Raw genomic sequence first — 576,716 nt, forward strand, 5'->3', positions numbered from 1 at the left:
TTTTATCAAAAATTTGAGCTTCTAAATTTATATTCTGTAGTCTATTCCATCTTTAAGTTACATTGTGACATCTTATTGTGGTAGCTTATTTATTTTTTAATAACTTTTAAATCTCCTTCCCAAACTTTTGTTCACTGAATTAGTTTTGTAAAACTAATGAGAAGTTCAGAGTTTAATTCTTTCTATTTTTTCTCTAAAGTTTTAATCTTACTAACTTTTCACTTGTTATGCTGCTGCTTCAATGTAAATTAATCAATATTATTTTTCTTATGATTTTATGTAAAAACTCAGTAATGAATAAAGACAAGACTTTTTGATGATATCAAAATTTATTTAAAAGCATAATCAGTAGTAAATTACAAACTTGTTTCTGATTTTTTTTCTCTTCATCAAAAATTCTATTTTCTTACTGTATTTGTTGAATGTTATTTTAATTTTCTTATCCTCCGTAAATATCATATCACATTTTTATTTGTAGAAGTTTGTAAGTCACTGACAATGGCTACCTCATTTAAGAAAAGAAAATGTTTAGAAAGAGTGAGAAGAATGGGACTGTTTTCAGTATACTTATCAAAAAGAAATAAATAAAATGTAGTTTATTTACACCAATCAAAGAAACCAATGTAATATTTGGAGTATTGGGAAATACTATTTACTGTAAAAGAATTATGATTTCATACCATATTTAAATAAAAGAAGGCCAAATAAAGTCAAGTTCCAATGATAGTACAATTATTTTACAATTATAATGAGATGTCATTTTCTTTAATTTTTCACCGATAATGTTCTGGCTTATTTGAATATGTTGTTTATTGCATTGAATGAAGAAAGTGACAAAACTTACTTAACACTTTGTATATACTTCTTCAAGAAACTGTATTTGTTTCTAAAAGTCATGGGAATAAAAGTCGCCTCTTGAATAAGTATAATGAAATAAGGCTAAAGATGAATGAAGTTATGCAAAAATGGAATATATTACATGTACATGAATTATGACTAATTTGTAACTGCAAAAAGGTTAAGAAGGATAAAGCCATCACAAGAAATTGGCAAGTTCCATAAGATGGCTTAAGCTATGGTATGACAGCTCATATTCATTATAGTCATTTTGCATTGTTTCATGTTAATAGTAAAAATTTTGTAAAAATAAACTAACCTCTCATTCCTGTACAAAAACAAGTACTGCAGATTGGTGGAATAAAATTGTAGTGAAAACTCAATTTCTTTGAAAAATAATTTGAAGATTAGTTACTATTTAATTATTTAGAAAAGTTAGTATTGTTATTGAAAATCTAAGAGAATTATCTCAATATGAAAGAAGATGTTGTGGCTTTCACATTATAGAATAAAATGATATAAAGAAGTTGTCTGAAGATAAGGTAGAAGTTTAAAGACAAAAATATCTGGAATTTTAGAAGAAATAAAAAATTTACAGAATAAGAAAAACAAATTCATGTGATTCAAGTGCAACTATACAAATTATAGAATTGAAGAAATTGCAAAAGGAATAAGGTTCAAATATTGGGGTACATTATTGGTACAAATTAAATTCCTGTGAAAAACCCTTTTCTGATATACTCTTTTCTGAATTATGAGATATCTAAATAGGATAGCATCAGGCAATTCATAAGTGAAAGCTGTAAAAATATGTACTGAAAACTATAAAAAATATTAAGGTAAAGATATGGACAACAGATTGTTTGCAAAATAGTAATGAAGAATTAATCATCTGTTTTATGATCTCTCCTTCACCAATAAGGAGTTGAACAAGGTTTATCAGGGCGGTGCAGTCAGCAATTTTTCTTTAAACCATGGAATCATGTGTTAATGAATCGATGTAACATTTTTATTTAAATAACAATTATTACAAAAACATTATCAATTGTTGTTTAATTGAGACAGTAATTCCAGTGTACAACAATCTATGAAAAGATTATATGTCATTTTGTAAGTAATAATGCACACAAATTTTTACACTGGATTGATAAAATTAAATTGAATATGATGTATATCGCAATATTATATAGAACATGAACAGATCTAGTAATGGATATTGCTTGCCCTGTGGGTCATTACCATGCAACCAACTATTTAACTTGACAACACTATACTCCATAAGTGTCTCATTATATTTTAAATAAATTTACCTATGGTACCAAATACAACTCCATTAACATCTCCATTTTATTGTTATAAATGTGATATAAGTAAATAAGAGAGTCTATTTTTTATTCTAAAAAGACTGATTGTCCAATTACCATCAGTTTTTTGCAAGGATGAGAAATGAATTTTGTAGCATATGAAAAGTTCCAAATATTACTAGGATTTGAACCCAGAACCTTCTGTTTGAAAGTTGAACATGCTACCAATTCATCTCCAAGATCTGGAATCTAACACAGGGTTTAGATTCTGTGACTGATAATGGTTTACCATTTATAACCAGTACTTCTCAGTTCAGCAGTGTTCTTAAGCCACTATTTTATAGAAATGTTATTCATGAATGGGACAGTTACTAACCACAAGGTTGTGATTGAATTTTGATGCAAGATTTTATTTTAATAATAATAATAATAATAATAATAATAATATATATATATATATATACAAATGAGATATTCATATTCATTCAATATTAATCACATTTAATATTTATTATATTATATTCACCTTTTTGTAAATAATTAACATATTCTCTAATAACATATATTGTAACAATGAAATAATATAACATTCTCTAGTAATAGGAATATGTATTGGTATTTATCATGTAGAGTAAACAACAACAATAGATGTCATATTCAGAAAAACATATGGTTTTCTTAGTCAACAGGAATGTAAATACATACACCTGTAAAATATGATGAAACATTATTTACAATGTCACTAACAAATAACTTAACATCTCAGATAAATAATGTTTATTTATTAAAATTAACAGTCTCTTAAATGCCCTAATAATTAGCTAGTGCAGAACTCAAACTTATAATTTCAGAGAGTATTCATTTTGAAGCAGATTAATGTTTTAAATAATGCCCCCTGTTTACCATACCTAATAGATTACTGAGTGTAGATAGATATAATGCACTGAATCACCAATTTTGTCTTACTATTCATAGGTTATATAAGCTTATTAAGTTATTTGGTAATTTATGGTTAGAAGTAAACAATCCTGATTAACTATTGGCAGAAAACTCTTAAAATACAAAAACTATGTTTATGTTTAATAATAAATAAATCTTTTTTAATTAAATATTTTTAAATTATTTTTTACAAAAAAAAGAACGAAACATCAGTTAAAAAATTGCAGGAATTATAGATCAATTAGTGATTTTTTTTCATTGATGAATTAATTCACCACAGAAGCTTGAACTGTGGTTAAATGCCATCCCAAACCATAATTTGGACCCAGGACCTCCAGATGAATGACGAAGTTGTATCACTCCACTGATTTTAATTAAATTCGATTAATAGAGAACAAGGTTTTTAATATTTTAGCATTAAAGATGCAACATTTTTACTTTTTTGCATCTTCTTCTTGTTGATTAAATAAAATTATAGCTGGTAGTCTCATTCCTATACAGATATGAAAAGCTTTTTTATAAGAATAAACATACAAATAGGTTTTGTTTTTTTTTTTAATCTAAAAACAATGGATTTTCTAAATACTAATGTACACTGGCATCACATAACTTCTGCTTATTTACAGTTTTAATAAAACAATATAATATCTAAAAACTAATGACACCTTAAAGCTAGAACATAGAAACATCAATATTTTGTTTTTTTAAAACTTCTTTTCTAGGGAAATCACTTGCAGAATATAAGCTACTTTTCTAAATTAGTACATTAATTATGGATTTCATCAGTTAATCTTTGATCATTTATTTCAGCTATTTGAGTTTGACTTGCATGACTATATATATATATATATATATATATATAAAAAATTGCTGAAAAGATATACTAAAGTACAAATTATCATAAAAACAGCTTTAAAATGTCATTTTGTTTTTCTACCTTTATTCAATATGTAAGGTTGATGAATTTACTTACTTTGGTACTCAATTTATGGAGATTATTTGAATGGTTTGTTTGGAAGTCAGTTTTTAAACACTATTAAATAAAGGAAAAAGAAAAATAATCTATCATTTTTGCAAAGATTTTAGAAGAGATTTCAAAAGATCTTTTAAAGAGACAGATATGGTTACTACGAAAAGAGATACAAGTGCTTTGTAATGTATATTAGAAATTTCAATACAAAGAAACTTTTCCAAGTTAAACTCCACTCTAATTCATCAATCACAAAAAAAAATTCCCTGAAATTATTATGTAAAGCAAATGGAAATTAGAATGAAAATTTAAAAAATAAGTTAATAATAATAAAAATGAATAATACTGAATAAAGTTATTTTTTAATATTTATTTAAGTTTTCATGAATTTAATATTAATTATTCAAATCTAATTTAATTTTATATTTTTGTAATATTTAAACTTCAGTTTTTATTATACAATCCATATTAAAGAAAAAAAAATAATAACAAAATTGTCAATTTCTCTTTTCATCAGTCCGGATGTAATCTTGTACTGATTACTAATTAGAGAAAAATATGTTTATTGTGAAGAAAAAAATAATAATTTAAAAAATACATTTCATTGTTATGTTATCAGACACAAAAATTAAATTATTGTTCAATTTATTCTACTATTGTCACTTCTTTATTATTATTTTATTTTTTCTGTCACTGTTTTCAAGTAAAAAAGAAATGTCATTAAAAAGCAATTATTTCATTCATTGATGATGATGCTAATAAAAATCACAACAGAGTCATAGAATTTTTAAAAACCTCCTTACAATATTTGAAAACTTATATATAGTTTTCCATATGATTTATCTTCATAAATATAGTTTTGTACTAGCTTCTCCTGGTGTGCCAGGAGGGAGGCACACCCTCCGCAGCTAGGCCCTCCAGGTGGGTTGCCTGGGCGGGTAGTATCTCAGAATGGGATTATTAGGTGTCCAAAATTGATTACCTCTTCATCCCAAGAACTAAAATACACTTTACTGGTTCTTATTGCCCAGTGTGGAAAATTTGTATCATCGATTTTCAGTTATTGGTCATTTTTCAAGCTACTGCTTCTTTTACTTAATTTCAGAGATAATATTAATTAGCATTTTTGATTTCATACACTTAGTAAAAAAAAAAGTTTTGTAACCAAAAAAAAAAAAACACATTATTACTTCTTAAAGAAAAGTTGATATTTAACGATATTAGCATAAGATTTCCTTAAAAGAAAAACCACATAATTCAGTCATAGTAGTTTACAATGGGCTCTAAATAGAACTGTAAAAATAAATTTAAAATTAATACAAATTCAATATTAAATAATAATAGAAAACACAAATTTATAAGGTGAATTAAAACATCAGTAGTAATAATAAAACAACCCACCGGGTTGGTCTAGTGGTAAACGCGTCTTCCCAAATCAGCTGATTTGGAAGTCGAGAGTTCCAGCGTTCAAGTCCTAGTAAAGCCAGCTATGTTTACACGGACTTGAATACTAGATCGTGGATACCGGTGTTCTTTGGTGGTTGGGTTTCAATTAACCACACATCTCAGGTATGGTCGAACTGAGAATGTACAAGACTACACTTCATTCGCACTCATACATATCATCCTCATTCATCCTCTGAAGAATTATCTAAACGGTAGTTACCGGAGGCTAAACAGGAAAAAGAAAGAAAGTAATAATAAAACGTATTAGCAGTTCCTTTTTAAATTAAAATTGAAATTTGATGAATAATGAATATGAAAATTAAATGAAATCAGAAAAGGATGGTCAGAAGAAACAGTTTTCCAGTTGTAATATGATTAATTTCAGTAATTTATTTTTTGTTATACTTCATTATTTTACAAAAAAAAAAAACAATCCCATAAATAAAATAAAATATTTTTTATATATTTTGTGTATATATCAATTAAATAAATATCTATCTATTAGAGGTAATAATAATAAATAATTAAACATGTAATAATATAACAAGTATACACCTGATCACCAGGAGACATATACTAACAAATCGGGATTTTCTGCTAGTGACTGATACATTCCCGTGCCTGTTATCTGAGCACATTATTACTTATATTGTGCGGAATGACATCACTTAGACTACTGGTGTTTTATATGCTAAGCTAAGAGGGACAAACACACACATACAAATGTCCTTTCGTAGGGTAGGATATTTATCTTCATGGTCAAATTGATTAAAAAGATATCAGTTTTAGGCAACTTTTATATTTTCCCATTTACAGATAAAATTACTCCATTTTGTTTATATAGATAGAAAAAATTTATATATAAAATATATATATATATTATATTTATTAAAAGTCAACCCATACAAGACAGGCTGTTTGCTAAACTATGCTACGAGTAAGTAAAATTTTATAATAAATGATTTTTTTTTCTTGTAATGATTTCATTATTGTTTATGTGTAAAGTTTTAAGCTAATTTCGTGACCTCTGTTTCATATTACTACGACTCCTGTGGTGGTCATGACCACCATGTTGAGCTCCACACAATACTTTGGCTTACAAGAAAGAACTTTATTATTATGCTCACATTCCATTTTTAATAAATTGCCGAACCATCTGAAAAATCTTTCCACCAGTTTATTAAAAATAGAATTAAAAAATTTTCTTTTACAGAAACGACAATCTGTTGATGGATTTTTAAATATATAACTAAAAAAAACAAACAAAAAAACTTATTTACATCCCATTCAACATGAACATAAAATGTGCGCAAAATAATTTTCAACTTCTGAATTGTAAATTAATTTTATATTTATCTGTATATTCCTTAATATTATTTCATGTATTTGTAGTTAAATAATCAATTTGAACTTTAAAAAATATCAATTCTTTGTCTTACAATTTATTTTTTATTCTTGTAATTTATCTTTTATTGACTTGATCTGTATAATGTATTTTTATGCACCGATCAGAATAAAGATCTATTTGTTTAGTATATCACATTACTTCTATAAAATGGCATAATCTTCTCAAGAATTGTAGGCATCTAAGAATTACAAGCTTTCCATAACAGGATTACTGAGGAAAGTGAGAAATTACTTGGTTTCTCAATACCTTAATTTATCATTTAACAAACTGTTACTCAGCAACTGAAATAGTCTGTTCACCACAGGGCCTATTGTGTAGTAATTAAAAGGAAAAGAAACTGAATTTTATTTATCACTGGTATTTGAGGTGGTTGACTTTTTTCTAATTAGATATGAATTTAAACCAGGGTTAGTGCGTTATACCCATAATATGACAGAGAGGTAAAATAAACAAACAATTATTACATCCCTTTATGTTTTAAAACAGTGCATCCATTATAAACACTGCCTCCTCATGCTCCCAAAATAAAAATACACTTTTTAAGGTCACCTAGTAATCTCTATGAGAAATACTATTAATTGGTAATTTTAAGCAACATGTTTTAGTCACTAGAAACTATTAAGACAAATATTTTGAAAGTGGTAGATTTGAAAATTATCACAAAAACGCCTTTTTGTTTAATCTGTATGAATAAGTTGTCAAAGTCTTGTGTTTTACTCCTATGAATAATATTAAGTATATTATAAAAATAAGTGAACCCCTGTAGCTATTTCTGAGCTATAACCATTTCTGGTTCTGGTTCTTGACATAATTTATTAAGCAAAGATCGACCTTAACATGAGAGGGTTTTTGGCAATTTGTAACACTCTTTTTTATAAATTTTTACACATGAAATGTTAAAATCTAAATAATAAAAAAGAAATAAAGTAATTACAAAGAAAAACGTAATTTAAAAAAGTAGGATTCACAAAGAGAACGAAACCTGGAGAATAAAAATAATTTTGAAATATACTAAAATAACAAAAAAACTTTCTGATTTGAAAATCAATGATAAGGTTAATGTTTTACAGGCATCTAAAATAGAAGAACAAAAATTGATTGACAAAGATAATATTCGCAATCTTTAAAAGCAGAAAAACTTAATTACCTTGATTTTTAGAACCCAGAAAAAATTTGAAAGAAAAACAGATCTCTGAAGAGACAATACAGTACAGGGAAACTTTTGAAGGAAAAATCTTAAAAATTAGAAGGTTTTAAAGCTAAAATAAAAAAAAACCAAATAAGATCCAGCGGTATGAAAGAAAAAAAAAGCACGGTAAAATGATGAATAAGTGTTAGAAAAAGGGAAAACATCAAAATAAGATGGAATAAAAGTTGTAACACGGTCCATAGTGGCCAAACCAAAAAAAAATTCTTATATAATGAAATTAATAATTTCAGATATAAATGTTCTGATGTGATTAATAAAATTTCATTAATTTACAGGCATCTAAAATAGAAAAACAAAAATGATTGACAAAGAAAATATTCACGTTCTTTAAAAGTTTTGTTGTAATTTTTTTAGGATAAATATTTATTTATTGCCTTAAAAGAAATTATAAATTATAACTGTTCCAGTATAATATACTGTTAATTCAGATTGTTAATTGATTTTTATATATTTGCTAAGTATATATTCTTTATCAGTTTAACATAAAAAAAAAATTCATAATGTTATGAAGTAATTTCATGTGCTTTCTCACAAACACATAGCATTAAAACCATGCATATGTTAACAACAAAAACAGGATGAAGATTTATTACATATGCATGAATAGAAATGCAAAATAATACCTTCCAAATATGTAAAATTAATGTAAGTTTTGGTTACACATATTAGAATAAAACAGATCTGTATGTTAAAACTAAAATGAACAAAACAAAACTTTTACGACTAGTTATTACACAGATTTTCATTCACGGTTATTATTAAAAATAATTAGTCTCTTGTCAGTTATTGATTACATGAAATTTAGTATGTTCTAACAACATTCAGAAACATTAATTGTAGAATCAGATTATATACACAATGATCATTAAATATGTAATTATTTTATGTTAGTTAAGTATGTCAGATTCTGTAACCTATTTTTTAAATTATTATACATATTTTTCTCATTATTCCAGTAAAGTATTGTTATGTAAAAAAAATTGTCCTTGCTTCTGCATCTATACAAATCTGATTATAATTAACTTCTTTTCATTGTCAAGTTTAAGGTTTGATTTTTTCTTTAGAAGAACTTATTCATTATCAATAACATTTATGAATATTCATTTTTTTTCAAAAATATGTATCTCTGAGAATTTCAATTTTATGAAAAAGAAAAAGCACAAATATTATAAGTACACATAAAATAAAACACAGGTGATTTTTTTTCATTTAATTACTGTAAAATAATAAATAGTTATTTTGATCATTTATCAGAGGTGTTAAAAAAATAAAGGATTTACTTATTGGTAAAATAATACACTAGAAAATGAAAATGCTGTAAAAAAATTTGCTAAATAGCCGTTTTGATTTTTATTAGTAAACATTCAGGAAGTATACATATATAGTGTGGCAATCTCAGTATGTGTAGAATAAAATAAAAAAATACAAACAGTTGTACAAAAATAATTTTAGGTATTCATAAAAAAAGGCAAACCTAAAGTTACTTAAAACAATTATAAACTTCTAAAAATCTCAACTTGGTTTACCCTCACAACCTATTTCCCCTCACTTATTTTTTCTTGAGATAAATTTATATCTTATCTAACCCTGAAAATGGGTCGTTCCTTAAATCACGGTGACAGATCTGAGTTAATGATTTCACTAGTTTAAAAATAAAATTATAATCTATGCAGACTTATAAATACATTTATACAGCAGAGCTGTATGAGCTGTCTGTCTTCATGGTATATAAATAAATTATTTCTTGTTTAAATAATTAAAAAAGCACTCATTTTACTATACTTTTTTAGTTTTGTTTTTGCCACAAATTTTGCATCTTTAGCACACAATAAAGTTTTACTTAGGCCTAAGTTTGCTTTCTTTGTTCCGGTAATTGAACCTATGTATCTCTAAAGCAATATAAAATTTCAGATTATGCTCCACCTGGTAATAGGGATAGAGATATGTTGATTAGTATTTTAAAAGTATCAAACCAGAAAACCTTAAATGAAGAAAAGCAATAGATATCTATACTAAACAAAATGATTTGCAAACATCAATTTGGATGCGTTGATGATTTTTTTTATATTAAATTGGTTACTTCTACCGCTCACTAAATTCTGTGGATGGGTGAAGTTGTTTCTTTATAATACTGTACCTATTCTTGAGGATTCTTTGATTTCTAGACGAAAATTAATTCTCTATAAAGCATATTAAAACACTGATCAATACTGGGCTGCTTTTATCTAGGTCAAAATACTGCGATCCTCTGAGCGACTATGTTTAAATGAGAACCATCTCCCCGGTAACAGCTTTTTGCTGAACGGCTTATTTTTTTTGTATTGTTCCTGCTTATATAGATCATCTTTTCTCATTCACCTTCCCTTTTCTTTACCTTTGATCCTCCTTTCTTCCTTTTGGTACTGCAGATTAGATATGCTTATGCTCATGCCCGGTATGAGTATTCCGGGATCTGTACAGTTTGCATATTTATGATGCGTTCTGAGTTGAGAAGTTGCATAATTATCGTAATGCTGAATTGCATTTCGGCCAGGCCTCCTGATCCTACCTAAATCAAAAAGAATCAATATGGATTCATATGTCATACAGATAAACATAACATTTATTCCTTAGCGTATAATAGATGCAGTTAATATGTTTTTAGAGCTGAAAACGAACCTTAAATTAGAATTTTTTTATTATCCTTGAATTTAAATTTCAAAATTAACGTTTTTTATTATTAATATGTATATTATATATATTTCTAGCCGGGCTATTTTCTTCTCATCTAGCTAGGACCACAGTTGTAGGTCATGTTGTCTTCATGACTGTGAAAACAATACTGATGAATAACAATTAAAATATATAGACTTAACAAATAACTAAAAAAGAAACTAAATTTCAAAAGGCAGAATAATAGTAACTAAAGTACACAGACTTTTATCTATTTATATTTTTCTTAATGGTATGCTGTTATCTGTTCAACTAGTGAACAATAATCAACCCTCAACGACCCAATAACGTAGGGATGACATGTAAATGAGGTTTAATCTTGTACGGACTCAGGTTGACCATTCCTGAGATGTGTGGTTAATTGAATCCCAACCACCAAATTACTCCAGCATCCACTGTCTAGTATTCAAATTCATATAAATACAACCAACGTTTACTAGAATTTGAACTTCAGAATCTTTGACTTCGAAAATCAGGCGTTAAACAACTGATTTGTGACAAGTTAACCACTATGGTGGGCTCACGGAATTTTGACAAGGGAGACTTCACCTCCAAGGAGCTAGGGTTTCAATCTATGGCTTAAAATCTTCTCTGAGATAACACGAATGTATGCTGAAAATTTTAAAGCAATGGGTCATCCACATACGTGACATCATACCCTTTCCAGTGGGTGTCCAAAAATAAGTTTGAAACTTTTTTTATATTTAAAATGATTTGATACTATTTTTAATAGTACCTCTTTATTCAGACTAAAATGGTAATTCAGAAGAAAAATTCAGAACAATTACTATGAATAAAGAGCAGAAGCTTTCAGTGTCTCTTAATTATATAAATGGTGTTGATACTTTTTGTTATGTACGTGGTTAGTTTACTGTGATATTTTATTAAAAAAAAATGAAATATTTAATTAAAAACAGTTATCAATTGTACTTTGTATGTAAGATTAGATGATCGAGGCAAATAAATGGGCTTCTCATAGTATATGTACTAACTGTGCAGTCTATTACAAAGAATGGCTAAAGGAACACCAAACATTTTGATATCTAATCTTTCTATGATTTGGCGTAATCCATAAGGTCAAATTATCAACTGTAATTTTGTCTAACAAGTGTGTCAGTGGAATCTATATGAAACGTACATGTATGTATATATATTTCGTTAATAGATAACTGATTACATAAAAAGATAACGGATATACAAACACACACACACACACACACACACACACACACACACACACACACAAGAGTATCCTTTATTTCTATGCCATTCATACTGTTACCTTACACCTAAGCTCTGATAGTTCCCAAGGTTCTAGCAAACATTCTGTTTGAAAATAAGATAAATAATTAGGGGTTACAGAAGAAGGTAATAAATATGGAAAATTTTAAATAACCAAATGTGCAATATATGAGCATGTATGTTGTCAAAATTGTTCATATAGCTCGTCCACATGCTTGATCAAAAATAATATCTTTGGTCATAGTAAACATTTTTAAAAGTTGTGATATATACTTAAATTTGGTATTAAACACGTCTTAATTATAACAAAGGAATATCTATTTTAAGAATTTAAATTTTGTTTTCATTAGAATAATTTCTATAGTAAAATGTTAGTGGGACTCAACCCAACTGATATTATTAATGTGATACTCGTCATATAAAATAATCTGTATTGTGTATAATTATGAAATAATCCGAGGTCGATACCGTTTGTTAAAGAATTGCCTTATTATTTATTACGTATAATGTTTTATTCATTTAGAGTATTGACGGAAACAAGTGTTACTATGAACAGTACAATTCATTAACATATTCGATTTTCAAATCGTAAACATATTCGATTACAAATTAGCTTTACTCGGGGTCATAATTTCTTCATAGGCCCATCCATTTCTTTTTACTCCTTGTACGAAGTAAAGGAAGTATTGTGATCGCGAAAAATTTCTGCTTTCAGTATTCAACGGAAATATCCATTTTGACCATCCCTGAATCCATTTTTACTAATTTCGGCGTGACGTCTATACGTATATATCTCGCATAACTCAAAAACGATTAGCCGTAGGATGTTCAAATTTTAGATTTTGGACTGTTGTAACATCTAGTTGTGCATCTCCCCTTTTGATTGCAATCGACTGGACCAAAAGTGTCCGAAAAACCCCAAATACAAAAAACATTTGGATTTTGGACTTTTTCTTTAACTGCAGTAATAAGCTCTCACTGAAAGCTTTTCAACGATATGTCATAAGTAGTATTTATTTTCATCGGTTCCAGTGTTATAACCGAATAAAGTTTTAATTTATGAAATACTTAAATCTTACAAAGGGAAGACACATCAGTTCGAATCAGACTTCATTTCCTTTTTTTTTTTAATTTAAATATATTGATTTGTTAATAGTTATTAATCTCTGATTGTAAAAACATGTACAATAAATTATAATGCAATATAAAAAAATTGTAAAATACCTAAATTATTAATGAAATAAAATTTTATGTACTTTTCATTTAAAAAAAAAATGTGTTTATGTAATTTAATAGGTGTACAAGGAGGTCATATGGTGTCTACATCAAATTTTTTATAAAAATGTTTTCACTAACTTTCCACAACAGACATAAATCCTGCGATAGTACGGTTTAAATGAAACTGCAGGAATCCGAAGAAAGAAGACGTATTTTAAACTTTCAGACAGTATACGTTACAATAACTAATACAAGCACTAAAGTACACTACATACAAAAATGTACAGTACTTTTTAATTTGATTTAATTTTTATTTTTTTGAACAAAAAAAATTAAATTAATACTTTTATCTTATACTTCTTTTTATAAAAAGCTTTCGCGATCTCATGTATTGCAGGAATGCTCTAGAATATTATGCAAATATTTCGAATATTCCAGATTGGTCTCGACGTTTCAGTTAATATTACTGAATGATCTAGAATGCTTCAAGATGTTGCAGAAACGTTTCGAAAGTTCTACAAATTCCAAAATGTAATTTTTTTCGAAAATAGTAGTAATAATGTAATAGCGTTCTTGCCCCTCCCCCTTTCAAAGTGTATGAGATAGGAATGTCTAACACCCATAGTAGTTTTACTCAGTTAGTAACTAATAATTGTTCAAAGTTTGGTTGATATCGGTCCTGTGGTTTAGGAAAAAATATGGAATAAACATACTTACGTACTTTAATTAATATTACTTTTTATATTTATATTAAGATTTTAAAATCTTTTAGAATCAGTGAAACCTAACCTTTCTAATACGTGCCGTAAAAACGAACAAGTGACAGAAAATAACAATCAAAATATTAATATTATACTCAATTTATGTTTTGAAAAGTAAAAGTTATAAAATTATTAAATGCCGCATAAACCTTTAAACAGCAACATTAAGTAAACGAGAAACACGTTTCAAGATTGTAAACAAAAAACAGTTACTGTCAACTTATAAACTCATCAGCGCACACCAATGTTATGAAACTTTAAATCAACAGTTTTTTAATAAAATAATTGGAAAAAGAAGACTTTATTGTAAATAAAACTTTTCTTATCAAAATTATATACTTTAATTTAATTAAAATATGTATTAACGATTTTATAAAGAACTAGTCGGTCAGGGCTCGCTTCGCTCGCCCTTTCCGTCTAGCCAGGACTTGCTGTATTCGTTATCCTCATGGTTATGATAATAATACTGATAAATAATAATTAAACCCTGAAAAGCTCTCTTTCCTCCAATGTTTTCCTCGTTCCTGACGTAGAAGCTCCTGTTATAGATAAACACATCACTTTTGGTTTCCCTTTCAATTACCCTGGAATACCCTACTTCTCGGGAAGGGATAGGGGCAGAGAACTGAAAATCGGATATGTTATAAAACACATAATCTTATTATTTTTACTTCGAAAAACGAAATCAAAAACAGTATTAGGTCGTCGTCTACGAGGAAAAATTCACAACTTCATTCCCAAGGGAGCAAGGGTCTTGATCTACGGCTTAAAACTTCCCTGAGATAACATAGATGTATCCTGAAAACTTAAAAACAATTTTGGATCTCGCATGATGCTGTTGTAAACGGACAGTACCGCCACAAATTTTCAAATTTATTTATTAGATATACTACGTAGAATTATAGACTAAGCGAATTACAAGATATAATTGTTTCATACTGTGCTTGAAATTTTGTGAAATAAAACACATTCTCGATGATACAGTATTTTTGGTTAAAAATGTGCATTGGCATCTAATAAAATAATACGTAAATATAATTTGGAATATTACCGATGGTAAACATTTTTATAATCTTAAATAACAATAAAATCATTACAAGCTGTCAAAAAGTCTAACCTCTTTTTATTTTTTTGTATCCAGTTTTGAACAGAAATCCTAATAAAAAAAAGTAATAAAACCTTTTTTTTTTATAAAAACGATTTTCAATTACGATTTCGAATTCAAAAGGACGTGTATAATTTTATTTTTAATATAAAAAATCAGTGGCGGAATGCGTTCCTGTGGCTGTAATTGAAATTCCTTTTCTTGAAATAACAATACCTGAAAGTATAGATGCAATAATGTCGTACAGCTGAAAGCTAACGTAAAATATATTTAAAAAAGATAATTTAATTTTTTCTCATTAAAATTTTTTAATGAGAAAAAATCTTCTATTGTAAATTTTTAACTTCAATAAAAAATTAGAATAATGATGAATGGTACTGCTTAATATCATCTATAATATCTTAATATTGCCATTAGAAATAATTGTTTATGTTATTAACCACAGAATAGTGTGAAAATTAAAAAAAAAATGTTTTTTAAATGTTTAGGCCTACTAAACAAGATCTCTTGTTTAATTACTTAATTCTAAAGATATGGTGTAGAGATTTTAAATTATGCGAGATCAGAAATTATGTAAAATAACACCGTTTACCTATAGAGAAAAATTGAAATAAATTAGTTATTATCAGCTTGTCTTCTTATAATAGATGCATTAATCTTGTATCAAACTTTCTAGTAAATTTTTCGTAGTTGAAGCTGTTATGATGATTATCAAATGTATGTCAGATCATCTGACCATTGATTGACGAAAATTATAGCCGAAAATTTTATCATAGAAATTCGAAAATAGAACCTAAATATTTTCTAAATGTAGGAAAAATATTGAAATATCACATTTTTGTTTTCTTTGTCTGAAAATATACGATGTGATTTTTAGCAAAAGATTTTAACGTTCATTTTTGTGGTAAATGAGTTATGAATAAATCACGCTTAGTGCATTTATCTATTTATTAGAAATGGTAGCCTCAGAATGAACTGAGAATGAATTTTATGCACTCTTATTTCAAAAGTAAAAGAAAAACTGAAACCGTTGACTTTTACAACAGTGTTAGTAAGAAGCATTTTAATTAGAAAAATTTGACAAATATTGCATGACTTTCCCAATGATTAATATAAAAATCAAAAGAGAAAAAATAGAATATATATTTTTTTAGTGAAGGGTTAAATTTTAAGAAAATATTTTTCTAAAAATATTCATATACATATGAATATATTTGTTAAGCTTACCCTACAGGGTAAGCTTAACAAATTTTCATAAGTAAAGTTTTCTCTAAATCTAACACTTCCCTTAAATAAAGCTAAAATAAAAGTTTCATAACACTTTTCTGCATTTTAGGTCCGAGGTCTTTTATTTAAAAAAGGTTTAGACATTATTGATAGCGCTTCTTCATATGAAATATAAACTTCCAAGAAATTTTTGAAAAATATTTAAACCGAAGAGAGGTAGAGCACAAGAACAAAAAATATATATTTCAATTTTTTTGAGGTGGGGGTTGATATTTCCGTTAAAATATAAGTAATATTCAGCCCTAAAAATACACTTACATTCTGTTCATCACAGAAACTGGTTGAATACTAAATATTATTTTACTCAGAAAAAGTAATTCTGATCAGTTTCTTCTGTACTCAGACTGCTTTACACGGATTAGTCATACGAAAAAAGTGACAAAATCGGTAAATTAATATTGAAAAAAAAATCCTTAACTCATTATAAGACATATTTTCTAATATGTATAAAACAGTTACGGGCAGTCCAGCTTATGTAACAAATATCAGGCCCAAGTGAGCTTAAATAGCAGCCTTAGTAAGTTAATGTAAGTAAACATCTACGTAGTTGAATATAAAAGTTCGAATTAGCACCAAAATACTGGGTGAGCAAGTTAAAACCAAACCAGACAACAAAATTGCGATAATATACATAACATTTTATAAATGAGGTAAAAAATGAAAAATTAAATTCTGTAAATGGTAGAAGTTTACATACTCACCATATTTTTATAAAAAAAGTTTCTAAATGAGTGCAATGCGTAGCGTTACACGTTTTTGCTCGAACAATCATACTGAGAGTCACCTGATGCAAAACTTTATTGTCAATGCCTTCGATTTCTTGTAGAATGTTCGCCTTCAATTCGTCGATATATGGGGATTTGATTCAAAACTCTATCTTTCAAATATATCCAAAAAAAATCACAACTAGATAAATTTGGGGAACGCGAGGTTACCATCCTTTGCTGACAGTTCGTTCTTCTGTAAAAAGCCTCCTGAACGCGTGGTAGTGAATAGTTTAATGTTCTACACGTTGTTAGAAAAAGCTAAACTTTTTTCACGATCTGTTAACAACATAGAATTCTTAAAAAATTCTGTATTGATAACCCAATCACAAAATATTGGTCCCACTATATGATTACTAGAAGCAGCATCCCATAAACCGATTTTCTCATCGTGAAGTGGACGCTCAAATATTTAGTGAGTATTTTCAATCATCCAATACCTGATGTGCAAATTAACATGCTTGGATAAATGAAACCATGTCACTTGAAATACAGCGATGGACATACATAAGTTGTTATTTGCCTACAATATTTTTGGAAGCCAGTTACATAATTAAGACACTTAGGTTTGTCTGTTGTCTTAAGTTGTTGCTATATTCATTACACGATATGATTTAAAATTTAAATCGTGAAGAATCTTACGGCAAGATAAGTATTTTACTTTGTTGTGACAACACACGTATAGATAACATTCAGACTGACAGAAATTCTTTTTTCAATATCGGCTATAGCCTCTAGAATCCTAACGGAAGGTGAGCCTATTTCGTTTTGCGTCTGAAATCGGCAAGTTGTAAGTCATTTTTAAATAAAATCGTGTTTGTTACTCTTTTCTGATATTCTGGCATTTAGAAATTTTTCCGAATATTTGACGACCTTCATTAAAGGATGCAGAACTGAAATAACGTCCACTATAGCAACACTTTCCTCGATCGAATAAGGCATTTTAGAAAAACACAACTGCAAAGAACTATGCTACACTAAAGAATCAACGGTTTACAACTAACGAAAAATAGGCGAAAGTAATAACATATACAACCAATAATTACACTAGTAGTAGCAGCAGCAGCAACGGGAGCAGCGTTAAAAGTAACACTCAAATAATTGCAGTTCGAACGGTTCTGTTCTATTTGAATTTATTTACTTTAGTTACGGATTCTATAAATTATATCAACCAAACCACGCCATCCGTAACAATTGGTTGTATTGGAAAGTTAAAATCAAGATAGCTCTTATCAAAACCTGAGAAAGTTATCATCAGTAATTTTTGATCCGATGAAAAACAAAAGTGGGAATGAATCAGTAGTATCCTATCAAATTTTCTGTCTGTTCCACAAATATGCAATCCCCATTAACTATGCAGTTCCCAAAAAAAAGTCAAAAAGTTTCCATCTATCTCGGTTTCAATGATTGATGTTAAACTATATATGAATGAAATTCAGCCGTTGCAAATATATATCTTATGTAGATTATGTGAATTTTTTAGAATACGTAGAAAATCTAGAACAGATGATAAAACAAAATTATAAAAAAACATGGAATACGCGTATTGGTAACCTAAAAATATTAGTACTCTTTGAAAGATCATTTTATTAACAGTGGTTGAATAATTTGTCATTTTATGAAATTTTTGTGTAATAATAATAATATTGAAAATTTTTAATGAAAATAACCATTTTTGTTTTATGATAAAAGAGCCTGTTTATTTAAAACAAACGTAATTCCTGATCGATTTTTTTTTTAAATAAAGAATTGCAATGCAATGTTAAAAACCAGTTACAAATAAAGCAGAATTCTTCATAGGATTAAAACTTTAACTGAAAAATAAAATTCATTTTATAAAGTAGAAAATTTTGATTTTAATTCCAAATGAAATTGGAATTAAAAAACTTCTGATCGAAGTTTTTATTTTTATTTCTGTAATGTTAAAAGTGATAATTATTTCAGTTTTATGTAATTGTTAGGGAAAAAATCATTAAAAATGATTTTTAAATAAAACTCTACTAATTTAATGAACAAATTGTTGAAAAATAAATAAGTATAGTGACTGCAGGTAGAATAAAATTAGAGTTATTAAGAAAGCGGTGGGGTGACAAATGAGTGATCGAGAGAGGTGTAGTATTGAAGTGTTTTGTCATAGCACCGTATTATATAGTCTAGTCAGTCAGTTTAGTGCGTGATATGCGGTGAGGTGGGGAAGAGTGACAACGGATCGCGCGCGAACATACCTAGTCGCAAGCGGATCATGTACTTGAACGGAAGGGGCATTCTGCTAATATTATTAGCGGTTTTTGCCACCTGCAATTGTAATATAACTGACAGTAAAGAAGGTAGGATAAAATAATAATAAAATTTTTATTTCTATATGTATGTAAATTTGAACAATTATATAGGTATACCTAAAATACAACACGTCAAAAATATTGTAATGGAATGTTTAACCTTATATACATAATTTTGGCAAGTTTTTTCTTAGTATCTGACACTAGTATTTCCAAAAAATGAATAAAAAGGTTCATTTTCAGTAGAAACAAACTTATACTCGATAAAAAATTTCACTGACACGAGAAAAATAATATAAAATTCTTGTTTTAGATCATATTACACTATTGTATAAAATTTAAAAATCCAAAAGCTAAAAAAGTTACAGAAAAAATACTTAATATTACAAAAATTTATTCAACCATTTAGAGATATTTAGTTATCTGTAATAAATGAGCTTAAGTTTTCAAAGTACACCTAATATGAAACATTTTGTTAAGATGGTTGTTACAAAGAAAATTAAGATTATTCGTAAATTAACGTATTACAATAAAATTGATAAACGACAACCGAAAATTAATTTAAATATCTCACCAAAAATCATGCCAACGTTTAATAATAATTACTTTACATTTACTTCAATTTGTCACAAAATTCTAATTATTATGACTATTCTTAATAGACAGAATGTCATAAATAGAAGTTGAATTGTCATATTCATACTGAAATATTGCTAACACACGTTAACCCTACTTACAAATTAAATTTTAACCTGAAAACTTTTATCGCAGTAGTTTCTGGTAACTTCAATTTGTCACAAAATTCTAATTATTATGACTATTCTTAATAGACAGAATGTCATAAATAGAAGTTGAATTGTCATATTCATACTGAAATATTGCTAACACACGTTAACCCTACTCACAAATTAAATTTTAACCTGAAAACTTTTATCGCAGTAGTTTCTGGTAATTCATAATTAATTATAACACTAAATATCTTACAAAATAAAATTAGATATAAAAATGTCATTAATTGATAAATAAAAACTGATGACGAGTGCGGTATTTAACCCGTATTTTACGGTAGAAAAGACTGATTAATGAGAGCATTAAAAAAAAATCACAAATAACAATTTCTCTTTAAGTGTGTGATATAAATGTATGTATGTGTATATTTTAATAGGTACATTTAAATAGGTAATAAAATTATTTATTCATAATTACGTGCAGATAACTTTATAATTATCTGCATAGTATAACATGCATACTTTATCAATTAAAAAATAACATAATTCGGTGACTATAAATTACATAATGATTAATATTTATTTCATTGAAAATAACTTGGTCATTGCAAAATAACTTTTTTTCTTAACTTGGTCAAAAACACCAATAATGGATAAATCATACGTTTGATTTCCTTCTGCATATTTAAAACAGTGTACGAGTAACATAGATGCAATTAAATTAAAATTATTATCTTCAAAATACTATTCAGAAAAATTTGGCCAATAAAAGCGATGTTTATTTGATAGGATTAACTATCAAGAAAGGTTTCTTTGTATTAATATTAGGTGAATAAAAAACATTTAGCAGAATGAATAAAATAATAATTAATTACTCGTATAACTCTACAGATCAAATTTTTATTATGTAGTTAGGTCAGTTAACAACTTATTTAAAAGGTATTAAAAACCTTTTAATGTGGATGCCAGCATTATTATTTTAGTATGTACAAAAACAACGATTAATTGTATAACAGAAAAATATAAATATTGAAAGGTCTTTCCTCCGATAATTAAAGGTAAATTGATCAAGGTTATTTTGTATATAAATTTAAAAAAAAATTAATTTTCCTAAACTTCTTTAGTAAATGATTTTCTTTCATTATATCTTTTTAATCATTACATTAATCTTTAGGCAAATTAAAATGAATTTATTTATCTTGAGTTTCTCAACCCCCACCCCTACCCGTTACGTCTTCTTTTAATAGAGGTTCACATTACATAAACATAACAATTTTTTTTAAATTATCTAAACATATAAAAAAATAAAATTTAAAAATTTCCAGATTTATGATCATGGTTCGTTTAAATTTCAGCAAGATTTTTTTTTTTTTAATTTATATAAATAAGACAATCTTCTTTTTGTGTATGTCCTAATAACTCAAAAACGACTTAAACGATTTCGCTTAAAATTTCACAATTTATTATTATTTGTCCCGGGACTGTTTACATGTTAACACCGATATGAAATTCGAATAGTTTAAAAGTCTATATATTAGTTCCGTAATATTTAATCACATAGCCTGAGGCAGTCGATATTGATATAGACAACGATAGATATAGACAATGACAATCGATATAGAGATACCTCTCGATATATACAACCACAATAAATTTAGTAAAAGAAGTTTTAGATAACTTATCTTTACGTTTATTTTTTATTTACGATTTATATAGTAGTGAGATTGATGTGGTTTAAACTGAGGTAAACATGTCGGCCTCGAAGGCGCAAGTGGTAGCGTCTCGGCCTTTTATCCGAAGGTCCCGGATTCGAATCCCGGTCACGCATGGCATTTCATACTCATCCTCTGAAGCAATACCTAACGGTGGTCCCAGAGGTTAAAAAAAAAGAAAAAAGCCAAAAAAAACTGTGGTAGCGAAACATTACTGGGTTCACTAGTTTAATAGTCCTTAGTGTTGACCGTCATATTTTTTTCGTAATGTTTACTATTAATCTAATCGTGAAATGTTTTATTAATTAAAAAAAAAAAAAATATTAATTTAGATTTTGGTATTGTAAACTTATGTCTTAACTAAATTTTTGTTTTCTTATTTTTATATAAACATTTTAAAACTGTTATAATATATCATATGAATATTAATCATTATTATAATTTCTTATCGCGTAAAATAAATAAAGAACTTAGTGATTTGATAAATAAATTTATATTAATAATAATTGGGAAATATAAACAAAAGTATTCCTTTTAAAAAAGCAAAGTAAAAAAAAGTAAATTATTCCATATAATTTTACGGATTTTATGCTCTGTCCACTATTACCATTATGGTAAGAGCATAAAACCCGTAAAATTTAATGTCATTTTCTTTGTATTTCGTTAGTTAAATAAGAGAAAAGGAGATTAAAATGAAAAATAGGTTCGTAAAAACGTTTTTATCTAGCATGAAAAATAGGAAGGGTAAGTAATAAAAAACTAGGAAATATAATAGCCAAATATATTTATATCGCCTGATTTGGATTAATTATTTGATATTTCTTTAAATTTAATAAACTTTCTTATAAGCTTACTAAGATAAGAGTTTAAAATAAAAGTCTAGTAATAAAATAAAATATTAATAAATATCTACTTTTTTCACTACAACATCATCTTGGAAAATTAGCGAAATATTAACCTACAAAAAGCATAGTACATAAAATATAGAATACTTATCTATTTAAAAAAAAGAAAGTTTTTTAATTATAAATCAACTTCCTACTGGTTTATTTAATATCTGAAAATAGTTTTTTTTTTTTTTTTATTTTGAGTGATAAACACTGTTTACTTGTTATCCTCATATAGTTTATGAGGGTAGAACAATTAAGATTTTAATAAAATAGTAGCCGATCACCGTGGCGGAGTGATACCAGTTATGCTTTTCATTCAGAGATTCTGGGTTCTAGTCATGGTCAAACCATGACAATTTTTCACATACTAAAAAAAAATCATTTATAATTTTCATCTATCCGCAGCTGTTACAGAGTGCTAACCAGAATAAACGGAATATAGTTAATTGCTGTTGGACTTTCTCTCAATTATTTTTCATCTAATTATTATCATTTAAGTCAATTATAGGCGTTTAACACTTCTGAGAGAATAGATTGCAGATATCTAATTGTCAAAAAGAAAACTAATACAATCGTTTATATTATAGGAATTATCTATTTATAACTTTTTTTATATAGATCATTACAATATTTTTGTTTATTTTTTTAAGAGTGAATAAATAAAAGTTCAAAATTTATTATAATATTTATATTAAAGAATAAATATAAATATTCAAGAGCGTAAATTCAAATAAGTTAATAACGTAATGCAAATTAACATGAATTTATTATTCTATTGTTGAAATACTGCATGTAATAGAGAACATAAAATATATACATACATATATTTATTATTATTTTTTTTTTTTTTGTAAAACAAAAAGTGTTTTCCATTGACTTAGATAATTTGTATTTTAACAACCAAATTTGTTTTGTTTTTAACAGCTGCAATAAAACACATATAACACGAAACAATTTTAAGAGAATATATAATGATATAATTTACAGACAAGAAATATTTCTTCTAAAACGTAAACTTCAATAGAATCTATTTTAATTATTTTTCAAAATTTAAATTTCTTCTTATCTATGATTAATAATATACGTAAACATATAGATATGAAGAACAAAAAAAAATTATTGGTTTATTTAAAACTGTAAGAATTATCTTAAAAATTAATTAAATCCTAAGGAATCTATTGATGTGCTTTATTGTTTAGTATGATTTTTATTAAATTCTACATTATATATTCGCATTAAAAACTGACAATCCTTTCTTCCTGAAAATATTCTAATCAACAAATAATATAAGACTGAATAAATTTAATTAGTTTTAAAAATTGACGTATTTCGTAAACATGTAATTTTGTAACGTAAACATGTGGCCGGCCTCCGCGGCGTGAGTGGTAGCATCTCGGTCTTTCATCCGAAGGTCCCGAGTTCGAATCCCGGTCAAGCATGGCATTTTCACACAGGCTACAAATCGTTCATCTTCATCCTTTGAAGCAATACGTAACGGTGGACCCGGGGGTTAAACAAAAAAAAAAACTAAACATGTGATTTTGTAACATTTATTTGGCAAATGTTGCAAATTCACATATTTATTTATTTCATAAATGTTACAAAATCTTTAATAGTGATATTCAATTATATAATTTTTATATTTATTATTCAATTAATAATCTATAGATTATTAAGTTTTATTATTATTCTAATGTATGCATTGCAATCTGTTCAACTAGTAAGCAATAAGTAACCCCACCAGAGCCTACTGAGATGACGATGATATTACATGTAAATGAAGTGTAGTCTTGAACATTCCTGAGTCGTGTGGTTAATTCAATCCCAACCACTAAAGTACATCAATATCCATTGTCTAGTATTCAAGCTCGTATAAAAGCAAATAACGTTTACTAGGAGGACCTCAGAACCTTCGACTTTGAAAATCAACTGTTAAACAACTGATTTTCGACGACGAGTTAACCACTAGACCAGTCCGGTTGGCTGGGTCTTTATTGTGTCCTTGTTCTTTGCATAGATAAATAATAATTAAAATTAAAAAAAAAAATATATATATATATATATATATATATATATATATTAATTTAAAAATTAATATAATTTTAAATAATATTTATTTAGAACAATAAAAAATTGATTTTTTTCAGTAGTGATCTAGTGCATACTTCACATAGATAAGGTAATTTTTTATTTTTATCATTGCAGTTTTTAAACAAGTTTTATGCTAGAATGTTTCGGAAGTTTTTAAAATTATTTATTTACATTTTTAGTTAGTATTAAGTGAAAATATTTCTAATTTTTTCCATATAAAATGCGGGGGAAAGTAAAACAAAGAACTGTAATAATTTAAGTTAAATACTTTTCATTACGGTGCGATTTAATATGTCTATGGTTTTATATATATATATATATATATATATATATATATACAGACCCACCGGGTTGGTCTAGTGGTGAACTCGTCATCGCAAATCAGCTGATTTCGAAGTCGAGAGTTCTAAGGTTCAAATCTTAGTAAAGGCACTCTTAGGCAATCTTAGTAAAGACTTTTATACGAATTTGAATACTAGGTCGTGGATGCCGGTGTTCTTTGGTGGTTGGGTTTCAATTAACCATGCATCTCAGGAATGGTCGACCTCAGACTGTATAACACTACACTTCATCTACATTCATACATATCATCCTCAATCATCCTCTGAAGTAATAACTAATGGTATTACTTTTACTTACGGTATTAAATTTACTTCGTAAATTTAATCTACCCAGAAACATCCGTGGTATCGTGTACAATGATAATGAAATTTTGAACCAGATGTTTCTGTTTTTGCCTAGTACTAGGTTACTGCAAAAAATGTAATATTATCATATATATTTTTTATGTTAGAAGAGTTTTTGATAATTTTTTTCTTTACTTTCAATTTTGATTTTTTTTGGTTCTATATCTTTAATTTTATTATCCGAGTAGGGAACCTTTTGCACTCCCTATCGGAATTAGTTAAGTTTTATATAGTTTCCTTTTTCTATTATTTTAGCTTTTATATTTTAAAGACTCCGTCTGCAATATTAATTTTGAGTTTTATTTCATTTTTTTAACTTTTGTTTTAATAAATTTTTATTATATAATTTATATTAGTTTTAAACCTTATTTAGTTTTATTATTTTAGTGTTATTTTACTTTTTTATTAAAGAAAATTCCAGGCGATGATAACGCACAGCCATTTTTCGCCCCCAAACAAAAAAAAAATTACCTTATGGTGGTTTCGAAAGCTAAACAGAAAAAGAAAAAAATATATATATAAAAAGAGAGGGAGTGTATGTGTATGTGTATGACCGCGTGAGTGATAATTGATTACATATTGTTCATGTAATGGTTACATATTTATCAGTATGGTGGACTAACCCTATCAGTTTTCTATTAATATAAAAAGCAATCAATTAATTCAAAGTATCAATTAATTAGAAACCGAAAAGAAAATTACTGATATCATTCCTTTTTACATTTTTTTTTTTTTGAAAAAAAAATGCTTTTTTCAAACAACAGAAAACAACATGCTATTAGGATACTAAATGGTAAATTTTTTACAGTGACCTTGCTTTTATTATAAAATAAATACAAATTTTAACAATCAATTAGCAATATAAAATATATACAAATTTTAACAATCAATTAGCAAGGTTAAAACATTAACCTTAGGAAAGATTTCTGCCGAAATTAAAAAAAATAAAATTATTGAATATTTTTATCCATATTTTTATCCAATATTTTGGATATTTTATTAGAATAAAAGTAAAACTAGATTTAAAAATATTTTATACCAGTGAAAATTATGTGAATAAATAACACATATTTATTTCATAGTCCGGTCTATGCACTACTGGCAGTATCCGATTACAATTTCCCCAGGTGGAAGCGTGGTACTATCGACAAGTTCTCACAGAAGCGAAAGTAGTATTCCCACCAAGAAAATAAAATAATGTAAAAACAGAATCAAAATATAATCCAGAATATATTTTATAAATTCCTGGTGGAAAAAACATACATCTTTCTGGGTAAAATTGAAAAAAAAAGTTCTACATCAATTATAGGAAATTTAAGGTGCTTTGATTATGATTATTTTTTTAATTTGGTTATTTAAAATGCATCATGAGAGATTAAATCGTTATAAAGGTCAAAAGAGGGAAGGATTCCTCATTAAATATTTTATGTTGATCGATAGTAATATATTTTAATTATGGTTAAAATTAGTTCCCTAGGGAATTTTTTTTAAATTCGTTTGTAATCTTTAAAACTGGTATAGATAAAACAGAATTAAAAATTAGGAATAACGAATTTTCATTTTCTTTAGTTGTGTATGAAACAAAAATATACTTAAAAAGTAAGGTTGTAAACAATATGCAAACAGTAAAGAGTAATTTTTTAGGATATAGATTTTAATGAATTTAAAGTTTAAAAATATTTAAATTCTTGTTTGATCAAATGATGCTTTAGATATTTAGTAACTGAAAAAGGCTTTGGAAGACAAATAGGTCAAAACGTTTTGAAGCTATTAATATTTCTCTTAAGAGAAAATTATTGAACACGTTTTGAAAAATGACATCTTGAATGTTGAAATTTTTTCATGTTTTTTTTTTTTTTTTTAGTCGAAGTTGTTTTAGAAGTAATACAGGGGTAGCATCAGCACAAAATTCAATGATAATCTCCCACAAAAACTAGGAAAATCAGATCCTGTCATAAATATAATCCTCATAAATATCCTTTATTTATTTACTTATTTATTTAATACGGTATTTATTAAATTGTTACAAAGAGAATTAAAAAGGATTAAATTAGTTGGAGGTGGGATGACATCATTATCTTTCAGTAACATAACTTATAAATCAGGTAGTGCGCTACATATGTTCCCATTTAACTTTTATTTTTTTTCACAGTTGGTATTAATTTGCATATTGTTTTATGATAATTTAAATTAATTTTAATGAAAGAGATGTGTTATTTGTATCAATAAATTATTTATACGATTTTAAGACTGAGTTATTATAAATATATTATTAGTCTAATTAATACACCAATATAAAATAATAGATTAATAAAATCATTTTTTTTGTATTCTTCTACTATTGACCATGATAATTATCGTTTAATTGGGGTTTCAACTTCTTTTTCTTCTCTTCTCAGTACTTTCTCATCCTCTCGAAATTATCTTTTCTTCTTATCAGACGTTTATTTCTATTTTCTTTCTCTTTGCGCTGTCTTGGAACGTCTTGGTAGTTTGGTCCGTTGTACTCTTGTCTCTTGCTGATAAAAAATATTAATTTAAATAACTTACATTAAGTGTTACATTACATTAAGTATTTTTCTGGTGGTAAGAATTTTTTATTTTAAGTCTTATTAAATAATTTTTTAGGTAAACAACAGATTAATCGTGTTGACTCTGAATATTTACAAACTTCCAACAAAATTATGATAATTTTATACAGAAAATAGTAAATGTAGCAGAGGTTTTTCTAACCTATGACTTCACATTTCAGCAGAAGTAAGGTATATTTATCATATTTTGTATATCTTTTAAAGTGAATTCTAAACTGTTTATCTAATCCAACGTTTCTCAACCTGGGGGTCACGGTGATATGAAAGGGGAGTCGCAAAATTAGCCTACAAAACTTTACACGTAAATAATAATGAAATCATTTTATGAGAAAAAAATCATTTATTATAAATACTTTACTTACACATAAAAAAATATCTGATGTGGAATCACATGACTTCCTTGTACGTCTATTAAATCACATAAACACATTTTTTCTGCGCTTCATTTAAACTTATTCCATTTGAAAGTGAGATACAATCCTCCAATTCTTTAATAACGTGTTCAGTTATAGAATTGTATTGTGATGAAACCCACATATATTACATTTTTTTGGGGTGTCCGAATCAGCATTTTATATTAGTTTATATATTAATTTTTTTTCACGTCGCTGAAATAATTATGTGGTGTAAGTGGAACATGTCGGATCCGTAACTACGCACACATTGGTTCGAATCCAATTTCATATACATAAATATATTTTTTTAATTTAAATATATTGATTTATTAATTATTAACCTCTGTAAAATTTTTAATTTAAATGAAAAGTACATAAAATTTTATTTCACTAATAACTTCTAATTTTTTTCATATTCTTTTTCAATCGGAGGTTAATGTGTGTGTGTGTGTGTGTGTGTGTGTGTGTGTGTGTGCGGAAATGCGCGTAATTATTAATAAATCAATATATTTAAAGTAAAAAAAAAAGGAAATGAAGTTGGATTCGAACCGATGTGCCCTCCCCTTGTAAGATCCAAATATTTTATTAATTAACATCCAAAATGTTATTTGGCTATAACTCTTGAACCAGTGAAAATAAGTACTACTTATGATACTGTTGAAAAGATCTAAACGAGGCCAAAACCCAAATTTTTTTAAGAAAAAGTCCAAAACCAAAATTTTTTTGGATTTTTTTGAACGCCGAAACTAATCAAAATGGATTCAGGGATGGTCAAAATAATATTTATGTTGAAATATAAAAACTGAAATTTTTTGCGATTTCAATACTTCCTTTACTTCGTACAAAGAAGTAAAGATAAGTGCCCTTATATAAAAAAAAAATAGTTAATGAGATGAGGTCGCGTTTATTTTTCATTTAAAAGTTTCTCCATTCGTGGACCTATGTTAGAAACAGACAAAAGTAAATTTGTTTCAAGCGATAAAAGACAATTCCTATATTTAATTTTTAGTGAAACCATAGACGGAAAACCATTTTCACAGAGGTAAGACGTGGCGAAAGGGATTAGTATTTTCAGTGCTTTTTTGATTAAATTTCCATATTAACTTCGACGAGTAAACCAAAACGTATCTATATCTTCAGAAGTGAATTGTAACTATAATATTTTATCGACAAACATCTTAATGATCTGGTTGTGAATTTCAACTGGTAACTTAGCAACTACAAAAACGTTTTCGCTAAATGGATTCAGTACCCATCTCTTCAAGAAGTTATTTTTATCTTCTGGTAAATACTCCCTCAACTGAATCTTTGGGTCACGCAAATGCATCTGAATACTATCCAAACTGTGGTGAATAATAGTCAACCAAATTTTCTTCAACCAAATTTTTCTCAATATAATCGGGAGTGGAAACATATCAAAATTTTTGTTTTGAAGACGAATAATCCAAAGATCAAGCTTCTTATTGAAAGTATGAACTTTATCTCTCATTAATAAAATGTTTTTATTACGTCCATGCAAATTCACAATCAAGTCTTTTAAATGTGAAAATACATCAGGTAATTAAACCAACAACACATACTCATCATTCTGTAAAAACATTGAGAATGGTGTTTTTATCCTGGAAAAATATTATTAATTCATCTCGCAATTCCAATAACCGGTTTATAACATTTTCCCCCGCGATAATCATCTGATTTCTGTATGGAAAAAGTTATTTTTTTCTTTTCGCCCATTTTATCGCATAGTTTAGCATAGTATAGTATATTTAGCATAGTTTATAACAGCCGCCGCTAAATAATTTTAACTAGGTTTTATTGGGTTGGGATTGAGGGTTCGCGAAATATTCATTATACTTTTTTTTTTACTTTTTGAAGGTCATGGAGCTAAAACGGTTGAGAATCTCTGCTCTAATCTATTAGTAAAAATCTATTTTGAATTCGATCACTTCTCCCGAGGTGGATAATTTCTTGCTTTTACTATTTTCTTAGGAAAGGTGTTTTGCTGATGGTTTTCTGGTAAAACTGCATCCATTTTCTTCTTCAGCGTATTTATTTTTTTATTATTTTTTTTTAACTTTCAACTTCTTAAATGAGAACGTCTGGAATTTGTTTAAGGTATTTGCATCATGTTAGGGAAATATCCCTTCCTCAACTTCTGTTTATTGTTTATCTCCTTAGCAATATAGGTGATATTTACACATCTTTCTATTGGTCGATAATGAAGTTTAACGTCGTATCTAGGATGAAAAAGAAATTAACGTTTCTTTTTTTTGAAATTTTTATATCCGTTAAATAAGACTTAATTCTCAGAACTGATTTGTTTGATAATTCTTTCTTAGTTCTGTTATTTATCAATAACAGTTAATTCTTTAGTGTATAGTTCTGAATATATTTATTTCTTCATTAAATTATTATCCGTAAATATTTGATTCCAGTTGTAGCTTTACATTTTTAATAAATATTTTTTATTTTTTTATATTTAAAAAAATAAATAAATAAGCAATTACGGTAGTGTTTTAGATAATTATTTGTTGTTTACTTCGTAGTAAAGAAGGTATTGTGATCGCGAAAAATTTCGGTTTTCAGATTTCAACAAAAATATCCATTTTGACTAGTTTCGGCGTGGCATCTGTACGTACGTACAAAATTCGAAAAAATGTGGATTTTGCACCTTTTATTAACTGCAGTAATAAGCCCTCGCTGAGAACTTTTCAACGACATATCATAAGTGGTACTTATTTTCATTGGTTCCACAGTTATAGCCAAATAAAATTTTAATTAATGAAATATTTGAAGCTTACAAGGGAAATTGGTTCGAATGAAACTTCATATCCATTTTTTTTTTTTTTTTTTTTTTTTTTAATTTAAACATATTGATAATTTTAAAAATCTGATTGTAAAAAAAAATTACGATAAATAATTATTCAATAATAACAATATAAAAAAAAATAAAAAAATATCAGAGGTTATTAATGAAATAAAATTTGATGTACTTTTCATTTTAGAAAAATGTGTGTACTGGTATGTAATTTAATAGGCGTACACGGAAGTTATGTGGTGTCCACATCAATTTTTTTTTTAAATTCAGATAAGCACCTTACATTTAATTTTCTATTGAATGTTTAATTATAACCTAATCATTGTAAGTATTTTTTTAAATATTTATTTAATGTCCTATAATTGAGAAATAGAATTTACTGGCTAGAATTTACTGATATGCTATATGTAATAATACCAATTAACTGTATTGTAATATATAAATAGCATAATTTATGCATTTTTTGCTACATAATAAATATCAATTAAGAATAGTACAATATTCTGACAACTCAGGGAAAGTGTTGATGTAATTAAGACACTATTTCGCAGAAGCGTGCTATATTTTACACATTTACTCACATTATTTTGTCTATTTACTTTCCTGTTTGTAAAATTTATTATTTTTTAGGCTATAAAACTTCAAACTGAAATTTTATTGTCGCTTATCGTATAAATGAAACAAAAATAATATTAAACAATCATACCGATTTAGAATTTACTTTTTATTGTAATAAAAAGTTAAATATAATCTTGTAATAATATTAGTAGACAGTATAACACTAAGATCTAAATTTTATCGTCAGTTACTTGAAAGAACTTCAAATTCCAACACATACTTTGAACTTCATTAAAAAACCTATAATACTCAGGGCACGTTACGAAGTAAATAAAGATTTTGGCCAAGAAGTGCAATAACTTGTCTTGACGTAGCGATAGATCGTTAACGTCTTTCAGTTATATTTGTTTCACGTATCTTAATATATTTCCATATAACCTATAGAATGATATGAACTTGATTTTTGTTTTCTGATATTTTAAATTAAGTAGATGGAATTTAGATCATTTTACTCGAAAGTTATTTGTAGGCTTACTTAATAATGTAAAGTATAAAATATTACTTATTTTTCAACGGAAAAATACAGCGCAGCCTATTTGCATATAGTAGAAGTAATGAAACCAATTTTTATCATTTCAGTTGATAAATATTATTGTCAAAACAATTAATCCGATAGTTATCGTATTAATCCACATTAGTTCTAGTTATCAAGTTAATATCTTGTATTTATAATCATTTTCCATTACTTACATAAGTAATTTATTTTAGAAAAGCTAATATTTACGTCAGTTTATTGATTGTTATATAACAATAGAAATACGTATTTTTATTGAGAAACTCATGTAATTAATCAAAATGTATTATAGGCATAAAGAATGAAGATTTAAGATGTTGATTGCAGTAAAATTAGATGCAAAGAGAAGTCTCCATTGAAACCTATCAAGAATTATAAATGTATACTGTAGACATGTGGATATGTACGATAAATGTCTCGTGTATATATATATATATATATATATTTATACAGTGCAACTCAAGTAGAAAATAAAGATAAACAATTAAACACACTGAAGATTCCGAAGAATATTGATCAAGTCCATAATGTAAAAAAAAATAAAGAAAGAAAAGAATACACCAAGAAGTATATCTCACAGTTGCACAAAAAATGAACCAAACAATGAAATATCAGAGAAAAAAATAAAAGTTAAGAAAAAAAAATTGGAGAAAACAAAACTAAACGGTAAAAAACGAAAAATTTAGATGAAGCATAATGTCCCATTATAGTAGATTACCCAAATTTCGAAGAGTCTCCATCACAAATCCAATACGTGCAGCCGCTGTAGGTGCCAAACGTTCTACTATTATCCAAGAGGCTAACTGTGAGCCAACTCACATTACTGTTCAGTCTCATATTTTATTTAGTACTGAACTGTTGTATCTCCTCTCGAATGCTCGGAAATCCCACATAGTCATATATCTCAGTGTTTCTTGTCAATCAAGCTAATCTTGTAAACCACGGCGCCTCTGTTCTCAATAACTCATTCTGAAATCGCTAAATGATGTCAATGTTACTCTCGCGACCTCCTGCTTAACAACTAGTATGAACTTTACATTAAGCTATTTTCGTCTCTCCTTGATGTGAGTCTTTCAGTTTTTTACGTCATACGGAGATTGAGAAGCAGACATAGGTATTGCACGCTGTTAGAAGCGGGTTGAAAACACCGTTCAGGTGAACTCGAGGCAGACTTTCCTCTTCATCGCAAAAGTAACGTGTGTTGACTTTACCGAATTTGCCTTCATCTTCCAATTAGATGGTCATTCATTAACCAACTATCTTGGATCTGAAGATAGTCTGAATCTTACTAGAAGCAGCGATAAGGTCACCATGCACAGCCAGGAATGCCGTGTCGTTCGCAGACGATGTATCCGTGACGTCCTCGGGAGTCGGAAAATCCGTTGTGACGATAAAAAATAAAATAAATCCTTGAACCGACCTTTGAGGAACATCCGACTCGGTATCAAAGAATATTAACATGTCCTGATTGTACTTCATTTGGGAGAAACGTCCGTCCAGGTAGCTTTGCATGACAGGTTAAGAAAGTATCTTTTTCAACTTATGCAGTAGACCTTGTTTTTTTATATAGTAACCAGACCTTATAAAAGGTCTTTTGGACGTCTATAAAAACAACTGAGCAGTACATTTCTTCTCTAGGCACTTGCTGATAACGTTCACAATCCGGTGAGTTTGTTCGATCATCAAGTGACCATCCTTGAAGCCGAATGGTCAGGAATAACAAGGCCCATCTTCAGAATCTGCATAATTCCCGAAGAAGTAGTCGTTCAAATAACTTTGATAGAATTGACGGTAGGATTATTTGCCTGAACGAGGTTACATCGTGTTCCTGTTTACCCAGTTTCCAGACCATTACCATTTATTTGTGACACCTTCCATTCTGTCGAGAAATACATCGCCCGAAGAATGCCATTAGAGTGTTATATATCGGATGACCCTAAACGGAAGCATGAACAGAATTTTTTAATTATCAAATCATACCAAACAGGTTTCTTTGAATTCCTTCTTTCCCTGATCATTTGTAGAACATCTGCCGACAGAAAGGATTTTACTGGAGACTCATACGAATAGTGTTACTCAGAAATTCATGTGTCTCTTTTTCACCAGCTCCCCGTATACCAAAATGCTGAAAGACCTTGTCGAGATGCCTAGCGAATATTTCAGCTTTCCCATTGTCGCTTCTAGCCCACGGCCCACCCAACATTTTTAGGGAAGGGGTCGTTGGTGATGGACTCTTGAAGCCCCTCGTGGCTTTCCACAGCGAGTAATCATCCTTCTTCAAAGGGATAGATTCATTAAGAAGTCCCTAAATGTCTCGCTCTTAATATATCTCAGCAGCTGTTTTAATCTACGAGTAGCCCTGTTCAATGATACTTTATCCTCGTGCCTTTTGTAACATTACCAACTTTTTCTAATCTTATTAATATAAGAAATTTTTTAAAAATTGTTTATAATCACACTAGTAACAATTATAACGTTTAATTTAGATTTACTCAAGTCTAAACAGATTAAGAAGAAGAAAATTAATTTTTTTTGGTTCCAGAAATGTTAATAAAAAAAAATCCGAATAATGATTTATCTGGAATAAGAAGACTCAAATTCATGCCCAAAAACTTCAAGGAATTTGAGTTGTACTGTTGATTACAGGTCTTTTCTTACACATATATTTCCTCAGGGGTTAAAAGCGTACTGACATGATCTTCTTTGAAGTATAATTAATTTTTTAAGATCTAAAGCTAAAAAAACTAAGTATTACTCTTGTAGTTACAAATATATTTTTTTATTTATATATCCAGCTGTGATAATTTTTCATGAATGAGCCGTTAAATTTTTGCAATTTTAGGTTATACTTAAAATGAATTTAAACATTTTTTAAATGGAATTATTTTTACCTTCATTAAAATAGAAACATTATCACAGTTTTGTTATAAGTCACTCATACATTCAGTATTAAATAGTTGAACTGCACTAATATTTATCGAATAACAGCAAATAAATAAGGGAATATAAATAATAAAATAAATTTCGAATAACTTCAATACTCCACAGGATTTGAGGTTAGATGATAAATTTTTTCAACCTTTAATCTTTAAAAAATTGAAATTATACCATATTTTTTGTAAAGTTAGAACTGAATTCACGTGGAAAAAAAACAGTATGTCTTCTCGTATTTGAAGAATCTTTGGAATTATTTCAAATTCTCATTTCACTCTATACATTGCAAATAATTTTAATTTCAAGCGGGATAAGTCTGACTTAAAAAAAAAGTTTTAATGAAAAACTAACGTGAACAACGAAGTGTTAAATGCCATATTCATAGATGTGGCTTTCAAAGTTGTATTTTAAAAAGGCATTTTTTTATGGGATTACCGCTGCTATGGTCATTAGTCCAAATGGAAATTTGTAGCGTACGATAAATATCTTGCCTAACCGGGATTTCTCCAGATGAAAGGCCGAGACGCTACCTCTCTGCCACGGATGTTGGCCAAAGTTGTCTTAAAATGTTAAAAGTTACTTTTAAACCCTACAAATAATGAATAAAATAGATATTTTATAGAAAAATAAACCACTGTAAAAAAATAAAATTATTATGTATATTGGTGATGCTTTCTCAGAGAAAACTTATATTAACAATTTTAATAAGTAAAAGAAATTAAGCAGAAGCTAGAAATAAAGTCTACTCTATAAAAATCTACTTTATAAAAACTAGCCTATAATAATTATAAAAATAAAATTAAACCTTGAAAATAAGTTGTCGGCGTCTATAGAAATAAATAAAAGGAGCTGTATATTACACGTTGATTATGTCTGGCTAAATGCAGACGCTGAAGATAAGAAAGACTTAAACATGTTTTAGTTTTAACATAAATACGACGTGGAGATGGTTAAGTAAAAAAAAACATAACATTTTAATGTGCAATATAATTGTGTAAAATAAATTGTCACAAGGTTGTATCATACCTCATTTCAATTTTTTAGTCGTGACAGCGTAGTGTTAATCGATTAAAAAATTAAATAAGATAGACTTTTAAGAACGAAACAATATCCGAGACACTAAGAAAAAAAAACACGAAGAAAAATTCGAGATAATTTCAATAAAGCTATTTCATGCCTACATTAGGGTTCCTATTCAAAATTAGGAATATGGAATAAATGTGACAGAAATAAAATAACAAATATTTATTATTTTCTTTTCACATTTATTTAAGGGTCAGAGGCCAACTGGAGAAAGTTTGAGACCTTCGCAATCGAATTCCTCACCACCAATGTGGCAGAGGGGCGGAGAAGAGGGTTCTAGATGATATCATAGTAGGGAAGGGTGGACAGTCCCACCCGTGAGTGGTCGCATGCTTAGGTGTGCGGCCTACAACGATCGGGTGGGGACTCCGTAGGTGGGAAAAAGTTAAGACCGAGATCCGATTGCGTGGGTGGGGGGAGGGGGAGTGCTGGGAACGGCATAGTCGGGCCTGGTTCTTCCCCTTCCCTTGGTTAGAGGCAGGCAATGCTAATGACCGAGACCCGGTCTCTGGCGGGCGGGCTGGGAACGACAAAGTCGGGCCTGGTTACCGTCCGCTGGGGATTTGAGGCAGGCAACTGAAACTCCAATCGGGGGGGACCGACCTGCCGTGCCGGATTTTTAGCTGGTGGGTGGGGAGGCCTCCTTTGAGTTAAAGGACACGCCTCCGGGCCGGAGGCGTTCCTATCCAATTAAATTAATATTTAATTGGATGTCCAGCCCGGGGATGTAGGGTAAAAAAAAATAATTTAATATTTATCATTAAAATAATAAAAGAGATGTGATTAAAAATAAAATTTTATTAATGAAATTAGCTTAGTAAAAAAAATACCAATAAACTCTCTTAAATGTTTAAGGAAGTTTTTCCTGATTTTTCCTTCAAAATTTCGACTTTTTGAATTTAACACTATAAGATTACATGATATTTTAGCTTTAAAATAAGAGATAATTTATTAAATTCCGAGCAATAGTAAAGTTTTTATGATTTTTTTCCTTGATCGTTGTCGTAGTGTCTGTGATCTCTTTCATTCGTAGTTCCAAATTTTCTAAATTTTTCTGTGCCCCAAGGATACCTGGTGTGGTAAGCCAAAGAAAATAGTTGTGAATATACCCATAGACATTCATTACCTAAAGCAGTAATGACAGCTATTATGTCTATATATACAGACTTCGCAATCAGAACTACTGAAACGCTGCTTACATGGAAAAACTCAAATAAAAATCGAATGAAATCATTAACTGCTGCTGCATATGGCAAAGGCTACGAAAAACCCATTTGAGCAGTTTTGAGTTCTACATTTGTAGAACTCAAACCCCTTCAACTTGGTGTAACACAAATGCTGGTATTTGTTTTAATGATTCCATTTCTAAAGCTATTGTTTTACAAAGATTACAAATTAAGCCCTGAAAAATTATGATAGACAATTTAAAAGATGTAGACCGAAAAAGGATTGAAAAATCTGAAAAAGATGTAACAGAAGTATACTAAAAGAGGCGAGTTATAAAAAGATTACCAAAAAGTAAAAGCATGTCACAGAAAAAGGTGGCTAATGCCCTGAAGGATTTTATATCCTAGTAAGTACAATTTTCAGTAAATGTTATCTTAAATGCTCTTTTACCGAAAATGAGATTTTAGTAACTTTAAGTACACTTTTCTCAAGGACGGGGAACGAATTAACTTCAAACTTTTTGTGCATGTGTACCATCATTATATTTTAGCTGATGTACTATTATTACAACATAAAGTGAAAACTGATACAATAAAAAAATTAAATGGTCGGTGTTTTTATGTAAAAATTAAAACATATTTTTTTTTTTGTTGAGAATTATAAACTTTATTCAACCAAAATAGTGCACTAGTTCAGTTATAGCATCAGTAAGAGTGTGTATAAATTTCATGTTCGTAACTCTGCAAGTTTTTAAAATATTGGTTCCCAACTTAGATTAAATCAACCATTTAATTAACATCGGAACAGTAAATAGAAACGTGAGAGAAGGTATTTAACAAAGATATGGTGCTTTAAATCGCCCGGAAGTTGTGATGTCAAGTAGATTGGAGAAAATAAACTACACGCATTGAAATAGTACAATCTGACTAATCCTCATTGAAAAGACAAAAATACGTAAATTATTTACTTAATCAAGAAACATCAGACTCCTGATCAATTATCATTTATTTGGTCAATGACTTGTTCACCAGCTAAGCTTGCGTGAGAATATGAAATTGACATTTTTAGCGCATGAAAAATTTCAAGCCTAAACGGTATCCGAATCCTTTTCAATAAAAATGAATTTTCTAATCAAAATCTACGACTACGTCAGAGGTCGGCGGTATGGCGTTTCTGGCCAGATTTTACAAATTGTTAAAAAAGAATAAATAGATAATCGAATAATCCAAATATTTTATTCTTTGATATATCACTGTATATCGGTTATAGAGTTTAGAGGTAATTCACAGGAATTATTCCACGTACTACTCGTATTATTTTAAGAAAACCAATGGAATAATTTTTTAGTTTCTGTTACATTCTACAAATTGAGTTTGTTTAAATCTGTTTCTGGTAAAAACAAAAGAGTAATTTGTAAATATGCTGGGCACCGTATACCATTTAATTTGAATCAAATAATTTTAATTCTTGAACAGTAGTACTTGTTTTATGTTATTTACATTTGCATCTCTGTTAGTATTCAAAGAAGCACTGACGACTGAATAATACAGTTCATACACTTAACGTATTAGTTACAAATCGAATTTAATTTTATTTAAGTCTGTAGTCAGTGAAAAGATTTAATCCACGTACTGGGCGGAAATGTTTTTTCTACTCCGATCTGCCTAGCCTCATTATATCTGATATATCCTCAGTTAGCTTTTATTTTTAATATATTATATTGCAATATTTATCTTTTTGTAATGTTTTTTCTCTTTTATGGCCGTCCATAACGAAATTAACTGTCTTTGGTTGTCCTAACGTATACCTAATTTTAATTTTTTTTATAAAATTATTCCACTGACTTCTCTTTTCCTAAATTTTTAAAACATCATCTCTTACTTAATTTCAAGTAATTTAAAAAAAAAATTCTATTTAAAAAAATTAATTTTTGTTTCATCTTACACTCTTCATAAATATTTTTAAGAATCTGTTGTCCAGTTCCTATATCTAGGCGATTTATTTTCTCAAAAATAAATTTCTTGATTTGTGCCGAACTTAATGTTGTTTTTCTCCATCCTTCGTAATTTTATTTCCTAAATAGATGCTGATAATTTGCCGCTTCTGAATTATTCTATATTTCTATCTTAATATTTAATTTTTATATCCTTTTTGTCAATTTCATTACATCTATTTTATTGTTTTCTAATTTTCTAACAGTAGACAAATCTCTAAAATCTTTAGTATCTTGCCAAATTGAGATCATGCATTCCTTGAAATCATCATTATATTTAATGATGATAAGTCTTCTTTATGTAGACCACCTATTTAAACTGTTATTAATATAAACTCTCTCTTCGCTTCGTACCAGCGATATATTTTCTAAAGATTTGATACTGGCTTCATCTATCAAAAATATTCTCTTAGATTTCTAATTGCTAATATGATTCTTAAAACTGTGTTTTTTACGACACGAATTCTCTTCTTTCTTAATTCTTCCTTTGTATACTTCCTGTTCTATACCATTTTCTACAAAATTGATTATTTTAATATCGATATATTTGTCTCCTTTCATAGTCTCTATAGTTGTTTTATATTATTTTTATTAAATTTTAAAATATCTGTTAGTAACCTAACCTGAGACATCTTGTCTGGCTAAATTATTTAGACATTTTAAAACTATATTTTTGTTTTCTCTTTCTCTCAGTTTAGCAATAACTACTTTTATGATGTTCCTATTATCATAAATTGTAACTTCAACTTCATATCATTTTTTTTAATCGATTTGAATTCCATTTATCTCGTTTTTAAATACAATACGATAAAAATCTGTTTTTTTTTTTCATATTTAAAAGAAATATTCAAACAATTTGAATGAAAAGAAATATCGTTCGTGTACAAGAGCTTCATTAAGGTAATGTAGATAATAATGTCGCTACGTCCTTACATAAACGAGTCGTATTGAGCTGTGTACTACGTAATAGCACCGAATAAATACAACACGTGTTATTTAAAAGTGTTGTAGGATATGTAAATTTTGTAATGAGACTCAAAGAATTCATCTTTTCTCATAGAATTATTTCTTTAAAAGTAACTTATTTCTATCTATGAACTACTCTTTTTAACGCCGTCTATCTTAAAAACAAAAAACAAAAAAAAGGCAGTCGTAAACTCAAAAGAATTAATAATCAAAATTTCTTTTGATATTCATTAAAACTATTTGATCGTTCTTAATTAATTTTGTTAAAGATTCACAAATAAATAAAAAGGAAAATAAAATAAAAAGTTAATTAATTATCGTCATTAAATCCAAATTCACGTCTACGATAAAATAGGTCGACTAATCAAAATAATAGTACATTTTTTATTACGTCATATTGATATCACTGCGTTTACTTACAAACAATTTTTTTAATGAATATTTCTGTTATTTTTGGTAATATAAATTTACTGAGTTTATAATTTGTAATGCCTACGTTGTACAGTGCTTTACGCCAAATAATTAATCGTTTTACTTTTAAGTAAACGGTTGAAACGTTAAAAACAATATAATAATTTATAGTTTTTAAGTAGAAAACATAGAATACAGAGCTTATTTTTGAAAAAAATAAAAGTAATTGTACTTTTTTATAAATGTTAAAATTTCACTTATAATATCTATAACATTAGTTTCTTTTCCTTGTTAGTTATTTAGTATCTTATCTATAACATTTAGTTTCTTTTCCTTACTTAGTTTAGTGTTCTTACTTAAGGCATATTACCTTAAACCTATGAGAGAAAGTGGGTAAATACCAACTCTTCCCATGGAAAGCTTCCCATGGAAGGGGAACAATTAATCTATTTATTCAGGTACAAGAGGCAGTAACCAGAGTACTGAGAGTAGCTAATAAGGTACAATATACAGCCAATCCCTAACATGCGAATAGGTGAATATGTGAAGCTTGCTCGCGTAAAGAAATTACCTGCAGAGAGTGGCCATAATTTGGATAATGGTAGAGTTAAATAAAAAAATTAGTTTTTATTCTTATAGGTACATAAAAATTCACTATTAAGATATCATATATCTTTAGTATAAGAAACATACAAATACAAAAATAAATTATAAAATAAAAATAGATGTATTTTTTAATAAGTCCATATTATTTATTTAAGTATAAACACATGAAATAATGTCAAAGTAAATACATTACATATAAAAAATTATTACAACATTTTTCACAAATCAGAAGCTGCTATTGGAAATTATATTTTAAGCACATATTTATGTACAAGTTGAACGGGATGCAGATAAATCGTGTTTTATTTTTTATTGTTAATATCATTTAAAAATCCATCAACAGATTAATATTGTTTCCGTAAAAGAAAATCGTTGAATTATAATTAAATAAATTGCAGGAAGATTTTTTAAATGGTTCAGAAATTTATTAAAAATGGCAACGTTAGCATAGTGGCTCTTTTCGTATTGTGTAGAGTTATACGAAAACAGTTTCGTTGTTTGGTTTGGTAAAGGTGTATATTGTTGTTTTTTTTTTCAGATTAAGTGACCATTCTTTTTAGAAAAGATTGCACATTCAAAAATATAAACATAAAGGTTAACTTAATTTTCTAAGTATATTTTTACACAATTCATATTTATGGGTGCCAGAAAATGATCTGACAGCCCGTTTTTGTATCTTAAAACTCGTTCGGACTTTTATAGTAGAGATTACTTTATGCTTCATACGAGAATATGTATAATAATAGTAAATATTTAATAATGATGATTGGTATGCTGACTGACAAAATCAATGACAACAACGGGAAACAATATATTTCTCGGTTTATCTATTAATCTTTGCAACGGTAGTTATTCTTAAATATGGCTATGCCGTTTTCAAATTTAACTTGTAACTTCTGTCGATTGCTTCTTTCAGTTATAACATTTAAAAAATAATATTTTCTTCTGAGAATTTTTATTTTTTTTATTTTTAGTAAATGTAGTTATTTAATGGTCATGCTATTCCTTTTACATAACAGTAATTTTTAAAATTTAAAAGGACTTTCTTCAAAATTTGTGTTAGTTGTCTTTAAAAAATTTTAATTTATTAAGTAATTTATACCCGTAAATCGATTACAATTTGGTATCAGTAAATATAAATTTGTAATTTTATAAATAACATAATATCTGCTGTAATTTAATTACTGCCGTTAAATGTATATTTTCTGGTTAAATTTATTTCAAAATTAATGTACACATAAAATATATTTACGTATTGTTGTTACAAATACTGGATATTCAACGAAATACGATATTCTGTATGTGTATAGGCAAGGTATTCATAAAGAATGACAACTTTTAAATAATTTTTCAACCGTACAACATTGAAAAATGAGATTTACTAGATGTTGCTATCTCAAAAGAAGTTTTTTTCCGCTATGAGACCACCTTCCTCCAAGCACCCAAGGGGTTTCCCATGAAGGAAACAGAAATATTTTTAATTGAAAGGCTGAGGTCCTGATAATCCATTTTAAAGGGCATTGAAGAACAATAATTTTGATGTAAATATCTTGGACTACGACAAGTCTGATCAAAATGACGGCCCATTCAATATTCTTTATAATTATTCCAAAAGTGCCCAAGTAGTGCTTTTATACTTCAAAATAAATAATTTAAGGTAGAAGAATTTGGTATAAAAAAAAATTATTGTTTCACTGTTGAGAAGTTATTTAAAAGAAGCTGTAGACTGCTTCAGAAATTAACTATGAAAAAAAAAAAATTAAATGCTGCCATTTTTATTAGGGTTATCACAGCTCAAAATTTTTTCGTCACAGCTTTTTTCAGTACCATTTAAAATGGTGTGTCACAATCCTTCCATTTAAAATTCATTAAAATTACCTACCCTTGGGGGCTCTCTGGCTGCTTGGAATGTAGTGGTCTCATGCCGAAACATTTTCCGTTTTGAGGTAGAAGCATTTGATAAATTTCATTTTTCTATGTTTAAGTGTTGAAAAGCTGTTTAAAATTTTACTATATTAACACCTTAATATACAGTAGCGGCTCGCGTGTAGGCACTGTGGAACTGCATCACCCCCTATTTCCACTTGATATTATCGATAAAATTTAATATAATGAGTCCTTTCTTCTTTAATTCTTTCTTTATACTTGTTCAATTTATAATCCTTATGCTTAATGCCAGTAGTCATCCCCCAGTTTATGAAAAACATACAAAAATCTTTGTATGAAACTGTGCGCTTCACAGTTCCAGCGGCTTGGTGTTTGGTTGTTGTGTGCATGCGCACATAGGAAGCTGCATGCGAGGCTGCAAGGGAGAGAGAGCACTGTCGCTCGTGTAGTGTTGACCCTGGCGTTCTTATGGAAGGTAGTTTTATTTTTCCTCCACGTGTGTATGGAACGTTCCTTGTTCGTTCCCTGTTCTAGTTTGTCGGTGGAAGGAATATGAAAGTGGTTTAGTTTTTTTTTCAGTAGTGATCAGAAGATGGCGGAAAGCAAGGGCTCTTTGATTACCAAATCTGTCCAAAAACACCCTGGAAGGGCGAAAGAAAAGGAAATTAGTAAAAATAATTATTTATTTGTTTCTGTGTACATAGAGATTTAAATTAGACACCACTGGACTACAGTGTTTTTAAGCGGACATTTTATTAAGTTTTTATCTAGTAATACTGAAAAATATTATCTGTATTGACATTTTATTTATTTGGTTAAACCGATTACGTACCATATTCTTGAATAAAGTGTATAATTAGATTATTACCTATTAAGTGTATAATTAGATTAATAGAATAGCTGATTTTCCAGCTATTCTATTTGATTCATTTTTGTCGGTTCTTTCATTTTACAGAAAAATTTAACCATGGCCTTGAAAAGGTCCAGAAAAACATTTTCTGGAGCAGCACTCCCTATAATTTCAGCTACGAGCCGCCACTACAATATTTATAGTTACTTCTCAAAGTGAATTTTCTTTGAGTACCCGTAGCACATTTTCCTTCAATTCATCAAGTTAAGCTTTGAATGCGAGAAGAAATAGCATGAGATAAATTATATTTATTTATTAAACAGTATCTCTAAATTTCATGTATCAAGATATTCGTTCTCATGATGTGCATAGAATTTTATTTAATGGTTTTAAGGGCATTAAACTGATTTGTTGATTTTATCATAACGGCATGATCATTCTTAAAAAAGGCAAAAGTTCTGTCCAGTACCCTTCCTCAGATATCTTGCAGCCTAAATTATGGAAAGCAATTATCAATACAAAAGGTAAAAGAAATAAAAATGTCTATATGAAAATTATAAAATAGTAGTTATTATTTTCTGATCTTGATTTTTTCTTTTTACTTTTGTGCAAATTAAATGTTAAGTTTTAAATGTCTTAACTATGATGGTTTCAAAAACATAACACTAATTAATTTTAATCAAATATTAACATTATTAAACCCCCTTGCCAACGATACTCATCTTAACGTTTGATTTTTGTAAAATATAATTATTTATTACTAAAAAGTAAAATACTTTACTAATAGTTATAGAACTAAAAGAATCTGATTTTTACAATCCAACAGATCCATATGGAATAATTAAAATTACAGTTTACTTGACCGAATTAAGAGTTGTTAAACCTATTCAAAACAAGTTGGGCATAAAAAACATAAATTAACCCTACAACAGTGTTTTTTCGTAATAAGGGAAAACAGTAACCCAAAATAATATTTATAATTTAAACAAGTCCGAATGGTTTTAATTATATGAACTTTATAATAATTAACATCGTAAATTTCATTTCAACTTTTTTTAATTTGTATGAATTATTTAACGAAAAATAAAAATCTAGTCGATTATTAAGTAATACGTTTGGAATATTCTAATTTTCCAAACTAGTTTAGCTTTATAAATATGATGGAAACTGCTCCAAGTGGTCAAGATTCTTCCAGTTAGTGACTGAAACCCCTGCAGGACATATTTTTGATTTAAGTAGCGCCTACCGTTAAAGGTGCAAAACAATTATACCTTTGGAATACTGTAATGATTTAAAATCAAAACAAAATATCAGCGATAAAAAAATAAGGACTCGATAAAAACAAAAAATCAAGTTGTTAGTGTGGAACAAAAATTTTAATGAAAATAAAGGAGATGAATATTATAAACTAATTTACAAGAAATACCCGTTTAAGAAAATTTGTAAACTTCATTACGAAAACGACGTGCTTATAAACTTATGTATATTAAAGAATAAATTCTATTAAATCAATTAAAATAAATGACAAAAACATCTCATTTCGAAAGCTTTTGCAAATGGTGCAAGTAAATTTGCCAAACACATCTAATAATAATAAGTCTTTAGGAGAGTTTATTGCAAAGCACTCATTTTAAATAAAATATCAGAATAATTCTGCTCACAGTTACAAAAGACAGTAACTCAAAGCTAGGTTAATAGTACAGTTATCTATTAATGTTTAGATAAAATTAATTATTATCCACTTAGTCCGATATAAAATCAGGTTATACTTAATTTATTTATAAACGCCATTTTTAAGTTACAAGAATTCTCTTATTATTACTCAAGTACAATAAACTTTACTTGTAAAAAGGTTTAGTAAGATAAAATTTCATTCGAAATTCAAGTGACTATTCCAGGCAGAAATAAGTGAAGAATTAAACTGCTTTCACTTGTTCTAATTCATATTAATAATAAAAATCAGCATTAAAAATCCCTTAGAGCCTTTAAGGTCTTTTAAGGCCTGCTACTTAGTATACATATTTACATTTTTTTCATAAATATGTAACACGATTTAAGTTAAGTTATGATAAAACTATATTTAACATATATTCTAAAAGCAAGCATGTCGGTTGTATCTTTCAACATAAAAAAAATTAAAAATCAATTGCCTTTTACTAATGAAATTTAATCAGTTTAATTTAAAATTTTCATGATTACTAACTTTGTTGTTCCTTTTCAAATTTCTATTTGTTTTATTTATTTTTCAAAAAAAAATTATTTTATATTTATTTAACATTAAATTAATTTAATTTTAAATCAATCTCTTGAGTCGAGTAAATAATTAACGGCATAATAATTATAATAGAAGCTGCTTCCACTATATTAGATAAATAAAAGATTGCAGCTCACGTTATGTAAACTATCCTGAACGAAGTTGACGGAATAGGGCGGAAAAATAAACGTTTTCTTTACAGTGGAAGGTGACGAGAATATAAAATTCGGCTCACGTCACCGAAATTGACCAATCAAAGGCTTACCAGGTGAATTTCATTGATAAAGAGAAACCAGAAAATTGATAAAGAGGAAGCCAAAAGCAGGAAAGAGCATTACCAAAAAGGTCGAAAGGGGCGTGGTGACACCCGATGTAAACTCTCTTCTAATGTAAAATACCTTTTTTAGTATCTTATATTATTAAAATTAAGTACTTTAAATACTAAAATGGATCAATTTAAAGTTTATTATAGGTATACTTTTGTATAAAACGAAACATTTATACAAATTACAATTAATTTTTAAAAAATTCAGATAATATTTCTGATAAAGTTCAAAAGTTGTTATTAGCCTGAAATTGCTGAAACTGTTGGTATAACTTAGTGATTCGAATATCCACTTCGTTTAGTTAATTCAGTTGCATTGATGCCTTTTATAGATTGTGACAACTGCGAACCAAGACATATCCGTACATGTTGATATTTGTGACAATTTTGCACACATCAGGTTTCAGTACACACCAGTAATGAGAGAGGTTTGACCTTGCTCTATCATTCACTTACGTAGAATAAGGTTTTATCTTATATATATTATGTAAACATAATAAAAAATATAATATTAAAATGTAAATATAAACTATATAAAAATAATTTAAATTAAAATAAAATAATAAAGGTTAAACTCTTTAAATACTCTGGATTCTTGTTAGGCCTTCCACTCAGTATATTGAGTGGAATTTACATATTTTCATCATTAATAATGTTTGAGTTACTATTTTTTTATTTTTATTTTTTTTTTACGTCTTTAAGTACTATTATTAGAGTTATTTACTAATTAGTTAATACTAAAAACAAGGTATTGTTGTTTTTTTTTCAGTGTAATCATTGAAGTATTTTTCATTTATATTAATGGATTTTGTAATAAATAACACTGCAGAACAAAAAAGAATTTCTTTTGTCTCAAGAAGAAAAATGTGTGATTCTGATAATATTTTTTTTCTGAATTCAAATATGATATCGGTTTTTTACCATCACGCAAGGTTTCCTAGAGACAGAAATTTATAATTTCAAACATTTTAATACTTTCTGCATTCTTAACTACATAATATTCAAATATTTGACCTACCTAGAAAGTAAGAAATGACGATTTTCTGCTTCATTTCGTCTGTGGAACATCTCTCTTGATGGTCTAACAATAATCGACCAGCACATTAAGATTCCAGTTGCCTTGATACCTCTTTTCCATAGTTGAAATCTCCTAATTAAAGTGTTCCCCGTGCTCATCGCTCACTGCGCCAAGATTTTCCGGGAAGAGATCTAAATGTGAGTGTAGTAAGTGTACTTTTAAGGAAATATTACAACCCAAAATTTTATAAAATCGTTGACAATATCACGGTAATTTTTCATCTTTCGATTTTCCAAAAAACTCTGAGTAAATTTTTGAATGCTTGCCAAGCTGCTTTCTCTAGTGGATTCAATAGTTTCTCAAACTTTTCATCATGCATTAGTAATCGTATTTGTGGACCCACAAATAATCCTTCTTTAATTTTTGCATCACTAATTTTAGGAAACTTCTGTATTAAGTGCATGAAACCAGGAGTATTGCCCATGGCATTGACGAAATTCTTAATTAATCCTGTTTTGATATGTAACTGAGGTAGATACACATTTTTAGGATTATACAGTGGGCCATGTTTCACATTTTTCTATTCGGGAATGAGAAATTCGAGTTTAGGCCACTCTTTTCAAATAAAAAGGTTTTTTCTGTCCCTGCTATCCCATTCACACAAAAAAAAAACATGTAACCAAGCTGCAGACCAAGAATACGTGAAATTACCTTCAAATCACCACAAATATTTCATTCATACACTGCCTATTGCAGATTTTCCAATATAAATTTGAAGTTTTCATATGTTTCTTTCATACTAGCAGAGTGAGCCACAGATACTGACGGGAATTTATTACCATTATGCAGAAGGACAGCTTTTAAACTAACTTTAGAGGGGAGAAGAAATGTCATTACAAAACACTAAGTCATTTTCTTCAGAAAAATAGTCTTTAAATGCAGAATGATGATTACAATAAGTATATATCTTTGTATTCTTATGAAAAAGATTCCTTCCCTTTAGCCAGGAAGTAAGCATTTCAGACTGTTTTTGGATAACTTTAAATCTTGTATGAGATAGTGTTTTCTTGAGTCAGTAAATGAGGCTCAGATCAACTTCTTTGTTCAAAAGTTGTATCATCAGAATTTGTTTCTTTTTCTTCCTTACTTCTATCAGACTCTGAGCTCTCTTCATCTAATGACACATGTTCTGGAGGCTTTGGTATGGGCAATTCTTCGCATTGTGGACTGGTCTCATTGCAGATTGTAAGTTAGGATACACCACTGTATGTTTTGATTTTGACGTAATCCCTTTAATGTTTGTTAAGCAGAAATAACAGTCAGAAGAGTGATCTTTGGGTTCCCTCCAAATCATAGAGATAGCTAATGGCATGTGGCGTGTGCCATTTTTCCATGCAGTGAGAAGCTTACAACAGATATGTGGGGCCTAGGCCTTCGTCCCCAACTTTACACTCAAAATAAAGTTCATAACACTTTTTTACTAATGGAGTAAGGTTTCGCTTTTCGGACTTGAGCGTCAGTTCATCACACACGTAACAAAAATTATTAGAATGATTTAAACAAACTCTTGGTATTTTGTAACACCTAATTAAAAGAAATAAAGTTGTAAATATGTAACACACAATAATTCAGACACACAAAGCACTCATAATGACGTGTTTACTGGTTCAATACTATCTCACAACTGGAATTGTTCTAATGAATGTGTGCTACACTAGATCACCTTTGCACACATCTATAAGTCTGAACCTGCACAACAGTAGCAACCTTTGAATTAGCTCATTTAGTTTCATCATATTTACAATGCTCTAGGACCTTTTACTTGCTAGTGGACAAATGGATGAAAATACATTTTAAAATATTTAAAAAAATAAAAATAACTGTGGGTGATGGAGAAATTCCGAATACATATTTGAAAACAGGATAAAAAACTGCATTAAGTATACCAATTGGTACTCGTGAGACAAAAATCATGTTGACCAGTGTAATTATCTGTATAAAGCTAGTAACGTATTTATTTTGTTACTCTTTATATTCTGTCTTTTTCTTATTTCCTGTAAATATTTATGATCTAACGTACCACTTTGAAGAAGAAACTCAGCAGCGTTTCCTCGAAACAGCAAAAAATTATGAATCGTTTAAATCTTCCATCGAGTTATTTTCGTTTGTTTTGAATATACATTTCTCTAATTTAGGAACCAGTCTGAATGTAATCGAAAACATTTAAGTTAGGTTTACTTAAGGAATTTGTATGTTATTAAAAGTTATCTGTGGCTAGTTTACTTAAATTTAAATATGTAAGCATTTTTTTTTTATTTGCTATTAAATACTTATTTTGTTTAAATAAATAAGTTTTCCGATAAATTTTTCTTCCAATACATCTCATTAAAAAGTATTATTTAGAATAAAGTTTTATATTGTACTTAATAGCTCATTTTATTTTAATCTCATTCAGATAACTATGGAAATGTAAGTTTTAAAAGCAAAACTTCACTGTGATTTGTCTTTACTGACTTGGAAAAGTGGGTTCCGAATTAGAAATATATTACTATCAATTGGATTATTTTTTTTACCTGAAAATCGGCTTTCTGTAAGTAAAGATTGACCGACGACTAACAGACAGTCAGAGATAAATGATTTATTAGGGCAGAATTTTTATCCTACACAACCTATCTAACAGAGGATGTAATCTATTCAACTTAGAGGTTTTAATCTAAGATTTAAAAGAGATTCTAATTTTGGAAAAGTAAATAAAGGGCTTTCAGAGTAAGCATATTTGCATCTAAACATTGGTTTGTATTTGTTTACTGTGCGCAGTCTTACAGGTAGAATTTTCATGTAGCTAAATATATAATTAATAAAGCGTGTACTTTTGTTGTATATACATACATATAAATATATTTATGCACTATACATACACACACACACACTCGTACGCGCGTGAGAGCGGGTACGCAGGTATAAAACTTCTTGAATTTATAGTTGATGTTGAGGAAATGGTGCAATTCAGCTGTAGATGTATATGTATAGTAATGTAGTCTTGCTGTAGTTTCTTACTTCCCATATTCTGATTACCTTTCTTTCTTCCTGTTTAGCCTCCGGTAACTACCGTTTAGATAATTCTTCAGAGCATGAATGTATGAGTGTAAATGAAGTGTAGTCTTGTACATTCTCAATTCGACCATTCCTGAGATGTGTGGTTAATTTCCCAACCACCAAAGAATGCCGGTATCCACGATCTAGTATTCAAATCCGTGTAAAACTAACTGGCTTTAGTAGGACTTGAACGCTGGAACTCTCGACTTCCAAATCAGCTGATTTGGGAAGACGCGTTCACTACTAGACCAACCCGGTGGGTCATATTCTGATAACCTACATTTCTATATTATAACAATCTGCCTTACACGCATGAAAAACAACAATGCAATTCTTATAGCGTAGATCCTGGTATAAAAGAAAAATAATTAGAACTGCAACTAGATCTCTACTGAAAAATATAAATAAATAATTTTAATCAATGACATGCTATTTCTCATAAATTCTTTAAAATGATTGTCTGAAAAATATCAATAATTAAATTTAAATTATTATATAAGAAAATATGACTTATAATAAGTATAGTCCTAATAAACAACGTAAGGAATAACATAAAGTGCATTCTAAAAATAATTATATACCTATATACAAACACTATTGTACGTTGAGGGATTGTATTCCGTGCGCTACGGGTAACTCTCTTTGCGATGGGTGCAGTTTGCTTCCGCGAACCACTCACCTCAAGACCACAAGCCTGTGAGCTTGAGATCTTGAGAATATGTATCTGGTTCTTTGTTGATCATTGTATGTTCGTTGCTTTTGAATCATCGAAACCGTTTCTTTCCGTGTGCACTCAAAACGGTGTTAACTGTAAAACAGCGAATATTTCTCGTTGAATACGTCTTCCTTAATCTTTCATCTCATCCTCTAAAGCAATAACTAACGGTGGTACCGGAAGTACAAAAAAAAGATCCTCGTATAAAGAAAGACAATTATTTTACTAGACTTTCTTCAGGTTTTTGATTTTATGGACTAGTAAATATATTCTAAACCAAGATTTTTTTAATAATATATGTTATTTTTTAAATATTTTATGATTTTTTTGCTGAAAGTGTTACTTTTCATTGAACGTAATTTGTTTATTTTAGGGATGTAAAGTTTTTTGTTTTATTATGGCTATCTTTTTAGAAAAATAAGAAAGGAAAATCATTTAAAAAATGCTGAAAGACAAATTATAACTAATTCGTTTCATCATAAAAAATAGAAAATCTCAGTGTAACAATGTACTCGTTCGTTATAGTGAATGAAACAGCAAAAAAGTAATAATAAAAATGAAACTCCAAATAAAAATATTAAAATATAAATGTTGGTAATAATCTTCAGATTTGTCTGGAATCAAAAAATGCCGTTAAAGTTTTAATATTTTATCATAAATTGCAATAATGGATAAACTGATTAAATATCTCCTTGGATTAAATCCAAATATCACAACTAATCTTAGTCCGAAGTTATTATTACTGTAACTATTATTGATAGCTAACTGAACAAAATTTATAATCTTTTTCAAAAAATAATAAATTGTAAAATGATAGATAGAATAATTAAAAGTAACCATTTTGTGTTATAAAAAACCATTTATTTGATACAGAAAGTGCAACTTTGTTAGGATGGAACGCACTAAGACCATAAAAGATTGAAAAATAGAGTTCTATTCAGTGTCATATAATTTTTATCACTCAGGGCTTATAAGCAACTGTTCTTAAGTACTTTAAACTTTATAGTATGTTCGTTATAAACTTTTACTGTTCTAGATATGTTATATCTTTGTCGATGAGTTAGAAGGTTAATAATTTGCTTAGAGGTTACTGTTAAAAAAAAAAAAAAATACAGTAATTGGGGCTGGTTATATTTTATTCCCCAATCGTTTTATTGTAATTTATGCAATTTTATAATTAATATCACAATAAAATTTAATCAATACTCCAAATTTCAAATAAAAAAGATTTGATTTTGGGGGCTCCCTTAATCTGTGGAGACAATTTACCTCATTTTTTATTTTTATAAAGATGTGATTTTAAATGCTTTTTTTTTTAAAAAAAAAACTAACTGTTTAAAAATATTGGAAAAATGAAGTATAACTTTTATGATGAAAAAAGTTATTCTTATTTTGGGTCTGGCCAATATTATAGTGGTCAAAACTACTTAAATTTTAATTACACCTTAAACTGACAAAGAATATTTTTCTGTTTAGCCTTCGGAACCACCGTAAAGTATTATTTCAGAGGATAAATGAACATAATATGTGACTATTATAATGTAAAATTACTGAGAATAGTTGTTTTTTTGCTTAAAAAATATTTTTAAACAATTATACTTTAAATACCATATCATCATTTAACATTGGTTACTTTTAATTATTATACCTTATTCAATTTATCAAAACAGTTAAAATTCCATTAATTTTTAAACAAAGATAAATAATCCTGATCGGAGTAGGCATTTCATGACTTAATAGTTCGTAATAACTCGAAAACTGCAGATGTTAAAATGCTAAACTTATGGAGGAAGGAAAGGTAATTTATTTAGATTATTACTGAGATATTTTTTATAAATTCTTGTGCGTAAATTCAAATTAATTAAAAAGTATAAAAAATTATAATTGAGTATATTCACGATATATTTCAGCAGACAGTCTCCTTAGCGGACTGATAGTGTCTCGGTTTATATCCGGGGGTTCCCGGTTCGAATCCCGGTCAGGCATGGCATTTTTCATGCGCTACATAATTTCGTTTTCATATCCCACGCACAATCTCCAAGCTTATGTGAAGAAACGATCAAGAAAAAAAATGGTTATTTTCGTTTTTAAGAACTTAATATAATTCTTATTAAAAATTGTTTTCGCAGCATTTAAAAAATATTTAATGCTACCAATTATATTAATACATAATTTTTAAGTATTATATAGTACCAATTAAAAAAAAAATAATAGTTACGTTTTACAACCAAGGTTTCGTAATATCTTTTTGTTTGGGTATTTTTTATAAAAAAAAAAAAAAAATAATGATCCATGCAAGGTAAAAATAATTATTGGTTGGTATAAATGAACGGGAAGTAGTACATAAATTACTTTAAAAGTATTAAATATTTTTAATTATTCTAAATTAATTTGTTGAGATTTTTGTATTATATTGCCAAAAAAAAGTTGATAAAATAATTTTCAGCAATTATACATTATAGATTTTAATAGCTTAATTGAGCTATTAATCAAATGAACTAGATAGAAATGATTAGATGTTAGGATAAAAATTTGGGTGATTTTGCACTGGATATTTGTAAAAGTAATTATTTCTTTATAATCCTAGTTTTCAGATACTCGTGTTGGATAAAATTTTCTTCGGGTCTTAAGTTAGTCAAAATTTAATCAAATTTAAAGAAATAAAAAAAGAAAAGTACAAAGAATATTAAAAAATTAAACATACAAAAAAGAATTCTTTTTTAAAACTGTCTTTTTAAAACTGCATATTTTTTTCTCATTTTGAATTGTGTATAAATATTGTCTTATCTTTGAATAGCATATTGTCACAGAGTTAAGTGCCGTCGACAAAATTAAAATCAATATATTACATCAATATCAATTGAAACGAATATTACTTTTTTTGTTGATATAATTTAGTCATATAATTCATTTTCTAAGATAAAGTATATTAAATTTAATTTTTATAATGACATTTTGATATGATTAAAATTTAAATTATGATAAATTTAAGAAGTTAAGATTAAAGTTCATTACTTAAAAATTAATCTAAAATAACATTTTTTTTATATTAAATCAATTTTTATGGTTTGAAAATTATAATTTTTATTAAAAAAAAAAAATTCACTATGTTTATACAAAAGAATCCGTACGAATAATATAGGTATTATTGATTTACCAAATGTGGTTGCTACTCCTAGAAGTAGGTCTTCTTTTAAGAACTACTTTGTTACATAACATTTAATCGTTATTTGAACGTCAAGTATGTAATATATTAAGTCCACCGGACTGGTTTAGTGATTAACTTGTCGCTAATCAATTGCTTAACTGCTGATTTTCGAAGTAGAAAGTTCTGAGTCAAATTTTGATAAAGTTTGGTTGTTTTTATAAGGATTTGAATACTAGACAATGGATACCGGTGTAATTTGGTGGTTGGGTTTCAATTAACCACTCGACTCAGGAATGATAGGTCTGAAAGGTCTGCACAAGAGTACATTTCATTTATATATCATACATATCATCTTCATGTTATTGAGCCGTGAGAGGGGGTTGCTTATTGTTCACAGGTTGAAAGGATTGCAACGTACACTTGAGTAAAAAAAGTATTATTTAAAACATTTTCCATTTTGTATAATTGAAAATCCATCGAGAAAAACGAGGAAGATTTCAAATTTTTTTTCTTATGTTATAGTTGTTCTATTTAGGCTACATTTAATTTAGTATTTCCAGCTATTTGACTAGAAAAAAAATCCATTAAAAAACAATGAAAGGTGAATTAATTTACGGAAGTATTCATGAATGTAATCAGACAAAAAGATGGGCGAGCGGCCTTGGTCATTAACCCATGCTGTTATTTTATAAACTAATACTCCATTTCCTAGCATACCTACCATTTATTTATCTACTCCTTTACTTATTATAGTTTACTATCGTTTTTATATGCGTCTACCTCAATCTTAGTTATTACTATATTTATATATAAAAGTGTTGTTACGTGCGTTAATTTATATTGCTATACAATATTCAAATGTTTAATTAAAATAACTGATGTAAGTGTAAAATGTTTACTTTATAATTTACACGAAATTATATATTTCTATAAATTACATATTTTTGTGTAAAAATGTACAGAAAATATTAAATTTTTGTCTGTTTTTTTTTTTTAAGTTTGTTTAAATGTGATCCTTAGAGTAGCATGTGTTTAATTAATTAAAATAAAAGTAATTTTAATTTTCATAATACAAAATGAAGACGTAAAGAAGTAATGATCTTCGTATTGATTTTTTTTAAAGAACTGCGAAAATTAAAATTTTTTAATTTTTATAATAAAAAAAATATTTAAATAAAATACCATGTCATCTTTAGTTTCCAGTACAAATTTTAAGTATTCCTCTAAAGAACTTCTAATTATTTATTCGTTTAATCACCTCTTTATATTCCATTTTAACCGACTTCAAAAAAGAAAAGATTTTTTTCAATTAAATTCACAGATTTTTATACTCTACATAAAATTTTGATGACCCTTTTTATATTATATAAAAAGCATTCCTCTGGTGCTTCCGTTTTAATTTTTTTCACCAAAGATGAATTTAAACTAACAAATAGGTGATTTTAAATTAAATAATATATTGTTTATCCAATTTGAAATTATTTCTTATTTTGATCTATTCTGTGATCCTTGCTTAGCATTGTATTTTATATCATAAATCACATGTTTTTTATATTTATGCATATATAATGTTTAATTCACCATATAAGCTTAAAGCATGTGCTTGGGATTATGAAATTGAAGTTTTGTAACGTAAAAAAATCGCCATGTTTTTTGATTCCATCCTGGGACCTACGGATGAAAGGCCCAGACGCTACCAATCCGCCTTGGAGCGGTTAAAAAAAATTAAAAAATAAATTTTATGTATATATATATAAAACGTGTGATTTATGATATAAAATACAATGCTAAGCAATGATCACAGAATAGATCAAAATAAGAAATAATTTTAAATTATCCAATTTGAAATTTTTATTTTATATATATATATGGAATAGTTTATGTAAGTATATATAAAAGTAAATAAATTTATTAAAGTAAATATATTACAGTTTTATATATTTATATATATTTCCGTATTTCACAGACTAACCAAGGCGCGTTTGATAATATCTTTGGTCGTTTATCTGAGTTTCGTTTCTTATTTTTATTAAGACACAAGTTTCTGGGCTTCGCGTTTTTTTTGCGATTGTTTTTTCCCATAGAGACAACCGTTTTTTACTTTCCATTTTTCAGTAAAATGAAATGAAATAGACTTAAAAAAATCGTTCTAAAATATTTAAAAGAATATATTTTTCAATTATTTTTTGAAGTTGTCGCCAAATTAAGGATCAGAAAGTTGTTTGTAAAATTATATTTTTGAAAGTTGGGTTTTTAAAAATCTATCTTTCATCTAATTTGATAAATTAAAAAATAGTGCTTTAACTCGAAAAAAAACAATGTCACCATCTGTTTTTTACAGAATTTTAGAAGAAAAGTATGGTATTACTTTCGTTAGCATGGTAGTAGTGAAAGGTGAAAATGAATTTTCTTTACGTTTTGAGGTATGAGAACTACGAAAATACCAATTACTTAAATCGGGTTTCCATATATGTATAAGCTTATGTATAAAATTTTGTTGCTCAAAAATCTTTAACTATTAGATCAATTTCATTGAAATTTAGGTATGCTGTAATAGTGAGTCTGAAGTGTGCATGTAAACATTTTATGAATATTGGTTGAGTCGTTCTTGAGTTAGGTTCAAGAAGGTCGAAAGAAAAGTTGAGGTTATTCTGACTGTGTAGTGGTGTATTTTTCAAACACGTTTATGCAGTGAGTTATAGTGGTGAGCGAGTTGAAACTTGTTTTTTTTTTAATATTATTTTTAATCTATTGTAATACTTTTTTGGCGTGTAAGTATTTTTTATAAATCAAATATTTTTTATTTATTCTTTAAAACGTCAGTTTCACTTGGCGATTGAAATTAATCGCTTGATAGCATTTAATAAAAATCAGTAACCGCTCTGGAATTAGACACAAACTCACAAATTCAAGTCATTACCCTCCTTGTAATAAGCCGGGTAATAAGAAGCAAATTAATATATCGTGCGGATGTATTTGTTTACATATTTCCAGATAATAATAATTATTATTATTGTTATACGCGTATGATCTAGATCATTAGAAGAATCCAAATGATTTTATTGTATAAAAGTAAATAAGAAACAATTTTCCTAAATTGTAAATAAAATTAAATTAATCTTTACATTTAAAAAAAAAAAAATTACTGTAATCAAGCAACAGAAAAATTAGTTAATGAATGACGATGTGCTTAATTACTTAAATAATACGTAAATCTCTTTTTTTAAATTTTAGCAATCAAATATTCCATATATCGTCCTCAATTTCCCACAAATAAATATCAAGACTTAAAAATATGATATATTTATATAATATCAAATTTTTAATATTTGAATTACTTACACGATACCTTTAGAAGCTAATTGTGAGGCTAATTTACCAGTTTTCTTAGTATAGTTGTATAGTGTCTTGTAATATTATAAGCACATGTTACTGCTTGAGCTGCTAGGTTACGATGAAAGTAGTATAAGTTTGCAGACTAGAAACTAGATTTCTTTCTTTTAAATATTCTACCGCATAAATGATTTATAAATTTCTAATGTAGCTTGGTTAAAGTTAGTAAATTTATTTGAAGAATTTATAGTTTTAAAAGAAAGATAGTTTTATAGTTTTAAAAAGAAAGAGTTTTTGGTAGAAAGACAGCTTTCAAAATAAAATTTTATGTAAGAATAATAAAAAAGTAAAGATTTAAAAAACACAGCTAAATGAGAAATTTTTTTATTTTTCTGAACTTAAATATTCAATTTAATAAAAAAAAATATTCAAAAATGAATAAATATTATCTAATGAATAATAATATTCGTTAATATAAATAATGATAATTAATGAATATAATAATAATATTAATAAATAAATATTAATAATGAATAAAAAATAAGAATAACAAATAATGAATAAAATAATAATAAAACATTATTATTTTTATAAAATAATAATAAATAACAAAAACAAACAAAACAATTCGTACTAAAAAGTGAAAAAAAATTTTTTCAAGTCAATTAATTATTTTTAAAGAAATAACTTTCAAGTAAATTAAAAAAAAAAAATTATAAATGACTAAAAAGAAAAGCTTGAGACGCGCTCTAATTATAAAGTATATGAGAGCGCACCTACGCTTTTCTTTTTAGTCATCCATAAATAGGAAATTCTTTTAAAAGTAATTTTCTTGAGAATAAAATAATTAATATTAATTAATGAATATTTATTAATATTCAAATTAGTAACTACTCAGATTTTTATTTTTTGTAAATCATTTTTTGTTCACCAGTTACCATCAAAAGACACAAAATGCAGAAACTGTGACTTCAACACACCGTTTATTTACTGCGTGATATACATAAATTATTTTTGAATAATTTATTTATATGTTAAAAGAAATTTTTATAATCAGGCAACAATCATGAACCAATCACCCGTATTAAATTAAAATAGCAGTTTGATTTGGTCTTGGACCTGATTCAAGGTTATTTTACATAAATTTACAACAAAAAAAATTGGCGGAGAACGTCGTTTCTCAAATCCAGAAAAAAGTTATTGTCATTCTCTCGCTTGAACGTTATTTTAACAAATAAACTTTTAATCTAAAACATTTTTCGATAAATTTTATATTTTTCTCGTACTACTATTCTACTAACGGATATATGCCGATCAGCACATTAATTGAATCGGTAAATTAAATTTATATTATGTAATGATAAATGGTGAAATAAAAAAAAATAAGTGTAGAGAAATTTAACTAAAGTATGATTGTAAAAAGGAATAGAGTGAGGCATCCACAGAATGAAAAAAAATAGTAGTGAAGGGTTCGGGGGAACGTTCGTAAATGAAGTTTAAAAGGAATCTCACAAAACGAACTTATCAATCCAACATAAAAAAGTAACAGCAGAAAAGTGGTAAAATAGAATACTAAGTGTAGACGTTAAAATAGAATACAAAATGTAGACGTTAAGATAAATTGATAAAGAGGAAAGTTTGTACCAGAACGTTATTAAAAGAAAATAAATCAGGTTGGTAGGTCTTACATTACGGCAAAAAACAAAACAAAAGTTTTTCAGGTTGGTGTTACAGAAGAAAGTTGAAGATCGGTGAGTTGGTAGAGCAAAGAAGTCAAGAGATTTGAAGTGAATTGAAGAAGAAAAAAACGCCGTGCAGGATCTAATAAAAATAACTTTTATAACTCTCCAGTCAAACAAGTGATGACAGAAGAGAAAAATAGGACATTAATTTTTAAAAACATGCTTTTCTACAAAAAAAATAATAATAAATATCAAAAACAAACAAAAAAATTCGTACTAAAAGGTAAAAAAAAATTTTTTCAAGTCAATTAATTACTTTTAAAGAAATAACTTTCAAGTAAATTAAAAAAAAAAAAAAATTATAAATGACTAAAAGGAAAAACTTGAGACGCGATCTAATTATAAAGTATATGAGAGCGCGACCACGCTTTTCTTTTTAGTCATGCATAAATAGGAAATTCTTTTAAAAGTAATTTTCTCGAGTACAAAATTATTTTTAACTTTTTAGCGCGAATTGTTTTGTTTGTTTTTGTTATTTATTTTTTTAAAAGCTTTTTAAAAACTAAAACAGATATTTTAAAATTTATTATAAAGTTATAAAATCTCTTTTTAAAATGTTACGTTTAAAATATGTTTTAATTGTTAAGTATTTAAACTAACAAGAAAGTTTTTACTTTTACTTTTAATTCTTTATCAAACAGAAAATATTTATATGCTGTTTTGATCTATAAAATAATTGATTATCCTGGAAAATTAGTTTTTTTTTGTTTTTGCTATGAATGGTAGCAGTTATTTATAACTAAATCAAATATATAGCGTACGTAAATTTAAAAAAAATAAATTTACACTAGTTATATTGAAATCCACTTCAGCAGTCACCTGATGATCTATTCATACTGAATCGACAGTCAAAATCAGTCGGATCGATAACTACATATTATCGATTCAGCTTCCTTCCTCAAGATGTTTCCCTTGCATTTTACGTGATTGATATATATTCTATATAATTTCCCTTGTATATGTCTATGTACAGAGTGATTCCAAATTGTTTGGCAATCTCTCGAGAGATCATTCTATATCCAAAAATAAGAAAATAAATTTATGTAAAAATAGGTCAGAAAACGGTTCGTTAGCGAGTTTTGGTCGCGAAACTTTTAGCTCCCTCTGTGAAACTAAACCATTCTAAAATTCTTCGGGTACAAATCAACAAGTAAATTTGGTACTTTCTTATGGTTGTTGATCTAAGAAATTGAATAAAAGTGGTTCCAGACCTCTATCTTATTTAGGTATTAAGAAAACGAGATAAAACACAAAAAAAATTTGTCAAAAAATTAACTTTTTTTAGGTTTGGAATAAAATAACTTTCTTAATTTCCCAATAAACAAATAAAAATTTTTATTATCTTTGTAGAGAATTTAATTCTCAGAAAATTTATGTAAGTAATGTCTATTAAAATTAAACACAAATTGAGAAGTTCAACATTAATTAGAAACAAAGCACACGAAGTGGATCGAAAAAGTGAAACGATATTAAACAGAACAATTTTCGTTAATGTTTGAGCAACATAATGTAAATAAAAATAACTAGAAAACGTATTAGTAACAGAAGAAAAGGAATAAAAATAGATTTAAAAAAAATAAAAATCACATACCCCTCGATTTACACCCCAAGAATTTTAGTATGGTTTAATTTCATAGAGGGAGTAGAAAACAGGACTAATGTAACTAACTGTTTTCTTACCTGTGTTTATATGAAATTTTTTTTATTATTTTCGGCTATAAAACCATCTCCCGAGAGATTGCCATGTAATGTGTAATCACTTTGCGTATAAAATATAAAAATCTAATAAATTAACAATGAAATATTTTGTCACCCCACTTATGTCGCTGTAAAATTTCACCATTGTATGACGTCGGAAATGAGTTTATATCAATTAATTAATTAGTTGTAAGATTTGAGAACACTTTAAATTACAATGGTTCAACCATTGTAATTTAAAGAAAAGCATGTAAAAATAAACAAATCTTTAAGGAATATGTACTTCTTAACTTTTTGTCAGTTAATTTTTACGTAAAAATCTATTTTGAAATTACGTATTTTTTAGAGAATTTCCCCATGAATAAATTTAAGTTTTTTTTAAATTTCACCTCGCCTGATTAGCAATTTTTGTCCTGGCTTTCAAATTTCTTGCTGTTATTCGTATACATAGTTGTTTGCGAGGCATCTTTACACCAAAAAAAAATACAAAATCTAAGAATAAACACTATCAAAATAAGTAAAAATAATAAAAAAAGCACTACGTTTTGCAGTACGGTAATCTTACGCGAAATTATTATTTATAAAGATAACCTTTTTTCTTTTTTTGGGGACGGAGGTGGAAATGCATTTACGCACAAAGTGTCGGACTCCTGCTGGTGGTCTAATCCAACCGCCATCAACAGACTACCGACTAAAACTACCCCCTTTGGAGGAGTAACCCTACGCCTCCCCGAATCACCCCGAGGCCTTACTTCGAGATGTGTAGGCCCCCTTACGAACTGCGACTTACGAACACGTAGATATATCGCGACTTCAATAGCAGTCTGCGACCCAACATATTTCTATTACCGTCAACCTTATTGGTAATTATGAATAAAACCTTGCCTCCTCCTCGGTTTCCTTTTTCACTACTGCCCTGATAAACGTGGCCACGACAGCCCAGGACGTCTCACTTCTTAACATTATCTCTCCGATACTGTCCGGGGAGATGGACCCACTTCTTGGACTACCTGTATTCTCAGAAGCTCCCATCTAGGGCACGCAAAAAATGTGTGCTTGGCAGAATCGACTGCTGCCCTGCAATACACGCACTCACGGGTGTCTCTCCTCCCCCTCTCAAACAGATAGGAGTTAAAACACCCGTGTCCACTAAAGAACTGGGTGAGATAGAAGTCCAATTCCCCCAACCCTCTATCCACCCAGTTTTGGACGCTAGGCAGCAGTTTCTTGTCCATCGCCCTTTTTGGGAATCCTCCCATCTACTCTGCCAGCAAACCAACAGATCTCGCCTAGTCTCGTTACGGTTCTTGCCCCCCTTCATCTCCTTTCTCTCCTTGGCTAGCAGGTCGAGAGGAGGAATCCCGGCAAGGACCATAGCTGCCTCAAACGAAACGGTACGGTAGGCTGAGACCACACTTATCGCCATTCTTCTTCGTATCCACTCCAGGATATTCCGGCCTCTTACAATGCACAGCCCCGCCTCCCACACCGCAACGCCATACAGCATTATAGAATCTACCACCGATGAAAGCAGACGTCTCTTCGACTGACGTGGCCCTCCGATGTTTGCCATAATGCGGCACAATGCCGAAGCTGTTCTTTCAGCCTTGCCGGCGATTTCCCTGATGTGTACCTGGTACGTCAATCTCTTGTCTAGCCAGACGCCCAGATACTTTACCACCGGAGCCGGCACCACGACAGTGCTCCTACCCGAGAATGTCACATCAGCAAGTCTCCTCCTCCCGGCAAAGACAATGGCTTGCATCTTATTGACAGCCACTTGCAATCAGCTAGCGTCGAACCAGTCGATGATTGTCGATTGCGTTGGCGGCTTTGGCCATCAGTTCCGCCTCCGTACGAGCAACCACCAGTAGGCCTAGGTCATCGGCGTACGCTATGGTTTGTGACCCCTGAGGCAGCTCCAGCCTGAGAACCGGGTTGTAGGGCAAGTTCCATAAAGAAGGCCCAAGAACAGAACCTTGCGGCACGCCCGCAGTCATCACTCTTGTTACCACGTTACCGTTCGAATCATAGACTATCTCCCTCTCACTGAGATGGTCGTGAAGAATTCTCCTCAAATAGTCACTGACTCTCCTCCTCTCCAAGGCTTCTGTTATAAGGCCCCACGGCAACGTGTTGAACGCGTTTCTGATATCGAATAATATGAGACCCGCGATCTTCCTATTTCTACGGGTGCCGCTCAATGCCTCCTTGATGATACCAACTACCTCGGAGACCGCATCAATAGTCGACTTGCCCTCACGGAAGCCGTACTGACTATCCGCAAGGCCGCCGCTGGCCACGATCTCCTCTTCAAGCTTCGAGAGTAGTAATCGTTCAAAAAGTTTTCCTCCTGCGTTAAGCAGACAAATCGGACGGTACGCCGCCGGCTCCTCGACTGACCTACCCGGCTTCTTAATTAAAACCAACCTCGCTCTCTTCCATTCCACTAGGAATCGCTCGGAGAACAAAAGGCGGTCATAAGGTCCGCGGCCAGCCGAGGGGCTACGTCCACAAGTACCTTTATCACCTCAGCTGGTACCTCAACAGGCCCCGGGCTCTTACCGTTACTGAGCCTGCCCGCCGCAGATACTACCTCATCCACAGTGAAACGCCTGATGTCATCCGCGACTAACTCTGCTCTGGTCACAGTCTCACTGACCGGGAACAGCTCCTCCACCACTTTCCTCAGGAGCTCGGCCGGTAGAATGGGAAGAGACCTACCAAACTTACTAGTCACAATACAGTAGGCGTCTCCCCAAGGGTCTCTGTCCAACTGCAGACACAACTCCTTCCACTTCTGCTTCTTGGACTTCAGGATCGCGTCTCTGAAGGCTTTCTTTGCACTACGAAGAACATCCAGGGCCTCCTGTCTGCCTCCCCCACCTATCCTTCGACCCTCCCCAACGTACCTCCTCCTAGCCCGGATGCAATCAGCTCTTCTAGCTGCCACTTCTGGGTTCCACCAATAGACCCTCCTCCGCCTGGTGTTCCCAGCTAAGGGTTTCACCTCCTCGCACGCCTTGCTCAGAAGACTACACGAATCCTCAAAGGAAAGGATCTCTGTATCCGCAACCTCCCTCTTCAGAACTTCCTTTATCCGCTTCAGCTCCAGTGAAGTGGGCCTCCACCTCGTTGACCTAACTTCCTGCACAGAGTCGGACAACAGTACCTGGAAAAAGATAAATCTGTGATCGCTCACAGACTCCTCTTCCAGTACCTCCCATCCGTCGACGAACCTGAGGAGATCCGCTGATGCAAACGTGACATCGAGGACGCTCCCATAATCCTCTATAACAAAGGTAGCAGCGTTCCCTCGGTTAAGGCACAACAAGCCGCAGAGATCCATGGCCTCGATTAGCCTCATACCCCCGATATCCGAAGCACGACAGCCCCAGACCACGCTCTTTGCATTAAAGTCTCCAGCGACGATAACCTTCTTCCGCACTCTGGAAATAGAGTCGGTCAGCTCATCAAGGAAAACCTCAAAATGATTCAGTGTCACGTTAGGAGATATGTAGCAATTGTAAACAATGAATTCCTCCAGTTCCACATACACAAAACCCTCGCCCACACCACTGTTAACGACAGGGACTCGGGACACTCCGCCTACCACGCTGTTGCAATGGATATCGGAGACCCAGTCATTGCGAATCTTCCTGGTGTTATGAGTATTATATCCACCTCTTTGCCTCCCGCCACCTTTAACATCATGTCGTGTGCCGTGACGCTTCTGTTAACATTAATTTGGAGGAATTTCATATTTAATTCCTTCCTTCCGTATCCTTCTCAATAGCAAATTGACACAACTTGCCGCCGATCCTGTGCCCTTCTCCTCCGCAGGCCAGACACTTACTAGGTTTACTGCAATTCTTGGCCAAGTGCGCATCCATCCCGCAGTTGAAACATAAGCTCTTGCGGTTTGGGCCTTTGCACATGCCCACTTCCCCAACATTTGAAGCATTTCAACTCCTCTTTCCATTCTTGTACTCTGCAGTGGATCCAGCCGATCTTGATTCTCTTCCGTCTACAGAGGTTTCCTGCCGCTGCCTCCTCCAGTTTTACTACGACATTCCAGGTATCCCCGTATGCGGATCTCCTCGCTATAATAACCGGTGAACACTTTACTTTGTTGGCCGCTATTATTCCCTCAATGATCTCATTGTGGTCTGTGTCAGCACAGATATCCCTAATCCTGATGGTGGCTAGTTTGGAAGCTTTCACCTTGGTAGTAACCTTGACCTCCCCTACCTTCTCCTGTATCCTTGCTCTCACTTTACTTGAGGCCTCCCTTGACCTTTATTTCTAGCATATCTCTTGGCCCTTTTCTCATTGAGAGAACCTCAACACCCTCCATGATTGCCGTTTCGTATTTTATTTGTTTAAGTACGTCGACGTATCCCCTACCCTTCGAAGAGACCACCTCAGTCTCCACACGGTGTACGGATTCCTTGCCTTTAGGTGGCTGGGCACTCCCTACATCACTGCCGGTGTACAGAGCAAATTGCGTGTTACCGCGCCTCCCTTCTCTTTCAAGCTATTTCCTCAGCGGAAACAGTATCTTGTTTCCGATGATGACATTACTATCAGGGAGTATGCCCCCCAATTGCGTTCTTGCCTTCTCCAGACTGTCCATTAAAAGTTCCATGACCTCCTCATCACCACCATCAGTATCTACCACAAGTACACAATTTCGGGACTGTGAGCACTCGGTTTCGTCATCCACGACAACCGAGGACCTTAAGGTGTAAACTTTGCCTTTATTAAGCTTTCCGGCCCTAATCATGCTATTCAAAGGTGGCATAACACGATTAGGGAAGTTCTCCCTACAGCGGGCAAGATCTACCACGGTGACGATGTCCGCCCCATCACACGCTAGCAGACCTGTCTTTACAGTTGTTCTTGTTAAAATATCTTTCCTCCATTTCTTTAGAAGAAGGCTTTTCAGATCCTGCCAAGTAAGATCTTTAACAAGATCTTCCTCGACCTCACTCCGCATCTTGTCTTCAAGCCCTTTGGTTTGCGTGGCAACCTCCTTGCTCCCGTAAACTGAAACTTGGGCGGCCATGACAACATCTTTAATATGAGTCCCAAGCGTATTAACATTAAGTTGAAGCTTAGCGGCTACATCCTTGATTTCTCGCTTGATAGTAATCCTCACGAGAGATGTTAACCTTTTAACTTCATCTTCAACCGCCTTAAATGCTTTCTACACATCTGAATTCAGATTGTAATCTCTCAGTTCTTCAGGACTCCCCTCTGGGCGTCCTCGTGTCAGGTTTTCCGCGGAGTGCGCTCCACTAGGAGACACCTCCTTCTCAACAACCCTCGTAGTACCACTCTTTTCGACAACGAATGCCTCTCCCTCCTTGAGTGGAAACGCCGACACGGCACCCCTCACTGAGGACTTGGGAGGACTCTTTCTGGGTTGGAAACCCTCTTTTAGCGACATTCTGTCGCGAAAGTACGAGAAATTACTCAACGGTCTTCGATCAAAGGAAACACCGGCTGACGACGTTCCCTTTATGGAGAAAAAAAATTATTATTTTACCCAAAATCTGCTTTAAGGCTGCGGCGTACCTATAAAAAGGAAAGGGGAGAATCCCCGATCAAAATCACCGAAAATAAATAAAACTAAAAATCTGTCGCAAGACTACCATATGATTACTACCTACAAATTTATAAAAAGCCAAGCCCGTCCCGTTGACGTCACTTCCGCTAAACCCCGTTGTCGGAATTTTCACTTCTAGATACTGTAAATAAACAAAACTACGTAAGCTAAACTGAGTTTAACAAAACTACACAGTAAAACTAACTACTAATATCATTAAGAAAACTCGACAATGTGCGCCCCAAACCAAGCACCTAACCTACTACGTATATTCGCCAGCTAAGCGACAGTATTACGCCAGCAGTATTACAGTATTACGTATATTCGCCAGTTAACCTGTATTTCGTGTGTCAGTAATTTGGCAGATACAGCCCCTTTAATTAGTACTGTTAACTTTCGAGAACAACACCTGAGGGGTTAGGCCCCAAAATTGGGGGTACTTATATGATATGTGGTCACACACAGCAACAAAACTAATATCCACAATGAATAACTATAACTAACCTACAAAACCATATAAATACGAAAAACACAATAAATCAGTTAGAATAAAACCAATTTACACGAAAAATGGCTCATTTTAAAGCTAAGCTGTAACTGGGTTACACTGAGGAAAGCAAAAACTCGGAAAACCCCATCCAAAAAACACTTTCTAACGGAGCACACTACACACACGTCTACTCCGGTTGACAAGTCTAACTCCACTTTATAAAGATAACCTAACAATACTTGCACAGTTAGTAGGAAAGAACTCACATTAATCTACATATTATTTTGAGTAAAAACTTAAAAAACTACTCAAAAATGTAATAGCATCCGTTAGTTTAGTGAATTTCAAATAATTCTGCGAATAAACTATCACATTCACACGACGCATACGGTAACTAAAAAAACGTTTGCGACCTGCAACCGATCATATGTTTTCACTGTTCTAAAGAGAGCTACTACGACAAACTACAGCAAATATAAAAGCGCAAATTTCAAATTTTACATCGAGGTAAAAATCTCTCTTCTAAGTCTTTTTGAAACCGAATAACACACATTCAAAAAAAATCTGATGTGGACACGACTTCTCTGTACGCCTATTAAATTGCATTTACACATTTTTAAAAGTACATAAAATGTTATTTCACTAACAACTTATGATTTTTTAATTTTTTTTTGTTATTGTCATTTATGGTAAGAAATTTTTCACAATCAGAGGTTAATTATTAATAAATCAGTATATTTAAATTTAAAAAAATTAAAAAAAAGGGGAAAAAAGGAAGAAAATGTTGCAAACAAAAAAAAACAAACAGAAGAAAATGCTCCAAAAAAAAGAATAAAAAGATTATAAATATAAAGAGAAAGAAAACATTAAGACCAAGGAAAAAGTGAAAATATTAAGTGAGGATGATGAATATAAAGAGAGAGAAAATTTGAAAACTAGAGAACGGTACACAAATTAAGATCAGAAGAATTATATCAAACCAAAGAGCGATTAAAGGATTGGCAACAAAAAATAATTGAAATGATGATCAACTCCGACTTAGGGAGAATATTTTTCCGACAATATCAGAGCAGGAATGAGCTAAAAGATTAGATTTGCAATTTATCAAAGATCGGTCATGTATGCCTCATTGTATATATTTTTCTTGTGAGGGTCTATTTTTCAGTCACTCTGAAGTTAATTTTAATGTAGATAAAATTAAACAGAAATTCCAGAAATATTAAATAAAATTAAACAGATGTTAAATTAGAAAATTCAAAAATAATACGAAAATTCTAAATTATAATTTTCAATTAATATTAAATAATCAGATGTTTCACCAAATCTATTACATATACACATATGAAATGATGCCTATTAAATTATACGTATATACATACACATTTTTAAAAGTACTTCAAATTATTTCACTAATAACTTCTGATTTTTTTATATATTTTTTTTTATTGTCATTATTGAATAATTATTTATTGTAATTTTTTTTTTGAATCACGAGTTAATTATTAATTAATCAATATATTTAAATTAAAAAGAAAAAGTTAATAAAAAAGAAAAGGAGATGAAGTCTGATTCAAACCGATGTGCCTTCCCTTGTAAGATCCAAATATTACATTAATTAAAGTTTTGTTCGGCTATAACTCTGGAAGCAATGAAGGTAAGTACCACTTTTGATATATCGTTGAAAATCCCTCAATGAGGGCTTATTACTGCAGTTAAGAAAAAGTCTTAAATCTAATTGTGTTTTGGATTTTGGGCTTTTTTGGTACTTTTGGACCAGTCGATTGCAATCAAAAGGGAAGGTGCACAATTAGATGTTACAACAGTTCTAAATCCGAAATTTCAACATACTACGGCTAATCGTTTTTGAGTTATGTACATACGTACGTACAGACGTCACGCCAAAACTAGTCAAAATGGATTTAGGTATGGTTAAAATGGATATTTCCGTTGGAAATCTGAAAACCGAAAAAGTTTTCGCCATCACAATACTTATTTTACTTCGTACAAGGATGTAATACGTATTCTCCGACTTCGAAACCAGCAAAAGTGACGTGATATGCTTCTACTGTTTATTTTTTTGAAAATTACAATTATCGTCCACAAATAATGATTACACCATTTTATTCAGAAAGAATGGGCTATAAATAGAGCAAAAAAATTTTTTTTTAATTTTAAAAATTTATTTTTTCAGTAGATCATATCCCCTTAACGAAAATCATGAGCTTAGCGAAAGCACTATGAATGGCCCTTGTTAATTTCATTAGGTTTGATCAGAAGAATTTGTGGAATGACTATCTCTATTACAGAAATTATAAGGAAGTCTGTTGTTGAACGATAAGTAAAAATATATAATACTCGCATATAAGAACACAGTTTTTTCAATCTGTTTACAACTAGAAAAATTACTAGAATTAATTCTAAAGAAACGAAACTGTTGTAAATTACATATGTTTTCATTTGATACTTATATGTATACAATTTATATATTGGCCTTTCTGTCATTATCCAATAATGTTAAAATTTATTTTAACATCTCCTCTATTTTCCTCTATTACATGTAACATATAATATTTTCCTCTATTTTTAGAGGAAATAAAAAACAACAAAATATAAATTTCCACATAGAACATTTTTCATAATGGATAAAAAAGCTAAACTATTACAGTGCAATTGAATCCAAGAAGTTTTATTTATCTAACATCAAATTATACATGTTATGATTCTTAAGTAATCTATATAAACAAAAATGTAAATGTTTGTTCAAAATCTAAAATCTCCGAAAATTCTTCATCAATTGCTTTGAAATTTTGACAAACGTTGCATTCAAATATGCACGGTTTTTATATCCTGCTATTTATATACCTAAGATGTCACAACTGTGAGAGGTAAAAATATGCTTTTTTTGAAAAACAGCGCTATCTGTTGGACGTAAAAGCAACACATGCTACACTAAATATTTTACGATTCCATTTCAATGTTTCCGATATGTGTGTCCGCTGTAGACTAAAAAAAACTACTGGACCGATTTACGCGCGGGGAAAAGGGAGAAGTTGAAAAAGGGAAATATCGAAAAAGGTAAAAGGGAAGAAGGTAAAAAGAGAAGAAGGGGAAAATTGAAAATGGGTAAAAGGAAAAACGGGAAAAGAAAAAAGAGGGGAAATGAGGTGGAAATGGAAATAATTAAAGAAAATGGGGGAAGTAAAAAGAAAGTGGGAAGAAGGTGGGAAATGGGGGAAAGGAAAATGGGAAAAGGGAAAGGGAATCTAGTAAAATTAAAATTGGAAAAGAAAAATTGGGAAGATGGAAAAGGATAATAGAAAAAGGAAAGAGGAAAAAGGGACGAGGGAAAGGGAAAAGGGTAAAAGGGAAAGGTTAAATTTTGTGAAGTTCCGTAATGTTCATTTTGTTTATGTTTTATCAAACTCTCAATTGTGTTCATTTAATCTATATATTCTCAAATCTAGCAATAGAAAAGCATTGCCGGGTCTGCTAGTGAATAATAACATTTTGACATTTTGTATAACCGTAAAAAAATTTTCATTCACTTCGAAAGATAACATTTAAAAATAATTAATTTAAATCATTTTTACTAAATAAGTAAAAAAAAAAAATTCCCGTTTATTTCATTAATCATATTACTACCTAGAAAGGAATTGAAAGAAATTATAATCCACTAGAAAAAAAATAATTACACCTAGAAAGATCTTTTATAGGGTACAACCCCCCTCCAGCCTTCTTCCACATCGTCATCATTTGGTCAGCATTTTTACAAAAATAATGAAAATAGAATACTAAAAGTACTGAATTCTGATAAGTGCTCCAATTTTTTCTATAGATTCTTGTTGTACCAACCATTACATCTTATGTGAATTTCTGACTTAATTACATCATTTCCTATGCGCTTTTTATTTCTTTATTTTCATGCAAAAAACATACCGAAATGAAGTATTAAAAATATAATACTCCTTACAATTATATTATTAAATTATAATTTATAATAAAACATCAGTTCATATATATGTATATATTAGTACTCTAATTTAAATTTCTTGCTCATAATCAGGTAAATACCTATAATTTTAATACATATATGATATGATAATTAACTTGGGTGAAAAATGAAGAATTACGGAAACTAAATTGAGTGAAGTAAGAATTGTTAACAAATGCAGTAATCCCTTTGTTAAACTTAGTTTAACTGTTACAGTATAATTAATACTTAGTAGTAAATACGAAAGGTATAACAACTGGTTTGCCATTATAAACTAGACTATCAGGTTGTTGTTTACTGAATGAGTTCAAGCGAGTTGTTTGCGAATGGTAGCAGAAATTCTTCGCAATGCCAGAATTGTTTCAAGTTGCATGTAATATTAAATTATTTATTCCAATTATGGATACTGACATTGATAATCAAGGATTCTGCGTTATTGAAAGAGCTTAATATTTTAAATTTAAATTATTTTCTAAATAACACAGTTTGTAAATAATGTTTTGCTTATTAAATACTTTTTCATAGATTGCTTGATTTGCAAGCATGTATACCTCTGCATATTTTTTTAATTAAATTTTGACACGTTTCCAGCAAGTTATTCACTCATTCATTTACTATTAACATATTAATATAATACAATTTTGTTAATGTTGTAATCGACTCATTAACGCTAAAGTTCCTCTAAAATATTGCTATATTTAAATCGGCATATTTATTTTTAATAATTCCTTATTTCCTGTTACCTTTATTTCCTGTAGAAGTATTAAACTTTTCAAGTTATAATTTTCAAGGTTAGAACAAAAGACCTTTGATAATAAAAATAACAATTAATTTTTAAATTCTATAAACCTTCTACAAAATACGCGTTGATCTGTGCGAGAAAAAAAAACATTTTTCTGCTTGTTTATAACACTGTTATAATTTTAATTCAGTAAATCATTTACATATTGTATTCTTCTATTTTAATGCTCTGATAGAAAGTTATTCAATGTACTGTGAAAATGGATAAAAATTTAACAGAGATAAGAATGTTTTTATAATGGATAGATTTGAGAAAAAAAAGGGTAATCTTAAATTTCTGGGTTTATGTATCTTTTTTTAAAAGTATATCTTATTTTTAATGGCATTTTATTTAATATAAAATTGATTGTTTTTAGTTTTTTTAGGCGAAGATTTACTTTTAATTAATCGTCAAGCTGAAATACTGGAGAAGAAGTTATTTTTTTAATTTTTCATCCTATAAGTTTTTAAAACAAATGTAGTATTCCCCCAGAACTATTACACATATAATAAAACACAATAAAAGTTTTTATAAATTTTTGATGCAGTTTTAAGCAACCCATACTTCAAAAACATTTAATATAACCGCTTTCAAGAATCTTCTATGATAGGTACATGACGTAATTTACATTATGTCATGTAAATTTTGTAGAAATATTCTTGATAAGATCTTTAATTATTGATAAAAATTATTTATATATATTATCGTATACTAATAACTTATAACAATTACTATAACTAGTTAGTAATTACTATAACTAAGTAATAACTTAGATTATTAAAGAAATTAAGTAAATTTAAAAAATTAATAAATTTTTTAAAACGGTTTGTAATTTGTAAAATTATTTTTCAGATATTTAGAGTTTAGCTTTGGTTAAAGCCCTTTTTATTTTTTTAAATAAACGTGTAGGAAATGGTGCGTAATTTCCATTTATTTTTCTAGAACTACCTAGGCGAATATTTTAATTGTAATATTTTAATTTTACGATGAGAGCTAATTAACGAATAATACCTATTTAAATAAATTTTTATTTTAAGGGAAAGTCTATCTTTTCAAAAATATGGAAATATTTCTAACAAAATTCCACAAAATTTTTTCAGTTAAAAAATATTCTAGTTGTATTTTATTTTAAATGAAAAGCTTATTCTTAAAATATCATAAATCTTGTTTTATTCTTCAATACTTTTCTGTTAACCAATGGAATTTCATTTCTAATTGACTAGTCTTTAAATAACTAAAATTATAATTACATTTAATACGCATAAAAGAAAGTTCTAAAAATATACTGTCTTAACAAGCCTTTCCTTATTTTACTCGTCCAATCTGTGCATTTATAAACTAAAGTTTACTCGAGTATTAATTATTTTTCAGTTAGGTATGATTATTATATATATATATATTTTTTTTTAAATTAAAAACACCGTTATGTTTATATGCGAAGCAAGAGCAGTTGATTTTCATTACTAAACATCTTTTAATACTAAGCTTAACAAACCAAAATGTTATTAAAAAATCAATAACCGGTTGAAACATTACGGCGCTTATAAGAACAACCTAGTTTCACTGCTTTCGTATTAAAATATTGGATGATGTGTTGTTTTATGGGAAGCAGTTCATAACAGCAGCTATGTTATTCGGTGTTTGTTATAGTTTCTTTTTTGCAAAACTTTAGGTAGAAGTTATTAAATTTGTCTTTTTTGCAAATAGAATTTTTCCCCATTTTAATAAAGGTTACATTAATTAGCATGCAGTTTTCTTATTCACTTTATTAAAATAATAAGGCCTTTTAATTTTTAAAATAACTTTTCCTGAATAAAATAGTTTTTCCAAAAGTATCAAATTAGGGAGGACAGTGAGAAAAGATTTATTATTAGGCTGTTTTAAAAAGGTTTCGTGTTTCGCACGGATGTGAAGTCAAATAAAACTAAAAATTGTAAAAAAAAAAGTTATTTAATTTTCTTCAATTTTTTGAGCAAAAATTTCATCAATGCATTAATATGGCAGAAGTTAATATAATATTAAAAAACAGTGGAGAATAAATTATCATTATTTCTTTTTTTCTCTTTAATATGAAGTAAATTATTTAGTTTCAAACTCATTGGCAAAGATATAACGTGATTATACTTTTTTTATTGTAGGCTGAATCTAAATGTAAACAAACTATATATCTGTTATTATGTGTATTTACATAAACAAAGTTAGCTCAAGGCCATAAAAGTATAGTAGCCGCAACGAAAGATCGAAACCACTGTACCAAGTAATTATATAAAACAAGTTTTTACATTTGAATGGTTACTATAGTGATGTAATTAAATGTCAATAACGGATCAACAATTATTTATTTACGACAGGATTAGCTAACAGTAAATGGAATTTATAATATATTACTTGAAAACCACACAAATAATTGAGCCTTGTAATTCCAAAATATATCTTTTCTAATTTTTTACTTTTTCTAGAAATCAAGAAAAAATTTACTTCTTTTTTCGGTACTGATTTTTTAGGGAATGTTTTTAGCATTGTAGATGCAAAGAATCATAAAAGTTCATAATGTTAATTTGAACGATAAAGTAAATATTTCTGTTTAAATTCCGGAGAAGGCGAATTTTTAAAATACACAGAAGGATGATAATACATGCTTGGAACGATAGAATAATCCTGTCTTCATTTTTTATTTTTTTTTTAATTATAATAATATTACTACATTATACCATAAATAAAAAACTGTTAAATTAGAAAAAAATAATATGAAAAACAATAATTAAAAAAGTAATCGAATGTTTTATTCTATTAATAATCTTATTAAAACATTCAAAGATGAAAATAGAATTCGGAAAACTAAACAATTAAGAAAGCAATAGAATTATTTGAATGACTGAAAATACGTTACACAAAAGTGGGTGCCTCAATGATAAACCTTTAATTGGCGATATATTTTAATCAAAATAAATCCTTATTGTCTTTTGGCCCAAGAACAACAAAAAAATGTATAATGGTTCTTTTGTAATTCAGTGCCTAGCGCTGATTGTATTTCGGACTGTTTATGATCGTGTTCTTCAAGTTCTTCTCTGATGAATTCACTTGTAACAAAGAAGTGTAGCTTCCTCAGACGACACGAAAATTTGTTTCATCCTTTCTGGTAAAGCTGGGGCCTATCAGCTGGTGTTCCCTCACCAAATCAATTAACACTGGTCAACAAAATCTAAATTTTTGTTTGTTAAATGAGAGTGAATGACTGTCTCTTATAGTATTTTTTATGCTGATTTCATATATGTTAATGGTTTTTTTCTATCGAGCTCAGTTTTTTGTAAATTAAATTTCTTTTGAAATTTCTACAGTCAGTACCTCTCTCTTTGACCACTGCTCTTTTATGTAATGATGTTTCCTATCCCTGCTGTCCCACTTGCACAAAAAGCGACAGAACTCAGCGTATCCAAGTTTCAGTCCAAGTAAAAGCGCTATTACTTCCAGATCTCCACAAATATACTATAGATATTTCTTATACTGAATCCTGTTCAATACAAGTTTCATATTCTCGTAAGACTTCATGTGAACAGCATATGTTAATGTTATTGACGAGTATTTATTTCCAATATAAGTAGAATAGCTTACAAAAACTAACCTTTGACGAGCCAATAAAAGTCGCCATTCGTCAGTTGTTACATACGTCCCAAAGCTTCCAGTAAAGAGTTCATATCATTACAATATACTAAGTTTTCGTACAGAGAAAAGAAATGTTCAAATTCTGACTGTATGTCGCAAAAAGCACTTATTTTTATGTTTAGTTGTAAAAGATGCCATCCTTTCAGTCTTGATGCCAATATTTCTGCTTGATTCTTCGATAAATTTAGATCACGAACCAGATAATTTAATTCTAACTGTTTAATTAAATGGGGTTGTATATCTATTTTCTAAAAAGTTTGGATCTCTTTCTTCATCACCTGACAATAAGAAAAATAGAAAGAATGAGTCACATTCTTGTTCATTTTAATTAGTGTGTAAGTAACAAACATAATGACTATGTCGCACACAAATCAGTGTGACAGCAATTTAGGGACTGTAATAAATAAACAAAAGCTATTTAGTTGATAGATAATACAATAAAATACGTTCACAAAATGCTATGCTTATTGAGTTCATGCATGATACTACCTGAAAATAAAAATGGTAATTACAAAATAACTAAGCCTGATAGAATAATTCTGATTTCATATTTGAAATCAACATGAAAAATACTATAAGAATCAGTTTTTCATTCTCATTTAATAAAATCATTGTTGAACAGTGTTATCTTTTTGTAGGATGTTACATCCTTTGAAACAATACGCAGTTGCTTAGGGATGAATACCCTTATTCTGTAGTCGTGTATATCAACTACTGCTTCAATTAATTCGTACAGCCGTATAACGTCACTGACGCCGTACAGAACTATAAGTGACAACTTAACTGCGTCCTTCTGATTGGCTTCCACGTTACCTTCCTCTATCGGGAAGTCCTGAAAACGATTTGATATGGTAAAATAACTAGCTGAAACGTGGGACTGAAATCTCTTATGTTCACGCAAATCTGGCATAGTTTGCCGTGGTGCAGGTGATACATGAGGATCTGTGTGTAAGTTTCAATTTCGCTGACAGACACATCAAATACAATACTGTCTGGTAACCTTACGTCATGATTGTTTTCTTGCATCTCTATTAGAAAGAGTTGAGGATCCACGCTTTCTAGACGTCCTACTGGAATTACCATTTGTCGACTCATTCGCTTCAATGAGCATAGTTGGAAGCTGATGCATATTTGAACGCCTCACTGGAGGTTTTTAGGTTAATCCAAAAATTGATTCAAAGCCGAGAAAAATAAGTTGTTAACTAGATAATAAAAAAATATATAATATAATACCCATATAATTCGTGGTATGTAATAAATCACATTCTCCAACATTATTTCTATATAAAAAAAACTCAAAAATACAATGGTAATGTGTAAACAAACAGCTGATGAAAATCTATTACCATAATTTACAGAAAAAATGTTGCAACATATTAGATACTTTTATTTTTTTTCATTTTTTGAAGAAATATTTACTGTCTTCAAAATCTTACTTTGTACATTACGTCATTTTATATCTTACTTTGCACTTTTCTTTATTTTTCCTTCTTTGTTAGGCACTTTTTTTTCATTATTTAGTTTAAATATTTTTCATCCATTTTCAAAACAAAATTATACTAGATTACGTTTTTTTTTTATTTAACCTCTGGGACCGCAGTTAAATGTTAACTTCAGAGGATAAGTTGAATGACAGTTTTATAGCGTGTGAAAATGCCATGCCTGACCGGGATTCGAACCCGGGACCTCCGGGTGAATGGCCGAGACGCTACCACTCGCGCCACGGAGGCCGGCATACTAGATAAAGTTATGCGTGGCATACTATATTAGTCGATATACACAAAAGCACCAGGTAACTAAATTGATATAACAACTGACGGGTTGCAAAGTACAAGTTCGCCAAATTTTAACAATATCTTTTTTATCATCATTATTTTTTTTAAATATTATGAATTGCATTCAAAAATTTTAATATTAATAGAAAAGCGTTTAATCCAATGTTAGAATTCAACTTTTGTTTAAATTCAACGTTTATATTCAGTGCGTCTTGAATATAGAAGTTGTTTTGGAATTATAAGATTCAATTTTCAGGAAACCAAAAATGAGTCATTTACACATGCTCAATAATTTTAGTTTCCCCCAATTTTTTCGGCTTAAAATGCTTTCAAAATGTAAAAAAGAATATATTTAAATACACTTAATTTAACGTACGCTCTAAGGAAAAGAATGTGTACAACACTTCGAAGTGTGTGTGTGAGAGTGCATATACATAAGGATAGTTCAAATCCTAATAAAGGCAATTACTTTTATACGGATTTGAATACTAGATCGTGGATACCCGTGTTCTTTGGTGGTTGGGTTTCAATTAACCACACATCTCAGGAATGGTTGACCTGAAATTGTATAAGACTACAGTTCATTTACTTTCATACATATCATCCTTATTCATTCCACCTTACGGTGGTTCCGGAGGTTAAACAGAAAAAGAAGAGTATGTGCATAATACATTCTCACGTAATGAATTTCAGATGTTCTGTCCTTTCCTTTTAATGCTACAATAAAATTAAAAATTTGTTTGATATCATATCAAATATATTTTACCTCCTATGTATTAATCTAATACATTTATAATAATTACGCTATTGTGATTATGAAATTTAAATTAATTTTTATTCGCAGTTCATTCATTAAAATGTTTGGAATTTATTTTTATAAAAAACTTTGTCTTATCACGATCAACCAATTTTTTTTTTGAAAATTTAATTGGATTCATTTTAGAGGTTTATTTTAACTCGATTAACAAAGACTAAAGACGTAAGTTTAATAAAAACAGCTGGATCTAATAGTACAAATCGAATTTATTTTACAAGTTAGAATTCATTTTTATTGACACTTGATTTCTATAGATGCAGTTCAATAAAAATTATTTAAAATAATTTTATTCATTCAGTCATTTAATTTTATTTAATCTAACAAATCGTTTTAGACAACGATCCTGAAAACGGTTTGGACCTACGGGATCGAGCTACAATAAGCGAGAGTAATATTGACATTGTACAGAAATTCAGAACAAATTATTGATAAATATAACAGAAGCTCCGTAGTTTACGAAAAACATAGAGTTACATGATTATCTGGAACTACCAAGCGTTTGAGAGGAGATTTAGCAATTCGGTTCTAATTACAGAGTGAGACTGAACAGACATGTGAAATGGTTCTTAGTTAACCTTCTGAATGAAAGCTAAGACGTTAGGGGCCTAAAGCGGCTGTACATATTAGATCTGTAAGGTTCTTCGAGATTTGGGTGAATCAGCTACCTTAGGATGTTAAGCGTCATCAAGATGTTTCTTATCGTTTGGCTATTTACTTTTGTTGGTTCTATTTTTTTTTTTTTTTTTTTATTTCACTGTTTCTTTGTTTAGTTTGTTTTTTTATTCTTTGTATAACTAATAGGACTACTTCTTGATTTTTCTCTATTTTATTATTTTTATGTTCTGGACTTTATCAACGTCCTTTGGATTCATCATTTATGTACATGTTTATCTTTGTTATATATTTACGTGTATTGTACAGGATATGTATAAATATGTATGCATATATATTTCTTTAAGAGATTTCAATGGAAACCTCTATTTGTATATCATTTATTTTTTTGTAATTAAATTTACTTATGGTTCCGGTTAATTGGAAATGATTGTAACTAAAATTAACTTTATTGACAAAAAAATCTAACAAGAATTACCTTAACCTAACTTTTCAAGGCAAGAACTTACTTGTTATTACGTGCGTTGATTTGATTCCTTTGTCTGTTCTTCGTTATAATTAAAAAAAACAAATATTTTTTCGTTCAAGAAATACTTATAGATCAACTAAATACAATACTTAAATCAACTTATAACAGTTTCATTTGAATGAAATAGAAAAAATCTTCTAAAATACTTATCACATAATAAAACATTAAAGAAGGATAAAATTATATCGAAACAAAAATAGTAAGAAAAATAAATGAAGTTTTCCTTTTCTTCCTCTAATTTTCTGTGGCCTTCTAACAGGCTTCATGCAGTTAGGTGGTACGAATTCATTAAAAAAAAAAGTTACGTAAGATTTACTGAGCTTATTATCTGTCATTTTCTATTAGGTTCCAAATAACGATGATTTCCTGGGAATTTTTTGGCCTACCTTAGAACAATGACTTCGTATTCACGTGAAAATATTAGCAATATTAACACCTTTCCTTACCATAAGATTTTGAAATAACCTTCACCTTTGGCCAAAGAATTTGAGATAAAATCATAAATAATATTTTATTTTTATTTTAACCCTTTAGTAGGATAACAGTTTTTCCATTATTTTTCTTTATTTTTTATGATTATCTAATGATTAACAAGAGGGGTAATAAATTTTAACTGTGTGAACTATTTACTAATTAATAATTACTACAGTGTTATAATTAATCGTACTTCTTAAGATAAAGAGAGAGTCGTCATGCTGTATGTCTTGTCTTTCTTTAGATGTATTAGTTAAAGAGCATCTATACACACTACGCACAGGCACTCACGAAATTTTTTTATTAGCGTAAAGTATTTAATCTATAATAATGACCTAGACTTTTTCAACGAGTATATTTTATTTATTAAATTTAACAAAAAACAATTTTTAAATTTTTTCTAATGTTCATTACGTGAAAACTTAAAAAAATAATCAGTAAATTTTAGTCAATAAATTTACTTAATAAACCAGGGGCATATCTTATTTTTTTAGTTTGTTAGAGAATTTCTAAGTCAACAGAGCAACCTGTTTGATTAAACGGGGCTTTGGACCCACCGCTTAATCAAACAGGTTCCACCATGGATTGATCGCAAATTTGGCCAACTCAATTTCTGGCTAACCCAGTTCTTAACCATGGGGGTCATTCTTAGACCATGGGGTCTTTCGGTCATATCTTTTCGGGAGGAGGAGGGCTCTCAATTCCGAGTTCCTATATTTCGGAGACTGACTCCCCTGAACATATTGTGTTCAGGTGTCGACGGCGGATGGCTGAAAAAGGCACCTGCGAACAAATAACTGGACTCCTCAATGTGGACAAGATTGTACCGAACATGCTATCTGGAGTCGATAAATTCGGGGCTGCGTCAAAATATATAACAACGATACTACAGCAGAAAGGCAGGGACGACAAGGTAGCGAGGGGGTGATGGAAAGCCTCATGCGGAGTCGTCGTTCGTCCGGGCTTGCCGGGATGGGCGACGATGATGAGACACGAGGACTCCGTCGTCTTCGAGCTGTTAAGACCGAGATCCGGCTGGGGTCCCCTCGGGGGACCCGGTTAGAGGCATGCAACTATTACGACCAAGACCTGGGTGGGTCTTCGTCGTAAGGTTGAGTGGGCGACGACACCTCCTGGAGCTGAGTTATGCTTAATCGCGGGTTTGGCTTCAGGAGGGGTATATATAAAGTCAAAGAAAAGAGTACACAGAGATTAGTTACGCTGATTGAAAGAAAAAATCACTTCCCAAATGGTTTCTTACAAAAAATTTAAGTACTTTGTTTTATTAATTAATCTTATTTTAATGATTTTTATTGCATGACTGCCCAAAAAGGAATGTAATGTATTTAGGGTATATGTATGTTTGTTCCACCATAGCAGCTCAACGGGTGAACCGATCTAGATGTATGACCCCGCATTGGAATCCTTACGTTACTGGTAGTGTCATAGGCTACATAAATATGTGTGTGTGTGTGTATATATATATATATATATATATATATATATATGTTTAAATAAATTTTAAAAATTTGTAAAACATATTATATTGTATACAAAATTTTCACCCTTATGTTCTTTAGTTATCCTATACTAAAGAGCAATCAGTGTTTGTCAGCAATGGTTTTTTTTTGGCAGTCATGATTTTTAATTTTTAATATTTATCTCTTGCCTTATTTTATCCATTATCTAATCTAATAATACTAATGACCTAATAAAAATAATAAATATCTAAACTAATTTTGTTTTTATTTTGATAATTGTTATTATATTTAGATCTATGAATACAGTAAATTCAATGAAACATACCACTTTTATACCATAGAATATTAATTAACACTTAGAAATCCTAATAAGGCACTAGTATATGTAAAAGAATGGTTTAGGATTCTATTAGTACTCCTTAATTATGTTATATTGAATTTATCAAAGTGAATTCTAAAAAAAATAATTCAGTGAAAATTAAAATAAAATTGTAACTGGAACACTGGAACTGGAAGGTTCATCTAGAACCAAAAATAATTTTACTATACTAATATTATCGTAAGCGTACACTGGACATTACTGATGATTGTATGTTCATAAAGTTTCATTTTTCTTTTTTTTTTAATTTTACAGTTATTATTTTTTAAGTTTTTACCTCAGTGTATAACTAAACTAATATTTACTAAGTAGTATATGTAAAGAGATAATGATTCTGTGAGTGAGAGTTAATATTCGGCGCTTTTCCCATAGTATTTTGAAACAGTCATTTTATTTGGGAGCTATTTTGAAACCGAATATTTTATGAAAAATTGTGACAAATATGTCGTTCCATCTAATATCAAGAAATTTCACTGAAATATTGCATTTAAATCAAAAAACGTTAGTTAAAAGTAAACATACAATCAAATGAAACTATGAAAAATAATGTTATAACAGGAGCTCGCTCCGCTGAACCAGTCAAAAGTGGATTTACATCAATCAAATATTTTTAGGTTCAATGTATTAAAAACATATAAAAATAATGGCTAACCATGCTGATTAGTCTATTTTTTTTTTGTACACTCTAAAATATATGTCGTAGACATGACCTAAGATGTAAGCTATTCATGCAAATAGCATCCACTTCCAAGAATGACAAAATCGCATGCCAATCACTAAACGTAAGGAGTAAAGTGGTTTTCCTTCGTCTTTTTATCTAACGCAAATATGATGTACATTATCATGGCAAGCCCACCACAGTAGGTTAATATTTAGCCGACCAGTGTCTCTTAAATCTCAGGTTCTTTGCAGGTATCAGAGCCATAATTAAGACGGAACAGATAATAAAAAGAAACAAAAGTAATGTATACCCTTTCTGTGTGAAACATTAAATTACACGTACTACTTTCCATTAAGCAGGGAAAATTGACTGCATACGACAGATTAAAGTCAACATCATATGATTATGTGCCGTAAGGCAGGTCCTTTACATTTTGTTTATTTCCATTCTTTTTTATTCCCAACTAACTTTTTATCTTGTTAGTTTTTATTTCCGTTTAGATTGTATATTATTCTTAATCTTTCGTGGACTCTTTTTTTCTTGGACGTTCTATTAATCCTATCACTGTTTTAATCAACATTTCTCCTTCCATGATATGTTCCAAAAATTGAGCTTTCCTATTCTGAATTGTTCTGATCACGCTTCTATTTTTGTTAACACTTTTCTGATTACGTCATTTTTTGTTTTGTTTATCTATCTATTTTTTTCTAATCTCTTCTATGCCCGTATTTCAAATGTCTTAAGACTTGTCTTTATGAAGTGTAGAGTAAGTATATTATCTTTACTGTAGAATCAAGTAAACATAAATGGAAAGTTATTTATATCATTCAATTTTTAACAATGTACTTTTGAAAAAACCAACTAATGTGGACACAATATATTCGCGATTAAAATTTAAAAATTCGATGATCTTAAAAAAATTAAACAAGTATTTCAGTTTATTTGATTTTTGTATCAATGTCTTTATAACTTTTTTCTAAATATTTTTCTATTTCTATTACTCATTGAAAACTAAAAGTCATTGAGCTCTAGCGAGTCATAATACTTGTATTAATTTGAAACATTTTATTAATTAATAGCTGGTTTGATTTATTTAAATGCATCTATAACTGTACAAGTTGCGATAAACTAAGAAAAAAAAAATAGCTTATCTGTATATACTTATGTACTTGTGTATACTTATGTATACTATTGTTAATGATATTCTTATCTATACTATTATATTAATAGAAATTTAGTAATAGAAGAATCATTTTTTATACTACCATAAAAGTATTACCCATATTAAATATTTTTTTCAGATTTTTGCGACTAAATTTTTTTAGAATTTTTTTCATTCTAATTATGATATTTCAGTAATTTTCAAGAATAATAATTACTCCTTGTTAGTTTCAATTTGGTTCAAGAATAATTTTAAAGAAATCTATAAAGCACCTATACAAAATTTATCTATCTAACTTAACAAGCATAGACTCGGTCAATTCCTTCTGACGCTACCTGACCCTTTTTCAAACCGGACAGTTACGTTCTTGATACTGCTAAAAATAAGAACGCCCACTCCACCTGCTTCTTGTATTTATAGATTTTTTGGGAATGTATTCCTCATTTAGTTGTTGTTAGTAAGAGTTGTCAAATATGGTTGATGTTTTGAAAAATTTCCAGGCTGACAAATAAATCAGAGAAAATGTAAAGAAATATAAATGTATAGAAGAAAAGGAAATGTATCTTCCTGAACAAATGTATAAATTCACCAGAAAAATTTGTTCTTGAATACAATATGTTGAGGCTGTCTGCATGAAAATTTTACCTATAAATAAAGTAACATAGAATACTAACAAAATTATTTTAAATATTTAGACAAACAGCAGCAGAAAAATAAAATATATACAAATAAAAATTAAAAATAAAAGTTGCATAGGAAATTAGAATAAAACTATTATTAATTATTAATAAAACTATTATAAGTGACTAGATAAAACATATACGGTAGCTTCTTTCATAGGATATCTACAGCTGATGATCACTAATAAGTGTGAAATAGCCAATGTTTTTGCTTTTCACTTTGATATTAAAACCACAAATGATTAGTGAAAATTACGCTAATACCTGTACCTATCATTATGATCAATTTTTTGGAATAGCAATCCTACGAGGGACGGAGTTGACCGGGTTCTTTTTCAGCAGACCGACGTCCAAAAAGCAGGCCGTACAACTTAGAATATAAATTTTTTCTCTGTGAAAACCAGTTTTTAATCTCTTCTTATTCATGATAGATCTTAGAATTAAAAATTCTTTGAAAAACAAATTTATAATTCATAAATTTAATGTCCAAGTTCCAACTCCTGTTACACTTGTTAGAAAAGAATGAAAATGGACTCCTGGGAAGGAAGGATTACTATTGTTCTACTAGTGCAGAATGTGAAGTCATCATAGTAACGGTTAGCGCCACCTTCTGGGACTTCTAGCTTCATAACTACACGAAGGTTGGAGTAACACATTTTTTATTATTATTAGGTATAATAACAGTTGATTATAAACTTAAAGTTATTAAATATAACAATTTTTTAACAGTTTCGAGTACGGTTGCAACTCACTTTTGTTTAAAAGTTTCTTTCTTTTTCTTTGTGAAATGACACAATTGAGAAATGAATTTGATAAATTCACAAATGAAAAAAAACTGAAAGAATAAGGTTCAATACTTTGATATTAAATTAATTAATCTTTCAATTAATTTTGAATTTCCTTTATTTATTTCTATTTCTTAGCCATTTATACTTGTGTATCGACTGCTGCATCCACAGATATTGCTGTGAAGTTATTGGAGGGAGGTAAGATGGCTCACAATGCGTTTAAAATGCCTCTTAATCTCACACACCTTGAAACACCGCTTTGCTATATTTCAAAACAAAGTAATATGGCTGAAGTTCTTCGGTCTTGTTAACTCATAGTTTGGAATGAGAGTAAAATGGATAATAAAAGCCGTTTTGAAACTCTGAATGATACTCTCAAAGACCTAAGAGATAACACCTATACAATGGGGGGAGTGACAGTGCTACTGGCTTGGGGCTTTCGGCAAACTCTACCAATAGTACCTAGATGAATACGTGCTGATGACGTTAAAGCCTGTATCAAGACAAATTTGTGGCCTTCCATGCACAAGATTAATTTGTGAATAAAACTTGAGAGATCATTTGAGAGATGGTTTTTTGCTGGTCAGTTACTAAGCTTCTTTTAAATGTAGGAGATGGACAGTATCCTGAAAGTGAAGGAAAGATTTCAATTTTCTATACCTTAGGCACAAAAATGATGACCTTAAAGGATCTTATATCTAGAGTTTATCCTGATATTTCCTCCTTGAAGGATAAATCCATGGATTAGTTATGCGAATGAGTTATTCTTCCACCGAAAAATAACAATGCCTCTGACATTAATGTCATATTACTGAGGCCATTTAAAAAATAAGAAAAACGTATCAGTCCACCGTGAACGTCCCAGTGAACCATCCTACAGAGTTTCTTAATACTCTCAGTTCTCCTGGATTACCACCATACTAGCTTCTTCTCTACGTGATCCTTTGGTGGCAGTTATTGATCAAAAGGAAGACTGTTTCTCTCATAGGCAATATTATGTAGCCTGTTCTGGAGAGAGCTATCCAGTAATCTATTCATTTTGCTTCCAGTTGGAAAGACTACTAATGTAGTTTACAAGGAAGTACTGTACTAAAATAAAATACTAATTTTTTTTTCAGAATCTACCCTAAATTCAAAAAGCAAATGATTCATTTACATGCATGTATGAATATGCTGACAAAACATGTACTTATCACTCGCTGTTCATATTTACGTATAAATTTTCCATTTTCCTGCAGTTTTATTTATGTGTATAATCCTACCAAATTATTTATTGAAAATCTTAAACTTCCTTCTCTGTATTTAATATACTTTGAATTTTTGATTAATTACTCCTTTTTTTTAATAGAAAAATGAGCTTGGTGTTGACCAATTATGCTTTGTATTCATGTTCAAATTCTGATTTATGTATGGGTTTTGCCAACCAAGCCGTGATGGGAAACGCTAGTTATTCATATATATCTTTTAACTTTGTAAAATATACCCACAAAGATTGAAAACATAAGCTAAAAATCCTTTTTTTATTCATATTTAAATTAAAAGTTTTGTAAATCAGTAAAAAATTAATAACAGTTATCAACAATTTGCCTCTGACTTCAAGAAATCAAAATTTAGAGAAGTATTACTTTTTACTTTGAAGTATGAATATTTTTTAAGTTGTTTTAATTTGTTAAAAAGTATATGTCGTTGTTTAATAAGTATTATTAAAATTTAATTTTAATTTAATATTCGATAGACTTAATTAATATCCTCTCCATGGTAGAAAACATTCAAAGGAAAATTTCTAAAAATATCGAAAGGAATGCAGAAAGCCGAGTAAAGACAATCGAGTGGGAGTGTGAGAATTTACTTTTAAATCCAAGTTTTCTTTTTAATTTTTTTTAATCCAATTTTTCCAGTTAGGTTTTTCTTGCTTTCCTTTAAAATACTTTCAAAATCAAAATGATGTCAGATCAGGCTATATACTGTCTGATTGTAGAAATCCAATACTGTAAAAAAGAAAAATAATTATATTCTACTTGTTTATGTAAAGAAAACTAAAATCGGCCCATATGGTGAAGAGTAAGAGACTTAATGATACATAAAATCCCGTACGTTACGAATCAAAAACTTTCTCTTTTTTTTGAAGTCGATTGAAATGGATGTCTATAAACATTAAATTAAGCGATATTTCTGTGGCTATGTAGAATCAATTTTTATCAGATCTATGTAAGTATGCGTTTTGCTGAGCGTATCGGATTTACCCGATACAACATTAAAAGTAATAACTCTACCGTAATTGCTATTTGTGGAGGAAATTGCAATATTAACCATCATAACCATTAACGAATCATGTCTTAAAAACTTGTTCTCTAATCATAAAAAATTGGTTCCGGAAAAAAATACGATAGAATAATCTTTAAGATTAAAAGTAGTTTGTCTCGTTTACGCTTCTTCATTATTATAACAATAATAATGATAAAGTGATAAGATTTAAAATTTTATAGTAATAGTTTTGTATTAGACTAAACGATGAAATATTATGAGTAAATTTTTATCGTAATAATTTAATCTATGATAAGGCATGTTAATGACGTTCATTATCGAATTAAACTGACATATTAGTAGTAGTACGTATAATAACGTTACGTAATAATTAGTGCATTATCATTTTATTGTAATTTCTTTACCTTGAAAAAGCAAATTTTGAAATATAAAATATTTACTCATTTCGTACAAACTAGATAGTTTAATTCAAACTGGTACTAAAATTGAAAAAATAAGAGGAAAGAATGTATCATATTTGGAGTTGTTTTTTAATTGAATATTACTGGTGCGTCAAATGCATAAACATTTTTTTTGTGGTTTTATTTTTGATACGTGTCGTCGATCAGTTACCTAAGTCTAGTGACATTCTTCATTCCTTTCTGTTTTGTGGTAATTATTTTTAATACTGCATCCTAATTTCTCAGTTATCCATATTATATTCCAACGTTCTTCTTTATAGTTCTTATTTTTTATACTTCCCTAATTCAAAATAAGGAAAATAGTCCTCCGGCCACTTTCCTTCTTTAAGTATTTCATCGTATAGATCTAGTAATAACAATTCCCCTGTCTCTCCTAATGCTTTGAACAGTTCAACTGAAATTCAATACAGTAAGGGAGTGTGATACGCAATCGAGCTGAAACCTTGAAAACAGGCAAACAGAAAACGAATTGAGGCTTATAAGATGCGGGTAAGGCGCAGAATGATAAATATCAGATGGCAAGACCATAGACCATATAACAAATGATGAAGCATTAAGGTGAATTGGAGAGAACAGGAATACGCTAAATATCATTGAATATAGGAAAAGGAACCGGCTAGGACATTTAATAAAAAGAAGGTGTTTATTAGTGAATGCGATAGAAGGCTTGGTGAATGGAAGGAAAGGAAGAGGAAGGAAAAAATTTCAAATGATGGTTGGGATTTTATGGAAAAGGGAAAATATGCTGAAAGCAGCAGCCGGGACAGGACCTGCCTAATGTCAGAAGACTATGAATGAATGAATTCAAATTAACTAATTTTGGATATTTTAAAAATATAAAGCCCACCAACCTACTGTAGTCTTTCTGTTTATTAAATTCTACAAATTCATTATTAATTAATTCTTTATTAAATTCACAAATTTCTTTCTTCTCTTATTTCTTTTTCAGACCTCTTATTAACTTAATTTTCATTATACTTCTATAATAGTACATTTCAAAGGCCTCTATCCTTTTCTTTTATTTTTATGTTTTACCATCGTGAAACAATAAAGTTCACATAAATATTTTAAAAATATCTGTGTAATTATTACTAGCGTATTGTTACTTCGTTTTTGCATAAAAGTTCTCTTGTTTATACCAGTTTGCTTTTAATTTCTAACTTACTTTGTCCGTTCTTTTTATTGTCACTTCCTAAATGCCAATATTCTGTAATATTCTTTATTATGTTGATATACGCTAATACTTACTTTTTATTCTCTTTCATTATGCCTCATCTCGTTGTCCTTGTTTTATTTTTACTTTAATATCAAATTGAAAATTTCTCCTAGCAATAAATTCATGTCATTTAAAATTTGTTCAAATTCATTTTTGATTTCTGCCAAAAGAACGACGTTATCATTAGATTTTATTTCTCAGGCAAAAAATCAAAATCCTTGAATTAAAATTTGACCGTGCTCAAATGTTTCCTTCAAATCTTGATAAAAAAAAGAATGTAGATTACAACCTTGGCTCATTTCTTTCGGAAAAGAGCTCATCTTTTCTAATATTCTTCTTTTACAAATTTACCTTATTTTGTATCAATTATAAATAAGTTTTTCTTCCTGTATTTTAGTTCTTTTTTTTTACCTTTATTCCATTCTGATTTATCAAATGCAGAATTGAATATTTTCTAAATGCCAGGTGGAAGGTAATTTCATTCATTTTACTCTTTTTAAAGTCAATTTGAGAGCTAGAGAGGTTTACTTTGTGTCCATAATTTAACTGGAATCATTGCAATATATTGACTTATTCTATTTATACTATAGCCGGCCTTATGGCATGAATGGCAGCGTCTCGACTTTTCTTCCGGGAATTCCGGATTCGAATCACGGCCAGGAATGGCATTTTCACACGTTACAAAAATTGTCATTTCTATCATCGTCTGAAGCAATACCTAACTTGGTTCAAAAGGCTAAAAAAAAAAAAATTTCTTATACTGTAGAATAGTATTTCGGCTGGTGGTTTTATTATCTCTTTACTTTCCAGACAATTCTAGTTAAATGTAAGCTTTCATTATTATTATATTGTAGTGAAGTAGCCGGAAAATTAAATATGAAGTAATCATTTTTCATAAACAATCAATCAGAAAAACGAAACAATATCTAGCAAAAATAGGTTGAACTAAATTATGGGAAGAGCTTAAAAAATGTATTAAAAGCTTTGTAATAATTTTTCTCTTTAAATTACATTACTTCCATCATTAATATTTTTTTTTTAGATGTCTCTTTGCAATCTTGGCGTAATTTTAATTCTAATTGTGGATGGTTTTCTTTATTGATATTTAATTTTTTCATGCTTTTTCAACAGCGTTTTGTAGCTTTATCATGAGCATAAATTTTTCTTAGAAATAAAGAATATTTTTCCACTTTCTCATTAATTTTCACCATGTATCCTACCTATTCATAATATTCCGTGACATTTTATCGTTAACAACCTCTCTTGTAATACTTTTTCCTTTATTCATCTACTTATTTCGTTCTTACATTATACAGTTACATCTATGTAGCTTCCACAGTGCTAAATAAATCTGTCATTTCTACTGAAATTTTAGATAGGTTCCTTTATTATGATACTTTTCTACACGATAAAACATCGCTAATTTTACCTTTAATTTGTATACAAAAATAAAATTCTAGCTAATCTTAGAACGTCGTAAATTTATCGGTTTAGTAATATTTTTCCCTCTTAATTTTTACTTAGGTTTATTGGACAATATTTTTTTGTTAAACGAGAGATATATGAACAATTTTAAAACTGTTGATACTAAAACAAAAATATTTCCTTTGTAACTTTTACTCTATAATTTTTTAATTTTTTTAATGATTATTTGTGATTTACTAACTATCGTACGCACGGTCTCACCATTCTAATGAGTATTAACCTGCTTAGAAAAATGTAGCGATTTTAAAACTGCTTTGGATTTATGCAACTGGCTCGTAAGACACATGTGTTATTTAACATTGAACTTTCTCCTTTTTTTGCGATAGCCTTGATAATTTTATCTGGCAATATGCAAAATTTGCTCTCTAATATTAATATCCGCAAAATAATCATTCGCCGGGAAGTACAAGTAACAAAACAACAGTAGTCCTTCCTTTCTCTCACTAATTTAATCAGATAATACTAACAAATCGGTCGTTTATCTACATATTAACTTATTATAAGGTTGAAATGTTATTTATATATTGAATAGCATATTTAATTATGAAGCTTGTTTATGATTACAATTAGATTACCGCTACGCACTACTTGACTAACTACGAAGTTTAATTTTCAAGTAGTCATAACTACGCTTAAAAATATAAACCTCTTTTATATTTTTTCTTAGTCTTAGAAATAATTTTTAAAGATAATTTCTCTAGAACTAAAACATAATAAAAAAATACTACGAACATATCTGTTTAAATTATATTTTTGACTAATTTTGATCCAGAACCCAGCAACATCATGGTATATCTGTTGAACCAGAAGACAGATAGTGATGATGATTATGTTTAATCTTAATTCAATAAGGTATGTAATTACTTGGTGATTGTTAGACTCCTTTGTCAGTGGACTTTTGTGGTATAGTTTGTCCAATGGTGTTTATGAATATTTTAAATAGTTTATTTTTTATTTTTTTGTAAACTAGTTCTTATTTTGCTTTGAATATTTTTTAGTACTAATTACTACACTTCACATTTTTTCCTCTGTAAATACGGTAATCTTTGACCGTAATATTCATCAGATAAAATCCAAAGATTTTTGGTTCTGTTTCTGTTTAAGTAGATGTTTCGATTAATTTTCTGCTTCAAATTGTTAGTAATCAAATGCAGTTATTTCTGTATTTTATGTACCCATTATTAGCTGTATTTATCTACCTATCTAAACAGAGATACCTGTAACCCAGAGAAGGAGCTGGTCTCCGTGGCGTGAGTGGTAGCGCTCGGCCCTTCATCCGGAGATCCCGGGTTTGAATCCCGATCAGTCATGGCGTTTTCACACGCTGCGAAATTGCCATTTTATTTCATCCTCTGAAGGAATAAAATCAAACCAAGAAAGGAGATGCCCAATCATGTGGGACAGATTCTGCTGTACCCTAACCAGTCCGATTCTATCACACCTATCGGCCGTAAAGTTGTTAACTTTCTTTCTGGAAAATTTTAAGCATCTATTTTCCTGCTTTTAAGTTATACAAGCAGATGTAAGGCAGTTTTTAAGGTGTACAGACTGGGTTACAGATTGATATTCTCCAGACTTGTAACCAGATATGAAAGTAAAATCCATTGCCACCAAGTAGGAAGAAGTGAATGAATCCTCAGTAATGACATCAACAGGATTTCTAGTCTTGAACTTATAACTGCAGAAATAAAACGAACGAAATCCATTATTGTTGATAAGCGTAGATTCCTTTCTAATTCCTGTCAGATTCCTTTCTAATTAGGTACTCTACCTAACCATAAGAATTCTGCTACAGTAACAATTAAACGTCGACCGTGGACTATATGTCTACAGATGCCCACCTCTTCAACATTTCATCTAAGAAATTACGCCTAATTTTAATTGTTTCCTAAGTATAGAACATTGCTTCTGGTGATAATATTCAAATAAAGTCTCTAGATTATCCACTTATGGATAAAATAAAATCACTCGGCAGATACCACTCTGAAAACTCTCACTCGGCAACTGCGGGGGGGCAAGGTCATTTAATTAAAGACTGCCGTGAAGCCACAAGGTGTCTAGATTGCAATAGTCACGGACACAGGACGAGAAGCATGGGATGTAGCAAACTACATGATTAAGGTACTCTTATTAAATAATAATAGGAGTATACTTTCCAACGACCTTGCAGAGGAGAATACGACTTTATAGTGGCAACAGAGCCCAATGTTTACGCGGCTGCCAGACCGCAGTGGGTTCCAAACAGAAATGGGGTGGACGCCATCAGATGAGTCACTAACAACAGAGACTTCGGACTTTTTATAAGAGAAGACGATATTGTAGCCATGGAGCTGAGTGAAGTGATTTTGGTTGGAATCTATATTAGCCCCAACTGTACATTGGAGCGGTTCCAGGAAAGAATTTTCAACCTACAACGCATAACCATGCAATCTACGAAACGCGTTGTAATACTAGGCGACTTTAACTGCAAGACTACTGCGGCTGGCGAAGGCTCTTCCAACGCTAGAGGCAGAGTGCTGGAAGACTTTCTGGCGACTACTGGCGCGACATGTATAAATGACGGAGAGGCTACGTACAGCGCCAGAGGCCATACATCTATCTTAGACCTCGTAATAATCGACAACAGATTTAACCCGGACACAGTGGCTTTCAAAGTACTGTCGGTAGAGACAGCAAGCGACCACAAGGCAGTAGCTATTGAAATCGGAGAACAAAACATAAGAGATACGCAACATAGCGCTGTTCTAAGATGGCCAAAACACCATACACTAAAGATTGTAAGGAACGCCGCAAGAAGAATCACAGAGTGCACAAATTTAAATCCAGATAGTTTCCAAAACATCATTACTGAAGAAATATCCAGAATTCCATGCACGGTATCAAGGCACCAAACAATATATTGGTGGAACAATGACATAGCTGATCAACGAGATTACATGAGCAGATGCAAGAGAAAAGCACAAAGGCTTCGAGCTCATTCCGGCATAAGCGACGAAAGCAACAGAACCATGAATGAATACAGAACGGCCAGAAAACGCCTCAACACTCTTATAAAACAAGCAAACCGTAAAAAATGGAATGACCAATGCAAGGAATTGGAGAAGGATCCATGAGGAAACCTTTTCAGATTGCGACAAAGCGGCTTGGCAGGAAAGCCTCATTGCTTAACAGCGACAAGGCTCTACAACAATTAACAAATTTATTCCCAAGAGAAGAAACCGGATATGGAGATATGACTGCATGCGATAGGGGCAGATTTGATCAGCAGGAAGTTCTAAGCGCGATCAAAAAACTTAGTAACAAGTAAAGCCCTGGGCCACATGGAATCCCCGCGGCAATACTGAAGGGACTGGCAGAAACTGTCCCTTGGGAGATGGTGGATGTGGCCAGTTTTGGATTGCAGCACTGCACTTTTCCGCGCTGCTGGAAAGAGGCCAGAACCGTCCTACTGCCTAAGCAGGGTGCGAATACTGACCTGGAGGAATATCGCCCAATCAGTCTGATTAATAACATGGCGAAGACGGTAGAAAGACTCTTAGCCGGCAGACTGCAGGAGGAGCTGGAGCAAGGAATTGCCTACATCAAGACCAATACGGCTTCAGGAGAGAGCGATCCACAGTACAGGCCATCAAACGAGTCATGGACTGGGCATTAGTAACCAGAGGTGGCACCTGGAGAACAAGAAACCTCCCACTACTCATATTACTCGATGTGAAGAATGCTTTTGGAACAGTACCCTGGCCAGCAATAATAGAAGCCCTAATAAACATGAACATCAGCAGATACCTGATTAACCAAATCAATCAGTACTTATTTGATAGGCATATTGAGGTTAAGACCGTAGATGGCAAGGTGAATTATCAACTGTTCGGAGGAGTTCCCCAGCGATCAGTTCTGGGACCCATATTATGGAATATTTTTTACGATGGGATCTTCAGACTACCCTACCCTGAAGGCGTAGACATTGTCGGATATGCAGACGACGTGGCCGTCCTCGTAAAAGACAAGGAGATTGACCAACTCGAAACTAAAGCAAATCAGGCCCTACAATTAATAGATAACTGGCTTAACAACAACCAATTGCAGATGTCTCCAACCAAGTCCAAATGCACCCTACTCTCGGGCAAGAGAAGAGTCAGGAGCATAAATATTGAGATAAGAGGTGAAAACATACGAGAAGTCAACAACGCAAAATACCTAGAAGTGTTCTTAGATAGAAGCCTAAAATTCGGCCAACATATAAACATGGTCTTTCAAAAGGTTGCCCCAACAACCAACGCCCTAAGAGCATTTTTTAATAATCGCGGTGCACCAAAATTGGCAGTTAGGCGGCTCATTACATCAGCACTGATGTCAACTATACTATACGCAGCCCCAGCCTGGGAAAGTTTTATGAACGTAAAACGTAACAAAAGCAAAATGAGAAGCGTACACAGAGTGGCCTTAATCCAAGTAGTTCTAGGCTACAGAACTATATCTTACGACGCATTATGTGTACTAGCTGAGATTCCTCCTATAGAGCTTCAAATAAAAGGCAGAAGAATGAGGGCGGAACGCATGACAAAATCTGAGGTGGAAAACGTGATTATTAACAGTTGGCAAACCGTTTGGTCCGCTTCTCAAGTGGGACAGTGGACACGAAGGCCCTGATCTGAAGGAGTGGACAAACAAAGTAAAAGGTGGATTAAATTTCCATACGACCCAACTCTTAACAGGACACGGGTCGTTTGGCAAGTATCTCTTTAGAATAGGGAAAAGGCAGACATCACAATGTTCAGATTGCCACGAGCAGGACGACGCGGAACACACTATTTTCAACTGTCGAAAATGGGAGGGTTTCAGATATGAAAGCAGGAGTAATAATCTCACACCGGATAACCTTCTCAAATAGTTATTACAAGATAGCAGGAACTGGGACTGGTTCTCAAATTTCGCGAGCTCGATCCTCAGAATCAAGGAGGAAGAAGAGAGGCATCGTGGGGGACAGGCGTGACGATAGGGCAGGGGGGACAGGCGTGACGATAGGGCAGGGAGGACAGTCCCATCCTGGAGGGCTGGCATGCTTAGGTATGTCGGTACCAGAGAAGGGGTGGGAACTCCTGGGGAGTCTAACAGGGGTCAAGTAAAGACCGAGTCCCGGCCGGTGGCGCCGGTTCCTGGGGGCGCTTCGGCGCATGCTGGGGCTGGTGCTATCGGTTTGAGGCAGGCATTAAAAGACCGAGACCCGGTCCTCCGCGGGCGGGGGGGAGACGGCATAGCCGGGTCTTCCTTGCGCGCGGAGGATTGGAGGCAGGCAATATGAAAAGATCCGGAACCGGGGGGGGCTGACCTACCGTGCCGGACGTACTGCCGGTGGGTGGGAAGGCCCTCTTAGAGTTACAAGGACACGTCCCTGAGCCGTGTATACTTTAGTGGATGTCCGGCCCAGGGATGTATGGGGAAAAAAAAAGCTTTGAACTTTGAAGCTTAACCCACCAGGTTGGTCTAGTGATGAACGCGTCTTTCCAAATCAGCTGATTTCTAAGTCGAGAGTTCGAACGTTCAAATCCTAGTAAAGGCAGTTACTTTTATACGGATTTGAATACTAGATCGTGGATACCGGTGTTTTGTGGTGATTGGATTTCAATTAACCACACATCTCAGAAATGGTCGACCTGACACTGTACAAGACTACACTTCACTTACACACATACATATCATCCCTATTACCTTATTTACTCTATTAGACCCCATTAATAAGGTGACCTTTCCTACAAAAATCTTCAGCTGTACTTTAATATAAACGTCGAAACATCGTATCAAATATCTCGTAAAATTTAGTTACATTAATTCAGTTGTATTTGAAGTGGATAAAATAAAAATGCAAACTTTAATAGTATTGCAATACAGTTTTGCGGGGAAGATTTCGTTGAGACGTATTTTTTAATGGATATAACACCTATATTTTACCAGAGGCGGTATAAAAAATAAAATAAATTGTTTATTGTTAACGAAAAAAACAAAATTCAAAGAAAATAGTGAAAAATGTAAAAACTGTTTGCTGTAAAGCTCTGTAAACTGAAATGATGTAATCAATGGTTAAAATCATTATCACAACAATTATGTCATTAACACAAACATGGACAGTATAAAATAAACAAACTATATTAATAAGAAAGAAAAAATCTTTCAAAAAAAAGAAGAAAAAGTTAAGAATTAGTTAATATAAAATTATTATTGTTTCGATTAGATCTCGTTGCATTTCCTTTCTTCTCATAATCTTCTTTCTTATGTTTCCACCACTTTTTCAGTCTTTCCGAGAGTGCTTTTTTTACTCTTCTGTAAATTTTCTGAAGCTGTTCTTTGGTTTTCCTTTTCATCTAATTTGAAATACTGATTTGTTTTTCGAAACTCTATTTTATTTGTATTATTTTTTCCAATTTTTATTTAGTTTGTTTAGGTCTTAGTTTACTTCCCGGTACCACCCAATTTTTGTTTTTCTATCTTTGTAAAAGTTAAATGATTATTCTGTAAAATAGTTGTCACTCATTTTATAAATATTGCCAAAAAAATCTCATTCTACTTTTCTGCATTTCCGTTTCTAAATATTTTATTTCTTGGTAAATTTCGTTGCTGAATTTTTGCCTATAACTATCCTCTGTTCCATTGGGTCCAAACAATCTTCCTTAAGATTTTTCTAACTTCTTTTATAAGTTTTCTACGTTAAATTTTCCTAAACATTCACTTGTACATAAGGCTTCTGGTAAAATTACTGTTTTGTAATGTAGTAGTTTAGCTTTATAGCTTAAGAAATTCTTTTTGTAAGCATCCGCTGTCAGTTAATAAGCTATTTTCATTTTACGAATTCTACTTTTAATTCCTTCTTTTTTGAGTACAGCTGGTGTTATTATCTCCCCAAGATATTTAGATTTGCCTGCTTTGTGTATTTTATTATTATTGTTATTATTTTAGTTATAAAATAGAATTATTCTCTTATTATTGATTAATAGAATTCATAGTTTCATAAGTTCACTGATTTCAAGAGTTATTACATTTATGAACAACTTAATTTATCAGTTTCGTTTGAACTGTTTCTTTAAAAATAATTCTACTTCAAAGCCATTAAATTCCGTTTGAAGTATCATGACTAATATTATAATTTGTCTTAACTTGAGCGATTTATATTGTCTTTTTAACCTTTTGGGACGTTTTTCTGAATTATTGTTATGTTTTTAATTTTTTTATTAATTTGGTCTTATTAAATTCAATTTGTAATATATCATTTATAATAGTAGCAGTAAAACAGATTCGATTATTTTTTTTTAATTTTTCAATTGCCGTTCAATCTTTTGAATTAAATGAATTGTATTCAACGTGTATGCGATTCAATAAAAAATCATTGCAGAGGGTAAAATGATAATAAAGAAAATATTTTTATTTTTTTTTACAATACGTGAAATGGTTTTAAATTGATTTTTTGCATTTTATATGTTTGTGTATTTGTAATACAGTTAAGGCTCGGTATAGTTTGTAATGCAATTGTAATAAGATAACAATTTTTTTTTTTTACATTAAAGTTTCTTGCTTAGGTGAGAAAATATATGTAAACAGTGTTTCATAAAATTTTCTATTATAAATAGGGAACTATTTTTTTTAAACGGTGGAATTACGGATACGTTTCCCGAACCAAGTTTGAAGTTCAATCCGCATATAGCACAGACGAAGCCGCGAGGGGAGATGCTAGTTGATAAACTAAGAAATAAAACAATTCAAATGAATATAATGTAAGCACCTAATCAATCATCGAAAGTAAGTGATGTCTGGTATCCTTACAAACAGTGTTTTTACTTGTTCGGTTGTACAGTGAGATAATTCTATCACTAGTTAAACCTTCCACAATCAATTGCTATTATCAGTTAATTCCCTTTTGTACTTAATTTAACTTTACTAATTCTATTTTGTTTTAAAGTTCAGTCTGTTATTTAGTATAAAATGAACAAACTCTACTGCAGAAACTGGGTTAGTTTTTGTTTTTTAAGAATTAAAAAAAGGATATAGTTAATCAAGTTTCTGTCTTTTTTTTACAGTAACGTAGATAACTTTATTAAATAAACGAAAAAAGATTTTTAAATGAAAAAAAAATTATGTTTTCAATTTCGAGAAAGAAAAAAATTTATTCGTATCTTTTTTTGTGGTTAAATGATTTAAATAAATCGTAGTAGCAATTCATTTTAATGAATTTTTTTACAAAAGTCTTACATTTATCAAAAAATAAATAAAATGAAGAGAATAAAAATGCAACAATTTTTTTGGGGTTAATAAATAAAATTGTAATTTCAAAGCAATCCTTTTAAAGATATGAGAATAAATTACGGTTTATCTCATACCTTTGTATTGTCTTGTAGCTCCTGTAACATAGGTGAAAAAAACAATTAAACTAACGCTATTCTATTTTTTTTTTCAAAAACGTAATTAATTTACTTTTCACTTAAATCTAACTAATCATATACAAATATAAATAACTGTATTAAAGCTTGGTCACCTTTCTATAATTATCTCATGTGTATAATCAAACACATGATTGTTTTAAACTTTCCGTGTATCTACTCTGTCTTTATACATAAAATTGCCTTAATTTCATCCAAACACAATAAACTAATTACTAAATTTTATTTTTTACTTTTAATTAATAAACTTTTATTCCATTTTTACTCAACTCTGCGACATTTGAGTTCGGGAGTAACGTATGTTAAAATTATTTCAGCAATATATAACGTATAATTGACAATCTAATCTTTTAAAAGTACCGTATCTTTCAATAACTTAACGTTTATATTACACCATAATAGTACAATGTGCAATGTATTTTTTATTATGTTTTACATTATGTTAATTGCTACTTTATGGAGTGAAGAATATTTATAAATAATAATAATAAAATAATTACAAGAATAAAATAAGAGAATAAATGAATAAAATGTAACAAATAATGCGTAACATATACAAATAGTAGCTAAGAGTAACTTCAACTAATTTTAAATACTTCAAACAACTTACATTCGTAAACACACACAAAAAAATTATTATTATTATTATTTTTAATAATGCAACATTGCGAAATTTCGTAACATAAAACATCTTTGTTACATTCTTCAAAAATCTTCCAACTCATATGGCGAATTAATTTTAAAAAATAATAAAATGTAGTGTAAAAAAAACGTGAAGTAATCGAGGTTTTATACAATTTATATTATTTATATTACATTTAGGTCCCTGGTTCGCATGGCATCCCGGTCAGGCATGGCATTTTTCACAGACGCTACAAATCATTCACCTTATCCTCTGAAGCATGCCTAACGGTGGAGCCGGAGGTTAAAAAAAAAAAATAATAATAAATTAATTGGCCGGCCTCTGTGGCGCGAGTGATAGCGTCTCGGCCTCTCATCCGGAGGTCCCGGGTTCGAATCCCCGTCAGACATGGCATTTTCACACACGCTACAAATTGTTCATCTCATCCTCTGAAGCAATACCTAACGGTGCTCCTGGAGGTTAGAGGTAAGTAAATTAATTATTGTGGTTAGAGATCAAAACCGGAAATGTTTTGAAAAATGTTCATTTTTATTTTATTATGAGCATGGTTGAACCACTAAAATTATTTTTTTGTTATTGTATAGTCTTTTATTTTATTTTATTATCTTTTTTTGTTACATTTTTATCTTTAATTACAATAAAAATATTAATGGTTTTTTATCTTTAATTAGATTTTATTTATTATTACTTCAGTGTTCCTGTTGAAAGTTGTACATCTTGCACTTAAGCAAAATCAGCTTCAAGCTCAGCCATCTTTCATTTACGAAGTACCTACTCATCCCTTAATATACAACCAATTGAACTGTGATTATCCAAAATCTGTAATTATTGTATGAGAAGAAATATTTACACATCTCCGCCCTGACTTTCCGTTTTTAAGAATGACAGTTACGATATTCATAATCCTGTGCTGAATAACAAGTATCACTGGAAGCATTTATATAATTCTGAAACAATAAAAAAAAAATTAAAAAAAAATCGTAACTTATTAAACTTATATTTTTTTCTAATTTATATAACTGTTTTATTAATATTTATTTTTTATAAAAATAAATATTTATTAATAATTTATTTAATATTTATTAATATTTAATAAAACTGAGTCGATTTGAGAATCATATAATATTAACAAAGATTAAAGTATCCTCCATGTGATAGCCGACGTTAAGTACACTGATAAACCTAATTTTTGTTTTCTAACACGCGATACATGATTTTATTTGTGGCTTTTCTTGAAGCTGAAAACGAATATGAACTCAGAATCTTTCTATCACCCAAATATTTTTGAAAAATTTTAATTAAAGAATTTTTTTATTTTTCAACATTTGGTTATTACATGTTATTCAACATGTATTTTGTTAGCTCATTTTTTTATTGTTTAACTTTGTTAACATAATTTGTAAGCTATAAATAAACAATACTAGACAAAGAATTAAATCATTTCATAGTTACATATTATAACATCATATCTAATACTGAAGAGTGATCCTTCTTGGACAAGATTAATCATATCTGTGCAGGTCAAAATATGTAGCTGAAAACACAACTGTGTTATCTGTATTAAGCACTGGAATTAGGAATGAATTAATTTTGTTCAGTCTTATTGCTGTCTTAAGTTTGTTAATAGTGCAGTGTCGTAATGCCTCGAAATTGTGTAAATGATGTGGATACCTTTTGTTATGTATGTGGTGAGTTTACCGTAAAATACATTACACCTTTAATTAAAAAAGCATATCATTTGTACTTGGTGATCAGGATAAGACGTGGGCTCTTCATATAGTATGTACTAATTGTTTTGATATTTAAGAAGATGGCTGAAAGGTACATGGAAGGCTTTGCCATTTGGTGTACCTATGGTTTGACGTGAACCAAAGGATCATGTAACCGATTGTTACTTTTGTTTAACAAATGTGTCTGGGATTTCTTAAAAATCTAAATATACTGTAAAATATCCTTCATTGCAATATGCAATCAGGCCTGTACCACACAGTGAAATTATTCCAGTTCCTGAGCCACCTGTGAATGTATGTTTCGAAAGCAGCGATGAAGAATCGGGCAGTACTGAAGAAGACAACAATGATTTTAATTTTGAATTATCTTCCAATAAAGCCACATCTTATATCACAAGCTAAATTAAATGACTTTGTTAGGCATTTAAATTTATAAAAACATCAAGCTGAACTGTTAGGATCAAGCCTGCAAGGTTGAAATTTACCTCAAAAAAATACAAAAATATCGGACTTTCGAAGCCGACAAAAAGAACTTTCTCAGTATTTTATTGATGAAAATTATTTTGTTTATTGCACAAATATTGATGAGTTTATGTTGCACTTAGAACAAGTTCATAAACCTGAGGACTGGCGCCTTTTCATAGATTCGTTCAAGTATAATTTAAAAGTGGTTCTACTACACAACGGTAACAAATGTCCTTCAATGCCAATCGCTTATGGTATTAATTTGAAAGATACATACGATTTGATGAAAGTCATTCTTGAAAAAATAAATTTTAAAAACCATAGTTGGAACATATGTGGTGATTTGAAAGTTATAGCTATTTTGTTAGGTATGCAGTTAGGCTATACTAAGTATATGTGTTTTCTTTGCGAATAGAGAGCCGAGCTAGGGATAAACATTATGTTACCAAAGAGTTGAAGAAACGAGACAAGTTAACTCCAAATGGGAAAAATATTATTCATGAGCTCTTAGTTGAACCCAAAAAAATAGTTTTACCCCCTCTTCATATCAAGCTAACTAGGACTAATGGAAAATTTTGTAAAAGCAATGAAGAAGGATAGTCCCGAATTTTTGTACATCAAGCAGAAATTTCCAAACGTAAGTGAAGGAAAATTGAAAGAAGGAATATTTATTTGTTGGTCCTCAAATAAGAAAGTTTGTCAAAGATAAAGTATTTAACTCAACGTTAAATAAAGTAGAAGGTGCAGCTTGGGCTTCATTTAAAGACGTTTGCAAAACTTTTCTCGGCAAAAAAAAATCCGAAAATACCACGATAATGTTAATCAACTTCTACTTCATACAGAGCTAAGGGGTGTAACATGTCTTTGAAAATACATTTCCTCCAATTACATCTGGATTTTTCCCATACAACCTCAGAGATGTAAATGACGAACATGGTGAATGTTTCTACCAAGACATTTTGGTGATAGAAAGCCGCTATAAAGAGAAATGGAATATTAACATGCTAGCCGATTACTGTTGGACATTAATTCGGGATGAACCTGAGGCTATACGTAAAAGAAAAGCATCAGCAAAATCATTCTAACACAGGTATGGCCTTGTAAAACTATAAATTTTACAGATTTTAACTATATTTTCCCTTAATTTTTTTTGAAGCGTAATTATTTAAAATTAAGGATGATAAAAAAGACTGTATTTACAGATCTGTAATGCTCGCAAAATGCAATTAAAGAAATGGTATCACACTTAAAGAAACATTAAAACATTTTTTTTTGTCTATCAGTGATATCAGTTACAAGAAATCTAAAATTATTTTTTTTTTTATAAAGTTTTATATACCTTTTACGGGTAAAGGTACAGAATATTTTAGATAGAATAAACTTTACCACTTTAGAAAGAACTTTACTGTCCCATGGGATGTAATATTTTTAAAAAGGTTTTTAGAATTTTGTACAAAATAACTTAAATAAATATGTAAATTCTTAGTTCTTGTTTTAACTTTTATTGAAGGGGTGTCACATTTAGAGACAACTTTACCTAAGCAAATTTGTTAAGCTTAACCTACATAAGAATAATTTTAGAATTTTTTTTAAAAATTTATTCCCACCTCTAAAAAATATTACATTCTCTTTTTTGTCTCTCTTATTTATTATTAAAACAATTTTTTTGTTTTGTCACTTTAAGGGCAACTAAAATTTAAATAGTTTTGGCTCCTAATAATATACACCGGACCAAAATAATTTGCAGTTTATTTCATTATTACCAAAAAAGTTTTATTTTATTTTTCAACAGTTTTATACAATTCTTTTTTTAGTTTAATTTTTTTTATTAAGGAACATGTTTTTATAAAAAAAAAAAAAAAATTACTAAATTGTCCCCACAGAGCAAGAAGCCCCCCAAAATCACCAAAATCAAGAGTTTTTTTAAAAACTTGATTGTTTTTATTTGAAAAAAGTTTTACTCTTAATTTGAAAAAAGAGGCCCCACGAGGCTCACAAAAATTAAAAAAATTGGAAAATTTATTTGTTACTTATGTTTAAACATTTATTATAAAAATAAAACTTTTAATGATTGAGTTGAAAAGACTTTCCGGAAAGGTTTTGCAATTTAAAAAAGCTATGCAAGGAATTTTATGACTTGACCGACGAGTAATTTTTCGTTTTACGCCCTCCACTTTTTTCGCATTTTTTCTCATAAAAATTACTTAATATAGCATGTTTTATAATAATTAATGAATAAAACATTAAAGAAATACCGTAGTAACTCTATAACTCAAGAAAAATAACCCAATAATGCATTAGAGAAAACAGTAATATGCTGTTTTGTACCGGTCATTTTAAACATTTTCCATGTTAACATATTTTACATATTAAAAATATAAGTATTTTTGCTAATAATTATAAATATAATTTAACCAAACTTAACCTACGCTTGCTATCTTTGACTAATTAACAGTAATGTTTTGATTATTTAAATAATAAATAATTTCAATAATTACTGAAGTTATTATTTAAATAATCAAAACATTACTGTTAAATTCAAAGTTAGCGAGCGTAGGTTACGTTTGGTTAGATTATATTTAAAATTTCTCTGCTGATACCTCCAAATACTCACTGATTCGGGTGAATTCTGCCTCTACTGTACTTTCTTTTTGAAAAAGAGGACATTTATTTCTACCTTCATTCCTGGACCACCTATCTTTTTTGGGTTTTATAATAAATAATCAACACACACACACACACACACACTTCAGGTACATTTTCCAATCCGTTATTGCTTCACTTGACATTAACTACGCTCGCTTTGCTCGTTAACCTTGACTAATTAACCTTGATTAATATGTTAATATATAAAATATGTTAATATTTTAACATATTAGTTAATATGTTAATATTAACACATTTACAAACCGCTCATGTTTGAAATGACTGGTATAAATCAACATCATAGTGTGATTTCTCTAATGATTGGTCAATTATAAAATATACTACATTAAGTAATTTTTATGAGGAAAAATGCGAAAATAGGTGTGTAAAAAGGAAAAGTACCGACCGACGTACCCGGAAAAGTCATGCAATATTTTGCTTTTTTCACCTTCTTAGAGAATTTTCCAACACAGCCTAATTTTCAACCGTTGACTTCTCTTAACTTGTGACTGTACTCCGAACCGAAAAACACAGACAAATTCTTTCTTCTTTTGTCTTACTTATTCTTTTCCAATAAAGTTTCCTTGCCACTCTATGTATTCCGATACTGTTCAGTACTACCTTTGGATAAGAGATCATTTGAATTTTAAAGAATTTCAAGTTTTCTTCATAACACTAAATTTTACTTATCATCTAACAATAACATTCAAATTACTCATAATTATTCGAACGGTTTATGAAAATAATAAAATGTACAAGAATATCGAAGGTACAAAAAAAAGAAGAATGTTTTGTTCCGTAGAAGAATATCACATAGTTACCTCCTGTTGATTCATGTAATTCGACAAGATTGTAATAACGATGTCGCATAAACATAAAAGTCTTATTTTTAACATATTTAATTTTCCCTATTAACTTCACTACGTTTCAAAATATACCGAAAATAAAATAATAAAAATTCTTTTTACATTATAACTTCCATAGATCATAACAACTTGTTATGAACTAACATCTCTCTTTATTTTATACTCTCTTTTTCTGTTTGGCCTCCGAAACTACCGTAAGGTAAAGGATGAATGAGGATGATATGTATGAACATCTGGTCAATATTTATATTTTTTTTTTTAACATGTGATTTGATATTGCGACAAAATATAACATATTGAGATAAATAAATAAATTTCTACAATGTAAACAGAGGAGTATAATAAGTGTTAAAATGTTTGTGTAAATACTTTTAATTACGAAGTAGGATTAGAATAAATTTACTGATATTAACGAGTAAACAGAGATTAAGTAACTAAGTTATCAAATAGACTAAATTAATAATATATTTACATGAGGTTAAATTATTATCTTTCAAGATTTATTTTACGAAAATTTGCAAGTCTATTCGGTACGATTCATAAAATGCTTTATATTAATTTAAATTAATTTTTTAAAAAAATTATAAGATAAATAAACTTTTCACATGAAAAGGTAAAAATTATTAAAGTATTCTAATTCTAGGATTAATAACTAATGTTAAAATTAGATAAAAATTTTGTGACATGTTTTTACTGTTATTTTACTAGTTATTAGTTTACATGCGCAAAAAAGCACGGTTAACTAATTTTTCTTCATTATATCTTTTTTTTTTTAAAAAAGTTCATTAATAATTTTTACTGATAGCCTAATTATGTCTATTTGTGTTAAATAATACGTAAAAGTATAATTTATAGGCTGTTGAAATATAGGTGAAGGCATGTTATTAATAATCTTATTTTTGTACTATAATAAATCTTTAAATGGTATATGATCACAGTTAGTAACTCCGGTATTTTTTATTTTCAGAAATGTAAAAAAAACAAGATACTGCCTTCTTCAAGCTATAAACTAATTACAGTATCATTGTTGATCTTTTAATATATCAAGTCTATCACTTATAAAAGAGTACTGTTTATTAAACCCCCAATGACCGATTGGGCACCGTCAAATACAGTTTAAACCATTATGCTAACCCACCGGGTTGGTCTAGTGATCCAAATCAGCTGATTTGGAAGTCAAGAGTTCCAGTGTTTAAGTCTTAGTAAAGGCAGTTACTTTTACACGGATCTGGATACTAGATCGTGGATACCGGTGTTCTTTGGTGGTTGGATTTCAATTAACGCACACCTCAGGAATGGTCGAACCGTTCGACCATTCCTGAGGTGGTACAGTCTCAACTGTACAAGACTACACTTCATTTACACCCATACATATCATTCATCCTCTGAAGTAATACCTGAACGGTAATTCCCGGAGGCTAAAATGGAAAAACCAAGAAACCATATTTCCAAGAAACCATATGCTAAACCAGACCATATTTCAAAAGTCTTTGTAATGTCAGTTTTGTATATCTCGATAAAAAAAAAGCTTATATTTATACGAAATATAAGGATTTTTTTATTAGTAATACATAATATTCGGTCAAGTTCAACTGGATCTGAGTTTATTTCCAGTTTAATTATAATTTAAAAAGTTTATTGGAATTAGGTGGCAAATATATTTATCCTACCAAATTATTATTTGTATTTTTTATTATTTTAAAATTATTATTTTTTACCAGATTATCATTATTAATATTTTGGTAGCATAGTATACCAAATTATTATTATTTGTTGAACGAATGAATAAGCATTAAAAAAAAAAAAAGTAATATTTCCGTCGTTTTTCAACTTCATTACAAATGAAACTCGAATTTTTTTTTTTTGGGGGGGGTTGTATGTTTTAAACGTTATTTATTTTGATGGTTTAAGATATTTGTAAAAACATTTTAAAATTTAATAATAATAGTTTTTTGTATTGATATAAAATACTGAAACTGAAAAAAATCAAATTCTGTGATTAATAGTATACCTCACAAATGAAACTTAAAAAAACTATTTTTATATTGGTTTTAATCAGTAATTGATTGATAGATTGACTGAATGATTTTTTTTTTAATTTTTTGTGTATTTTAAATTTTAATGCTGCATTAAAAAAAATGTAGGTAATATGGTCATTTAAGGGTGCAATGCCTAATGGTTAACTAGATATGTTTTGGGAAGGAAAGTTAATAATTTTTGTAGTGCCTTATTAAATAATATTTTTACACGACTGCCAAAAAGGAATGATATAACATTTATATATATGAGTGTAGTAGTGGAGATTTGCCGGTTGAAGCACAAACTTTAATGAATTGAATTAATGACTGTGAACCATGAGTCTCTATCACTGTCTTAGCTAGGTTTGAACTAATGATTCGAATCAATCGAATGAATAATATTAGAAAAATAATAAAATTAAATTTACGTTAAATAAAATATTAAATAAATTTTTTTAATTTCTGTTTTTAATAACTGCTAGAGTGGTGAGGTGAAGCGAGCACCCATTGCAAAGTAATTATTACTTATAAAAAGGTGTCATTTATTAAAGTGATTGGTATATTTTCATTTATGTTAATGACATTAATAAAACTTCATGTGTTCTTGAAATATTTTTTGCCCAAAAAGGAGTGTAATGTATGTATGTATGTATGTACGTATGTTTGTTCCACCGTACCTGGTCAACGGTTGAACAGATTTAGATGTATGACCCCACGTTGGAATCCTTATCTTACTGGAAATGTCATATGCTATATAACTATGTGTGTATATATATATATATATATAAAATGATAAAATAAATTTTAAAAATTTGAAAAAAATTATACTAAATACAAAATTGTCACCCACATGATCTTTAATTATCCTACATTATTAATTAGCATCTATTAAAGAGCAATGTTTTGGCAGGCAATGTTTTTAAAATTTATCTCTTACTACCTTAGTTTTTGATAAAACTATTTTTATCTTTAACCCTTGAACACCTCAATATATATATATATATATATATATATATATATATATTAATAATTCATTGAGGATGCACCTTTAATCCTGAGGGAATTAAAACAACCTAATAGAGTTGTAAATAAAACAATATGAGTGTTCTCTATTATGTTCAATAATATAAACTCACCAATGCTCAATAATGTGATCAATGTTTATAAAAAGATGTTAGTTATTAATATATCTGCAAAAGGAGGTTACATATTTAATTACTATTAAGGCCCCACTTTAAAGAAAATATTAAAACATACACAAAAACCAGCCTCTAGAAAAAAGTTATATAATTTTTATTCAAAAGAAAAAGAAATAGTTTAAAAAATAATAATAATAATAGAAATAGTTAAAATAGTTTAGAAAAAGAAATAGCAGGAGATGGGGAAAAAAGCATTTTTCTAAGTAAAAATACAGCACTATCAAAGACACTGGTGGTTTTAAAATTACTTTCAAAGGTTTATTTTTCAAATTTTTATTCGATAAATAGTTCCAAATAACATGTTTCTCACTAATTACCTTTAATCAATAGATGGTGAATATCATGTTTATTCTGTATACCATGTTTTCATAATTTTACAATCCTTGTCTCATGAGGAGGAAAATAACTAACTTATTTATGACTAAGACATATTTCTCTCTTTGAATGCTTACTTATTTTTAGGATGTGTATAAACACTAATAGTAGTAGTAGCAGCAGAAATACTGATAGGGCTAAATTCACAGATGAATAAGTTACTAACATAAATAAGCTGTGTAATAAAGATAGTAATTTCTCTCAGAAACTCTTTAAAATTTATAATAATAGTAATAAAAAAAAAAGATTCAAAGATTGTAACAATAACTTTTATTTATTAGCTTATCCTATTTTTGAACCTTAAATAGAAATAATTCTTTGCTGTATACCACAAAAAAATTACCTTGTAACAATACATTACATTTGTAAATATCTGTTTGTAATAAAACTTTATTAGCATGCTGATTAGATTAACAAAAAAAATTTGATGAATACTAAGACTAAATAATAAATAAAATGAGAACTTAAAACACAAAAAATTGTTAATTTTTTTAAACTAATTTGGAAAACTGCAAATTTTTTAACACAATATGGAAATGTGCTTCCATGTGATTTTTTTAGAGATATGGTACGGTTCCATTTTCAATATTTAATATCTTCTGAAAGATCTGATAAAAGGTTATTTCTACATATTTAAAAACTTATTTTAATTCACTGAACAACAAAATAAAATAAAAAATATAACTTAATATAACAAACAATAATAATTACTAAGTTTCCCAACATCAAATTTTATAATGTTAGGTTCTTAATCGACAGATCATTGGGATAATTTTCTCACAAAATTAATTTCTAAACTTATATAACATTTTATACTTTCTTAGCTAAAAAATTTATAGGTAAAATATTTGGGTGCTATCCTTTTATGTAGCATTAAGCTTAGTGATTTGTCTTTAAAAGCTATAATTTTCATTTTGTGGTAAATAAATCTGTTACTAATGTAACAAACTACAAACTAGTGTAAGCAAACTGTTTTTGACTAATTTTTTCAGAATTTCAATAATTTGGTTTCAATAAATAATTATTATATTAACAGACCAATATTCACAATTTATCTAATACTATCTGTGCAATTATCCTCTTCCCCTACTGAGGTGAATAAATGTAAAATACATTGTTCACAACAAAACTGGCATATTACTCTTTAATATTACACTATATGCCTCATTAATTCTTTTATGGCTGTATTGCATTTAAACCTAGAAAAAGTAACTGTGATAAGTTATTTTCTCCTAATTAGATTATGTTCATTGTACAGCCAGTTTCTGTGATATCACATGTAGCTCTAAATATCACCTCTGATTCTGTGGAGTGGACATAAATAGTTGGTTTAGTGAAGAAAGCAACAGAAAATTACTTCATTCCCTTCACTGTCTAGTAACCCTTGGATAGGATGCTTGTTTTTATTTTCAATGATTAATTCAATTTTGACTGACTTGTGGCTAATACAAAAAAAAAAATAGAAATAAAAAAATAAGCTTACCAAAGATTGGCATTACATTTAAATATAACACTGTTTTGAGAAAAGTATGAACATAAACAGTAGTAGAAGTATTATCTCGGAGACAAACATTAGGCTTAATGATCAAGTGAATCTAAAAAGTGAAGGATCAATATCTAAGCTGCTGAGAAATAGACTGGAAATAGGTGACATCAGGAAATGATCATTCAAGAGCAAGGAAGAGATAAATTATTAGTGTCTTAATGGCAAAAATTTTCCCTTCCACTGCAACTCATCGTAATCCCAATCTCAAAATATATCAGCCACCATTTTTTTAATTTTCATGAAAAACCATTACACCTTTCATTATTTTTCCACCTAATTGAAAGGAATCTTTGTATATAAAGTTTCATAAAAATCAGAAAATATGTTTAATTGTAACTGCTTTACAAACACAAACAAATAAAATGTAAGTGTGAGGTAAAATCAGAACTTCATCTCACATAATCAATAATTATAAAAAATATGTATTTTATCTGCAAGTAATATATTTTTTAAGAATTAATTAATTGTTAATTCATAGTGGGAACACTATAACAAAGACATGCAACCTATCAAATTATAACACACACAATATAAATCATAAACAACACACAGCATATGGTTTCACATTATATAAAAGTAACATAATTAACTTCATGCATTAAATCAATTATTTGTTCCCTAAAAAGCTCCACAATTATGCTTTAAATTTATTTTTATTTACATTTATTTTAATACTCTACAGAAGCTTATTAAAAATATTCACCTGCAATAAGAGGGCATCCCTCGTTTTCATTTATACTATAAGAAAATAAAGATCCAAAGTATTTCTTGTATTATAATATTAAATTCTTTAATGACACAAATCTAAAGAGTGAAGGAACAATTTGAAGTTTCTGAGATACAATCTGGAATTGAGTGATATCAAAGTAATACAATCAGTTGTATTACTGATATTATAAGGAATATTATCAGTCGATTTTTAAATGTACAGTGAATATACAGTTAAAATATTTGGCTATACAAAAGATTTCTCATATCACTTTTCTCAAATTAATAATTAATGTGAAAATGCCATGGCGTTTTTTATTTTATTTTTAGTTTAAAATGCTGTTTGCATAAGTATTTTATGCCTCTCATACGTGTGTGCAATAATATAAATGTAGAGGATAAGATGGCATGATTAAATGGCTACAGAATAAAACCACAATTACATGGTTAAGAATAAAACCCATTGTATGGAATTTCTTGCATACATAGTCAACATGAGTTTGCCAAGAACAGTTCTCATCCAGATATATGGTGAAAATTTAATGGAGTTTGCCTTTCCTTGGGCATTTTCATTAACCAGTATATTAAAATTACTGTGGTATTGAAATCATCGTCCTTTACTAACATAAATATAACATTTGATTTTCCTTTAATTATAGTAAGGCAATTGTAATATTTATTTCATGGGGATAGAATAGAAATTTTTCTGTAATGAGTGTTTTTACATAAATATTCACTACTATCTTATAATAGGTGGATAGTGGCTGAAAATGTCAAGCTTCAACTTAACCCAGGATTTTCTTTAGTGGTTGTTTTACAAATTGATATAGAATAGATTTAATATATATATAAAATAACTTTGTGAAAATTCAAATAATTCATCAACATACTGACCACTGTGCCAAATAATCTCAAATAACAACAACAAAATAACCACCAAACACAGTAATAGAACCTAGAAAACTAAAATCAAAAGTCAATTTTTGTAGGATCCTGACTGATGACGCGGGATCCCACGTAAGTCGACTTTTGGTATTAGTTTTCTAGATTTTGTTACTATGTTTAGTGATTACTTTTTTGTTAAAAAGTAATATATATAGAAAACTATACTGTAATCTTCTTCAAAGTAGTTCCCTTCCGCTTGCACACACTCCCACTTGTGTTTTGAGGTTAAAAACTGCTGTACAGGCAATTTAGCATGAGATGGCACATTATTTTGACGAATAATTAAACATGTGCCAATATTTGAACAGACACAGAGGACTCATTTTCAAAATCTTTTACTGGTTACCCAGGAGGCACCCACTCTTTATGAACAATGCCTTTGGAATCAAAAAAACACACAAGCATGCATTTCACTTTTGACTTTGACATCCAACCTTTTTTGGTCTGGTGATCCCTTTGAACACCATTGCAAACTTTGACATTTTGTGTCAGGATTATACTGGAAGAACCAACTCTCATCATCAGTGATAACATAGTTCAATAACTATGGGGTGATTTGTATTTGTTCCAACAGATCAGCTACCACATTTTTCATGATTCTACTTCTGTGATGAGAGACCAAAACACATTTTTGCTGATTACACCACTACTTAAGACTGAGAGTTTGTACAGATATGCTGCTTGAACTATTAGCAGCAGGAAGTTATAGGTCAAATATGCAGGGTTCCAAATTTTGCTCAAAAAAAATCAGTCTCATTACTTTATTGTTGCAGTTCATATGTATACTTTAAATTCTATTAATAAATACCAACTAGTACAAAATATTTGAAATAAGACTTATATTACCTTAATTTTATCGTGGAAGTACTTTTTATTGTAAACAATGAGGGATTTTACAATCCTCATCCTAAGTTATGATTGAATTCATTTAATTAAACTGCATATTAAAAATGTTAAAAAGTAATGTAACAAATATTACACCATGTGTATGGGTTTTTAAAGTATTTTTAATTATTAACATTTTCAAAATCTTATTTAATAAGCCGTTGAATTAAACAAATCAGTCACGACTGAGGATGCAGGATCTTGTAAAAGATTTTCATGATAAAAGGTAAGATATGTCTTATCTCAATATTCAATACCTAGGTGGTTTGTATTAATATAATTAAAAAGACAATTTAACATTACATAGGAATAATATGAATATTAAAAATATTCAATAAAATAATTGTGTGTGCGCGTGCACACACACACACACACACACACACACACACACACACACACATATATATATATATATATATATATTGTCGCCGAATGCGACAATTCCTATTAAATAACCTTGTGGTGGCCCTGAAAAGGGCCGTTTTTTGCGTTAGCTCTGAGAAGAGTTGTTGGGACCGGAAGCTGGTCTCCGGCGAGGTCGGGGAGTTGCGGCTCGTCCATTGAAGTCCGACCGGGCTTCCCTCAGCGGCAGTTGGGTCCCCACTACAGCGTGGCAGTGGTGGCCCCCAGAGCCTCGCACCACGCAGGTCGGCGTCGGTCGTCCTTCGCCGGCGCGGCCGAAGCGGTTCTCCCGAGCGATTCCACGCTTAGCCAGCCCCTGTTGTTTAGTCCGCCGCGGCCAGGGCGATTGAAGCCCGACGAGCTAGAGCTGGAGCGGGAAGGTAGCGTCCCCGAACAGCGGTTCCCTCGGCGGTCCGGCCAGGCCTGCTGCTCCGGCGAGATGGTTGGCATCCGCCGGGAGGTTGAGTTGGCCGGCCAGGGGACTTCTTCTTATTCCAGCTTATTCTTCAGGAGGTCGTCGACGATGCATTGCTTTCATTCTGATGGTGAACGCTCTTTTATTGGTGCCTGAGAGTGGTGGGGCTGCAGCACCGCTATGGTGGTTGAACTGCGCGGTCATCTGCGCGGTGGGAGTGATGTTTGTATCAACGCGTCCGTATACTGTGCGCCCCGCTCACATCGTTGCTACCGTTATCGCCCACCAATATTAAATTAAGCATGTATGTGGTAACAATATATATATAAATTCTTAACTAGGTAAGAAAAGCAAGTGAAAGATTTAAATGCTTCAAATTGGCCTTCACTAAATCATTTTCTCCTTTAAAAAATAATTTAAAATTTAAAGATTGCTTGTTGGGATCAAGTGGTTTCTTAAGAATGCTTGAATAAAAATAAAAACCACTTGTATGTTAAAAATAATAACGATAATTTGTTATTCTATTTAATCTTATTTCACTATTGAGAATATTTAATCTTAAAAATTATTTCCACCATCCAAACTGCAATTACTCAAGTAGTTTTTCATATTATTTTTATCAAGTAATGTTTTATCCCTCAAGTTTAGTTTATCTTTTTATATAATGTCAGATATTGCACAAACTTCTTGTGAAATAAATTGACTGTTGTCTTAAGGTTATTCTTTTATTTTCTAATATAATATGAAGTATTATTAGAGAACACAATTTCTACACTTTTTACTTGAAAGTACAGTAATATCTTCCCTTTGGCTTGTTAATTATCTCTTTTCTTGTTTTTCTTTGTCTCTATTTATTTTTCTTAGGTCTAAATTATTTCCAATAGTTGTGATCTTTAAAAATCTTTTTAAGTAAATACTTGGTTGTTTACACCTATAAAAACACTCACATTCAAAGACCATTTATATTTCATTACTACAAAGGAAAGTTAATGAAGTAATTAACTTGCTTCCTGTTGATTACACAAAAAATATAAAAATTTCACAAAAATTTTTTTGTTTCTATTTAAATAATTGTATTGAGTGATATGATCCTTTAATGATTTTTACACATAAACTTTTACTAACTTTCAAGGAATTCTTCTTTAGTTTGTTTCTTACATAAAAATTTGAATATAAATTTTAAACTGAAACAATAATCTACACTGAAAATTCTTTGATTGAACTATATTATTTTCCATTTTCTACTAACATTTTTTGCGTACCATCAAAGTTTTCTGTTTGTGAAAATTTTCTAAATTCTTATTTCTTGCAATTAGTCATTTATTGGGTAAAGTGAATAAAAAGGACTTGATGCCACTACTATGGTTTTTCTAAGTTGTAACTATCTTTGTGTGAATAAAAGTAAGTTACAACTGTCCCCTATACATACAACTTTGTTTTTCCGGAAAGGAAGTAATAACGTCCCTTTGACATGAATAAAGTGAAGATGTAACTACTTAAGTGCAGTTACAATTTCATTATTTCAGAGTCTGAGGTAGGGCACAGTCCACTTTGTCAGTAGTCTTCGACATGGCAATGTTCATGCATGTAAGGAAGGGAAAACATATAGAGAAAGAAGAGTTATGTGTAGATGCAAGAATTGATGAATTTTGAGACTGAAAGTATTGATTCCTAACTTCTGAATTTATGTCAAATAGTGGTGAGACTCTGGAAAAAAGTACTAACCCCAAGAAATCACATGGAAATATTTTTACATTTTACTGTTGATTCTGGATTTCAGATTGGAATGGCAGGACATTTTGGAGTTGACTGATCAACAATGTGTAAAAGTACTAATGTTTGGGTCATATTTTTGAAAAAGCTCATAACTGGAATCATTTTCCCAGTACAACACAATAAGTAAATAATGCAAAATTACTGTGGCAAATGCACTAAAATTTACAAATTGTTGGTGCTTTAGATTGCACCCACATAAAAATATAAAAACCACCAATGTTTGGGAACAAATATATTAATCAAAAGGGTTACACTTGTGTAAATGTTCAGATGTCGTGTGATGCAGAAAAAAGGTTTACAAGCATTAGTGCTGAGTGCCCGGGCCTTCTACAAGAACATGGAGAAGGAGTGACATTCAGGACATAATCTCCCAATATGACGCCACTGGTTGTTTGCTAGGCGATTTCAGCTACAGTGTATCTCCGTTGCTGATCATGCCATTTGAGACTCCTGAACACGACATTGAACATCAATTTAACAGCAAACACAGTAAAGGAAGAGTCATAGTAGAATGACTGTTTGGTTAGCTCAGAGGTTCCCAATAAAAACGGCCAGCATGTGACAACAGCCAAGCTATAGTAACTGTGTACACATCCAGACTAAGCAAATTGTCCTGGACTATATTCCTATTTCTTAATCATTTATTTTATTCTTCTTTTGAAGGGAAAGAAAAAAGGATATAATAATACATACAGTTATTTATTTTTTTATTTTTTTAATTTCATAAAAAAAAGCATTTGAGGTTACGTCAGTCTTTGTTTCAATGTCAGTGTAGTTTTTACTTAGTTTCACCAATTCTTTCTTCTCTTTCTCTACGTACCTGGATTTTGTGGTTCAAATTGCATCAACAATATTTACAACAATTACGGCACATATTTAACCGGTCAGTGATTTAACCTCAAGGACCACCATTAGGTGTTGCTTCAGAGGATGAGATGAATGATTTGTAGTGTGGGAAAATGCCATGCCTGACCGGGATTCGAATCGGAGACCTGCGGATGAAAGGTCACAGTGATATGAAAGGTACAGTGATTCAAAGGTACTCGCGCCACAGTGATATCAGTGATGCAATATGTGGACTGCACAAAACAGCAATTTTGAGGGGGGGGGGGGCAGTAAATTTTGATACAATTACTGAAAACAAAAAAAATTAAGTGTTCTATTTCTTATAAATTAAAAACGCCGTGTCTGTTTTTAGTGTGATTATTTTTTTCTTGATTAATTTCATTATAAATAAAATTAAAATGGGACTTGAACTTATCTACGAGGGTTGTTTGAAAAGTTTTCAGCAAAAACTTAGAAAGACGAAGTTTTTCTGTCAAATATAGTTTTATTTTTCAACAAAGTCTCCTTTCAATTCGATACACTTTTTCCAGCGAAGCTCTAACCTCTTTAATCCTTCCAAATAGTAACTGGCGGCGTATTTCTCTTCAAAATAGGCATTAAGTATTCGATAACCTCCTCGTCTGATGAAAATTTCTTTACACAAAGAGAAACTTTAAGGTTAGAAAACAAGAAATAGTCGCTTGGGGGCCAGATCTGGAGAATACGGTGAGTGGTCAACCAATTCCAAGAACAATTCGTGAATTTTAGCCATGGTGACCGTCGAAGCAGGCGCATTGTCCTGATGGAAAAGCACTTTCTCCTTCTTCAAATGTGGTCGTTTTTTTGCAATGTCTGCCTTTGTCTTGTCAAGTAATGATGGGTAATACCGTCCCGTTATTGATACACCTTTTTGAAGATTCGATAAACAAAATTCTGTTACTATTCCAAAAAACAATCGCCATCACCTTCTCAGTGAAAAAATCGCTATCTCCTTTCTCATCACGAAAAAAATCTGACTCGTTTTGCTTAAACTGCTCTAGCAGGGCCTGGGAAATGTTCATTGGAATGCATTTTTTGTCCAAAGTGAGGAAACGTGGCATCCAACACATGGATAGCTTACGCATATCCAATTCTTCAGTTAATATATGACAAATACGTTCTTTCGACATGCCATAGCCTCGTCGGTCATCCGGTTCCATTTGGTGAACTTTTTCGATGACATCGGCGATGGTTGCATTTTTGGCCGTCTCGAACGCTTATCATCAACCAAGTTAGTACGACCAGGTTTAAATTCAGGTTCAAATTTAAACCTGCCTTTTCACGGTGGCAAATGATGGGACAAAGTCCCGGTAAACAGTGTCTAACTCGGTTTTAATTTGTGTAGGCATATTGTCTTTCAAATGCAAGTATTTAATCACGGCACGATATTCGATTTTTCTATTTTCACAAAAACACTCACAATGACTAACTCAAATGATTATCAAACAACAACGGAGCATCCAAAATGGCTGAAATTTTAGTGAGTACCTTTCAACGAATACATTCCCTAAATTTTGTTGACGAGTGCTGCCATCTTCATGTTGAGGCTCAAAACTTTTCAGACAGCCCTCATACATTTTAATTGCTAAAAAAGTTTCCTAAGCAGTTTACAAGATATAATTGATAGTTGAAGGTGAAAGACAAAGGTCAACATACGACAGTATGCATACGTGGAAAAAACTTTTAGATCTGGTTTTGTACATTAGAGCTATTTCAAAGGATGAAAAGTTTATATGGGTGTTGTGTAATAATCACATGGACTTTGGTTAGAGTTAATAGTTGTTTGTTTTCTTTGAATAAAATCATAACACTAAATGTATGTAAACACAACACATTTTGTAACGTTCTACATGTTGTGATGAATAATTTACCAGGGTAAACTGACAACATTGACACTGCATGAACCTTGCTTCTGCCAATAAACCTATCCAGAATGAGTAGTGTAAAATTGAGGAGGCCAGTCTTGATCCTTTGAAGCTTTATCTGAGGTCGGGTCTGAGTCACAGGTCAAGGCCACAGTCACATATTTGACTCAGGTCATGGTAATATGTCAAATATCAAGGTCAAAAGTTAAGATTTTAAAATTTGAATACTTGTATCTCAAGAAAGGAAGGACTAAGAACATGCAGATTTATTAGCCCCTTCCCATTCTCGAGAGTTTACAGTTGAAAATTGTAACTTTTGATCTTAACATTTGACATGCTGTCTTCACCTTATCCCAAACTGTGAACTGATTTGATCCTGACCTTATATCAAGCTCATAAGATCAAAGCTCAAGGTTGGCCAAGACTCCATATTTTATACTAATCCAGTCTATGTATTAAAAATATGGATTACTACAAAGCTTTTTCGGAAAACTAGTTATTTTACCACAAATATTTCTGCGCACTTTTCAGTGTTTCATCCATCCTAGTACCCCAAAAATTGTGATCAACTGGCCTTTTTTTAGTTCAGTGTTTAAAGTAAAAACAATCAGATTTAAAGAGCAGAAATGTCTCTGATCAGTTTTATCTTAAGCACTTATGTGACTTAAGGATCCATTTATCAAAGTAGTGATAATTTTATTTGGGTTTGAATCTGTATTATAATAGTATTTTAATCATTGAGATTTAAAGGAACTACCTTTTTTCCTGTTTAGCCTCCAGGAACCACCATTAGGTATTACTTAAGAGGATGAATGAGGATGATATATATGTGTGTAAATGAAGTGTAGTCTTATACAGTCTCAGATTGACCATTTCTGATATGTGTGGTTAATTGAAACCCAACCACCAAAGAACACTGGTATCCATAAATGTAGTATTCAAATCTGTATAAAATTAACTGCCTTTACTAGGATTTGAACGCTGGAACTCTCGACTTTGAAATCAGCTGATTTTGCGAAGATGTGTTCACCACTAGAGTAACCTGGTGGGTATGAAGGGACTACCTAGCTTCATTTATAAGTAGTCTTGTTAAGGTTTAACGTTTGATGTGTGCTAGCCAAAAAGCAGTATTAAATTTTTTCTTAATTTTTAGGGTGGAAAATATATCCTATTTGGGAGAAACAGACAGATAATAAAATTGAAAGATTTTATCATTTGAATGAGACTTTAATCAGAACTTTTCTGAAAGAAAATCAGAAAGGATAATCTTCTAAACTTTTACAGAATAATATCAATTTCTTATTTCCTTTATGGCAATAGGTCACCTGAAACAATGACAGTTGTGTACAAAGCTAGATTGCCAGCTACAAAAATGGATTTTCATAAGTTTATAATAAGGCATTAAAGAAATTCAGCAGTTTGCATATAATTTATATAACAAAGTTAAAACATTTTGGAAGCAATGGCTCTACCCATTTAAAAAAAGCTGTGCTATAATATGACAAAAGTTGAATGATCTACCTAAGGTTTGTGAGACATAAATATATCAAAGAAGAGAGTATATATCAACATATCTAGAATGATATAAGATGGGAAGGGCTTAGTGTGGAAGAAAAAAAGATTTAATTAATTTGTTTATTAAATATAAATAATAACCAAATTACAAAATGAGTATGACAATACTCTTATACAAAATTGTGGAATATTATTTTATTTACTGTGGTTTTTTTTGTGTAAAAATCATTCAACTAAAGAAAAGTTAATAAAATTATTGATAAATAAAACTAATATCAATAAAAATAGTAGCATTGCATATTGCTCAATCTTAGGACATAATTTTAATGTTGATTCTGCTAATTCATTTTGATGAAATTTTTGAAATAAAAACATACTGTTTTAATTTGAAGTTGTATTTTAGTTCAATGGTTTTTTAACTAATGGCTAATTTAACTAATTTATTTAACCAATTAATCTATGCACTTCCTTTAAATGAAGTAACATATAATAATAATTCACTTGTGCAGAATATCATCATTTCAATTTTACATAAATGTTTTAATCTACAGGTACCTTTATAGTAATAACAATTATATACATTGAATAACTTTCTAATCGAATTGAATTATATGGGTAAAAATTAAATGATAAAATTTTATTACTTATCTGTTTTAATGTAAATATGTAAAACTATTAAGTTTATATTTTCATTAAATTTCCATAATTTAGTAAATTATGATGAAATCATAATTTACTTCAGGAAAAAATATTTATTTTTCTTCCAAGTAATTATCTTATTTTTTTTTAATTTCAGTAAATGAATCAGTTCAGAAGACAACTGGAAAAAAACTTATAGGTAGATAATTTTCCAACATTAAATTATAAAAAAAAAATCTTATTTCATGCCATATTATCAATTCATAGGAAGAAAAAAATTTATCATACTAGCTACTGGATTTAGCTTTGCCCAGATGCAAGCTGCACCATCAAAATCATGTTTAAGGGACTAGTAAGGAAGTTAATGGTTACATTTAGATTGCACTGCTATCAGCAATTTCATTCACATACAGTGAGCCGCAGTCACACAGCCCAATCCACTACATTGAATTTGAATTTTATTTTATAAACGTATGTATTTTATATAAGTTAGACGTATTATTATTTCTTAAATGGTTCTATTGGTACTTAGATGTGTTTGAGATTGTTTTTAAGAATGGACTATGTTTCTGGTAGTGAGAAGATTTTAATATTAGTCATGGGGGATGCTGCTTTTCATTCATTATAGCAAATATGACAATGATTAAAAATACAGAAGAGAGAATTTTAAATTGACACATATTTTTGGATTTGTTTTTACCTGCTTGGTCAACTCTTCTCTTTAGGTATATTTTTATTTTACTTTTTATGTTTTTATAACTACTGAGTTTCATAATGAAACATCAAAAGTTCAATTATATTCCAGACAGAGGATTCAAGCAAGAATCCTCTGATTCTTGCTTGAAGCTGGATTTAACAACTAATAAAATTGGTTAAAATTAGTTTTCTGGTCCTGTAATTATTGAATTAATTCAAGGAAAAGTTTTTTAAAAATTATTGATTATAACATAAAACTCTTCATTTACATGATAAACAAAAATACTGATAAGTACAGAGACAAACTGATTGAACCAAATATAAATACAGTGCTTGAAATGAATTAAATCGACTTAATTTCATTACATATCAAAAAACCTTTTTTTAGATTGTGACAAAAAAAGCAATTAAACTTTTTCAAGAAGTTATAAAATTTTATTTACGGTCTATGAAATTGGAATTGTTTAAAACAATGGAATATTGAGATAACAAAATAAAAATTGTTTTATAAGAAAAACAAAAATTACGTTATCAATCTTATCTAACAAATGAATTTAGGTGCCATTGTGATGTATGAATTTTTTTATAGCAGCCGTAATGAAATTTATACTAACTTCATGATGGTTATAAGTTTATATTACACTTCATCGTCTACTTTATACTAAGTAGACCTAATCCTTAAACAAAATGTAAAGATTTATTTTAATATTATACTTCTTTAAATTTTAACTGGAAAAAGTAATTTTTATTTTTATGTTACTTACGAACAAATCTAAACAGCACAAATTAACTTTTTTATTTAAACAAATATTTATTATACAAGATGTGGCAATAAATTTTGAAATATTGAAGTTACATGGCTCATATTTTTGTATTTTTTGATGAAGGTAAAGATTTTTCAGAACCACTATTTAATTTTTTTTCATTAAGTTGAATTAAGTGAAAAACTAAGTTTTGATTTAGTGTCAGTTGAATTGTTCTCTTTATTGCAGGTGGATGTTTTTCTTTATTCAGCCTTCAGAGCTGAGTTTTCTTCACAGTTGAAGTTTTTAAAGAAACTGTTCTTAATATATCAAATTGTTCATCATACTATAATACCACATTGTGGGTTTCCTGCACATAGTTTAATCTGAAGTCATATTTTCGTGCCATCTGCATTAATATTTCCATTTCGTAGTTAATATTTTTGAATGCTTGTCTTCTATTATTAAGTGGTTCGTGAATGATTTTGTATGTAATTCTGGATTGTATTTTATACATATAAGTTTGAATGTACCTCCTGTTAAACTTAAGTTGTATTTATTGCAAATCATTGCAATTTAATTTAAATTCTTCAAAATAAGTTTATGTATCTGTCCATGTATACTTTAAATGATTTATTTCGTTTGATGTTCAAAAAGTAAATGAGTATCCCTATTTTCAAAAAATGTATAGTTGTTTTATGATTTGTGGTGGTTGATAGAAATTAGTGAAATATATTTTAGTTTATTGCATAAACTTTATTTTTTCTGTATCATAATAATGCCTGTAAGCACATATTTATAACTAACAATATATGATTATTAACTTAAAATGCGAGTATACGGGTTTATCTCTTTTGCTTGTATGAAGGCTTAATGATTTGCATAATGTTGAACACACTTTTTCTAAAAGATGATGTTGTAGCTTCTTAGTAATTCTAAAACTTTACAGTTTTTAAAAATAAAAAATATTGAAATAAAAATTATTGAAGACTAGCTTTCTAATTTTTTTATATAGAAATTGTTCTTCCATGAGATCTTTTCAGAGTTATGTAGCACTTTCATCAAAGGAGTTACAAGCTGCATTATTAACAATGGCACCCAACTTAAAATGGTTGAGAAATTTTTTTTTTGTGTGGTTATATGCATGTGCATGGGCACATGCATGCACACACACACACACTTGCATTTAAAAAATTAGATATAAGATAATTATATAATCATTTTTTCCAATGATGATGATGATTGTTTAACAGCAGAAATGGATACCTAGTTTTAGATTTTGTTTTTGTAAATGGTTCTTAAGTGTTTTTCTGTTAGTTAATGAAATTGTCAAGTGAAACTGTTAATGAAAGAAACATAATAAGTATAGTTTAAATAAGGTGTGTAATTAATTCCATATATCAACTCTTGAATTTTTCAATTTTGTTTAAACATAAATTAATGATTTCGTTGATTTATTATTTCTCATATTATTTAGTTGATTTAATTAACTGGCTACAAAATTATGAATTTATAACATAAATGTAAGTAACTATAAAATAACAATATGAGTTGACTACAGTTATATTTGACTGTGAAATTTTTTAAGTAAAATGATGTTTGTATTTCCATGATACTATTCTTGACTTCTCAATCATACTTATCACAGTTTTGATTTCCATTTAAATTGTTTTATGCTATCATCATAGTGTAGAAAAGAGACTAAAACTTTTGTTTAATTTCTTGTTTTAATAAACTGAATAAATGAAAAAAAAATTGAAAAATGTCCTTCATAAAAGTTTGATGAAGTTATTTCTGCTATGTAAAACCTTCCCTTTTTATATATTTTTACACTTGCCTAGTTTTAGAAAAATTTGTAAAATAATAAGATTATTGAAATTTACTTTAGAAAAATTTATTTCTTGTATTAAAAAATTTCTTATATCTTCTGAGTTACAGGAATTTTAGATACTGATGAAAGTGTAGGAAAGAGTGATTCAGAATTTCCAGATGATATATTTACACACGAACAGAGAAAACATGGAGCTATTTTATTCCACATTTTTGTCTCACTTTATTTCTTCTTGGTCATAGCTCTTGTATGTAATGATTACTTCATACCATCTGTCATTTGCATCTGTCAAGGTAAATATAAAAATATGTGCAATGTATAAAACACAGCTAACATTAATTATATCATAAAAATAAAAATTGTATTGATAATAAGAATAGATGTAAGTAGTTTCAGTGGCATTTATAGAAATGCTATTGATGAAATTTCTGGAATATGGTTTTATTTTTCTAATAAAAAACTAGACACAATTGTTTATTGACAGATTTTTGTTTTCTTCTTACAAAATGTAGTTGTTCAATTAAAAAATTATTAGACTGTGAATAAAAATTTATTCAACCACTACCAACTGTATAATAATTTTATCCCCTTCGTAAACTTCTACTTGTACTGCTTGTAATTGTCATACACACCTGATATTCAGTACATTTGTAGATGTATTATTCATTCTGAAAATTTATTTTAATTATTCCAACATGTATTTTAGAATATTGCTTTTCCATCATATTGAATTTTTTACCTGCTAATACAAAGTTTTAAACTACTGAAACCTTGCTGGTCAAGGTGACAGACTGATTAGTCAATTTGTAAACTTTAATGGTAGTTAAATCATAAAAAAAGTTTATATTTCATTTACTACTTCAATTTAAGAAAATCCCATTTTTTTATAGAGTTCATAAAGTTGCAAAATTCAAACTAAATATGACAAACACAAAATTGTAATGTAAATTACAAATAAGATAAATATGCTCGTATTCCCTAAATATTATAACTTTCATTATTTGTTTAGGAAGTACAGCATCTTATCAATTACAAATTCTTTTAATTTTATTTTGAAACTATTTCTAAACAGATCCTTTAATTTTTTTTAGTCAATTTGTTATAAAAAATTACTCCTTAACAGATGAGTATTCTCTGTCCCTTTTTTGTTAAATCTAATTCTAAAAAAAAATAATCTACTTTACATTTTACTTTACTTTACTTTACTTTACTTTAATTTACTTTACTTTTTATACATTTAATTAAAAGTAGAATTTCTTTATAAATATAAGTATCATTATATCATGCTGGAACAATTTGTAAAAAATATTTTATCAGATTCTTATTTTTTTCAATTAAAAAGTAAATATTAAAACTTTTTTCTTGTTTTTGAGCACACAGACCTCACAAAATTTAGAACAACTCCAAAGTTCAATCCAACATAAAAGATGTTATGCATTAGTTCATAATACATAATAACTAAATTATTAATTGGATGAAATGTATTTAGGAAACTTTTTCAGACTGCATAAGTTACAATTAATTGTTTTAATTGCATAATTAATATGACTATTCCCAGGAAAGCATTTTGTTTACTTATAATCCCAAAAACCACCAGAATGTTTATTTTTTACTCTAAATAATCTTTAACAACATGTACTCATTAACTCATTTCAAAAAGTTGTTTTTCAGTCTTAACTCCACCTACATTATTTACAAAGTTAACATCATGAACTTTAATATTACTATTAAAACCTATTTTTTTCAAAATAATCATTGCATACTGACATACTCCATAGTTTCATGTCAAAGTGTAAGTTTAAATAGGCTATTACTAGTAGTATTTGTTTAGTAATTAATCTTTGCTATTGATTCTTTAGTTTTTGCTAAATAAACAACTTTAAAAATAAAACTTATAGACTGTTTTTCCTAAAACCAAGTGTACTGTATCATTTAAGTAAATTTAGTTAAAAAGAAAAATCTAAATTAATTATCCCAGTGTAATTTATATTGGTTTACAAGAACTAAAAAATGTGAGTACCATCTTCAGTTATAAAAGTATATTACTTACTGTAATAGAGATTGCTATTAACTGTATTATATTTTTAATTTGCTTAAATAAAAAATAAACTATTATCGTTATGGTAGTATTAAAATATCACAATGGAATCCTCTTCATCAAGTTATAGAATGTTTATACTAAAGATAACAAACCATTATATAAAAATTACACATTCCAAAATTGAAAGTAAATCAGTTTAATCAATTTTAATGTAATTTTTATTATGTGTAATGTTATTTTTATTCTTTAAATTACTGTTTTTTTTTTTTTTGGTTTTTTTTAAATTGCAGATCTTCATTTGTCTGAAGATGTTGCAGGGGCAACATTTATGGCCATTGCAACTTCAGCACCAGAATTATTTGTTAATGTTATTGGAACATTTTTAACAGAAACTGATCTGGGTGTTGGTACAGTTGTTGGTAGTGCTGTTTTTAATACCTTAGGTGTTGCTGCATGTGGAGGTCTTGCAGCTGCTAAAGTATGTATAATACATCATTCACTAACAATATTTTAGTTGCTATACAAACCAGAAATTTTTAATGGCAAATATCAAAATTTATTATAATCTAACACTTCTAAACTAAATCATAATGTTTTTAATCTCTGTTGTGGTCATCTTCATTGTCATCTGCAGTTCTATTTTTTTATACTGAGATTTTAGCCAATACTATTGCTAATGTTTTTTTTTTTCATTTAGGAAATGATAAAAAATTTATTAAACTTAAATTTTGTTGTTTTTGTAGATGTATTTGTGTAGAATACCTAGGTTGTTGTTAATATTAATTATTTGGCATTTGTTTCTATAAGCTAGTTGTCAGTATTATAGAGTATTTTTTTGTGTTCTTTATTTCTGGCTTGTTCAGTATCAAATTTTATGTAGCCATTCATTGTTTACATACTTCAATAATGTACTAAAGGATGGGAAAAATGTAAAAAAAAAGCGGGTAATTGCTAGACAAAAAATAAGATCAATGCATGCTGTTCACAATAATTATTCTTTTCATAAAAATTGAGAAAATACATACATTTTAGGTATTAGAAAAATATTTGAATGTTAGTCTGAAGATGAATATGGATATGTGCCAGTACTTGAAAGTTGGAATGAATAAGAAAAATGATTTGTGGGTAGATGAAGAGAGAATATCTATAATGGAAAGAATGAAGTGCTTAGGTGTTGTTTTAATGAGTTTCAAAATAACAAGGTTGAAATCAATAAAATAATAAATAGAGGCAGAAATATGATTAGAGACCTACATCCACATTTATGAAATGGGAAAGAAGTGGATAAAACATGAAAAGATAAAAAAGATGCAGAGTGACATTATGTGGAACTGAAACATGGGTCATGAGTAAGAGAAGTAAAAATAGCTTGTTGGCAACAGAGATGGATTTTCTAAGGAATTTCATTCAGAGGACAAGGTTGAATAGAATGAAAAATTATAGAAAGGATGGAACTCAAGAGGGACAATATTTAACAAAGGCAGTTAGTGTGGTTAGGACAAGTTAATAAAATTTAAGGTTAATGTTTACTAAAAAGAGTGATTGAATGATGGATACCTTTAGAAAGAAGAAGAAAACAAAGAAGGTCTTGTGTAAATGAATGGTTAGTATTACTGAGATGGTGGCAGCTAGAGATTTAAATGTTTAAAACCGCCCAGATAGGAACCAATGAAAACTGGAGATGGAAAGACAGTAAAAGCTTTAGAAATCCACAAAAAGAAAAAGAACTTGGGTATAATTACAATTGTGAATGTGCAAGAGTATTGCTTAGAAACTGCTTTAAAAAGCTATGACAAAAATTCACTCAAACAAATTTAATAACAAAAAATAATTAGGATATACAAATAGAAATAAAAAAAAAAAATATTGCTTTTGTATATGAATAAATATTTTATAGCCTACATATTAAGAAATCTTTACAATGTCTGTGTTGCCTTTTCACTGTAAGATGAGCCAGCATATTATTTTAAGGTATTTATTTCTTATGAGTAGGTTATTCTAATTATCTTTGTTCTAATAAGATGCTAGGATGTTGGAAATAGGATATGTCTTACAGTTGTGAATATATATGTATATAGATTTTGTTTTGAAGTTAGACTCATTATTTCTTAAATGATTCTGTTGGAAGTGAGATGTGTTTGAGTTTGTTTTTAAGCCTTAATAGTGAGAGGAATCTATTAGTCATGGGGAATGGTGCTTTTTATTGAAGAAATCTGTGCTGATTTTGTATATATGTTAGAATTAAAACATCTTCTGATTATTGATGAGTGAGTTTGTGAAGCATTTTGATAATTTACTACAGAATATGTATGTATGTATATATGTATGTATGTATGTATGTATGCTAATGTATACTTTCAGAAAGGGTAAACATGGGAGGCTTTATGGTAGATTTGATTGAGGAATCATTTTTGTGTATTTTATGTCTTTGAATTTGATAAAGTCTTTAATTGTCATTTGATATTTGTTTATTAGATCATAGTATGTAAGTCATTGTATGTTTCTGTGGATGCATTGTAAAACTTGATTAAGCTATCATAAATCACTAATATCTCAATGTTTCTAGTTTCTAATACAATTAAAGTTATTTTTTATTAACCCAAAAACTAAAGGTATATTAAGATGGATAAAATCTATTTTTTTGTAACCATTCAGATTACAAAAACTCTAAATGTATGAAATTTTGAAGAGTAAGTAATCTCTGATTGCTATGAGCTATATTGTTACATATGTTTTGAAATTTACTTCAGTTGAACTATATCTAAATTGCTGAAACATAATTAATACCTCTAGATTGTAGTTAGTTCTAATAATAAATGTACAATTCATAAATTTTAATTTAGACATAAGACATAAAATATAACATATAAAGTCACAATAATGACATCAATTCAGCTTGTAAATATATAAAACATTTGTTTATATTTTGGCTTTTAAAATCAATTTTTTTGGAAGCAGGTTAAACTTTAAGATCAAAGCTTCATTTCTTTTACATAATTTTTATTGTTTTTAGTTCAACTGATTCCACCTCTTTTCCCTTCACCAAATTATCAAGACCTATTAATAATTGTTAAAGAATTATTGATCAAATTGCATCCTAGCATATAAGATTATATTGCAGATTTATAAGATTATACTGATCAACAATGTTTTTGTTAAATGTGAATGAATAACTGATTCTTATAGTATTTTTCATGCTGATTCTTCTATCAGGCTTAGTTTTTTTAGTAACTACCATTCTTATTTTCAGGTAGTATCTTGTATGAATTCCACCAGCATAGCATTTTGAGAATGTATTTTATTATATTATTTATCAACTAATTATATTATAATAATTATATTATTTATAACCTATTTTTTTTATTTATTACAGTCCCTTAATTGTTGTCACATTGATTTGTTAGACATTAGTCATCATGTTTATTGTTTGACACTAATTAAAATGAACAAGAATGTGACTCATTCTTCCTATTTTCATCTTACTATAAATATTTTATCCACTAACTAGTTATTCCTGTCATTGTAATTTTTAAACTGTCATGCAAATTAGAGAAATATTTTTAATTCTCATTCAAGTGCAAGTTCTCGTGTGTGTAACATTCAGGATTGCACCTGGATTTTGTATTTGTGGGTATATGTTGTTCAGTAAAGTGAGTATATGTTTATTAAATTAGTGTATTTATAAAGTATTTCTTTTTAACCAATATTAGTTATTGTAATATATTAACAATGCCTTGCAGTTGCATTAATCATCCAAACAATTTCTGCTACATCTGTGGTGAGGTAATGTTGAAGTCTCAGAAAAGAAATATAACTCTGCTGATAAAAATGACGTATGAACTGGATTTGGGATGTAAATTAGGTGATCAGGACAAATCTTGGGCTCCTCATATTTGTTGTGCTTCTTGTGTAACATTGTTGACTGGTTGGCTAAATGAATCTCATCACATGCCAATCGCAATTCCAATGGTTTGGAGAGAACCATACCACAGACCAAGGATCACACCACAGACTGTTATTTTTGTATAATAAATATATCTGGGATAACAACTAAAACTAGACACACTGTTAAATATCCTGATATTCCCTCTGCCATGTGGCCAGTGCCAAATAACCAAGAGCTTCCAATTCCAGTAACACCAGAAACATGGAACTTAGATGAAGATGCAAATGTCAAATCTTGTGCTGACTTATCAGGCAATGAAAAAAGAAATCCAAACCTTTTAGAAAATAAAATAAAATAATTAAATGGGTTCAGTATATTAACCCCGTTTAATTAATGAGTCAGAATTAAATGATTTGGTTCGTGATCTAAATTTATCAAAGAATCAAGCAGAAATAATGGCATCAAGACTCAAAGGATGGCATCCTTTACAACTAAACACTAAAATAAGTACTATCCATGATAGACAGTAAGAATTTGAAAGATTCTTCTCTCAGTATGAAAACTGTAATGATGTGAACTCTTTACTGGAAGCTTTGGGGCACATGCACCATCTGAAGGGCAACTTTTCATTGACTCGTCAAAGCTTAATTTGAAAGCTGTTCTACTTTAGATTGGAAATAAATACTCATGAAATACCATTAGCATACGCTGTTCACATGAAGGCGTCTTATGAAAATATTAAACTTGTATTGAACAGGGTTCAATATAAGAAATATTTATAGCATATTTGTGGAGATCTGAAACTAATAGCACCTTTAACGCTAAATTCTGTTTCTTTTTGTGTGAGTGGTACAGTGGGAATAGGTAAACCATTACATAAAAGAGCAATGGCCAAAGAGAGAGGTACTGACTGCAGGAGAGAAGAATGTTGTTAGTTAGTTATTAGTGAAACCAGAAAAAGTTTTTCTTCTGCCACTACACATTAAGCTAAGTTTATTCAAAATGTTTTTAAAGCAATGGATCAAAATGTTGCAGGGTTTCAGTTTCCAAAAAACAGATTCTCTAATATAAGCAATGCTAAAATTAAGGAAAGTATATTTGTTGGTCTACAAATAAGAAAACTAATGAGTAATCCGGCATTTGAATAATGTTTGAATGACTTGAAGGTTGCTGCGTAGAAATCATTTCAAAATGTGGTAAGGAAGTTTCCTTGGAAACCATAAGGCCATTAACTACAGAGAACTTGTGAGTGAACTCCTTCAGAACTACAAAGAACTTGGGTGTAAAATATGTCACTCCAAATCCATTTCTTACATTCATATTTGGATTTTTTCCCTAACAATCTTGGTGCTATCAATGATGAACATGGAGAACACTTTCACCAGGAGAAATTTACAATGGAAACGCAACCAGGAAAAATGGAACTCAAAAATGTTAGCTGGCTACTGTTTGAATCTAAAGATGGATCTACCTACAGCAAATTACAGCAGAAAATCTAAAAGAAGTAGATTTTAGGTTAGTACAAAATGCATATAATGTAGTGTCATATTATGTTCACCATACATTTTTTGTTTCAAAAGAAGTTTCAATTACAAAAAAACTGAGCCCGATAGATAGAATTATTAACATATTATTTACATATTACATATTAACATATATTAATATTATTAATTCTTATTAACATAAGAATTATTAACATATCAGCATAAAAAATACTAAAAGAATCAGACATTCACTCTCATTTAATAAACAAAACATTAAATTTTGTAGACCACTATTATTATTTTTCATTAACTGATTTTGTTTTCCTCCATGTTAGTATTTTTGCAAGATTTTACTTAATAATTTTTTTATACAATAAACTCAAAATTTAACTTCCAGGAGTATGTTTTAATTATCATTATAATGTCTATATATTGTGTTACAATTGAGATTATAAATAGATGATTATATACAAAGCACTCCTGAAAATGGCTTTCGATTCTCAACAGCAACAAAATTCCATTCAACATGGTCAAAATGGAAAGTGAGAAAAGCAGTTGTTTTCACTAACTTCTTCAATGAAACAAAGATACTCTTTTGCATATCACCATACCAATCTTAGTAAATCTAGTCCTTCAAATGATTCATTCACTCCATTCACCATAGGATTTGACCAATAATATATATAATTTTTTCTTTAGGAAAACATTGCACTAACTGGAGCCTGTTGCATCTCAAGTGCTGTATCACGGACATGAGAAAAATAGGATTGATTTTTAATCAAACAACTCTAACTTGATAATAAACAACTCTAACTTTTGTATTTATGAAAAATATCTGATGTGGACACCACATGACTTCCTTTTACGTCTATTAAATTACATATACACATTTTTTTTAAAATAAAAAGTACATAAAACTTTATTTCACTAATAACTTCTGATATTTTTTCTTTTTTTTTTGTTATTATTGAATTTATTTATTGCAAAGTTGTTTTTTTTTACAATTGGAGGTTAATAATTATTAATAAATCAATATATTTAAATTAAAAAAAAGAAAAGTTAAAAAAATGGAGATGAAGTTGGATTTGAACCAATGAGCCTTCTCCATATAAGATCCAACTATCTCATTAATTAAAATTTCATTATAACTTTGGAACCAATGAAAATGAGTACCACTTACAATACATCGCTTAAAAGCTCTCAATGAGGGCTTATTACTGCAGTTAAGAAAAAGTCCAAAATCCAATTTTTTGGGGGATTTTGGGCTTTTTTGGACACTTTTGGTCCAGTCGATTGCAATCAAAAGGGGAGGTGCACAACTAGATATTACAATAGTCCTAAATCAAAAATTTCAACATCCCACAGCTAATCGTTTTTGAGTTGTGCAAGATATATACGTAAAGACATCACGCCAAAACTAGTCAAAATGTATTCAGAAATGGTCAAAATGGATATTTCCATTAAAATCTGAAAAATGACATTTTTCGCGATCACAATACTTCATACAAAGAAGTAAAAAACATGCACTTCTTTCTGTTGGAGCTTGTTAAAATATGAAATATATAATTCTATATTATTATTTACATAAAATAAAGGTTGATACAGATTTACATTTATTCTACGTACAAGGAAAGTAATGTTTAGTTGTATCATTAGAGGTATAGATTTTTTTAAGATTAAAAAAATAATAATCTTTAAATATTAAAAAACACATTTACCACTAATTCAAAAAAATAATGTAATTGTTATTTTTGACAGGCAATACCATTAGATGTATATCCACTGGGAAGAGATTGTTTAATCTACATTTTAGTAATTGCATTGTTAACAGGAATATTATGGGATGATGTAATATACTGGTATGAAGCTTTAATTCTAATAATTCTTTATGTTCTCTATTTTGTGTTCATGTTCACTGAGAACAGAATAATTTCTATTGCAAAGAAAGTCTTCCCATACACAAAAAAATCTTTTGCAAGTGTTGGTAAGTTCATATAAATTTAAATGATTTAATAAAATAATTATAGATATAGATTTTTACATAAATTTGTTCATTTATAATTTTAGTTTTCATTTGAATTTTAAAATCTTCATTCCCAAGATTACGTCATTGAAATACAGTACTTGAACCTATATTTTTCTTTCAGAAAACATTTCTATATTTTTCTGTAAAAAATAATTTTCAACTAATTCTTTCATTGCTCCTTTTTTAGCTGATGTATTCAAAACAGCTAAATGAGATGAGATTATACTGCCTTAACATGCTGTAGCCCACTTACAATTTGACAGTTTATTCAAAGCAATATTACAACATTGGGTTGTTTAAAATAACAATGTATTGTTATTTCTTTACATATTCATTATTTTATTCAAAGTGTCCATTGTGTTAATCACTACTATTTTTCAAAAAAATATCTCAGGGGAAATGATGTAACAAGTTTTTGAAAGCTAATAAATAAAACCACATAAATTAATAAGCAAGATTAAATTAATAAAACTATATAAACAAGTAAAATGTAAAGTTAACTAAAATTCTTGCAATAAATAATTCCCACATTGTTGTCCACATTATTCTAATTCAATTTTGAACTTTTTTTAAGCCCAGTTATTTATTTTAAATTGTATTTTCACATAAATCATTTTAATTATTATTGTTATTAAATGACTTTCATATTTGCTTTAATTATTTTTATTAATATTTTGCATGATTACATAGATATAGTTTATTTTCTCACACCTTCATTAACAAAGTGGGATTCTTGCAAATGGAAAAGATTGAATTCAGTTTTCTCTTCAAGAAGTTCCCTATATATGTAGATAATAAAAGATTCATTAAAAATATACTGTTTGAATTGCTGTTTTTTCATCATCTTATTAGTAAAAAAAAATATACAAACATGTAAATATAAAAATAAAGATTACTAGTCAGTATACTGTTTATGTATTATTAAATTAGTAATTAAATGAAAACTTGATATAAATTTAAAATCTTCTAAATTCAAATAAATATTTATTAATCTATCTATGTGATCTATTTAATTTTTACTAAAAAAATCTTGTTTCTTTTTAATTTGATATAAATTTACATTAATTAGATTGTTTAAATAATAATTTATAAATAAATCATAAGTAAATAATTCACTTAAACTATCATTCATGAGATTGTTGTAGGAAGTGATTCTCGTGAACTGTTAACAGATAACAAATCTGAATCAGGTACATATATATAATATTTTTATTTTTGTTTTGATTTTGTTTTTTGAGTTTAGAGTTGATTTTCATTGATTTTTATTTACCAAAATAAACAATATCTTGTTTAATATACACTTTTTTTATCACAAATATTTTTAGCATGCTTATAGTATTCACAAATTTATTTTTGCTTTGTTTATTTTTGCCTTGTATTTTTACCAGTTTGTATGTTTGCTTAGATCACTGAATTTTTCCTACTTACTTTTTACAAGTGTATAAATTAATTATATTTATTCAAACTTCTACTTAATGCTTACTTGTTCTTGGTACACTGAGTCAAACTAGTTACTCAATTTCAGTTACTATATTGAAAATGTGTATGAAATGGAAGTATTCTTGGCAGTGCTTACAGTACATTCACATTAACACTGGTGCAGAGAGAACGTTAAGCAAACGAATGAATGTTTTTCTTCTTCAGAAGAACTGACATTTACTTGGATGATAACAGTTTCCATGTAACTTGATCAGTTGTAAATATTCTTTAACACGATTCCATTTATCACCTTCATACATTCATGAACTGCAATAGTTAATGTATGTATTTGCATATTTGCACTCTTATTTTGCTATTTTCACTTTAATTTTTGTTTATTTACACATGGTTATTATTGAGTTTTATTGTTGTCTAATCATACCAGGTGTGTAAATATGAAATTGGAATTTTTATATAGAAAATACACATTTATTGTATAAAAATGATAAAAAATATTTTACTTGAAATATTGTCCATCACTAGCTCATTTTTCCCATCTCTCTCACAATTTATGAATGCCACACCAAAAAAACTATTGCTCTTTTGAGTCAAACCAGTCATTGAGCCATTTTCGTACATTTTCATAAATGAAGCACTACTTAGCAAATCCGTGTCCCATCAATGGAAATAAATAGTAGTTGGACAGAGCCAAGTCTGGTGAGTAAGCCGCATGTAAAAGTATTTCCCAACTGAACGCCTCAATTATTTCCTTGACCAGTTTTGCTGTGTGTAATGGTGCATTATCATGAAGCAAATTCACTTTGTTTTGCCTTTTTTGATGTTGTGGTCGTGTTTCACGGAATGATTGATTCAAACCGATCATTTCTTGTCGGTAGTGTTCAGTATTAACGGTTTCACCAGGTTTTAGCAGCTCATAATACAGAGTGATTTTTTATTCCTGTTACACAATTGTTAATGTCTGGTAATTTTTTTTTTAAGAAAGGGAAATTTTGTTTTGTGACACGAAGTTGGTAGCGCTACTCAACCGGTATAGATACGACAGTGTGAGTTGATTCTCCTTGAGCCGTGTAAACTTTTGTGCCGTTTCCGGTCGTGTTACAAACAGAATGTCTTTTACGATAGAACAACGAGTTTTCATTCTTGAACAATATTTTGCTACGAAATCGTACGCGAGTGTAATAGAATCATTTCAAATTATATTTGTTGGTGTTCCTTCGCCAGAAAAAATGTCAATATCTAGGCAAGTAAACCGATTTCGAGAGACAGTTAGTGTTTGCGACAGAAAACGTAGTGGTCGACCAACTCGCTTGACAGATGACGTTTTAGAGAATGTGAAAACAAGATTGCTCAATTCTACACGGAAAAGTTTAGGAAAACTTTCCACGCTAGTTAGTTTGTCATATTCGAGTGTACAGAAAGCTGTTAAAAAATTGAAATTGTATCCGTATCGCGTACGATTAGTCCAAGAGCTTCCAGATTTAAACAAGCGATTGCAATATTGCCGTTGGTTTATGTCTCTCGTAAACGATAACGGAATCGAATTTTTAAACACAGTGTTCTTTAGTGATGAAGCTTGGATCCATCTCGATGGCTATATGAACAGTCAAAACTGTCGAATTTGGGCGGTTGAAACGCCCAAGACAAATCTAACGCTTTACAAGACAAATCTTTGCACCCTAAAAAAATTGTAGTGTGTGGGGTGCGATATATCGTCATCGTATAGTCGGACCCATATTCTTCGAACAGACAGTAAATGGTGAAGTGTACAGGAACATTGTGCGCCAATTTGTGTCCCTCCTGGAACCGCAAGAACGGTATTGCTGGTTTCAGCAAGACGGTGCTACATGCCACACGTCTCGAGAAACCATGGATTTTCTGCAAGAGTTCTTTGATGATCGAATAATAAGCAAAGGATTATGGCCTGCAAGGTCCCCAGACCTCACATCTCCTGACTACTTTTTGTGGGGCTATATTAAGTCCGAGGCCTTCAAAAACAATCCTCACACTATTGATGAACTTAAAATCAATATTACAGACTTATTCACGAATATTTCCAATGCAACTCTTAAAAAGGTTTCTGCTAATGTGCTGAAAAAGTCCGTGCGTGTATAACTGCAAGGGGTGGGCATTTTGAGCATATTCTTTAACAATTATGTAAGTAATAGCTTTTATTAAATCGCTTTTGTAAGTAACAAATAAATTTTTTTATTCCACCTAAATTTCCCTTTCTTAAATTACATTTAAAATTGGGTAACAGGACTAAAAATCACTCTGTAGATCACACTGTTCTGATCTCACCAAACACAGAGCATTGTCTTCTTCCATAGTAATTTGGCCTTCAAATCAATGTCAGTGGTTCGCCTGGAGTTACCCATGATCTTTTACGCCTAGGATTCTCAAAATATATTCATTATTCATCACCTGTCACAATTCGATGGAAAAATGACTTTCTTTTGTACCTGGCAAGCATTATTCTGCAAGTGGTTTATTGGTCTTCTTGCTGTCATTCATTCAGTTCATGTGGAACCCATTTTCCCATCTTTTGGATCTTTCCCATGGCTTTCAAACATATGGAGACGGCTTCTCGTGTTACACTTAATTGATCTACGAGTTGTTGCTTTTTAGTATCATCCTCATCCAACAATGCTTGCAATTTGCTCTCTTCAAACATTTTCGGTGATCTTCCATGTTCTTCGTTTCTCACATCAAAATCGCCACTTTTGAATGTTTTTTTTAAACCACTCAAAGCACTGTGATTTACCAAGACCATGCTCACCATAAGCTTCAACAAGCATTCAATGTGATTCTGCAGCAGTTTCTTTAAATCGTAACAGAAAATCAATGCTGTCTGCAAATCATAGTTTGCAGGTACAAAACTCAACATGTTCAACACTAACTAAACTATGCTGTTGTATGAAACTTATATTGTTGTGAGTTGAAAATCTTTGTCAGCAGTCAAAGAAAGAAAATGGTGCCAATGATGCAGTTGACGGTAACTACATTGACAGCTAGGGCCATCTATGGGCAAATTCCGGTTTCATATTTTCACAGCTGGTGTTATTTAATTTACATATATTTAGAGGTTACATTAATTATTTTAATTGTATTTGCAATCATTTTTTCTCAGGCTTGGAAATATTGATATAACATTCAGTCTTGATTGTTTATATTATATATTGTAATTAAATAAATGTTTCTTAGAAATCATCGTACCATTTGAAATTTTCTCATATTTTATTTCTATATCAAAAGGTTTAATAAAAATATGTATCAGTTATGTAACCTTTAAGTTTTATAAAACTGAACAAAACAATAGACTATTTTTAAATACATAATTTTGATTTTAGAATTTAGTAATTTATTAATAAGAGAAATTAGTTTTTTTATTATAGTTCATTTGTATTATAGAGAAGTAGAGTTTTGTCAGTAATATTAATTAGATTTGAAAATTTCATGTGAGCAAAGATCTGAAGAATTAGAAAAACTTATAATAAATGTGAAAACAAGTTATTTTATAAATTATTGAAATTTTTGGTAATAACCATTTTTTTTTTTTTAAATAAGACTACTTCTTTCTTCCAAATTCTTAATAAGTGAAAAATTAAATTCAAATAAAATGACTAAAACAAGTTTGATAAAATTAAAGCAAAAGTTTCTTCTGATTGTAACAAGACACATTTTGTAATCATTTTTAAAAGATGTTAAGCTTATACAAATAAAATATTATTTTTAAAATTTCCATACATATACATTTTAGACAAGGGTGTCAAATCAGTCTCTGTATTTAGTCTTTTGCAAGAAATAACACACCATAACTGGTACAGTCACTGCGAATTCAGTTGCCAGCTAATCAGTGTACCATGTTCAAATAATCTTAATCCCACAAACCCTTCTTTCTTCCTTTTTATATTATCAAAAATTTGTTGAAGATAGGTACACAAAAAAAGCCTTTTGTTTGGTTGATTTATGGTAATGTTTTAATATCTTTCTGCAGAGATTAATTAAACAAGTATTATTTACAGAAATTACTTTAAAAAATCATAGTTTGATAAGAGAGTATATTAAAAATTATTGAAGATATGTGAATGAAATTTTTATTTTAAAAAATTTTTATTTTTAATATGTGAATATTTTCATTATGTTTTTGTTCTGTAGATATCTTCACTGGAAAAGAGAGAGATTTAGGATATGGAACTTATACTTCTCGTTATAGTATAGGAAGTGAGACAGTTGTGACAGTTGATGCAGGATTACAAAAAAAAGACATAGATAAGGGTGTTACACAGAAACAAAATGAAGACCAAGGTAAATACAAAACATTTATTAATTTTATTTTTCAATTCAAATCTATAACTTTTGATCATAAATGCTGTTAGCTGTTTGTAGACATAATAGTGAAGTTTTGTTACTTTTATATAAAAAAATTTAGCAAAATTAGGAAAATAACATGTAAATTTAAAAAATTTATTAGTTTCCATTGTACAGACTTATGATGAACATTACAATTTTAAATTTGAAGTTATGTTATTTATGGTGTCAGTGATTGTTATTATTACTATTTTATTTTATTTTTTTTTATTATATGGGCATCGACTTCTATGGTCATTAGCCCTCATCACATTCTTTAAAATAGGGTTTAAATCACCACCAGGTTCGTCATACGTAAGGATGTAAAGGGCCCTTACATTTTATTTAAAAAACATCAAAATAAAAGCACAGAACATTTAAACACTCATATTTATTATTACATTGAGAACACTTACAGAGTGTAAAGAGCCCTGATATTAAAGTGTAACAATAAATAAGATAAAAAAACAAAATGAAAAACCAATTTCTTCACAATACCAACATTATAAAAAATATTCATATTCATAGTATAAAACTACTTTGCTTAGAGATTCCTTAATTGTTAATAGTCTTGTCAATAGTCCACTGGTGTTGCATTTTCCAAATCAACAGCAATAATATTTCTTAGACCAAACCTCTTTCTGAGGTCCTCAAATATGGTACACTCTTCCATTAGATCCTTGACTGTAAGTGCTTTATTACGAACATGGCACATTGGTCTTTCTTCATTGGCTAACAAATATGAATGTGTTATTCATGACTGATTCTAAGTCTAGTCACTGCCACTTGTTCTCAGCAAGTCAGATTCACATCACTTTTCCATTTATATGGAGAAGTTTTAACTGTGCTAAGTTTCATATTTAATCTTCTCCATTCATTGCTCCATCTGTTTCTTTGTATTAGTTAGTAATTTTTAACATCTGCCACTCCAACAGGAATTATATCCAGGTAATCACAGACTGTTGCCGTTCTGGCAGCTTCATCTGCGCTTTTCATCTGCATTTGAGTCCATACAAATACACATCACTGTACATACAAATGCACAGCAATTTAAAATGATTTAAAAAGTATGAAATATACAGGATATTTGAAATAAGGACATTCTTCATGCTCTTGTTCTGAATTGCTGTATGTACACTTAACGAGTTGGAACATATAAGCAATTTCTCTTTGCAGAAATGTTCTGAGTAGCAAAGAGCTTGCTGTATGACAATGAGTTCTACCATATAAACACTTGCCATATCTGGCAGTTTCCAAGAATGGGCATCTCCATTTACATATATGGAGCATCCAACACCGTGATTGGTTTTAGAAATCATCAGTATAAATTTTTATATATTTTTCATAACTGCTGAAGATTGATAAAAATTCCTGTTGGATGATTACTACTTGCTTCTCTTTCATTTTTCCACGGGAGAGATTCATTCTTGTACGTACTGCTGGTAAGAGCCATGGCGGTATTTCTCTTGCAGAAATTGCTTATGTCTGTGGTAAAGCAATTCCATATTTTCTTGTCAATACAGGATACCATATTCTGGCTATTCTGTAGTAGGTAGCGCAATGTTCATATAATAGAGCCAAAGGATGATTGCTAAATGTTTAATTATTTACATGGGTAGGAAAGGCCCAAATATCATCATTCTACCACAGAACGGGTTACCTCTTGAGTTTCTTAGATATTCTGGGAATTTATCTTGATGCCAAGTCAAATACAGCGTTCTTTATAGCATCAACATCAGCTTCAATAACTCCAATTGTTTCAGGGAGTATCATATCATATTAACTGTGAAGTTCGTCCAATCTGCCTTATCAAACAGTCATTTTTTGGAGATGGGATATATTTTTCTTGTTACATGAGTTACACTTTGCACCAGGAAATGATTACTTCCAAGCAGATCTTATAAAACTTTGAAAGTGTACCTCAGTGCTATCAATGCCCTTATAAAAGCTAAATCCATCGATATCCATCTCTAGCATTGAAAAACGTTCCTGAACTATCATTTAAGATAATGAAATCAGAATTTAACAGGAACTATTCCAACTCTCTTCCCCCGGGATCTACTTGATCTGACCCCCAAAGAGAATTATGTGCATTAAAGTCACTCACCAGTAGTATGGTTGGAGGAAGCTGAGCAATTAATCGTATTTTGTCACCCTTCTTCCAATCAAAATATCACAAGTATATGCTGCAGATAGTGATCTATAGCGAACGCTTCATATCTAATTGCGACCTCTTGCAGATTTGTGTTATTTCAACCGCTTTGGTGATAGTTCTATTCGATATTAATATAGCTACCTCTAATTCTGATATTTGGCAGTTGATCTCACCAATATGAATTATATTATCTTAGTTATAAATTTTCATTTCGGCAGAAATGTTTCTTATAGGCACGTACATATTGGGTCTATATCATGTACCAAGCGTTGGAGCTCATTGATGTTTGACAGACATACATTGATATTCCATTGAAGAATCGACTCGCTAATTTTTTAATTAGTTAATCCCTAGGTTTGGCTTCGGCCATCCTTTTTTCTTCTTCTTTTCAATCTTTCGAACAACTTCATGTTCGATAAGTATATCATCGCCCATGTAGCTCCTATCCTCCGAATCGGAGACTATCAAAGCCGCGGATGACGATGGACATGGATCGGCGCTTGATTTAGGTGCTAATTGAGAGGCGGGAACCTTGGAGACCACCGTAACAGGAGTCGCACCAGTCACCGTCTCAGGCAGGAAGGAAACAGGCCCCTATGTGTGATTTTTTGTGGTCTCTTGGTTTGGAGATCAACTCAGTTGTAGGTGGCTTGGGAGCTTCCATAAAAGACTCTGAAGCACTTTCCTCGCACCATCATCTGACAAGTGCAAACGAACTTAGAAAGAACCTCTGGCTTAATATCTGTCTTCTGATCTGAAGCGCTTTTGCTTTAGGAGGGTGTATCTTTATCGATAGTTTTGTGATCTCTTTACGAGTGACAGCTTCCTTTTGTTGTCTAGTATTCTCTCGATCATAGTAGCCAAAGTGGGCGCAAGTTTGCCAAGAAGCTGGTTTGTATCAACAGCAGTTAAAGTAAGAGCAGGAATAGCAGCTGCAGTCTGAGCATAAGGTGGTGTTGCTCTAGGCTTGCGTGCGTTTACAATCTTCTTTGCCTGGAGGTAGATGACCTTTTCCAGGATTTTGACTTCCTGTACAGCTGCTTCGTCTTCATAAATAGGACAGTTTCTTGATCTGCACGAATGCTGTCCTTTACAGTTTACCCAAGAAGGAGGATCCTTACATGGTTCCCCTTCATGAATCTCTTCACCACACGTGCATTTCTGCGGTCTCTCGCATCGGGTAGCACTGTGGCCAAAACGTTGATACTTGAAGCAACTCATTTGTTGTGGTACAAAATCCCGTATATCCAATCTGTATATTCCTGTACGAACTTTTTCTAGCACGGTTGGTCTGTTAAAGGTGAGGAGATGAGAAGCCGAAGGTTTCGCCGTTTCTTCTCATGTTCAATGTACGACACTCTATTACTCCTTGTGATGTCAATTTCTCAACTATTTGAGAAACTATTCCTGCTCTGTGCAATTCAACAGATCCCGACAGACCACAAAACCCTTTGAGGTATTGAGTGTGCTGTGCGGATCGATATGTTCAGCAAATTCGCCAATATTCTAAGTCCTAGGATCTTCTGGACTGTGTATCGATAGTCGTCTCTACGTAAAGTCCATTGTATGTTTCTCTGATTTCCTTAACTGGGCTTCCAGCGCAATTATTTATTTCTCGAGCAATAGGAAAAGGAGTTGCTCGCGAAAAAATGCCATCATCTCTCGTAATTACAAAGTACTTTGGTTTAGGTCATTGCTCTTGAATAGAGCTGTCTGCAAACTCTTAGCTTCATTTACCACCCTTCCGGGCTCATAACGATTTCTCCGTTTCGCCTCAGGCAAAACGGCTGGTTCCAGACGAGGGTGTTTACATGAGCCCTCTGTCACGTTTGTTTGTTCAATCTGCACGATAATTTGATCCCTTCTACGTCAAGGCTAGCCGCCGGGGTACATTCCCACTCCGGGGCTATCAACCCTGGAGGTCCGCTCCGGTACTCCGGTGGAACCAAATGAGCGGATGCATAATCTCTGCACTGACTCCAGTTCCTTTACACACCGAAACTTTTAGGGCTCCCATGTACCGACATATACCGTCACCTTAGCTCTACATGCTTGCCATCGGAGGGGCATGTGGACAGCGGAAGGATTTCCGTTACCCCTGTAATCACTTCGACCCTGCCCACCACATCGCCACCTCTAAAGGTAGCATAAATTCATTTCCTTAATCATTTATGTGTTCAAATCTGCAGGTGGCTGTAAAGTCCAATCCTAGTAAAACGACTTGTAAATGGAACCAGGTGAAGATGATTCCATTTCCGAGGAAAACACTCGGAACCCATTAGCCAGCTTATGTGTAGTACTTATGTATAGCTGTTGTGGAACGCCCTGGATGTGGAACGTCCGGAATGTGGAACGTCCGAATGTGGAATGTTCCGGACGTGAAAATTATCTACCTCAGGACATTATTTATTTATTTTTTTTTTTTTCTTGAATTTTTACGGGCATCGACTACTAAGGTCATTAGCCCTCGTCACGTTCTTAGAAAGAAATTAGTATCACCATCAGGATCGTTATATGTAAGGGTGTAAAGGGCCCTTACATTTTATTTAAAAGCACAAACTACACAGAACATTAAAACACAAAAAACAAAGACAAGCACAACTCTTACGGGGTGTAAAGGTCCCCGATATTAAAATTTGAGATAAGGTTCTCAAAAAACCATGAAATTAAAAATACAAGTTATCAATACCATTATCTTCTTCTACCTGTCTCGATTGTTTGTTAATTTTAGCACCCTCGGGGCGACCAGAACCGCCGTTAAGCAGAATATCAGTCGCGCCAGGATACCGTGGCAGTTGACTCTCCATATAAACAGGCTACAGGCATGCATTGCGCCCACCCTTCTATTCACTTCTATTAGATGCTTAATTGTAAGTGTTTTATTGCCAACACCGCACATTGGTCTCTCATCGCCGGTTAACAAATATGAATTTGTTAATCGCGTGTGACCGATTCTAAGTCTGATGACAGCTACTTGTTCACGGCGAGTCAACTTCAGTCGCTTTTTCATTTATATGGAGCAGTTTTTACTGAGTTTAATTTTGTATTTAAACTCCTCCATTCAGTATTCCACTTGTTTTTTACTACGTTAGTTAGACAATTTTTAACATCTGCCACTCTTACAGGAAATGCATCCAAATCATCGAAGACTGTTGCCTTTCTGACGGCTTCGTCTGCGTTCTCATTACCTGTAATACCAGCATGCCCTGGAGTCCATACAAATATGCATCCCTGTCCTCGTTGATTTAAAACGTATAAAATGGACAGGATGTTTGAAATTAAGACATCCTTAATGTTTTTGTTCCGAATTGCAACAAGTGCACTTAGAGAATCGGAACAAATTAGCACTCTCTCTTCGCAATAATGTTCTGTGAAGCAAAGAGCTTGCTGAATGGCAGTAAGTTCTGCCGTATAAACACTGGCCATATCTGGCAGTTTCCAACAATGGGCTTCTCCATTTACATATATGGAGCATCCAACACCATATTCAGTTTTAGAGCCGTCAGTATAAATTCTGATATGTTCTTCATAGTTACTGATGGTGGCTAAAAATTCCTGTTGGATGATCACTGCTGGCTTCATTTTTATTTCTCCCTGATAGAGATCCAACCTTGAATTTACCGCCGGCAAGAGCCATGGCGGTATTTCTCTCGTGGAAATTGCTAGTGTCTCAGGAATAGCAATGTCGTGTTTTCTTCTTAATTCGCGGTATCTAATTCCGGCTGGTCTGGAATAGGTAACACGACGCTCGTATAATGCAGCCATAGAATGATTTGTAAAAAGTTTGTGATTTATATGGGCAGGAAAAATCCATACGTTTGCTGCATATCCTAGTAAAAGGATCTCTCTTCTATAATGTAGTGGCATTATTCCGGCTTCGGACATTAGACTAGTCGCCGGACTTGTGCGGAAAGCGCCTGTCGCATATCTTATTCCGCTATTATGAATAACGTCTAACTTTCTTAGATGCGACTTCCTAGCGGATGAATATACAATACATCCGTAGTCTAGTTTTGATTGAACCAATGCCTTATACAATCTCAATAATATCTCTTTATCTGAGCCCCAATTAATGTTCGATAAACATTTGATAATGTTTAGGGCTTTTTTGCATCTAACACTCAAGTCCTGTGTGTGTAATCCCCACGTAAGGGATTTATCCAATACCAGTCCTAAAAATCTCACATTATCCTTATATTGTATTGGATTATTGCCGATTGTCAAAGTAGGACTTTGATGAGGAATTCTCTTCCTACAGAAGAGTACGTGTACACAGCACGATTTTTTCTGGTGAAAACTGGAATTGGAATTGGAATCATTATTATTATTGCAGTAGTAGTAGTACTAGCAATAGCAGCAGCAGCATCAATAGTAGTAGTAGTAGTAGTAGTAGTAGTAGCAGTAATACTGTTGTAATAAATTCTTTAACACTTTTATATTTTCTGTTTTTTAAAGATTAAGTAATAAATTATTCATCAGTAGTCCCATAGAATAGAATGAAGATGTGATAGTAATTACTTTTATAGGCTTCTTATGTTTACTTCTTATCTGATAGATTTAAATTGTTTTTTTAACATTTTATTTAAAGTTTTTACTTTAATCTAGTGTTGCAGTCATTTCCATCTCAATCTAAACACAATTATATGTAAAATTATGATATCATTTAAATTTTTTTGGATGAAAAAATAAATCTTTTATAATTTAATTTTTGGTTAATTCTATATTCCTTCTAAGTTTAAAATTTGCATATGTATATTACTTTTTAGTGTAGTATATAGAGTGTAAAACTAAGTTCTACCGGGACTTATACAACCTAGTCTAGTCATGAAAATAATTAAAAAATTCATATAATGCTTCGTTTGCAAGTTAAGGCTTGTGAAAGCTTTCGCTCCGATTTCAGCTACCCTGATAAATTAGGTTGAACTGAAATTTTTAGGACGTTAATTAAGAAGCAGAAATAGTTATCTCTTATGGTTTTTGACCTGACATATCGAATCCAATAGGTTTCAGAACCATATTTACAGTAGTTTTTGAGAAATCTGGTGTGATAACCAATGAATTGAGGTAAAAATCCTGTTTTTTTCTTATGTTTGACGTAAAAAACATAAGAAAAATATCTTTGTTAAATGGGTAATAAACACATACAACTTTTAAGCAAAACTTGTAGAGAATTTAATTCTGAACAAAGTGGTTTAAGATAAGTTGAATCAAACAAAGAAAAGTTAAAAAAATTCGAATTATATTTAGAAACAGTACACAAGACCGTATTGCATTATGCGTGCCAGTTTATAATAAATGTTAAAAAATGTGTCCACGTTTTCAACATATTTCTTCGCACGCTTCTGTACTGTTTCTGTTGCCCTTTTTAGTTCTTCAGGGTAGTCCGTAAGTTGCTCAGCCGCATCCATAATGCGGACAATTAATTCCTCATGAGAATGTATTTTTGTTTTGTATAAAATATTTTTCATCCATCCCCAGACGCAAAGTCTAAAGGTGTTTAGATCAGGCGATCTTGGTGGACATCCACGACCGATCCATTTCTCAGGGAAATGATGATTTAAGTGAGTGGAAACGACATAAGAGAAGTGGGAAGGCGCACCATCGTGCTGGAAGTATACTTTGCTTCTCGGCGCTAGAGGAACATCTTCAAACAGCTGCGATAATTCTTGAAGAAAGTGCTAGTAGTCCACAGCAATTTAAGCGGCCAGGTAATATGAGCGGTCCAAACAGCTGATTGTGAAGAAGGTCGCACCATAAATTGACACTAAATCGGTGTTGGTCATTGCCTTTCACCGTTTCATCAGGATTTACTTCTGTCCATGTATGCTCATTACGTAAATTGTTGACGCCTTCTCGAGTGTTATTTGTCTCGTCGGTAAACAAAACATATGTCGATTGATATTCCACCGATTGTAGAACTCCAAGAGAAGCGGACCGGCTCTTGGTAGATGTTGAACTAGCTGTTTATAATAAGAATAAAACTTCTTTTAAGTGTCCTCCAAACCATCGAAGCGGAACTCCGATCCGCTTAGAAAGACTTCTTGTACTGACGCCTGGACTACACTGAACCGCATCGATAATAATTTCATCAATAACAACGTCGTGTTGGACAGATCGTTCGTGGCTAGTATGAATACTAGGTAGTGTGAACCTGTCTTCTGAAGACTGAGTAAAGTCGCGCTAATTGTTATGGGATCTTGAACCCTACGATTGGGAAAACATAAAATGTATTTCATACTCTACTGCAGCAGCTGTAGTATTTCCATTACACACACCTAAAATGAATACCACATCAGCATATTCCTTGTTGTAAATAAGTACGGCATTACTTCAATGACAAACCGATCACGTTCAAACTAAAATTAACAGAAAACCTTCGCTAACGACAGCACAGTTCACATAATTATTGCGTATTGTTGAGCAGCTGTTACTTTGTTGTCAACAAAATAGGGTAAAACACCGACGCCCCTTTGTGAGTGTGGTGAAAATCAAACTATCAGACACATCACAGAAGTTTGCCCTAGGTCAGCTTATGAAGGAAAGGGAATCCTGAAGATTTCCTGATGACTCCAGAATCGATAGCATATATTAGTTTGTTTATAATTTTGACTGTAATTGGTGTTATATTTTAGTGCCATACGCTAAATAAATAAATCTGTTGTCAACTTTGAAATAATAATTTTTCAAATAATTTATTGTATTTCTGTAATTAATAAAAAAAATTATTATGCAAGTAATTTTTATTTTAAAATTGTTGTGTAATTTTCTATTTTTATTTTTTTATTTTTTTTGTTAAACCTTTTAACAGTAAATTTTGTTTTGAAAATTTTTTCACATCACCAAAAAATAATTTGTTCTTTGTTTACATTGAATAAGTATTTTTCTGATAAATGTAGTAATATACTGCTTTTAAATAAAATTAAACGTTTTTTAACTTTTCTTTGTTTGATTCAACTTATCTTAACCACTTGTACAGAATTAAATTCTCTATAAGTTTTGTTTAAAATTTTATCTGTTTAATACTCAATTAACAAAGTTATTTTACATTAAACAAAAAAAAAAGAAAAAAAAAAAGTTTTTTATCCCAGTTTATTGGTTTTCACAACAGATTTCTCAAAAACGACTGCAGGTACGATTCTGGGACCTATTTTTATTCGATTTTTCATGTCAAAAACTGTAAGAAATAACTAATTCTGCTTCTTAATTAACGCCCTAAAATTTTAGTACGAACTAATTTACCGGGGGTAGATTAAATCCGACTGAAAGTTATAATTAAATAATTTTAATTTCTGTGCTCTATACACATTAAGGAAATACTAGGATCGTTCGGGTATAAATCGCCCTTGCGCTGCGCGCATCTGCCCGGCGCACCACCATTGGTCTGCTCTGCGCCAATAGCAGCTAAAATAAATATGTATGTGAGCACATACAACAAACAAACCCAAGCACCATCCTTTTTGCTTCTTTATAGGAAGTAAAGAAAGAATTGTGATCACGAAAAATTTCGGTTTTCAGATTTCAATGGAATATCTATTTTGACCATCCCTGAATCCGTTTCGACTAGTTGCGGCGTGACGTCTGTACATTCGTAGGTGCGTACGTGCATCGCATAATTCAAAAACAATTAGCCATAGGATGTTGAAATTTTTGATTTAGGACTGTTATAACATCTAGTTGTGCACCTCCCCTTTTGATTGCAATCGACTGAACCAAAAGTGTCAAAAAAGTACAAAATCAAAAAAAAAAATTGTATTTTGGAGTTTTTCCTAACTGCAGTAATAAGCCCTCATTGGAGCTTTTCAGCAATATAAGTGGTACATAATTTCATTGGATTTATAGCAAAATAAAATTTTAATTTATGTAATATTTAGATTTTATATAGGGTTCGAATTTAGATTTTATAAGGGTACATCGGTTCGAATCAGACTTCATCCTTTTTCCAACTTTTTTTTAAATTTAACTATATTGATTTATTTATAATTATTAACCCCTGATTGTAAAAAACGTTTTAAGATAAATAATAATTTGATAGTAGAAAAAAAAGATATGAAAGAATATCAGAAATTAATAATGAAATAAAAGTTTATGCATTTTTCATTTTTTTTAAATGTGTATAAGTAATTTAATAGATAACATAAGTTCCGTGAAAGTTATGTTGTGCCTAGATCAGATTTGTTATGTAGAGTGAAAATCTGGCTGTTGTTACAATTACTTAAAAAAAGTTATAATTGTATGGTCCGTGTATCTTGTTAATGTACATCTTATATATATTAAAATGGGTAAATGGATTAACTGTAGAAGTCACCAACCAGAATATAACAACAGAGCAAATTGTAAACAGGAGTGATACAAACCAATTATATACAGAAGTATTTGCAAACCTGGAAGTCCTGATAGATGTTAAAGAATTGGTTAATGGTATAATTAATAGGCTACAATAAATTACACTGTATTATGATTTGTCTGTAACAGAAATTTTAATGTTTCCTGACAATTAACACAGGTTCCCATCTGTATTAATGGAACCTTTTGAGGAATATGATTTTCCATTTGATATAAAAAATAATCTATAGAGTGTAATATATAATATTAATCCTCAATTTCCAGTGGTTCCCTGTACCAGTTAAATTAAAAAAAAATTGTTAAAATAACTGATATAAATCTATTCAAAGCACAGTAAAATAGCCTTCTAGTAAACTAAAATTTGTAGAAGTTAAAATCATTTACTTCAAACCATCATTTTGTTAATTGTATAACAGAAATAATGAGATTATTCAGTGCCATCTGTATAATTAGATAAACACTTTACTACTTACAAGAATAAAACTTTTCTTAAAACATTGTATTTATTTATTCTTTGAAAACTAATTTTGTAATTCTGTTATTACAGCAACACATTGTATTTAAAATAATTGCTTCAATCCATTATTTTTAACATAATTTGTCAATTGCTTCAATCCATTGTTTTTAACAAAAGTTTTTCTAATTAAACTGTTTGTAGATGACAAGAAAAACAACAACAATTTGTGTTCTGCACCAAAAGGGTCTATTTCATTATTATGGTGGCTATTTTCATGGCCAGTGAAATTAATCCTTTGGATGTCAATACCAGATTGTAAAATGTACAGACGTCTGTATCCAGTTACATTTTTTATGTGTATTGTCTGGATAGGTATCAGCTCCTATGTAGTGTCTTGGATGATGACTATTTGTGGTGAGTAATGAAATTATTAATAGTATAGTATATTAATAAAATTGGATATTGCAAATTGTACTTAAAATAACAACTGCATTTTTGTAATTATTATTTTCTTTTATTTTTTGCTTTTATGGTTTGCAGTATAACAATCAAAAATTTACCTTCAGATAAATGAAAGGCATATTTTAGATTCAAGGTGAGGAAATAATCTATCTAATGATCATGAATTAAGATTTTAAATGTTACGTACATCAGTACTTTAATATAGGTCATAAAAATAATTTTTCACTGCTAAGAAAAATTGAAACTGTTAGAAAAATGCAAAACTGCAAATTGTATAAATAATGTTGTTCATGAATATGCCATGTTAGTTTCTTAATGCATAGTTTTTCCAATAAATTGAAATCCCATCTCAGAATGAAAAAATATAAACCCTAGCATGTGTTTATAATAGTGTTCAATCTGCAGAATTTTATCATACTGCAACTTTTTTGTACATTCTGACTACATTCCTTAATGGTTTCCAGTACTCTTTACATTTATTTCCATTAATGATCGTGTGGTGTTCTAAAATGCCTCTCATAGTTCTACATCTGTAATATTTTTTTTTATCCTTGACAGCCTGAAACCCCCTCATTTTGTACACTTAATCTTTTCAGACCAAATGTCAAGTTGTAATAACTGCACTAACATTTATGTTGGAAAAAAGTAAAATCTTAAATCAAGAGAATAAAGTAAAAATTCCCTTCATCTTCAAAATTATTCTTTAGAGCATGTTTTAAATACCTCTATATTTTGCATTTCTCTTTTCTTTTGTTTAATTTCAAAATTACAAACTAAAATATTTATGAGGATTCAATTTTTATGTTTTTTTTTAAAAAAAAAAAAGAAACAAATATTCCTTTATAAACAAACTTATTTCTTTCAATAATTTTCACTATTCTTTTTTTAGTTTCAGCTAGAGAAAAATGTCATCTATGAGTCAAACTTTGAATATTATCAAAGTTTACTTTCCACATCATGCTGTTTATATAATTTATTCAAAAAGAGTAGAAATTAAATCAAAGCAGAATTTTTTTTGTTATGTTGTGTTTTCCATGATTCTTGGAATAAACTCATCTAGAATAAACAAATGCAGACTACATCTTCTCTCACTTGTTTCTTTTATTATTTTCTAAACTATCTTGATTAAATTTACCATACTAAGTTTGTTCTAATAATGTCTTATTAATGGTCCTTTTTTGGGTTTTATTCTGGGTTTTTTTCATGACAAATTTGTACTCATAATAATCACTTAAAAAACCAAACTAAAAAATCTTTGCAAAAATTCAAGTACATAGGATACAATATTGCATACAGAAATACTAATAAAATAAAATACAAATTGTTTGACAAAAACTTACATGAACAATCAAATTCAATTTCCATAGGTCTATGTATGTGTTTGCTTTAACTGTAATAAGTTCTACTTAGAACAAATGGGATATACTGTTTTTACTGTTTTAATGAACGAATCAACTTCTTGACCAATTCTTGAAACAAATTATGTATGCACAAACATCAACTATAAACATGAAAATCGTGCTTTAGACACTGAGGATGACTAGATACACTTGAGTAGTTCAAAATGAATCAAACCATTTTACAAAATTTTAAATTACAAATATAATCTAAATTGCACACACTCTTTGAACACATCTCCAACAATTCCTATAATGGTAAAATGTTCAGCAATCCCTGAAGAAATTTGTTGAGACCAAAATCTTGCTCATATTCTGATAAAATGTTTATAAATTACTTTGTAGTAATGTGCACTGTCACTAATAAAGCAAAAACTGTTAATTATTTTTTTGAACACAATAGATTTTGAAACAATAAAATTTAATCTTTGTCTGTTATTTTAGGTGAAACATTTGGGTTTAGTGATGCTATAATGGGAATTACACTTTTGGCTATTGGTGGCAGCATGCCTGAAGCATGTTCTAGTGTTATTAATGCAAAAAGGGGTAAGTTTTTTTATTTTTTAAATAACTAATTTCTAGTATAAACATTTAATGTGAATTTGGTAGGCACTTTTCTTTTTCATTTATAAAATAAAAGAACAAGTTTTTAAAAGGTAATGGAAATAAATTTTATTTTACTTTTAATTTAACAATTTCTTTCTTTACTGAATGAATTAAATTTATAAATTAGTTTTTTATTTGTATTATATATTACAAAAACTCAGAAATTCCTACTTTTGTAAAACAGTTCTTAAAGTATATTTTCAGTCTAACAAAATAAATTTTAAGAAATATATCATAAAACAAGTTTTAAATCTGTTAAAAATTAAAAAAGCACAACTGCCAAAAAAAAGACTAAAAAAAAAAAATAGTGGCTAGTGCAGATAATTACATGACAGTGAAATTTAGAAGTGCAGAAATTAAAAATTTCAGACCAGTGCCATTAGATCCATGAAGATTTTATGCCATTATGACCGAGTCCCTCAAATAGTACACATCACACGGTAAATTTTTTGACAACATAATAATGTTGTCAAAATTTCTAAATTAATTTTATTCACTAAAATAACAGTAATTAAAAATTATTCATTTACTTTTGTAATAAAAAATTTTGTTTTGTATTATGAAAAAATTATGTAAATTAATTAAGAAATTACACTTTCTAATTAGAAAAATTAACTTTCAATGAAAGAGGAAGACATAGTTTAAAGACAGAGTACACCTTGGTGCACTATATGAACTTGAAATTATTAAATGTCGTAAATGGAAAAATATAAGTAAGTAAATGGACTGGATAAATATACGAATATATTTATACTTGCATATTTTGCTGTGTGTGTGTGTGTGTGTGTGTGTACTATGTTAGTATTAAGAAGGCCATCCAACCATAAAACTATCACTAAATCCTATTTATTTTATTTCAGAAAATTTGGAAAAACGGGCAATTTCAAAAACTATTTTGAAATGAAAATCAAATTAGCCTAAAAGTGATACTTTTATTTTTATTACATGATATTGTTAATTTCAGTTATTTTTAATGTATAGTAAATTAATTATGTTGAATCATATTTTGTTATAGGTTCAGGTTCCATGTCCATAAGTAATGCTATAGGTGCCAACACATTAGATATCTTACTGTGTCTGGGTATGCCATGGTTTATTAAAACAGTACTACCGCATTCAATGCGAGGTGGTCCAGTCTTCATAGAATCACCTAGTCTTGTTTATAATAATGCAATTCAGATAGCATGTGTAATTGTGCTTTTCTTAGCTGCATCAGCAAATAAATACAGACTAAATAAAACACTTGGGGTCATATGTCTAATCCTTTACCTATTTTTTATAATATTTATAATGCTTAATGAAATGAATGTTTTTAAATTGAATTCAACAGCTCGTTCTCAGTAATGTAGATTATTTATTCATTGAAAGATCAATTTGTGATTATATTAAATTTAATTCAATTTTGTTTTATCTGACCTGATGTTTACTTACTGAAGTAAAACAACTAATTACATCATGTTACATGACGCTTAGTTATGTTTAAAATTTAACAATATATGAATGTAAACTTCATGTGTAAAATTTAAACAACAAATCAGTTTGAAACAGAAAACTTACAAATTACAGCTAGTCAGTTAAAAAATTATCAGGTAATAGAATTTTTTTCAAATTGTTTAAAAACAAGCGAAAATAAAATAGAAGCCACTAAAATTAATTATAAATATTATAATATATTTTCATTATGTTAGTTACTATTGTTTTTGCATATCACAAAGAACTAAATGAATAAATAAAAGTAATCTAATTCAACTTTTTTATATAAAAAATTGTGATACAAATTTTTACTTTAATGATGCTTAAATAGATGCATTCTCCCATGTGTATGTTAAAAATACAAACTTAGTTATTACATTTTTTATTGACTACAACCTAATTTTAATTATGTGTTTAAAAAATTATTGAAATAAAAGCACAAATATTTGTTAAGGGCTTAGCTTTTATCTTATAAAACAAAATATTCCTATAATATTTTCTTAACAAGCATAGATGTAATAAAAACATTCTGTGATATAATTTTGTAAATATAAAGTAATAAATTAAAAATAGCATAATTAAGTTAAGTCAGAAAAATATTGTATATTTTGTTTTTTTAATGTATATTTCAATAGTATACTTAGAGAATGGAAAAATAAATTCCAACTTATTTCATTTAAATTTTTACAAATGAAATTTTTTAATTTCCATTATTTTATTTACTTTTTGAGTATTACTGATCCATGTTAAATTAGTTACTATCAGCTAGGGCTAGAAAGACAACCTTTAATAATTTTCCAAGAAAATGTTCTTTTTAATTAAATAACGAATACCATAAAATCAAATTAGAATTTTTTTTATTAATGAATTACATGTAAGTTAAACATAAAACATAAAAAATTAGAATGATATGAAGTATAAAATGTAATACAAAATTGTTGCAATTTGATTTGCTTTTTATGAAAATTAAACATTGCTGCAAATTTTCCAGAATTATTTAATTTTATTACATTTGGAAAAATACAATTTTTTTAGTTCTTTTTTTTTCATATCTATTTAAAAACTTACTATTATATGAGTTTAAAAGGTTTCATAAATAAAAAATTTCATATATTTTAAGTAAATCACTTCATTATATTGAAAACAGTACAACCAGAATTAATGTGTAATATTTAAATACTTATTCAAAATTTCTTAAAAGAAATGCAATTGCCTTTGTATAGTGTTTTCATAAAAATTAACCATTAATTTTTTTAAGTAATCAAAAATAAAGTAGCATAAAAAAATAAATAAAGATTGTTTATGTTCCATTAATGCAGAGTACAACAATGTCATAGTTTTTAAGTTTATAGATATTCTATTAGTATCAGATTCTGCTACAACTTCCATATCAGAATGTATGTATCTTGCTCAATTTATCTATGTTTTCTCTTACATTTAAAATGTGATTTCTAAGGAATGATCTTTCTTCTTATCTGAACAGTATCCACAAAATTTCTCTTAACTGAAAATCAAAAAGAAAAAACTGAGTAAATATTCAAATAAATGTTCCTGGAGTTTTATTTTATTCAAATAAAAGTACACAGAGTACCTAAATGCATAAGAAATGGATTTATTAAATCTATATTTGTTATACACACAAGTCTTAATATGAAAAGAATATATGTGCAAAACCTTCTTAAATATACAAAGTAATATATTTAAATATATATATACTTAAATATATTTCTTTCCCTGAGTCTAAACTTTTATATAAATTTACCATTGAAGAAAAATGCGATTTTTAGTGTTTTACTATTAAATTTGTGGGCACAATTTGTGGTTTAAGGTAGATCAAGGTGATATTCAGTCTTTGCCATTAATTAATTAATTCTTATATTATCATATTAATTATTCTTCTTGGTGAATATGTCTTGTGATAGGTTTTAACTGGACAGTTTTTCTACTTTTCCCCATCCTGAGCTCTCTTTTCATTTGCCAATAACTTCTTTCCTTTCTTATACATTTTCATTCCTATTCTATCCTTTCCTTATTTTCCTCCAATCTTCCCCTTCAAATGCCCTAAGCTGTATACATTCTCTTCTCAAAATTTTTTTGTATTGCCCATATCTTACATCCTTACAACACCATGCTCCACACAAACCATTTGGCAAATCTCTTTCTTAAAGCTACTGGTATTTTATTTACAGTTACTAATCCTTTCACCTTCTCAAATACTCCTTTTCCCAGCGTAATTTTGCTTCTTATTTCTTCCGTAAAGCTTCCATCCCATTTTACCAAACCACCTAGGTACCTTAACAACTTCACCTGTTCTATTGCTTCTCCATTCAATACTAACATAACTTTACCTTCTACCTTGCCAATTCTAATAACTTTAGTTTAATTTACATTAATTTTCATTCCAAATTCTTCATTAGAGCTTGTAATTTTTTCCACCATTATTTGTAGCTCTTCAACTGACTCAGCTTATACAGCTTGATTATCAGCATACTTGATTGATTTCATTCTTTCTCTTGCTTCTACAACATACTTTCTTTTTCCGTACCAATATGTCAGGAGAAATAGCTGTAATAACACTGTTTTGGTGCTTAATATCACAATGCCTATCCTGGAGATTTGCAAACTGTATCTTTGATATCACTAAGTAGAAGAAGCTTTTGTGCTCAACCAAATTTTTTCATCAATTTTTTCAAGATGATCTTATCAAGTAATTTAACTAAAATGTTTTACTTTGCATTTAACTGCACGAAAAGTTCTTCTTGACCTTAAATTCTCTCATTGTAAATTTCATGTAAAGCTATACTATACATCATGCAGCAGGTTTTCTTTGTACTCAGTACTAAAGTTCATTGAATTGCTTTTGGAGATGCTATCTCCTGATACCACAGTATTTCTTGAGCCTTTACTGGATTCAAGACGGTTATGCCAGGACCTCTTTTTCACTTAAGGCATTGCCAACCTTTAACCATGAAAGTTGGTGAGTTTAGTGATAAAATCACATAATTATATGACAGTTTGTTTGTATTAAATCAGGGAAGAAATTATTGAATACTCTAAATTCAGTGGCAAGTAAGTAGACTTAATGAGCAGCAAATACCAGTTTAAACATAGTGATGATTTTATTTAGATGATTCATATGTACACATCTGATACCAGCTACTTAACGGCAGGGTGTTATTTTTGTTTGTTGCTGTATTGCTTTTGTCTTTTTTTTTATTGATGTATGAAACTTAATTTTTCAGTTCAATTATTTCTAATTTGGGCTTGATACTTTCTCAATCCTTCTTCTTCTGAAAAATATATACAAGGAAAATTTTCTGCAGAAAATTTATAAACTATGAAATTTTCAGTCCGACCAACCTTATCATTTCTGTTGATAATGATTATTTTCTACATTATTTCTTTAACTGCTTTTTCTTTCGGCTTCTTTTCAGATGGGATCTGCCTTTTGACTTGCCCCAAACAGTTTTCTCTAACCTCCACTCTCTGTAATCCACCCAATTTTTTTCTCAAGTTCTAGGAATTAATTTCTGTAGCTCCTAATGTCTTAGTTATCTCTATAACTGTTAACTTAGCAACAATTATCATCTTTCATCCTCACTTATCTTGTTTTTTCTAATTTTTCATCAATGCATAAAACATTACATTTCAATCATACATTTCCTTCTCTCAATTTATTTTCTATTGACCTACCTCTTCCTCATCTACGTTGGCTTCCTGTTCTTCCAAACAGTTTCTTTTGCTCTGGCCAGTTCTCTTGAATTCTAATTTCCCCACTTAGATTCCTTTTAATGTTTTATTCAGTTGTTTTCATCAACTGGAAACAATCTATTGGAAAAGATAAATCCCTATTTTCTGTTTATTTCCCTTGGGATTCTTTTGAAATTTTTTTTACTTTGAATTTGTAGCGATTTTAATCCTACCAAATAGGAGAATCCTATTTGGTAGGATTCTCCTATTTCTTTTTTTATTTCCAAACTTCTTTCAGGGGTATGGGATTCTCATTGCACTTTCACTTGAAATAATTTTGCTATTTTTCAACTTCAGTTCTCTTTTCTGTCTACTCAGTTACATGCAAAGGAGCACCATTCAAAATCTTTGAGTGACTTAAACTATCATATCCCAGGAAACTTATCAACTCAGTTCTATTTTAATTTTATTTTAGAGATAAGTCTCCATTTATAATTAGCAGTTTCCAGTTCAGTTTATATTTGACTCTCATATATTTTAGTATTCTCATAATTAAGGAACACACAAAAATGCATGATTTTCATTGTAACCTTTTTTAAACCTAATTTGATAATCTCTTCTATGTCTAAAATATATTTTAATATCATTGAACATCCTTTGGAACTTTTCATTGAACACTATGTTCCCTTTTTCAAATTTAGTATTTTCACAAAACACCTCTGTACCACTTTAATTCTTCTCTTGCCATCCTTTCAATTTGACTTTATTGTGTTCTAATAGATGTCTATTGGTTTCCCAAATTTTTATATGAGTCAAATACTTAGTACCATTATCAAACAAACAATAAATTCAAAATTCTTTTAACCAGTAATTTTCCAATCCTTTGATTTGATTTTAAAGGATTGTTAAATAATTCTTTGTTTATTAGGCTTAACATGACTTTTCCAAGCCCAAAATTATATTTACCGTTAGACTTTAGGAGAACTGTAGAGCCTTTAGACTGTAAATATTTGTGTGTAGGTAATACGGAATAACATATAATGCATTATTATAAATATTTTGTTATTATATAAACATCACAACTCATGAAAAAGATCTAATAATTATTAATTACTGAAAATAATTGTGATAATTTTTACACATTTTTATGAAAGGTCACCCCACTTCCCTAGGACCACTTCACTGCATTCTGTCATGCAAATGTTGGAATTTAAATTTAATTATTATGTTTTTATAAAATTAATAAAGTCTGCAAGGAATCAATCAAAAATAACATACAATGTTCTCGAAGTTAGGGGCTGACAAATATTTCACCAAATCTTTCAAAGATTACTTGAATAAATAAAATACACAATTTACTATGTGAATTACAAGATTTAGTCTTAATCTCAAACAAGTTTTCATTCTAAGTTGCACCTCATTTCAGTGTTTTATATTGTTCAGTTGTTATTTCTTCTGTATTATGGAATGTTAAGGTGTACTTTAATGTGTTTTATATATATATATATATTTCTTTGATGTAAAATTATCAAGAACACTTTTTTCATATAATACTGTTAAAAACTGTTATTAAAGGTGAAAACAACAGACTGACATTTGTCAGTTTAATAAAATTCACAATACAAACATCTTAGCTTTAGAAGTCAGTGAAGAAATATCCATCTTAATAATATTTAAGTTTATATATTGGCAGTTATTATGAATAATGAAATTAAATTCTTAGTATGTATGTTTCAAATACAGCTGCAAATAGTTCTAGATACAACTAAGTTATTGCTGAACATGTTTGTTCCCTTTTCAAGGTTTCATTTTTATTTTAGAGTTAAGTACATAAGAAATTAGTTTTGTGTACTGTGAAACATGTGATATTTGTCTTCCCAGAAATATCTGTGAATATCTTGTACAAATAGTACAAAGGTTTACTGTATTATAAGTCTAGTTTGTATAATAAAAATAATGTATATATAATTACTAGTCATAATTATTATGTATATTGTTAATGTACAGTGTTGTAGTATTAAAGTAGATTATTAATCCTGAAATACTTCTGAATTGTCTTTCCTTTTTTTTTCAAAAACTTTCCTTTTTTGTCATAACATTCCTAAATTGACTCTGTTAAATCTCATAACAAAGCTGTCATTATACCAATCCTAGAAAAAAACAATTCTTCTGCAGTTCTACCCAAAAAGACTGACAATTCATTATTTTATTTTGTAAAATATTTTTTGAATAATTATTTTGTATAATTTTATGCGCAAGAAATATACAAAACAAATTAAATAAGAAAACAAAAAGTGGTATAATTTTTTTAAATTTAATATTAAAATATATTTTCTATTTATAAGAATACATAACTATTATAACCAAAATTTGATGAAATGGTATAACTCTTTCATACAATTCCACAAAAGGTGGTACAGATACATTTGATCAATTGTGTCATGATACACTGTTACTAGAAAAACCAAACGATTGTCATACACATTTTTTTGGCATGCTAGATCAGTGTACAATAAATGCCATCATTTCATATAAGTTAGTGAACAGTTAAAAAACTATAAAAAGATGAGATTTCTTATTTGAACTCAGATTTTTGCTTTGCAAACTGCAAAAAATCGCCTACAGACCATGACATTGCAAAGGTCACTTCATCTTCAAATCCACGATCCTTTAACAGTAAAAGCAACACCTCCTGTCCAAGAAAAGCCTGTAAGCAAACAGAGATGCAAATGCTGCCCTCGCAATAAAGACAGGAAGACCATGTTAGTCTGCAAGGAGCCTAACACTGCCATGTGCCAGGATCATCGGTCCAGCGGGTGCTGGCTTTTCAGATTGTGTGTGATTATAGGATGGTTTCCAATGAGGCTGTGTTTGTCATCGCCGGGGTGCCACCCTTGAGTCTCATGGTAGAGGAGAGGGCGATGAGACAATGGGGTGCTTTGCCAAGTGTTGCTTGCGATTGGCTTATCAGGCAGTGGCAAGCGTTGCAGACAGGTGGATTAACAAGATCCCTCATCCCAGAAATCAAGGCCTGGATAGAGAAGAAGTCCAGAAACCTGTTGTACAAGCTCACTCAGTTTCTGAGTGGCCACGGTTACTTTTGCGCTTACCTGCATAGGATTGGGAAAAGCATTGTACAGTCATCGACTTCCCGGAACATGTGGTGTTCTGGTGTGGGTGCTGGTATGATGTAAGCGCCCAGTAGTCGAGAAATTTGGGGAATTGGCGACTGAAAGCATGACATCCAAGATGCTCGAGTCGAGGGTGCGTGGAAAGCCTTAGCTGCCATTGTTCACAGTAGGGGGGATGCAGAACAACTATTTGCCATTGTGTGGCCGAAAATTACTCGACGTGGCTGTTTGTTGCAGAGGTGGTGACCTCTTGGAGGATGGGGACTGAGTTAAACTTAAAAAGCGGGTCCAGTCCCCACCTGGTACAATTGCAAAAAAAAAAATGATCATTGGTCCCTGGTGTGTCAGGAATGCGCAAGATAAATGGTGTTGACAAACACACTCACATCATGAATTACTTTGTGTTAATTGTTTTTATTTTCTATATATCTCATATTTTAAAGAGACAAACTGTATGGAAGAACACACTGATGTCTCAATTAACTATTAATTCTTTAAAAAATATGTTTTTATACAAATAAAATTTTTATAAATTAGCATAATGTGTATATTATAAAAATATTTTATATATTATAAAAATTTTTTATATTATAAAAATTTTAACTCATGTTTGATTAGCATTAAAATCCAGTGGTTTTGAATAATTTGAAATTTCAATAATTAATAGTCAATTAAATATTTTCAAAGTCAATTAATAATTTTAGAGTCTGAGAAACCTAGTGTGTTGGAATAAGTTGAAAAATTAAGTGTGTCGTTCTAGGGTCAAAATCAAAAATTAAAGTGTCTTTTTGATGAACTATTAAAAAAACACTGGCGTTGTGTTCTGTGACTTCCACCTTACCACCCCTATTTAAATCAGATCAAGATGGTATGGTTGGCTCTGAAAAGATATGTTGGTAATACAATAACACAACATTTTGAATATCAGATATTAAAAAATTAATGAAACGAATAAGAATGATTGAAAACCTTTCTTAGAACAGGTAAAAAAAAAGCTGAAACTGAGTATAAGAAAATGGAACCACTAATCGACAAAATAATGAATAAATTAATTTATCATACATCTAGACAGTGGAGTGAAAGTGACTATTTTGATGAAGACAGAGAAAAGATTGTGAATTTGCACAGGAACTGAACATATAATGCAAACATCAAGTAATTAATAATAACAATAATAATTTCATTTATTTATTTATTTTATTTTTTTTTTGTGTAACAGAACAGCTTTATAAAGCCTTCATATGTTACACAATATTACATAAAAACATGTACAATAGTTACAATATCCTTACAACAGTTATAAGTAACAATTCACATATAAATTGAAAATACAATATTTAAATACATAAATCTCAGAATACAATACTAATAATAAATTATAAATTCACAACAATGGAAATAATAATTAAAGTTTCAAGTCACAATTCACCAAAAATTAAAAAAAAAATACATAATTCAAGAAACGAACTTGCGGCAAGAAAATCAGACCATTGCCTTTACCATCTTATAAATCAATAGCAAATTTACTTTTATATATATATATAATATATATATATATAAAAGTTATGAATCTGTGCATAATCATAAAAATAATATTAATAAAATAGTCCAAAACAATTTTAATAATAATAACTGATATCTATCACATTATCAAGTAATAATAATTATAATTACAAAGGTAACAATTTAGTATTTTACAATTCAAAAACACAATTCAAAATTTATAATATACAAAACCAGAACATAATTTTATAATAATATATTCTAAAATAGTAAGAATTACAAAGTAATGAAAAAGAATAAAATCAGAGTATTAATTAATGATTATTATTATGCAGTAAATAATTTCTACAAGGAGAAAATAATTCTGAATAAAACTATTTTAACTAATATAAAGTTATAATATTATTTCAGAAAGTGAATTAAATGGAAAAGGTTAATAGTTGGGACACTGAAATAAGTATGAAAAATGGATACATACATATATACACACACACACACACACATATATATATATATATATATATATATATATATATATACACCATCTAGCATAACCTAGTCAGTGTCACCAACTATAGCTCGATGTATTTCATCAATAGATGGACGAGCAAAAAATCTTAATAGATCAGCGAAACTATTTGCCAGACCAAAGCATCTTAATATTGGAGAACACTCAGAAACTCTTCTAACGAAGTAGGGCCTAAAGCTCCTGATGTTCCGAAATGGCACCCGCAGTTGTAATTCCTGACATTCCGGCAAAGTACTGTAGAGGAGATCTGCTGCAGACTTCAAATCGAAAACAGTTCACCGATCTTCCACTTTTTCTAGGTTCAAATCTCTGCATTGAGTAGTGTAGGAAGTGGTATCAAATTGACCAGGAAACCTGTATCTCAATGCTCAAAGCAGTTTCTTCTGGATGCTTTCAATCATATCATTAGTGAAACCATGATCCCTGTTTCAAATGACCATTCAATACTCAACAAGAGGACGAACAAGTGTTTTATACAGTAATAGCCATGTGCTTATCAATATAAAACAATGATAAAGCCATCTTACAACACCCAAATTTCTTTTTGTCAATGAGGTGATGGCCTCAATGTGACGTATAAAGTAAAGCTTTGTATCAAAAAGAACCCCTAGGTCCTTCATCTCCTCAACTCACTCAATGTGAGAGTTGTCTAAAAAATAAACATGACAAGACCAATTCATCTTTCTTGTGAAAGTCAACACCTTCGTCTTTTCAAGATTCAAAGGAAGACTATTCTCAACAGACCACAACCAAGCCTCGTTCAACGCTTTCTGCAACAGCAGATGATCTGCATCCGAATAAATCCTCCTATAGATCTTGATGTCATCAGTAAACATTAGGATAGAACAACTAATATACTCCATAGTGTCATTGATGAAAATCAAAAAAGGAATGGACCAAGGTTCGATCCTTAAGGAACACAGGTAAGAAGCGGTCCACTTAACCAGCAAAGAGGGAAAACCCATTTTTTTCCATTTCATTCAATAGAACATTATGTGGAATCGTATCAAAAGCTTTCTGGAAGTCCAGGCATACTACATCTACCTGTCCCTGGCCTTCTACTGCTGGACCTACAGTATTCAGAAGGGTACAAAGGTTCGAGATAGTTGACCTACCCAATAAAAATCCATGCTGCTCCACAGCAACATTAGGTTCGATGTATGACCGGAAGACCTCACAGAGCAAAATCTCAAATACCTTCGGCAACACTGCTAACGCAGAAATGGAAAGAAAGTTCTTGATATTGGAATCATTCTCCTTTTTAGTTATGGGGCCCTAGCTTTTTTCCATGTTCTGGGAAAATACCCAATCCTCAAACTTAAATTGAATAAGTCGGCCAGTATGGGAGACAAAATATCAGATAATACTTTTATAATAAAAGGTGGTATGTTATCAATCCCAGCTGCTGACTTTCCATTAAGACGATTAATGGCTCTGGAGACATCAGCCGAAAAAACAGGAATGGGTAGCTCCATCATATCAACATCTGAGACGACATATTGAGCAGCAACAGCAGGTTGACAAACAGACTGGAAGTATTCACCAATCTTTCGACTGATAATTTGAGGATCAGTACATACACGATCATCCACCATCACAGCCGCAACAGAATTCTCCAGTATCCTATTGTTACGAACGTACTTCCAGAATCTTTTAGGTTGATACCTTAAATAACTTTCAATCAAAATGCCGTGTCTTTGCTTGTCGCATTTCAACAACCGCTTCGATTTTGCTCTCAATCTTTTAAATTCATCATAATAGATGGAAAGACCATATTTTTTGTAAGATGCATGGGCCTTTTGCTTCTCACGAAGTATTGAGATAAAACCTTTAGAGAACCAAGTTGGGTAACCCCTCAACTTCAGTCGCCTTTGAGGAATATTGTCTTGAATACATTTCATTAAAATGTCATTCAGTCCGTCAACAGCAGCGTCAATATTGTCGAAATTATCTATGTTAAAATAAAATCTATATTTTGTTAATTTTTTTTTTAAATATAATCTACAAGGGTTATTTTTTTTCAAGGTCTGATCGATCACGAAATTAAAACCACAATGAAAATAAAAAATTTTTTGTTTGTAACAAGTACTTACATAGTTATTAGTACTATACATATAGCACTATACTTACATAGTATTATAGTACTATTTCTCTATATAGTCGTCACTCCGATTTAGACATTTGTCCTAGCGTGGTACCAACTATCCAATACCCTCGTCATAGAATGGAGCCGCCTGTGTTTTCAGCCATGTTTCTACGCTGGTTTGTAGTTCGATGTCCGTGCCAAAATGTTGTCCTCCTAGCCAGCGTTTCATGTGAACAAGAGGTGAAAATCGGATGGAGCCAAGTCCGGGCTGTATGGTGGGTGATCAAACACTTTCCAACAAAAACGCTGCAGGACCTTCTTTATTACAGCTGCAATGTGCGGCCGAGCATTGTCATGGAGAAAGACAATGCCTGATGACAACACTCCTCTCCACTTATTCTGAATTGCCCTTCGTAGACGTTGAAGAGTCACGCAGTATGAGGATGCAGTGATGGTCGTGCCACGTTCGATGAATTCCACCAAGAGAACTCCATTCCGGTCCCAGAACACAGTAACCATACACTTTTTGTTGGAGAAGGTCCGCTTGAACTTCTTTGGTTTATTGGGAAAATGAGAATGCATGCACTGTTTGGATTGTTCTTTTGTTTCTTCAGTTTCGAAATGGACCCATGTCTCGTCAATTTTGTTCAAAAAATCTTCTTCATTGTGGTAGCGCTTTCTGGTGTTGAAAATGTTGCGAGTTTCTTTCTTGTGAGTGTAAAGCAAAGTTTTTATCCTGGATTTTTTTGTTTAATTTTGTCTTGTTTGTGATGTTTCTTCTGGTATAAGGCCAGTTTTCTTCCAAACCCCACTTCTTATTGCTTTGATCGATCTGCATCCATTCTTGGTTGTTTTATTTTCGAGTTGAGAATATACTGTACAATCTCTGTTTTAAAAGTCTCTAATCTTGCTGCTTGATGTGTCCAAAGAATTCTAGTTCCCTCTTACACGTGATGTTGAATTTTAACTCTTTGTACGTGACTTTGTTGGGCATGATCCACCACCTTTCTGGTACTTTTTGTTGATGCAGTTCTGCCAATTCTTCTTTCAATTTTCTGGAGTCTGTTGGTCTTTGACTGTTCGTTGTAGTGTAATAATAATTATTGTGTAATAATAAGAGTGTTTCTGCTACATATGTGGCTTCCAGAGTTTTGTATTTGTGTTGAAGTGTCTTATTTTGCATTTATGGATAAAATTTTGTGCTTTAAAAAAAGCACAAAAAAAAATAATTGTTTTTGGTAGGTACTTGATTTTGAAGGTGTACCATGTTAATTTTTGTGCTTTAGCTAGTGTTTATTTGTTCTTGTTTTGAGGTTTTTTTATTTAGGTTGTTTGTTATATCTACCAGGTATTTAAACTGGGTTACTATTTTGTCTTTATTACTGTTTATGTTTACTTTTAATTTTGTTGGTTTGGGGCTAATTTCTGTCTTTTCGAATGATATTTTGAAGCAAATTTTATTTGCAATATTTTGAAGTTCTAATATATGTGTTTTAGTTTCGTCGACGTCATTTTCTAGTAAAGTCATTGGTGAAAACAAGGTAGCTTGCTTTGATTTATTGGCCTATTTTTATTTTTACGGAGCATCTTTTAAGTCATTACCCCATTTTCATTACCAGGGCATAGTTGATAGTAGCAGTGTCAGTCCATTGCCTGGCGCAGTCCTGTTTTGATCTCAAATGATTCCAAGAGTTTGACTCTGAATTTCACTTTTGGCTTAGTGTTTGTGAGGGTCAGTTTTATCATGTTTACTAATTTGTGATGCAATTCGAGGTATCGTAGAATTTTTAGTAGGGATTCCCTGTGGATGCAATCATATGCTTTCTGAAGGGAGTACGGGTAGACAACCCAAAAAATAATTAATTTTTTTTATAGATATTCTGCCTTTTTAATCTAACAATTATTAATGTATAAATTCAGATTATCATACAAAAAATTATGCATATACATTTATTACAACCCCCTAAAAACAGGGTGGAGTTTAAAAAATAGGAATTCGTGGGAACGGATATTTCTCAAAAACTATTTATCCTAGAATCATAATTTTTGTCATATAAAACAGAAAATTCTGCAATATGATTTGTAGAGAGGGTTCTGAATTGCTGATTTTCAAAGTTTCATAATAAAATTACATCTACACAGATCGAAATGTTCTTATTTAACTGTTCAAGCGTGGTTGACGTGACAGTCTTGTAAAGAGTTATTCATTCCCCGTGTGGCTGACGAGACACTCATGTTTACTGCATTGCTATTATTTGTTGGCTGTGATTTTAACTGTATCTTTGAGACAACTGTACGGCTGGATTTGTAAAATTATACTCTTTATTCAATATGTAATTTATCTTAGATTTTACCATTTTTAACCATTATATCGTATTGAAAACAATGTATTTCTTTGGTTATGTTTGCACTTATATTCCATGTGTTCATTAATGTAGTTTACTTGAATTTATTTGTGTTATTTATTTCTTGTTTTCTTTTTATAGTCTTCTAATTTTATATTTAATTACTACATTTGATCTGCATTATTTTTATACTAGCGATTTAGTTTAGTGTTTATTATTTTACAACGGCTGCATGTTCGTGTAATTTAGCCAGCAATGAAATTGAAGACTTATTGAATACGGATCTTTATTCAGATTTTTCTGACCATGACATAATAACCTGTTTTGAATCTAGGGATGACGAAAATGATAAGGTTTATAATGTTGGCCCTTCTGATGATAATAGTACAGTTTACAGGGATGTTAATTTTATTGGAATGAAGTAGATGATTAAGTTTATTAGTCAATCATGTCAGTTTACTGAAAATAGTGGAGTAAATTTAGATGATGTTGGGAACCTAGCCTATAATATACACCTCTGGATGTATTTTTGAAATTTTTTGATGAGACACTAGTAAACAAAGTTGCAGAGGAGACAAACAGATATGCTTCTAAATTTAGATTATCTACTGTTATATTGCCGAAATCCTGGGTTCAAAAATGGACTGAAACATTTAATGAAATATATATACATAGCTGTAATTATGTCTATGGGTATTGTACAAAAACCATCTATTAAATTATATTATTCCAAAAAAGAACTGTTTGAGAAACCTGGCTTTTCTGTTATGATCCTTTAACAAATTTTTTCCATTTCTACAACAGTTAAATAGATAATTACACTGGTCCCATAGTTTTAAAATTTAACCAATAATAAATGCCTTGCTTAAAAAATGTCAATTGTATAAATCTGAAAGAAACTTGCAACTGATGAATTGTTGCATTTATGGAAGGGTTGCCTTGGCTGGAAGCAGTATATTCCTCTAAAGGAAACTGAAGTGGGAATAAAATCCTATGAGTTGTGTGAATCTAAAAGTGCTACTTGTGGAATTTTTTCTTTTACACCAGAAAAGAAAAATAATTTACTTGACAGTTGACAGCAGTATTACCAAAAGCAGTTGCTTGTGCCTTAATCTTAAGGTTCAATCATTGATTGAACCTTTATTAGGAAAAGGTTATGCAGTCTGGATGGACAATTACTACAACCGTCCAAAACTAGCCTATTTTTTAAAAGAAATTAATACACACTGCATAGGTACTCAAAAGTTCAAAGTGGTACATAAAACCTTTTAAAAGATTATTAAATGTAACTATCCACAATTCATTTGTAATTTATAAAAAACTTGCCAATGAAAAGACAATTTAAAATGTATAATGAATCTATCCAACTGAACAAATTTTTTAAACATTTGGCTCATCAGTAAACTAGACTGAAGGCTTATCGACCATCCATGGAACCATCACTGTCCACATTAATTGATAGACATTTTATCAACCCCCCAACCGGAAAGAAATCTAAACTTTACCGAAGATGTGTTGTGTGTAACTCATCTGGAAAAAGAAAAGAGACAGTATACTGGTGTTCTGAGTGTGAAGCAGCATTATGTGTAGATGAATGTTTTGAAAGTTACCATACAAAAGTAAAATTTTATTACGATAAAATAGGTTGTGCTAAACTTTAAAAATATTCATCAGCAATTCAGAGATCACCAGAGTTAAAAAAAGATCACATATATTGTAGCTAATATTTATATTTAGCATGACAAAATTATAAAAATTAAATTTTGCAGGTTTTTCTTATAAGAATGATGTATAATTAAGATAGAGTAAAAAATAAAAGTGTTTTCTTCAGTTCTGTAAAGCCCTGCAAAACTGAAATTATAAAATGAACTCCACACTGAGGATAAGTCATTACATAACTAACACCCATGGTTGAGAGGTTAATTGATATTTCACTCTCTAACTTTTTCACACTAAGTATTTTAAGATATCCTCTCTACAAATCATAGATCCAGAAATTCTGTGCAATTTGTGAGAAGAATCATTAAGACATTTTTTTTTAGTAGTTGAATTACAGCTATCCTAGTGTTTCAACCTAAACATCAATTTTTGAGAAAACAATAGAAACATATATACTAATATATTTTCACTTAGCCAGAAAAGCTATCTTAGAATAAGCTAACCCCATATGTTTCTCCTATATCTTCTTTTTTCCCTATCTCTTTACTTAAATTTTCTAGTCTTAGTTTTCCTTCTTTTTTGAAATGTTGCACTCTTGGAAGTTGTCATTTAACATTTTCTTCTTTCTTTTTGTACATTGCTTTCCTATTTGGAAACTTGTGACCAGGTGACACACTGATCCTTTACATGACGAGATGTGGGATATGTTACCAAAATTAAAATACCAACACTTTCCTGAGAAGCTCCAAATACTGGTTCACATTGTTCATGTTTTGTTTGAATTCTAACTTTATTTAAAGGCAGTTCTTTTTAAGAATTCAATTTTTGATATAATACTCTTTGATGTCTACTTTCATTTAGTTCTCTGTTTAGTAGATTGAATTTTTAACAGCTATTTATTTATAATAAAGTCTTTAAACAGAAAGTACAATGATAAACGAAGAAACGAAGTGAATATGATTTAGGTTAGATAAAAACAAAGTTAAATTTTCAGGTTGTGGGTAAGACCATGACAATGATATTTAATATTCACTTAAAACTATTTACTAAATAATATTCTAAAATACGAGTTACTGATTCAGATTTAGTACACTTTAATATTAAAAAAATGCAAAAAAAATTTTCATAAAAATGTTTTTGTTTTCTTTGGGTTGAATACCTCCTGAAGTGTACAAGTGTTATCACTAAGTCTCTGCTTCTTTTTCTGTTGTAATTCAATACTAGCTTAAGATGATTTGGTCTGGACAGCTCCTTCACTATCTGAAACCTATTTTTCAGTTTTCTCGAGTTTTAAACTGAATCTGCAGAGAATAATTCTTGAAAGAATTTAGATGTTATGTCTAGGAATGATTCTCCTGTAATCTTCAGGATGTTTTGTCTACTTTTTTGTATTGTGGATGGATGAGGGCTGTTGTCCAGTATTTTAGTAGTTCTTCTTTGATCCAGATGTTGAGAAACAGTTGATGAAGGGTGATTTTTGCTGGCCTTCCTGCATGTTTATAGATCTCTACAAAGGTCTGATCTTCTCCTGCCACTAATTCTTCATCTCACCCAGTGCTTGGTAAATGTGGAAGGGTAGATGTTTTTTGGTGGTGGTGTTATTGGGTGCTGGTGTCAGAATTTAGAGATCTGCCAGTTCTTCGCAATTTAAGAGTGTTGAAATATTTAGCTAGGATTTTTTCCACGTTGTCTTTATTGTTATGGGTGAGATTATGGTTTTTATCCTTCAAGGTTTTGTGATATTCTCTCAGCTTTTCTTTTTCTGTTTAGACTTTGGAACCACTGTAAGGTATTATTACTTAAGTAAATGAAGTATAGTCTTGTACATTCTCATGTCGACCATTTCTGAAATATGTGGTTAATTGAAACCTTACCACCAAAGAACACCGGTATCCACGATCTAGTCTCTTGACTGCATTTTTTTGAATTTGTCTTCTATTGATTTTCAGTATCTTTATGGTGTTACCTTTTTATTTTCCTTAGGGTTTGGATGGTTTTTTTCTTTGTTTTATTAGATTTTGGAAGGATGTTTCTGATTTTTGGGATTAGTGTAATAGCCGTGCTTGATGCCTCTTCCCCACTACTTTTTCGCATTCACTGTTCTTTTATTTTCGTGGAGTTTATCCACGATTGTTATTTTTTCGGTTGCTTCTTGGTAATTTTCATTCCTGTTTAGTGGGATAGGGTTTATTTTTCTTTTGGTTTTATGGGCTTTGTTTTGTTGTTTCCTTGAGGAGTGAATTTAATTTTAATTTTTACTATGTATTGATCTCTGCCTGTATCTACTCCTTGGAGGATTTTTACATCTCTCTGTGAAGGTGTTTGTCTATGAAGACATGACCTGGTTGCCATTCTCCTTTAGTGTAGTGAAGCTTTTCGGTTTTTTTTTTGTAGTGAAGGTTTTGAGGTCTTATCTTAAAATATGTGGATTTAGAGATTAGGTTGTGGTTTCTGCAGAGATTGATGAGCCTCAGTCAGTTTTCATTTGTTCTCTTTTGGGCGAGCCATTTTCCGATGATGTCACGGCACTTTTTCTACCTATTTAAGCATTGACTTCCAGTTAGTTATTTAACATGATTTTTGGGGGTATTATTTATGGTCTGGTTGAGTAGGTCCCAGAACTTTTCTGTTTCTTTACAGTCGTTTGGAGATTTATTTTTATTATTAGTGGGGATGTGGATGTTTGTTATGGTATAGATTTTATTAGATACTTTTAGGGTGAGTGTTAAGATTCTTGGGGATTATGACTTAAATTCTTGTATCGAGTTGATTATTTTGAGGTTGACCAAAAAACTTGTTCAAATTGTGGGACATTTTTCATCACTCTCTCCCTACCTTTGTAGAGCCTATATCCTTCAGATTCCATGACGTCCAGTTCAGTGTTTTATATTTCCTACAGTCTCATGATGAGAATTTTGTATTGGTCCATTAGGTTAGTTATTTTTAGTTAACCAGTCTAAATGAGTGAGTTTACATTTTGCATGGAAATGTAGATGCATGATCTGCTTCGGTTTGATTTTTGATTTGTATTGTCCTTGTTTGTGTGTGTGGTGTTACGGCATTCCAATGCTTCCAAACGCATGTTATTTTCTATGTGACAGCCCACCATTTTAAGGAATTTATTCTTTAAAAGACCTTTTACAGTTGACTGTCAATGGGAGTCACCTGTGGTGGAACTAGGTCTTGAGTTACACCTCTAGATGTGATCTAGTGAGGTGATAGTGGGGTATGACTTGATGATAAATGAAGTTTGTTTAGATTCAGTTTACCAAGCAAATTTCTCCTAATTGTTACAGATTTAACTAGGCACATCTCATGGACACTTGATCTGACTTTTATTGAAGTTGTTATTTTGGGGAAAAGTTAAAAAGTTTGATCCTAAACATTACAACCGGTTATACAGACAGTTATAAGTTATAAAAGCAAAATATATAAATATATATATATATATATATACTGAAGGGAGAAACATGACACAAGACTTATAAACAATTTGATCACATACTAAATATCCTAATCACTGTAAAAGGAGTACTATTTACAACACTAAAGAGGGAGAAGCATTACAGTTCTGAACACAATCTGAAGCAATTATCCACTATTTATATAGTTACCATAAATAAGTTAGTTAAATAGTTTTCAACCATGAATAAATGACTCTCATATTTTGGAATAACATTTATGTGTAGAATAACATTTTGAATTATTTCCTGGTGTTTTCATAGCAGGTGTATGCCGTCCTCTTTTGTTTATTTCTACAATTCGTCCAGGTTCTTGTTTTTTAATTGCGTTAACTATGACTATATTGGATATAGCTAGTATGTTTAGAAACATAACTTTACACACCCTTATTTTTACATCATTTATATTTAAACTATAATGAAAAGAATTTTCTTTTGGTTTTGTACCATTCGTACCTCTACATCTTACTTCAATGTAAAACGTAATGAACTGTCTTTTTAAGTTTTTAAGTAATTTTTGGTAACATTTCATTTTACACATATATGGAGGCTTAACTTCTTCTGCAGCCAATTCTTTGCCCTTTTTATTTGTATTACTCTCACCAGCTAAGTAATTCTGTTTGCTAATATTACAAGTCTACTGTTCAATGTTTCTCTGTCGTTTTCGACTTTGCTGTTCAATAACCGTTTTACCTAATACCTTCCTGTTAGGTTTATGTATTTCATTCTCTGATTCAGAGCTTACATATGAAGATGGTATATAATCTTCAGCCTCTGAAGTATTTTCAAAGTCACTTGAATACAAGTCTTTTCTAACAAACGTGACTCTGTAACTTGATCATTTTGAGAGCAATCGGGAGAAGCTGAGGTTCCCTCATGGGCTTGTTCATTTGAAAATAAACGATACGGTTTGTTTACATTAATTTTCTACAACAACATTTTTACATGTTTTTGCACAATTACAGTTTCAATAAACCGAAACCTTGGTAATTGTGTTAGTTTCAAAATACAAAATATTGAAAGCCTCCAAAAAACAAGAATAATTAACATAAGATCGATACAAAGCATTTACAGTAAGATTTCTCCCAAATGTCAGGATAAAATTACCCACATTAAAGCATGAATATATATTATTGTTATTATAACCAGCTGTGACCTACAGTGTGGATAATGTGAATGTTATAGATAATGTAATTTCTATAAAAAGAATTGCCCTGATTTCTTTACATACTAATGATTCTGAACATATATTTAATCTTTGTTTAAAAGCTGATCTTTCAATTTCAATTACTCAACAATCAATTTCATGATAAACTGCATATTACTGGCCTTGTAATTAACTGTACTACTTTGGCTCTAACTGGCCTTGTAAAAGGTCAAAGCTGGAATAGGGGACCTAAAGAAAGTGGCACTAAGATTTTCATAATCTTTGAGTATAAGTCTGCAATGTATAAAACAGATAACTGAGGATGGAATTTGCTAAATTTTCTAAAAAAGCAACATACTTAAGTTACAGTTTTAAAATCAGCAAAAACAAAACGAATGAGAAAATAGCATCAAACCAACTAATTGATTAATAACTCCAAAAAAAATTTTGTAGGCTTGGCATGCTGGTATGTAACAGTATATTTTTATCAGTATCCTAATAAAAAAGACAGTTAAATTTCCCTAGTAAGCCAGACATGGGAAGTTTCTTATTCTTGAGAAAAAAAAGATTGTAGCAAAAAACTGTCTATGCTGTTTTTGTAATCCTGTCAGGTTACCCACCTACTACAATTATGGTCATGAGATCTAAGAGACGAAGTTTTTTATCTTGTAATCTATAGTATAGAATATTGTGGGGTTTGTTGCTAAATGACAGAGGAAATAATTTCAAAGGAAGTATCCAAGTTAAAATATTCTCCACAAATATTTGATTTAAATGATGGTTGTTTATCCTAGATTATTCTAGATAGAACAACAGAATTGTTTAATATTTCAGTACACAATTAAATTGTATTATAAAATTCTAACAGATTTCTTTTCAATATTTCAGGACAGCCTCGCCCTATACAGTTTTATCTGACAGTAGTAAAAGTTCCTGGTATGATTCCAAGTACACTTAAATCTACAATTCCCCTCTACAACAATATGCCAGGAGTTGCTATCACTGCAGATTTTTACCACAGGTACTATTTATTTTTAAAAAAAAAATTAAGAAATAGATATGTTTACATAAAAACAACTCAATGGTATAAGTAAAATCAAAATCAAATGGGGATAACATTTTTTATTACAGGTCTTTATTTTAGTGAAGGGTAGAAATTAATCATTTCATCGAGCAAACTAAAAATAAGATCTTTTTGGTTATATTTAAGAGATTCGTTTTTCATATGTAAAAAAAAACAAATACTGCTAACTTTAAAAACAGATTATTCAGATGTCAGCAACTGTTGTTAGAAACAATTTAATTTCTTAAACATATCTGAACATGGGGGGGGGGGGTTGCTTATTGTTCCCTAGTTTAACAGATTGCAACATACACATTTTGAAATAAAAGATCAGTATTATAACATATATAACATTCTCATTACCCTGAAGTTTCTGGTTCAAATCTGGCTACTGCCTTTTCAGTATATTTTATAATATCTTTGTAGGATACTGAAATAAATTTATTTCAGTATCCTGAAAATTTTGTTTTGTGACTGTACTTTTTTATCTGATTAATGATTTTAGAAAAATGAAAAAATGTTTTGGTAATGTAATCATGTCTGGACCTTCTATAATACATATTCTAGACAATCATTTCCAATTTTTATTTTATTTTATTTATTTTTATTTTTTTGAGCTTATTTTTAACACTTTTTTTATTCAGCCCCCATAGCTACTAAAAGGAATAAATAAGCAAAATAAATTTTCTGTTCTTAAGATCATAATATATCATGAAATTGATATGTGATTTAATGTTTCTCTTACAATTTAGTTGTGTTCTTTTCGTAAGTGAGGAGATAAAAAAATTACATCATAAAAATAAAGGTGATAAAATAAGTTTTTAAGTGAGATCATACTTAAAAAGAAGGCTTTTAAATGAGTGAACTAGAGAATGATTGTTCTGGATAAAAGAGTATCAATGAATCCCAGCAATCAGAGCAACCAGTCAATCATCTTTTTTTATTAATTTTTTTTAATGATTTAAGTAATGGGCATCAAGAAAAAAGATTTAGTCGTTCTTTAGTTGTCCAGTGATGAGCATGTATATATATATATATATACACACCTTTTTAGAATAAAAATTTAATTTAAACCATATTCTATGAATACTATTTATAGAAAAATTTTGAGTAAAACTAAAAATGGAAAAATGGAAAGACAATATTTATCATGAAATAATCAAAAAAAATTTAATTTGACAAGCCTTTTTTTCTTATATCTTTAGGCCGATATTTTTGTTTGTCCACATATTTTTTTTATTTTATTAATTGTGTTGAGGGTTATACATAATAAATTAATTTGCGTAAACACTCATTCAGTGAAATTTCTTTCAATAAATTAATGTATATATATATATATATATATTTTAAATGTTAGAATACCATCAAAATTTAAATTCAACTATTTTTTTTTTTTTATTTTAATTTTCCCATATCATTTGGTTTCGTTTTTTCAGGTATTAATGATACTATAATTGAGAATTAAAAATGGTAATCTGTAATAGCTCTATAGTAGTATGCTGGAATGGAGAATAATAACAACAACAATAATATTAACCTTAGATTACAATCAAATTTTAACAATAATACTAACCTTAAAGATCTTGTCTGCAGGATCGGATCTTCTACATGCCTGATCTGAAGTTTGTCATGTCCTAAAGTTAGCTGAGTCAAGTTCGGTGGTTCAGTACGCTAATCTAGTTCTGTTTGTCGGTCTAGTTCGGTGGGTCACGTCCAGTGGGTCATGTCCGGTGTGTCACACACGGTGAGTCACATCCGGTGAGACAAGTCCGGTGGGGAAAGTCTGGTAAGTCACTTTCCAAAGTCCAGTAAGACATTCCATATGTCACTTACAGGAAGTCCGTCATGTCCATAAGTTAGCTGAGTCAAGTTAGGTGAGTTAATTCGGTATGTCAAGTTCGGTGGTTCAGTTCGGTCTAGTTCGATGGGTCACGTCCAGTGGGTCATGTCCGGTGGGTCACGTCCAGTGAGTCAAGTCCGGTATGTAACGTCCGGTGGGTCACGTCCGGTATGTCAAATCTGGTGGGTCACCTCCGTTGTCAAGTCTGGTGGGTCAATTCGGGTGAGTCAAGTCCGGTGGGGAAAGTCTGGTAAGACACTTTCCAAAGTCCAGTAAGTCACTTTCCATATGTCACTTACAGGAAGTCCGTCATGTCCTAAAGTTAGCTGAGTCAAGTTAGGTGAGTTAATTCGGTATGTCAAGTTCGGTGGTTCAGTATGCTAATCTAGTTCGGTGGGTCACGTCCAGTGGGTCATGTCCGGTGTGTCACGTCCGGTGAGTCACATCCGGTGAGTCAAGTCCGGTGGGTCTTGTCCTGTGAGTCACGTCCGGTGGGTCTTGTCCGGTGTGTCACGTCCGGTGAGTCACGTCCGGTGGGTCTTGTCCGGTGGGGAAAGTCTGGTAAGTCACTCCAAAGTCACTTTCCATATGTCACTTACAGGAAGTCCGTCATGTCCTAACGTTAGGTGAGTTAATTCGGTATGTCAAGTTCGGTGGTTCAGTTCGGTTCAGTTCGGTCTAGTTCGGTGTGTCACGTCCGGTGGGACAGCTCTGGTGAGTCACATCCGGTGAGTCAAGTCTGGTGGGTCACGTCCGGTGAGTCAAGTCCGGGGGTCTTGTCCGGTGAGTCACGTCCGGTGGGTCTTGTCCGGTGAATCAAGTCCGGTGGGTGTTGTCCGGTGAGTCAAGTCCGGTGGGGAAAGTCTGGTAAGTCACTTTCCAAAGTCCAGTAACATTCCATATGTCACTTACAGGAAGTCCGTTATGTCCTAAACTTAGCTGAGTCAAGTTAGGTGAGTTTATTCGGTATGTCAAGTTCGGTGGTTCAGTTCGGTCTAGTTCGATGGGTCACGTCCAGTGGGTCACGTCCAGTGAGTCAAGTCCGGTATGTCACGTCCGGTATGTCAAGTCTGGTGGGTCAATTCGGGTGAGTCAAGTCCGGTGGGTCTTGTCCGCTCGGTCTTGTCCGGTGAGTCAAGTCCGGTGGGAAAAGTCTGGTAAGTCACTTAACAAAGTCCAGTAAGTCACTTTCCATTTGTCACTTACAGGAAGCACGTCATGTCCTAAAGTTAGCTGAGTCAAGTTAGGTGAGTTAATTCGGTATGTCAAGTTCGGTGGTTCAGTACGCTAATCTAGTTCTGTTTGTTGGTCTAGTTCGGTGGGTCATGTCTGGTGGGTCACGTCCAGTGAGTCACGTCTGGTGGGACACGTCCAGTGAGTCAAGTCTGGACACGTCCAGTGAGTCAAGTCTGGTGGAACACGTCCAGTGAGTCAAGTCTGGTGGGTCACGTCCGGTGATTCAAGTTCGGTGAGTAGAGTGTGGTGGGTCACGTCCGGTTTCGTCCAGTCCACGTCCAGTCCAGGGGCAAGGCCGGTGGGTCAAGTCTGGTGGGTTTTGTCCGCTCGGTCACGTCCGGTCAGTCACGTACGGTAGGTAAAGTCCGGTAAGTCACTTTTCGTATGTCATTTACAGGATTTGTATGGGTGATTGGGTCTTCTATCTCCCATCTGTATGCATGATTGGGTCTTCTAACTCCTATCGGGTGGGTCGGGTCCTCTCCAAAAGACAAAACCGTCTGAAAATAAAACATAAAAGGTTAGTATTCCGTTGTCAGTTTGTATAAAAAGTTAATCTTAATTTTTTATTTCATATTACGTTAAGTTAAAATAAACGTTTTAGTTGTTTTGATGGTATTTTAACATTTCATACTGTTTATGTATTAGATTTAATAACGTATATATAAATAAAATTTACAGAAAACACATGTAATTATTAATTTATTATGTACGTCCCCAACACATTTAATAAAATATTATATGAACTTGGTTTGATAAAATTGTTCGGATTTTATTGTAATTGATCGGATTTATGGGAACAAACATAAGTTAACAACATTACCAGTTCTCGGGCGAACCTAGTCGTTAAAAAATAGGCTTTACCTTTTTATATATATATATATATATATATATATATATATATATAATACAGTTATGAATATTATTAAAGAAATTGATAATTCTTTTATTAATTGAAGAAATATGTTTATAAGATGCATTGTTATACATCATCAGTTATACATCCTTCATCTGCAAAAAAAAATTAAAAAACATTAAAATAATAAAGAGTATTTTATAACTGTAATTAAAATTACGATTATATAAAAGACAAATAAATATTACCTAGATATATTTTTTACAAAACAGACAAAATTAAAATATTTTAAAATGTTAGCTATGCAATTTATTATTCAATTGCGTTTTTTTTTAAATGGGACTAAATAGTCTGTATTTCATAGTAGTAAGAGCCCTTACTATTATGTGCGAGCACTGGGATGTCGGTATAGCGGATCACATAATACCTGATTCCCCGGCTCGGGTTAAATTTGTAGGAAGCGGCTGACTGGGAAAACTCAGGCAGGATCAATGATCCTGGGCATATCCAACTGCCTCTTCGCCTGCACCATGCGACATATTGAATGGCGTCCCTTTATTCATGGAAACTTTTAACTTTTACAAGTTCTGTGGCAGAGTATCCACATAAAAACGCCAATCTAGGCGTTTCACTAGACCTTTCATGCGTTGAGTTTGGTGATATAGTATTTAGTATTAGTTTCAATGTTCATTGAAACCGTTAATGACCTACAATCATCGCCGCTACTCAAAGCCAAGAAGATAGGACATAAAAACTTTGAGGCGTTACCGCATGGTACGCTAAATACCTTCAAGGGAGTAGTTGTGTGAAGGGATTTGTTGAACACCACAGAAGACGAAATTGTAGAGGAACTCTTACGGACAAGAAATTGTTGCATGTCGTCGACTGAACACACTATGCAACGGAGAAGTATGAGAAAAATAAAAGCTGGTTTTCATTAAGATGTTTGCCCACTCATCACTATTGCGGTGTTTTGGATATCAGAAATTCGAACATACAGCGGTGTGATGCACTAGGATCTATCCTTGTGGTGACCCATTATATCCAGAGGACCCGTGCAGGGATCTGCCGGTTTGTGTCAACTGCCATGGGCATGACACTGCGAGATCGCGAAACTGTACAATTTACAAGAATGAATTCGCAATCCAAGAGATAAAGACTGTTTTAAAACGTCAACTACATCGAACCTAGAAAAGTCACCGAATGTTGCGTCTTATGCTCAAGTTGTTGCAGCTCCTGCAGATTACTTTAAACTAAAAGTTGCAATCTCTGAACTGGCACCAGATCTAGCAAACATGTTGAAACGTATCATCAATGACAAATTGAAAAATTGTCCTTTACAGAAATTATTCCAAAACCAACACATCAAAAAAGCGGATGTCTCCAATCAGAAGTTGTTCCAGACCTGAGAATGAGCTCTCGACCAGTAAAAATGTAAGGAAAGTAAACTAAACAGCACAAGTCGTTTAAACATAATGCACTGACGGTAAACGCTGAAATAGAGAAAATCCCCATTCAGAAAATCAGGAAAGAAGACGATATGATGATGAAGAAAGAGTGATGGACAAACATCAATGGAGCTCCGGAAAGCTCGGTGGACCCTAAAAGAAAGAGCGAGCTTTTTAGCCACCCCATGCAATGCTCACCGCACCATCTTGCTCACTGGCTCAGTATCATCTAATGCCGGCAGTAAAGTATCCTCCGATATATATCCAAGATGGATTGGAAGATTCCATTTCAGAAGGCTCAGCCAGCCTGGAACACTCTGGAATCAGAGGTGGAGGCCAGCAGCAGGATGGAGAAAAGAAGCAAATAAGGATGGCCTAAAGATAAATCTAGGCAGTAGATGTGAGTGTAATAAGTTTTATAAGTTCTGATTAATTTCTTGAAAGGATGAGTTTTTAATAATTGAAAGAGTGAGGCAGTTTTGATAAATTTTAAATTTCTTTATAGATGAAATATATTTCTTACTGGCAGAGCTCTATATACCCTCTAGATATCGTGTTTAAGGAACTAATGTCCTATGACAAGTCTAGTTTAGTATAATCTGTTTGACAAGACTAATTTCTTCGGACTACGTCGCTAATTATTTTAACAGGAAGGGAAAGAATTTTTTATGTTCTTTGTTTTTCGGGAAAAGCTAATGACCACGGTAGTTGATGCTCGTATTCCCGGGATAAAGTTATTTAGTTACACTTTTGTATTTCGTTAATTTTGTAGTTTTATTCATTTTTTCAGATTTGGCAAATTATTCTGTTGAAAAAAAAATTTATATATCTTATATATAAAAGAATTTTACCAATATTTAAAATTATAACGATATATTATAATTTATATCTAAGATATATTTTAATAATAATAATAACTAATATATATGTTATATAGTTACAAGACCACTTAGATTCAAAATTTTCAGTTTTTACACTTTTGCATTTTCTAACAGTTTACCATCTTGTATATGCACCGTAAATATCATGCGATTTAAAACCAGACAGATCCTTAAAAAATCATGTATAAAATCGCCGGTTTGATGCAAAACCAGATAACTTTCCAGTTAACCTTGAATCACAGATGATATCGCATGGCTCGAACCCTTGTTGAGTTGTGTAATTAATTGAGCTGAAAGTTGCAAGCTGTATTCTTAGTGTCCACCAGTGGCGGCTAGTAGCTAAAATTAGTGGGGGTGCTGCTCCAGAAAATTTATTTCTGCGCCTTTTCAAGACCATGGTAAAGTTTTCTGTGAAATAAAAGAACCGATAAAAAATGAATGAAATATTATAACTGAAAGCAGGATATCTAATTCTAAATTTTTATCACATTCAAGAATATGGTACACTGATTTTAAGCACAATGTGCTTAAATAGTCTGTTTAGCCGAATAAATAATAAAATGTTAAATATAACGATAACTTAAAATGTTAAAATCACTATATTCCAGTGGTGCTTAATTTAAATTTCTATGTACACAGAAACAAAAACATAATTAGTTTATACTAATTACTTTCTCATTTTCCCTTCGAGCCTGTTTTTGTACAGATTTGGCAATCAAAGAGCCCTTGCTTTCCGTCATCTTCTGATCACTACTGAAACAACTAAACAACTTTCATATTTCTTCCACCGATTAAACTAGAAAAGGAAACGGACAAGGAACGTTCTATACAAACGCGAAGTAAAAAAAAGTTACCTTCCACCAGCACGCCTGGGTCGGCATTGCGGGAGCGACAGTGCTCTCTCTCCCATGTAGCCTTGCATGAAGCTTCCTATGTGCTCATGCGCACAATAACCAAACACCACTCCGCTGGAACTGTGAAGCGCACAGGTCCATACAAAAAGATCCTTATATCTTTTTCATAAACTGGGAGATGACTAGTGACATTAAGCTTTTACAGTGCCTATACGCGAGCCTTCACTGGTGTCCACATTTTGATATAAAAAGTATTAGAATTATAGATATATTTAGTATTAGAATGTGGTTATTTTAATAATAATTGAACTGGAGTATTATTCTGAAGTAGTTATTTAAAGGAAAAAGCCTAAAAACGAAAGACTATGGAAACAAAATATGAAAAAAAGACAAAGCTGTTTGTGATTTTAGGATTTTTTCTTTTTAAGAAGGTGTAGACCTACAGTTAAGAAATCAATTTTACAACATTAATTTTTATTGCTGAAACAGTCTTAACGCAGGTTTTTTACTGTTAGATGCATAGCCTAATTTTAGCAACTTACTCGTGTAGGCCTATGCTATTATTTTTTATGTTTGGTTATTCTCTATAAGGCTTCTAGTGTTGTACAATTTAATATTCCTTTGTTATTCATATTGATAAACGTTTGATTTAACAATAAATTTTCAGTTTATTAAATATGCCTTCATGTTTTATATTTTTCTAAATGTTTTTCAAATGAATAAAGCCTAAGAGGTTTTTTCACAAATAGGGAGCTCCTGGAATGCCCAGAAGAATAACTTACCATCATAAAAAACAGACTTAAGAGAGCAACAAAATTACATGAAACTGAGACAAGATAATTTTATTGTAAAATATGCATAAGCCAGTATTCCAAACAAAAAAAAAACCATACTGTTATTTACAAAAACGGAGCTTGTTCCTTGTCCACAAAATATTTTATTTTAAAGGTCGTAAGAAAGAAAATGATTAAATATGCCAAAAGACCTTTCTTGATACACCATTGCTATCAAAAAATAGTGTTACTAATGTTATTTACATTATTATAATAATGCTTCATAATAATTAAAGAATGACGGTCAAAGAAAGTTTTTTTTTTCATATTTTTAGCACGCGGTTCTCAACACTGGTTTTAGTAGGCCATGGGTTGACGAATTTTCAACCTGTATTTCTTTGAAGGAAAGAATAAAACGTGTGAAAAATATATCATATTAAAGCGACTTCTTGTAGGAAAAGATGGTCATCGACTGAAATACAAAGACTTTTACTATGTATTGAAAGAAGAAAGGGAGAATCTTTTAACTATTTCTTTAGATTGCCAAAAAAATCAGGTTCTGATCAGATTGCTTATTACTCGAGACCATTATACAATTGTAAGAAAATGTCTTCATCTATAAATGGAATGAAGCCGATTATAATAAAAGATCTTACATAATAACCAGCATTGTATCACTGCCTAACAAAACTTCAAATTCCAGAGTTTATTACCGAAATTCGCTTTACCTGTGACGTTTGTGGTGAGGGGGCAAAAAAAGAACACAACCATGGTTGGAATGTTGTCAATAGTTTCTGAATTTTGCTCCCAAAAATGTGAAACAATTGCTACTAGTTTTCCATGTAGTTGGCCACTCGTTTCTGCCTGCAGACAGAGTTTTCAGTCGCACTGGAAAATGAATTAAAGCTAAGAATGTTATATTGTTAACCCTGCGTAGTACGATGTTATTTTTTCATATTTTGGAACTGTAGTTTCATTAAAAGATTACATCATATTTGATTGTAAGAGTATTGTCCAAATAGTAAGTAAACCTCTCGGGAAGTGACATTTTAGAATTAACCCTTGAAAAAGATTAAAATTCAGAAGGAACAAGAAAGTTAATAATATACTAATAAGTGGTGAGATCAATTGCCGTAATGACATTAGAAAATTAAAAGTATTTGCCAACCTGGAAAAGTCATTAAAGGTGTTCATCAACCAAATATGATCGAAAAGGGAAGATGCTAATTTCTAAAAATAAAAGATGTGAAGAAATTACTATCAAAGCATTTCGGGGAAACATGGCAAAATGTAATCTGTTTAACATTTTATAAGAAATTATTTGACGGTTTAAAGAAACGGCAATAGAAACTAATTCATTAAACTGAGCTGTGTGAAAAGCAGAAGAAATTCCAAATATATTTGTAAAACAATTTTATTGCATTGGACATTTTTACCTCAATTTTATTTTATTTGGGTTTTTAAATAAAATCTATTACACAAGAACCAAAATTTGTCTTTAATTTTATTATAACTAGAGACCGTATTATACGCAACATAAAAAGCTTGAAATATCCATTCAAATATACATGAAAAATGTTTAAAATATGGATGTCAAATATGAAAAAGAGTCAAAATATGCAACTTTAAATAATAAAAAATATAGTAATTTCTAATTTTTTAATTTAAAAATCAGCTAATAGTTAGCAAGTAGTTGAATAACATATCGATAAATTCTATAATTAACAATTATTTAACATTTTGTTAATTTTCTAAACGTAAACAATCAGTATAAATATTCCAGGAAAGACCAATTGACAGTTAGTCTAAGTGAGACGTTACGGTGTGAGTCTGCAAGTACCAGTCAGGAGAGTATTCCGTGAGGAGGTCAGTGAAGGAGCAAATTTGTAGTGAATTAAGTTCGACGCTATTAGTGTGATGTTACAATTACAGTACATGAAAACAAGAAATGGTTCGGTGAGTACTATTAGACTACCAGAGGAAGAGATAATGTACTGTTATGAACAATCTCGCCTGAAGACCGGTAACATGTTGCGGTAGATTTTAGAGCGAGGTTGACTGTATATTCATAGGTGATGAATTGAAACAACGCCTTGTTGCTTGTTGAATTATTTAATTTGTTGTCATCTTGACATTTCGGTAACATAGAATTGAACTTAAGCAATATAATGTAACACATATATATCACCATGGGTCAGATTCGAGCGCCGAATGAGTAGAAGGTCGCTACATCATAATGACCACTCCTTGCGGTATTATGACAAAGGACATCCTGTGATCAGATCTTCTGACCAAGCTTGTTGGAGACGAGCTACCCTTGCTAGGTAGCAGCACCTGACGGCACAAATGGAACAGAACATCTACTAAATTTCATTTATAAGTTGCTGGGTAGTTTTATTCGTGAACAGCAAAGGTATTTGGAATGATAAAACTTTATATTTGTTTTATCTATTGTACTATTGTTGTTAATACAAGACTAGTGGTGATACTAGCGGTACTGTGTTAATACTAGCGGTCGTGCTAATGTCTTTTGTCAATAGGACTGAATTATATTTAACTAAAATAAATTCTGACGATTTTTTAAATTACTCTTTATTATTATTATTCTGATTATCATTGTGGTTGTGATTACTATTTTTATTAATTTGTTTTGTTATTGATTTGTCTTCTTTTACTTATGTTTTTAAACCAATAAATTGTAATTATATAAACATTTTAAATTGTTCATCTCTCAATATCCTGATCGAGCCGCGAACATGCAACGATATATATATATATATATAATAGAGTTATAATTATTAAACTAGATTTTCAACTTATTTTATTTTAATCCAGTCTCCAAAATATAAAATGTCAAAAAAAAAAATATACAGTAATTTATATTATCCGCTACTTACTCATCTATCCACCACTATTGCTCATTGCATTTATAACATCTTTAGAGTTTATATTCAATTTCTCTATAAATTGTGTACTCACGTCTTCTAGTTTCAAGATTTTATAATAAATGTGAATTTTTACTTTTTATCATAATTTTTGAATGATTGCTATGAAACGGAATTTATAATAATTTTATTGTTGCTTTAATTTTTAACGTTCTATACGTTAATTTTTTTAAAGTTATTTTTACTTACAGTGTACAGTTTTTTACTTGTGTTCATATTAAGAACTTGCCCTTGATGATTGCAGCCTTGGTTAATGATGTAAACCAAATACTAAAAACTTTGAACTACAGCAGTTAGGAAATCGTTTTAAGATATGGTTATTTTTTAAATAAAAAAGGTTTAAAATGTTGATATAAAATATTATTTTCTCCTAAAACTGAAAAGTTCTAAAGTTCTCCTAAAAACAAGAAAAGTGATTAATTCATTATAAAATTCTTACCCTTATAGGGAGAGTGTGAGTTCATAAAAATGTATAAAATATGTTGAACGATGGATGTAGTGGCTAGTGTGTTGGCTTCTAAATCAGCTGGTTATTTTGGTTTAATTCCTGGTGATATTTATCCACCTATTATTTCATACACCTTATTTTTCTTCTTAGCATAGACGCACTACTTATCATAAATCACAATGAAAATACAGTAGCCTTTGGGGATTATTATTTAAATAGCCAAGAATGTTAACGTCTATACACCCTCTTTTGCTTTTCGTTTTAAAAAATATTAATACGTATTCCACAAAATACATGCTTGTCGGATAACTTATACACCAGTTTTAGCCTTTGTTTCTTTTAATTTCATTAAATATTTGTATACATTTAAAATTAACATTATTAATATTATTTGTTTTTTGTGCGTTTTACGGGCATCGACTGCTAAGGTCATTAGCCCACGTCACATTCTTAAAAAGAGGTTAGTATCACCATCAGGATCGTCATATGTAAGGGTGTAAAGGGCCCTTACATTTTTGTTTAAATGCACAAAATACACAAAACATTAATCGACGAAAATAAAAAATACTTATGGGGTGTAAAGGGCCCCGATCTTAAAATTTGAGAAAATAACACATAGTACATAAATAGAAAATATAAGTTTTTACAATACCATTATCTCCTTCTACCTGTCTCACTTATTTATTTAAGCACCCTCGGGCGACCAGAACCTCCATAAACAGTATATCAGTCGCCCCAGGATGCCGTGGCAGTTGACTCCTCCCTATAATCAGTCCCATAGGACGTAACCCATTGGGGCCCTCCCAGCGTCATAAGAGCAATCTGACCACCTGTTCAGGACGGCCAAAAAGCCCCTCAGCGGGGAGGCTGTCCTTCCCGGTCCTGATCTACTTGGCTACAGGCATTCATTGCGCATACTCATAGCCTTGTGCCCAAAGTCCACCCTTGAGGTCCCCCATGCCATCTAAATATTTTGTCTTCGGTACGTTGCTCTTGAAAAAAGCTTTTTGCAAGCTTTTCCTAGCCTCTACTTCTATACGACGAGATTCTGCACTCTTTCTCCATTTCGAAATGGAGAAAGAAAATGGCGAAATGGAGAAAGAGTAAATTTAGAGAAATATTATTTATTCATCAAAATAATCATTAATATTAATAATCTTTACTGTTCATCTATATTAATCGTTTATGTACTGAAGCCATTTCATTTCTTATGTAGGTCTTCAGAATTTGAGGAAACAGATTAAATCTCTCTCATGTAATGAGAGAGTAAGTAATGTAAGAATAAGTCAAGATGATACTTTATATTGCACTTATATTACAAGCCTTATATTAAGCCTGTAACATAGACTCCATTTTGGAGCCCATTATAACATTTCATTTCAAGAAGTTTTACAATAGTTTGTTATTGCAAATTGTTGAAAGGGTAGGATATCAATCTACATTAGAAATAGTATCAGTTTCAATGCAGTTAACTCTGTGGATCAATATTATACCAATAAAAATGTTGAGGCAGCTTGTGTCTCAGTGTCTAGCCAGAGGAAAAATTTTGGATTTTTTTTTGGGTTAATCCAGATCTCCAGGAGGTGATACGAAATCACTTTTAAACAATTTAGATTGTATTCTTCTTAAGCAGTAACATTAATAAATTTGTTGGTGTAGAAGATAAAAAACGTAATAATCATAGCCATAGAACTAACTACAGAATATATTATGTATATAACTGATTCGTCAAGGTCAAAAAGTAAATGTAAACTGAGAAAAATGTTATGAAATTATATAATGTAAAAGTCAAAATTAGGAGTATAAAAGTAGGTCAGTTATTGTTAACCTAGATAAAATTTTTAGTGTTAATACTAATATAAAAGCATATATACTTTTCTCCATAACTAAATAAAACAATTCGATATATCATGACCAGTCTAAAAGGTGAAACAAGATGTTTCCTACAAAACGGTTATAACAGGTTCATATCCGTACATATCATATGCTTCAAATAGCAACTAAATAACAAATGTAGTATTGCTGATGACTAATGTTTTCAGGGAGTCTGATGTGCTAAACTCTATCAAGTATATGATTCAATATTATAGTTACTTGTATTCCTTCCCGTTCATTAACCAACAGGACTTAAGAACTGGTGATAGTATAGTAAGTGATCTGACATGAATTATAAATTACTCTCAAAAATAACATTGCCATTTTCAAGAATAACTAGAATCCTTGTCAGGATTACAAAGGAAAGTAGGTAGTGAAGTGATTTCATTTTGGTTTTTTCACTAAGCCAAATGTAATAGTGTTGCTTATCAGTATTCCAAGTCTGCCATATTGCAAGTGACATTCCAACTTGTAAGTGACACCTTCACAGCCTTATTCACCACAGTGACTTGGTGTATAATGAACATCATTATGCTCATAGAAACTTTGACTAGTGCCTCTTGTACTTCAGATGTAAGCACACCTATACAAAAACTAGGGTAGAGAGTGAGAAGCACAATTTAATGTTCACTTTCTGTTGTGATATGTATCGTATACATTGCTTCAATTCTGTAGAAGATTGTTTTTTATAATTTCATAATAATTTTATTTCTGACTTCTTTTGAAAACAGCTTTAATTTGCAATTTTATTTTATTCACGCAACATTATTTCAATAAATTTATTCAGTATAAGATATTGTATTTTGTGTTGACTATACCATTAAAAATAGCTTCAAAATCATTCACTTTTTCAAGAATTTTTCTGTATAATTCTAGGCTAACTATTTTTTCTTGACATAGATGATAATGATATTTTGATTTGTCAATATTTCATCTGTTAAAAATTGAAAATATACATTTTTCTTAATCTTCTGTCATCTAATCAGTAAGTCATTTACAAAAGATTTTTACTTCAAAACTCAACTTTTTACTTCCAATGTTAATATCCATGTTTTATATATAATTTTTACTATACTGTCAAAAAATATTTTTAAATTGCCAGTTAGATTTTATCTCGTTACTGAATTCTTGTGTTTATGTCAACATTTTTGAGACATTTCCTTTATTTTGACATTACATTTTGGAATTTTTTTACATATTGTAATAAATCTGATTAATTTTGTTATTTATTAACCATGTTCTTAGACAGATATGCCTTCACTCATATTTTGATGAGGGAGATGAGATAAGTGAAATGTTGTTAGGTTCCTAAAAAGTTTCATAGTTTTGTAAAAATGTTTCACTATTTGTACACTCATTGTCTTTGCAGCAACTTCAGGTTTGTAAACACTAAGTCTTTTCTTTGTTAATATTTTGGAATTTCTAATAAGAGTCCAGGGAATTTTTATCCATTATCTTAATTTTTATTGTTTTCTCTGCTAGACTGCCTCCGCAGATCAGCTCTTCATCATTCCCCCTTCACTGTTTATACTTCTAAATTTTTAAAATATTTTTACAGTCTCTGATGTCCTTTGTACATTCTTCCTTTCAAAGCAGTTGCTGCTGTTATCTTCAGGTTTACAAGCACCAACACATTTCTTAATCTTAAAGTGATAATTCAATCTTTTAAAATTATCCTTGAGTTTGATAACATCTGTGGATCTTTGTAATATAACGTTAATGGCACTACTAACGTTGTGAATTGATTTCAGCACTTCTACACATCCATACATTCAAAACCATTCTTTTGCTGCTACTATTGATAAAAATAGTCAGTTGTATATTTGTTGGGGGAAAGCCAAGATTGTTTATGCATTTTCTTGAGAAAAATTTGCTTGTTATTGTTACATGTTTTTCAACTGCAATAGTCACTAAGCTATTACCATGTTGCTTGTAATGTTCTGTAAAAAAAATTACCCATATACAGTCTCCGTGTCAGTTCCTTCCCTAGTTTGTTGTTTGATTCTCGTACAAACAGTATACATTATAACAGGAATTTTATTATTGTTTGTATGGCTCAATAAACTGCAGAAATCATTCTATCTTCTTCATTTTTATCTCCTACAGATAGAGTAATAAACATGTTTTTGAATTTTCCCTTTACTCTAAAGTAGTGTATTCTCCCACTCAATTTTTAATTACATTGTGTTTGGAAAAACAATAATCTTTGTTCTCATTTTTCATTATAATATATTATACCATGTAATTTTGTTCTTGTAAAAGATCTTTCCCTGACTATTGTACTTGCCACGGATCTTGCAAGTCCACGTTAAAAAAATTTAACTCCTTATTTATTTCTACTGCTTCTGGTAAAAATACATCAAACATTGCAAGTCCCAAATCTTAATTGTATTTTAAACTCTTTTTTTTTTAATTAGTTTTTTGTTTCTTTGAAAGAGAAACATTGTGTTAATTGCTGATATTTTACAAAGAGAGTTGTTGCCCAATTCCCAACCCTAACCTGAAGGAAAAGTTAATGATATTTTCTGCTTCATCCTATGTAATTTGTGTCTCATCCACCCATCCTGTATTATGTGGGTATTTTCCATCCTTTATTATGTGTAGTTCCAGTACAACTATTGCAGTCACTTCACTTTCTCGTACCAGGACACACAGCGTACTGTTTGTCCGTTACTTAGCAGAATAGATAACTGTTTGGTAACTACCATCAACAGGACAGATAATGTAAATTTATTTTAAAAAATGTATTAGAACTTGAAGCAATTTATTTAGAGATTGCCTAACTTGCATTTGGAAGAAATTGTTCCTATACTAGTTGTGTACCTGTACTTTGATTTAGTTTTGATTCAGGCAGATCATATGATATATATGTGAGTTGTTTTCACTTTTCATTGCACAATCTGCATTTTTATTCTGTTCTTTGATTTACAGTTACTGTGTCAAGTGTATTGTGTTAATGAATAAATATGCCAAGAAAGTGCATAGATGATCTAGATAACTTCTGCTATGTGTGTGAGGATTTGATGTTAAAAGAAGAGTGATAAAGTTTCACTCCACTAGTTAAAAAATGTTATGAACTATATTTTGGCTTAAAGTTGGGGATCAGGAGAAGAAGTGGACCCCTTTCATTTGCTATTTGACCTGCGTGAAACATCTGACAGACTGGAGTAGGAGTAATTGTCATACTGATGATGTGGTCTGAACTACAAGACCATTTGTCAGACTGTTATTTCAGTATTACAAAAAATAAAAGGATTAAATAGTAAATCCAAACACAACAGTGCAGTACTTGAATTTATAAGGCGAATGCCGCATGGTGAGTACTTAACCTGACCACACCTTCCAACTCATCTAACTTTATAAGATGAATCAGATATGAATTAGCCACTGAAATTCAACATGAGGAGCAAGATGATACTTCTTTTAAAGCAGAATCTTCTTCCTATGAACCTCAACTGATAACTCTAGGTGAATTAGAATTAAGTGACCTAGATCAGAATCTGAACCTCCGGATCCACCATTAGGCGTTCTTCAGAGGATGAGATGAATGATTTTTTGTTTGTGTGAAAATGCCATGCCTGACTGGGATTCGAACCTGAGAACTCTGGATGAAAGGTCAAGACGTTACCACTGACACCACGGAGGCTGGCAAGGATCTGAACTTGTAAAAAATAAACCAAACTTTTCAGATTTTTGCTGAAAGGTTTAAATCCTCTATATACTGACACTAAAGTGTGTTTCTTTGTAATTGTCACAAAGAGTTTAAAAATTTATATTTTGAAAAAAATAGCTCAATGTAGTATAACAATATTTGTGCACATGAATGCATTTCATCATTAACATAACTCTTAAGAATGGAGACTGTATTGATTCTTTGAAAACTAGTTTAAAGGCTGTCCTTTTGCACAATGGCTACAAATTTCCTTCTGTGTCAGCATATGCAACTAACATGAAAATTTTGTTGCAAAAAATTCAATACAATTACCATCATGTATATGTCATTTGACTATATGTTGCATTTAAAATTTATTGTGTTTTTAAGTGGTTTGAAGCTCAGCTATACTCACTTGTGTTGCTTTTCGTGCAAATGAGACAGCTAGGAGAAAACAAAACATTATATCAGGCAGGAATGGCCAAAGTATGAAGCACTTACTCCTGGACAAAAAAATATTATACATCTCCTACCAGTTAACTTGGAAATGATTTGTCTACCTGCTTTCCATATAAAAATAGGTTTTTCAAAAACTGTGTTTTGGAAAAGTTTAAAAATGGTGAAACGGCACTAAAATCTAGGAAGGAATTCCTTTGGTCCCCAAATAAGAACATTGATTAGAAATGGACAGTTTAAAGAATTGTTAAGCCAAATTGAAAATCTGCATGGAGGTCATTTAAAAGCATTGTGCAATAAGTATTTTTAGGAAATCATAAATCCCCCAATTGTAGGACATTGTAGATGAATTATTTTTCATAGAAATATATGGGGTGTAATATTTTCCAAAAAATTCACTTCTTTGATTCACATCTGAATTTCTTTCTGAACAACCTCGGTGCCATCAGTGACAAGCATGAAGATCATGCTTGGAAAACAAATCTCAGTCGTGGAAAACAAGTACAAGCAGCAGTGGAGAGCAAGTTTGCTCAAGATTACTGTTGAATGCTAAAGAGAGATTTTCCCAATGGCAAAGATAAAAGGAAAACAACTATCACTTTAGGTAAGTTGAATAGTGCCCTGATGCATTTAAATTCTTACATTTCTTTCGAAGTTTACCTATTCCTTTCAAAGTTTACAAAAGAAGGGTAAGTGATGGAGAAAATTTATTTCCATATTTGAATTCAAATATGAACTTTACTAGTTTGAAAAATTCTATTATAATCACATATTTTGTTCCTTATGCCAAAAAAAAACAAAAAAAAAACTTATTGTAATCTGTACTGAGATATTTTATTCACATCTCTATTCTCAGTACCTTTTGATATTTTAATATGATTGAGGTAACCTTATTCTTAACTGTTATACCAGTTATCATCACAAATTACCATATCAAAGTTCTTATTTATCCCATTTTTAATAACTTGAAAAGATTATGAAAGTAGAGACAATAGGGTATATAGTATTTTTTTTTTATAATTTTACACTTGATTTTATCATTTTATTTGGTGCACAGGCTCTGATCAAAGGTTTATTTAAATTGGTACTATCAGCCCCAATTAGAGGCAATCTAACAAACAGGAGTCATAAAAATTCATGTCTATCCAAAAACCACTGTATGAAAACTACATTAACATTTGCAGATCTTATAATCCATCAAAGCAGAAATAACACTTGCATTCTGGTGCACAAAGAATCACTTCGCCTGTAGAATTATATGGCTAATTACTTATAAAACAAAATAAAAACTGCTAAGTAGCTAAATATTAATTTTACTTTTTGTTTGAAATAAAATCTCCTTAGCCATGGTCAAAATTGAAGTGATAATACTATTGAAATTAAAATTAGATAAATAATTTTGTCAACTTAAAAAAGTATGATTAGTATCTGTTTGTGCATTCACAAGATTATATTTACTAATACAGTATTTTGTCCAAAATTTTTGTATTTGTCAATGTTATTACTTTCTAAAATTTCCAAATTAATATATTTATAAGTAATTGTATGTTTGTCATTAACTAAGATGCTCCATTACATTTGATTATTTACTATTAACATTTTAATAATTAATTACTCTGAAAACATCTTATTGAAATGTTCAGTGGTTTTCCGTAAATCACTGTCCTGTACTTGATTTTATAAATGCCACATAGATCTAATTTGTTGTTACTATGATTGCAGTGTATCATGTTTTATAGGTTTATGTAGTTTATAGGAAATATTTTCTCTATAAAGATATTTGGTGATTTTTTAAGCAGTTATCTTAATATTTAAATAGATTTATTTATTTTTTTAATGGTTATTGAAATTATTTTTAGAGTTCACATTATGAAGTGTAATTTTTCAAATATTTCTTCTTTACATTCTATTTATATAATCATAACTAAACAATTTTTATATTCATTTACATTTTTAGTTATTTCTAATATATTCTATTTCTTTTCTAAATAATATATTTTTGATTGTTATTACTATTGTATGAGAAAGTTCTGTGAATTATGTTTTTATAGATGTTTGTTTTGAATGTCTGAGGAGGATTTGTATTGTTAGATATTGTACTTATTAATATTAGATTTTCTATACAGATTATTTCAATTAAAAGATAATTTGCAAAATTTAGTTTTGTCTTTAACTACAATGCCTATATTTGTTCATGGTATCTTTGGTGTGCACCCAATCTGTCCAAGATAGAGTTTAGTGCTGTCACTGAAGTTCAGTTTGTATTCTCCTGCATTACTGTGTTTGGCAATGTGTGTTTAATAAGTGTTTTGGATGATGTTATGTATTTTGTTTTTTATTTTGTAAGTAACAGAGTAACCCATATTTCCTGAAAATGTTGGCAGTTTTGTATGACTACAAAATGTTGACATTATAATGTCTTGATCTAATGGTTGTGTTAGTAGCAATGTTGTATTTGACATAATAAATTTGTCAGTATTCAGATTACAAAATCTAATTATTCCTTGTTTTTATTTCATTTAACTGATCTGTATGTGGATAAAATACCACATTCAGCAAGTAGCTACTGTATCTTCTTTATTTTCAAATGAACAATAAAAATTTCACATATATCATTTACTTATAATCATTACAACTAATGTAAAGGTGTTATTAATGCAAAATGATGCTTTATTAAAATAAATATTGATTCATCGTTTTAAAAATGTATTTATAACAAATACTCTGGGTTCACCATTATACTAGGAGTTCACCATTCCTGTAGCAGATGGGTTTGAAGCAGTTGTCAAACTGTTGCTGCCACCAAACATTGATACATCTGGACAAATAGAATATCCGATGTTAATACAGGTGTATGTGATTTCTTTTTTCAAAATAATTATATTCTTGAGTGAATAATATACACCTGTAAATTCACTTTAGTTCTGGAATTTATCCGGTGTTTTCAATCTGAAGATATTTATTTAATTAAACAATAAATGGTGAATAATTTTAGGCAAATTAAACTAATGATAGTTACATTCTCACATTTTATTTAGTTGGTGAAAAATGTTAAAGAGTTTTTTCTTTTTACTAATAATGTTCATATATAAGGTTCATGTGTATTTGTATAAAGTAAAAGCTGGCGGAGGAGTATTGCATTACTTTCTCAGCTATAATAATAAAAATTAAGATTTAAAAAATTAAAAAAAAAACAGGATATATATTTTTGGTATATATTTTTGGGTGGGGAATAAATTTCAGAAAAATTTTAAAAAAATTCTTATATATGTTAAGCTTAACAAATTTGCTTAAATAAAAAGAGATTTTTCAAAATCTAAACCCCCTTCAATAAAAGTAAAAAAAAAGAAAAAGAAGATTTTCAAAAAACTTTTCTGCATTTTAGGTCTAGGGTCTATAAGTTCAAAACGAAAAAATTGTAGACATTTCTTGATGGCTCTATGTATGAAATATAAAATTTCAAAAATTGTGGAAAAATATTTTAATCAAAGGAAAACAGAGAAAAAGAACAAAAAACATATATTTCAATTTTAAGAGGTGGGGGTTAATTTTTTGAAAAATGTATTCATATTGAAGATAACAAATTTGCTTTAATAAAGTTTTCTCTAAAAAGCCTCTGATGAAAATTGAAACTGTTGTTCATGATATCCCTCTACCTCCGTAATGAATTTTGAAAAAAATTAATATGATTAATTATATATAGAAATATACAGTACTTCTATATACAATAATATGCAGAAATATTTGAGCCAAATTTAAAGAAAATCAGTTTGGTCAATCCTGAGACGTAAGGCCAAAAGCACTGCAACATACATATGTGTCCAGATACATACATACACACTATTACATATGTATTGTTAGTCTACATGATTAGTTGGACCCTAAAACAAACAAAAAATTTTAAAACAGATACCACATTTTGGCGTGTTATACTTTCCCTTTTAATATAGTTATTCTAGCTATATTCCTGAGAAAGGAATATAGCTAGAATAAATATATATATTTATATATATATATATATTTTTTTTTTTTTCTAAAATTGATCCTTTCAGGAATCATATAGAAAATTGGGTTCTCAAATGTTTCTGATCATCTTATACACACTCCTTATCCAATATTCATACAAATTTAGAAATACTGGAAATTAAGAAATACAATATTAATACAAATAATAGGGTTTTTGATGTTTTAGAAAGATTTTATATTTATAAGTATAAAAGTAAATTTAATTTGATCAACCTACAACCAGAATATGAGGATGACACAATCATAAAAGCTGCTACAGATAGCAGCACTTCTTTAGACATTGATAATTTATAATACTTCAACTCTGTAAGTCACATAACTTTGGCTAGCTAGTCTACATGGATTTCTATTTTAGTTTTTTTATTAATGACTTGATATTTTGTATATATGCAATTTTTAATTTTAATTTACAATTTAAAATTTTGAATATAAAAAAAAAATTAGTTTTATTTCTGTTTTGTTTAATTGGAAAAGGATTTTTTAACAATTTTAAATCTCAATTTTAATTTTAATATGTGATTTACAATGAAAGATTTGACAAATTTTAGAGCAACTGATGATGTGAGGTACTTGCGAAAGCGCTCTTTCCTGGATTATAGAATAAGGTAGGTGTATCATTTTCACTGGTCTGGTTCCTTCAATTGTTGCACTACTGTGATGTGGTGTAGTTTTAACTTCAAACTGTTTAGAACATGTCTGCAGGTTGTTCTACTCACCCTGACCTGTAGCGATAGTTTTCTGGTAGACTTCTGAGGACTATGAAGCATCTCTTCTGAAACACATGCACGAAGTTCAGGAGTGCAGACAGATGGCACCCTGTTCTTTGGTGCATTTACAACAGATCCCCTTTGGCACCATTTCTTCACAGTTTCTGAATGCTGCGTTTAGCTGAGATGGGATGGTTAGGAAACTCTTTACAGAATAATTCCTGTGTTTCCTTCAAAGCACCAGTTTTATGTACAACTGTACAATATTCACCCACTCTGGTATCGAATACATCGCTAATGCATGGCACAACCAACATAACTAACTCTCTTGATCTCAACAGACAACTGATGGTCAGAACATGGAAGGGAAGGGTGTGAGGACGATAGCGTGATTCATGGGAGGAGAGTTCTTAAGTGGGAATTTACGTTTCCTTTGTTTTTTCCAATTTTCCATGTAAGTGTCGTGTGCACAAACTTATAATGTTAATTTTTTATTCAACATCCCATACTCTAGCAGGTCTACTTTTTCTTGGCCTACCCTTATAACAGTATCTCTGTATATATAATTCACCAAAAAAATATGACAGTTGTGCACCATTTACAAGACTATGAATACAAACCCCCATAAATGTGGTATTGATTGATACCACATTTATGGGGGGAACTCCCCCAACAGGTAGAGACTTAAAGAGATTTAAGATGAAAAAGAAAGGGAAAAAATGTTGAAAGTGCAAAAAATTTAGTTAAAATTCAAATTTCTTTCACTGGTGATATTTTATATATATTTATAATGCTCTTTGCGAAAATTTTACAACATGAAAAACACAGGTGTACATTGACTGAAATATGAATACACCTGATGACATGGCACATCAATGTCAGTTGGACACGTAATATATTATATATATATATTTATAAATACAGTACATGGTCACTCACACACCCTAATTACCTCCCTTAACTGAGGTAATGGGGGTGTTGCTGGCTCGGATAATGGAATTCGTGGGACCTTAAGTTTTGTTCTTGAATTCGGGCAACAAAGCATATTAATAATGATTGATAGAATAAGCCAAGAATTAAAAATAATTACAACAATATTATTATTCATTTTTTTATTTTACTGTATATATTATAATAATATCAAGAGTCACTAATCACTCTCGTATTGACCACATAAAGTTGTTTGATTTTTTTTATAAAAACGTCAGTCACTTTTTTTGGTCAACTGAGTAACATGATCCTTAGCAGCATCCTCTACTTCAGACTTTTGTACCTGTGGCTAGTTATGGATTTAATGAATGATTTGTAGTACAGTGAAAACATGCCATGCCTGAGTGAGATTCGAACCTGCAATCACTGGACGAAAGGCTGAGATGCTATTCAACCACTGGCTGGTAATCTCGGGTAAGGGAGGCCCTACTGTATAATATCTTTCTATATAAAAATTGAAAACCCTTGTTATCTAGTTTAAAATACTCTCAAATAAAGGGACTGTTAATTTTTTTTTTTTTAAATCATTACGTTTGTCCAATTGATGTTACAAGTCTTCAGTAGACAGATCCCTGATGGTTTAATTTGAAAAAACAAAATGAACATTTATTTTGAGTATTTACTTTATGAACCACATTTATGTTATCCACAAGCAAACAAAATATGATTCTTCAGAATTTTAACTTAATTTTTTTTCAGGGGGGAAAAGGAAGAACATTTCCATTATGTTTTATAACAAGAATTTTTCTGGATTAATTCATACTACAAGACATTGCAGATAAACTCAGCAATATCTTGTCAAAATTTTTAAATTTCTGTAATTTAAAATCAAATAGCAAGTAGAACAAGGATTGTCATATTTTATTTTGCTTCTTGACAAACTATTATTCAAATATTTACTATCTATGAATGAATTGAGATGTGAATAATTAGGTCTCTTTTTCTAAATACCCAGACTTGGGCAAGACTAATTACTTATAGAAGTTATAGATGTTCCCAGGAGTGCAAAAGTGGTTTAAGATATTTAAAAAAATTAAGGAATTTTTTCTTCATGTTATATTAGTTTTCTGGACATATCTCTTATTAGTGCAATTAAATTATTTTTTCATTTTATTTTTATTGGTGAACTAATTTTTGTTATTATCTTCAGGTATGGAGGACCAGACACAAATTTTGTAAATGAAAGATTCACAATAGATTACAACACATATTTAGCTGTAAACCACAGCATAATTATTGGTTATATAGATGCCTGAAATTCTGGTATGCGAGAAGAATTTAGGAACTGTTGAAGTTCAGGATACAGTTATGTTACTAAGTATCTTATAATTAAGAAGTTCATTTTAAAATATGTACATTTATTTATTAATTATGTTAAAATGAATTACTGACTTACATTTAGAAAATTATTACAAATTATATTTTCTTTTAATTTATATATTTATTCTCTTAGTAGTAGCTAGTCATCTTGAGAAATTTCACCTATCCTATAGGTGGTTATTTATTAATATCACTATAAACTGTAATTTTATAGTAGTAATTGTATATACTCAACTATGAAACACTACAATAAAGAAGATCACGCAAGACCAAAATACTCTACAGGAAAAAAATTATAGCTACAAATACAAAATACATGAATTTTGCACTGCAAGAGGTAATTGATTACAAACCAAGAAAGAATGATTTGGTGTCAGCCTGTAGTTGCTTAGTGGTAAAATAAATATCTGTAATATAAATACATAGAATGTAGTAGTTCACTTCAAAATAGTATTGTAAGTTGGATGTACCACAGAGAAAAAGAATTAAAAAAAAAAAACTGTTATATAATATGTACATTTATTTACAAATATTTTTTATTATCTACCTTTACATTAAAAAATACTATTTGTTCTTACTTTACAGTATTATGAAATAAATTAAAATATATGGTTAATAACTAAGGAAGTAATAATTTACATACATTGTTTGATATTATTAACCACAGATCTATGAAAACTTATAAATTATTAATGTTATTGGTAAACACCAATAAAATTTCCATAAATTACAAGAAATAATAAGTATAATAAATCACAGGCATGATTCTTTACTCTGACTATTAAAATATTAAACACAGCATTTTATAACTAGTACCAACTATTTACAATTCATATAAAAAACTAATAGTAATTACAGTAATAAAACATATATTATTGCATGCAAATATTAAACCAGATATTGTACTGTCATAATACTTTATTAAAGTAAAACTATTCTTATTCAATATCACATATTGGAACAGTCTCTAAGCAGAAGTGTACGTACAGTTCAACTCCAACTGAAAATCCAATAAATATAAAATACATCAATAAGCACAAATATCCACCCTGAAACAAAAAAGAAAAAAAATGTTAATTTTTTTCTTTTATCCTCGTAAGATTCAGTTGTTTAGGTGTTTAGTTTTTGAGAACTGTAATAGTAAGCATGGAAAGATACAACATTTAATTTAATTTTTTACAACATTTTTTTAAATTTATACTTGATCTTTTTGCGTGTAATTGTGTGCATGCTTATGTTTGTTTATTGTAATTGAGTTGTGTGAATTTTTAAAGTTTAATTCTACATATTTACATGATTTTCACTGGTAGCCATTGTATAATTATTATTTAAAACTATAAATTTTTGTAATTGAACAGAATTAACTAAATTAAAAGACACAATTATCCTTCTGATGCTAGGATGAGATCAACAATACCAGTCACTGATTTTGAAATAAGTTTATTATCTTGTAAAAATATTGTATTAATAAAATTTGGGAATGAAAGGGCGATATTTGGAAAGTAAAGGACTAGTCAGAAAAATGAAAACTAGGCTTTTGGAACGTTGCATTAGTATAACTTAGTGATTATGAATACTCTTTTTAAAAATTATAAAAGAAAAAAATATAAATGGGAATGAGACCAGGAGATTAGGAGAATATTAGGCAGATTGTATAATGTTCAATATCTTTGTAATGATGTTGAAACCAAATTATTGCTTGTAAAATGTATCCAAGAACAGATATAGATTCTGACCACAATTTAGTTGTGATAAAATGTAGTTTCATCAAAATTAGTGAGATATAGACAGACTAAAAGAAAATAATTTTAAGCTAAAACTTAAATAAATTATAATAAGAGGACTAGAAACTGATATTCATTGCTAGGAGAGAAATTAGTTTGAAAATAAATAAAAGTAAAGCGATGTTATAAAATCTGAATACAATGAGGAACAAAATATTAGCTTAGAACTTAGTATGCTTGAAATGGAAAAGTTACAAAGGGTGAATAAAATCAGGTAGAAATCAAAAGCAGACTGGTATGAGTAAAGATTTTTCATGCAAAAAAAAAGGTCTGTTGTTATTAAATATGTAAATAAGAGTTAGAAAGATATTCTTTAAATTTTTGTGTGGAGGATAGTGTTTTATGGTAGTTAAATATGGGCAATAGGAAAGCAAAGGAAAAGAATAGAAATTTGTGAAATGTAGTGTTTTTAGGAATATGCTGAAAATTAGGTGAATTGATTAAGTACAAATGTTGAGATCTTAAGATAGATATGTGAGGAGAGAAATTTTTGCAAGCATCTTGTAAAAACTAGACTGATAGGATATTTATTAAGACATCCAGACATAATACGTTTGGTTATAGATGGATGTATAAAAGATAAAACAGTAGAGGAAGATTAATAAATAATACAGAAAACTGTAAGATTCAATTATCATGTGAGGATAAAGGTAGCTTAGAACCAAATGAAATGGAGAAAGCATCAAATCAGTTAAAAGTCTCAAAGAAAATACAATTAATATGTGGTGAACAACATGCTTTAACAAATTATTAAAACATGATTATAAGTATCAGTAGAAGTTGCTAATAGAGAGAATGGAAAGGAGTAAAATCCCAGTTGATTGTAAAGGAAGTTTGATCTGTCAGCAGCTCAGTAGTTTAGTTGGAAACATAGGAGAATGGATACACACAGAAACCTGAATTAACAACAGACAACTTTATTATGATGAAAGGTTCTACTTACTACATAACTAAACTATGTGTCAAAGTAATGAAAAAGTAAAGATACATTTTGTAAGAAAATATTTTCTCTTCATTTTCTTGTTTTTTTCTGTAATACAATGACTTCCACTGAAATATTATTCTAAAAGTAAAATATTAAAATTCTATAGAGAGTTAAAAAATCAAAATGACATCTACATTTATTATTTTCTTTGCAAGAGGCAGGTTTATTTTTTGTAAATAAAAATAAACCAAACGTCAAATTTAAAAAAGTTACATGCACTTTTTTTTATATGACTTACTGTTGCTACCATCATATCACATTTCACATGTCAGACATCAATCTATCCACAAAATGATTATTCTGACAAAATTTAACACTTTTGTTGTAACTGAGTAACTATTATAAAATGACTATTAAATTACTCATTTAGCCTGCAGTATATGATATGTAGAAATTGTTATTTTGTTAATACTAAATACAATAAATTCAAATAACAGTTGTATTTTATTGTATTTTAATAATAACATATATTATATGTTCTTACGAGTATAGATAATAACCGCCACAAAATAAATAATGATTTGCCACATAAATGAAAGATACAGCAGCAAGGGACACTTATCCAGGCCTTGCAATTAGTAGGGAGCAAATTAAAAACTCATGCTATCCTTGTGTTCCGTTCTGAGTATAGATAAGTTCAGATATGGTATAAAAGTAGATTAAAGCTTATCATTAAATATGAGTTTGACTGGATAGGTTATTGTTCATACAAACAGTACTAAAATACAACAGACCTGATTAAGTGTCCATAATCTGCCTATTTATACAACTCATGACCACATCTGTGGTGTATTATAGTCAAATTTAAATACTTTTTTTAAAACATATAGTAAAAATATTTTTTTGATTTTCTATTAATGACTACTCACAAGTTTGGTGAGTGTGAATTTGTTGGCTGCAACAACAGCAAACAGTAACAATAGTGTTACAAGTAAAATCACTGTATTATAATCCAGTCCAGAAGAATGAACTTCCATATAATGATGATTTTCATTACGAAAATATGTTGTTTTGATCAACCATGGTAGGCCAAAACAGAAAAGAGTGTCAAATATATTTGAACCTAGAGAGTTTGCCAGAGCCATAGATCCCTTACCTGTAAAAGACAAATGTGAAAATAAATTGCATTCTTGTATAAATCATCTGTATTTCTTATAGCATATTATTGTATACTAGAATTTGCTTCTACAAATGAATACAGTAACAAAAATAAAAAAAAAAATTTAATTTAGACTTTGATAAAGGTAAAGATAAGAAGATGGAAATATTTATCTTCTTTTTTTTCTCTCATGCCTGCAATAAAACTTTCAATAACAAATTAATCAGTAGATGAGTAAAAGAAGTAGATACTGCCTTGCATTTGCGCACATACACACACACACATATATGTGCATGTTGTGAAGTGATGTACAAATTAATAAATCAAACACACACATTTCATAAACTTAAGTGTTTAATGAAACCACATAGCTTTGGTGGCTAATTATCTAAAATGTCTTATAGTTTTCAAATGATAACACATATGATTTTTTTTCACACAAACTTAATAAATTTCCTTTACCTTGTTTAGATACTATAATACTGGATAATGTTTCTGGAATGCACATTCCAGCTGCTATAAATGTTAATCCCATTACAGAGTCTGGAATTTTTAATACGTATCCTGTAAAATTAAGAGAAATATGTTAGTCGTTTAATATCTCATTTTTTTTTACACTAATCAAAATCACATACCATAACATGCAAACAAATGTCAAGGACATTAATACATAATTACTATATTAAAGTTTTCCGTAGCAGTTTTAATAAACAGTCCAGCAAGTTACATACTAACAACAGAATATAGATTATCACAATTTATGAAAAAGAATCCTCATTCTGTTACAGATTATTATTATTACTTTGTCCTCTTTTCTTTCTCTGTGTTGAATGCTCTTGGGGAGATCTCTGCATCATCAGAAAGTATGAGTATATAAATGTTGAATTAAAACGTAGTTAAAAAATTAAAATGTAGAGGGATATTTTACCAGCTCATTCACTAATATATAAAAAGAAATAATATTGATATTTGTTATCTGTTTATAATAATATCCAATACCATTTTTTTCTTCTGATCGCTCATTGTTTCTTTATGCAAAATATTTTTCATTTTTCAATTTTTCACTTGTGCTTTTATTTACGTTTATTTTAATTGAAATTCTAGTTTTTGCATTATGTCATCTTTATCCTTTGATGCTTAATTCTTTTCCCATATAAAAGTTTTTTTACATCTCTATTATTTTTATTTTTATTTTTTTAAAGATACAGTATTTACAAAATATTATGAATGCCATGTAACATAATGTTTATGTAAAGTCACTTGTGTAGTGCACTTTATGAAATACAATTTGTTTGCTTTTTTTCAGAAGAGCTATTAATTTTAAGCTTTGCCCAATTTCACACTACTAGAATATAGTTTAACCTTGGTGCAACATCATAGCTTTATGAAATGAGAAGGACCATTATAATTTTATGTAAATTATAAATTTATTAATACTATATAAATTTCTGACTAAGCTGTGCTAGGTGAACATTATGACAGCTTTTTCAAAAAACTTCGGTAGGTTGTTTGTGTATTTTTATTTCTGATGTTTTTATTCTACCATTATGGGTGTGAATTTTTACAAACCTATACCACACGTAAATTAAATTCAAAAAGAATTGTACCTCATACGCTTCTATTAAATTTGTCTTGTAAATCTAAATATAAAGTTTAACTTTAGATATGCTTTCTGTTTTACAGATAATGTCAGATAAAACATTATTAGATATTTTTATCATTACTGAATGATTTCAAATGATTTTTCAGTCTCTGGTAATATTTAAATTTTTTATGGAAACAATCTATATAAATTATTTTTTTAATGTAAACTAAAAATAAAATAAAATAATGGCACAATTAAACTGCAAAGCAATAAATGCTAAGCATGTACAGTTTATCCATCCAACGGGAATTTATTATACCCATCCAACTTTAAAATGATGATCTATAGAAACTGGTTTATTATGGTAAATAATTTGGCATGTTATCTAAGCTTCACACATTTTAATTTTCCAGAATAATACTCTTTAAGATCTTCCACGGGACACAGAATCATTAAATTGTAAGAGGATCAAATTACCTAGTAAAAAAATTCCTGCGATTGTCTTTTAATTTATTTTTGTTAATCTTATTTTGTAAAGTATTCTTTTCCATTTTTTTTATGAAATCTGTGCATAAGTTTTTTTCTAATATTTCTTGCTTTTTTTAAATTAAACTTTTTTGTAATTTTTTTTAAATATTTTTTAGTTCTTTGTTTTTTGTTAGTCTTTGAGTTTATTGATAAAATTATTTTTCTGTAGCTTATTTCCAATTTTTTTTTTTAGTTACAGTATAACTATTATAATTTTTTTTTTTTAATAAATCTTTGTTTTCATCAGCTACCATACAACAAATTTTATAAAAATTGACATAGCAATTTCAGAATAAAAAAAATGCATTCAACAGCATTTGTACATATAAAATTGTACTCACAGAGCACTACTTCTGGAGGGGAGAATCTTTGTAATTCCTGTCAAGCACGTTCTCACTCCTCCATGACGGTAATACTACCCATTTTCTTTAATTATTTTTCACACAGATTTCTGTTTTATAAACTATTTTATATTCATCACTTTTCAATAATTTGTTGGTCATTCTATCCCAGGCATGACAAATTATGCAGTAGTTCATCTTATGTAGTAGTTTTATTTCATTATCTTCATTAATCTGGAATAAGCACCACCAAACATTTATTTGTCTCCACCTATCAAAAATATAGAATAGAAATATAAAATGTAAATAAAACACTTTTCAGAATTTAGGAAAAAATGAAATCCATAGGAACTAACAAAAAAAATGTTTTATTACTTCTCAGCAAAGATTGAAATATCTATCAAAACTCATAATGAAGTTTAACCAGCTCACTCTAGCTGAGGTATTTTTAGTTATTTTTATCCTAGAGTAGCTGAGGTTGAGATGTACTTAGGACAGTAGCAGATGAATGCAAAATATTTACCAGCAAATTTTAGAACTTTGGAAAGATGTAATAAATGTGTTTTAATCTAATTAGAGTACAGTAATTATTATTTTATTTAGATTACAATTTATTTGATTAATAAATTAGAATCGTTCCTTGTATACTGTTTATTTTCATATGAATCATTTAAATTTTTCTTTAATCAATATAATACACAATTTACAGAGATTTCAGTTTGCCTCAATTTCCTAAATTAAAGTAACTGAAATCTTATAACTAAAAAATCTGTTACAATAATTTTCATTTTTTTAAAACTACTAACCTGAAATCGTGATCATCCATGTTATGAGATAAGATCCTACTGCTATCCAACAAACACTCATTAAAAACGTGAGCATATACAATTTGCGCCAAATCTCTTTTTGACAATCTGGAATAGTGCAAGTCAGCATGATTGTGATAGGTAGTGTAAACAACCACCACATTTTTTTAACAATACTGTTCTCTGATAGCCAACAGCATTTATATCCATAATCTGTTAAAGAAAATACAAAAATTAGACATATACATCGCACTACATTATCTACTAGCTTCTCACCATTCAGAAATTAAGAAATAAAGGAAATTAGAATAATAAATAAAATATACTGAATGCTATATGGTATTTGGTAATTATTTATACCGAAATAGATAATGCACTCCTTTGCCATTTCCTTTACTAAGTTCACCTTATTATCTTCATTCCTATTCATCTTTCAATAAAAATGTTATTCAATTAAACATTCCTTAAAAATAGTCAAAAATATGATCGTTTATGATGAGCAATCATTTATGTTGCATAATAATAAAAATGCTGATGTTTATTTTAACCATATGGAACATCTGGATAAAAATAAATATATTTTATTTTCACATAAAAAAATCCAGAGATTGAAATATTTTGTACACATTAAAAAGTATAAAAAGTCAATTTTTTTATTATTACTGAGCTTTAGAAATTATGTTCCCTAATTAAAATAAAATTCAGTAAAAACACTACTCTATCGCTAAATCCAAAAAAGACTTATTATTAGTGCAAAGTATTTTTAAACTTTTTATTGGTTCCTTGCAGGGATCAACAACTTTATAATTAGATATTTTTTTTATATATCAAGTTGATAATATTTAACAGTATAAAAAATAAAGCAGTCAGTTAGCAAATAACTCATCGAGCTGGTCTAATGGTTAATTAGTCATTGCAAATGAGTTGTTTTACAGCTGATTTTTAAAGTTGAAGGTTCTGAGATTCAAATCCTAGTAAAAGTTTAGTTGCTTTTGTATGGATTTGAATACTAGACAGTGGATACGGGTATACTTTCATGGTTGGGGTTCAATTAACTATACATCTCAGGAATGGTCAGCCTGAGTCTGTACGACCACTTCATTTATGAGGTGTGTGAGAAAAGTAATATGTTTGGTAACACTGCGAGCAATCTGGCAATGCTGTGTCTACCAGTCTGTGCTAGACCAGTTTGTTCATCCCTTCCACATTCTCAGTACGAGTTTCAACTCTGTTCAGCCAACACATTATTATTGACAGCGCTATCAGTGATGTTGTGTTTTTGTTGTGTGTTACGAAAATGGAGCCTCGGAATTTAGAGCAACGTTGTGCAATCAAGTTTTGCGTTAAACTTGGGGAATCCGCGAGTGTGACCTTTGAAAAGTTGAAACAGACCTATGGGGAACATTGCTTATCAATAGCCCAAGTTTTCCGCTGGAACAAATCATTTTTGGAAGGCCAAGAACACATTAAAGATCATCCTCGCTCAGGGAGAACTTCAAAATCTGATGAAAACGTTGAGTGTATGAGGGTTCTTGTGAGATCAGACCGTCGTTTAACAATAAGGATGATGAGTGAACAGTTAAATTTAAACACTTTTACAGTACATCAAATTTTGACAGACGATTTGGACATGCGAAATTGGTGCCGAAAAACCTCACAACGGAACAGAAGGACAATCGAAGAAATATATGCGTTGATCTTCTTGAGAGGATTGACAATGACCAAGAATTCTTAAATCGTGTGATCACAGGTGATGAATCCTGGATATTTGAGTACGATCCTGAAATAAAGCGGCAAAGCAAAGAGTGGCACACTCCGTCATCTCCTCGACCGAAAAAATGTCGAATGAGCAAATTAAAGATCAAACCATGCTGATTTGCTTTTTAACTGTACCCCTACAGAACATTCTTTAGGGGCGCATAAAGAATTTGTTCCTCCAGGACAAACTGTCAACCAAGTGTTTTACAAAGGTGTCCTTGAAAGGCTCAGGAAAAGAGTGATTCACGTGAGACCAGACATTGCAGACAAATGGATGCTTCATCATGACAATGCCCCATGTCACACGGCCATTTCCATCAGGGAATTTTTGACTTCAAAATGCTTTCCTACAGTCCCCCCCTATTCACCTGATTTGAGTCTGTGACTTTTTCCTTTTCCCGAAATTGAAACATGTCTTGAAAGGACATCATTTGGGAACTGGAGAACATTCAAAAGACTGTGACCAACCAGTTAAAAGCCCTACCAGTTGAAGCCTTCCAGTGCTGCTACCAGACATTGGAACAACGACTCCGCCGGTGTATAGCTGCCCAAGGGAACTACTTTGAAGTGGATAATATTGTTGTTTGAAAAAAATAAAAACTTTGGTAAGTAAAAAGTCAGTCTCATTACTTTTCTCACACACCTCGTGCATGTCATTTATATCATCCTCATCTCATCGAGCCATGGGGGGTTGTTTATTGTGTTTCCTGTTTAGCCTCTGGGAATCACAGTCTGGAATTACTTCAGAGGATGAATAAGAATGATATGTATGAGTGTAAGTGAAGTCTAGTTCTGTTCAGTCTAAAGTCAACCATTTCTGAGATGTGTGGTTAATTGAAACCCAACCACCAAAGAACACCAGTATCCATGATCTAGTATTCAAAGCCGTATAAAAGTAACTGCCTTTACTAGGATTTAAACATTGGAACTCTTGATTTTGAAATCATGATTTGTGAAAACATGTTCACCGCTAGACCAACCCTGTGGGTCTATTGTTCACTACTTGAACAGATGTAACATACACATTAGGAAAATAAAAAAAATTTTTTAAAAATAAAGTAGAATAAAATTAGTTAAGAATATTCATCTTAAAAAAAATACCCTTTTCTTGTTCTTGATCCTCTTCTATATTACTTGAATTTTCATCTTGTACAATACCATTGTATACATGGCCATTGGCTGAAATAATTTATAAATAAAAAAATTAATATTTTGTTTAAATCATAACATAATTAATATATCGTGTATCACATCAAGCGAAACTTTCATTTGCTAGGAAAAATTAAGACAAACTATAGAAAAATTTTGATCAAAGCAAATTAATTTTGTACTTAGTAAAAAAGAGAAGTAAGTGGTTGTAGTTCATATTAACACAAATTTGGTAAAAAAATTACTCTTCTTAAAAGCTTATTAATAAAATTGTTTAAAAATAAAGGATTATTACTGTTTAGATAGTCCTTTAATTTTTTATCAGAGTTGCTTTCTCTGAAACTAATGTTGATCATTATACAATAGTCCATGCGGTTAAAAAAGTAAATATTTCATTAATAAACATGTATATTAAATGCACTTTGGTCTGCCTGCTTGTCATACTGCATCAATGAACCTCTTCACTTAGCATTTTCCTTTATATGTCCAACATGTCATAGTTTTTGACCACGGTTAATATTTAGAAATAACTTGTGTTTTTTTTTAATTCTGATCTTTTACAAGTACTTTGGTTATATCATCTAACAGAAGAACAGAATTTTTTTGAACGTATTGATTCTTGTTAAATAAAGGTTTTATTCAAATCAATACGTCCGAGTAATTAGCAATACATAACCCGTGTTAGAAATGAGGTGTATTAGTCAAATAGATTAAAATAGAATTCCTATATCATTTGCCTGACAGGATTGAGGAAAACAATGAGAAAAGTTTTATCACAAATACATAAATAATGAATAAATAAAAAAGAGAAGTGGTGAATATTAAAACAAGAAAATAATTATTTCATAATAAAAATGGTAAAAAAAAATGTGAACATTGTAAAATAAAATTTGAACAGAATTCAGTAAGCATTATGTAAGGGTCAATTGAAAAATATCTGATACAGTTAAATATTTTTAATGTTCAAATACATTTAAACAAGGATGTAATGAAAATAAATTTATTTAATTAGTACTAATTCAAAATTTAACAGTCAAGGAGCAATATTGTTTTTATAACAGGAAGTCGTATAATTTTAAACAAAATCATCAGAATTGAATTAAGATGAAAAAAATGGCAATGAAAGTGTAATAAGGCTATTTCCAAAACAATTATATTACACTTCTCAGCTTGGGTAAAGAGTTGCACTGCATAATGTGAAAAACATTCTTTTGTTTGGTTTGACAAAAATGGATGTTATTTTTTAGCAATCAGTCTAGATAATTTATGATCACTTATCCAGATATTGATCTAATCAGAAAACTCATCCACAAAACTAATATTAATTAAAAAATATAATATTTTCAAGTCTTTATTAGTCATTTTCATAAGGGATCTAAATCTAAAGGACATATCTATCAACTTTAAAAATATTTTCATTTAATAAATATATATTTTATTCAATCTTTATAAATCCAATCTTTTTAAATACTTCTTTGTTAAAATGTCCAATTTAATGAACAAAATATCATACAAGCAAACTATTAAAAACTTTTTTCATTAGTTTTTAACCTTTTACATACACTCATTTACATAAGTAGCATTTTTACAATCAAAAAAATAACAATAAATGATACGATAATAATCCACAGCTAATAATGATAAATATACGTATAACATTTATACCATACTTTTTTTTTCCATCAAAGGCCATGTTACAGGATCTTCCCATATATCACCAACTGTTTTTTTTGTAAATCTGATGACACATGATTTAAATTTTTCTCGGAAGACATCATTGTAATGCATCACTGAAAAAAAAAATAAAAGTGATATTTATATAAATTATAAACAAGATAAGGAGAGATCTACTCATGATTTGTTTCCACTCTTAACTTGTTTTCTAAACTTGCACTATTGGTATCAGTTTCTTTTAAGGCTATGAGATATGTTGATTATCTAAGATGTAAGGCGCCACTACTAAAGTTAGCTTTTCAAAGACTGGCAGTGCATTAAACAGCAAGACCAGAGTGAGGGTGTAACTTATAATGATGATTGCAACCGGCAAGTTTATGTTTTAAACACAAACATTACATAGTTATGTAACAATAAAGTCAGTTCAGTTTTTCCTGGTAAGCATAACATGATAAATACACCATGAGCAAGAAGTACAAACAACTTTAATATACAGGAAAGGATGAAAGACTGAATTATATTATGAAATTCCATTACAATAGTGTATGCTTAAACACCATTATCTTTTATACCATTCATCTCATTACCTCACTTCACTTTCTTCTAAATGAAATACTTATTAAAAATTTAAATAGTGAGAATAATGTAATACGCTTATAGGACTAAAATACAATTGATAACAATCAACAACATATCTTTTTACCAAACTACAATAGAGAAAATACTAAATAATTTGCTTTATATTCCAGGGCAGTATGCTCTAAAATGCTTACTGAAACTTATATACCTGTAAAATTAATTTATGTATTAACACTTACACAACAAAAATGTGAAATAAAAACATTTCTTAAATTTAAAAGGTTTCTTCAATAAAAAAAAGTTGAATTAAAAGTTTATATAAAAATTAAAATTGCATGAAAATAAATTACAAACGTACTGACTAGATAGAGAGTGTAGGTGACCACCATAAACAGAGCTTCATACCAATAAATTAAACCATCTTGAAGCACAAAACATAAGATGAATAGTGACACACAATATGCTAGGCTATCACGAATTAAAGGCCAGGAATCCAATTTGATTGCCTGTTAAAAATTAAATTACATGATTGTAGAAAATAAATTTATTTTTAAGTAAAAATGTATTGTTTTTTGTTTTTTTTTTTTTTTGTAACATAATTTGAGTTGTAAACAACTTATAGAATGTATATAAAACTGTTAATTAACCTTATTTTAAAACAATCTTTTAGAACTACTGATTTACAATTTTAGTTGCTTTTTCATACATCTTCAATGGCTGGAGCTGCTGATCTTCACTTAGTGTTAGTTGAGGGATGCTCAGGCCTTAATTACTCTCTACTCACAACAAGCTAGAGTTATATTTGATGACTGGACCCCAAGAGATAGAAAGTTACAAAAAAACTGCTATACTTTGTAAGAAAGAAGCATATCTTCACTACTTATGTATCTAAGCCTCTCTGTGGTATAAACTACTGTTGATGTAAATATGCCAAAAAAGTTTGGGGAAGATGTTAATTTATAAACCTAATAATCCATTCTCAAATTCGTTATCTTGAGGAAGGTCCTATTTTTTATTATGGGATTCGGACCACCGAGAGGTATTTGTCTTGCACCGGTTTAATTTGAGGTGAATTTCTGTGCAGCATTTTCACTCCTTGAAATAACAAGGGCTTCAAGCCCTTGACAGAAAATGTTTCCAAATTATTTGGGGCCAGTCTGTTTAATTCTGGATGTTCCTAATTTGTTTGGAAAAATTCACTAGAGAAACAAATCTGGAGAGACTAAGTTAGATTTTTGGGAGTGGACAACAAGCTGTATGGATGAAATGTCTTTGAGAATATTTGTTTCATTTTCACAATATGTTATAAACAATAAATGATTTATTCAATATTTATTATGATATATTTGAATAAATCAATATAATAAATATTTGTGATATGAACTTTATTGTCTTTTTCTTGATGGGATTTGTTCTTGTTTTAGGCCATCAAAGACCACGCAGCTGTGAGGCTTAATGTTTAATATTTAATAAAATTATGAAACCATCGATATGATTAGCCACCCCTGTACTTTAATATTTCTGATGTTATTCACAAAAAAAAATCTAAATTTAAGCATAATTTTTGCAAAGTTAGGTTTTTGAAAATGATTTTGAAACAAAAACTGAAATTTAAGATTTCAAAACTTTTAATAAGATTAATAAATATTTTTTTTTAATAATAATAATTAAATGAGGTTAATTTTTGAAATGATGATGCCTGAACTTAATAGGAAAGAAGTAATCTTGAAACAGGGAACTAGCCTGGAGATTCAGTCAAACTTGTTGAATTCAGGATTGTTTAACTTCTAGCATTGAGCTGGTTAATTTCTGAAGTGTTATTTATATGATGTGTATTACAGTAATAAACAGAAGGTTTAAAAAATTGTAATACATATTTGTTATGTAAGCATAAACAAAGTTATCTTAGCTTTAATAATTTACCTTAACTTTATTTTTTATGTATACATAACAAAGGAGAAAATGAAAGTGGTAGAAAATGGCATGATAATTAACCAGAAAATTATTGCCATTCCGGAAAGTTTGTAGTGCATTATAATGTGAGTTATGTCTGTGCCTTACCGTCATTATAGGCAGCAGGTATACTGACAGATAAAGAAGTGAACCTCACTCAAAATTTTAAGATCCCTGATCTCTTCTAGAACTTATTACAGAGAACTGTGATAATATGCAAATTTGTTGGGAAGATTTTATTTCATCAATAAAAACTTATTTTGTGAAACCAAATAAGGTTATAGATTACAATTAAATTTGGTTTTTCTAAATTACACTTCACAATTCTTCATGGTGCCTCTCAAAATCCACCACCAAAGGCTCTTTCACCAAATCCAAAGATAAGGCCTGTGTTGTTAAAAAAAAATTCACAACTTATATGAAATAAGAATTTTGAAAAGTTAAAAGAGGTAATAAACTTTAGTTATATAAATAAAATAATACTTTATTCAAATAATTATGAAATTTTACACCATACAGACAATGTCAGGAACAGTTATTATATTTGCTGCATACAGGTAACAAAAAGAGCTCATCCAGCATTTGCATGATAGGATTAAGAAAAACTGTGAGAATACCCGCAGATCTTTCTGTCCCTCTGTTAAACGAGTATATAAATACATGCTCAAATAATTTTCATTAACTACTTCTCAATTATGAAATATTTTGTACTTATTTTTTAGATTTAGTAACTTCATATTCATTTATCTACAAATTATCTTGTGTGTTTATATTTTAAATAATAATTATAATCTTTAATCAGATTAATGTTTACTTTATGATTGTATATTTTATGGTACAATTATGATGAAGGTTTTACCACTGTGGATGCATTATTGTTTCTCTTGATCTATTCAAGCTGGGGCAGCTTCTTTTGTTAGATCACAAAATAAAAAAACCGTTAACAAAAAAGAGATGATCTATTATTGTTCACATTAACTTGTTATAATATTTATATAAAAATACAGCGATGCAAATGTGTAAAGATAATAAACAGAGACTTTACTAATTCAGTAATAAACATACCTTAGAAATAGCAAAAACGCTACATAAACCAGGAACAGCTAATATATTAAAAACTGCACTTCCTATAATTGTTCCTACTCCAATATCTCCTCGTGTCACAAATGTTCCCACAAAATTAACAAATAATTCTGGTGATGATGTTGCTGCAGCCAGCAGTGTTGCCCCAGCTACATCTCCTGTGAATCCAATTTCTAGAAAAAAAAAGTAAAAATAAAGAATTGTACATTATTATATTGTTATGATAATAATATTTCTTATTATTATGATAATAAAACATTATGTTGAAAAAGAAAAATATGCTAGGATCACTAAGATAGGAAAATAATATTGCTTGATATCTTGTCATAGCAGTGCTATAAATTATTAGGTGTTTCGGAGTTACTGGAAAAGGATTATTATAAACAAATATAAAGTAAATTAATCAGTCATTATTAATTTATTTTATATTTGTATATAATAATCCTTTTCATATGACTCAAAAATATACTAATTGTAGCACTGCTAAGACTAGATATCAAGTGATATTACTTTCCTTTTCATATGTAGTAGGGAAAATAAGTACAGATAACACTGATAAACACAACTTTTGTTTCTTAAGATTTAGTGCATGAAACCAATCTGCTTTTTAATGCTGAAAATGAATCTGAAGTCGGAATTTTTCCATTACCCTATGTTTATAAAAATTACCAAATTTAAATTTTGAAGATTGTTAATAAAATATGATGTACGTTACACATGTTTTTTTTATTTTATATGATTCTTTTCGTTTTAATTATTTCTGTTTAGCCTCCAGAACCACTACAACGTATTACTTCAAAGAATCAACAAGGCTGATATGTATGAATGTAAATGAAGTGTAGGCTTGTACAGTTACAGGTCAACCTGAGATGTGTGGTTAACTGAAACCCAACCACCAAAGAACACCAGTATCCATGATTTAGTATTCAAATCCGTATAATTACTTTATGTTTATGTGCTCAATACCTATTTTTAACTCCAGTTGATAATAAAGAGCTTGTGAACTACTTCTGAAAGAATCTTTTCTAACTAAAGTAAATAAATTGAACAAATAAAATATATTCTTAAAAAATATGTTAGCTTTTCAATGAAACCATAGAATAGACTTGTTCACTTGGTGTGTTCTTATTATATCATTTATTAACAAAATAATGTAATATTTGCATAATTTCATTTTTGTGTAAAGAATATTGTGTAATGTAAGAAGGAAAAATGCAGTTTTATGGATCATCCAACCATTTACCATTGTCACTATTAATGATGTTTTTAAATTTTAAAATTGAACTTTTCTCCTCTCTTTAGCAAAATAGTTATATGTAATCTTCACTTCCTCAGAATTTATTTTACAAAAATGTGAACTGAAGAAAATAAAAATAAAATTTTTGTTGGATAATTAAAAAAGATTGTTACTGAATTCTATCTGTTTAAAAAAAAATAATTATATTTTATATTTATTTGGGTTTATAACATCTATTATAATTTTATATCTTGTTATGGGAATAATATTTACTGCTTCTATTAGTAGTAACTTATAGTAAGAAATTTACCATTCCTGTGTGAAACTGGTCACTTATGTTTGTCTACTTTTACTTAATTTACTTTTTTATTAATATTCACTCTGTTTTTTTGGGTTACAATATATGTAAATCCATCTAAACAAAGAGAACAGTTAGAAGTAAAATAAATTTCTCCTATTGTCATTTTTAAATTAATTTAATTTAAATTTATTTAATTTTTTGTGATTTTTTTTAGATATTTTATAATATCCAATTAATTGCATTCTACTACATTCAGTCTAACACAATAGTTTACCTACAAAGGATGTGGCAGTTACCTCTCTATTTTTACGTTATAAATAAACTAAAATAATTGTTACTATTTATGATAAATAAATAGCAATGAATATTATTAAATAAAGGAACATTTTATATATTTACCCAAATATTTCTTGTATGCATAGTAAGGTGCCAAATAGGGCATAATCTTTTAAGTTTAAACCAGTAATATCCAGTTTTTATGAGTATGTTAACATAGTCAAAAAATATATATCACTGTTTATATATTATATAATTGATTTCTTATTTTTTTAAGACAATTAAGATTATTATTTTATTATATCTGTGACTGTAATATTATATATCATCATTTAATGTATAAAAAAAGTTCTTACTTGAACAGACTATTTTGATGCTGGCTATAAAATAATCATCACATACTTTGGCCAGTAAAATATACAAATAAATTGAAGACATAAAGGAAAATATTAATTGACCCGGTTTACCACCAGGAATTGTTACTTGTGGAAATTCCAAAATTGCTGGTCTTGTACAGTTTTCTTCTTCTTTTCCTTCTACATCACTAAGATCACTACCGTAATCATTAAGGAGCATTCTTCTTCCTAAAAATAAAAATATTAACAAAATTCATCAATTATTCACACTTTTTTTAAAATAAAATATTGTAATTTAATTATCAGTTAGTATCCCATAACAACTACGGTAAATTAATGATTTTGTAGAAAAGTACCATTTTTAATCACCCATATTAACTTGTGATGTTTCCATTTATAATAATAAACACCTTGCTTGAAAATACTTTGAAAAAGAACCAGAACACCTTCGTTCACTAATTAACATGAATAAAATTCACAAAGCAGTTATCATATTATCAGTTTTAAGATTATTTTAATGTTTATGAAATCAAGATATATCTTAATTTTTAACTGTGGTTATTTATTAATTACTACATTTCATAGGTTAAAACTACCTTTATGATTAACTTCTTTTTATCAGAGTGCAAAGAGACAGAACCACATTTATTAAATACTGGATGGTTTTTAAAACTCATTTTATAAATTTTTCGACTGATGCTGATGTTCACATCCTGGCATTAGTTGACATAGCTTTTTTCTTTTTTTTTTTTTATAGATAAATATTTAGAATATGATCAAATAATGTGTTGGATTTGAATTACATCATTAATTTGTAACTGTTGTATACTTTTTCCTATGTTTGTTTATTTTATATTATTCACTTGTGATGCTATGTTCTTTATATTGTGCATCTGCAGAAGTCCAATGTTATTAATGAGTATTTGTAATTTATATCTGTGACTGGGTTGCAATGAAGATTGTTTAAAACTGTCAATTATAAAATAACAAATCGTGACAAATTTATTAAATATAATTTTTTTTTTTAAATTCATTTCATAACATTTTTACTCATTCTTACATATATCTACAGTGATTGGATTAGTATTGCCGTTTTCCCGCTTTTTTTATTGTTTTATAATTTATAAAAAAATATATCAATAACTTATGTAAAAAAATTTCATGAAATTCACATAAGATCTGGTTTAGTTTTCATTACATTCTTCTAATTTATTAATTCTTTAATTTATGTGCTATGTTTCAAACTAGGGTAATAGATCCCCTCACATTTGTTAAGAGAATTAATATCTTAAACACAAGAAGTCTGAATATATATATCTAATAACTCGCATAGTATTGTAAATTTTTGTCAAAATACATTATCAAACCACTAACTGGGTTTATTGATTTATTTATGGCAATTATTATTGCAATTATAAATCAGGCCCTTTATAATACATTAATTTTATCTTATCTGCTACTTATAAGGTAAAATATTCTTTTGGAACTTTATTAGTTACATAAATCATAAGAGAAATATTAATTTCAAAATTTCATTAATAATTTGAAATTACTCTACACAAAATAATAATTTTAATAAAAAAATGCTGATGAATGATAATAACATTATAAATTACAGATCATCATAGAAGTATGATTATGAAAATAAATTATTAAACCCCTCTATTAAGTATAATAAATATTACCTGCAGATTCAAGTTACAAAATAAATTAAAGCAACAAAATATCAACCACAAAAAATCACAGTCCACTTCAAAAGACTCATCTATTTCAATATTTTACAATTGAATTAATAAATTTATGATGTACTTGTCTTAATATTCTATTAAATTTTTAATCAGGAAAAGGACTTGATATACAAATGGCAAACTTTAATTGCCTATCACTAAAATAATAACACTTTGTAATTAAACTCATTTATTGGGTGGGAATCACTACTTACATCACTAAAAATTATTAACAGTGATTGGATAAAAAAATTACAATGAATATTACTTTAAAATTTATGTTAATAAGAAACATACAAAGTAACACAAAATAATAAGATTATAAAATAGGATACAAAAAATATCACATGCATTTTTTGTTTTTTTTTTTTCTATTTGAACTGGAAATCTCCATCAGCACTAAAACGAATGGCAAATATGAAAAATGTACTCTCAAAAAAAATGTTCAACCAACAAAAAAGATCTATTGAATTAGAACAACATTTAGGAGTGAGCAAGTAGTTGAATATGCAATAAAAGAATTAATTAGGTTTAAAAAAAAAAAATTGTCATAAATGTACAAATTATTAAACTGCAGTGTAGTCGTAAGTAGTAGTTATAAACATAATATTAATTGCAGATAATAATTTGGTTTGTAAGATCTTGGCGGTTTAGTTCTTATGCCTTTTGATGAAAGGAAAGGAAGACGCAACTGCAACAAGGCCTTAGACATCTCCTTAATTACTTGATTGCTGAGGAACCAGTATGACGTGAGTTGAATTTGATAGTGCTACTAGCCAGGCTGGATATATGAATGTCAGTTTAAGAGTACCTACAACACATGGATTTTCAACCAAGCTTTGACTGTGCTCTAAAACTTTTTGTTTGAACTGTATTAATTGAACTTATTTATGATAAGTTGTAAACTGTAATTCATCTGCTCCATTATGCAGCCTTAAGTATTTTAAATGAGAAAAATCCAGTTTCAACTACACAAGCATAACAATCAAAGTATAGTAGAACACTGATACAACTCAATCTATGAATGAATTCTGAATTGTATGCGTACTTTTTTAAGAGAACTTAAATTTCATTATAATATAAAAACTCTTTTCCACACTTTAATTAAATAAGAACTTATGATATCAAAATCATAGAAAATATAAATTTTGAGTGTTTTGTGAAGTATTTAAGATATCTTTTATGATAAAATAGTTAATGTGTTGAGAAAAATAGTTTTTCTTAAGAAAACTTTTATTATTCTCCATCAGTCAATACGTATCAAAACAATGAATAGAAACTGGATATCAAATTTAAAAAAATTTATCAGGCATTCCTTTTATGCTTGTAATGCTACTAATTTTATTAATTATCATTCATAAATTTGCAAAATTATAAAAATAGAATAAAATATCTGAGTGTGAATATATTATTTTAAGATAAATATTCCCAACTTAATTTATGTTCTGAGAATGAGCAACAATAAACAAATAAATGTATTATTCAAGTGATATGAATTTATTTTTTAATTTATTATAATGGTTTTTTAAACGTACATATTGTAATGAAAATTGCAGTTAAATTTCTATTTCAAGTTCATTGTATATGAACATAATAGTAAATGACTGAATAAATGAAAACTGAAGTTTAAAATCTAATCTCAGACTTTAAAAATGTAAAATATTATTTTATATCTTCAAAACTTACTATGTAATAAAAATAAATTCAGGTCTGCCATTGTATGAAAACAAAATAATTACATGGTTAATTCTGGAATAAAATGCTCATGTTATCAATGTAATTTTGTTATTTGAGTTTTATTAATGTCATAAGTAGAAATAGCTAGAAACCTAACAAGACAAACAGCTCAGTTACAATTTGGAATACAGCCTGCAATGAGACAATCATTTTTACATAAACTGAAACAGTTACAAAATAATTAATAGGATTACATAAAATTAAAGCAACTTATTTTCATTATTAAATCATAAAGCTCTTCAATCTCTATCTATTTATTCTTTATGAATTTTTTTTTTATTTAAAAAGAAAAAAAAATTTAAATATTTTTTTAATATCTTAAATATTTATCTCATTACTAATGTTATAAAAAAATTATTTTATTAAATATTGTTAATATCTTAATATAAAATGTACACAGAATTTTTGTTTATGTCATTTACTACAGAGGCATGTATGTTAACTAAATCAATTAAAAACAAATGAAATAAAGTTACTTGTACTGTATAAAACTGAAACAAGGAAAATAATAAAAATTAACCAAAAATATATTCAGAAGAATTGAGAAAAAGTTATGTCTGGTATAAGGTATTCAGATTATATTTTATTAGAAATGGTAAAATAACATGGTGTCTGAGATCTTAGTTAGAAGAAAACACTGGAAAGCACCTCTTAGTGCTATAAAAATACCAAGAGATTGGCAAGAACTGTTCATAAATTTGCTTATGGAATAATATCATCATATTAGGGACTTATTTTTTATTACTGGAGATTTAGTGTGAACCCTGGGAAATACTTCAGTATTCATTATACAGACTGTAAGATGTGGATGGACAAAGTAGTTAGATTGCATGTATCTACCTAACATACCTCATTGATGTAAAGAAATATTTTTTGCTATAAAATAGAAGAAAAACATAGAGAAAGGCAAAGGATTATACTAAACATATATGAAATTTTCCTTTGAGATCCATGCACCTGACTTACAGGAAGCATACACACTCACTCTCTCTCTCTCTCTCTCTCTCTCTCTCTCTCTCTCTCTCTCTCTCTCTCTTTCTGTTCATTACACTAGATATTAATATTAGATTATCGATATTTCTACTAATAATTCCTATTCTGAAAAATAAGGATGACTTGTATCTACTTCTGAATGCTTTTAAACTAGTAAAATTAATGCAGTATTATTTGTTATTTGTAATTAAAAACACAACATACAAATTTTTATTATATTTATTAAAATACTAAAAGAGCAGTGTAATATTATTTCATCATCTTAAATGATTTTTTTAAAGCCGATGTTCTTGGTTAGGATAGTACAACATTGTTGTCATTCATAAAACACATTCTTTCCAAGTACCAAAATGGAGCTTGGTTTCATACTAAAGAAGTCATTTGATAAAAGAATGAACCTAGTTTAAGGAGGTTAGACTATAAAGCTAGACAGAGGAAAATAACTTTGTTTCAGAAATGATAATGAAAATTCTTTCTAATATAAAAATGTAAATAGTTTATTTACCAATAGAATAGCATATAGCAAATTACAATACTCCATACATAGTAATGAAAATGGAATTATCATATTTTACACCATTGAGATGAAACTTCTTGGTATGTCAAACAATAAAACACCAAACCATGAAGAGGAGTGGGAGAGAACAACTAATGTGATCTCCCACTATGTACATTGTTAAATTTTTTCTTTTCTTAAAGGTGATTTATCATTTATTATGCAATTTTTTTACCAGCAAAAAAAAATTATATAATATTTGTTTATCTAATCTTACAAATATAGGTCAAACTTACTTATTTTATTGTAAACATAATAAATATTTCATTACTGTTTTAATCATTTCTAATTTATTGGATGTATCAAAGGTCCCTTTATTATACATTTTCAAGCCAATTAATCTCACAGCATTTTTTGACCGACTATAAAAACTTTAAGATTAAGAATAATGACAAAAATACTAGTAAAAATATTGGAAACTAGAAGGAAATTTATGGATATCACCTAAAATGCCAAAATATCCTTAATTATATTTTTCAGCAAAGAATAAATAAAAAAGGAAAACGGCTTTCAGTACAGCTGTTAGATCCACTTGTAAAATAATTTCTTTTGCAGTTTTACAGTTAATGAATATAGTTTGTTTTATTAAGGAAGATTTATTAAGCCATTAATTAATAGATCAAGGTTTATAACTTTTTTAATAAATTACCTTCTCTATTCATCATTGCGAAAAAATATATTCCAACTTTATTACATATACGAGTATACTTGCATATTTTATAATGAACAATAAATATTTTATCATACTTTTTGTAATCATTCATTGTTTCTCTATATTTTTACATGCATTTTCACCATAATAATATCGATCAAATTACTTGTTAGCTTATTGAGTGGCTGAATAGGTTACTACCTTCAATTTTGGTTTCCTGAAATGTCAGAATCTGCCCAGACTCAACATAAATGATTTGCTAATATTAAAAGACATAATTAGATCCAATCATTTAATTGTTAAAAAAATGTGATAGGAAATGGAAATGATTCCAAATCTTGTTATGTGCTCTAAAACTGTCAGGACACAGAATAATTATTTCAGTACACACCAAGATATAATGGATTTCCTGTTTCGTTTCTGTTGTTGTACATACTGATCGGCAAGCTCAATAATGCCCTTCTGGATCTATTCCAATTCTCTCTCTCTGTGAGGATTTTAGATGTGCATCTGGTTAGGCTGATCTATAAAAATCCTACCTGGCTTATTATTCCAAGAAAAAATATTTCCAGAAAGAAAGAAAAATAAACAATTACCATTGTTGATAACAAGCATGATACATAGGAGTGGTTAGTCTACAATGATGTAGCTCCCTCTTACAACAGGCATCTCCTTCAACTTGTTTTGTACGCACGCATGTATGTAAAAATCACAAAATTTATTTGTAAAATTTTCTTTACGCTTTTTATAAGTCAGTATAAAAATATTTTTTATAAAATTTTCATTAAGTAATTTTAAATGTATATGGATAAATACAAAGATCTAAGCAGAATAGTTATTTAAATAAATTGGAAAACAAGAAAATACCCAAAAATTGTTTACAAAAATGTTTTACCAAAAATTTAAAATCAAAGTCATGGTCATTTTGTCTAATAAAAAAAATCATTACTAAACACAATAGAACTATTCATAAAAATGTTGTTAATACAAGTAAACTAATAAAAAAGTAGAAAAAAATGAAAGATGATATTAATATGTGAAAAATAAAGTTCTATTAGGTAGATTTCATAAGAAATTAGGTAATTTCAAAAGAAATTGTAATGGGTACCATGGATCGACTACTGGAAGATTTTGACATATCTTCGTGTTTCACATCCCCCAGACCCCAAAACAGTTCAAAACAGTCAGTTCAAAAGTTTATATATACATATATATATATATATAAACAAAGGAAAATAACTCAGAAAATTATAAGAGGAACCAAACGACAAGCCCAAAAAAACTTGATTCAGCAAATAGAAGAAAGTTCCAAGAAAACTAACTCCCGAGACTATTATAAAATTTTTGGTCAGGCTCTTCAAAGATATGAATTTGTCATGAGAAAATGGTATGAAATAAATCCCAAAAATATAAAAATGGGTACTAAGAAAAACTCCATCACACTAAATTGCCTAGGATTTGCAGATGACCTCGCTCTTTTAGCAAATAATATTCAAGAAGCCAAAACACAAATCATGAGCCTTCAAAACTTAGCACAAAAGATAGGGCTTCATATCTCTTTCGAAAAAACTGAATTAATGGCCATAGATCCTCTGGTAATAGAGCACTACGGTAAACAATCATAAAATTAAAATGGTAAAACAATTTAAATATCTAGGGGAAATAATAACTTATAATTTAAATGAAAAAGTGACATGGCAAAACAGGACAAATAAAATGATTAAATCCCAAAAATTAACTTGGTCAACGTATAACAAAAAATGCCTTTCTGCTAAAACAAAACTTAAACATTATAAAACTGTAGTTCAGCCAGAAGTCACCTACAGAAGCGAGACCCTTTTCAAAATCAATCAGAAAAACCGAATTGAAAAAATTCTGAAAATAGAGAGGAGAATTGTCAGAACATGTATCAATAAAAAACACCAAAAAGAAGGCCAATGGTGGATTGTGCCAAATGAGGTGGTGTATCGAGAAATAGAGCCTGTTACTGATACTATGCGAAAAAAAAATCTCTTTCTTTGGTCATCTCATAAGGACACCGGAAACAAGACTGTCAAGAAATATCATTGAAAAGCTAGAAGTAGGATCGATCAAAGAAATTAAAGAAGATATGAAAGAATTGGGAATTTCCCTGACTGACCTACAGAATAAAACTGGAAAAATTACAAAGCTAAAAGACAAAAGCATTAGATTTAAACAAAAGACAGACAAACGACAAAATACAACAAAGAGGGTGGGTGTTTACGGATGAAGAAAAGAAAGCAAGATCTGAACGGATGAAGAAATACTGGGCAGCTCGGAAGAGTAAAATAACACGCTTTTCTCAGATAAGATCCAACTAAAACTGACTTAAGTGGTTCCATGTTGGCCGTAAAAGCATAATAATAATAATATATATATATATATATGTATATTTCACTTTCTTGTGGACACGATAACTGCCATAATTTTGCACTTTCAAATTGATACATAAATTATAACTACTCAAAATCTTTTGTTCATTAATGGGCAAAATTGGATTATGGGGGAGGAAATGGGGGGCTTTTTTGAAAAAACAAAATATTGCTATAACTTTCTGATTAAGTAAAATATTGAATTCATTTATAGTTCCTACTATTCTTTGGAGAAGAATAGGGCCTAAAAATTATTTAAGTAAAGTTTTCTGATGACACCAACCATTGGCCCAGGGGATGGAAAAAATGGGGGTTTGAAGACAAAAACATCATACCTCCCTTAATAGTCACAGTATTGAATCAGTTTAAAGTGGTCGTTAGTCCTCTAAACATTATTTAAAACTTTTTTCTGAAACAATTTTTGATATGATCAACCCTTATGGCAAGGGATGACCAAAATATTGCTGGAATTGTAAGAAGATGGGGCTTGTCGTATGCTAAACATGTGAAACTTTTTTCGCATGCAACCATTGTTGTATTGAGTAAATTTGGAGTTTTTCTTAACTTTAAGGTGGAAATCTTTTTTATCCCCTACTTAGCACCAGTGAAATCTACCTCTGCCTTCCGGCATGCTGTAAAGGATTTTTTTAATTTATGAATCAATATATCTAAAACTTTTAACTTCTGGATTCATTATTTTAAAGTTTCAGGATGTTTGGCCCTGTATAATTTTAAAAATAATTTTGCATTTACTTATACATACCAATGAATTGGTATGCAACTAAAGAATTTACAAATTCTTAAAGAGTTAAGAAACCCTTTTTCAAAAGCCTCCAAAGATTAAATTTGATTTTTAATACATATATATTCATTTTGTGTGTTTCTCCTTTTTTACTTTATTGAAGTCAAGTTTATATCTTATTATCTATGCTCATTATCCATAGATTTATTTTATACTCTTGTAACATTATTTTGTTCTAAGGTATCCACATATTATTTTGTGTCCACAAAACTGATTAGGTATAAAATAACAGCTATAAATTTTGGAAAAGAACTTTCATAAAAACAAGAAATAATTCACTAATGATAAATAAGAATGGTAATAATTCTGTTGTATCTTACCTGCATTTGAAGTGATGTCAAGTGACACCTTCTTTTGTTGATCCACTTTCCAGTAGTATACAGCAGTATTTATAAACATAACTACGATAGGAATCAATATCAGGAATGAGGCTGGCCTCTGCCGAATTTTTGAAAGACACTTGTCCCCTTGGTCCCATTCCCGCATCGCACTTAGATTTCTAAAATTAAATAAATAACAGAATTTATACTGCGCACTGATATTCATGACAGGTTTATTTTTTATTTATTATTTTTGTTATCTGTTTGTCTTTATTTTTTGTATGATATAGGTTGAAATTATGATCTAATATCTAATCATTGTTGTCATTAAATTTGTTAATTCTACAACCAGTCGAACGAAAATCCAAAATAATATGTACTACTCCAACTAAGTCAGCTAGTTGAAAATTACAAATTCTGTTGAAGAAATAAGGGATTTCTTAACGCATACTCTCATTTAAACAATACATGCTATTTTAAATATTTAAATATATATAATAAAAAAAGAAATTAAACTGGAAAATGTCTTCTCGGGCAATTTTTTTTTAGTTAGCTAAAATTTTGTTTTTATTAAACATTACACTTCTACTTTAATTTTAGACATAACCTTTCTCTTGAAACTTACATAGGGTGGTATTTTTTTATCTTCAATAGTAATATGTTACATAGCTTATTCCTGACTTTTCCTTCTTGCTAGTTTTGTCATGTTTTAAAAATTATATTTTTGTTCAGTTCAGGTTGTTTTATCCATGGAATTATTTTCATTTCACCAAATTGTATTTCATTACTACTTATAATATGTTTGGATCAAATCATCTTACTATTATGCAAAATGATATTTACTTCATTCTAGTGTATAAAAATAACAATTTAGCTTTTATTCTGGGTATGATAGAAAAATGGACTATAAGATCATTGTTTAAATATAAATAAGGCCGTCAGATCATTATTCAGTACTTATATGAGTCATGTAGACTGATAATTTGTAAATTAAAAAATTTCAACTTGTCCATGCGTTTATATTTATTAATGTACAACTTAGTTAAAAGTCACTTATCCTTAAAAAAAAAAGCATTATCCATCTCCAACAAACCTAAGAACAGAATTTTTTTGTGTAAATTAATACCTAAGTATGCAAGTAAGGAGCTTATTGTTCCCTTATTTTTAATAACTAACCGAACCGTTCAAAGATTTAATTAATTAAAAAATTTAATTAAAAAATAAAATCAAAAGATTTTTTAATGAGTCAATACTACTCTACTAATCGGTTTTTAAATAATACTAATTAAAGAAATCAGAATTTTAATTTTAATTAGAATTATGAAATATTTAATTATTGTAATTATTATCATTACTTCACAGACTTGCGAAGTGACTCAGACTGATTGGGGTCAGCCACTCTCGCGGAATGCAACTAACATAGTTAGGGGAATGACTGCTAATTTCTCTGCCTTGTAGAGTTAAATCACACAAGTGTAAAAAAAAAAAAGGAAAAATGCATCTTTCAATCCAGCGCTCTACTAAAGTCGTGGGCTGTACCATTCAGGGCTTTGTCTTGAAAGCATTATTCTCAAGTTCCTGGCATTTTCTTCAAATGTTTTTCCTGGTCCTTAGGGATCATTCCAAGGGACCCGACAATTATGGGCACCATCTTCTTTGTCATACTTCACTTCCCGTGACTTCAGTCTTGAGATCTTGATATTTCAATATCTTCTCTACAATTTTTTTCGTGATATTTGCATCGTTCGGCACAGAGACGTCTATCAGTACCGCATTCCGCTCTGTTCCTTCAGTATAATATCGGGTCTGTTCGCATTCACCTATCGATCTGCGTGTTCTGTCATATCGTAAATGATCGTATACCAATTGTTTGTTACTACCCGCTCCGGCGTATTCTGCTACCATTTCTCCCCGTTCAACGGTATTTGGAATTTTGTACATATGGCCCAGTGAATGTAACTACATATTCTATTATGCCTTTGCAGGTATTCAAATTTTGCTAGTTGCGGATAGCCCATATGACATGTTCTACCGTTTTGGAGTAGGTCCTGCACGGACTACATTTATAATCATCTCTTGTTTTCAAAATTTACTTCTCGTAATTTCTTGTCTTCAGTGCCTGATCCTGAACCGCTACAATCAGGGTTTCGGTTTCAGACTTCAGTTAACCTTTCTTTTTCTAAAAAAAAAGAAAGGGTCTTTGGCTAAACAGGCTTCAGAGGATGAATGAGGATGATATGTATGGATGAAAATGAAGTGTAGTCTTGCACAGTCTCGGTCGACCATTCCTGAGATGTGTGGTTAATTGAAACCCAGTTAAGAAAAAATCCAATTTGTTTGGATTTTGGACTTTTTCGAACATTTTTGGTCCATCGATTGCAATCAAAAGGGGAGGTACCCAACTAGATGTTACAACAGTCCTAAATCCAAACTTTCAACATTCTACAGCTAATCGTTTTTGAGTTATGCGAGATACATACGTACGTTCGTACAGACGTCACGCCGAAACTAGTCAAAATGGATAAAGGGATGGTCAAAATGGATATTTCCGTTGAAATCTGGAAACCGAGATTTTTCGCGATTAAAATATTTTATTCTTGAGTCGTGCTTTAGCGTACGGTCAGTAGCTGCAGTGCAAGAATCGTTTTGCTGTAAGTACCGTGATAAACCGGCACCTAACAAGAAATCAGTTTTGGGGTTAGCGGCTAAATTTAGAGAGCCAGGTTCTGTTTAATAACAAAGGTCGATGACAGTGTTGAATGCAAACACAGTCGCTGAAATCAAAGATCGATTAACTGCCTCGCCAAAAAAAAAAATCATTTAAGACACTTGTCAGCTGAAATTAACTTACCGAAATCAACCGTTCTTCGGGCGACAAAAAAATTAAACTTAGGACCGTATCGAATTCAAACCGTAATCAAATTCAAGAATTAACTTCTTGATCCAGAGAAAGAAAAATGACTAAAATACTGTCATCGGTTTCGTCGATTCGTGCATGAGGGTTATGGACTCGATTTTTTTCACAGATGAGGCGTGGTTTTATTTAGACTGCTAGGTAAGTAGCAGTAATAGTAAGATTTGGAGTGCTGAAAATTCCCACGCGTATCGTGAAAAACAACTGCATCCGCAGAATATGAGCGGGTGGTATGCGATATCACGAAAAAAATTATCGGTCCTCTTTTCTTCGAGTACGCAGTTACTGCAGAATGATATCAGAATTTTTATTGCAATTCATCCCACTCTTGGAAGTGGAAGATCGATACTCCAGATTCCAACACGATGGTGCAACATCTCACTACGCAATTTAACTTCTGATTTCATTAATGAATTCTTTGTCGATCGCGCGTAATAGCCACCACCAAGATCTCCAGATTTGACTGCACCAGATTTTTTTCTTTGGAGTTACCTAAAAAAAAAGCCTACAGCAAATTCCACGAATACTTGAACAACTGAAGTTCAATATCGAACAAGCCGTTTTAAATATCAATCCTCAAACTTTGAAAACAGTTCCAAGAAACACAGTGATAAAGGTGGAAGCATGTATTCATGAAGATGGCGGCCACTTCCAGCATTTGCTCTATAATTTAAGATATCGGAAAGTTTGAAAATAAAACATTTAATTTAATAACTTGCCTTTTTTATTTAAATATACGTACCGACACAGATTGCGTTTTATACGGGACACTGTAAATTACACTCCTTTTTGGGCAGTCGTGCAATTATCTTGTTTCATAAACTATTTGAAGATTTTTTTTTTTCATCTATTCTTAATAGGGTTTTTGGATAATAATATAAACAACCAGATCTCATTCTTTTATTTAAAGTATTCTACGAGAAAATTTAATAAAATTAGTTTTTAAAACTTACGGTAAAGTATAATATATTCCCGGATCTAGAAGGCCTTAGCTCACATTTAGTAGTAGTAAAAAGTAGAGTAAGTAAGTAGTAGTAGTATGTCGTTAAAAGTATAATATAAAATTCAAAAGAATAGTAAAACTATTTCAAAAATAAAAAACGCAATAAAAATTAGAAAGCAGTAGAAATTGGAAAGTAGTACTTTTTAATTCTTTGAAGACGTGCCCTATGATAAGTTGAGCTTTAATTATAAATTAAGTGTTGAACTTTGCTTTTAATTTGGCACCGACTTCTAAATGAAAGAATAAATAGAAAGTATTATTTTATAAATTTTTGTCTACTCGGATGAAAATCCTAGTTTTTTTTTTTAGTTCCTTTTTTATGAAATATACTGGCCAATTAATATACGCAATATATATATATATATATATATATATATATACATTTTTAATTCTAATGTTCATAGTATCCCTCTACTAGAAGAAGCTTAGTTGGAAATTTTTCTACCTCAATACTAACGATATAAAAAAAAACACCTACAGCAGATGAATATTTTTTAAAGTTATATCTTAACTCAAAGAGTCACCCTATAAAATTTTATAGGATTGTTGCAGGTAGAATCTAGCTGCCTCGTATTAAACACCCTTCTGTTATAAGAGGAAATTATTTGATCAACTCGGTCTTCAGTCTTTTACTTCCCTCCTTGTAAAAAAGTAAGGCAGTTGTTTTATCTAAACATATTTAAATGTTAACAAATAAGTTAAAAATTATCTTACTTCGATAAGATTTATTTTTAGAGAATCAGTATTATTCAACTTTTTACAGTTAAAAAGACAAGATTAAATTTAAATAACTTTTAAAGACCTAACCATTATTTATATTTAAGTTTCTTTATGGAATCTTTTTTTTATTTATAAATGACCTTTGTACTTAATTTCATAAGTAAAACGTATTGAGTATTGCAACTATAACGTAAACACATCATTCACAAATATTTGTTTACCCTTTTTTAAATATTTGTTTTACCCAATTTTACTACACAATTTTGTGATTCAGATTTGTTGACTAATCATTTTATTATTAAGATTTACAACTTCAAATAAAACTGCATATCTTCAACAACATTAAAAATAGAATAGAGATAATATTTGAATATGTATTTTTTCTTTCACTCTTATCTTTAATTTTATTTTTCAAGTTACCAGTATAAAATATACAATGACAAATCAAAATTATTTAAAAAAATAATAAATCCCCAAAAAATAATAAATAAAAATAAGCATTGACTATTATTTAGATGCTTTATTGCGATTTCTCACTCCATCCGAAATTTTTTAGTTTCGAATCCAAGATTCATTTTGAGGTCGCATAAGATGTAGTGAAGGTTAAAATATTTAGAACATATTCATCATTCTTTTTTCCTAGTCCTGATAAATTAATTCTCATTAATAAATTGTCTTTGCTGTTTGAAAATATATAAATTCAATTAAACTGTTTCTTTTAATTTAAGCTCTTTTATAAAATATAACAATATATTCGTTCCTAAGTTGTATATGTACATAATTATTTATGCACAATTTATTACACATAACATTATGAATTCAGTCATAATATTTTATACACACTCATTGACTGCCAAGATCATAAACAAAATAAATACAGGAATGATTCAAGAGAAAGTGAGATAATTTAGGAATTGATTCTAGAGCTTGAAAAAATTTGCTGTGGACACCACACTTTTTCTATGTACACTATTAAATTACATATACATATTTTTAAAAGTCTGTAACATTTTATTTCACTAATAGCGTTTATTTCACTAATAATAACGATGATGCCGAACATACGTTGTTCGTATGTCCAAGATGGGCCGTTAACAGAGGTCAAATAGTAATTAATGGTCTTACACCAGAAAATCTCATAAACTGGTTGGGGTACAACAATGAGAACTGGGAACGGTTCCGCAGGTTCGCCGGGGAGGTCCTGCGGGCCAAAGAGGATGAAGACAGAAGAATGGGAGTATAAACAGTAGGGTAGGGCGGACAGTCACTCCATGGAGGGCCCGTACGCCTTGGTGTGCGGGTATCTGATAAGGGGGGGAACTCCAGGGGAGTTTGAGTTTGGGTTAAAATAAAAGACCAAGTCCCGGTCGGCGGGGTCGTCCCTGCGGGAGCCTAGGCTCTTCGTGGGGTCGGCGCTGTCGATTAGAGGCCAAAGGCGTAAAGACCGAGTCCCGGTTCCCTGCTGAGGGGCTGGGGGACGGCATAGCCTCACCTTGGCTCTAAAGTGGGGAATTAGAGGCAGGCAATGTAAAACAAAAGATCCGAGACCGGGGAGGCCAACCTCCCGTGCTGGACGTACAGCCGGGGGGTGGGGGACGCCTCCTTTGAGTAAAAGGACACTCTCCCCGACTGAGTATACTTAATTGGATATCCGGTCGGGGAGAGTAGGGGAAAAAAATAAAAAAAATAACTTCTGATTTTTTAATTCTTATTATTGGATTATTATTTATTGTAAAAGTTTTTATACCATCACATGTTAATTATTAATAAATCAGTATACTTAAATTAAAAAAAGGTTGAAAAAAAGGAAATGAAATCTAATTCGAACCGATGTGACTTCCCCTTGTAAGACCAAATATTTCATTAATTAAAATTTTATTTGGCTATAACTCTGGAATCAATGAAAGTAAGTACCACTTGTGATGCATCATTGAAAGGCTCTCAATGAGGGCTTATTATTACAGTCAAGAAAAAGTCCAAAATCCAAATTCTTTGGATTTTGGGATTTTTTGGAAACTTTTGGTCCAGTCGATTGCAATTAAAAGCGGAGGTGCACAACTAGATGTTACAACAGTCCTAAATCCATAATTTAAACATTCTACGGCTAATCGATTTTGAGTTATGCGAGATAGATACGTGCATATGTACATAAGTACGTAAGTCACGCCGATACTAGTCAAAATGTATTCAGGGATGGTCAAAATGGATATCTCCGTTGAAATCTGAAAACCGAAATTTTTCGCGATTTCAATACTTCCTTGAACGAAGTACACACCTAATATAAGCTTACACTACGATAGACACTCACAGTTCAAAATTCATTAAGTTTGAGCTTCAACCAGCAAGTCAAGACTACTACATTATATATATATATATATATTTTAGAGATTTTTTGAAATGAAATATATCCAAAAGCCTTCTCAATTATCCCAAGAAACAGGCAAAAATTTAATAGCGATAGATCGGGTAGTTTTTTCGTTTATCCCGAACAAAAAATAGAAGAATATTCAATAGAAGATCATTCTCTTTCTATTTATATAATAATATAGATTAAATAAATAAAAAAATTATACCTCTTAGTTTTCTCAATTAATATTTGTTTTATATATTTATTACTCAAAATATTGTACAGAATAATTATACAAAAAATATTATACAAGATAGATAGAATAACGAAAAGTCGATCTTCTTGCACAGAACTGTGAAAGAATTTCTATTTTTATCAAAATGCAAGTTTATGCGTTTCTTTGAAGCGGTTTCATTTCATAAAATTAAGCATTACCTTTAAAAAAAATCATTTTTTCTTGTTTATTTTTATCTGCTTGTTCTATATCCCCTTTACTTTTTTTTATATATATTTTTTAATAGCTATGTACGTAAATTAATCTAAAATAGCCTTTGTTTTTGATCCCAAAAAAATTTGGTGAAAATGGGAACGGGAGTAACAAAAGTAAATGAAGTATTACGAGTATTTACATAGATAAGAGCTTATTTTTACAATGTGATTTTTTGTAAAAATAAATTTTTAAATATTAACGGACACCTCCTTGTGCAACCAAGATGTTATTTCTAAACCTTAAAATATTATGGCAAAATGCATAAATAAATACAGTATTTGAATTAGAAAAAAAAAATGTTCGCTTTGCGTAATATACTTCTTCGTAAATTAGTAAATGATTAACAAATATAATCCCAACTTTAATTATTGGGTAGAAGTAATTAAAATGAAACACTCTATATCAGTAGAGATTAAATAAGATTCAGATTTAAACCAATTATTACTAGTAAAATCTAAAAAGTTCCAGTAAGTAGTTTTTTTTGTTAAGTGTTATAATTATGAAAAGGAAGTATTAATAAAGCAGAAATTATATAAATACATCCTAGGGTTGTTGACATATTTTTCTAAAGAAAGGAAATGTAGAATTGAAAGTAGTCTAGAAATTTGATTATAATTTATTATCACAAGATTAACATAACTTAAATGAGCAAAGAAATTGTTTAAATTATGATAATTATAATCAAAGGTAAAAAGTTCAGCTCGCTGATTTAAATGGCATTTACCTGTCATGAACAGTAATTTAGAAAAACAGAAGTAAAAGTTAAATTTTCTAGATTATTGATTATTTTTATTCCCAGCTCATATTTACGTTACACAAATAAAATCTGATGTAGTATTATCAATACTGATTTTGGTAAATTTAATAGATTATTAATAACCTAAATTAAATAATTGAGCAGTAAAACAAAATGATACAGAATAGTAAATTTAATTTTATTTAAGTTTAAGGCATTTTTGTATTGATGGTCCACAAAAATTTCCATTGTTGACCCAAGTTTGACACACTTAATAAAAAAAATAAAACTCTTTATTTTATTTGAAACAAGTCCACTAAGGGTTTATTTCAATTTATTTTATGGATTTACAACAAATTCATTTTCCGTAGGGCTTGTCATCGTATTTATACTAATCAAGTATTGTTGTTTTATTTTTTTTTATTGCGTGTAAGCTGCTAGTACGCTGTTTTCAGTCTTTATTGTGCACAGAAATATAATTGTTAGAAAAAAAGAAGTATTCTTGACTTTTTTTGTATTTACACGTAAATTTAGCTGAAAATCAGCGGCCATTTTATCAAAACAATTTTAAGTTGTTTAGGAACTTAAAACTTTAAGAAATATTTACGGCAATGCCTATCCCAGTAAGGTAAAAAAAATCGGAAAAATTAATCAGAAACCAACCGGACTAAAATATTATCTAAGATGTTAAGTCTTTACAGTTTTTTCGACAACTGTCTGTGCGTAAACCATTACAACAGTTGATCTGAATAACCTATTGAAGAAGTTCAAGCAACAGATATTTTCGCAACTTAAGTCAACAGATTTCAGTTGTGAATTGGCCTTATAACTTACATTACAAGATCTTTGTTTTGAACAAATAGCTGGGATTCAGATTGTCTGATTAAGTATATGGTTTTATTACTATCCTAAAAATAATCAAGTAGAAAAAATAAATACACTCACTTCCTCTCCAGATAAAGTACAGTTAGAATATTATTGGATTATTTATTATTATAATTCATTTATCATTATTTTTATAACATAAAATAAAAGATTCTTCTTAACGTTATAACTGTGATATTAATTGGCCGCAAATATTTATTCTTGATTATATAATTGTATTAATAATTTTAGCTGCATGTTAAATGTTTTTTTGGGGTTAAGCAAATGTCAAAACAGCAAAGTTTATCACAAAAAACTGAAGATTATAATTACAATAATGTCTCCCGATTAACTTCGAATTATTAACTAGGGAACTCAGGAAATTATTAAAAATAAAACTAAACAACAATTTGAACAAACAAATTTTAGCAACCTACCACTATTAACTAGTTTATTTTCTTTAACTTTTGTCAATATCGTACAGTAATCAATAGATCATAATGTTTTAAGAGTTAAACATATGATCATTCTTTCAGTGAAAGAAATCATATGTCAAATTTCAATCAGTTTGGTTTTTGGTTTTCAAGTTATATGGATAAAAGATTAGTGACAAAAAGACATATGAGTACTCATGATTTATGTTATTTTATGTTGAATTATGTGTTTTAATGTATAAGGTTACGCAATCAGGAAACCCGAAAGGTACAATATCATAATTCACATTTTTTTTCCCTTTTTTTTACTGTTAAGACTATTTTTTAAATAAAACTCGACCGTCTCCAGTAGGCTAGTTAGGTTAACCCAATTAACCTATACATGCTCTCTTTGGGAGTTTTTATGGATCAGCTGTCAGTTGACTTCACTAAAAACAACGATAAGTTGTTAAATTCGTGTATAAATAAACAGAAAAAGAGGTAATTTGATATATTCCAACAGGAATCCTAGAAAATCTTCGCGGTGCCAACTTATAAATGATTACATTGTAGAAAATATCAGTGACGTTATCAACAACATGAGTGACACCTCTGGAAGTGGGAAGGATATTACGGACTCGCAAACGAAATCCTTCCAACTGCAGATCATCCCAGTTCTACGCAGACTGAAAGAGTCACATGCCCCCATTATGAATGAATTACCTCTATCTTATCAATGTGAGCACCTTCCAATGGAAACGAGTAGTGGACAATTCGACCAAAGGTTGTATACCCCCGCCCATAATCCTTTACGAAATAACCGATGTATTAAAGTTCTATCATTTATTTGGGGACAGTTGTAGACAAATCTGACTAATGTGTGCGTATAATAACTAGTAAATAGCTTCGAGTAATTTCCAAAGATGTAGATAATTATAAGAAAATTATTGATTTGGTCCGAGGAAAAGCCTAATAGGACACACCTTCTCGTGGAAGGATAAACGGGCGTTCCGATGATACTCAAACACCTACATTATTCAATCCCAATAGATTTTATAAAGGACATTGACAGCCATGGTCTCAGGGTTCGGAGTATTGTTAACTCCAAACATCGGGTAAAAAAGAGCCTCTGCCATCCTTCTTTGTCAACCTTGAACCTCAAGGTAACAAAATTCAAATTAAATTTTAACCCAAAGTATATTACAAACTGTAGTGTCCGCGTCAAAGCATCACGAAATTCCCCTGGAATAGCACAGTGTACGCGATGTCAACGATATGGACACTAAGATCAATTCCATGCGGCCATACAAATGCATAAAGTGAGCAGGTCGACATAGAAACCCGGGCTGTGCCAAGAAGGATAATATTACAACAGCAACATGTGCACTCTGACATTCAGATCTTTGTAAATTATAAGGGAGGTAGGGTGTATAAGGAGGTTCTGGAAAGAAAGAAAAGTCAAAGAGCCCCTCCTTTCTTTCTGATAAGTCTGCTGACGAAAGTTATTAGCAAGTTTTGTTAATGGCGAGGTCTGGAACGTCAATGGCTTAGTGAGTCGAAAGGAGGAATTAGAAGCGGTGATAAGAAGTTTTAGACATCATACTTATTTCTGAAACGTAATTTACTGGTCATAACTACTTCTGTTAAAAGTTACATGGTCTATACCACTAATCACCCGGATGGGAGAGCACATCCTCCATGAGCTCTATCATCCGGGGTATTTTTTTCCCGTCTTTAGCGTCCAGAACCACTGTAAGGTATTACTTGAGAGGATGAATGAGGATGATATGTATGAATGTAAATGAAGTGTAGTCTAGTATAGTCACAGGTCGACCATTCCTGAGATGTGAAACCCAGCCACCAAAGAAGACCCTATCCACAATCTAGTATTCAAATCCGTATAAAAGTAACTGCCTTTACCAGGACTTGAACCTAAAAACTCTGTCATGGAGGTACTGCGGTATCTCCATATGCATCACCTGCTATTTCCAGATTTTAGCACGGACCATATTCAAGGAACCTCGATTGAAATATTGCACTGGCTTGGATGTATCATACATAGTACCTGCAGTTTACTGTCCACGTCGTCGTGCGATGAACAAATGACTTGTTTTCGGAATCCTTCGGCACTCTGGGTCCCCGTTTTATTGTGGTGGGCGACTGGAATGCGAATCATGTATTCTGGGGATCTCGGTTCATAACGACTTGATGAAGGGCCTTAAATGATAGTATTAACAACCTGCGGCTAAATGTAATCTCTGGACTACAGCCTACATACTGGCCTACCGTATGTAACGAATGTGCCTGACATTAGATCTTTATGTCGTCTCGGAAGTTAATTTTTTATACTGATGTTGAGAATAATTATGATTCCTCCTCCAATCATTTGCCTGTTCTATCGACGATCATCATAATGGTTATAAAAAAGATGGGATCCCCCAGTACTGCATAATAACTACACGGACTGGGAGTCCTATCGAAGCTGTGTGCATGACGGGCTGCCTAGAGCAGTTCCTTTGAAATACCCAAATGATATCGATGAAGCGACCCGGCGACTGATCTTGAAAATGTAGGAAGCAGGTTAGCGCCCGGCTCCCGTGGGGAAGCAGGGAAGGGAGAGAGAAGAAATGAATCTTAATATTTAATAAAAGAATATTTCGGAGAAGATGGCAATTATACAGATAAGATAGTTATGAACAGATGCACTCGTAAGTTAAAAAAGCTGATAAAGACTACCAATAACGAAACGTTCAAACACTACGTGGAAAGTCTTTCTCTTCGAGTAGAGATGACCATTCCTTGTGAAAGTTAACAAGGAGACTTCTAAAGCCTTTCCTCTCATTTCCACCTATAAGGACATCGACAGGATGGACTCATAGTGACGGTTAGAAGGCAGAATTGATTGATACCTAAGATCTTTCGGCCGAATGATTGAGAAACAGATAATGGAGATATTTATGACTTCATGGATAGCCCTGTTCCTCTATGCCTATCTATGCGTTTCGTATGTGCAAGAGTGTCGCAAGCAATCGGGAAAGTAGGAAGTTTAAACAACGCTCCTCGATTTGACTTAATAACTCATAAGATGCTGTTTATGTTGCCATTTAGGGGCATCGGAATTTAGAGCAATCAAATTCGAATAAAATCAACTACCTTTATAAGGATTCGAATCTGAGAAGTCTTTAACATGCTCAACGCAAACTTTAACATGCTTAATTTCCTTCCGTAATTCTTAGACCCTAACGTAAGACCATTAAAGCGATATCTCTGAAAAATCGTTACAATTACCAGGAGTAAGCAGAATAAGATGAAAATAAACTTTTTTCTCGTTATGAAGTGATTAATATAATTGGTTAACATAACTTTTTAATAAAATTAAATATATTTAAATGTAAAAAGAATTTATAAAAATAATGTATAGAGGATAACCCATTTTTTTTTTTTTTTAATTATCTGAACTATATTTATGTTAAATAAAATCAGTGACCTAAAAAATTTTAAATCAGTGAGCGTCAAATATACATAAAAACGTAAATTTCTAAATGTAAATATTTTGTAAACAATTGATTCTGTCCTAAATATTGCGTAGTTACGCAATGAATTATGAAATAATAATAATAGTGTACTACTTGTAAATTAAATTGATAAAATTAACGATTTACAGATATACAAATCCCTAAAGAAAATATTGGCCTTAAATTATACACCGCAATCTGATTTGTGATATTTACAGGTGTTCATGGTGTAATAGGCTAAGTGTAAATGTATAAAATTTAATGAATTTTTTTTTTATTCTAGGAAGAAATTGATGTAAATCTAAAACGTTATTTTTCACTATAGACTTATGAGATATTTATGAGTTTTAGCCTCCTCAATCAATTTTAAAATGATGGTCAAAGGTTCGATTTCCTTTAAAAGTTATGATTTTTACGACCAGACTTTTGAGATCTTCCCATCAGTAAAAGCTGTAAGCTAAAAAATTCCCAAATATGTTTTTTAGGCTGTAATTTTTTCACTTTTACCAGAAAGCTAACAAATTAAATTTGAATCGTAATTTTTTATAACATTTTGGGTCAACTGGTGTAAAACTGCTATAATTGTTTTAGAAAAACATTTAAAATAAAAATCATAATTTTTTTTATTTTTATAAAAAAAATATATAATTACTCTTATCATGAAAAGTAATAAAAAACATTATAAATTTTTAGTGTCTGCATAGAATTCTCTAATAAAGACTATGATTAAATAAAACGCAACATCTTTGCTGAAGAGTTACACAATTTTTTTGATAAATAAATATTATAACACTGATAAACAGCCGATCAGCCGTATCAGAGTAGGTCATGAAAATAAAAGCAGCCACCATAAGATTGCAATTATAAGGTCTTTAATTTAACATTAACTTTGTAAATACGGATTACCAAAATCTAACTTAATTTTTTTTACCTTTTATTTTTTTAAATAATTTTCTATTTGAAGAATTTTTTTTTATTTTAGTTACAATAAATAAAATTTTTTAACCTACTAAACTAGCCGAAATCTTCATGTTACATTTGAAATTTAAAGAGTATTAATCCTAACCTAAACATAAAATGATATTAGGTGATATGAAAGTAAATTCATTTATACAATTTTTGGAGCTTTTTTTATTTAAAATTTAAAATATTTTAAATTACTATATTACTATAATTTATAATTTTGAATTTTAAATTTAATTATATTTTTAATTGGATACATCCTTAAATAAAGATACCCAACTTTTTAAATTAATGATTATTGGTTTATTTTAGAACAGGTAGTTAGTTAATTTATGCGCTCCAAATGCAAACAGAAAAACAATTTCAAGGATAGAAAAAATTCTCTTAGAGTATAATTTTAATTTTTTTCTAAACCAGTAGAAAATTAAAATGAAAGTTTAGTATTATTTTTTACAGTAAACTTCATTGAAAGGACTTGTAATGACTAAAAAAAAATTAATAAAATTGAAACCTGTTGGTACTACTAATTATAATTTATCAAAAAAAAATGAATAAAAAGTCTAGTTACTAATATTCTATATATTTGACTACACCAGGAGGAGGATAATGTGTTTGGATGATATCTCCGGTAAAGTCCATCAGGGCGCGAACAGAGGGGGTGGTGTGGCTATCGGGATCGTCACAGGGGGCGGATGACTTCTCCTAAGGGGGTCAGGATGTGTGGGTGGTATATTTATTTGATTTTATACCTGTAAATCCAGAATGGTGTTACATTTATTTCCATTAAACTTAGGTGTATTTTTTTAACATAATCATTAAACAATTTTTTTCGATAAAACGAACAATGATTATATAGCAATTTAAGAAAATAAATAGCAAAAGTATACTTTCTTCAATTCAAAGGAAGATGATATGAAACGCTTTGTACTTGAATGATAATGATTATACAATATTATAAAAAATAGAATGTAAAGAGATTAACAACGAAAGCGAGTTAAGTTTGAATAAAATTCAAGAATATTATCGTTTTTTTAATTCTAAGAATTCGTGGTAATTCTTCTTAAATTTTCGTATGAAAATACTTTTATTGTCACCATGACATCAGAATAAAATAAAAATAAAATTGCGAGATGTAACAAAATGAAATAAACCAGGATGGTTATATCCAAGTCTAAGTAGTGATGGAAACAAAATAAATTTAAATCGTTTCTGTAGACAATATAATTTTTCGTTACACAATCTTTTGATTAAATTATCCGGCTAAAATTTACAACTGAACCACCTGATGAACTTCTAGAAAAAATATACATAGAAAACGATTTATTTGGTGAAGAAATTGTATCTTGAAAGAATCACCACTGACTACATTAAGCTACTAAGTATTGTAATTTATAGATTTATTTATTACATGCATTAGTAAAAATTAATATTTATTTAAACCAATTTATTTCTTCATAATATTGGAAATAGATATTTTAAAACTAATTTATGGTTATCATCGCTTTATAAAGTAATAAATCAAATATCAGACTGTCGTATTGCATGGTTTACAATGGTCAAAAGATGAAAAAAAATTCCCGTTATTTTTTCTGGTAAATTTCATGGTAAAAATTCACCTGAACTTTCTTTGAAAATTACTTTGTATAGTAAAGAAAAAATATATTGGTGACGTCTCGGCTTTTCATCTGGAGGTCCCGGATTCGAATCCCGGTCAGGCATGACTTTTTCATACGCTACAAAATTCCATTGGGCAAAATGACCAAAGCAGTCGATGATTTTTTATATCTCAAAAAAAATTTTTTAATTATATATATTTCTCATGGCAATTTTAAACAAATGAATTGTTTTTAAACGGGGAAATTTGATTCTTTTGCTGATTCGTGAAACTTATCACCTGCAAACACAGGGTAAAAAAAAAAGAATAATAATATCTATTTGAGTGAAGCTTGATGACATATACCTCTGAAGTCGGTAACAATTAATTTAGAGCTAATTTTTCAGAGTTAAGCTCTTCTTTAAACTCTGAGTTAACTCAGTTCCACACACATCAAACCATGTAACGCTGAGAGATCACTTTAAAAAGATTATTCTTGATTGGTTTGAAGACAAAACACATTCCTGGAAATTTTTCAGTATATATTGTTATGACTTATATTGTGATTCTAAGAAAAATATTTTAGCATATATTATACCTTTTATGTTAAAATTTATAGTATTTTAGTCAAACGAAATTTTACCTTTTATTTAAAAATAAATAATAATAATCAGTTTTAGTATTATAAAGAAAACATTATTTTTCTAATAATACTGGAGTATTTATCGGTAGATAATATTATGTTTTTGAGTTTACTTTCTTTTTTTTGTTTTACGTCGGAAGTGGTAAAATTTGCCTCAACCAAACTTATTTATTAGTTTACTTACTTGTATGTACGTATGTGTAGTAGACTTACTACTTACCATATAATCCGACACATTCGGTAAAATACTAGACTTAATCTACAATTACATTTATTTATGTTCTCTTTTTTTAGTAACAACTGCAAAACACATACATGCATCAAGTTCTATTATTTAAAAATTATTTACTTATTTATTAAAATAATCGAAAATAGTACATACCATGCACAAAGCAGCACTCGGATCAATGATGTGAACACAACGGCAGAACCTGTTGAAATGGTAAAAGTTCCATGAGTATTCCCTTAGATAGTAAACAGATCAGAGTCCATCATGACAACAAAGACGTCGAATAAAATAGAACCCTGATGTATGACACGTGAACACTGATGATGACTCGATTTCGTACGTACATTATTGATACCTGCTATTAAGAAACATATCTCAAAATTAGGTTCATTTAAATTACCAATATCAAATTACATATAACATTAAAATTTGTGGTAAAATTAAGAATCATTGTATATATTACATAATATTTCTCAATAATTTTGTCTAAATAAAACTTTCCTGTGCGACTAACATTTTTTTAAACTTACGTAAGCATTTGGTTATTTTTTTTAAATGTTTACATTACAAATTGCTTCAAAAGCCAAACAAAATAATCTAAAATTTGCTAAAAGATTCTTAAGTTACTGCACGCTTGAGATAGGTGTTTTAGTTGTAAATATATAATAAATATCGATAAAATTTTTTATTTTTATTCTTTATAATTATATCAACAGAAATGTTTTAAGTATGAATCATTATTCAGTGAGGGGGTTATTTAATAAGTCACTCTATTTCCCCCTCATAAAAATTATTCCTACTAATTTTGTTTCTTTTTTTCATGAAGTAAGAACATTTTAATCATTTCTTTTTAATACTAAATGTTTTGTAGTTTAGAAATAAGATTTTTATCCTTCTGCAGGATTCAACAAGTAGCAGTTGCAGAGAAAAACAAAATATGAACATTTTTCCCACTGATGTTTCACTTATCTGAGAAATTCTGGTTGCATTTTTACCATTATTATTATAAGTAAAAAGATCATAATTTTATTTACGGGAAAATTTATCGGAGCTGAAAAGAGGGTGATGGAATCTTATCTTATGATGAGGAGGTAGTCTAGATGACCTTTTAGGACCTTCATAATCTATCTTATGTTTTAAAAAACTATTTCCCAGACTATAATTAAAAATCCTATTAATCCTATTTATTTTTTATTTTATTTTATATATTTTTAATATTAAAAATATGAATTTAGTCACTTAGCAATACAGTAATTATTGCATCAACATACAAATTGCCCTGAGATAGATAATCCCTACGTCCGGAACACAACATCTACGTTCCACGTCCAGGGCGGCAACAGCTGTACTCACATACATTACATATAGCTGGCTAACGGGGTTCCTGAACTTCAGGACTGGACTTCGCGGCCACCTGCAGGTACGAAACTTTTAACGATTATGGACATCGATTGATACCACCTTTAGAGCTGGCGATGTGGCGGCCACGGTCGAAGTTATTTGCAGGTATAACGGAGGCCTTTCGTTGTCCACATGCCCCCCGCGATGGCAAGCATGTAGTTAAGGTGCCCATGTTTTTCGGGGCATGGGAGCCCTGAAAACCTCGGTGTGTAGGGGCCTGGAGTCAGTGCAGAGACTGCGCATCCGCTCTCCGCCAAGACATATGCCGGTTCCACCGGAGTTCCGGAACGGACCTCCAGGGTTGATAGTCCTGGAGTGGGGGTGTACCCCGGCGGCTAGCCTTACTACAGAAGGGATCGTTCTTCAATGCAAGTTTAACAACCAAACGTGGCAGAGGGTTCACGGAAACACCCTCGTCTAGAACCGGCCATTTCGCCTGAGGCGAAACGCCGAAAGAGTGCAGAATCGCGAAGAATAGAAATTGAGGCTAGAAAAAGCTTGCAGAAAGCTTTTTTCAAGAGCAACATTCCAAAAGCGAAATATTTAGTTATCACTAAGGAAGAAGGTAATTTCTCGAAGGTGAGTCCTTTCCTCATCGCTCGAGAAATAAATAAATGTGCTGGAGGCCCTGTTAAGGAAATTAGAAAAACTTTCACGGGACTTCATGTAGAGACTGTAAATGATATACAGTCTCAGAAGATCCTAGGGCTGAAAAAAATAGGATATTTGGCTGTACGTGTTGATCCCCATGGCACACTCAACACCTCAAGAGGTGTTGTGATCTGTCGGGATCTTTTAAATTGTTCGGATCAAGAGATTGTAGAGGAACTGGCAGCACAATGAGTAATAGAGTGTCGCCGATTGAACATGAGAAGGAATAGCGAAGTCCTTCCTTCAGCATCTCATGTTCTCACATTTAACCGGCCTACTTTGCCGGAAAAAGTAAGAGCGGGAATACATCAGTTGGATGTGCGGGCATTTGTCCCACAGCCAATGAGATGCTTCAAATGCCAGCGTTTTGGTCACACCGCTCTCAGATGTGAGAGACCACAAATATGCGTATGCTGCGATGAGTTGCATGAGGGAGAGCCATGCAAAGAACCTCCTACATGCATCAATTGTAAAGGAACGCATTCTTGTAGATCCAGGAACTGTCCTGTCTACAAAGACAAGGTAGCTGTGCAGGAAGTAAAAACCCTGCAAAAGGTCAGCTACTTCGAAGCAAAGAAGATTGTTGACGCCCGCAGGCCTAGAGCAACAACAATTTATGCTGAGGCTGCCGTTCCTGTTCCTGCTCCAGTTGCTGTCGATGAAAGTCAACTCATCAGTAAACTGCTCCGACCTTGGCTAATATGATTGAAAGAATTATTGATAACAAAATGAAACCTTTCAACAGTAAAGATCCTATACAGCCAAAGATATTAGTACAGCCTCCTGAAGATAAAACACCAAAATGTGAAAAATTTAAAGCTGTGATAAAGAGTCCCTAAGAGGTAGTTTCATTTATTTATTTATGGGAGTCTCGAAGCGTGGCACGTATAGTGACGGGAGGTAGCCCTCTTGCCTAGGCCACCCTGGCTCGTCTGCATTCAAGAGCAGTGAGTCGGGGTGTGTCCGATGATGGCATGGGGGACCCTCAAGGGTGGACTGAGGGCGCGAGGCTATGGGTAAGCGCAATGGCTACCTGTAGCCTGTTTATAAGGAGTCAACTGCTACGGCATCCTGGCGCGACTAATATACTGTTCACGGCGGTTCTTATCGCCCCGAGGGTGCTAAAATGAACAACTAAACGAGACGGGTATAAGAAAATAAATGGAATGGTATGGTATTGTTTTTATAGTTTTACTTTTATGTTCTTTGATAAATTTATCTCAAATTTTATTTTTGGTGCAATTTACACCCCATAAGTGTTGTTTTGTTTTTGTTTTTGTGGTGTTTTAATGTTTCTGTGTAGTTTGTGTTTTTAAATAAAATGTAAGGGCCCTTTACACCCTTACATATGACGATCCTGATGGTGATACTAACTTCTTTCTAAGAACGTGACGAGGGCTAATGACCTCAGTAGTCGATGCCCGTAAAAATTCAAGAAAAAAACATACAAATTTGATTTTTAATAAATGCTAATATAATATTCAAGTTGTCGCTATTTCTAATATTACAACTATTGTTGTCCAATTAGACTCTTGTTCTCCACCCATTTGTGATATAATTCAATCTCTTTTATCTTTATTTTTTAATAAAAAATACGAGTAAGATACAATTTTTTTGACTATAATATTATAAGTTCCTTTTGTACATTGTAATCTATAATTTAATTTTTACAGATTAAAATAAAAAGTTTCTATCTCTTTATCTCGTTGATATCTATGAATTTAAAAACTTTTATTGTCAATTTGATTACAAACAATTAAGTAGATATCTTTAAATAAAAAATAAGGTTTAAAAGAGCAAAAAACATAATTAAGTAATTATGTTTTGTTATGAAACCGATAAACAGAATTATGTAATAATAAAATGTTTAATATTGAAAAATAACTTTTGATTTTAAGGAAACAATAATTACATATTATGTACAATATCATGTCTCACTAACGTGTGTCTGAGTATAGCTTCATCTAGCACCATATACAAAACTATGATTTTCTACGCACAGTAAAGTGGGGTCATGAACACTGTTAATGACCTGATACTTATTTAATGATATGTACTTAAAGAATTAACAAACCGTAAAACTTAATCATTAAAATTCTATTTTTGATATTGATTGATTTTTTTCTTTTTATTTATTTACGTCTAAATTGAGAAATAGGTGACGTAAGAATTTCTTTTTAATAATTAAAAATAAATCAATATTTATTTTATAATTTATTTTTTTTTTTAAACTGAATTTAATTTGTTTTATATTCTATTAAATACTTTAAAAAATATATATATTTTTGATAACTAACGGCTATCGTGATAATGACGACTTTGTTTAAAAATATTGTTCTAGTAAGGTATCCAGATATCCAGATATGTATTCCGATATCCAGGTATCCAGATATTTTATAACGGACAATCTGTTAGTTACCAGTTAGAAATATCAATAATTACGATAGTTTTTTGTGTGTATGTGTGTGTGTGTGTACACGACTCAGGTAATCCATACATACAGAATTTCATAACATTGATTCTGAGCCCTCAAAAATTGAAATAGACAATAAATCTAGAGATATATTTTATACATTATACTGCACATGATAATTCATAAAAACTTATTATTTGTAAGTGAGAATACGACATCAAATTTCTATAGCGCGTAAAAAATTCTAAGCATGTCACCTAAATAAGCATTAACCTAAACATTCTGAACGAAAGGGAGAGACGACTAGGGGCTAAAGAGAATTATCATTTCGCCAAAGATGACTACTTCTGATTTCAAATTATAATTTCACTTAAAAAAAGTATTTACTTATGTACACCTTATTTTTCGAGTAACGTGATATTACAGAAATGTATAATTTTAATTAATTTTTGTTTAAATCATTTGCACTAGAAATTTTCTTTATTTAAGATCAACCATAATGTTTGAAAATTTCAAAGACCGCAATAGCTGTCAAGATTTATGAAAATGAATAAAATTTGAACGAACCAAATGAATAGTTTATATATTTTGTAAGCATCAAGTAAATTGCTTTTTTCCGGATTATTTTAGTGAATTATCTTATAACACAGAGAGCAGTTAAAATTAATTTTCTGATCAATAAACAACCCGAAAAGTTAAAAATTTATAATTGCTAAACTTTCACTGCATTAATAATCATCAATACTCGCAGGTTTTTAGAGTACAAAAATATCTTTGGATATGGACACTTGTGCATGTTTACATTTACTTAAATATATAGATTAGAATTATTGCTGTTCATTTTACATTATATATTAATGTATATTCAAGAAATTTTAGGCGATAACTATGTATTAAGAGAATTAATTTAATTAAATTTGTTAAATGATTGTTATAAATGCTCAGAATTGAGTAGGTTAACTTGATGAAAAGTGTAAATCAGGTGTTGGTTTTAGCTTTTAATATATGTGTTATCGACATTTTTATTGAAGATAATTTCTTTAAACTGAAAAAAGCACTTTTCCACCCCCAGAAACTTATGTTTTATAACTTCTTATTTTTATTTTTTTTCAACCGACCGATCTTAAAAATTTCTTGAATTTTTTTAAGGAAAGCATTATAAAGCAGGAAAAAATTTGTAATCTTTTGCAAAAGGGTAATTCTTTATAATACCTTAAAACAATGCAATTAGTATAATTTTATGATACATTACAAATCTTAGTAAAAGATAGAATTGTTGCTAATTTTTGTAATGTTTATTGCTTCAATAAATCAATTTCGGAAATAATATATATTTTCTCTTTAAATAAGAAAATAAATTAATAAATAAATGAAAATAAGTCGGGTTGTACATACTGTAATTCCTTTTTTTATAATTTTAAGATTTATTCATATTCCATGAAAACTTTAGAAAAAAGATTCTTTCTACTTTTTAACGTCCTTCCCGTAAAAAAAGATTATTTAAAATTTAAATATTTCGCAATGACCTACTTTAATTCTGGCGAATGACTTTGTGAGTCTTGCAAAAAATCCAGAAAAAGAAGAAGAATTAAATTGATAGAGCTAGAAAAATTTGCGGAAAAGATAAGCCTAAAGATAAGATCTAGCCTGGTTCTTTCCTTTCGTCATAATTAAAATGATATTGTCTCTGCTAAATAAGGGAACATAATTATACTATTATTTCTGTTATAATTTGTTCAAAATTTTTTGCCATGACACTCCACTAAGTAACTTAGAAAATAACAAAGAAGTATGTTAACATGAAATCAATTAATTTATTAAAATTCTCAACGGCTACCTCTATATGTATGGATCATAAATATTTCGTCATGAGATGTTTTGATCGCATAAATTCTGTACTGTAAAATTTGTTTAGGATCAAATTGATACTAAATTTTTAAAATTTAGGTCTAAGAACTTTCTTCAACTGAAAATATTATCAGAATGTCAAAAATAAATTTTCACCTTTTAAAAGAATCTGAATTAAGTTATCAGAATTCAATTTAGTTTTGCTCTACTTATATATTTTTATTACAATCCAAAAAAGAGAGAAATAAATTGAAGGTTTGTAACAAACTCGGATCGCAGCTCCCTTTTAAAATTTAGAACATCTTTTAATTAAGCAGTTAAAATTATAATTTTTTAACTTATAATCTCGTATTTATTCAGTGAGAGAGCTATGAACCTCTCAAAAAAAATTTCACGTAATAATTATTCCTGATTTTAACAGATTTTAATTATTTTTACGATTATTTTATTAAAATAAATTCTAAATAGAAATTTCAATATTTCTTATAAAAAAGGGTGTTTTTGAAAAGAAACATTCTGACAAAAAATGACTTTTTATTTTAACCGAACAAAAATCGAGAATGGTATTTTTGTGTATTATTACGTAACAATCAGTTGGTTGAGTTTTGAAAGATCAAACAAGAAATTTAAACAAATGAGGCTTAATAATGGCTTAAATAATAAATATACATAAATTATAATTTTAAAAGTTCACAATTCTTATTTAACGAGTTGATTTTTGTCTTTTTTTTTCATTTAAAAATGAATTTTTAACAACACAAGTAAGCAACTTACTTTCAATCTTGATTCACGAGAGTAGAATATAACCTTTCTTCATAGACGCCACCACACAACTGGTGGGAGTTTATAAGGTAAGCCTAGACGGTTTATCACCTATACGGTGAATGGAAAAGTACCGAACATCAACTTATTAATAAAGCAGGCTACAAATATAAAACCATCGTAATACTGGTTATAGAACTAGGTTCCTGCTTAACAATTTTTTTTTAGAGCAGTTTTCTGATTTTAATTATGGAAAGCAGAAGTATATTGTGGTTATAGAAAATATGTGCAACAACAATCAATTCAAGAAAAAATTTCTTTTGTAGCAAAAGATTAAGCAATAAATGATAAATAATATAAACCAAGACTTAGGAATTTATACTTGTTTTCTTTTTGCATTTATGTCTCTCTCTCACTCTCTATCTCTCTCTCTGTGTGTGTGTGTGTGTGTGTGTGTGAGTATTTTCATTCTTCATTATTTAAAAAAATTTTAGTTCATAAATTGAATGCATAATCATTGAATTGTCTCTGTAACTTATTAAACAATTAACATTAGAGTTTTTCTTTTATCTTATATTAATTTTGCATTTATATTTTATATTTTACTAATAATATTTATGAGTATCTTTTGACATTTAGATGTAGATTGTTTTCCAAAGCTAAAAATAGCGCTTTCAAAAACATAAATTTAATTTTACAATGTTTAAATGTAAATTTCTAGCAAAAATAAAATGTACTTTTAATATTATAATAAACAATATTTTATAAATTGCAAATAATTTTTTTAAATCTGCTTCTTATAAGATATTTTTAATAAATACAAAAAAATACTGAGAAAAGGGAGAAAAAATAGTTTTTGACTGGACCACTGCGGTAAGTAGGCAATAATGTGACAGTGTTTACGTCATTAAGAGCAAATTATGAATCGCTCAATTTACAAATTGACCTTAAAATACAAATAATAATATTACAAATAATACAAATAATAAATAAATATACAAATAATAAATACAAATTGACCTTTCTTAAAAAAAAAGTAATAAACAATAGTAAAAATAATAAAACAAAATAATAAATTTAAAAAAACTTGTGTTGAATTTACATTAAAAATAATAAAAGCAAATAAATCTTTTTTATGATTTTCAATTTTCCATTCATTAAACAATTCATTGAATTCATTAATTATACAATTTAATTCAATTTTTTTAAGCAAATGTATAAATAATTTGAACTCGCTGATTTAGCATTATTATATTTAATTTATTTACAGATGATTAGAAGTCTTAATGGTAATTAGGAAAAGTAATTATATTTTTCGTAAAGAAAAACTCGTTAATATTTCTAAATAGATTATTTTATTAAATTATAGTATTTGTATTTTTTTTTTTTTTTTTATTAGGAAAGAGAATATTGCTAACATAATCGTGATAACATATTTCATGTTTTTATGAATTTAATTTTAAAGTCTACATGTTTTAATTATTTGTTATTTAATTTTTAAATCTTGGCTTATTTAAATTATTTTAGAATAATAAGTAGGCGTCTTCCCAGATCAGCTGATTTGGAAGTCGAGCGTTCAATTCCTAGTAAAGTCAGTTATTTTTACACGGATTTGAATACTAGATCGTGGATATAGGTGTTCTTTGTTGGTTGGGTTACAATTAACCATACATCTCAGGAATCGTCGAACTGAGACTGTACAAGACTACACTTCATTTACACTCATACATATCATCCTCATTCATCCTCTGAAGTATTATCTAAGAGGTAATTACCGGAGGCTAAACAGGAAAAAGATAAAAAATAATAAGTACGCGAATGTGCGACTATGTGGATGGAAAAAGTATCCACTGGTTGAAGTACCAAAAAACTTATCTTTTAACAAAAATTTGATTATACTTTGATAGGTGATGGCATTACAAGAAATTAAATCTTCTCTTTTTCATAATTAATTAAGAATGTTTTGACTAAAAAGTTAAAAAAATTCAATAAATTTAAGCCAGTCAGAAATTATAATTGTTATATCACCATTATTATTCTGATCTTTGACTTTTAATCTATAAGTAGTGTACTCGATGAATGATAATTATTAAACAATGTATTAAGAAAATTAAAATTAAAGATAAGAATTCAAAATACTTCACAAAAGAAAGTGAAAACAAAATAAAGATTTTTTTTTTAGATTTTTTACATAATAAATTTAAAAAATGACAGTAGATTCAGTACCTTCTGATACACATCTTTTTGACACAGCACCTTCTTCAGATGTTACTTACAGAATACGTAACATGTATTCTAAAGAAGGTACTGTGCACCAAAACAGTTGTCACTGTCACATTACAATTTATTTTGTGAAAATCTAGAAACACTTCAAAGTATCTTCTATTTCTTTATTTTTTTCTAAGAAATAGGAATTAATAGCTGTTAAAAGCTACCTGTAATTAAAATTTTAATAAAACCGCAATATGTAAATACTTCAGTAATTATTATTTTTGGGGTTTTAGGGGCATTGACTACTGTGGGTATTAGCTCTTTCCACGTCAAAAAATTAATAAATAAATAAGAGAATACTTCTGTCCCGCTCTGACAAAATCATTAGCGATATAGTCAGAAGACTAATCTTGTCAGTATAGATCATCTAATAAACAGACTTGTCAAACGTTTTTGAAACCCCAAAGAAACACATGATAACAACGGTGTAAAGGGTTCTTGCCGCTTAAAAATATTTAAAAACCAACACATTAAAACACTTCAAGACTTGTTAAAAACACCCAAAACACACATTTTCTATCGAAATTTTGTCAAAAATATCAAAATAAAATAAAACCGTAAGTCAATAAATACATAAAAAACACATCACAACTAAACTTCTTAAGTTCTACCGCCTAGGTTTACCCCAAGATCATCCTTTCTTGCTTCTTTTTCCATCTTCCTGAAGGCCTCAATGTCAAATTCAAAAGATTCTGATGCCTTGGTGATGCATCCTTCCGAACCTCCGAAATTAATTACGGAGGATGTATTGCTGCCGACATCAGATGATATCGGCTCAGATTGTGCAGTCAATGCACTTCCCGCTAAAGACTGTGAGGCGGCTATAATTCTCGCCCTCTCACTTAAAGACGTCCAAGCTTTCGGAGGCTCCATAGTATATCGTCCTAATCTTCATTTTTCTAGTAATTTAATTTCTTTTTACTCATTTCCCTAAACAGAGATTTTTTTCAATTTTTACTTTGGCTTCAGTTTTCAGGTTTCTTTTGCATTTTCGTTTCATTTTTTTTTTCACCTTTGAACTGGTCGAAGGCTCATTCCTCTGTGGAGAAGTACTATTTTGTTTAGTCACGTCTTTTTTTATCTTTGGCGGCTTTGGGCTGCTATCCCTATTTGTTCGATTCTTCATCTTTTGATCAATAATCCGTTCCACTAAACTTGCTGAGACTGGCACCAGTTCTGATAACACGTCCTTTGGTTTAAAAGAAGCTGCAGGAGCACCAACACCTGTGAACAAAACGTGGCCTTTGGCGTTCTACTAAGCACGATTTTCCTTGCTTCAAAGTAGCTGATCTTATGGTCTTTGTGTCCTGTATCGTTACTTCTTCCTTATATTTCGGACAGTTTCATGATCTTGCATGGTGATATCTGTTACAATTAACACAAATTGGTGGGTCCCGGGTGCAACACACGCAAATTTGTTTCTCGTGCATCTCGCTGCTGTGTGTCCAAATTTCTGACATCCAAAACACCGCAGTGGTGTTAGGATGAACGTATGAACATCTAGTCTATGAAATCCAACCTTTATTTTTTCAGAATATTTAGGTTTATAAACGTCAAGACATGCGACGCAGAGGGTACGACTTCTCCGTTTCTTCGTGTATTTAGTCGTTCACATGCAACAACTCCCTGTCCATAGAGTTATACAACTTCATCTTTAAAAAGAGTAGCTGTGCATACACTACTTTTTTGGAGGTATTTAGTGTACCATGTGGTATAATCTCAACGTCAATAAGTCCTATCTTCTTCGCTGTGAGTAGCCGAGAGGACTGTATGCCATTGACAGCCTCAACAAGCAATGCCATCACAGTCTTCTTTGTTCCCTTAACAGATCCTCCTGCAGTTTCTGTGATCCCTCAAGCGATCACAAAGGAATGTTCTTGGAAAAATCCCGTTCAGTTTTCCTAATCACTAGATACTTTAGCATCACTTCGTTACCTTTTAGTCATAATTTAATTCAAACTTTCTACTCTACGTCACTAAACTCACAGCTCTTCCTCTTCTTCGCTTGTGAAGACAAAGGCTCTCCAGAACGACGGTTTTTACGTAGATCCGTAGACCCTCTGCCACGGAAGTCGTAAAACTAGAATGCTCCATACCCTATAGTTTTGCCAGTCAATATGTCATAAGCTGCGGGCGGAGAGATGGTTGGGCGTGCCCCGGATCATTGATCCTGCCTGGGTTCCCCAGTCAGCCGCCTCCCGCAAATTTAACCCGGGCCGGGGAATCAGGTACTGCCTGACCACCATACCGACATCGTAGGGCTCGCACATAGCAGTAAGGGATCCGATACCCTTACCCATATGACAGTTTCTGCCAAGGCCCGAACTGACCGACAAACTGAGCGGCATGAGACTTCAGCAGAGCCAGGCTCACATCAGTTCACCCTCATCACGAATCCACGACTGAGAAGAGGGAACTCCCCGTCCTCAATCCGCCCTGTGTCGGCAAAAATAGATCACGTCCATGCCTCCCGACCCCGCTACAAAACGTTCTGCCCTTCTAAGTTATCATTCAAAAAAAATTCCTATACTACTGCAGGTCATGTCCAACACACATCAGGCGTCATGAAGAAACATACTCGTACTACATAAAACTAACTTGGGTATATTTATGTGAGCATGAAAATACTTATAGAAGTGTCCTTATATCTAAGATACTTAAATTAAACTTTGCCCAAATACAGTTTTCTGTGAAACAGTTAACTTCATAAAATAAACTATTTGCAATGATAGTTGTCAATGGTAGAATTAGCTTGCCTTATACGAATAGAATTTCTGATTTTTAAAATGATCTATTTCAGTGTAAAATTCCATTATTGCTGTAGCTAAATAAATTAAAACTTAATTAACTATTCTATCAAACGATTAAATAATTGTAAATGACTTGAATATTTTTTTTAGAATTATCTTTTCAGCGAAGTTCAAATTACCGCCAATTCGAATAAAATTAAAAATACTAATTTTTTACTTTTCTCATTAAAATAAAAATAACTCAGAGATTTACATTTACGGACAAAGGTTATTTGATGTGATTTATGTAATTAAAACAGAGATAATTATTTACAGTTCACTGCAAATGTAAAATTACATCCGCTTTAAAGAGTAGGAAGTTGTTTTCCTTAGTTTGTAAGAGAGCGAGAGTGCGTGAGTGTGTGTGTGTGTCGGGGCGGTTGGGTGTGTGCGCGTGGAGCATATAAAAATTCATTATATAATTTTACGCACGCACACATACACACATATGTATTCAATTAATTTATTATATATAAAAAATGCATATATGTGTGCATATATATTAATTACAGTTTTAAATGTTTCAGACGACAAAATGATAATTTTCAAAAATATTTATTTCTATCAGTGAAATTGTTTTTGTTTTTATCACTCACGGTATTTTAATAATCCTGAATATTTATTTTTATGATTTAATTCTAAATTAATCATTTAATAAAAAAGAAGTTTAAATAAACTTTTCAAAAAATTAATAAATCCTAAATAGAATTAAACTGAAAATTAATAAAAGATGTATGAATCATCTATTAAACATTTTTATATAATCCGTAACCAATAAGTAAATTTAACTTTGTTTTTATGATTTCACAGAAATTTTTCTTAATAAAAAAACATTTATGCCTTTCTACCATACCGACATGCTAGGGCTTGCACGTAGCAGTAAGGGCTAGGATACCCTTACCCGTATAGTAATTTCTGCCAAGTGCCGAACTGACTGACAAACTGAGCGGCACAAGACTTCAGCAGAGTCAGGCTCACGTCAGCTCACCCTCAACACGACTCCACGACCGAAGAGGGATGAGTACTCCCCGTCCGCACACCGCCCTGTGTCGGCAAAAATAGATCACGTCCATGCCTTCCGACCCCCCTACAAAACGTTCTGTCCTTCTAAGTTATCACTCAAAAAAAATTCCTATACTACTGCAGGTCATGTCCAATACACATATTTTATCAGGCATCAAGAAGAAACACTCGTACTACATAAAAGTAACTTGAGCATATTTATATGAACATAAAAATACTTATAGAAGTGCCCTTATATCTAAGATACTTAAATTAAACTTTGCCCAAATACAGTTTTCTGTGAAACAGTTAACTTCATAAAATAAAATTTTTGCAATAATAATTATCAATGGTAGATTTAGCTTGCCTTATACGAGTCGAATTTAAAAGATATTGTAAAACATAAAAGATATTATTATTATTATATCTTATTATTATTTTCAACGTGAATTTAAACAATCTCAAATTTTTATATCAGGAAAATTTAATAAAGGAAAATGTATTTTTAATAAGTAATATGGAAGGCTTTATTAGAAACATATAACAGTAATTTTTAGCAGTCATCGTCATATTTCACTGATATTCTCTTGCTAATCAAATGATTCAAATATTCTAAAATTATAAAATCATGAAAGATGTAATAAAACAATTTAGCTAAAAGACTGCGGTAAAAGCAATTAACCAAAATAATTTCACAGCATTTTTGGAATAATGTACTTAGATTAAAGCATATTGATTGGAACTACTCATCTGTATAAAGTGTATGCACCTAAAGTTATTTGCCCTATCGTTAGTTTAAGTGGTACGAACTATAATAATTTAGTTGCTAAACTAAGGATAGCATAATATTTTTCGTCCACAGAGTTATTAGGTAATGACCACTTTCAATAACATCTGTGAACGAATATATGCAGTCAGAAGTTATCAGAAAATAACAGTTTTGACCTTCAAAACTATGGGACTTTCTGACTGGCAAGTTCAAAGATAATAATACCAATATATTTGAAATAATCTGTTTTTTTTTGTTTTTTTTTAGTTTAATTTTTTTTATTTATTGCATAATTATGTTCTTATCAATATATTATTTTCTTTAACAAAAACTAGTAAAACCCGATACATCGTTTAATTGTTTTATTATCATTATTTTCTTGCTTCCGTATGAATTTCCGGATCAGGTATTCTCAGAGCTTCGAAATAGTAAAAATTAAACAAAACAAAAGCAGAAAAATCAAAAGGGTAAATACTAATGTCTAACATTAGTATTTAAAGATGTATGCATTAAAACTATTTGCATATGCACGCGTGTGTGTGTGTGTGTGTGTGTGTGTGTGTGTGTGTGTGTGCGCACACACACACACACACACACACATATATACACAGAGAGAGGGGGGATTAAGAGACAGACAGGCAGAGAGAGAGAGAGTGAGTGAGAGAGAGAGCTATACACACAGTTGTATATTGTATATATACACAATACACGTGCATGCAACAAGTAACAGATATCAATAAACATGTTGTTTTAAGAATATTGAAGTGAAGTTCTACATGTAGATTACACTTAAATAAACATCATCGACCAACCGACGTTACATTATTTTTTTAATTTTATGATTCACATAAAATGAAAAATTTCTCATGGTTAAGCAAAGATTTAGAAATCAACTCGTTAACTGCAAAACTTACCCTGGAGCAGACATTGATAGCGACCATAATTTGGTGATAATGAAATGTATATTGGGGTTTAAAAACCTGAAGAAAAGGTGTCAGATGAATCGGTGAAATTTAGAGAAGCTTGAGGAAGAGCAGGTAAAGAAGATTTTTGAGGAGGACATCGCAAGAGGTCTGAGTAAAAAAGATAAGGTAGAAAATGTAGAAGAAGAATGGGAGAATGTTAAAAAGGAAATTCTTAAATCAGCAGAACCAAACTTAGGCGGAATAAAGAGAACTGGTAGAAAACCTTGGGTTTCAGACGATATATTGCAGCTGATGGATGAACGTAGAAAATGTAAGAATGCTAGTGATGAAGAAAGTAAAAGGAACTATCGACAATTAAGAAATGCTATAAACAGGAAGTGCAAACTAGCGAAAGAAGAATGGATTAAAGAAAAGTGTTCAGAAGTGGAAAGAGAAATGAACATTGGTAAAATAGACGGAGCATACAGGAAAGTTAAGGAAAATTTTGGAGTACATAAATTAAAATCTAATAATGTGTTAAACAAAGATGGTACACCAATATATAATACGAAAGGTAAAGTCGATAGATGGGTGGAATATATTGAAGAGCTATACGGAGGAAATGAATTAAAAAATGGTGTTATAGAGGAAGAAGAGGAAGAAGAGGAAGTTGAGGAGGATGAAATGGGAGAAACAATACTGAGATCTGAATTTAAGAGAGCATTAAAAGATTTAAATGGCAGAAAGGCTCCTGGAATAGATGGAATACCTGTAGAATTACTGCGCAGTGCAGGTGAGGAAGCGATTGATAGATTATACAAACTGGTGTGTAATATTTATGAAAAAGGGGAATTTCCGTCAGACTTCGAAAAAGGTGTTATAGTCATGATACCAAAGAAAGCAGGGGCAGATAAATGTGAAGAATACAGAACAATTAGTTTAACTAGTCATGCATAAAAAATCTTAACTAGAATTCTATACAGAAAAATTGAGAGGAGAGTGGAAGAAGTGTTAGGAGAAGACCAATTTGGTTTCAGGAAAAGTATAGGGACAAGGGAAGCAATTTTAGGCCTCAGATTATTAGTAGAAGGAAGATTAAAGAAAAAAACCAACATACTTGGCGTTTATAGACCTAGAAAAGGCATTCGATAATGCAGACTGGAATAAAATTTTCAGCTTTTTAAAAAAATTAGGATTCAAATACAGAGATAGAAGAACAATTGCTAACATGTACAGGAACCAAACAGCAACAGTAACAATTGAAGAACATAAGAAAGAAGCCGTAATAAGAAAGGAGTCCGACAAGGATGTTCCCTATCTCCGTTACTTTTTAATCTTTACATGGAACTAGCAGTTAATGATGTTAAAGAACAATTTAGATTCGGAGTAACAGTACAAGGTGAAAAAATAAAGATGCTACGATTTCCTGATGATATAGTAATTCTAGCCGAGAGTAAAAAGGATTTAGAAGAAACAATGAACGGCATAGATGAAGTCCTACGCAAGAACTATCGCATGAAAATAAACAAGAACAAAACAAAAGTAATGAAATGTAGTAGAAATAACAAAGATGGACCTCTGAATGTGAAAATAGGAGGAGAAAAGATTACGGAGGTAGAAGAATTTTGTTATTTGGGAAGTAGAATTACTAAAGATGGACGAAGCAGGAGCGATATAAAATGCCGAATAGCACAAGCTAAATGAGCCTTCAGTAAGAAATATAATTTGTTTACATCAAAAATTAATTTAAATGTCAGGAAAAGATTTTTGAAAGTGTATGTTTGCAGTGTCGCTTTATATGGAAGTGAAACTTGGACAATCGGAGTATTTGAGAAGAAAAGATTAGAAGCTTTTGAAATGTGGTGCTATAGGAGAATGTTAAAAATCAGATGGGTGGATAAAGGGACAAATGAAGAGGTATTGCAGCAAATAGATTTAAAGAAGAACAGACATAGATTTAAAGACAGACTTATAGGCCACATACTAAGGCATCCTGGAATAGTCGCTTTAATATTGGAAGAACAAGTAGAAGGAAAAAATTGTGTAGGCAGGCCACGTTTGGAATATGTAAAACAAATTGTTAGGGATGTAGGATGTAGAGGGTATACTGAAATGAAACGACTAGCACTAGATAGGGAATCTTGGAGAGCTGCATCAAACCAGTCAAATGACTGAAGACAAAAAACAAAAAATGATTCACATGTTGAAAAAATATTTTTTATGGAATATTGTTACTCTTACACCATATTCAGTTCAGCATTACTTTTGTGAAAGATTCATATATTTCTTCATTCTAGTATCTAGGAGTTAACACAAAATATTGGTTCTTTACTTATAATGAAAATGAATTTTGTATCAAATAAAAAGTTTTCATTACGACTGGGATTTGAACCCAGAATATTTTTGATAAAAAGAGGGATGCAACCTCTCCTTTACAGAGGTCATCAATTCACAATATTTAAAATTAAATTAAATCTAGATTAATGGACACTACAATTTTTAAAATAATCTGTATTAAAATTATGTTATTGGCTTGTTTAAGAATCCTTGATGTAACAGGAGAGTTTTCTTCTTAGAAGAAAGATTTTTACGATAAGTATTTGAGACGTCTAGATTAAAGGTAAAAGAAACCAGTTATGCTGTGAATGATCTCTCTGATGTTTTACCTTGAGAATACTAAAAGTGTCCTGCTAAGAAGAGCCTGTTCAATGTAGTTTTTTTCTAATTTTCTATTTTTTTCTAAAGACGGACTGCATTCTACATTAGAATTCCACCCATATTTTTATTAAAAAATACAAACTACGCAATAAATTCATCATAACTATGACACACATTTAATTAAATTAAGGTGTGTGCATAAAAATGTCATAATGCAGCGTAATTAAGGTTGAAAATGCCTTTCTTTCATTTATAAATATTGTGTATTTTAGAATTTTGTTGGAAACAAAAAAGAATGATAACCTCGGTGTTAGAATTATTCCAGTTCCACACTTTTACATAAAATTCTGTCTTATGTAGCATTTTAATATTATTCAGATAATAAACATCGAAGCAATGTTTGCTCTCTCTAATTGTTTCTCTTAATTGATTACAGATTCGCTTAAAAAATACCTACTTTAGATGAAACAGTCGTTTTCTCTTAAAGCTTTATACCAAGAAATTTAAGGTAATTTAGTTCATATAAGTACTTAACAAAATTAAATTTAATAAAGTTATAATTATCGAGTACAGAAAAGGATCTGACGCGAAGTTAAGGACAATCATATAATTTCAAAGCTACAAAGTTATGAAAATTTAAGATGGGTGAATAATGTATACCGTCAAAGTTCGTTTGATTGAAGGTAAATATTTTGATACTTCATCCTTAAGCTAAACATACTTGGTTAATCCTTGAATTTGAAAGACTTAGCTCTATTACCACTTTGCCAACTAAACATTAAAAGTTAGAATTAATATTAATAGTATGATTGTTCTTAACCTGTTTGATCTGCTATAAAAATTCTTGTAACAACTAAATGATGAATTTTTCTGGTTTTTGCGTAAAATAGGATTAATGAAATTAGCATTTCATCTGAATTTGGGTAGATCTTTGTGATTTTTAAATATTTTTGAATGTTTAAAACTAGTTTTTCTAAAAACAACTTCCTTTAAATTAGTTCTCATCTAAAAATAATTCCGTACGTAGTTATGCATTGTTAGTAAAAAAAATTATATATACTCGTGTGTGTATATAGATGTAATAATAGAAGATTAATAACTTTAAAAATAGTCATTTAAAACCCATAAATATGGGCTCAACTCAATATTTATATTGAAATTAATTCTACGAAAATGACTTTTCTAGTTGAAGGTGGTTGATTTTCGTAATCTCAGAAAATGTAAAAAACCATTATTAAACTAGTGAAAAGATATAAAACATTTATTTTTTTTAAATTTATTATTATAATGATTTTTTATTATTTTTTTTATTTATTTTAAATTATTAGTGATGAGAATTTTTATCGCCGAAAAGTTACAAATAAAAATAAAAAATTGGACACCATTTATTAATTTTTTAATAATATTTATTATACAATTTCTTTGGTAAAATATTACATATCTTTAAAAGAAAAATCTGAGAATATGACTTTTATGTAGCTTCTGTTATATTAATTTCGCAATTTTTTTCTTAAAAAAAGTTTTAATTTCATACTTACAAAAGCTTGTTTTTCTATTATGGAAATGTTTGGTATTATAAGAAACATTAAATGTTAGGTATTATAGTTTCATTACGAAGGCGATCGTTAATTCCGTCAGAAAGAGTACGGCAAAGAATACTTTATAAGGTGCTCAATTTGAAGTCATATTCATTCGATATATGCTTTCGTTCTATTTCTATAAAACAATGTGAATATGGAGAAATAGATACGGAAAAATAGAACAAAAAGACAAGAAACAGTTATATACGTATAATATAAATCTTTAAATAGAAATACATAAAGAAATACTTTTTTCAGATCATAATATAATTAAACATTATACAGTATACATCAGAAATAATTGTTGAACTATTACTTTTCTTTCTTTTTCCTGTTTAGCCTCCGGTAACTACCGGAGTAACTACCGGAGTTTTTCGCGTTCACCACTAGACCAACCCGGTGGGTTTGTTGAACTATTACTGGATAACAAAAACGCAACTGTTCCAATATTCTGGAAGGAAAAATGGAGCAACATTGTAAAGTATAAGATTAATGAATAAAAAAGAGAAATCAGTAGTCGATATTAATACGCAAAAATATTAATTAGCAGGATTCATATGAATGTAATAAATAAATAAAATCAGAATAGAATAAAAGAATGTCAAAAAATTTGAAGATAATAATTGTTAAATTCATGATTCACCTTAAAGTGGTTGATAGAATATTGGGGTATTATATAATCAGTATTAATTAAAAATTCATAAACATAGTAAGTTTTTTAAAGGAAATTGTTTAATTAAATTTTATTTAAATTATTAAATAAAATGTGTGTATGTATAAAATTTTACATAAATTATTTGGTTGGAAGATATTTTAAATTTTTAAATGATTTATTAAAAATCCAAATTTGAATATAAGGCCCTTCTAATAGGCCAGAATTTTATGTTGTGTAAAGAAAATAGTCTGCTGTCCGGTTTAATAAAAGTAAATTTTCTAATCTTTTGTCCTTTATAAATACTATTTTTAATAACAAGTTTAATTTGTTACTAAATATAAACTCTGAAAACGTTAGAATTTATAATTCTTTAAAAATTAAGCTAATATCAATCATATTATCATTATTACAAAATCTGATATCCCATATCTATACCCTAAAAACTTCGTTCTAACTTGTTAAAGTAAAATATAACTATTGAAAAATTAAAAATTACTGTTTGTAATAATTTGATTTATTTTGTATTTTTTCAAACGGTATCATAATGTCTTCTTGATCTCAATAACTCAAATCCGTTAGAATTAATCGATACTCCATTTTAAATATTATTATGCTGTTATTATTTTCTTACATTTATTTCACTGTTTTGTGTAATTTTTAGAACTTTTTATGTAGAGTTCGGCCGTTTATTAGTGGCAACTGAACATAGCTGTGTAAATTCGAAAAATTACCCCTTCCAAAACGAGAAGAATGTATTTACTCGCTAATCATTATGTTGTAACTGAATAAAAAGAAATTTTGTTCGTGTATACAATATTCTCTATAAAAGCTAAAAATAATAATGTAATAATTAATCAAATTCCGGTAATCAATTTACTACTAACCGCTGTATGATTACAAAGAGATTGTATTGCATCCGGTCGAATAGTTAAATCGATGAGTGCTTATAGCAGGAGAAAATAAAAGCCAAATTACCAGAACTCATAACCAAAGTTCTTGGGTATTATCTAATAAAGCAGATTTTTTAAATAGAAAGTTATTAGAAAGAATTGTAGACATGTATATAACTTGCCAGTCTAATTGACAGTCTAATAACTTTTTTACGAAAATATTTTTTTCATCGATGCCTATTTATTTTGTTCTTTTCATTCAAATTATTGCTTCTTGAAGAGCAAGGATGTTTTCAGTATTAGCTACGGACTAGTAGCAGTGTGATTTTGGTAGTTTTGTAAGCATTTCGTTTTATGTAAAATAAATAAAAATAATAATATATTTTTCGATTTTCCCCACTTTTTTCTAACCAGTAATTTTATTTTTACTATTAAATATTTACTTCTTTTTTTTAACAACACAAATGAATATGAAGGATTTTTTTACTGTAAATACAAAATTTCTTTACATTTAAATTCCATAAGATCAAATCTGTAATTAATGTCTCATTTTTATTACAAATAAAAACTTTCAGTTAAGTTAAACTAGTTTTTAATCTCAGATAGTAAAATTACAACACATTTCTAATAACATAATAAAATTCATAATAATTAATTGATTTTTGTAGTAAAATAATCCAAAATAGTTGTTTGTTTTTTATTTATAAATAATACAACAATATCCAATGTACAACCATCGTAATTCAGCGAAATTCCGGTAATTTAAATCCCGCTCTTCACACTCTACATAGGTTTCTACACAGGTTACTGACAAATGATTTTTTTTTAAATATTCAAAATGTAAAACTGTACATATCAACAGTAAATAAATTTAAATTTTAGACATATTATCTCGATATCTGTTTATTTACTTTAAGTAACAATGAATATTGTTTTAGATTAGTTAAATATTACCTCGAAAAAAATACAAAGCTTGTATGTATTTAACTAGCTGCGGTTGTTTTATTTACCTGTCGATTTTTTTTTTGTTTAAAACTTTTATTTACAAGTTCATATTTCAAACTTTCATATTTCTTCCTTAACGTGTCGTAGACCCAAATATTCGTAGATTTCCCTATTTTTAGCAAACCACGGCGACTCAGTTACACTATTCGTTAGTTTTTTCTGAAACCACTGTATGAGTTCAACATTTCTCCTGCTTGCCGTGCCCCATATTTGAATGTTATATATTCATATTGGTTTCAAGATTGTAGCTTATTAGACAAATATAATTCTGACCACCTGCCCAGCAACCAGAACATTTCCTTGAATTTCAAGTTAAGTTTCTTTCTCTTCTCCCTCACACGAACCTTCCACATCAAGCAACGATCCAAGTGAAGACCCAGGTATCTTACACTTTTAGTATGCGGAATTAAAATGCCATCCAAGCCATCAAGGTGGACCCTGGGCAGTCTCCTCTTCTTATTGCGAATGTCACATGATTCTACTTTGATTAAACTTTATCTTCCATGAGCCCATGAACGGCTCTGGGAAAGCACTGAGGTGAACTGTTTTCTAAATCGAGGCCAGTATGGCTTCACGGAAGGGGTTGGCACTGAGGATTGCATCTTAATGCTCTTGCCGAGGTGGAAAGCACCCGACTGTAAATATGTTTTGGCAATCTTTATAGACATAGAGGCAGCCCTTCCTTGTGTTGGAGTTCTGTCCTCTATGAGTTGGAACGCCGCAATGTTCCCGTAGCTCTGCAGGCCCTGGTACGTGACTATTTGTCTAACCGTACGGCTCTGTTTAAGGATGCGTACCTAGTCGTAGAAAAATCAGTCACCAGGGGAATTCCGCAGGGTTTCGTTCTCGGTACCTTGCTGTGGAACCTGGTGTTCGACGGATTTCTGGGATTGACATTCTCAGAAGGGGTCATGACCCAGACTTTTGCGGATGACTGTCTCCTGTTAGTTCGTGGTAATTCACGACCATAGCTAGAAGACAGGGCGCGAGCGGTTTTTTCAACCGTAGAGGGCTGGATGTACATGCAAAATTTAAAGATTTCTGTGCTCAAGACGAAGTTTATGCTTCTCAAGGTCCACAATTTTGTTTATTTGCATAAAATTATCTTCACAAAATGTATCCTATTTAGTCACATAAAGTGAATCGTGTTGAGCTGTCCTATCTGAAAATATTTCTATCTATTTTACAGCTAATTTTTCCGGAATTGATTCTTCATTATAAACATTACATATTCTCAAAAAATGTAATAAAAAAATACAACTGGTCTACTGTAAAAAATGGAGAAAAAATCTTAACTCCCGTCTCTAGAATAAACCAATCGATAAGAAAAGTGTCTTTTGATAATAATAATAATAATAATTATTATTATTATTCCTAGTGTGTACGTTGCAATCTATTCAACTAGTGAACAATAAGCAACCCTCCCCCGTGCCCCAACGAGATGAGGATGATGGGAATGACATGTAAATGAGATGTCGTGTACAGACTCAGGCTGACCATTCCTGAGATATGTGGTTAACTAAACACCAACCACATCGGCATTCACTGTCAAGCATTCAGATCCGTTTAAAAACAATCAACTTTTACCAGGATTTGAACTTCAGAACCTTTGACTTCGAAAATCAGCTGTTAAACAATTGATTTGTGACAACGAGTTTAACTATTAGACCAGCTTGGTCGGCTGATAATGGTGTACAAAAATTTACTATGCAAGGATTGTAAGGAAATATTATGTAAATTTTTACAAGCGTGTCGTGATCATGGCTATTGAAAAATAATTTTGATAAACGAATAGAATTTTGTCCTTAAAGTCGTACAGCTTCATGAAACTGACCCTGATTACAAGCAACTCCAGCGTCGTATTATATTTTTTTGGATAAATCTACCTTTTACGGTATTGGTATGATAAGTCGGTATAATGTAGCAGCATGAAACCCTCGTATTGTAAATCCGAAAACCTTAAATTAAATTAAATTTTAGTTGGGGTGCTATTAATGATTAGGTACTTCATCTTATGAGACATCCATAAACATCATAACTGACTACTTGGTAATCATGTCAGTTATTTAGACGTGTTAAATAATCACGTTATCTTGCATCTTATAATTTCAAAGATGAATTCTACTGTTTCGCAACAAAATAATACTTCGGTTCGTACTGAACGAAAACAGTAAAACTGTTTTTAAATTATGAATTGCCTTATCGTTAAATTGAACAGGAGAGAGAATTTTTTTAAGGAAAACTAAGATCACAAAATTTAATCGACTTTTTTATGCGACAAATTTAAGAAAGATGTATACATCTATAATTTAAATACTGATGAAGACTTCAAATGGGCAACTGAAAAAGAAATTCTACGAATCCCGAGGACACTTTTAGTATGCTTTAAAATGTACCTATAAATGTGTAGGTATGGATAGACTCTACTTTGTTTTGGGTGAATCTAATACATCCAAAATAATCCTTATCTTGTTTTTTTTACTTTTAGTTATGAAAAGGTTTTTGCTGATTTCATCAATAATTTTTTTTTCCAATAATGTCAATTGTTTCGTAGTAAAATAAATTTCCTAAATTATTGAAAAAAGGAATTTTTTTAAGATCACCATTTTGTTAGAGGAAGTTAATAATAATTTAAAAAAATAATTGTATATTTAAACAGTTTTATTAATTTTTTTATCCTCATGAAATTTCAGCTAAATTTGTTAGTAAATAAAATACACCTAATCAAAGACTATGTGTTGATTTAAAAATATCGTACAAAAACTTTAATCATATTGTACAACGTAACTCTTTTTTTTAAATTAATGGCTAGCATGTCAGTAAATGTCCATTAGGGCTTAAATTTATAAATTAATGTTATACAAAATTTAGTTTATATGTAGTGGTTTTAAATGATGTATAATTTTAATTTTTGAGTATTAAGTAATTTCATTTCTACGATTCATTCTTTAGAATTCTTCTTTTCTCTCTATCTCACGTGCGCGCGCACGCACACATAATACTATTCTTAAAGAGCTAAACGTTTTTTTATTTCGAATTAAATATACTTCAGCTTATGTAGGTCTACTACATTTAATAGATTTAACTGATAGAATTAATAAAGGAATGCGGGTTACCCTGAATATACTTACAATAGAAGATTATTCTTTAATGTTTTAGTCTCCCTCTGTCGTTACTACACGAGTTCCTCAGTTGTTGCTTTACGGATCATCAAAATTAGCCGGTTTCTGATAATATACAACAGTAACTGTTCGTAATATTCTGTTACACTCTCTGATAATTGTACAAGTCTTACATCATAGTATTATTTAAGAAAAGTTTTCACATTAATGTTTAATTTCAAAGAAAGAAATTTTGACTTGGCCGCTTTTACCTCGTGGATCAGAGTTAAGAAAGAAATTTTTGTTAATATAAAACAAAATTATTAAAACTCTTTTTTCATAAAAAAATTATTACATATACTACTCCTACTTAACGGAGGAAATGTAACTAAGAAACGCTAAGTACATAGATATAATGCTTCATTCACTTGTAATTAACTTCTGCAACCAGCTGTTACTTTATTCTCTTGTTTAGCTTGTATAAGCTAAAAGCTACATAAGTTTCTAAAGCTTAAAAATTTTTAGTTTTTGTTAAAGCTAAAGAGCTTCTTTAACTTCTTAATGGTTATCAGTGTAAGTAGACACTTAAAAATTGAATGATGTCGTGATTACAATTTTAATAAACCATTGTAATTGTACTAAATCCAAAGGAAAACATGAGAAAGATTGACTCGTATTTTTGTAAAAATGTCGTAAGGATTGTAGAACTCTTGCTTGGGCTTTGAAGATGATCTGGCAATTTTTCCCGGATATTAAAACTGCAAAAATTCAAATTAATATTTTTAAAATGTTACCTGAAAAAACAGGTTTACAAATTTCTTTTCAAAAAACTGAATTTAAGACAAATATTAAAAATTCTCCAAAAATTTTAAAAACCGAACATGGAAAAATTAATAAATTTAAATATCTAGATGAAATAATTAAACCTAACGCTTTAGATAAAGAATCGAATAAAGTTAGAGCTAGTAAAATGGAACTTGCGTATCACTTAACGAAGCATTTATACAATAAAATCAATGCTAAAAAACAAAAATTAGGCATTATAATACAGTTATTAGACCTGAATGTTTGTATGCCTCATAGTGAATAAAATAGACGAAATTGAAGAGATAGAGAAGAAAGAGAAGAAAATATTAATAAAAATATAAGAGCCAATTAATATAGAAAAGAATAAGTAGAGGATTAGAAAAAATTAAGAGATTTATAAACTAATGACAGACTTTCAGATGTTATAAGGAAAAGAAAACTGATATTTTTCAAAAAGAAATAAAAAACTGATTAATTTTTATTTTTATTTTGTCTATAATCAAAAAACTAAAAACAGCTGATTTAATGAAGCTTTAAAGGACATAAGAGAACTAAATATAACGAAAGAAATAATCTTAAATAGAATTAAATTTAGAAATACTATTTTAGAAAACAAAGATTTCCAGTTAAAACCGAAAAAGAAATATGATTACAGATGGAATGAAGAGAGAAAGCGAAAACATGGAAAAATAATGAAAAAATATTTGGAAGAAAGTAAATCAAAAAAGAAAAAATGATTAAGATATTTATTGTGGTTCTAAGGTGGCCAATTCAAGAAGAAAAAAATTGAACAATGATTATAAATAAACCAATAAAAATAGATTATTTTTATTACCTTAAAATGATCCATGTATAGGTGTTTTGATTAGGTAATTTAAATGTAATTTAGATAATTAAATGTATATTGTTTAGTTTTTTAAATTATTTAAGTATTATTATTTAGAATTTAATTATTGTTTTAGTTTTAAAAATATTTAAGGAAAGTTTTGCAGTAATTTGATTTTTTTAAAAACCGGTTATGCAAAAAGAAATGTACTGCATATGATTAGCGACAAGAAAATTATAATTTATTCTAACTTCGCTATTTTTGTTCTTAAAAATATAAAAATTGTACTTTCCCTTTAAATTTCCTTCACGTGTACAGAAATTAAAAAATTCTATTTATAGCAATTAATCTTTTCCTCTCTTTACTTTTTCTTTTCTCTACTTTATCTTTTCTCTCGCTCTTTCTCTAAAATAATTTTTTTTTTTTTTTTGCTTCAATTAACGATCTGTTACCCACTATTATTATTATTTTTTCACGATATTAATCATTTTATTTCTATTTCATTTGTCATTAAAATAATCAACAAAAGAACCATCTTCTTTATATATTCTTCTTCTTTATATCTTCTTTCTTGTAGTGACATTGATCCTTAAAGTAAGAACTCTCATTATTTACCTTACTCTTACTAACAGACTTTTAATATTCTAAAGACGTGTAGAACTCAATTCTCTAATCATATCTTGTTGAATCTTTTCTTTATATACTCAGCTGGCAATAAGAATATTTCACCCTGGACTACTGCTGAATTGTTCTTTGTTCTTTCAATTTTAAACCTTTTACAATTCTTTAGATTAATAATGACTGGTCTTTTAAATGTTACTGAAATGTCCGCAAAACGCGAACGGTTGGTGAAAAAAAGTATTTTTGTTAAGGAATAAAGTAAATACTTTCTGGAACTATTGATATGTGATTTTGCTAATTTCAACCTTCAGACATAATAAAATAAAAGAATATTCAAATTAGTCCACTTGATATTTATGATGAAAACTATATGTAGTAATTTTATACGTTTGATCAATTTATGTACTACCGACATATTTAATAGAACATTGATTTTAGAACTTAGGAAGAAAATTAAGCTATTTTAAAATGTTACGCATATATTTATCAGTAATAACTTGCGATTATATATACAAGCACACGAGATTCATATTGATAAAACGTATATAACAAAGCCGAATATTTAATGACACAATTTGTGCTTCTTCAGGCAGTTTTATTAAATGCTTATTTAGAACGAACAAGTTTTTTTTTATTTCACAGTTAATTTTAAGCTTGTCAAACGAAATAAAAAAAATAATCTTTGATTATTCTTAACAGAACACTGTACAACATTAGGTGATTATAGATCTATTTTTACTTCCTTGTACGAAGTAAAGGAAGCATTGTGATCGCGAAAAATTTCGGTTTTCAGATTTCAATGGTAATATCCATTTTGACAATCCCTGAATCCATTTTAACTATTTTCAGCGTGACGTCTGTATATACATATGTATCTCGCATAATTCAAAAACGTTTAACCGTAAGATGTTGAAATTTTGGATTTAGGACTGTTGTATTATCTGTTGTGTATCTTCTCTTTTGATTGCAATCGACTAGACCAAAAGTGCCCAAAAAAGCAGTTAAGAAAAAGCCCTCATTGATGCCTTTTAACGGTATGGTACTTATTTTCATTGGTTTCGGAGTTAGAACCAAATATTATTTTCATTAATGAAGTATATCTGGATCTTACAAGGGGAAGGCAATCGGTTCCAATCAGACATCTCATTTTTTTAAATTTAAATGTATTGATTTATTAATTATTATTAACCTCTGATTGTAAAAAAAGTTTACTATAAATAATAATTCAATAATACCAAAAAATATGAAATAAAATCAGAAGTTATTAGCGAAATAAAATTTTACGTACTTTTCATTTTAATTCAAATTTTTTTACAGAGGTTAATAACTATTAATACATCAATACATTTAAATTAAAAAAAAAGAAAAGTTAAAAAAAATACATGTATATGATTTCGGATTCGAACCGATGTGTACATGGTTACGGATCCGCAACGTTCTCACTTACACCACATAATTACTTGTGTGATCTGAAACAAAATTAACATATAAACTAATATAGAATGCTGATACGGATACCACAAAATATGTGATGCAATGCGGTATTCACCACAATGCAACTGTATAACTGTCCACTTTATTAAAGAATTGGAGGATCGTATCTCACTTTCAAATGAAATAAGTTTAAATGAAGTGCAGCAAAAAATTTGTATATGTAATTTAATAGGCGTAGAAGGAATTCATATGGTATCCACATCAGATTTTTTATTGTAAAGAATTTTGTTCAGATGGAATGCCATTTCCACTTTATTTGCAAGATTTTCTAAACGCATTTTGCTTAGTTCATTTTCTGAATCGTATAGATATTTAAATTTTTCCACGACTTTAAGCTTCCTAAATTTTCTTTCTACTTCTCTTTTGGAGTTCTTATAGATTTGTCATCGTTTCCGTTTTTATAAATGAAGTTTACAATACAGATCTTTCTCAAAAATTTAATTTGTTTTTGGGTTGTGTTTAGGTCATCAGCAAAGATCGCTAGACCATTTCTAAAAACAAAACAATCCGTTGGTATTCTTTTTTGTTCTGTTTCGATTCTTGTGATTATAAGTTTTAGGTTTTCAATTTCTTTTCGCTACTCACAAATTATTTTATCTAAAATACGGTTAAATAGAAATGGCGACTATCGATTTATCTCACACAGGTTTCAGTTTTGAAAGGAATAATATTTTTATCTTATTTTTGTAAAGTTTATAAAAATTTTCAAAACGTTTCCTTGAAATATAATCAGAAAGTGGAATAAAGGAAGGCTTTTTATCTTCTCATCTAGTTAACTTTTTTGTGCCGTTTTAATGTTTTTATAATTCATAGTGATATCTTTTTTCAGAGAAATTAAAAAAAAAACATTAATATTTCTAATACCAACCTTTTAAATTAAATCCGATTTTCCAGTCTTCTTGTTTCCCATATATTCATAAATGTTTTCTAATTATTGTTTTAATATAATAGTAATTTAATTTTTATTGTACTTCATTACGTCCTGCATTATTCGGTCATGTTTCCTACCCAAAATAAGGGGACTCATCAATTTAACATTTTTCTTATAAAACATCTCATTTAGTAAATTTCATTTATATCTAGTCAGCCTCATTGATCATTTATTTAGAAATATTCTAAACCTAAATCTTAGTATTTATGCCGTTATCTACCAGTTTTAGCTAAGTAACAGTCAAAACAAACAAAACAATACATTCTATATTTCATGATTTTACGGAATATGTAATGTACTCCATTGTTGTAGAAAGATAAAACAACTAAAAAAAATTTGATGTGGGCACCACATTACTTCCTTGTACATCTACTAAATTACATATACGAATTTTTACTGCACTTTATTAAAAGTTATTTCATTTGAAAGTGAGATACGATCCTCCAATTCTTTAATAAAAGTGGAGAATTGCTAAAATATAAGTTTTTATTAACATCGAATATTTATACAATTATTAATTCAACAATGTTACCTGAAATATTAGGTTAGAATAAAAGTCCCTTGATTACTCTTTAAATAAATTGTTTACCAAATAAAATCCAATAATAAAATCTGATTATTCTACACCGTAAGGTCAAAATTAATATTTGTAACCAGTACACAGGAGTACACTAAACGGATTACTTTAATTATTTTTATTAACTTTTATTCATACGACACACCAGAAATCTTGAGCATATTATGCACAAGTGAAAAAAGATTTCCAACAATTACTTTAAATTGAATACAATTTAAAAATGTATTTTTTTTTCTGTCAAATAATTAAATTAAATAATTTTTAAAAAAATAAATATACAATTTTTACAAGAATTTGCTAAGAAAATTCAAAAATAATACGATTCTGAATTACAATTTTCAATTAATATTAATTAAATAATCAGATGTTTAACCAAATCTATTATTTTAATTTTATTTTACTTCTAATTTTATTTCAGCAATAATTTTTTATTTTATTTTTTTATTTTTATTAATGAATTATTATTCATTGTAAAACTTTTTGTAACATCACGGATTAATAATTATTAAATCAATATATTTAAATTAAAAAAAGAAAAGTTAAAAAAACAAATAAAAAAAAGTTAAAATAACAAAAGGAGATTAAGTCTGTTCGAACCGATGTGCCTTCCTTTTAAGATCCAAATATTTCATTAATTAAAATTTTAATTTTAATTTCGATTGTAATCAAAAAGGGAAGTGCACAACTATATGTTACAACCGAGCTAAATTCAAAATTTCAACATCCTACGGCTAATTGTTTTTGAGTTATGCGAGATTCATACGTACGTACAGACGTCACGCCGAAACTAATCAAAATGAATTCAGGAATGGTCAAAATGGATATTTCCGTTGAAATATAAAAACTGAAATGTTTCGCCTAACAATGTTTCCTTTACTTTATACAAGGAAGTAAAAAAAAAAGTTAAAATACATGTAACTAGTCATACAAAAGTTTTTTAAATATTTTATTTTTTATTTTTAACAAAATTAATGATTTTAATATAAAAATATATCAAATAAAAATCTTTAGCAGCAGGATGCAGTATTTTTAATTTTTATTTTAAATATAAATAAGCTACAGCTGATACTTTAAATTGAAAATAAAAAACCATTTTAATTTATAACGTTAATAAATTTCATTTAAACCACATAACCGTTTGCTGATGATGATTTATCATAGTTTGTAGTGTTATTTTTTAGACTTTATGAAGATAATTTTTAGGATCATACTAATGGGGTGATTGATGTTTTTTACTATAATGAAGACGGTAAATTAATTTTTTCGTAAATACGAAAAAATTTAGTAATTTAGACCGTAACGTTAGACTTAGTGTTCTTCAGTAATGCTATTTAGGATTTCTAAAACAGTTGATCACTTAAATAAAACGTTTCATTTTTTGTTTTTACATTTAATCCGTATAAACTACGTGGATTAGATAAATCAGAACAGATTATTTAAAAAAAGATATTCAGAAAATAGAAAAAAATTAATTCCAATAAATTTCTTATAATATTTGTAATAAATTTTAAAAGTAAATTTATTTTGAAGAAAGTTAATTTAGTGAAACCTTTGTAAAACCTCAATTCTCTTATCCCCCGTTTGGGGGATTCCTCATTAGGATCAATGAATTATTAATTATATATATTTTAATAACTAAAGTCGGGAACAATTCCAAACAAAAAGATGATGATTAGAAACAGATTGACAGAAGATTGAATATATAGAGGATTTATTTATAGTACTTAAGAGCGATTATATTATTATAACCTGTAACACTTATACACTAAAAACTTTTCCAATTTCAAAAGTTCCTTAACGCAACATCTTACATTGTCGAAATAATAAAAATCTGAATAATTTAAAGAAAATAAGTGACGGTAATAAGAGTCAAAATTAAAATAAAAAGAAATCATAATTTTTAAAGCGTTAATATAAATTACTTATAATTAACTAAGCCCAGGTTTTTTTTTTTAATTAGAAGAGCATTATTTAAAAATTCATTGTAGAGTAATACCAGTGGCTTTATCAGGAAACAGTTTTATTTAAAAATTCTCCGATTTTTGGAACGTTCTTTTGAATCGGTTAGTAACAGCAAAGAAAGACTAGCCAGTCAGTAGGTAATTTACTAGAAACTTTTTTTTTTGCGCTTCACATAATAAAAATAGATTATCATTTTTTTAATGTTTTTATGATAAGGTTAGCTATTAAACTGAAATTAGTCGGCAAGACGTAGCATGACTAGAAATGTGTTCGCAAAAATATTCTTATTAGAAATTTTGCTATAAACACTAGTAATTGGCGCTAATTGTTTTCAGAACCTAAAATAAAAATTATTAGCAAATATTTAAAGTAATTATTAGGCAGAACATTTAGTTGTTTCTTTATTATAATTATAATAATAAAAATTTTTCAGTTTTCAAGATAATATTTAAGTAGATACTTACCGACATTCAGTTCTTTTTATTTACTTATTTATTATAGAATAATTTATTTCTTTACCTCTTATTATTAGTAAAAACAAAAGTGAATAAGTAATAATTAAGAATAATTATTCTATATATTTTCAACAATTTTTTCTCTAATTTCTTTATTTTAGTCGACTGTTACGAGGTATACTATTTATAATGGTGTGTAGCGCGCAGAGACATCGGAAAGGGTGGACACAGTGAGCACTCCGCAGGACGGTTCTGGGCGTCATCGGGCCCAGTGCAATGAGAACGGAGCCAGCGACAAGCAGCGGCGCATGGATATCGGCTCTGATTCATGTCTTCAGCCATGGTTTCACACCCAGGTAAACGATCAAACAGTGCAAAAACGGATATTAGCAAGTCGTATGTATAAATTAAGTTCTATTTTTTTTTTTTTTTTATTATTTCCTTCAAGTGCTATATGAAATATTCGACTAATTTTATACGACGTTTTTGGCTGTAATTAAGGATATGTGTTATGGTTGGCGTTCCTGCAGTTATTGCGAGTCAAAAAAATTAAATTTTTTTTTTTTTTTGTTTTTATTTATATTAAATTATAGAATCTCAAGATAGTGTTGTGAAAAAAATGAACCCAACACAATTGATTTAAAAGGAATTGACTTTGAATACGAATGAAACCGATGAAGACTATTTCGCTAATAAAATTGACTACAATTGTTCCATACCGGTTCTTTATTGTTGTTTTAATGAATATTTACTGCATGTACATCGATATGAATATCTAAAATCGGATGACGACTATTTTTATGCACGTTTAAAAAATTATTTTTTATAAATCTTAATTTAAAAATATTTTAAGACGTACTGTCTTACATTGAAATTTTGCTACAATATTACGTTAACTTATCTTGTTCAAAATGTTTATTGGTTTTCATTCAACATACACGTGCTTACGCACACGCACACATGCGTAAACTAAATGTAAATACGCGCCACGTGAACATGCATACGATACCGTTTATTTAAACACAAAAATTATAAGCAGTAATGATAAAAATTCATACTGTATTAATAGATCTTTAATAGTTGATTTGATGTTTTTTTATACTTTTAATAATTCGTTTTTTTTTGTATATGGGACTCTCTAAAATAATCGGAGGCAGCGTTGGTAACTATCTTTCACGGGACTAGATTCTGGAATACTAGTAGAAATTAGTCGCCAGCTGGGTGAGATGGCAACATAAAATTATTATTTTTTTTAACGCATTCCATTTATCATTTGTACATAAATTAAGTTTGTATTTGTATCCTGTTGGATGCAAATTTAAGTTTTGTTTTGTAAAGAAAAACATTTCGGAATTGCTTTTATTTTTCAACCGAAGGTTTGTAAAGACCTTTTTAATGTAGAATTACAGGTTTATTTATTAAATTATAATTTTTTTCTTATAAATAAAATGTATATTAACTCTTTTTTTTAATTCTTTGCTAATATATGATGAAGTTTGTTTTATTTCATGTAAACATAAATTTCATAAATTAACAGTAATATTTCTTCTAAAAGTCCTTCTCCTTTATTCTCTTTTTCATTACAGATTAAGATAGGCAGACCAATAATTTTTTAATAAAATCAAACATATGAGAATAATAATAAAAATTTACCCTAATTAATACTATTAGTAAGTATAATTTAAAATATTTGTATATTTTATTAATTTTTATATAAAAACATTTTACTTTATTATGTTTTTGAACGGTTAGCTTTTTCAATCATAAATATATTTCGAAGTTCAATTTTTTTATAGAAATAAACTAAATTTTCATAAAATGTATAGCTAAATTAACTGATAAAATTATTTTAATAAATTGGACAATAAAAAAAGTAATTTTTATCGAATCAAGTTAAAAAAATAATATAAAAATAATTACATTAAACATAGAATGTAGACTTACCGCGTTTATTGATTTTGTTTCTCATTAGCTGATTAACTGACAACAAAAATAATAAACAGATATGAATGTTAATGTAATTAATTTATATTTAGATAACTAATTAGTTATTTTAATTAAGAAAAATAGCATTTTAATTACTAAAAACAGGACTTTACGAATTTTTTTTTAAATTATGAAATAAAGTTATCAGCTGGATTAATATTAAAATGTATAAGAATTTACATATTTAAAACAAGCAATTAATTTTAAATATTCATAATAAACATTTAAAATAAAAAAAATAAAATATTAATATCAATAATATTAAATTAAAATATGCATCAATCTTGATGCATTTTTACTAATTTTATTGTGATTATTTTTATAAATGCTAAACATAAATTCGTTTACTAAAGAAAAGATGGTTAATTTTGTTTTGCTCTGAGATTTGTGTTTCAGTGAAAAAATTCACGATTTAATTTTAAAAATAACAAAGACGCAAATAAATGTTTATCGATTGTTTATCGTTTAAATATATATATATATTTGTATAATTAAAAAATAATTATTTTTTTAAAAAATGTCTTGTATACAATTACTTAATAGCTTAATGTAAAAAAAACTAGTTCATAGATTATTTTAAAAATAATACGATGTGGAAAAAGGTATTTCATAATTTAAAGATAAAATTGGTAAATTAAATAAGAATTATATTATTCCCCCAAACTAAGAGTTGTAAAATAAACTTAGACTGCTCTTTGTTATAAAAATAAAATATTATTAATTTGTATTTTATACTAGTACGGATAAAATTAAATATAATTTTATATTTGTTTAGGTAAAATAGTACAGCCTAACTATTACAATGGTCCTCTTAAATTAGTAATTTAATAGAATTTTAAGACCTTAATGGAAATATACGCAGTATTTTTAAAGCTCGTTTTATTAAGTTTATGAAACGAAGATAATAAAAACAAATTTTAGGATTACATCTCGTAACCATGTGTATAAATCCAGCGGGATGATAAAAAATTCGTGCATTCACCTCCGCAAATAAGTTGTAGGTCAGTTGTTTAAAGTCCTATTAGCCTTGATACGCTATGACATGATTCTGCACATAAAGTCGCCTACTTAGTTAATATGAAAAATCCGTTCTTTAATTAATTAGAGTATATGTGTTTTTTTTAAAAAAGATCATAGAGCTTTTAAAGTTAAAACTATTTATTTCAAAGTCATGAACAAACCAGTATCTGTATATTAAAAACACAAGTTTTAGTCAACAACCAACTAAATTTAAAAAAATATTTTTTATTAATAAACGTAAACAGGGTGAATTTTTTTAATGAATACCCTTTTATTAATGAATTACAATTTACAATTGTACTCCAATCTTTATCTTAGTAATAATAAACATTTCCTCCGGAGTTCACATCTCGGTCAGGAATGACACATTTTTATACATTACAAAATTTCCATTTCGTATTCTGACCCACAAACTTCGAATTTGTGGGGTGAATTAATCAAATAATAACAGCTTTACATCTTTTAAAGTTCGAAATAAAACGTGTCCGAAGTGAAATGTAAATGTCGAAATTAAATACATTTTTACTTATTTACTCTTTAGTTTAAGAAAGATTGAATTTATTTCGATATTTTTTTATTTACAAAGTAAATGTTATTTTTAACTACTTTGCTTTAGATACAGCTAGTTATAATTCAAGATTAATTGGTGAAAAATAGTTTTTTTATATAACGTATTTTTATAACGTAATATAATATTATAGTATATAGTATTTATATAACGTATTTACAGGTTAGACTAGTCTTGTTACGTAACTAACCGCACTATTTAAAGATCACATGACTAAATGAAACCTTCTGATTAGCTGAAAAGGAACTAAGTTTTAAAACAGAAAGAGCGGCTCAGAGGTATCTAGTTTTAAATCAAACCAACTACTCAGATATAAATGCTAAATAGGTAAATTCTTGTTATGAAATGAAGTACAACTTCAAAACGGGAAAAAAATACTGAAAATGTTTTTTCACTAGCTTTACAATTCTTTTTCAAATGGCTTTTCATTCTGTATCCACCTTATTTTTACTAATGAAACAAATCGTTTGATCCCTACGTCATAGACTGGCATTCTGTTAGTTCCATTTTCCAATATTAAAATAATTTTTACGAATAATTGAAATTTATACTTAATTCCAGCATTTAATTATGATAAAAAATAAAGATATTCATTTTTTATCCTCAAATAAATTTGATTTCGATATTTTAAAACTGTTTTATGTTGTTAAAATTTATATTAAACATCGATACTGTTTTGTTTTCTTTTGTTAGGTATTTTTATTGTTGAGTAGATGACTTTTATATGGATTTGAATATTAGATCATGGATACCGGTGTTCTTTGGTGGTTGGGTTTCAATTAACCACACATCTCAGGAATAGTCAACCTGAGACTGTACAAGACTACACTTATGATAATATTCATACATATTATCCTCATTTATCCTCTGAAGTTATACCTTACGGTGGTTACGGAGCTAAACAGAAAAAAGAGATGACAATTGTTAACCAATAAAATACAACTATAATATTTTTAATTATTTAATTTACTAAAACAGATTATAACTTCTACGAACATTTTAATAAAAAACTAAAATATGGGTGTATTTTACTAAAACAAGCTAAAATAAGTAATAAATTAATAATTGATTAAAAAAACACATAAATATAATTTTAAAATTGATTTCAGATAAATCTTCATTAATGTAGGTTTTGTTAAACTCGTAATAACACATCTAAAATAATAAAATATTTTTTATCTTGAAGAAAAGAAGGTAATCATGTGATTTTTAATGGCAGAATTTTCTACACCGGAAATGCTTCTAGCGCTTTATGGACACAGAAAAAAATTCTAAAAATTACTTTAGCTTCAAGTACTTTTTTTAATCGGCATGTGTCCGGAATCATTTATAAGATTATGATAATGGTTATGATAACATATTAAAGAAAATCTGTCTACTTTTTTATCAATTAAATTAGTATTTTCTTAGATTAATATTTTACTAAATAACTTTTTTAAAGTTTTAAAACTATTCTACATGTATATTGTTACTACTTAACAAAATTGTAATAATATAATTATATATTATGTTAACTATTATTTTATACTACATACATAATTATATTACAATACATATTATCAGGAAGTTCGTTAGAACTTCGCTTACCACAGTTACTGCAGAACTGAACGGCACGGCGAAGTCAACTATGTTTACAGTTTTAAACATGACCTAACCTAAAAGTGAAATGAAAATGGGGAAAAATAAAAAAAATAAGCAAGAAAACATTATATTTCACTTAACTAGATTTTTAATAAAGAATACTTTCAAAAAAACACCTCGAATTTTGTTAGACAACGTTTTTTTCTTCCATTTGATGAACCGCGGGACTCGAATATGTCACTTTTTTCTTAAAAAGGTGGATTTACGAATCGCGCCGCTAGGTAGCAGTACTTGATAGTACTAGGTAGCGTACAAAAACTTGATAATGTACTTGAAATAATAAAATTTAAAAGAAAATACACTACAAGGGCTCTTATATAAATGATAGTACTGAAGACGAAACAATTTTTTTAATCACAATAACTTCATTAAAAAAAAAAAAAAATATTAGTTACATGAGATTATAGCTGCTAATAAAACACGAACAGTAGGAAAGTTTTACAAATGTGGCAACAAAGATTTGATAAAACAGAAATAAATTCGATCGGTAAAATGTTTATTCTACAATTAGAATTATTTGAACTAATTGAAGGAGAAATAAAAAAAAGTTCATTTAATAATAATATAAAAAGTGTGTCCACGGATACGATAAAAATCGAGGGTTACACTTACAAATTAAGTCTAATATTACAACACGCATCTTCGATTCATGAGGGTGATTATACTAGTTTTATTAAAAAAGGAAAAATTTGTTACAAAACTCTTACCGGCCCGATTTCATTTATTAAACAACGAAAACGAGCCGATAAGAGTTTTGTAACAAATTTCTCTATTTTTTGCTTATTATATGGAACGCTTAAACATTGTTTATTATCTATTATTACGTATCTATTATCAATTGCATATATTTAACATGTATTTTTTTTAAACAAAATTCTAGATAAACAAATTTTGATAATAGCAATGTAGTGTCTTATCTTTTATGATACCTGTATCAATTTGTTAAAAAAAGTTTTATTTGTATTACGGAAAGTTTTGTTTTTTGAGCGGAAGAAATTTTATCTAGGAGACTATTTTATTTTTTTTAAAATCCTTTCTTAAGTAATACTCAAAAATATGTTACGTTAAGCTATCATTAAAAAAATAACTTTTTGAGTACTTAAAAACCGTACTAGTTGAATTTCAAACAATTATGGCTTTTCCTTTTATATCCACCATATTTTATTAATGAAACATTAATTGCTTGGTTTCTATTTCATTGCTTGGCATTTGACTAGTTCCATTCTCCAGTATTAAAATAATTTGAATTTATACTTAATTCTATGTCTACAGCTTTAAATTACCCAGAGTGTTGTTGTCGGAAGAGGTGGTTGTAATTTTTTCTTTAAACTAATACATATACTACAAGAAAATCGGTTCTATCATTTAGAATTACAATATCTCAATAACGTACACACATACATTCCTACACTTCCTTCCACAATCCCGTAATAAATTAGATGTATAAAAATAAGCTAGTAAAATGTTATCTAATGTGTCAAATTTGTATTTATGTATTTTACTGTTTATATATTTTTCAAAATTTCTCTAAAATTTTAATTAAGTCATTTGTGCAATCTTATATCATTAATTATTTAGTGATATTAACTAAAGCCGTAATATTTTAGTACTTCATTTATGAATAAAATAAGATGCTTATAAAATATAAAATGTACTTTTAAAAAGTTACCTAAAAAATTAAAAAATATTAATTTTTTCGATTTCTCTTTAAATTTTTATTTGTTTGTACTCAGCGCCACGTTAAAAATTTTCAACAATTTAATATCCTTTATTTTCCGCCTCTTCAAAAAATTTTAATTTAAAGAAAAATTATTATGAAAATAATTTTAGTTAAGTTTTACCTTTTTTTTTTTTTTGAAGCGGTTTTATTGAACATATTTTTAATTAAAATATGGATAGGATTACAAAAAAATGTCGCCCATATGTAAAAATCTATTTGAAGGTTGGACGTGCTTTTATCTAGGCCTGCGTCTAGTTAAAAATAATGAAAGTGCAAAGAAAGGAATATTATAAACAAATTGCTACAAAGTTACCGCTCTCTGAAATGTAGGAGTTTTTTCTTCTTACTTAATAATAAATATAAGTTTGCTAGGTTTTCTTACTAATCTCCTTAAATTTTCAGTTAAAAATACTTTGAATATTAAAATAAATTGAGACTGTACTGTACAATTGAATCACAACAATTAAATAGTAAGCATTGACGACGAAAAATGGAAAATATCGTAAAATATTAATATAAGCAATATATTTTTTCGTTTTAATAGCTTCTACACAAATTAATACAAAAAACGTTACCAAAAAAAACCATCAAAGGAACTTCCTCGACCAAATAAAACAAATGTCGTCGAAATTTTGTAGAGAGTAAGCCTGCAATAAAACTGTTTTAAAGTATTATTAAAAATTGTTTATATAAATATACGAGGTGCGACAATAAAGTAATGAGACTGATGTGAAAAAAAATGTTGCTTACCGTTTTAGTCATGTTTAGTGTTGTCTCCTTCAAAGTAGTTCCCCTCTGATTGCACACACTTATTCCAGCGCTTCTGCCATTGATGGTAACATTTCTGGAACTCATCTTCTGTAATATCCTCCAAGACCCTCGTCACAGCTTTTTGGACATCTTGTGTTGTTTGAAAATGGTGTCCCTTACCGCCATTTTGACTCTTAGAAATAGAAAAAAATCGCACGGAGCGATATCTGGTGAATAAGATGGCTGTGGTAGTACTGAAATTTGTTTTGAGGTTAAAAATTGCTGTACTGACAGAGCAGTATGGGATGGCGCATTATCGTGATGCAGAATCCAATTATCAGCAATGTTGGCACGGACACGAAGAACTCGTTTACGAAGTCTTTCTAAAATTTCTTTGTAGAAATATTGGTTAACTGTTTGTCCAGGAGGCACCCACTCTTTATGAACAATTCCCTTGTAATCGAAGAAGCACACAAGCATGCATTTCACTTTTGACTTTGACATGCGAGCTTTTTTTGGTCTGGGTGATCCCTTTGAGCACCATTGCGAACTTTGGCGTTTTGTCTCTGGATCGTATTGAAAAAACCAACCTTCATCACCAGTGGATAACACGACTCAACAAATCTGGATTGATTTCCGTTTGCTCTAACAGATCGGCTGCCACATTTTTCCGTGTTTCTCGCTTGTGTGAGATTTTTGGGGACCATTTTTGCACAAATCTTCCTCATACCAAGATCTTCAGTTAATATTAGACGAACCGTTTCTCGATTGATGTCGAGTTCTTCTGCAATCATTTTCACGGATAATCTTCGATCAGATCGTACGATTTCGCGCACCCTGGTCAAGTTGACATCTGTCCGTGAGGTTGATGGTCGTCGACTGCGGTCTTCATCTTCAACATTCTTTCTGCCTTCACTAAAAATTTTATGCCACCGAGAAACTTGAGCTCGTGACATAACCTCCTCTCCAAAAGCCTTCTGAAGCTTACCATAAGTTGTCGTCGCGTTTTCACCCAATATAACGCAAAAAGAAATGGCATACCGTTGCACAATATTTTGCGGTTTCATTTCTGTGACGAGAGACACAAACACGTGTTCACTTATTACAGCACAACTCACGACTTAGCAGTTGCATCAATGTGCCGCTTGGACTAGAAGTAGCATATAGACCAAGGTCAAAGATGGTGTGCCTACGCAAGCTGCAGGGTTGCCACATTTTGCAAAGAAAAATCAGTCTCATTACTTTATTGTCGCACCTCGTGTATATATATATATATGTGTGTGTGTGTGTGTGTGTGTGTGTGTGTGTGTGTTGATAGTTTTCGAAATATTCGACAGGAGTATCAGAACACCACTTGAGAACCAACCGAGATTGCTTTCAAATTTTCAGTATCCTTTTTTGTTATCCCAGGGAAGGTTTTAAGCCATAGATCAAGGCCTTAGGTCCCTGTGGAGGGTATGAGTGGGATATCAGAGTTTCTTTGTCAGTAACGAGGGAAACGTTGGAGGAAAGAGAGCTTTTCAGGTTTTAATCGTTACTTATCAGTATTATTCTCACAACCATGAGGATTAAAAACATAGCAGGGGAGCCCACTGTCCGACTGGTAGACGTAAAAAAATAAATACAGATCGATTGAAGAACCTCTTCCCCTCACTAAACTTAAGCATGTGATCTGCAAGAAAATCAGAAAATTATTTTCTTTTACTTATTTGAATCCTAGATTTTTTGTATTAATGATAAAACTATTCAGAGAAATAATAAGTGGTAGATAACTTTTTCAACGTAAAATAACTGGATAGTTTAACAAAGACTATTTTACCGAACCGAATTGAATGGGATAAAAAGTATTACTAACTTAGGATCAGTAAATTATTTTAAATTGATGAATGTACTGTAAAACATCAAGTTAGAGATGATTACACAACAAAGCTTTAAAAATTCCGTAAAATGAAAAGCTTTTAAACTACTGAAAAGCTATATTTTTCTTTAATTCCATGCACAGCCTTCTAAGCTTATGTAGTCTATATTAATAAAAAATAAATAAATAAACAGGAATTTTTTATTCAGTCATTATATATAATTCTCAAACTAATGAAAAGATTTTTATAACTCCAGTAAATAATTCGATTAAGGAAGCATTCTTCTTTGTAATTAAAATGAAAAAAACAATAATAAATAAAAGAAAATAAGGAAAACACGTAAAAGTTTTTCTTCTACAAAAAAGTTACTTTGTATATTTAAAACCAGTTATTTATTAATCGTTAAATAAAATAGTTATTTTGATAAAACACTGTTATATAATATTAAAAAATAACAAATATTTTAGAAAAAAACAATTTTAATGAATTATATGTACTCACACTTATCACTAACAGTAGGAAATAACTGATTATTTCCAGCATTAACTGTTTATTTTATTACCAACAATAAGAAATAACTGATAATTCTTTTTTCAAAAAAAGGATCCGACTTCAATCCAGTAGATTAGTACTGATAACATCAAATAAAATCTGAATAAAAACACGTAGACTATAACTTAAATAATGTTTGTGGAATTATTAAATTATTTAGCAACGGAAAGTTGTAAGAACATGTAGAACGAATGCTATCAGAAAGATCCCATTTTCATGAAAATCTAAACCAAAAGGAAGAAGGGATATAGGCAAACCCTGAAAGAGATGAGGAAATCAATTTCATAAATTTAAGGTGTGAACAGTTATATCGGGTTGAAGAAGAAGCATCATTCCAAATGTAGTTCATTCAGTTAAGAAGTAAGTCCGAAATTAAATCATCTTATACTGAATAATCTATATTTTTGAACCAAAATTTAAACAAAATTTAATAGTAAAATCACAAAATATCAAAGAAATTTACCCTTTATTTCAATAATTTTATTTGTAATATATTAGAGTATTTTAACATTTTAAGCCTTTTTGAATTTTTTTGTGAAAAATAAATTTGTAATTAAAGATAAAATCATACTTCTACAGGCTTCTCATAAAGATGTACATATATATATTAAACGTATTTTCATACACCTATGTTTATTTACATTACAATTTACAATTGTAACATTACAATTTACTCGTACAAATGAGAAAACTGTAATTTTATTGAATATTAAATTGATTTCATACCGTTCACCTATATAAATAATCTTTATATTTTTATAAACTTGAAGTTAATATAAAACAATAAATAATATTTGTTTAGTTAGAAATACGAATATATTATAAAAATGGCAAGAATATTAGCTTATGAGTCTGAAATGATGATTATGAACCTTAATAATTCAATTTGTAAAAACATTTTAATACAAATGATGGTCACGTTTTATTCCCCAATAACTCTTCAATCAAGCCATGCACTATTGCTGAATATTATCTGATTAGAAACAAACTTAATATATACCGGTATTTGTTTTATTCTGTGAAGCGCGCTATCTGGAAAAAAGACTCTGTTGTTCTGATCTGAAGAGGAAAGTTACTGTAACAAACACGTAATTACATAAACTACATTGAATCTATTGTTGACTTTTATAAGAGAATTCGCCGGTTGAAAATTTTCTTGTAAGAGCTACTGTGAAATATTTAGTCACACTGTTTTTTTTTTTAAATATTACTCCATCTGTGACGTAATAATCATAGTTTTTTTTTCATTATTACACACATTTTCTTACCAAAACGAATATATTATATCTAGTAAGTAAACATGACTGAAATAATTATTACTTGAAAAATTAAAAAAACTAACAAGAATATTTGACAAACAGAAAACTACTTTAAAAAATTTGATGTTCACATGACTTCCTTATACGCCTATTAAATTACATATACACGTTTTTTAAAATGAAAAATACATAAAATTTTATTTCATTAATAACTTCTGATATTGTTTCATATATATATATATATGTATTTTTTTTTATTATTATTATTGAATTATAACTTTTCATAAAACCTTTTTTACAATTAGGGGCTAATAATTAAGAATTATTAATGATTAATAATTATTAAATCAATTTATTTAAATTAAAAAAAAAGTTAAAAAAAAGGAGTTGAAATCTGATTCGAACCGATGTGCCTTGCTATAAGATCCAAATATTTCATTAATTAAGATTTCATTTGGCTATAACTCTAGGAACCAATGAAAATAAGTACCACTTATGATATATCGTTGAGAAGCTCTTAATGAGGGCGTATTACTGCAGTTAAGAAAAATTCCAAAATCCAAATTTTTTGGAGTTTGGGCTTCTTGGACACTTTTGGTCCAGTCGATTGCAATCAAAAGGAAAGGTGCTCAACTAGATGTTACAACAGTCCTAAATCCAAAATTTCAACATCCTACGGCTAATCGTTTTTGACTTATGCGAGATAAATACGTACGTATGGACAGACGTCACATCGAAACTAGTCAAAATGGATTCAGGGATGGTCAAAATGAATATTTCCATTTAAATTATATTTCATTTTTTCTTTTTTTCTTTTTGAAATTAAATTAAATAAAAATAGGATGTTTTAACAAAAAAAAGAAGAGATTGAATAACATAAAAACATCCCTTGATTTTTTTTTCTTAAAAAAAATTAGAAATTTCTAACATGTTGCGATCAGAGTAAGTTTAATACTTTAAATAAAAATACGTGATACGGTTATAATTTTTTTATAACTGATGCTGTATGAAATAAAAAATAACGAATCAAAAAAAAAAATTGGAAACGGTACAAAAATATTAATAAAAGAAACAGACGGCTTCTAATTAATTAGAAAAAATAAAAACTACTAAAAGAATAAAAAAAAAATATTCTAAAAAAAAAAGATATAAAAGAAGCTTTCTGATGGTGAGATTAAATAAAAATATTTGTAAACCTTTTTTTTTAAGATGAGGTGCTTGGTAGAGTAGGTTAAGAGAGGGCGATTGAAATAATAAAAAGAAGAAAATGCAGTTGGTTGGGACTGGCTGAGACGTGACTGCCTGTTGGTGAAGGCATTGGAAGGATTTGTAACGGGGAGGAAAGCAAGAGGTCGGAGACTAGTAAAAATAGTAGACAATGTAAAAAGGGAAGGAGTTACTATAACATGAAACGGATGGCACAGAATCGAGCAGAATGGGGTGCGGCCATGTGAAAACCTGCCTTTGGGCAGAACATTAATACACTTTTTTAAGATTACAAGTTATTTGGTAAAAGCCAAGTTAAAATTGATTCATCCGTTAAAATGTTACAAGGCAACAAATTAAAGTACAAACATACTCAGTGGACTGTCTAGATAATAAATGAAATAAACATTTTATAATACTATAAGAATATGTAAATTTATGTTGAGTTATATTTCAGTGAAAATTAATATTTTGAGCAAGATATCAACCAACTTTAGTTTTCTGTATAGGTTATTTAATATTTTTCGTTTAATATTAGAAACAATAAACCTGGAATGAAATCATTAAGTAAATATTTTTAAAAAATATGTATTTACTCGTATATTATCAAGACTACGTAATGCGATCCACTTATGTATAATTATAAGATTCTGAAAGGTTTTAAGACGGGATATCTCGATTTTATTAACGATGCTACATATATTGTGCAGAAACTCACATCATCTGCTCTACAGAAGACTATATAACATCATCTAACGTAACGCAGACATATAGAATATCAGAATTCCCGCTGTTCCTACCTACCCGCCGGGCATCTCAACCATCGTAGGGGAAGACACCCGCCTTGTAACGCTTCCGGTTGCCACAACCCCTCACCATCGCTACACCCACCGGACAGCAAAAGGTTTCTTTCAATTTTCTTACCGATTTTTTGTGTCTAAAAACTTTTTTCAGCATCATGATACCACCGCGAAAAGCAGCTGCGTCGTTTACAATAAGAGATATTTCAATCGGATTTATAGGAAAAAGGTTATGCGCGTACAAACATAAAAAAGTATACGGGTCCAATACATAACCTCTTTTTTTAAAGTCTGTCAATAAATTAAGTTTCACCAAGGTATTTTGTTTTCTACAGGAAAAATGTTATATACCCTACTGCTATCCAACAAAAAAAAACGATTTAATAGAACATTATAAAATTATAATAACCTTAATTTTACTACAAACGGAAATAAATGATTAAAAATTAAAGTTATTTTATTAATAGAAAAACGATTTTTTAACAAAATTTAGTTGAAAAAAAATTCAAGTTTTAAAGAAAAATCCGAATAAGCGATCGTCTGATCACATTAAATTGAGTTATTTAAATAATTCATAGAAGCAATACAATAATAAAACACGATTTAATTTTGCTTAACTTACTTTTGTTAACAAAGAATTTATAATTTTCGGGGACGGTGTTATCACTTATTCAAACTGAAACGAGTAGGTAATACAAATTCCGCGGATCAATAACCTTGGTAAACGTTTATCTGTTTTTAAGATAACTCTGAAAGATTCTTTCCTAACCTTAAAAGTCAAATTTTGGTTAAACGGGATTTCAAAAATATGCCTGGGTACTTCCTTCTTGGTTATAAAAAGTTTTTTGGTTTTTTTTTAGTATTTTTTCACTTAAATATTATTTTACTAATAAATAAATAAAAATAAAATTATAATATTTTATACAACTTCAGTTTTTTTCCCTACAAATCTCACATTTTCTCATTACTGCTATTTTACTTTCGGCTGTTCACGTCATATATAAAAAAATTATCATGAAATTTGGTAAAAAAAAAAAACAAAATTTGCGGATTGATTCTATTCATTTGTGTTGTTTTTAATCTAATCAAAGGTCGGTTGATATGAGGATTATTACACTTTGAAAAGGGTTGAATTTATACAATTTTATTGGTATTTTTTTTTATTTTTACATAATTTCGTCATTTTAAATTCAGCATTAGATTAAGGATTATTAAATTATTAATAGTTGTTTTTAATCTGAAATCGGCTTCTAAGAACTGAAATTTAAAGAAGTATTGAAATTATTATTTTTTTATTTTAATACAAATTTTTTGTCAGTTTTTTTTATTTTTATTTATAGTCGCATCAACAAGTAAATATATTAGCGACTTATCAGTGTAATGTAATTGTACCAGTAAATGCGTAGTCTTGAACAAATTCACGCCAACCATTCCTGATATGTTTGGTTAGTTGAAAGCCAACCACCAAAGAACACCGGTATCCACGATCTAGTATTCAAATCCGTATAAAAGCTTTAAACCTGAGAACTCTCGACTTAGAAATCAGCTGATTTACGACGATAAGTTCACCGCTTCATCATTCCGATGAGTCAAGTCAGTTTTGTATTTTAAAAAGATTATTAAAGATTTTTCTAGTCTTATTTTTATTTAAAATCTAGTTAGGCCTACAAAGAAGCCCCATATGAAAAAAAGAATCTCGTATGAAATAAAAGCGAAAAATAAACGTCTAAACGATGAAAACAAGAAAAAGAATTCAGATACTGCTATCTAATGCTAGTAAGGATCACTGGAATGTTGAAACATATGTTATACTTTTAACTCAAGGTTTCCTATTAAATCTCGTAAATTTCATAAGAAAATACTTCTAATATCAGAATGACAATGGTTATATATTTTTTCGTTAAATATATCTTTCACTTAAATTATATGTAAAAAACTTTCAAACTAATCAGTAGAGGAATATTCTCACGAAATAAAAAAAAATCCCTATCAGCACGCCGAAAGGCGGAGGTAGATTTCACCGGTGCTAAGTAGGGGATAAAAAAGATTTCCACCTTAAAGTTCAGAAAAACTTCAAATTTACTCAATACGACAACGGTTGCATGTGAAAAAAGTTTCACATATTTAGCATACGACAAGCCCCATCTTCTTACAGTTCCAGTAAACGTTTGGTCATCCCTTGCTGTAAAGGTTGTTCATATCAAAAATTGTTTCAGAAAAAAGTTTTAAATAATGTTTAGAGGACTAACGACTTTAAACCGATTCAACACTGTGACTATTAAGGGAGGTATTATTTTTTTTGTCATCAAAACCCCATTTTTTCCATCCCTGGGCCAATGGTTGGTGTTATCAAAAAACTTTACTTAAATAAGTTTTTGGTCCTTATCCAAAGAATATTAGGAATTTTAAACGAATTCTATATTTTACTTAATAAGAAAGTTTTAGCTATATTTTGGTTTTTTCGAAAAAGCTCCCCGATTTCCACCCCCATGGTCTGATATTGTCCATTAACGAACTCGACTGAGATTTTGGATCGTTATATAATATTTATCAATTTTAAAGTGATTGACGCAACACTTTTGAACTGATGGTGGTTTTGGGACCTGGGGGATGTGAAACGCGAAGATATTTCGAAATTTTTCGGAAGTCGAAACATGGCTTCCCATTACAATAGGTAGCTTTCTTATGAATCTACCTAAAAGAATCATCGAAATCGGTTCATTTGGTGATGAAAAAATATTATAAAAAAATATTTTAAAAAAAGTCAAATTATTAATCTTCTTTTCTATTTCAATCCTGCAGATCGATAATAGCTTTTAACTTTATCACTAAGAGAAGGTTCAATTTGTTTCTCCTAAGAGACATGTCGGAAAACAATTAAAAATCAAAAATTGTAAAATGGACATACAATATGAGTTTTAGATTAAGCGAATCAACACTTGTTTTGCAAGTGTTAAAAATAGAATTTTTTTTAGAAATGTAGAATGAGATTGCGTTTACTCCAAATTAAATAATAATAGAATATTTTAATTAATCCTCACAAATGAAGTTAATACTGATTAATCAGATAGAAAAGAGCGTTGTTATTTAAAACATAACTTAATTACTCTTCTGGAAGATGTACTGAATTCGAAATAAGTCGAATAAATAAAAACTTAAAAAATTAATGAAAAACATTTTCATGTGAAATTTTGTTTTGTTAGAAAGTCTGTTAAGATCTTATCCGGATAGACTTATGTCGGCTAACCTGGAATATCAGTTATTGAATATGTACAATCGATGTTAACCGATGTAGATAAAAGTTTTAAGATAATGGAAAATTCTTTGGTCTTTTCTGCAGGCTTCCAGAAAACTGTTACTGGGGCTCTGTATATAAAAATGGAATAGAATAGTATTAATAATATTTTAACAATTCAATGTAACCACGCTACAACGCTGTTATCGGGGGGCTTACGTGACACCCGCGTTATAGGTTAACCGCATTATTTCCAGAAGTAAATTTTAAATCACAAAGGGGATCAATTAAAAAAACTTGGCAAAAAATCAAGCAATACGGTTTAATAGAAAAGGCCAATACAGTATAATTTGTACTTCATAAAAACAAGTTAAGTGCGGAAGATACGATATTTTTTCAGATATTTTTTCGAGAACAGGTTATAATCCGCGTTATATCTGTGTCCGCGGTATATCGAGCCGCGTTATAGTGAGGCTGTACTGCATCAATAAATTCACCATACTGTGAGGAAGATGAAGGGCTCAGAGTCATACGACGTTCTACGATACCAAGGAATAGTACTGAACACTTTTAATTGTATATTATTGGATCTTAGGTTGTCTTTTTAAGTGGAAGATAATGATATAATAAAAACAATACATTTTTTCCAATAGACATTAAATATTTCATTATTTTATTTCTTTTATTATTTGTTTGGTTCAGTTAATTTCTATAAAAAAAGAGTATTTAATTAGAAAATATAAACAACTATAATCTCTACAACAGTTAAGCAAAATAATTATATACAAATCATACCAACAATATCATGGATTTTCATAATTTCAGATAAGATAATACAAAGATTGAATTTTAATAGTTTTTGATCTGGTTTTATTTGAATATCAGTACGATAATTCCGTTTTTTTAAATCGGTATTTAACTTTCTGGCAAGATAACTTTAAATGGAGCAGGTTGATGCCGTATTATCTCAACGATTGTGTTCGGCGGCAAGCGGTACCGGGAGGAAGAGAGTACTGAGTGCTGTGATGCCGTAGTGGGGGATCTAGTTGATTTGAGAAATGATCCAATTAGTGCGGCACTGCTCTCGAGGCCATAGTGCTTGTTCGTGAATACACATACCCTATGTGTGCAGTAGACGTAATCCAGCTAGTGTGTTACAGGACGCACGCATCCAAAATATTGCACTCTTGTCAAGCCTGACCTATATATATATATATATATATATATATATATATATATTCTTTTGAAGATGAATTAATCAGCAATCATGTTTTAAAAAACCTCTTCTTATAAAAAAAAAATGTTTTGCCAACCACAAAGCTATTTTGAATAGAGACCTCTTTGACGAATCATCTTATTTCAGTTTAAAATGTAATTATTAAAAAATACTCTCTAAACCAAAACTCATGGAAAATTATGTTACAATCAACGAAAATCAAACGTTTATTCGAAATAAAACAAGCTTTATTCTTATTAAAAATGTAACTGGTTCCTGAAGCAATTTACTAATTAAAACTTCTTAAATTACCAAAAGAACTTAACTTACAAGCGTTCTAGTTAAACAGTCTAGATTCTTCATTGATTATGTTAAACACTGTCACGCGCTTCACAAATCCAGTAATATTTATGACATTTTTTTAGAAAGCTTAAGCCTACTTCCAGTTAGGTACGTTAGTTCCTCGAGGAAAGATAGTTTTGTAACAATATAAGTTACATTTAAAATGGTAAACGTACACCTACATCTGTAGCAGATGAAATACCTGATCTTCCAAGGTTTTAAAGCAGGATGAACGCCTGTTGAATGCATGATGCTCTCGAAACTACCCTGCCGCTAGGATTATTTATCTCATTCCGTGGTTCCTTCGATAGATCGTCCTTTCTTACAATCCTGCATATGTCCTTTCTTTCCTCCTGCATATGGGATAGCTAAGATTAAGTTTGTAATCACTGTTGCTCCTACAATGATATTTGTCCTCAAGGTAATATATATCCACTCATTACTTTTTATCTCTCATCCCTTTGTCTCTTCTTTTGATACTGATGTAAGTATATCTAAATTTAAATTTAAATCAGGTTCTGGCTATATCCATTTTGAGGAATGGGAAATATTTTTTATCTCTTTTTATCTCTTTTTATCTCTCATCCCTTTGTCTCTTCTTTTGATACTGATGTAAGTATATCTAAATTTAAATTTAAATCAGGTTCTGGCTATATCCATTTTGAGGAATGGGAAATACGAGGGTTGGACGAAATGTATGCAAACTGGAATATAACGGGAGAAAAAAGTAGCGCAAAGCGACAGGCGCTGCCATTTGTAGTTTCATTCATCACTCCTACTATTTCAAAATTCCTTGATCTACGCCCTCTAATTTTCGTCAGTCACCATTGTTATACAGTCGAGTACGTCGGCTACGTGAACGTGTCTAAAACAACGTGCACTAATTGAATTTTAACAGTGGAAAAAGGAACGTTAATGGATTCATCGCCATCTAGAAGCCGCTTATGGTGATGAAGTTTTTAATAGTACTAGAGTAGGTGGATAACAGATTTCTGTTTATCAGAAGCTGGTAAAACTTATATTGAAGAAAAACTTCGCAATGGTCGACCAGTTTCTGTGACTGATGAAAAGTACTAAAAGGAGGGGGAAACAACTCCTTTTTTTGTTTCTAAAATATACGGTAAAATACCTTAACAAACGTATGGGTCATGCTCAAAAATCCACGGAGCCGATAATTCTGCAATACAATAATGGTCGATTGGCTACACAGATTGCGTGTAACCGCTGAAATTCTTGTAAATTTAAAATTTGAACTTATTCCATACCCTCCATTACTCACCATCTTTGGCGCCCTGATATTTTCACTTCTTTCCACAATTAAAGAGGGAAGTAAAGGTATTTACCAGGAGATGAATTCAAGAACGAAGTGAAAATCAAGAAAAGACGCCAGAATTCTTCATTGAAGAAATGAGAAAACTGGATCATTATTGGGAGAAATGTGTAGCTGATTACGTGAATAGTGAATGTAATTTTTTGTAGCAGATATGTACTTTTATCTTTTTATTTGAATACCTCGTTTCATTTGCGAATTATGAGCGACTGCGCATAACATTTCAACTCCCTCAGAGTAAAGTCAGAAAGGTTTTTGGGCTTTTGTAATATATTTTTTGAAATATTTAAAGACTATTGAAAATTACGTAGTCGTACAAATTACGAAATGAAGAGAAACTGGGTTAATGGGTCATATATCTTATTCATTCAAGGATAGTTAATTTAATAATGGAAGTAAATGTAGGAGCTAACACTATAGGATAACAAAGATTAGAATAAAGCAGTACATGAGTATAAAACAATCAATTGAGGATGTAGGTTATTGAAATTAAAAGATTACCGTAGAACAAAAATCAATTAAAAGGGTGTAAAAAACCAATTAAGTGATCGTTAACAAAAAAAAATCATTTTAAACAATTATGCGAAAAATGCCTCTTTAAGCAATGTGCGTAATTATTACGTGTTTAGTATCCACGGTAATGATTACAAATGAAAAGATATTTAATGGATAATAATGAACCATTTGATCTTAATTTAAATAAACCTTCATCCAACGTTTGATTTTCTGTTCTGAAAAATCTAAAGGATTTCCCAGATTATTATTCTCAGTGTTTGCAGACTGAAATCTATCTATCTCTATTTTAGTTAAACAATGATCTGTGAAAGAACTTTGAGTGAAAAGAGATAAGATTACTCAGCATTTTTGTAGATCTCAAATACCAAATTAAACATCATGATTTACAACTTTATGAATGGAAAAAAAACATTAGAGCAATATATAATTGATTTTCTCTGTCTTATTCGTTGATAATAAACAAACTTTTAAATGTGTAGATGAGTTGTATGTGAAAAATTTCGTGCCAAAATTTTAAAAAATACAGATGATTTACGAAACTGAAATTATTGCGTCAATTTAATTCCAGTTTTGTATTACACTTTAGGAGAAGTAATATTAAATTAAATTAGATGCAGAGGCTACGGTCTCTATAAAATATGAAATAGGATCCTTCCCAAAATCTTTTACACTTAATATAAAATTGCTTTTAATTAAATAATTTAATAACAAAAATTCTAAAAGATTTTTCAATGGGAGCCCGGAAGTGTATAATCTTCAGTAATAACTGTTTAACCTTGGTTATTTTTTTATATTAATTTTTTTTAATTTTTATTTCAAAAAGCAAATAATACCTAGTACAGAGTGTCCCATATAAAACGCAACCCAACCTTATATTGGTAGGTATTGAAATAATAAAAAGGCATGTGTAAATGTAAATGTAATTTTTATTATTACCATCCATTACCTTACATTTAGAGTAAATGTTGGAAGTGGCCGCCATCTTCTTGAATACAAGCTTCAATTCTTTTTAAAGCGTTTCTTGCAACTTTTTTCAAAGTTTGTGGCTGGGTATTTAATACAGCTTGTTCAATATTGACATTCAATTGTTCAAGTGTTCGTGGTTTGTTGCTGTAGGCTTTTTCTTTGAGGTAACCCCGTGGAAAAAAATCCGCCGCAGTCAAATCTGGAGATCTTGGAGGCCACAAGCCTCGACCGATAACACGATTACCAAAGAATTCCTCAACGAAATCAGAAGTTGAACCTGCGTAGTGCGATGTCGCACCGTCATGTTGTAGCCAGCAGTGTCTGTCTTCCTCTTCCAACAGTACTATGAACTAAAATAAAATATCCTAATATCGTTCTGCATTAATGGTGTACTCGAAAAAAATAGGACCGATTATTTTCTTCCGCGATATCGCGCACCACACGCCCAACTTCTGCGGGTGTAATTGTTTTTCGTGATAAACGTGGGGATTTTCAGCACTTCAAATTCTACTGTTTTGACTGTTTACGTAGCCATCCAATTGAAACCGTGCTTCATCTGTGAAAAATAACAAATCCATAACATTAATTCCCTCACGCAGAAACGACGGAACCATTGACAATATTGTAGCCGTCTTTCTTTGTCGGGCTCAAGAAGTCGATGAACCGTTTGAATGCGGTAAGGTCGTAATTGTAATTGTTTGGTCGTCCGATGAACAGTTGATTTAGACAAATTAATTTCAGCAGACAAATCGTCCAACCGATTTATTTGGCGAGGCGAGTAATCGGTTTTTGATTTCAGTGACTATATCTGTATTCAACACTGACGCAGATCTTTTGTGTTCCTTGTTATTAACAGAATCAGTCTCTCTAAATTTTGCAACTAACCTTAATACTGATGTTTTGTTAGGAGCTGGTTTATCTGGGTACTTATGGCGAAACAAATCTTGCACTGCAACCACTGATTTCGTACTGAAGTACGACTCAACAGTGAAAACACGTTCATCTAGCGAAAACACTAACTTGTCTCTAGCAGTACATAGAACGGTATGATTGCATTGTTGTTACTATCGGTAGTGTTTTACTGCGTCGCCGCGATGTTCAGATGTTGGACGAGTCCATTTCAGTAACGAGTAAGGGAGTAAGCTTGACTTTTGAAATTTCATGGATGAGTGATTGATGGGTTGCGTTTTATATGAGACACTCTGTATAACAAAAAAAACTAACTGACAAGGTAAATAAAAAAAATTGAAACCTAACTCTTACGCTAATTATTTTTTAAGTAATAATTGTTTTGTCAAAAACTGAAAACAACTCATTCCAACTCAAAATTCTTGTTTTATAATGAAAATAATCCATTAAATTATTTCTTAACATAATTCCAGTTGAAATTTAAGCATTTTTGAGATCCGAAGACTAGATTTACGATCCCCTTGAAGAACTCTGCCACCTTTCCTTTGAATCAGTCGGTGACAGTTTAATGAATCGATCTGCATGTGTTTTCCGTAGAAAAATTCGTAGAATTTAATTGTTCTGCAATTTTTTAAGAAACTTGAAGATTCGCTATACCGTGAAGCAAAGACGATTCAGTATAGGGCGCCATAATGTTTTTATGGTTTAGCGGTAAATTTCCGTGTTGATATTTTCTCCTTCAGACAGATAATCAGAAGAATGCCTTTCTGGCCTCATAAATATCACCGATCGGATCTTTCTTCAACATGCATGTTTGTTTTTCGTTCATTGAATAACCCACACCTTTCCGCATGTTTGCCTCATTAATCACACATTATCCATATACTTCGATTAGATAATGGTGAATTTTAGCTGTACAATAGTGCTTTTACATTTCAAAAACCAATCGCTTCTCGCAATCGACGGGCAATCTGCAAATCAGTTGCAGATTGACTTTGTTAATGAAATGCTACTGCAAAATAATGTCAAATTCACTCAAGAGCATGGAGCTAACTGACAACTTCATTAGACAAGTTAAGACATATTCCCGACCAGGTTTCATTCCAAGGCGTGTCAATCTCTTAATGTATGCAAACGATTCTTACTTTAAAAATGATCCTCCTGGAATGTTTAGTTTACAACATTATGTTCAATTATTTAACGGCTAGATAAAACTGTTATAACTGCTTAATAAAACAGTTTTAATAACGTATGTTTTCTTAAAATTAAAAATCGTTAACAACGTACTGCGTCTTGAAACCCAAGTTCTAATTCGAATTTATTAAGTTCTACTCTTGACCAATAAAACTTTGAAACTGCTTTTTCGTTTGATTTTTTTTAACGTTCGCCGATATATTCTCGTACACCGAAAGGAAATCTTAATTCAAGATACTTATATATATATATATATATATATATATATATATAATAATGAGAGTGTTTTCAAATGGAAGCAGCCAAAGCCGTGATTTATCGATAAATTGTTTTCGATACTCATTTTCTTGATTATAAGCATTAAAATTCATTTTTATTCTTTTTACTACCAACATCAAATAACTCGTCAATCATTTGTTTAACAGTTGATTTTAGAAATCGAAGGTTTTGAGGTTCAAATCCTATAAAAGTTAGTTACTTTTATACAGATTTGAATACTAGATAGTAGATACCGGTGTACTTTGGTGGTTGGAGTTCAGTTAACCACACATCTCATGATCGGCCTTAGTCTGTACAAGATTATTCCTCATTTACATGTCATGCAAATTCATCCTCATCTCATTTGGCCTTGAGAGGGTTGCCTATTGTTTACTAGCTGAACAGTTGCAACGTACACGTTAGGAATAATAAACAAATAATTATATCTTACTTTTTATTTAAAAAAAAAGAAAAACCGTTATATTTTTAATTTTTAAATATTAACTAAAAAAATTTCTTTCAAAACTAATAATTAATTTTTTTTGTTTTTTAGTTTTTTTAACTAAAAATTATAGCCTAATGAACAAAAATAAATAATTTTAACAACTAAAAAAATTAAATATTAAATTGGAACATTCTTATAACCTCTTTTTGGGAGGTTTTCTTATTCAAAGCTTACAAACATAACCTCTATATGTAATTATGAACATATCTGACTTAAACTTGTATTTCTTAATGACGAAAATAAAATATTAGATTTACATTGTTAGAGTCATCGCAAAATTTACTTATTTTAAAGCTCTTATCTCCATATATATTTACCACAAACTAAAACAAAAAATATAAGGATTTTTTTTTTACAATTTACATTCTACCAATTTCATATATCACATACACATTCCCACATCCTTTCAGATCATTTACAGTAAAAAGAAAGTTCATTTAATTGATTATATAGAATAAATCTTTTTATTTACATTTTTTTTTGCAGTAGAACAAAAATTTATAATCGGTTTTTCCTGACGAAACTATAAGTAAATAATATGTTAAAATATTACATGAAAGACGGTCATCCATTGATGACCCAAGAAAACAAACACCAAATTATTATAACAAATATATACGTCCGTTTAATAAATATACTTGTAGTAACAATTAAGATTCCCAGAGCACTCTTTACGTCACAAGCACTATCTGTAATTTGTTCAATAAACTATCCAATCTATCGACCACATACATCCAACACATTCAGTTCGCACGCGATGTTTTTCATCAAATAGAAGAACCTCATGCACATATGAACACAAGTAGATAAACAAAAGAATGAAAATTTAAACGCGGACATAAATAAAAGGCTGACAAAATAAGCTGATATAGATAAATGCAGAACAAGAGTATGACAAATAGTAATAGCATTAAAACAACAGTAAATAGGTAACAACAATGGAAACAAAAATAACAACAAAAACAATTAAATGCCCAAGGTAGAAAAAATACAAAAAAAAGTGAAGAGTATTTTCAACGACCATCACTAAGGTCTGGTACATGAACCCTTATCAATCGTTTAATATTACCATCGTTGTCTAGCAGGTTCAAAACAAGGGAATTTACGTGTCTTATTTAGCCAACTATGATATTTATTTAGATCTGAAACGGCCAATCTCATCCCGAATATACTAAATCCCCAGGTATTCATATAATTCAGAATTCCTGATGAAACAGGGCGGTTGAGTCACTTTCCTCAATATCTTGTTCTGTGATCTTCGGATCATTCTAATATTTCTGTCATTAGTTTTCCACCAGAGTTGAATCACACACATCCATATCGGTTTCAAGTAAACCTTATATAGATGGACCTTGTTAGAGAGAGACAACTGAGAACCCCTGTCCATTAGATAATACATACGCTTGAATTTCTAGTCAGTTTGTTTCTTTCTCTCTAACACATGATTTCTCCACGTCATACGTTGATTAGGTGGAAGCCAAAGTATCTGACACTAGTTATATGAGGAATTTCAACGTTATTCAAGTATTCCGGAGGGCAACAGTTTCCTTTCCTAGTCGTACTGGTAACGTGGGTAGAACTTCATAAGGAAGATTAAATTTTGAAATTTTAATAGTTTTCTTTTATTAATCGATTTATAATTTAAACTTTTAATACAATGATAATTAAAATAAAGAAAAAACTTATCAATATTAATAGAAAATAAAATAATCTGTCATAAATATTATTCTAAGCTACTGATATCGCATAAAACATAACTATGTAGGTCATATTAATAAATTATAGAAGTTATTTTTATGCAATTATCATCTAATGAAGAAACATTGAAAAAATTTCCATGATTATTTAATATTTGATCGACTACAATTATATTGAATACTTTCCCACAATACTGAAATAGATAAAGTATTTTCTAAAGCGAAACATCATATATTAAAAATAATCCGTTTAAATTAAGCTGATTATAATAAATAATAGACAAATATCTTTACCGCCGGCCTCCGTGGCGCAAATGGTAGCGTCTCAGCCTTTCATCCGGGTTCGAATCCCGGTCAGGCATGGCATTTTCACACACACTACTAATCATTCAACTCATCCCCTGAAGAAATACCTAAGTGGTCCCGGATGTTAAAAAAAAAAATCTTTACCACCGTGGAATTTTAGCAGCTATGTCCTGCATAATTTAAAATATACCCTGATTTTAAAACGAGGAAGCTTCTCAGTGAGAATTAATTAAAATTTTACAGACTCCTTCTTTTACAGCTTGTTTTTTCAGTGTATAATCATTTACAGTACGTTTTATAAAACTTATTTCAGAATTTTATATCTACTCTCAAAGCAAAAAATGCTCTACTTTTACCCAGATTTTGAAATAATTAGTAGTGATAATCTTCAAAAAAGAAACATTCTCTTCAGAGGAAATACATTCTTTCTGCATTAAACAGAGTTTCTTTCATCGCGTGTTAGGTTTAAGAATAACACCAGTTAAAAAAAAAATCGATATTTCGGGTCTTGAGATATTTAATGAAATAATTAAATACTATCATTTCTATAATGTAAAGAAAATTAATTAATTGAACATGAAGATATTTTTATAATTATAATTAGAACATTGAGTAAAATAGTTCAGATTTTATGTTCATTTTTAGAAGAGAAAATTTGTTTTAAAGAAAATTTTAGCTTGGTGATCTTTCTAAATATAATATTTTTTATATAGAACATCCAAACGAGAATGATATTCAATACAAGTTGAACTATCTTTCTGCGTATGCATTGCAGAAAGAACAAGTCTTAACAGCCCTCTCTCATCTCTGCTGGTGTCGAGCACGAGGGATTTTTTTTAATTTTATCGCCAGAAACGGCTAGTTTGATGAGGATAAAAAGCCAACGATGAAAATCAACAGAATTTTCTCATCATTTTTTCTATTCTTCGATCAAATCCATCATCAGATTTCTCACCATTGCTTGACCTTTTTCTTTTTTCTTTTTCTTTTTCCTGTTTTAGCCTCCGGTAACTACCGTTTAGATAATTCTTCAGAGGATGAATGAGGATGATATGTATGAGTGTAAATGAAGTGTAGTCTTGTACATTCTCAGTTCGACCATTCCTGAGATGTGTGGTTAATTGAAACCCAACCACTAAAGAACACCGGTATCCACGATCTAGTATTCAAATCCGTGTTAAAATAACTGGCTTTACTAGGACTTGAACGCTGTAACTCTCGACTTCCAAATCAGCTGATTTGGGAAGACGCGTTAACCACTAGACCAACCCGTAGGGTACCATTGCTTGACCTGTACTAACACAAAAAATTAATTTTTTAATCTTTCAAATACAGAAATATTAATGTACATTTTTTTTTAATTTCATTTATGATAAGACATTTTAATTCATATACGTCTTTTATTCTCGAATTGTTCCCAATTTTCTTTAAATAATCATACGATTATATTTCATATAAATTCATATTAATTGTTTTTGCAAGAACAGTTTACCCGAAAGATCAAAAATCTGTAACTATATAGTTATTTCTATTATTAAAATTCATCTTCACTAGTATTCACCAGTTAGAGAAAGTAAATTAAATATATAATTATGAAAAAATAATAAATAAATAACAAAAAAATTTACATAAAAATTTTGTGTATCTAAAAAATAGCATAAAGCCGAAAACTGAAATATAATAGACTTCACAATAAATATTCCAAGTTTAAAGTATAAAGGTTAGCTTACATTGTAACTCCAGTAGTATTTACACCATTTAAACTCTCCACTTGGACTGGTCCTAATTAAATTTGAACCAGTTTCCATCTTAACTGGTTAAGGTGTTTTATTTATTTTTATTAATTTCTTACATCTACAATTGATTATTTTTAAACAAATAAAATTACACATAAAAGTATTTTTTGTAAGTGGTTTTTTAAGTTGTTTTCATTATTCAAATGTGAATAGGGTAAGAAAAATTATCCAGTATGCTGAAATACCTTTAATCTATAGGAATTCCACTTTATATACTGATTAACTTCAATTTTAATTCGATCCTTTTTATGTATCTTGTAAGCAAACAACTTTATAAAAATATTTTTTGTACACCTATTAAATTACATATACTTTTAAAAGTACATAGAATTTTATTTCTCATACTGATTTTATTGATACTTGATTTTTTCATACTTTTTTTTATTGTTATTATTGAATTATTATTTATTGCGAACGTTTTTACAGTCGGAGGTTAATAATTATTAATAAATCAATATATTTAAATATAAAAAAAGAAAATGAAGTCGGATTAGAACCGATTTGCCTCCCCCTTGTAAGAACTAATACTTCATTAATTCAAATCTTATTTGGCTATGACTCTGGAACCAATGAAAATAAGTACCACTATAACATATCGTTGAAAATCTCTCAAAGAGAGCTTATTACTGCAGTTAGGAAAAATCCAAAATCCAAACGATTTGGATTTTGGGCTGTTTTGGATACTTTTTGTTCAGTCGATTCCAATCAAAAGGGGAGATGCAGAACTAGATGTTCAACAATCCTAAATCCAAAATTTCAACATCCTACGGCTAATCATTTTTGAGTTATGCGAAATACGAAATACGTACGTATGTACGTACAGACGTCACGCCGAAACTAGTCAAAATGGATTCAGGGATGATCAGAATGGATACTTCCGTTGAAATCTGAGAACCTAATTTTTTCGCGATTACAATACATCCTTTACTTCGAATAAGGTAGTAAAAAGATAAATTTCGGAATATTTCCCAACTTGTTAATAAAAAAAAAAAAAAAAAATTGAAAACATTTTTCAATGACAAAGTTATAATCACCTAATCTTAGTTATAATCTTAGTGCCACGTATGAGGCGTTCGACTATATTCACTGTATAGGCGTTGACTATATTCACTGATCATACTTCCAACCGCTGGGTACAAAATGACTTTCATTTTCCATCTAAAGCACTGTAAGAAAAAATTTTATTTTAAATTATTACATTATTTTGACAATCTTCATTCTTTCTTTTTCTGTTTAGCCTCCAGAACCACCATAAGATATTACTTCAGACGATGAATAAGAATGATATGTACAAATGTAAATGAAATGTAGTCTTGTACAGTCTCAGGTCGACCGTTCCTGACTTGTAACCTTGTTCCTGATTAATTGAAACCCAACCACCAAGGAACACCGGTATCCACGATCTAGTATTGAAATTGGTATAAAAGTAACTGCCGTTACTAGTATTTGAACCTTAATACTTTCGACTTCGAAATCAGCTGATTTGCGATGACGAGTTCACCTTTAGATCAACTCAATGGGTTGACAATCTTTATTACGGTTATTGTCATTTGTATTTTTTCTATTTTAACAATTCTCCATATCTGTAAACAACTTGTAAATAAACTGTAAATAACTATTATCAAATAACGTCAGTGGAAATTGTAACTCATAAATAAAAATAATTAAATTGCATCAAATATTAATTTAATTTTACAATTCCAAAATTTATTATTTTCTGCAGTAAGTAATCAGTCAATAAACGACAATTGTAAAAATCCGTTATTACATTATTCCAGGGAGATTTTTTCAATCTAAAGTTGTCCAGTTAATATGAAATATTTAATGAAATTTTCATTTTTAAAAAATATAACTGTCCTCTTATATAACCATAATTATGAAGGGAATAATTAAATTTTAAACTCATCAGTAAAAGTTAAAAGCATTGTTTCCATTATAAAATAATAAAAGATATACCACTTTAGACTCGGATTAAATTTATTGTCATTTCAATTCGATCGATTTTATGTAACTTGTAAACAAACTACTGAACAAGAAAGAAAATTTGAGAAGATTTTCCAATTATTTATAAAAAATAGAGACAAATTTCAACCACAAATCTTTCATACGTATTTTTATTCACATTGGTTGTACTACTGTGTTTTAGAACAGAATATGATATCCTTTATCTGGATGAGTAATTTAACCATTTGTCTTATTTTGAAACCACAGGATAGGAAACAGGTTCCCTATACGGATTCAAAATAATGTAAAGAATTTAAATATTCTTATAAATTTTTGTTCACCTGGTTTTTAAAAAAATTAAATATTGATTTTTTTTTTAATATATAATCTTCCTTACGTTCAATTATTTTCCTTTCTACTTATGTTTTGATATTTTCTTGTTCATCCATCGCATTATTTTGTTCTGTAGAAGCACCAGATAATTCCACCACCAGAAACCATTATTTAAATAATTCTTCTCATCTATGACTAGAAAACTTTCAATATTACTCAACACATAGAATAAAATATTATAACAATAAATAATTATAAATTAGAATAAACTTTTATTGTTTTTTCCAGATCCTTAGGATGAAAGAATTAGTAAAAATAAATCAGTAAGATGTAACCAGAAAGTTTTCCCTCAGCTATTTCTTAAAAACAATTTAAATTAAATTATTAAAACAAAAAATAAAATAAATGGTTGCAGCTTTAATAAATTGCCATTATCTGTTCATTTCTTTTCAGGTAAACTTTTACAACCAATCCACCGGGAAGGTCTAATAGTGAACTCGTCATCGCAAATCAGGTGATTTCGAAGTCGAGAGTTCTAAGGTTCAAATCCTAATAAAGTAAGTTACTTTTTTACGGATTTGAATTCTAGATCGTGGATCCCGTTGTTCTTTGATGGTCGGGTTTCAATTAACCACACATCTCAAGAATGGTAGACCTGAGGCTGTAACAAGATTTACACTTCATTTACATTCATATATATCATCCTCATTCATCCTCTGAAGTAATACCTTACGGTGTTTTCGGAGGCTAAACAGAAAAAGAGAGAGAGGTAAACTTTTACAAAGTGGTGAAAGGGCGTTTTTATAATTTAAATATTCTATATCTGCTTAAATATCTTAATTGTATAATATTATATCAACAAAAATAGAATTAAAACGACCTATCTTCTATAAACTTAATAAAAATTTAATTAGATATAAAATTTAAAAAGGGATATATTCATAGAATTATAAAAAGAAGTTTTTGTTTACGAAAGTGTTCCTACTTTTTTATTTAGAAAATAATCAACGGATTTTGAGGAAAAAAAACAAATTATTGGATGATATTAATTCGGATTTATATCATGTTATATAATTTTTATTGTGAAATTAAAAAAAATTCAACGGTTTTCTTTTTTTTAAGGCCGTATTAAATAACCTTAAACCGATAACTGAATTACCTTAACCTTAATAATAATGATTGAATAACCTTAACATAAATGCAACCCTATTGATAAGAAAATATCAATAGATATTGAACAAATTTTCTACTTCTACTTTCTCGTACGAAGTACAAGGAAGTATTGTAATTGCGAAAATTTTCGCTTTTCAGATTTCAACAGAAGTATCCATTTTGACCATCCCTGAATCCATTTTGAGTAGTTTCGACGTGACGTCTGTACGTACTGACGTATGTATCTCGCATTACTCAAAAAAGATTAGCCGTATAATGTTGAAATTTTAGATTTAGGACTGTTGTAACATCTAGTTGTGCGCTTCCCCTTTTGATTGCAATCAACTGGATCAAAAATCAAAAAAATTTGAATTTTGGGTTTTTTCTTAATGCAATAGTAATAAGCCCTAATTAAGAGCTTTTCAGCGATTATCATAAGTAGTACTTACTTTCATTGGTTCCAAAGTTATCGCCAAATAAAATTTTAATTAATGAAATATTTGGATCTTACAGACTTCATTTCCTTCTTTTTTTAACTCTTTTTTTAATTTAAATATATTGATTTATTAATAATTATTAACCTCTAATTGTAAAACGTTTTTACAATAAATAATAATTCAATAATAGCAATAAATAAAAAAAATATGAAAAAAATCAGAAGTTATTAGCGGAACACAATTTTATGTACTTTTGAAAATGTGTATATGTAGTTTAATAGGCGTACATGAAGTCATGTAGTGTCCACATCAGATTTTTTATTTACTCAGGCTTATTATTTTGAACAAAAATAAAATATGTTCTGATAATTATTTTGCTAAAACATTTGTATTTAATATTTACATTCATATCTTTTCCTTTGTTATAAATACTAAATGCAACAAAAAAATGTTTTATTCTGTCACTTCATGCAAAATATAAAACATAATTTCGTTTTAATATAATGCACCACCTTTTTCAAATTATATTAACTTCCTTTTAAATATAAGATACGTAAAATTTAAAATTTTATCAAAAAATACAACGAAAAAGCTTTTAATGAACTTGTCCATTTTAAACTTCCAAGAAGTAAAAAAAAAAGTCAACATAGTTGTTAAAACTCATTATTTAAATTGCGCATAACTTATATCTAATATAGATTCATTAGAATGAGCTAAACGGAGAATGAGTCAAAGATAATAGAAATAACAAAATTGCACGTTTTACTGCATATTAACAAAACTAAATGTAGGTGTGTATGTGTGTCGGGGTAGAAGGCATTTTCTACTGTTAAAATAATACATAAATCGTTTATATAAAAATAATATCAGAAACATTTGCTATTTTAATTGGGTTACGTATTTAAACATAAAATTTATTTTGTTAAATTCGAACAATAAATTACGTTCCGAAACCGTTGACTTCAGAAAGATCTAGTGTACAATACAAATGTTATTCATTCGTAATTTAAATTAATAGTTAACCCTAATTCTGTGATAAATGGCCGATATTAATGCTAGTAGATGTATCCTTTTAACTGGTTGTGATACACAGGTCAACTTATAGTATTGGCTTCTTTTGTGACTTAATATAACATTTGTATCTGTCACACTGTAGAGGCTCTTCAACACTATTGTGTATATCGTTTATCTCTCTTTCCTTTCCTTACGTTCTTAGATAACTTTCTTCGTTGGACATCATTTTTATCGGAAATTAATAACAAATATCTTTAAATATTTGTTTCACGTTCAATATCATGGAAGAAAATGAGCAAAATTACCTGAAAATTTATGAATACACTTCAAGTAAAATGTTTCGTTGCATAATATATATTCATAAATAAATCGACTGAACCAAATACATAATCTACTTCTTACACGGTAGACATACTATTTTGCAAAATTTCGAAGTTGATTTTAAAAAGAAACTGTTTTGATTAAATATTTATTTGTTTATTTCCATGCATAATTTTTCCTATTAAGAATACTGTACTAAAAAAAAAAAAATTATTTTTCTTGATATTTTTAGCATCTCTGAGCAATTTTCAAAAAATTATCTAAAAACAACCAAATTATAGTTGTTAAAAACGTAGCATTTTATAATTGAACTTCTCAAAAATAAGTCTTATAATTTTAATAAAAATATGTTAATTGTTTTAACGGGAAAACTAAATATTTGTAAAACTTTAAGCAGCTGCAGTCAATTTCTCCAAAATCGTAGGAGTAAAATAATTTTCTTGTGTTTAAAGTATTTTATATTTTGTCTCCTGTCATTTTAAAGATATTAATCGGAATGGGAGGGTCATAGTGATGCAGCAGCAAGTTTAGAATAAACCATATATATATATATATATATATATATATATATATATAGAGAGAGAAAGAGAGAGAGAGAGTGAGTGAGAGAGAGTACAATCAGTCTGAAGAATTGCTACACTAGAGGAAAAATCATAGAGATATATTAGAGGGATATTTGAGCTAAGAATTGAAATTGTTTTCAATGCAATGGTGATATCGTCAAAATAGAAAAAGAACCATCTTAAACTTAATGACGGTAAAGATAAATTCTTACATTTTAGCATAATATTTTTAAATTATTCCTTATGTATTTTAACTTTATGAACAATTTTTAACGGATAATTACTCAAGATAATTACAGAATTGATTAAGGTGTCATCTTACGTTAAAAACTTATAGTATACCAATCTAGTACCTCATAAAATATTTACGTTTGTCTGATGCCATACCATGGTACGTCAGACATCCAACCGATCGGTTTCATGCCAAACTCGATTCAGTATATCCAGCGACATGCTTGGAACTGCGGAGAAAAATCAATTCTTGAGTTCAGCAGGATCGTAAGGTAACAAACAAAAGAAACACTTAATTTTTTATTAAATTTCATTTAAGAAATAGTAACGAGTGTGTAAAATCCGGAGAACGGGGTAACCATATCATTGATCCAGCTTAACCAATCCACCGACTTGGAAACAGTTATTTAGAAAATTCCAGACTTGTGATAAAGTGAATAGTGTGGATCACCACACTATAAAGTGGTGATCCGCACTTTATAGTGTGGATCAGCACTATAGAGTAATAGTGTGGTGAACCACACAAGAATATTTTTAAGCATATTCAGGAAACGATGCCGCTTGGTATTCTCAGTGAAATATAGAGACATAAACGCTTTGATTTGGCTAAGAATATAAAAGATATTCGTTTTTGAGGTAATTCTCCAGAGATTCATGTGAATCTTCACTAACCTAGAAGATCTGCCGTTGGGAGTATTCACCTAACACTAGTATAGAAATTTCTACTTATCACTAAAGACTACGTTTTTAGGAACGCCAGTCAAATTTAAATCTTCCATCCGACTTAATATTTCTTAACGGGATACAAATTGAGCCGTCGTACTTGCTTCACCATGTTCTTATACATTATACAAGTGTCCCACAAAGAAACAGAGAAACGTTCAGAATGAAAATAATTAAAAAAAGTCATATAAACATAAGTCAGTAAACGCCTTGTTTTCGGATTACGGCTAGCAAAAAATTTCGCCCGGATTTCAGCTCTCCTAATAAAAAGAAGCCCTAGTATTATCTTTGGGACCAAAAATAAGGAGTAAAGTTGATGGTTTATTATGTAATTTGAGCTGGGAAATAGGATAAAACAGATCGCAGAACTGTAATTTTAACATATCTGACGTAAAACTCAAAATTCGGTGACGATATAGAAAAGCAAGGTTTTTTTTAGGTTTGTAATAAAATAGCTTTGATAAATGACTAATAAATGCGGAAGATTCAGTTACAAAACTTATAGAGAATTTAGTTCTGAGAAAAGTAATGTAAAGACAACCAATAAAAAGTAAGTAAAAACTTTTAAAATTCGTTTTTTTATTGAAGCAAAACAGACGAAAATCATATTAATCTTTCAGTTATTAACAAATGTTATTCTTAAATCGATTTTAAAAAAATTTTTTATGGGCTGTATTTGCATTCATTTTTTTAGAATTAAATTTTCTACAAATTTTGTTAATGATCTTTCGCATTTATTAATCATTTAACAAAGTTATTGTACTACAAACCTAAAAAAACTTGTTTTTCGACACCGAATTTTGTGTTTTACGTCGGATATCGTAAAAACTACTGAATTTACAGTTCTGAAACCTATTTTATCCTTTTTTCCAGCTTAAATTACATAAGAAACCATCAACTTTGTTACTTAATTTGGATCCCAAAAATTACGTAGGGCTTCTTTTTATTAGAAGAGCTGAAATTCGGGCGAAATCTTTCGTTGGGCGTAACTCGAAAACAAAGCATTTCCAGACCTATGTTTATACGAACTATATGTTTACTTTCACCAGTAAAACATGGCTTAAAAATGACTCCATTTCTTCGACGGATACCCTGTATGGTTTCAAATTACATTTACCTAACACAAATTTTCTTTTATGGAATGATTGTTTGCACTAGAATCACGTCGATTTATGAGCTCTCCCTTATCTCTTCCATAGCGACATAAGAAACATGCGGATGACCTGTTGATCGAACTAAATTCCCGGTCTCAATAAAATTTAATGCCAAGCATAAATTTTACATCTGTTGAGAGGATTCTTACCAACTAGGAGTGCAATTATATTGAACTATGATCATGGATTTCGTTTCATTAAACCAAATCAGCGATCAAGCTACTCAACAGTTAAAGAAAAATTTCGCTATCTGAACTGGTCAGATGCCACTAGTGTTTGCGGTGAAGGAATTTGTACAAATATAATGTAGAAGTATGCAAAACAAAACCTGATATGTTTTGCTAGAAAGTGACACCTCAAACAATTCTGAATGTATTTTTAATAAACCTATACAGGTTTTTTGAATACGGAAAGATATTAAAACATTCTAGACATGTGAAAAACTCACCGGGAGGGTTCAGTGATGAACTCGTCATCGCAAATCAACTGATTTCGAAGTCGAGAATTTTAAGGTTCAAATCCTAGTAATGGTAATTACTTTTATACGGATTTGAATACTAGATCGTGGATACGTGTTCTTTGGTGGTTGGTTTTCAATTAACCACTCAACTTAGGAATCGTCGACCTGAGACTGTACAAGACTACACTTCATTTACATTCATACATATCATCCTCATTCATCCTCTGAAATAATACCTTACGATGGTTCCGGAGGCTAAACAGGAAAAAAGATAAAAAAGAAGTCTTGTGAAAAAGGGAGGAGGATTTCGACTGAAATCAAAAAATATGAGATGTTGAAATCTGTTCGTTAGGAAGAAATATTGCAATGAAAGTTAATACTGTTAATGAAATAATTTTACAGGAACTGCTTTTGTAATAAAAAAAATCGATCTGTATAAAATAACACGTTCAGATCTCGCTGTTTAATTTTCGACGGTCAAGTTGTGAAGTTCTTCATACGTTGCGAAATTCAATCTCCATTATTTAAATTCTATTGATCTTTTAGTTATTTGCGGGAATGAATTTTTTATCACATTTACAAAAACTGTTTTTATTTATTTATTTAAGTGAAATCATCCAAAAACTAAGTGTGATCATCCCTCCACTTTTTCTATTTTCATAATAACCGTTATTTATATTTTTAACTTTTCTCCTTTGATAATTAGGACAGCTTAGAAAATAAAAAGAATTTCCTTGTGAAACGACATTCTTTGTCTTGATCTTTCTTTTATTGGTTTACTTTATTGAAGACTATGATTAAACTGTATATCATAGTCATTAATGAAGAATTCTGTATGAAATACGGGTTCCGTGTAACCATTCATCAAAAAGCTTCACTCTTTATCTTCTGTTTACCCTTTGTTTTACTGACTTTATCTTTCGTTCTATAATCGAATATTTTTAAACTATTTCTTCTAAATACTACTTTACTAATCATTTGTTTCCTTATGGATTTTTATATATATTTCCTTCCATTTTTAAATTTATTAAACACTTTATTTTTTATTTTTTAAATATTATCTTGTTTTTCTAACAAAATTCATTGTGTAGAACTATATCATAATATACTTCATACAAAACATTTCTCAATTTTTTTTATCTTTCAATTATATACTGATTTTTTTAACAAATTCTTTACTTTCTAGTTATAATTTCACTTTTTCTCTTGTCCTTTTTATTTCTTCTGCGCATATTACCCATAATATACATACACATATTGCCCGTAGTTAAATGCATACATGTACATGATTCAACTCGATAGACAGCAACGAAAATATTTTTAAAACGTAACTAGTAAAAGAATTCTTTACTTTAAGATTTAATTAAAACTTATTTCACGTTCTCTTGTAAGAATTAATGATAAATTAAAGTAGGTCTATTTTATTATGATGTAGTTTCAGCCAAATGTTAAATAATAAAATTAAAATACTGTTACTGTAAATAACAAAATAAGTCTAATTTTAAAAGTATCCCAGTATATGTGTAACGAGCTGAAATATTGTTATTTTAGTGGAAAAATTAGTACTGGATTTAAATTATTGAATACAAAGGAACTATTTTTTACATCGATTTAAAAAGGTTAAATCACAATAAAAACTGAATTCTAATATTTATATAATTAAGTATGGTTATACGCAGGAAGCGGAGAGATATGTTGGTAAAGCGATTGAGTACGTAGCCGATCGAATATATGAAATTAATTTCTTTGCCATTTTTTCTTATTTTTTTCAAGCACCTGTCCATATTTATAAATAGCTATCTATAGTTCATAATTTCTACACAAACTGCTTATTGTTTTGATTCGATAACATGAGATGAAATGGAATTTTTTAAGCCGCACATCTAAAGTTTTCGCTCTAAAAGTGAAATTTAATGAGATTGAAAATAAAAGTCTTGCATTTTATCATATTTAAACTATATTTTTCAGTAGTTATACGGAAGTTAACGAGTTTGGAAATCGTACATACTGTAAAGAGCATAGAAATCTGTATTCTGTTTTTTTTTTTTTAAATATAAATTGCAAGGGTTTAGCTTCTTAATGAATTATTAAGCTTATTAAGTTTAGCTTATTAATGAATTATTATTTTCTTAATGAAAAATAATATAAAACTATTATGGTTATATTAGTATCTCGTTATTTTTCAAAACAGATGTGTTCGGGAAAACGCATTTTCTTTTCCTCCTTTCGGTTTTGTAGCTTAAATTGCTCTGATAATTGAGTAACTACACCACACACATCCTCTCAGCATCTCCGTTGTCCGTAATAGTACGTTAACCAACTTAAAGATCACTTATGCATGCACTTAAGTATTAATCTTTAGAAGGATCATGACGTCCTTGCCTCAAAAAAATGACAGTCACGTGAGTACTTAAGTTTCTTTACACTTGTAAAATATTTTAACAAATGTTTATTTGATAAAGTCATGTAATTTCTCAATTATTTTCCACTTTCCTCCGGAGCAGGTTAATTCAATAATTCATTTTAATTTTAAAAAAAATTATTAAAAAATGAAAATCCACCTTACCAGCAAATTAAGTATGACTCAATATGTTTTGGTTTATTTCAAAACCATCATCAGGTGTAAAAATAGGTTAAAATACTTAACGCAGTCATGACTGCATGCATTCTAACAGTATACTCGAGTATATTGTTAGAACAGTGTATGTCGATTTGACATAATTTTAATTTTTAACTTATTATAATATTTTTAACTCCTGATGATGGTTTTGAAATAAACCGAAAGATCTTGAGTCACATTTAATTTTTTGGTAAGGTGGATTTTCATTTTTTAATAATTTATTAAACATATCAGTGGTAACCATGTTTGAGAAATTAATTTTAATTTTATCGTAAATTTACTGTATACAACGGTCAAAACTAATCAATTTTGAAAAAATTATTGCAAATTTTGTTTGTAGATAATTTTACTTGACGCGTTTAGCTTGAAGAACAGCATTTATACAAATTAGGTAACGAATTAAATTTCTGGTTGCCAGTACAGGATCTTATTCCGATATAAATAATGATTATATTAATTAAAACAATAGTTTTAAAATCTCAACTAATCAAGTAATCTTAATCAGCTAATTAAAGGTCTCGATCTTATAAGTTTAACTTTTTAATTGTAACTGAGTGCGAGTGAAATGATTTTACTTTTAAAAACAACACATTGATGGTTCTTTTAAACAATCTTTAATATTATCATAAACTACATATTAACAATTAAATGTGTATAAGATAATGATGTAAGAATGAGTTGTCAGTAGTAAAGTAGTAAAGGACTTGTTACCACATGGGCGAATTAATAAAAAAATTCTACTCGTTTGCAGAATGAAACTAAGGAAAATCTAATCTAGAATGGGTAACAGCTGTTTATCCAGTATTAATAATTTGATTTCTTCCTACCAGAGCGATTGCCTTTGTCGTATAATAAGGGTTAAGAATTTAATAATTTCAAAAATATTTCTCAAATCACATTTTTGCATTAGAGTTAAGTTATTTATTTGTGTATATATATTTTCAGAATAGAAGAATACTGAAAAATGAATATTACTTAAGATATTATATATTTATAATATCTATTTATATATATTTATTTACGAAACGAATGTTATATTTCATTCAAATTAAAAAGGGTGGTTATGTCAGTAGTTTAATCAGCAGTCTATAAATATCTTTTTTTTTTGTAGAACTATATTTAATTAGATATTTCTTCTAATAAAACAAAAACGTAAGAGTTTTAATATGAACAAAATGGCACACATTTGTTTCAAAGCGACCTCAAAGCAATCAAGTTATGGAAATCTGAAGAAACAATTTGTGTGGGTTTTCGTTTCATCCTGAAATTTTTTTTTTCTTTGTGTAGATATTTTTTAACAATTTTTCTTAATAGCAAATCTAATATTTGATTTCATACGGTTTTAAGTAATGAATTTCCAAAAATTTCAAAAACTGTAGTGTCAAAATACTGGTAAATTATCATGATAGTAACTAGTTAAAACAAGTAGATGTAATGAAATTTAATGTAAAATTTAATCAAAATTCTATAAGTTAATTCTTTACGAAGTACAACACCGAGTATAAGTTTCTTTCAACAATTAACTAAACAGATATAAAGTCACTAAAGAATGTGTTGTAAGGTATCACCTTCATTTTAAAAGCACCTTGATATAGGCTGGAGAACTTTTTCAAAGATGCAGTTTATCGGATTCTCTATAAGTTATTAAAAATAAATATATACACCTCTTCAACATTCTAAATTGAAGCAGAATAAACTGGGATCTTAAAATATCCCCGTAAACAAAAATCTATTGAGTTGAGGTCGGAGGATCCCGCTGGTTAAAGAATCGGCCTGCCCCTAAATATCCATCAATTTATTATATTTAACAATTATAGTGTTCTTGCATGAAAAAAAAACACACAGAGATCAAAAGCAAAGTTTTTCCAGATAAATTTTTATTGACAATTTTTTTATTTCTGCAAAAAAATTAATTTTCAGAGTTTGGCTACATCATTTTTTCAGGAAAAACGTTTTCATTAAAAAGGTTTTTAATTATCATTTTTCTTATTATTTAATTATTATTAAAAACCTTTTTACGATTAATCCTAAAAGCTTTCAGTTTCTGATTATAATTAAACTTCAAATTTTGATTTTTGAAATAATATTTAATGAAAGTGTAGATATTAACCAAATTCAAGCCAAAAAGGACGAATAAATATATATTACAGTTGCTAAGAAAATTAATAGTCTGAAGAGTGGGAAATAATTTTCGGAAATATTCCAAATAATCTCCATTAACTAATAAATAAAATTGATTTCTGATTTTATTACATCAAATTAATTTTTTGTTAAATTTGTTGTATTATATATACTATTACATAAAAAGGAAGAAGGTTTTTGTTTGTTCAGAATAAATAAATAAACTAAATCAGACGTAACCAAATTTTTATCCATATTTCTTGGCATAACTGAGAATGTTTTTAGATATATTTTATCTCGAAAAATATATACATATATAATAGTAGTACTATTACAACTACAAAGTAATACTGTAATAGTGGAGATTTGCCGGTTGAAGCACAAACTTTAATGAAGTGAAGATTAAATGAACTGTGAGTCTCGTATCACTGTTTGAGATGGGTTTGAACTGAATGATTCGAATCAATCGAATGAATAATATTAGAAAAATAATAGTATTAAATTTAAGTTAAATAAAATAATATTAGATTTAAAAGATTTTTCTGTTTAACAATAATGGGCTTCCCATGGGGACTGTGTGTGAGGCTTGACCAATTGTCACCATCAACTGGTAACAAACGGGGTACCCCTGAGACACTGTTTAGGGAGGTGCAGTAGGGTGCTCTTACAATATTTCTGCAAATAGTCATCCAGTATTCAAAATTCAAACGAGGTATTTGTTAATCGGTTGAGGCTAACTTTTTCATGGATCAGGTACATTCTCGATTCAACAGATCATGGTTTTTCGGAAATGTTATATCATCTCAACCAATCTTCCGATTTCCAAAATTCAAACAGGATATTTGCTTGATATTTTTCAGTAGATATATGTATACATATTCATAAAGCTTGTCTGCTTTGTTCTCGCATCACGTGAGAACCAACCCACTGATTGCTTTCAACTTTGCACGATATATTCGTGTTGACCCAGGGAAGGTTTTAATCATAGACCGAGAGACCCTCGGTCTATCAACATCTTAACCTCAAGGGAGCTAGACCAGCTCCCTTGAGGTTAAGATGTTAAAAATATTCATTATTTCTTCACCCCCAAGGAAGGTGAAGTTGTGAATTAAAGATATTCATTAAGGAAAAAAAGATTAATTCTTTTACTTCATTTTTATAATTCTGCCACCACGGCAAAGATATATTCGCAAGTTATGAATTTTTCGTCGTCGAAGGTGTGTGTACTTTGTTTACCATAGTTATTATTATTCTGTCTTTTGTAATTTAGTTTCCTTTTCCAGTTTCTATAAAGCCTGAATACTTTAACTGTTATTTATTAGTATTATTCTTAAAACCATGAGGGTGACGAACACTGAGGAGGTCCAGAGGGTGAAGCCCTCTGGGGTAGACAGGAATGGCGAAGCTAGCTCTGCGAGTGTCCAGGGCGCCAGTCCCCCTGGCAAAACGGAAGGCAAGCGAAGCAAACTCTACAGCCCTGGGGTAGACCCGTGGCTCCCGGAGATCACGAAGAGCTCCTAAGCTGGCTTCGGAGTTCTCCTGGGCCAAACTGGGTTCTTCCAGGTTCTGGCTAGACGGGCCGGCTAGTTAATCCAGTGGTTATACTCGTCATCGTAAAATCAGCTGATTTTTGAAGTCGAGAGTTCTAAGGTTTGAGTCCTTGTAAAGGTTCTTATATGGATTTGAATGCTAGATTTTGGATACCGGTGTTCTTTAGTGGTGGATTTCAATTAACCACACGTCTCAAAAGTGGTTGACCTGATTCTGTTGAAGACTACATATTTACCGGTACATTTCCACTTACACTGTAGCTACGTTAGGCCTGGTTTGCTGATAGTAGTAATTGCATTTGCCTATAAACACATACACTCAGACCTGGCAGTAGCTCAAAAACTGGTTGGAAAAATATATATATAAACCTAATAAAATAGGATTTTACTAATGGATATATTAATTTTCTCAACAATTAATCTGTAACCTACCTCGTTTAATTCATATCACTGGCGATTCCAAATAAAAATGATATTAAACAAACCATTTCCGAAGGAATATTTAAATAAAACCCTTCGTACATTTGTCTTTTTATAAGACATACTTTTAAACATAAGACTAGTTAATATCGATTATAAATTATAACAATTTTATTATCGATTATATAAATACTCAACAATAAAAAAATTACAGATCTTTAATACGGATTAACTTTAAGAAAATGGTAGTTCTAATGAGAATAAGAGCCCAAGTCACACTAAATAAGCTACCAATTCTGATGCTAGAGATAAGATGAGTAATTAAGTTTTAGTTTGTTTTTTCCTCAATTCGTGGTTTCTCGATAAAAATTTATTTTTAACGAGTAATTTATCACAGTTAAAATAATTTAAAACATTCTTTATACAACTTTTCACTATAAAATTAAATCACTAAAAGACAAATGTTATTCAAATAATTGAACTAGTTTTCGATATAAAAACGATTTTGCTAATAGGGAATGTTTGATAGCATATCTTTTCAACTCTTAAAAAATATTTAACACGATTTAAAACAATTTCAAAATAAATTACAACTAGAACATATTTCGATATCATGGAACTACTTACTACTTTAATTAATACAAAATACAGAGATGATCCAATCTCCGTTTTACAGCCTAAATGATCCTGGAAAAATATTATTGATGTAGGCTATGTTTGATGCTGCTTTCGTCATTTTTCTTAGAAATTGTTAAAAGTGTCCATTTTTTTTTGTTTGCCTTTCCTTAATGAAGTTTTATGAACAAAAATTTCACAAACTGAGCCAAAGGAAATTGACATCAGTTCAATAATTACTTAAAATCAGTAATTTATAAGTCAGCTTATAAAATATTATTCAGTTATTATTATAATTTTTTTCGCAATTTTTTGATTTAATTTTTTCAATGAAAAAATCACTGATATGAAACTTGGTTTATTAACAGGTAATCGGGATGATGAGGAAATATCTATGAAAAAGGAATTTTCATGTACATTGAAAGAAAGTTCCTTTAATATTACCATGACGTACCTTTATTTTTACCAAAATATGTAACAGGCCTCCATCTTGAAAAACATTACTTATAAAATCTTACTTTTTTTTATTTTTCATGTCAATTACCAATCTATTCATAAAAATTGATCATTTTTTGAAAAAAATAATTGCGAAAATCTATTTTATGATTACAGAAGTAGTTAAAAAAAGTTTAATTCTGACATACATTACGTTACTATGGTACTTTCAGTAATGTGTAGTGTTTCACTGTGCCTAAAGTTCATCCCCTATTATTAATTTATCTTCATATAAAAAAAAACAAAATAATGACCAAATAAAAATTAATATAAAACATCTATTAAAACCTGAAAAAAATATTAATGCAGTTTGCCTATTTCCCGTCTCGCATTTTGTCTATTCCCCATAGGCCACAAATGCTATTCTTCCGCACGAGGAAGGAAGATATTTCTGCTGTAACGTAATGCCTGTAGTTATACGAAATGAATGTGGCCATCAGCGAAGGTTTCTTGTTATTAAAATGATGTCAACACTTAAGTATTGTAAGTTGTTTAACTCCACTCGTCCTCTTCCGTAGACGACATATGCGTGAATGACGCACGGCATTTTTAAATATTTGACAAGCTATGACTAAACAAACGTATATTTATTAGATGTCAGACGTATGAGTGCATATTCATACATGATTACGATATGTATATGGTTTTACTTGAGCTCACTCATGTAATCAGAAAGAATTTTGTGTTTTGTGTAACTCTAATTTTATATTGAAAATGTTTTCCAGTTAATAAAATTATTCATAGTGGTATATTAAAATTGTTATGCTGTTTATAAATCTGCAGAATGTTGTACATCAAACGGTGCATTTAACAATAAACTTCATGTCAAACAAACACTTAAACGTTGAACATAGAGAATGATCCAGTTCATACAATAAATAAACAAACAGTAATGTTAGAATTGTTATTTAAATTAATACAATGACAGCCTGACAGCTATCTTGTACCGTAGTACCCTACTGGAGTGGAGGAAGTGATTTTTTTTATAGTTTCCAGCAAACAGTAGGGCGGGAACAGTTATAGTACAATCTGTTTTGATTCAAGGACGTATTAAAACGAACGATAGTTGTAGCATATCACGTGACTTGTTTGTTTACGTATGTTACAGTAAAGTATAATTCAGTCAGTTTCTGAACAATAATAATTCAACATGTAGTACACCATTTTTAAATCTAGTTACAAACTAATGATTCCTACAATGTATGAAAACACAAAGTAGTTTTTGAAACAATACGAGTATCGTAAGAAATTACTTGAGTTTAGGCAGCAGTACTTTTGTAAAGAAAAAAAATTCAACAAAATAATGTCGCCCTACTTTGTTAGTCAATCTTCATAGCGTTAAAAAATCACTTACTTACATATATGTTAAACATAAACATCTTTTCCCTCATTCAATTTCGAATTGTTTCGATGAATATGTTAACAAAGGTTAGTTTTAAACAGTTAATAATTGTTCAAAACTAAAAAATAAACCCAATCTAAAAAATACAGGAAATAAATAAACTGTAATAACAAAGTTTTTTTTTTAATTTTATTTATTGATTTATTTTTTTTTTTTTATTTGGAACGGTTTTTTTCTACTAATGAATAGTTTTACGAGTACAACAGAAATTCAAAAAATATAGTCTAAAGAATCAAGTGCATATCCTAACAGCCTGAACATAGCCATAAAATCGTTTTTACCAAAACGCTAGCGCACTTTTTAAAGGAATTTCTAATATTGTAACGATTTATTGAACGAACACTTTTTATGCAACCACTTTTTTCCTTACTTTTCTTCTTCTTTTTAATTACTTGTAAAGATTTTTATTGATTCAAATCAATTATACAGAGTGATTCAAAGAAACAGGAAATTTAAAAAATTAAATAACGTTAATGAAACATTTTTTTTAGAAAATGAATTTTATTTCATGTAATTGTACAAATGTTGGCATTTTAGGATACATACATTTTAGTTTATTTTTTAAAGATGACATTTGCAGGTGACCTCTTCTACGTAAACACTCACGAAGTCTCTTCGTTAAATTGTTCATGGTTTGACTTAACATCTCAACTGGAATTTCCGCAATTGCTTCTCGGATCTTTGCCTTCAGTTCTTCCGTTGTAGCAGGTCTATTGTGGAACACTGTGCTTTTAAGGTGACCCCACAAAAAGTAATCGCAAGCTGAGAGATCAGACGATCTGGGAGGCCATCTAATGTCACCATTTCGTGAAGGAAATTTTGAAAGTTGTGATGGTAGCCGTGGGCGATTGGTACCACTTGATAAGTGGCGCCAGCCTCTCTAACCTAACCTGCCATTTAGTTGGCATGGATCCTTGGAGTGGTGTGCAATGTGCATTTGCTATCAAAGCGTTTTACAAAAACAATGACAGTGTGGAGGGAGCGCGTAGAGAATTTCGTCGTCATTTTAATCTGGGACGGCACGAACGTGTTCCATCAGCACATGCAATTAAAACATGGATATCTAATTTTGAGGAAACTGGTTTCCTCAAAATATGAAACCTCCAGGTGAAAAAGAAACCTCCAGGCCGTGAGCGAACCGTCCGTACACCACAGAATGTTCAAGCTTTACAAGATGCTGTCACACGAAGTCCACGTCGGTCAATCCGTCGTCTCTCAGCAATTGCATAGTTCAAGTGTTCGAAGAATGTTAGTGAAGGACTTGCAATACCTTCCATACAAGTTGCAGATCGTCCAGGAACTGAAACCGAACCAAGCAGTTGTGCGAGCACAATTCTGTAATGTAATGCTTCAGAAGAGTTATAACGAAGAGTTTGTTCACGAACTGTGGATGACAAACGAAGCGCATTTCCACCTCAGTGGATTTGTTAACAAGCAAAATTTCAGATACTGGGCACAAGAAAATCCTACCAGCTACACCAGCGTCCGTTGCACAGCCAGAAAGTGACCGTGTGGGGTGCTATGTCATCTTACGGTGTTATAGGCCCTTATTTTTTTGAGGATGACAACGGTCTTGCGATTACAGTGACGTCGGCTCGTTACGTAGCCATGCTTGAAACCTCTGTGGATTCTTAACACAGCCTGGTTTCAACAAGACGGAGCAACGTTACATACTGCACGAATATCGATGGCAGCTGTACGCCGATTGTTTGGACAACGTGTCATTTCACGAAATGGTGACATTAGATGGCCTCCCAGATCGCCTGATCTATCAGCTTGCGATTACTTTTTGTGGGATCACCTTAAAAGCAAAGTGTTCCACAGTAGACTTGCTACAACGGAAGAACTGAAGGCAAATTGCGGAAATTCCAGTTCAGATGTTACGTCAAACCATGAACAATTTAACGAAGAGACTTCGTGAGTGTTTACGTAGAAGAGGAGGTCACCTGCAAGATGTCATCTTTAAAAAATAAACTAAGATGTATGTATCCTAAAATGGCAACATTTGTACAATTACATGAAATAAAATTCATTTTCTAAAAAAAAAGTTTCATTAACGTTATTTAATTTTTTAAATTTCCTGTTTCTTTGAATCATTCTCTAGAATACATTATTTACGGAATATTTTTTTTTTTATTTAAAAAAAACATTAAACAATACATTTCTCTGGCAATATGTTAATTAGTCACAAGTTCTGCCTTTTCTTTAATACTGATCATTTTAAAGACATTTTTTCCTCAGAATCCGACATAATTAACAAAAGGATAAACAATATAATATAGAAACTTAGTTACTTATTGGTGTAGGCCCCCTACTTTTAAATTAACCTCTGCTTACTAACTATTAATCAGATTAAAATCAAAGTAAAAAATCATCTGATACATGAACAGGTAGACTGCCACACTGAAAAATGCAACATTTCCAAGTTGCTATAGTTATTTTGTTAAAAATATCCACCAGTGCTGCCATTTTTTTTTTCGATTTCAATAAACATTTTGTTACCCTATTACTAATTTTTGATACCAATTTTACTTTGCAACTTTTACTTTTCGAAATATTCAGAAATAAAGTTGAGACATCAATTTGATACCAATTGATGTCTTAGAATGTTTAACATATTTTAATTGAATTATCTTTTACTTACTAACAACTGATTGTATTTATGTTTAATTCTACAACTCCAGAATTGTTAGAATGCTATTTTAATCAATTGCTATACTTTTTTTTTTAAATATAAATTATTTAACGTCACTCTCTTCTGTAATAAAATCACATTTTATTGATAATTATACTTTGAACTGAGATTTTTAAAGTAAAATTTAATATTTTTAAGAGTACTTGATATTATTATCTAACTAAACTTTGCCAGTAAAGAACTAAAATTAATTCATATTTTATAACAGCAGTTTTCAGTTATGTTTATTTTGCTTTAATTTGGTGATTTTCAAAAAAAAAACATTCTTTAATTTCAAATTTAAAGAAAAACTTCTATGCTAAATGTAACACAAATATACAGAATTTTATCTTTAAAATAGTATATAATTTGAATCAAAAAAAAAAATTAAAAATAAACAATAAACAATAATATTGCATCTTAAATGTAACATTATTAAATGTTTCATAGCAGTATTGGATTGCAAAACTGAGACACAAAAATGATGTCTCATAGCAGTAATGGATAACTGGCTGAAACATCATCTGATGCCTCATAGCAGTCTACCTGTTAAAAAATACCTGTTTCTGACTGGTCAGTGGTTGTAAAGATTAGTCTTTGATCGGTTGAACACCTGTATTATAATGATAATCTGTTTCATAATGACCCTCATTATGATACAGGTTTGAGCCGCATAATTCAAACGTTACATAAAACAGTCACAGAAAAAATACAAATAGCATCGTGTTAAAAAGTATTTTAATATATTTTATGAATATTTTTTTTAATGTCAAGTACATTTTTAATTATAACTTTTTTTAAGTGAAATGTAAAGCTTTTTATTCTAGTTTCATTGGTATAATCTGTTTAGAATTAATGAAAATTTTAAAAATGGACATGTAATACCAAAACGTTTGTTGATATTTTTCATTTATTAAGGATATGAAACAAAAGTTAATTAATCCGATTATTTCTCAGTATATTGTTTTTTATAGATATATTTAATAATGTTTAAATCCTAAAAGATTTTTTTTTTGCAGTAATTGAATACTTTTGATAAGGTGTATCATTTTATGTTAGAAAAGTTGTACAGATTTTATTTCTACTTCCGTTAATTATGTAGTTATTTAAATATGTACATAAGTAAGGCTTTAGTAGACGAATATTAATCAGAGCTAAAACTAAATATTGCGATTTTATTCCTGAAAGTCGAATACTTGAGTTGTCTAAGTATCAAAACATCTTTTGACAAATGTTTAGCTACCTTGTGAATGCTTTTTATATTAATCTAAATATTTCTGGTAAAGTATAGGTTAAGGTAACTTTTTTTTATATTTATAGTTTATTCAATCAATATGATTCTAAATATAATATCGATGAATCTAAATTTATGCAGATTATATTAAGAAAGCTACTTATAATTAATTACAATAGTAAAAGACACATAACAATTATTTAATCTTAAGCCGCAATTAAAACATTTTTTTAATTGTATTTTTAAAAAGTTATTAAAATTAAATTCAAAAAACGATTATTATTGGTTATACCATTTTTTCAAACCAATTAAAAAATAATGACTATACTAATATAAAAAATAAAAATATTTTATTCTCTTAAATATAACATTATTTTGAAATTTCCCAGTTTTGTATTTCTGTATTTATTTTACAGCTGTTATGATTCAAAATAAAGGACTTTTAAATCACGACTCAAAAATACTAATTTCTTAATTAAAAAAATACACTTGTATGTTAACATTTATTCCTTTATCTCAAGGATGGTCTAACATACAAATTGTTGAGCAAATATTTGTGGGGGAAATTGTCTATTACAGGAATTTATTCTACTAAATTCTGAAAAAAAAACTACTAAGAGACTGCTCATGGAAAACCCACATTTCATACAGATAATATTTCAGCATTCTCCTCACTGCAGTGTAGGATGATCCTAATGAAATGTTCTTTTCCCAGTTTAATTTTCACAAACATTTATGAGGAGATTTTGTAACTGCCACTTTAATGTCCTGTACGACCTGCATCATTAAAAGTCACCTGTGTTGGGCACATTTCTAATCTAATACCAAACCTAACTCACAAAATTTTTTAACTAACTTCTGAATAACACTTTTCATAGGTACTTCCTTTGCAAATTTCTCCCTGAAGTTTTGCCAGCACACAACGTGATGTTATGTCTCTAAATAAGTTTCCATCATAAATACATGTTCTTTAATAGTTAACCACATTTTAACAAACAAAAACATATGATTACATAACCTTGCCGATAGCCAATGCTCAACACAGACTGGCCAACACTCAAATGTGCAGGAAATGTCAGTCCTCAAATGACAGTCCTCCTTACTCCAGCTCCAACACCTTCCTCATTATTTTATCCATATAAAATTCACTTAAATTTTTAAGAATTGTAACAAATCATTATTATTAAATTAACAGGAAAGAAGAAATCAAGAATGGGCTTCAAATATTGAAAAATATATGCTAAGCTACAATAAAAACAATGAACAATATCCCCTTCAAGCATTCTCTTTGTCCTTTTTTTTCTCCCAGTTTTTATTTACATTCATCAGTAAATAGTAATAAAAGAGGATGATAGACGATTCATGAGGCAAACAATGATTCAAATAATGAATATATTTTGTGAACATTTTAACAAGGACCTTCCTCAACAAATAAATTCAATAGATGAATGACAATCCTTGATCAAGAGAAACTTGCATTTGGTAACAGCAGTTTTAAAGACAGACTGTACAGTGAACAAGAGAAGACACAAGTGCAAGCATTTGGCACCGAAGACAGACTGTACAGTGAACAAGAGAAGACACAAGTGCAAGCATTTGTCACCGTAACAGATTCAACTGAGCAATCATCAGTTAAATCTTATAGTAAACAATTAGTCATGTTTAATATATTGCAGTCAACAGTATATCATCATATTTCAAAAGATTTGAATATGAAACCAGTTCAACCAACTTTTGTAAATTTACTATCGACTGGAGATATGGAACAGTGTGTTGAAGCCAGGCATGCTTTTTAGCACGATTTCCAAATACGATGTCCTACACTAATGTTGTTTTCTGGTAAATGTGTAATTTATCACATTTTACAAGCCAGGATTCTTGACTACAAAGAATCCTCATTTTGTGTGTAAGTTGAAAAGAAATCCACATGTCATGGTGTGCACCAAGAGACATCTCACTACTTGTTCTTATATATTTTTTTTAAGAGTATATGAGTGACTGCTATTTGCAAATCTTGGAAAAATATTTAATATCTCAACTTCAAGAGAAGCATATCATAGAACTGCTTCATAGAAGCATATCATCATACTGTATTTATAGCTACAACCCTGTTATTGCAAGGATGTGTAGACATAGTGAGACAAAGCTCCAGCTCATTTTACTCTTTGAGGATAAAATTTCCTAAATGAACAATTTCCAGGCCACTATTCTCACCATGGTTCACAAGCATTATCAGCCCTACTGCAATGATCACTATGAAGCCCTAATCATATGACATCAAACAACTCATTGTGAAGAATTATTAAAACCTATGTATCTCAGTGACAATTCTTCCCTTGTAAGATTCAAATATTTCATTAGTTAAAATTTTATTTGGCTATAACTCCAGAACCAGTGAAAATAAGTACCATTTATATCATTAAAAAGCTCTCAATGAGGGCTTATTACTGCAGTTAACAAAAAATCCAAATTTTTGGGGATTCTGGGCTTTTTTAGACACTTTTGGTTCAGTCAATTGCAATCAAAAGAGGAGGTTCTCAATTAAATGTTATAACAATCCTAAATCCAAAATTTCTACATCCTGCGGCTAATCATTTTTGAGTTATGTGAAATATGTACACAGACATCATGCCGAAACTAGTCAAAATGGATACAGGAATGGTCAAAATGAATATTTCTGTTGACTTCTGAAAACTAAAATTTTTCGCAATCACAATACTTTCTTTACTTCACTCAAGGAAGTAAAAAAGATGGAGAAAATGTGATATTATTCCTTTTATATATATATATATATATATATATAATTTCAAGCCTCATTAAATAAATAATTTCAAAGAATGTCAGTAGACTAAAATTAAAATATTATCCTTATCAAATTTCAAATCATTTCATTTGACGATGATAGTTATTTAAAAAATTATATTTACAAATCCAATCCACATTGAAACAATTTTTACTAAAATGAATAGCTTGTTTAGGAAATTATAAAATTTACTTGCTCTTTGTGAATTCTAACTGGAAGTAGAAAAGAAAGAAGAAAATTTAATAAAAAAAATAATAAACTGATTTAAATGTTCATTCAATTTCCTAGTGCACCAAATAGGATAGCATTTCACATACTAGCTATAATCATTGCTTAATGATAAAAACAGGATTTAAACACTTATAAAACTTATAAAATAGAGTAGTCATTTTATCAAAATTTTATTAGCATGTTTATATTATAATGTTGAATACAAACAAAAACACTCAGAATGCCACAAAAATTGTTGAAATATATATTCCATTTTATAATAATTATTTTCGTTATATCTTACTACTTTTATTATCATTATTTCATGGATGATTAATTTTTTTTGTAATATTGTTAATTGCTTAATTACTGAGAGAAGGGATTCCTTAATTTGTTGCATTATATTACCTGTCTTTCCTATGACTTGATGCATGTAAAGCAACATTTGAGATACAAAAGATATCAGTCAGAGTATATTCTACAGCTAGTCCTGAAGTAAACAGAGTAAAGTTATCACTTGAAGGGCTGAGCAAAATCATTTCAATATGACACTGGGAAATGGAAAACCAATTTGAGATACCTTTGCTGACCCTATAAATTAAATGGAATTAAATTTAAGGAGGTAAAAATAGAAATCCATAACTTAACTTGAGTTATCTATATAATTTGTTTAAGCCACTTTATTTATGTTACAAGCTTATAAATCCAACACTCATTTATTAAACAAAAATAAATTTCTCTGGACTTTTCTAAAATTAAACAATGTAAAACATATTTTATAGGAATCTAATTTAATATTTATAATGCAAATTTTTTAGAGATTTTCTTCAGAACTGAAACAGCTTAAACTCAGGTGGGCTTTTATAAACAAAACAACTAGAATTCTTCATTTAAGGAACATATGTATTTACTGACAGTTTGGTTTATTTATTTTGAACATCACTTGTTACTGGTTAGAAACTATTATTTGTAAATTTGTAACTAATCTGTAAAACAGATTCAACCTACTCTCACTCATAATTTAAAAAAATAACATTCTTATTTCATTTAAAAACTTGTCAATCATAATAAAGTAACATAATTTTTCTAAAAATTCTACTTAGACCTTTCAATTAATTTTAATTTATCAAGAGATAACTTTATAAATTAGTATTTAGTCACTTTAGTTTAAAACTTATTTGCATTTAAAATGAATATATATACAACAATCTACTTTAACAATTAGCAACTCAATTAAGTACGCCTCACATAAGCATATTTACGCTGAATAAATAAAGGCGGTTAGTGAGACATGGAATTAGTAGCAACCTCTTCCTTTAATTTCTTTCTTACCATGACGAGTTTAATTTACAAAAGTGAGCATGTTAATCTAGATAAATAAAATAATTTATATCTAAATTAAAAACAATTTAAATTGAAAAAATGAGTTAAACTGCATGAAGTGAATACTATATTTAGAAAGGTTATTTGTAAATAACATTTATTACATAATTAAAATTAGTTTATAAATGTGTACACTTAACATCATTTGAATTAATAATATCTTTATTTTACTGAAATATTTATTTTTGATGATACACCCAATCAAATTTTCTATGAATTAACTTTTTTTTTTAGTTTGCATCGTAACCTTTCATGTAATTTTTATGTAATTTGGAAGGTTCCATTCAAATTCTGGTCAGTTTTGATATTCATATGTTACAAAAATTCTGTTCCATCTACTATTACAAGAATCAAAACTTATACAGTGAATAATTTAGCAACAAAAAAATTGCTCTTACAACCTTCACCAGTCTATCACACTAGAACAATGCTTTTTAGCATTGTATTTTCAGAAGTTTTTTACTCTGACAAATATTTAGGATATGATCAAAAAGGCCACTTACATTTGAATTTTGTGTGTTTATATGTAATATGTTAGTATATTTCACTCAAATTAACATGTAGATACTGTTTTGCACATAGATTTATTATAATTAATTTTGGTGTATTAGTGATTTATGTCTAAGAGAGAGTTGACAAATACAGAGTGCTTCGCTAATAGTGTACTTTTATATGAGAAAGTATTTAACTTCTTGTAACTTTATTTGAAGCTGCATCCCATTTTTCCAATACAGAATCTTTGTTCAGTCAGTGACAAGTATTCATGTATTCTTGAAGTACTGTGTACAAACAATTAATTATTTTTGTCATTTCTTAACCTGAAACCTAGATTTTATATGAACTTTAAAAATTTTATCAGCCAAATTTTTTAAATTTATAATGCAAAATTATTTATTAGATATTTACAGCTCCTACTTCAGATAAAAATGCCCTGAACTCCTTACAAGTTAAATGTAACCCACTGCCAGAAGAGATCCATGGAAATTTTCTCTGGGTGGGGTCATCCATCCCTCAATCAATCAAATATCTGAAATGTCTATGTCAAAGCTAAATCTTCTAATTTCTCCTAAAATATAAATACAAGTAATACATCTTCCTGATTTCCTTCTTTTTTATTTGATTCCTAAATCCTAATAAAATACTAATATTGTATATCAATATTTATATATTGTATAGTGTATATCTAATATTTCTATTTGACACTAATACACTTTTTACTTCATGAAAGCTTTTGTTGCCTGCACTTACATGCTTTGATGATTTCTTTATTTCACCCATCCTTATTACTTTACTGCTAAATAATAAAAATTCTCAAACTCTAGTTTACTATTCCTTATAACTTTTACCACTTTCTTAATTTCATTACTCTGCATTTACTCTTACTTCATTTTTAAGTATAATTTCTCTGATAGTAATCAATTCCTATAGTTCAATATTTCATTTGAATCACTTTTAGTTACATCTACAATATATTATTAAACACAAATGTTAATAATTTTATTTAATTATAAGTATACCTTATTTATTTATACCATTTATTTTACTCTTTGGATTATGTTTCCACAACCAAATATTTCCTTTAGCACCTTCATTGTTTTTCTGATTATAGTTTGAAAATAATTGATTAGATTTCTCTTGTCATTTCTTTTTTATTCACATTTGTTTTTTCTAGTCTTCCTACTCCACCTGATTTCTGCACAGAATGTACTTTTTTTTCTTTAAATAATAGCCTTACTTTGTCTCAAATGTTTTTACTGAAACATATATTAACACACACACATCCACATATACATGTGTATTATGCGGACAGCTTACAGTCATTTATAAAAAAAAATTATAAATAAAAACACCAAGTATATTACTACACCAACATCAGAAATTTAATTAGTGATTCTTCCCTTTAATAAGTTTAATGAAACTTAATGTAATTTGGGGAAGAAGTTCATATAAGTCATGGATTGAATGTCATGACCAAGTGTGAAATTATATGATAAAAATAGCTAAATGGGATAATTAAATCCAAAGTCTGTGTTAATAAATTCAGTGCCAGGAAAGTATACTGATAATACTTTTTTAATTTTCCTCTTTAAATTTATCAAATAAAAAGCTTTTGTATTCTCTTTTTACTACATTTCACTGTATTACTTTACCTGAAAATTGTTTCAGTAATTATTCAATCAAGAAGTTTTATTTGTAAATATGTATGACACAATTTGAAAGCCTGATGTATTTAGTCACTTCCTTATGTTAATAATTGTGTTTGGCTCTTTTCCAGCATTATAATGTTTCATGCTGTAATTGTTCTTTTGTCCAATTCCGACAGTTAAAAACTTTATTGTTCATTCTCAAATCACAGTTCAGATCATTTTTTTCTTAGTAGTAATATAAATATATTTCATTTTTAAGATACTTTTGCTGATAATTTTTAACGTATTTAAACAGGCAGTTTCAAAAAATGTATATTTAGATATTGATCAATTAAACAGATACTGAAATAATACCTCATTCAGTATGGTCAGTTTCATAAATATTATAGATACTGTATTTCAAAATCTTCAGATATGACATATTTTCAGTTTCAATAAACTTTCTAGAAATAAATAATAACTTTCATAAAATAATAAATTAATGATTTATTGTTTCATAAAAATAGGTGAAATTTTATTGGAATAAATGGCTTTCAAATTTTGGGAACTAATGAGAGATTTGAAATTAAGTTTTTTAATGATTAATGATTATGATAGTAAAATACTAAATAAAAACATTTTTAAATAATTTGAGAAGTTCATTAACGTACAACTAAGTGATATTTCTGATTAAACCAGTGGATCACCATCCCAAAAATGAAGGGATGCATTTACTTGAAAGTTCCTGCACTTATAGGAATTGTTATTTGAAATTTAGAAACTTTCTTTAAGCAAAGCAAGTTTCATGTTACACTCTTCAATTAACTGTCAGATTTAAAATTAATTATTTAGATTTGTCTAGACTAAATTGGTGATCAAATCAAATAACATGGTAGCTACTGCTTCACAGTTACCTTACAGATACCAAGGAAAAAATATTAAAATAATGAAAATATAAGTAAAAATAAAAAAAAAATATAAAAATAAATATAAATACAAAATATTAAAATTATATAAAACTATTTCACATATTAAATTAGATTTAAATAATTTTGTAGTAATTTAACTCAATTAAATTACTATACAGCTATAAATTATTTTAGCTGAAATATAGAAATATTATTTTAGCTGCTATAAGTATAACATTTTTACTTTTTTAGTTTTAATAGACAGATAAGTCTTAAACATAAATATTTAAATTGTCTACTGTCTTCAATAAAATTTTCATTTGTATTAATATTTGTTCACCAGATTTATTTACTTCCTTTAAACAATGTTTTATGAAAAATTAATTTTATGAGGTAATTTTACTTCATAGTATTGATTTAGTACAACTATGAAAATTTATGGAATATTTATAGACCAATTTTCATTAGGAAAATGAAATATTTATTTGATTAATTATTTATTTTTATCTATAAAGAATGTATTTATAGAATATGTATAAAAGTCACATTTATTACATAATGTTTTTAAGTTCAAGGGCCAACTATCAGGTGTTAGTATAAAGCTGCGTGACAGTTTCAGCCTCCCAGTTGTGCACCCCACCCAACAATAAACATTGTCTCCTCAATTGGTTCTTTGTCCACTGCATAAACTCAACATTCTATCCGCCCAACTCTGAATGGCTACAGTTACTACCCTAATAGTAGTAGTTACATCAATACTTAATTTTAAAATCATTAATATTATATATAGTTTGCTGAATAAATAATATTAACAAATCAAAAAATGTATTTCACAGAAGTAATAGATGTACAAGTAGCTGATTACATGTATAAATAATATTAATAATAATAATAATATGTATAAATAATAAATTTATTTATTTAAAAGTAGTTTTCTATACACGATATACAAATCAGGAAAAAGCTCTAGGATCAGTTAGATGCAAAAAAAAATATTATTTGCAAAAAGATTTCCATAAAAAATGTTCTCAAACAGATAACAAAGATTTAGTCAAAAATCTGCTCAACTGAAACAAAAGGCCTACAACTTGGACAAGAAAATAAAAGAGTATGCATAGAGATGAAAGGAGGTTCCATTTCATCTATACCCCAACATCATTTGGTGGTTACAGTGGTAGCTGATTGGCTAATAGCACTAGCTTTAATTACAATTTACAGTTTCCTAAAACTAAATTTGTTTTGAATATGTATGCTTGCTTTTGGTACTGACAATTCACATATCTGCTGAACTAGCTGTGGACAAACTATTATGTTTGTGAATAATTAAAAAAGAAAAATTATTTTTATTTTAAATTATTCAATATTAGAATTTCCTTTCTCTACTGAGAGTGGTAATAGTGCATAGAATATTTTTTTTTTTTCATAGAGAAAGGTACAATAATTCAATACTATGCATTATCTATCTCAGTATTTCTGCGGGCATAATGGAACATAAAGCATCAAATTTACAAGTGACATTAATCAGAATTTTTTTTTCTAAAAGCAATGATATTCATTACAGCCAATCTGTGTTGTGAAAAGAATGAAGATATCAATTGTAGATATGAATATCACAAGTATTTTGGTGAGCTTGGCATGTTAACATGCAACAGAATGTTTAGTTAAATGAAAAAGTTCAAGAGACACCACCTCATCTCTCGCTTGTCTTAGTAAGCCTGGCACAGTGGTGAGAACATTGTTCCTGATGTGTGATCATGAGTCATGCGACTTTTGATGGTGATTAGTAATGCATGTTAGGTCATCTGTAACCTTGTTGGAATTTCTGTTTTCTAGATTTAATGAAAATATTGTCAATTTTTTTTCTTGAATAGTAATAAAAATTAAGTATTAATATTAAATTTTATTTATAGATGGCTGATAAGTGATCTCTTAAATGATGAGAAACATCAAGCATTAAAACTAAAAGCCAAAGTTTCCAACAAATAGTCACTGTTGTTATTAACCATGTAGCTGGTTTTCACCCAATTCAGATTTTTTTCTTGTTAAGTGTGAGTTTAGATTGACTTAAACATTCTTCCTATTAGTCTACAGCACTTTTAACAAGTTCAAAAAGTTTACCTTTAAAGATATTTATAATAAATTGGTTCAGAATCTAAATATGTAAAACTACATTTCCTAAAAAATAAACTTGAATGTACATACAAAGAAAAAAACATTTAACTTATCAATACATGTAGTTTTACTTACAAGATTAGATTGTTTATTATTTTTCTGTTAATTCCCCAAACTTTTAACAACTATCACCTCTTAACAAATTTTGAAATTTAAACTTGGACAAGACTATTCAATCTCATGCAAACCCTATCATAGGCCATTTATTTTAGCAAGTACAAGCAAAATCCTGTTATTTAATGCTATAATTTTCATTTTAACATTGTAAAACATGTTGCTCTGAGTTGATAAACTACTCAAAACAAACAGATTGTGAATTAATTTATTACATAATCTAATTTTATACATAATATAAGAAAATAGATCATTGCATCAAATCAAGAAATGTAAACATGTGTATATAATAGCCCGCATGATTTGTAGATGGTACATAAAATTTGCGGTTTCAATATCGCACATAGAATAACTTCTATAAAAAGATAAAGTTACTGTACACAATTTTTCTTTTTGTTCAGGATGATGATCACAGAAGTTTGTGTAGTGAAAAGAGAATGAATTTATATGATAAAAAGGCCAAACCATTTTACTGGGAATCAAACACTAACTCTCTTGATCTGAGTTTCTAAATATTGCAAACTCATTGGTAGATTTTTTAATTATTTTGAGCTGTTTTATTTAGCTGTTAAATTTTTAATTAATTAAATATTAAAGTACATATTTTTCATATTATTCAAAATTTTAAATGTACCTATAAACAGCTAAAACTTTATTTTGTGATACAGGTCCAACGCATGACTATGGGAATTGTACACAGCCAGCTATTGATGACTTTCCTAAAGACTTGTTCACAGAAAAACAGCGACAAGATGGTGCTGTCGTGTTCCACGTTGTTGTTTCCTTGTATCTCTTTCTAGCACTTGCACTAGTCTGCGATAAGTACTTCGTGCCTGCTGTAGAGAGAATATGTAAAGGTAAAAATTCAGAAATCTTAATATCATTTGTGACAAGACTAGACAACTAAACAGAGACTGTAATTTAGTCTTATTTTTAATAAGGCATATATATATATATATATATATATATATACTAGCAACCCCGTCGCAGCTTCACCTGCACTATATGGTTACTTTCACTTACTGTCATAGTCAGGAAATGTTTAGGCAGTCAGAGCTCACTTAGTTCACACTTCCCGTTGTGGTTAGGGAGCTCTGCCCCTTGGACCCCTCTGTGTTTATTAAACTCATGCTTGTAAGAATAATAATGCTAAATAAACATTAGGACCTGTTCACTTTGTAAAATCTATCATTGTATAGTAATTTCTTCATAGCAAAAGTTCAGTCAGTAAAGGATCCACTAATTTTTGTTTTTCGATTTGCCAAAATGTATTATCAGAATAACAAACATAAATTACCATCACACTATTACCAAATCTCATAAAGATTGATTCAATAGCAGAAACATAAAATGACAAAAATGTAAAAAACAATTTATATATTTTTACCCATTAAAATTAAAAAACCTAAAGTGATTTTTAGATATTTATCAAAAGTATTTACAAGCTTAATCAAGTGAATAACTCATATAGTATTGTCAGAAAGGAGGAAAATTTGCAACCACTGTTTAAAATTTTACCTTTCTTCATCCCTTTCAAGGTCAAATTTTAAAAAAATTAGAAATTGGTTTTTAGATATTCACAAGAAGATTACACTCACCAAAAATCAAGTTGATAACCTCATTTGTTATGGAGAAATTAAAAATTAGTAAATTTCATTGTTACACCATTTTAACGCTTTAAACTCAGAATTTCAAAAAAATCCTTTTCTAATGTGCACTTACACTATAAGAAAAATGTGTAAACAAATTTTTATCAATTTATCTTCAGTAGTTATTCCTAGGGTTAATTACAAATCAGTCATGACATGTTCTTATATATAAAAATTCTGCCTGTAGTGTCATGTTATTTATATTTTAAAAATGTTTTCTTTCGGATTCATATGTTTAGCATAATTAACTACACTTCCATTATTAATATAAATTAAAAAAGGTATAATATCATACATGTAAATATTTTTCTTATATTTAATTTAATAACTTAAATAACATTCATTATTCATTAAAAAAATATAATGTATATAAAAAATATAAATGATTAATTATCATTTATTAATTCTCATAATAATTGTGATAATTGACATGCAATTTTTGTTAGTCTTAAAGAAATTAAATAACATGACACCTTAAACTACTCCTTGTACAAATGTGTTTATTAATATTTGTTACAAAAAATACTACAGAATTCTGACATTTTTGTTGTACAAACAAAAAATTATAAAAGATATCTTAATGACATAGTATTATTTTATTTACATAAAATAAAATATTATAGAAAATAATATCTTTGTGAAATTACAATATTGTGCTATACTACTAATGGTACTAAAAAACTAACTGATTAAGACAGGTGTAGCCTATCTGAAAACCTTTGTTACATAAAAGTAATCCCTTAATTATTACACAATCCAAATATATTATTTTGACCTTCGTTGAAATTTATCATTTCACATAGATTTGAATACTAGATCATGGATACCGGTGTTCTTTGGTGGTTGGGTTTCAATTAACCACATCTCAGGAATAGTTGACCTGAGACTGTACAAGACTACACCTAATTCATATTCATACATATCATCCTCATTCAACCTCTGAAGTAATACCTTATGTGATTCCAGAAGCTAAACAGAAAAAGAAAGAAGATTTATCATTTATCATTTCAGGTGTAACTTTTTATATGATGATATATGCATAAATGTTAAATTTGTGTGTGATATGAATAATACATATAGTACATTGCATTAGTACAAGTAACTTGATGAGCCGGCCATGGCATGAATGGTAACATCTTGGCCTTTCATCCGGAGCTACAAAATTGTCCATTCATACCATCCTCTGAAGCAATACCTAACAGTGGCCCAAAAAAAATTAACTTGATGAGAAGCTGCATTTATTTATATATTATATGCTTGAATAGCATATTAATATCATTTTTAGAAAATTTGTCTATTAATTGAAGATAAAATTTTTTATTATTATTATTATCTTGAAATAATCAAAACCCACCGGTTTGGTGTAGTGGTAAACTCATAATTATAAATCAGATGGTTTCAATGTCAACAGATCTTAGGTTCAGATCCTAATAAAGGTGGTTGTTTTTATTTGGATTTGAATACTAGATAATGGATACCAGTATTCTTTGGTGTTTGGGTTTCAATTAACCACATGTCTAAGGAATGGTTGGCCTGAGTTTGTTCAAGACTACACATTTACCAGTACAGTTATATTACACTGATTAGTCACTAATGACTTTAATTGTTGATGAGACTAAATAAAAATATTAAAAATAATAATTAAATAGAAATTTCAAATAATTAAAGTTAACTTCAAGAACTAATATAAAAAAGTACTTTTTAAAAATGAAATAGAGCCATCAGAATAATGTTTTTTTTTCTTTTTCTTTCAGCATTAAATATGTCAAAGGATGTTGCTGGAGCAACATTTATGGCAACAGCTACTTCAGCTCCTGAATTATTCGTAAATGTTATTGGAACATTTATTACAGAAGGAGACATTGGAGTCGGTACAATTGTTGGTAGCGCTGTATTCAACATTCTTGCTGTAGCTGCCTGCTGTGGAATAGGAGCTGGCATGGTTATCTCTTCATTTTACTTCTATTTGTAAACTTTAGGGTACAAAAGACACCCAATTAAGAGAATGATTGGAACATAAAATATTACTTGTTTAATTCTAACATTTAAAAAATTATACAAATGATTTACACAAGCTTAACCCTATTTTAACTATAGCATAGTGAAAAATAAAATTAGTGTGCTTTTATGTAGGATATGAATCGGGACACCAGCTCTCAGACATGAGAGGAGAGATCACTAATGATTATATCTGATACACCTTTCACATTAGTTAAAAAAATGTTTATAAAGATAATATTCAAATAACATAAAATTAACACAAAAGAGAGATTAAAAGTGATTTTCGTTTGTTGATGATTCATAAATGTTTATGATGATTCATTCAATCATCATAATCTGTTAATTCAATGATTGAATTAACAGATTTTGTTAAAAATGTTGTTTTCATTTAGAATTGTTAGGACATACTTTTTGACAATGGAATTCATTATTTTCAAAATTTTCTAGTTTCTATTCGTAAAAGTCATAGTTGCACAAAATTTTTTTTTAATAATAGAAGAAGTACTGTCTTAGCTATTGATTTGAACAAATCAACACATGACTAGCTTATTAAATTTAAAGTTAATCAACAAAATTGAATGCAAAGTGCACAGTATAGCACTTTACATTCTCTGTTCTATGATAGTTAAGGCTGTAGATATCTGATTAAAAAAATATATTAAAGTATAATAAGGGGTAAAAAAAAAAATCCTTTCATATTTGATATGGATTATTGATGTGTCAAACTGTGAATCTATAATGTAGGAAATGATTGTTCATGAAAAAATAATAAAAACTGTTCCCAAACGTATTTTTACATAAACACTGTGTTTTATACTATTTTATATACATGTTAAAGGAATTTTTTCTTATCTGCATGAACAATCACTTCCCAGCATTTTGGTTCATAATTTTTAAACATGTGCACAACATAATTACACAAAATTATTAAACTGTTATGAGTAAATATATTATATATGCCAACAGGTACACTTAATTTATTAAATTCCTTAGCGTTTTTTTACAAGCAGCCACCATCCTCAGAACAACAGTATTGAAGTACATATTATATAAAAACTTTGAAGCAAAGAATATTGTTGAATTGATAGTATAACATTTTCTCATAAAATTTAATATAAACTTGTTTGTTCATTAGTTAGTTTGTTCATTATCTAGTAGGAGATAAAAAGAATTTATAGTTTTCATGCAACACTATTTCTTACATGATTAAACAAACATGAAACTATTAAGTTATTAAGTCAATTTTATTTAATATTCTTATATTTTTAAAAACTGATTATAGAATACAATGATGTAGTTTTATTGGATTCAGCCAGAAACATAATTTAAAACTTATGCATTAGTGTATATATTATGCACACATATAAAAGCATACAAATTACAGCATAGAGTTTAAAATTCATTGATCAATTAAGGTCATTAAAAAATGAGTTTAAATGTTTTTTTAAACAAATTTCAAAATTCTGACTTTCTGAACACATGAAAATGTATGTATAAAGGAACATGCCCTTTATATAATCCTTTAAGAACTATTGTGCAACTTTACCTTCATCAGAGACAATGAATTAGCGCATTACTGGTTGTTTTGAAAACGATTTTTACAAAGACAAAAATAACTAATCAATAAAATTAAAGATATAAAGTAAACGTACAACTAACTACTTTTTGGTCATCATCTTATGTAACTTTATAAGTTATGGTAACCATCTAGTTATTAGAAACTGTTTCTGCAAACTAGTTTTGAATAGTTAGCTTATAAAAATTTATTTTCTTCATTTATCATTTAATTTATCTTTAATATTTATTATTTCATTTTAATTAACTAAAATTGGTTCATTTTGAAAACAAATGATGTAATTTTCTTTTTCTTCATAATGCATTTCCTGATTTACTTTGACTTGCTGCAATCACCTGGAAATGAGACCATGGCAACTTAATTCTGCACTTATTTTTTTTTTTTGGTTAATTAATCATTTTGTGTATATTAGAAGCATATATAATACCACACTTTAGTTTTTTTTTATAATATGACTGCTGTTATTTTTGTAAATTAATTTCTCGGTCTACATAATTTCAGATTGAACTATCCAATAAGTAGAAACTTTTTTTACTCTTATCTTACAGCTTTAAGATTAATTTTTTAAAGGTAATTATTCTGTCAACGAGCAATATTTAATATAAAAATAATAATGATAAATTTCTAAATTTCAACTTCTTAAACAAATCATAGGTTTTCTTTATTTTACAACGTAAAAGTTGGTTCAAAATTTTGTTCATTGATGGTAGAATTTTGTCCATTCTTTTCATTGAGATTTCATCTTAAAATATATACAAGCCATGTTTTAAAAATAAGGTCCATTTTGAAATAAAAACAAAACTGAAAGATATAAACAAACTTTCTTATGTGTAAAGCCTACATTTATTTACTATTTTTCTACGTAGCTGCCTTTTTCATAGTGCTTCACTAGCTTCTTCAATCCCTCTTCAAGAAATTCCACCACCAGAGACTTAAACCATGCAGTAATGACATTTATCAGTTCATTGTCATTGTCATACCTTTGTGATGCAAGCTACTCTTTAAGATGAAAAAAAAGAAAATAATCACAGGGAGCTAGTCAGGGTTACAGGATACATAATTGAAGATTTGCCGATGAAATATTTCCAATCACGTCATTATCTGATTTGCTTTGTGTGGCCAGGCATTGCCATGCAAAAAAAAAATCTGTGATAGCATCCTATGTAATTTTTTTATACCTCTACTGAGATTTTTTAATGTTTTTCAATATGTATCGGCATTCATAGTAGTTCCATGATCACCAAATTTGATAAGCAAGACACCCTGTTTGACCCAAAAAACAGTAGCAATAAGTTTCTTTACCTTAACTTTAAAGAGCAGTAAGTGCATTGTAAAAATAATATGTAGAAAATTCACAATAACTGACACACTTATCTACATTACCCAAGCAGCACAAACATAAAGCTTATTCATACATGTTCGATTGCATGAAATACTAACCTACAGGAATTTACAACTGCATTATAAGCTCAAAAGAGTAAAACATGTAACATATCAGTGAGTACTAAACAAGTAACTTGTCGATCATTAACATGTGCTAAACAAGTAACTTTATCAATAGCACAATTTTCATGAAGGAACTGCATAATATTTTCAAAAAAAGAGATCTGAAAACATATCTTCATATCTGAATTTAGAAAGTAAGTTGTATCTTGAATTAGTTTTTTAAATTTAAACCACATTTTTTATGCTAATACTTTGTTTTAATTAGACTAGAATGAAGTTCTAACAATACTATGGAAATCGGTTTGTAACTATAATTTTAAATGTGCAGGTAGTTCCTCTACACTGGTGGCCACTCACTAGAGACTGTTTAGCATATGGTGTAACAGTCACAATACTTATATGTATAATTCATGATGAAAGAATAGAGTGGTATGAAGCACTTGTACTAGTATTACTGTACTTCGTCTACATTGCAGGTATGTAAAAGTTACATTACCTTCCTAAAAATAAGATCAATCATAATTTTATATTTTCCTTTGAATGCTATTTTCTTATTTATTCTAAAATAGAAAAAGTGAATTTTAATTTTTTAAGCAGTATGATTAAAATTCCACAACCAAAGTTTCTTCTGATAGATGAGAACATTTATTTTGTTTTATTCAGCCAATTGGAATTTAATCTAAAAACAGCAGATATAGAAGCTTTCTTATTTAACTCTTCACCAAATGGTCAACCATGTTTGTTAAAAAGCAAGTATTACCATTTTATACCAAAATCTCCATGATTTTTTTTTTTTTTACTATATATATATATATATATTTCTCCCAGTTTTCCCCAATTTAGGTGGCAGGGATTTTTTTAATCATTTTCAACAGTAAATGTCCTTTTTCCACCACCCTACTAGAATAAATAAGGAATAAATTTATTTTCATGTGAAAATGATCATTCAAGACCAGGATTTGAACTAGAGAGCTTTAAGATTATAGGTAAAGAAATTTATCTTCCATGGAGGTCAGTAGAAATTTTGGTAGTTAGTAAGAAAACATAAATGATGCCACCAGAGAGCAACAAGAGGTATCTTAAATATTCGTTACTTAACAAATGAGCATTTAGTAACTTAGTTGCTAAGACAGTCATTGATGACTAAAGCAGGCTGGCATAAACCTTAGTAAGCTGGCTTTGAAAAAAGTTATATGATCTGCAGACTTCTGAAGTAAAACAAATGATTGCTGGCCCAGCCCAGGAGTCTAAATCTCAAAATGGTTGTAAAAAGATCACTTTTGCCACTCACCAGTTGGAGTCAACCTCCAAAATGGGATGTTTGGATTAGATGAAATTAGCAAGTTCCTCTACAGTTAGTGTCTTCTTCTTCATGCATCATTATCCATCAACAGTGATTTAGTCTGGCCATGCAACAATATTCTTTTGTAGCTAATAGACTCAGTGGTAGGAGACTATTGATTGCTTAAATCAGCATTATCAGTCAGACTAATAATACTCTAGTTGCTATAGCTTGATCACTGCATGTTACTGGTCAAAATAACGAGTATCCCAATTGTCTCTTTCAACCAGCTGGCGGCACAGTAAGTTTATGCTATCAGCCCCTGTGATTACTGTATTTATGAATCATACTTACTAGGTAATTACTGAAAATATAACTAAAAGAAAGTGAGCCAATACATCAAGTCTTATGCTCCAGAAAAAACATTGCTGAACCAGCAATGTTTTATTACTTAAAAAGTGCAACACAGTTTCAACAAATTGTGCAAGTGTGACTCTACCATTGAACTCAATGTGTTAACATTAATAGTAGATATAAAGAATTATATTATGGTGGATATGTAACACATTAGTGTATGAGCATAACTATACACTATAGCTATTAGGATTACACAATACTGTACTGCTTTCAGTCAAAAACCTTTTCCTGCCCATCCCCTAACAGGGGTTGCTGCAGTTTTGCCAAGAATGGAATAGCATACTACTCAGTGATTGCATAGAGAAGCTTAAATACATCTAAGACAAAGTTAGGTTTTCCTTCAGAGTTTAAAACTATCACCTAAAAACAAACTCAGGCTTCTTAAATGAATTCTATTATCTGCTCCTAGAATTCTTTGGGGGTGTAGAAGTATACAACTAAACTCAGTTCAGTCTTTCAACTCGGTGAACTACAGTAATATTAAAAACATAATATTTTATTATAATAGACTTAAGATGAAATGAGAAATTTTTGAAAAAATTTCCCAAACTTGTGCCCAAAGACTGAACGAATGAAATCCTTCTTTATGTGTACAATATACATTTTGCACATAATCTAATGAAGTATACAAAAGTAAAAACTGTAAAAAGGATCCTCTGCTCAATTAGAATTTTAGGCAGAAAAACTGTCATATTGCTGATCATGTTAGAGAGATTATATGATTTCTTGTCATGATTGACAAAGGTTATATTTAGTTATTTTTGCTACTACTACGGCTTCAAAGATTGCAGTAAACAAAAATAAAATTGGAAATTATATAAAAAAATATTGCTACAACAGTCTGAGGGATAAATAATATTTATGAAATGATGCTATGCATTACTTCTTATAATTAATATGTATTAAACAAAGTTTGTACGAACGTATTTTTTAATTGTAGAGATAAATGAATTTATCTTCTCTTACTTTTGTTAGAAAGTTTCTGAAAACCCACTTTTTCTTTCAGCATCTGTTGCCATGTGCAATTTTACAATTTTGTCACAAAACATCAGAATTGTATACAAAATCACTTCTTTTTTTTTAAATAACCGAAATTAAACTTTTTTTAATTGAAAGTTCAATAAAGACATAAAAGTAAAAATGCCTTTTTTTTATAAAAAAAATCTGATGATAATAATTTACAAAGTGAATGTAACTGAAGTGAATGTGACAATATGATCATAGCAAAGAGACTGGTGAATTGCGTATACTTTTATTATTGAAAAACTGCCATATTTATTAGAAAAGGGTTCAACAATGAAAAATTGTATGTGGAAAACTTGTTTTTTTCTGTAAGATATAACAGCTATGCTCACATATTATATTCAACACTACAAAAATATGTTCAAGTAGTCAGTAAAAATAAAATATAGTGTATTGGTATTATTACAGATATATAAAATAACTACAAAGATAAGGAGCAACATTAAGGGAACTCAAATTGCCATTTAGCTGGTTTTTTGGACCTTAACTTGAATAGTCAAGTTCAATATTTATGGAAGAGAACCACAGCTAGTTGGCTGACCAAATTGTAGAAATCATAATCGTATACAAATTCACAAAAAGATAGTTCACTGTCCACAATTTATTATCACCTAGTGAACAAACAATTTAGACTGTTCTTACTGGCTTATGAATGCCTATGTTCAAAAATACATTCATACCTTACATCAACCAACTTTCTGGAAAACTTTACAAACTGAAAGAGACCATTAGAAACTCAATGTGTAAATACTTTCAGGTCATATAATACTGTTTTACAAAATGTTCTATCAGAAAAAGATCTCTTTATTTCAATGTAACAGTGTCTCATAAGTCTGTACATTTAATTATTGACTGGCAGTTTGCCTAATGTAGTCTTAGATACAAAAAGAGTCGTCTTTCCCAAAAAAAGAGTTGTTAACTAAATAGTTAATGTAATTTGGTACTACATACTTTTTTTGATAATACTTTAGTGTACCTTGATTAAGGAATGAAGTCTAGTTGCAGATAAATATCTTTAACTGGATTTTAGCTATGGTCCTGCATTATCATTTTCTAAAGACATTTAGTGTTAACTCTACTGAAAATTAAGACTAAAGAAACAACTTACTATAAGCTAATATTTTAAATTTAACTGAACATACATATGAATAGATAAATAACACAAGTTATATTTACAAAAATTATATCAAAAGCTTACCTAATTTTTTTTTGCTAATATGAATTTTGTCACCATTAAACTTACTAAATATACAGTATGCATGTATTAAACCTAAATACATTAGTTACTTATTTCTGTGCCCATCTATCTAATTATTCTGACAGATAAAAATACATTTTTTCAGTCATGTACTGGGACAAAGCAATACAAAAATGGACTCATAAATGCCTAAATCTACCACTAAACAACATAGAAGATGATGAAGAAGAACCTCCAAAAATTCGTAAGTTGTTAATTAATCTATTCTTTTATGGAAATGTAGCAGAACTATTCTAGCAAGGCGCTTTTCCTCTACTTACAGCCATACATCTACTCCCCTCAGCAAGCACCTTGCTATAACTGCTTGGCTATACATTAATAGTGAAAATAAATATTTTATTCAGATTAGAAAATAATTATATATTATATAGAACATATCAGCAATGCTAGATGTGTTAATAAGTAGATAACAAAAGGGAATGGAAAATTTATTTGATCCTTCCAGTAATTTGCCTTGAAGGATTAAGAAAAACCTTGGAAAAACTTGATTAGAACAATATTAAAAATATGATGTGATCACAACATGACTTCCTTGTATGTCTATTAAATTACATATACACATTTTTTTTTAAAATGAAAAGTACATAAAATTTTATTTCACTAATAACTTTTGATACTTTTTCATTTTTTTTGTTATTGTTATTATTGAATTATTATTTACTGTAAAACTTTTCACAGTCAGAGATTAATAATTATTAATAAATCTATATATTTAAATTTAAAAAAAAAAGAGTTAAAAAAAAGAAAAGGAGATGAAATTTGATTTGAACCAATGTGCCTTCGCCTTGTAAGATTCAAATATTTCATTAATTAGAATTTTATTTGGCTAGAACTCTGGAACCAATGAAAATAAATACCATTTATGATATATAATTGAAAAGCTCTCAATCAGGGCTTATTACTGCAGTTAAGAAAAAGTCCAAAATCCAATTTTTTTTTATTTTGAGCTTTTTTGGACACTTTTGATTCAATCGATTGCAATCAAAAGGGGAGGTGCACAAATAGATGTTATAACAGTATCTAAATCCAATATTTCAAGATTCTACAGCTAATCGTTTTTGGGTTATGCGAGATAGATACAGATGTCACGCTGAAACTAGTCAAAATGGATATTTCCGTTGAAATATGAAAACCGAAATGTTTCGTGATCACAATACTTTCTTTACTTTGTACAAGGAAGTAAAAAGTACAAAATTAATGAATAAAACAAAGTTCATATATTTGATTTAACGATGTGTTCTGTAAATAAATAATTTATTTTCTTCTTCTAGTAATTTTTGTTATTCTTAATTAAATAAATAATAAATATTATTAAATTTTATTAAAAAACTTAGAAGAATGTTTCCACACTCTAGTGACTAAATTTTATTTAAATTATGTTTTATCATGAAGAAGTAACATAACTCTAAGAAAGATAATTTATCTATCTCTGTCTGACAAACTGTATGTATTTTTAGCTTTTGTTTTATCAGAACCATTATTGATCAATGAAGCTCTAGGTACAGTATACAACAGATTTCTAATTGAAAGATGTCTTTTAATTCTTAAATCATCTTCAGGCTTAAGATTGATTTTCAATTATAAATTACTATCTCAGTAATTCAGTTGTAATAATAATAATAATATTTATTTAATGAAAAAAAAATTGAAACAGTCAATTTCTATAAATTGTTCTAAGTCAAAAATTATATCTGTAATTGCTTACTATAAGTCAAAAACATCCATTTTTAAATGTATTAGGATTTAAATTTATAACGCAACATTTTTAAAAATGTTTTATTCATACCACACTCAATAATTCAACTTTACTCAAAAGAATTAATAATTAATCTCTTAAATGAATACGTTTTATTAAAAAAAACAAAAAAAAAACAACAATTATCCCAAGAATAATTAATCTCATTTTAGTTATAGATTTACTTATTAATTTGATTTAATTATCAATTTTTTTTTTTGTGAAAATGTGATTGTAATTCAAAAATGTTGTCAGAGGCTTCTGATATACAAATGGGTTCACAAACTGGAAATTCTCCGCTACCACCACAGCAGAATGGGAATTTAATGAAGTCTGCAGTTGATGAGACAGAGAACAATGTAGAAAAATCAGGAGGTATGCAGGTGTATATTAAATCATTTATAATAAAATGTTATTACTTGTTAAACTACAAGACTTAGGTTGTTTATTTATTTATGAGAAAGATAATATGCTTTCTTTTAGTTTATTTAGTTAGAAACATTTCATCAATATCTTGTTTTCCATTAATTTATGAATGTACAAGAAATTTTTTTAATTTTTTCAAAACAAAATTTCAGCATATTATAATTCTTCATACTCACAAAAAATCTACTCTCAGCTATTTACTGTAGATTCATGAACTCAACACAATCCAACAAAATGAAATAAACACATCAAATAATAAATAATATGTTCCAAATTGGTTACAAAAATAGGCACAAGTTACGGCATCATCAATGGAGTTGAATAGTAGCTTCAAAAAACCTGGGAATGTATTTCCATATATTTAGAAGCAAATCATTTCATCTGATTTGTTTTTTTTTTTTTTAATTTATATTTTGAATTAAGTTTTTGTAAAAAGAAGGATTGCAAACAATCTGGAATAAAAAACCAGTCCTGAAAATTACATAGCAAATTTTAAGTACAACAGGCATTCTTGGGTATGTGACTTAAAATGGGAAACATTCTGAGTAGTACTATTACTGTACTGTTTAGTTGCTTTAAATGCATTGCAGCTGTATGAAAAACTAGAAGACAGATTGGATAAATCAACAAATTAATATACCCTTTTTTGTAAGAAACAATGTATTATGTACACTGCCTCTACATAGTAGGAGAAATTGATATCAGTAATTAATTATAATTATTAAAAATTAAATAAAAATTGTAATTAATTTGAATTAAAAAATAATTTGTTTTCATAAATATAGAATTAAAGTCTGCAACCTAATCCATTAGGCAATCTTCTGTAAATGATTTTTTAATTTAAAGAATAAAATAGTTTAAAAGAAATCATCTTCAATTTTTAATAATTATTTTGATTACTCAATGCTGTAATGCTTGTTAATAAAACAATTTCTGCAGATAATTAACTAGTCCAGTATTTGAAGTTTAATCTGCAAATATAAATTCTACTAATTAAAACAGTAAAGAGAAATCAAGCAATGCTCAAACACCAAGTTACATAACACCTGTAGTACAGTAAACCAAAGCATTATTACAGAACTTTACAGCAAAACCAGTGTAAAATGGTTAAGTTACATTGCAAAAAATATCAAATTCAATTTTTTTCATTTTATTAGTGCTGTTTTATTAAAGTAATTTATTGTTTCAACTAAAATTAATATTAAATTACTACACATCTAAGACAACCTTAGTGTATAAATTACAGTTATAATCAATCAGTTGTTCACTAAGCGTGAAATTATGTATAATATAGAAATCCATGTGATGTATGAACAATACAGCAGAATAGCTCAGCAGTAGAAAACTGTTTTTCTAATTCATGGGTAGCAATTGAATTCCAGTTTAAACCAGTTAGAACTATTTATAACTTGATTAACAGTTCCCAAACACTGCTCTCTATTAAGTGTCTCTTCACCTAATATTTTTCATAAAATCTTCTATGAAACAACACTGTCGGATAATACAATTTACTTTTTTAACGTAAGTGTTAGTTGGTTAAAATTGTTATATATCTAGTTCATTCATAAAATATATAATTTATATATTTAATTAATTAATAAATTATAAGTAAATTATAAATATATAATTATATACAATTAATTAATTCATAAAATGTAGGCTTTCTAAGCTCATACAAAATGTATTAATAATGTAAAAATAACAGCGAAAAATTAGCTTACTCATATTTATATTCTTCATAATTTGTTGACAGCTTGGGACATTCTAAATTTTCCATATGGACGAGGAGTTCTCAGAAAACTGGCTTGGCTAATAGTTTTACCAATTCATACTGTTTTCCTCGCAACAATACCAGACTGTGAGAAACCACGATTTAAAAAATGGTTTCCCTTAACATTTGTAATGTGTATCATCTGGATAGGCAGTCTTTCTTATGTGGTTGCCTGGATGATCACAATCGTGGGTAAATATGTTACATGTACTTTAAAATTAATTTAAAAATTGTACAATAACAATTATATTGTTAGAATATACAGCACAAAAGTTAATTTTGGCTAATGAAATTTGAAAATTGTCTTTTCTACAAATAAACCCTTCTTTTTCTAAAAAAAATAACAATACTGTTACTAAAATTATGCCTCATTCATTATAATACATCTTCCAATATAAAACCAATAAAACTCCAATAAAACTTCCAATAAAACTCAATTTTTCTTGGACAACATGAATAGCAAGACGTTATTACTATATTATTTTACAAGAATATTTATTTATGTTCGAAAATATGTTTAATCAAATAAATTACGTGATTTGACAGAAGACTTACTGAATTAGGTTTAAGGTTTCTTAAAAAAAATATATATATACAGCCTGTATTTTTAATTTTGTCAATATTACTTTTGCTTTATTTATCACAATTACTTTCCTCCAAAAAGCATAATGTTTTAAATCAGATTCTAGAAATCTGATGACTTGAGTTAAGATACCTCATAAAACTTCTTCCACCTTAAATCTTTGCAGTAGATATTTTAAGAAGAAAAAAATATTTCTTTAGTTTCAGGCTGTTAAGCTTGTAAAAATACAATGATACCCATTTGAACAACCCATCTAATTTTCAACATCCTTTAATAACCCAACAGTTCAAGAGCCTATATTCTTTTCCTTTCTGTTTTCCTATTGCTCATATTTTGCTGCCATAAAGCACTTCATGCCAGACACAAATATTTTTTTAAGAATATATTTCTAAATGTTTGATCTATTTTTACCTCACTTATTCCATCCTTTGTAATTTTACAATCTAAATAAGATTTTACAACTTCTGGTAATTATGTTTCACTATTTTAATACCTGATTTCTCAACACCCTTCTTTTTGTTATTTTTTGTTCTAGTTTTATTCATTTAAAAATTTAATCTCCCTCCTAGAAATGAAACCACGCTAATCAAAAATTTTCCCAATTCATTTCTGGTTTCAGGTTTTCAAAGTACATGGCAAAAGTACTGCCATCAGCAAATCTTAACATTTTCACCCTTTCTTATTGGATAGTTTACTTTACTCTCAAATTTGTTTTTAATACCTGTATTGCATCTTCTATACATAAGTTGAAAAACAATAAGGGCAGATTACATTCTTTTCTTGCTTCTTTTTAAATCAGAGTCTGCTTTCTTTAACTTTTATTCTAATAACTGCTACCTGGTTTTTATACAGATTGTAGATCACTCTATATCCCAATGATTCAATCCACTTTTCTATCAAATTATAAACATTTTAATCCATTGTAGATTATGCAATACTTTCAACAAATTTATAAACAACAGGGAAGTGATTTTATTCTTCTTACGCCCAAGATTATTCTGAGTACCAGAATGGCCTATATTCTATCTGTAACTAAACTGATTATTAACCAGTCAGTACATTATCCGTTACACATTTTATTTGCTGAAAAATTATTCTAGCACACAATAAATTACTTTCAATGCACAATGTATCTAATACTGCTCTCACATAGTGATAATGTGGTATTTCCCACACTTTCCAGCTTCTACTTTCTTTGGTAAGTTAACAGATATGCTTTTACTAAACTCTTAAAATATTTCTCCAGTCTCACAAACACTACATATTTTAGAGCAAATTCCATTTAATCCTACTTCTTGTAAACAAGGCAATAATTCTGATGGTACATCATCTACCCCTACTGCTTTATTTCTGCTTATATCTTTAAGAGATTTATCAAACTCTAACCTTAAAATAAAATTTCCTATATCATCTTCAGTTTATTTTTATCTCACTAAACTAAATGCAATAATTTTAATTTTAGCTGATTATTTAGGATAAAATTAAAAGTTAGATTGCAGGATGGTGTGTTTGAATATTTCACACTGTTTAATCTACTGAATTCTTTCTGTTACAAATACAATTACTTTAAATCTGTTTCTTTATGTTAATAAATTTGATTTGTTTTCCAGTTTAATGTTTCATAGTTTGTGAATTATAGTTGAACAATGTTTTTTCTATTTTCCTAAAGAATGAAACAATGAAATTGCCTCTTTTGAATTCACCACTGAAGTTTATTCATAAGTTGTTAAGTAATAATTAGTTAATAAGATGCTGGTGATGGTATTTTCATTTAATGTTTCTAATATTCAAAATTTGGTTTTTACGATTAAAATTCAAATTCATTGTAAAATTGTTTAAATAATTTAGTTAGCTGTTAACTGATGATAAATTATAAATAATTTATTCATTAATAAAATTATTTATTCATCACCATATGAGTACTTAAACTGAAAGCAATATAAAACCATGATATTGTGAAAATAAGATATTTCCATTACAAACATAAATATGATCATAAACATAAATTTATTTAATATCTGAACGTTATAAGAACTAAAATATTAAGTAGAGTTATAACAACAAAAATCATTTTTAAATTTACTATAATTATGACTACAACATTTATTGATTATTATTTATTATTAATTACATATTTATAAAAACTATCAATGTGTTACTTTCTTTACAGGTGATACATTAAAAATTCCAGACTCAGTAATGGGTATAACATTCTTAGCAGCTGGAACAAGTGTACCAGAAGCAGTATCAAGTGTTATAGTAGCAAAACAAGGTAATCACATGATCAAAAACTTTTCATTTGTATTTATCTTAGGGAATTCAATGATGTGTATTTCTCAATCACAGTTAACACAAAGCAAGATATAAACTAGAACAAACAGAATGTAAGATAAACAAAGTATGATAGTTTGATATCTGTAGTATGTTATGAATTTTGTTGTTTTTTTCTTTTTACAAACATATATTATTCATTTCCGTTTTATTCTTTTTTTTGCACAATCATCCACTCACACAAAATTTTAATGTTAGATTTAGATACTGTTGGATACCAGTTCATTCTTTAAGGATGTGGGCAGTGACAGTTTTAATCCTGCCCTTTTGCTGTCTCTTTTTGTGGCAACATCTGTTAGTGTTTCATTATTTTGAGCTTTTTTTTACAAAACATAGGGCAGGTTTACCCTCTGAGAAGAATCAGAATAGAAACTGGTTACTTCAAGATTTTTCTTACCTTAAAATAACCGTAATTCATTGTCCAGAAAATTTCAGTCTCTTGCTCTAAAAATGGGCTTAATAAACTGAATAATCTATTAAACAAATTCAGTAAACTCCTAGAATCATAGATATCATGATTAAAGATATCAGTAATCATTCACATCAAATATCACAGCTGGATTAAACTAAGTTTTCAATAAAATTTTGTTTGTAAACATATGGAAAAATTATCTCTGAATACAGAAAACTAAATGACAAATAAATTTGAATGAAATAGCCCAAAATTTAATTTTATAGTACAATAGGTATTATTTTAAATTAATGTAAATAGTAGTATCATTTAAAAAGTAAATATTTATGCTGTAATAACTACTAATAGGTAGTTTGATTTTCATCAATGTTATTATCATACACTGATATACAAATCCTATGCAACGTTGTCAAGATGCTGAGTTTCAGGCTTTGTGCATCAAGGACTTATGTTTTGGGAATAAGTGAAAAATTCATTTTTGCCTCAGAAGTACATGCTGCGGGAAAATGATGCTGCAACAGAATAAATTACGAACAACAAAATTAAAATTTCTCTAACACGTACCTTACTTGGTCATATATTTATATATTACATTTTTTTCTATATATATATATATATATATAAAATTAAGGCAAATGACAAATTATTTAAATTAGATAGCTGCATGTGTTTCACAAAATCAGTTTTAGAAAAAAGATAAAACACTTTTGATTTTAGGCATTTTTTCTAACTTAATATTTTTTTTTGATTTTACCTTACCTATTTAATATAACTTGATATTACCTTGATTTTTTGTTTTTTCTAATTTTGTCATTAAGAAAGCAATCATCAGTAGATGTACTAATAAAAAATAATTTTCATTTCACTTAAAATAGTTGTTCAGTGTTATAAAACTTAACAAGGAGAAAAACTGCTTACAAAAAATATGGGCACTTAGAATTGTATTGTATTTATTTCTGTATCATTCACATTTTAACCCAATCAAACCAGTATAAGCTGAGGTCAAAGTTGATAATGTATTATTTAAGGCACCTATCATTACTGAAACCTGTAGGGAAAATTACGAATACCTTGATAAATGATTGTGAACTCTTTAAAACAATTAAAAATGAATATCAGAAAATATTCATAAATATATTGTCTGTGGAGGACAAAGATTTATAATTGATTTGAATGTAGACCACACAGTGGCGATCTCTATAGCAGAGTTGTAGCATCTCAGCCATTCATGCAAAAGTCCTGCATTCAAAACCACTCAAGCATGGCATTTTTCATATGCTACAAAAATGTCTATTTTTATATTATCATGCACAAGTTACGAGCTTATGTGATGAATTAATTCATTAAGCAAATAAAATTTTATGGGTTGAAATGGTGAAATGATAATCTGCTTCAGAAATTACTCCAGAGAAAACACTGATGATGATAATGATTGTCAAAAATACTGACATAAGTAAATAATGAATGACTGGTAGTTTTTACATTTTAGTTTTTCATTTCTACAAGGAACACAAGATAAACAAATTTAAAAGAATTATTCACATTATAAGAATTGCATAATTAATTATAATTATAAATCAGACAGAAATTTATTATTAAAGAATGGAAAGTACTGTTTGAGTGTAGGTAAAGAAAGAAATTAAATTAATTAGGTAAACTATGAACAGATAACACCTTTAATTACTGTTTTATTAAATTACCACCTTCTTTAAACTATTTTGTTACTTAATTAAATTAATTATTGAATTAATTTATTAATTATTGAATTTATCAATTAATTCTAATGCAAAATCTGTGGATTTAAAGCCTAAGTTTGTTTCATCCAGTGGGTACAAAAGATAATTTGTACATATTGTACAGTATACCCAAGTAAAACCTATTTAGTGTGTTTAGCTATACCAGGAAATGTGCCATTGTGAGACAAATTTTGCATTGATAGTAATTAAAGAGGGAACCTTATGTTCTAATTTTCCCTCAAGTGTTCATTTCTCTTTGTTCTTAGGACATGGGTCAATGGGGATCAGTAATTCACTTGGTTCAAACACATTCGATATCCTTCTATGTCTTGGACTACCATGGTTAATAAAGGCATCATTTCTACCATCAAGTGCTGGAAATCACTTTGTCAGCATTAATTCTCGTGGTATAGAATATAGTGCCATATCACTACTATCTACGTTATTACTACTGTACACTGCTTTTGCTGTTAATAAATTCAAATTGGACAAAAAGGTAAGATCTAATCAGGTAATTTTTCATTTCTACAGGGAGCACAAGATAAACAAATTTAAAACAATTATTTACATTGTAAGAATTGCATAATTAACTATAATTACAAATCATAAATCTATGTGAACATCCTTAAAATCTTATAAATATATATACATTCTCTAACTGATAGATAAGAGTATTACTCTTAAAAATGAATGATACTTTAATAATAGTTAAATATTTTAACCTTTTTTTACTTTTTTTTTTTTTTTAACCTCCAGGACCACTGTTAGGTATTGCTTCAGAGGATGAGATGAATGACAATTTTCGTATCATGTGAAAATGCCATGCCACACCAGAATTAGAACCCAGGGCCTTTCATCCAGAGGTCCCGGATTAGAATCCTAGTTAGGCATGGCATTTTCACATTCTACAAAAATTGTCATTCATCTCATCCTCTGAAGCAATACCAAACAGTGGTCCCGAAGATTAAAAAAAAATTTAACCTTGAAAATGAATTTGTAAGTAGAGTACAAAGGAGTTTAAAAGAAATGATACACTTTATTGTACATGAATTTACTGAATGATTAATAATTTTCCAAAAAAACAACTTTTTTTACATAAGGATAAAAGATATTTTAAAATTTTAATGGAAAGTAATGATAAAAAATTAATGTAATAATAAAAGATCTATGAAAAACAGTGACCTACACAATACTAGAATTGATAGTCCACTCCATTCCTGTAACAATGGTAACTTACTATTTTATGTTGGCCAGCGTTCACTCTGCTAAATTTAACAACAAAAAGCATCTTTCATACGGTATAGAAAGTGAAAATACTTTCTCATTAACCAGTCATCATCATGCACAGTTTTTCTCAATTTCCTAGGTGGGTATACTAGGTATGAGATTCTTCATATATTAATTTAAGAAAAGACCATTAAAGACCAACACAAAACAGTAATTTAGATAATACTGAGATTAATAGTGCTGTCCACTTTTGTAAATAAGACAGGGCAATTTAAAATATTTTGTAAATAAATTTGCTTTCAAAAAACTTTAAAAAAAACCAATGATGATGTTCTGGTTTTAGGTTAAGAATAACCAGAGATTTTTCTTCAGACTTTAATTTCCATATAATCACATCATAATTTTTTATGTTATACATGAAATTCAGAACGTTCTGAGATAACTGGTAAATGTTATACTCTTCTTTTTCCTTTATTCAAACTCATGGGTAGACAATGAATCACAGCTTGCATTTTTCTTCTTCTTCTTTGCTATCACCTTCTCTGCATATTCAAACCTTTTGTTAATATCCTTTTAACCTCATTTAATCATATTTTCCTGACCTCTTTATCGATTTATCTCACCAATTCTATTTATTTATTCTATTTAACTCACCTCTTGGTCTGAATTATACTGTATATGATACAAACTTATTTCTTGCTTCTCTCTTCTTCTTCATCTTGTTCTCATGCTCAAACCATTCTAATTTGTATCTCTCTATTCTCTTACTTTTCCATATCAGTAACTTCTCTAAAAATCTCATTCTTAAATCTGCCTCTTCTTGCTTTTCCCATCATACTTCTTTGAAACATAATCTGAATCTTCTTTTATTTCCTTCCAATTATCATCCATGCCTCTGCTAATCAGAGTTGGGAAGAAAAACATTTTATAAGGAGAATTTTGTATAAAATGTTTTTCTTCCCAACTCTGATAAGCAGAGGTATGGATGATAATTGGAAGGTAATAAAAGAAGATTCTGATTATGTTTCAATCTCCTTATACTATTTAGAAACCTTCACATTATATAATGGTTCTGTTACACTTTGATAACAGCTTTCTGCACTCTTTTTCCAACTTTCTTAATACTGTGGACCAGAAACTTCCTTCCATTATTTATTTCTACTTTATCTTTCAAACACATTGTGAACAAAATGATCATTCAAAATCTAATCCAAATACCAGTACCATAAACCACTCAGCATTCCCAGAAGCAATCTTTGAAAAAGCTTGGTTTAGAGCAAAAGCTGACTCTGATTCGGAGAGAGTTTGTGTAACCTTTCCCTTAAAATAGGGCAATCAATTAAAAACTGTTCCTCATTCCTTTTAATTAAATTATTAAAAGATTATATTTAAATTTATGATTATATCCAAGTCATCCTAGGTATCTATTTTGTACGTTTTGTGCTATATATATGCATATATATGTATATCACAAAACATGCTATATGTATATAGCACATATATATATGATACAGACTGTAGAAGCTACTTTTGATTAAAAAATTTCCACAGCATCCATTTTTAGCTCTGCATTTTCATCCAAAGTAAGACGTGCATTATTTACACACCATCATAAGTTTTTCTGGTAGGATAAATAGTCGATTGAAAACAACAACAAATGTCTACTGTAGATAAATCCAAAGAACCAATAGAGTTAAAACAAACTAGTATAGCTGATTCATCAAACTTCAGTAAAATGAAGCATACATTAATCTCTGTACTAACCAGGTGTAATTCAGTCTGGCTTACATTATTTATGGAATTATTATCTTTAAAAAAAATATCTTAAACAAATTAATGTAAAAAAATAATCTGTAAAAAAAAGCTTTATTCTTTCCTCAAAGAATCAATAAAGAAGGAGCAAGAGTAATCAAGGGATAGTTAAAAAATTAGTTCTGAAGTCAGAAGAAATCAATAATCTACTTTTATATAAACTCTCGGATTTGTATTACTTTTTTATTTTTTCAGGTTGGCCATGCTTGTTTATTCATGTACCTACTGTTTTTAATACTGGCAACACTAATTGAACTCAATGTCTTCTTTGTAGTGAATCTACCAACTTGTGGTCGGTGAAATTTTAATAAACTCTCAATGAAACACTTTTGTTTTCATTTCTCAGTCTCTGTTCTTAAGAGATGATTTATTTATGAACTGTTAATGTATTTAAATATAGGATAAGTTAATTATTTTATACCCTCCGTGAGAATATTGTTTTTCACTGTAATTATTTCAAATCTGGTATGATCGGATGGTATCAAATAATTTTATAAGTTACCTAGTAAATAGGATTTTTTTAGTTAGAGTACAGTAATCTTTTTAGACAAGAGATTAAAAGTCCTGATGAACCAAAAATTATTTTTAAGTTATAGTATTGCAATATACTATGACAGATCAAAAGTTCTGACAAATCAGAATGAGAGATACCTTCATTATAAAAGACTAAAATAAAATAACACATAATCAAGCAAAATAAAACTGTAGATTTATACATTAAAATTATTGTTTTCATAGTAGAAGTGCAGCAGTATCAAATTTAATACATTTTCTGTTTACACCAAAGAATATTGCATATTTAACTTTCACTTATTTGTAAAAAACACGAAGAATTATTCTATCATCAAATAAATATGTATATTAATTTATCAACAACGAAGTGCAGCATTTTTCACTTGATATAAATGCACAAATTAATTTTAAATTGCATTTTCCATCGTACATAAAAAATATTCATTTGAATTTATACATAATAGTTAAGTTTTTCAGTAGTTTATTGAGAACCTGTTTATCTAATAGATATTTTTTTAGTAATTCTTTTCTCTATATCTAACACTTTATGGCTGAAATATTATTCATTATGATCATATTTTTACTTACTGTAATACTAGTTTAACACAAAAATTAATTCAAAAATATTTATTCCATAAAATGTTACATGCCAGTTAAACTTTATATCTTGACTACTATTTTTGAACACTATTAATTGTAAATAAAAATGTTCAATGAAAGGAAATATTTCTGCTGAATACAATTGTAGATTGAATTTGTTTTAACTTAAATTTTCTATCTAAAATAACTTAAAAAGAAAAGATTTGTTCTTAGCTTTTTTTTAGTGAAAAGGGTAATAAATAAAACAATCCTTTTTGTGGAAGATTGAAAAACAGGCTGCTTTGATAAAAGAAAAAATATAGTTTATATGATTATATTTTATTAACATCAGGTAATACGTAGAATGATAAATGGAGTCAGATAAATGCAGTCTCCAAATGTATTTTGATGAGAAGAGATAAATTATTTAAGTGGACATTTCCTCATTGTAGTTTATAAAGTAATTTAAATGTTGAACCAATTGATACAATAGTAAAAATATTAAAACTAGAAAAAATCTATACTTCTGTCGCATAGATATACAATTTATAATTTTTACATTAATACAAAGTGATCATTAAATTTTTATATGTGGTTTAAAGCTGAGACTTCTGAAACAATATGAAATCATAAATTGGCCGTGTAAATATGAATTAATTATACACATTAAGCATATCTTCAGAATCACTATAGAGTAATAATAAGAAAATTCATATTTATAAATAAATATAATTTGTAAATATAAATTTATAAATAAGTAAGCATTTATAAAGTAACAGTAAGCTTCATAAATAATTACCAAAAGAAGCCCAATTTCAAACCAAACGCAAATGCAGCTGTAGATGATATCCCAAGCTAATCTTCTTTCGCATTAACCACGATCAATTAAAGATAATAATATCATACAATACTAACATTATTATCAGAATTCATAAAACATTTAGAAAAAACAATATATGAATAATTTAATTTACAAATTAAAAGAACCTTTGACTTAATAGCTGTGAAGTTGCCAGTAGAACATTTTAATATTTGTTTATCATTTCAGCTGTTCACTAGTACGTTTTGGGAGAGATAGCATCCCACGTTTTGTTTCCAATTGAATTTAGAAGTAGGTTAATTAACTTACAAGTTGCTTTAGCTGTTCTGCTGCAGGAATAAGAATTTTTCATACAATAATGAATACTGAATAACAAATTAAGATGAAAGCAATAGCTCATTCATAAAATTATGAACTTTATTAAAGGAAACTTACATTGATTGAATAAAATCATTTATACATTTATAAAATCTCAACATATTAATTGTTTTACAAATTTTGAAGTAAAGATTTGTTAAAGAATGAAATTTTGATAAATTAACATTATTTTGAAACATGTTTAATTAAAATATTTTTTCACCAAAGAATATTGCTGATAAAAAGTAAAAGATGTTTTTTGGCAGTCTTTCAACTACTGTTTTCTTTGTCTACTTTCCACATTAATGTATATCTTAAAGTTTGTTTGAGCTTGTAATAAAACAAAAAAAAATCCCTTATGTCTTCCTTAAACTTCAGGGACCTAATCTAGTTTCAATTAGTATATAAAACATATCAATCCTGAAATTTTTTAACATTCCTTTCCATTTAATTCAATTAAAGTAACCCCTACAGTTTTATATTCAGCAAAACTGGTTCCAGGATGCTTTTCTGCTTTAATTTAACTAAAATCATTATCAGTTCAGTATAACTTAGGCTAAAAACACAATTAGAGCTTTAAAATATTATTTATATCTCTGAACATAAATTACTTTCTTTGGCAATTTTTTAACTAAAACAGAAGATTATTTTTTAAAACCAACATCAACAAAATTCTAATTAATTTTTTTTTTCATAAGTTGTGATACTAATAAAATTTCTCCATCAACAAGATACTTTTTACATTTAGCAACAAAGCCGTATGTTGAAATAATGACAAAGAAGTCGTCGTATGAGATTTGTAAAAATTAAGCATTTAAAAATAAGAGCAAAAAATGTTGGTTTTATGTCATTATAACTTCCAATTGATCATCATTAAAATTATATTTGAATAATGAGAAATATTTTATCACCAAAATGACTTTTTATTGTATACTATATATTTTAGTAATATCGCAAGCAAAGGATAGACATAAAATCTTATACTCAATGTAATAATATTGTTATACTCATGAACTGATGTTTGCACATTTTCTCAAGAACAAATGTTGTACTCATCCCCATCTAGGCAAATCCAAAATTATAGATGTTTTCCATGAACAAAAAACATTGTATAAATTAGATTAAATTGTATTTTATAACTTGAAAGATAGCTGAAAAATGAACAACACAAAATTTAATAAAAATTTAACCATATATTTTTGTATCAACCGATCACAGAAAAGTCATTTATGAAATAACACATTCTAAAAAATAAAAATAAAATAATTTAAAAAACACAGTTTTTCATTCTAATAAACTAATTAAATTATAAAATTAAAAATGACACCTAACTGAATGGAAAATATGTACTCAAGTTAAGCCGAAAAAGCATAAAATATATATCCTTTGAATTCATGTGAATTTTATATCTCTTTTAAATTATACTCTAATGTTAACCTACAAAACTCGGGCAATAAATACAGTTTTAAAAGACGTTCAGAATTTTAATAGTACTGACTAAGTTTTACAATAATTTATTCCAAGTATATATTATATAGTGTACAAGTTATCATATTTTTTACCCCCTCCACAGTATTTTATTATTTTATACAAGTTAACAAATAAATACAATTGTTTTATCTCAAAAGTATTATGTAACATTTCATGGCTTTAACATTTAAGCATAGTTCAAATTTTAATAAAAATTTATTTTGCGTACATCCTTTTAGAATGCAATCTTCCATTTTTTCTTTATAACTATCTGGTAAAAAAAATTCAAGTAGATTTAACTAATTCTCTTAATTTTTTTACATACAATTTGTTTTTAATAAAAACATTCTAAATATAAAAAATCATAATTAAACTTTTTTTTTATATATGTCATTTTATATGTAATAACCTAATCCCATTTTACAAATTAAATTTAAAGTAAATCAATTTAATATTTGTATACAAAACATGGCATAAAATTACTTTACTATTAAAATTTTATATGACAATAAAAGATATAATGCAGTTGTTAAAATAAAATTCCTGTTTCAACAGTCTGGTAAAAATATTAATCATACGTTGATTTCATATTTCAATCATATAAGATCTTATATTGTTAAAAATATAATAAAAGTGTGTTTTGAAATTTCAGTGATAAATGAGTGAATAATGTAAAATTTAAAAAAAATGATTTTGTCCATTTAGTTCAAATTACAATATTTTTGTTTGTTTTTTTTTTTTATTTGTAACAAAATACTTAATAAAGTTAAGTTTTATTAATTTAGGTATTAATTATTACTTCCTTTTTTCAGATTTTTCAGGTTAAAAATGATTTATAGCAATTATTATTTAATTGACATTTAAGTTTGAAGTATAGTATGAAATAATATGACTAAATAATTTTAGCAATGGCTCTCTGCGCAGTAAGCAAAATCACTTCAACAGAGTAAACATTGAATGTAGATGATACTTTTGTATAGCAATTGTAGAAAACTGAGCTTCAGTACAATAAAAGTACTTATTAAATTATTTAAAACTCCAAAGTTTTAAGTCAATTGGATTTGGGGGAGATATTGAACATCATTTCTAACCATTTTTTACTTCATTTCTCTAATACCCATTGACCAAAAACAATTGAAATTTGGCACAAATATTTGCTTATGTATATCCCAGCTTTGGCCAGATTTATTTCCAACCCCATCATACTAAGGAGCATCACATTACCCATATTGTTTTCTTTAGTAAGCAACATTTTTTTAGCAACTGTTGAATAACATTTAACCCCCCCCCCCCCCTCCCAAAGAACCAGGGAGATGAATGAAATCTGTACTTAAAATAACAATTTTTTTTAAATTTTAATTTGTATGATCAGAAATCCAGTCAAACAACTGTTGTTTAATTGGCGGAAAACGTAGTGCGTGATGCTGCTCCCGTTAGCATCACGCACTACGTTTTCCACTCTAAACTGACCCGTAACTGGCTCGCATTCCCTGCGCTCGTTATTCCACCTGCAGCACTCGAAGAAGACGTGTTCCGCAGTATCTTGTTCATTACAATACACATATGCAGGGCTGTCAACTGTATTTCTCGCGTGGAGATAAGCCCTGAAAGACCTGTGACCGGTCAGGAATTGGGTGACCCAAAAACTCAGCTCACCGAACCCCCTCCCGAGCCACGGTCTGATCTCGCCTATCAGCTTTCTTGGACAGTTCCTAGTTGTCTTCTTTCTACCCACTTCCAACGCTATGTGCTATACAGTCACTCCATATAATAACACAGAATTAATTACGTTTTTTCTACTTTATTAAAGTATGGTCTTGTCATTATTTCATAACCTATTAGCAAATGGTCTGATAGAGTTTACTGGTTTGGTATACGCCAGTTATTAACCACTGCTAAATGTTCTTCCGAAATAAACGTCAGTCTATCGCAGAACTCGCTTCTCTTCGCCAAAACGTAGGCTCGTACACATATTAGTTCCCAGACACTGACTTTATCAGCCAAATATTGGCCACTTACATCTCTAACAGTCCCCGCAAATTCAGGTGATTTTGCGTTAAAGTCACCAGAGGGAAGAATTTTCTTGCCTCTAAAACTCAATACTTTCTCACCTAGGTCAAGAAATTCAATAAATTCTCCAATGTCAGCGTTCGAAGAGTGATGCCCCGCAAAGATTACTACATCTGCCAGGTCCGTCCACACAAATCCGTGACCAGCTCCACATTTCTCGACTAGGGTTCTCATTGTAAGAAACCTATCACCCCCACCCCAGTCGCATCTGTTATCCATCCTGAACTGCTGACAACCGCTATGTTCGGTTTCATAGCGACCTGCCAACTTACGTCATGAGCCCTGCGGCTACGATTGGTATTTAGTTGCAAGACTTTCATTTTGCGGCTGTTCAACTTACTGTCCAGTGGCCCTCCATCTCACAAATCGCGCACGCCTTAGTGTTCGTACATTGTGCACTTCTATGCCCCTGTTTCCCACAATTGAAACAAAGGCGTGCTCTATCTATGCCCTTGCAATCGGTGGACATATGGCCTGAGCCAGTATCGATAACATTTTTCTTCTGGTACCCGGATATACGCCCGGCAGTGCACCCAACCGACTTATATACGGGATTCAACTAACTTCATCGCTGCCCTATTAAGTCGTTATTATCGTTGCGTTTTTTATTTATCCATACGCAGGTCTAACTGAAGACACTTGAAAGTCATCAAGATCACCAATAACTTGGGCTATAGCGTTCCTTATTTCTTGTTCTTCTGTATAATAGTCTAAATCTTTAAGGTGGACTACAGTTCTTTTTCCACCACGGGTTCCAGTGACAATCTGCCAGTCTGCAGCCTTGTTACGTAGTAACGTCGTGAAAATTTCAGTTTTCTCTATGCCTTTCACCCTAATACATAGTTCGTTATTTACTTCTTTTCTCATCGAGAGGACCTCGCCTGCCTTTTCTCTGGTCACCGTTTTCTAAAGCTCTGCGTATGATTTCCCCTTAGTTTTTACCATGACCGTTCTACTTTCTTGTACCCCGTACCCAAAGTGTCTTGCTTGGAGCTGTCGTCTCTTGTATTTTGCACACGTACCCTACCTTCTTTGTCCATAGCTAAGTGCACTATCATCTTTCGCACGATAATTCCTATCCTTCTTCCTGGTACCACAAAAGTCGAGGAATCCATTGTTCCAAAGATCTTTTTGATCGCCTTCAATATTATCATCATAGTATTCTCTGTTCTTCTTTTGTTATTTCATAGTAAATCGTGTATGTACTTTTTGCATTGAGTCTTCCTTACCCATTACGGCTGACTCGTTTCTCACTATGTCCCCCGATGCAATCTAGCGTATTTCTTACTGAGTAATCTTGCGAGTCTAGTCTATTTGAGAGGTCACAGAAGTACACAACGTCATCTTCATGCAACAGGCCGTTAACTTCGGGAATCTTTGACACTATTTCACCTAGCCAGCAATGCAACATTTCCGTCTGCAGCTGGCCCTGTATCAAGTGTTCATTGGACATCCCATCACTTTGGGTATCTTGAGTCACAAGTGGCGGAGACATTTGACTAAGTGCGTTAAAGTCTTTATAAATCTTTGTAAACTCTTTTTCCTGGTGCTGTATGTATTTTGTCAGCCCAGGCCCCATGTTTTGTTTCAAGCCAAAGACTAATGGTACGTCAATTCGGAAATTGACCCCGTCTGTGGGTCTTCTTCTTCCGAAGAAACTTGTCGTAACCTTTTTCCTGGGTCCTTACTGGTCTTTGGAGGCTCCTGCTGCTTGGTATTACCGGTATCGGAATGCTCCGCGAGCGGTAGCAATCTTTTCCTCTCCATTTGAGATCGGTTACTCCTAGTCTTACCAATTCCAGAAATGTGCTCGGAGAACGATTGCGCATCCGCCAAGTACTCACAAGCCAAAATAAGAGGGGGGCTTTTTGGGGGGTCGGAAAAATGTATGATCCCAAAACTTGGGTAAAAAATTTTGGTGATGAGGAGGAGTTGGGGGATCGGCATAGATACCAAAGGATTCGGAAGAATTCGGTTAGCAAGATACGAGAAAAAAAGTGTACCTCCTTATAAGACAGCGTTTAACTTAAAATACTTTCGCTTACCTTGAATCGCAGAAAATCTTCAAAGTTCACTAATGTCACTATGTAGTAAACAACTTAGTCTTGTTCAAACTCATACAGCTTGAAAACAAGTGTCTATAGTCCCTATTACTAACAGTAATAAGGACTATCTCCGAAAAAGTTTAATAAAAAGTATGTCCTTCAACCAAAATGTTAATTCTTTAAAAACATATCCACTTCACTTTAACCAACAATTGCCTAAGAACGTGCCAAAAAAATACACTGAAAAACCCACTAAAAGAGCCAAAAAATGCGGAGCCATTTGACACATGTCCTACTTATACAAAGTCTCTTACTCAACTCTGAATTTTTGATCACTTACCATTTTTTAACATCACAACTAACTTACATAGTTTCATTATTACCCATAGAAATGATAGGAATAGTACAGCAGTAGCAGATTCATCTGCTGTATAATTTTCTTTTTCTTTTGCCTTTTCCTTCTGTTTTTTTCTATGGAGGCAGTGATTTAAAAACTATTACATGGGTCATGCAGTATGTAAGCAAACAAGTGACTGTTGTTTTAAGATGTTTTATTCAACAACATACACATTTTTCACCATCATCCCCTACTGCAATTAAATACCAGTCTCAAAATTACTAGTTTTTTTAGCAGCAACAATGAATTCTTTATCCTGATTACTGAACCTATTTTCTACATTTATTTTTACTTCTTTGTTGTAAACGACTCCATATAATGATTCTTTAAGGAATAAACTAAAATGAGTTTTATAGGCCAAGGTCTAGACTGTAAAATAGGTGTAGAAAGAGACCTACTCGCCTAATTTTTTCAGTTAACTGTACAAAGTTCAGTTAATATCAAACTTTAATTAATATCAAATAAGTTTAGTTAATATCAAATTGTTTTTTCAGAAGTGACTACTAAAATATAAACTTGAAATTCATTAACAAAATGTTTGTAAAAAAATACCTTAAGGTCTTCTGTAGAAGGAAGCTTTACAAAATCATCTCTAAAACAGAAGATTGCAATGTAATGGTAGTAAAATAATAATTACAGACAAGTATCGCATATAATTTACTATTACCTAAAAGTATTTTTCCCCAGCATTAAAAAAAAAAGCACACAGGATAATTGCAATAATGATCTGAATTAAAAAATGGCATCATGGATGAAAATATAAAGTAATTTTTGGTGATAATTAAAGCAAATATTCTGCTTTTCCTTATTACTAACAAAGTTTTGTCTTTAGATTTCTGTGACTTTTATAAATTAAAGTATACATTCCGTGTATTAATTAATTTTTACTCATGCCAGAATGAGTCAAAGTTATATATATATATATATAATATATTAGCTAATCATATAATATAATATTTTTTCAGCCACATATTTTTCTGTACAAAGTACAGAATTAAAGAACATTCTTACCTTTTTTTCTCATTATAGCACTTTCAGACATAAGCTCATCTTCAGTAAAGTTTTCTTTAAATTTTTTTCTTCTTTTTTTAACACTTACACATTAAAACAAAGTGTAATACATTAAAATCTATAAAACAAATATTTGCTAAGTCAGTAAGTATTTTTATTTAAAATATTATTAATATTTAAATTTTTTTAGAGTACAGTACTGCATTATCATACAGATAACGTGTTATAAGAAAATTAAAAATATTAATAACAGTTTAATTTAAACAAAAAATTTATTGATTGAGCAAGTATTTGTTAGATTTAATGTAGATTTTATTGTAGAATTTTCTTAACATCTGGCACTGTTGATATACAATTTATATAAAAATATAGTATCCACTTACCAACAATTGTGAGTACCGACTATCCAAGCACTTTTGGATTACTCCTCAATCATCAGGGATAACTGATTAATTATGAAATTTACTGTTGTACATATAATTTTTTATAAATGGGAATTAAAATGAAAATAAAATTTAAAATTATGTTCACAGCAGTTGATTGTCGTTGACCTATTAACTTTGAATGTTGACTTATTTAACTATTAACAATCAAATGTTATGCACATAAATTTAAATTTTATTTTCATTTTAATTCCCATTTATAAAAATTCATATGCACAACTATAAAATTCATAATTAATCAACAATCGCTTTTGATAATTCCTGGAGGAATAATGCGAAAGTGCTTGTATAGTCAATACTAACAATTTTTGTTATGTGAATACTCTATTTTTATATAGATTTTAATGTGTAAATGTTATAAAATGAACAAAAATTTTAAAGAAAACATTACTGAAGATGGGCTTATGCCTGAAAGCGCTATAATGAGCAAATGAAGTAAAGGTAAAAATGTTCTTTTTATTTTGTGGAGTGGCTGAAAAAATACCAATACTATATTCTATGATTAGCTCAAATTTACGTACAGAGAAGGGAGACATGGACTATAAAAAGTTTAATTTAAATAAATTAATACGTAAATATAGAGCATGTATCACAAAGTTCTCCTGGAACTTCCATAACCTATTCTACTTGTGAAAAGTAATTTTAAAAATCAACAGAGAGTACATATTAAAATGCGTATGCAAGTTACAGCTTGGTGAAAAATTTTGCTCGGATTTCAGCTACCCTGGTGAAATGAGGTCGTACTGAAATTTTTAACAACCTAATTAAGAAGCAAAATTAGTAATCTATTATGGTTTTTGACCTGAAACATTGAATAAAATAGGTCCCATAACTGTATTTGTGATAATTTTTGGTAAATCTGAGGTGAAAACCAATAAATTGGTGTAAAAAAAACCCTGTCTTTTTATGTTTAACATACAATAATTTTGTTAAATGTATGATAAACATATAAAATTTTTAAATAAAACTTATAAAGAATTTAATTTTGAAAAAATAGTATAAGACAAGTTGAATAAAACAAAGAAAGGTTTATACATACCAGTTCATAATAACTGTTCAAAAATGAGCCTGCCATTTTCAACACATTACTTGGCATGCTTCTATACTCTTTCTTGTTCTTTGCAAGAGAGAGTACAGAAGCTCTTTTTTAGTTCTTCAGGGATGTGCGTAAGCTGTTCAGCCACATCCATAATGTGGACAATTAATTCAATTCCTCGTTAGAATGTATTTTTGTTTTGTACACAATATTTTTTTTATCTATCCCTGGATGCAAAAATCTAAAGATGTTACATCAGGTGATCTTGATGGCCAGCAATATGGACTTCTATGACCAATCCATTTCTCTGAGAAATGATGTTTTAAGTGCAAACAGCACAAGAGAAGTGGGGAAGTGCACTTAAATAATGGAAAATTATTTTCATGAATATAATAGGTTATGAAAGAATATGTAATATAATAGGCCTATTATATTTTATATAATAGGCTGTATATGTGTATGTATATATATACATTTATGTATATGTATTAAACGTCATTTTATCAAGCTCACTGATGAATTTTTAATTATTTATTAATGTATTTTTATTTAATCTTTTTCATCTTCACAATTATCATAATATCGACACATATAAAGGAAGCTTGTACAGTAATCAAATACACAAAAATGAAGAACGACTTTAATTTAGAGAAGTAATTAAAATTACTTATGATAAAAATCATAAGACCTGTTAATTGTTCCTAAACTAACTGCAGTATGGGTCACTGCTTATTCATTTTTTGTAGGACAAATAGCAATCCAACAGATCCAAACAGAACAATTCTAATAAGCAGCATTGTTTTCCCCTGAATGGTTTCCCATAATACCATCTTACGGGTAAGCTAGAATCATAAAACTGGTTTATTAAAATAACCCTAAAGACCTCTGGCTCAATTTACTTCATCATATTTTATTCTTTGCATTCCATTTTTTTCTTCTTTGTTTTTACTATATTTTTTCTTTCTTATTGTAGGTTATTATAACACTTCAGAATAGAAATGTTAAAGACAGTAAATACACAGATCCATAGAAATATAAAAATTATTTTATTAAACAAAAAATACACATGTATATTTTCTAGAAAAGAGTAACATTAAATTTCTCATTATCATTAAAAGCTCAATTTCAGGAAAGTAATTCTAGGCAATTACTATATATTTTTTTCCTAATACAAATAATATAATTTTTTTTTAGTATATTTTACATATTAACATGTTAAGTGCCATGTGTACCTGTAAAACAGAACCATTTTTATATATACATACATACATACATATATATATATATATATATATATAAATTTATTAACATATAATATCAATCTGATGCATCATCAGCACAACAATTAAACCTATGTATTTGTAAAATGAACAGTTTCTGTAGTGTGATTTTTCTTACTTATGTATAATCTGACCTCATCGAAAAAATTCATCATTGTTCTAAGAATTTCAAAATAGATGGCAACCATTACCATATCCTTCATTAAAAACTTGAATTTTGTTTTCAATTTGATAGAAGATCTTGTATGTTATGGTATTGTTATACCATATGGGTTATACCATGGGTTTGTTGTTTTTGTTTTGGCTTGTTTTTGTTTATTATAAAAAGATGGCATTCTCTAAACCAATTACAGCAGCTGAAATGAGGGTAAAGTTCAGAGATTAAGTAACAGTAGTGATTCATAATTTTACCACGATACTTCTTGTGATATGTTGATACCATAACTACTGGTCAAAAAATGTGATGAAAAAGAAAAAAAATATTATCCAACGAAAATTAAGTGACAATCATTATTATTATAGTTCTGCTACTAAAAAAGGAAAATGATTTTTAACTTATTTAAAAAAAAAGTAGAATGCAATTTAAATCAACTTTGCATAACTATTGATGGTGATATTTTATCACATACAAGTAATAAACTGCTAGATAGTCAGAGTAAACTATACTTCTAATATTTATTATTAGATGACAAAATACTTATATATAGAATAAATGCGTAATTAAAAGCACATCATAAAAAATTGTTAATGAACATTTATGATAATTTCATATGAACTCATTATTATTTACAGATACTTGTAAAAATATGATATAAAATTCTTAGATTTTATATTATTCTCTTGACCAGAAATCTAATCAAAGATTACTTGTTAAAAAAAAAATTCATCATAAAAAAAATTAAATTGATCAATACTTGCTTCAAAGTAAATTTAAATTGTTCTTAAGCATGTTTCACTTCTTTAATAATGAGTAACCAAACAATGATAAGATAAAATAAAATCAAACCTCTGGTATATACTATGAATTAAAACTTTAATGTTTATTTGCACCAGAAGAAAATGCATCAATGAAACCGTGGTTACATTTAGAAACAGAGTTACATCTAGATGTCATTTAGAAATGACATCAAAAAATATCTAAATATGGATGGAAATTGTTCAAACACAGAATAAAAAGTTGTTACTTATGGTATGTAAAACTTCTTGCTGGGAAGGAGGAAGGAAGCTCTCTCTTGTACACATCTACAATCTAGAAGAATTGTAATGAATTCCTACAGTTTAAAGGTAGTAGAACGTTTATTAGTAATAACTTTTTTAGAAAACACTATAACTTAACACTATAAGTAAGTTTAGAGATGGCATTAATGCCTCAAATATGAAAAAAATGTCCTATAAGTATCTGGTAACAAAGACAGCTGTTGTACTCTAATATAATAATTATCAACACAAATTGGACAAACACAGACAGCAAAAAGACAAAATATTAAGCTTCCTTAAAGGAAGAGAATATGGGTGTGAATTTTTCCTAAAACACTCAACATTACTCTCAAACAGCAAATGAAAATAAAAAACATATTAAAAATGAAAAATCTTGAAATGAAACCTTTATATTATTTTTTTATTCTTACTTCTGATAAACTAATATTTTAAAAATGTATTTAAATATTACTACATAATTTATTTAATAATAATACAATATTACATTCATTTGGATAATATTTATACACATTTAATTTCATGGTAAAACTTTATTTAGATATAAAATAAATTAATTTTCATTAAAAAATTGCTAGTCAATTGAAAAATGTCTAATGATTTAATCTATCTTTGTTAATTATTTCAGGTACGTAAAATTTGATTTACATAGCCTAGCAAGATGAAAATTAAAATTTTTCATATAGTAAGCCTTGTATATAAATTTGATATGCGGTTAAAAATCATTCGAAAAATTAAAATGGAGAACAAAAATTTTAGAAAAATAATGTTTTCAAGTCTGGTACTTAACATGTTAAATAGCACATAAAAATTACTCTAACATTTTTCTTAAACAATTCAAATTTCCAACAAAATATATCATATTCTACAATAACTTCTAAATGTATAAATGATAATTGAGGATATACAAACATCAAGAAAAAGTAAAAATAAATGGAAATTCAAACATGAAAGATGATTAAAACTAAAGAAAAAATTTTAATAAAACAGTGATTACAAACATTACAAAATAAAATTACAATAACTACAATTATTTTCTTCTAAATATTCATTTTAAATCATCACATAATTGATTAGTTATAATGAACCTATTCACACATCATTAATTACTAAATTAGAAGACACCATTTCTTCACAAAAAAACTAATTCAATGCAAGTTAAGTTTCAAAAGTAATTAAAAGGACTGCTTTTCTAATAACTGTTAATTATATGAGAAAATAAAGCATATTTCTCAATATGAGTATACACTGTTCCCTCCAATTCATTCATTTGTTTTGCCAAGAAATTAAATATGAAATAATTTGGGAAATATTTTAGTACCCTCTAGATAGTTCTAATAAACTGATTTATTACATTATTTAGATCTAATAAGAGTTGCTAACTAATCTGTACCAGAATAGGAAATGTTACAAGAACAGTTCTGTAACAGGTAAGTAGAACTACATTATAACCAAAGAAAGGGAACATAAAAAATAATTTACATCTGGTTATTAGAAAACAATCAAATCAAGAAAGAAACTATAATTTTTGAATAAATAATAATGTGATTAATAGCGAAAAAGATATTCAATATTTCAAGCAGGGAATTTTTTTAAAGTGCAAATATTACAATTCGTATACTTTTATCTGAATAAATAAAATAAATCAATATATGATTATGCTGGCAATTTGTTACATATACCAGCTTTTTATATAATAATACTATTAAAAGTTAATGAATTTACCTAAGCGGTAAAGTTTTAGTAAGATATTTTTATTTACATTCTTATTTTATCCAAAACTTTTTTTATGTAACTTCACCATCACTTTTTAAATAGAAATATATTAAATTTTAAACTAATATAAGTCAAGAATGGGGAAATATAAAATTAAATATTCTACCAGAATAAGGAAGTTACAGAAATAATTAAAAAAAAAAAAAATTAATATCTGCAACAAAGAAGTGAAAAGAAATAAAAATAATAATACACATATAATAAGCAGTGTTACTTAATCAAATTTTTACACATATAAAAAGCAGTGTTACTTAATCAAATTTTTAGACATAATTGAAATATATATCAGGATTTGATTATAAGAGAGTAGCCACCATGATAAGATCTAGCTCCAAAATTTTAATTCAGGCTCACGTCTAGATCTAAAGTCTGGAAACATATTTTTCAATAAAAAATAAGTGTATCATTTACATAAGAATATCTTATTCAAATTTGTATGCTTTATGTGAATTCATTAATTAATTTTAGTAATTAATTAAGATAGAGAATTTTAAGAAAATAATATTTTGAAGTTCAAATACTATAACAGGATCTAGAAATTATCCTGGATAAAACATACGAAATATGTGTAATTTCTGAAAAAATATATTTTTTCAAATATTTCATAAATTTATGTTTCAAATGCTTCCTTCCTTCATAATACTGTACGTTGAAACATTACTATATATAAATATTATCACATTGAATATTTTATATACTTAACTACTAACTGCATCAACTTGTAAAGAAGAAAAAAACAATGAAAATTAATGATAAAAGTAAATCATTAATGGTATAAATATAAACAACAATAATTATGAAATGGTGTCCTTGAGCCATGCTTCTGACCAACGTAACTTCCTGGTCAGTTCTTAGTGAAATTACATTAATTTTGCCAAATGGTAATGTAAAATTTACTATCTAGCACAATATGCTACTAAAGCAGGAAATTAAATTGGTTACAAACTGTACATAGCTCTCTAGTCTGGTATACCTAGACTGGGATTTTTACTACTATACACAGAGCAGCCTTCAAACATAAAACAAAAATTAACATAATGAATTAATACTGAAAAAATGTTGATTTCAATTTAAAAACAACAGATAAATTAAATTTATGAAATTTAGTATGTACCGACTAGACACATACACGTACACACACGTACACACACGTACACACACACACACACACACACACACACACACACACACACACACACACACACACACACACACACACACACACACACACACACACACACACACACACACACACACACACACACACACGCGCACACACACACACACACACACACACACACACACACACACACACACACACACACACACACACACACACACACACACACACACACACACACACACACACACACACACACACACACACACACACACACACACACACACACACACACACACACACACACACACACACACACACACACACACACACACACACACACACACACACACACACACACACACACACACACACACACACACACACACACACACACAGGTGTATCATGAAGTTTTCTTGAGACTTTCATAACCTATTCTACTAGTGAAAATAATTAAAAAAATACTTATATACATGTCCTAAAATCCTTAGTTTGCGAGTTTCAGCTAGTGAAAGATTTCACTCGGATTTCAGCTATCCCGGTGAAATGAGGTCGCAATGAAATTTTTAGGGCATTAAATAAGAAACAGAATTAGTCTAATTAAACAAAATTTGTAGAGAATTTAATTCTGAACAAAATGGCATAAGATAAGTTAGAGAAATTCAAATTTTATTTAGAAACGGTACATTACTACATTTGTCGGTAAAAGTACTTAATGTAAATAAAACCCGAAATCATTTCTGGCGATGTGAAAAATTTGTAAAAATTAAATTTACTGTTTTTAGTTTAAAAGACTGGAATTTATACAACAATCATAAAATATAAATAAATAAAAATTACGTAGATAATTTTTTTTATTAATAACAGAAATACAATAAATTATTTGAAAAATTATTATTTCAAAGTTGGAAATAAAATAACAATAGCTGATCAATAATGCAACAATTCACAATACTGTATTAGCGTTTAAATCATTCTGTAAGTATATCGGGTACTGTGAACTGAGCTGTCGTTAGCGAAGGTTTTTTGTGAATTTTAGTTTGAACATGATCAGTTTGTCATTCAAGTACTGCTGAACTTATTTACAACAGTATGGTTATTCATTTTGGGTGTGTGTAATAGTAATCCTACAGTAGAATATGAAATACATTTTCTGAATCTGAGGATTCCAGATCCCAAAACAATTAGCATAACTTTTTGTAATCTTCAGCAAACAGGTTCACTACTTAGTATTCATATCAGCTACGAATGATCTATCCAATACGAAGCTGTTATTGATAAAATTAATATCGATGTAGTTCAGCGCAGTCCAGGTACCAGTTTACGGTATCTTTCTAAGCAGATTCAAGTTTTGCATTCTATGGAGAACACTTAAACAAAACAACTTTTATCCTTATCATAAACAGCCAGTTTGATATCTACACCAAGGAGATGATCTGCTTATCTTGGAATTCCAAGATAAGTGCGACTAGTGGAATACAAATCGAGAACTCTTAAAGTATATTTTGTTTACCATGGAGGCAAATTTCATTCAAAATGTCAGCAACTTACACAAATGAGCATACATGTCAGAAGTAAATCCTCATGAAATGGTGGAAGGCAATTTTCAACACCAATTTAGTTAGCATCAATGTTTGGAGCATTTATATTAACTGGCCGCTTAAATGCTGAGGTCTTACTAGCACTTTCTTCAAGAAAAATTGCCACATAAAGAAGATGCTCCTCTAGCGCTGAGACGCAAAGTATACTTCCAGACTCACTGGAAGTGTACGGCACTCCTTACTTAAATTTTCACTTACTTAAGTCATTTCCCTGAGAAATGGTTTGGTTGTGGATGTCCACATTCCTGGCCACCAAGATCACCTGCTCTAAACTCCTTTTGATTTTTGTGTTCGGAGATGGATGAAAAATATTATATATAAAACAAAAATACATTCCTGTCTGGAATTTACTGTCCACATTATCGATACGACTGAGCAAACTTAAGGACAGCCTTGAATAAATAAAATGAGAAAAAAGTAATACAGAAGCATGCCAAAAAAATGGCAGACTTATTTGTGAACATTTATTACAAACTGGTATGAATAATACAGTTGGGTCTGAGTACTGTTTCTAAATAGAATTTGATTTTTCTAACTTTTCTTTGTTTTATTCAACTTATCTTACACCATTTTATATAGGATTAAAACTTCTACAAGTTGTGTTTAAAAGTCTAACGTGTTTATTACTCATTTAACAAAGTTATTGTACATCAAACATAAAAAACAGTGGTTTTTACCCCAATTTATTGGTTTTCACTCCAGATATCTCACAAACGATTCCAGATATGGTTCTACGACCTATTTTATTCGATGTTTCAAGTCAAACACTATAAAAAATCACTAATTCTGTCCCTTAATTAATGTCCTAAAAATTTCTGTATAACCTCATTTCAACGGGGTAGCTGAAATCTGAGCGAAATATTTCACTAGCCATAATTTGCAAATGAAGCAGTTTAGGACACATGTTTACGTGACCTTTTTCTATTATTTTACAAGTAGAATGGGTTATGAAAGCCCCAGGAGAATTTTTTGATACATTCTGTATAAATAAATTACATTATTTTAGAATACACCTCAAATTGTGTTAGAATCACACGTACATTAAAAATTCACATAAATATAATTCATTAAAGAAAACAAGGTAACATTACAACAAAAGCACCAAAAAAAGTCAATTAGATTTTCTTAAAAAATTGATAAATAATTATATAACATAGGAATAGTGTACATGAGGAGTATTTTTTATATAGAATGTTTTAATTTTACTGCCTACTTATTCTATGGATTAAGATGGCAGGCATGTACTTCTAGATAAAAAACAAGATAAATAAAAAAAAAAAATATATATATATACATACACATAAATAATGTGAGCTGTCAGGCATAGCACAGCTCTATGGAATTATCTACTAACATCAACCTGTTTGATTATAGTACTAATGTATGCTAAAATAAATAACCCCATTAACTGGAAAGTGCAAGCTAAAATTCAGTTCTTATTGCAAACAAAAATTTTTCTATAGTAATTCACATCTAACATTTGTGAGAATTAAAGGCTAAATGTTAACTGAGAGCAAAGTTAAACGATAACGTCCATTTTAAGGATTAAAAAAAATTGAAAATATCAGTTTCATGATATTGTTTCACAATTTCAGAACTACAAAATCTATAAACATTTAACAGACATCAATTTATGATATTTCAACTGAAAAATTGAGTCACAGCAAATTGTGTATCATATGAGTGTCAAAAATATTAACCGGCAGAATCTTCTGTCTTCAGCTCACACTTTACTACGCTATCACTGTAAAAAATAATTGTTTCACTACTTACTAAACAGAGATTGGACCTGTAGTCAAACATCAGAGTAGTGTAGTCAATGTAATGTTCAGAATCAACATTAATGACACCAAATAAATTTAATTTTCTGGGATTCAAAAAACATCTTGCATATAAAATTTCCTGATGAAGGAATCACATTATCATTGTGGAAAAGTATTGTAAAACTCTAAAAAACTTAGTAGTTAAAAAAAATGCTATTGGGACAGCAAGATTGTACTTTTATTCAATAATGATCAACTTCATGTAACAATTCAAACAGTTTCAGTTTCACTGATCTTTCCAACAAAATCTTTTGCTGGCTAAAACACTGATAACAGAATATTTCAAAGATAGGTTTAAAAACCAAGTGAAACAATATATAAAAAAAAAAATCATAGTTATGTCAACAGATGAAAACAAATATAGTGTTGACATCATATAATCATATAAAACTGTCATATATTACTGGCCTCATTGAAGTATTTATCTTGCATTGGTCTTGTTGTTATTTCACAACAACCTTAAAATAAAAAATAAAAAAACACTCCTCGGAGTTTCATGTTAAACATTAAGGGAACTTCACAGCAACCATTCCTCTAAGAAATCAAAAAAGATTTTCATCTTTACATTAATCAAATATAATTCAGATCTGTCAAGATTAATTTTAGAATTAACCAATTATTAAATTTCTTATTACAACATATAATGTTTAATATTATAGTAAAGTACAAAAACTGCAATACTATCACCACATGTACAAAACTTCAAAAAGACCAGGCCTTTTCCTTTATCTATTATGCTTAGAAAATAGATCACTACTAATTTATTGATCATATAAGAAACCAATAAATAACAGACAAACAAAAATATATAATTAATATAAGGAAATATAAAACCACCAAAAGCAAATTACAAAAATAAATGTTTAGATACAAAAATTAAGGAACTCTAGTAAACATAAAAATAATAATTACATAGTCTCATTCAACAAATTAGATCTCGCTTTCAAAACACACATATTGCAATTTAAACAGATTATCACAAGATATACTAAAAATTCTATATCAATCAAGATAGTTGCTTAAAATTTCATTAACTTTACAATAATGAAATGAAATATAGTGTTCATCTTAAAAGAGAACCCCCCTCACTCAGTAGTTTATACTAAATGCAATCTTTTTTTTTTAAATGGATAATATATTGGTGTGAGATGAGTAAAATAATGTGAAGATTGTATAACTGGAGCTGAAATGGGGAGGACTGTATATTATTGTCTGTATTTGAGTACTGCCAGTCTGTGTCGAGCATTGGCTTTGAACAAGGTCGCGTAATCATGTGTTGCTATTTGTTAAAATGTACTAAGTTAAATGTTGAAGTGTGTAATCTTGATGGAAGCTTAATTAGAGACGAAGTTTCACACTGTGTGTCAACAAAAGTTCAAGGAGAAATTTGAAAAGAAAGCACCAGTGAAAAGGTTATTAAGAAGTTAGGTAATAGATTTTGTGAATCAGGTTCAGCGATAGACCAGAAACATGCCTGACACAGGTGAGTTTTAATGACGCAGGTCATACAGGGCATTAACACAGCAGTTAATTATTGCATTGAGTAAGCTGGGAAAAGAACATTTCATTACGTTCAGCCCGCAATACAGTGAGGAGATTGCTGGAATATTACCCATATCAAATGCAAGTTTTCCACGGGCTAACTAGTGTTGATAATGCTAAAAGGATTCATTACTGCTCAATTATTCAAGAACTTTATTAGAGGCAACATTGGTATTTTAGATCAAGTGTTTTTCACAGATGAAGCATGGTTTCACCTTAGTGAGTACATTAATAGTCAGCTATCAAACCTAGGGTACTGAAAACCCGCACTTATTTTAACACCCATAAAAGATAGGCATATGGTAATAACATGAACCTTTTTTTTTTTTTAAAAAAATTGTGATAGTGCCGACTAGAAATTATTCAACAGTACATTACCTTACTGTAAGAGGGTGAGTGTAACTGCTGGTTGCAACAGAACAGCACCACTTGCCACGGAGATGCTACAGGATTTATTTGGTGGAAAAATCATTTCTAAAGGATTGTGGCCACCAAGTTCCCCTGATCTGACTAGTCCAGACTTCTTTTTGTGGATTACTTAAAAAAAATTGTTTATAGTTGTAATCCATAACCCTGCAGGAATTGAAAAGAAACATTAACAAAGTCATCCACAAAATAGCCAGGATACAGCTAACACGAGCAGCCAGGAACATGGTCAAATGTGTTAACAAGTGCATAAAAGTGGATGGATATCATTTTAAACACCTTCTGTAAATTATTATGCAAATATTTGCCAATAAACTATTATTTTTAGACTAAACTAAAGGATGGGGCCTCTTTTAACTTTAGCACCCAGTAATAAAATGGGGAAAAAAATAATAATAATGCATAATAATACAATACAAAAATAAAAAGAATACTTATCTATAATGAATAAAAATAATAATGGTATACAGATGGAAACAAAAAATAAATAAATAAATAAATGATATTAATAACACACACACACACACACACACACACACACCCACACACTTGAATGTGTGTGTATATATATATATATATATATATATATATATATATATATATATATATATATATATATATATATATATATATATATATATATATACATTCAAATTTCCTGTTTTCTGTTTAAAAATATTTTAAACAGAAATTCAAAATAAACAGAATTTAAACAATTTTTATTCTGTTCAAAAATATACTTTTACAAATTTAGACATAACTCTTTATAGTTAGTTATTTTCTTCTTCATTAATAAACACGTATGTGTATGCAAATCACACTAATATGTACATTTTATGTCTAATATGTTATGTATACTACATGCTACAGGAAAGAATATTTATTTATAAGAAATAAAAATAATAATGGTATACCAGATGAAAACAAAAAGTTAATGATAAACATTGTTGTTAATAACAAAAATTTTAATAATTAAATTTTTATAAGAGCATAAAATTTATTTTCAGAGGTCATAATTTGCTGAGTACTGTACTTAGTGCTTTCTAAGGATATTTTATCTATAATACAGATAAAAATTTAATAATTTATCTAATTAATATAGATAAAACATTACACATAAAAAATTTCATTCAAACAATGAAAACAGAATTTTTCTAAGAATAAAACAAACTACACTAACAAATAATACAAAGATGCCAATTTCCATGGTTTTTCATCCAGAAGGTTCTGGGTTCAATCTGACATTTTTAACAACTACAAAATTCCATATACTTTATTCCGTGTAGTAGATCGGTGCAGGAAAGACATTCAGCGATAAAATTCTCTTTAAATCTGTACCACCTTATCTCAGAAGAAAATGGGGATAAAAACAGACATTAATGGGCATATTAACATAAAATAATAATTAAAATTATTTTTAAACTCAACAAATCATAATCTTCCACAGGAACCAAAGAAACAGATGACTGTAAAAAAATAATACCCTTAGTTTTTATGACAAAGGATGATTCATGAAGAATACAATCTGATGAGGTAAAATGGATTTAAATTTATTAAAAACTAATTATTGTGAGAGGTATAAATAATGAAAAAAAAAATTAAAGAAATAGTGGTTGTTTTCTTAATTCAGAAAAATGAAAACAGGAAGACGTGGTAAGGAATTTGGCAGAAATAGAACATATGAATGAAAGAAAGATTCTTTTGAATAAAAATAGAAGAAAAATCAAACTAGTATAATTTATGCCATGACGATACATTTCCAATCCTACATGCAAAATCAAATTCTTGAAGAGTCTGTATCAAATGGTTTCATGCAAACGAAAACAAATTTGCTTGTAAAATGTATAAGTAAATCCTTTCTCTCCAAACTGTAAATACAAAGATAAGAATCTAGTGTTACAATAAATGCTCTGAAAAAATTTTCATAACATCTTTCTAGACACTTTTCCCTGTATCCATCAGTATGTTCACACAGTAAGAAATAATAAATTAATATTATAGAAAACAAATATTAATAAATAATAATATTAATATTTATAGAAAACAAATTAGGAAACAAACAAACTAGGATAAAAGACAGGAATTAGAACATAAATGAACAAAATACAATTAAACATAATCTTTCATTTTTTTGTTGAAGGTAGAGATAATTTATTTACACATTATTCTCTCCTTAACACACAAAAATACACACATACATATACATATGTTATGTTACAACTAAATCCAAAAAATTACATTCTATGAATTACTTTACAAAGTTTACAGATACTGTTATGCAAAAATCACAATTTTTAAGACAGCATGAATTGAATACGAAAAGATTTTTAACAGAAGTAAAATCTTCAGGTACTGACTTAAAGGCTAGATGAAATTACATATATACCAGTCATCTGGTTATACTGTAAACATTTCTGTACAATCAAGTTTTACTGATGTTAACTATATAACTTACTGGTATTAATCAAAAGTAAATAGTATAACTTTAAAAATTAATTAAATATCGTATACATCTGTCTATTAAACTTCTATTTGTATGTATGATATTGTAAATAATGATGGTGAACAGTGTAGACTATCAAAACCATTAAAAAGAAGTTAATATTCTTTAATGGTAAATCAAGTTCAATCTATATTTGGATATTTTTACTTACGTAAGAGTACACTCAATAACTCTAAAAACCTTTCTCAATGATATAACACTACTATTTTGCAGAGATGTTACAGCTAAAAATGGCAGCCGATAGTTTTTTGAGGTTAAGGAAAAAATGTATTCAGGATGTGATTAAAAAAGTTGTTTAAATTTGAATTACATCTATTCACTTTATATAACTAAGTTTTGAAGTATGTTAACATGCAATTCCTTTTTATATGTACATACAAAATATAAATAGTAAATTTGAATTATATGTTTGTTTTAAGTTTAGAACTTTATTGGACCAGTTTAGTTTAAAATAACGTAATAGTGAATTCATTTTTTGTCCTAAAGATACAGTTTAATGACTTTTTAATTTAATTTTTTTATGGTCTATTTAAAACTGGTTCAGGTGAGGATAATCAGGGCAAGATAAGGGATTACTAAAAAACATGAATGGAAAAAGAAGCAGTTTTAAAACAAAAGATCAAATGGGTAAAAGGATAATGATGAACATAAAACAAAGGAGAAATTTTATTTTAATAAAGATCGATTGTTAGAATGATAAATGTGCAGCTTCAAAGGTTCTAAAAAAAATTACTTTGAATATCTAAATATTACTTTGACATATGAATAAAATGAAAATGGAAATTGGTGCTGCAATTAATAGGGAGAGTAGTCTGTGCAGCAGTCAAAGACTGCTATGATAAAAGTTTATGTCAAGAAGTCTAAAACTGATCATGAACAATAGCTTGTCCTTTATGTGACATTATACGGCTGCAAAACCTGGTGTACAACGTTTAAAGACTAATGATGTCAATTGAAAACTGAGTACCAAGGCAAACTCTTAGGCCAAAGATGGATAGATTCAGAAACAGGATCCAGTGAAGAACTCTACTCATAAAAAGGCAGACATTAATTATGAGAAACATAAGGAATTGGTGGCTGATAAAGATAGAAAATTGCAACATCAATGTGATTTTCAGTCCATAACCAGCTGAAGACAGAATTTCAAGAAGACTTTGGCAATGGCTACTGTATAACACCAAGACGAATTTAAAAGAGCTTGGAATTAATTTAAATTCACAAGGTAAGAGACGAAGACAATTAATAAAGGGGTCTTAAAATCTGCATCAGAAAAAATTAAGAAAGGGATATTGTTTTTTTTAGTCTTTACAAATATATTATTGGGATGAATTTTTGGTAGCTATGGTTTTTCTACTTTAAATCGACACTGCTAAGTATTCAATACACCTATGTCACAAGAACATAACACAGAAGAACTGAATTCAGTAAAATACTTAGCTCATATGAATAAAAATAAAACTTACTTATTGATTCAGTTCTGTAGAATATAATTAAATTCAATTAACTTAACAAATAATTCAACCATTAACACTGTTGATTGCCCATTATTATTAAATGTATACCCATACAGGTATTAAATTCAACTACTCTTTAGTAAAAATTTGGTTTACTATATCTTAAAAATATTTAACTTTTATAATCTCTTCTAATTAAAACTAGTAGAAAATAATTTATAATGAAAAATTATATGTTTCATTTAACCAACATAATCCTACATAAAATATTATAATATAGAAGCGTGTCTGGGTAAATATTAAGCACCTACAAGATGCGTACATCTTCAGGCCAACTAAGCAAATATACAATTGCCATAACATGAAATATTTTGGTAATTCCTAATTTGATTATATCAGTAATTATTTTCCATTTAGTTATCAACAATTAATTAACTATCCTATCTTGATGAAGATGCTCATAATTCTAAAATTGTGATTATCAATAAATAGAATTCAAATTAAGAAAAAACATACCATTATTGAGGGTTCTAAGCTATAAAAATAAGTTATAAAGTATATTTCCCAGCCAATAAGCAATATTACTGGCTTAATTTCAGTTGAACATACAATTTTTGTGCTGCATTTATACAAATGTGTATAAACAACAAAAAATAAACACAGGACCTTTCCATACAATTCATTCAGACTCTTAACTTGCAGGTAATCTTATAATTAATGCCCCAAAATGAATGCAGCCAGTGTATTCTTGATCCCAAGTAGTTAGTCCCTGCTGGTAGAAATTAAAAAAATGTTTCCTCATTCAACAGTTCAAAACTTGCATTACAAATTTTTGGGTATTGTCTATTTTTACAAGTCTTATATTAACTCACTCTTGGACTATGAATGTTAGATTCATGGTACAAAACCTTTCAGTCGAATTTTGAAGCACTTCCGCTTATCCATTCACTCAAACATTTTGCATACAGGTTTGCTTGTGATGACATATTTTGGCAACATTTTCAAGTCTCCAAGATGCTTTAATTAACTTAAACTTACATTTTCTAAGTGAAAAAAATGCTCCTTGAACTTATGCAACCTCATTTACATGCATATTTCTTAGTGAAAGAAATGTCATTTCAGTTATATTGTTATTGTATAGAACTTGTGCTTGTTATTTTAGAACCTCAGGGCACCTGGTACCCCCTGTTGTATAAGTGTATTATCCTTCAAAGGTGTCACTGGAAGGAAGGACCATTTACTTACCGCCATACTCCTGGTTTTAAATATGAAAGAAACTAAAAGAACTAAAACTGTAACACAGAGAAAGAAGACAGGTAGAAAAGGAGAAACATGCAAACAAAGAACTGTCTGCTAAGCATATACAGTTAGACAAAGAAAGTAGTGAACAGTATGAAGCATGATTGAGTTCTTGCAGAGAACATTACTCTTGAGCTGTATCTTTGGAACCAGCCAAGCAGCATGAAGAACGATTAAGATATGAGAGAGGAAAGATCCATAAGACTGCTGGTCTCCCAAAGAAACATGAAATATTCAAAGGAGCTAAAATAATGTTCAGATCCAATGTAGATATATCAAAAGGACTAGTGAACTGATCCATAGGTTAAATCAATCATTAACTGGCCAGCGTTCACAAGAACACAATTATATAAAGACAGTAAACCAGTATCGGTGAAAGTCAACTTTGATGGAATTGGAGAACATCAGATAAAGCCTATGGAGAAGACTTTCAATGCATGCGCTAGTTATGGTACAATAAAGCGAAGAATCCTTCTGTTTCTATTATCTTGGGCTGCTATTATACACAAGATGCAAGGCAGTACAGTAAATTTCACTGTGACTGATCTAGAACCAGACCTGTTCAGGCCTATGTAGCAGTGAGCCGTGTGAGATCTTTGGCGGGGCTTCAGATATAAGAACTGGATAAAGAGTGGGAAGCAAAGATTTGCACTTTGACGTGAGCTCCCCACTCTTTAGGCCATTCATCATGCATACGAAAAAATTGATAAAAGCATCAAATTTTTAATTTGAAGCTATGACTTTCACATAATCTTACATATCACCATCAAAGCTTATTGTCAAATCCATTCTGAGATACCATCCTAAAATTATATTTTACCTTTTAGTGCATTTAACTTAAGAGTGGTGTTTCAAAACTTTTGGACATATTTCTTGTTTTCTACTTTTCAGAGCATTTAATATGAAAGTGGTTTTTTATATATTTTTTATTCCATAATGACTGGATTTTTTTGGCACAACCAAGAAAATGAACAGAAATTTGTACAATAGGATTTTTTTTTCCTGTTGTACAGTACAAAAATCTCCTGTTTTTTTTTTAACCAAAACTTATCTAATGGGTAGAAGACTTATAGAAGACAATGTCACTAGAATGACTTAAAAAGAATATAACGTCAGGTAACACATTTTTATTTTATAATTTTTATCATTTCAAACATAAAAGAATGACTAGTAAATAAATAAATAAATCACTTATTTGAAAATGCCATGATATATTAATTTTTTAAACATCCACTTATTTTTAATTTGGTTATGCTGCATTAGTTAATAGGAATCTTAAGTTGCGCTTTAAGCTATAATGTGTTTTTTCTGTTGCATATGAGTATATATAAAAAAAAAAAAAAACTGAATATCTTGTTACTATCAATTATATCTAGGTTGGAAATACATTAGTTTAAACAATAAGTTTCTGAAAACAAAAATAATTACTAAAGTATCTGATTCTATGAATAGTATCAGATAACAACTTTGTGTTATCTGTAAGTATCCAAATGACTGCATTATAATCACAGTACCTTAAATAAAATAAAGTGCAAATTTATTATGTAACCATTATTTTAATATTCTTCCTTTCAGAAATAATTTTTTTGATCATACAATTACTAAATGGAAGTATATCACAAAGATTTACCAATCCACAAACAACTTTCACAACATCAGTGAATAAATTATACTCGTTACAAGCTGCATGTACCCATTCACAGTCAATGTTTTCAAATAAAAATTTATACTTATTAATTTCACTAACAGTTCTCTTCATTTTATTGACATCATTTTCTATACTGTTATCATACGGTCGATTACAAAATGAATCACGAGATTTAGATAAGACAGAAAGAACAGTACACTGATTTTCACCAGGCACCATAAAATCCAAATTCCTATCAAAAATAATAACATCTTTTTGGACAAGACCATTTACAATACCACTGATCTCAAGTAAATCTAATCTGTTGTTATATTCCTCTGATATTGGTTCTGAAACAAAATGTATCGGATGCTTTAGAGTTGATAAACATATAAATATCCTTTTATTAATATTTTCATTGCCTTTAAATCGATTATTTATTTTGATGCTATATACATATAAGTTTCTTCTGGTTCTAGGAGAATAATTGTCAATATTAAAATCTTGCATAGGCCAACCGACTAAATGAGATAAACATTTTTTTAGAATAAACACAGTAATTCCAAAAGTATCTTTAGCAACTTGTACACTTCGACCAAATCTATATGCCAAATCAGTCCAATCTAAATTGAGACGTATTTTCATTAATGTTAATAATAGCATTTGGAAAGGAGATATAGTATTATTATGTGGTAAATTCAAACAATTTAATAACGCCATAAAATATGAATATTGTGGAATTCCTGTATAATAACTAATCTTTTCATTATTATTAACAAAATCTTCCTGAGTTAAAACAGAACTCAAAGATGTTCTTATATTTACAGCAAATGTGAACAATAATAATTTATTAAAAGGCTCTGGTTTTTTTATCCTGTCTAATGGAGGTGGGAGTGTACATTCAATATCACATTTCTTTATCGTATCATTGTTATTTATTAAAACATCAGATTTATTTTTATTTTTGTCAAGAATATTAGAATAAAATATACATTTACTGATTGTTTGAACAGACTTATCTGCTTTATCTAACCTTAATATCGCAGGCTTTTTTAAAATTTGTGTGAGCTTTCTTTTATTTTGTAATTTAATGTAGTCCTCATATCTAATTAAAGGCACATCCCTAGCGCTTTGAATTTTCTTTATTTCATTATTCAACAACTGTGATTTTTTTACATTAAGTTTTACTGGATTAAGATTTTTCAAATTTAAACATTTTTGTAGCGGTACAATTTTGTTCACAGTAGCTGATGGAAGTGACTGTTTTGAAAGTATTTGTGGTAATACAATATTAGATTTAAAATATCTTAAAGGAAAAATCTTCAGTTTTTCTTTTGAATTATTCCCACAAACATTTACCAAATTATTTATTAACGTATGGTGTTTGTTATCAACAGCAGTTTTTTCATTGTTGATACTGTCATTTACAATTTGAGATTCTTTAAATTGAAGAAATTCATTAAGCATATTATTTTCTGCAGATGTAAAATTATTAAATGGATTTTGATATGACTTATTTGAATAAATCTCTTTCTCAGGTTCCTTAGTATTATTACTGACGATTTCATTTTTACTACTGTGTTCATATTGAACTTGAACACTTTCATTTTCAAAAGAAGAATTAACATTTGTTTCGCTGTTCGCAGATGCACATAAATTTGGCACAATATTTTCTAAATTTTCTGCAACAAAAGCGGTTCCATTATTAGAAACACCTGTCAGTGTGTCGCATCGAGCTGAATTTTGAGGAACGTTAGTTATTATGGAATCCAAATTGTTACAACCAGAATATTCAAAAGAATGACCAAATAAAATCTCGGTATCATTACCATAACTGCATAAAGAATCAGACTCATTACAAAAATTCACATTTTCAGTCACTAAGTTTAATATATCATTTTCTGAAAGAATATACTCGCAATTACTTGATTCTGGATTAATAAATAATAAATCATTACTTACATTTAGATCATCAACAATATTAATATCATCTTTATTACTAGTAGCATTATATATACTTTCTGAAATCAATGTTTCAGAACTTGAGAAATCATCAATACTTGAAACTCCCTCTTTCCTATGTTTAATAGAACAATCATCCTTCAATTCTGCAAAGTAATCTCTTCTTTCTTCTAAATCTTTACCATTTCTATATTCAAACTCCTTAAAATTTACTTTACGTTTCCTCGACATTGTTTTTGTAGTATATTTAGAATAAATTACTCATAATTAATGGAACAGCCTACCTGCAATTAAATCACATAGATTAAAATATCAGTGTGATAAGTTTTGAAATATTCTATTCAAATATAAACACAAACTAATCTAGGTTATGTAAATGTAAAAAAAGTCACACATCCACATTCCTCACCTCTGATTTAAGTAAACTGTAATTTTCTGGGCAGGTTTCATAAAAGACTTTTTCGAGTTCAAATGCCCCAATTCCTGGTCAAAATCCAATTTTGATGCCCATCAAAAGTACAGAAACTTTGAGACTAATGTTTACTAAATACTATTTTATATGTTCTCCCATTCAAATTAACTGTTTCAGGATGAGATCTGATATCTAATTATTCAACAGCGGAAATAGTGAATGGGTACCAGTAGTCTATAAGGAGGATCTAGGTTCTTACAATCAAAGGTCTTCCCCTTAATTACAAATTTATTTTACACTTGAAAATAAATAACACATTAAGCATTAAAAAAACAATAACAAGGAATAAGTAATATACTACTAACTACACAAAATTATTATTATTTTTACTTCCTTGTATGTAATAAAGGAAGTATTGTAATCACAAAAAACTCTGGTTTTCAGATTTCAACGGAAATATCCACTTTGACCATCCATGAATCCATTTTGACTAGTTTCGCCATGATGTCTGTACATATGTATGTATGTATCTTGCATAACTCAAAAACAATTAGCCATAGTATGTTGAAATTTTGGATTCTGGACTGTTTGTAACATCTAGTTGTGCACCTCCCCTTTTAACTGCAATCAACTTGACCAAAAAAACCCAAAATCAAAAAAAGAAATTTGGATTTAGGACTTTTTCTTAACTGGAGTAATAAGCCCTCATGACAACTTTTCAATGATATTTCATAAGTGGTACTTATTTTCATTGGTTCCAGAGTAATAGCCAAATAAAATTTTAATTAACAAAATATTTGGATCTTGGCAAGGGAAAGGCATATCGATTTGAATCAGACTTCATTCCTTTTATTTTAATTAATATATTGATTTATTAATAATTATTAGCCCATCATTGTAAATTTTCTTTTAACAGTTAATTGTAAAATTAATTAAATATTTCAATAATAACAATAAAAGAAAAAATCTGATTTGGACATCACATGTGACTTCCTTATACGCCTATTAAATTACATATACACATGTTTTGCTGCACTTAATTTAAACTTATTTCATTTGAAAGTGAGATATGATCCAACAATTCTTTAATAAAGTGATAAGTTACACAACTGCATTGTGGTGGACACCACATGTTACATTTTTTGTGGTGCAGTATCAATATTTTATATTAGTTTATACATTAATTCTATTTCACATCGCTCAAGTAGTTATGTAGTGTAAATGAGAATGTGTCGGATTCGTAACCATGCACACATCAGTTCGAATCCAACTTCATACATGTATTTTTTTTAAAACTTTTTTTAAATTTAAATATATTGATTTATTAATAATTACAATGGTCAAAATGATCTTTGTCTCAAGAGTAGCAATAGGTGTACTTTAATGCAGTTTTTTATCCTGTTTTCAAATATGTATTTGGAATTTCTCCATCACCCACAGTTTTTTTTGTTATTTTAAATATTTATATATTTTTAAATATATATTTAAATATTTTAAATGTATTTTCAGCCATTTGTCCATTGTCAAGTAAAGAGCATTGTAAATATGATAGAACCAAATGAGCTAACTCAAAGGGTAGCATTGCTACTGTTGTACAGGTTCAAACACGATCTAGTATAGCACACATTCATCAGAACAATGCCAGCAGCGAGATAATAGTGAACCAGTAAACACATCATTGTGAGTGCTTTGCGTGTCTGAATTATTGTGTATTACATACATACAACTTTATTTCTTTTAATTAGTCATTAGTTACAAAATGCCTAGAGTTTGTTTAAATCATCCTATTATATATCATAATCATCCATTATGTATGTGGTGAAGTGACACTCAAGTCCCAAAGACGAAACCTTACTCCATTAGTAGAAAAGTGTTATTAACTTTATTTTGGGTGCAAAGTCGGAGACCAAACAAGGGCCTGGATCCTGAATATCTGTTGTTTATTGTGTTCTAAGCTTTTCATTGCAGGGAAAAATGGCACATGCTACATCCCATTTGCTATCCCTATGATTTGGAGCGAACCCAAAGATCACTCTTCTGATTGTTATTTCTGCTTAACAAGCATTAAAGGGATTACATCAAAATCAAAACATACAGCGGTGTACCCTAACTTGCAATCTGCAATGAGATCAGTTCTACACTGCGAAGAATTGCTCACACCCAAAGCCTCCAGAACATATGATATTAGATGATGAGAGCTCAGAGTCTGATGGAAGTAAGGAAGAAAAAGAAACAAATTCTGATGATACAACTTTTAAACAAAGCAGTTCATCTGAGCCTCATTTACTGACTCAAGAAAAAACGATCTCATACAAGATTCAAAGTTATCCAAAAAACAGTCTGAAATGCTTACTTCCTGGCTAAAGGGATGTAATCTTTTTCATAAGAATACAAAGATATATACTTATCGTAATCATCATTCTGCATTTAAAGACTATTTTTCTGAAGAAAATGGCTTAGTGTTTTGTAATGATATTTCTTCTCCCCTCTAAAGTTAGTTTAAAAGCTGTGCTTTTCCATAATAGCAATACATTTCCATCAGTAACTGTGGCTCACTCTGCTAGTTTGAAAGAAACATAGGGAAACTTCATATTTATATTCGAAAAGCACTGCGTGTATGCAGTGTGTTCATACACTGCATATATATGTAATATTTGTGGTGATTTGAAAGTAATTACACTTATTCTTGGTCTGCAGCTTGGTTTCACACAGAACAGTTGTTTTTTGAGTGAATGGGATAGTAGGGACAGAAAAACCCATTTTATTAGAAAAGAATGGCCTAAACGCAAATCACTCATTCCTGAACAGAAAAATGTGAAACATGAACCATTGCGTAATCCTAAAAATGTTTATCTACTGCAGTTACATATCAAACTAGGATTAATGAAGAATTTTGTCAAGGCCATGGACAATACTCCTGATTTCATGTATTTAAAACAGAAGTTTCCTAAAAATAGTGATGCAAAATAAAAAAAGGAATATTTGTGAGTCCACAAATAGAATCACTAATGCATGATCAAAAGTATGAGGAACTATTGAATTCACTGGAGAAAGTAACTTGGCAAGCATTCAAAAATGTTACTCAAGTGGTTTTTGGGAAATCAAAAGGCAGAAAATTACTGTGATATTGTCGATGATCTTATAACATCTTATAAAAATTTGGGTTGTAATATGTCCTTAAAAGTACACTTCCTGCACTCACACCTAGATTTTTTCCCAGAAAATCTTGGGACAGTGAGCGACAAACACAGGGAACATTTTCATCATATTTCAGTTATGGAAAAGAGGTATCAAGGCAAATGGAATCCTAATAAGCTGGCCGATTATTATTGGACCATAAAAAGGGATACTCCACAGGTGAAATATAGCAGAAAATCATCATTTTTTACTTTTTAGATGGGTCAAATATTTGAATATTGTGTAGTTAAGAATTCAGAAAATATTAAAATGCCTGAAATTATAAATCCAAGTCTCTCAGAAACCTTGCATGATAGGGAAAAACCAATATCATATTTGAATTAAGGAGAAAATATACTATCAGAATCACATATTTTTCTTCCCAAGACAAAAAAAAATATTTTTTTTGTTCCCCAGTGTATTAACCTCTCTGTAGAAATTTTTGAATTAAAATGAAAAGTACGTAAAATTTTATTTCACTAATAACTTCTGATTTTTTTCAGTTGGAGATTAATAATTATTACTAAATCAACATATTTAAATTAAAAAAAAAAAAAAAAAATTAAAATGAAGTTGGATTCGAAGCAATGTGCCTTCCCTTGAAAGATCCAAATATTTCATTAATTAAAATTTTATTTGGCTATAATTCTCGAACCAATGTAAATAAGTAAAACTTATGATATCGTTGAAGAGCTCTCATGAGAGCTTATTACTGCAGTTAAGTCCAAAATCCAAATTTTTTGGATTTGGGCTTTTTTGGACATATTTGGTAAAGTCTATTACAATCAAAAGGGAAGGTGCACAACCAGATCTTACAAGTCTTAAATTCAAAGTTTCAACATTCTACGACTAATAATTTTTGAGTTATGCAAGAAAACATATGTACATACAGATGTCACACCAAAACTAGTCAAAATGGATATTTCCATTGAAATCTGAAAACCAAAATTTTTCCCGATCACAATATTTCCTTTACTTCATACAAGGAAGTAAAAAATATGAAAAAAAAAATCAGAAGTTATTAGTGAAATAAAATTTTATGTAATTTTCATTTAAAAAAAATTTGTATATGTAATCTAATAGGTGTACAAGTAAGTTATCTGGTGTCCACTCCAATTTTTTTTAAATTTATAATGCTTTGTTTAACAATATCCAATTTTTTGGTTTTTTAATTGCAAACTTCAATAAAAAAAATTCTTCATTCATTTTTTATGCATATTCAAGCCTTACTTCAGATTATAGATAATGATGTCATTCTGATGTTCAAAGTCTTCTGTACAAAACTTTGATGGCTCACATACATAAGTAGTTTTTATGTATGTTTTTAAGTAGTTTTTACTTTCCTTTACTAATTTTTTTATAGGCAAAACAAATTTTAAATAAAACAGTATAAAAAAACGCACTAAAAACAACTAAACTAATATTAACTTTTCTTTTCAAACTTCAATTTATGAAGTCAGCATCAATCAAAGGTTATCAAGTTGTTTATTTTTAATTTGGTGTCCACTTCATAAAGACAAGAATTAAAAAAGAAATACAAATATTTTTTTGTTCTGTGCAACTTTTAAACTGGTTCAATTTTAAAAAAACTTTATTTTTGATCACTTTGTTTAAGAGCTGTTGGCATTTACTGTCGTGATCGTTAGCTACTAATAAATTCCAACATGAAGTAAAACTGTACTCAGCATTGTTTATCTCTGATCTATAGAAAACAGTTCATTAGATAAGGTTGCAGCTGTTGACATTATTACCTTATTTCATAGTCTTCAATTTCCAAGAAACCCTTTGACATTCCAAGTGTTGTGAAACCTTCAGTTGAGAGTGATGAAGTTTACCCAGAAATAAAGATCATAAGCTGCTGATTGTTTTTTTTATTTTGGTTTATCTGGGTGAAAAAAATGTTCACGTTATCATCACCCGGACATGATACATTTTTTGTAAAAAAAAATTGTTAGCCCCTAGTTTAAACTTGTGATGCAATGCCGCATAAGATACAATCCACAAGGATGTGGTGCACTGTTAGTTGGCAGTCACGACGAGCACAATCTGGTGCATCTGTTTCATTCATCGGATATCCATGAGTGAGCCTGGTGTCCCCTATTCACAAGCGACAGACAATAACCTCCTCTTGACTGTTATTTCTGCATGAGGAGCTCCACAGTGACACTAATTGTTTACACTGTAATCTACATTTGGCTGAGAATGCCTTCTCTATCTTGCTTTGCCTATTTCAGTAGTATAAGTGCTTTTTAACTTTTAATAGTTATTTTATCCAACAGTTCTAATGTTTTCTCGATATTTTGAGTTGACATATTCTAACTTGGATAATTTTCCTATGTATCTCTCTCTGATATGATGAAACTTAATTTCTATATGTTTTGCACCTTTAAGATATCCACTGCCTTTGATGATTTCATTGCACTCATATTGTCTATATAAAGTTTGATACTGAGATGTACAAAATGCAGGTCTATTAGCAGTTGATGTATCCAAACAATTTCTTTGACAGTTTCACTTGCTGCAATATATTCAGCATCTGATGTCGACAGGACAACTGTAGATTGACGCTGAGAATGCCATGTAAGCACATTTGATCCTAGTTTTAACAAATATACAAATGCTGATTTTCTAGTTTCAGCTTCACCACCAGAATCAGCATCACTAAATGCTTTTATGCTTGAATTGTTACCGTTTTTGAACTTTAAACTGTAATTCACAGTACCTTTAACTTACTCGAGTATTCTTTTTACAGCATTCCTATGTATTTTGGTGAGGTTTTCCATATGACAACTTGCTTTGTTGATGGCAAAGTTATGTCTGGATGTGTACCATTTGATAGATAAAGCAAACAATTTATTGCTTCTCTATATAGCATTTTCTTCTTTTTATTATTTAAATGTACGTAATTTAAATGTATGTAGCACTCATTTCATGATTTGGTTTTCCAGGTATATACACTGAGTTGATAATATGCATATTAAATTTATCTAGAACTTAGCATTAATTGCTTGATGGAGCGAGAGAGTACCATCCTTTTCTTTTTGGATTTGTAATCCAAGATACATTCCTGAATGATCTTCAGTAACTTCAAATTCTTAGCGTAATTTGTGTGGAAGTCCATCAGCATCACTTTGATTTTTAGCTAACAGTAAACCATCATCGATATGTATTGCAACAATGATTCTATCTTCATCAGGTGAGTCAGTAAAGATACATGTATCACTATTTGTAAGTCTCAAACTGAAATCTTGAAGGGTTTTAGTAAATTTTGATTCCAATTTCTGGATGCTTGTTTGAGTCCATATAAATTACATAATAACTTGCAGACTTGACCAGAATTATCTGAGAATCCTTCTGGCTGAACCATATATATATACACACATAGATAATGCAGTTTTGATGTCAAATTTCTTGCTTTGTATTGTAAAATATTGTTTTAACTATCTTTCTTGAGCTTATACACCCAATGTGTCTAATATATTAACTTCCTTGGGTGGTTGCACAAGTTTCAAAATTTTGTTTTTATACATTGAATCCATTTCATTTTGCACAGCTTGTATCCTTTCAGATATATTATCATTTGTGGCTTCTTAATAATTCAATGGTTCCCAGCCTTCAGCTACAAGAATTAAATTTTGAAACCATTTCGGTGGCTTGATGAGTAAGGGATTTCTTAGCCTTCTTATACTCACTTCTTGATTATTTATAGTTTTGTTATTATTTACTGATATAGGTGAATGCTGCTGCTGTTCTATTGTTTCATCATCATCTTTTTCTTTTCCATCAGGTGGATAGCCACTTCCATTTTTAGTAGCTGCGGATTCAGCAGAATTACAATATTATTATCATTATTCTTATCCGGTAAATAAAAAATTGAATTGTTATTACTTTGTTTGTCATTTTTCATTGGTCCAGCTCTCTTTGTAAAAATCACGTCTCATCTAACAAAAACTTTATCAGATTCTGGAAACCAAATTCTGTGCCCTTATGACTTTCATCAAAAACTAAGAAATATCCATATTCTGATTTCAGATCTATTTTTTTTCTTCTGATTTTTGGAATATGAGTATAAACTTCTTTACCAAAAATATGTAATCTTTTATTGCTGCTCTTCATCCATGCCAGATTCCAAAATTTCCCTTGATTGAACTTGAACTTCTTGAACTTGTGGCATTCAATAAATATACAACACAGTTCACCAGTTTGAATTTCCTTTCAAGTAGAATTGTACGAGTTGCTTCAATGATGGTTATATTCTCTCTTCTGCAGATCTGTTTTGCTCTGGGCAATAAGCCACTATGCGTTGATGTTGAACACCATGTTTCTTCAAGATTGTGAAACTTCATTATTTACTAATGCAAGGCTGTTGTCAGTTCTGAAATACTTTATGTCTCCAGAGCAATATTTTTCTACCATGTTAACAAATTCTTCTATGCAACTACTAACTTCATACTTATTGGCAAGAAAGTACACTTTCCTAAAGTGGGACTAATCATACTTTAGTAGCAATATATACCTGGCACCTCACAAGGATTTTTTTTGAATTGGACTAGCATGGACAGATTTTCTTGGGCAGGTCAGCATGAGCAATCTCACCTATCCTACTAATAGCAGATTCTATTTTTGGAAAAGGCCGTCAATGAGCCTTTATAATGGTACATGCATCACAAAATTTTTCTTCTTTATGTGCAGTTTTTATATTAAAATGATCGAGAACTGACATTACAATAGTACAATTTTTATGAAAAAAATCTTTGATGACAAGTATATAGCGTATCAGTGCCATAAGCATTAGCATCAATGTGAGATTCATGTTTATTTATCTCTGAACAATCAGTCTGTATCAGAACTTTAAATATATTACAAATGTTTATTTATTTACATTACAATGAGAAAGTTTAAAATAATATTATGTATAAATAGAATAGTGTTGAATATTGTATATTAATTATATCACTGTGTTTAAAATAATTTATATCCATAAATCCTAATTTTCAGCATCTTGTAATTTGATAATTCTCATAAGCTCCCTTTCTTTATCCATAACTGTTTTTTTTTTTTGAGATTAACTTTTAATATTTATTTGCACTAAGGTTCGATATATGTGTAACCTCTTCGCACTTAATAACTTTAACAAAGTTTTGAGTAAACAGATTTTTACTTTTTTTATTTTTCATAATAACAAAAAATATTGTTGTCAACATAAAACTGGGTCCATAAACTGTAAATAATCGCACAGATTGTTTAAAAAGAGTTGATTAATTCAAAAGAGATAATTTATTGTACAACAAAACGTGGCAAACGCCATAGAAAAAAGGTATAACAATACTACATAAAACAACGCAAAAAAAAAAAAAAACAGCTGTAATAGATGCTTGTAACCCATACTTATAATTAACTAACATCTACTGCTTCAGATTATACTAAAACATAATTTATATTATTATTCGTTTTACAGATATAACATTATTATAAACAAAATGATATAATTAATATTCAATATTCAACATGTAGTTATTCCAAACAAGTATAATTGGGGGATATTCCATTTTAATTCAATAACTTTTCAAAACTTTTATGCACCACTATTTTTGATTTTTATGATATTTGGTATATGATAACTACCCACCTTGTAGCAGCCAAAAAATACTTTTTTAATTTTTTAAAAATTTTTTGTTCAGTAACAGACTTCTTTCTTTTTCCTTTTTAGCCTCTGGTAACTACTGTTTAGATAATTCTTCAGAGGATGATATGTATGAGTGTAAATGAAGTGTAGTCTTGTACATTCTCAGTTTGACCATTCCGGAAATGTGTGGTTAATTGAAACCCAATCACCAAAGAACACCGGTATCCACGATCTAGCATTCAAATCCATGTAAAAATAACTGGCTTTACTAGGACTTGAGCACTGTAACTCTCGACTTCCAAATCAGCTGATTTGGGAAGACGCGTTAACCACTAGACCAACCCGGTGGGTCTAGTTTTTAACTTGCCAACAGATAAAAACTGCCATTTTCATCAATTTTTTTATGAACTGTAGCATTCTTATTTTACATCATACAGTGGTCAAAAAGTGCTTTTTGTAAAGATTAAGTGTGGAACTTCACATCTTAGTGTACTCAAAATTCATTTTGTTACATAACCAAATCTTGTAATGTTTACTGAAGTTACGTTTGCGAATTGCTGTTTTTTTCAAAATTTGGGCCAAAAATAAATAATGAAGAGCTTAGGGTAACAAGCCTGTTTTTTGCCTTTTAACTCTTAGGTACTAGTAGTACTTATTAAAAAAAAAAAGAAAAAGAAAATGGACTGTTACCGAGTGTCCTTCAAAATTGTAAGATTTTGAAAATGTCTCATTTTTGGGCCTCAAAAAACCACATGTGAGACAGGTGGCAAAAATCTGAAATGTTTACACCATTAAGTACTTTTTATGTACTTTAAAACCATATAAAATTTATTTTGTTGCTCCAAGGAGTTGATGAATAATGAAGCCATCAAAACCACTAAAAACACTGTTCCTTCTAACCGTTAACAATGTAACCAAAAAATTCACAGCATGTATTTTTTCAGATAATAATGTAGGCCTACTATACAAAATGTTTTGATATATAGCTTATATTCTACATAATTTGTTACTTAAAGTATAACTTATACATACAAACTCATGTTTAAACATGAAAGTGAATAGACATGCATGGACATGAATGTTTGCATAATCATGAATGTAAACATTGTAGAAGATTCAGTACTGTTTTGATTTCAGTGTGATATGTTGTATGTTGCTAGTGTTAATACTGTGGTTAGGTAATGTACAATTCTTTATAAAGTAATTTTATTTACAATGAACTTCTCTTTTATACGATATCTTTTATTTTTAATTTTATTAATTAGAGAAATTTTTACTTTACCTGTAGAGAAACTGGGATAAGACAAAGTAAGGTTCAATTGGTAGTTTTATAATTTATGCTAACTGTATTGTTATTGTAAGAACCCTTGCATTTTATAAAAATGGATTAAGGAGTGTTCAATTGGTATTCACACTTAAACGGTATGTCACAAATTGACTTACAGTAGATCTTAAGTATTGCACAATATTTAGAGTTTACTGAACAGCAAATAACATTGATATTTTTAAGAAGTGGATGTACTGAAATAAAAAATATCTGTACTTTTCATAAAACTGTATATTTTTATAAAAATTTTCATATTAATGGGAAATATTGCTCTGACCCATTTAGCTGTCACAATAAACAAGCTAAGAAATCTCTTCAAGAAATATCTTTGACATTTTCAACAAGCAATCCAAATTTAAAATTAATTCTAGGCAGAAAACTGTGTACAAGAATGCTTAAACAAAATATAAAAATCACAAAATAATACAGAAAGCAAACCGGAATGTCAGGATATTTGAGCCTCAATGTGTTATAATCAAGTTGATGAATAAAGCTTGTTTGGCACTTGACATTTCCCCTGTTAAGGTTCAAAAATTATTGAGCAGCGCAAAGGAAACAATTTAAAAAATGAAGTTATAAAAATTGCCGAGTCAGTTACCAGTAAATTAAAAGATTCCTTCGATTTAAATATTTCTACAGAAGAAACCAATTTAGTACCACAAAATTATACTGATTTAGGTATGGAATATGAAGTTGAGTTAGAGGATCTGGTGAGTACAGATGTGTTTTTGGTGTGATCTGGGCTTTTTCTTGTATTAATTGGTTCCGTGATTTAATTATCTGATTTGGACATTATGCATCAGTTGGTGGAATTTATCTGAAGAATTTTTAAAGATTGATTTTTGGAAGATGGACACTTTGTATTAATTTTTTTTGTTTAAGCCACTGTATTATCACTGGCAATAAGATATATAATTGTCTGACTGCTACATGTTAGTGCGGGTTAGTGGATACATTTTTGTTCACTTGATTACAAACTGGGATGATCGTTATCAGTATCGGTAAGGGTTATCGGGTTATTGTTATCAGTAGTGATTACATTGTGGAATAAATAACACTGATAAACATAATTTTTGTTTCCTAACATGCAATACATGATTTTAATCTGATTTTTGATGCTGATATGAACTCAGAATCTTTCTATCACCCACCATTTTTGAAAAATTTTTTAATTTTAATTAAAGGATTTTATCATTTTTTTAACATGTAGAAAGCATTTTAAGCTCCTATATTGTATTTTGTCTCATTTTTTATTGTTAAACTTTGTTAACGTCATTTGTATGCTACAAATAAACAATACTAGACAATGAATTAAATCATATCATACTACACCTTTAATTAAAAAAGCATATCATTTTTACTTTCAGCGTAAAATAGGTGATCAGGATAAGGCATGGGCTGCTCATATAGTATGCACTAATTGCTCTGGATATTTAAGAGGATGGCTGAAAGATAAACGGAACACTTTGCCATTTGGTGTACCAATGGTTTGGCATGAACCAAAGGATCATGTAACCACCCGATTGTTACTTTTGTTTAACAAGTGTATCCGGAATTTCTAAAAAATCTAAACATACTGTAAAATATCCTTCATTGCAATCTGCAATCACAGGCCTGTACCTAACACTGAAATTATTCCGGTCCCTGAGCCACCTGTGAATGTATATTTCAAAAGCAGTGATGAAGAAGACAACAATGACTTTGATTTTGAATTATCTTCCAATAACATTTATCTTACATCACAAGGCGAATTAAATGACTTGGTTAGGGATTTAAATTTATCAAAAACCCAAGCTGAACTTTAGGATCAAGACTGCAAGGTTGGGATTTACTTCAAAAGAACACAAAAATTTTGGGCTTTCGAAGCCGACAAAAAGAACTTTTTCAGTAGTTTATTGAAGAAAATTATTTGGTTTATTACACAAATATTGATGAGCTTATGTTGCACTTAGGACAAGTTCATAAACCTGAGGACTGGCGCTTTTCATACATTCATTCAAGTATAGTTTAAAAGTGGTTCTACTACTTTACTACACAATGGTAACAAATATCCTTCGATATCAATCGCTTATGGTATTAATTTGAAAGATACATACAATGTGATGAAAGACGTTCTTGAAAAAATAAATTATAAAAACATAGCTGGAACTTATGTGGCGATTTGAAAGTTATAGCTATTTTATTAGGCATGCAGTTAGGCTATACTAAGCACATGTATTTTCTTTGCTAATAGGACAGCCAAGCAAGGGATAAACATTATGTTACCAAAGAGTGGAAGAAATGAGACAACTTAACTCCAAATGTAAAAAATATTATTCATGAACCCTTAGTTGAACTAAAAAAAAAATATTTTTACCACCCTCTATATTAAGCTAAGCCTAATGAAACATTTTGTAAAAGCAATAAAGTATAGTCCCGGATTTTTGTACATCAGGCAAAAATTTCTAAATGTAAGTGAAGGAAAAATTAAAGAAGGAATATTTGTTGGTCCTCAAATAAGAGAGTTGGTCAAAGGTAATGTAATATAATGTCATTGTTATATAATGTAGAAACTGCAGCTTGGGCTTCATTTAAAGACGTTTGTAAAATTTTTCGCAGCAAACAAAAATCCGACAATTACCACGATATTGTTAATCAACTTCTTACTTCACACAGAGCTATGGGATGTAATATGTCTTTGAAAATACACTTCTTCCACTCACATCTAGATTTTTTCTCGGACAACCTCAGAGACGTAAGTGACAAACATGGTGAATGTTTCTACCGACATTTCATTGATGGATAGCCACTATAAAGGAAAATGGAATACTAACATGCTAACCGATTAGTGTTGGACATTAATTCAGGATGTGCCTGAGACTATTTATAAAACAAAAGCATCAGCGAAATCATTCTAACACAGGAATGGGCATGAAAAATTATCAATTTTACAGATTTTAATTATACTTTCTCTTAATTTTTTTTGAAGAGTAATTTATTTAAAACTAAGGGCGACAGAAAAATTGTATTTACACATCTGTAATGTACGCAAAAAAGCAATTCAAGAAATGGAATCACACTTTGAGAAACATTAAAAAAACTCTTTTTTGTCTATCAGTGTAATTAATAATTAATTTTATTAACTAGCAAGATACAGGTGTTCTGATTCGTACTGTGTATTTGTATACAGGTGTTCGATAATTATCATTATTGAAGTACAAACTCTACAAAGTAGATAAAGGTGATTTTTCCCATCGTTTTGCAGGGAGAGCTGGAAAAGGCAGCTGTAGTTCCTCTTGAGCCTACGACTCCCAGATGGGAGGACATGGAGGTCCTGGCTAGGCTGTTACTGGAGCACCACCTGCTGATATTGGCAGAGAGCTTACTCCCCAGATCAACAGCAGAGACTAGGAAAGGTGCAAAGAGGATCATGACGAGGCAATCCTCCACTGAGGAGGAGGATGTCACTCTCAACTTAAGGGATGTGGTTAGATGGCTGGAACAGCTGGCCATGGAACAAAAGTGGTTGGTTTCCTTTCCACCCCATTGTGGAAGCTATCAAGATGGCCTCCAAGACTGTTGTTGCTACTGGGTGTCCCATTCTGGATGGCTTTGAGAATGGAAAAACATGGCAGAATTCATAAAGAAAAATGTCTGGTGAAGGCGTACTGAAATACATACACCAGGCAGCCAGAGAGGAAGGACTGTGCGGCGAACATCATCATAGTTTTAATATTAGTAAGAGATGAAGATAAGCTTCTTGAAGTACTTGCAATGAGACACCCGCAGGTGGCTTGGTTATTGAACACCTTGGAGATCCAGGAGGGCCACTAAGAAGAATGTAAGAATACATCCTCGGGGATGTATTCACGGCCGCTAAGGAGGCCGTGAAACTTGTCAGAGTAGGGATCGAAGATAAGAAATGCATTCCACATAGCTTATGTGAATTCTTGCGATGGCAGCGACCTTGCCCAGGCATTGCATAACATCTTTAGTAAAATAAGAAGAAATAATGATGGAAAAATAGGACCAATGCAGGTGGAAATTTACAGCAATAGATGAGCTACCTACGCTCATAAAATATTAGAGTGTAAAGGGAGGATGATTGGGCAGAATTATTATATCACCATTCTGGGCAGTATATCCCCCTCAGTCTTGTGAAGTCTCAAGATCAGCTTACTTATCAAACAGAGACAGTAGTATAGAAGATCACAGATTCATATACTGATCTCCTGAAAACCGTCAGGACCGGGGTTATGGTCCTTAATAAAGCAGAAATACAAGAGAACAAATGGAGATCAAAGTAAAAGAGGATAAAAATAATGCTGGAGCATTTAAACAGGCAGTTACTAGCACCTTAAAAGAAGTATCAGTATACACGAGGACAAAAATGGCAACAGCACTCCGTATTCGGGATCTTGAATGCGACATAAGAACGGAAGACATAGATAAAAATAAACTTGAAGAGATTACTGGTTCGGACCTGCCAGAAAATGTGCGGTCCACCATCAAAACAGGCTACGGTGACACTAAGGTGGGCGTACCTCCCTGCCCTTAGAGACATCTTTACAGATAGATATCGTCACTGCAAGAAGGATTTTGTTAGATTCATCAGGGAAGCTAAGAAGAGGTCTTGGAAGAGAAATAGATCCATGGGGTAGGCCTTACAACACACTGGTAAGGAGGACCTTAAGGCCTAGGGTCCCTGTTACTCAGGATGTCATGAGATCCGCAATATAACAGACGGGCTTTTTCCTGAAGAAGAGGAGCTTAGAACTGATAAGAGGAGTGAACAGAAGAACCCTCCTTCTTTCACTTTAACTCAACTTTTGGAGGCAGCAACATGATTACCTCCGGCTAAGGCACAGAGTTCGGCTGCTGAATTCGGTGATCAAGGTGGCGGTTCGGGCTGAACCGGAGGTTTTCTTGAGGTTTACAACAGTTGCCTCATAGAAGGCGTATTCCCCGAGATATGGAAACCCCAGCGGGTGGGGCTTATCGCGAAACCTGGGAGATTCGGCGCTCCCTTCTTCTTACCGGCCATTGGTCTGTATCTTGCCCAGTGCATCTTTCGTCGCTTCTTACCGGCCGCTGGCGACGATAGATGCGCTGGGTAAGATACAGGAGCGTATGCTCCAGAACAGAATATCTCAGGCAGTCGAGGAGGTGGGCGTACTCTCTGCTAGTTTGTACGGCTTTCACAGGGGAAGGTCCGCCCTCGATGCTGTAGCGGCGGTGTGTGAAGTGGTTGATAGAACTGCAAGAGGGGAACGGCGAGGAATTTCAGCCCGTCACTCTAGACGTGAGAGATGCATTTCTCACGTCGCCATAATGCAAGCCTTGGAGTAATATAAAGTGTCTTTGTATTTGCGACGAATGGTTCGTTCCTACTTATCGGGGCGCAGGCTTGAGTGTCGGCTATCAGGAGAAACAGTTCTGTGGAACCTTCATAGAGGAGTGTCTCAGGGGTCGGTACGTGGACCGACTCTCTGGAACCTGAGTTACGATGGTGTTTTTCGAGTTGCCCTTCCGCAGGACGTAACGATGTTAGGTTATGCCGACGACCTCGCTTTGGGGTCGTCAAGGCGAATACAAAGAGAGAGGTCATTGGCAAAATAAAAGAAGCATACACGACAATAAAAGATTGGATGGCAGGGGTGGGACTTACACTAGCTCCAAATAAGACGAAGGTGGTAGCGATCTCCGCGGCTAAGAAGAGACTGATCCTCAAAGTAACATTAGAAGATAGGAGAATAGTGTCGAGGCCGGCAATAAAGCATCTCGGCATATGGATAGATACCAGGTTAAGATTTAGCACACAAGCAGTAAAGGCAGCTAATAGAGCCGAGAGAATTGCGAGATTAATAGCCGGCTTCCTACCTAATACTGATGAACCGACTGACTATACATCGGAAGAGATTATTAGCGAGAGTGACGTATGCTATAATGATGTACGGGGCGGAGCATTGGGCTGATGTAATGAGATTTATAAAATATCGTGGAAGACTAGAGTCGGTTCATAGACGATGTTGTCTGCGAATCATAGCAGCGTATATAACATAGGTAGGAAATCCTTTATTTAGTGGTTGTGCTTAGGTTTAGAATTATTTTATTCTATTCGTTTAGCCCAACAGTCTCTAAGGAGACAGCTGAAGTAATGGCGGGTGCAATGCCGATATATTTGGTTATTTTGCAGAAGAGGTTATGGGAGCAGAGGCCCCTGCCATTAAGACAAAAAGCGCATAACATCCCAGATAACAGAAGAATTAATGGACACTTGGCAGGAACGGTGGGACCGAGCCACTAAAGGTCGGTGGACCATCACCTTATAACCAACATTGGGAGTTGGTGTCGCCATGGAGACCCATGGCTCGCTGGGACACAGTTTAACACAGTTTCTGGCGGGTCATGGCGATTTCAGGGTGTATCTGTATAAATACGGCCTGGACCACATGAATCGCTGCCCTGACTGCGATGAGGAAGAGACTCCTAACTACGTTACTTTCTTTTATCCGCGCTTTCATGAAGAACGCAGGGAGATGTTAAATATGTTAGGCTTGGAAGATATGTTCCGTCCAGAAGGCACACAAAGCATAATTGTAAAAGGAGTTAAAGAATGGAATGCAGTTGAGAGTTATGTTAAGAAGGTGATGGATATACTATATATTTATGAAGAGTCCCGTCAAGAAATGAGACGTCGAAGGGTGCCGGGGTGGATAGGTCTGCGGCTGAACACTTAGGGGTCCCGCCAAGCATGTGGGGGTCCCCTCTAAGTAATGAGGCAGTGGACACTCTGCATTTCGATGCCTACAGTGTGACACTCTCTTTTACCAAACATGAGCGGCTCCAGAAAGGGGAGGAAAAAAAAGGTTGGGAATATGAAGAATTAATCATTGAAATAAAGGATAAAATGAAAACAGTTACATCAACCCAAGAGGAAGTTAATATTTTAAATTTATTACCAAGCAGTTGGAGCATTCAAAAAATTCAAAATGAGTTTAGTGTTAGTCACTAATTAGCCCGTCAATCCAAACAGTCAGTTAAAACTAGTGGAAATCTTCCACAAATTGGCAAAAAGAAACCCAGTCATGTAATTTATGAAGATTTTACTAAATGTGTCCAAGATTTTTATCAGAATGATGAGCACAGCTGATTGATGCCAGGCAAGAAGGACTGTGTCTTCTCGTCAAGGTGAAGGGAAGAAAATTACTTTTCAAAAATGGCTTATCTTATGTAACTTAATAGAATTGTATACAGCCTTCAAAGAAAAACATAATTTAAAAATTGGTTTTTTAAAATTTGTTGATTTAAGACCTAAATTTTCTGTTCTGGCTAGTGAGTCAGTTACTCACTCTATTTGTGTTTGAGTGTGTGTGTATGTGTGTGTCACCCACCAAAATGTTATCTGCTCTAAAAATGAAATTTGATCATAAAATTCTCCTTTAAACCATAGTATGTGATATAGAAAATAAAACATGTATGCTGTCACAGTGTGAAAAATATCCAGGCACTAATGAATTGCTAAGATTACTGCAAGACAGCTGGGATGATTCTGATTATGAAATTATTTTCAAAGAGTGGATTTCTGTTGACTGTTATGAACTAACTACTCAAATTCTTCCATTTCAAGAGTACTTAGACATACTTACTGAAAATTTAAATAATCTAAAAAGGCATCAATCTGTTGCAAAGAAACAAGCTAATTTCCTCAATGTTTAAATGGAGAACATGTTGGAGGGTGAATGTATTGTAATGGGAGACTTCTCTCAAAATAAATTTTCCTTTTGTAATACAGGATGAAGTCCAGTCATATCACTGTTCAAAAACTTATGCCACAGTACATCCATTTCTCTTATATTTAAAAAAAGATGGAAAATTACAAAGCCAAAGTTACTGTGTGATTAGTGAGTACTTAAGCACAATACTACATCATTCTTCTGCTTCCAAAAGCAAGTTATAAATAAAGTAAAAACACTGTTTCCACAAGTTAAACAATTTTTTTTTCTGATGACTTCTCAGCCATGGGAATATGAAGAAACACTATAAACACTAAAAAAAATTCATAAATTTTTGCTATCATCAAGATTTTGAAATCGCAGCTGAATGGCATTTTTCTGCCTCATACCATGGAAAAGGACGATGTGATGGTATTGGTGGAATTGTAAAAAGGACTGTGAAAACAAGTCTTCAAAGGACAGTCAACAATCAAACTGTTACACCTTCTGAAATTTACAATTATTGCAAAGACAATATTAAAAATATAACATTTATTTTCCGCTCTAATAAAGATGCTCAAGAAACTGATGAATACCTCAGTTCTTGTTATCAGGTAATCACAATAGTCCCAGAAATAAGAACCTTTTACAGTTATGTTCCAACAAGTCAGATCATTCAAGAAATTGTTGAGGGATAATCAAACATGGGAAAATATTTTAAAGATTCTCATGCCTTTGTAACTTATTCTATCAACTACTGGAAGAGGACACAACATTACACCAAAGATGAATGAGAACTTATCAGTTCTACTCAATAAAAAAATGGCAGGAGCACTAAGTTATGTTAGTTAAGTTCTTTATCAAAAAGTGCAAAATTATTCATAACTTAAATTAGCAGGCGTAAAATAAGGTAAAAGTGAACTGAACAACTTAATGTATTTGACTGTTTAATCATTTTATAATTATTATTTATCACTCTGTAACTGAGTATATATAATTTTGTAATTGACTATTTATTATCAATTTATTCATTCTAATGAATTTAATTGTAATTTTTATAATTGTAATAAAATAATCTGTAATTTTTATATGTGAATACATCAGTATTTTTGGACACGTTGTTTATGGTTAGAAGGAACGGTGTTTTTAGCGGTTTTGATAGCTTCATTACTCATCAACCCCTTGGAGCAACAAAATAAATTTTATATGGTTTAAAAGTACATAAAAAGTACTTACTGCAGTAAACATTTCATATTTTTGCCACTTTTGCCATCTGTCCCCCATGTCATTTTTGGGCACCAAAAATGAGACATTTTCAAAATCTTATGATTTGGCGACCATTTTTTTTAATGAAGGACACTCAGCATCAGTCCAATTTTTTTTTTATAAGTGCTAATAATACCTAAGAGTAAGAAGGTAAAAAACAGGCAGTTACTCTATGCTCTTCATTATTTATTTTGGGCCCAAAATTTGAAAAAACAAAAAACTTCAGTATACATTACAAGATCTGTTTACATAACAAAATGAATTTTGAGTACACTAAGATGAAGATCCATCTTTACTCTTTCCAAAAAGTCTTTTTTGACCCTCTGTACTATGCAAAATAAGACTGCTAAAGCTCATGAAAAAGTGATGAAAATGGGTGTTTTTATCTGTTGGCAAGTTAGACACTAGTCTATTACTCAAGAAAAAGATTTTTTTAAATATAAAAAAAATATTTTTTGGCTACAAGGAGGATAATTATCATACACCAAATATCATCAAAATCAAATATAGTGCACTGATCAGTTGTTGAATTAAAATTGAATACCCCTTGTTCAAGAAAGTTGAAGTTCATACTTCACTGGTGTTATTTTTTCACTGCAACCATAAAGTTTAATGAACAGCTGTAATGACAATTTTCAAACAAATTATCAACTCATATGTTTATTTTAGTATGGCAGCTATGGAAATTGCAATATCCTCTGGACCCTCATACCAAAATGTACAATTTCATTTCATGGTTATTGTGACAGACCCTCCTACCTGGCAGACCCCAAGTTCATAAAGAAAGGTTACTGCTATCTCCTCAGTTATTGATAAATTCCACAATTTCATATTGTTTTACAGAAGATTATTTTAAAATGGTAAATTAATTGCAATGATAGCAAATAAAAGATTAAACATTATAAGAAGAAAATAAAAATCATTCTAACAAAAACAAGTGCAGCCTTAAGAGCAATTCCGTAAAAGCAATTTGGACCATTAAATTGATAAAAATAATAATTTACATATGCGTTACAGGGTTTTCCTTAAGCTTTGTACAGAGCACTCTTCATTTATCAATTATACTTATTTTCCAGTTTATACATTTATAAAGCTGTGATGAATGGTAGGAAAAAAACTTTTTCCAATTGAAAGGCCACTACTCAATATTATATATTATAAAGATAGCCTTACTACCTATACACAATATACACTACATGTACTGCAAGAAAAATCTCTATTCAAAACTAAAAAACTATATTGTAAGTTACAAGATAGCTTAAAAGCTCAGCCAAGTTATTTTAGTCATTTTGATATTTTTAATTATTAAGGTTGATCAAATTTAATTATTAAAAGATATTTCTTGGAAGGAATGAAACTTTAACTATTTACATTTAATGAATTACAATTATTAATAAATTAATTTAATATAATATATATATGCATATGTATTATACTGTATTTCAATTTTTTCTACTTGTCTATTACATTTTTATTTTTTGTTTCTATGAACACAGGAACAAAGATTTAGGTGACACACAGGTACTTTACAGGTGACATCACCTGTATAAGTAACTTAGCTGTTTCTGACAACATAAATAACTGTTTTACCAATACTTATTTATCCCTACTGAAAGTTTTTACAATCTTAAACTTACCTTCCTTCCTTCCAGCTTTCAATTAATTTCTTGTCTTATTAATCCTTTACTAATCCAGGTATCCCCAATCCCCTTCCCATTCTTCTCCGGAGCAACAAAAAATCACCTCGGGAGCTACATAAATAAAAAAAACGGAAGCTTGTCATTTATTAACAAGAAATGCTGGCTAGCTCAATTTTTTTTTTTTTTTTTTTTTTTTTTAGAGAAGTACTTTAACTTTAGAAATTTAACCTATAACAAAAAAAGAAACACCTCCACAAATTAAGCCTGCATGCATTACCTAATTCATAATGTCTCAAATTTCTTCGTCTTTTAAAACTATACTATATAAATCATATTCATCATTTGAAGAATCTTAATATGTGGATTTTTCCACATATTAAGACTTCAGGTTTTAATCTTTTATTTTCAGAATCTGTTTCTTGGAAGAAAAGATATTCTCATAAACTCCTGGGCCCCACCCACGCATGAAATGTTTTGTTTTTTCTTTACAAATGAAAAAAACAATTACACAACATTATTGAAAATTATTTTTTGTGCAGTATTAAAAAACCGGGTTTTAAAAACATAACCTTTTCATCAATCGAATTTGTAATCATAACATAAATAAAGTCATACACAAAGAATTGCATGCATCTATTCCCTAATTTCATACAGAAAACTCAACTTTTACACAAAAACCAAACACTGTTTTAACTTAACTTACATATCAAACATTCACTCCTCACCTTTTATTATAAACAAACGCATTAAGCTTTAATCAGCTGTTAAAAATAAAATGTAAAAAAACAATGTTGACATGATCAACTAAATTTTCTCTTGGTTCTTTGCGTTGTTATCGATTAGACCGGATTTCTAACTCAAGAGCGCTCCCTTCGGTAAGAATTTAAAGCACGTTTTATTGAATTTAATGTTAACGTATGAAAGAATAGGACTTATCTTTATTTCAACTCCTTTTTGAAGTTTCTTCAAATATCCTGATCATAGATCGAAGTTTTGATCCAAGTTCATAAGACCAATTTTATCGCCCAAAAGAATTTTAGTATATATGAAATTAAGTTGGCCGTGATTAACTGTTACCATGAATTTCAGTTTTGGTTCAGAACTGACTGAAGGACAGAAAAAATGATTAAATTGTAATTTTTTTTCTGATTGTGATTTTAAATTATATTGGTTCCACTTTAATAGAATAATAGTTTCTACAAAAATAAGGTTATTCGGTATTTACTAATCAAATATCTAAAAGATAGTTAACATTCTTAAGAGGTTAATGTATTTTGACTATTTTCATAGTACTGAAATTACAGTTTTTATTTACTATATACATGTTTATTCACTTGTGATGCTTGAAGTGCTAATATTGTGAAAAATGTTTGCTTACTAGTTCTAGTGAGATACAATTTTTTATGGTGTGGTACGTTATAATTGGAGGTCTCGCCCGTTACCAAAATGACAGACGCTGTTGACGTAAATTTGTTGTGCGTTCCAGACAACTTTCTTTTGGCTCTGTTAAATTTTAATTTTAGCAGTTTTAATGAACAAAAATGGATTACAACAAATACTATTTTGGTCGGAAGACTGTGTGAATCATTTAGTGATATTAGAGATAAAACGTGGATTGATGTTCAGTTTGAATTTCCAAATGTTTCAGATGACAATGATTTAAGTATCCGTATAACTCGGCAGCTCCAAGTAATCTATATTAAAGAATTAGATTCTGAAGTAGTAATGACTGAAAATGACTCTTTTAATATACTTAAAAATGTGTTTGCTGCTAGTGATGTTCCTTATGTAAACCATAACTGTAGATTGAGTTTTAAAGACGTATGTTGTAAAAAGTTAGTGAAACCCACGGAAATTAGTATTTGTTTGCTAAACAATTTTACTAACATAGATTCTGATGTTATAGATAAAATTTTATTCAACTATTTCAAGTTACAGAGATTTTTGTATAAAAATGATGTATTTAGTATAGATGTTGTTAAGTACTTGCCAGAACTGCAGTTTACAAAAGAATATCACAATCTGACCGCAATATATTTTAAAGTATGTGAAATTAATGTTTCAGAACAAAGTAATAACACTGGAAATTCACATTGCGGTTATTTAGTAGACAACACTGTTACACTGTATCAGTTAACTACACAAAATAAATTTGTACCCCCTCAGATATATTTAACTTGTGGTTATGAATTCCATAAAGAAAAGTTACAAATTAATGACTTTTTAAAACCTCTTCTTCCATTATATTTGCGTCTGTGTGCTGATAAGTTGATGAGCTTTTGTCGTCCATTTATGGTTTATAAGCTAGATGGTAAGATGCAATTCTGTAAGCTTTTCTTTTAATTGATATTGTTGGATGAATACTTTTATATAATTACTTTAAGAAAGTACTGTAAAAAAGAACCAGTCCTTGATTTTTTTTAGGATCCTAAATTTTAATGTATTAAATGTTATATTCTGTATTGATGTTATATACAGTGTTCAATTAAAAGAGGCCCCATCACTTAGTTTAGTCTATAAATAATAGTTTATAACAAACGCTTACATTTACAGAAGATGTTGAAAATGATGTTTATCCACTAATATGCACATGTCAACACGTCTTAGAATATTCCTGGTTACTCTGTTCTTAGCTGTACACTGTCTGTTCCTGGTTGGCATTGGTAATATTTGTCTTCATTTATTGCAAGGTGTGTGGATTGCTCCTATAAACAATTTATTTTAAGTACCTACAGAAAGAAGTCTTGACTTGGTCAGGTAAGGGGATCTTGATGACTGCAATCCTTTAGAAATGATTCTCCTTCGAAAAATCCTGTAGCATCTCCATAGTAGAGCAGCAAGCTGTATGGCAAATGGCGCTGTCCTGTAGTGGCCAGCAGTCACGCTCATTCTCTTGCAGCAAGACTATGAAGTGTTGGATAATTTCAGGGTCCTATTATTTGTCAGTCACCTTGAAACTGTGCACCATATGCCTGTTTTTTTATGGTGTAGAGATTCAAAGAAAATGTTTGGATTTTCTGTACCGGAGGTCCAGTCTGACTATTAATATATCCGCCGAGGTGAAACCACGCTTTATTTGTGAAACACATTTGATCTAGAATGCCAATGATGCCTGTAATGAAGTTCTTGAACCTCTGACAGTAGTGCACTCTTTTAGTATGAACAGCATTGTTTAGCTTATGGAATATCTGCATTCTATACATAAACATAACATTTCAGCTTCTTCGTTGCAGTGTGGGCTGAACCTAATTTCAGCATCTTAGTAAAATGTTGTTTTCCCATCATAGTCTTTGCAAAGATGTATGATATCTTGTAGCCTAACAAAATTGCTATAACTTTCAAATCGCCGCTTATGTTCCAGCTATGTTTTTTATAATTTATTTTTTCAAGAATGTCTTTCATCACATCGAATGTCTCTTTCAAATTAATACCATAAGCAATTGGTATTGAAGGATATTTGTTACTGTTTTGTAGTAGAACCACTTTTAAGCTATACTTGGATAAATGTATGAAAAGGCGCCAGTCCTCAGGTTTATGAACTTGTCCTAAGTTCATCAATATTTGGGCAATAAACCAGATTATTTTCATCAATAAAGTACTGAAAAAGTTCTTTTTGTCGGCTTCGAAAGCCCAAAATTTTTGTATTTTTTTAAAGTAAATTCCAACCTTGCAGTCTTGATCCTAACAGTTCAGCTTGATTTTTTGTCAACCCATGAAGGTTCACTCTTTCATGGACATGATTAATCTTGTCCATGAAGGCTCACTCTTCAGTGTTAGATATGGTGTCATATTATGTGACTGTGATATGATTTAATTCTTTGTCTAGTATTGTTTGTTTATAGTTTACAAATTATGTTAACAAAGTTAAACCATAAAAAATGAGCTAACAAAATATAGGAGCTTAAAATACTAACTGTATGTTGAAAAATGAAAAAAATCCTTTAATTAAAATTTAAAAAAAAAAATGGTGGGCGATAGAAAGATTCTGAGTTCGTATTCATTTTCTGCATCAAAAAACAGATTAAAATAATGTATAGCATGTTAGGAAACAAAAATTATATTTATCAGTATTATAAATATTAATTAATGTCATTTCATTGTAGTTTTTTTACTTATAAAGATTTTAGAATGAAAAATCAAAAACTTCCAAGTCACATAGCGATGAAGATAATGTTTTGATTTGTATCAATAATCTTGTATTTACATTTTTTCTTTTTTGTATAATCTGTATCTATTATTATCTATATCTATTATTCATTCTTAAGTATATTTCATTGAATTTGTGTCAACTGATTCAGTTATTGATAGAAACAAGTTTATAAATTTTTTATAATATCGGCAAACATAAACCCTAACTGATCTCATCTAATTAACTTAAATATTAAGTTGGGCTATTGTTAACGTACAAGGGACATAACTCTGGTGAAAGCATCGTATTGATGCATTTTTTATGCCAAACAAGTCATTTGCATTCAAATAGACCATAAAAATATAATTATTTGAATATTAAGTTTATATCATAATTGACTTTTATTCCCTTCTGATGCTCTAAGATAAAGTAACAAAATTCATTATTATTATTATTGTTACTACAACAAGATTATAAAATTTAAAACAACAGTGCAGGTTTTCTTGTTTATTGATGATTAATATGATGACTATAACAGCATATGCCAACATTATTGACTTAATATTTTTCTAAATAATTACCTTACAAATTAGTTTTACATTCTAGCGGAGTTAAATTTTAAAAGAAAGCATTACATTCTAGTGGGGTTAAATATTAAAAGAAAGTATTACTTTAATTATTAAGAATTCATAACCTAATATATTTTTTTTAATTTTGTTATTATTAAACGTATAATATTTAACGTATATTTTGTTATTATTAAAAGTAAATAATTTAGTTGTTTGCAAGATGAGAGTATATATTATAAAAATGAGAAACAAGTAAATTTAGATATTCCCTATCTGCTTTTAATTACTTGCTTAGATGCATCAGTAATGAATTGCGGAATGATGGTCATGGTTGATGGAACACTGACTTCATAATTTTTTTTTAGTTAATTGAACAGGTTTTGCTTGAATAAAGAATTCATGTCATTATTTGAATTAGTTTTATTTTTGTCCTTTTTGAGTACTTTATTCAGACACTATATTAGATGAGTGATTATATTTAAGTAATATTATTTATTGATCACAATTGTTAAATTACTTATTAAATTTATTGTCCCAATTTTCAGATTATGAAAAGGCAGGATAATTATTATAGAAAATTTTATTTATCTTTATGACACTTTTTCAGAACTACAACTGAAACCACTATTTCTTGTGAGTGGTCCTATTGGATGTGGTAAATCGTTACTGCTTTCAAGAATTGCTAAACGTTTAGGTATACATTATTGGCGCATTGACTGTAGCCATCTGATTGGTGGTCCAACAGGCTTTAATGAAGCAAAACTGAAAACAATTTATACAAAGCTTAAAAAAAATCAACCTTGTTTACTTCAGTTAAATAATTTAGAGGTCAGATTTTGGAATTTTTATGGATTTAGTCTCTTTATAGTAATTTGTAATTTATTAATAAAGTAAAAGTCTGTTTGTTCTCTGAACTCAGATGTATTAGCCATTGAACAATTTATTTTAGATAACAAAAATTTACTAGTGCCCAGTAATTTATGAGCTTAAAAAGGTGATAAATAAACATTCATGAAAATAGGAATTTTGTGCTGAATTGTTTTGTTAATATTAATTTCAAATTTGTAAAGATTTTTATTATTCACTATCGATTTATTACTCACTTGTTAAATGTTGTGGTTACTTTATTTCAATGTATTAAAAAAAGTTTATAATCAACATGAGCTTTTTTATGTCCATTGAATATTAGGAATAGTCTGGAAATGTTAGAGTAGACAGAGCTAACTCCTCTCACACTATATTAAAAATATTTATTAAACACTAAAGACACAGCCAGCCAGATGCATATTCAGATTGACCTGACACTTCTCACATCTCTCTCTCTCACTCTCTCTACCTCCCTCCCTCCCTGTTTTTAAGTTTACACTGTGATGAATCAAGAGACATCTCCATATTGCTTAAATAAATATTTTTATGAGGATGGTCTTTAATGATTGCTCAATAAAAAATATATACTCAGTTTTACCACTACAAGGAAAGAACTTGAACAAAAAGAACATTTTTAAGTTATTAAAAATGACATTAAATAAATTAATTTGTCCCTTCAAAAACTTGTGTCCATAACAACCAATGGAGTACCTGCTATGATGGGTTCTGGTGTTGGCTTCATCACATTATGTAAGAATGATGCTAATTTCCAGATTTTTTTCATTATCACTCCTGTTTTCATCAACAGGCATTATGTACAAAATTATTGCAAGTAAATTATTACAAGATAAGTTTTTTTTCTGTACGCCGGACCTGGAATTAAGGATAGAACAACATAGGGGTATGAGATAAGTTTACTTGGTCTTAAATTTACATGAGTTGTGGCAGGTTTGCATTCTATGGCATATGCATACAATTTTGGGGAATAGGCAAAGGAATACCATTCAGAAATCTAGGTTGTTCTTGGATGGATTTTCAGAGTTAAAGCAGTTTTGTTGTAATTTATATTTCAGTTTATTAAATAGAATCATCGATCTATAATATCCTCCTGCTCTTATGAAAGTAGAATAATAATTCCAATCTTCTGATTGCCTAGCCGAAGCTTGGCAATCCGAAGAATCTTTGGTTGAGGTCATTTGTCTCATGCTGCAGTTTTTGCTTGAATAGATATTCCTTCTCACCAGACTTATCTAGAGGAGTAAAGCAAACTGGAGTTGATAGTAAATACTCTCTACTTTACATATTTTCTGTTATTTCTTGCTTAAGAAACATAGAGGAAATTTGCATACTGCCTTAAGCCAAACATGGTATATTCATATAATACATAGAACAAAGAGAATTTACAGACTAAGTACAGAAAACTGAATAGGTAAGTCAATAGACTTCATTTGATAAAACTAAACTGTACAGAAAATGATTGGAAGAAATAAAAATAAAAAATCTCTTAGAAAATAAAAGTTTTCTACTCACAAGACACCAAATTTGTTAAAATCAAATATACTGTACTTTATTACTCTGTATAATATATATACTATATTACTCTGTTTTGAAAATTACAGTAATTCTTGTAATTAAAACAAAAAATGTTCAGAATAACTGCATCAACACAAAATCACTATCATTGCCAGTAGCTAATAATCTATAAAATATTCCTCATTTTGATAGAAAAAACCTTTATATTGGTTGTAGGACTTGCATGTTCCATTGATTCTGAGAGTGACAACTACAGCGTAGCTACTAATAGGTCTCTAAGTCAGACGTTTATATGTGTTAGTGTTCAGATTAGATTGTTATATTAAATTGAAGTTATTTGTTTACAAAATATCATGTTTTTTTATAATATAATATCAATGTTTTTTCTTCAACCTCTGATTGGCTGTAAAAAAAAGACTCATTGACATAATGATTTTATTACTAAAAGTTGAGTAGTATCTAACTTAGTTTTCTACTTAATCACCAGAACGATTGAGGCATTTGTTGCATCATGACACCAGCTTTCTGATGCCCTCTTCAAAGACTTTTGCCACCAGCAGGGTAAGGTATGTCTTGATAGCCTCCTGAAGTCCTCTATTGGTGGTGAAGTGTTGTCCACCCAATCTTGCCTTCAATTCTCAAGAGATGAAAATCGCTAGGTGCTAGGCCTAGACTATACAGTGGATGGTTGAAAACTTCCCACTTAACTTGTTTGAGACGGTCTTGTATCATGTTGGCACAGTGCAGTTGTGCATTTTCGTGAATCAAAACCACACTTGACCACAAATTTGTTCTGGATCGCTCTGTGGAGGCGACGTAAAGATTCATTCTTTGTTATTGTTATTCTCTGCACCATAAAGTCCACCAACAAGACATCTTTATGGTTCCAAAAAACTGTAGCCATTGTTTTCCTGTTGCTCAGTGTCTGAACTTTTTCGGATTGTTTGGAGAAGAAATGTGCATCCAGTGCTTAGACTATTCTTTGGTTTCTGGATTGTCACACTGGATCCAATTCTCAACACCAGTAACGATAGAGTGTAAAAACTTCCCCCTCATTATTGTAATGCACAAGAAATGGCTGATGCCATTTGCTGCATTTTGTGATCGTTAGTCAACATTCTTGGGATGTAATGTGCGCACAGTTTCTGATATCCTAAGTCTTCAGTCACAATTGTGTACAGAGAAAATTTTGAAATGTCCGCAGAAAGTTTACTTATCATAAACCTTCGTTTGTCACTGACAAAATTATCAACACACTCAGCCAGGCATACATTAACGACAGATTTGCATCCTTGCCCACCTTCATCATAGATGTCTGTTCGCCCTTCTTTAAATTTCTTATACCGTTCCCGTACACTAACATCACTCATAAAGTTTTCACCAAACACTAGGCTCATTCTGCAATGGCTTTCAGCAGCACTAGATCCTTCTGCTTGCAGAAAATGTATTACATTTCATAACATACTTGGCGGGAGCATTGATCATAGTGGCCATGTTCAGTTGCCCATAGCTCAGCTCAGACTAATGCAAAGGGATAGATTGTGGTGAGGGGGTGGCGCAATCGCATGACACGCAGACGTGGCTTCCGCCTATCTCTTCTTTACTTAGATACACAATCTGAGATTGAAAAACAAAACAGCCCTTGATTTTATATAACTGTCATTTATCAAATGAAGTGTAATATTTTAAATAATGTTTTACTGGAAATTTTATTTTTATTTTTTATAGGCTCTTAGTCAAGATAGAGAAGGAAATGAAGATGTTCGTATTGTCAACTACTTTAACAAGTTATTAATGGAACTTTCATGTGATCTTCCAGTAATTATAGTTGGTACTACCACTTCTGTTGATCAATTAAGTTTTGAATTACAACAGAACATTTTACACATTATCAACATTGATAATCCGTCATTAGATGAAAGAGCAGATGCTATTTCTTGGCTTTGTAATCTTTCCCATTCAACTGCTTTAAAAGTAGCTGCAAGAACATCTGGCTTTATACTTTCTGATCTTACTTTTTTAGTTTCGCAAACATACAGGTAAATAAATTTATTTTTAAATTAGAAAGATTTACTTATTATTTATTTATTATTGTATTGTACTAAATCTCTAAGTCTTGTGATATCTTACTGTATTTTTGAGATTTTATTGAGTAATTATGATACATTCTTTGCTAAGAAGCAGCTGAGTCATTGTGCGCTGTGGCAACTCATCATACTCAACTGAATTGGATCTCTTGAAGTAAAGATCCAAAATTCATTGGACCTTTGCTTCTTACTGTTCCAATACATAACCAGTAATTCTAGTCATAAACAACAATGGCAGTGACTGTAACTAGATTATCTCAGTTTTCTACTCATTGAAATCTGTGTAAATTATCAATATTACATTTCATTAAATTTCATTGGATCAGTTTTTATTGTTAATAATCTGTAGCAATATGATCTCTTCTATTATTGCATTTTTAATGTACAATTTTCAAGAATACTCCCAACTTTCTCATTTTTTTTTTAAATCATTGGAATATCCATGATTTAAATTTATAAAACTGCGAGAAAATATATAAATAGAAATGTTTTTTTTTATTAATATAATTAAGTAATAAACTATTATTTTCATTCTAACACTACAGAAAATGATTCACTCACAATAACATCAGATTACAATATCGTCACGATGTATTTATGTTAGGTTAATCAAAAATATTGTAGACAACTTGATATCAGTCACTCTTGATATTGGTGTAGTCTTTCTGAAAATTACAATGATCCCTTGTAAGATATTTTTCTTATAATATATTTGTAAATGTTTTTGATATTTGCAGTGTTTTGATGATAAATTAATATTTTTGGGAAATGAAAACAAATTGAAATTTTAATGTATAACAATTAGAAATTTGTTAAGGGTGAATTTTTGTTTAAGTGACTTTATATTTATTAAAATCTGGTACAACATTCTTATTTTCTTCTATAAGTTTATAACTTTCAAAATTGTCTTTCTTTTTTCATCTACATATTTGAAAATTTAGTTTGAAGATGTTAAAGTATATGTTTTTTGTAATTATAGGACATAAAATATAGGATATATGAAGGAATAATAAGATATACTCATTAATTATGTATTGATTTGCACGAATGGGTTCAAATATTGTCCAAATATATTTCTGGAAACTATACCTCAAACAGGGAACCTTGTTTTTACAGCCTATGGCAAGAAGATTAATGAAAATATATTTATTAAATAAACAAATTTCTTTTAAACAATTAAGTAAATAGTGAAAACAGAATAACTCACCAAAGTGAAAATTGTTTTTTAGGTATATAAATGGCATTATATTACCTTTATAATTCTGAAAATATGTTAATTTGTGTAATCTGTGTATTGTTATGAACTAGAAGTTAACAAATTTTTTTATACTTAAGATAACTTATATTATTCTGAGCAAACTGCATTAAAAAATATAAGGGAAGACAGATTAGAATTCAGATATCAGATAGTTTGGATGTAGGCGATTTAACAAATACTTGAGATTAGCTCAGAACTGAAAAGCAGTTTATCACATCAGTCAAATGACTGATGACCAGTAGACATAAACGTGATGTTAAAAATATATGAATGTTAATCAGTATCACTTAGTTGTGTTGGAGAAAACTGTTGAACATGGTTTATAAATAACATATGTGTATGTTATTAATAAAATATCTAAAAAAAAATTAAGTAAAGTGTACATCATTCAAGTGTAGACTTTCTTCTGTTTAAGATATTCCCTCAAATACTTATTCACATAGATCTGAACAAATACTTAGGCATTGATAAATTTGTTATTGGGCTTCTATCCACCTAACTTTTCTATGAACTTTTTTTCAGTGAAAAGTACAAGTTGATGGATGAAAATGAAAAAGAGAATGTGAACAATGGAATAGAATTTGAAGACTTTGTGTTGGTTATTGGTAATTATTATTTTTTTTCATAGTATAATTCATTGATTCTCAACATTTTTAGCTCCACAACCCCCAAAAAGTAAAAAAAAGATGTAAATGAATATTTTGCAACCCCTAAGCTCAACTCAATGAAACTTAGTTAAAACTATTTAACTGTGTTAGTAGCGATGGGTATGAACTTGTATGTATGAAGTGTATGAACATGAGCAATTTACAGATTGTAACTTGATGTGTATGTGCTACTTATAATTTGGTCTGCTTGCATAATATTTGCTGTAAGAGCATCATGTTTGAACTTGCATATTATATGTTTGAATATGTCATGCTCTCAGCAGTATAAAAGAGGCATAAGGGATTGCAGAATGTCAATTTAGTTTTGAATGCAAAGCTGTATCAGAATGAATTCTGTTGTATGGATGGTTATCATGGGGAAAAGTGTTAATCTTATTGACATGGTTATTGGAATTGTGAGATGAATTAATAATATTTTAACAGAATAATGAATATGTGTTGCTGCTGGCTTACTTAGCCAATGTATTTTCACATTTAAACAATTTGAATATGAATTTATAAGGACACGATAAAAACATTTTGTTAATGACAGACAAAGTTCATGTTTTCATTAAGAAGCTTGATATCTGGATTACTTGCCTTCAAAGTAAAAATTTTGATATATTTCCATTCACTTCCAATTATATTGAGAAAGATTTGGATGAAGAAAACACTATTATTCACCACAGTTTGGCTAACATGAAGATGCATTTGCATGTGCTAAAAATTCAGTTGGTGAAGTATTTCAAGGAATATAAAAATTATTTCTCGAAGAGATGGGTTGAATCATTTTAGTGAAAATGTTGCAGCTGCTAAGTTACCAGTTGAGAATCACAACCAGCTCATCAAATTGTCTTGCAATAAAATGTTAACAACAATTCACATCTGAAGATTAGATATGTTTTGGCTTGCTCATCAAGTGAATATGGAAATTTAGTCACAGAAGCATTGAAAATATTAATCCCTTTTACTATATGTCTTACCTCTCTGAAAAGGGTTTTTTGTCTATGTTTGTGGTAAAAACTAAATAGGAATCGTCTTCTATCACTTAAAAACAATTTGCCTGTGTGTTTCTATCATAGATCCACAAATGGAGAAACTTTTATATGAAAAACAAATGCAACCATCTCATTAACTTAATTTCTTTACATGTGTACTAATAAATGTAATAAAATGTTTTTAATAATTTTTTTTTCTCATTAAATGATAGTGTAAAGTTGTAGGCTAATTTTGCAACCCCTCTTTCATATCACCGTGACCCCCAGGTTGAGAAACACTGGTATAATCCAATGTGTATAGATGTGTTTTGATTACTTGAGTAGTACTTCTCATTCAATTTTCAGAGAAATTGTTATTTCTGTATAAATAGTCAGATTCAAAATTATAGACTATCATTTTTACAATGGTTAAATAATTCCAAAAACTAAGCGTTCATATTTAATCTTGGTTCAGTTCTTCTTAAAAACTTCATATTTTTTTATTCAAAAAGATTCATTAGGATTTACAATAAATAAACCTAAACGTTTGATTTTTCTTAAGAGGCGTGTCAAATATTAGGAAGATTAGTTTTATAAATTTAATTGTTTATTATATTATTGCTTGAGCTTCCCTGTATTATGATTTACATGTCTGTGCCATGAAAATTGTTAATTCTATCCACGTAAAGCCAATATTATGTAATTTCCTTTTTCTTTATAATTCAGTTTGGATTATTCTATTTACATTATATTGACTGAAAGATATTATGAAAGAACAAACAAAATGAAAATTTCATGAATGTGCTTTAAATGATTGCAGTGAAATACAGTCTATTTTGATGAAAAAATGTGAAAATTCAATGTGCTTTCTGCACATGCACAGTGTAAAGTGAGTGGTATTTTGGTTCTTACCGCAGTTGAAAATAAGGAATCTGAATCTAAGTATGTGAACCATCAAATATCCAAATTTTCTTAAACAAAAAACTTATTAAATGTAAATAAAATTGATGTGCTTTATTGTGCATCAACAAAATAGAGATTATATTCCTATACATTTTCTCTATCAACATAATTTATGTAGTAAATAAATATAATAGTAATTTGTTTAATAATACAAAATTAAAATATGATTTACTGATTATAATTTTTATTTAACTCAACTGGTTATAATTTGCAATCAGAATTGTCATGGTGATGTTTTATTTTACACCATACTTGAGTTTAATATCAACCATAAATCTCACTTTTGGCGTTGGTGAGCTAATTCCAGGGTCTGATTTACAACACATGGATTCCTGACCTGACAATCCATAAATATATCAAGTTAAAGGAACACTCACACCCAAACACAGGAAGTAGGTGCCTACAGAATCTGAGTCGAGAAACCCACACCAAATTTCTGAGAACTTCTGGAAAATTATATTAATCAATAAAAAAATTCATTCATTTAAATATTTTAAATAAAGCTGTTCAGATTTTTTTTAGTAAATGCAAATCCTTTCAAACTTTCCTCTCCTCTCCCACTATCTGTGAATGTTTGTACATTATTTTATAGAGTTTCAAATTATGAATTTGATTATTTTTAATGAAACATTAACTTATCTTATGAAAAGTGTGAGCAAAATAATTTTCCTAGTTGTTTTTGATCATTGTTTCCATTTAAGGTCAGATGGTATGTTAATTATATTGCAGTTAAATGGAGGTATGTATTTTATGACAATTTTTTTTCTCCCCTAATAGATAAGATGAACTCACAGTTTGCTGGTGCTATTGGTGCCCCACAGGTTCCAACAGTTAATTGGACTGATATTGGTGGCCATAATGAAATAAAAAAAGAAATCGTTCGTTCTCTCAATACTGCTGATTTTGGAACTGGACTACGAAGATCAGGTAATGTTTATTATATTCAAATATTCTGTTAAATGTTATTTATTTTTAATCATATCTGGAATATGCATATAACTACAACTACTTTAATTTTATATTCATATTACTAAGTATTAGGTAACTAATATATTTATTATCTTTTAGGTATACTTCTTTGGGGTCCACCAGGAACTGGTAAAACATTATTGGCAAAAGCTGTTGCTACTGAATGTGGATCAACATTCCTCTCTGTGAAAGGTCCAGAACTATTAAATATGTATGTGGGCCAAAGTGAACAAAATGTACGTCAAGGTTAGTACTAGTATGCTTAAAAACTAAGTTTTTAACCAATAAAAAATCAGTTTGTATTAAATGTACCATTTTAAAATATTATTAATTAGTCTTAAGTATTGACAGTTCCAAGATAAGCTTTTAATAGAATCAACATAAAAACAGTGGAATCTAAATTTTTATTAAAGCTTATTTTTAATGAATTCGAAATCTTAGTCTAAACTCGACTTTGATGTTAATTAATTAAGTACTAAGCTTGTCATCATTATTAAGTAATATTATGATTTTGTAATTCTGTATAAAACATATATCTTGCAGCTACATCAAAACATTAACATTTTTTGTTATAAAAATGAACTATTTGATTTTTTTTAGTAATAAATACTCTTTTAGTAAATATTAATCATGTACGCATAGGTTGGGAATATCACAAAAACACATGGTTGAATTCGTAAACTGTTTTGAGACACTATATTTCCTTTCTTATACTTCAAAATTTACTTCGCAGAGCTATTCCAAATTTTTACAAGTTTTGAAGAGTACACAACATTCCATAAAATATCTCACAATCAATATTTAGTTCATTACTGGAAAATTTTTCACCATCATCACTTTCTTCAAAGGGTTTTCGTTTAGGTTTCGTTAAGATTAAAAAAATACTCAACCAAAAATAACAAGGTGCAATAGCACAGTGTAATAACTCACCAAGTAGGCTCATGAAGGCTTGAGCCATCAGGCGGAGTGATATTACAGAACTGTTGAACTGTTTCTCACAAATGCAAACGATTATAATAAAATTGTCACCATACCTGTATTTACTCTGTCATTTAGTAATAGTCATCATCATGAACATTATAGGTAGGCAATACAGCCTGTTTCATTGCCATAGACTCAACCACTCAGTCTCACAACTGCTCCTTCCATCTCTTCTTTGGCCATTCTATTTTTCTCATACCAATTGCTCTGTAATCCCTGGAATCGTATTTCCATCCATCCTGTCTATATGACTCCACTGCTGTATACTTTTTGCAATCGTGTTTCTAATATGTCAACTCCTAATTACTGATGTATTGCACTTCTACTAATATGATCTTTCAATGAAATGTACAACACTACGCAAAAATCTCATTTCTATGGATTCAATTCTTTGACTGTGATGTGATTGAGAGTCCAAGTCTCAGAACCATATAGCACTGTCAGTACCATCATACTTTTGTAAAATTTAATAACTGTTTCCTTCTTTGCTTTGCTGTCAAGAGTCCTTGCATGGCACCTAGCAGCTTCTGAAATCTATGCTGTTTATTATCAACATCTTTTATTATAAAAAGACAGATGATAACCCAAATAATGAAATGCAGTTACTTGTTACAATATTTCATTATTTATCAATATCTTTGTATATATGGGTTCCTCATCTATGAAGCCCCTCACCTTTGTCTTCTTAGTAGATATCTCCAAATTGTATCAACTTAGGTGGAATATAACCTAGACACTGCAATTGCAAATTTGTCTCTGAATTGGCCAGAACCACTTGGTCATCTGCAAATAAAATTGTGTCCAGAGTTAAACGATTAATCATAAAATGATTTTTTTAAACTTTTTGCCAGTTTTCTACAGCATCATCATCATCATTAAATATTGTGAGTGATAATGAACACCCTTGTCTGACTTCTTGATTTATTTTACGCATTCTTCCACTAACCTCTTCATCCAACTTAACGCCAATATGGGTATTATAATTGAGACTTTGTATTACCCTAATCAAATTTTCCGGTTCACCTTTCCTTTTTAAAACTTATCACAGCTTCAAGCAGGATCTTATCAAAAGTTTTCATGTAATTAATAAAAGCTACAAATGTTGAAATATTAAATATACAATGTTTCTCTATCAGCTATCCCAAATCAAATATATAGTCTATACAAGATTGTCTTCTGGGAGGACAAGTAATTGTCATTTCTTTGTCTGTTAATTTTATTTTTAATTGATTGGTGGATTTACTTTTTTTAAATAATTTATTTTTAGAGGATAATTCACATTTTTTAAATATTTTACCTGTTCTGAAAAATATGATATAGCAATTCTGGTGTTATCCATTCCTTTTTATGTTGATATTTAACATTGGTTATAAGAGATTAAATTGCAAAAAAGCTATTAAAAATGGATTTTATATAATCCTTTTATTATTCAGTTTTGCTAACAAAAATTGAATGAATTTTATTAGTAATAAACACTATTAAATTGGATTTTTATTACTGTAATTATAAAATAATTATAGAAATTCAGAATTTAAAGAAAACTGTAATCATTCAAATTAATAATTAATATTTCCCTAATTATATTGCTTTTACCATCACAGTCACACTATAACCATTACTAGCATTCTATTTAAAAGTGATCAGATAGTATAACTGATATAACAAATTTTGTAAATGACAAGGAGTTAAAATATGATAAGAAGTTGATAAGTAATGGATTGTCAAATTTCCATTCACAACTTCCTCTGTTGTAAACAAGTTTATGCGCATTGCTCAAATTTACACCTATTCAATTTGTTTTAATCTACACTTGTCATATAAGTATCTCCAATTAGTGCCTTACTCTCAGTTTTACAGATATTCTCAAGGCAATGTCTCTACTAGGAAATAAAAAAAACTATTTCAATCTAGTTTCAAATACACTTAGTAATTCTTAATTATACTCGTAATTTACTTCCTGGTAAAAAAGTCTGTATAAAAAAAATTGAAAAGCTCTTCACCATCTATTAAAAGAACAAAAATTCCTAATATTAGCCAAAAATGAATTCCACACACACATATTTATATATATATATATATATATATATATATACTAGCTGACCCGGCAATGCTTCAGCATTGCTAGATTTGAGTGTATATATATATATATATAGATATAGATTAAATGAACACAAATGAAAGTTTGATAAAAACTGAACAATATATTGAATTCACAAAATTTAACTCTTCACTTTATCCCTTTTCTCCATTTTCCTATTTCCCTAATTCTCCCTTCCACCTTTCCTCCCATTCGCCCTATTTCCTTTCTCCTCTTGTCCTTTTCCCTATTTCCATTTTTCTCTTTTTCCATATTTCCATTTCCCCTTTTCCCCCACGCATAAATCAGTCCAGTAGCTTTTTAGTCTATAGCAGACACACTTTTGAACATTGCCTTATATATGTATATATATATATATATATATATATATATATATATATAAGAAGAAAGTTTGTTTGTTTTATAAATATCTTGACACCGGCGCCACCTAGCAGGTATAGTTTTGTAAAAAATTTTCTTTTCACTTAACTAATATATGTTCTGAATATGAGCCAAATCAGACCATAAATACAATTTTTTAAATTATCTCAACCCCCAGCACCACCTAGTGGGTCCATATTATGCAAAAATATTTCTTTTTACATAATTAATATATATTCTGAATATGAGTCAGATCGGACCATAAATACAATTTTTCAAAATATCTCGACCCCGGTGCCACATAGCGATCCATATTTTGCAAAAAATATTTCTTTTCATGTAACTAGTACATATTCTGAATATGAGCCTAATCGAATCATAATACAATTTTTCAAAAAATCTTGATCCCGGCGCTACCTAGTGGGTCTGATATTTTTCAAAAATATTTCTTTTCATGTAACTCATACATATTCTGAACATGATTAAAATCGGACCATACATACAATTTTTTTAAATATCTCAATCCCCATGCCACCTAGCGGGTCCAAAATAATTCAGTAACTTTCTCAGGTGTGCACACAACTCACAAAAGTTTCATCGTAATCGGATGAAAGGTAGAGGAACACATACGGGACAAGCAAACAAACAACATTCATTTATATATATATATATATATATGATAAAATGTGCAGGGTATCCCAAAGTTTGCATTACCAGAACAAAAAGAAAATCATTGAATTAAATAATATATTTATAATAATATATTTTTTATTATTATATCTTATTTATTATTTTCTTTTTCATACAAATGCCCTAGAGACTTCGAATAATAAGTAACAGGTATTATGTTTCAGTCAGCTGCAGGTGTTGTTAGGTCTCCCACTTCTCAGTAAATCATGTACACTATCAATCATCTCAATTTTTTTCATTTAAATGGTAGATAGTTATGGTAGCTTGTGGTTGATGGTGGAATATTTATAATTTTTTCTTAAAATAACTGCCATTGCTTCTCTATTCTTTAATTTCTATCAGCACTGCAAGACGAACATACATTGCTCTTTTAGTGTGCGATTCATGCTGCTACTCACAAGGTGCAACAAAAAGAATTAGCAACAAGATCAGCTGATTAGCTTTTGTTTTTTGAAAAGATACCAAATTTGCAAAACAAAAACATTGTACTTATGCTGACTAGTAGATAGTAAATTATTTGATTTTTAGGAAATCCATCACATTTAGTGCAGGTTAACATCTCGTATAACCCGACAAATTGAAACATTTGAATATTAAAGACATTCTACAGCATTACTTCTAATAATAATAGTAAAGTATTTACTTAATACTATTTGGATTAAATTAAAATGAAAAAGTAAAGACTGAAAATATTGCTTCATAACTACTTTTTCTGTTTTTGGATATCTTAACAGTTTGTTACAATTAACATTATATGAATATTGTAATCTATTTTAAAAAATAAATTATTTGTTATAGTGTTTGAACGTGCTAGAGAAGCTGCACCATGCATCATCTTCTTTGATGAACTAGATTCATTGGCTCCCAACAGAGGTAAAAGTGATTCAACTGGTGTTATGGACAGGTAGTTAATTTTTAAAACTGTTTAGCTTAACACTATGAAACATTTGATGTTCACAATTTTTTTTTTTAAGTTTGTTTATACTTAAATATATTTACATTAATATTTTAATGAATTATTTTTTGTTCAAAAAAAAATTGATTGAATGGTAATGTTAAACTTAATTAAAACATTTTTGAATGCAAAAAATATTGATAACCTTTTTGTATTTACTGTACTTTAATTATTACTAAACATTCAAACATGCTTATTTGAACTTTTAATCATGGAAATCGTTGAAGAAGGAAAGAAAGGATTGATAAAACATTACTGAAGAGTTTCTTCAATACTTTTATCAAAGAAAAACTCTCTTCTAACAAAATACAATAAAGGGTCAGTCAGCCATTCTAGAGGGTTAACATGTCAGCTATATTATTAAATATGATTATGTTTTATAATAGAATAAAAATTTATGAAATAAAATATTTTTTCAGAGTTGTATCACAGTTACTATCAGAAATGGATGGATTGCAAAAAAATGAAGGCGTTTTTGTTCTGGGTGCTACTAATCGTCCTGATCTAATCGATCCTGCATTGTTAAGACCTGGCAGGTAAATTATTTTATACTTTTACAATATTAGTGGTAGTTTTAAACTAAGCTGATTGTTTTTACGCAAGAAATAATCTATCAATGAAAAGTTTGTAATATACATAACAACTCTACAATACATATTCTGTATTGAGCTACCACATTGCGACTAAATTCTGTGTTATTTTGGAAATTATTTTTTTACTTTGAACCAAATTTTAACTTTCCACATTAATTAAGCCAAACGTTTTGTTATTCTTGGTTTTATTACTGTAAAATGTAGAAAAATAATTTGTCTCCACAAAGATTAAAATTTCTGGTAAACCGAAATTCTGATTACTCAGTAACTAGTTTTGAAGAAAGCTTGAAAATAATGTGTACTGCCGAAACTTAGGTAAAATAGCCAGATGTTTGTTACTTTTGAACTTAAAAATAAATGATGTAAATAATAATAAGTTTTCATATCAAAATAATATTTAAAATCCTGTCGTAGATGATTAACACACATATAACACGTGTAATAACATTAAATCTTAGATGATAACATTTAATAAGTAATGGTTAGCACATTATATCATCTGTTAAATAAATAGAAGTATGATGTATTTTGAATAGTTTATTAGATAATACTTCATTTGTAATTTGATGAAGTACAGAATGGCTGGCAGAAGTCATTTTTGATTTTTCACTATGGACTGTACAAGTACAGTGCTTATGTATGTAAATTTAAACTGTATTGAACTATATACTCACTGACACAAACATCTTTCTAAACTGTTCTAAAACTACATTTCAATTTTGATTATTTATAATAAAATTCTTTCTTGTAATAAAAATAAATTCTAAATTAAGACATAATTTGTTAGGTTGTGCATTAATTCTCTTATCTGATGTTTTTTCAGGCTTGACAAAATGCTTTATGTTGGTCCATGTGAAGGAACAGATGCCAAACTTAATGTATTGAAAGCTCTTACTAGAAAGTGAGTGATGTGTTTTACTTAATTAAATAAACAAAAGAAAGTATTTATTGTCATTGGTTCTTGAGCTTTTTCTCTTTACTTTGTTTATAATAGTAAAAGATTAAAAATAAAAAGATGCCACTGTAAGCTCAGGTTATTTCCTGTTTTTTCTTTTTTAGAACATATTTTTCTCTTTTTATTTAGAAATTTAGGAAGATTTTGGCTGATCAGTAATAAGATTTATAAATGTTTTTTTTTTACTGTAAAATTTTCAGGTATGGTTATAAAAAAAAGAGTTCAAGATCCTCCTGAAGCCTATTTTGTTTTTGTAGTAAAGATTCTGTATATTTTACATTATGAATGATATTTTCAATATGTCAAGTGGCATTTTATAAATGATATGTCTTATGTATATGTTCAGGATTAATTTACAATCTAAGACTGTATCACGCTTGCCTCCAATCTTGTTTTGTTGAGATTTATCACCCCCTCTTGAAGTGATTAAAAAATTTATTGTTATCAAATATAATTATTTTCAAAAAACGACTTCCCTTATTGTAAGAGTTTATAATAATTATTAGATATTGTACTCAAATTTTTAAAATGTATACTCTGATATTTTTATTACAGATTTAAAATGAATGAAGTCGATTTGTATAAAATAGCAGATTCACTTCCACGATGCCTGACTGGGGCTGATCTCTACTCAGTATGTTATAATGCTTGGCAGAATGCAGCTAGGAATGTCATTAGACAAATGGAAAATTGTAAGAACTCATTATTGTTTATAACTTAATAGATGAGATTAATTTAAAATGAATATTTATTGAGTTTATTGATTAGTTATATCTTCATTATAATAATGCATTAGACAGTTTGCAAGGTAATTACTAACAGTGAATTACTGAATTGTTAAAAATAGCATTTTGAACACATATGATAATCTGCTTCCCTGGAGACTCAGTTCCTTGCAAGAAGTTTTTGTGAAGCAAACATAATGATAGCTTTTATACTTATCATAGAAACAAAGAGTGGTGGGTTGTAAAAGAAAGCAATAAAGTAGAAGGAAGCAAACATTGCTATCATTTTTTGTGAAACTTGTCTGTCTATTACATATAGAACAAACAATATACTAATCATTGTAATTATGTTACTAGTGTGAACTATAGCAGTATATAACTACAAAAAACCATATAAATGTAGATGAGATCTCTGCTGTTCCTAATGTTGGTATTAATTACAGATGGGTACTTATGTATTAACGCCACCGCAGCTACAGCTTTATTTAAAAACAAAGTAGTCAATCAGATTTTGGTGGAAAGTGAACAGTCTCTTTATTAATTTTAATAAATGGTTATTTATATTTATTTATTTTATAAATATAATTTAACCAAACTTAACCTACGCTCGCTAACCCTGACTAATTAACACAGTAATTTTTTGAGTATTTATTTAATAAATTCAGTAATTATTGCAATTATTTATTATTTAAATAATCAAAACACTCCTGTTAATTAGTCAAGGTTAGCGAGCAAAAGTTAAGTTTGGTTAAATTATATTTATAAAATAAATAAATATAAATAACCATTTATTAAAATTAATAAAGAGACTGTTTTCAATCTATGTAAACTCTATCGGGCCATTTTCCACTGAAATCCGATTGACTACTTTGTTTTTAAATAAAGCTGTAGCTGCGGTGGCGTTAATACGTAAGTACCCACAGATGTTTTGACTTAATCTTTCCATCAATCATATTTATCAAGTTTCCTATTATTTATTTTATCAGCATATTAAAAATGTATCATTGAATTAGATAAGTTTTATATGTTGAGATGTGAGGTTTGCCTACACAACTGTTTGTAGATGAAAACCACTCGGTTAATATTATTACTGTTATCAAGTCCAATTAGTAATGCAGAAATTAAAAAAAAAAAATTTAATGTACTTAATAAATAACATCTTCAGTTTTTTGTTTTTTAGTTTATTCTTCATCAGAAATTTATATTATATTAACATTCTGATTTAATCTTGTTGTATAACAACTGTCAACAATCATACCTGTTCTAGTCACATCCAGGAGAAGAAAGAAACAAATCTTGCTGTTGACAATTGTTTCAAACAAGATATTTTATTAAGTTTGCTCTATTAATATAAAAATCTCTGATAACGTAGAAAAATGTTCAGTGTAAATATTTACTTTGCTAGCAAATCAAATTGTTCACTTAATTATCATAAACAAGGTGAATGAATATATGAAATATCTGTTTTATAAAATAACAGTGTTATTAAAAATTAATTTACAAAGATCATTCAAATCAAACATTTTCTAGCAGCTCTGTGAAAAAAAATAGGTTATGATTGCTATCAACATTTAGTACACTTAAAAATTTGTTGGCTTTACAAATTAAAGTTTTGTCTTGTTTTTAAGATCAATAAAGTTACCTCTCATGAAACAGCAATTTCACCTTGGTGATGTAATTGATTTTCAAGTTTAGGGAAATTAGCATATCTATCAGATATTTTCACCAGTGTATGTTATTTAAATGTTTAGGGTCAACGTCAAAGTTTTCATGTTGAAATACATTCAAAACAATGATGAAAACTGTAAATTAAAGACATTACTATCACATGACAAATTTAAATTGTCCAATCAGGAAACATTTTCTAACCAGGTTACCACACATCACACAAATTTGAAACATGTCTACGAATATTTTCCTTTTTTGATGCAGGTAGCAATAACTAGATCCATTTTTAGTTTATGTGAACTAGAAAGACTACAGTAAAGTATTCTGTGAAAATTCTTTCTCTGCTTTACTTTATCAAATAGTAAATTCAGAAACCTTTTGAAAAGCATAGAATCAAAATAAACATTTATAAACTTTATGTAAAAACAGAATTTGTTACAAATTGTAGTACCAGCCAGTAAAATGAGAATCATTGTTCACATTAAAAGTAATGTGATTAGAGTAAGGAACATGGTTTCCACTGAATTTTAAGATTAGTTTTTCCTGGACAGTTAAGTAAAAATTTCCTGACTCATAATGTTACGCTATTGCCATTTACTCCGCAAATATAGATTTTTATTATTTTGCAGCCTCCACCAACCCCGCAGCTACCCAACTCGCGTCATTTTTTTAATTTATTACATTCATTTTAAAGTTTATTTTTTAATGATTTTTTTTACATTATACTTTTAAAGTTAGGCTATTTTTTGTATTTAATAACAATAACAATATTTAATAACGTTTTTACATAAAAATGAACATCATGGTAACTAAAAGTAACAGATAAGAAAAAAATGGCTTGCCCACCTAAGATAACTAAAAAATGTTCACAAAAACTAGCCTACATTATTTTGCAAAGTAAACAATAACCAATATTCAATAACTTGGTTTGCATAAAAATTTTAAGTAACACAGATTTCAGTTTAAGAAGGAATATACGTATGATCACAACTTAAAGGAAAACTAAAATCACTGTAACTAAAAGTAATACAGATACGAATATTAGAACAGAACACCTTATTTTGTTCAGAAAATAATGTTATTAGCATTTACTTGAAAAATATTTTGTCAATATTATTCTAATGTAATTGCAAAATGCTATCAAATTATAGTGAAAGGCCATGATTAATGACATAAGAGAATTTAGTAGCTCTAAGCTGGAATTTTGACGTTACACAATTATCAGGAAACGTAATTTCAAAAGTTGCACCAACATCTTCACATGAACTTAAGAACAATGTATTAGAGAAGTAGTTGTGTTGTCTTTTTGTGTAAATAAAGTCAGGGATTCAAATGTACCATTTGCTGCTGAAATGGTATTACTCTTAACAAGAAGATCCAAGCAAAGAGCGCGCACAGATATATCACAACCATCATTCTTACAGCTGCTGGTCAAAGTTTTAGTCTGCTGAGTTGAAGTACCACTGGGAGATAAAAACTTTTTTCGTGAAGGCTGAGAATTCCTTATCTTAATTATTTCATTATGCTGCTTTCCTTTCCTGTGCGAAGTCACTGCCTTTTGGCCCATATTGCCCAATCCAAATGTTTTTTACACATCACAAAAAGCATGTTACATATTTCTATCTCTTCTCAACCAACTGAATTCTGGGTATAAGTTATATCTAACCACTAGTCATTAAACAATTTTTTTAGATGCCAGGAAGGCAATGTTAAGCATGAACTGAATCTGGGAAAATAAAGATACTAGCCTTGGCACTAAGTGCCAGCTCTAGTCCCTTCCCCATAGCAATCTATGGATGTGAAATTGGGCTCTGAAGAGGGAAGTTATAAAAAGAATTGGTGCTGAAGAAGAATGCTGCGAATACCATGGATAGCCAAAATTACCAACAAAGCAGTTTTAGAGTGGGTCAAGCCTGCTATGTTCCATGAAGACAAAATACTTTGGCTCAAGCACTTGTACTTCAGGCATGTCATGCGGTCAAATTTATTTGAAAAATCTATGATGCTTGGTATGATCAGCAGCAAAGGAACACCTGGCTGCCAAAGGACCCGTTCGTTGGCTTGATACCATTAAAGCTGACGCAGGCATGACCATGAAATAACTGAAGGAAGGAGTCAATAACAAAAGTGAATGGAGAAAACTTGTCCATAGAATCACCGAGAGTCAGACATAACTGAATGAACATAACAACAACATGAGTCAGACGTGACTGAATGAACATAACAACAACATGAGTCAGGCATAACAACGACAATCACCTAAAATATTTAAAAAATCCATGGTGGTTTGAGAGAAATTTTAAGAAAACAGATAACAACCTTTATATTTTTCAGTGGTAACTTTTTGTGAAAATTTCACCAGTGAAAAAATGAACTGCAGTTTGGAATATTCTTCCTTTAATATAAAAGAATAATGTAAGGTTATGTAAGAACAGGACATGTTAATGGCTGTTTGATGCACATAGTTGCAATGTGCTGGGGGATGGGGGTCACTTCCCAACACCAGGAATGTATATAAAAATATTTTGGCATTACTCAAAAAAATACCTATTAATAATAATTAACATTATTAAACTTAATTCGGAAATAAAAATGTAGTTCTCTGAAATGTTTTGCAATTTTTCCTAAGTTTATATTTTCTAACATTTCGTGCCTGTGGGAACCATGTAATATATTTTTCTGTAATCTCCTAAAGTTTATGAATCTTTAGTAACCAACTTAACATAACTTAACTTTTTAAATTTTGTGTTCAAAGGTCTCTTCCAACAAAAAATATGTAAGAGATTCAGAACAATTTTTTCGCCTGAAGGTTAGATTTAATTAACCTGAGTTTTTTCCTGTTTAGCCTCCGGTAACTACCATTCAGATAATACTTCAGAGGATGAATGAGTATGATATGTGTGAGTGTACATGAAGTGTAGTCTTGTATATTCTCAGTTCGACCATTCCCGAAATGTGTAGTTAATTGAACCCCAACCACCAAAGAACACGTATCCATGATCTAGTATTCAAAGCCGTGTAAAAATAACTGGCTTTACTAGGACTTGAACGCTGGAACTCTCGTCTTCCAAATCAGCTGATTTGGGAAGCGTTCACCACTAGACTAACCCGGTGGGTTAGATTTAATTTACCTGTATATGATTCATTTATAACTAACTATAAATGAATTAACTACTCTTCAGATGTTCATAATTTATTTAATAATAATAATAATAAATATTGATGCTAATTTTATAGAAAATATTTAATGAATGTTTCCTATTAGTATGTAAAGAATAAATTTTTTACTGTGATTAGTGATCATATCAATATAATTCATTACAGTCAATTAATTCATCACTACAGATGCTGCATCTACAGTCCTAGTTTCCCTACTATCTGTACATGTAGTATGTCTATTGGCTGAGGTACTAAGTTGATGATGGGCTGTAATTATTTATTAAATGTTAAGTTTTCATAATGTGGTATTCTGAAAGTACTTGTATCTCTTGTTTGCTGCTTACGATTTTAATTATTTTCTAATTATAGTTTAAACAATAAAGTAAAGACCTGGAAAGAAATACATAAAATTGTGTATTTATTCACAATGAAGCATGAAGTGAATCCTACTTTTAAAAAAATGAAAAATTTTTGTAAAAATAAAGGAAGGTCTTTTGTTTTGTAAAGGTTGCATAAAAGAGAATAATTGCATTATTGCATAATGATGTAAAAAGTTAAAAGTGTCTGCAAATGCTTAATAAAACAGTTAAAGAATATTGGAAACAATAATATTTAATGAAGCAGATATTTAGGAAGACTAAGGGGATATTTATGATTTATTTTTATTTTGATGTTTCATAGGTGAGATCACCTATGAAACACTTCTGTTATTTTCTAAATCAGGTCTTTATAGACTTCAACTGTGTCTTCTACTTTTTTTTTAATGTAAGAGTTTTTTTTATTCATTGATTTGTTTCATTTTATCATGATCTGAACTTAGATTATACAGTATTTCAAAAATAATCCTTGCTTTTTAAATTTTCTGATTTTGTCCATGGAAATGGAAATTGTTTGAAACTATCAATTTTTTTCAAGTTGTACAGGGTACTGCAGAACCAATTCAGCAGTTATAAAAAAAAGTAATGGAGGTATGTAGAGAATAAATATTTTTATTTTCTAACTTAATAATCATTAAGTTTTGAAAATAATATACTCAAGATGGTGGTCGTTAGTAGCAAAACACATTGGAAACAATCTCTGAAGCTTTGTACAGCTTGTTTACATATAGCACAGGGCATGGGTATGGTAGAATCTGTTGCATTAGCTCTGGTAGGCTGTGAGGACAAAATTTAAACACCTTTTCCTTCAGATATTTCCAAAGAAAGAAATCACAAAAGCTAAAATCAGGAGACCACGCAGGCCACCCCACATGAGACCAGACATCCACGAAAAATTTCTCTCATAACACTGAGTGAATTTCAGGCTGTGTGATCGTAGTCCCATTCTGGGTTGCAGAAAATATTGCAACATTGAAACAAAATGTTCAGAATTCATGGTCATGGCCAAGTCGTCATCCTCAAAGAAGTATGGGCCCTATCACGCCAAATTGTGATACAGCACATCACACCATTACTTTAAAGGAATGTAGCAGTCCTTTGTAAATAATTCATGATTATTTTCAGTCCAGTAATAAAAACTCTGCTTATTCACAGCTCCACTAAGGTGAAAATGTGCCTTGTCGCTACTACAGAAAGTTGCCTCTGGAATGATCTGTGCAAGCATTTGCTCATACAGATTTTGGCAGTTGTGTTTGCTGGACTCAGTTCTTGAGACGTCATTATTTTGAAGGGTTTAAAATTCAATCAAACTCAGAATTTTCCTCAAACTACAATCTGATATCCCCAAGGCAACAGCATGTCTCTGAGCAGAACATCTTGGCAATTGCTCAATCGCTGATCTCACAAGTTACACATTTTCTGGTGTTCCTGCATTGGCAATGTGTACCTCTTCTTACTGTGCTACCAGTTTCCTCCAACTGCCTGCCTAACTCAGGACTGAATTGTGTTCGCATAGGAAGAGCATTGTTGCACCATTGCTGAAAAGCTCTTTGTGTCAAGATCACAGATCGATCATTTTCAAAATACACGTGCACAGCAAAGTCATGATGTACTCCACTCCAATCCATGTGGCTACTAAAATAAGGTCACCAACATAACATTGGGAGACCACAAGCACTTGCCTACCCCCATCGTCACCACCCAATCCAATCATTGACCCCTCCAACTGCTTAGTTGGTTTGCCGCACTTGTATTTTAAAAAGTTGATAGTTTAAAATAAATAATATTAATAATTCATAACAGCCTTGTTCTAATTAAACAGTGTACAGTAATTATTACTGACACTGTTATTCATTGTACAATTATAAAGTGTGATAATGCATTTTTTACATTCACTTCACAAAATCCTTCACACTGACATTTAATAACCTATGTTACAGCCACCCCTGACTCAAGCAGAGCTGTAATTGTGTCAGCTGATGATTTTGTGGCAGCAGTTGATAATTTGGCATTGAATAGCTGAGGTAATAGCACTCATCATTTTTGGAATGGGCTTCATTCAACATCATTTTGGTAAGGTTCTTATATGTACCTAAAAAACTGTCAATAATCATCGAAAGCCTATTTTTAAAAATTTCATGTGACCAGAAAGATGTTATCATTAATGAATATCATATTTATTATGATTTTATGTACAACAAAAAGTAAACAATAATATTTAAAAAATTTATATTCAAATAGCAGTTTAGTTAAAACTTTAAAACTAATAATTTGCCATATCGCAAATTCTGCTCTATAATTATTAGTTTATGTACTTCCCTAGCTTAAGTTTTTTTTTTAATTTTCTAATTCAAATAACCTTACAGTACTCGTATATTATTTTTTTGTAAAATGAATATAATAATGAAATATATGTATGTATGTCTTTATGATGCAACTGAATCAGTTTATAAATTTATATGTTCATATTTACTTTGTGATTATTGTTCTAGCTAGTTATTCCATCCTCCCCACCCATTGCAACAAGCTATTTTTGCAATATTGGAGAAAAGATAAAACATTACATTAACTAAGCCACTCAATAAAAATATAGGTAAATATTTTCTGGTCAGATGAGTAAAAAGTGCAGCAGAGCATGATTAACATTTGTAAAACAATGCTTTTTATTGATATAAAAATTAGAAAAAAATGTATTTCAAAAAACTCAGCAATCTTCCCAAGAAAAACTAAATATATTTAATAGAAAAGAATAACCCTCCTTTTCAAAATAAAAAATCCCTTTCGGCACGCCGGAAGGCAGAGGTAGATTTCACTGGTACTAAGTAGGAGATAAAAAAAAATGTCCACCTTAAAGTTAAGAAAAACTTCAAATTTTCTCAATACAACAATGTGAAAAGCATGTGAAAAAAGTTTCACATGTTTAGCATACGACAACCCCCATCTTCTTACAATTCCAGCAACATTTTGGTCATCCCTTGCCGTAAGGGTTGGTCATATCAAAAATTGTTTCAGAAGCAAGTTTTAAGTAATGTTTTGAGGACTAATGACCACTTTACACCAATTCAATACTGTGGCTATTAAAGGAGGTATGATTCTTTTTTGTCTTTAAAACCCGATTTTTTCAACCCCCTGGGTAAATTTTTGGTGATATAAAAAAAATTTACTTAGATAAGTTTTAGGTCCTTATTCAAAAAATGTAGGAACTTTAAATGAATTCGATTTATTTAATAAGAAAGTTATAGCGATATTCTGTTTTTTCCAAAAAGCCTTCTCTCCATTTCACACCACATGCTGATTTTGGCCATTAACAAACTCAACCAAGATTTTGGGACGAGTTATTTTTAAGGAACAATTTGAAAGTGATTGGCGCAAAATTACAGCAGCTATCGTGTCGACAAGAAAGTGAAATATATGTACATTTTATATATATATATATATAAACTTTATGTAAATAAACTTTTGAGTTGACGGTGGTTTTGGGGTCTGGGGTTGTGAAACTATATTGAAATTTTCTGGAAGTCGAATCGTGGTACCCATTACAATAGGTATCTTCTTATGAAATCTACCTAAAAAGGGTCAATCCGTTTGAAGTGACCCAAAAAAGATGGCTACTTGACCAATTCAAAAAGAAGTGAAACTTACCCACTTCTTTCCTACATGTTTTAGGACCTTAAAACTATTTTCTTTAAATTTTTTATCGAAGCAGTTTACCTGTAGCAGCCATTTTTGTTACAGTGTGCACACCTATTTTTGTGATTGTAAGGATTTACAGAACAAATTAAAAAACTACTGGTCCTGGAAGGATGAAACAAAAAGCAATTCAATCATATTTTCTCAGGGTAAAAGGTTGGTCTAGTAGTTTATTTACCTATCTCTTCTTTCTATGAAAAAATTATTAATAAAGTTGAACATTTAGAACGGTGAAATTTCACTTTTGGTAATTTTTTTCAAGAAGTAGGGATGGCATACACAGTTTGAATTATTTTTTTTATATGTAGATATATTTTAGTAGTTTTACCAAAAATAATAAATGATATACTTACCCCTAAATTGCTTGTGTGTGACAATCAGTGGTGGATAGGAGAAGTGATAGATATTAGCCTCGAAAACTATGATGTGTAGGTTCATTTTTTCCACCCAGCTGGATCATGCACATCATTTCAACAGTCTCAACAAGACAAAGTGTGGGTACTGATTTGCAAAGTCCTTAAAAAGTTGAACATGACTTGAACTAATTACAGTTCTCACACAATTTTAAGATAATTATCAAAAAATATATCACAACTGTTGGTTAACCACACACTAAATAAATAACAAACTTTCATTGCTACAAAAACAGGCTATTTCATTGAAGAATAATTAAAATTTTGCTACAATATATTTTTTCCTTGATAGTAGTTACAAAAATAAACCAATATAAAAATAAAAATGAATTCTTGAAAAAAGATATAGGTTATTCATTGAAGTCTCAGTTTGGGTTAGTTTTACAAGCATTTTTGAATCAAAATTTTAGTAAGTAGCTGGTATTGGTTAATTTATCTTTAAATTAAATAATTTTAAAAATATTGAAAATGTCGACATCAACAACATAGGGGCTAAATATAAAAAAATATAAAGTGCAAAGAAGACAAGAAAAACCCCCTTAGAGCACGAACTTAGTGAGACAAAATTGTATCGCTTTTAACAGTTTTTTATGATTTTTGAGAGGTTATAACTTTTTTATTAGTACAATACACAAAAACCTTTTTTGTTTGCCATAAACATCTACAGAAACACTGCAAGTTGTGCAAATTGAGATTTTTATCACCAGCCCCATCAGTTATTTGAAGTCAGAATTTGAATTTAAAAAAAAAATTAGTTTTCTTAGGTTCATAAAAATTTAGGGGTAAGTATATCACTATTAATATTATTTATGGTAAAACTACTAATATACACCTACATATCAAAAAAAATAATTCAAACTGTGTATGCCATCCTGCTTCTTGAGAAAAAAATTACCAAAAGTGAAATTTCAACTTTTTTCATGTTCAACTTTATTGGTAATTTTCTCATAGAAAGAAGAGAGATAGGTAAATAAACCAGTGGAGTAATCTTTTCCTTTGAGAAAATATGATTAAATTGCTTTTTGTTTCATCCTTTCAGGAGCAATAGGATTTTAGTTATGTTTTCCTTAAACCCTTACAATGATAAAAATAGGTGTGCGCACCGTAACAAAATTGGCCACCACAGGGGTAAGCTGCTTAAATAAAAAATTTTAAAATTTTCCCAGCCAGTGTTATTAACAGTGTTTGAAATCAGTGGTTGTTGGAAAGTGTTGAATTTGAATTGCATGTGTTTATTTAGTGTATACTTTTGTTTTACTAGTTTTGTTATTACAGTTTCATAATTTTAAGATTTAGTCCTTTTTCATGTACTTGTACAAAGTTAACGTTTTTATTAATGAAATCTGCATCTTTGAGAAGATTGGAAAATGTGACTGTATTGATAAGGATGTTTAACAGTATATGTATTCCAGAAGCATTGCATTTCCCTAATAATTGGGTACCATTAAGTCAGTCACTTTGCTGGGATATTTTTATGTGTGGTATGTATTTGTGCCATTTCTTCTTTGCAGTCTTGAAAATCTATGAATTATACTTCTAAAAGCAGATAGTTCATTTGTTTGGTCAATATAAATTATTATTAATTAGTGTTTATCATTGTTGGTTTTATTAAGAGTTTTGTAGTTGTTTTTGTGATTGTGAAATGGAAAATTTATTTGTTCATATTCAGTTGTAAAATTGAATTTGTGCTGGGTTTTTCCATTATGTATATTAATGGTTTATCATATTCTCTTGCTTTACCTTCATAAAAGATGATATCATAACATTGATATGTTATGATTATATAGACATATAATCATATTATTTTGTGAGCATATTTATTTTGGATAATACACAAGTTTTTTCTGTATATTACGGAAAGAATTCTGCTACAGTACTGAAAGTGAGTGTCCATAGGAAAACAATAAGGTTGTGTGTAATTTGTTTTTGTTTCCACGGTTTGAATGAAAAACCCACTAACAACACTGACTAACACAAGTGTGAAAACAGCATTACCATCATTTAAAATGAACAGCTTAAAGCATTATGACGCGAGTTTTTAAGAACTTTATACTTTACAAATTACATTGTGCCTCATACTGTATACTTTACTACATGTAGTTTGCAGTTTTTAAAAGCTGCTAATTTTAAATAATAATAAGTAAAGGTATTATGACCTTTTTAAATATTTTATTTATTAAATTAATAGCACTGCCTAATTATTCTTTTCAAAAATGAAATTGACCAAAACAGTACACGTAGTACTGTACATGGAATTCAGTTTACTTCCTTTTTACATATGTAAGCACAGAAAAGTATTATAGCCACTCTGCCTCCACTTTCAGTTCACTTGGTTAAATTTGTACTCGTCAATAAAAGTATGTAATTATTTGGATATATCATTAACTTACGTACTGCATATTTACTTATATCTGATTCACATGAGTAAATGTTTTTAAATTTGAAAATAAAGTAAGCAGATATTCCTTTAAAATCTAAACTTTATTTGTGCACACACACTGCTGTTAGTGAGATTCAACTGTGATGAAATGAAAAGGGAAACCTATGCAGTTGGTTAAAAAGGGACTTTCAACTGTTTTTTAGTCATTTTAAAAATTGTACTTTCTAAATATGATAACAAAGAAAACACAAGGCTGATTGAGAAGAGTAAATTTACATTTGATGTTATACTGATACATCTAAGTCTGGTCATTCTCTAACACTTCAGTTCAATATTTATATTGAGGATATTAAGTGACATTGTAATAAAACATTGTATAAATGAAAGAAACTGATTTTTACCATATAACCTAGAATTATCCACAATAAGTGTAAATGCATTCACACTAAAAAAGAACTTCAGAATGCAAATGTCAATGAAAAAAATCATGGGAAATATCTCTGTCGATACAGTAAGGACTTCTGCTTGTTAGGGTCACTGCTGTAGTGATTTAATAATGCTGCTGCATTGTACTATCAGTCAAAGTCATAAAACTGTGACAAGTGATAAAAAAATGGTCAAGGAAATTGACACAAGGGGTTTATCAGAGATGTTTTGGACCAATTTTCCCAGTCTCATACCTAGTGATAATAAATTTTTTGGAAGTTGAAGAGATATATGATCATAGGAGTTCAGTGATCTTGAAACAAAAGTGAAAAACAGACAGGCGAAATTAATAACTTTAATAATACCCATGTTAAAGAATGTCAATAAATTGAATAAATACATAGAAAAAGAAAGGTAGGAAAATAAATTGAAAATACAATGAATATATTAAAGATATTATAATCCATTAATACAATAAATTAGATTAAAATGGTTTTATGAATGAGTTTACTTATATATCCTTATTATCCTGTTGTATGGAATTCATAAAATGTTGGTTTCAGCAGTTAGCGCTTTTTTATCTGTGTTTATTCATGGCTTTTTGTTGATTTTTTTTTTTTAGGTTTATGGGGAAAAATTCTTAATGGTGTCTCTCCTGGCTTAGTTCTTATTTGTCTGACATCACAAAATTAATATATTAAACAAAGTAGAACACATTATTGAGGTATGTTGTTTTATAAAACAGAACATTATCTAGCTGACACCCATTTATGAGTTTGGCTTGAGTTTTTTCTATCTTTATTAGTTCTTTTTATATGAAGGTATTAAAAAAAAATAATAATAACATTATAATAATTTAATGATTCCTTTTTTCCCTTATAAATAGAATTTCCTTCTTTATAACCTGCATGCTATAAAATACTGCACAGGGCATGTAAACTTCAACAAGACATGAATTATGACAACATAAATTAAATCTGGGATAATTCATCTAAATGATCTTTTCAATATTTAACTGTAATTCCACTTAATTTAATTTCAAAATTAATTGTCCATAACTGTGACAAATCTTCCAGGAAAACAATCTTTTCTGGCTTTGAGAACATTTTAAAAAACTTTTTCAAGAGATCGGTTAAAACAATAATAATAAAGAAAAAATAAATATACAAATGTATAATTTTATTCACACAGCAAAAAATTCATTTTCTTTTTGAAAAATGTTTCTTTCCTGAAAAAAACTTAGGTTTTGCAAGACCACGTGGAGCTCTTCGCATTAATTCTTGTCTCTCCATATGATGCTTGACTGCCTCTTGTTTGGCTCGTAGTCGTCTATCTTTCTGCAATGTTAAAAAAACGCTTAAATTTTATTATCTGTATGACTACTGCCAAGCTTAATATTATTCTACCTACTCCAGACTATATTTTTGAATGCTACCTTTAAACAGTATGTTCTTCATCAATGTCCTCTTCAGATGGCTGTCTCACTACTACAACTCCAATGGCTTCTGCTTTCTACAACTTAAGTATGTATACAGGCTGATTTATTGGGTTTTTACAATTTAACTTTATTGGGAAAATCAAATTTCAGGAAATTTAATATATGCATAACTGGTAATAGATTAAGTCTTTAAGTGTGATTACACACAAACTAGTACAGCATTATTTGACTTTTATAATAGAAATCTGGGAAAACTCCTTTGCTACCTGTAACTAATATTTAAGCATTTCCACGATTATATTTATAGAAACCTACTCAACACAGATACACACTGTTGTTTACTTTCATCACTCACATGCTTGCTAGCTGCCAGCTTCAACATTAATTCATTCCCATTATGTATTCAGTTGCATATTTAAAAATTATACAAAATATCACTACCTCAAAAAAATATTTATAGTAGAGAATTTTTAACTTTGTTGAATGTAAATATTAATAAAAACACAAATGTTCCACACAAACATTGGTTTGTGTGGAACTACGTTTTGCACGAGATTTGAGCGTGAGCGTGCCTATGGCACAGTTCCACAGCTAGGTCCTCCGAGCAGTTTGCCCTGGTGGGCGATGTCTAGGAATGGGATTATTAGGTGTCCAAAATTGATTACCTCTTGAGTAAAAATTTTTTTTGAATGGTTAAAAAATTGAGTAAAAATAGCAGCAAATCTTTTCAATTAAATTTTCAAATAATTTACTGTATTTCTGGTCATTAATAAAAAAAATCTGATGTGTACACCAGATGACTTCCTTGACCGCCTATTAAATTATTTACAATGAGGTAAATTATTTTACCTCATTATTAATAAATCAATATATTTAAATTTAAAAAAAAAAAAAGGAGATGAAGTCTGGTTCGAACCGATGGTGTTCCTAAGATCCAAATATTTCATTAATTAAAATTTTATTTGGCTCTAACACTGGAACCAATGAAAATAAGTACCACTTATGATACATCCTTGAAAAGCTCTCAATGAAGGCTTATTACTGCTGTTAAGATAAAGTCAAAAATCCAAATTTTGGGGAATTTTGGACTTTTTTGGTTCAATTGATTGCAATCAAAAAGGAAGGTGTACAATTAGATGTTCCAACAGTCCTAAATCCAAAATTTCAACATCCTACAGCTAATCATTTTTGAGTTATGCAAGATATGCATACATAAGTACAGATGTCACGTCAAAACTAGTCAAAATGGATTCAGGGATGGTCAAAATGGATGTAATGGATATTTATGTTGAAAAATGAAAACTGAAATTTTTCATGATCACAGTACTCCTTTACTTCATACAAGGAAGTAAAAATTATTCTCTAAGTAATTTTTATTTTACCATTGTTGTGTAATTTACAGATTTTTTATTTTTTTTAATTTAAGTTACAAATTTTTTCACATTATCAAACATAAAAACACAGTTTTTTATCTCAATTTATTGGTTTTCACACCAGATTTCTGAAAAACTACTGCAGATACGGTTCTGGGACCAACTTTATTTGATTTTCAGGTCAAAAACACAACAAAACATTAATTCTGCAGTTGAAAATATGGCATTATATTTTGAGGAAAAAACTGTTTCTATTTGGAACAAGACAGTGATGTATACATAAATACAGTAATTGGAACAATACATAGGAACTTGTTAATTAATTTTAGGTGAGCAAATTTGTGGTAACCATATAATTAGAAAAATTTTACTTACAGATTTCAAACTGAATGTCATTTCACGATTACCAGTGGATAGAAGTCTTATATTATTTCTTCCTTCTTGTTGCAATCTTTCTCCTAAAGACATTCTGAAAAAGACAAAAAAGAGAGTTTTATAAGAGAAAAAATTAATTTTATTAATTAAAAAAATTAATGCAAACTATAAAAATTTATAACTAAAGACAATCTTTAAAAAATATCACTATGTACCAAATTACCTGTTATTTAATGAAATTAATTGTACTTCCTATGCATACTCCATTCAGGACACAACTGGTATACTCAGAGAATTTCCAGCTTTCATTAAAAAAGGAAATTTTTACTAAAAACTTTTTAGGTTAGTTTGATTATGGTGTAGAAATATAGTAAATATTCTTTTTTCATCTATTGTGAAGTTCATAAATGTGGCTACCCAAAAAATTAATTATTTAACACATTTTTTCAAAATTTTGCTACTTATTGTTTTAGCTTATTTAGCTGCTTAACACACTTAAGGACTGATTTTTTTTAATTTATAAATTAATCTTTTTGCCAATTTCTATAAAATTTTGCTTTTTTTATTAAAAATAAAAAATAAAATTATGAGAAATTGGTTTTGAGGTCAGACCTAAGCTCAGTTACATCATAAATCTTTTACGGTTGACCATTCCTGTTAATTGAACCCAAACGATTAAAGATGCAAAGGTACAAAGATAAAATTTTATATCCAGTATAATTTAACAGTTTTTTTGTTTAGGAATTTTTTAGTAAAGAAATTTTAAATTGATCCCTACACAAAAGTACACAAACACAAGAATATTACAGTGCATTAAATCTTCAATCATAAACTGCTTCAGATTTTGAAAATTATAAATACAGAAGAATTATACATAACTTGTACAAATAACAAATATATGACAAGGAAAAATCTACATCAGTATTATAATTTGCAGATGTGTCAAAAGAGTAAATACAAGGGCTCCCTTTTAAGTTTTTATAAAAACAACGAAAGAAAAAAAATGTTTTGTATCAATCATTTCATTATTTTTCAAAAAATATTCACCTTTAAGATTTACACACTTTCTCATGTGTGAACCAATTCTCGAAACATTTTCTCCACTCTGAAGTTGGTACCTCAAAAACAACATGGTTTTGTAAGAATTCAACAGCTTCTTAACATAACGAAAATCACTGTCCAAAATTTCCTGGACAGGAACAAAAAGAAGTTGTTGGGTGATAAATCACGTGAATACAGGCAATGAGACATTAATTCAATATTTTTCCGTCAAATAATCAATTGTCTGACATGCTGCGTAAGTGCTGGCATCATAATGATGCAGCGTTTTCAGTTGTTTTTCCTGATTTCATTGATACTGTTCTTCGATCCTCTAAAGCAATCCTCTAAACGATTGCTAGAGGATTTATTGCTACACATCCAATATAAGCAAAGAAACAAGCGATCAATTTCTTGAAAGTGTTTCGCAAACGAACCACTTTTATTGGATTCAGTTCATCTTGGAACACCCTAACAGTTGATGTTTGCTTAGTTTCTGGGTCGTACGAATATATCCAAATTTAATCTCCTGTTACACCAATTAACATGAGCCTGTTTTTGAGCTTCAGTCAAATTATGCAGAATCCATTGGGAACAGATCTTTTTCATAGCTCATGCAAATCAAATGTATTGTAGCCTTCAATATGCCTAAGGATGCCTCTACATCACAGTAAGTCACATGGCGATCCTCTTCAATCACGTTGCATACAGCATTGATGTTTTTTGAAACAACTAATTTTGGTTGACCTTCACAAAATTCATTGATGATGGAAGCACGATGAAATTCTGCAAACCAATTGTCTCTTCCGAGGGTGATACATTACCAAAAGTTGAATGAAGCAATTCAAGGAATTGTTGTTGAGTTAGGCCCTTACTAAAATCGTAAAAAATTATCCAATGAAAACCTTAATGAAATTTCCATTTTTTCAAAAAACTGTTTTTTTACTGTAAACAAACTACTCGGCCAATTTATGAGCTGCCACTCTTGTAACAATAAAAAAGTCAAATTTTACAATAGTAATGTCGCACCTCAATAGCTCCATCAAAACTTAAAAGGCAACCTCTGTATAACAACTTATTAAATCAGTGAAAACACTAACTTTTCACTTATGTTAAAAAAAGTTATAAACAAATATTAAAGATGTATTTTGTTAGAAAATAATAAAAGGATTGAAATAATGCATTGCAGAAACAATTGTTAAGATAAATTATGCTAAGCTAAACAAATAAACACCTTTTATGTACTTGAGAAGCTAAGTTAAAAAAAGGTAGAACCAATGAAACAGACAAAAGGCAGATGCAATAATATCTTTCACTTATGCACAAAAATAATGAAAAGGTTCATGGAGATCTCTATAATGACATTACTCAGTGTTGGGTAAAGTTAACAAAAATAAAAGAAAACACAGCTCGTATTTGCCAAAAGAAATTGGACTTTAATTATGTAAAACAACTGAACTAAGTTAAAGCATAACCTTAAATTAAATGAAATTAGGAAATAAACATAACTTAATTTCACATAAGAGCGAAAGAGAACATCGAAGCCTGGTCCTCCAAGTCTAGAGGACCAGGATCCGCACAGCGTGAAAGTCAGGACTAGAATGAACAAAGCTGGCGCGGTGAGAAGTAGGGAAAGCGAACAAAGCAATGGAAAGAAGTGTGTGTGTGTGTGTGTGTGTTGACAACAAGAGTAGTGTCTTAGTGTTAGTATGAGAACGATTAGAGAAAACATGCGGAATTTGGGAATGAAGACAACAAAAATAATTTACAAGCAAGTTGAAGAAATGACATCAGGGCAAACAAAGAGAAATAGACTTCTAGGAACTATGACAATATTGAAATTGGTGAGAACAAAAATACTTAAGAATAATATATATATATAATTAAGACTAAACGACAAAAAATAATGCGAGATATGAAATACATTGACACCAATACGATGATGCAATCAGTAAGTCAAACTGGAGACTGTGAGAAATGATATCGAAAACAAACCCAAACAACCTATTTAAAAATATACGTAGATAAGCCTTACAAAAATGCAAAATAAAATAAATTACCAAGCCTGTAAACTACAACACTTGACCATAACCTTGAATTCATTGGAATAAAATGACTTTACGCAAACGGCATAAACACTCAGTATGGATCAGAGAAATGATGCAATGAACCTTTGATGGAATATTTAACACAACTACCTTAAAAACAATAACTGTAAGGGAAAAATGAAACTATTGCAACAGTTAAAGAGAACTTAGATTAGCCATAATTGAAGGCATAAATTTCTTAACATTTTGAATGGAAATGAAGGATCAGATAGCCAAGGACTGGACATCATACAGATTTTAAATCAAAGCAAATAGATCAGCTTTCAAAAGAATGATGTAAGAAACAGGAGGATTTTTTGTTTCTAATTGAAGCTATAAATAAAAATATTGTAATATTTTTATTACATGTAGATAGATATTAATTTATAAATTAATGATATAAATGAAAGATGTAAAAATGTCATAAAAAAAGAAATAACATGACTTTTTTTTAATTTTTCTTTTAAAATATTAATCCGTACATTACCTTTATTTATGCATGGTGTTTAACAACATTTTATCATAGCTTCTTCACTTTAGAATTGACATTAAATAAAAATGTTATAAAAAAATTTTAATCTTCATAATTTTGATTATATTATTATTAAATTTAATGAAAATAAATTTACTTTTTTATAGAAGTTTAGATCCACAATGAGTAAAGATAACAAAAACAAATTAGTATAGCAATTGAGGAACCATATCTTACTTAATATTAATGGTATAAATAATTAAATACAATATATTATTAAGAATGCACATTTCACTCATTGAAACCAATTAAATCTGCATTTAATTTTTTATTAATGTTTTTACCGTTACATATTTAAATAAAGATAGTTAATTAACTATAAAAATATAAAATCTTTAATTTATTTTTTTGTCAAATATATAAAAGGGGACATCAAAAACATCTCAAAATTTTGACATCTCAAAAACACTTTTGACTGGGTGCTGAAAATATTTTGCCATATCACTGCATGCAGTAGTCACCAGCAATCTCTAATCTTTTGCACAATTATCAGCCAACAATTTATTCACTTCTGGTAAACCAATGGTTAATAATACAAGTAACTTAACATCATTCCCCCTGCTAATTTAGATTCATGATATGATTTATTGTTTGTAAGCAAAGGAAAAATTATGCACAATTACAGAGAAAAAATGATGGCTTAAGTGTTTTTGGGAGTTAAAAGGAATTGTTTTTGACAGAATTCAAATTACCTGGAATCACATTATGAAACACTGAATAAGTTTTAGAAGCAATATGGGATGCTCACAAATGGTGTTATTTTACATGATGAACAGCGCCATTCTAGAGACTGCATAAACATTTCATTTGGCAGAGAATGATAACAACCACCATGCAATATATCGCTGGCCATTCAACCATTTACTATTTTATAATTTTTTTTTTTTTTTAACTATCCACTTTTACATTAATCTTGGAATAATATTTTAATATTAATATATATATTAATATTAATATATATATTAATATTAATATTTTTCTTGGAATATTATTTTTCAAACTGATCTGTAAATCTTGATGAAGAGGCTCTCGACAAAAAAATAATTAATGATTAAATCACCTCATCATATTTGCCTGTTTTCATTTTTTAATGCTTGTGAGAAAACCACTATCATGGTAATATCCATTTTTGCAATGGTAAAAAAGAAGCAAAATAGAGACAGTCTCAGGCTAGATTTATTGGTAAGATATTCACGTCCTATCACCTACTAACATCTAGATAGCATCTGGAGAAATATTTATCACCTAAAGATATTATATTGGCCTCCTACCTACTACAACCATTACTTATCCCTGATGCGGACACATTTTACTAATTATTGAAGCCTCCAAGTGTTCTGATTAATGTCCACAATATCAATATTTAATAAGAAAAAGAATGTTTAATTTTTTCACACAGTTTCACACTAGTACATCCGTAAATAAAACATAAATGACAGTTAAAATAAATTTTCATAATTTAATGACTCAGATTTATAATGTTCAATAAATGTAGAAGGTTACATTACAAGAAGTGTCAGAAGCCTGCTCTACCAAAGTCACTTGTTAAGAAACTTTGCCTAACCAGTTCTCAGTCAAGCTGCAAACACTATGCGCAACCAACCAGCACCTCCATGACTTGCAAAGCCACCAATTCTATTCCCATAGTGTCCAATCAATGAAGTGATCAAATATAAGTATAATAGAAGAGTAAAATAATCATGTAATAGAGGTATATCAAGCTGCAAAAGATGAGTGAGGGTTGTATACCCATCAACTCCAGGTATTTTTGCTAATTATCAAATTAAGTTAAAAATCAAGTCCTTCCAAACTTGAAATTCTTTGTATATTTATAATTTCTTACTTACTTATTTTGTTTACTGTGTTTAATGTCATGTAAACCCTTGTAGTTATCACCAGAATGTTCAACAAATTGAGTACTAGCTGTGAGTCTTTGATGGACTGGAGTCTGATCAGTCTGTCTCATTTCTTCACTTTCTTCCTCCTCTAATTCTCTTTGTCTTCTTTCTTTTTTCAAGAGCCGGTGTTGCTTTTTAACTTCTTTTGCCCATTCTTGATCATCATCTGAACTACTATCTTCAGAATTTTCATCAGAACTTGGAACTCCATCTTCTTCATCATCTTCCTGCGTAACATAAAGAAAAAAATTAAACCTTTTCATAATTCTTGTTTACTTTAAGGTAAATTAAATAACTATAACAAAGTTATTGTCATTAAGAAGTACAGAGTTGTTAAAACTTAAAAACTACACTTGACCTACCGACAGTAATGCACAAAGATTCTCATTTTTACCATCATTATCTTAATCTATCATTTTGGTTTAATAACAGTTATTTACAGTGCCAAAAATTATGTACTAATTAATAAGTTAATAGCAAAAACGACAATAAAAAATTAAAATGAATAATATTCCAGATAATTGTCAAATTTGTCATATTGTTATTAGATAATTTCATATCCATTGTTCATACCCTGCTATTTTGTTTAGGACTGTACTATCAACATCAAAAAAAAAAAAAATAATCATTATGTAAATAATACCATTCAAGGAGACAACAAAATTTTGGTTTTGCTTGTAACAAGAATGTTAATAGCTGAATAGTATTTTTTAATGCCGATTTCAAATATATAAGAGGTCTCTTTCCATTATACAGTTTTAGTAATCACCACTTTTGGTTGTAAGAAAAAAATCATTGTAACTGTAGTATACCAATATTATACATGCAATATCTACATGTCTAAAATCTGCTTCTTTTGGAATTGTGGTGTAGTTTGCTGCTGTAGGTACATCATCAGTCTTGAGATTTGAGCAGTTGAGATTCTAGCCAGCATTGTTTGGTTCCATTTTCCCTGGTAGCATGTTTCCATGCAAATTTCCTGGTGGAAGCATTTTCCATGTTTGTCACTCACAGCTACAAGTTTTTAAAGAAGCTCTTTATAGTTTTAAGAAGCTCAGTTATAAGTTTTTTGTAGTTATCGGCTAATGATTTTCAATGAAGTTTAAATCTTTTAAAAAAATTTCCACACAGTCATTCAAACTATCTTCAAATTCAATAACATTCATTAGCTTTCTTATTTGCATTACAACAAATATACCTTCCTTTACCTTAGCATCACTTAGAGAACTTGTTTTTAGAAAATGAAATCCAATTCAATCACAATCCATTGCTTTAACAAAATGTTTCATGAAATTTAGCTTCAATGTAGCGGAAGGAAAACTTTATCAGGTTTTACTAGTGCTGAATTTGCAACATTCTTCTTTCCTACAGTCAATGTTTCTCTTTTTGACCACTAAATGTGTGTTGTTACACACATGAGAACTCACAGCTGACTGATATAGATATAGTTGAGATTTTTCTTAGCCAGCAAGATACATTATTTATTGTTTACAGCATTACATCCAGCACTGAGTAACCAAACAAAATTCATGTATGTTGCACAATGTGCGACATATTCACACTTAGAAAAAAATGACATAAATCATGTCATATTCTACAAATATATTCATAAATCATTTTAATTGCTGTGTAAAAAATAATACTTATTTTTCATAGCTGTATAGTTGAATAAATTATAGTTTATTGAGGAAACTTAACTGCTGTAATAAATAAAATAAATAAATAATATATTGGATTGTTCATGCACATGTACTTTCTGGAAAATAGAAAGGATAATTTCAAAAAATATGAGGCTGATAGGGAAATTCTGACTTTATATTCAGAATCAGGGCACAAAAATACACGATTCAGCAAATATTGACCACATAACAAAATCATAGTTGACCAATGTAATCAGGCAAAAAAGTTTAAGTTACTGCACACATGGACTACAAGGAGGTAATAAAATGTTTCAAGATTAGCTCTGTTAACAAGAAACTACTTTATTTATCTATGTTTCCATACTGACATCTTCAAAGCAGTACCTTTGCACAGCAATATAGCATTTCCATTATTAATTGTCACTTCTGGAATGTATCCTGGAAGTCCACTTCTCAAAGCATGACAAGTTCCTTCTGCAATTCATGCTGGATCTCCACAATGATGTCAAAATGGCACCCTTTAAGCTGGATTTCAACTGTAGGGAGAAGGTAAAGTCTGCGCAAGCCAAATCTGGATATTATGCATACAGAGATGAGACTATGTTGTGTTGCAAGAAACACATTTAAGGAGGGAACAGTGACAGGGTGCATACATTGTCATCACGGAACATCCAGTTTTTCGCACACCACAGTTTTGGTCACTTTCGCCGAATGCCCTCCATCAGCCGCATTAAAACTCGCTATTGGTGGTCTGACAAACTGGGGATGAATTCTCAATCCACAAATGAATGTCGAAAAAGACGACAAGCATGCACTTGTTTGAACTGTTGACCTGCCTCTTCTTTTTCAGTTGCATGAGCCACTCAAAACACCACAACTTCATGGCAGCTTTGACATAAACTTGCTGCATCATGTGCAATGTCTCGGTGGCAGATGCCAAGTTTCACACAAAATTTTATGTTCACACTTTGTTCAAGCTTACTGTTCATGACCTCCAAGACCACCATTAGGTATTGTTTCAGAGGATGAGATGAATGACAATAGCATGTGAAAATGCCATACCTGACCAGGATTCGAACCCATGACCTCCAGATAGCACAAGCTGCACAGCTACCAATGCACTCAGTAAAATGTCTCTTGGAACACTGCCTGTGACTACGTGCAACCTTGTGCTTCCACCTATTGGCATATTACAGAACTAATCTCAAAATCTTTTGATACCACCTCATATTATACAAATCAGGTAAAAGTAAAATTAATTTTATTTTATTGCTGTTTTGTACATTCTGGACTACTCTGAAATAACACTGCAACTTTTTTTCTATAGGACCTGATGTTCATAAATCAGATCTTTGTACAGAGTAATGCACTAGTTATCACATTGACGACTACCCAGAAAATCATGTTTTAATCCAAACAAGATATACTATTAGAAATATTATTATAGTACTTAGGAAAGTGAGATTTTTGCAAGATTTAATCTGTTTTCTTTTCTTTTTTTTTAATTGAACATTTACTACTTTTTACTACTTAATAATAGACACTCAGAGCAAATTTTACTTACTTCATTCTGTTCATCCTGTTGTATTTTTTTTTTTATTTCTTTCTTTCTTGTTTTATCTAGACGAGATACAACTGGGTTTAGAAGCCTGTAACACGAGTTAATATTCTAAATTAACTTTTAAAATAACATATATACATTTATATTAAAAGAAAATTAATTAATTTTTTCACAATAACTAATGATTTAATTAAATTATTATGATCTATAATTATTATGATAGTTATAATTAATATATATTAATGATTAACTATAACAACTAAATTATTATAAACATAATAATGTATTTTATTATATTAATTATATTCTTGAATATAAAATTATAACTCAAAATTTAAAAAAAACTAAAAGTGATTTAATTAAAACAGAAAATCAAATGTAAATAATGACCAGAATAACTAAAATTTTGTCCAACACATTTCATACCATAACAATTTTCAAAAATAAATACATCACCTAAATTCCTTAAATTAATAACAATGAATGAAATACCTGTATTCTTCAGCACTGGTATCCACCTGAAAATCAGGATTTTCAAATAAAGCTTTAAACCGATCATCACCGAGAAGATCACTACCAGTCTTTTGCTGCTTTTTCTTTTCACTATTTGCCTTATCCATTAACTTTATTGCCAGATCCTGATTTACTTTAGGAAGTTTCTAGGGAAAAAAATAATGAAACCAATTATTTACATAAAAATTATAAACCATTTTATGCTAATTGAACTGGCCTTTCTAACTTTCATTTCAGTTAAAAGACACTTACTATGGGTAACCAAACATTTAGGTTAAAAATACATCCTACTGCATAATAAATGGCAAGGCATCAGTTTTTCTAACAGTAAGTGAATATGTATCAAGAGACTTATTTCATGTTACACCTTTTTTTAAAAATATATTCAAATCAACTATAATTTGAAATTCTTTATTTTGTTTAGTTTTATTTCCATTGTGATTAGTTTTTACTTTCTTTATTATCATATAAAACAGATAAAGATTATAATGGGTCAAAATTTTGGGTATTTTTTGTAATTTCTTACAAGAAATTTGTACCCAAATTTTGTGTAATTTCTCAATGTTTTTTTGGTTTCCAGTCAAAAAATGCAAAAATTAATTAGGGCAAACATTTTACATACGTGTATGTGTAAATGGGTGAGTATGTGTTATTTTGCTAAATGTATCTAGAACAATTGAACTAATAATCATGAAATTTGCTATGGGACACAGACTCTGTTTAATTTTTATGAAATCTTAAAAAGGGATGGATAATCCATCCTAAGGGACTAATTTAGTCTTCACTTATAACAAATAATTTGTAACTTTTTCATAAAATTTTAGTTATAAAAGGAGAAATCTGGACACAAAGTTAAGTTTTTTTGGTGGTAATCTACAATCCTAAAAACTAGATGCTTCCATTCCATGCCATACCGAAGAGCAAAATTTTAAAATGATGTTACTGAGTGTGAAATGCAAATAGACTATGTAACGTGGTTTCAAAGATAAAAACACTAGATGCAGTTTCTATGCTCTTCTAACATATTATAATTAATAAAGTTAATTGGTTCCGCTAAAATTTAACAAAAAAATGTTTTTTGATGAATTTATTTTATCAAATCTTTAGGAAATGGGCAAGAACGTTTATGAGCAAGAATGTTTATGTTCTACAATTTTATTTTTATTATCAATTTTAAATTTTGAGTAGGTTATTCAATATTTCATAATTATAAAAAAAGAAAGATTATCCAATGAATCAAAAAATTTAAATACAAAAATTTATATATAAAGTAATTTAAATGTATGTATATATAAAATAAATAAATATTCTGCTTAAACATTATTTTGGGAAAATATTTTGATTTCTTATATATAATTAGTTAAATCAAAATAATATATGTTAATTTTCTAAAAAAATTATTCTTTAAAATATTTCTCTTAATGTCTAATAAATATGGATAACTTTATTTTATGTATTCTTATTAATATATCTGGATACTGACTGTAATTTGAACTCGGTTAGTTCTTTGTTCTTCAATTTTTTGGCGTATCTTCTTTCTACGATACTCTTCAAAAGCAAATGGTTCAGTCAGAGATCTAGCTTTTCTGTACAATCGAATATCTATGAAGAATCCATGCATATATGCTCTAAGTAAATTAGTACCTGAAAAATATAGTTTTTTAGAAAGTTTTTTCCTATTAAAGCGATCATCAATTATGTCACTCACATTTAATATAGTCTTGATAGGAAGATTAATCGGAACTTTATAACTATATTTTATATAACTTTGTGTGTGCGGGTGTGTGTGTGTGTGTGTGTATATTATATAACATTACATTACTATTACAATTAATTATTCAAATAATAAGTTATAATTAAAATACTATTATATTATCCAATTACATAATAATATTATATAACTTAAGATTACAAGGGATGTCTGAAAAGTTTTGAGCCTAACATAGAAAGATGTATTTTTTCTGTCAATATAAAAATATAGTTTTATTTTTCAACAGTTTCCTTTTAAGTTGATACACTTTTTCCAGCGATGCTCTATCCTCTTCAACCCTTCCGTACAGTAGCTGGTATCTCTCTACATATATAAAAACTGCTACATACATATAAAAAATAATAATTATTTACTATCCCGGTTAAAAATAAGTTAAATTTGTATTAAAAAGTGCACACTCTTAACAAGTAGTCTCAATCAGCTGAAAAAAGGAGACATTTTAAAGTAAGTTAACCATTATTAAATACTGTCATTAAACAATCTGTTGTAGAGACGAAATCATATTAAACATTTGTGCAGATAAATCTACGTTCTTCATATTAGTAAAGTTACCTCTTCAAAAACTATTGCAAAGTTTATCTTTTTAACTGATTTTCAGCTCTAATGAAATATGAAAACTTAATCTAATGAGTTGGGAATTTTTAATTTCTAAATAAAATCTGGACCAATAATTTAAACCACCACAAATAATTTCTCATTTTCATTTTATCAGACTAACCAGTCAGGCTTAATTTTATAATTTTTAAACACAAAGCTGCTGCAATGAACAAACACACAACATATTAATTAATAATTAAGAATTTACCCATCAAATGAGATAATCCAAGTTCCTCCAGATCTTTCTTTGTAACAAACTTATAGTCATCATAAATGGTTTCCATAGCACTTTCTTCCAATTCCTCAGTAAGGTTATCAAGGAAACTACACCATTTAGGAGCTGGTCCCATTGCCTGTAAATACAAACGATAATAAAATTACTTCTTTGAATAATTCTAATGTTTAATTGCATTAATAAACTTTTATTTACATATTGTGCTTTTATATATTACATACAGACTAATTAGTAAGACTTTACAGAAATTAAGTAACATTTTTATTTTAAAAGTAAATTAGTCCATTTAAGATAAAATAAAAAAATATTATATTCAGTCAATCATTGCTGATGTATAACAAAAACTTAAACAATAATTTCATGAAGTAGGCACACATTATCAAAGGAATGTTTCTTTACTACAAAAGATAAATAAAATAATATTTAAATAATTTAAACTATTACCGGAATATAGTATGTCTGAATCTTCACATTTTCATTTGCTATAAACATGAGCCCAGTATTTGGTACAACACAGAGCTCATTAAATTGGGTTGTACTTCCAGCCTCTATACTTGTAAATAATGTACCCTGTAAAATAAAATAAAATTAATTCTGGCAACACATTTCTGCTAATCATCACCTAGCAAATATTTTTACAAACTGAAATTATGAATAACAGAAATTTATACATATATAATTTAATGAACATAGAAAAAAAATACATAGAATGTGTATTCATAAAAAAATTGGGTTAATAAAATGTATAACTGTCTTGTCAAAGACAACTCACCTACACATTCTTATTATTATTTATTCCAAATAAAATTTCAGTAAACAAAAGATAAAAAAGATAGATTGAGGAATAATAAAGATAAGAATAAATTTTTAATAACTTACGGTGTCTTTATTCCATATTTTTACAACTGACGAATCCATCGATAGCACATTTTCTTGATTATATGAAATACTTCTAATCGGTAATCCATACATATGATCCTTTACGCGAAGGGATTTTGATGAACGAATATCGTAGAGTACAACCTGACCTGTAGCTAAACCAACGCCAAGGTGAAGTGGTCCATTGAATTCCAGGGCTGTAACTGATGGAAAACCATCAGATCTGAAAATATTTATAGATGATTATAACATCATATATCATAACGTATTCTAAATACATTATGAAATAGGTAAATACATTTTGAAAGATTTTGTACACTTATTAATTTTACATGAAATTGATTAGTTAACTGAACAAAATCAGTAACATCAACTCATGAGTGATAATTTAAAGTTTTTTTTTTTTTTTATTTCTGTAAAAGTCTTGTTCATAATAAACTTGTACATCTTTTTAGTGAATTTTAGGGCTTGAGTCATATTTACCTTAACAATAACTGATTAATGACATTCATCCTAGCTGTAACAGTGTTTTTTTTTTTTTTTGGAATAACTCAAATATTTATGAATAGTTTTTGACATATGATTTTATATATTTTTTTACAAGTGCATAATTAACAATATTCACTTTTTTTAAATAAAACACTTTATCATGAAAAATTCACACTTTTTAAATGTTGAATTATAATAATGGTAAAATATAACCCTAATTACATTATTTTAATTGGTTAATTACATTATTATAACCCTTTAATTTTAATACTCTTGCAGTATATCAAATCTATTAATGTCAACGGGCCATTTTATATATATATATATATAAAATGTACAAAAAAAAATATATATATATGAATATATGGGATTCTTCGCCCAATAAAAAGATAAGATAATTCAAATTTTTCATGAAATCAAGTATTTAAAAAAATATATAATTATTATTAAAAATATGTGGTAGTGAAATTGTCATTTTAAAATCTATCAGAAAAGATCATATTCACTTTCTGTTAGGATCTATTCTAGACTACTGCATAAACAAATGAACTTAAGATCTGGACTTGATCACCACAGCACTGCGATCAACACCAATCTACAATGCAATCAATTTATCTTCAAATGTTGGAAAAAATATGAGCTAACAGTTAAACAGGATGAAATAATACCAGTTTTATTTTATTTTCATCAAAAATAACTTTGTTAATAATATTCCAACCTTGGCATAAATATATAGTTTTCTGGTATTTATGAATTTGTCAACAAATATAAGCAAGTCCTTGTTTATAGTCAAAAGCAATGCAAAATAAATTCTAAAAAGATAATGAAATAAGACTAAATTTAATAATAGCTGAAAATTCTGTAAATAAACAATGCAAAATTAAATATTAATGTCCGTACTGAATACAAACTGTAATAATAAAAAATTGATATATTTATTATGAATAATAAAAGAAAATAACAATTCTTAATATATTATACATAAACAGATGTAATAGATGCTTGCAACCCATCTTTACTTGTAACCATATGAGTGTTAAATGGTGGTTTAGAAGTCTTTAATTAACATTTAGTTCCTCATGAAATGTTAATTTGGTCGCACTGTATTTTATAAATATTAATTATTTTTTATGATTTTTTATTACAATATGGGCAATTCTTGGGAAAGAAATCAAATTAAACTTTAAAAGATGTTTTTTTATTACCACTAATTTTTATAAAGTTGATTTCATGGTAAATCAAGGAAAGAGACATCTAAAATCAGATTTTTCAAAATTGGTTATGAAGTTCGATATCATTACATCTCAGGTAATTTTTGTTGTCATCAAATTATAGTAATTTTATGATTTAAAATGCTACCTTGACAATTTTAAGTTATTTACACAAATATCATTCCTTTCTCTCTCCCCTTAACTTAGCAGCACCATAGGTCATGCTACGAGTTCATTAATACAAATGTTCATTGCTACAGTAATTTTTTCTTTCATTTTCACTTGATAATGAATAATTATTTGGAAAAAATGTAAGTAAAATAGTGGATCAATAAATCCATATTCAAATTCATAATGAAAAATATGGAAAAATTTCCTATTTATTTTATCTTATATCCATATTAAATAATTAGTAAAACATAAACAATACTTTAGATTTTTTTAATTTTAAAGATGAAGGTTTTCCAATGTTTGAAGTGCATTCAGATATCATATTATGAATAAAATATTACTTGTATGTATATACATAAACCATATTAATTCACCTAAGTACAAAAATATACCTGAAATAAGATAACACTTACCTTATTTTTTCACGTCTTTACAAAAGCGTTTTGGTGGAAACCCACATCTTCAGTTGTAATTTATTTTAAACTGTTTATTCAATAATGCATATAATATTCAAATTTACCAAGGTAAATATAAGATTATTTTATTTAAAAAATTACAAATAAATTAAAACTTTTTTAAAATATAAATTATAGAAATTAAAAACTAAATATATAAAATATGAAGTCAAATTTGGTAAAAATTAAATTAAGTTAAAATTAAAATAAATAAATAAATAAATATATATATATAGGTTCTTATCAGTTATCTGTCCGCCATGTATTTTTCTGTTCCAATGAGTTTAAACAGTAAGTAGTAATCAATTTACATGTTAGCTAAGTATTATTTACTTAAATGTCATTATATTTTAAAATTAGTGAAACAATTATTACGATTTGATAATTGTTATCTCTATTGTCAGCAGTGGTTATCATTCAATTGATATTTTTTGAATACTTGTTTTTATTCTAGTTATTATCACTTCAATTAAATTAGTTCAGAGAGTTTTATGTTTCTAATTTACATTGTACAAAATGAACACTGGCCAAATGCAGAACAAAATGCCGTTCAATTCTTTATTGAGGCCAGGGTTCTACCAAAACCTCATCTATGTCCAAAAGATCATAACATGACGTTGTCTGTAAGCGCTAGAGTGAGATGGTGTTGCAACTGTCGTGAATGTTGTACATCAGTGTCTTTGTGTGCTGGAAACTGGTTCCAGAATTCCAGATTACCTTTCTTAATTGTGGTAAATTTTATTTACTTATGGGTGCAAGAAACATTGTCGATTACGTGGTGTAAACGGGAACTGGATATGTCGGATGAAACAATTGTTGATTAAAATAACTATTTATGTGAAATATGCGTGGATGTTCTATCACGAAAGTATAATCAAAAGATTGGCAGTGTTGGGGTAGGTTAGGTTAGGTTCTGTACAAGAACCCACCGCGGTTGGTCTAGTGGTTAATGCGTCTTCCCAAATCAGCTGATTTGGAAGTCGAGAGTTACAGCGTTCAAGTCCTAGTAAAGCCAGTTATTTTTACATGGATTTGAATACTAGATCGTGGATACCGGTGTTCTTTGGTGGTTGGGTTTCAATTAACCACACATCTCAGGAATGGTCGAACTGAGAATGTACAAGACTACACTTCATTTACACTCATACATATCCTCAATCATCCTCTGAAGAATTATCGCTTAGCGAATTCTAAGTTACCGGAGGCTAAACAGGAAAAAGAAAGAAAGAAAAGGTTCTGTACAAGACTACATTTCATTTACATTAATGCATATCATCATCCTCCTTCAGCCTCTGAAGTAATTCCTTACAGTGGTTCCAGAGACTAAACAGGAAAAAAAGGTTATGTTAGGTTATACATTAATTAAACAATGACTGTATGTGATGGGCAAATAGCCGATAAGTACCTATATCACTAAAATTATTATTAATAATATAAAGGTATCTTTGTTTTATTAATAATCATTAATAATAAACAAAAAATGAAAATGCAATTATTATAATAACAAATTACATAAAGTACTAAACTATTTCTTTACTAATTCACTTTAATGGGTGCTTTCATTACACAGTTCAGAGTCATCAATTTCCTTCAGAAAAGTAGGTAGAATTATATAAGATAACTTCTACCTTTTTTGGATCTTATATCACAAGGAAAAGTTAATAATAAATTCTACCATGTACAACAAATAAAACATTTATTCCATGTGTAATTAATTTTGAAATATTTAAAATAATTTGCATAGCATTTGATTCTGAATTAAAACACAATGATAGCAACTTCCTTCAAAACCGTATGAGAACTGTCAACTGTTCTAAATCTGCACTAAAGATATTATAAGAAAAATTATTTGAACAATAATTTTTACTTCGACCTGTCCCATGGGGCCAAACTCTAAAGCCAAGGTAGTTGTACTAATGTACTGCACTGCATGTAAATAGTCTTTCTCAAAAAAAAAAAAAAAATATATATATATACATATATATAATCTGCTAATCTACAGATTCATGGTTTCTTTTTAAATATTAATTCAAAATGCATAACAATGACAATTCAGCTGCTAATCCAAACAGCCTCACATCATGTTAGAATAATAAATTTTACTTCATATTATACTGGTTCTTTTTTGTGCTTGGGTGCCTAATAGTTTCCTGTTTAGCCTCCGGTAACTACCGTTTATATAATTCTTCAGAGGATGATATGTATGAATGTAAATGAAGTGTAGTCTTGTACATTCTCAGTTCGACCATTCCTGAGATGTGTGGTTAATTGAAACCAAACCACCAAACAACACCGGTATCCACGATCTAGTATTCAAATCCGTGTAAAAGTAACTGGCTTTACTAGGACTTGAACACTGGAACTCTTGACTTCCAAATCAGCTGATTTGGGAAGACGTGTTCACCACTAGACCAACCCGGTGGGTTTGTGCTTGGGTGCCTGGGTCGTCTCTGTTTCATCACCTATCAAGAATTTTTTTAAATAACTTTTTTATCTGTTTTTCTATAATAATTAAATTTATATACTGCTTTTAATATTATATAAGCTACTTCTAATATAATAATTTACCCTTTACTATAAAACAATGTAAACTTACAAAGGCACTGTACAACTAAGGGCACAGTCAAGTGTTCCAACTTTAGAACGAGCACGTGGATCCCAAGCCTCAACTTTCCCTTCTTTTGTTCCAACAGCTACCAGATGATGATAATCATTCACAATTACACGATTTAATTCTGAACCTTCTGACACAAATGGATTTAAGAACTGTCCTCGCTCTAAGTTCAATCTGTAAATTTCTGAACTGCAAAAAATAGTTGTTTCAATTAAAAAAATTATTTAAATTTTTTTTTATTGATTACACTTTACTGAGAAATAATACTCTCATTTACAGGCAAAATTTGTTAGTTCTCCAACAATCATATTAGAGACAACAAATAACGAAGCTATAGGTTTATTTTTCTTATATATCAACAATTATAATTTTGGTATCAAAAACTTTTTTGGGATAAAAAAATATCTTAACTGCATAATATACATTTCAAGTATTATTCTGTTCAGCCAGAAAAAATTTTACAACTGGAGGTCAGATTTTTTATTTTCTGCACAACTTTCTAATACACTTCATGTAGTTTCTAGTAATTGATATTTACTTATCATACAGATTATTATTTTTAAATTTATTTACTTGCGATTACTTTACATTTTGGCAATATTCACCCATTAAATTATAGCTACAAAAATACTTTTATCTGATACCATAAAAATGGTCTCTGTCCATGCTATTAACATAAAACATAATTTTTTTTCAATATATTTGTAAAACTAAATGAAAGCAATAGATCTTTAGCGTAATATCTATATATATATAAAACAACATGTCCTAGCTTACTGATAATCAATGTTCAGAGAAAACTACTGATGATAAAATGATGAAAATTTGTGTATACACGTTCTTTAGGTTTAAGTGCACACTAAGAAAGGATTTTTTGAAATTCTGAGTATAAATGGTTAAAACAGGGTAACATTAAATTTTACATTTTTTTTAAATCTCTTTTTAACAAACGAAGATATCAACTTGATTTTTGATGTGTGTAATCTTAATGTGAATATGTAAAAACCAATTTTTAGATTTTTTGAAATTCGTCCTTGAAAGGAGTGAAGAAAGGTAAAAAAATATTTTGAACAATGAATGAATAATTTAACTGAGATATTCACTCAATTTCAGCTTCCAAATACTCTTCAGATAAATACCTAAAAACAGGGTTTTTCAGGGTTTTTGAATTTTAATATTCTAAGGGGTAAAAACACAATTTGTTTTATTTTTGTCGTTTTATGCTACTGCTACTGAATCCACCTTTATGAGATTTGGTAACATTGTGATGGTAATTTATTTTTGCAATTCTGATTATGTATTTTATGAGCGAAGCCACGATGGGAAATGCTAGTTTTATTATACTACTTTTGTTTATCCATCTTACAACCATTTTGGATGTGGGTTGTCTTATCAGACTTAAATTATATAATATTTAACAGGGGGTTTTATTTATACAAAGACATAAAATGTAATTGTTAGTAGCATAAAAATATACATGTTGTAAAAGGATGTAAATTAATTTTTAAAAACTTAAGACAAAAAGCAAATTTTATACCATATCCCACTGTTATGCTTTTATATACCCTTAAAACGACCATTTTTTTGTTTGATGGAATAAATATGAAAAGGTTTTTCCAGTTACTACTTGGGACCAAAAATACACATTACATTGCATAAACAAATTCATCCCTCCAGCCCCAAATAATTGACTTTGGGTCTTATTGATAGTCGAAGCAAAATTAAATATTATAGATTTAGTTTTGCTTTGACTATTATATTCTGGTAATAATTATTATTTCCCATTCCTTGGCAACTATTTATCCTCTTTCCAATTCTTTTGACATTCAGTCAGAATTAGAATTATAAGGCAATTTAACTTTTGAAATTTTGTATTTTTTCTACTTGTTTCAGTTTCTATAATCAATTTAATTTGCCATTGCTCCCCAAATGATTATCTTCTTTTTTTGTAAGAGCAAGATCTGTATCATTTAATATATCTATAGAGTATACAAGTATCAACAATAACCATGAATGGAAGTGGCATGGACGACATAATTTTTTGACAAATTACAAAAAAACCTTGAATGCTGCAGAAAAACTTTTCAACTTTCCTTTAAAAAAAAATATATATATATATATATATACATTTTGTCTTAAAGGGAAAATAAATTAAACAAGTTTAATAAATATAAGTGACACTGACTGCTATGGTTCCACCCAATAATAAATGCCAACATTATTGCATTAAAACTGAATTTCAACTATTGTTACTGATTATGTGGTATTGGCACTACATTAATTAAAAACAATTTATATTTTTAAATTTCATAATTGCATACTTACTGATGTCTAATAATAGCAATTATTATCTATCTATCTTTAGTTTAGCAGTTACTTAACAGACATGAAGATCAATCACCACAATATAATACAAGATTCCAAATCACAACATACATTATATTTAAATTACGAACAAAAAATAAATATTAAAAACAATATACTGAAGGAGAAAAAAGGTAATGCAACTGTTTTAGTCAAATAAGCTTGTGCAATTAAATATGGGTATCGATTTACCTTTGATCAAGCTGTAATTTCAATATTCAAAAACAGAATATTGAACAACATAATCAAATTTATCTTTTGAATATAGAAATTGTCTAAAACCTTCTTTTTTTTTTGAGTACATTGGGTTAAGGTGAATTACACAAGCAAGAATAAAACTTTGCTATTGAACTGCAGTCAAATGGAAGTATTAATCATACCTTACCAATCAATACTTTCAAAACACACACAAGTTTTGTACATATATTAAGTTTGTTATAAAAACCAATCTCATTAACAACATAAAAAACAATAATGAAAATTACAACATTGCTTTATTTTCAATAAAAAACTTATTTACTGTAAGTACATTTAAATGTTGTCATAACCTAGTAATAAAAAAAATACTTCACCTAGCTCCAACAAGATATAGGTCACAAGTAGCATAATGATATTGAAGATCATGTCCAAATTTTGGGATCCTAAGACGATAATATCGACCACCAGCAGCATGAAACTCAATGTACCTATCTGACTGCAGAAAAACTAACTGAAATTAAAAAAAGTACTTAAATAATGCTCTTTAATGATAAAAATGTAACGTATATATTTTTTACCAATCAAATTAACTATTAACATCAATCATAGTGAGTTTGCATATTACACTTTGTTAAGAAGAGACAAAAATAATACCTAACCAATGGCTTTTTCCCCAGTTACTTTTATCTTGTCAACATGGACAAATTAACACTGAAGCCATGAGTTTCGTAAAAAAAGTCCTTAAAATTGAAACATCTTGGGCAAAGTATAAACTTCTTAAATAACAAATAAAACAAGTTTAATAATACAGTTTTTTAAACTTACTTTATCATGTTTCCAGTTGCTCTTTTGGCCAGCTTCAGTTGGTTATAAGATTACTTATTAACAATGTGGTAAGATTTTTTTTTTATTTTCTGTTTTTAATTCTAATATTTTTCCTTTAATAAAACAAACATAAAAGGAAACTAATAAGACTGATCAATAATATATCAGAACACAAACCAAATTATCATTTTTATTATTCATTTTGCTAGTAATTTAAATATTGACCATTAAGAAAGGTACCAAAATGCCACACTTTTATGTTACCATACGATTTATTGCCTTCACCTACCATAATTGAACCTCATGGAGAAGGCTTACTAATTCCAACTCTGCCATTGAAATCAGATGATATTAACATTCTAGAATTTGGTGACAAATTTGATAATAGTTGTCAGATATCTCATGAACCCCCCTGTGCATCTTATCAATGAAAATTTAAATGATTTTATAAGTGACCCCTGAGCCTATCAAAACAGGAAGCTGAATTTAGCCCTAGAATGCAAGCGTAGAATCTGTTGGCAGATGGATCAACCATTGCATTCTTTAGAAAGGAAATTCTGCTTTCTCACTGTTTTATAGAATTCAGAGTTTTTTTTGTACATGTTCTAACTTCAATGGATTGAATTAACTAGGAATAGATCATAAACCAACAGAAAATTTTTTTATCAATTCATCTAATATAGCCTACAATTAATCAAGTTTTTCTACAATTAAACAAGAAGCTATGTATTCCAGTTGCTCATCATAATTAGTGAAAGAAACTCTTGGTAACAGTGCAATTAAATAACTCTTCTCTTTGCAATTAAATACAGACAGTTTAATTGGCATGTTTGAGAGGAATTGAAGGAGATTGATTATGAAGGAGCACAACAGCATTTTATAAAAACACACGGTACCCAAAGAGAGAATCTAACTAGATGTGAAGCAGGAAGAAGAATTTTTCTCCCTTCAAATCAAGTTAGGATTGATGAAAAATGTTGTAAAAGCCATGAATAAAGAAGTAAATAAAGGCTTCAAATATTTAAGAGACTTTTTCCACAACTAAGTGAAGCCAAACTTAAAGAGAGTTTATTTACTGGGCCTTATATCAGAAAGGTGATTTGAACCCTACTTATGAAGGAAAACTCAACTCAAAGGAATTAACAGCATGGAAATCATTCATGAAGGTGGTAAAAGTATTTTTAGGCAACAAAAAAAAAAAGGAATTATAAAACCCTAATACAAGAAGTCTATAGTCCTATACATCTTAAGTCCTATCAAGCTATAGATGTCCAGCATAGCTAAAAATACATTTGCATAATGATTTTTTCCCCAGGAAATCTTAGCAACTTAGCAATAAATAAGGAGGGCTACTCCAGCAGGAAATTAGAAACATAAATATTAAATGCAAAAGGCACTGAAATCCAAATGATGGGGACTGCATTGGTTTGTAAAGAAAAATTTGATTCCCATAAAAGTAAAATATTATAATATTTAGGATTGTTAACATTATTTTCTTTTTATATAGTCCAACACATGCTTTAGTAATTGAATAAAATTTAATTTTATGATAAATAAAAAATATTCTTAATAAAAAAAATGTTACAATTAATAGTTTGCCATTTTTCATGACATGTACAATAATACTCATAAAAACTATACGTTATAGCTTTTTTCCAATTATTTTTTAATTAACTGCAGTAAAATGAGTTAAAAATATATTGTATTGATGCAACACAAAAAAAATTGTAGGTCAATGTAATTAATTAGTCCTTTTAAAGGTTGCTACAGATAATTAAACCCATCATACCACAGTGATCTATGATCATCAATGAATTTGGTGAGGTGTTAAAAGTGCAAGCCTGATAGGATTAGAATCTACATCCTTGGAGATGAAAGGCAAAGGCATTACCAGTCCATCACAGTGGTTGAAATTCTATACTTTTTGGCAAAAAGCATGAAAAAATTAATCTCCTTCATATACATTATACAATCATCAGCAGCTGCTAAAATGTTTTCATATTACCAGTTAAACTCCCATCTTAAGACATGATTCTGTATGGCTTGATCATGTCTGCTTTCTTACTAAACTTCTAATCTTTAATATCACCACAAATCTTAATAAATTTTTTGATTCTCTAAATATCTCATTCATTACAAATGAATAAGACTTTGAATACCCAATAACAAAGATATATTAAAGCATAAATATATTCTTCTACATTAAAGCATATAAATATAAATTAAAATTTTAATTTTTTATAAGAAATTTTTTAATTTTATGGATAAGACCCATAAAATAAAATCATTTATTTTAAAATAATATTCTTTAAAACTTTTTTCTAGTTTAAAAAATGTTGGTTGTTAATTATCTTTACTATTAAATTATTACTTACTCACCAGCAGACAAAACCAATTACTAATATGAATCTAAAACACATTTAAATTTAGATAAAAATGTGTTTACATTACTTCTGTTATCCCTTGGCATTAGTGTTAAGTAATTCAAAGAAAATACTCAAAGAGTGAATTAAACAGATGATAGAAGGTGAAAAAACTTTTACAAAAAGAAAATAATGTATAACAAATATCAATAGGACAGATGTCATTTACAAATAAATAATCAAAGATTGGAAGAATATTAATTTAAAAAAAATTATCTTTATATATAGAATGTATGTTTGTTTGTCCAGTATGTGTTATTAATGGGTTTGCAGCTTGGCTATATTAAATTTGTTGCTTTTTGTGCGAATAGGACAATAAATGGGAAAGCATGAAGCACTTCGACTTGGATGGATAAATATTGTACATCCCCACCCATTAACTTGGAAATGATTTTTCTACCTCCATTTCATATAAAATAAGGGCTTTTCAAAACCTTTATTAGGTAATGAATAACAATGGTGCTGAATTTCATTATTTGACATTTTACAACAATTTTATTATTTGAAAACACATTTTAGGAATCATAAATCTGCCAACTACTGTGACATTACAGTGAGTTATAATAGTCATAGAAACATATGGAGTGAAATATGTTCCTAAAAATAAATTTCTTGGATTTAAACCTTGATTTCTTTCTAGACAATCTCAACGTCATCAGCGATGAGCTTGAGAAATACTTCCATTAGCAATTCTAAATCATGGAAAACAGGTACCAGCAAAAATGCTTGTGGGTTACTTTTGAAAGCTAAAGTGGGATGTTGCAGATGCCAAACAAAAAAAATGAAAACACTACCACTGTTTAGGCAAATAGAAAAGTGAACTGCATGCATGTAAACTTACATTTCTGTCAAAGTTTACCTACGTATCACAAAAAAAAAATAGTGGAGAAAATATATTTGCATATTTTAATTTATTGTAAAAAGTTCTATTAGGATCATATATTTTGTTTCCCTAAAATCTTTACAAAATAATTTCTTAATTCTTCCTTAACAATCAGTTACTACATCCAATTATAAACACTTATAAAGAGTCATTAAATTTAACTTTTAACAACCTTACAGTTAAAATAATATCTTTTTTATGACTACTCATCACTCAGCAAATAATATAGTTACAGATTAGATGATACAATTATTTAAAAAATATTTTATGATTGATCCTTTACTCACCTTCGTATAATCATCTGAAATAGGTTGAAATGCAACTACCTCGGAGTCAAAACATCGTTCAAATTTCATGGAAAGATTTTCTACATCATAACACCTTACTCTAGGTTTATAAACCCCTGTTGCAATCACATACTGACCATTTTTTGTAATTTTTACATTTGTGCTCAATCCAGGCATTTCAAAATCTTGAATTAATTCTATCCTTCTCCGAATGTCTACAAAAAAATAAGAGTAAATAAAATCTAAATAAAAAACTGAAAAGAAACAGCACTTACAATATAATATTTCTTGCTCAAATATTGTTGGATCATTCATTTGGAACAGTTAGAAACCAGTTTATAAAAAATAAAGCGAGAAGACATAACTTGAATCTTAGTCTTTCAACGTCAGGAAGTGTCAAGAAACTGTATGTTAATTCTCATAAAAAAGGGCTTATTAGAAAAGTCAAGAAGCATATTAATAATGAAAAACATTTTTGGAAAAGAAATAAAGAGTAAGGGTAGAGAAGATTAAACTACAAAATGAAATAATCTTGGTTTGATCAATTGTTTGCACTAAAACAAGTTGATGAAAATAAGGTCTATAGAACAACGAAAATTTTCTGTATTATTCCTACTGAACAAGGAAAACTTCTTCTAAATTAATAAACTCTATTATCTATGAGTAGAAAAAAAGTGAAGGAAAGACAGCAGAAGGAGATGGACATCATTAAACCATACAATTCAAAATTATAAAACTAAACTAGCAAGGATAAAACATAACACAGAATTGGCATAAAGAATCTATGATTAATTTCTTATACAATCCTACACCACAAAGTTGTTTATAATGAAACTGATAAAAATAAAACCAATCTCACATCTAGCACACATTACTTACAGTGCTCTTGGCAACAGTACAATCTATTCTTGCTGCTATTCAAAGTATTTTTGAAAAATTACTGGAGTAAAATCTTCAGAATAATTATTATACCATTATTATTAAGCATATAGTGTGAGTAGAATTTAATCTTTAAAATATCTTCACCACGCTAATAACATATTTTTACTTTCTACAGTCCAATCTAGTTGAAAGTGTATAAAAAACCACACTTCATAAATGGTGTACTACTAAAGAATAGCTATCTATAATCCCATCATATCTCCATTTCAAAACTTGTGTGACAAATAAAAGCAATTGTTAAAGAGCCCATTTACCACATAATTATTTCATTAAATTAACAATAAAAACATATTGATTTCTGAACATACAATAGTTAATCGATTTAGTAAGGTTATGCTATACTAGTCAATTAAAATTATTTTAGTTAATAAGAAAAAACTTATTTTGTTTATAATTATTTACAGTAAAACTGGGATCTGTTATAGAGAGAATAAGAATTTACAAAAATAGACAGTTTTATTTGAATCCATTACGAAACCAGTTTAAGTATTCTGATTCATCTAAAAGTGAAGAAAAATATGAGTAACATCAAACTTTGTTAAGTTACTAATTACCACAAGATTCTCTCCATAAAAATATCATTTGTGATTGTAAAAAGCTCTAATATGTTCAAGATTTTTTATGTAAAACTTGTTTCCGCTTAGTTGACATAAGAGCACGACAATTTCAAAAACTGACATCAATCTTTAAATAAAATTGTATGCAAATTTGATCCTATTACAAATTGCACAGGGCAAAGATTTTGTAATATATTATTTATTTTTCTCTAATAATATTTTTGGTGGTTTAACAAGAATGTATGAACATGCACACACTAAAAAAATGTATAGTGTAGTAAATGAATTAAAAATGATTAGTCATTCTTATTTTATTTACTTATGTTTAATGATAACTCCAAAAGTGATGAAAATAATGTAAGGTTGTACAATAAAGAACAAAAACTAAACTATAAGATTTCAACAAAGAAGACAATTATGAAATTATATAAAATTTTACAGTTCCCAATATTAATAAATTTGAAAACAAGCCACATGAATAATTAACTGAAAATAATATAGATTTTAAATTTTAAGTAAAACTTAATTAACTTTAACTTATGACTTAACTTATTAACAAATAATTTTTAATTTCAGAGATTTGGAAAAAAGTGGAAATGATTGGGAAAAATTATAACTTAAAAGTAGAACTGGAGACTTCCTTTAAAAACTTTTTTCATAAAGATTTTAATAAATATAAAGTAAAAAATTTCAAATGATAAATTATACAAACTCAAAATTAGTTTATTTATTTATTTATTTTTTTTGCTTGTGAGTATCGCCACATAAGCTTGTCCATGGGATATGGAAATATGGTGAATGAAAAATGCCATGTCTGACCAGGATTTGAATCCAGGACCTCCGGATGAAAGGCTGAGATGCTACCACTCATGCCACAGAGACTGGTGCCTCCGCTGGCTTTAAAATAAGGGATATTTGCAAATATAAATACAAGGCAAAGTGTATAATCACTAAACATAAAATACATAACAAACTAAATAACAAGAATACTAATAGGTGTAAATATAAATGTGATGAAAGAAACACAAAAAAAGGATAATACATCAAAACGGGTTTATAATTGTCATTTAATAATCTTTGGTGCACAATAAATATCACCAGTAGTTTGATGCACAGTAAATATCAGTATTGGTAGCCCACCAATAAGTGCAACAGAAAGTAGTGTGTAATGGTATACTGTTTAAATCATTTATATCAGGATATTAACATTATCAATAGTATTTATGGTCAAAATGCATCAATAAACATGACCAAAATTCAATGGTTTAATTGGTTTCAAGAAAATGATTACATCAAAAAGAAATGTGGAATGTCTTAGACGTTAATGTATATAACCTGAAGAAATTATGAACTATTACTCTTTATTTCTCTAAAAATAAATTGAATTCATACTGAATAAATGAAAGATAATTTCCTAAAGTACACTATGTTTAGTAACATGTCAATCACATCACAGTTATAGTAGTTTGGGTTTCAAGATACCTATGAAATTTTCTAATAATTGTATTTGTGACTTCCACTAATTAATGATAGATAGATTAATGCATGATCTTATGATGGGTTCACTTATAATCTACTGAAAAAATTCTTACATGCATATCCTTAATTTTACTCAACTAGACTGTACACTACCTCACTGTAGTCAAAAAGTCCAACATATACTCAACAATAGGTACCTTCATAGATTATGAACCGACAAGAAAGAGCTGATCCCTCCCAACAAGAGGTCTCAATCTGACTTTGTTTTAAAGATCATTAAAAGCATAATCCATACACAAAGACCTATAAAATCTTCAATCATGTAGCAACCGCCATTTTACATTACAAAATTCTGAGTTATGAATAAAACTTGCAATTTTTTTATATCTCAAGGTATATACTTTTTTTTTTAAATTAAATTTAGTTGTAAAATTCCATACTCCTATATATTTATATTACAATTCTACAATTATGATAGGCTAATTTCATTTTAATGATATTAAATAGCATTATATTTTTATGGCAAAAATATTAAACAGATTAGAAGCAACACAAAAAAAAACGTTTTTTTATAAATAGGATAATAAAAACTAACAAATAAACCAACTACAAATGACTCTCACTTTATAGCCAATATTAACCAAATTATGTTTATATACCTTTTAAAGTGCAAACAATAATTTTTATTTTAAAGGAAGACGAAAACATTATACAATTTATGACAAGACTGTACAGTCCAAAATGATGAAAAATCCTGCTGCAAAGAGCAACCATAACCTACCATTTTTCTAAAAAAAAAAAAAAAATCCTATTGTACATCAGTGACATTAACCTGAATTAAAATAATTTTGACATATTTTATAAAAGCTGATAATAGTACTCTGAAGCTCCATCCATTTTGTGTTCATGGAATCACATATGTATAACACTAAACCCTATCAGTACTTTACATATTGCAAAATTTAATACCCATTAAATTAAATACAATTATTTTCACCAGACAATATATTACTTTTTTTTAATACACAATATGACCATAAATACATACCAACATTTTTCTTTTGAAGTGCACGTCTTTTTCTTTCTGATAACCACTGAAAAATTAAAACAAGAGCAGTTTTTGAGATGATAAACTCTAGGAAGAAAAATCATGCAGACTAAAAATTTCATCTAATAGCTGTTAAAAATATCTATTTTATCTTTATATACTGCCGATAGGAAGTAACATGATTTTCAAATTTGATTGCATGAATCAGACATTTAAGAAAGGGCAGATAAAGCAATCAGCTATTCTCATACACCATTCTCATTTAAGTGTTTTTTTCTATTACAGGCTAAGAATTTACTTAATATTCATTACTGCCTGATGCATTCATTAATGATTAATGAATGTAAATAATAGACTGTACTCAAGATTGCATAGAGTTATGTAAGAGATCACATTTTTATAGTTTATTAAGATTACATGTCTTGTAAAAAATTATTTAATAATTTTTATTTTTATTGCAGTAACTAAATTAATGAAATTTAATCTTTAATTACTGTTTTATTTATTTAATACATTGGCTATATTTTCTTATTATTTCAGAAAATAAACAACAATTATTAATAAAATTACATTAACACCAATAATGTAACACAGCTTACATTACAGCAAACAAATGACTCATACAGACCTAAAACTAGTACAAAAGGAAATTCAACTGAAAATTAATGGATAAATTAAAACTAAAGCAGGATAGTATATATCACACCTCTCAGACACTGTAACTCTATTTGGCTTTCTGCAGAGGTGCTATTTGCAACCCAATGAAATGCTCTGTCACTTGCAGATAGGCACTTAATCCATAGGGCAGTTATTGATAAAAATTATTTATTTTTGAACTTAAGGTAGAATGGAAGAAAGTAACAGTTGATATAAAATGCAAGTGACAAAAAATAAATTAGAAATGAAAAATTAATTTAGAATATTTAAATAGTCTTAAAATGATAAAGCAAGTAAACTGTATGGAAACACCTTAGAAACACAATCAATAATATGTGTAAAATAAAAAAGTTGGTCTATATATGTAGTGAATGGAAGAGAAATTTAACTACAATCTTGATTTAATAGAACTATTCTTAGATCTTTAATAAATTTATATTTAATAGAAAGACTAAGCAAAAATAAAGTACTAGGAATTGATGACGTACTACCTTCATTACTATGTTGTCTGAGAAGTATACTGAATAAGCTTATTTATACCTTAGTATGAAAAATTTAAACTAAAGAAATACTCTCATTTAAAAAATGGTTTAATATCTTGAGCATGAAAGACACTCATTAGGGTAGTTTACAGAAGAATAGAACATCCTTTTTGAAGGTTAACTTCAAAAAGAGCATGAGTTAGGAAAACCATTCTTGCCCTCCAACTAATCTTGAAGGCAAAATTAAGAATAATAGTCAACAACATAGTATTTGTAGAATTTTACAACCATGATAATGTTAAACAGAACAGAAAAAGAAAATCAGTTAGCAGTGATAAGAAAAAATGAAGAAAGATAACATCTTATTCAGAAAGAAGTAAAACAAGGATGTAACCTATCTCCACTACTTTCAACTCATATATGGAAGAAACAGCACAGCAATTGAGATAAAAAATCTGTAAAGGAAAACTATCCAAGTAGGAATGATAAAAAAGTTCAGAATCACTGATAACATTGTTCTCTGGGTAGAAACAAAGTGATGAAAGACATGCATTCATCGTTTAGAAATAAATTCACTTTTGAAGTAAATAAAAGTAAAGGAAATCTATGAAATGTGACAGGTTTCATGGAAAAACGAAGTCTGCTTTGTAAAAAATGTACACATGGAGTGTAGCACTTCATGGTAGTTAATGAGTCAATCCATTTGAAGTGACCCAAGAGTGGTTGTCAAGCAACCACCCTTGGGTTACTTTTTTGATTTGGTTGTCAAAAAACCACCCTTGGGTCACTTCAATTCAAAAAAATTTAAACTTACCCACTTATTTCCTACATGTCTCAGGACCTCAAAACTATTTTTTTAAATTTTTTATTTAAGCAGTTTACCTGTGGCAGCCATTTTTGTTACAGTGTGCGCACCTATTTTTGTGATTTTAAGGGTTCACAGAAAAAATCATAACTAAAAAACTATTGGTCCTGGAAGGATGAAACAAAAACCAAATTAATCATATTTTCTCAAGGTAAAATAGTAGTTTATTTACCTACCTCCCTTCATTTTATGAGAAAATTACCAGTAATGTTGAACATAAAAAACAGTGAAATTACACTTTAAATAATTTTTTTCAAAAAGCACGGATGGCATACAGTTTGAATTATTTTTTATATGTAGGTATGTGTTTGTAGTTTTACCATACATAATATTAATGGTGATAAACTTAACCCGAATTTTAGAAAACAAATTGTTTTTAAAAATTCAAATTTTGGCTTCAAATAACCCTGATTAGGCTGGTAATAAAAATCTCAAATTTGCACAACTTATAGTATGTTTGTAGCAAATAAAAAAGATTCTTGTGTATTGTACTAATAAAAATCATGAAAACCTGTTAAAAGTGGTACCATTTTGACTCACTAAATAGGTGCTTTATGGGGGTTTCTTATCTTCTTGGCACTTTAATATGTTTATACTTATTACTATAGTTGAAATAGACTTGTTTAAACCATTTAACTGCAGAGTTCATGTTATAGCAGGCACTTGAAGTCATTTCCAGTTGAATTTTGGCTTCAAATAACCCTGATTAGGCTGGTGATAAAAATCTCAAATTTGCACAACTTATAGTATGTTTGTAGCAAATAAAAAAGATTCTTGTGTATTGTACTAATAAAAATCATGAAAACCTGTTAAAAGTGATACCATTTTGACTCACTAAATAGGTGCTTTATGGGGGTTTCTTATCTTCTTGGCACTTTAATATGTTTATACTTATTACTATAGTTGAAATAGACTTGTTTAAACCATTTAACTGCAGAGTTCATGTTATAGCAGGCACTTGAAGTCATTTCCAGTTGACAGGAAAATTCATGTTGCAACATACTCATTTATGCTTGTTGCATCATTTAGCTTTGTAGTAACAGATTGGTCAGTCTGACATTAGTCAGTGACTTGTTCACATCTTTACCTAGTGGCTCAAATTTTGTCCTGTGTTTGGAAGTGATTATTAAATAAATAAGTTTTACTTAATATTTTATTTACAAATTTTAACATGTTAAGTTTTTACATTATTTTCAAGTAATTTCACATAAAACAATGTTCCATAGTTATTTATATGAATGTAGAGTGCCATAAAACAGTCACTAGTGTTTGTAAATATCATGAAAAAAAGTTTTTGTCAAAATTGAGTCACCTGTATGGACAGTTCTGTTGTGACTCTTTGAGAACTCATAAAAAAAACAGTTACGTAAAACTAAAGACAAATAACATTAGAGCACGCTCTTAAAGAACACATTTTCCAAATTTAAATTTAGTTCCTGGAAAGTCTCTTCGTGTTAACTTTTCAAAAGTATTTTTTATCAGCAGAACAAAGAACTATAAGAATGTGAAGACCAAGAGCAATATATTGCCCCATATCACAATATTGCAGGCAAGCCTGCAAAGACCATTAAACAGTCAGATACTAAACGCTGATGAAATGTATTCATTTTGTAATCACAAGCTGAAAACATCAAGAACTTTTTGATTAAATCAGAAGAGATAGCAAAGATTTCATAAACTCTAAAAAACCGTTTGACTGCTGTGAAAGAGTTGTTGGTAGTAGAAACTACCACAAGTATGTTCCTGTGTTAGAAAACATTGTAAGATGTTACTTTACTTCAGATTCCAAGGACTATGCAGACCATCGCTTGTGAAGTTTTGTATCACTTTCACTTATGGAAAATATATTGCTTGTGTGTATGACCCTCGATGGTGGATAAAAGTGGTAGATATTAGTCTTGAAAATGACAATGTGCAGGTTCAGTTTTTCCACCCAGATGGACTACATACATCATTTCAAAAGTATCAAGAAAAAGTGTGGGTACCAATCTGCAAAGTCCTGACAAAGTTGTCATCACTTGAACTAATTAGTTCTCATACAATTTTAATAGAATTATCAGAAGAGATATTACAGCTGTTGATTAACCACACTAAATAATAAACTTTCATTGCACAAAAACAGGCTATTTCATTGAAGAATAATTAAAATTTTGCTACAATTTATTTTTCCTTTGATAGTGTTTACCAATATAAAAATAAAAATGAATTCTTGAAAAACGATGTAGGCTATTCATTGAAATCTCAGTTTGGGTAAGTTTTACAAGCATTTTTGAATCAAAATTGTATTAAATAGTAGGTACTGGTTATGTTATCATTAATAATTTAAAAAATACCATTATATAAATATTGAAAACGTCAACTTCAACCACATAGGGGATAAATATAAAAAATGTAAAGTGCATAGAAGACAAGTGCTCCCCCTTCTTGGAGCACTTATTTACTGACCCAATATGGTATTGCCTTTAACAGGTTTTTCATGATTTTTGAGAGGTTATAACTTTTTTATTAGCTCAATACACAAGAAACGTTTTTATTTGCCATGAACTTCTACAAAAACATTGCATGTTGTGCAAATTTGAGGTTTTTATTACCAGCCCCATCAGCGTTATTTGAAGACAAAATTTTAATTTTTTTTTTAAATTAGTTTTCAAGAATTCATAAAAATTTAGGGGTAAGTATATCACCATTAATATCATTTATGGTAAAACTACTAACATATGCCTACAAATAAGAAAATAATTCAAATTGTACATAATTCAAACATGTCGGAAACATGTGTAAATTTCAATTTTTTGGAATTGGTCAAGCAACCGGCTTATGTTTTTTTGGGACACTTCAAATGGATTGACTTTAATGTATGAAAATATATTTTCAGGAAAATCTTGAAAATTGAATAAGGTGACAAACTTTATTGGTAGGATATATTGCATCTAGGTTAACTAATTGTAGAATAGATGGTAAACACTGGAGAAGAAGACAAACACATACATAAAAAAGATAACTGAAGATGTATGTTGAAGTAAAATATTGGAAAAATGAAATGGAGAAAAACCCATCAAACTAGTCAAATGAATGATGAAAAAATGTAAAACTATTTTCATTTATATGATTATCTGGCTAAATAACTTTACTGCAACAAAACAATACATCATAATCACAGTTTCGCATGTATATATCAAACTTATATAGTTCTACAGTAACTACATAAAAGTTCAACCAAATTAAGTAATTAACAAAAACACAATTTTTCTAACGTACAATAATAATCAGCGTTTTCCCCTTTTGTAAAGAAAGATTGATGACATGCTTATCAATTTACACGGTTAATGGACAAGTACCATTTACACAAACAGTAGTTACACCCACAAATTATTTTTTTTAAATAATACTGTTATTATATTAAATTACATTAGTCTAACAAACAGACGTGACCCGTTCTCTATGTTCTACAAAAAAAATAACGTGCCGATATTCTGCAGCAATCAATCACATATTGTCAACAAAATTATTACTTACAAACTAATAGTACGTACCTCAGGTAGGGACTTCCCAGCACTCAAATTATAAATTTTTATATTATTAGGATCAGAAACTTGCATGTTGAAAGCTTCAAGTAATCATAACCTCCAAATTTCCAGGCCTATCGTCGACTTTTTCTGTCTAAACTTCAAACGTTCAACAATCGATAATACTAATTTGATAAGAAATGGGGTCTGCTTTAACTGTACGTTTGTTATGTCAATAAATAATTCTCAAACTAATAATACATCAACTACCTTGCTGACAAAATCATTGTAACCTAAGAATGCCACACTCTTAATAATGTTACAAAACATTCAGTTTGGAAACAAAATAGTATTGTAAACAGCTAAACAGAATTAACTCATTTCGATGTTTGTCGCTCGAACGCACATGTGTGAATGGGTTATAATGTACATCGATATCTAAAGACGGAAACCGTTACCACATGTTCTTCAGTAGCGTACGTTCCAAATTGTTAGATTTTGTTACGTTGCAAATGCAAACCGTTAAAAATAATTTCTTAGGCAGTAAAAATGTATTTGATTTACGATATCTAAAGTTGTAACTAGTATTAGCGACGGAAACCCTTTTTCACGTAACGTTATAAAACTTGTTAAAAAGTAGGTGGACGTTGATGTTCTAGGTTTTGGAATGACAGTAAACAATAAAACGCTGTAAAAACTTATTTAATTCTAAAGTGATGGCGTGTAGAAATATTTGCCTGTACTTGTGTATACATAAATGCGTGAAGCAAAGAAGTAGCTTATAATAATAATTACTTTAACAATTAAAAAGTTTTTTTATATTTTGTGAAAATTTTTCTCCCGTTTAAATATGTATCAAATTAGTTTTTTGCCCAACAGCAAACATTGAAATTTTAACAAAATTATAAAAACTGTTTTTGATAAATTTAGTTATGAAATTTTACAAATTAGCATTTTATGAAAACTTAATTTTGTAAATTACTTTAGCCCTTTACTAAAAATACGAAAACGTTTTTGCTAAATTTTACCCCCACTCCTAAAAATGGTTTTCGGTGAATTAAATTTTGTTACAACAGTGTAACAGACAATAAATACAAAAATAGTTTTGCAAGTAAACTAAAAAAAACCCAAGCTTTATCCGCAAGAAAGCAGCATAAAATGATTGAAAGTTCACTTTCAAATTACTGGAACTTTGTTTTCCAAAGATTAAAGTACTGCAGAGATATCTCAAGAAAACAAAGCAACATTACATGATTTTTAGAATTCATTACTTTCTTTTTTCTACGGCTAATTTATTTCATTTTATATAGATTGAAAGAATATGACTCATATTCTTTCAGCCTGTATAAAATATAATCATTACAATTTTTTGTTGAACAGGTGATAAATACTTTAGCCCTATACTTCATCCCTTTTACTGGTATTAATAAAAATATTTTCAAAACACTTTTACATCAATCAGACTGAGTTAAATACATAGCTTAATCCTTAAAATACATGTACAGCATGGTCACAAAGTCTCTTTCCATATAAAGAAATAAACATGAATTGTTCATCATTAATCTAGTTAATTTTTTTCAAAAAACTTAATTTAAATTACATGTGCATGTGCTCCACCATTGTCATCCCACAGTTTTATCATTCACAAAGTGCATTTAGATATTTTCTTCCATATTGAATGATCAGTCATAAAAACAATCTCTGAAAACAGTTTTCAGCTTATCAACATCATTTAATTGCAAATGGGAGATCTTTTCTTTGATTGGAAATTGTCACAAATAATTTGATCCAAAACTCTAGGCAGCTAGTGAATTTTATAGCCCCTTCTAATTATCTCCCCTTTAAAATTTTCATTTAAAAAGTCTGTTACTAAGCATAATGAGCAAGAGCTCCATCTTGCTGTAAAATGGCAGTTAATTACATTTCTGAACATTACTTATTCACTAATGAAATTATTTTCTTGTTGAGGTAGAAACCTACCCTTCAAAAGTCATTTAAAAAATTCCTTACCAATTGTGCACAATAAGTTGGAACTCCATCTTGCTGAGGAATAAAAATTATGGTCCTATCAGAAATTGCTATTCACATCATGTGGTGGATATGTGGGAAATTTTCTTTACACCAAAAATACATGGTCCAAGATCTACTACTCAGGTTAATGGCACACTCATCTGAGAAGAAAATTAGTTTCTGTGTTTGAACATTGATTAAACCTCGTACAAGATCTTTGCATTAAGTATCCCTTAAAACCACGTCCTAATTAGCAAATTCATTAACATCAACAGGCTTAAATCTAAGCTCTTTTTCATTATGTTCTGAAGAGTTGAATGAGAAATATTTAACTCTGATCTTTTCGTGGTTAACTTAAAAGATCATAAACAGAATTTCAATAACATCAGAGCTACTCAATTGATTAGAAGGAGGTCCAAATCATTTCAAATCAAGAGGTAACCTAGTAGTAAAAAAGATAAGGTAGAAAATGTAGAAGAAGAATGGGAGAATGTTAAAAAGGAAATTCTTAAATCAGCAGAAGCAAACTTAGGCAGAATAAAGAGAACTAGTAGAAAACCTTGGGTTTCAGACGATATATTGCAGCTGATGGATGAATGTAGAAAATATAAGAATGCTAGTGATGAAGAAAGTAAAAGGAACTATCGGCAATTAAGAAATGCTATAAACAGGAAGTGCAAACTGGCGAAAGAAGAGTGGATTAAAGAAAAGTGTTCATAAGTGGAAAGAGAAATGAACATTGGTAAAATAGACGGAGCATACAGGAAAGTTAAGGAAAATTTTGGGGTACATAAATTAAAATCTAATAATGTGTTAAACAAAGATGGTACACCAATATATAATACGAAAGGTAAAGTTGATAGATGGGTGGAAATATATTGAAGAGTTATACGGAGGAAATGAATTAGAAAATGGTGTTATAGAGGAAGAAGAGGAAGTTGAGGAGGATGAAATGGGAGAAACAATACTGAGATCTGAATTTAAGAGAGCATTAAAAGATTTAAATGGCAGAAAGGCTCCTGGAATAGACGGAATACCTGTAGAATTACTGCGCAGTGCAGGTGAGGAAGCGATTGATAGATTATACACACTGGTGTGTAATATTTATGAAAAGGGGAATTTCCGTCAGACTTCAAAAAAGTGTTATAGTCATGATACCAAAGAAAGCAGGGGCAGATAAATGTGAAGAATACAGAACAATTAGTTTAACTAGTCATGTATCAAAAATCTTAACTAGAATTCTATACAGAAGAATTGAGAGGAGAGTGGAAGAAGTGTTAGGAGAAGACCAATTTGGTTTCAGGAAAAGTATAGGGACAAGGGAAGCAATTTTAGGCGTCAGATTAATAGTAGAAGGAAGATTAAAGAAAAACAAACCAAAATACTGGCGTTTATAGACCTAGAAAAGGCATTCGATAACGTAGACTGGAATAAAATGTTCAGCATTTTAAAAAAATTAGGGTTCAAATACAGAGATAGAAGAACAATTGCTAACATGTACAGGAACCAAACAGCAACAGTAATAATTGAAGAACATAAGAAAGAAGCCATAATAAGAAAGGGAGTCCGACAAGGATGTTCCCTATCTCCGTTACTTTTTAATCTTTACATGGAACTAGCAGTTAATGATATAAAAAGAACAATTTAGATTCGGAGTAACAGTACAAGGTGAAAAGATAAAGATGCTACGATTTGCTGAAGATATAGTAATTCTAGCCGAGAATAAAAAGGATTTAGAAGAAACAATGAACGGCATAGATAAAGTCCTACGCAAGAACTATCGCATGAAAATAAACAAGAAGAAAACAAAAGTAATGAGATGTAGTAGAAATAACAAAGATGGACCACTGAATGTGAAAATAGGAGGAGAAAAGATTATGGAGGTAGAAGAATTTTGTTATTTGGGAAGTAGAATTACTAAAGATGGACGAAGCAGGAGCGATATAAAATGCCGAATAGCACAAGCGAAACGAGCCTTCAGTAAGAAATATAATTTGTTTACATCAAAAATTAATTTAAATGTCAGGAAAAGATTTTTGAAAGTATATGTTTGGAGTGTCGCTTTATATGGAAGTGAAACTTGGACAATCGGAGTATCTGAGAAGAAAAGATTAGAAGCTTTTGAAATGTGGTGCTGTAGGAGAATGTTAAAAATCAGATGGGTGGATAAAGTGACAAATGAAGAGGTATTGCAACAAATAGATGAAGAAAGAAGCATTTGGAAAAATATAGTTAAAAGAAGAGACAGACTTATAGGCCACATACTAAGGCATCCTGGAATAGTCCCTTTAATATTGGAAGGACAGGTAGAAGGGAAAAATTGTGTAGGCAGGCCACGTTTGGAATATGTAAAACAAATTGTTAGGGATATAGGATGTAGAGGGTAAACTGAAATGAAACGACTAGCACTAGATAGGGAATCTTGGAGAGCTGCATCAAACCAGTCAAATGACTGAAGACAAAAAAAAAGGCTAATGCTTTGTTTACAGAAAATAGAAAAGGTGTCTTAAAACCAGGAATACAATAATTTAAAAAAAAAATTTTTGCAAGAAATTTGACCAACTTACAAGCATCTTTTACAAATTTTTAGAAAGCTCTCTTAGTGGGACATGCTAATATTGTGTGATAACTAGTCAAGCCAGATTTAAAATTTTTTACAACAGTGTAACAAGAAGACAAATAGAATAAGGTTAAATGACTAGGGTTTATAAAAAAATAGTTCTGTAAGCAAATTAAAAAAAATCCCAAGGTTTAATCACAAGAAAGCAGTATAAATGATTGAGGATTCACTTTCAAATTACTGGAACTTTTTTCCTAAGATTAGGTAGGGTATTGCAGAGATATCTCAAGAAAACAAAGTAACATTAAATGATTTTTGAAATTCATTACTTTTCTTCTACAGCTAATTCATTTCCTGTCATACTCTTTCAGACTGTATAAAATCAAGGCTTTACAATTTTTTTTTGTACAGGTGATAAAACATAGTGAATCTGAAAATTAAGAAAACCAAAACCAATCATAAATTTTACATTCTACTAAATACAGTTTTCTATTTATAAGAATTAAATTCAAACAGGTGGAAACTTAATGTTCATTTGAACTATTGTTTTAAAAATTGTGCTCTCTATTGTATTACAGTACACCCCACAATTGCTTTCAAAAATATCAATGCTTCATCTCGAATGATAGTATAATAATGCAATTACAAAATGTTGAGATGATAATACCCATCTCTGTAATGGCATACCTTAAATCTGTTTAATGACAGATTAAATTAAATTTTTTAATCCACCTCTTTAATAGCAAATTAAAGAGGTGGATATTATCAAGTATTCTTATGAGATGAACAACGATCCCTTACAAGATTTATAAAAAAAGTTATAAAAATTGAGTGCAACTTAAATAGTAATAAATAATATTCCTGACTTAATAAAAGTTTTTCCCTTAATCTATTGTATTGATTAGAGTTTGTATCATTAAAAATGTAACTGTTTAACAATTTTGACTAAGCTCTTTATAAATCATGATTTAAGCTCGTTTGCTCACCAAACCAGTAAACAAAAATCATCAATGTTACATTCAGAACTTCAAATTGGTTGAAATTATATCACAGATTAGCACAGCTAAGTTAGTTGGTAATAAAAAACATCTATAAAGAATTTAAAATAAAGAAAAAACATTTTAATTAATTTAACAAATTAATACAAGTGATTTTCCTCCAATTCTTTGCTCTCTAAAAATGTAGATCATTCCCTTATTTATGTATGTATATTAAAAAATATAACTATAATGGTTATAGGTGACCTAACATGATCCACAAGTTTTTCCCAAAAATAGTATAACAAGCATCCCAAGACAGGCTTATTAGATGAAGTTCTAAGCCTTCTTCATTAAGCCAAATGTATGGTTGCATGTCAGTGTGCCGAACCAAGTCAACTGAAAAAGGGACTGAATGAAGACTTTTAATAAACAGAATGAGTATTTCAACATCAATACTCTAAGGGAAAGCAAACAAAACTTAATTGTTCTTTTAGCTCAGTACTTTATGTGCAGTCACTGAACTGATTCTAAAAATTGTTCATATTTACTTTCCTGCACCATTCCTGTGAATTTATTGTAGGGGGAGTAGTCAGCAATTTAATAAAATCTTTTGAAAATATACTTTTTTTTTAATTTATGAAAGGCAAACAACAACATAAGGGCATGTAATAAGTTAAAACCTTGGACTATAAAAAAAATAAATATCTACATGAACTAAACAGTCAGATTTCAAAATAAGAAATAAAGCATAAGTGAATAAAATGGATGATAAAATAAATACATTATTCAGGTCAGTACAAAATTATAAATCATGTTATAATAAGAAGTGTTTAACCAGAAATGAAGCAGGTTCAAAGGAAATCATAGCAAAGTCTTGATCAGTATAACATCATAAAAAGATTATTAATTAAAAAATAAATATATTTTTCATTTACACTGATTTTATAAAAAGTTGAAAAATAAAATATTACATATGAACCACAAAAATGTAAGAAAAAAATACAATAACTTGAGGGATTTGTTCTGGGAAGAGAAAGGAAGGGTTCTGCATATCCCCTACCTTGTTTATAGTATGACGATAAAAATTTCTGGAAAATGAAGGGAGGAAGCAAAATAAATTGTACAAGGTTCAGAGATCACATGTTTTTTTGGGATTTGAAGCACATGTTCAACAGATAATTTCAGAATTAGAAGATATTACATAATATGGCATGCAAATTAATATTAGTATAGTAAAAGTAGTGGATAGGAGATATAAATAAGCTAATATCTCAACAAAGAAGGAAAAAGAATTAAATATGTAAGTACTCGCACTGCTTTAAAGAAACTTTAGGTAAAGTTAAACGTAAATTCTAAAAGGAAATCTCTGAGGCACGAGTGGTAGCATCTCAGCCTTTCACCCGAGATCCTGGGTACAAATCCTGGTCAGGCATGGCATTTTTCATATGCTACAAATTTCCAATCAGACTAAATGATTTTCTCTGCACATCTCATAAAAAAAATTATCAGCAACTCAACAATTTAGCTTAAAGTAGAGGAAAATGGAGGCGGACATGGTGCAAGGAACCTACCTTGGATGAGATAACCATACACATTTATAAGAATAGCACATATTAGTTCATTAAACAGAAATTCACATAAATATAAAAATATGAAAGAGTAAATATTTTACACAGGCTGGTAAATAATAAATTATAGATTTAACTATAGAAGTAGAGAGCCCACACATCATCTTGAGATAATATAAAAACAGTAGAGTATGTAAAGTACTACATAAATAAAATCTGTGAAAAAATAATTTTGAAGAGATTGAAGATTATTAGGATTTGTTAAAAAACTATACAGAAAATAAATGTTTTATGACTTTTATACAAATTTTTTTGGGCTAGAAGAGCGAGGGAACAGTATTTCTATGACCTATATACCTTCCTTCCCTTTTTAGAGGGAATAAGGAATAGAAATTAATAATTTTAAAAAAATATCCAATTTGACTGGGATTCAAACCAAAAACCTTCTGATGAAAAACTAGGATCTATCTATCAATCCTCTACAGAAATTATTTTATGATTAGTAATTACTTAAAAATTCATAGGAATTGTAATATAGAGGTTTTGGAAAAGAAAAAAAAATATTTTAAATAAATTGATTGGAAAAATTGTTTAAACAGGCATTAAAAATCGTAACAGATAATAATGGTAACTATGTATAATAAAAAAAATGGATAATAAATGGCAACAGATGTAATATTAATGGCATTTTTACATAATCATTGTGCTGTGTACATAAAAATAGTTATACTGTCTGATTTGGAGGAGGAGGGTACTGTTATATTTTTTTAGAATAAATGGCAAACTTTTTTTTTACATAATTCAAATCTATGAGGAGTAAAAAATCATTTGTCAGCCCACATTTGTTCTGAGTTTCTGAAGGAATCTGAATTAGTATTTTAGACAGAAATATGTTTGGTAAGGAAATTAAATGAATAAGGAAAAAACTAACATACTAACTACATTTTGTAATTTGCATAAATACTGTTTATTGTTGTTAAACAGGCATAAATACCTGGAAATATAGAATTAAAAATAAACAAAACACAAACCATAATAAATATATACACCCTAGAGATATAAAACCATTTTTTTTTTTTGTAACAAGAGATGAGTAGGTGTCCATTTTTCCTTTAATTAGATTAACACATTATTAGTAATCATGTACTAACATATTCCTTGTTCTGATTTATAAACAGGAATCATCATCTAAGGTTAATCTCATAAACTACTTAATCAAATTTTCAGCAAAATAAAATTATATTTTAAATAAATTTTACAAATAATTATATCTATAAATATGTACAAATGAATAAATGTAATCTATGTAATGGTAACTTCTAAAAACAATACTAATAAAATAAAATAAATAATCCTATATCTCGATTTATACATTATTTACAACAAAAATCAGTAACAACTTAAAAATTGTACATAATACTAAAAGGCTTATGATTGACTTACATGATAAAATACAAATAATAATGAATTCATTAATTTACCTCATTACCTAATTTATACTTACATTTTTACAAATGTATTTATTACTTAAACTTCACTTGCTACCAAATAATAATAATAGAAAAAAAAACTTTTTGCAGTGGTGATATTTATAATTTAATTAATTGTATAAAGAATGTAGGTGGTTTCTCAAACAACATACAAAAATAAAAAACATATTTTAAAACAAAAAAAAAAGATTATTACATATATGTACAGTTTAAATTTGTTTTGAATAGCGCTAATTATTTAAATTAAATTATCACTTTCCTCTGGAAAGTGCCAGTATTAAAGTAAGTATTCCACCAATGGCAAGAATCATGGTTCCAGCAATAGCAATTCCCTTCATACCATCTGCAATAAAAGAAAAATAAATTAAAAATTTAATAAAAAAGGAAATGTTATTAAATATACAAATGGATAAAATATTTATTTTTTTCAAACCTATTAATACATTTTTTTATAACTATATATTGATCACTATATAGCAAGAAAAAGTGTTATTATGAATACTTTAGTAAGTAGTGGTTGTATCTTTCCTGTACTTTCAGTATATATGATAATGCTAAAATTTAATTACAACTTGGAAACATCCTGGCTTTTCATTTTGCAAATTCAAATCACAGTATCACAAAAACAGAGTTCTTCTGTACATCTTTGAATACTTTTTCTTAGCCTTCATTCATCTTTAGGCAGGAACAAAGGAAGATGAGTCAAACATCATGCTTACATGGTCATGTAATAGAACTTTTGATAGCTAGCAGAACCATCTTCAACTATTATTTAATTGAACTTCTTTAAACACGGAGATTAGTGGACAAGGTGCCAATCGATTAAAGACAATCACTAAGGAATATAGTTTATTAGTGTCTTGGAAACAATGAATGTTTATTTTTTGAAAAAAAGAAGAAAATTCAACTAATAAATATTATTATTAACTAGCAATTGCTTATTAATAAAGTCATTTATATTCTTACACATAATATTTTTAATATTTAATGTTTTATTCGATATAGTAATTTCCTGAATATCTCCCTTATTTTATATACTGCATTTTTAAGCTATATCCACTATTATAAAATATATCGCAATCTAAGATTTCGTTACAAGACGATTTAATGGTTTTTTCCAGTATAAATACTTATGAAATAGTTTTATAATCCAATACAAGCCAGGTCATAATTTTTGAGTATAAAAATCTGAGTTATGAGTTAAGCACAGTTTTTTGCAATGGGAAATATAAGGAAGTAAAACTAATTAGCTAATAGTTATAAATTTGCTTTTGAACTACCGAGGCCAAAAAATACAACTGATCATAAATGCTATTGGTTTTTGGAAACAATAATTTAGAACATTACACATTATTGAAACTAATTTTTATTTTATTTGCACACAGTTAAACAAAATTCCAAAGTACAGAGTGACTAGTGGATTAATCATTGGACATATTGGAATTTGCATGATGAATACTTATGTTCTGTATGTGTAGACGTATAGTAAGTAGCAATTTTCACAATTATATTATTATTGAACAGCATGATTAATAACTACAAAGGATCAATAAATACATGCAGAAAACTTTTCTTTTCTGATTTTATCAAGGAAAGTCTTGTTTAAATGTTTAAGGTGTAGTAAATTTTCTAACTTGAAGAACATTATGAAACACTTCATACTTCATACATTTTCAGTATAGTATGTGGGCTTTCAGATGCTAAGTATAAATTTTGCATGTTGATGTTAATATCTATGTAGTCCAGTTTTCATTGTGTGATTTATAAAGGTTGATTCTACTATTGTCAAATATCACATTGTATGATACTTCTTTTCCATGTAACTAGTTTCATCTCAGTACGATTCTGATATTAAGTCCTGAGAGCAAACTTTTGACTTGGTCACTAATACATCCATGCTATAGCCATCAATTTATTAAACAAATGTATTTCTATTTCATAAAAAACTGATAATTAAAAACATTACAGATGTGTTAATGCAAAAAAAGATGTATCAGTTCACAGCGTCAATGAATACTTTCAAGCACATACTTTGAGATGCCATCTGGAATTATGATCTTTTTTTACTGATCAATAAATTTAGCTTGTTATTTTCATGTGTGAACTTTTCTTGGAATTTTAAAATTGTTAGTTCTGATTTGAATAGAACATCAAAATGCAATTACACACAACATTCTTACATTTTTGACTCATCAGGAATTTGGTGAAATGGCACAAGCGAAAAAAGTCCAATTTTTTTTTTTTAATTTTCAAATCTTGACTGAATTCTTAGACCAACAAAAAGAAGATAGGAATGTCTGAAGAATCACTCCTATTTTGACAGGAATTTGTTCAAAATAGGAGATCAAAATAATTGCAGTGTTGATAACAGGCAGCATTGTAGTGCTCATCTGTATAATGTACTGTCCAAATGTTTTTGTAAATTTTTAAATATCCATTCTAAAACATTATTATTATTACGTAAGTAAAATAGCTACATTTTAAATAAATCATGCATTTAATAAAAACTTTAAATAACAGTAGTCTATCAAAATAACTAATGTTTATTCTGGCATGAAGATTTGTGCATTCTCAACTGGTTTTACATGTGTTTTCTTTACTTTTATCTATGTTTCACAACAAAAATACTACAATGCAATAAAAAGCAATTCATAGAGGTTTAATAGTTAATATCGAAGGTTTCTGAATTAGTTTGGATCCGCTAGGTAGCACTGGGGGTTGAGATATTTAGAAAAATTGTATTTATGGTCCGATTTGGCATATATTCAGAATATGTATTACTTACATGGAAAGAAATACCTCTGCAAATCACAGACCTGCTAGATGGTGCTGCTGAGATATGTGGAAAATTGATGTTCCAATTTGGCTCATATTCAGAATATATATTAAATATATGAAAAAAACAAAAAAAAAAAAATTATAAAAACTATACCCCGCTAGGTATTGCCAGTGTCGAGATATTTATGAAACAAACAAAAAAATATACAAACAGACTTTCTTCTTCTATATATATATATATATATATATATATATATATATATATATATATATATATATATATAAGGCAATGTTTGTATGTGTCTGCTGCAGGGTAAAAAACTACTGGATCGATTTACATGCGTGAAAAATAAAAAAGGGAAATATGGAAAATTGGAAAAGGTGAAAAGAGAGAAAGGAAATAGGGGAAATGGGAGGAAAAGGGGAATAGGGAAATTGAGAAAAGGGGGAAGAAGGCATAAAGCAAAAGGTTATATTTTGTGAATTCTGTAATGATCAGTTTTTAATATTTTATCAAACTTTCAATTGTGTTCATTTAATCTATATATATAAAAATGAATGCTTGTTTGTTTTTCCCATATGCGTTCCTATATCATTTATTTGATTGTGATAAAACTTTGGTGAGGTGTGCGCACACCCGTGAAGGTTTCAGAATTAGTTTGGACCCGTTAGGTGGCGCTGGGGATTGAGATATTTCAGAAAATTGTATTTATGGTCCAATTTTACTCATATTCAGAATATATATTAGTTAAGTGGAAAGAAATATTTTTGCAAAAATTGTTTTTATGGTCCGATTGGGTTCATATTCAGAATATGTGTTACATGGAAAGAAAGAAATACCTCTGCAAAAACAGACCTGCTAGATGGCACTGAGGTTGAGATATTTGGAAAAATTGCATTTATGGTCCAATTTGGCTCATATTTAGAATATGTTACATGGAAAAAAATATTTTTGTGAAAAATGTATAAGGGGAAATAGGGAGAAAGGGAAGATGGGAAGTAGGGAAAAAGGGAAAGGTTAAATTTTGTGAAGTTCTATAATGTTCAGTTTTTTAATGTTTTATCTAACTTTCATTTGTGTTGATTTAATCTATATATATATATATATATAGATTAAATATATTCAAATCCAGCAATGGTGAAGCATTGCTGAGTCAGCTAGTAATAAATAATTTTATGTATATTAAACATCGTAATGATATATATTCATTATGCATTATGAAATATAATATATTCCATAACGCAAACACTAATTAATTTTTAAAATACCTTGCTCCATTCTTTTCTTGATGACAGCTTCTAAATTTTGTACATGCTTATTGCTAGGCTCCAAATGTAAAAAGGCTCGTACAAACTGTAGTGCTTTTGAGTATTCCTGTATAAATTACAGTACAACTATAATTTTCATATAAAATGTGACATAATTTATTATAAAATGTAATACATATGCAAATTAAAGTTTTAGTTTACTTGTATACTCCCCTCAAAAATACTGTAGTATCTGAATAAAACATTAAAAAATTAATTGTTCTCATTGTATACCAAACATACTGTTATATTAGGTTCTCACAAGGTTCTTAAGTTCTTAGGTACTAGATGATTAAATAACCATATATGAAATAACTGCCAAGAAATCATCATATTAAAAAAAAATAATTATTTTCAGCTTCTTTTAAAAACTTGAAATGATCTATATGAATACATCAAATAATAAATAACGTATATTATAATGCAGAATAATTCTCAACATTTTAACAGATAAAACTATTATCTTTTTTATCATATCAAGACTGCAGCCACACTGAAATTCTAATGCTCAAGCTCATTACAGATTAATTTTTTAAATATGGATAATCAAGACATTATTTATTTAACCAAGATATTATTTGGATTTACCAAATTCCAATATATTTAGATTATTAACAAGTTTATGAGAATACACATAGTAATTTTAAGTAGCATTAATGAAGAAAACAAATTTGGAATGATATATTTTCTCTGTTCACAGATAGATTACAGTTAAAGAATCTCAACTCTACTCAAAGAGTTTGAGGATAGGACAGGCACATTTACAATTATAGAAGTTGTAATGTGCTTTCTGTTTAATATTTGTCATTAAAAAGGATGGTGCATGGGTTTGTTTTTTGCCATATGTTCTCACATTTTTATTTTAGCTGCTATTGGTGCAGAGCGGACCAATGGTGGTGCACTGGGCGGCTGGGAACGGTGACTCTCAGCCAACTTTCTCCTGCTAGAAGCAGTCCATTGTCAATTAATTTACAGATTATTTAATTTAATTTATAAGTTAATTATATTTTTATTTTGTAATTGTAATTTTATTAATAAAAGAAAGGAATTATTAGTTAATATTTAGCAGTAAAAAAAAGATTCTTTACTTAGCAGGGGAGAGTCAGTCATTTGTGCACATCCGGCTGGTGTATCTTGTGTTTTGTGGCAATACCAGCACAGTTGGACTGGTAACTAACACAACCTCACACAAGCCAACTTTCTGTTATCAATATGGCTAGTGTTAAACATTATACAAGGGTAAATCAAATATAAACTGGATTTTATTTATTTTTTTAATTTATTTATTGAAAAATGAAAGGCAAATATAATTTATTTTTCTACATAGTTTCCTGCTTTTGATATACATTTTTCCATGCGAGAAGGAAGGTTTTTTATTGCAGCATTGTAGAATGAAGCTGGTTGCGTCAGGAGCCAACTGTGCATGAATCCTTCCAAGCACTCATCATCTTCAAATCGTTGCCCTCCTAGAGCTTCTTTAAGCAGTCCAATTGAAAATCACAGGGCGATAGGTTCAGGCACTAGGGAGGATGATCAAGTTGAGTCCAATGCATTTCTTCTAGTTTTGAAACTGTTAGAGGTACAGTATGGGACCTAGCGTGGTTGTGGAAGAGGAAGGCCTTTTGAATTGGTTGGTCTTGTCTTTTGCGGCGATATGCAGCCCTCACCTCATTCAACAGCTCGTAGTAAGCAGCATTGACTGTGCATCGTTCATGCAAAAACTTAATGCACAAAATGCCATGCTGGTCAAAAGAACCTTGCCACCTGAAAGTCAAGTCTTGAGTTTCACTGGGGCTGCCTCCCCTTTCCCCTGCCAATCCATACTGGCTTGTTTTAGCTGGGGAGTGTAGCGGACCCATGTTTCGTTGCAGGTGACAATATGACTCAAAAATACATCACCTTCTTTCGCAAATCTTGCTGTAAGCCTCTGACAGACCTCCAAACGTCTCAACTTCTGATCTGCAATCAAAAGGCAAGGGACCCATCTAACACACACTTTATAGAACTGTAGGTCATTTGTGAGGATCACTTGACAGCTCCCATAATTTATTCTGATCTGTTCTGCAATTTTGAATACTTTCACCCGTTGATTGTCTTCAGAATGTCTGTTTTGTAAGATGTGCGAACTGCACAAATGGTTTTGTCTGTAATGCTGGTCCAAGGATGGCGATCGCATTCCCGATTTTCCACTTGTTCTCGTCCTTCCTTGAACTCTTTATGCCAGGCAAACACACAATTCCTTGACAAGGAATGGTTCCCGAACTGTGCAGTCAATCTCTCGAAAATTTCCGTTGCTGAAATTTTATAATTATATGTTGTGCAGTGAAGGGATGCACCTGTTGCTTCAACATCGTGAACATTACTGATGAATTGGTTGTGAGTGTGGAATGGCCAACTCTCCCAACTGCTAATGACCCCACCCAAGCATACTAGAAGCGCGAGCCCAGTCCTAGCAACCGTTGATGCTCAGAAACAAAAATCCTGTTTATATTTGATTTACCCATGTATTTTGTTAAAAACGATTAAATTTTATATCTACTCGTTCCTTAAGCCTATTTTAAAAATAAAAACACCAAAGTGTTCAAAAAAATATTTCATACAAACTAATATTTCTTTTCTTGAAATATTTCTGTAAAATACTTATACTTAAGATTCTCATAAACATGTGAATACAAACGCGTAGAGGGTCCAGGGGGCAGAGCCCTCTGTCCGGGCTAGTTCAATACTAAGTTATTAAGGTCAATCCATTTGAAGTGACCCAAAGGTGGTTGCTTAAACAATTAAAAAAAAAAGAAGAAACTTAACCACTTGTTTCCTACATGTCTCAGGGCTTTAAAACTATTTATTTTTTTATTTTAGCAGTTTATCTGTAGCGGCCATTTTTGTTACGATGCACACACACACACACCTTTTTCGTGATTGTAAGGATATACAGAAAAAATCATAACTAAAAAACTATTGGTTCTGGAAGGATGAAACAAAAAACAATTTATTCATATTATCTTAAGGTAAAAGATTGATCCAGTGGTTTATTTACCTATCTCTCTTTTTTCTATGAGAAAATTACCAGAAAATTTGATCATGAATAACAGTTAAATTTCACTTTTGGTAATTTTTTTCATGAGGAAGGGATGGAATACACAATTTGAATTATTTTTTTTATGTAGGTATGTTAGTAGATTTACCATAAATAATATTAATGGTGATAGTTACCCCAAAATTTTTATGAATTTCTGAAAACTATTTTTTTTTAAATTTGAATTTTAGCTTATTTACAAATAACTCTGATGGGGCTGGTGATAAAAATCTCAAATTTGTACAACTTTTAGCTTTTTGTAGTTGTTTATGGCAAATAAAAAAGTTTCTTGTGTATTGCACTAATAAAAAGTTATAACCTCATAAAAATCATAAAAAACCTGTTATTGAAAAGTCAACTTCAACAACCTACGAGCTAAATATAAAAAATGTGAAGTGCAAAGAAGACAAGAAACCCCCTTGAAGCACTTATTTAGCAAGTCAAAATGGTATTGCTTTAACAGGTTTATCATGATTTTTGAAATAACTATTTTTTATTAGTACAATACACAAGAATCTTTTTTATTTACTGTAAACAACTACAAAAAGACTGCAAGTTGTGCAAATTTGAGATTTTTATTATCAGCCGCATCAATTACTTGAATTTAAAAAAGAAAATTAGTTTTCAAAAATTCATAAACATTTAGGGATAGGTTTATCACCATTAATATTATTTATGGTAAAACTACTAACATGTACCTACATATAAAAATATAATTCAATCTGTGCATGCCATCTCTGCCTCTTGAAAAAAATTACCAAAAGTGAAATTTCACAGTTTTTCTTGTTCTACTTTATTGGTAATTTTCTAAAAGAGGAAGAGAAATGGGTAAATAAACCACTGGATCAATTTTTTACCTTGAGAAAATATGATAAATTGCTTTTTGTTTCATCCTTCTGCGACCAATAGTTTTTTAGTTAGATTTTTTCCCTAAACCCTTACAATCACAAAAATAGATGTGCGCACTGCAACAAAAATGGCCACCACAGGTAAACTGCTTAAATAACATTTAAAAAATATATACTTTTAAAGCCTTGAAACATGTAGGATTCAATGGGAAAATTAAACTTTTTTTTTGGAATTGGTCAAGCAACAACTTATGTTTTTTTTGGGATGCTTCAAATGGATTGACCCATTATACTAACTGTAAATGAGGTATATGAGATAGAGTTAAAATTATGAAGGAATATATTACTAAATTAATAAAAATTTTAAAAGTAACTGATTCTGTAAGATAAAATCTAAATAAAAGGAAAATTATATTCTTCCTTCATCAGTAAATTATCAGAACCCAATACCTTTTTTAACTATAGTAGCACCTTCTCACAAGAACAGTATTTCTGTAAACAAGTTTGTAAAAAATAAAGTTAAATTAATACAAATTTAGGGTAACTTGTTATGGACGGGTCACTTTTGATTTAATTTTTCATCAAAATAAAAAATAAAATTGTTATTAAAAATTAAATTTTTTTATCAACATTTAAGTTTGGTAAATTAATTCAGTGTTGAATAAAAAAAAATGTTTCTAAAAACAGGAGTTCTGTTTGAAACTTGTAAAAGTTGGAAAATTTTATGTTCTATCAAAATTTTGTTGTTCAGAATGCACTTAAAAAAAAAGTTTTGATAGAACAACAAATTTTTAAACTTTTTAAGTGCATTCTGAACAATAAAATTTAAAATAAAAATATATCAAAAGAGTAGAAGGGTCTACACTATTATAGGTATTTTACATTAAATATGGCTGTAGGTAGTATTAATGCTAATGTCAATGGATATTTTATGTAATAATTTATTGCTTAATTTTTATATAGTATACCAGGTGTGTAAATATGAAACTGGAATTTATCCATAGATGGCCCTAGCTGTCAATGTAGTTACTGTCAAACCACCATTGGTGCCATTTTCTTTCTTTGACAGCTGACAAAGATTTTCGACTTACAACAATACAACAGCATAGTTTTAATAGCATTGAACATGTTGAGTTTTGTACCTACAAACTACGATTTGCAGACAGCATTGATTTTCTGTTACCATTTAAAGAAAACTGCTGCAGAATTGGATCAAATGCTTGTTTAAGCTTACGGCGAGCACGCTCTTGGTAAATCACAGTGCTTTGATTGGTTTAAAAAATTAAAAAGTGGCGATTTTGATATGAGAAACGAAGAATGTGGAAGACCAGTGAAAAAGTTTGAAGACAGCGAATTGCAAGCATTGTTGGATGAGGATGACGCTCAAACCAACAACAACTCGTGGATCAATTAAATGCAATACAAGAAATCATCTCCATATGTTTAAAAGCCATGGAAAAGATCCAGAAGATGGGAAAATGGATTCCACATGAACTGAATGAAAGACAGCAAGAAAACTGAAAAACCACTTGCAAAATGCTGTTTGCCAGGTACAAAAGAAAGACATTTCTTTTTGAACTATTGACATCGACTGTAAGGCCAAATCGCTATGGAAAGAAGACAATGCTCTGTGTTTGGTAGGATCAGAAGGGAGTGATCTATTATGAGCTGTTAAAACCTGGTGAAACCATTAATACTGAACGCTACCGACAACAAATGATTGATTTGAATCAAGCATTGTATGAAAAACAACCAGAATATCAAAAAAGGCAACACAAAGTGATTTTGCTTCATGATAATGTACCATCACACACAGCAAAACCGGTCAAGGAAATGATTGAGATGTTCAGTTGGGAAATACTTTTGCATGCGCCTTATTCACCAGACTTGGTTCTGTCCAACCACTATTTATTTGCATCGATGGGACACGCACTTCACTTCTTATGAAAATGGCTTGATGACTAGTTTTCCTCAAAAGAGCAACAGTTTTTTTTGGCGTGGCATTCATAAATTGTCAGAGAGATAGGAAAAATGTATAGCTAGCGATTGACAATATTTCAAATAAAATGTTTTTTTTTTTTTTTTTTTTTATATTTTCATACAATAAACGTGTTTTCTATACAAAAATCCCGGTTTCATATTTACATACCTGGTACTTACTTTTCATTTATATAGTCACTAACTTAAATAACTTTTAAACAAACTTAAATAGAAAGACGCTGTTAAAAAGAAAATTAAAAGAATGTATACCTTTTAGTCATTAAAATTTAATATTTTTTAAAATAACCAATAAAAAATACATTACTTTATTTTGATCTTATAGTTATTTGACTGTTTAGTTATATTTTTGTAAGAATCTAGAGCAATAAGCCTAACAATCTGAACTACAGGTAACTTTTATTTCATAGATCAGATATTGTTGACTATCATGGCATCTGTATGATCCAGTCCAGAAACTAATACAGCTATAAAGCTGATTATCATGAGCAGTATTATGGTTGAAAAAAATCTATTACAAAATATATAATTATATATAAATATATGCTTGAACGACAGAAGTTAAATTTCAAATGTGCAAATTTTAAAGTATATTACTTTTTACATTTTTAATTTTGTGAGGCAATTCTGATTTTAGAGTCTGGTCTGCTTTGAAGCCACTGAACTTTATTACTTCTTGATTAAGTAGAATATCACAATATTTTTATATTTGTGAATGAGAGATATACAGCAAAAATATTAAATATTTCTTCATCTTTTATCCTTCTGCTTCAGTTTTTTGTCAGTTTTGTTTTTACATGAATGTAAAATACATTATTATTTTCTGAAAGGGCAGAAATTATAATTTATGAATAGAATATTCTATCAATACAATAAAACATGCTAATTAAATTTTAACGTTATTTTTTTACTAAAATAAATAAAATATATTGCACTAGTCTACATTTTAAAGAATATTTTGGTAAATTTATAAGTAAACTAATGCTATTTAACTACAACTGAATATAGAAAACAAACAAAATACATATAAACATCATTATATTTCTTTATAATTTTGCATTAGCTGTATTTTCTTTGTACTAAAATTATTTCTGATTTAGAAAAAAAGTCAGATAGGAAAACTCAATAAATTCCTGTTGTGAATTAAATTTGTAGAAAGTAACCCAAATGTGATTTTGCAGTTAAGGTTTTAATAAATTAAAGTTGCATAAAAATTATTAACATGCAATACATCTTGCATTTTATACAAATAAAAATACTTTGTTAACATTTTGGAACTTAAAATTTAAAGACACTTTTTAAAAAAGGTTTACAAATAACTTCTGGATAGATAATAATTAAATGTGGATGATGACAAAGAAATAACAAGGAACTAGCATGTGGGTGCAGCAACACCAATGTGTTAGTTTAGAACTATTTAAATTCCAGCATTTTATTTTATTTTTTGTTATTACAACATTAAATATGAATCTAAATATATTTGAATGAAGATGAGTTGAATGATAATGGAAAAAAAATGAAGCAGAAGACCAGTCTTGCTTTTATTAGTATATTATTGCAAAAAGGTATAAACCAAATAAAATTATAGGTAATGTAATAGAATGTTGCTTTATACAACAGTTTGTATTAATTAAAAAAAAAAAAAACTTTTCAAATAAAAAGGATTTTACTGAGACTACCTTAGACCAACACACTTATCTTTTTATGACAGTTTGCAGAGTGGTAAACATAAAACAAAATCTCTCAACTAGATTTTAAAACTTTGGTCAGCTGACTTAGAAATTATTCACAATTTCCAATAAAATGATAGCATAGATTGTGTACATAAACAACACTATTTTGTAAAGATGTACAAAATACATAATCATAAATCAATACCTTGATTTTTGCATTGCCTACAGCTAAGTAATACAGGTAATCTCGTTTTCCTTCTTCGGAAGAATCTTTCTTGAATAATTCCTCAAGCAGGAGAAGTCCTTTACGAATATCTGCAGGAAATTTACTTCGTACCAGGCACCAAGCATAATTAAATTGTGTTTCCCTTGTAACATTATCACTATAAAGTTGATCAAGATAGGCACGTTCAAATTTCTGAAAGAAAATTAAATTTATTACTTTTGGGTCAATCCAGAAAAAAAAATAATTGGCTGCTTCACCACCTAAGAAAAAATTCATATTTTGTAGGTGTGCATTCCCTTAGGTTTTGGTAGTCCATGACTAATTTCTTAAAATTTTTATTGTATCTTCAATAATGGTGGCCATTTTTATTTTAAGCCTCAAGCTGTTTTTTGTGTTTTCAGGCATCTATGACTTTCTAAATTACTCAGCATTAGGTTGTCCTAAACTTTTCAAATAAACTGCATTATGTTCAGTACATTTTGGTCACAAGTCAAAGTCCTATTTACCTACCCAATATAATTTTGTTTGTATATGCTTTGAAGCCCAAAGTTATCAAATGTGAATGAACAAAATTCAATTTTTGTAGGGTAAATTCTCAAAGAAGGAAGTTTCTCAGCCTCAATTTTTTCTGTGCTTTTATGTATAAGATTATAGTTACTTTATATAAAATATCAATGTTCAGTAGTTTATCCTTTAAAGATTATAAACCCTTCTAAAAATTGATTTTTTTTCAATTTTTCACCTGTAATATCTCAGTTTTTGGCGGACCACATAAAATCTGGAAATTGCACATGTAAACAGTCTCTACCACATTAAACTTCGGTATAAATTTCAACTTTGAGATTCAACTCAAAGTATAAAAACAATTGTGAATTTGAGCAATTTTGATCTCCACATCTGAATAAGTGGGCATAAGAGTACACTTCTATTATTTAAACATATATCAAACTAAGATAACTATTTTGATACGAATACAGAATATGCATTACATTATGTATGGTAAATATGATTGCAATATAATTTTAAATTTAAAGACCGTAATGAAATGCAAATTCTTCAAACATATAATTTAAAACAGCAATCAAATAAAATGTAATAAATTGTTTCCCTGAGCTACTGTAGCATTGAATTAAAAATTAATTAACTGTCAGCTATATATGTCTTCTCACCTTTAATCAGGTTTTACTTAAATGTTGATTTAACAGCCGTGAGATTTCTTCACAAAGTTTAGGTGTGAATTGTGCACCCAAACACAATTGTGAATTCTAGGGGAGTCGTTCAGCTTCAATATATTTTTGATTGGCACCCAAACTTGGTCCTTCTCTCTTTTTTTTGTAATGAAGTTCTTGGTCCTGGTAGATGATAAAATATAACATGCATATCTTTGCTTCAATCATCTATGTTGTTCACTTCTAAAATCCACCACTGGCCATCACAAACGCATGCAATTGTGTCTTTATTTTGAAGTGTCAACAGCATTACTCTTGCAAGTTGATGAAGTTCACTATAGATGATGATGTGTACTGACATCATTTTAGCAAACTTTCTGACTGCAGTATAAAACAATGAAATGATCTAGTGCCTTTAATTTTCTGACAAGTGTTTTTTCTTTCCTCTAAACTAGTGGAACTGAGTTCTTGGATTGTCTCAGTTTTCACAAAACTACACATAATTCCTTTAACATTTTCTTTGCAGAATTTAAACATTTCATGAACTGCTTAAAAAGCTGTTGTAAATTAGACTTTGTCATGGATCACACTGTACAACCCCCTATGCCATCAAGAGCATTTTTCCCAGACATGATGCAAAAAATGTCATGTTATGTCAAGTCCTAAATCAACTTTGCGATAACGTATATTTACAAAGTTCTTTTTATTTTTATACTAGGTTGCAACCTCATCAGAGAAATAAATTATTTTTTTTTATAGAAGAATGGTGTTGTTTAATGTAATCTGTTAATTGAAGTTAAAATAAATGGATTGTTGTATTATGTTCTAGATGATCACTTATGACACAAAAGCTATGGCTCTTTACTTTCTCTCGATCTTTATAATACAACACAAACGGATGAACTGTAGCCTGCTTGCTTACCCAGTGGTGCCCTTGTGCTTCGTCTTGTACAACGAAGAAATAATTTTCTGAAATCAACCAGAACAAGGATTTTTTTTGTCTTAAAGTTTCTTCGAGATTTTGCATTAAAATGATGAATCTTGCGATTTTCAAGTTTAACAATCAATATTTCATAAATTCTTCTCATGTTCTATAATTATTATAATCTCAGTTCTTGTGTCACCCATTGTTTGTATTCTACATTTCTTGGCATAGAGTCTTCATCAAACATGTCAACCAAAGCTTGTTTGCCTGGATATCTTGATATTTTCCCATTGTACAATCATAATTATCTATTTTGCACATCAGAATTTTCAAAAGATCTTTATAATCAATTTTAAGTTTGGCATCAACTTTTTTCTGGTGGTATAAACATACACATACATTTTGAGTACCAGATGCCCCTGCAAAAACACACAATTTTGGTTTTGTAACTCATAGAATTTTGTACTTCTTATTTTAAAGTCAAGGTCCTTCTTCTTAAGCTAAGAAAATAGCTCCTTTAAATAACAAAGCACTACCTGTTTTTGTCTTTGAACCTTATTACTATTTTCCTTCAATAAAACACCATCACCCCAGGCATCAAACGACAACTTTCATCACAAAAACTTCTAATTTTTTGTACTGTATCTTTACTTATTACATTTGATGCTCTCCTTTTTTGTATTCAGGTAAAATACACTGTTCTTTTACAAGATTTTTTGTTAATCTAACCATATGTTCTGATACTTGGAATTCACTGCTAACTTCAGATATAAACTGATAATTTTAATTTTATTCTCCTTGTTGGAAATATGACAATTAGCTTTTCTATCAATCATCATATTTAATTTATAAATTTTCAGGATTATCATCTGGATCAGAAGTAGGAATTTCCTTTGGAAATAAAACTTCCAAACACCTAGAATAGCACAAGCTGAATCTATATTTTCTGATAAATTGTAAAATTCTTTATTTGAACTTCCACCATCTTTTCTTTGTCTACAATAAATATTTTAGAGTAATAAGTTGAGCACAATCATTTTCCTGGTATAAGATTGATAGGAATGCTTATATTACAAGAATATAAGTGTTTTATGGTTTTTTGAAAGGATGTAAGCAATATTGGCTAGAGATGAAATTTTTTTCAAATATTTTATTTCATGATATTTATAACTTGAAGTGACCTTAGAGTTCATTCTTAAAGAAAACATACTTTTTTCTTTACTAGTCTTTAACTGATTTAATGTCTTTAGGAAAAAATTCATATACAGTTTTATGGCAAGCTTCATTAGTAAAAACACTTATAGAACACTGACACTCAATTTTGATAAAAGGGCTGTACATTAAGAGCACAAAGTAAGGTGAAATAAATATTGGTAGAGGGAGACGACAAGACACAGTATAGGCACAGACTTGCTCTACCTGCAGATGCTTGAGTGAGCCTGTACAATCCTGAACCTATTTACAGATAATTGTGACTCATTAGCATCTAACTATTGGCAAATATTTGCCTCAACAAATAATTATTATCAGTATAAATTGCGGGTGGGTGTGAGTGTGTTTATAAATATAATTTTTTTAATTTAATTATTTATATAATACTTGTCTTTCAAAATAATACTTATTCACTTCTATAATTTAATCGGTTTTCAATTGATTTACAAATATAGACTAACTTACTGATTAAATTAATTTAGATTTCTTTTTAATAATGAATTAATTTATTATCCTTTATAAACAATTTTTAATATTTAGCTAGTACAGGTCCCGACTTCTGGATTACATTGTTTTGATAAAGAGGAACTTTGTATTTAAATATTTCAAAAATTATATAATGGGCAGTCTACAAGCTTATTTTCATTTTTCTTTTGAGCCCACATTGAACCACCTGGTCAATCAATCTCCAGTGTTCTTTGAAGAGTGCACTGCCTTAAGTTTCCAGTTCTGCCAGTACTTTTTATGACAATCTGATCTTTTTATCTACATTTTATCTGTAACCTCCACAGTGCATCTTTGGAAATTTTTTGTACAGAATTTGTATGCTTTGAAAGTGTTAGTTATTTTTGTCTTGTTGAAAGCATCCTCGATCCTCTCTCCAATTTCTTTTAGATCCTTTTTAATTTTCTCTATGTATTTTCCACTAGTTTTCTTTTCCAAATTCCTGAGAACCAATTGTTTCAAAATTTGGCCTTCAGGCATTCTTAAGATGTGGAAAAAATGAGAAATTCTCTTCTTCGTTGTGCTGATCAGGTTGATTTCTATATATGTTTCATTAAGTGGAAATTTGCTAGACCCCATTCTTATGGTCATTTTTTTAAATGACTGTGTTCTGTTTTAATTAGTTGGTCAGTTTTAGTTTCATTTTTAATTTGAAAAATAGTTTCACAGGCATAAAGTGCCTCTGGGAGAACGACTGTTTTGAAGTGGTGGATTTTGGAGTGTACTGAAAGGCATTTTTTATTCTAGGTCTGGCAGACTAAACCTTGTGTTTTTATAATTTTGGAGATTTTGTTTTGCCAAGTGGCTTTTTCTTTTAATTTGCACTCGATTTTCCCTAAATATTTAAACTGCTGAACTAGTCTAATTTCATTCACATTAATTTTGACTTTATTTGTGCAGAGGGTCAGTAGTCATAATTTCTGTTTTCCATAAGATTCTTAATCCAACTTTTTTGAGCTATATTTTCGACTTATAAATTTGTGAGTGAACTTTGTTCATGTTCAAAGTCACATGCTAATTTATAATAAGCTGTCATTTATTTTTTTCTTAATATAAGATGCCTTGGAAATATCAGATAAACTCCTTATGCCCATTTATCCCAAAAGTGGAAATCAGGCATTTCTGAACAAATTCACAATTTTTTTATACTTACTTTGAATTGAATTTCAAAGTTATAATTATACTGAAGTTTAATACCATAGAGACCTTGTGTGCTATTTTCAGATTTTTATTTGGTCCCTGACAGAGATACTGCAGCTGAAAAATTAAAAAATTTCAATTTTTAGTGTAATTTTTAAAGGGTAAGCTACTCACCACCGATATTTTATATAAAGTAAGTGAATTGATCTTATACAAAACTTTGTTTATTCGCATACTATAACTTTGAGCTACAAAGTGTACATGAACAAAATCATATTGGGTAGATAAATAGGGCCTTGATTTGTGGGCCAAAATGTACTGAACATAATGTAGTTTATTTGAAAAGACTACCCAGTGCTGAGAGATTTAGAAAATCAAAGATGCCTGCAAATGCGAAAAACATTAAACAGCTTGAGGCTTAAAACAAAAATGGCTGCCATTTTTGAACTGGCTACAATAAAAAAATTAGTTTTGAAGAACCAAAATATAGGGAAATACACCTAAAAACAGATTTTTTTTCTGAAATGGTAAGCAACCAATTATTTTTTTTCTGGATCACTCTGAATCAAAATAAATAGGATCTAAAAAACAAAATAACAACTACAATCATATGTAATTTGTCAACAATTCTACAAATATTACTGAATAATATTCCTATTTCATTTAAACATTTGTGATGAGTACTACAAAAAGCAAATACATCATTAATGAAAACTAGTGCCCAACAAATTAACAATTTCCACCATCATCGACAGAGTGGTCACAATGTCCCTGTTCAGTATAAAACATACAAGTAGGTAACGCTGTATGTCATCAGGTGATTGTAAAGGTTAATCTCCCGCTTTCATTTATCATTTATTCCACAAAGTCCCAGGTTTGTTAGAAGTTCATATTATTTTCACGTATTCAGTGACAATTTTGATTTGTGCAGTGTTATGTTAAAATGGCAAATATAAGCAAATATCAGTTGAAGAAATGCTTGTTTCTAGTGTTACAGTGCGTGAGCGTAGAAATGTAAATGAAAACTACGACAATTTGTTTAGTGTTTAGTAAGGAAGCTTCAACACTCCAAAGGTGTGGAAAAAAGCTTTTTTGACCAGATTAGTCATCAATTTGAAACAATCAGGATTTTCTTCCAGTCAATTGAATAGCTATGAGATTGTAGATGAATCCTATATATATCAAGCCCAAGGAAAGGATCTTCAGAGCTAAATAATAGCCCTTAAACACTTTATAAAATAATGAAAAAGAATCTTTGATTTAAATCTTTTAAGCCTGCTCATGTTAACAGCTTTCATGTCAAAGCTCTTCTACAGTGTTACCTCAAGGTTCAATCATAGAAACCAGTTTTCTTCTTAGACAAGTAACATAGGCCATTTACCTGAGTAATAGGTCTCAGAAAGGTCATTTTTGGTGAAAAAGAAATCCCAACAAATTCACCATGTGTAATGATGTGGGCAGCAATACGGACAGGGCTATCAAGGATGTGTTAATGGCTTTAAAGTTATTTTATTCCTCAGCTTTGACTGAATGATATGTAATTAACTGCAATTTTACAGTAGGATGGAGCTTCAGCTCACTTCACTCAACATGGTAAGGGACTTTTAATTGTTGAGAGCTGTGAAGATCAGACTTAACTATTTGAGAAAACTCCTTATGCCATAATTAAGGAAGGCATTTCCATTTGCAACTTACAAATGTTGATGAGCTGAAAACTACTATCAGTAATTATTTACAATTTTGATCCTTCAACATTGAAGAGATTGTCTAATTACACTTGGTGACTGGTAAAACGTTTGGAGGCAATAGAGAAACACTAACAGAGGTAACAGAAAGTAAGTTTTTTGTGTAAAATAATTAAATTAAAGACAAACAATTCATGTTTCTTTCTTTATATTAAAAGGACTTTGTAATCATGGTGTACGTGTCCTGGTGCCGACATATATTACATGAATACAACTTTTTGTGAAAACACTATTTAAGTTTTGAAAACAGCTATACCAAATGAATGGAAGTAACTGATAACCTTGAACACAAAAACGATGGAATATTTTAAATGCTTCAGAATTATATGTATTAACATCTTAAAAAAGATTATAGTTGTAAGCATAATCTTGTTACATTTTTTCATATCATACAGCTAAAACAAAAATAACTGTAAATAAAATTGATGTTTTATGTAAAATATGACTTTAGTAACAAGAGCAGCAAATCATTTTAAGAAAGATTAATAATACCCGGCATATTTTATTTCCATAAATAAAATTTTACCAAATCACTTCACCTCATTTACCTTATTAACATATATCAACTCGACTTTCATCCTGATACACATAGAAATCAATGACTTTTGCACAATTTAAATTTCGTAAATAGAATCTAATAAAGTCAAAGTTAAACCACAATAGTACGGTAATAAAATGACTAAGTATACACAACTGGTGTAAACAAGGTTTAAAAAAAAAGTTGGTCGTTATGCACGAAAAATTTATTTATAATAATTACTATCTGAACAATGTCACTAACGTAATAATAATAAAGCAATATTGATTTTCCTAGTTTAGATGTAATACTCTGAAAAATTTGTCAAGCAGAAAGAGAAATGAAATTTAAAACAAATACTGGAGGGTTAAAATGGTAATTACAAAATAAGTAGAATCAATGCTCACCTGTAAGTCATCCAACGGAACAACCTCATCCAAAACTTCCTCCATTTTTGCAGTACTTAAATTTTACTTTACCACTTCAAAATCGAAGAGCATTATCGGACGATATTATGAACGATAACTTTTAAAGAAAAATACGTTAACGCAAGATTGGTTAAATCATAATATGCCTGGCATATTTAAAACCGAAATATGTAATCATTACGTCAATAGCCTGATGTACAGATTGCTTTCTGACTTTGTAATCTTGTAAACTTACTGCTACGTTAAAGTAAAACAAAGAAATATTATTAACCGACGAATCAATTTTATAGTTGTTTATTTATAAACGGTCAATATATCTCTTTTCATGAAATTAAATACGTACATCTTTTTATCGTTGCATGCGAAGCAGTTTTTACATATTGTTAATATTTTCATGTTGGCAATTCTGCAGTCATAATAGACGCTGACGATTTTGTTTGAGTGAGGTTATTTTTTGGAACACATTTTATTTAGTTGCTGCATGAATAAATGAATGTAGATCTTTACATTCACTTTCCGTAGAATTAAATTATGTTACAGTCTCAAAATGTAAAACAAAACTGTGTTTTTTAATGATTAATAGTTATATAATTACAGAAATGCCGCCTGCGGTTTTTAAGTAATCATTTTTTCCTTTAATTGTTATATTTTGAGGTGGGTTGATTTGTTTTTTTAATAGTATTTATTTTAATATTTTGATACAGAGAAGGAGATAAATTCCATAATCACCTACTGAATAAAATTTCTGTATTTTACTTGTGCCTCATGAACATTTTTTTTTTACTACTTTTCTACAAAACACTAGTGTGTTACAGATCCTGACTGTGCCGTTTGGAGACGCCTTTGTCGGTGAACTGCATGTGTTAATGATGCTCAAATTAAAGTGGTTATGAAATATTAGTACATGGTTGAATTATACATTCCTTGGGTTTTGTTGAATTTGATTTGTTGACAAATTTCATACGTTAAAAAATGTTGAGTTTGAGACATGTGCCCAAGTATGCAATTTAATTGTTCTAATATCTTTGTGTTTCTTCCTTCTATCAGTTGGTTTGCTAAATTGATTCTGCTGTGCATGACTATTAATGTGTAGCGTTTACACATATATCTAGTATTTCCAGTGCAGTATATTTAAAGAAAAATATTGAACGATGTAGTGCTTATTTTGCTACAGGATTTCCATTGCATATTCGTAGTCACAATTTTTTAATTTATGTGGTGCATTAATTTTAAAAAAGAAAAGAAAGTTTAGTTTGATGTATGCAAACACCATAAACAAATGCCTTTTTTAGCATGCAAAGACCTATCAACCATTATCTTCCTACAGATCTATGCCAAACATTCCCCAGATATCTGACTAAAATATTTAGCCTTGAATGTAGTCTTACACCAGTCTCTTCAGAAGAGTAAATGCAGAAATCTGATTCCTTACACCTTTCTTTCTTGGATGTTGTAATCATGCTGTTTACCATCATCTTATTCATATTGCATCTGTATCTGAATTTCGATAATTATAAATTTTGTTAGATGGCAAAAACTAATTTGCCTTATGTGGGCATAGAATAGTCATGAAAGTAGAAATGTTTCTAACTTTCATTTAAAACAGAACTATAATAAAGAGTCATTTATTTTGTCAAATTTTATTAATTTGATCGAATTAAAAAATTTTGTTGTAAGTTTTAATTTAATAATGGTACAACAGTTATTTTCCTGTAGTCAAAAGTGGATTTGTATTTGTGTTGAGAATTCCATCATTGTATTATAATGTTAAAAATATGGAAGTAAACAATTTTGGAATTGTTTTGTATATTGTTAACACATTTTTCATGTTTTCAATATGTTAATTTCATGCTTAGTAAGCATTTCAGCTACTCAACGGGTATCTGATGCCATTAAAAAATGCACCAGTATGTGTACGATGTAAGACTAAGGTGAGCATCCAGATATGCAAAGAATTTAATTTTCTTTTGCTTACCTAAGGCTTCTGCATCATCAAGCTCCTTTTATTGAAATGCAAAACAATCTGCGATCATTTTCTACTTGTTAAAATGGAAGTACAGTATCATCAGAAATCAGAATGCTAAAATTCTGAACCTAAATTTTATATTTATGGATGACAGTGGATTTCTCAAAGATTTTCATGAAAACAGTATCTAATTAGGTCCTCCCATTTTTTCTATTGTTGTGAATCTGATACTGCTCTATGGTTGTAGGACATAGATGTTAGGATTTTAAGAGGTGTATGTCATTTTATCTGTTTCTTAATTTCACAGTAATGTGATATCCCAAATTGTGGCTAGTTAGTATATTTGATTAAGCCCAGGCAAATAATTTATAAACATAGCATTTTCTGGGTTAAGATCATTCTGAAATATAAAGATAAGATTACCAGGAGACCAAATCCAGATATAGCTCATCATCCATCGTAGCTCAAAATACACCTCATCCCCTTAAAAACAGATAATTATTTTCTAGAGTTTGACTACAGTAATAAATTGAGATTCTTATATGACAAATGTTTAAAACTAAACTTGTGCAAGAACACAGGTATATTCTAGGTGTGAAAGTACTGGTTTACTTTCTGAGTATAACTGTCAGAGCACATTAATGCATGATTTAACGAAGGTAAAGTGTTCCCATTCATTATATCTAAATTCAGTTAGCTGTAATTTGTTTCAGTGTGGAAAGTTCTATGTACAGTCTCATGCAGGTTCATGTGGATTTTTTTCATTGCCCAACAAAGTTGATTCCCAGTATTTCAATATAATTTACATAAAGTCTGGGTTCTTTATCTCAGCCTTGGTCAGTGTAAAAGTTTCAAAGATTCTTAACATTTTAAATATTGTGAAAGATGAGATAACCTTTATATTTTTTTTTAATTATTTGATGTTAATTATCAGATTTATTGGTACTTAAATTACAAAAAAAAGTAAAGTTCTGAGTATGTGCAATAAATTATTGTGAAGTTATAAATAGTTTTGTGGTTGTAAAGTAATCTTATTGTGGTCAGAAACTGAGTAATTTTCCTTGATTTTTTTTTTTACTTGTTTTTACTGTTAAATAAGATTTTGTTACATACCATTTTACGGTGCAGTTCAGCATTTTTTGTAAACCTGTCTTAAATGAGAAAATTAATTTTATGTATGTTTTTAAATTAAGTTCTATTTATTATCCTAACTTATACACTGCTACTGAAATTAATTTTTTTTTTTTAATGTTTAGAAGTAAATTAATAAGCAAACTATATCTTTCAGGTAAAGACTGAAGTGATTGATCAAAATGCGTATGTATTCAGTGTTTAAACAAACTCATCCAGCTACTGGTGTTGAACATGCTATTACATGTTACTTTTTTAATCGTATTGAGCGATCCCTAGTTGTTGCTGGAGCAAATGTTATACGAGTTTTTAGACTTATACCTGATGTTGATATAAATAAAAAGTCTAGAACAAGATATACAGGTAAAAAACTTTATTTTTAATGATCTATGCTTAATATTTTTGAAAATATATAAATATGTTGTAATTTGTTATAGAATATTTAAAATTATCTTCAGTTGGATAAAATTGTAATATTTATACACTATTTAATAAATTAGCTTGATTTGTGAGAAATTGTGAAGGTTACAGATATATTTGTACCATTTATTTTATGTATTTGTTGCTTGCAATATTTTGCATAAAATTTACCTTTTTTTATTTGCACTTTTACAGGTCATTAAATAATGAAATCTGCTATCCTCATCGTATTTGAATTTTTTGGCTTATTTTATGCACTTGGTTGATATCAGTCATATTTATTTATTATGATTTATCCTGTTATTTTTTATCCTTTGAAAATATCTCTGGGACTTTGTCTCTTGGCATATTTAAAATACTTTTAAAAGAACTACTTATTTTATATTCAACATATATTATTAATGTAACTTATATTTTTATAATAGGCCCATGAATAATTCTGTCGTAATTAGTAGAGTATATCTTCCTAACTGACGCGGGAAGTCTCTTTATGTTAGTTAAGAAGTTAAGATAGTTGTTGCTTACCTTCTCTAGATCTGTGGGTTTCACCATGTTCAAAGCACAACTGTATGTAATTCCATGTCCTGTTCATCTGTAACAGTATACCAGACGTGATCATTTAAAATGCTGACTGAACATTGTCTTGGAGCTGCTTTTTGTTTATGTGTCTATGTTTTTGAACCTCTTCTTTTACAAAACCTCAGAATGCATTGTTAGATGTGGTGAGTTCAGGGCTTCTTGCTGGGCAAGGCAATGGAACCGGTAACTTTTCTGGCTCATGTCTGATCCAGCGATTCAGAAAATCTCATTGAGGTATCTGTGGACATTGAGAGTAAAATATGCTGGAGCACCATCTTGCTAAAAAGTAATGATGTCAGCAATCCCTTTTGCTATTAATTCTGGAAGTAACCACTCATCGATCATTCACAGATAACTAACTTTCAAATGCTTCCACATATGGTGTCACATTGTTGATCTTGAAATGCCTAACTCTGCAGAATGTTTGCCTATTGATTTCATTGGTGATCGTTAAATCCCTCCACAGCAGCATACGTCTCAGCTCAAGTGCTGGGCATCCCACTGTGTGGTGTATCAAGAACACTGTCTGTTGCAAAATCCTTCCCCCATGTTAGTAACATTTGCCATGATTGTGACGATTTCCCAAAATGGACAGAGAAGTCATTCATAATGTTCTTCAATGTTTTACCAGCGTGTGGCTGTTTGTGAGCACACACACAAGCTAAAACCCGTTCTTTGGTAGTGAATACACTTGTATCCACCATTGTTCTAGACTACGACTAAGGTCATCCCATCACAAATGAACACACTGGTTGATCCCCACCATGGCTTATCCTACCCACCTTTTCTAGCAGCAGCGAGCTATATCAGTGGTGAGAATTGGCAGCAGTAGAGCCCAATTAATTTGGATTTACAACAGTGTAAGGGTAGTTCCCGTCCACCCCATACAAGTGTAATTTGTTTTACTATATTATGACTATTATAATTTGAGAAAATAAAAATCTGAGTTTGAGCTATTATTTAATTTTCTAATAATTTTTGCAACTGTTATTGGTCCATGTAGTTTCTAAGCTCTTTAATGTTGATAAAACTGTTCTATAATTTTATATATATATATGGGTCAATCCATTTGAAGCAACCCAAGGGTGGTTGCTTGACCAGTTCAAAAAAAAATTGAAAATTACCCACCTGTTTCCTACATGTCTCAAGACCTTAAAACTATTAATTTTTTATTTAAGCAGTTCATCTGTGGTGGCCATTTTTGTTACAGTGAGCACACCTATTTTTGTGATTGTAATGGTTTACGGATAACATCATAACTAAAAACCATTAGTCCTGGAAGGATGAAACAAAAAGCAATTTATTCATATTTTCTCAAGGTAAAAGATTGGTCCAGTGGTTTATTTACCTATCTCTCTTCTATGAGAAAATTACCAATAAAATTAAACATGAAAAACAGTGAAATTTCACTTTTGGTAATTTTTTCAAGAGGCAGGGATGGCATACACAACCCACCGGGTTGGTCTAATGGTTAATGCGTCTTCCCAAATCAGCTGACTTGGAAATCGAGAGTTACAGTGTTCAAGTCCTAGTAAAGCCAGATATTTTTACATGGATTTGAATACTAGATCGTGGATACCGGTGTTCTTTGGTGGTTGGGTTTCAATTAACCACACATCTCAGGAATGGTCGAACTGAGAATGTACAAGACTACACTTAATTTACACTCATACATATCATCCTCATTCATCCTCTGAAGAATTATCTAAACGGTAGTTACCGGAGGCTAAACAGGAAAAAGAAAGAACTAGGGATGGCATACACAGTTTGAATTATTTTTTTTTACATGTAGGTATATGTTAGTAGATTTGCCATAAATAATATTAATGGTGATATACTTACCCATAAATTTTCATGAAATTTTGAAAACTATTTTTTTTTTTTTAAATTCAAATTTTGACTTCAAATTACTCTAGGCTGGTGATAAAAATCTCAAATTTGCACAACTTATAGTGTTTTGTAGATATTTGTAGCAAATAAAAAAGATTCTTGTGTATTGTACTAATAAAAATCATGAAAACCTGTTAAAAGTGATACCATTTTGACTCACTAAATTTGTGCTTTAAGGGGGTTTCTTATCTTCTTGGCACTTTAATATGTTTATACTTTTTACTATAGTTGAAATAGACTTGTTTGAACCATTTAACTGTAGTGTTCATGTTATAGCAGGCACTTGAAGTCATTTCCAGTTGACAGGAAAATTCATGTTGCAACATGTTCATTTATGCTTGTTGTATCATTTAGCTTTGCAGTAACAGATTGGTCAGTCTGACATTAGTCAGTGACCTGTTCACATCTTTACCTAGTGTTTCAAATTTTGTCCTGTGTTTGGAAGTGATTATAAAATAAGTTTACTTAATATTATATTTACAAATTTTAAAATGTTTGCCATAAACATCTACAAAATCACTGCAAATTGTGTAAGTTTGAAATTTTTATAATTCAAATTGTATGCCATCCATACCTGTTGAAAAACGTTACCAAAAGTGAAATTTCACCGTTTTTCATGTTCAACTTTATGGTAATTTTCTCATAGAAAAAAGAAAGATAGGTAAATAAACCACTGGACCAATCTTTTTTACCTTGAGAAAATATGATTAAATTGCTTTTTATTTCATCGTTCTAGGACCAGTAGGTTTTTAGTTATGATGTTTGCTGTAAACCCTTACAGTCAAAAAAATAGGTGTGCACACCTTAACAAAAATGGCTGCCACAGGTAAACTGCTTAAATAAAACATTAAAAAAAAATAGTTTTAATGTCTTGAGACATGTAGGAAACTAGTTGGTTAGTTTCAGTTTTTTTTTTGAATTGGTCAAGCAACCAGCTTATGTTTTTTTGGAACACTTTAAATAGATTGACCTGTATATATATCATGGTAGGCCTTCTAAAAAAAAGTCCCTTTGTTATCAAAATAATGTGTTCATAATAATAACTTGTTGTTGTTTAATATTATTAAGTTATATTTTAATTTAGTTATTAGAATTTTATTTTCAAACCATTTCTTCCTTTTTTAGCCGTCATAAAAAAAGAAGATCAGTACTCACCATGTTGGAGAATTTACTTTTGTAACCTACAGTAATAGGCTAATTTGTGTTCTTTAATTTTCAGAATTAAATCCCCCCAAGATGAAGTTAGAATGTTTGGCCACTTATACATTATTTGGTAATGTTATGTCTATGCAAGCTGTTAGTTTAGCTGGATCTCAAAGAGATGCTTTGTTGCTAAGTTTTAAAGATGCTAAACTTAGTGTTGTGGAGTATGACTTAGAAACACATGATTTGCGTACATTATCATTGCATTATTTTGAAGAAGATGATATGAGAGTGAGTATATTTTGATAAAAAATCTTATGTTAATATTACTCATACTTTTTTTGTATGTGTAAATTTATGTTCATTTTATTATGGTTTATGTTGTTTTTGTTTTTTATTTATTGTTTATTTTTTTTTTTAAGTAAATATTCATTAATTTTGCATCCATCAACATTTTTGTTTGGAAGGTGTTATGTCATTGCTATTTTTTATTATTATACTTTAAACATTTAGGTGTCATAATATAGTTACCATTATCATAATCACATTCCTGTAGCATTAAGACCACTGTGGTACATGTGGTATTTAGGTCCCATGTAACGCTTATGGGACACCTGACATGAGACATCATTCTCAAGAAAAATGAACAACCAATGCCAAACCTACTAACAAAAGTGAAGAGTGAAGTGGTTTTCAACAGCAAACTAGTTCAGTCTTAGATCAATCGAAAGGTTGCTCCATATCTGTGTGTAAAGCCCTCTGAAATGCAAGTAAGGCTGAAATTCAGCCTTACAAGTAACAGTTTCACTAAATTCACCGCAAGAAATCCAAATTAATGGATTCACATAAGCAGTAAAAAAGGAGATGATGATTCTTATTTTATGTTGAGGAGTCCATTTTCCAATGTATCTCTGGCATCAGTTTGTCCATGAGTTTTTTTTATGAGCCTTGGCCTCCTTCGTGATAGCCCTCCCCATTACTTTACCCCAAACATTTCCATTCTCCCCTCTCTAACAGGCAAATCCTCCTTCATCTCACCTAACCATTATTACCTGGGTCAACCCCTTCTTCTGTTGAACAATTGCTCCCTTAATGTCATTTTTGGCATCTCATCATTCTTTCAGTACTCCAAGCTACAACAAATCCTTTACGCATTTATGAAGTACAATTTCTTCACTATTCATTAGATTATTGTGTATGAACTCAGGAATAAATTAATGACAATTTGCCTTCCATTCGTCTCTATCCTTAACTGGTCCAAATGCCATTTTTTCAAAACTTCTAAGGTGAACATCTAGTTTGAAAAATATTACATTTTTAAAATTACATTAGTTAAAATGAAATAAGAGTTTAAAAATTTAAAAAAAAAATGTTGTTTTAATTTTCAAACCTTTATTGATTTGCCAAATTTACATTTTTAAAGATTTGACAAATTGCAATTGTCAAAATTAAAAATGTGTAATTTTTTATGAAGAACTGGTGATTGAAGGTAGCTCTAGAAATTTGTGTTCTTCAATGAAAATTTAAAATATATCATTAAGATAAAAATATCTTTCTTAAATTTTACTATTTACTTGAATTTATTAATATTATCAAATAAAAATCAGTGGTCAATTCATTATAGAATTATCAAGAAAAACATAATAAATAATTGCAAGAGATGTATGTTCATGATAATGCTGCTTGTGGGAGATAAATTTTATAAGTGGATATTTTACGCAGGAGTAAGTTTTCTAAATTCTTTTCTTATTATTTGGTGAAAGCTCTTAAAAAAATATGTGTTACTATTAGAGAGGAGCAATATCTGAACATATTTAAATCTAAATTTAAGGAGTGGATCTTGAATTCCTATTTTTTATAGTGTGCCGATAGAAATGTACTAGAAATGTTGTTTTATTTAAAGTAATTATAACAAAGAAAATTGAAGTTTTTCTACATGAGAAAAAGTCATGTTAAATTAATTATGTTGTATTACAACACTTATAAGCAAAACAAACACTAAATTATTGTTTCCTTACTTTTTTCCTGTGTTAATGAAAAATAAATCTTACTGTTTTGTAAAGTGTGCCAAACTTTAACAGGATTCAAACTATGAAAAACAAAAAAAAAAACAGACAGGCAAATATTCAAATATTTTTCTAAATTTTGGTACACATTATGTTTATAAATGTTGAAATTTTTTCTACATTGCAGCCATCCAAGAGTTCTTCTATTGACTATGCTGTAGTCAAATTTTGATATAAATCATGTCAATGGTTCTTGAGTTAACTGCAGACATACAACAGACAAGATATGCAATTTTAGTTTTTATATTTTTATTCAGGGAGGATGGACTCAGCATTATCAAGTTCCTATTGTTCGTGTGGATCCTGAGGGCCGTTGTGCTGGCATGTTAGTGTATGGTAGAAAGCTTGTTGTTCTTCCATTCAGAAGAGAAGCTGCTCCTGAAGAGAAACCTGAAATTGTAAAATCTGAAAGTAAGACACCTGCACCACCTGGACCAAAAGCTCCTGTATTGGCATCATATATGATTCATTTAAAAGATTTAGAAGAAAAAATGGATAACATAATTGATGTACAGTTCTTGCACGGTTATTATGAGCCTACTCTTCTTATTTTATATGAACCAGTTAAAACTTTTGCTGGGTAAGATTGTAATTATATAAAAATAAATTAAACGTACAATTAATGCATATAAAAAATTATATTTACATAAGAATAAGATTATTAATAAATATCATTCTGATATGATCATTTTGTAATAATTTTATTTTATTTTTTTGTTATAATATTTTGTGGTCCAATCACTTTGTTTGTGAAATGAACTATTTTTTTGTTTGCTAATATTATCTATCTATTGATACAGCAAATAAGTTGTTGTAATCTTAAGTTTGTAATGACTAACCTGTAAGTCCGTAAGTGTTTAATCTTAATACTGTGAGATGTGTTGATTTAAAATGATGTTGCTTGATACTCTTTATCTTGAATTTATTGGCTATTTCTAGAACTTTTGTTAAATATTTTAGCAATGATCCTTCCTGTCATATCTTATTTGTCTCATGTTTCTATCATTTGTTTATCATGGTATGATTATTCATTATAAATTGTTAAGTCTGCCATTGACTACTGTGGTCTGAGCTACTTCTAAATTTCAGCAGTATTTAAGAAAACCATTTAGTATTCTTTAATTTCAGTGACTTCAGGAAACTGGTTTATTGAACATCAACTATTAGCCCTTATCCTTACTTTGCATCCTTCAGTACTATTTCTTTTTGAATACTTAAAATGCAATATCTTGGTATTCAGTGTTTATTTTTACATTAAATTTTAACTGTGTCCTGTTTTGAAAATCCTTAATTATTCTCACTTGAATCATAAAATAAAATTTATTTAGTGGTAGAATATGTTGTCCGCTTGAAACATATCACCTTTTTTCTGAATAGAAGATTTAAGGGAGTCATCATATTCTAGGAATCTGCTGAAATAGCAGTAACTTTGACATAGTTAAATTTGAATAGCTACCTCTATATTTATCAGTATCATGTTACTGGCTTACTGTTAATATTTTTACTGATAAATCTCAGAAGACCTATGAACAAAATGTTGATGGATTTCATATCGTTTAGTACTTGGTCAGTGATAGTGAAAAAATTGTGAATAGTGGCACTCTGTAGTTTCTACAATTTAAAAGCGTTAATTTAATTAAACTTAAAATGTTCTGTTACATGTAAGTCAGAAGTTATAGGCCATTCAGTGTTTCTTAAGAAGTCAGTTCCACTTTTACACCTCAGGTTTTAAGTTGCATTAGCCTTGAAACATATTTCTGTCTTTAAAAGGGCAAATGATGCCTGTATTTTTAATACATTATGAAAGATTTGCAAAACTTATCTTGACAGTGACCAATGAATGACATAGTGCTGAGACATGAAATTTGCATACATGAAACTCCTTAGTCACTTATTACTAATTCACTCATTTACAAAATAGCTAGGAAGCTGACATTTGGCATAGTTATTCCTAAAGGATTCTTGAGGAGAAATAGGAAAGAATTTTTTTTTTTTTGAATTCACTAGAAGGTGGGAATTTTTATCCCAAAAATATCTACTTGTATATTTATAAAAGCCACCACTTACTCATCAGTAAAGATGTCATGCATTACTTTTATAATTGCAATGTACAGAAAAACGTCTTGAGGCCCACTGTTTTCTGAAAAAATATATATCTAAATGGTTTATATAGCATTTCAGTAAAGTGCATTGTACTGTATTTTTGCCGTAACACATGTTCAAGGTTGTCATACTACCTTCTGTGCATGTGTCCTTAAGAGTTGGTATAACTGCAGTCACTACAAAATTTTATCCTGATTGTGTCAGTTGCCTTCAAGCTACTAGTCTACACATATCCGCTCTGATAGCAGTGTGCACCAAATTGAAACAATGAGTAGTGATCCAATCTCTGGTCGTAGGGTGTGTGAAAGGGGCTGAAATTCATTGTAGACTTTTATCACAAATGAGGATAGTGTTTTTCATGTAAAAGTGGTTTTTGTGACTTGAGAAGTTTAAAAGTGGCAGACTTGAGAAGTGTGATGCAGAAAGAGGCAGCAGGAACCCATGTGGAGGTCATGTTGTTGCCCATGGTGGAGGTTGAAGAGTGTTCAACTTCCACCATGGGCAACAAGATTCAGCAAGCTTGAGTGATATTTCTGGTGAGTTACCATCAATGAGGTAGTGTCTTCTTTGAACATTAGTCATGTTTCTGCCTGTTAAATCACTCACAATGAGAGTGGCTTCCATATAATCTGTACATGATGGGTACAAAGACAGCTTACTGCAGAAGACCAGCTCAAACATGTTGACACTGCCAATGCTTACTTGATTGCTTCATCAAGGAAGGTGACATATTTTTGATCAGAATAGTCACTGGTGATGAAATGTGGGTTCTTCACTATGAGCCAGAATTGAAACATCAGAGTGTGGAGTGGAAACACCCAGAATTTTTCCATCTACTGAAGAAAAAATTTAATACTGAGCCATCGGCAGGAAGGATTTTGCAAACTGTTTTCTGGGATGCAGTACATCTTATATTGAAAGATTTCATGGAAAATGGGACCATGATCAACAGCACAGGCTACAGTGAAATTTTGGAAAACAAGCGAAGCCAACAATTTGCAACAATTGCTGAGGTCTGTTGTCAAAGAAAGTGTGGTTGCATGACAATCTCTGCCCATATGTGGCTTGCCACACCATTCAAATCATCATCAAGTTGAATTTTGAGGTACTGCAATAGCCTCCCTACAGCCCAGATCTTGCTTCCTCCAACTTTCATCTGTTTGGATCACTGTCGATTTTCCATAGACTTAGATGTGCTGGAAGTGGTGCAAGAGTGGCTTGCTACAAAAAACTTTCTTTCTGGAAGGAATATGCAAGCTTGTGGATTGCTGGACCAAGTGCATTGACAAAGGAAGTGACTAGAAAAATAATGCACATGTTGAATCCTTACCTTTGTGTAAATAAATAGTAGAATGAAAGGTGTAGATAATTTTTTATTTGCTCTCTCCTAATAGCAGAATATTTATTAAAATTATTTATTATACTACTTAGTATTTTTTTATTTTACATTACTTCTGTTTAGTGCTTTTGTAGAAATCTCTGTTGTTTTTTTTTAAAGGGATTTTTTAAAAATAAAAATAACATTAAAAAATCGAACAGTTATAATAATTTCCTGTCATTGATTATTTATTGTTATCTGTGGTAAAATAATTAATTATTCATGAAAAAAGTTACCTTAGATTTCTTTTTTACAATGAAGTTCTATTGTAAAATTATCATTATATGTTTAGAAACAAAACAAGTTTTAAAAATTCAAAAGATTGGTATTTTTTATTTCACCCACCTGCAGAATCACCTTCCAATAAATTATAATTTTTTTTCTACGTTTACTATGTAAAATGGAAGAAACTAAAAAAAATTCCATAGAAAATGTACAGTCAGTTAAAAGTTACCCAAGATTTATTTTTTGAATGGGGGTGAATTATGATGAAATTTTATTGTATTATTATTATTATTACTAAAAGTTAAAATAAATCAAAAAAGTTTTGAAAAATTAAAAGCAATTGATATTTTTAAATTTTGATTGGCTCCCCCATCCCCATTATTGTCCCAAAAGTATTTTTTTTTGTCACTTGCTCTACTTCTATGCCTAGGAAGACATTAAAAAAAATTTGCTTAAATAATATGTAATAAATAGACAGCTTTTTTTGGGAAAGGAGAAAATTAAAAAAAACAAATGAGATTAGCATCTACTGAGCTTATTATAAAGTGGGGTTATGTTTACAAAATTTTGAGAGAATTGATCCCCAAACTCCACCTCACCCTGGAGATTGACCCCAACTTTTTACCAACAAATTGCCCCATATAAACAAGTCTGAAAAAAATTCCATCAAAATGATATATCTAGTCAAAATTAAGCTTCAAACATGCCAAAGGATGTATATACATATGTGCACATACGTTGTACATATGTACAAACATTATTCCCCTCCCCCCCCCCCAATTTTTTGGTGTTTTGGGGTCCCTGAATCATGAAACATCAAGAAATGCAAAGAAAACCCATACCCCAATTTTTGATTTGATTACCATAATTTACTTCTTGCAGCATAACTCTAGAACTATGATACCCAGGAAAGTAAATTGTTAAAATCTGTAGAAGTACGTGTCAGGAAATCAATTTCATTTATTGAAATTTAGTGACTTTAATCTCTCACAATTATTTAATATCATTTATTAAAGTAAAATGAACTACTCTTCCATAGTTATTGTGTACAGTTCTAACTGTAAATAGATAACTATCTACCCATATATTATAGCAGCAGTATTGTTAGTTTAATGATTGATATATAATTTGTAATATCTATATACAATTTTCAGTATTATTTAATTATTTACAAAAATATCTGTTCTGAAGAAGCAGAAGTTTTCTGTAAAAGCACTAAATAGATAGAATAGAAAAAAAAGCAGTAAACAGTTATAAGTGATCACAAAAGCATTTTGTTGTGATAAATGTTCTTACTATGCTGTATGTGGTATTTACTATTTATTTTAATATTTTCAATCCCGTTGTACTCATTGTTTGATTACTTTATATATATATATTTGTAAAACATATATATATATATAATATGTTTTGTTTGTTTGTTTTATTCATGAGACATAAGGAATATACATGAGTAATTAGGTGTGAATTTTATTTTCTATGTATTTATAATATTATTAAAGATGAATATTAATGCATTATTGAAATTTATTTATATGAGTTTGCTTTTTTTTATTGACAATAACATTTTTTAAAGAAATTTATTAGAACATATAAAATTGTCTTCATTCTGTAAACAGGAATGAATGCTAGTTTATACTATGTTGAATATAAACAGTTTTATATGGCTGTAAGGTATGAATTTCAAACTAATAGCATTGATAAAATAATTCTGCTTATATTTGATATTTTTTTAATTTTATATTTGTAGACGAATTGCTGTAAGAAGAGATACCTGTTGTATGGTGGCAATCTCTTTAAATATTCAACAGCGTGTACATCCTGTTATTTGGTCTGTAAATAATTTACCAATGGATTGTACCCAGATTGTTCCTGTGCGAAAACCGCTTGGTGGTACACTAATTATGTCAGTTAATGCATTAATTTATCTTAATCAGAGCGTTCCTCCATATGGTGTATCACTTAATTCCATAACTGATGTGAGCACAAGTTTTCCATTAAGTAAGTTATTTATTACATACCTTTATAATAATCTGTTTTTAATGTAGTGTTTGAAACTTTTTAATTATTGTAGACAATAATGGTTAGAAGGTAGGATTCCTTAAAGAGTTCTTCTCTGTAATACTTTTTATTTGTACAGTTATTAGCTTATAAAACCCATAACCAAGTTGTTTTGTTAATTTTATTTCTATTTGTTGGTTAGTATTCATATGCTAATTATAAATATTGTATGTATTATGAATATTTTTGAGATAAATATTTAATGAACATTTCTAGAATTATATGAAATTAACATTTTTTAATTGTGAATTATTCTGAAAGAAATTTAGATTTGTGCAGGACATCAAATATACTTCCATTATTTTGCTCAATTTTCTTTTTAATTAAGAAAATTATGTTAGATTACATTATATTAATAAACTGATTGTATGTAATTAATCTGATAAGAGTTACGAATGGCAGTTAGAACAGATTTAGTCTTTAATAATATCAAAATTGCCATGTTTTTCACTATGATATCTTGAGGTAATTACAAGATAGTATTTATATTCTGGAATAAATGGCCAAAAAATTTGTCATAAAACCTTCAGAGAATTTTGAGACGTCACAAGAAACCTGATTGATTCATTATTAGATATACAATATTATTAATAATCCAATACAGAATTTTTACATCTCTATTAGAAAATGAACTTCTCTGAGTTTTCTAAATCAACAAAAATGATTTAATATTGTTTTTTATATGATGAAGATTAAACTCCCTGTGAAAGAGGTTTTGTTTTACATTATATGTAGGATATAAAATATATTTTTGTGTTATTATACTTTATTGAAATTACTTATAACAGAAAATGATTTTCTTTTGTATGTGTCTATTGTATTTCTGTGAAATTTTCTCATAAAGATTGAACAAAAATTTAGTTTTTTTTCTAAATATCCATAGTGTGCAATTTAATCTTATAATTTGAGTACAGTTTGTGTCAAACTAATAGTTATCATATTATACAGTTGAACATTGTTTTGTTTTATCAAAGTTGTATGGTTTATTGTTTATTGAGACTAATGTAATAATGATTTTGCTTTTTTTTTGTTTTTTAGAGGTTCAAGAAAATATTAAAATAACACTGGAAGGTGCACAAGCATGTTTTATTTCAAATGATCGACTAGTCATTTCTTTAAAAGGTGGTGAACTCTATGTATTAACATTATATGCAGACAGTATGCGTAGTGTTAGAAGTTTTCATTTGGAGAAAGCGGCTGCAAGTGTGCTTACTACATGTGTTAGTATTTGTATCTTTTTCTGTGTGGTTCTTTGACCTGTAAATGGTTTTATTTAAAATTTAACTTTTATTTCATACCTGTCTTGTGCGTATAAAAATATTCATTGCTGTAAAAAAATATAAAAGTATTTTAATTTTAGTTTTGTGTTAATTATCTTTTTGTGAATAACATGGCTGTGGAATTATGAATGCAATTTTCATGCATCACAAGCCATCATTGTCCAGGTTTTGTGTTTCCACTACAGAGTTACAGGATTCCTGCAACTTGTAAGCTTTTGCCTCTTCTAATGCTACTTGTCTTTGATAAAACTTTGAATTTTATATTCACAATTGTTATACCAATTGCTCAGTTCTGGCACAAATCGAATCCTTCTAACATTAGAATTATTAAGTATTATTTAAAAAAAATAATAAATGCGTAGGAAATATGAAAAGTACATCTGCCACACAGAAGAGAAACTGAAAGGCAAATAGGGTTCTTCACTGTAAATGGTCATACAAGACATAAGTAACTTGTTCTGCAGCCAATATGTTAAATTGTTCTGTTAAAAAACTTGATTTTTATTAATCATTAAAAGTGTATGTTTTATTTTATTTAATTAAAATTCTTTTCTGTGAAAAAAAAATAGCTGTTGTAGTTATAGTAGTTTCTGCTCTTTCATGTATAAATTGTAAAAGAGAAATTACTATAATTATAAAAAAATACTATTTTTAGATTGTAACCATTCTTGACATTTTACTTGTTCTGTATACAAATAAATATCTAAAAAGTCTATTGGGCATTTTCGATCAGGGGATTTTGGTTGCTAAACGACGGGTTAATTTTACAGTCTAGCGCAAAATATTCGCTATTAAGAAAAGTAAAATTTCAAGAAAGTAGTTTTTCAATAAGTGGGTCCTATTATGTTGTACAATTTTTTTTTAATGCAATGTTAAATTTTAGACATAGCCATTATCAAATTATTTGGAAGGAAATTTTATAGGTAGAGAATCTAATTTAAATTAAATAACTTATTTCCTGATTATTCTTTACTTTATTGCAAACCTTATTCCAGCAAAGTTGAGAATATTTATTTTTTCTGAGCAGCTCAGATGTAAAATTCTTGAGATACAAGACTTCAAGTCATTTTCGAAAATGACATGGTTTTCATGTACAACAAACAATATTTTACTAGGTAATGTATGGTTTATATGGTTTACTGTGCAAAGTAAGGAGTAGTGTGGTTTCTCTACAGCTTTCTTCACTTAAATGAACTGTAGCTTTTCAGGATACTAAGGTCACAAAAATTAGAGTGATTTTCAGCTCTACAAATGACACCTTCTCTCTGTTCACTTCTCAATTTGTACAATGAACATCATTACTTACAGGAAAAATTGATGGCTTAACATGAATTTACAAAATCAGATGTAAGAAAGAAAACATTAATTTTTTATAAATGATATATGTATATTTATACAAAATACCTGATATATATATCAGGTTCTTTTAGAATAAAATGAATTAAAAATAAATATTTGGTCATTAGTCCTCCCACTCAAATAATAGATATGTACTAATGGAATTTAAAATGCTAGCAAAAATTAGCAAATTTAAGAAGTTATTAATGGGCCTATTATTTATTTTTTTCACTTTGATTAAATGTAAATTCATTCTTGTAATAGACTACTGCGATTACTTTCCACAAGGTAGCTCTGACTTATCCTTGACTCTTGTAATTATGCTAGAATTTATTGAGATACTGTCATTGATGTTGTGCGGTTTGGTGGTGGCAACTCTACTTAGGGACCAGTTTGTAGACTCTTGTTTCTTTTCTGGTGGTTTTACTAAAAAAAACAGTGTATGACAGGTCCTGATCTGTTGAAGCCAACTCATTTAGTGTGAACAATGTTGTATGTGAGCAACTTGTATATTAACAGTGTTACATGTCCATCTTTATGTTTCATTTAACAATTTTGTATTTTCACTTTTTTAAAATTTTTACATTGGTGGGTTTTTGACTGTGCTGTAGTACAGTATGGTTCATTATTTATGCTTTTGATATACTATAGTGATATGCCATTAACAGTTGACCATCAAGAGAAAACTATAAATTAATCTGTAGAAGTGATAAACACTGTATTTATTGTGTGTATATATTAATATTTTACTTTATTAGAAATAATTCTCTGAATAATTTTATCTGCCTTAAAGTTCTCATTTGTATGTGTGTGAAATTAAAAAAACACATTCACTAGAAATCCATGATTAATGTCTGTGTGTAAGGAGAAAAAATAATGATGTGATGTGATGAGAGAGAAGTAGATGACAGAGAGTTTTGATGATGACTGGAACCACTATCCCTACATGATAATGAGCTTGCGATGTGTTAACGAAAAAATCTGGCAAAATAAGTTTTTATATCTAGTTCAACTGATGATTTTCCTCAGATTTCATGGTATGATAAATATGTTTCTAAAAGGCTTTAGCAGCACAAAAAATTGGCTAACTGGGTACCAAAAATTACAAGCTAGACACTACCACTAAACAAGAGAATGGTGTTAGTTTGGAAATTTTTAAACTTAAATTTATCATTTCCATGCTAAAATGTTGATGTGTACAGTAAAACAGGGAATATTTTGTAGAATGATCAAAATCACTGGTGTGGTCTGTTATTTTATTAAGGTGTTATAATGTGTTTTGCTTCTATTAACAGGGAAGATTTTGGAGTAGATAATGTTCGTTTTTCCTAGTGTTGAAAAGTACATTAAAAATCATGACAATAAATGACTGGAAAGTACAAGGTGTCCCATATAAAACGCAACCTAACCTTATATTGGTAGGTATTGAAATAATAAAAAGGCATGTGTAAATGTAAATGTAATTTTTATTATTACCATCCATTACCTTACATTTAGAGTAAATGTCGGAAGTGGCCGCCATCTTCTTGAATACAAGCTTCAATTCTTTTTACAGCGTTTCTTTCAACTTTTTTCAAAGTTTGTGGCCGGATATTTAATACAGCTTGTTCAATATTGACTTTCAATCGTTCAAGTGTTCGTGGTTTGTTGCTGTAGGCTTTTTCTTTGAGGTAACCCCGTAGAAAAAATCTGCTGCAGTCAAATCTGGAGATCTTGGTGGCCACAAGCCTCGACCGATAACACGATTACCAAAGAATTCCTCGACGAAATCAGAAACTGAACCTGCGTAGTGCGATGTCGCACAGTCATGTTGTAGCCAGCAGTGTCTGTCTTCCTCTTTCAAGAGTGCGATGAACCGAAATAAAATATCCTGATATCGTTCTGCATTAATGGTGTACTCGAAAAAAATAGGACTGATTATTTTCTTCCGCGATATCGCACACCACCTGCCCAACTTCTGCAGGTGTAATTGTTTTTCGTGATAAACGTGGGAATTTTCAGCACTCCAAATTCTACTGTTTTGGCTGTTTACATAGCCATCCAAATGAAACCGTGCTTCATCTGTGAAAAATAACGAATCCATAACATTAATTCCCTCATGCAGAAATCGATGGAACCATTGACAATATTGTAGCTGTTTTTCTTTTTCAGGCTCAAGAAGTTGATGAACCGTTTGAATGCGATAAGGTCTTAATTGTAATTGCTTGGTCGCCCGATGAACAGTTGATTTAGACAAATTAATTTCAGCAGACAAACATCTGATCGATTTATTTGGCGAGGCGAGTAATCGGTCTTTGATTTCAGTGACTGTATCTGTATTCAACACTGACGCAGATCTTTTGTGTTCCTTGTTATTAACAGAACCAGTCTCTCTAAATTTTGCAACTAACCTTAATACTGATGTTTTGTAAGGAGCTGGTTTATCTGGGTACTTATGGCAAAACAAATGTTGCACTGTAACCACTGATTTCGTACTGAAGTACGACTCAACAATGAAAACACGTTCATCTAGCGAAAACACCATCATGTCTCTAGCAATACACTGAACGTTATGATTGCATTGTTGTTACTATCGGTAGTGTTCTACTGTGTCGCCGTGATGTTCAGATGTTGGACGAGTCCATTTCAGTAACGAGTAAGGGAGTAAGCTTGACTTTTGAAATTTCATGGATGAGTGATTGATGGGTTGTGTTTTATATGGGACACCTATATATTATGAAAACAGGATTTTTTTTAATGGCACCCAATAATTTTTTTCGTACTTAAGCAATTGCATTTTTTATATTTTACAGAAGTGGAAAATGTTACAAGTCTTTGTTATTAGTTCTTCTAAATGAATTATTTCATTGTTAAAATTAATTAAGGTAATGTTTTTAGTGGTAATTTTTCTTGAATAAAAAGAATTTCATTCCTTCAATAAGCTTACTTCTTATTTTTTTTTTTTTTAGACCTGTGTTTGTGAAGAAAATTATTTATTTCTTGGGTCAAGGCTTGGTAATTCACTTCTACTTAGATTCACAGAAAAGGAATTAAATACTCTAGAACCAAGAAGTTCAGAACCTCAGCATCATTCTAATCCTGCAAAAAAGAAACGACTTGATACTTTAGGTACAATATCTGTTTTTATAAATGTACCAATTAAGTACATTTCTTTTTTTGTATTTTTTTCATTGTCAGCTTTATATAATTTTTGTTGTTTCTTATTAGGAAGTGCTGCAGTGTTAAGTACTGCAATGTAAGTGCTCAAAAATGTGTTAGCTTCAGAAAGAATAAAGAACCTCTGCTTAAAATTTCTTCTTTATGTCAATTAAGTGCATCCTGCCCGTTAGGCTGGTCTAGTGGTTAACAAGTTGCAAATCAACGGCTATTTTCCAAATTTGAAGGTTCTGAAGTCAAATCCTAGTAAAAGTTAGTTGCTTTATATTTATATATAAATAAAATAAATTAAAATTCATTCCTACCAACAATTAAACTGTGTTTGTGAATACTTTCAGTCATTCAACCATCATCAGGAAAAGTTTTCATTCATTTTAAAACTAATATATGTTTTTATATGAATTTGATTACTAGACAGTGGATATTGGTGTACTTTGGTGGTTGAGGTTCAGTTAATGTTTCAGGAATGGTCGGCCTGAGTCTTTATAAGACTACACCTCATTTATATATCTTACATGTCATCCTCATCTCATTGGCTCCGGGAAGGGAGTTGCTTATTGTTCATTAGTTAAACAGATTGCAACATACACATTAGGAAATAAAAGAAAAAAGTACTTCCTTAATGAATTAAGGCAAGAATATATTTCTGCATTAAGAGGGTTCATTTCAGTGGTAAAGGTTTTAAGTGACACATAACACAACTAATATTTTAATCATGTAAGTTGCTTAGTTTGGTTAAAATAAGTTCATCCTGCAAGTTTTGATATTCATGTTTTGACCTGTACAAGATATTGCTAAAAGATTTTGTACAATCAAAATCCAGAAATGATTTATTACTAAAATTTTTGTTTGTTAACTCATTCACATGAATATATCAGCAACAGTAAGTGACCAGCAATGCAATCCAGTATATTATAAAATTGCTATTTGGTCTAAATTTTACATGAGTCAACATTAAGTCAGTCTGGTATTTTCATTTCTTCAAACTTTTCCATCTTTTGAAACGGTCATCCTTGACTAAAAATACACATAAATATTTAAAACTTTCTGATCATAATATTTAATTTTATCCTATGGACTTATATTCATCTCATTTTTATGTGTGCACTGTTGTAACAGGTTTTTATCTTGATACCTTTGATACTGCAAGTTTTTCATAATACTTTTGTCTTTTCTTCCCCAATTATAAAATCTGAGAAAAAAGCAAATAATTCTTAAAACTTATATTTCCTTATATTTATTAAAAAAATAAAAAATAGTAATTTCTTTTTATTACTTGTAGGCGATTGGATGGCATCTGACGTAACAGAAATTCGTGATGTTGATGAACTTGAAGTGTATGGTAGTGAAGCCCAAACATCAATTCAGATTGCTTCTTACACATTTGAGGTAATTTTATTTAAAATCGCTTAAAAAAATTTCTCCGGTATGATTCCTAATTACATTGAAAGACTTTGTAAATTATAAGATGTAACATAATGCAGAAGAAATTTTTCCCATGTGAAGTATGAATCTGTGTGATTATCAAGTGGTTATAACTTCATACATTAGTTTAATTGGAATATTTTTATTCTTCCATGATTTATTTATTTTTACATGATTTCTTACATGATGCCTTGTTATAGATATTCTGTGCTTTTTATCAAATTTAATTTATGTCTTATTTTTTACAGGTTAATGACAGTTTTCTTTAAATTTCAAAAGCTCTAGTATATAGTTTTATGTAGAGTATGATAAAGTAAAAATAGTTTAAGGAAGTAAATTACATGCATATTATATTAAACATAATATTATTTTAAAGTGAGGTACAAAAGTTACTAATGCACATGTCTTAAGTCAGTATCTTGAGAACAAAATGTTTAATTGTGTCTCAAACTGATGAGATATGCCCTTGATTGGATGTCTGTGACTGCTTGGTTGGTACCATATGTATATCATTGAAAAAAACACCTTAAATAATTTTAAAAAAACATTATTGAAATTAATAATTGTTTTTTTACTATATGAGGGTGTAACAAACTCCTTTAAGTTATAATACTGTAATTTTCCATACTTTATGTATTAATTATTGTAACTTTTTTTTGTCAAAGAGAATGTTGCAGTCTGTAGGTTGAACACTGGGAGAAATTAGAGAACCTGTGGACTAGTGGAACTTTTGGACTGTGTCTGTTATGTGGCATTGCATTGAAAATTTAAAATTGGGGCTAATATCAGAATAATTTTAGGAAATGGAAATATATTATCTAAAGTCTTACTATTTAGGCCATGCATCTGTGTTCGAATATTTGATTATTATTATTATGTCTTTATTTCAGTTGTGTTTTTTTTAATTTAGATTTTCAATATTGTTTTGTTATTGTGGTTTAATCTTTCTTTTAGTGTACAGAATAGATATTTTACATCAGTCTAATTTTTAATTAATTGCTTACAGTAGTCATATTGTGTCCGAGTGCTGTTAATGATACTTTGTTGTGCGCACAGAAAAAAAAAGAAAAATGTTTTTATTTTGCTGTTAGAGTTACTGGTTATTTTCTCAAGGGGTTTCTGTAAATCTGCCAACCAAGAAAGAAAAAGCTAGAGCCACAAACTTTTTCATGCTGTCCAACATCGAAAGAAAAGAATTAATTTTTATTAATTTTCTGTTGGAGTTTACAATATTTATAAAAAATTAAAAGTATTAGAAAAAAAAATAGATGTAATTTACTTATATATTACAAGATTAATCCATTAAGAAATTTTATACCCTTTTAATCTCTTTAAAGTTTGGAAATGAAAGTAGGTGTAGCAAAATCAAGTTTTGCATATTGAATTTTAGATTTTGAATTTCTTTATCTTGAAAATCTAATAGCATTGCTACAATGATTGTTTGATTTCTGGGTCGTTACTGCATTTAAACAATGACTAGTTTAAAAAGAATATATATGATTGCTCAAATTATTGCTTCAGTTTGCTGAAAAATTAACTTAGGGAAGAATCCACTTGTGTTCATTTCATCTCCACACTATAAGATTTCTTATTCATTTTGGTGGATACCATCATCCACCCAGTTGTTCATGAATTATGGGCCTGGTGCAATCTCTGGATATCTCTGGTGTTTGAAAAGTCGTTTTAGCTGAAATTCTTCTAATTAAAATCAGAACATTCTGGTGATCAAGGTTTTAGAAGTTGATACTTTTGAATATATTGTGAGTTGTGAATAATTAAATAAACCTGATTAATAGTATATTAAACAATAATAATAATTTAATTACATTGCTACGTTTAATGTTACAGTAAATATTGTAGTATATTATATTCCAGTAAATTTTAACACTAAAATAGTATTATAATATTAATACGTAACACTAATTTTGGCCTTAAGGTAATCAGTATTATAATTAATAGATATTTAATTTAATAATTATATATTTTTTATAATTATTTAAAATAATTAATAGTAAATCATTAATGTAAGTTATTTTGTTTCTTGTTTCCCTTATTTGTTTGTGCATGATAAAGTATGGAAAGAAAGTGTGTTTAAACTTATTTTTATTATGTTTATATACTCAAAACAAAAAAAAAAATTAAGTAATGTTATATCTAGGTTTGTGACAGTCTTTTGAATATTGGTCCATGTGGCAACGTTTCAATGGGTGAACCTGCATTTTTGTCCGAAGAGTTTTCAAATAACACAGATCCTGACGTTGAACTGGTAACATCCTCAGGATATGGAAAAAATGGAGCACTATGTGTTTTGCAACGATCACTTCGACCTCAGGTAAGTTACAATTTTAATTTGTAAGTACATGTCATTGGATTAACCATTCAACTTGACTTAAAACTTTACCACAACCTTAATTCATAAACTGTTTGAATTACCCTCTGAGATACAAAATGTGATTTATGTTGGTTAGAATTTGTAAGGATTTACAATCTGTATATGTTTTAATCTAATTTTTTCTCTTCCTTTTTTCAACTAATTTTTCCTATTTATGTGCTAATCCAGTTACACAGTAGGTCTGAAAAATTCCCGAACTAAATTTCTGTAGTCTATACAAGTAGCGCCATCTCGTGGACAACCAAGGAACTATGTAGTACGATGTCTGATGAGTGTGTACAAAATTTCATCACTCCAGTCTTGAGCTATATTCGGCTGCGTACATTGTGTTCATATGACCTTGTGCAAGCTCGCGACATGGAACATAAAGGTGTGATAAAATTTTGTGTTCGACTTCAAAAATCTTTTGTTAAAACTTATTCTATGATACAGCAAGCATTCAATGATGACGCTACATCTCATACTACAATATACACATGGTGGAAGCATTTTAAAGACGGTAGAGAGTGGTGGATGGTGAACAAAGTGGGAGGCTGTCAACAGCTGTTCACAATGAAAACGTTGCAAAAATGCGTGAACTCCTGCTCGCACAACCTTATCTTACCCTTTGGGCCATAACAGAAAAGCGAAACAATGGTAAAGACGCCGGTACATACAATTCTAACAGAAAAAATGAACCACCAAAATGCATGCTCTCATTTCATTCCACACTTCTTGACCAAAAAACAAAAATATCTTTCTTGCGCTCAAGATTTCCTTGAAACTGCCGATAGCAACTTGAATTTTATGCAAACAATTGTAACTGGGGATGAAAGCTGGTGGTTCATGTATGATCCACAAAAAAGCATCAATCTGCTGGTTGGTTGTCCTGGAGCACAAAGGCCAGTGAAAGTGAGGCAGCAAAACTCAAGAGTGAAAACAATGTTGCTTGCATTCTTTGACAAGGGCCTGATTCATCACGAATTTGCCCCAACTGGTCAAACCGTGAATTCTAAATTCTGTTTGAAAATATTGAAACACTGGATGTGTCACATTTGTAGAATCCAATCTGAGTACTCAGATCCGAGCAGTTGGACTCTCTTGCACAACAATGCTCCAGCACACATGGCAACAGTTTTAACATTTTGTTACACCGTAAATCAAATCACAGTCTTATCCCACCCAACTTGGCTCCAGCAAACTATTTTCTGTTCCTGAAACTCAAGTTGAAGATGAAAGGCCACCTTTTTCGATGACATTCCAGCCATCCAAACTGAGGAGTTGAAAGCGATCCCACAAAATGATTTCTCTAGATCATTTGACAAGCTCTACCGGTGCTGCAATGAGTATGTAACTAGAGAAGGGTTCTATATAGAGGGCTGATGCGAGTAAATTCATTTATCTGTATTTTTATTTAATTTAGTTCAGGATTTTTTAAGACGTACTGTGTATAATACAATTTATAATTTATTTCATTAATTATAATTAATCTTAACTATATATGATAGTAGAATTTATATTGTATTGGTACATTTATTTAATAAAATTATACAGTTATGTTCTTATATTATGATTATAGGTTGTTACAACTTTTGAACTTCCTGGTTGCACTGATATGTGGACTGTTGTGGGAGCCAATAAGGATAGTAGAATAGATGATAGCCAAGACATTGCCCATGCATTTATGATCCTGAGTCAGCCGGAATCAACTATGGTATTTTATTAACATTTCTTATTTTAAGAATGAATTTTGTATTATATTTTTTTATTTTTTTTTTGAAAGAATATTAATGAGAGTTCAAAACAGAAACATTTTAGTGTAATTGGTGTTACTGCTATTGTCCCTGAATTTATCTTAAACCTATTCAATATGGATAATTTTTTTACAATTCCAAACAAATAATCATTTATGTTACCAGAATTAATACTGTAGATATAATGTACTTATAAACTTAATGATATAAATGTTTGTAATTTATTTATTCCAAAATTATGGTTCTAAAGATTTAGGGTTCTTAAATATATTTAGGAATATTCGTGGTCTACTTGAGTATCACTCCATAAATTGGCTCCGTAAAAAAATATGAATTTGGACGTTTTTTCAACATTCATTTGACTGATTTGATGTAATTTTTTATTATTTTCCTCAGTCAAATGACTGATGAAAAATAAACAAATTCATATTAATCTGAGTTAATCTCTTCCCTCAACCTACAGATTTATTTATTTCATCTCTTCAATATATTCCAATCATTTATCTTCCTTTTCTGTTTTTACAAATATCTCTGAGCATACTGTATGATACATTCTGTCATCCCTTGTATTTAATTGTATTTACCATCAACCTCTCTCTTTTTATAAGAGCCTCTAACACAGCTTCTTTCAAATTCATTTTAAAACCCTGTTGCCTGGATATAAATGTTTGTTTATTTACTTTTTCTTTATTAGAACTTGTTTGTTCTTATTTTCGACTGTATTTGTATTTTAGGTGGCATTTACTTCTGTAATCATTTGGCAGTTTAATAACATCAACAGCATGTGATTAAATTACATATTGTTCAGTTTTGATGATTTTTTGGTACCGGATTATTAAATCTGTTTTAATCCTTTCTTCATAGCCTTCAGTTTTCACTCAGATATTCTAGTTACTATGATGTTAAGTTATAAAGGATGCAGTTTACCGCTTCTAGAAATCTATTATTTTTTTAATTTTTCTTGCAGACGTTATAAATACAAGGTATTTGTTAATTTTTAACATTTCCTCTTTTAAATAAATGTATAGCTTCTGTTTGGGTTAATTGTACACAAAAATATTAAATGAATTTTTATCATTGTTTGTTTGGAACTACAAGTTGTAGTTATTTGCACTTGACAATTATTAAAATTAATAACTGAAAAGTAAGTATAAAGTAACATAATTACAATATAAGTTACATAGATAATGTAAAGTGAATTCCATGATTTAGTCACTTGTTCTTGTTAATAGATATTTTTTTCTTTTTTTTTAAATCTATTAAAATTAATTCTATAATATTCACTTTGAGTATATTAGTTGAGAGCATATGAAGTCTAATTTTAGTTCTGAAACTAAACTGAAGTTTATAAATAGTATATTGCAAGTAAATGTAAAATGGTTTTTTTAAAAAGTTAGAAGCTGTGAATAATTCCTTATTTATTGTATAAAATATTAATTTAATTGATGCACTGCTAGTATTAAATGTTTTTTCCAGTTTATTTGAAAGTATTTTAGTGTATGATAAATCTCAAAATTTTATATGATATACAAACTGTAATTTTTTGTTTTAGATTCTTCAGACTGGACATGAAATTAATGAATTAGATCATTCGGGTTTCAACACACTTGGGCCAACAATATTTGCTGGAAATTTGGGCAATAACAAGTATATTGTTCAGGTTTGTATTCAGTTTACAGCTTCTAATCAGTATTATAGATTTTTTTTATCAGATTTTATTCATATTGTTATGAATTGTATGTTTTGGTATAAAAGAAAAAATGGTTATAATTCCATTATAATTTCTATTATTGTAATGAAGACTATAAATTTGAAAGGGATTTGTTTTATTTATTTAGTAGAACTGTTGCTGTGATAAAAGTTAACCAATTTAACATGCTAGTATAATATGAAATCTAAAACCTGTAATTAAGTTATAAAAAAATGAATATATTTATAAATAGTATAAATTCTTTGGTCACATACTTAACACATATGTTTACACAAGTTTCCTGATTACCTCGAAACTGGTTTCAAAATATTAAATGCTATCCTTGGCAGATAATTTGTTAGTTACAAAAGGATTCTTTTCAACAGGTAAACACAATGTTAGATGTTTTGAATCCTTTTGTAAGTTTGTGGAGCTTAATTTAGACAGAGCAACTAATTCATTCCATAGAATAATATTTGCATAGCACATCATGTATGATTATATTGCCTAACATAGGACAAGCTGTTTGGCTTATAATTTTTATAGGTAATTAAAACAAATAAAAATATTTTATTTATTTTGAACCATTAAGAAACTCCCAAAATTGTATGCAGGGTAGAACAAAAAACCTGATAATTTTTAGAATAACAGAACAGTAATATATTACAGAGAGTAATTTATTCATGTGCTAAGCTTAAAGCCACATGCATACCATTATTATTAAAAAGTTTGTAAAGTTCTTCAGCATCAAAGTGTACTGTTTTGCATTCAGTGTGATTAGCTGACTGCCTTCTTCAAAGAATACTGGCTGATAACATGAAACTTTTTAACACCCACACCAAACTGTAACTTGTGTATAAAGTAGGTGCTCATTAAGCTGTATTGGAGTTGCATTAGATCAATATTGTAGGTCCTCTTTATTTAACACAACCCAACATGTGGAAATGGGCTTCATAACAATGAGGATTACTATGTTTTCTATCATCATTTCAACATTTTCTTTGTTTAAACTTGATGTTTTTCCCTATCATGGATCAATTTCTGAACCATTAGTTTGTAGAGATGGAAATTCAAGTCAGAATGCAAGTTTTTTCTGACAGTTTGATTGGGATTGTTCAGACTGAGAGAATGTAACCTACTGGGTTGGTCTAGTGGTGAACACGTCTTCCCAATTCAGCTGATTTCGAAGTCGAGAGTTCCAGCATTCAAGTCCTAGTAAAGGCAGTTACCTTTAGACGGATTTGAATACTAGATCGTGGATACCGGTGTTCTTTGGTGGTTGGGTTTCAATTAACCACACATCTCAGGAATGGTCGAACTGAGATTGTACAAGACTACACTTCATTTACACTTATACATATCATCCTTATTCATCCTCTGAATTAATACCTGAACAGTAATTCCTGGAGGCTAATCAGGAAAAAGGAAGACTGAGAGAATGTAAATACTCTGAACACCTAGGATTGACTTCAATCATTTGCGTGAACTATTCAATATACTATCCAATTATTCATATGGATCTTGGCTATCCTGATAGTTGTCTTTTTGATGCTGATGCTGTCCTGAAATTCTCTGATCGCAACATGATCATTTTATAAGAAGCTACAGGATCGTGGGAGCATTGAAACGACGGACTTTGTTGCGCATGAGTGCAACAAAATCATTGATTCACAGCAAATGGTGTGTAGTGTTCCACTGCTCTGAGATGACTGAAATGGCAGCTCTGAGGAGTGGTACTCCGACTACCCCACTCTTCTGTGATCTTCACCATGTGCACAATAACCAGTCAGAAAGTGTTAAGTTTTTGCTCAATCTGTGTATATGGTATAGTTTAATAATTTTGATGGATGATATTAATGAACAGTCAATTATGATTTTGTTATTTTCATTTTTTTCAGGTTTCATATATGGGAGTTAGATTATTACAAGGCCCAGAACAAGTACAACATATTCCATTAGATTTAGGTTCACCATTAGTGCATGCATCAGCAGCAGATCCATATGTTATGATACTATCTGATGATGGTCAGATTATCATGTTAACATTGCGTGACACAAAAGGGCAGGGTAAATTAAGCGTAACTCGCCCATCTGGCATTTCACTTGTAAGTTATATACGTTAATAATTAATTTGTCAATTAAAAGTATTACAAAGTATTGTCATAATAGATATTCAAGATCCACTGATCTAATTAAATTGATTAATTAATTAATTAATTATTAATGATGTCATAGTAGTACATGTTTATGTATATTTATTATCTTTATAATTTTTTCATAACTGTGTTTACAGAAGCCCCAAATCACAACTTTATGTACTTACCGTGATGTTAGTGGAATGTTTTCTACTGTGTTGCCAGATGCAGAGTGGCAAAATTACACAGGAAATGATTTTGCACAAGATAATATTAAAAAGTAAGTTCTCTTAAATTTACTTCTTTTAATTATTTATAAACTAATTTAACACATTGCAGTTACTACATTATAATATAAGGAGAAGATTATATGAAAAATTTTTCTATCATTTGTTACTAATGTAAATACATCATACAGTTTTATACTCTTAACTACTAAAGAGTAGTTAACTGTTTCATTACTTTGCTCTATCATAAGGTTATTTCTTTGCTGTATGATTATTTTTACTTATTTTGTACAAGCTTGTGTGTATTTGGTGACACTAAATCTCAGAATTGCTATAGTAAACTGAATTAAATATCAAATTCTATGTCTCAATTGAACAAGTAACATAGGATACATAACAGTTTGAAGAAAAAATAATAGTAGCAATATACAGCTTTTTTTTTTAATACAACAAATCAAAGGTTTTGAAACTATTAAGCGTGTATAAAATTAAAAAGAGGGTTTGATTTTATATATTGTTGTGTAGTGTTCTATAACATTGTTAGGCTTGTAAAATAGCTATTAAACAAGAAAATCTTCTTTCACCTGCACTACATTCCAATGTGAACCTTGACCTCCCATACGATACACCTCCAGACATCTCTATCTTTTACTTCTATCCACCTGTCACTCTTCTATCCATCTATCACCTTCTATCCACTTTCTGTCACTGTCTGACACCCAGGACTCACAGATCACTCTATAAATCCTCCACCCACCTTCTTCTAGGCCTTCCTCATCTTCTTGTTCTGAACATCGCTTCTCTGAGAATGTTGTTAGGCATTCAGCCTAGGGTGCTACCTCAGCCCATGCACAGTCGTAAATGAGACTTCATTTCTCCCCACTCTTGTGTCTGAGTCTTTGTGTAACAGTATAAACTCCTTGTCTAATCTGCCCTGTCCTAACCATCTTACTTCCTGTAAGGAGACTATCTCCAATTGAAACTTAGTAATTTCCTTGGTGACTTAATACATCTTCCTGGTTTGTACCATCGTCCTCACATTCCATGTAGCCAGTTTTATGTCCATGTCCTTAAATCTTTGGCAATGTTCATTTCTAATATTTATTCCAACAGTCCTGTCCATCTGAGGCTTTTCATTAGGTTTTGTAACAAATTCTTTTTGAAGGGTTGGGTTGTTAATCCTACGCCTAACCCCCAATTTGGAGGACCAGGGGATTTACATAAGAAAATCATTTAGTAAAATAAATCATAAAAATATTGAAAAAAATAAATTAATAGCAATTGATTCAATTAATAAATTTGAAGATTAATAAGAAATGTGATTTAAAATAGATTTAAATCTTATCAGTAGAAATTATGTGAAAGAAAACTTAAAAAACTGGTAATGAATAAAGAGCAAGGGAGATAATCACAGACTTTTAAGTATGATTTGAGAGAATATTGATATAAGCAATTTTTAAAAGGTTGCGTTTTCTTGAATAGCTTGTCAAATTCTTTCACAGGATTTTATTGATCCTGTAACACAGGCTTTTATTGAATTTGAAGGAGACTTAAGGAGATTTTCAGAGAAAAGATATTGTGGTAAATTTAAATTAAATCAATGAAAATTAAAAAAAAAAACACATCAAGATTGGAATTAAAATTAATTAAAAAATATATTTACATTTATAGTTTGAGAGAACATTGATCTTAAAAAATTAAAAGAATGTTTAATTTCATGAACAAGCTATTTAGCTATTATATCTTAATCCTGGAGTAACATTTTGTTTTTGTCAGTATGAAATAAAAACTTAAATACTTGCTACATTCCTGTTTTCTTTTTTCTGTCTTTCTTTCTAATGAGCATTTTCATAAGGAAGTGTTACTTTATATGATGAGAGGTTAAATTAATTTAACTTACTGGATGTTAAACATTTATTTTAAAATAATTGAGGCAACAAACATATTCTCTGACATGTTTGGTTAACTCACCAGATTGGCCTAGTAGTATACTAGTAATATCAAATCAGCTGATTTTGAAGTTGAAAGTTCTAAGGTTCAAATCCTAGTAAAAGCAGTTACTTTTATACTAATTTGAATACTAGATCATGGATACTGGTGTCTTTGGTAGTTGGGTTTCAATTAACCACACATCTCAGGAATGGTCAACCTGAGGCTGTACAAGACTACACTTCATTTATAATCATACATATCATTGTCATTCATCCTCTGAAGTAATGCTTTCCAGAGGCTAAACAGAAAAAAAGAAAAAAAATACATGTTTTATTAAAACTGATATTTTGTTTTATAATCAAACATGGTTGGAAGAGAATGTTTAGTTTTTTATTTGAACATTTTAAACTTTTAACATTTTTAGTAAATAATGCACTGAACTGTTGTTTGATGAAGTAGTACTTTCAGAGACAGAATAATGTAGGGGTAAAGTGAATATTAAAAAATATTTATTTGCTTAACTTGGTGTTTCAATGTTTTTAATAAATATCATCAATCTTACATCTATCAATCATCTATTATCGAGTAGGTTTTGTGAACCTCTTACAAACATTTTTTTTGAGAATCTTATTTTTAACATAAATTATACTCATTTTTTAGAGGTGTATGTAAAATCTAGAAAACTGTATAAAATATTAAAATTTGAATTGAAAACAGATAAAAGTCTTTCTCATAGATAGAGTTTGTTGCATATTTGAGTAAAAGATTTATTAGGTATAAACAAATAAGTTAACAGATCAACGTGAAATTAGAATAAATTCTACTATGAAATGTGCTGAAGCTTTGCAGCTGACATACCAGGAACCTGATGGTTTTTTAGTTCCAGTAAACTGCTAGGATCACATTATTAATCGTAGCTTTGTCCATTGTTGTAATATTTTATTCTTAATTCATAAATTTCTGTTTTCAGGATTCTTTGATATTCTAGGTATTATAGAAAATTTAGGTTATGAGGAGTTTGTCTTGTGGTTGACAGTCTTATTCAAGTCCAGTTTTATTATTTTATGAAAAGTAGATACTTAACTTCATCTGCTGTTTCACATATAATTAATAATAACCAACTATTTAAAATAAATTATAAATTGATATTAACATATTTTCTAGAGAGGTGGATGATGAAGATGAAATGCTGTATGGAGAACAAAGTGGAGTTAATAAGCCAGATGAAAGTAATGATAAACCATCAAAGAAAAAGATACCTTGGTAAGTATTTTTTATTAAAAAAAAGATTAGTCATTTATTTTTTGCATAAAAAGTATTGACCCTTCTCATATCTGCTTATCATTACTTCTGAATTATCGGACATTTTCTAAAAAAATACTATTCCTACTTTCTTGAATGTATAGATTTGTGTTATTCTGTTTTGGATTTATTGTCTTTTAATGTGGATTTTATTTGTTGACAATAATTGTTACTTTTTGTGAAAATTGGTTTGATTTTTTTTGAGATCCTAGTGAAAACATATTTTGCTGATAACAAGATTTTTATTAAAATTTAAAAACTCTTTATTAATTAAAATTAAATAAAAATATTTCATACATGTTCATTTTGTGGTTTCTTTTCTACGATGGAGTGCATATTAATTGATCAGAAATCTAGTATTGATATTAACCATGTAATTGGCTTAGCAAAGTTGATGGCTGAGGAACAGCTATAACCCAAAATATTGAGCTATTTTATTTAATCTTTATAAACAAAGCCATATTAATATTATTCTGTAAATTTTATTACAGGTGCACACATCTAATGACCGATTGATTGGGTACATTTTTTAATTTATTGGTTACCTTGTGCTGCTGATATTAAGTCAGCTGTAGGCCAAATTACCAATTAAAATGAAGAACTTGGCAAATTAGTGTTTAATATGAAGAACCTTTGTACTGTCACTGAAAATTGTTAAAAAATTGACAAATATTATTTATGATTTTATGGAGATAAAATTTAGTTCTTAGTAAATTTTACTAAAATAACATTCAGCCAAGAAAACTATAAAACAAAAATGTTTCTGACGTAGAGAGAGCAGACTCCAAATTTATTTTTAATTTGTTATACAGTGTAACTTTAGAGCAGAGCCAAAACATCAACCATTAACCTTCATTAAAAACGAATGAGCCACTCAAGGTTGATCCTTTTGACAGCTTTGTAATTTGTAAGTATGTAGGTGATAGCATTTTTTGGTTCCTTTTAGCCAGCAAGGAAGCTTTTTCTTTATTGTGACTTACTGGAATGGCAACAGTGCCTGTGAGATTTGGTTTGGGAATCCTGTTTTGTGTTTGCCAAAATAATGGCTAAACTTTCTGCTGATACACTCAAAATTAAAAATCCTGGTAGTTGGAAGAAAAAATGTTATATTTTTTAATTAAATTGATTTTTGTTTCATTTTTTTAAATTATTTATTTCTGATAAAGGGTATAGTGACAGTAGGTGTTTTAGTTTAATCAATTGCAGGTGAAAGGGGAAGATTTTTAGCTATGTTATAAATCTTCAGTAAAAATCTTAAAAATGTTGAGATGGTAAGGTAATATGGTAATGTTCAGGTAAGTCTAAAGGTTGATTTCAACATCTTCACTTTTGTAATTTTTGTTGCGTACTTGTAACTGTAATTATTTAGATAACCTTTTAATATTCTGATCTGAAATGTTGCTTGCAAATCTTAAGGTTCTCAGACAAATAAACATTTAAAAATAATGCTAAAATAATATTACATAAATAAATAATGTAACCTAAAAGTGCTTTAATAAAGCTTACTTAATAAATAAGCCCATTAAACAGTGTTTTAATAATGCATATAGAAAGAATGAGTATGTTTGGATCAGAAATTGTATTTGTGTTTCTGTAATTTTTGAAGAAACTGAATAATTTTTATTTGGTTTTCTTAAAATGGTTTGTTATTTCCTAAAGAAGACTTAATAGCTGCTTAAATTGTGTACTGCTTTGAATTAATTTTTCATGTAATTGGATTTTATAAGAATTCCCTGTGAGAACCTAGCAGCATATCACTAGTACTGGCATGAGTAAGTATTATACTACTCAACTTATAATACAAACTGACTGTTACAAATCAATTTGTACTCCCATGTTTGTTGATACTTTTTACAGTTAATAATTTTTACTTATATGAAGTGAAGGAAGTATTGTGATAGCGGAAAATTTAGGTTTTCACATTTCAATGAAAATATCCATTTTGACCATCCCTGAATCCATTTTGACTAGTTTTGGTATGACATCTGTACGTACATATGTATCTCGCATAACTCAAAAATGATTAGCCATAGGATGTTGAATTTTGTATTTAGGACTGTTGTAACATCTAGTTGTGCACCTCCCTTTTTGATAGCAATCGACTTGATCAAAAGTGTCCAAAAAAGCACAAAATCAAAAAAAAACTGAATTTAGCCCTGACTGAGAGCTTTTCAACGATATATCATAAGTGGTACTTATATCATTGGTTTCAGAGTTACAGCCAAATAAAATTTTAATTAATAAAGTATTTGGATCTTACAAGAGGAAGGCACATCAGTTCGAATTTGACTTCATCTTTTTTTAAAATTTATATTGATTTATTAATAATTATTAATCTCGGATTGTAAAATTAGTTTTACAATAAGTAATAATTCAATAATAACAATAAAAAAATATCAAAGTTATTAATGAAATAAAATTTTATGTACCTTTCATTTTAAAGAAATGTGTATATGTAATTCAATAGGCATACAAGAAAGTCATATGGTGTCCACATCAAATTTTTTTTATTTCAAGAAAATCTCATTTACTGAATATCTTTTTTCAGGTGGCAGAAATACCTTATGGAAGTAAGACCAACATACTGGTTACTACTAACTAGAGAAAATGGTCATTTAGAAATGTATTCGTTACCAGACATGAAATTAAGTTACCTTGTGTCTAATGTTGGTGGTGGATTACGTGTCTTAGCTGACAGTTTGGGTGCAACACCTACCGTTGTTCAGAACCAAACACAGTCAACTGAAAGTATGTATCATTTAATCACTAGTGTAATCATAATCTGTTGATTTATTTTAAATGATATAAGGTATTATTGTTATAAATACATTTTGTATAGTTGCTGAAACCCCAGATTAGTGGTCAGTTAGTGTTTTGGTTGGTATACTAAATCAAATAATATAGGATTTTTAAGTACTGTAGTAAGTATTATAATAATTATATATAATGACCTTAGATATGCGTTTATTTGTTAATTAAATGAGGAAGTTGAGTTGGATGAAAATGTCTAATTTTTTGGAAAATACTTTTAAGTGTCTTTTTATTAGGGTATAAAAACAGTATACTTCAGTATTTGAAGTGAATCCAATATTTTTATGAACATTCAAAACATATTAATTTTATGTATGTTTATCATGCAAAGCCAAATTAAAAAAACATCTTTAGCTTTGATTTGTTATTCAAATAACTCCTGTCTAAACTCGATAGGTTTAGAAGTATTTTACATAAAGTTTAGTAGTTTTTTTTAAAAAAAAAAGGTAATTTTCAAATTCCTTATATATTGAAATTTAATACCTTGACCTTATAATTCATTTCGGTATTAACGCTCAGTCCAAATACTTATGAAATGGCATGAGTGTTAAAAAAATTGTGCATGCTATATATACATTTTTTTTATTATTTAATAAAAAAAAATCACTTTGTAAAAAAATTTATTTGTATAATTTTATTAAATCACCTTAACAGTTGTATTAAATCCATTTTAATAACCTCAACAGTTATTTCCACAAAACAAAGAAAAAATTATTGATTAACTTTTCTTAGTTTTATTCAACTTATCTTAGACCATTTTTTTCAGAATTAAATTCTCTACAAGGTTTGTTTAAATGTTTTATATGTTTATTATCCATTTAACAAAGTTATTGTATGTCAAACATAAAAAAAAACAGGGGTTTTACCCCAATTTATTGGTTTTTATCGCAGATTTCTCAAAAACTAGTGCAGATACGTTCTGGGACCTATTATATTTGATTTTTTAGGTCAGAAATAGTAGAGATCACTCCTTCTGCTCCTTTAATCAACGTCTTAAAAATTTCAGTACAATCTCATTTCACTGGAGTAACTGAAAGCTGAGTGATATCTTTCACTAGCCATAACAAGCAAACAAAGCATTTTAGAATGTATGTTTATATGAACTTTTTCCATTATTTTCATGACTAGAGTAGGTTATGAAAGTTCCGGTAAAACTTTGTTTAAATTTATCCCTGGTGCAAGGTTACCTACAGTTTCCTTTAAGGCATTCATTAGAGGTTAGCAATAGTAAGGTGTATGCATTTTATTCCGTAACTGGGTTCGTGCTGTCAATGTCAGTGCTTTTACAGTCAGCACAAGAAGTGAGATGTGAATTACCGCGTAATTGTGTTTATATTGGGTATTTTATAACATAAATGTATTCTATTTATATCAAATTGTAAATATGCTTCCTAAAAAATAATGCAACTGGAGGAGCTTTTATCAATAATTGTAACTATGACTGTACCATCTCTGTTACTCTGATTTTTCTGTTTAGCCTCCAGAACCATCGGAAGGTGTTACTTCAGAAGATGAATGAGGATGATATGTATGAATGTAAATGAAGTGTAGTCTTGTACAGTCTCAGGTCAACTATTCCTTAGATATGTGATTAATTGAAACCCAACCACCAAAGAATACCGATGTCCACGATCTAGTATTCAAATCTATATAAAAGTTGTATCCATATAAATCCATCTCTGTAGCTGATTGAGTTTTTGCCCTTGGTGAAAACAGATGGGTACTCCTCATTTTGGAGGGGGTAATTTTATGATTTACACAGCTTTGTCCAGTTAACCAATAATAAATGGCCAAACTCTACCTAGTACAGAATACTGACTAAGAACTTTTCGTGAAAGTTCATTTGCAGGATCCTGCATCTTCAGTCATGATTGAAATAATTTCATTACGTAATAAAAATTTTTAAATAAAAATATTAAAATTGTATATTTACATGAGCACTGCTGTCTGTTGCAATTTTTATAAGACCTTCTTCCTCAAACACTGTATGATGGTTTATCAAATTGAAATTTTGTTTGTATTTATGTATGTAATATTTTATATAGAATATTACACATATAAATATATTTTATGTAATGTTTTTAAAAATAATAATATTTTAAAAATATATTAAGCTTAAGAGACATGATATGAAGTCAACAAGTGTGAAAAAAATCATACCTTCTTAATTTAAAAAAAAATTAATTACAGGGAATTTTATTATTATTATTATGCTTTTACGGCCAACATGGGACCACTTAAGTCAATTTTAGTTGGATCTTTTCTGAGAAAAGCGTGTTATTTTACTCTTTCGAGCTGCCCAGTATTTCTTCATCCGTTCAGATCTTGCTTTCTTTTCTTCATCCGTAAACACCCTCTTCGTTGTATTTTGTCGTTTGTCTGTCTTTTGTTTAAATCTAATGCTTTTATCTTTTAGCTTTGTAATTTTTCCAGTTTTATTCTGTAGGTCAGTCAGGGAAATTCCCAATTCTTTCATATCTTCTCTAATTTCTTTGATCCATCCTACTTCTAGCTTTTGGAACCAGAGCTTTTCAATGATATTTCTTGACAGTCTTGTTTGCGGTGTCCTTATGAGATGACCGAAGAAAGAGATTCTTTTTTTCCGCATAGTATCAGTAACAGGCTCTATTTCTCGATACACCACCTCATTTGGCACAATCCATCATTGGCCTTCTTTTTGGTGTACAGGGAATTTTGTTAAGCTTGAAAATGGTCTAAAGTGTGATAAAATTAATATTACAAAAATTAATACTTTTTGAGATATTTACAAAAGAAAATTATCTCTCTACACACCATTCTGCTTCTCTAAGACTCTTCGTAATCTTAATAAGCTAGTTAAACTAAGCATATCAAACAAAAACCATTATAAAGCCATAAGGTTAATTATTTCTTTATTATAAGCTTTTTTGTGTTACTGTTCTAAATAACAGAAAAAGTATATTTTTATATTTGATTTTTTTATGTCTAAATTTTGTTTTTTTTAATTATATTTTGTTTTTATTTAGGTCCAAGTGATTGTCAAGTAAGGGAAATATTGGTGGCATCATTAGGTCACAATGGAAGCCGCCCCATTTTACTTATAAGAATGGATGATGAAGTATATCTATATCAGGCATATAGATATCCACGGGGTTACTTAAAATTGCGTTTCAGAAAAGTAAATCAAACTATTATAACAAAAGAGAAGCTTAGAAGGTAAAATTTAAAAATTGAAGCCTTTCGTTTATTTATTTTTTTATGTCATTAGTTATAACATTTTTGAATAACAATCATTTTATAATCTGTTTGACATGATAGTAAACTTTTCTCTTAGGACTTCTTTTATCCTCTTCCCATTTATGTCTTGTGCATTGAATTTATATTTTTGAGGTACCGATTTGTGTTTCATTCACTGAAATATTATGAGGCCCAAATTTTTATCTCTTCTTTTTTTTATTATAATTACACAGAATTTAAGATTGAATGAAATTTTGTAAAGAAACTGTTTAGATTGAAAAGAAAAAAAGTTTGGAGAAAATTTTTTTTTGCAGCAGTATAGTCATGTATTACTGTTTTGGGTATGGTAGTCAACCTATTATGGTTTTATCATCCATTTTTCTTGAAATTCAAAAGGATGTGAATAAAAATTATTGGTAAAAGATAGATTTAACAAAATTGAAGTTAACTAAGTCTGGATGACTGTCTACTTTTGGAAAGTAATTGTTAATAGACTTACCATCTAGGTTCTTATAAAAGCTTAAATATAAATTAATTTTTAGAGTTACTCTTATTCTGATTTCCTGACTAGAGTAGTCTTATTCTGTTGCTACCTTCCGTACAGGTTCTTCCGGTTTTATCTGGCACACTGCACTATGAAGACAGATAGAAGCAAGATGGCTAACTCGTAATGTAAAGTTGATTGCTGGTTAAAATATGGCATTAATATGAATGTTAGTGTATGGTGTAATATTCTACTTGCTAACTAATGTAATATGAGTACTAATATTTTAAAATTACATGAGATTTTAGTGGTATTTTTTTATCGTTCTCTTAGCAATGGTAAGCTATGAGATAATTTTAAATAATTTTCACACGGTATTCTTAAAATTTTTAGGCTGTAATACTATCCTGATGGATTTTTCTAGGTAATACTAAATTTAGATATTTTATAATTCTAGTAATTTTATTTATATCAATTAATTGTGTATTATTTTTATTAAAAATATAAGCAAATTTGCAAATATCTTATATTTTTTTAAGATTAAGGACTTTTTTATGTGTGTAAAAATATCTTCAGTTATTTTTGTATTCATCCTTAGTAACACTAGTAATTAAATTTCACTTGAAGCTACGCATGGTTATTTGGGTCAGGAATATATGCATTTAGGATTGGACAAGGATACATTAGATGTGAACTGTGTCTTTTCATTTAGTGTATTTGTGTTAGTATATTTATTTATTTGGAGTATATCAGGTGATTTGGAAGGAAAGAGAAATAATTTAGGAAATGATTCTAGAGCTTGAAATAAGGAAAAAAATTCATACAAAATAAATGTCCAAAAACACTGTTATTTAGTTATGGCTAGTGAAAAATTTCATTCAGATTTCAGTTGTGCTGTAATGAAGTCATAATGAAATTTTTAAGGCCTTATATAAGGGAATAAACTTCATTGTTTCTTATGTTTGTTGACCTTAAAAAAATAAAACAGGTTCCAGAACTGTATTTTCTGTATTTTTTATAATATTCAGTGTAAAACAGAAAAATTCAGTAACAAAAAACATGTTTTTTTTTAGATTAGATGTACAAAAACTTTTATTTTAAATGAATAATAAATGCATAAATCTCATTATCAAAACTTGTGGAGAATTTAATTCTGAGAAAAATAATGTAATCAAGTTTATGAAAAACAAAAAAAATCAACTTTTATTACTAAAAACAAAACTTCAACACAAAAATGTTGATTTTTTTTTTTATATCAATAAGACTTTATTTTACATTAATTTTCTCAGATTTAAATTCTCTACAAGTCCTTGATTATAAAATTTACACATTTATTAGTCATCAAAGTTATTGTACTTCAAACCTAAAAAATGTTTTTTATTTGTCACTGAGTTTTTCTGTTTTACATTGGTTATCATGAAAACTATGGTAGATGTAATTCTGGGACCTTTTTTCAATTTTTCAGGTCAAAAAATATAAAAAACCATGAATTTTACCCCTTATATAATGCCTTAAAAATTTAATTATCACCTCATTTCACTTGGGGACTGAATCTTGGCAAAATTTTTTGCTAGTTGTAATTTGATAGTATAGTGTTTTTGAACATACACAGTTGATCTGAAAAGTTCCTGAACTAAATTTCTGAAGATACCAATAGCGCAATCTCTCAGACAACCAAGGAACTATGTAGTATGATGTCTGATAAGTGTGTGTACAAAATTTCATCACATTTCGTCACTCCAGTCTCGAGTTTTATTTGGTCGCTTATGTTGTGTTATATGACCTTGTGTGAGCTCATGACATGGAACAAAGATACGTGATAAAATTTTGTGTTGACTTCAAAAATCTTTCGTTGAAACTTTATGATACAGCAAGCATTTGGTGATGAAGCTGCATCTTGTACTACAACATACACGTGGTGGAAGCGGTTTAAAGATGGTAGAGAATCGTTGGGATGACAACGAATAAAGCGAGTGGCCATCAACAGCTATTCATGACAAAAACATTGCAAAAATGCATGCACTCCTGCTCAGATAACCTCATCTTACCCTTCAGACCATAGCAGAAGAGCTAAACATCAGTAAAGATGCAGTACATAAAATTCTAACAGAAAAAGTGAACCACTGAAAGGTATGTTCTTGTTTTGTTCTATACTTCTTGACTGAAGAACAAAAACATGCGTCTTTCTTGTGCTCAAGACTTCTTTAAAACTGTTGATTGCAACTTGAATTTTTTGCAAACAGTTGTAACTGGGGATGAAAGCTGGTCCTTCATATATGATCTGCAAACAAAGCATCAATCCGCTGGTTGGTTGAGTCCTGGAAGCACAAAGATCAGCAAAAGTCAGGCAGCAAAAATCACGAGTGAAAATGATGTTGATTGTATTCTTTGACTCAAAGGGCCTGATTCATCATGAATTTGTCTCAATGGTCAAACTGTGAATTTTAAATTCTATTTGGAACTAATGAAACGCCTGATGTGTCGGATTCTTCGAATTTAGCCTAAGTACCGGGATCCAGACAGTTGGACTCTCTTGCATGACAATGCCCCAGTACACATGGCAACAATTTAAACACATTATTACGCCACAAATCAAATCACTGTCTTATCCCACCTTTCCTATTCACCTGACTTGGCCCCAGCAGACTATTTTCTGTTCCCGAAACTCAAGTTGAAGATGAAAGGCCCCTTTTTCGATAACATTCCAGTCATTCAAAGGGCTTGCACCAAGCAGTTGAAGGTGATCCCACAAAGTGATTTCTCTGGAGTGTTTGACGGGCTCTATTGGCGCTGCAACAAATGTATAACTAGAGAAGGGTTCTATGTAGAAGGCTGATGCGAGTAAATTCATTTATCTTTATACCTGTATTTTTATATCATTTATTTTGGGAACTTTTCATACATACTGTATGTTTGCATGAATTTTTTTCCTTATTTTAAGCTTTATAATCAGTTCCCAAATTATTTCCCTTTCTTCCTGAATAAGTCTGTTTTTGTGGAACATAATATAAATAAATAAATAAATATATAAATATATATATATATATATATACACACACACAGTGTGCTTATAATATAATAGTGGGGTTTTAAATGGGTTATAGCTTCAGAACAAAGCATTATAGAGAGATGAACTAAAGGTTAAATGAAAGGGAAACACTCCAAGTTTCTTATCTGTTCAGTATATTTTGATGTGTGCTCCTTTAGTTGCCATGCAGACATCAAAACAATATTCAGTTGCTTGCTGTACATGGCAGAGAACATCCAGTGTGATAGATAAACCAGCTTCAGTGATCCTTACTTTTAAACGATGTAGATTTTGAACTAGAATGAAAACAATTGTGTTTTTACATAACCTCAAAAATAGAAATCCATAGGGGTAAGGTCTGGAGACCGTGGGGCCAGGCATCCACCCTTCTTGTCCCACTCATCACTGAGGAAATATTTTAAGAAAATTCTGCACAATTGCAGCAAAATTTAGAGAAGCTCCGTCTAACTGGAAAATGGAATTCTCCAGTATTTGGGGTTAGAAGGGCATACGTTTGTAACTCATCCAGGAAGATGTTTGTTGCTGTTTTTTTTTTTTTCAATAAAAAAGAAGAGACCAATAACTGTCTTGTCCAATAGTGCATCACACATTCATTTTTTCATTGTCATGCTGATGTTCAGTAATGGCATGTGGAGGTTCAGTACCCCATATGTGAACATTATGTTGATGCACTTGTCCGGAAACATGAAATGTTGCTTCATCACTGAAAATGAACTTGTTTAAAAAATCATCATCCTGCTCTAACCTATCCACAATGTCTACAACAAAATCAAATCATTTCACTTTGTTCTGTGGCTAATGTTGTAACACCTGAATTTTATATGCAGTGAAACATAACTATCATTTTAACATATTGTGAACAGTTTTAGTAATTCCCAACTGTCTAGAACACTTCCACACAGATTTCTTCAGGCTAAGCAAGAAACTTAATCACACTGCTTTAATGGTTTCATCAGACATTGATGACCGTCTTGGGTGTGTTTGCTTCAGTAGGCTACCATCAAGCCCCTTTCTCTGAGTTGTATTTCCCACTGCTGAATGTTATTTTCATGTGGAGGGTCTTTATAATGTACACGACTGTATTCATGCGTACACATATAGCTGATTCAAACATAGCAAGCCACAATACACATTGAACCTTCCTCTGCACTGCAAACTTTATGACTAATGCACATATGCTGCTTGCGTGTACTTTTTATTTATATTTTCTTGAGGGACTGTTTGTTTAGTAGTTATGTATGTAATTATTTAATATTTTTTTCCTTAAAATCTTCATTTTATTAAAAATTTTATGAGATAATTTTCTGAATCATTGTTTTTTTGATACTGTATAAACTTATTCAATATTATCATGAATACTTTGTTTAGTCTGTTTCAAATATTTTACATAATTGTTATTTTCTATATCCACGTACAGATCATTGCATAATGTATCAAAAGAACTTGTATATTTACTTACAACAGACTCACCTGCAAAGTAATTTACAAAGATATGTTGATTAAATCATCATATTAAACCGAGGAAATACTAGAGAATATAAACATTTGTATTAATGTAAAAGTCATAAAAAAAAGAATTTGCAGCTAAAGAATTTACAAATGTAGTACTTAAATATTTTTTATTGACCTCACCACCACAAAACGTTATTGACAAAAGCAAACTATCAATGATAAACATATTTATTTATAACATCTCAAACCGCCTGGATCTAACTTATAGTTTGCTTTTAAAACCATGAATCAAAGTCTACTCTATACATTCATTTTATCTGAAAAAAGTAATGAATTCAGTTCTATATATAGCATAAAAAATTGAATATAGTAATGTATTTATTGACTCATTTCTATGTAAAGTAAATAAAAGTTTAAAAGCAAAATTACATAACTGTTTTGTATGAAAAAAATTTGGAAAAAGTAGTTCATGAATTTGAAAAAAGCTAGATACAATACAGTTGTTGTCAGAAAAAAACAATTTTAAACAATAAGTGGACTTAGCAAAATCAGTAACAAATGAACTCAACTACTGTAAACTACTTAAAGGTCCTACATTGCATAAAAACTTAAAACCAAAATATAATGAATATAAAAAAGCATTCCATAGCAATACAGATTCAAGATTTGTCAACCATCCAGTATCAAATTAAAAAAATACTGTGTGCGATTAACACAAAAAAAATATATATATTATATATATATATATTTCTAATACGCCTAAAAGACCACATTTAATGAAGTACATAACATTCACAATCACATGATATAGTTATACTAGATGAGTAGATATAATAAAATCTAATATAATTTTAGTTCATATTTTAAATAGATATATTTCTGACTCAATAAAACCTTCAGCAAAAATTCCAACTGAAACTGCTTTGCAAAGAAGTAATACCAGTATTGCTGAAATGATAGTAGTTGCAATTGAAAACATTAAAATAAGGGGGCCCATGACATTTTGTTAACTATGTGTATTGATAAATTGTTAAGTTTGTTAATATAATGTTTGAAAATAGTTGTGAAAAATTTACTTTTGCTATTCAGATATTTTAAATGTACTGTAACCATAAAATTCAGGGGGGAAATAAAGCCATTAATGAAGATAAATACCAAATTACATATTTTCTTTAAAATTGTAGGTCTGAAATGGTTTAAGGGAATTTTTTTGTGGCTGTAAATGTATAGTATTCTACTGATGTAAAGAACTTCACGTATTTGAACAGCAGGTCTAATAATGTTTAAAAGTTTTCTAAGATTTTAATTCCTGGGTAGTATTACATATAGAAGTGTAATGACAAAGTATATGATATTTGTGTTAATAAAGATGATTGAATTTGTTTATACATATATATATATATATATATATATTTTTTTTTTTTATAGGGTTAAAAGGAAAGATGAAGAACCTGAAAATGTTAGAGTTAGCCATTTGAGATACTTTAGTAACATTGCTGGATATAATGGAGTAAGTTTTTCTAGTTTATTGCTTCTTTCCTATCCTTCCTATCTATCCTATCCTTCTTTACTATCTACCTAGTTTTTCTATCTATTGCTTCTATTACTATCTTTAATGCTTACTATTATTAAATATTAAGAAAAAGTATAATTTAGATTTTGTTATATTCTAATGAACTCAAGCAATTAATTTTTTGTTTTTCTGAATGCATGTTACTATGATGTATATTTTTATATACTGAATATTTTTTGTTGTATGCCATGATCACGTACACTATTTCTCTCATTTAATTAGATCTTGCATTTTTTCACAATTTTATCATAAAAATGAATGTTCTTGTAATTATTCGTCTAAATTTAAATCAAATTATACATCTAGTACTGTATAGACTGACAACAAGCCCATTGCAAAGAACTGCCTTCGAAAATTAATCATCAAATCTTAAAATTATTGAAAATTAATGCATTAAAAAAGTTGACTAAATTATCTCATCTGAATTGTTGTTATTGATGTAAAATAAATTATATTGTTATTCTCTTGTGATCAGAATAGTTCTTGCCATTTTATGGAATACTTTAAAAACTTTTGGTCCTTCTTTTTCAAATTTAGTTTATAAAATGGACATAGAGTGTTGCCTAATTAAAATAATGTTATTCTAAAACAGTTTCAAAATAATTGGTTTTGTTGTTCTAACTTAAATTGCTAAAACGAGTTTAATAGTTGATTTATGGCAAGAACAGGAGAATTTTTCTTTTTTATACTGCATTTTTCATTTTTATACTTTTTTTACTGCATTATTGTTAAAGTAAGATTACAACTATAATAATCAATTGTTTAATAAAATTGGAGTTATTTCATTGGTTTTGAAGAAGAAAAAAATTGTCTTATAAGTTTTTATTCTGATTTTTGCTTTTATCAAAGGGAAAACAGCTTGATAAAGGAAAAACAGTGTTCTACAATAAATCTGTCATGTCTTGAAACGTCATTGACAATAGCCTTAATACTATTGTTTTCTTAAAAATAAAAATATTCTTGTAAAGAAAGAGTTTGAAAAATGAAGAGAATTTAATCTTTCTTTTCTAGTGATAGTTTAATTTTATCTGATAAAATAAAAGTAACAGTAACCACAATAACTATAAAGTTAATTTCAAATTACTTGCACTGCCATTTCCTGCTTTAAATCAGTATTTTGATATTCTCCAACTGATGTCATTAGTTGATATTTACTTCATTTCGTAAGGAATAGAATTATACTGATCTTTTTTGTGTATGGCACTGATTTGTATGGTTATGAGCCATATTTTTATTGATATAAATTTTGTAGATTGTTGGCTTATTTTTGCTGGTGTGCAGTAATTTTAACTGTAGCTTTGTTAAAGAAATAAGAAATTTAAGTTTATGTGTTTTGTGAATTTATTAAAAGTTTGTTGACTAGTAAATTAATCAAATTGTCAAATCGCAGTTGTGCTAGGTTTTGTTTATTACTGAATTCACAATTATTGTAATGTATCTAGCTGAATGAATTTCAATGATGAACTCCGGTAAATAATTAAGCTTTTTTTTGGGTTAAAATGAAAATGTTTTTTATTTAAATATTAAAATATAAATAATGTAATAATATGAAGAAAGAATGATACATAGGGCTTAGAATAACATATAATTATTTTTCTTAAATTACTTTATATCAAAACAAGAACATAATTTCGTCATGATAAAACAGTAGAAGAATATTAAGACAAGAATTATGGGTTAACTCACTGCATAAAATAATGTGCTTATAATGTTTGTGAGCAGCTTTCATTAGATCAGTGTATAATATTGTATATTTTTTTATGAAATTAGATTTTTGAAATTTCTTTTTTTGTGTCAACTATATTGACTTTCTCTTTATAGACACCACTATACATTTTTCCAGTGGCTGTTTTTGTATTTAAAATTTATTCTAGTCGGTTAACTATATTTTACATATTCCAGTTCAATTAATATTTTTGTCAGGATTTTCACATTGGCAGTTATTACAGAATAATTCAATTTTATATGTTGTTTTTGTTAAAAAATATAATTATTGATATACCTAATTATTCCTTAACATGTGTATACATTTGTTTTATTTTCTAGTTGATAGTTTCTTAAAATAATTACTTTTTGTATGATTTATTTTTTGTATTTGAATATTTATTTCATTTAGTATGAATTTCTTTTTCAAGGTATTTGTATGTGGACCATTCCCACATTGGGTATTCTTAACATCAAGAGGAGAGCTTCGTATTCATCCGATGTGGATTGATGGTGAAGTAACATGTTTTGCACCATTTCATAATGTTAATTGTCCACAAGGTTTCCTTTATTTTAATAAAAAGGTAAATATAAATTTAAATCCTAAACTTTAAAATTATACAAACCTCATTATTTTTATTAATTTTTCTACTTTGTAGTCAGTGTGATGAGATATAAAAATATGAAAAACAGTATAAAACAATTCAGATTATATGAATAAAGATACACCATCAACCTTTTTGATCATGAAAAATTTAAATATATAAAACTATTAATTTATTGGGTAGTTATTTAATCTTGTAATTTTTTTAATTTGTGTCAAGGTTTTTTTTTCAAAAAAACTGTATATACAGAAAAGTTTATTTTTTCAGTAGGCCAATAAATTTAATTTCATCAATTTATGTACAATTATTTTCACTAAGAAGTAAAGCTAGATTATTAGATTTGCTACTACAGGAAAAAAATTTGTTTACTTGAAAAACTTTGACTGTTTGGGTGATGGGTGGATGCTTTCAACAATTGAGTCACTAGAAGCCAAAGTGATTAAATCCATTTTTTTTATATTTTCTGATTTTTGTAAATTTTAATGGAAAAAATAATATTCTTAGTCATTAAAGGATTTACTCATTGCTTTGTTTTTTCTAGGTCAGATGGCCTGGTTTTTTTTATAGCTTCTGAATATGTTCTATAATAATTTCAGAAGCCATTGTAAGTCTACTTTTTATCAATATTTTTTTACATAAATTTTGAAATAAAAACTAAATTATTCTTCTTCTTTTGATATTTGTTGGTAACACTGAAAAACAACAAATTCATACTAACTGTAATTGTTACTTCTGCAATACTGAAAAACTAAAGGGGATACAAGGTAAACAATATCAAAATTGAAATAAGAGAATAATTCCTGCAAAGAAATTTGATAATAAACCTTGTAATTGTTTATGGCTTTGTTGTAACCTTTTCTCAAAGAGAGAAGGATAAAATGTTTATACAAGTTTAATGATCATCATAAGCAGAATATTTTTTAAGGGGATTGATTAGAACTTGTACCATCAAAACACAACGACCCAGAAATAACACCAAATGACCAAGATCTCAGTGTTTTGAATATTTGTTGGTGTTTTCAAAAAATATTTTAAAGAAACATATCAAATAAGTGACGGGTAGTTATATAATTGTTCTTCAAAGGAAGATCTGAAGGACCATCGAGGCCAGCATATTCCAGGTAACAAAATAGATGATTCCATGTAATAAAACATATACATTCATTTCCTGCTATTTCGAGTCATTATACAGGGGCTCATAATCCCAGACGCTGATACTTGGATTCAGACCTTTCTATTGAAAAAATATTTAAACTATGTCAAACAATGTAATGAAGAGCAAATTGTACCAGTAAAGGGAAAAATTTATTACCATATATTTTCGACAAAATTTAACTTTCACTTTAAGCAACTTTCAAAAGACACTTGTCAAAAATGTGATTATTTGGTAGTAAAAAAACAATCTACAACAGATGAAGAAAAACATGCAGCCGAAGTTGAACACGATGAACACTTGTGAAATGCAGAAATTGCCTGTAATAGTTCGGCTAATGATTGATTAAGAGCTTCAGACAAAATGTATGTGTTTAGTTTTGATTTAGAAAAAACATTACCATTTCCAAAACTCTCCACATCAGTAGCTTATTACATGAGAAACTTATATGTTTATAAGCTTGGTTGTGATGATTTAAAAACTAAAAAGGCTACATGTGTGTTTGACCTGTAACCAAAGGATCACGGGGTTCACAAGAAGTGTCATCGTGCTTAACTAAACACATTAAATTTTATGCAAAGGATTTTCTAAAAATTATAATGTATTTAGATTCATGTATAGGACAGAATCAAAATATAAAAACTGTATTAAGTTTACTGAAATTGATTCAGAGTGTAGACATAAAAACTGAATCAACTGAACTAAAATGTTTATTAAGTGGGCACAGTTTTTTTGTCCAATGACGCTGATTTTGCAGTTATAGCCAACCCAATGCAAAAAAAAAAATCAGTATATTTATAATCTAGGGACTGGTATCACACAATTCAAAATAGTAAAAGAAAAAACCCTTTCAGCGTTGTTGAAATGAATCACCAAGATTTCGTTTCCACAAAACCATTGGAAGATACTATTACCAACAGGAAAAAATTAATAAGTGAACTAACAGTCGCTTTGTTTAATATATGTTGGATAAAGCTAGAAAGATTAAAAAGCAGCATTAAATTTAAATATAATTTTGACGAGGATGATACCTTTCATGTAATTGACAAAAATAAAAATAGATAGGCCAGCAGCAATCATAAAAAAATATAAATTAACCATTATTGTATCCTAATGGTGGAACAATTTCAAAAGAAACAAAAAAAATATGTGATGAATTTATTAAAGTATATACCTCCAATAAAACTTTACTTTTACAGGACATTAAGAACAACATGTGGAGATCAAAATTTAGATTTAGATAACCGAAAGAAGAAGATGTTTGTTATTATGAATAAACATAAAACTTATGACAAGTGTTATTGTATTATTTTTACATAAATTTCTTATCTTTTTCAATGCCAAAAGGTATAAGTCCCTAAACTTTTTATGATGCTGCCATTGTCCTGATAAATACTTATGTTTTTATTTACACATCCTGTACACATCTTGTTTTGTTGCAGAGCCTACCCTTAGAAAAAAGAGTTTATTTTATACTTTTCTGATCAAATTAATAAACCAAAAATTTGAAAAATTTTGTATTAAAAACATTTAATTTTCTCAATTTTTGATGTCTGGACTTAACCATGTTTGGCTTCTGAGCAATTCAATTAGACTGTTCTTGCTATTTTTAATATCTAATGAATTGCTTTTGGTAGAGCATAAATGATATGGGTAAAGGTCAACGAATTAGTTTTTAAAGTCTACTAAATAATCTACATCTCTTAATTGATAAACACATTGTGATTAATTGACATCATATGTTCCTTTGAATTTTTCCTAAACTGGGAAAAAATTAGTGATGACCTTCTCTTAGCATTTCTGTAAGATTACTGTTTATATTATCAGGTACTATATATTTTTTTGGATTGTTGAACATTTAGAATATTCATAATATTATAATATAAAGTAAGTATACTTTATATTGTGCACATAAAGTCAGTATATTTTTTACTTTGTTCAAACCCAGTATATAAACAATTAACTTTGAAAATATGTTAAAAATGTAATTAATTGTTAAATTGTTTTCTTTTCTTATGCAAAAAAAGAAAACAATTTAACTGGACAACTTTATTATATGATTTTATTATATTATTTTTAGTTTTAAATACACAACTCTGTTGTAGTTGGCTTTATATGTCAGTGGAATCTTTTGTTCAAGTATCCACACTAATTATAACCATGATTGTAGCATAGCATTGACAGGTATGGAATCTATAGTTTAATATTTTCTGATATTGTTCTGTTTATGTAAACTGACTGTTCAGCATTCCTGACATCTCTTGAAAATTACTAACATTTATTTGAATGCTGATTAATTAACTTTACATAAAAATAAACATGAAAAGAATAAATTTGTGATTACACTTCAGTTTGTACTTTTCTTTCCTGGAAATGAAAAATGCTGCATGGTCATCAAGATATATTAAAAAATAATTCTTAAGGCATTTTGCAATTTGCTTAAAGGTAATGTTTCATGAGAGAAAGGATATCATTACAGATATGAAATTTTATAATTGTTTGTTTAGCTGTTAGCTGGGCAGAAAAAGTGTCGTTACTAATGGGGAAATTTTTTAAACTGACAATAATAGAAATAAGTAGAACTCATATTATTATTTGACCACATATTAAATTAGTTTCCTTATCCTTAACACCATTGTCATTTGTAACGCCATTCATCATAGTACTGAAAAGATCTGGAGGTGTATTTTCAGTTATTTAGAAAGTGAGTGAGTGTTTTAAAATTATTTGTGTAGATACATCTTTTATCTATTTCATTGTAATAACCCAAAATATTAATGACAAAAGTAATTCTCTACTGTAGTACATTGAGGCTAGTTAGATTCTTTTAGTGCTTTTGTATAACTCATCAATAAGATGAGCAAAAGGAGAAAATAAAACTATTGATTGACTTGGAGTACTTTACTTTATATGGTGCTGCTTAACCTGTACATATCTAACTTGCCTGTCACCAGTGCAAAAAAAGATTGAATGTGTTGATTATCTGTTTCTGGCAGGATAACACAAACAGTTCGTTTTCACTGAAATTACTGTGACTGTGGTTTCTTTTAAGATAAATTAAGGTGAATAAGTTACTAAAATCTCAATAAAAGAGATTTTAATATTGTTAATACTGAAACCCGAATAAAAACTAATTATGAACTAGTTTTATTTCAACAACTTAGTATTTCCTTACCAAACGCTATCCTAGTTAGTGCCTGGAGGTGATCTTAGATAGGAATTTCATTAAAAAATCACCTGGGGAATATCTCTGAGAAGATGAAGTTTCAAAACAATATAATTAAAAACCTTGTGCTGTTAACAGTGAGCATCAATCAGCAAATATGTTATGCATGTCTTCTTTTAGCTTTATGTTCTGCAGCAGAGAACTTTGCTCCTATCTGATTCAACAGCCTTCATGTGAAGAAGATGGTACTTAGTTACATATACTCAGTGAGAATAATCGCTGGATATATTAAAACTATCCCACTATATTGGCTCTGAAATTAAACTGTGTATTTCCATCTACACTGACAGAAAATCCTGGTAGAGGAATATTTTAAAATAACCACCTCAAATTTCCAGCTGATGAAGACATTCAGTGTTTGGCAAGGAATCAGTTATATTTCTGAAATCTGCTGTTGTTATCTAGCCCAACGATGTTTTAATGACATATAGTATCATTGTCATATAATTGTAACATTGTCATGTAGTACGAGGTATGTTAGAAAATGTATGAGAAACGATGTATGAGAAATGAAAATAATGAGAATTTTGAAATTTTGTGGGTTGTATTTAATCCAATTCTTGGGCCTTTATTATGATTGTATTGGTCATGTTTGAAAAGTATCTCTATATTTTTAGCCATATTGGATGTTTAATCTGTTGTCGGGTGTCAAAAGGATAACACATGTTTTGGTATGATCGGCAATTTTTTATTTGTATAATTAATGGATCAGAGAATTTGTATCAAGTTTTGCTGTAAGAATGGAATAAAATGTAGCAATGCTTTAAAAATGATAAATATTGCTTTTGGTGAGTCTGCTATGAGTAAAGCCAGGGTTTACGAGTGGTATAAGCATTTCCAAGAAGGTTGTGAAGATGTTGAAAATGACCAGCGTCCCGAACACCCCAGCACATCAACAACCGAAACATGGAAAAAGTGTAAGAAATGATTATGAATGATCGCCAAATCATAATCAGAAGTTGCTGATGATATTGGGATATTAATTGGCTTATACCATGAAATTTTTTCAGATGTTTTGGGTATGAAATATGTGACAGCAAAATTTATTCCAAAATTGTTGAATTTTGAACAAAAACAGCGGTGAATGGAAGTTGTTCAGGAGTTGCTAAATGAAGTCAACAATGATGCAGAACTACTGAAACATGTCATGACAGGTGATAAAACATGGTTTATGGATATGATGTCAAAACTAAAGCTCAGTTCTCCCAGTGGAGGCATTCTGGATCACCAAAACCAAAAAAAACCTGTGGCTTGACAAGTACAGTCGATTGTGAAGGTTATGCTCACCATGTTGTTTGATGTGAATGGGTTAGTGCATCATGAGTTCTTGTCACAAGGTCAAACGATCAATAAGGAGTATTACCAACAAGTTCAATGCCGTTCGTGAGAAGCAGTAAAAAAAAAAGCCCAGATTTGTGGCGAAACAATTCATGGCTTTTGCACTACGAAATTGTGCCTGCTCACACTTCATTGCTTGTTTATCAATTTTTAGCTAAAAACAACACTGTAATGATACCCCTGCTGCCATATTCGCCAGACACTGTTTCGTGACTTTTTTCTATTCGCAAAAATAAAGAGAACCTTAAAGGGCCGTCATTTTACAAGAATAGATTAGATTAAAAGCAAATAGCTGAAAGAACTAAACACTATTCCAAACTTTGAGTTCCAGAAGTGTTTCGAGGATTGGAAAAAGTTTTGGCATAAGTGTAATATCTAATGGGGACTTAGAAAGGGATAACATTAATGTAAACGAATAAATAAAATTCTTTCCAAAAAACAAAAATTCTCATTACTTTTTTCTTCATATAGTTATCAAGCTGAGAATTCAACCCAAGGTACGCTACCTAATTGACACTATAGTAAATCCTGAAGGATCTAAATTACCGTGAAATTTATGGAAAAGCTTTGACAGGATTAAAACATGGTATGAAGGGTATGTGGATGAGCTGCATAGATAAGGAAAGCTACCCAAATTGTAACTGGTTTTTCTCATCAAACTGTTATACTAGTCTAGGGCGTATCTTGAAGAGGCCACTAGTTTAATTTAGTACTGCACCATCTGTCTTTAATGGACAGCTGACCTAATGTCATTAAATTGTCAGTTAATGTTTGTTAAATTATATTTTCTGGCAATGTTTCATGATTCACTCTATTTTGTATTATTCTTTTAAATATTTTTTATCAGTTTTGTGGAATGTTTGTTGTTAAGTGTTATAATGTTTTAATATTATTAATCTATGACTAAATAAATAAATAACTTTATTAAAAAAAAAATAGCAAACAATGTCACAAAAAATTGTAACAGGTTTTGTTACTTTGCTAAACATTTTACATCATTATTGTTTTTACTGTCATTTTATTGACTACAATTTATTATGTTTAAATCTACTGTTATGCCTGTTGCACTTACTTCCTGTTTGTTTACAGTCTGAGTTACGTATCTGTGTGCTGCCAACTCATCTGTCATATGATGCACCTTGGCCTATAAGAAAGGTACCCTTGAGATGTACCCCACATTTTGTTACATATCATTTAGAAAGTAAAACATATTGCATAGTAACTAGTCTTGCAGAACCTACTAACAAATATTATAAATTCAATGGTGAAGACAAGGTGAGTACAAACATTTTAACCATAATATGTATTAAACTATCTTCTTGTTGTCTGATTTGTGTGCTTTTTTGGATTGTAATAGTACCATATGTTATTGAATTTTATTCGGTTTTAACTCTGTCATTGCAAGAAGTGATGCATATTTAAATCTGTAATACACTTAATGTTCACATGAATATAAGACATATTTAAATATTTACATGTAGACTGTTAATAAATGTTAGATATATGTCAACATGTTAAATTGTTTGGCACTGGAATTGTTTTATGCAAATGCTTTGTCATCATCTTTATAAAAAAATCGGAAGAAAAATACTTTTTGTGAGTTTCCCTAAGCTTACAGAAAAATATTCTTATGTTTTATCACAATTCAAATCTTAAATTTGAATAGTTAAGTGAAAATATTATTTTAACATTTAATCGCCGATTACTCCATTTTTCTGTAAAATATTTTTAAATGTTTCGTAAACCACACTTGTAAAATAGGTTTTACTGAAGAAGTTTAGTTAATTCTAAAAAAAAGATTATTTAAATAAAAAAAGAAAAACTTAGTTAATGGTATTCACAGTAGTAAAATTGATTGTTGATACAGTCTGCTAAGGTTTATTTCTTCAATAGTTGTGTATGTTTTATGTTTTAATAACTTGATATTTTAAATGTACATTTCTTTATGAGAAAGTGTTAATATTAATAGTGTTTTAATGAAAATTTTATTGGAAAGGATTCAAGATATTAATAAAAAAAGAATAATAAAGAGGAAGGATGATGGTGTATCGGTAATGTATGTTCTCTTTTTCATAAAAACCGTGTAACTAATTACATACAAGCCAATTCACTAACTTTTATTATAACACTATCACATAAAACTGAAAGGAAAACAAACTAATAAATAAATAAATAACAAATAGTATTATATTAGTTTGATTGTATACATTGAAGGTATTAGTGTTAGCAAACATTAAAATGTTTATAATTTTAATTGATAAATATTAACTATACAGGCTTGCAACTTTGCAATGTAAAAAGTTTAATTTTCAGATCAGAAAAATTTAGGTTTATTCAGATTTAAACCAAACTTTGTTTTATACTTTTTATGAAATATTTTATAATACTACTTAGCCTTGTCTTTAATCTTTTGTGCACTTAAGATTGGAATTTTGGTTTCTAATTCATATAGCTTAAAGTTTCAATATCTTCATTATTTTTCTCTTGATTTCTTCTTGAGGATCAAACAATTGAAAATCATGTAATACAAAGAGAATTGTAGAGTTTGAAGGTGGTCCAATGCATTTATAATATTTTTTTGTTTTGTTACAGTGGTAGTTGAGGCTTTTCAGGTAGAATGACCATTTTTTTTTTTTTTTTTAGTATACTTATTTTACTTACCTAACAGTATAATATCAGTTTTTTTTTTTTACTGTAATCAGTTATTTTTTGGACTTGAAAAAACACTGGCAAAAACTACCAACAGAGATCTAACCCATGAAATCAGTTTCATCTTGCACCTGTTTCTTGTTTCTATTTACCACTACAACCTTGCCAAAATTCTAGGATGTTGTGCACCATCACATTGAATGCTGCTTTATTTTGACAAATGAATAAGAAATCCAGGTTCAACTACTGTAACAATGTGATCAAACAATTCAGACCATTTTTGTAATCCTGCAAAAATTCATGCACTGCAGCAAGACAATGTATGTTGGTTAACATCTTGAGCATCCATCTGGCACACAACTTTTTACTGCCCAATATTTCATTCAAAATTTCATAAGTCAAAGAGTGTAAAATATCTGGAAATGTCAAAGACAATTATGACATGGTGGAGAAGCAGTTTTCTCAAACGTTTATTAATTTTTACAATAAAATCATCGGTAATCACTGTGGCTGGCTGCTTCATTCTTCATCATGAATGTTCATTCGCCCTTCTCAAAATGAATGTTACCATCAAATAATATTTGACTTGTAAACGTCACAAATTTGCTTGTGAATTTCTGCCATCAAGATTGTTTTTTGCCATCAAAAATGTGCCAGGATCATGAATAGTAGTAGCACTATCATAAATGGATGAATATAAAAACCAACAACAAAATGACTAAAAAGTATTGTTGTTAATAGCTGACGATTGATTGAATTAACCGAGCTACACAAGCATTATCTTTTTACATGATGAATATAGTTCGCAAATTCAAAACATGCCTTGTAATATGATAGTGGAAAGTAAGAAATTAAGACATGCCTACTAAAATTTCTACTCTGTCTCATTTATATTTACTCTTTCAACTGTTAAAACAAAGTTTTTTAATTTTTGTTTTTTTTTAGTCTTACTCATTAAATTTTATAGAAAGTAGTAGTGTGAGTTTTAAAATAACACTACTGCAACATTATGATATTGCTCACTTGTAATATACATCATGTGAGTGCATCATTGCACAGCTGTTTTACACCAGTTGGATTAATTTTTTTAAAGGATAACTAATTGACTTTCTTTTTTTTATAGGAACTTTCTGTAGAAGAGAGAAATGATAGGTTTCCATTTCCTATCCAAGAAAAATTCAGTGTGCTTCTATTTTCACCAGTATCATGGGAAGTAAGTATATTTAATCATTATTTTAAATTTATATAGAAAAATCTTTGTCTCTTTAATTAATATCTTGTTGTATTTTTATTCTAATTTTGTTACAGTTTGATTATGTTATCTCAGTTGCTTTTTTTTAAAAGAAATAATGCATTAATGTGCATTACAAACAAACACTTCACAGTGCACTATGCATTATAGCTTTTCCTGCACTTCATCCATTAGGATATGTGCTGCTTTTGCTGGCTTTTGAAGCTTATCATGCATAAGTTTTCAAATGCTTAAATTTTTTCTTGACATCTGTGATAAAATTCTTGCTTGGGTAACAGAAAATTTCTAGCATTAATTGGAAATTCTTCTTAATCATATTTAAAAAAATTTTTCCCATTACCCATTGCTTTATTGAAACACCATAAAATTATGAAAACATTCATTTATGAGATATAAGAATGTTCCTAGAAAAAAAAAGATTTTTAATTTTACCATACTGTTTAATAATTCTCCTCAAAATGGTCTCTAAATATAAACAAGGATTCCAGTTCCTCTTCTATGTCTCAAAAGTACTGGTAAATTATGTTCCTGAAGGCCTTTCAGTACTGCTTGTAACTGTGCTTGGATGGTTTATGTACTGCCGAAGTGACAGCCTTTCAGCCATTGGGAGGAATAAGAAGGGTTGTAAGATACCTTACTAGGTCGGAAGAATGTGTGTGGGTCTACAACTATGTTTTCTGCCAAAAACTGTTATTTTGAGGAAGGAACAAATTCTCAGTTTTCCTACCGCTTTTTTAATGTTTCTGTTGGTTAATTGTCCTCAGTGATCATTTTTAAGGAGTGCTACTAGCTTTGAAACATACATAGCACTCTAAAACCTGTAACTGATGTAAAAAGTATTTTTTAAAAGCCTGACAAAGGATTTAAGTCTCCAGTTTATTGAGGTCACCAAGAATCTTGTTTGAATTTAAGAGCCATCTCTGATTGATACTACCATGAGATTATAAAATCATATGTACTGACTTCACTGACATGATTATGTAATGTTATACACACACTACAATGACCCTTAGACTGATATTAGACCTAGAAGTGTGTTGCACGGCTGTCTTACAGTTGAGGAATGTTTTGGTGCCATTCTGTCTCTGTATTTTTAAATATATTTTTTTCCTTTGACGTTTCAAAATTATATTTTATTATTGTGCACTAGTAGAAACAGACTTAAAATCTAAAATCTGTTGTGCTGATAAATTTTAAGTTTATTTTTATATTTGCAATCTTTTTCCTGCTTACTGGGAGTCTAATTGATGGAAGGAAAAATATTGCTACTATATATTTTGTTTAAATATAGAGAAATTTACAAGATCATCATTATTGCTTTTATTGCATTTGAAGTTTTTCTTGTAATTTTATGTTAGATTTTTCATATCTGCAATCAAAAAAAATAATTGTAAAGGTAAAATGTCTGTGTGTAGTTAACTAGAGCATTAGGAAGAAGTGCTTTTGTTATTGAATATAAGTATTATTTTCTGGGTAAAAGGTTATGTTGCAGTGTGAAAAATTTTCAAACTACCTATAGGGTCTTGAAGAAATTGAATCTTTCCTAAAATTTGTTCAGAATAAGGGGAAAATCTGTAACAGACAAAATATTCTCAGTAGAGTTAATGATAGTATAGACACTTATACGAGCAGGTATAAAGAAAACTAGTGGTAGAAAACTACTTAATATAAATTTAGAGAATACTGAACCATGATGGTTTGTATCATTGGTATCTGTGAAATATGCGGAATGTAAAATTCCTGAGACCTTTAAAATTTGGAATAGTAACAAAATATGTATATAATGAATAGAATTCCTTACTGACAAGATATTATTCACTAGAAGTGGATAACATAATGCAAAATTCACATATTCACAATAATAATAATGACAACAGCAAACTAATAATAATAAATTATGATAATAAACAAATAATAATCATAGTAATCACAACCACAACAATAATAATAAATATCAATAATAATAAACAGTGATTACAAACAAATCAGAATTTAAAATAATTGTCAGGATTTATTTACTGGTAGTTAAGTATTATTTAGTTACAGGAGTCAATAATAATAATAATAAACAGTGATTGAATATAAAATAGAATTTTAAATAATCATCAGGATTTATTTACGGGTGGTTATTTATAGGTAGTTATAATTCAGTTCCATTGACAAAAGACATTAGCATGACCGGTATAATCTTAAAACTTCTAACATCTAGGCATGTATTAACAACAATAGTACAATAGATAAGACAAGTGTAAAGTTCTTTCACTGGAAATTCCTTTGCTGTTCACAAATAAAACACCCTAACAATTTATGAATGAAATCTAGTACATTGTCTTTTTACTTGCTTTTCTTTAACTCAATGTTTTTTTTTTATGTTTATCCTCAAATCACTTTTTTATCCTTAATTTAACATACTTCCTGACATTGCCGATTGATGAAATTTTGCACAATTACTAAGGTCGGGTGACAATACAATATTCACCATTACATTTGCAAACATCTTCCTGTATGGGGGTAAATTAAGTATGGATGTAATAATTTGACATACTTCCTGACATTGCCTGTTGATGAAATTTGGCACAGTTACTAAGTAAATGAAATAAAAACTTCACTGTTTCGTTACTTTGTATAGTAAATGTTTGATTGAAAATTTGTTTGATATTTTATAAATATATTAGAGATTTCAATATATGATATTATCTTTTGAAATCCAAATTAACCTATTAATTAAACTCATGCAATGTATGATAATAATTTGATTAAAGTATGATTAAGAAGTGTAAAGCAAGTTTTTAAAAATTTTTGTAATATTATTGACCTAACAGTAACTCACCGAACCATTTTGTGTTTTTATGTATGTCTACACAGAAATTAGTTGTGATGTCACATTAATTGCGTCAAAAGTGTACCCACTAGAAATTTCTTTTACTGACTCTCATAATAACTCCTTGCAGGATACTCTCGTCTCAAACTCACATAATCACACCTCGCTTAGAACTCTCTCGCAGAACTCTATTATAGCACTTTCTCACAGTCTCTCCTTGCAGACACTCCTTCAACTGGTCTTCCCTGGAATATTTATACTCCCATCCTCATTATCTACAGGACCGGACCAAACTCTGATGAGAATCATCATCTGCCCTCACATTTTCCCATAAGATTCCTACTGTGCTCCGGTAACCCTTCTCACAGAACAACGTCTGTTTTGGTGTGTCAGCGGAGAGTATTACTAAGGACAGGCCACCGGCCTGGTCTAGTGGTTAACTCCTTATCACAAATCAGCTGATTTTGAAGTCAAGAGTTCTAAGGTTCAAATCCTTGTAAAGGCAGTTATTTTTATATGGATTTGAATACTAGATCGTGGATACCAGTGTTCCTTGGTGATTGGGTTTCAATTAACCACACATCTCAGGAATGGTGACCTGAGACTATACAAAACTCCATGTCATTTTTTTAAAATGAAAAGTACATAAAATTTTATTTCATTAAAAACTGATATTTTTTCATTTTCTTTTTTTTGTTATTTTTTAATTATTATTTATAGTAAAAGATTTTTTACAGTGAGAGTTTAATAATTATTAATAAATCAATATATTTAAATTAAAAAAAAGGAGATAAAGACTGATTCAAACTGATATGCCTTCCCCTAAGGTCTAAATATTTCATTAATTAAAATGTTATTTGACTATAACTCTGGAACCAATGAAATAAGTATAATTTAGGATATATCGTTGAAAAGCTCTCAATTAGGGATTATTACTGCAAAAGTCGAAAATCTAAATTTTTTTGGATTTTGGGCTTTTTTGGACACTTTTGATTGCAATCAAAAGGGGAGGTGCACAACTAGATGTTACAATAGTTCTAAAACCAAAATTTCAACATCCTACAGCTAATCGTTTTTGAGCTATGCAAGATACATACATATGTACGTACAGATGTCACACCAAAACTAGTCAAAATGTATATTTCTGTTGAAATTTGGATACCAAAATTTTTCGTGATAATAATACTTCCTTTACTTTGTACAAGGAAGTAAAAAGGATTTCTTTTCTCCTTTCTGGATTCTTCTATTATATTTTCTACTATTTTCTTCTTAATTGGCAGGATCCATTACTTAGGTCCGTTATACCAGTCTTACAATACATAATATTAAAAATTAAATTAAATTGCTGTAAAAATTTGTTTCATGGGTGATGATTTGAATAAAGTAATTAGAATATATGAAAAAAATTAAACATAAATTTTGGTAGTATTTTTTGTGATTTTTTTTCTTTTTTTTATAAAATGTGAAAACCATTAAAATGCATATAGAAAGAATATAAACAGAATACAAGAATACAAACATAAATGTCATGTTCCACCAACAGCCTACAATAAGTATTGTGAAAGAAGTTGTTTGTATTCTTCAGAGTCATACGGAATTTTAGTTTAATTTGTTGTTACTTAATTTTGTTTATTTTTTAGGAAAGGAGAAAGGATGTGTGGATTTTGAACTGATTTTGTTCCTTGTATTATATCAAGTAAATGTTACATAATTAATTAGCTGTATGTGTTTAAAGTTGTAATATTAAATCTACTTAAGTTTATAAATCTATAATTGTAACATTTTTTAATGCTATTTTATAGGTTATACCGAACACTAGAATGGAGTTAGAAGATTGGGAACATGTAACATGCCTGAAGAATGTAAGTTTAGCCTATGAGGGTACCAGAAGCGGACTTAAAGGTTACATTGCACTTGGCACCAATTATAACTACAGTGAGGATATTACAAGTCGTGGCAGGGTGAGATTTTTTTATAAATTTTTATGATTGCTTTTTAGTTTGAAATTTAAAAGTAAGATGTAGGATGTTTTTTGCTAGATTTTTATATTTGTAACTAACATAACTTTATTGAGCCAAAAGATTCTTATTTTTTTTTACTTTTAAGAAGCAGTTTATCATTTGATATATTATTTTAGATTTTTCTTTGAGTATTTTGCCTAGCTATTTTTTTTTTCATTCTACGCTTCCATCCATCAATCTTGGAAACCTTAACTGTTCTCAGTAGTCAAATTGTATTGAGATTTGTTAGTGGGATATTTTTCTTCCAGTTTTATCTTAAAACCACTTCATTCAAATTCTATATTGGTAAACATAAATTGTGATCTACACTACATGAATTACAGGGGGGCAGTATATTGATTTAATTTGGATTGTGATTGTGTGTGAATTACTTTCTAAATTTAATTTATTTGAAACCATAAAATAAGTGAAAAGAATTGGCATACAAACCTTTTGATAGCTTAATTACTTTCAGTTTTGTAATTTTTTGCCTATTCTAATTTAGATACGTAATGTAAACTCTTCAAAAATAACTAAGGTAACCTGCAATCAAGATGACTTTGAAACTAGATTCTTGAATTTGACCACTAAAACGTGTTTACTGTTTTAATATTATTAAAATGACCTTTGTTAGAAACAAGTTAACTGAACAGTAACAGACTAAAATATTAACATTTTACTAACCAAATAAGTTGTAATTAATTAATTTAGATAATACGAGTTGCAGCATTAAAAATTCATGATTTTACCAGATTCTGGTACCAAAAATTATAAAATGATGGAATGGATGAACTTTGCAGAATGATCAACAAATAAAATGAAAACTAAATGTACAATGTAACATTTTTAAAAATATTAATACATTTTAAGTGACATCAACTGCTGTTGTCACTAACCACTAAATATGGTCCGTAAAGTTGCAGTATGTAGGCAGTAAAATTTCATCCACATTTGTTTAACATTTTTAATCTGTGGGAACTATTTTACTAGATGGGGATTTGGTTGTTGTCATTGTATCCTTATGTCATGCCTTTTAATTTTAAGGGTTTTTTTTACTATTCTGAGATACAGATATTGCTGTACTAACAAGTAATAAGGATGTAGTTTACTTTTACTCAGATCAAGAAGATAGTTTGTTATTATTATTATTGTTGTTGTTGATAAACAGCTCTTATGAGTTTAGTAATATTGAGAACTTTTTTGAAGACCTTTAACTTTTCTTTTATCTGCAGAAAAAAAAATTTGGCTGAGTAGATAAATATTGGCTGATGAGAAAATACATTATATAGTTATGTATGACTTTTGATCTGCTTGAACAAAACATTTTCTACAATGATATTAACAGAAAAACACTGTCCAGTCTAGATAAAAAGTATGAAGGATAAGTCCTTCATTCATGCTACTGTTCATGAGATGTATGAATTTAAATGAAAGTATCGAATCAGCCTATCAAACTATATTTGTAACAAAATATGTTTGTATGTGCATGCATTAATTACATTTAAATTTTCCAGAACTGAAAAAATAAAATTTCATAAACCAAACATTTTTTACCTAATGTGTTCTGAAGTAACAAATTTCTGTTTGATTACTTGGATCTGATATTGAGAGAAAATTATATTTCTTCAGGCATTTAGAAATGTGAAAATGGTGGAGAGATAAAGTTTAAAAACTAACCTAAAATAAGTTTTTAAAAAATTTTATTTAGTTCTAAAATTTTATTTGGTTCTTACAATTTATATATTCTAAATTTTACTCCCTGATGTAGTTTTTTTTTTTTTTTTATTATACAGATTAATTTCTGTTAAAAAAAGGTTTTTCAAAAGTAATATGATATTTTGAAACTGCATTATATATTAATCAGTGCATTTAAAATAATTGTACTTGAATATAATTTTTCTAGTTTGTGCTCTGACCTGCCTTGCATAATGGTTCAAATGAAATAGTAACTAATATTGTTAGATTTTACTTCTTTATAACATGTTACTCATATTGTTATTGTTTATTGTTTGGTCCATGAAATTGGAAAATTGTTACAAGTTTCAGGAATTATAGTACCTCAATTATATACACTTAAGTTTGCTAGAAAGAAAGGCTTTACAACTTTTTAAAATTAGAAGTAGATTTTATATTCAATCATTTTTGTGAATTATACCTATTGTATTTATGAGTGTTAGCAACAATAAATATATAAATATTGAAACTTAATGAAGTGTCAAGAAAAGAAACTTCTCGTTAAATCCTATTAGTTTAGTTTATAAGTATTTCCTTTTCTAAATGTTAATATTAACAAACAGAACATATTACATCTTACAATAGTGGAAATTCAGAATTATATAAAATGTCTGAACATCTCATTTTTAACAAGCATAGATTAACAACTATAAGTAATTTATATAAAAATAAGATTTGGTTGTACAGTTAAATTGTTGATAACAATGCTAATAAATTAGAACAATTTGAAAAATTAAATTTATTTACAAATATTAATTCAAACACGAAATAAACCTCCAAAATAATTGTTCATGATGTGAACGCAAAGTTGTTTATGAATTTAAGTTTGATTGACTGTTGAGAGAAATTTCAAACTGTTATGTTGGCCGGCTTCTGTTATTGTATTTTACATTCTGAGCTTAAGATTTGAAATCATAAAATTGACATCATTCAGTGTTTAATCGGTATAAAAATAACATTTGGTATTATTACATTAGGAATTAATAAAATTATTATTTTTTATATAAGTTATAATTGTGTTTAAGAATTGAAGACGATATAAGGATAAAAAACAAATTCTTTGGTTGTTATATTAGGCAATTGTAATTATTATTATTATTCATATTCAATCCATTTATTATTATTAAAACTGATTTTTAAAAAAAATACAATTTATGTTTAATTTTTTTTTAAAAATGAATAAAAGTTGTTTTAATTTTTTAAGAGGTAGAAGAGTCAGATTATTTAAATGAAAGAGTTCTTTACTTAACTAAATTGCACAGTATATAACAATCATGAATGCATTTGTTAATGTACACATATGCAAATACATGTATGCAGTTCCATAAGTGTTTCTGTACACTTAAGTTTGTGATTTCATCAGTTTGACAGCTCATGTTTATTAACTCCATAAGTAAGGTCACATTTTTTAAAGATAAAGATGAATGATTTCACTTTCATATTATATATGGTGGGAGGAATTTAAATGGGAATCTATGCAAAAAGATTGTGGTTGTAGTATATTTAATCAGACTTCTGTAAAAGGAACATATGAAATATATATTATAACAACATTTCAGGAAACCGTAAATAAAGTTGAAAAGAGTTGTTTTGTTTATTATTGAAGCCAATTATATTACTGGTTGTAGTTTTAAATAACTTGTCTGTATTGGTGTACAAAATGATTCTTTTTAAAGTTTTGATAACATCTAAAATATGTAGATAATTAATTGGAATGAAAATATTCTGTTTTTTATAACTGAAGTTTTCTCTGAATGCATCCTGTATGCTTTATTTTGTCTGTAACAAGGTTTTAATGTATACAGTTTTTGAAATTTATTATATGTGTTTTTATGCTTCCTTTTTCATAGTTCCTGAGGAGTAATTTAAAACAGGCATATTATAAACAATTCATGCACTTTAATATGTTGGTGTGGTAAATAATTTTTGTATGTTGCAAGTCCACATTGTTTAATATTCATGTTTCCACTGGTATGTTACAGGACACGCATATATAACCCACTGGGTTGGTCTTAGTGGGGAACTTATTATCGCAAATCAGCTGATTTTGAAGTTGAGAGTTTTAAGGTTCTTATCCTAGTAAAGGCAGTTACTTTTATACAGATTTAAATACTAGATCATGGACACTGGTGATTGGGTTTCAATGAACTACAGATTTCAGGAATAGTCGATCTATTAGTCGATGTAAAAGATGTAGATGTCGATGTAAGGAATAGTCGATGTAAAAGACTACACTTCATCTATATTCATACATATCATCTTCATTCATCCTCTGAAGTAATACCTTATGGTGATTCTCGAGGTAAAACAGAAAAAGTAGGACACGCATATCATGAAAGCTTTTGCTTTTTCTAAAGTTTTCCGTGCAATCATTGATAGAATTACTTGTGTTAGCAATGTTATGAATTGTACAAATGTCTATCTTGTTTAGGTTTCAATTGTAAAACTGACCACTCCTTTACATATACTACTGCACTAATAGGATGCTTCACTGTAAATGCTCATAAAGGACATTAACTGGTACTGCAGCCAAAGTGTTAAACAGCCAGTGAATAATTTACTAAATTATGTAGTTTACTTAAAATCATTTTAAAATTTATACAATTTTTTTCAGATATTGATATTTGATATAATTGAAGTTGTTCCTGAGCCAGGTCAACCCTTGACTAAGAATAGATTTAAAATGTTGTACTCAAAAGAACAAAAGGGACCAGTGACAGCAATGACACATGCTATGGGTTTCCTTGTATCTGCTGTTGGACAAAAGGTAAGCAAAGCTAGATGAAAATTCACCATTGTACATTACTCTTAAATTGTTCTATTAAAATTGACTGAAACTTTCTGCATTAGGTTTACATTTATGTTAGATTATTTAAGGAGCAGAAACATGTAATGATGATGATTATGATGATATGTATCTGATATAATGGTTTTTAGTTATATCTACTTCATTGCTTATTTTCTTTTATTCTTTTCAATTGTAACAAGTAAATAGTACAGACATGTATTTTTCCAATTTCAAAACAGAAGTTGGAGTGTCCTTGTTTAAAATAATTCATAATTATAATGAAAATAATTATTTTATAATACAGCAGATGAAGTAGTTACATCTGTTAAACTTCTCACACTGGTTATGCATGTTAGATTGTATAAATAGTAATAAAAGCGAAAAGTATAGAATAGGGGGCAATTGTACTGCCCATACCTAATCTAAGGCTTCCTCATGCTACTTATATGTTTTTATTACTTATAAAGTAAGCTTACTTATGTATATTTTATCAGTAACATTTCTTTAAAGAACTTTTACTGTTTTATTTTTATAGATATATATTTGGCAATTGAAAGATAATGATTTGGTTGGTGTTGCATTTATTGATACACAAATATACATTCACCAAATATTGGCCATTAAAAGCTTAATATTAGTTGCTGATGTATATAAATCAATTTCTTTGCTTCGATTTCAAGAGGAATACAGAACACTGTCACTTGTTAGCAGGGTAAGTAATAGTTCTAGTTGAAATTTTTATCCATGAAATCACCTCCCTGTAATGATCTTTGATCAGAAGTATTGTCAGGTTTTATTGAAATTAAGTGCGTTGTGTTTTAATTTTGTATTAATAATGACATTTTGTTATTATTATTATTGATCAGTGGCAGTTAAAATTTTCTTGTGGATAATCAGGCTGCTTGTTTTGTTAATGATCATTTGTATGATTTGTAATGCAGTTTTTTTGATAATTTGCACTAATTTTACAATTGCTGTCCTTTGCTTTAATATACAAATTCCCTGCTTTTGTGTTTGTAATTCTCTCCTTTTCTTGGTAATGTAGGCAGACTCATTATCTCAGGTGGCAGGGAAAATCTTGATTTGTGATATGGTTAATTTTAATTTAAGCAGATTTCAGAAGCCGTTGATTCAACTTGCTTTTTTTTAGAAATTAACATTTTAGCTCATTTCCATTATGTTTTCCTTATGATAGTATGAATGAATGATATTCTAATCTATGTAAATTTAGCATATCAGCCATCATTATTTGTCAACTATGAAGAACCAGTGTGTTATATTATGATGGAGATTTTTAGTGAACCAGTGTGTTATATTATGATGGAGATTTTTAGTGTTTTTTAGTAAAAAAAACTTTCGTAAATGATATTAATTTACTAGTAAAAAGCAGCATTTACTAAACCTGCTTTTACATATCTGCAGCTACTAAGTTGCAGATGTGTGAAAGCTGCTGAAATAACTTCATATATTAATATATCTGTAAATTTTGATTATGTATCAAACAAGATTCTGTTCCATTATAGTTATGTTATTTAGTTTGAGAAATTAAAAGTGTATCCTTATTTAAAAAGTAGTACACCTATTATTCAGTTTATATGAAAGACAGTATTACAGCCTAGTACAAGTTATTAAAGACTATAATTTTATTTTAAAATTACTCTGCAGAAAAGGACATTAGTGAATATATTCTACTCTAGATGTGCATATATTCTACTCTATAATGAATATATTCTACTCTAGATGTGCATATATTCTACTCTGTAGTGAATATATTCTACTCTAGATGTGCATAGTTTTGATTATTTTGTTCTGAGAAAATGTGAACAAATGGATTTGGCACCTTTATTCATTAAAAGTTTAATACAGCTGTTTCTTTACAACATATTGGACTATTAAAATAAAAACAAGAAAAAAGTGCAAAAAAATATTGTATTTTATACAGTTTTATAAAACTTGCTGTTATAAGCAAGCAACAAATGGTTGAGCTAGTCGTACATATCTCTTCTAAGAACATTTTAGGAAGACAAATCACAATCAACAGTTTCTTTTGTTAGCGGGAAAATGATATTATTTGCTAACTAAATTGAAAAAATATAATTGATTTAAGGCAGAGATTGCCATTGGTATGAGGTGAGGTATATTACTGGAATATTTTTGGTCCATTTGCAATTCAAAGATTGTCTTTTGGTCTGATTTTAGTTTGGAATGAGGTAAGAATATTCTTTCTTTCTGATAATTAATGTGATTATTATATTATTTTTCATTTCAATAGCATCATGTGACTGACTGAAGAAATATTTTATTAATGTCAGCAAAATGAAAAAGAAAATGCTGGTAGCCTTGAATATTTTCAATACTGAAGATTTCCATAAATGTATGTAACAAAAGAAAAAATGGACAAGTTCATTAAGCTAAAGGAGACTAGAGAGTTGGTTATATATAGAACCACTGCAATTTTTGTTGTAATTTATTATTACTA

General features: G+C 29.5%; 8 protein-coding genes across 20 annotated transcripts in view; 4 read left to right on the forward strand and 4 right to left on the reverse strand.

The window, feature by feature from the left end:
• Positions 1 to 19,317: 19,317 nt before the first annotated feature.
• LOC142320588 (sodium/potassium/calcium exchanger 5-like) lies at positions 19,318 to 199,824 on the forward strand. Of its 7 annotated transcripts, XM_075358553.1 has the most exons (11): positions 19,319 to 19,530; positions 121,158 to 121,199; positions 124,378 to 124,563; positions 126,602 to 126,789; positions 133,440 to 133,665; positions 134,853 to 134,897; positions 139,303 to 139,452; positions 150,651 to 150,863; positions 152,753 to 152,854; positions 174,827 to 174,959; positions 199,139 to 199,824. In XM_075358553.1, exons 1-11 carry the CDS (start codon positions 19,446 to 19,448, stop codon positions 199,242 to 199,244), a joined length of 1,476 nt encoding a protein of 491 aa, XP_075214668.1. In that variant the 5' UTR covers positions 19,319 to 19,445; the 3' UTR covers positions 199,245 to 199,824. The 7 variants fall into 7 exon arrangements, with proteins under 7 accessions (XP_075214665.1, XP_075214668.1, XP_075214671.1 ...); XM_075358550.1 differs by lacking the exons at positions 174,827 to 174,959; positions 199,139 to 199,824 and adding an exon at positions 153,930 to 160,124 and having other exon boundaries at positions 19,318 to 19,530; positions 134,880 to 134,897; XM_075358556.1 differs by lacking the exon at positions 174,827 to 174,959.
• Positions 199,825 to 199,970: 146 nt separating this feature from the next.
• On the reverse strand, positions 199,971 to 249,536 carry LOC142320587 (sodium/potassium/calcium exchanger 5-like). Its single transcript, XM_075358548.1, has 12 exons — positions 249,501 to 249,536; positions 242,567 to 242,771; positions 225,983 to 226,161; positions 216,803 to 217,030; positions 214,615 to 214,805; positions 211,955 to 212,102; positions 211,014 to 211,133; positions 209,296 to 209,373; positions 206,437 to 206,649; positions 203,639 to 203,740; positions 202,947 to 203,173; positions 199,971 to 200,357 (listed from the first exon to the last, which is right to left on the reverse strand). The coding sequence occupies exons 3-12, from the start codon at positions 226,146 to 226,148 to the stop codon at positions 200,247 to 200,249; spliced, it is 1,584 nt and encodes a 527-aa protein (XP_075214663.1). The 5' UTR covers positions 226,149 to 226,161; positions 242,567 to 242,771; positions 249,501 to 249,536; the 3' UTR covers positions 199,971 to 200,246.
• Positions 249,537 to 274,990: 25,454 nt separating this feature from the next.
• zyd (sodium/potassium/calcium exchanger zydeco) lies at positions 274,991 to 360,794 on the forward strand. The gene is made up of 10 exons (XM_075358557.1): positions 274,991 to 275,142; positions 334,265 to 334,453; positions 337,000 to 337,187; positions 340,597 to 340,744; positions 344,334 to 344,432; positions 346,239 to 346,358; positions 348,163 to 348,372; positions 350,934 to 351,035; positions 353,509 to 353,738; positions 356,477 to 360,794. Exons 1-10 carry the CDS (start codon positions 275,115 to 275,117, stop codon positions 356,579 to 356,581), a joined length of 1,419 nt encoding a protein of 472 aa, XP_075214672.1. The 5' UTR covers positions 274,991 to 275,114; the 3' UTR covers positions 356,582 to 360,794.
• Positions 360,795 to 384,577: 23,783 nt separating this feature from the next.
• LOC142320590 (uncharacterized) lies at positions 384,578 to 408,608 on the reverse strand. Of its 5 annotated transcripts, none has more exons than XM_075358559.1 (3): positions 408,519 to 408,608; positions 407,791 to 407,904; positions 384,578 to 386,935 (listed from the first exon to the last, which is right to left on the reverse strand). In XM_075358559.1, the coding sequence occupies exon 3, from the start codon at positions 386,880 to 386,882 to the stop codon at positions 384,603 to 384,605; it is 2,280 nt and encodes a 759-aa protein (XP_075214674.1). In that variant the 5' UTR covers positions 386,883 to 386,935; positions 407,791 to 407,904; positions 408,519 to 408,608; the 3' UTR covers positions 384,578 to 384,602. The 5 variants fall into 5 exon arrangements, with proteins under 5 accessions (XP_075214674.1, XP_075214675.1, XP_075214677.1 ...); XM_075358560.1 differs by having other exon boundaries at positions 408,497 to 408,519; XM_075358562.1 differs by lacking the exon at positions 407,791 to 407,904 and having other exon boundaries at positions 408,519 to 408,603.
• Positions 408,609 to 408,864: 256 nt separating this feature from the next.
• Pex6 (peroxisomal biogenesis factor 6) lies at positions 408,865 to 471,213 on the forward strand. Of its 3 annotated transcripts, XM_075358565.1 has the most exons (13): positions 408,865 to 410,104; positions 413,099 to 413,319; positions 416,620 to 416,930; positions 418,759 to 418,841; positions 421,601 to 421,750; positions 421,892 to 422,038; positions 426,720 to 426,825; positions 427,296 to 427,412; positions 428,293 to 428,370; positions 428,980 to 429,116; positions 436,294 to 436,426; positions 441,885 to 441,986; positions 471,195 to 471,213. In XM_075358565.1, the coding sequence occupies exons 1-11, from the start codon at positions 409,240 to 409,242 to the stop codon at positions 436,374 to 436,376; spliced, it is 2,298 nt and encodes a 765-aa protein (XP_075214680.1). In that variant the 5' UTR covers positions 408,865 to 409,239; the 3' UTR covers positions 436,377 to 436,426; positions 441,885 to 441,986; positions 471,195 to 471,213. The 3 variants fall into 3 exon arrangements, with proteins under 3 accessions (XP_075214680.1, XP_075214678.1, XP_075214681.1); XM_075358563.1 differs by lacking the exon at positions 471,195 to 471,213 and having other exon boundaries at positions 441,885 to 442,117; XM_075358566.1 differs by lacking the exons at positions 413,099 to 413,319; positions 471,195 to 471,213 and having other exon boundaries at positions 410,002 to 410,104; positions 441,885 to 442,117.
• On the reverse strand, positions 442,421 to 479,085 carry l(2)34Fd (nucleolar protein 10 lethal (2) 34Fd). Its single transcript, XM_075358567.1, has 14 exons — positions 478,683 to 479,085; positions 473,146 to 473,191; positions 469,120 to 469,334; positions 465,076 to 465,212; positions 462,122 to 462,328; positions 457,200 to 457,422; positions 456,765 to 456,890; positions 456,294 to 456,438; positions 455,201 to 455,361; positions 453,697 to 453,863; positions 453,208 to 453,292; positions 449,953 to 450,230; positions 444,449 to 444,542; positions 442,421 to 442,599 (listed from the first exon to the last, which is right to left on the reverse strand). The coding sequence occupies exons 1-14, from the start codon at positions 478,746 to 478,748 to the stop codon at positions 442,462 to 442,464; spliced, it is 2,088 nt and encodes a 695-aa protein (XP_075214682.1). The 5' UTR covers positions 478,749 to 479,085; the 3' UTR covers positions 442,421 to 442,461.
• Positions 479,086 to 486,716: 7,631 nt separating this feature from the next.
• Positions 486,717 to 507,108, reverse strand: LOC142320594 (mitochondrial fission 1 protein-like). Its single transcript, XM_075358568.1, has 4 exons — positions 506,790 to 507,108; positions 499,150 to 499,362; positions 491,311 to 491,416; positions 486,717 to 487,606 (listed from the first exon to the last, which is right to left on the reverse strand). Exons 1-4 carry the CDS (start codon positions 506,832 to 506,834, stop codon positions 487,515 to 487,517), a joined length of 456 nt encoding a protein of 151 aa, XP_075214683.1. The 5' UTR covers positions 506,835 to 507,108; the 3' UTR covers positions 486,717 to 487,514.
• A 134-nt stretch (positions 507,109 to 507,242) lies between these two features.
• Cpsf160 (cleavage and polyadenylation specificity factor subunit 1) overlaps positions 507,243 to 576,716 on the forward strand; it is an 86,288-nt gene continuing 16,814 nt past the window's right edge. Inside the window, exons 1-23 of the mRNA XM_075358570.1 lie at positions 507,243 to 507,464; positions 510,065 to 510,270; positions 514,016 to 514,230; positions 516,263 to 516,585; positions 521,462 to 521,712; positions 522,811 to 522,992; positions 527,339 to 527,498; positions 528,829 to 528,935; positions 531,130 to 531,303; positions 532,922 to 533,056; positions 534,649 to 534,756; positions 536,685 to 536,891; positions 537,080 to 537,201; positions 540,245 to 540,343; positions 542,931 to 543,130; positions 546,199 to 546,388; positions 552,823 to 552,904; positions 555,103 to 555,255; positions 562,083 to 562,268; positions 564,766 to 564,855; positions 569,518 to 569,676; positions 574,064 to 574,216; positions 574,773 to 574,949. Coding sequence (XP_075214685.1) covers positions 510,090 to 510,270; positions 514,016 to 514,230; positions 516,263 to 516,585; positions 521,462 to 521,712; positions 522,811 to 522,992; positions 527,339 to 527,498; positions 528,829 to 528,935; positions 531,130 to 531,303; positions 532,922 to 533,056; positions 534,649 to 534,756; positions 536,685 to 536,891; positions 537,080 to 537,201; positions 540,245 to 540,343; positions 542,931 to 543,130; positions 546,199 to 546,388; positions 552,823 to 552,904; positions 555,103 to 555,255; positions 562,083 to 562,268; positions 564,766 to 564,855; positions 569,518 to 569,676; positions 574,064 to 574,216; positions 574,773 to 574,949 — 3,654 coding nt within the window. The 5' untranslated portion in view covers positions 507,243 to 507,464; positions 510,065 to 510,089. The remainder of the gene's footprint in view (positions 507,465 to 510,064; positions 510,271 to 514,015; positions 514,231 to 516,262; positions 516,586 to 521,461; positions 521,713 to 522,810; positions 522,993 to 527,338; positions 527,499 to 528,828; positions 528,936 to 531,129; positions 531,304 to 532,921; positions 533,057 to 534,648; positions 534,757 to 536,684; positions 536,892 to 537,079; positions 537,202 to 540,244; positions 540,344 to 542,930; positions 543,131 to 546,198; positions 546,389 to 552,822; positions 552,905 to 555,102; positions 555,256 to 562,082; positions 562,269 to 564,765; positions 564,856 to 569,517; positions 569,677 to 574,063; positions 574,217 to 574,772; positions 574,950 to 576,716) is intronic.

Source organism: Lycorma delicatula, chromosome 2 (genome assembly GCF_047948215.1).
Source record: "Lycorma delicatula isolate Av1 chromosome 2, ASM4794821v1, whole genome shotgun sequence".
Classification (NCBI taxonomy): Eukaryota; Metazoa; Arthropoda; class Insecta; order Hemiptera; family Fulgoridae; genus Lycorma; species Lycorma delicatula.

Coding starts and splice junctions, on each gene's coding strand:
- LOC142320588 (XM_075358549.1), top strand. CDS start 19,446: ATGTACTTGAACGGAAGGGGCATTCTGCTAATATTATTAGCGGTTTTT. Junction 124,564..126,601: donor TGTCATTTGCATCTGTCAAG/GTAAATATAAAA, acceptor TTTAAATTGCAG/ATCTTCATTTGTCTGAAGAT. Junction 150,864..152,752: donor TTGGATGATGACTATTTGTG/GTGAGTAATGAA, acceptor CTGTTATTTTAG/GTGAAACATTTGGGTTTAGT.
- LOC142320587 (XM_075358548.1), bottom strand. CDS start 226,148: ATGCGGGAATGGGACCAAGGGGACAAGTGTCTTTCAAAAATTCGGCAG. Junction 212,103..214,614: donor GCGTTTTTGCTATTTCTAAG/GTATGTTTATTA, acceptor AATTTTTAACAG/GCAATCAAATTGGATTCCTG. Junction 203,741..206,436: donor ATGGATGATCACGATTTCAG/GTTAGTAGTTTT, acceptor TTAATTTTACAG/GATACGTATTAAAAATTCCA.
- zyd (XM_075358557.1), top strand. CDS start 275,115: ATGTCTTCAGCCATGGTTTCACACCCAG. Junction 337,188..340,596: donor GTGGAATAGGAGCTGGCATG/GTTATCTCTTCA, acceptor TTAAATGTGCAG/GTAGTTCCTCTACACTGGTG. Junction 351,036..353,508: donor TGTTATAGTAGCAAAACAAG/GTAATCACATGA, acceptor CTTTGTTCTTAG/GACATGGGTCAATGGGGATC.
- LOC142320590 (XM_075358559.1), bottom strand. CDS start 386,882: ATGTCGAGGAAACGTAAAGTAAATTTTAAGGAGTTTGAATATAGAAAT.
- Pex6 (XM_075358565.1), top strand. CDS start 409,240: ATGACAGACGCTGTTGACGTAAATTTGTTGTGCGTTCCAGACAACTTT. Junction 413,320..416,619: donor TTCAGTTAAATAATTTAGAG/GTCAGATTTTGG, acceptor TATTTTTTATAG/GCTCTTAGTCAAGATAGAGA. Junction 427,413..428,292: donor GCATTGTTAAGACCTGGCAG/GTAAATTATTTT, acceptor ATGTTTTTTCAG/GCTTGACAAAATGCTTTATG.
- LOC142320594 (XM_075358568.1), bottom strand. CDS start 506,834: ATGGAGGAAGTTTTGGATGAGGTTGTTCCGTTGGATGACTTACAG. Junction 499,363..506,789: donor TTCCGTTGGATGACTTACAG/GTGAGCATTGAT, acceptor ATTTTCTTTCAG/AAATTTGAACGTGCCTATCT. Junction 491,417..499,149: donor TAGGCAATGCAAAAATCAAG/GTATTGATTTAT, acceptor TAATTTATACAG/GAATACTCAAAAGCACTACA.